We start from the raw sequence: 576,716 nt of genomic DNA, 5'->3' as shown, positions 1-576,716 counted from the left end.
CAGTGAGGATTCACGGCTTCCAATACTTGGGCTACGGTAGCGTGACCCAAAAAAGCACCCTGAGACAGGCTTGTGCGACGTATATTGCATGGTTAAGCACACCCGAACTTCCTGCTCCACATATGAGCGACCGCGTTATGCTCATGACCGCAGAAAGACGTCGCTGCGCCGCGCCTGTGCACTTTGAATACAAGTTATGGAAAGCGAGCACTGTGGCCGCAAGAGCGCAGCCGACTCCTCCGAGAACAAACAACGCCTCGCTCTTTAGAGACCACCGCCTCCGCAGAAGCGATTATGGCGCGCTCCACGCTCATATGGCACGCGCGGGTTCGGCTGCCTACGTGGGTCTCAGGTATAAGCACGTACATGTACGTTCGAGCGAACGTGCAATAGATTCAGCCGGGGAGCGAGGGCGAGGGGCGCGCAATTTCAGCCGAGACGACGACGAGCCGAGGGTGTATGTACTACACGTATATGTGTGCACGCATGCCCGGCGCCGAAGCGTGACTGCACCGCGGCGCCAATTGTCAGCAAGTGGCGCATCTCTCAGCGGCGGGCTATTTCCGACGCGAGAGAGAGAAGAGCTGCCCGCCTAATTTGCGCCACCGAGGTGTGAGAAAACATGGCGGCGTAGGCGGACGGACGACGCCCCTTTCGCTCGCCCTGGTCCACTCCGTCGTCGGTTGTATACATACAGGCGCCGATGCATGAGCGCGCGGGTGCACACGCACAGACACACACCACCGCCGGCGACGCTCTGTTTGACAAGGCCGGGAAGTCCGATATTCGGAGCCCGTTGCTGACTCAACGCTCTGCTTTGAAACTAGCGGGCGAGCGAACCACGCAACTCAGTGGCTGCCCCAACAGTATACGCAAGTCGACCAGTCATCGCGCCGGCCTGCGCGGCGCCAAACGCCACACAATTGAGTAGAAAACGCCCGAAAGTCGGCGACCGGCCGTCCGTACGCCGAGAATGAAGACCTTGAGCGTTGGAACGCTGTCACTGCTTGTTCTTGGTGAATCTCCCTCTCCGCCTGTCCAAGCTGAGCTCTTTCTCGTGTCCTCTCCCCTCAGCTGCCGCGCGTATATATACATATATAAACATGCTACTAATATGCACGCATGTGTGCGTCGTGGGCAATCCTGCAGGATTTGTTCGCGACCAAGGTGGTCCGGAGCGAGCAATTCTCTCGCTTCCTTGGCCGGGTGTTTGCGTTATGCAGGCGCTCTATGTCGAGCCTGTGAGGATAACTTAAAAGAAAGGCAATATAAGAAACGCCAAAGACGACGACGGGGAGAATGCGGCGGCAAGTCGGAATGAAAGAGGCAGAGGCGCGCCTATGGGCGCAAGAGTTACGTTTTTAATAGCTCTCCCAACAAGCTATACGCGAGTCTCGGGCGTGACGAAAGTTGCAAAAACTAAATGTGGACGAGTAACTGTCACGAAAATAAAGCAAATAAGTACTAATAGGTGGTGCGAGTAGGGGAATGCGAGGTGAGGGTGGGAGAAAAGAAAAAAAAAACAAAAAACAAGCACGACTCGTGTACTTCGCCGACGATGAAGATGGCGCTGCAATTCTTCTCACGCTCTTCGAACAGAGAAGTATCGCCGACAGGGACACACGCGTCCACAGTCGGCCCAAGTTGCATTGCATTCACAAAGAGGGGGGGTGCTACGCAATGTGGTTCATTAATCGTCTCGTGAAGACACCGTTAGACGGGATACATTGTGAAGCGGCCGGCGTCTGTGGCCCAGCTCAGTCGGTGAGGATTGTTAAATGAACCGACAGAGAGCGAAGGATGGAAGAAAAAAAGTGCGCCACCGTAATTAGGAGATGGCGAACATTCTTTTGTCGCCTCTTCCGCGTGGCCGGCTTTGAAAGACTGCCTCAGCAGCACAGCGATGAATTAATCTTAGCCAGAGACAAACGGCGTAACTACCAGGGCACGGTATAATATCGCTGCGGTGAACGCCATAAAGTTAATGAGTTAGCCAGGAGTGAATTAATGACAGAGAGCAAGCAATTTTAAAATGTAGGATACTGAATATTATGAATGTTTGGATGATCAATCTTTTCGTACTTGCAGCGCTCGCAAAAACGAGGACGAAGAGAAGAAATGCACGGTACGTGCGAGACAGTTGCTAGACAGTGCGCATTTCTTCTCTTAGTCCTTGTTATTGTTAGCGCTGCACGTCCAGTGAGATGGATGGTTACCAACTAGCTCAGTTTTAAAGTTTAATGTTCGGATGATGTTGTGCCACCAGTAAGTAAGCCCTATATGTTGAATAGCAAGTAATTAAAGAAAAATACGCTCCACAGGAACTGACATATACTCTCTATGAAGAAATGAACTTATGAAATTAACTACAGATCCTCCCCTATTTATTTGTCTCTTTTTCAGTAAGCACATGCAGTGAAGTGCTTACAAAAGTGAACAAAAGTGCACGGGAACTTTTGTTCACTGACGTGATAACATCCTGCAATACTTCAAATTAAAAAAATAAAAGGGAAAGCTTGATTGTTCTTGCCCGTTGAGTGGCAAAACCACACTTATATATTTATTAACTTCGTTGCCCCAGATATGTATTAAAGTGGATTTCTACCGCTCATGTTTCACCCAAGCTCATCATGCATACGAGGGTATGAATGCAGGCTATATTACAACGTTACGTCTATAAACGTTTGCTGCAGAACAAGTTACAGCGTAAGGATATAAACGTAGAACACCTGTAGCTTGCCACTGTTCCACACCAGTGTTTGTTACCTCACAGTGAAGCCCGACAGCTGCCGTTATAAATTTATTTCAAGGTTGCAAAGCCAGCGACGAGCAGTCATCCAGATCGGTGGCTACGAGGAGCGAAGCCAACGCAGTATGCTTGGTTCAGAACATTGAGGCGTCGCAGGATAAAAGAATGAAAGAAAGAAACTTATCATCAAGGCATGGAGAAAGTAGTATTTTTGTATTCAAGGGGAAAAAAAGTTACCGCCTTTCTAAAGCACCAAAATCTCCTCTGAGGCATTAAAGACGATGTTCAATGGTGGTATAGTTAATTATTTGAATGCACACTATTGCAGTAGACCAGTTGTCACAGAGGTTAGGTGGGTATCCACTAAAAAAAAAAAAATGGAACAAGAGAGAGAGAGAGTGAGAGAGAAAAGAAAGCGCATTATGACATCGTAATGCTCGCACAGATTCCAACTACAGTGAGTAGGCAAAGAAACGGCTGGAGGCGGTTTTGTAGAGAGGAGCGGATAGAGAGGTGCTCGCACACAACATAACGCCGCTACGCTTGCGTGCGCATCGCAAACGAAGCTGCGCGCACGCATGTTCCCTTCGCGCGCCATCGATGACGCCAATCGCATCTCACACGCACCAGCGGGCCGGCCAGTCGACGGGCCGAATCTCCGGAGAGGCCACCATCAAGCCCGCCGCTCGCTCACTCCTCGTTGCCCCTGGGTGGAAAACAAGACATCAGCGCCTACACTTCCCGCCGTCGTCCCGATAAGAGAAGAAAGAGCGAAGCAAAAACGCGATGCATACTTAAGGAAGTGTGAGGAGCCGAGTCACGCACACGACGGCCACTGACGACGCCGATGTTTGTCGGCGGCACCAAGCGTGTACGCTTTCTCTCAACAGCGCGATCGGCTCGCGCAGCCGCTGCAGCGCCGACGAGGAGTTGTTTTTGTCCCCCGGCGCGTCCGCTATTGTAGCGCCAGACGGAAACATGTGTTCCCATCAGGCCGCGGCCCATTGTCGCACCGCGGCCGCTGACTGAGGGTTCCTTTCCCCCACCGACGAGGAAAAAGGAGAAGCAGAGCCGAAAGCGAGTCAAATCGGTGCGGGGATCGCGAGGGAAGGGGGGGGGGGGGGGGGGGGGGGGGGCATTGTGTGGCCCTGAGGTGGCGATGGGACCACCGGCACACTGCGAGAGCAAGAGAGGCTGGCCTGTGGGGGCAGGGCTCGGCCGTCGCCCATGATCACCGGCTCGTCGTCACACAACACGCACGCCACCACTACTGACCGCCGCCACCATTTTTCAGCTCACGCTCTCGATGACAATAGCGAATTGTCCGCTGATGCATCGGGCCTCGCGTGGAGGGAGGGGGGGGGGGGGATGTTGGTGGTGTTGGCGGTTGTGGAAAAGGCGCGGGAGCCCTCACTGCCACGAGAGCGACGCGTATGTTGGTCGCTGCCTGTATATACGCCAGCCCGGAACCCGACCACACGCGTGCTCGATCGTGCCTGTTCCTGTTGTGCGCATCGGACACCGTTTGCGGTGGGTCTGCTGTGGTGTAGTACAAATGGGGGTGTGTGTACGTGTGTGTTTGGCGTGCTCTGGTATTCGACCCTCTCTATCTCTCTCTCTGCAGGAGCGCCCCTCTGTGCGCTCCCTAAATTTTCTGCCTTGGCTTTCACCCTACACGGCACCGCGTTTTCTCGAGAGGGGTATACACGCAGCAAAGGGGGCAGGGGGGGGGGGGGCGCTGGTCAACCGCTGTTGACAGTTCTCGACGATGCATCAAGCGCTGCTTCTGTTTCCGGCGCTGGGGTCCAAAGTGACCGGGGTCTTGCACCAGTTCATTAGAACACGACCATACGTATGGTTAGGATGACCGCGAGCTGTACACTGAGAAAGTTTCAGAAGGTGCATCGTCTGAAAGAAGCTCCCGTCAACAACGATGATCACAGTACTTTTTAGTATACAGCGAACTGCTGTGCGTTCGCGACAGCCGAAAAACGGTCAGTCCGTTCCCAACAGTGCGTTTCTATTGTGACAAATCTCATGCCCTTCACACGAGACTTAAATCGTGCTCTCTTTCGCGGAGCTGCGAGCTGTCTGTCCACAGCTGCGATTTCTCGCATTTGCGACTCAAATTTGTCTTTGCTCTTCACCTGGTCTCCTACAAGACGACTCAATTCAGCCTGATCCATTTGAGGCAACAGGGAAGCTTCGTCCGAGCGCGCGCTACCTTGGGCTGCTCGGCAACCTCGGTGTTCCGGAAAAGTGGAATTTCTTGTGCGATCTCTATCCTCGCTGTACGAGAAGGCGCTGCAGCGACAGTGTGGGGTACACTACAGCGTCGATCGAGAGAACGAAGAAGCAGTGGTTTCGCAGCTTAGCCGCACAGCATCTGCCCATTCGGCCCATAGGCTTTGCAATAACACTTGTTAATAGTCAGCCCAATACTGTGATCATCTTTTAGGCTGCCAGGTTCTCTACGCTGTGCGAGCAGATGCGGCGTACATTTTGTATTAGTATCGTTTCACACGTCATCACTTTATATGGAGTAACACGTATAAGCGAGGGATCAGGCAAACCATCTGCAACTCCCGTGAAAGTACCTCTCTGACTTGTCCATCCGCAATCTTCGTTATTCGTTTGTTTTTCCTTTTTTTCCCTTAAGGCGAGGGGAGGGTTGAATTTTTTTTATGTTAAGGATATTTCTTAGTTTACGATTGCAAAATTACGGTTAAACATTGCATGTTCACCTCTAAATAAATCAGGGCGCTTCTAGTACCAGAAAACTGCGAAGATGATTCTAATCGAAGGCGCAGATTATCCTTCCTACATGGCAGAGACTGAAAAGCGAAAAGCTGTTGTTGCGATTTGTTCAGGGCAAACGGCAAAATGCGCCCGAGTTTCTTAACAGGGAGATTCCGTTGGTGTGCCCAAAAACGAGATTTGCTTTGAGCACTGTTGTGGAGATGGCCACTTCTATAGCTGTATTGTGCGTCAAAAAACGCCACAAAGGCTTTTAGGAGGTTCTACGGGAGCTGGGTGTCCTTCCAACTCGGAAGTTGATCGCTCTGAGCAACTCGAGAAAATCGAGAAGTATCAAAAGAAGCTCTGGAACTCAATCAGCTGAATATAAACGTAGTCATTGCAGTGCAGCAAGGAAAGCCCGGCTCGAGGAGAAATTTTGCAGGGGTTGTTTATTTATTTATTTATTTATTTATTTATTTATTTATTTATTTAGAGAGTCCCACAGCGCCACTGAGCTATTATTGCGGTGGCCAACTGTTAACAAAGTTTGGGAACATCTTTGCAGAACACCAACACCGCTGAGAACTTATTGCAGTCTTCAATCGTTCGGGTATACGGTATTAATACTTAAACAGGTCTGTCCTGGAGTGATACGGCCTAACCTCACAAGCATCTTATTTGCGTGATAATGCGTGGAGTAAGGATACGTTCTGGGAGACATTCCCGATTTATTGTGGTTTATTGAATGAAAGAGCTTAAGGCGCATATGCTTAAGCCGCCGCACTACAGAAACATAGCCGAGATCCCCCTTCATTTGCGTGACGCTTGAATACCGGTCGTATTTCTCTATACGCAACAGGATGATTCTGAAATTTTACGTTTCTTCTCGATAGATTGGGCGTCATTCTAGTCAGATGTCATGTGAATTAACCACTTGCAATAGTAATAAGCACGTTTAAAAATTTTCAACTTCCTTTTGCTTATTTTTTTTTCATTTTCCGGCTGTTTTTACTAGTGCAAAAAAATGTTTGCGTATAATGTGACTCCATCTCAGCTAAGTTTTTCATGCACATGCGGAAGGATATGTAGAATACAAGTACTAGGACGAATCAGCGTCCTTGCCCCTACATTTTATTAGCCAAAATAAGGTACATACGGGTAATTACAAATATAACGTACCTTACACTATTTTTCCACATAGTCCCTACATCAATTCATACGTTTGTCCCATCGCAGCACTAAATTTGAGGTGCTCCTGTGGTCAGTCAGCGACGCACGCGGCCTCCCCGGACGCTCATCGTCATGCAAGTCTTCACGGCCTCTTGTGAATTCACACCACAACCACCTCACACTACTCAAAGCGAGACACCTTTCCTCGTATACGTGGGCTGCATTTCCTTTCACTGTGGATTTCGATGGGCGTTAGTTCCCTTGTTCCATAAAAAACGCATCACACTTCGTTGCTCGTACGCCGCGGACGTGTGAAACACAACCGCCATCTTCAACAACTGACAGCAGCGCCGTGCCGCGGAGCTACCTGCAGATAAGGCTAACCCAGCCCATGAAAGGTCCACCGCTGTGAATGGATTGGTTGACTTCGCATTTACAGCCGTAATTTGGCTGGAAAAGAAAATAGGGGCAAGGACTTTCTGATTCGCCCCCGCATTTAGGCTTTATTGTAACTTCTAGCAATTTTTACAGCCAACCTGTCTGTGGCTAGGATCTGGCGGATCGTGTCCACGCGTAGACCAACAATTTTTCATACGTGGGCCGATACCGAAGATAGTGCAACACCGCACCGACTCACGGCGGAGGTGCAGTTCGCCATTAAAGGGCCCACATACACAGCTTCGCTGGTCATCGTTCTTCCCAGAGTGGAAGGGCACTAATTTTTGTCTTGTGCATTTTATGAAACCAGTGATCAATGCTATCAATAACTATAGTCGAGTTTAATTTTCTTTATTTAAATAATACAGCTACAGGAAAATAATTTGTATTTGCAATTATTTGGTTGTAAGAAGCAATCTTATAGCACTCTCCTAGGCTTGGTCTGAAGTTCAAGCACTGTGCAAGAGACCCTAATTTTTCTACTTTCAAGTGGCATAGAAAAACAATCAGATAAGATATCGAGAAACTTCAATGATATTCAAAAATATGAGCACGATCGTTAGGTTGTGTATAAATTCCATCTAATTAGCTCTAACATTTACTAAAATTCATTTCTGAGGCGTATCTTTCCTTGAAGAATATGGGACACAGGGCTAACCTGCCCCCTAGTGCGGTCCGCACTCTACTTTTCGCTGTGTCTGTCTTCATTTAAGAAATATGAGACGCAGGTGCGTTTCCTGACCGCCGGGTGATTAAGTTCACGCGCCGGTGACACTAAACACGTGTCAGGCCGCCCAGGCGCCTTGTATCTCTTCTCGGCAGTACAGAATCCGCGGAGTCGTCGCCGGGGGGCGTTTCCGGCTGCGTCTGGTCCCTGGTGGCTGCCGACTGATTTGTGGCCGACGCCGGCACTTCCTCTTCCTGCATGGCCTCAACCACGGTAGCCCACCCCACCGCCGCGCCACTGTGCATAGACGACAAGAAAATCCAAACAGCTGTGAAAAAGAGACGCAGCAATACAGATATCGTGGAGGCACTTGCGCGATCCAGCAATACAGCAAACTTTTTAATATTTTGTAGAGGGACGTACAACGATATTGTTCGAAATCGATGGAACGAAACAGTTTCATTAACGAGGCTTCGTCTCGTGGGAGAACGGCCTCTTATTGGTTGTGGTGTCACAAGTGACAGAAACGCAGACTCCGTGGAACTTACTCGTCACATAGTCAACGTCGTATGCGTAAAACAGAGGAAGGTTTTGTAGAACATCACCAATAAAAGGACACGCGACGCACTCTTGACTTATCACTGAGTTAAGTATATATATCACATATCAAGTATAGTACGTACACGCCACAGATATAGATGGCAGCGCAAACTAAAGAAAGTACAAACGTGCACTAGTAGCGCTTGACGTATAGAGCATATAAGGCCAACGAAATACATCAGCTGTAGCGCAGCCTTTGTCATAACGGCGTGGATGCATTAGAAACACGTTTCTTGTTTCTTACATATATTGCTATAGACTCTGCGTATAATCATAGAGCGGCTTTTCAGAGATATATTAATTCCCCCTTTAGATATTGTCATATCAGCAAGCGTTTCTCATGGCAGTGTTTATGGACATGAAACATCAGCGCAGCCCAGAAATATCGACTGACGTCCCCTGCAACGTGTATGTCACGTGCAACGTGTCCATTTATTTCTGAGACATGACTTCTGTCCGCATTCACATAGGCCAGCGAAAAACTCTATTGCCTTAAAAAACTATAAGCACGGTGAAAGGCTCATTTACCTTTCGCTCCCAGTTGACGTTTGCACGCTGTTAACAGTGACGCCTGAGAGTATTTTACTTTCAAGCTGTCTGACACTGTTTCTCCAATGTTGCTCTTAGTCTTTTTTAGCGCACGAGTTGCCAACCGGCATAATGTAATATAGTTCCATCGTGCTCATTCCATGATCGTCATTTCGTCGTTTTCATGCCATTGTCATTGCCGTCACACACACGCTCGCATCACACACATTTGGATATCTCGGCAGGTTTGGACTCCGAAGCTATCGCTTGAGTTATAGGCAATCATCTCTCGATTGTTGCATGCTCATTTATGTATGGCATTTCTTATCACCTAACTTGTGGCTGCCTTTCGGTTGCTGCTGGAGAAAGTAGAGCCAGCCTGAGGCGCGCGAGGCCTAGTCTAAGCTGTCATACGCGTCTCCCGAGTGCCCAGCTGGCCAGTGGTAGACTAAACGCTCTTTGCGGAACAGGTCTTTTCAGGGTGCTCTCAGCGCCATTATTCTTGAGAAGTAGACCTACCTCTGGGAAACCGCGTTTTCACAATCTGCTTTTAAAGAAAAAGAAATTCTGCGAGGGCGATATAGCGAGGCAATAAACTTGGAAGTACGCAGTTTACTACTGCAAGTCGATTGATCAACGAGAGGGCCGCTGCTGTTTTGCTTAAGGCAGTTTCGGCAACACAATACGCCAGGTCAAAGCAAGACAAAGATGTGTGTTCTTGCACGGATTTGCAAGGTACTTATAAAGACCAACCGTGCGAAACGTTCCATTTCACGCCCCTTCATGAAAAGAAGAAAGGTAAGAAATATCGCGCGTCTCTTGTGTGCGGTAACGCACGCACGAGTACGAGCTGAACGGTATACAGACGTTGTTGTCTGCGGTGTCTTATCCGGTATCGTATGGGTATCATCCATAACGTTGTCTTTGTGAACGCCTCTTCGGCCGTCGAGAGGCGACGAGACAACGGCGTCGCTTATTCGCTCCCGGCAATGGCCATTCTTGGCCACAACAATGCGCGCAGCTCAGCGGCGCGCCCCGTCGCTGGTCGAGGAGGCACGCAGTCGTCGTGTCGAGGTCCGCGAAGCGCCACACGGACACCCCGTATCCTGCTTCGGAAGAGGCAAACGCAAGGCGCCTGAAAGGGGGGGGGGGGGGGGGGGGTCATGGAAGTGCCTATACACTACTTCGGTTTGGGTCCGTATCGATTGCAGCAGTATACGAGAACGCTTGCTAGCCGAGCGCGACCGAAAAGCGCGTACAAGCAAGCGAGACGGAAAGTGTCAGAAGGCTGTCGAAAATGAAGGCGTACGGAAGGCGTGCAGTACCGTGATGGGGGCGGCAAGAAAGCGCTGCGGTTTGGAAGCGGCGTGTACGCAGCCGAAGACGTCGTCGTCGTAGTTTCCGCCTGAAAAGAGGGATTACACGTCACGGGACTTGCCAAGAGAGAGAGACTGCCGAGAATGCGAGCTGCTGCTGAGCCTCGCTCGGTGGACAGTAGCCTCGCTCGCGTAATGGAGCCGGAGAGATTTACGAGACGCGCTGGGGAAGAAGGTGGGCCGGCGCTGCCCTCACCCTGAGCCCCGCCAGCGAGCGACACGTCTCGCACGGCGGCGGCGAGGACTGTGCATGCAGGAGCAGAGGACGAGGAGGCGTCTTCAAAACGCGAGAAGAACCCGCGGTTTCGCCGCGAGGTCAACGACGGACAGCGGAGCGAGTTATGGTTACGCGCCCCGGCGTCTGCAGCGCGGTCTCGGACAATGATGCGTCGTCGAGCGAATGGGAGGAAAAGCGGAAATGTCACGCGCCGCGCTCTGCGTGTGTACGCGTGTATGAAGCGTCGGTATATCCCGCCGCTAGCTGCTGCTGCTGGAATTCTCACGCGCATTTCCTGGCGCTCGCTCGCCGCGCGGGGCCGTTTCGAAGGATGTCCTTGACCCGAGCATAAGTTAAAGGGTATTAGTGCCGCCTTCCTGATTAATGGCGACAGAGAGCGCGAATAACGCGCCGCTCTCTCTCTCTCTCTCTCTCTCTTTCTCTCTGCGATCCCTCCCCGCAGCGGTTCACGCTCAGTGCGCTGGCTGACTCGTCGAGGAGCGTCGTGACGTCAGTGCGCGTTTCTTCGTACGCCTCGTCGAGAGTGGGGGAGAGTATCCAACACGAGCTTCATAATGCGAACACAACCACTCAGGTGGTGGCGAAGGCAGGGGTCAAGGGTCATTTTGCTTGCTCGTCGCGCGACTTTCCTCGGACTAGGAGCCTTCGAGAGACGAGATACTATAAAGGAAACAGTACTCGTGCTTTTGAATTAGTGCCATATTGAAAAAAAAAAGAGGAAGAGAGAGAAAAGGTGGTACTTTCGTACGAGGACTCAGATCTTATGCTGCCCTCTCTTTTGATACGAATGCAGTAAGAGCTCGAAATTGGGTTTCTCCGTGTTCTCTTGTCTATTCCGTTACGCCACGCTATAGCTACGCTGGACCGCCGTCGTCGTGCCGTTATGATCGTGCCGTCGTCGTCAGGCCACCCTCTTCACCTCAACACCTCCTCAGCTTCACCCTCACCACAGGGCGAAAAAATGAACGAAATTTCGCCCACCTACTGGAATTCACTACTGGAAATCAAACTCACGCCAACGATGGCACTGTGCCTTTGGGAGCAAGCGCTAACCGCTGAGCTTTTGCGCAACTCTGAGAGTGGTAGCTCATAATTATAGTACAGTTATACAGTGGACTGTACAGTTAGTACAGTCCACTGTATAATTTGAAGGCCCCTCGCCTTCGCTCAGGGCTCAGGGGTCCGCTCACGTTGCGTCCGCTAATTGTGAATTAGTACTATATAGTACTGTACTACTGTACAGTTAGTATTATACTGTACTTAGTACTGTACTTAATACTGTACAATTAGTACAGTCCACTGCAGGCAGTATTTTAGTAGACGAAACACACGCTGCGCGCATCGTGAATATGTTCTCAAGACCATGGCGATGTGCTCCATCATTTGCGGAAGGCCTTCCGCATTGAAGATCCGTGATTGCTTCGATGCGCCCTCGTTGCAATATGCCATACCGTATTGTAGTAGACGAAAGAGACGTTGTGCTCATCGCACAATGTCTGGCTAGGAGGGCTTTCCGCGTTAAAGCTCCGTGATGGCTTCGATGCGTCCTCGTTGCAATACGCTCATGTAGCACACAGTAGGTATTCGATGTAGCAATCATTATCAACGTTCCTCTTGCAAAAGCGGCTTTTGGTTTCTTGGATATCAAGGAAATTGTCGTCGTCATTGCCATTACTGTTGTATCGGCATAACTTGCGTTTACAAGTTAGGAGACATTTCCCAGCTAGGAATGGTGTTTTGCGCAAAGTTGGGAACGTTGATGGTAGTAGGGGGAAGAGATGCTTTCGCTTTAAATGGGTTCGGAGCAGCAGGAATCGCTGGTGTGAGATTATTTTTTTATTTATTTCCCTTATTTGCTTCTTTTTTTTCATTTACGTTCTCTCTTTCTTTTCTTCCTTTCTTTCTTTCTTTCTTTCTTTCAAGGCAGGCAGATATCCAGTTCACCCTTTAGATAGCTCATGGATCGAAGTTTTCTGAAATGCATCGTCTTGTTTGTAGTGCAGCTACTTTGATTTGCTTGCGCTGGCAGGATACTTCCTATCCATCCAATCATATACGAAAGAGTACTCCGTATCTTTTCTCTCGGAACAGCAAAACAATTCCTGTACCCGAACGCATGCACAGTTCACTTCGTCGTCTCTATAATACTGTGCCTTGCCACTACCTTCCTGATTCGCTGCTGCTCTATAGTTTCTTATTCATTGGTTCTTTCTCATTATCCCCAATATACTACTTGCACTATATACCCATTTAAGAGGCTTTAACTGCTTGCGAACACGGGTTTCTGTCGCTTCGGCGCTGCATTCTATCGCCATGCAGAGATCAAGACCCTCTAGCTAAGAGGTCTCTGAGAAAGTAAGGACAACTGAATAGCATAAAACGCTGCTCTTCAACCCCTAGCCCTTTCAACTGTCACTGTTTGCAGACAGCTCACTTCTGTCAGAGGCTTGGGAAAGAATAATAGGGCTAGCGATGCAGTAAAAAGTAACGGAAACGCGAACCGAGGGCGGCATTCTTGCGGTACATACCTGTACGGCGGCGAAGCATCCATCCAACAAAGAAGGTACACGTTAAATGAGAGCCGTTACAAAAGATGAATTCTGCGTTGCTGATGCGAGTGTTTGCAGGCCATTGGGAATATTCGTCACTCTGAATGCAATGGAGGTGTTTGGGGCGCCGTGCTTCACTAGAATAGATGGTTGTGCTCTGCCGGTTGAATACGAAGCCGGCGCTCTCTACCTTTCGAGTAGAAACGAAAGTAAGTGATATGCGACGTCGCGAAGCACAAAGGGACAGCCAGGCATCGTAAATCGTTTCGTCCGTCGTGCCCAGGACCGTGTCTCATGTTATAGAAGTCCGGAAGCACTGCAGCACACGCGCGCTTACGTTTTCCTTCCCCATGCATTCGGCGTCTCTTCCCAGTGGGAGTAGCAAAACTTGGTACGCTGTCTTTCTTTTGCCCCAAAATCCGATCTAGTTTAACGCACACGCCTCCGTAGGCGCATTTCTTCACTGCAGGCGTCCATTGTTCACGCCGGTCCTCTTCGCGTCGGTCCGGAAACGGGAGTGGAGTCTACGCGCGTCCGAGATGCTCTTTGGAGCAGAAAAATACCGAGGGGACACGGACTCGGAACAAGGGCTCTTTTTTCCGCACCACAGGGCGGAATGGTGCATATATGGAAGGAGTACCGCACGTCAGGCGTCTCCGCGCGCTCTTTTTACGCACTGTTGTGGTGTGTTCGCTGTGGCTGGCTTGGCGGCGGCTGGCCCGACGGGGGGTTAATCCGGGACCCAATCATCCTCTCAATTTGTGCCGCCTTTTGCAAGTCATCCGAGCAGCTGTAAAAGTGTCCGGGCGGCGCGCGGGCCCTCTCGAGAACGGGTCGTCGCTGCCGCCGCCGCCGCGTCAGCGCATTCCGTAGAGCGCATGGTAATGGCCGGCGCGGCGGCCCGTCGATGGCTGCCTAATCCCTGTCCTGGCTTGTAAAGCGATACTGTCCCCCCCTACCCTCCAACATCGCCCCCCCCCTTCCTCTTCAATCCTACGCAGCTCGCGTTCCTGTGGAGGAACGACGAAGGAGTGTAGGGGGAAGGGTAGCGAGCACCACCACCACCACTGTTGGCAGCAAGCGGCGGCATGCGGTCCAGTGGTTCGCACTGCACGCCGTGAATGATAGACGTCCCCGAGAGCCGGATCTCTCTCTCGCTTGGAAAAAGGTTTTTTCTGCCGCTCCGACAGAATCTATTGAGAAGTCCGTGGCGCGTACAGAAGACGCATAATGGGACCCGCCCCGTTGTTTGGCGTACGTGTCCGTGCTCGCCTGCCCGGGTGAGGACTGCCGCGGCGGCCCGCGTTGGGGAAGGCCTTCGCCCGCGCTATAGCCGCGGTGTCGGCGGCGGCGTCTGACCCGTGGACGACGACACATTCGGCAGCGGCGCCGCGTCGGATGCCTTCACGGCAGCGGTCGTAGCACTGCTGTCGTCGTCGTCACTTTAAGTCGAGTGTTTGGGAGCCGGTTCGAAGCACTTGCAGGGCATAAGGGAGGGGGGAGCGCCAGCTTTCAGCGCTTCGTGAACTTCTTCAGGGCCTCCTCTAGAGAGAGGGCTGTGAAGATGTTCCTCCTCTTGTTGGTGATCAGGGAAGCGGAAGGTGAGAGAGAGAGAGGGGAGGCGAAGTAGGCATGTCTGCCACCCCCCCCCCCCCTCCTGTCTGTTCACCCCCATGTCAACCGCCCAACGACACGGACACACACACACACACACTCCTGCTCGGACTGCGGTGACGACAGGGAGCTTTGTTGTCGGGATATCGTAAACGCCTGCCTAGCCCTCCAGAGGAAAGCTTATTTATACCTGAGGCAGCCAACAAGAAGAAAGCTATCCCGTCGTTTATTCCCCGGAGGCGATGTGGCCCCGTAAAAGAGAGAGAGAGAGAAAAGCGGGAACGGGCGACAACTGCTAGATCAGTGTTATGACGTGCGCACTTATCCTGATCCGAGTGGTCAGGTACTCTCTTGGCGGCTATATATCGCTTGTTCGCTCTATTCGTCGTCGAGAATAGGCTCAAAAGCGAGGCCTCGCGAGAAGCGCTTGGTGTGATTGATATCTTGCGCGAGGGAGTGGCTGGGGTCGACAGAGCCGTGAACTTCCCCGTTGCCCCTATATAACCCGTAAACAGTCTTGACTCAAAAAAAAAAAAGATTGTTACTAATTTTGTGTACAGTCTCCTCGTTCTATACTGACGCACGATATGAACGTTTCGATAAGCAAGCACGCTTGGAATCTAATGCAACCAGCACGCTTTTTGATGCCAACGCACCCTACAAAATCCTCAAATTTAAAGATCAATTCAGATATACATTCCTCAAATAAATTGATATGCCTGCTTATAGAGTTATTATAAAATGCATAAAGTAAGAAGTACATATGACGTTTTGAATTTCTCTTCACGCTGCGGCACGAGGACGGTAACATTAAAAGGAAATGACAGAAAAAGAGAACGTAATAGTGAGAGATATCAGCACACAACACATTTAATTGCTACTTGTAATCTTATTAGCCATTAAAAAAATTACGGAGCAACCTCACCAACTCCGAAACTCACAAAATAGAACGGCTGACGTTGGCAAAGGATGCTATTCACATTAACATGAAAAACGTATACAGTGTTTTGCAATGTATACGAACAACTTGCTTTGGAACGGTTTACTGCAAGCGCTGTTTTGGAAAGACAGAAGGCTTTTAAGTGATACACTTCTATATAATATATGACGTACGTGGGGCTACAAATCTATCGACTATACCTACGTTCGCACGTATATAGTCCTCCCGCTGTCTGCTCGGGCGGACGTTACCCACTGAAGCGAACACGATGATTGCTGTACGACGTACAAATAAAGAACAGCCAGTCTACTTTCTTGCTTACAATTTGCAAATATTCACTGCAATTTTTCAAAATCCAACCGACACACGAATAATTAAAGATCGCTTTGTCAGGTTGCAGTGAAGCACAAGACACTGCCAAAACTGCGAGCTCGAATCGCGGTTTATTGGGCGGACTTGTGCACAAGGAAGGCAAGCGACGCACCTAAATCGCAATGACAGCGGTGAGCACATTAGTCAGACCGAATCTCACAAGTTCACCCGCTCATAACTGTACATTCCAAAGCAATCACTATAGCGCTGTATCGTACATTTGAGAATGCGTAATAGTATTCGCGTCACGTGCGTGTTATCATTATAGAAGAGACTCTTTCTCTATATAATCGGCGACAAAATTCAAGACATTTCGGAAACCATTGGCCCGTCTTGCGCCCTGGGAAAACGTGATAACAACGAAAATCCGGTGAATAACGGTGAAAAAAAAAAATGGTCACCGGCAAAAAGTGAAAGAATCTACGCGTGGCAACATTTTCTTGCTTTTATAGGTCACCGAGAGAGAGGTGCTGTTTTAGCGACTGCGAACATCAATTTAATGCTTTAGTTCTTGCGCCGCCACACAGTCGGTTTTCTACCGTAGTACATCAGCAAGTAAAAAAATAATTACTTCTTCCGCGGCAATCAACAAAACCATGCATGCCATGCAATGTGTGACAGGCGCCGAAAGTTTCAAGTGCGCAGGTTAATAACGTCCTTTGAAAATAATTACTGAATACTCCTTTTTTCTCCCAGTTTTCATGCGTTATACGAGGCGTGTAGTTGTTGCTTGTGCCCTTCTCCTCAATAAACTATGCAAGGCGTGTTGTTTTTATTTCATCGAAGTAGGAAGCATGTTGTGAGTTATGAACGAAAAATGTTTAATCTGTGTAGGTCGATTGTAGACTTTGCAGAAAAATACACATTAAAGCGTTCCAGAATGTCATACTGCCGTTACTCGCACCATTTCCCAGAGTGCTAAAACAATTGTACAAGACACCGAATTCAAATTCAGTGACAATTGGGGGAATTAGGGCAGGGAGGGGGACATGTTAAGTGTAACATGTGAGGAAAATTTCAAGGTCTTGATTTAATTAGAAACATTGCAAAAGTTTACTCGATCCACGTTTTCCCTAATTCTTTATCTGTTATACGGCGTTCGTGTAATAATATTATATAGGTTTCCCTCGTGTCCTCGGTGAGCTAAACAATGCACTTTCTTTATATGCGTTTAAATTTAGCGGCAGGCTATGGTTAATGAGTAGGCGAAATTCAAAGTGTGTGGGCTAATTACGGTCTTAGCAGTACATTACGTATGCAAGGGATCCAGAGCATTTTAAACGTTTTTTTACGAACAACGCAGAATGTAGTCTGCTATCCAAGGAGAAGTATGAAAGGCCATCAAGATAAATTTAACAAAAATGGGGGGAGCATAATGGCTCATGTTCTCGCGAAGTAAAAGTGCGCGGAAGAATTACTGTCTTGTGCAAAAATCCTTAACAAGTGTTCGATAATGTTATACGCGGGGAAGGTTTATAATGGACCAGTCAATTGCGAGCAACGTTTTAAAGTGGCTCGATCAATTACAGGCAACTGGAATTTTCGCTTCAACTGCTTAAAAAAAGAAGACACTTCGCTTTATATTGGGTTGTGATTCGACAAGGTTGCGCAAGTCCACGTTTTTTTTTTTTTTTTTACTCTGTCGGTTGTTGCTCGCCTCTGAGCTTCAGTCAAAGGTTTCGTTGTATTCCGATAACAACTATATGGACACTCCAGGCGCATTTCTGCCGTCGGCGTCGCCGTGATGTTCCGTATAAAGTCCAAGGGAGATAACACCGTCGCCCCGCGTCCTAAGCCGTATGTGCAAGTGAACGCGTGCGGGGGGAGCCGGCGATCACGACTCAACCTCGCTCGCGCGGAAGGGAGGAAAGCTGGGAGGAAGCGCCCGTCCTCCATCGCGCACGAGGCACCCAACGTTGCAAAGTAAAGGGCTTCCAAGTACACCTGCAGATGGCGTAAGGAGTAACTGTATTGAAGAAGCCGGTCTTCGGCTACCGTTGCAAGCAACGTTGCAAAGGGTGGGCGGCGTTCTACTCCGGCTGCAACTGCGTATATGTGGCGGCTGCGCACGATCGCGTGGCCTTATCTTGAGAGCGATGTGCGTTGGGGGCAGAGTCTAGGTGCGTCGACAGCTCGTAGCTTTGTGCGTGCTGTGTGTTCTCGGCGCTCAGTTTGCTTTGAAGCGATAGACCGCACGAAGGTCACTTCGCTCGCTGCTGTTGCCACGCTTCCTAACGCGAGTGTTTTCACAGCGAGTATCCGCTGTCATCGAGTGTGATGTGTTCATGTTTGCTGTGGGCGACGACACCATGCTTGTTAATTTAGTTAGCAAGCGAATCTTTACACGTTGATACGGCCGATAAATCTACTATCCTTACTTCGTATGGCTGTCTCCTAATTTGCTATCGCAATCGAGGCTTCGCCTTTCGGGTGAAATTGCGACTTTTTTCTTTCATCCAAGCTTCGTCCATATAGGTAAGCACAGGCAGAACGCATTGCTTATACACTTTTCCTCTCGACGATGCACGATTAGCTTCCATTCACGACTATGTGCTCATTTAACATACTTTTATTCATCTGAAAACTTTTTTCTCGTGATATAGGTCCCCTGCATGGTGAGTGATCGGCCTATAGGCAAGCGCACTCACTCGCTACTTCAAGAAGCCATCCATTAATTACAGACTCGTTTTGTCGCTTGCTACTGAACAGAACTTTAGCTTCCTGTCTGTTAATGTTCAAACCTACACGATTACAAGTAAGCGCGCACACAAAAAGATCGGACGAACAGCACAGAATGGTCAAATCGAGAAGTTCCGGGGTGTAGTGCGGTTTGCGCGTTGCACCGAGAAGAAGCTGTAACTTCAATGATACTGAGGGGCAACCTTGTCCTGCTCTTGTGATGATCACGACCTAAGAACACTCTTTTGTTTTGTTTTTTGTTTTTTGTGTGTGTTTTCGGCAGAGCTATCGGACTCGAGGAATTCCATAGCAAGCCCAAATTTTCAGTCTTCAATTTTCTTAAATACAGTACATATTCAGGACGTTCTTGCCACTTGCACTGCATATTCAGACAAAGACTTGAAACCATTGGCTTTGCTAAGATATATTATTTTTGCAGATGCACGATCCCTCCGAAGACAAAAAAGAAAAAGACGAAAGAGACCACTCCACTTTTACTTTTTACCGAATAATAAAAGTCATGCTCAAGGTGGGTGGTATACGATGGGCAAACATGCCGTGAGTTTGCCTTCCACGAGAAAGACGTTTGCTCACCCATATAGGATAGGCGCGGGAGCCCCACGTAGCCCGCGGACGTCTTCTAATGCCAACAGCCCCACCACACACGCTAACCCGGCGACATCGTTCGACGAAGCAATATATTCTCATTTTGGGGTATACACTCTTCAAAGAGAACCGCGCCATCAGCCGCACTACCCGAGGTGTTTTCCGCGACAGTTAAGGTGAATACGATCCGCGCGTCAGCACTGCCGTTTCCGCTCCTTTCATCGCTTCACTCACCGCAGCAAGCGACTACATACGCCGGCGCTGTTCGGCTCGACGAACGCGGGGCGTTGTACGGAAACGCCCTCCCCCGTGTTTTTTTTTTTTTTTTTTTGAAGAGTCCCGGCGGCGCGCATTGACGCTTTGTTTCGAGCTCGTGCCTGCGGTAGACTCGAGCCGAACGGTACGTACGCGGGGTTTCTCGACACTTCTAGATAGCCCGCGAGCAGAGCGGCACCTTATAGCTCGCGTCGTGCCGTAAGCGGACATCCATCTTGCCGCGGCTTGCTCATTGTGTGCGCTCGCTGCGCCCGGAGCGGTGGCGGTATATACTAGCGCTGCACGGTGGTCGTGCGCACACAATAGCCGCCTTGCCTGCCAAAGACAAACGATGCGCGAGCGCGAGCGGACCTCCGGAAGGTGCCGTTCCCCGAGGCCACCGAGGCGACGCGTAGAACGATCGGATAGGGCGGTGAGGAAGCGACAGGTATACACACAAGCGGCGGAGAAAAAACAAACAGGGGCATTGTATGGGAGACGACAACGCGTCCATGTGGAAGACCCACCGTGCACTCCCGTATACGTGCATGGAGAACGGAGAAAAGAAGAAAGAAAAGCTCCTTCCGCCGCTGCGTCGTCGCGAAGAAAGAGAAAAGGCGCGCTCTCCGTCCTCCCGTGCTCTGGAATGAGAAGAGGACGGTGACGCCGCCGAGGACGTGTAAAACAAGACGCGTGAGCGAGCGAGCGTAATTGCGCATCCATCGTAAAACGGACCGCGCCGCTGGCGTGCGCTGCGCTCGTGTGTGTTCTTTTTTCCCCGCCGCGAGATTCTAGCGGCGGCTTGTTTCTTCCTCGCTTTTTACTCTTTTTCTTTTGATCATTCTCTCGTGTTTTTTGTTAACGGCCGAGGCAGAGCGCGGTGTGGTCCCCGGTGAGCAGCCCAGAGGGCATACGGATCCCCGCGCGCCACACGCACACACGCGGAGGAAGCGAGATCCGAGCCTGCGCGCGGAGGCGCAGTTTGGCAGCGGCTGTGCCGCCAAGAAGCGCAGCCCAGCAGATTGGCACGTTGAATTAGCCTATTTAGATGGATGGCTGGCGAGGAGGAGGAGGAGGGAGGGGAGAACGAGCTACTTGGCGGCATCCGTGCCCGTGGGCTTCCGCGACGGTGGCGGCGGCTGCCCCCGAGGATGGGGGAGTGGAGGGCAATCGCCGTCACGACAGAGACGCGCGGCTTCTCAGAGGAGGTGTGAACACGGCCGTCCCAAACGAACCACTTTGGGCGATCGAAGAGCCGCGCCGACCGACGGGGTGGCAGAAAGAGGACGGCAGACGACGCGCCGAGGCGGTAGCGCGCCCCCTCCTCGCGTGTGTAATTAAAGCTCCGCCGACGTGTGAGGCCTACCTCCGGTTTGACCCCCGAGGCGCGCCGTGTGTGTGTGTGTGTGTCGTGCACGGCGCTCTCGCTCCCTCGTCCCCGCAATTGCACGCACGACGAACGATGCCTGTGCGCACGCCCTTAAGAATGAACAATGAGGCGCCGAGGAATGAAAAATTGAAACGACTCGTTCGGGCCCGCCGGAGGACCGCGTGGCGGCGAGAGGAACACGCCCGGAATTCCTTCCCGTTTCCACGGCAGCTGATTTCTACCTCGCACCGGCACTTTTCTTGTTTTGGTTTTTTCTCTCTCTCTGTCTGTCCTATTACGAGGTGAAGGCGGCGTGGTGGCCAGGTGGCGATGAAATATTGAAAGCTGCGCATAACCGTCCGTGCACGTCATCGTGAGTGCGTCGGGTCTAATTTTCGCTGCAGTTTCACTGGATACGTGCTACGTATTGTATGGACTCCAGAGAAAATTTCTTTTATTTCTGTTACTCCCTGCCTCGCTGCTTTCCGCGTTTCTTCACTAAGCTGCTAAGCACAATTCCGCATGGGCGTTAAAAAAATGGCGTTGAACAGACATGCGCGTAATAGTATTTATTCTCACAATCAGTCAACAGTAATATTCTCACAATCAGTCAACAATGAGCCAACGTACGTCGACACATACGTTGTCAGTACATTCCTCGCTCCCAGAAGCCCCTGTCGCACTGCACACCACAGCTTTCGACCAATGCTTACCGAAGAATGTCATTACACATTCGTCTGATTAAGAGACACACACCTCTCCGAAGCAGGGCTGCACGTGTCCACCTCGAACAGTGCTTCTCTCCCTCACCAACATCCTTGATCACTCATCCCGTTTCCCGGTGCAAAATGGCAGGCTGATGCGTAGAGCATCAGGCCGACCTCACTGCCTTCTAGTGGATATATTTCCCCTCTCTCTCTCTCTCTCTCTCTCTCTCTCTCTCTCTCTCTCTCTATCTATCTATCTATCTATCTATCTATCTATCTATCTATCTATCTATCTATCTATCTATCTATCTATCTATCTATCTATCTATCTCTCTATCTATCTATCTATCTATCTATCTCTCTCTCTCTTTATGGGCACACGCACGTACGCAGTCGCCGCGTGCAACAATCACCGACGAACGAATGTATAATATACATAAACAGATTCGCTCAAGAATGCCCCTCCCCTATTATCATCTCCCTCTCCCCATCCTCCTTTTTTCACCTGTGCATCCTAACCGACTCCATCCTGCACCGGCTCTAGATGTCTTCATAGGCATCAAACGCAGCGCAGCGTTAAAAATGCCAGCAGAGGTCGTGATCGGCAGATGGCACGGAGAGAGCCGACGGCGCACCTCGCATTCCATCTACGCTCGCACGAGGCGCCGAGAGAACGGGGGCGAAACCGCGAGTCTAATTATCATAATTGCTGATGACCGATGAACGTGGCGATGCCGGGAGCCCCGTTCGAAAGTGCCGGCAAAAAAATAAAATAAAAATAAAGCGCGCGCAGTGCCTGTAGGTGGGTCGCGCACCCTCCCAGCAATATAGGCATACGTGTACCTTCCCGCTCACTCGCGACCGCCCACCATCCTGCTCTCCTGGTCTTCCAGAACGTACTCAGTAGCTAATCTTATAGGTTGGAGGAGACTTCGGCAGGTGCTTCGCTCCCGCAGTTTCGTTTGCTAAGCGAAGAGTTTCTGCCGCCGTGAAGGGAAGGCTAATAGGCGAAGCGCATGCCCGTGACAGTGTTCTTGAAAATTGTCCCACAGTCTCATTCGCATTTCTTTAAGCTGGAAAACAAATAACAAACACATCCTATATGTTACAATCAAACAAACAAACAAACAAACAGCACTTATATTAAAATAGGACATAAAATGCACTATTCAGTGTTCAATTTGAGTTCCGAATTTGCTCTCTCTCGCGATTTGGTAAATGAGAAACTAATATGTGCCAAGCTACAATGATTCACTGTTTCTTAAGTTTACCTTTAGAGGAAAAACTAGGACTTCTGTGTCGTGTTGAATGCCGAAAACGCATGTCTTCTGTTTGGACACTTGCTCGGAAAGCTAGGACACCGCGACGACGCGTCCGATCAGCAACGTTTCGTCTGTCACAGTAGTTCATTGTTTGCTAAAGCAGCCTGCAAAATGCCTATTATTCTTTTAGTATACGTAAAAGCATTTTGTTTTACCAAATCTTGAGAAATCACGCTGGATTACGCAATTATATCAAACGGGAACAGATACACCTAGTCGCTAAAGTTGTAATGAAGACTAAGGCCTTCGTACACTCTACACCCCTTTCAATGGACTGTTTGTGCTTACTTGACTTGTTTGTTGTATTAAATGTGAGTAAACAATAGCGAAAAGTATACGTTCAACCAAATACCTTATTTGATTATACCATTCCAAGAAAGCATTATTTGTGGGGTAAGTGACTGTGATTTAAGCCAAGTCAGGTTCGAAAGAAGCCTTCCACGCTTCCATCTCCGACATGCTCGTGGTGGCAGCGCAGCGAAGCGATTTGCCGCAGGACTTTCTATCCTCCTGCTTCTTTCACACCGAGCGCGAATCGAGTTGCCAGTGCAAGTAAATAACATATCAGTATTTTGGTATGCTTTAGCAGCGCCTCCAGCACGCCGAAGGGGCAACGCGTACACCAAAGCTCGAAGCTGGACTGGTTATATATAGCGTTGATTCTTTCATCACTGCCCCTAGGGCGCGCCCTGGAGACCCTGCGACGCCGGCTTTGTTATAATCGCAGGTGCTCTCCAATGAAGACTCCGTTCACCAGCAATATTTTCATTTTCGCATAATAACCGATCTCATTAGAGCAAATCACACAGCAAATGTAAATTTCTTCCCGCTGAAAGAAGCACGAAAGAAAGAAGAAGCGTACTCTTCTGAATGACTTGCTGCTGTCATCGGCAGCTGGAGCGCCCTGCAAAGAACCTCTCTCAGCACAACCTATATTCCGTTAGGAAGCTCGCGTAGACGGTGGCGTCTACGTTATTTCCGTCTTGGCAATATCGTAAGAAACACTGCGCCTGCAGCTTTCAGTTCGTCGCCATAGAAAAGGACTCGAATGCCAGCTCTGCCCAGCAGGCGCGGTTGAAGCGTCTTTTCGCAGTAATTCGCTTGAATTTTGTACAGAGGGTACAGAGTTCTTTTTAATATTTATTTTGTGAAATATTGTGGATATACCCCAGTGCACTGGTGGCCCTGCACTTTTGACCAATCCTAATAGACATTCTGAAAGCAAGCCATTCCAAAGTCTATGCAGCGAATAATCGTAGCAAGCTATTGTAGCAATGTATGGCATCAAAGTATTGCGGAAAAGGATTGTGGTAAAGGACTGCAGCAAGAGGACCGCACTTGTCCTCGTTTAGGTTCTTCTCGTCCTTGTGTTTCCGCGCGGTGTATTTACACCACGGACGAAATAAGCTCCAGTGATGTGGACAGTTGGGCGAGTTGGCGACTAAAATAATCATACTGTGTCGGTGCATGAAGCCGCAGCGCATTAAACAGGACAAAGTTGAGGGAACACAAAAAACACACGACACTCGCAAATGAACTTACTCGTCAACAATTTTTGTATGCAGACGGTATATATAGAGTTGGAAAGAATTTTCCTTTTTAACTAAGTAATGTCTATATGCAGTCTAGCGATAAACTGCGTTGGTCCAGCGGCTATTGCAACCTAGTGCTGAATACGAGGACGTGGGTTCGATTGCCGGCAGCGGCAACCACATTCCGACGGGGATTACCAGACTGATCGCTTGTCGTGTTTTAGGTGAACATTCGAGAATCGCAGGTGTTTAAAGTTAACCCGCGGCCCTTCACTACAGCATCCCTAGAAACTCACTGTGTAGTTTCGTGACGCTACATCGCACAATTTTTGTGAAAGAGAATAATGGTCTATAAGAACTCTATATAGGCCATCCATAGACTACTTGGATTTGTTTTTATAAGGAGACGGCCTCTCTCTCTACAGTCGACAGAAGAGAACGCGGTCACGGTGGCTGCTCTGTTTTCTATTCCAAGTGACTCGCGCAGACGACTGTGATACTTAGGCTGGCTTTATTCCTGCCACCTTGTCCCCGTCCTTCTGTCTCTCCTTACCTGTCCCCTCTGTGTATAGGGTTGCCATGTTGCCTGCAATTCGATGTGTGTAATTGTTGCCGTTCTATTTTCCTGCATCATGTGTTGTATGGGTGACGATGTCTCACACAAAGTTTTAAAAAAATGCGTCGCGGCAAACGAACAAAACTCATCAGTGCCGAACCGTCAGAAGCCGACTTAGGAACGCCGAAGACCGGCTTCTTCAATACCGTAACTCCTTACGCCATCTGTAGGTGTACTTGGAAACTGTTTCGAGTACCATACTGTTTCTACAGGTTATGTACAATGCATCAATGTATGTAATTACTGCTCCCATTTCACCAACTCAACGCAGGATCCAAAGTGACCAAAGTGCAAATATATGAAAGATTGATTGATTGATTGATTGATTGATTGATTGATTGATTGATTGATTGATTGATTTATTGATTGATGTCCCAAAACAACACAGGTGTTATGAGAGACGTTGTAGTGGAGAGCTCTGGAATAATTTGAACTAGCTGTGGTTCTTAAACGGACATTGAAAGCACGGTACTGGAGCGTTTTTTGTTGCTCCTCCGCCAGATTGCGGTCCCAGGGGCCTGGACTTGAAACCGTGACCTTGTGCTCGGAGGAAACGCCATAGCTCTTGAGTCACCACTATGTGCTGAGTGAATCAATTAGTGAGTCAACATCAAACAGTTGTTTCCTGTGCACGAAGCAGCATTGTCAACAAAATATTTTGTGTGCTCGATTCGACACTTACACCCCTGTCAAGCGGGCAAGTTCAGTGCGCTTACGGATAGTGTCACTTGGTTTAAGTGCACTTTGCCAAATCTAAACGTCGCAAGTGGAGTGTACTTGGCGAAGAGTGCACTCCCGTCGGGAAGAGTGCACGGAACGCACTTTGCTGGCTGAGTGCGTAGCCTCGCCGCCAGCGGTTGGAATGGTACAAAATGTAATGCATAAAGAAAGGACACATAAGTTCATTTTAGTTATTGAACAGCTTTTAACAAAATAATCAGAACAGAACTTGCTCAGATTCCGCTTTAGCAGGATCAAATGCAGTCCAGTCTCGTCACACGCCACCATGTTGTTCTGGATTGGCTAGATGTTCGTCTTGGCAGGCATTGACTTGCACCACTCTTATAATAAAAATCTGTTTGTTGTTTGTTGAGAAAATGTACATTATGGTTATTTTTATCTGTAATACAATGTAAAACAATAACTTTTTTTAAGTTTGTTCTTTTTAATCTACACCTTAAAAAAAACCGCTTTTAGGCTGTCGCCAATTTTTTATTACTGCGAGTGCGCTCTGTTTTCCCATTTAGCACCGCGTAGCCTACAAAATCACTCAAGCTCGTGAAGTGCACTCCCCGTAAGTACACTTAACTTGCCCGCTTGAGAGGGCATAAGTTGTAAGAGGTATGTCATGTACGGACTTGAGTGGCGTGTTTATTCGTTGAAGTTTAACACAAACTTCTATGCGCTAGAGCCCGAAGGCGGAAAGGCAGGGAGATAAAGGATAAGGTAAATGATTTGGCTATAACGGTGCCTAGGGAGCTCTCGTAGAGAAATGCCTATAAGCCGGCAGAAGGATGCCTGAATTTCGCCTTTCTGTTAGGGCTTACATAAGAGAGCCTGAAGGAGAATCGAACCTTCTGTCATCAGAAGGTGCACGCTTCTTCGCGTGTGATATTTTTCAGCACTATATGCCCTCGAGCGTTATTTTTCACTGGAGTAACCAATATCGAAAGCTGTAGCCACCGTAAGCGTTCATCTGCGTCGTACATGCAGCCCGATACACGGCGAAGCGTTACACCACTTTGCTCAGAGACCTATACCCCATGTATGGTGCTATCGGTGGTTCAGTCGGCAAGTGCCATCTCGAAATCGCAAGTATTCAACTTCAGTCCCAGTTCGGCCTCATGTCATTCATTCATTCATTGATTAATTAATTCGTTCATTCATCATGACGCTTGTCGTTGGGGCGGTAACGTTTACTGCGGTTTGCACAAGAAATTATTCTGTTATTCACGCTGTCATCCGTAAAACAAGCTGAGTGAGGGAAGCAGGCTTCTCCTCACAGAGCCTCTGAATGTGGAGAAGCCACCTATGACGAACGCATTTCAGAGACACGAGCGCGCAGGGACAGCTATTGAAGCTCGTGGCAAGCCCCATAAGAAGCATTCGCCTGCGAAGCAGGTAAAATTAAACACAGCAGTGACAAGCAAATACCAAAGAAGAATTCATGGCTGATATCCTCATCGTCGATTGCTTCCAGGAGATCTTTCAACCTTGTTTGGAATGGTCCTTGCTAACTGACCGAGATGAGATTGCAATAATGTGAGCAGTATGCATATTAATGTCTTATGTCGCGCATAACAACCTTACTTCATACTATATAGGCGCCGACTCGGGGTGGCTCTGGGGCCCGAGCCCCCTCCAAAGTTTTCCAGTGGGGGCCGAGCCTCCCCCCACCCCAGTCAAGGGATCTCCAAAAGAAACTCGACTTTGCGAACTGGATTTCGATTCAAGAGGAGCAGGATTGTGAAATTCTCGCCAAGGTATTCTGGACTGACGAAGCGAACTTTTCCCGAAATTTCCAAGTAAACATGCACAACGAACGCTATTGGAGTGCGCAAAATCCCCACTGGCTAGATAGATCCCGCCACCAATATCAGTGATCTTTTAACGTTTGGTGCGGAATATATGACAGCACAATCATTGGCCCAGTGTTCTTTAACAACACTCTGACCGGCAAGAGGTATGTAAGTGAGTTCCTGAAAGGGCCGGTTAAGACTTCTGCTGCACAATGCCACTAGCCCGGCTTGACGCAATGTGGTATCAGCGCGACGGGGCCCCAGCCCACAGCTGCAGTCAAGCACGAGCATGGCTTAATGTTACCTCTCCAGGGCAATGAATAGAGAGAAACGGGCCTGTCCTGTGGCCGACAAGGTCACCCGACCCTATTGACTTTCTCTTGTGGGGCTATATTAAGGATCACGTACGCACGACGGAAACGACGACTCCAGAAGCCTTATAGGAGAAAATAACTGAAGTCTGCTGCAGCATTTCACCGACGGTGCTCACGACAGCGACAGCAAGCATTTTCAGAAGGTCCCAGTGTTGTTTCGCTGCGGATGGTGACCTTTTCGAGCACTTGCTGTGAAGGCGCATGAAAAATAAACGTAAATTTAGTGAAAGACTGCGTCTGGCCATTTAGGATATTCTTATTCCACCATTTCTAGCCTTCTGAAAACTTTTTTTTATTTAGTGATGTTAAATTTGCTTACAGCTATCGCGAAACAACGAACCTGTTGCTTCCGGCGGCACAAGCGATAACTGCTGTGTCTGCTTAACGCGATAACCAACTTTCGCGAGGGGAGCACATTGCTGGCCTAGAGAGAGAGAGAGAGAGAGAGAGAGAGAGAAAGGCAAAGGAAAGACAGGGAGGTTAACCCGAGATTATCTCCGGTTGGCTACCCTGTACTGGGGGAAGGACAAGGGGATGTGATAGGTGAGAGAGAGAAGGATTTAAAAAAAGAAAAAAGAAAAAACTGCACACACACACACGTACACACAAACTGTTTCTGTGGGCACTGTCTCGCAGCCCGCAAAGGCGTTCCTAGTGTTATGCAGTGTCACCATACAATGCTGCGTCACACAGTGAAGCCACAATCTATCAAAGTCCAGTGTCTTTTAAATACCGCAGCTGCGCCTTCATAGCCGATCGCGCTGATGTTCGCGTAGGCCAGTTTCCAAGGGTCTTGTTTTCTGTCGTTGGGCGCTTGTCCAGTTTGTCTAGGGTGGCTGAGAGGACTTCTCTTTGCGGGTTGAAACGAGAGCACTGACAAAGAAGGTGCGCGATTGTTTCATTGCACCCGCAGAAGTGGGCTGTTGGACATTTCGATAAGAAAGGAGTAGGCATTTGAAAATGCTACTCCAAGCCATAGACGAATTAGAAGGGCGCAGTCGCGTCGTGGAAGCTCGGGTGGAATACGGAGTTGTAAATTAGGGTCCAGGGTATGAAGGTGTGCGCCTGTGAAATCGGATGAATTCCACTGAGCTAATGTCAGGTCGTGTGCAAGTACGACAGGTTTTTTCACTGCGTCGGCTCTCGAAAGAGGAATGACAACGCAGTTGACGCCATCATGGGCAGATAGGGCAGCTGCGTCTGCTCGATCATTGCCATGTATGCCGTAAATGGCACAGCCAACGCCTACGTCGCTGCCGTGTCGCCTTTTAAGCGGCAGTGCGCCTATGGGTGTTTGTGCGCGGAACGTTTGGGAGCAATGTAATCACGATACGCAAGCGGGCCTTTCACGCGGTGTTTCTTTTTTTTTTATGTTGCGGGCATCATCAGTAAGCTGAAAAACACTAAACCTTAATAGATAGAAAGACAAGAGACTGTTTCTTCAGACGTTTTGCAAACCGCTCTGCAACGTTCTAACTGTAGTTATCCTAGCTTCGTTGCTACATATATATATATATATATATATATATATATATATATATATATATATATATATATATATATATACCATTCCCTCAGTAACTGAAATGAGAATAAACCTGATTCACTCGAAATCAGATTTCATAGCAGTCATGCGGAGCAATGCTTATACTCGGACTCTCGGAAAATGAAAGAAAGAAAAAGAGGCTGCAGTTTCGCCGGAAAGACGAATCAGTATTGGTGAGATAGCGAATTATAAAACAATTCCAGGAAGGAAAAGCCTCACAGTATAAATCCGTGTAAGGGCCGCACCCCCAACTTGAGAGCCAATATTTAAAGTAAAGAATCCAACCCAGAAGCAATAGCATTCGGCGCGCTGATTCCGGTCACGGTCAACAGCGAATTTTCAAGCTCGGCGCAGGTTCGCGCGTCGTAATATGATGGCGAGATTAGGCGATCGCGGAGTCTTACGGCAGATTTCATACACGTAGTTGGAAAAATTTGGTCAAATGGACCGGTCTCATGTAAGGCCCGTAAAAATCTCGACAAGACAGTGGGGTATTTACACGAGTCCATAGGTTAGCTATATCGGCTATATAAATTGTAGTAAACATTCACTTAATAATTAAAATAACAAGTACAGTGTAATGCATCGACCATGTAAACCTTTAAATGCCTCACTGCATGACCACGAGCACTCGCAGTCACAACGCTGACATTATGAAGGACGCCGATAGGGGGGAGGCAACGGTTCGTACAGCCGCGCTATTCACCGCGACTCCGCACGTTAGATTAATCATCATCATCATCATCCGCCAATTTTTATGTCCACTACAAGACGGTCTCCGTCAGCGATATCTCCAACCTAAACTCTTTTTTTAGACTACGCAATCTGCAACACTAGGGGCGCGGAAAGACAGCCCGGGAAGGAAGACAGCGCGCTTAAGTTAGCAGCACTTCTTGCTGGGCTAGTTGGTAGCTGTTCATTATAAAATATGAAGACGCCAAATAAACAGACGCACACAAGAGAAGAGAACAGGACAGGGCGCCTTTTTACAGAACGCAGGCACATATATACTGTCAGTCAACACACGCGCACAGAGCAAACATTCATTCACGCATCTAATCAAACATTCACGACGCACCACGCTCAAGAAACCTCGTCTCGGCCTTATATAATGTTATCGAAGTATCGCTAACGCACAAGCTGCCTTTCTTGCCTATGTGATAGGCTTCAACCAGTTCCCTTGCTCTAGTATCTTTACTTCGGGCAAGAATCCGCACGTCTGAAAAACGTGGTTCACAAGAGCGTGAAGGACAGGTCCCGATGTGCTTAGGCAAATTTGGGCCCTCTTTCATTTGCTCAACATTTCTTTCATGCTCCCTGACACGACGTGTGGATGCGAGACAAAGGCTCACGGCTTTAGGGGTTTATACGGAACATCACGGCGGCGACGAGAATTAAAGCGAGAAATAGAAAACATGCGTGTTTGAAAAGGCGGCAGCGAAAGAAAGAAAGACACGGACATAGACGGGACGACAAGAACGAGCGCTGAACTTCCAGCAACATGATTGTGAACGCTCTCCTGAAGAATCAGCAAAAAAAAGGACCTTCCGCATGCGTGCCTGCAACACCTTATATTTCCCGAGGGATCAGTTATAGCCCGCAAAGAAACTTCACGTCTCCTTATCGAATTCTTAAGAGAGACTGGTTTGATGGACCCTTCAGCGGTATTGTAAGAGACGCTCGGGCGGAGCAATTGCCGGCCTTAATCACCAGGCTAAACTCGCCTGTTGCTACAATTCACCACCACCACTACCACCACCACTGCCACCACCACCACCACCACATGATTGTGAAGGGTTTACGAAAATATATGTGCTGTCCGAGCCAGAGGTTATTATCTTCGCATGCGTAAATATGCCAGCTTTTTGTCTTGCTGGACGCACGTATGTACACGTCAGCACATACTCAGTGGCCCAAGATGGTCCAGTGGTTGGTTCCGAACTACGTTACATCCGTAGAGCAGCCCGATGAGCTAACCATTCGACCACGGACTACCCAGTGACCCGTGTAGGCGGGAAAACGGTTAGATAGATAGATAGATAGATAGATAGATAGATAGATAGATAGATAGATAGATAGATAGATAGATAGATAGATAGATAGATAGATAGATAGATAGATAGATAGATAGATAGATAGATAGATAGATAGATAGCCCCCAGGAAAGTGCGTGAAATATCCTAAGGATGCTAACGCATTAATAAAAAAGAACCGCCAGTAGGGCGGCAATTTCTTCTAATAAGTAGCATTGCGGCTGAGCTCCCCTGTGTGATCCCCTAAGCAGCAGTTGCCATAGGCCAAACACAAGCCTCTGTCTCTATGAGCCGGTAGGTGTCTTTATAGCAGAAGGGTTGAGGCGGGAACTCTTGTATTCTCGGAAGACCTCTCTCCGAACTTCAGAGGACAGAGCTGTGCACGTGCCAACGGCTCGACGTAGAGGACAGACTTTCCCCTGGATGACGCGTTTGAGGAGCGGCGCACATTCTCCGCGCGCTTCCAGATGGCCCGGCCAAGAACATGCATGCGAACACCCCGGCCACGGCGCGCGCATGCACAGGCACAAAAACACGGGTGCTGGGCAGGGTCCTAACTCACCCGGCCACGCCAGAGAAGTGGCATCGAAACGGCATCGCTTGGCGCTCCGCACCGACCGACCGGCAGCGGCGCTATATTTACGATCGCCATCGTGAGCAGTGCGCCCCCGCCACATCGCGCGCCGGCGGTAGCTGCGAACTGGGCTGCTGCGCAGGGGGCTTAGGCCTAACTCCCGTGTTCTCGGCGTTGGCCCCCCTCCCCTGCGGCTCGGCCCTGATCACCCAAGAGGAGAACGAGGATGAGGAAGAGACCACGGTGCACCCAGCGCTCACGGGTGAGATATACGACCTTTTACGAATCCGCTAAAGTGACATTCCTGCGTTCCCTTCGTCTGTGGCATGCCACCCCTAAGCCTGAACACGTGAGTCAACGGCAGCCCCCCGAGTGAGCTCCATGGCTCTATGCCGCCAGTACTGCCCCCGTCTTATCCTCCGTGGGAAACCTTAGTCAAGCAGGGCTGGCCCGGCGCCTTTAAAAGAAAGACGACCCCCCTCCTTTCTTTCTTTCTTTGTTTTCATTCGTGCATCGCGATAGCCCAGTCTGGACGGCCCGTGCTCTAAGATAAGGCTAACTCTGCTTCGGTCTTATGCCGAGCGTGTGTAAGCTGTCACCTACTTCATGTAGTCGGTAGTGCACGTACACGTCATGAGGCGAAGGGGGGTGAGTTGTGTGCCAAATATTCACATGTGACATCATATATATATGCTTGCTGTGAGGCAAACGCGCTTGTAACTCTCTCTGCGTCTGCTAGTTCGTGCGTATGCTGTTCTTGTCCTCTGAATTATATCGGTGATTCGCTGTCGGTGATGCTCCAGAAGTTTGAATGGATCGTGCTGCAAGCGACAGTTTTTTGTCCGACTATGATCGATTGCGAATGATTTGTGCGAGTGTCCGTCATGTATAGCCACACAGGTTTGGCCTACTTTCTTCGAGTTTGACCTGGCTTAGGAGCCTATTGGAGGACATCCGTTTATAGATGTCTCGCATCAATTCCTTCAGGGACGCGCCGTCCTTTTTTTTCTTTTCTTTTACTCCTTCTGGTATGCATCAACACAAGTTGTTTGATTTTAAAAAAAAGGAATCATTTGTATAGAGTTAGTTCAATACACTAAATTTGCTGTTTGTTGGGTGCCGCAAGTAGTATTGGGTCATCTACTTAGCACATCATTACAAAGATCCATCAAAACCGCGAGCTGGCAGGAAACAACTCCCTTCTTGTAAGCAAGGTGCGAATCTCCTGTGCCAGAATGGCAAACGGGAAACTGGCATTTAACGATGTTCGTGCCCATTCTTTGATCTGTAAATGAGATACACTGCCCATTTTGCTGTATAGGGCAAGCTATTTAATAAAACAAAGTACGCGTTCATCTAATTTTTTTCCTTCTTTAGGAAAACTATGAATTGGGCTAGTTGGTAGGGTGGGGGGAATTCATAACTACTACGCGCAAACAACAAAGACGAAGGGGAGACGCGAAACGACGGGAACATGCGCTGAATATCAACTGACGTTGATAGTCAACGCTTGGTCCTGTCGTTTCGTGGCTCCTCTTCTTTGTTCGCGCTGTAGTAATTATGAACTTTCCCCTTCGTTTTCCCAATCAACAACTATGTCCTATTTTAAGGCACTGTCTGTGTTATTGAAGGAGGATTTTTCACGTTGACCTAACATTTGACAAGTTCTTCTCTAGTCCCCCCCCAACCAACAAGTGCCTTGCAAATGCGGTCTAAACAGCGTTGGTCTTAACTCTCATTGAACGCTATTACTGTTTAACATATCGAGGTACGCTCGAAGTTAGTTTCAGCATGGCTACTGCTATAGCCGTTGCGAGTGGCATGTGGCCGTTCGTATGATAAACAGAAAGCGTTTATAGCATACGCTGAGAGGCAGTTACACCGGCCTGAGAGTCATTGCTCTGGCCGGTGACTTTGCGCGTGTTAGAGCCGAAAGGAGGAGAAACGTATAGGTACGATACGTTACGACGATGACAGAAAACGTAACAAATAATGCACTAATAGTATTTTTTACTCCAGTTTAATACAAATATTCGTGGAGAAACTGACTGCGAATGTCGAAACGAGTTGTGAGCACTTCTTTTTCCACTTCTGGAAAAGTTGAAGCACTTAAAACCACATAGTGGAAAGCGGATATTGGTTTATGGTAAGAGTTTTGCCACGAAGCACTGGGACCTTTTCGTCAATGCAAACGAACGGAACTTGATAACTTCAGTGGATAAAGTGTCGACTATTTAGTTAGTTATGACAATATTTATTGTGGAAAGACAGCTGCAGTTATGGTACAATATAGACAGAAAAAGGTACCTTTGCTAAAACCTAAACGTCTTATGAATATTTCCAGAGAGCCACGTCAGTTTTTAAGTTTGCGTAAAAACCTAGAAGTACGATATGATCAACCAGAGCATTCTGCCCTATAATCATGGTGAGCTTAAATGGCGTCCTTTGAACATACATATACCTTTAAAAAATGGTTTATCTTTGTGTTTCTAGGGCGGGACATGTTATTAGAACACGATTTACCATCAATGGGTCATTACAGAGTTTGCACTTCGACTGTTCTTGGTTTTTTTTATAAGGAAGCTATGGGTGAGATTTGTGTCTTATGGGTAGCCGGCACAAGATTAATTTGATAAAGCGTTCCTGATGGTTGCAGATCTTCCATTAGCCGAGTACAGGTTTAATGAGGCGTAGCCTGTTATTCATTGTGGAATTCCCCTCACTCTACCACTTTGAGGCGTTGCGAATAGCTCTTGTGCTATCTTTCAATTGTAAATTTATTTGTGAGTTTGAGGGTTTGATCGCACTGGAGGCGCATTCAGCTGGTTTCCTCATTACCAATAAAGTCCTACATGGATTGACACCCAGCAAAGACGGACAACTTTTCCTTGGTTTGCGATGCTGTCTAACATGTTTAAAATGTCTCTTGTCTCCAGTGACGACGTCTAGCTCGGATTTTGTCTGCAGTGCGTTACCTACAGTTAGCGAGTCTGTGTAAACAACAGATTTCTTTATTATTTCTGTTGGCTACTTTCTGCCTGGCTATCAACAGCTGATACATATATGCTGTGAAAATTGACGCTACATGCGGTTAATTCACTCATTTTCCTCACTGTTCCGATACAACTCCATATCCCACGTGTTCTTGTGTCTTTGAATTAACCACCTATAATATTCAATGAAGCCCTCATATATGTGTGATGTTGTATTGCGCAGAATTATCGTAATACGTGTTTGCGTGGTGCATCTGTTTTCTTTAGGTGTGTTGGTCTAATATCTCCGACATTTGCAAAATCCCACCACGGAGCTTTTCTACGCGGCTTGTCAGCCACGTAGAGCGCCTCGCTCAGGATGTTGAAATCTTATTTCTTGAAAGCGAAGCATTAGCGGTATTATAGCTTTTGGGTTATTTGCGTAGTGTAGTCTTGTACCACATTCGTTAAAAAGATTGTGATATACATGGTCTTACAAAGCTTTAATTCTAAGTACATATAAAAGCGTGAGGAATGTTCTTTTGTGCTGTAACGAGGGCTCGTTATAGTAAACGTTAAAGCATACAGGCGATGGTGGAAGTTCTAGAATCACAAGTCGTCAGGCACAATCCATGATTGTGTTAGGCTAAAGGTACTCGAAATATTATTGTCTGGCTGAGCCTTACACCCCACATCCGTAGCCTGACATTCTACGCACCAGAGATCGATATATGCGTAAGAGATACGTGTGGTCGGAACCCCAGTGCTTCTGAGATCGAACTTCAGGCGTGGTGAGCGCTTTATTCGCTCTTGTTTTTTAGCAAGCCTATGCGAGATCGGAAATTCAGTTTGTTGCCAAATACTATGCCTAGAAATTTCTGTACTTGTTTGATCAGAAGAGAGAAGAGTAACTGCATTTAACTAGAGCGCCGCGTCTTATTGCATGCCCCGCTTTTGTGAGAATAAGACCCGTAGCTACAATTTCTTGTGAAAATCTTAGTTTCCTGTGTGGACAATCGGAAACAGTCTCTGTCTCCCCAGTCTGTTCGCTTATTTTTGAATTTTCCTCTCACATATTAAAACTCTTGAGGTATGGCATGCTATTTATAGGTCAAGCACATATATTGAGTGCACTACTGAATATGGCATGACTCTGTTTATTGAATTTATTTTGATGACCAAGATTTTATTTATTTATTTATTTATTTATTTATTTATTTATTTTTCTTACAGTGCCCAAGAACAGCTTTACGCCTTAATATTGGTGCACTTCTGTTACTTGAAGAACAGAAAACAGAAAAACAAAACATAAACAGAACTGAAAACAGAACAGAAGTGTTGTGCCTAAAATGCAGCCCTAAGGTACGCTGTTTTCCTGAACAAAGGCGCGTGAAAGCACTCTCCGCAGTCGTACTTGAACAGTTCTATCTGACATAAAATCTCTATGCAGTTCAGCATTCTGCCACAAATTCTGAGGTCGTCCAAGTCCTTTATTATTCCATAGCGCCAAATAGCGTCGTACGCCTTCTATAAGTCAAAGCATACTGCAAGGCAATGGTATTTGTGCGAAAATGTTCTGCATACTTCAAGGCGAACAAGGTGACGATTGTTGAGCAGCCCTCTTTATAGTCGCGCCGATTGATGCCTAATAAATGTTTAATTTCAAGAATGAAAGCCAGTCTTGTGGGGATAATGTTCTCATATGACTTTGCTGGACAACTAGGGAGTGCAATGAATCAGCAGCTACTAGGGGAGTTTGGGGATTTGCCCGTTTTATGGGAAGGAACAATAACAGTCGTTTTTCAAACTTTGGGCGTCTTACCAGATTCTCAAATTAAATTTAACAAGTCGAGCAGGGCTTCTGTGTAGTGTTACGATGGGCCGGGAATTCAACCTCTCAAGTGTGGGAAACATTCCAGCGTGCTTTTCCGTGTCGAGACAATTTCACTCATTCCTGAAAAGGCTGTTGTGATGAAAATGGTCTTCGACCTCTCAAATGTTGGAAACCTTCCAACGCACCATGTCGAGATATAACCCCTCGTCCTCGGGGATGAGGTCGTCGACGTCACAACCTGTCAGAGGCACTGACAATTCCACAAGTTTCCCAAGTTTCCCAAGGAGACATCGACTACCACCAGACCGCGAGGGGTTATTTAAGGCCGTCCTAGCCCCCGTGTTAGGCATAACCGCTCGCGACTCGGATGAGAGTCACAACCACGTAGCAGCATCACTTGGGCAACAAGAAATTTGTCGAAGTGCGGGCTCGTTCTACTGTGATTTTTTATGAGTCAGGTAGAAAGCTGTCCATTAAGTTATGATGCATGCTCCTAAGGTCGCTCGACTTGGCCGTGTGTGCCAGTTGATCCACGGGGTTTTGTTTGGCTCGGTGGAACCCAGAGCCGGAACCGGTCGTGGCGCACCCCCGTGTGGTGGCGCTGCTCCGCGCATGGCTTTGGTGGTCTTCATAGTTGTATGCCTCGATCTCTTTTGTGTTAAGGCAATCCGAGGGTCTGTCAGGCTCGTGCCCTGTAAGATCCGACATGGATGTTTGTATGTTGAGTGCAGTAGCTCAGTGACGCTGCACCACAGCAGCCCCTTTGTCCGGGAAGGGCCGTTGGCCCGAACCAAAGCCCCCCGCCCAGTCAACCCGGGTAGAGGGAGAGGGCCAGGGTCAATGTACCGAATGATGTTGGGTTGATGAGTACACGTAAGCTCTGGGACGCGGCACCTCCGTGTGCCAAGTCCTCTTCCCACCTGACAACGGCACCGATAAAGTGAATATATTCTTTTCTATCGTTTTTTCATCGTCACGATGCCCGTATTCGTCACCGTCTCCTTATTCTTGCGGTGAAGACCCACCTCACCCGGTCGATATTGTATCAATAGCTACTTCAAAAAGATGGGCAAGCATTGCATATAGCGTATCCTACCCTCTCAAAACTCAACTTTCGTCTCTTTGACGGAAAATGATTATAGGGGGAGAAAACGAAGCTCCTCTAATTGAATTTCGTGCACAAACAGCGTCTACATCACTCTGAGGTCACATATTCGCAAAATTTCCTTGTACCTGAACCGTTTATTTGCACTGAGAGTTTCCAAATGTTATCAAGTCGATTATTTGCCTGAATAATAAAAAAAGACATGGAGCTCTTATTTGCTTACAATAAATTAACTAGCCGTGAGAAGACGCTCTCAAAAGAAATGACGTCACAGGGAGCTAGTGCGGGAAGATCGCCGTGGCGTCACCGCCTGTCTTTTCCTTGTGCGTCACCTTTAGCTGGGCAAGGCTCTCCTCGTGGCAAAAGTTGCTTATCCGTTGTTTCGGAAGTACAATCTTCAAATCTACCTCATGTTTATGAATGTCTTTAATGTCCTTTTAAAGATCCACGGAACACCTCCCAACAAGGCAGACAGCGCATGAGTAATGTTGAAAGTACTTAAATGCGTACGTGTACCGTGGGAACGATAGCGGCTCTCTCGCCTAAGTGCTTTCCGCGCAAATCCGGTGGGGATCATCAGCGCGGGTCATCGCAACCTCTAAAAGCCTTCTCCATTCATTCTACTATAACCACAAGGCTCGCGCGCATTCCAGTGACCGCGGCCGATGCTATCAACACTTTCGCTACAGTGTGTTGCGAGCTTCCGTGAACTCGCATTCACTACGTTCGAGCAGACGGCTCGCAATTGTCGACAGTCGCGTACGTATATGTTATCCTTGCATAGCAAGCAATATGCTTTAGTTCCCCGCCTAAGTCGCCTCTTTATACCACGCAAGCTCGCATACCAGGGATTCATTCGCCATATCTTACCTTCGATATATGGACGGCGTGAACACTAAATACCTTGTTACGAGCCTTTCTTGGGCGAGTGCTTTGCGTGACTCTCATTTTATTATTCTACCTGTGCACATTGCTTCACCTTCCCATGCGTCTTCCTTCCTCGTTACTGGCTTCAGATCACGTATCAAGTGGGCAAACGAAACATACTCAATCTTAGATAGAGTAGCATTAAACGAACACCGAGAGTCAGCACTTCGAACGTTTCGTGTAGACGAGTTCGGTGAGTGCGCGTTGCGTTTAGGCGCGGATTCCGCAATTGTATTCCCTCTCTGCTTTACCAATGACCCATACTCGCCTCCATAAAGGCACTCTCTGACGTCACGAAACTACCGCTTCCCATTTGCTACATCGTTTCTACGCTATGGGTGAACAAATTGCGCGGAAGCGTATACAATGACGAGTGCGCGCTGCAGTAATTAAGCTATTATGCAGTAGGGAAGACGAGGCAGCTGTCGTTAAAGAGGTGAAGGTCGTGAGTGTTTGCACTGCAGTAACATATAGGGATTGTGCGTCGATATTAATCTTGCATCAGGAGCCCGAAAGCACTGAGATTGCCACAATCACGCCCACAAGTTTTCCTTTCACGTTCGCAATTTCATTGCATTTTGAAACGCCTCAATGTGTTCTGCCATTTCCAGGCTTTTCTAAAGCCAGGGGCAAAGTTCTAGATGCCGCTAGAGCGGCAACTGAACTGCACAGTTTCACGGGGCACTGAATACGGTGAATGTTTGTTATCATTCGTAGAGCTTGATGCTCGAACAGTGTGGGCATATATACAAGCGCTTAGATACATTGACCGTTTTAATGCGAGTAGCACTCTTTCGGAACTTCAGCCAGTTTGCGGTATGTATACATATTTAACCTCTTCCACCATATCCAGTGACCCATAAGTTGTCTACCAGCTTGGGCAATTAGGTATGAGCTGGCCGCTGTCTTGCCGAGCACACGACATGGGCTAAAGGGTATCTGGCCGAGCAGCCGCCGAGCAGACAACTTGTTACTGATTGCTGTCTGGCGTAGTAGACAACTTGGGTCGCTCGGTATGATGTGTCACAGGGTATGTGCCCGAACAGGCAACTTCGGCATTGCGTATGTGATATTGGTATGTTCCCAATCTTCGTGAATCCCCCAGAATAGATGTGCTATAAGGTGACACAAGGAGCATACATGTAGCCTTAACTATAAGAGTGGTAGCGCTCCCATATCCACAACAGAAGCCTCCGCATGAAGCGCGGCTGCTTGATGAAGAACCATTGCAACGACGTTGCTACGGAGTTCCAAATGGGGTGCACTGATTACAAGATATACTGTGTCGTGGTATATCATTTGGCATTGTTGTTGGCGACGCGAGTGCCACTTCGTGCGCCCGAGGTGGTAGTATACGGTGTGTCGCTACTTTGCTTTAAGGGGCCCCTCACCAGACCACCTGGCAAATTTCAGTCATACGCTGGAAGTTATGACGTACCCTCTAGGGAGCGTTCTGTCGCAATAATTTTTCAATTTGGTTCATTAATAGCGGAGATTGAAATATTTCAGTGCCGCGAACCCATGATATCAGGAGGCGAGGGCCACTGCCAAGAGAGACACTCTCTCCATTTGCCCCTCTAGCCTCAGCAAGCGAAATTCCTTCCCTGCGTCCTCCCATACCGGAGCTGGAGGATCGCGTGACGCATGCGTCACGGGCTCCGGCTTCATTTCCCCCCCCCCCCCCCCTTGCTTTTTTGCTGCGTGGCGCACTACCGCTGACGGCATCGCGTGCGAGCTGTTGCGATTGTCTCGTTTCGCGCAGCACACGATTTTGCGCGCGGTGCACGAGAACACCTGACTAGCGGTATAAACTAGTGCTACGCGAATACTAAAGCAGACACAAGCTGTTCATAGAGGATGACTGCGCGCTGGAACACGGTAGAAAATGACATACTTTCGTTGTCTGCGCGCACGACTGCATGACTTCGGAACAAGCAGACAAAACGGAAGCACATCTCTCTTGCTAGGGGGCGAAGTAAAAGAAGAACACGCATGTATTCGGTTTGTGTGTTTTATTATTATTGCGGGCATTCGGTTTGTGTGTTTTATTATTATTTCTGTAAACTACAATTCGTCTACTGAAGCAACAGATAGCACAAATAACAAATGTTGCTTTCAATAATTCTCGAAGTCACGTGTCACTACGAGTGACGTCACAGCAGTGCGATCTACGTAGGCGCACTTGTGCGATATGCGTCGACTCTCTGGCTGGGAGTCCGGTGCTCATGAGGAGAAGAGGGCAAACGGCGTTCGGTTTGAAATTTCAGCTCTTTCCGCGGCGCGTAGCGATGTCGTACTCTAGCAGACACGATCGTTAGCGCGCATTGTATGCACGGCGCTTGTTAGCTCAGAATGGCCAGACCTGGTGAGGGGCCCTTTAATGCTAACCGCATTAACGTCGACATTCATTATGAGATGTGTTCTATCAGTATTTGTTATAGTAAGGAATTGTCGCTGTGCTAGAGTGACATCAAGACTTTTGTCACTAACAGTAAATCAGCCTACCTGTATGCATTATACACGAGTTCACGGATTGCTTAGCGGACTTCTTTTTGAAAGGCTGATATTTATAAAAACTGCAATGTAATTGCATTATTCCTTCTTTATATTTCTTCTTATTATTATTATTATTTATTATTTTCGTGAGCCGGCCATTATTCAGATGGGTAACCCTTTGCATTCACTTTATTATTATCGTGCCTCGGTCATTCATCTTCTTTACGATCGCATTTTATGCACGCTCTCGTACGTCCTGACTCGTGAGTCAAGCAAGGAACCCGTTTTTGTTTCTTAACTTGTTATCGCATTTTCCCCTCTAAGCATATATTAGGATTAACAGTACACGGGAAAAAATTGCGTAGTTAGATATTTTTTTTACTTTCTTCCTTCTTCTCTTCATCTTTCTTTTCATTTATTTCTTTTTTATTTTATGGAGGGGGGCTTTACAACCTCGGGCGTTACCTTTTTTGTTCACTTAGCAGCGGCACGCTAATTAGTGTCCACTATGTCGGTTGTTGGCCTGCTTAGTTGAAGATTCGGCAACCAAACGCGTTCTCACGAACTTTAGTTACAACGTATCTTAGAGCATCCGCACGTCCTGTGCTTGTAAGGACGAGTAATTAAAGAAAGAACATTGCCGGAGATACTGTCGTTTGGCTAGGCTTTTTTGAATATTGCATGTAGGCATGCTCTTGGCTTTCTTTTCTTGCTCAGTATAACTTGTGTTAGTACAAGTTGGTATACGTACTGGCGGGGCTATAATAACTTTTTTTTTTGCATGTGTTCTTCTTGCTTTTAGGCGCACACTGCGCATATTTCTTGCGAGAGCAGTGCAGCAATTGAGCCAGCGTACTTGCGGCATGCCCTAGACTATGATGTTTGGTGGCTCAAGTAAGAGAAATATGCGTGCGCGGAATCGAGTCTTCTACAGAACTTAAAAGCGTCAAAGACTGGATTATTGCTTTAAAGGACAGTGTTCATTACTGCACACAGTGGCTGTTGAGGGGACCTTCTCCAGCCTTCGCGACGCTTGCAGCTGCTATCATCATTATGCTGTCATAACAGAAGTCGGAGGCCGCAGCAGCAGTGCTAGACGCTGTGTGCTCGAATGTTTACTTATGGTTAGTCTGATCAACTCGGAGTTCTATTTCACAAACGTTCCCACCACACGAAGCTATACTCCCATACCGTAACTTAGGTTGTTTCAAGATCATTTAGAGACACTTTCAACAAACGCTGCCATTGCGACTGATGCGTTGCAGTGAAAAGCAGAAGTCAGGCGTTGAGCACCTTTTGTCCTGCATTTTATTGGGTTTTTTTCTTTCGGTTGAGCCAGCCCACTCGATAAGCACAACAGGAAATTTCAGTCTGATGTATTTTGGGACGTTGTTTCTGTCGCTCCGTTGTCTGTAGTGTGACGTCCTGTAGCCGAAAGTTCTGCAGTTCTTGATCAATATTTAATTAAAAATTGACAGACACCTCTTTAAGGCTATGTAAATTTGTTAGTACAAAAAAGCAAAATATAAAAAGCAAGAATATTCCCCACCGGGGTTTCGAACTTGGGATCCGAGGATCCCGAACCCAGCATCTTACCACTGCACCATGCCGAACTTTTTTTTTTCTTTATTGCATGGAATTATGAGTAGTGTCAAACCAATACAGTTACATTACATATGAACATGCATGAGAAACAAATGCACACATGGTATGCAGTCCAATGAGAGTTCAGAATTCTGGCAAACAAACACAGGCGTCCAGACGCAGAAATCCATTCAGGTACGGGATCAAATGCCGCAACCACACTACGCACTTGAGCAGTCTCTTCTCGGAAGATAGACCTTGTCGAGCGGGGTGGCTCGGCATGTCTGTCGATCATTCGACTTCTCCATAATGAATAAAGTCCTAATAACATAAACAAATCATATGGTGTATTACTGGCTGTCTTCTTAAAAGGAAGGAACCGGATACCATAATATGTGAGAGGAAAGCCTTGTTTGGTAGTTCTTTGTGAAATGTCCCAAAAATATATATGCGTCACGACAAAGTATAAAGCAATGTTCTATTGTCTCGGGCTGATTGCAAAGTCTACAATTTGTATTCCAGGGTACATACAGTACTTTTTCCTGAAGCCACATTTTAAATGGCAGTGTGGAGGTGTGCAGCTTAAAGAAAAATGTTTTCGCTGCTGGCGCAATGCACATTCTACGGACACGCAAGGAACATCTTGACCAAATAGAGACAGATATGTCTTTCGGTGCAGAGGTTCAGGGAAAAGGTTATCTATAAGTGCTACATTTAGCGACGTGCGATTAACGGTAAACAAATATTCACGGGTGAATCTGGCTTTTAAGGATGAAATAGGGCCTACAAGTTCCTTTAGGAAGCCCCATAACGGTAGTTCTTGAGCAATGTTTGTCGTGACAAAAAGAAAAGGGAGGTGTGACGCAAGGCGTGCTCGATTAACTGTGAGAAGGAATGGATGACGGACATTGTTAAGGTAAAATAAGTGCATGACCAATTGTCGCACAAATAAATGCAAAAGACCCAGGCCTCCCTTTTCAAGCGGAAGAAAAAGGTTGTCTCTTCGCATGGCTTCCCATGATGAATTCCAAATAAAACATGCAAATATTCTATGAAATGCTTGAACATAGACACGTGAGCAGTGCAAGACCTGCAGAACATAAAGAAGCTTAGAAGCGAGAAATGTATTGCATGCCTTAGCTCTCACAAAAATGGAGAGATCAGGTCCCTGCCAGGTTGTCACCTTTCGACAGATAGTGGTTATCGTGGACCTCCAATGAGGTCCACTATTACGGAAGTTATCGAGAGGCACACCAAGGTGACGCAACGGAGACTGGTTCCAATGAATATTCGCGAATACAGGGGGAGTGAGCGCCCACATGCCTAGCCAAAAGCCCCTACTTTTGTCAAAATTTACACTAGCTCCTGCAGTCTCACAGAAACGTAGGGTAGCGTTTATAGCCTTGGTAATGCTTGGCTTATCGACGCAAAAGAAGGCAATGTCATCTGCATAAGCTAGCACTTTAGTTTCTTCATCGGCATACCTGTATCCTTTAATGCTCGAGTCGCAAAGCACGCTTAAGCAAAGTGGTTCTAAGTATATGGCGAAGAGTAAAGGCGAGAGCGGACAACTCTGACGAACGGATGACTGCACCTGTATTATATCTGAGAGGGTACGGTTCACAATTAACTTTGTAGTGCAATGTTTATAACAAAGTGTTATACCATTGTATAATACATCCCCTAACTGAAGATGTCGCAGTAGTTGGAACAAAAAATCGTGCTGAACCTTATCAAAGGCTTTGGCGAGGTCAATCTGGAGAAGAGCTACTTGATCCGTACTACCCTCTATGCACTCAAGGACTGAACGTGCGATATGACCATTTGTATGTATAGAGCGGCCTCGAATTCCGCATGTTTGATGGTCACCTACTAATTTAGTAATGACTGTCTGCAACCTATTTGTCAGTACTTTTGCAAATATTTTGTCATCGACGTTACATAACGATATCGGCCTATATCTGTTTACTCTCTTTATTACTTCATTATCAGTGCTCTTTGGTATTAAGGTTGTGTGGCCCTGATAGAAAGATGGAGGAAGCTCACCATATTTATAGGCTTCCTTAAGAGATGCTCAAGAAAAGGACACAGGAATTCCTGAAATTTTATATAAAATTCAGCACTAAGGCCATCAGAGCCAGGCGTCTTGTTTTTCTGCAGCGTTTCGACGGCAAAATTAATTTCTTCTCGAGTTATTGTCCCGTCAACGCTGAGTCGATCATCTTCTTGTAAGTGTGACATAAGCGAAATAAACTGATCAGCTTTTTATTCGTATCCATTCTGAGGCTTAACTGCAGTGAAAAGATTTTTATTATGAGTTTCAAATACGGTTATTATTTGGGAAGTTTCTGTGTATATGGACCCACTAGACACAATTTCCAATATTTGCTTAGAAAGCGCGTATCGCTTTTCATCACCGAGAGGCCTTTTTGTGGGCTGCTCATCTGTGAAGCGAGTTGTGCGTGAACGCACCATTGCTCCTTTGTACACTTCCGTCTCATATTTCTGTATTTGTGCACGAACTGTATTTATCTCATCACTATACAACCTTGATTCCTGGCTTTCGAAAGCGTGCAGCTTGTGAAGTAGATCATGAAGGTAATGCTTTTCAGCTTTTTCTCTTTGAGACAGCTCACATAAAATGGCAATCGCCTCATTTTTTAACTCTATTTTTGAACATTTCCCATTGAGCAAACAATGGAAGCTGTTGACATTGTATTATTTCTAGCAATAATTATTTCACTTTGCTTACAAAACGTTCCTCTCGTAAAAGTTGAATATTAAATTTCCACAGTTCCCAGTTTGGAGCAAACTTGCGAAACTTTCGGAGACCCCATGAAACAGCTACTAAACAGTGGTCTGTGAAAAATACAGGCTTCACGGCGTAGTCGTGAATGTGAGACCAGAGATTCGTCGAAACGTACACACAATCAAGTCGAGCATGAGAGACGCCTTGAAAGTGCGTAAACCGCACCCAAGAAGGTGTGTAAGCTCCCACGTCTATTAGATTGCGATCTTCCGTTAACTGACGCAGGAAAGTAGCACTTGCATCATAACGAATAGTTAGGTATGAGTGATCTCTGGAATGACAAACACCGTTGAAGTCTCCCAACAGTACCAAATCTCTGTCAGTATCTAGGAGTGGAGCAAGTGAGAGGAAAAAAGCCCTCCTGTCACTCACTTTTGAGGGAGCGTAGACGCAAATAAACCTCCAATTACGGTAACGAAAAGAGAGGTCACAGCATATAAGGCGGCCTTCCCCATCAACACGTAGCGACAATGAAGAACGATTTAACTGCTTTCTGACTAACAAAAAGCATCCAGCGGAAGCACCACATGCTTGGCTAGTACACACCTCGTAATCTGGTTGAGAAGTTTGCAGCGCAAGGTTTACATCACCAGCAGACCATATCTTTGTCTCTTGCAGTGCACCAACATCAACTTCATGCTGCCTAAGCACGTGTAGTAACTGCTGCTGACGCCTTATATTCCTCAGCCCACGTACATTCAGTGTCAGGGGAGGGGGAAAGCGGTAGCCATTTTGCTTACCTAAAGCTTTTGTCTTTCATCGCCCTTGGCCACAGGTAAATCTGTGGTCTTGCTCCCTTTGGACTTCTTTGTGTCCCTCTCCTGACTACGCTGATAAAACCGGCGCGGCACATTATCACCAGGAGAGGGAGTTCGTTGAGCACTAGAAGACAATTTCTCGGGCACCTGTACTGCACTTTCTGTTGCTTCGTCGTTGCATGGTGCCGGACGTTTCCTTGCCTGACTTATGTCCATCGCCTCTTCTTCTTCCTTGTCATCAGGGCGCTTTTTTTTAAGGCTTGCTAGGCCAGGTGAGCAAACTGAGTCATCCTTGCCTGTAACTTCGCTAGTGTTACTTGAGCTGTTGTGACTGCTTGGCATTGGCTTTGGGGACTCCTGGTCTTCGTCCCTAATGCCACCTGTAGTCTCTCCGGTGGCATCTACTACCTCTGTAGAATCCATGAGATGGTCCAGTTGTGGCTTGTCTGCGCTATATTGCCCAGAAAGAAGCTTATTGGCGTAGGTCGACCAGCAGGCGTCCGCCGAGTGACCAAATCGGTGGCACTGCAAGCATCTCGGTGTTCTGCATTGTCGACGAACGTGTCCTACACGCTTGCAACGAAGGCACAGCGGAGGCCTACCGGGGATAAGTACGAGGCACTGGTGTCCATAAATGGGCATAATGTGCGGTATTGAGCTTAAGGTGATAGTATCCTTGAGCACCAAGGAAACCTCCCGGTTTGTTGTCACCCACTGTTCCATACCCCCAGTGCATCTCCATACTTCTCTCTCCACCGACTTCACCTGACCATACGCCTGGAACGCCTTTTCAACGCGGCGGGGTTCAAGGTGAGTGGAAGCCATAGTAATTTGAGCTTGATGTTTTTTGTCTCCGGATCTATCACCATGCACTTCAGCCCTTTGACACGGAGCTCACCACAGGCAACGAGTCTGTTTTGCCGCACTACTAGCGCAAGTAACCATTCATACATGGCTCATTTGATACTGTCCGACACCTACAATATATGCAGTATTCACTACTTCAAGCAGAGCGTCTCGGAAGTCAGGAGCACGGTATGGTCTGCCGCTCAAGTCCGCATGAAGGAAAATGGAATTCAAAACATCGTTACCGGTTGGTAGACGCGGGAGGACAACTTTGTAACTTGCATCTTCGTTAAAAAACGGGGTCGACGATCCTCGGCCTGGGGACGATGCGCTCTTTCCAGCAGATAACATTTTCGAGCATAGCCGTTCCGCACGGTGCATATTTTGCTTATGTCAACAGTAATCTCTGTCTGCGTTGATGTTTACATTTGCATTTTAAGAGCCAAGATGCGCTTTCACTCCAACGCGTCAACTGCCGCATCTCTACAATAGCAAAAGTGTTGCTGCCATCGACAGGTACATCGTGTGGTGTTAGAACATGGATTTCGCTGTATGATATCCATATTAAATAAGAAATTCAGAAATAGACAACGGTGACCGGGGATACTGTTAGGGTTGTTACTGCTAATTTCGACAGTTGTCTCTCCCTCTTTACACTTTTGAGCGCGCATATAATTCGTGTGTTGAATGCAAAATACCTACATAAACATTCGTGGATGAGTGTTCATTCTGACAGCATACTGGCTTCTCACGGCAGCGCTGTACCAGAATAATGAGACCCGAGCGAGACAGCTTTTCATACAACTTTGTGGAACAACCCAAAACTTCTTTTTCGCTTCGCAAAAGCCTATGCAATGTTTCTGGGAAAATAACTAATGTGTCAGTGTAACGGTACATGTAAGTCCACAGGCCTGTGTGCCATATGTTACCAAATAAAACAAAACGGATACTCAGCCATGCCCGCAGATGGTATGGTTTTGATCAGCCGCTGATTTTGAGGACGCCGGTAGGGCGTTCTGGTGCATCGTCGTGACGGCACAATTGCAACAATTGGCCATGTCCAAACCGTGAGAAGCCAGCATGCTGTCAGAAGGAACACTCATCCACGAATGTTTATATAGCTATTTTGCATTGAACAGAAGAATTATATGCGCGCTCACACTTTTGCGACAGAACGTTTCTGTTGCGACTTCAGAACTCTTGGCCGTCGCGACCGAATGTTTCTGTTGCAACGTCAGAATTGCTGTCGTGACGACAGAATCGCTGTCACGATAGAAAGCTGTTGTCACGACTTCAGAGCTCTTGTTGCCGCGACAGAACGTTTATGTTGCGACTTCAGAACTCTTAGTCTTCGCAACAGGGTGTTTCTGTTGCGACATCACAATTTCTGTCGTAACGTCAGAAATGTCTGTCGCAACTACAGAAACGTCAGGAACTTCTGTCGTACAACAGAAATTTCTGCAGTCGCGACAGAAATTTCGATAGTTGCGACCGGAATTCCTGTTGTCTTTTTCAACTGGGAGATTTCGCAACTGTTTTCTTGGCGGAGTTTAATACAGTAGTTCTCATCCTGCATAACTTAAATGGCAAAACAACAACAACAATACCGGCCACTGTTATAGGTAGCTTTTCCTTGCGCTATTCCCTACCCGCGTTTAGTGACTCTTCTACATTACGTAAACATAATTTTCAGTCCATGTTCATACTATTCGGATAATTTGGTTGCATGGTGACAAGGTTTTGTTTTTGAACACAATGGTTCGTTCGACACACAACCTGCACTAGCAAGTAAGCCTTCATTGAATACTTTTGGTCAAAGCTAAAGGGGGTGATCGAACAAGGGTAGTTGAGCGGCCGGGTTTGCGGGTTCCCCTGGCACGTCATAAGCGGCACCTCGAATCATTCTATTTACGCCAGTAAAGGTGCCCTTCACCGCAACGCCGCTGAGCGCGCGGAAGAGACGTCTTGCTGTAGGATAAATGGATATGCATGAAAACCTCTGACAAGCCTGTCAAGCACCTGGTACTACAGCCGTAATAATAAAACGGCTGAAAGTCCACATTTAAACAGGTCCTTTCGCGTGATTACGGCAGTGGTTTCGCTTTCTCGATGGGGGCCCGTGTATTTCTCTTTCCCTTGCCGGTAGTCAGGTCTGACTCCGCAACAAAACTTTACTGACAAGCAGGAGACGCCGACGGTTTAATGTATCGATACGTCAAACAGCACGCACACCGGAATATAGGTGCACCAAGTATCCGTGCTTCAAAGAGACCGTATGCAAATATACCCATAGATAGAAACACTTATTTCACCGAAACGCCTTTACGTCGGAATGTCCGAGGCACCAGGAATAAGATTTCGCAGGCAAATTGCCATTGGCAATGACTGCAGCTGATACTGGCTACGTTGACTGCAACCAGGATGTGCGCGCAAGAATTGTCAAAGTTGACTTGCAAGGACGTCGAAATCTGGCGCCAGTCTATCGACTTGATGGCGACTGACATGCGCTGCTCGACCAGTCGCTCATCGAACGTGCGATCTGAGACAGCAGAGCGGCAAGCAACACTCTCGCGTCAGAGCTGAAGGAAATAGATGCGATCGTCGTACGTGCTTGTGCGAAAGCAGTTATTTTAATACATTCCCCGAGCCACAGATGTGCCTCTTCTAGACTTAGCATCTGGCTCTTGAAATTCCTATGCAAGGGTAAAATAAAGCTAATCCAGTCAACACAATGACAAAACTTGCCGCCGCAATAGGCCTGCAGTGTCACTGAAAAAGAAATGGTGCAGCGCGAGTTGATATTCCATGCTGGCGGAATGCAGCGCGACACACGAGGGACATGGAAAAAGGGCACGCGATCGTGTGCACCGTTTAGTGTTTCCATGCAGAAGGTCACAATGTCGTCTTAAGAGGAACCTCGCGCCTTCTACTTGTGCTTCTTCGTGTCAGTCAACTTTCAGACACGCGGTGACGTCACTTTATATCCTCGAAAGAGACACTTGGCGAAGCAATTCTGTGATGCGATGAGCCTCATCACGTGGGACGCCTCGCACCAAGGAACGCGCACATGCGCTGCACGAAATATGACAAAGAGAGAAACGTAGCCTCTCTCGTGACAGCTCGATGAGGGCGTAAGCTGCCGGCTTTCGAACTTGGGAGAAAGGGAGGTAGTGCGTGGCAGTGGGGCCGGCGCTTTATGGACTCGCGACGGGTAGGCACCTTGCTCGCGGCAGGCAGCGTAACCCCCGACAGGGGCGAGACCACAGGTGGCAATTAGGCCCCGAAAAGACCGTGGGCCAGAAGGGCTGACTGCTCCTGCCAGTAATAAATGATACGCGCGACAGGTGGGGGGGTCGAGAAGGAGGGGGAGGACGATACCCGGGAGTAAGAATCGCGACGTGAAAGGAGCAGCAGGATTGGAAGAGGAGGAGACGCGGAGAGGGGGCCCGAAAAGAAAAGAACACCTTTAGGTTGGAATGCGGCGTCGTTGTGCGGGGGCTCGCCGCGGCGGCGTCGCTCGGCGCGCGGTAACGCCCCAAACACACAACTTCATTACAAGCGGGCGCGCTCCTCGTGTGGGGCCAGCGGCGACCTTGCGTTGACCCCCGTGCAACTATAGGAGCAGGGCGGGGAGGGGGAAAGGTGGAGGGAAACGGAGGGAAAGACGTGTTTGTAAGCGGGATCTTTAACCCCACCCGGCCCCTCAATACATAAGTAGAAGTTAGAAGGGGCGAAAGAAAAAAAAGGAAACGAAATACTAAAGAAAGTCATCGCTGGTTTCCCCTAGGTATTCTCTTCCCGTTGGCGCGCACTGTGGTGTTGCTTCGAATGACCCGGGCCGTGACCTCCAGCCGTGACCCCCTTTACGCGGACGCCGTGCGTTGTTGCGTCGTGTCGATTTTAACAGCTCTCGGTGTTACTGGGCGTAGTTGTAAAATATGAGCCGGCGCCCGTTTTCCTTTTATGATGGCGGTTCTGTTTCCCTCCTCGCTTCGAACGCACCGGGCAGCGTGAGATGTGTGTTCCACTCGCAATAACTATACTGGCCACCGTGGGAGTTAAGAAACGGATACTGCGCCTTCATTACTTTTTTACTTCGCCGTAACAATAAGCATTGCAGTACTGCGTATCTATGGGGCTTCGGGCTGTTAGACTATCCGTATACCGTGTGCGAGGTTACGACGTAAACAATTAGGCCCGTGGGGGAATACGGAAAATGGGAAGTACATGGGAGCGAGACGGGGGCTGGGGAAGGTTACGGGAAACAGGTGCGTGACTTTGCGAATATTGCGAATAAGTTGCGAATATTGCGACGTTACTTACCTATAGAAAGAAGTAAAGCATGGAATTTACACGTGCAGGACCCGCGCCTAGGAAACTACCTAACGCAGGTGAACACACTTGTAAAGGAGCCCGCGGTATTTCGTCTTAACCAAGGCCAAGCCTCCGAAACGGGTGGCGAAATGCAAGTGCACACAAGCGTTCTCTCGTCAAGAGCAGTAACTCTTGGTCGCAAATCCAATTCGAAACTCCAAGAGTCCTCAGCTCTACTCGTTAAATGCATCGTTGGGATGGACCCAGCAATCAAAGCGTAAGCTGGGAGGGGATAAACGAGCAGCTGTGACGAAAAAGAGAAAGAGAAATGAGATTCAAAGAGGCAGGGAGGATAACCGGAAGATAAACAACCCGTTCGCCACCCTAAATTGTGGGAAAGCTAAGGGGAGACCGAAAGATCGAATAGAAAAGCGGAGAAGGAAAGCGTAATGATATATACATAGAAGATAACGACACACACACGAACACAGGGACGCACAAAAACGCACACACAAAGTACAAGACCAACCAGCACAATACAAAGCAAAGAAACTTGAAGCGCTGCTGTGCTTGTTCTGGACACATCGAACGCATCTCAAACCCCATTATGCCACTGACATGCCAAGCATTCGCTTGCGCGCGACGGTGCATGCACACGAGCTCCTCCTTGACATGTGTTTCTGCACTCGGAGAGGCATTTCCCTCCTTGACGTACAACCAAAGATAGTAATGTGACAAAGGGGAACATTGCTGCCCAGTGAAGCGCGCGAATGGGCATTACCGAGATCGGCCATCTAAAGACGAGCAGACAGCGCGGCTATATGCCATTCGTACTAACAAGACAAAGAAAGAAACTGGTCCTACACACACAAACCACAGCAGCCTCTTCTGCGGGATAACTTTCCGAGAGGAGACTGCTCCTCTTATCGGGGTCGCTCAATTTCCTAGGCGCGCCGCGCGCGGTTTTTAACGTAAATGATTTCAAATGGGATCGTGTATCGCGCGCGCATGGTATTCAGAATGAATAATTAACCACGCAGCCATTAGCTGGGGGGCTAACAAGGTCCGCGTGCACCAGGGGCAGAGAGACTCGTACCGCATTTCGAGCACGTCCGCGCGCGTAAGCGACGGTCGCGCCACAACAATGCACGCGCGCGGGGGCCTCTTATCGGAGGGAGGCTCATTAATAAGACCGAGCGCAGACACGAGCCCGAAGGCTCCACCGACGTATAAACGCTTATCGCGCCGCGTAATCGCACGCCCCGCGCAGCCTGGCATCCGCCGTGAGTGCAGCTTGTATATACGCAAGCGCCATATACACTCGACACGGAGACAGCGGGAGCGGATACGGCGACGGGCCAAATGCACGCCACGTCACTTTCACCACCAGGATCGACGATAGGCCAGCGTGGAAGGCGAGGCGCGTACCAGTCCTCCTCGAGAGCCAGGGTCCCCGCAGAAGGCAAAAGAAACAGCGAACGAACGAGGCCAGACGAAATTCTGAATCACGTCATGCGCGGCGATGTTCCTTCTCTCTCTCTGTCTCGTCCGCCTCATCCGTACGGCTCCTCGGAGATGCGATCGCGATTTCGACGCTTCCCGACGACCAGCAAGTGTGCGCCCGGTATACGCGCGAGTCCGGTCCCTATACGTGCGTACGGACGAAGGCTCAGAGCCCATCGCCTTCGCTCGGTCGCGCACACGACGCGACTCCGTGTGTGTATATACAGTCTATATATACCTGGGCGCAGGTACATAAGCCTGCCGTGGTGCTGCGCGCACGCACGCACGAACACGACGGCGACGACGCCACGGGCGAAGGAGTCCTCGACGAGCCAGGAAGTCAAGTCGATGTTCCACACCCCCGGCGATCGGCTATAGCTCTCGGCTCGCTGTGGCGAGCACACCACCGTAGTACAGACCGGAGGGGGGGGGGAGTAGAGGGGGCCGTGAGAGCAGGCGCTGATAACCGCCGTCGATCGGGGAAAATGAAGGACGATACATCCTCACTGGACCAGAAGAGACCGATAAGAACGGTGAAGAATGGCGCGGCCAGAGGAGCGTCTCGTTTCTAATCCGCGCAATCTCCGCGCAGATACAGATGCTCGCTCGCTCCGGGACGTGTGCCTGATGGAGCGAGCGCTTCGCGAGCACGTCGCCTCCGCCGTTTCGAGGCGGCATCGGAACGGCGGATCGGAATGCTCGCATCGCGACGCGGGTCCGTCGTGTCGGGCGTTGGCTCGCGTCCCGTCCCGATCAGCAGTCGCAATTCGGGCGCACGACGTTAGTGCAAGCATGCGCACGTAGTAGTATACGTGCGAGCTCTCCCCGTCTCGCAGTGTGTCGCTTCGGTTCTGAGCAATTTTAAGCTCCGCTGAATTGGATGTCGCGTACCGAAATGCTTGCAATGACTTGTGCGCTTTCGCATTTTGGGCTTGTGTTTCTCCGCTGTACATTGTTGCTTAAACTGAAGTTTCTGTTTTCTGTATTCCTGCTTTTCTTTAGTTTGTGTTTTATTTCAAGTGCAACACGATAATTTGAAAATTAACATGCATTTGGCCTGTAGCATTATAACTTTCGTTGTTCCGTTCTTTTTTTTTTCTGTCTTTTGTAAACGTAACCAATATTTTTGTTCTGCGCTTATGTTCCTGTCCGCCTGTGCGAAGTTAAAGTGACAGCGATTCTCGACAAGGGAGCCGTACTGTGGCTTTTATTTCACAGCCCTCAACATCCGCACTCTTCGAATTGCGATAGAGTCGTTTGATTTGTCTTGACTTGGTTCGGGAGGAAACTCTCCGTGCTGAGCGGAGACAATCGTACACTGTTGGGAAACGCGGAAGACGAGAGAGCTTGTGTTGGCTCACGCTGGCGCTCAGGCTAGGCTGGAGAGCTATGCTGTTTTCTTCGTATCTTAGTGCTTACATACTTCCTCCAAAGGTATAAAAGCAAGCGAAGAAACAGGACTGGTATCCCTCGCTCCGCGATCAGCTTATAGACCATTGCCAACCCGTGAAACTGTAGTACGTTTTCCAAGGACAATCGATATGTCCGAATATCCCTGGTATGCTTCGGTTAACAGCGTAGCATTCCCCCTTTCAACATCATTAATCACACAAAAGTAAAAAAGGGTGCCTACGCGCTGTTTATAAGGTTGACCCGAAGAGTGGTATTTGACTTGTATTTAAATATATAATGAAATGCCACTATTAATTGCAATGCGTACGTTGCAAGGAGAACTTGTGCTAATGTATGATGCTCATGCATGATCCTGACGTATAATGATGTATGATGATACACGACGCTCTGTGTAGGGCAGCAACTTGTGGTGTGTTCAATTTGATGGTTCCGTCATAGAGTATAAAAATGTTGCATTTAATTTGATGGGTTTGTTATCAAGGAGGAGAGACAAAGAGGAGGAAAGACAGGGAGGTTAGCCAGTGTAAGTACCGGCTGGCTACCCTGTGCTGGGGAAAGGGGTAAAGGGAATAAAAGGAGAAAGACGAAGAAGGAGAAAAAAAAAAGAGAAATCGGAAAATTATCAAACTGCATGACAATGTAAACAAAATGGTTGTACCTCTGCTGCGGTCTTGGACAGTATGGGGGCGAAAGGACTAAATCAAGCCATCCTTGAACAGCATTTCCCTTTTAATCCCATCCAATGTATTGTGACAATCAATCAATCAATCAATCAATCAATCAATCAATCAATCAATCAATCAATCAATCAATTAATTAATTAATCAATGATATTCGCACAGCATAGCCCACCCATCGCGCAAACAACTTGCGTATTCCTGGAATGTATCACAACGAAACTCTATACGTAAACCGGTATACGTTAATATACGTGCGCGCTGGTGAAATAAATGGCAATGATAACCGGTGAGGTTATCCAAGTGAAATGCATGGGCATGCTACGGCAGGTTTAATATAAGACGAGAAATCACCCAGAAAGTGAAAAAAAAAATCGCACAAACATCCACTCACACACAAACTGTAAAATGAAGGCAACAGTCAGCAACATGAAATTCACACAGTGGAAAGTGGTGCTTTATGAAACCATCAACGAACAAAATGTTATCCGTCACTGCCCCTTTGGCTGCAGCCGTGCATAACCTGTTTGACGGGATCGAAAATGACAACAGCTATCAATAGCTTATAGAAACATAGGTAATGAATTTTTCATTCGCCATGGTTGCTCAGTAGCTATGGTGTTGGGCTGCTGAGCACGAAGTCGCGGGATCGAATCCCGGTCACGGCGGCCGCATTTCCATGGGGGCGAAATGCGAAAACGCCCGTGTACTAAGATTTAGGTGCACGTTAAAGAATCCCAGGTGGTCAAAATTTCCGGAGTCTTCCACTACGGCGTGCCTCATAATCAGAAAGTGGTTTTAGTACGTAAAACCTCATAATTGAAATAAATTTTTCACCGCGAACAATAATATGATATGTGTTCACTGCTGAACCTTGCGCAGAAAATGCGTCGCTGACAACATTGAGCATGCAGCAGGGCCTGTAACACACACACACACACACACGCACACACACACACACACACACACACACATATATATATATATATATATATATATATATATATATCATAATCCAACAAATAAAGACACCAAGGACAACACAGGGAAATTACTAACTGAATTAAAGAAAATGATAAATTAATGGAATTGAAAAGGATGGAAAAACAACTTGCCGCATGTAGGGAACGAACCCACGTCTTCGCATTACGCGTGCGATGCTCTACCAATTGAGCGACCGCGGCGCCGTTATCCCATTAACTTTCTACATTATTTATGTGATACTACTAAAACTAACTCTAATTTCTCCTGTGTTGTCCTTGGTGTCATTGTTTGTTAATTTCTTATGATATATATATATATATATATATATATTTAGCTGCACCATCTTTTTTATATTGCCCATGGCAGGCAGCAGCACATATTCTTATCATTGAACTAAATTGCTCGATGAGGCGGCCTACTAGTTCTGCAAACAATCAAATACTTAATGGAATAATTAACAAAATTACACTAATTATCCTTATAATGACTTATCTTACGGCACATATTTCAATTTACGAATTGTAACCGGTGAGTTCGCAAGGTGTATCCACTTGGAACGAATACTCAGGATTACGCCAGCATCCAGATATTAATTTTCAGTGTCCGAGAAAATGCATTGGCGTTTCAAGTGGACGTACCTTACAAGCTCACTAGCTACAATTTGTGGATTGAAATATGGGTCGTAAAGTAAATATTCAAAAATATTAATTAGCGGAATTGAGTTCCTTATTCAGTTAAGCATTTTGATTTCTCATCGAAGTAATAGCCATCTCATCGAATAATTTAGATCAAGAATCAAAATTGGGCTATCTGCCACAGGCAATATTTACAAATTTGGCGCAGCTAAAGAAATAGAAACTGCATATGGCGAAAACACAGCTGACCATCGTGAAACGCAGTCTCACCGTATTTCCTCTCCGTTTTGAATTTGTTTTGTTCACGAAAAGAAAGCTCGCAATAACAAGTTTGTTGGTTTCGATGAGCGTCTCATGGCGTTCTTATGTAGCCGGGACTATGTGGGCCAACAAGGTAGGCGAATGAACGATTGTCTGAGGATGCGTGACAACGACGGCGACAAAAAGTATGATGGCTTTCTTGGTCTTCATTGCGGAGTGTGCGGCTGTCGACCAAATTTTGATAAAACCAATATCGTCGGAGGAAGCTGTAACCAGCTCATGAGAGGGATCATTCAAGCGGAAATCATAGCTAGGAGTGATGGTCTTTGTGTGCCTAAACCATCAATCGTGCTATCATGAAAAAAAAAGCATTTTTCAGAGCCTGACATGTGAATGCGTTGAATATGTGCTGGCGACCTTATACTAAAATGGTGCAATGCATATGGAAGTTAGCGCTCCGTGTGTCTCCGTCGCCTACCTTATTCCTAATGTTCTTTTTTTTTGTTTGTTTGTTTTTTTCGTGCCCTACGTTCGCCAAACCATGCAGAACAGCAACTCGCCCAAACACTTATGTTTCTATTGGTGAATAGCGTGTTTCTATTGGCGCATAGCCCACATAATTGCGAAGGCGTGCATTTCACGCGCAAATCCCTCGTTACGCCTCATAAGAGAAATTAGAGCTGGTGTTACTGAAAGCTTGAAGTAGAGTTATCGCGGTGCTCGCAAAAAATTAAAAAAAAGTTCACCGAAGATTACGAATACTCACTAATCCGCCGTGGTTGCTTAATGGCTACGGTGTTCGGCTGCTAAGTACTAGGTCGCGGGATCGAATCCCGGCCACGGCGGCCGCATTTCGCCTGAGGCGAAATGCGAACATACCCGTGCACGTAGATTTAGGTGCACGTTAATGAACCCCAGGTGGTCCAAATTTCCGGAATCCCCCATTACGGCGTGCCTCGTGATCAGATCGTGGTTTCGGCACGTAAAACCAATCTGTCTCGTGCGACGTGTTGCAAACGTAGTGAAGTGTGGCGCGACTGCCTCGCTAATCGGGAGACCGCGAAACACAGCGTGTGGGTGACGTGTGGGCGCGATTCACAGCAGCTACTGCGGACAGACCTCTGCTCATGCAGTGCTTTGTTTCCATATATGGTATCGGTGACGTCATCGCTGAACAGACGATGGCGCGCCACTATTTGTGGCGCCATCTCGTAGCGATTGTCGCCGCAAAGCCCGTCTTGCGCGGCACTATGCTTTTCTTCGCAGGCTTTCGCCATACCGTCGATCTTCCTCCGCTTTCCTCCCTCTGCTCTCTTTGCTGTCCCAGTCTTTCATCCTTCGCTGTGCTCGTTGGCTCGGTTACGACGACGCCGATGAACGACGTCGACGCTCGCAGCAGGAACGGGCGCCTAAGAGCTGCGCTTAAAAAAAAGAAAAGCACGTTCGCCTAACTTCACTTCTTCACTGTATTTCGTGCGCGAAACGCTTGTAGCATGTTGCGTTCAAGGACGTATACCCGAAGTTCTAATAGATACGTAATCAGCGCGATGGTTCGACGTCCGAGCCCGCAAGCGTGATTAAGACAAACAACCTAACTGAAGACGCTTGGCAGCCCCATAAAAACGTCGACCCCACCCGCGTGATTGTCGTCGACCGGACATTATAGATCAAATATTTGTCAACAGCACAGCTTACGCAACAAAATCGCACCGTTAGTCTCACCGTGGGGAATTTAATCCCCCCGGCGTTCCATTTCGCCTCCGTCAACAAGAAATTGTGGAGCCTCAATACGAGGTCGCAAAAAATAAACCGCGAGCGTCAGCGAGTGTATAAAGAAGGCTGGAGCAAGGTAGGAATCATAATGCCTCCGATGGAGAAGAAGGCCACATGCTTATACGCGCCGGAGGCTGCCAAGCGGAGATGGCTGGCTTTTATTTCATTCCTATCTCAGGAGCTGCAGCAGTCGCGCCTTATCTGATGACAAAACCGCGCGGGCAATAACTTAGCGCTCAGCGAGAAGAGAGCCTGATAAATATGTATTCCGCTCTCCATACAGCAGACCATGGCAGCGTGAGGGGGGTCTAGGGGGGGATGGAAGGGGGGGGGATTGCTAGCTCACTGCAGAGACAAAAGACGCGCTGCGCGCAGGCAAGTTCCCCGCGTACAAAGCGACGATCGCGGTGCTCCAGGAAGCAGAAAGAAGCAGGGCCAAAGCAAAAGAACAATCCGCCACGGCGGGAAGAAGAATGGTCCGCTTCCTCCGGTACGGCTGCCTGCCCTTCGCATATTGCCGTTCGCGCTCAGCGAACTATAACCTCAGAACGCGCACATGTACTACGTGCAATATAGCAGAAGCATGCACCGCGCGCTTGTGTTGGGGGGATCCGTGGCGCCAGCATGTCGAGTTTTACGGAAAAGCCCGGTCACTCTCGTCGTGCCCGCTTGTCTCACGTACCAGAATGCAACTAAGAAAGAAAGAAACCGAAGGGCAAATAATAAGCGCGCACACCGGTCCAAATAAAAACACGATGACATGAACACGCAGAAAGAAATGCACATACGCAAGCACACACACACGCTCGCGCGCAAGACAGAAGCCCAAAGAGTCGCGTAGGTCGACTCAGAGGTTTGCTTTCAGAGGCGCCAGTCGATCAGCGAGCCAGCCAGTCTGCGAGGCTTTGCTCGCGGCGCGACGGCCGTGGTGTCCCGGATTATGACGTAACGCGGCGGCTGTTGGGGCGACCGCGGCAAGTAGAAGGGGCAGCAGGCCCCTTGGCCGCCGCTGCAGCGATGAGCAGCTTTGTTTATGAAGGCGGCTTCGACCGTATACAATCCGAGCGCGCACCGGCGGTGTACGCGACGGGACGGCCCGCCACGCGGAATCCGACGGAGCGTGCTGCGCCGACGACACACGTCTTTCGCCGCCAGACGCCGCTCTCTCTCTCGCCGATGTCGCTCTCTTGTGTGTGTTCGTGTTTCGGACGAGTGCTCCCGTGTACCTCGCAGCTTTCTCCGCCTTCCGCCCCCCCCCCCCCCCCTCCCCCATCTCCCATACTTTCTATCCTCCATCAATTTGCGGTGCAGTGGCGTGCATATAGGGTCTTGTAAACCCTTTGGCTCGCCGTCTGCCCGCCTGCAACGTGCCGTATCTGTCCGCAGCGGCCGCAGCCGTGTCTACGACATTCGCTGTGGCGAGCAGAGACCCACCGCGTTCAAGACGCCGCTGCCGCGTGACTGTGCACGACTTCAGCAGGTGACGTTGGAACAGTCTCGCGCCACGCTAATGCATCGGCCGTATGGACCATGCCGCTAACCATATATACTCAGCCTGTCACTCCTATCTTGTGTATACACTTCTTACGTAAGCTTATTCTCACCACGCGCGCACGTTTCCAGCCTGTGAACAGACTATACTGTACCGTCTGTGGCTAGGCGCTGCATTTACGAAAATATATGCCTTACTTATTGGAATGGCCGACAGCTCCACGTGCGACACAAGCATCAACGATGAGACGCTCGCACACATTATATGTGTCTGCCCGCGATATAGCGCCTAGCGACAAGTGATCTGCAGAGTGATGGACCAGTTGGACAATCGTCCACTATCAGAACTAAAAGGCCAGTGCTCCCAAAGAACATCCGCGCTCAAGGCCTTATTCGCGTTGCTAGACCGTCCGCAACCCCCCACGCACGCAGCGCGCGAGGTAGTGCGTACGTATACCGAAGCGTGCGCGCGCGAAACGGCAATAGCTAGCCGGACGCAAAAAAAGTTGAGAAGGGGATGGCTGACTTGCACGCGCAGGATCCGGTAGTGTGCTACTCAGCGCCGCCATATGCCAGCTTCTGAAACTGCGTAGCCAATATCAGCCGCCACGAAGTCAAACCACAAGCCGGAGTCATACCTTCAGCAGGAGCAATATCGAAAAATGCGCTCTCGTGGACACGCGAGAACGTCCCGCAAAAGCCGCACAGCCCGGAGCGGACGCTACGCAGCTTTTGAAAAGCTGCGGGCGCATGCAAGAGATCATGCGTGATCCTGCGTACTGCACATATACGCACTGTCGCCTCCGCGGTTTCCTGCGTACGAAGAGCCATTGCGGACTCCCAATGTTATGATCGACCTGTCAAGTGTGAGAGACATTCAGACGTACGTTCCCATGTCAAGCTGATTTGCCTTGTCCCAGAAAAGGCTGTTACGGTAAGCCTGGACATCAACCTGTCAAGTGTGAGAAGCGTTCAAGCGGGTGTCCCCATGTCGACATAATTGCCCTATTCTCAGAAACAGCGTCATCCCTTTTATGCCCCGAGCTGACACAAACGGAAGGACGAAGAGAAGACAAACCGAAGGGCAGGAGGTCGTCGACGACATAACCTGACGAAAGCACTAGTTAATACTTCCACAGGCTCCCCAAGAAGACAGCGACGACCACCAAACCGCAAGGGGTTATTTAAGGCCGTCCTGGCCCGCGTGTTAATCAGAACTGCTCGAAACTCGGATGAGAGTCACAACCGTGTACCAATGAAGTGAATAAATTCTTTTCTACTTTTTTTCATCATCACGATGCCCGACTTCGTCGTCGTATCCTGATTCTTGCGGTGAAGACTATCTCACCTGTTCGATATCGTATCACCAACTAAAACTGTCTACTAAGGCTCCAGCGCTCTACGGGCCTTCACTGTGTCCTTGTCAATTGTGCGCGCTAAATATTTTACTATGAATTCGTACCAACTCGCCCAACTATCAGTTCTGCTGCAGTTCACGATAGACTTTAAGGTTTGTTTGTGCTCCCGTCTCTCTTTTTCTCTCTCTCTGTCTAGCTCCCCCTTCCACACTTTTTCTCTTTTTATCCCCCTACTCCTTCCCCCCGTGCAGTGTATAGTCAACCGGAACTACCTCGGGTTAACCTCCCTGCCTTTCCACGCATTCTTTTCTCTCTCTCTGTCCAGCCTGTATATTAGCACTAATTGTTTTACCAGCTCATGCACGAATGGAAGCAGGTTGTGTGTTACACGCACGCACACACGCACAGCATTCCTATTGAATGTACATGCCTGTACGCGCTTGCGCTTCTAATTCCGCAACCCGAAAAATGTTTTGTTATTAACTTTCTTCTACCCTCCTCCTTCTAGCACATCTCTTGCAGACTGTGGGGTGCAGCGCGAAACGGGACAGAGGACACAGAAAAAAATGAGGACAAGCGCTTACTGTCAACTGAAATTTTGTTGTCTGATACAAGGTGCTTGCAGAAAAAGCAGAGAAAAAACGACATAAAATATTTTTATGTCGTTCTACCTCTGTTTTTTTTCTGCATAACACATCTTTATGTCGTTCTTACTCAGTTTTTTTCTCTACATAACACGTTGTATCAGGCAATAAAATTTCAGTTGGCAGTAAACGCTTGTATCTTATGTCTTTTTTCTTCTGTTTCTTCTACATAGCACCTTGTATCACACAATAAAATTTCAGTTGGCAGTAAGCGCTTGTCCTCGTTTTTTCCTGCGTCCCTTGTCCCACTTCGCGCTGCGCCAACCAGCCGAAACCATCACCTCTCTCTTCCGACACCTTGCAGAGGCGCATGCAAGCGAATACTTTCTCATTGGCAAACCTCTCCTACCTTTTCTTTTATATACATATACAGAGTTCTCGCTATATTTAAACTCCGCAACGGAAGCGTGTGCCTTAAATAAATTCGTCATAAGGATTCAGGACTAGCCAGATAATCAGTGATTGTCGCACAACCGCGATTCCAGATGTTCGTCGGCGCGGATAAAGTGCCACCGAAAAAAAAAGTAAAAGCCATTTTACTTCGCTGTAACACCCGCACAAAACACCGGCCCGAAGCGCCCGCGTGTACAGACAGCATAAACGCGCTCGCGCGTTTCGCCATGCGCTCCGGCAGGTGCTGATCAATAAGTGTCTGGACACTCGCACACACGCGCGCAGTCCGCTAACACAGGCGGCTGCGTATCGGTTTCGACGGGCGCCTTCGAAGCTCGTCATGCGCGCGCTGCGTCTAAAGATGCTGGCCAGCGATCTCGCGTGCGCAACAACGAGGAATGCTTGCGAGCGCAGCAACAGCGTATGCGGCCCGAGAGAAGGACGGGCACGCGATACAGGGCGCGATAAGAAGCAGGCATGGGAAAGCGCGCGACCGATGGCGACAGAAAATGGATGAGGACCCGTCAACGGGCCGTAAACACGCGGCCGTAGTACACGCGTGTAGTGCAGCGCAGCGCGCCTCCTGTCGCGCCGTCCCGGCCGGCCGGGACTGCGCTCCGTCATCGTCTCATCACGTCGCCCGTTCCGACGGTTACTTGCGCGAAGTCGCTTCTCATATACGCGGCCGAGGCCGTGCTCGTGTTGCGTTATCGGCCAATATCGATCGTTACGCGCGAGAGAAGAGCCGCGCTTCTTTATTTCTTTATTATACTATGCACGAACTGTTAATCGCCGGTCAACACGAACGGCGGCAATTGTATGGCCGCTGTATACATATCGACTAACAAAAAAAAAATCCTTTCGTGTTTTGATGCGCACAAAATGCAATGCAGTATATTTTTCCCGCAAACTCTCTTCTGCTGGTGTTTAAAATCCAACTCTGGGGTTTCACGTGCCAAAACCACCATGCGATTACGAGGTATACGCCGCAGTGTGGGGACCCCGAATTAATTTTTAGTACCTCCGGTTCTTTAAACCGCCCGTAAAATCTAAGTATACACGAACGTCATTGCATTTCTGCCCCCCATTGAAATGCGGCAGGGATCGAAGTCGCGGCTTTGAGCTCGGGTGCGTTAAAGATCCCTAGGTGACCTAGATTAAACCGGAACCTTCCACTATTGTAGCCCCAGTGTTGCTTTGTGACGTCAAGCCCCATAAATCGATAAATCAGTCAGCAATGTCTTGCAACGAATACAGGCTTGGTTGTCCAGCTAGAGAAGACACAAGAACGAAACATGTGCGACGACGCCACCTTGAAGCGACACCACCTACACAGACTGGCTTTGAACTCCCTGCGCCTCCCGTGACGTCATGGGGTAGACAGTGTCTATTCGAACATAATTGTTTATTGATAAACAAGAATTTCATTAGAATCGTGAAGTGGATGAGTTGGTACAAATCGGGAATTGATATAAAGCAGCAGCGGGCAAGAAACGAAAAAAAAAAATGGTGGCAGACAACGCGGGCGCTGCTTAGCATAATTAGGAAACTAAATACTGAAACGGTAAGTTGCAAACACTCTTGCTGCGCAAGAAACCGTTCCAACGCGGGAAAATGCTTAGATATCCATGAAGCCACACTGACGTGTGGCATGCTCATTTGTTTGGGCGTCAGATTTAAGAAAGAAAACGACGACCTTTGTTTTCTACGCTAGTAATCAAGCCTAATTTTTACGCCAGATAAATGTACTCGAAAAACACGTTCGCAGGGTAATTGATTTTACATGGCGCGCCTGCACAAGCCTACTATACTAAACCATGCATGTCGTGAAACAATGTAGGCTCATTATTGAATTAAATTGTTATCTTCCACCGCGTCACTATTCTATACGTTTCGTCTTTTGCGGATGCCTCACTATAGACGAGTGCTTCAACGTAGTATGCACCGTCGCTCAAACTTGTCGGTCGCTGATATACTGACGCAGAAGAAACGAACAAACAGTGAAACACGTGGGAAATTCATTCGCCATACTAAAGGTCGCGACAGTATGAGTTGTGCGAGAGTATTACACGAGTGTTTAATGGAGGATCGATATAATTCAGAGCAAATAATAAATACAAGCGCTTAAAGAGATACACTCAAAGAAAAGTGTAGTACTGATCTCAGCGGTACTGGGCTATGGTACCGATAACAACTCACTCAGATTTCCTTATCTTGTACTGCAAAGACAGCAAGGTAATCATATTTAAAGGGCCTCACGATATTGCCTCGTGGAAATTTTCGGTTATACACTAGAAGTCGTAATCGCAATCCAGGAAGCATTCGAGCTCAATGTTTTTGTAGGTGGTTTAGCAATAGTTGAAGTTCAAACTTTGCAAAGCGATGGTGCCAGGAGGCGGCCTATACACTCCCTGCAGCCGAGACACTCTCCCATGTTGTAGGGAGCCTATACAGGCAATGGAAAACAGCGCTTGCATGTATATATGCAAACGCCATTTCCTATTGCCTCTATACCAAACAGCACTCCCAGACGATATTCCTATCAAATCTTTTCCCATATTGGAGCCGAAGGTCCACGTGACATTTATGTCACGAACCCTGTCTCGTTTTTTTAAGCATGAAATGCTATTAGCTCTCGTTGTCGGCGACCTTCAAGAGACCTTGAGCCAAAAGTCTGAGCCGTTATCCGGGCACTCAAGACGACAGCGGAGCGAGAACGAAACGAGAACATTGGGCATCGTTGCGAGAACAAAACGAGATCGTTCGGGCAACCGCTCAAAAATTCAGAAAATGTGGTCTTTGGCCCCCAACCCTTTGTACAGGACCGCATTCGCATTACATACGCTAGTTACTGCACAAACAAGTTACAAAAATATTGCATCCGATTTCTTCCTAGTGCTTGTTCACAATATAACTCAAGGTGTAACTTCTAGTACGCTGAAGTTTAATTTGTCATTTCCACAAGAGACGTTCAAAAGGCAGATACAGGGCACCATATACTTGATCGTCATCTTTTGGCGCTGAGACATGGTTGCCTGGGCTCTTTTGAACGCCAGCGGTGCCTGAGTTCCGCGGCGCAGGTGTTGCGCCGCCTCGAGAGATGGCGCTACGCTGCGTGACCTAGCCGGCAGTGTCTGGCGCGCCGCGGATAGTTGTTTGGCCGAGACGAGACTTGCAGTGTGGTTCAGTACAAAACAGGTTCATTTCGGCTCAGTAAGCTGTCAGGCCTGCGTCGTGTAGTGACCACATACGCTTCTGCATCGTTCTTCGTTTCGACGAGGTCGCCGTCAGAAATGCTTAAGCCGAGCAATGCAATGCAATGAAAGGAGGGATAGGAAGCGCTTTGCGGAAACCTATCGCTTGCTTGCTTGTTTGCTTGCTTGCTTGAAAGCCTTTATTGAAAACAAAAAGAGTCCGCAATGGGTGGAGTTCCTATTGCTTAGCGAGTTATACGCCAGAGCAGAAGACTGCTCGACTGTGCCGAGAGAGAGCGTGAGCTTTATTTTCGAATCAATAAGATTTGAGTCCGGCGTCCTTTTAGTGGGTCTGGGCACCCGCCGCGGACGCGATTCCGAGACCTTGTCTCGAAGCTGCTTCCTCGGCTCCCTGGATGGCCCAGAGTTGTGCTGTCAGGTTCGAGCTGAGCAGTGCGGTCTTCCAGCGCGAGCGGAGGCTGGCGGTGGAAGACGACTGTGCCGACACCGCCAGGATTATGCAGCCGTTCACGAAGGTGACACCGCCACGGAGCGCGGCCGCCTACCTAATAAGACTGCATATCTGCAGCGCCGACCACTTCGACGCGACCAAGAAGAAAAAAGTAGCGACGGACACTGAGCGCGCTGCACTGTTGGAAGAAGAAAATCGGTGGAAAGCGGCGGCTCCACAGGCAGCAAAAGACGCCATATGGACGCAATTGTTTCCTGTCCCTTTCTGTGACAGGAAACAATTGCGTTCATATGGTCCAATACACAGTATGGCGTGGTGCGGTATGGCGTGGTGCGGTATGGCGTGGTGCAGTGTGGGGTGTGCCGTTGAGAACATGCGCTACACCCATTTGAATATTGCGCCTAGCATCATCTCCAAACAATCTGTTTTGCCGGTATATAGCCATTTCATGCTTACATCTACTCTCGATTACGAGAGAGCCAGCATTTTGTTTTCCTTTCTCGATGTGTGGCCCATTTCCACAGACACGGCAGCTTGATCAAAGCACATGACAGGCGTCGTGATAAAGCGGCCATGCCACGTGCGGTTTTGTGTGCCTGTGTTCCACGGGAATTCCCGCGTTGTTTAAGCTGCTGTTGGGCTATTTGCGCGCTGCGGACGCTACGCCTGTGACGTCATCTCTACTGATGGAAAAGGGGGGGGGGGGTGAACGCCGGTGAGTCGCTGGTGAACGCCTCCACCATGCATTTTCGCCCCATCATCCTCCTATAGGTCTCGACATCGCAGCGCAATCCGACGCACACCCACGGCAAACAGTCTAATTGACTTCCACGGGTGTCCACCCTGTCTGTGCTGCCCAAATAAAATATTTCGTCATGCGCAGATGCGCTGTCAGCTCCTTTATAGCTGACTCATGCACCATGCCTCTAGCCGAACGGAACCACCGATCCATCATCACGCCTTTCAGCGCTCCCGAATTGCGTGGCAGGCAGTCACGAGAAACGGCGCAATTACGCTGATTTCCATCTCCGAATCTGGGAAAGAAGACAAAGAACATTCCGCTTCTGGGAGGAGTACACATTCTAGTTCACGCTACCCGAACGGAGAGAGGGGCAGACGATGAATGAACATCGACGTACACGTGGCCATACGTCTTATTTCTCTTTTTGGTCACTTTTGATCGACGCTTGAGAAGCTGCAGTGAAAGGAGTCGAACAAAGGCTGGGAAACAGGGGCAGTGCTACGCGAAAGCCCTCCGGAAGTAATCTGTGCGTAACGGTATTCGCACGTCCGTCGGCATGCTTTTGTAGAACGAACGGCGAGACCACCCCACAAACCATAACCCCTCCTCTTTTAGGAGCTATAATTTGGAGCACTGCAGTACACACGCAGAAGGGGCTCTATTTTTTTTTCTGGCATATTGGTAGTGTGGGAGGCTTTTTTCGTGAAAGCGTGCGGTATATAAGAAACGAGCAAGCGGGCCATCAGGCAGACAAAAGGCCGAGCAAAAAGAAGGGCCGGCTATAGGAAATGAGCGAATGACTCGATGTATAGGCGTACAAGCACTGCACAGACTGCCACCGCCTCCGCACTTTTTAGTACACAAAAGAACTATAGCCTCCTCCATTTCGGGAGCAACAGCAAGCGCCGCGGGAGGAACACCGAACTCCTCCGTCACCGCCTCTTCGACACCAAGCGGCGCGAGATTAGAGGGTGCGATAGGGAGAAAAAAAAGTTTAAAAGAAATTAGGTGCAGGGGGATGTAGCCTAAAAGCGGGGCAGCGTGCGACAACCGCGGCCGTAGTTTCCAGTCGCATTGCAGGGCCCGCGAAGGCGCCAAAAGGCCATCGATGCCGCGTGCCTCTTTGCGGTCCAGCCCACCACCATCGTGTGTACGAGTAGCGCGTGGACCACCCGGCTGGATCCACGGTCCGGTCGGTGTCGGTGGGCACTTCGTGCGCGCGGCGGCAGCGGCGATGCTGGTCCGTAATGAAGACGTTCTGCGGCCGTTCCGTTTTTTTCGCGGAACGACCGCGGGGGAGAGAAGATCGAGGCGCGACTGCGGAGCGGCGATCGTGACTTCCGCCGCCGCCGACGACGCTGCTTGCTCCTTGCTCGGCCACTAATTGAGTGCTCGTGTTCTCGCCCAGTGCGGGCGCATACGGCACGCGGTGTACGGAGTCCCGAGATGAACCGCCCTGTCCTGAACACCGTGTATACGCGCTGGCGGTGGCGCTCGCACGTTGCATGCGTGCGCAACATCACTCGACCTCTGCAGTGCGCCTCCGCGGCCACCACCACAACCACGTCCTCCTCCTCCTCCTCCACGGGCAAGAAGCCAGGTGCTGGCGACAAGTTTTGCAGCGGTGTTGCAGACCAGCGTTTCCCAAAGTGCGGTCGCGGGAGCCCCATGCAGGGTTCTCGAGAGATCGTGTACGAGAGAGTCTGCACAAGGAGAACGCTTATGGAGGTTGTCACCGGCGAGCACAGCGTACGAGAAAGCACGGCACCTCTGGCAGCGCATTTGTGACGACCTCGGCGCGTTCTCTTCGTTGATTCAGATCAAAACGATGACTATAAACGGGCCTTTTGTATGCTTCGACTTTCGACGGTATTTGAAATCAGTCAATTTGTTTCAACAATATAACGCCACCTTTCTAAAACATTTTTTTTTTCTTTGAGTGGCATCTAAAATTCCAATTGTACATCAAAATATAATGCGTTCGTAAACGTTCTCACCGTACAAATTATCGTGTTCTGGACATTATTTTACTTAAATATAAGAACCCCTTACGACGTCATTGACGAACTGTGTAAGTTCAAGCTGTAGGTTTTAGCTACTGCCTTTTTAGGTGCACATACCTTTGCCGGCTGCAGGCGTCTTTGCTTGGCCACTGCCTCGAGTCTCCTGTTGCTAGCGTACCGCAGCCTTTGCAGACTGCTAACGTTGTTTTTTATCTCGTAATTATGTATCTGTTTCTCTTTGCGCAAAATATCGTAACGAGTGGACGTGGATTCACCTTTTTTTCCTGCAGTTGAGGCACTGTGGCTCTTCATTTCCACAGGCAGATCGGTCGTGGTTGCCGCAGCATGGGCACCGTGCTTGTAACCTGCAAGCACCAGCAACGTGCCCAAGACGCTGGCACTTGCAGCACTGTCTTGGAGCCTCACTTAGGCGACAAGGCAAAGATGTCCCTGCTTACCATATTCAGTGCCAGCTGGGAGAACCTTGCTGGAAATGAGCTCGTGTTATCCCTTTCCTCAAGCCTGGCAAATCTTCAACAGACAAACTCCATCGCCCGATTGCTCTCTTAGTTGTGTGGGAAAGCTTATGGAGACGATGGTATTGACGCGCCTGGGCTGGTTGATAGTGAACGTGAATGTCTACCCTCCGCAAATGTCAGGGTTCAGAAAGAGCCGCAGTAGCATATACAACGTTATCAGCCTTGTCAACTGCATAAAACTCTTTAGAACTGTATGCAACATCACTATTGGCGTAATCCTCGACATCGAGGGAGCGTTCGATAACGTGACTCACGAGGCAATTTTATACGCTCTGAGGTCCGTTGGGGTTGGTGGTATTATGTACCGCTGGATCTCAGGCTACATCACTGATCGGTCAGTCTACATGTTCACAAAAGAAAGTGACACAGCTCCACACACAGTGCATCGAGGACTTCCCCAGGGAGGTATTTTAAGCCCGACCTTATTTAACATCTCTCTTATTGGACTGGAGAAGTGCTTTACTACGTCGGTTGAAATATCTTTATATGCAGATGACATCTGTATATGGAGCTGTGTTCGCAACAGACGTGTTCTACAAGCAAGATTGCAGAAACCTATCAATTCTATTGAAAATTTTCTATTTGCACGAGGTCTAAAGATGTCACCACAAAAGTGTGTCGTCATTGCTTTCACTAGGCATGATGTCTCGCGCTACACGTTAAAGGTTGAACACTCTCCCATTCGGTACGTGTCAAGTCAGAAGTTTCTGGGTGTGACAATCGGCAGCCTAATGACGTGGATACCCCATATTCGTATACCAAAGGAAAAAAAATTGGGTCATATGCGAGCATCTTCCGTATGCTATCAAGCAACACTGGGAGCTGCTCCGTAAATTCTCTGCTACGCATATATGCGGCTCTCTGTGAAGGTCTCCTACAATACAGCCTTCCTGCGCTACACGGCATTTCCCAAACCAATGTAAAAGCACTCACATGTGCGCAAACAGTCCTGAGTGTGTACCTCGGCCTACGGAAAAACACGTCAAGTGTAGGAACCCTTGCAGAAAGCGGACGCCTACTGGTTTCAGTGCTTCTGCAGCAGGAGTTTCTTCGAGCACACAAGCGCTTTGCTGCCAGAGTGCCGAGTCATCTGCTTGCTTCAGACAGTGGTCCTATGGTGCGTGGCTTGCTCCTGCTGAATCATCAAAGCCCTTCTATGCCGACGGAACCACCGTGGAAAATTCCTTCGTGGTCCACTGTCACTTTCGAGCCTGCTTTCAAGAGCGAGAGGAATGCTCCTGGTCCAGTGCTGACATATTTTGCTCTATAGAGCATTGTAACACCAGCTACAGGGCCCACCGTCATATTTGCATTGATGGCTTCGTTACGCCTACATCCTCTGCCATTGTTGTGTAGATTTCGTCTGCGCGTGCTACCATTTCTGCCACTCTCAGTCACCGCACTTCAATTACAGTCACTGAACTAGCTGCACTGCAGGCAGCTTTTATTTATATCAGAGCATACAGCTGAGTCTTGGGTCATATTCACCGACTCAAGAGCGGCCCTGCAGTCCCTGAAGTCGCTACGCATGCAGGAACAACTCGTATTGGACATCAGACGCCTATGCAATTAAAGCCTGCGAACTGCATCACAGCATTGTGCTGCAGAAGTTACCAGCCCACTGCGGAATACAAGGCAACGTCCGAGCTGTGTGTGTGTGTGCGCGTGCGTGTGTGCGCGCGCGAGAGAGAGAGAGAGAGAGACTGTACGTGCTGTAAACTGTTTATCACTGTAGATATCAGTCATCACCCAGCACCTAGAGTAGCATGCCAGGGGAACAGCCAGGCTAACATCAGCATAGCATTAAAGCTTGTTTTTTCTCTCTCAAGCTATAGGTCGCGCTAGAAGTTGAGATCGAGTGGCTATAGGACAGTCCTTCGCTGTGAACTAATGGGATGTGAATCCCTGTACATTACGCCCCCATTTTACCTTCGTGGCGCGAGTTGGGATGTCCTCATCCTTCATTCAAGTATTCAGCATACTGATTATGCATTACTGTTGCTGCTGAGAACCACCGGGGCATCAGAAAGGCGCGGAAACGAAGGCTGCGAGGGTTAGAGACATTCACCGTGCTTAGAGAGGGATTTGAGTAAAATTCTTATAGAAGGGAAATTGATCGATGGACTGCCGGGGGGGGGGGGGGGGGGGAGGTGCTTTCATGGCGACAGACATTACCGACTGATACTTTCTCTATCACTAATATCTTGACAGTCACGTGTGTCGAATGAAATAAGCGTGTATACAGAGACTGCTGGTGTCGTTGCAGATATGGTTACCATGATACGCTGTCAGCAGGGTCAGAGATTCTAATGACGGGAACCTCGCGCGTGAAAATGGTAACTCCACACTGCCGAAGCGCCTATAGAAGCATTGTAAGCTTAATTTCTACACGTTTAACGGGTAAATAAGCGCAACCTGTTAGTGGTTTAAACGCACGTGGTTAATCTTATTCAACAAAAAAAGTGCAGAACCCATCGACGCTATGATTGTCAGATGTAAGTTAATAGCCCACACGAAAGAGCGAGCGAGTTTCTTGCCGAGTCCGGCCAACTACGAGAACGACCGGAAGTGTCAGAGAAAGCTATTCGCATTAATAAATATATTTCCCTACAGTATCCGCGTATCTATGAGGCACATGCGGGAAGACTCCACCGCGGCTCTCCTTCGACACGTGCTGTGAAGCACAGATACGCAAGAAGCTACGTGGCAGACCCCGAACGCTATAAACTGGGTTATATATACACCCAATTCACATATGCGTCGTCTCAGATTGTTTTTTTTTTTAATTGTCCTTGTGTGAAGCGTGATTCGATGGTACCGAGCTGCGCCGTGCTCGTTCGAGGAATTCGCGCCCTATGGGTGCATCCAGCTAGCGTGAAGTGTTTGTTTCTGCCATGCGGCGCGCTGAATTTGATCATTCGGTAGCCTATATATGGAACAAATCTCCGCAACAAATCTAGCAGCAGGTCACAGCAACATGCACAGCAAGCAGACTGTGATGTTAATTGAAAGCAATAATAAATGACCAAACGCCACTATGTAATGGAATGAGGATGCGTGGACACTCACGATTACAAAGGTTTTGAAATGAGAAAATGTCAGCGCGCATGATTCTATCGGAGCGCTTTACATCGCCACGCAGGAGAAGGAAGGGCACATGCGGCCCAGGGAGACCATGGCGCAGTCTGACCCAAAATAAAAGGAGGCACGAACGGTGAAGCAAAGTTTTTATTCCCGGTAACTGCGCAAGGTGAATGCGTAAGTCAGGTGACCAGGCTCAGTCGGTAACTTTATATACGTATGTCACATGCTAAAACGCCAACGATCGCCTGTAGAAGGGGCGGTCATTACAATGAATATATAGTCTGCATTACGGCGTTATATATAGAAGATGGAGCTTTCAGAAGAAAACGGACAGGGGCCACTGAAAGCAGTCTTGTATCGGCGCGCACACGGGGCAACCCGGCGCCGCATCGTAGCAGTCCGTTGGGCAAGGCAGACAAGGTGGACAGACGCAAACTTCGCATCCTGCAGTGTCGTAGCCGGCAACGCAGTTGCCGTCGCAGTAGTCCACCGGAATGCACAGGCCTGTGAACAATTAAACAATGGAGTTCCTTGAGCAAGGATATAGGGTTTCGCGTGCATGGGCTGCACGTGCGTATACGGCATAGTTGGATACGATGTATATAGCGACAAGTATACGTGAGAACTCCTATTTCCCGCAGCCCACGCCTCCATCGCCAAGAGAGCGTTTGCTGCCCTTCTCGACTTTTTTTTGTCGAAACACAACTGAGAGCGCGGCTATAAGCCCCGCATTGCTTCTTTTTCAACCCTCTTGTCTTTTTTTTTTCCGCCCTCTTTCATTCTCTCTAATCTTTTTCTCCCCACTTCCCTTACCCTGTGCAGTGCTGTTGAGGTGTCCTCCTTTGAGAGACAGTTACGGCACTGCACTTCTCTCTTCCCTTCACCTAATAAACACTACACAAGTATACGTGAGCAGACGACGCGAGTGATGCTGGCGAGTACAATGCTTTCCTTATGAAAGAAAGGAAGCGGGGGGGGGGGGGGGGGGGGGGGGCCTTCAGACTGGGATACATAGCGCAAAAATTGACACAGGGACAAGCAGAACACAGGACGAGCGCTAACTTTCAACAATTGATTTATTGCAGCTGATGAGTATATATATATATATATATATATATATATATATATATATATATATATACACACACTCACTGGGACGCCACTGCAATAGACACACTGAAGGGAAGGACGAAAAGCAGTCATGTGACTACTATACCCAAAAATTCAAGCTCTTTCCTTGATAAAAATATAGACTGCGTGCTAACGCACTCGTCACCTGCTCTGGCTATCTCAGCTGCTTCCACAATTTCCCTCGTAATCGTATTCCTGTGGCGATAGACAACAAGAGTTTGTTTTAATAGCGGGAAGCATGGTGCCTTCGCGTCACACTTCCTACAATAGGCAGCCAGATGCCCATCTATTGCGATGCTCTCCACTTTGTTGCTATGCTCCGCCACACGTACATTTAATTGCTACAATTGTTGAAAGTTAGCGCTCGTCCTGTGTTCTGCTTGTCCTTGTGTCAATTTTGCGCTATGTATCCCAGTCTGAATGTATCCCACCAACACGCCCAAACTTCTTCCCAGCCAGGGGCCCCCTAACGTCTGTAACAGTATGGCTGAGCCAACTTGATGCATGGTGAAATGCTACGCCGACATTGAACACGGCGTAACTGAAGTTGTCAGCGCATACGCTCTTAGTTCTCAGAAACATGATTAAGTGGTTGATAAACAGGGATCAGTGTTCAAAGCGCACGCGTTCGCCACTTCTGCTTCATATGAACAAAGACCACTGAGTACCCGCCTAAGGGGCCCAAGAGTGCCTGGTAGAGAATCAAGACACGCATGAACTCCGACATCGGCTTGCCGTGTGCTACCAAAGCATATCGGTTTGGGAACTGAACAAAGAACAGTCAATTGTAAGAGACATGGATGAGACGACGCATGCTACAATGAGGTCAATATACAGTACCAACGGAAGGCGTGTGGCGGCACTCGACGCAGACTCGAGTTTCTGATTAATTGGCTGCTGGCACGAAATAGCGAATCGCCCCGTTCTGACATATTATAGCAGTGCGGATGAACACCCGACGCGAGATCACTGCAGCGAATGCTCCGGTACAGACGGGGAATCTTCGATGGGCAGTCCCGGACTGCCCAGGACTGACGTACGCTATAGGTACGCCAACGCTCATTAGCCGATAGCAGCGCCTCGAAAAGACCTGGACAGCCCGAACGATAAATCGGAGACTGACATTTATCTAAGGTTAAAAAGAAAGACAAAGAAAAACTGACGCGAAGTTGCAAGATAAACGAGGGAATTAATACATAGAGTAGCATACATGCGTACGTACTTCTCTCCAATTTTCCTCACGGGATATACAAGGTTTTACTCCCCCGTAAATTTGAGCCTCAGTCATTGCCTATCCGTAACACTCTGCACGACGCGTGTCAGAAATCTGTTCTCGACTAACCTGGAAAAGCAGCAGCTGTCAATACCATCGACATGGTGACAGCTGTAAGTAGCAGGCGGACCACGGATCCCATCGTTCCAGCTCTCCGTGCGGGCGCTTCGCGGTGGCTGATCTGAATGCGCATGCTGCGGCTCGCGTTGTCCGCTTATATGGGCTCAGGGGCGCATGCGCTTTTAACTCAACACCGTATCTGCATTGCTTTAAAACTTATTTTTTATTATATTTTTTCCCCTTTGCATGCGGTCGAATAAGGCGGCGTTTATCTTAGTTTTGCGATTGCGTCATGGTGCACGTGAAATGTTACTTTCGTCAGCACCGCAAATGCCAAACTGTCAATCGCATGCAGGTGAATTTCAATTTGGCAGTGCAATAGATTGGGTGGCAAAATGCATATGACTTCAGCGCTTATTGCCAATTTCTTTTCTAGTTTTTTTTTTCTTTTTTTTTATGCACCATGCCGATGTTAGGTGTGCGAGGCCGACGGCTGCGCTAAAGAGGGTTTTCCCAGCTAACTTCAGACAAGGGTTAAAAATATGTCGGAGTGCCTTAGGAATTAGCGACCAAATGTAACGGAGTAAGTGACACTGTTTTTTTTATTGCTATTAATTACGTAATTAGTAGATATTCATTAACGAACTTCGCAAGTAATAATGTTGGGGCAAAACTTCCAATTAGAATTTTGTAGAGCGTTCTGTACACATAGGCAACGAACTTCCTACATGTTATACACAATCACGTTTCCTGCGTCCTAAAGAAATCCTGCGGTATCTATATATTATAAAAATTCCCACAGAATCCGTCTCGCGATGACTGTCGATGTTAATGTGATTAGCATTCAAACAATGCAGCGACGCACTGTATTGCTGAAGACACTTTCATTTAAAGCGAAGTCTTACATTTGCACTGCTTCGGTTATATGCGACATACACTGTCTCTGTAATCCGGAGACCCACCTTGTTATTACTCTCGCTCGCCAACCTGGTCGGCCATGATCACGACGGCACGACGATGACAATGACGACGACACAGAGACGGTGATGGAATGACGAAGGCGGTATGAGAGCGAGGACATGATGACAATGGGATGATAATTCTGCAATGAGAACGATGGTACATATAACGATGACAGCGTGACGAAGACAGCATGAGGACAATGGGATGACCACGAGTGTATGACGACGACGGTGTGACGACGACAATATGATGACCATCCGATGACGAAAACCTGGAATATGACCACGGTGAAATCACGACAACGGTATAACAACAAACGCATGACAACGTCTGTATGACCAAGACGCAACGACAACGATGACATCACAATGGCGGCATAATCACGATTGAATTACGGCAGCATGATTACCATGAAATGACGGAGGAGTGACGTCGATAGAACGATGAAGGCGCTATGGCGACAATGGGATGACGTTTTCGAAATTACAATACCATGCTGACAGCGTGACGACGGCACGACGGAATGGGATGACGACGACTGTATGACGACGATTGCGCGATAACGACGGCGTGAGAGTCGGATGACGAAGCTAGAATGAAGGCGACGAAACGACCACTATAGAACATACGTAGTTGCCCAACCTAGTATAGACAACTTGGTAACTGAGTCGGCGCAAGATGCTATAGTGCCTGAAGTAAGCAAAGAATGCTAATTGCATCAAAAAAAAAGCATGTGACATGACCGCTTGAGCGCGCCGATTAGTGCTCTCAAACGTCTCACGTATGAACAAGCAACGCATTTAGCCCAACTGCACAAATGCATGCATGGTTTGCTTGTCTGTGTCATTATGCCACCATGCTATTGTGAACAGGCCGACGCCTGTTATCGCGATGTTATCGCACTTGAAAGTTTATGCGGAACATCACGTCGACGCCGACGACGATGGCGGAAATGCGCCTGTAGTGTCCATATAATTGCTATAACAATAAAATGCTCAATTAGAATTACGTTTTCTGAGCACTCTGCAACTTTCTGATTTAGGATTTCGCCTTAAAGTTAATACTTGCAAAGCTGGCTAATTCTCCTTTCGTAATTATGAAATTAGGTAGAATACAAAAAAATGTGTGACTTGCTCGCGTCCTCCTAGAGTGCTTCGGCGTATTTTTTAACGATGGCTAAAGTTAGCAGGCACACCCTGAATAGTAAAACATACTGCAGCTAAAAGAGTAGATATGCAAACGCTCGTCTCTTTCTTTAGTATAGGCTTGTTTTATTTACACTGCGCCATGTAAGAGCCGCGCAACATGTGAAAGTACGGTTACCAAAATGATAAAGTCTGGCCGTATGTGAAGCTCAAAACGCAAAAGAGTGACCGATGACGCCAAAGTAATTAACACGCCTGATCTTTTCCTCCAAAGTGAGCATGAAACATATAATGAGCACGCATAAGATGTAGCGTGCCTCGATGTCAGCGACGCCTTGACGCTATTTTTGGTCACAAAAGTGCTCAAATCGCGTTGCGTGACTCAGTATGATTACTGGCAAGCATACGGACTCAAACGCTCGCGGAAGAAACTAAGTTCACCTGATGACGCAAGCAGCTCGTCATTGTGACACTAAAAGCGCCAAGCTATATTGTCTGTGCACTGGCTATAGCTTCCCCCTCTTTCCCCTCTTCCAGCTTGTTGGAATCGCACCGCTGGCCCGAGTTGTTGGGGTCTCGGTGCTGACGCCCGTTATTGCCAATGGGTCGCAAGCCCCAAGGGTAGCGTTGGCCTGGCGGCCTGGGGCACTGGAAGCATCCGAAGGTCCCGGCAAAGCATGAGAAGACTGGTAACAAAACAACTTGTTTATTCTAACATAGCAAAAGAGCGGCCGGTCAGGTCGACCGGAGTGGAGAGACGGGAGAGCACGTAACTCAACAGTACAAATCGGAGCCTCTCTCTGGCGTCCGGGGGCAGCTGCTCTTATACCCTCGGCGTCGCGGTCCAAAAGAGAAGGTCACGGGATGAAGGTCACGGGATGAAGGTCACGGGACGGCGCAGCAGGAGCCCACGACGGCGCGAGCGGTTGAGCCGAGAGACCTGCTGAACCGAGAGTAGTGACGCATCGCCAACCGCCCACACGACGGCGCGAACGGTTGAGCCGAGAGACCTCCAGGCTCCTCATTCGGGGAACTCCGCTCCCCGGCTGCCGCGCTTTGACAAGCGAGGGCACACACACACACACGCACACACGAAGACACGTGGCACTGAAACACGCCTGGACACGCTTGGCGGGTAGGCGTCGCGGCGGCGTCGGACGGGCCAAAATGTCCGCCGCTTTGAACAAAGCCCCGGCGTCCGTTGCATCCGCGCCGGCATTACCGCGCGATGTAGGCGAAACGTAACAGACCGCCCCGCCGGGGGAAGGAGATCCCGATGGTCAGGGGACTGCATCCGCTGTCCGGAGGGATGTCGCTCGATGATGCTCATAACCGAAGTCGGGCGTCCTTTGGCGTTTCATGAGCGCAGTGCACAGAGAAGGCCTCGTTCTCACGTTCAGGTTCACACAGGACACTGCAAAGTGACTTCGGGAGAGTTGACACTTTTGTTCTCGTTTCCGGCAAGCGTTAGAACCACGCCTGAAAGTCAACCGCTCAGTCAGCAAGCACGGCACAACCCTCACTAAGCCCTGCCAGGCTCTTTCCCCTTTTATACTGCTGCCTAGTTCCTTACAGTAGTTTAGCAGCACTCAGAACGCGTCCACAAATCGGAAAATTGCACTAGAAAGCACATCATCACTTTGAAACACTACACAAAAGCAATAAGTTAAAAAAAATCCTGCCTCAGGAAGAAAAACATCCGTAACAAGCAATTTTGAGGCTGATTCCCACGTTAGGGGCTTCGACTTAAGCCATCGGCGTTACCGTTGAGACTCCCCTTTTTGTAACGCACCTCAAAGGAATATTGTTGCAAAGCGAGGCTCCAGCGCAGGAGGCGGCCATTTTTGGGAGAGATGGTCTGCAGCCATTGGAGAGGGCAGTGATCCGTTTCAATGATAAACCTCGAGCCAGCTAGGTAACATGACAATTTCTGAACGGCCCATACGATACACGCACACTCTTTCTCGGTGGCGCTATACGCCTGCTCACGACTGGTCAGCTTACGACTAGCATACAGGACGGGGTGTTCTACTTCTCCATTTTCCCGTTGGCACAGTACAACGCCCATGCCTCGCTCACTAGCATCACACTGAACAACGAACCCTTTTGTGTAGTCGGGCGATCGTAGCACAGGCTGGCTTGTTAGGGCGCTCTTTAGGGCGCTAAAAGCTCTTTCCTTCGTCTCATCCCAGACGACTGTTTGCGGCTCTGTCTTTCTTAGAGCATCCGTCAAGGGAGCCGCGATATCAGAGTACCTGGGGATGTACCTCTGATAGTAGCCGGCGACACCTAAGAACGACCGAATATCGGTCTTCGTGCGCGTTTGCGGGAAGTCTCGCACAGCGGCCACCTTTATTTCAGAGGGGCGGCGACGACCCCGACCAATCACGTGTCCGAGGTAGACAACCTCGGCCTGTGCTAACTGGCACTTGGGAGCTTTGACTGTCAAGCCCGCATCGCGCAGGCGGGTTAGCACTGCCCGCAAGTGCGCCATATGCTCAGGCCAGGATGCGGAGAATATCGCTACGTCGTCTAGATACGGTAAAGCGAATTCTTGCTGTCCCCGCAACACTTTATCCATGAGGCTTGAAAAGCACTATGGCGCGTTCTTCAAACCAAAACTCAAAACTTTAGGACGGAATGTCCCCATTGGTGAAATGAACGCCGCATACCTGCTAGCCTCTTCTGTAAGTGGAACCTGCCAATAACCCCTGACAAGATCTAGGGTGGAAATAAACTGAGCGCTACTCACTCTCTCAAGGCGCTCCTCGATGTTAGGGATCGGATAAATTTGATCCTTAGTGATGGAATTAAGCCTGCGGTAGTCGACGCAAGGACGAGGTTCCTTGCCCGGTACCTCAACTAAAATCAAAGGGGAGGTATAATCACTCTCACCCGCTTCAATAACACCGAGCTGTAGCATTTTCTTTACCTCAGCCTCCATAATATCGCTCTGGCGGGGTGACACCCGGTACGCCTTGGATCGTACTGGCTCTGGGGAGGTAAGTTCTATGTCATGAGTAAGGACAGAAGTCCTACCAGGCCTCTCAGAGAACAGACCTTGAAACTCTTGTAAGAGCTGGTGTAGTTCTGTTTTCTGCTCGGGCGACAGCGATGCTTTACTTATTAAGTCACTAATGACTTGATCGGTGTCTTTCCTGTTTGTCACTGAGCCTAGTCCCGGAAGCTCGATCGGAAGCTCTTCTAACTTTCCCGCATCGGGAATTTCCTCTCCAGTATCTGGTGCCTTTAACGCTACAGGCTCAATTTTATCCCGTTCGGGCGTGCTCTGAATACTAGCTTGCTGCGCCTCTGACCCTTTCTCATCGTTCAACAACGTCGGCCCCGCAACTACCGCCTTTGCAGCGAGCTCCCGAACCCTCGATCTGGTTAAGGCCTGAACGCTAGCCTCCCCAAACAAAAGCCCCTTCTCGCGCAGGAGGTGATCGGACCTGTTCGAAAATAGGTACGGGTACTGGGGGGGCAGCATAGATGACACTGCGGCCTCCGTCTCAAGTGCTCCGAAAGGTCCTTCAATAAGCACTTTTGCTACCGGCAGACACACGCTATGAGCTTCCACTGCTTGCTTGATCCATGCGCACTCGCCCGTGAACATATCGGGTTCTACGTAAGAGGGGTGAACTACATCCATTGTAGCTGCGGAATCGCGAAGCACTCGGCACTCTTTCCCGTTCACGAGGAGGTCTCGCATGTAAGGCTCGAGAAGCTTCATGTTCTCGTCAGTGCTGCATATAGACAAAAACACGACTTGTGTTTTTGTTTCTGGACACTGCGCCGAAAAGTGTCCCGGCTTCTGGCACGTATAACACACGCGCACTTGCCTCATCTCGAACCGCTTTCCGCGTTCGGCTTCGGCTGCCGCCGTCTCCTCACGTTCGGTCGGACACTGCGCCGAAAAGTGACCCGGCTTCTGGCACGTATAACACACGCGCGCTTGCCTCGTCTCGAACCGCTTTCTCATGGGCGTGAACTTCGGCCTCTCAAACTTAGAGCCAAATTCACCCTTTTGACCGTCCTTAGCTCCGCGAGCCCGACGCGTCACAAACTCCTCGGCTAGCTCAGCGGCTCGAGCCACCGTACTAACGTCTGGCCTATCCAAGACCCAGTACCGCACGTTCTCAGGTAACCGACTATAAAACTGTTCTAGCCCGAAACACTGCAGAACTTTCTCGTGGTCACCAAACGCTTTCTCTTCTTTGAGCCACTCCTGCATGTTTGACATTAGCCTGTAGGCAAACTCTGTATACGACTCACTTCTGCCTTTCTCATTTTCCCGGAACTTCCGACGGAACGCCTCCGCTGACAGCCGGTACTTTTTTAGCAGACTCGATTTCACTTTGTCGAAATCCTCTGCCTCCTCTCTCTCCAAGCGAGCGACTACGTCGGCCGCCTCGCCGGGTAGCAAAGTGAGCAAGCGCTGTGGCCACGTTTCCCGAGAGAACCCCTGCTTCTCGCACGTTCGCTCAAAGTTAACCAGGAACAAACCAATGTCCTCTCCAAGCTTAAACGGCCGCATCAGGTCAGTCATTTTGAACAATACTCGTTCTCCTGCACCGTGTGCCTGACTTCCATTACGAGCGCGTTCCATCTCTAACTCGAGACGCTTCATTTCCAAAGCGTGTTGACGGTCGCGCTCTTCTTTTTCTTTCTCTTTTTGTTCTTTAAGTTCGCGCTCCTGTTTCTCTTTCTGTTCTTTAAGTTCACGCTCCTGTCTTTTTGCCGTCTCCCTCTCCTCAATGGTCTCAAGGCATTCCGACAGCTCGTCATCCTCAGCTTCTAACTCAAGAATAGCCCTTAGCAGTTCTGGTTTTCTGAGTTTGTCTGAGACATCCAGACCCAACTCTCTTGCAAGCTCCAGCAATTTCGGTTTGCGCAACGACTTCAAATCCATGGCTGCTCTGAATGCTGCTTTCTCTACTGCCTACTATTGTCTTGCCGCAAACTAACCCGGTAGCAACGACAACCACAATTACCAGCTCTGTTTCTAACACTAACAAAAGCCTGGCAAAACTCAGAAGAAGAAAGTCCCGCACTCACCAAACCTCGCAGCCAAGACTTCCGCGCAGTCGTTCCGCTGCAGGCAACCAGTCATCACACAGGGCTCGTTGCGCTGCTCCCGGATGGTCGTTGTGCTGCTCAGCATACAGTCAACCGCATCTCTTCGCTGCTGGCCTCCGTTGTCGCGATCTCACCGCTGGCAACCAGATGTTGGAATCGCACCGCTGGCCCGAGTTGTTGGGGTCTCGGTGCTGACGCCCGTTATTGCCAATGGGTCGCAAGCCCCAAGGGTAGCGTTGGCCTGGCGGCCTGGGGCACTGGAAGCATCCGAAGGTCCCGGCAAAGCATGAGAAGACTGGTAACAAAACAACTTGTTTATTCTAACATAGCAAAAGAGCGGCCGGTCAGGTCGACCGGAGTGGAGAGACGGGAGAGCACGTAACTCAACAGTACAAATCGGAGCCTCTCTCTGGCGTCCGGGGGCAGCTGCTCTTATACCCTCGGCGTCGCGGTCCAAAAGAGAAGGTCACGGGATGAAGGTCACGGGATGAAGGTCACGGGACGGCGCAGCAGGAGCCCACGACGGCGCGAGCGGTTGAGCCGAGAGACCTGCTGAACCGAGAGTAGTGACGCATCGCCAACCGCCCACACGACGGCGCGAACGGTTGAGCCGAGAGACCTCCAGGCTCCTCATTCGGGGAACTCCGCTCCCCGGCTGCCGCGCTTTGACAAGCGAGGGCACACACACACACACGCACACACGAAGACACGTGGCACTGAAACACGCCTGGACACGCTTGGCGGGTAGGCGTCGCGGCGGCGTCGGACGGGCCAAAATGTCCGCCGCTTTGAACAAAGCCCCGGCGTCCGTTGCATCCGCGCCGGCATTACCGCGCGATGTAGGCGAAACGTAACAAGCTATAAGGAGGGTCGCTCGGGCGGTGTCACTCATAGAGTTTTCTACAAAAACTACTGGAGGGAAACCAGCATGGAAGCCATGGCAGCATGGAAATGATGGGATAGTATACTAGAATAGTGCGCTATAATGATGTATAGTTCATGGACTTGATTAAACTTCTTTTTTTCGGCCTTCAAGCAACTTTACCCGCCGTGGTTGCTCAGTGGCTATGGTGTTGGGCTGCTGATCACGAGGTCGCGGGATCGAATCCCGGCCACGGCGGCTGCATTTCGATGGGGGCGAAATGCAAAAACACCCGTGTACTTAGATTTAGGTGCACGTTAAAGAACCCCAGGTGGTCAAAATTTCCGGAGTCCTCCACTACGGCGTGCCTCATAATCAGAAAGTGGTTTTGGCACGTAAAACCCCATAATTAAATTAATTCAAGCAACTTTATGACTTTGCAAATTGGCCATTCTCAACGAAATATAACGTCATAATACCAGAAATGTGCTATGATTATAGCAAATAACATTGCTTGAAATTTTAAAAAGATAAAGCGTACTAATTAACGCCAAACGAACGCCTCAAGCCAGAAGCACGAAGGATGGGTGAACCCATGCACTACCCGTCATTACCATTGTAGCTAAACGATAGCAGCGTCATATGTTCCTTTCATATTTCAGTAGTATATATAGAAAACTGTGTTGTGTGCCTTGAAACAAAGGCGCGGGCAGGGACGCCAAGTTTAAATTTTACCAGCGGCTTAATTTCCACGTCAACTATTCCGGGAGGCGAGGATGGGATGGGGGGATCTTTCGAGCAGTGCTTTTCCTTTCCCTCATGCAGGGCAGTCAACTGGACCTCTACCTGGTTAACCTCCCTGCCTTTTCTTGTTTAACTCTCTCTTCGGTATCTCTCTCGCGTCATCGCGTACATTGTGTCAAAGAGTCGCCAAAAATAGTTTATTGTTTATTGCAAAAAAGTTCGCTTAATTCCAATGAAAAAAAATTGGCAGAGGCTTAGCTTGGCTAAGCCTAGTGGATTGCGAAAGCAATCTTCTGTTCAGGTTGTAGAGTTAAATACTGCTCATCGAACGTGTAAATGCAGTCTCGTCGCCATTTAAAGCACCCATAAGGATTGCTGTCGAACGATCAGGTGTCGCCAAAGTCGCGTCAGCATTGAGAGCATGCATGATACTTGTAGATGCACCCAGATCAGGAGATGTTGAACGCATTCACCTGGCTGCATAATATGCACGGCTGCATATTATGCACGCCGTTAAACGTTGTTCCCGCTCTTCATCCGTTTCTTCCGCACGCCGTCGCTTCTCAGCTGCAGCACATCGTTGCAGCTTCACCTTATACGCATCATCCGACATACCGTGGAGGATTCGCTGGGACGACTGCGACGAGCCGAGTTGGGAGGCCGCTTTTCCACAGCTGGCATGACGTCACGTAGAGCGAGCGCCTCCCTCACGGCAGCGGCGCGTGGAGGGTTCGCTGGGACGATCGCGACGAGCCGAGTTGGGGGGGGGGGGGGGGGGGGCGCTTTTTTACAGCTGGCACGACGATGGATGGATGGATGGATGTTATGAGCGTTCCCTTTGGAACGGGGCGGTGGGTTGCGCCACCAAACTCTTGCTACTATGCTGTCTAATATCCTACCTAGGCTAACCAATGAAAAAAGAAGAAAAAGAAAACACTATGAACTACCACGTCCAAATTCTCTGATCCCCTATTGCGAACTGTGCTTTTGTACGTCTCCGTCTTTTGTCGTTCCCCTACTTTTCTTCCACCAATCCTCCAATCGCCTCTTACTAATGTCTATTGCGGACCTGTTTGCTTTACCACTCCCGCTGAACCCAAGGGCTTCAAGGAGGCCAGTGGTGACTAAATCGACCGCTGGGTAGACGTCTTCACATTCTAATAAAATATGCTCCGTCGTTTCCCTAGTTTTACCGCAGCAAGCACATGCTTCTTCTTCCTTCTTATATCTCGCTTTATAGGTGCGTGTTCGAAGACATCCCGATCTCGCTTCGAAAAGCAATGAGCTTCCCTTTGAGGTATCATAAATGGTTTCTTTCCTGATTTCGTTTTTTCCTCTTAAGTAGTTACTCATCGCAGGTTTCTTTTCCATTGCCGCCACCGATGAGATTAATTCAGCCTCTCTGACTTTCCGCTTGACCTTCTTTGTTGCTGTGTTGCCCACCCCACAGGCCGCATACTTGCTGGTAAGCTTCCTAGTTCTTTTCCTCCACTGTGAATCAATGTTATGTCTGTACAGATACCTGAACACTCTCCCAGCCCATTTACTTTCTTCCATATTCCTCAGCCGTTCTTCATACTCAATTTTACTGCGAGCTTCCCTCACTTCAAAACTAGTCCAGCCCATATCCCCCTGCACAGCTTCATTTGTAGTCTTCCCGTGAGCGCCCAATGCGAGGCGACCCACTGACCTTTGGTTCCCGTCGAGTCCTGATTGTACCCCTGATTTAAAGCAAACAACCGCATTTCCAAATGTAAGTCCTGGAACCATTACCCCTTTCCACATACCTCGGAGGACCTCGTACCTATTGTATCCCCATAACGCTCTGTGCTTCATTATGGCTGCATTTCTCTTCCCCTTGACTGTTATGGTCTTTTACTGTGTTTCCATATATCCATTGCCTTCGTTTATCCATATACCAAGGTATTTATATTCTGTTACCCGAGGTATTTCTTGGCCCTGTATATCCACTGTCTGTTCACTGTTTTCATTGAATACCATAACACCTGATTTTCTAACACTAAATTTCAAACCTAAATTGTTGCCTTCCTGTCCACAGATATTAGCCAGACGTTGCAAATCACTTTGCTTGTTAGCGAGCAACACAATGTCGTCCGCATAAAATAAACCTGGGAGTTGCTGCTCTATTACTGCACCTGTCTGTTTGTATGAGAGATTAAACCCGATATTACTTTCTTCTAGCGCCCTCTCCATCCTCACCATGTACATCATAATTAGCAGCGGGGATAAAGGGCACTCCTGTCTCAGTCTCTTGTTGAAGTCACGTACAGCGAGCGCCCCTCGCGGCAGCGGCGCGCAGCTGCAGCATGGAGGATTCGCTGGGACGATCGCGACGAGCTGAGTTGGGGCCCCGCTTTTCCACAGCTGGTATGACGTCACACATAGGTCACGCTAAAGGTCAATGGTGGATTCTCCGGGAGAGAGAGAGAAACAACTTTACTGGTCCATTATGAAATGAAACGCGTTAAGCGTCTGATGGGGTGGCTCCCATCAGACGATGGGGTTCTCCGGGACGACGGCCAAGAGCGGAAACCTCGAGCAGTATTGCTTTCGCAATAATAAGATGAAGCCAAACGGCGACTACACCTCCCACCGCCTCTTCGCGCACGAGAAGAGTAAGAGAGAGAGAGTCGGCATGCCAGACCAACGCCTCCTAGATAAGAGGCTTGTGCACTCTGCTTTATGACCCCATGTTATAACTTGGATCGAAATTGTCATTGCCAAGCCCGGCGTGATGAAGGCGATGACGTCAAAATCACCGTGGCTTACTCAGAGCATCCCCATTAGATTATACGGCAGTGGGTCAAGGTAACATCACGTCATCAACCGAAGTACACTGGCCTTGTGCTAGCTATGAGGCGTTAACCAGGCGCGCCACGTCCATAACGCTACTTAGCAACGTCATTGCTGTCATTTGCCTTGAGTAACATTGGCTTTCCATTTTCACTTTCTGCGACGCCACATTTTTATCTCTGACAACCGCCGAACGCGCCTGAAAATGGTTCAAAGGAGCAACGTAACAAGGAATCCTGATCTGGCGTTTTCCTGAAGCCGTCTCAAAAGAAAAAGAAGCATTCACCCGCTGTGCGCACGCGATGCATCGCGCACGCACGACAGTAGACATAAAACAAAAGGAAAAAGAAGACAGAAAATCGAGCGCGAGCACGGACCGCAAATCGAACATTGCTGTCGAAGGACGAAATGGCCAACTCGTCGTGCTGGGGGCTTCTTTTGCTGGCGGGCGCGCTGTGCGTCCTGGTCGTCGACGTCCAGGGCCAGGTCCACTACCGCTACGTCACGTGCGGCTCTCTGGTCAAGTTGCTGAATCGTCGCTGGGACGTGCGGCTGCATTCGCACGAGGTCCGCTACTCGGGCGGCAGCGGCCAGCAGTCGGTCACGGCCACCGAAAAGCCAGACGACATCAACAGCCACTGGATGGTGAAGGGCCAGTCGGTCACGAGCTGCTCGCGCGGTGAGCCCATCAAGTGCGGCGAAATCGTCCGGCTCGAGCACCTGAAGACCAGAAGGAACCTGCACAGCCACCACTTCCCGTCACCGCTGTCCAGCAAGCAGGAGATCAGCGCGCACGGCGAGAACGGGCAGGGCAACTCGGGAGACTTCTGGAGGGTCGTCTGCAAGACGGGCTACTGGGAACGCGACGGCGACGTCAGGCTCAAGCACGCAGACACCGAGGCCTGGCTTTCGGTCTCGGGCAAGTCCTACGGCCAGCAGTTGGGTGGTCAGCTGGAGGTGTGCGGAGAGCTGGCACCCTACGACGAGTCGTGCGTCTGGAGGACGGCCGAAGGAGTGTTCATGAAGCCGAGCGAAGGAAGTTTGCACATCGTCAAGCACACGGAACTTTGAAGAGTGTCGAGCCACAGCTGCCCCCGTGGTTTTCTTGCGGAAAAGCAGAACCAGTATTAAAGCTGATTTTGTGTAAAGTGTATACCGTTTGTTGATTAGTGCTGCGCGTGCTGAACGCACGTGTCGAATGCACCCAGTTGACTAGAAATTGAGGGCCCTTGATTATATTTGAGTGAGGGATATGCGAACGCATAGGTGGGTGTCTTTCTTGGTGTCTCTATTAGGAGTTCGCGAATATACATTTCAGATACGAATTGAATAGTATTTCATATTCGATTCGCGCTCGATTCGAGAATCCATTATTCGAAGTTATCGAATATTCGTTTCTGAAGAAATATCAAGGGACGAACCCTGTTGGAGTATACAGCGAGTAAGCCACATGCAAGTGGTGACTGTTCTATAAGTGATACTCTTGCAGGGGAGCCCTGGTTGCTGCGCAGAGGCCCCAAGTGGTGAGCAATTGCTTGGAGCAGCTAACTATTTCTAGTCATTCAATTAGGATGCCTCGCCTTATGGCGGCCTACGAATTTTTTTCTCGATTTAGGCAAAGCATTTTATTCGACATTCTCACCATTTTGTATCACTTTAATGGAACGTGCGGTGCTGTAGTATCCCACTTTGCTCCTTAGAATCTGGTGCACGTGCCGTTTGTGTTTTTCGTTACTTTGTCGTGGTGTGCAGATACAGTCACCTCAGTCATTTCTCATTTACAAGTTTCCCACGTTATTGGAAGTCTAGTTGTGAGCGGCATTACATGTGTATCAAATCGTTTAAATAAGCCTTCTTTATTGGGGGAGGAGGCTTGCAGCTAGTCCCCCCACTCAAAAGAAGTATAAAGAAAAAAAAAACGTTAGTCGCTGGAGCGTGTCCCGATCCTATTCCTCGCTGGAGTAAGAAAAAGGGAAAATGGCAGAGAAAAATTCACCCACGATTACGATACTCCCTAATACGAAATTTGAGCGCAGGTCTACACGTGTTTTCATTTCGCCATTTATTGGCTGGCGCGGACAATCTGTCTCGTGCGGCACAACGCAAACGGAGCGAAGTGTGGAGCGACTGCCTCGCTAATCGGGAGATCGCGAGAGGCAGCGCGTGGGCAATTGGCGTGGGTGACGCGTGGGCGCGATTCACAGCGGTTGCCGCAGACAGGCCTCCGCTCATGCAACGCTTCGTTTCCATATATGGTATCGGTATCGTCATTGGTGAAGAGATAACGCGCGCTACCCTGGAGCCATCTCGTCTCGCCGCAGAGCCCGTCTCGCGCGGTATTTGCGCGGCTTTTCTTCTCACGCTTTCGCTATACCCTCCTCCTCCGCTTTCCGCCTCATGGTTCCGCTGCACCCTCCTTCTTCGCTTTGCTCCTCGTGCTCTCTTTGCTATCGCCGTCTTTCATTCCCCGTTGCCCTCCGCGTTCGCTCTTTCATTCTTCTCTGTGCTCGTTCGCTCGGTTACGAGGGACGCCGCCGCTCACCGCCGCGCTCTAACAAGAAAGAGAATAATGGTAGGGTGACTTAATTGTAGGGTAATAATTCGTCTCTTTTTTCAAACATGAACGCGGTATAAACGCAGAACATGGATTTGCGCCGTGTCGTAGGCTTTGGGTTACGGCGTTTGAGCATTTGACAGGACGAAGGCAGACAGGCATCCGGAGCTGTTCTAAAATACCTTCACTCTGCAGCTTGAGACTTCGTAACCCAAGGGGAGGTGCGATAGCCTTTCACAACGATTGAATAATTTTTAAATGCGTAAAAGTCTTATGCTGACCCAACGAGGAAATCCGTCCGTCCGTCACGTAAGGCGATCACTTTCAAGATAGGGCCCGCAGCAGCGAGCTATTTACTTTTGCCTGCCTCTTATTTCAACGCAAAGCGGCGAGTGCACAAAGCACTCGGCGCACTCTGAAACCATTGCAGATCGCTTTCAAGGTAAGGCCCGCACGGCCGCGCCATAAGCAGCCGCTGCCGGAGTTGATCACGGCTGATAATGGTTCGATACGGATGGATAAGACTCTAAAGAGCGATAACGGCTTATAATGACAGGAACGTCATCAGCGCACCTGGCGCCGCCACCTGCAGTGGTTTGCATGCGTCATCAATTCACCTTGCGACGCCGTCCACAGCCGTTCTTGTCGCCGCAGCGCTATCGTTTATACTTGTCGGATCATGTTTCATAACATTGATAATGACACCGGGCTGCGTGGAAATGAGCAAGTGGCACAATGCTTACGCATACTTAGACAACTCCCACAGGAGTTTCTGGGTGAATTTCTTAAAATTCTTTTTCGTGTCTCAATATTTATTAAGGTGAGCTGCGAAGCACAGCGTGGCTAAGGCTTCCCTGGCTTCGCTAAGCTATAATTGTCAGCCCGCTCCCCTATTTCCGACACAGCCGACGTGGCAGCTGTGACTAGATGGTGCGGTCGGAAATCGTTGTTCAAAACACCCGTTTAGTTTGCGTCCAGTTTCGCCTCACTCGATTGGCTTAGGTCGCACCGAGTCGTCAGCCACCCACATCCCTCATACCATGTCACGCTGACTGCAGCGCCAGTCTTTCCAGTAGTGGAGCTCGTCCCCAATAGCTGCGCCTCTGTTGAACACTCGCCTGTGAAAAAAAGGGAATCACGGTAGTGGGCTTCTCCCCACAAAACCTCATGTTGTGGGAAAGCTAGCTCTAACGAACACTTCGCGGCTACTTGATCAACACGGATTGATGTATACCTGTACTTGTAATCTCTTGCTTTGAATGAAGGTCACTTGTAAGTGAAGCAAAACACTTGCAATTATTTTTCTCTCTCGGTGCTGAAATAAATTTGGCTTGACTGCTGTAAATTCTGGAAAAAGTACTGAGAAACATCAGATCGCCATAGATGATTTACGACAATACTTATTTCTAGGAATCAGCTTGTATGTCGGTGCCAATGACACTGCAATGAAGCAGGTACCTTTCTTGTCCTTTCGAGGAGGTGCCTACAACAACAGTCCAGATGAAATTATGGCGGTGACCAGGTAGATATCGTTGCAAAGATGAATATTCCTGGTAATATAGCTCTTTACATACTGTCTGTACGAAGGCAACGAAGGGCCAGGCGACATACCGACAGGTCAACCGCAACAAAAAATATTCTCGTGTTTGCGATTCCACGTTTGTTAATATCTAAGCTATACAACGTGACTTCGTCCATGTAATCAATGTCAAAGTGCAACGTGACTTGGTCCATCAATGCATGTCGCACCACTTTTGTTGTCTCTGTAGGACAATAGCGCGCACCTGCTCGCATGCGCGCGTGTGTGTTGTGCATGTATAGAGTTGGCGAAGAGGGTGCATTGTTTACTTACCTGCCATAGTACTGTTTATTAGTCAGAATGTTTGCATAAGCAATCATTTCGAAGACTAGGATCGCTGGGAGGAGGCAATTAATACTCGCAATCTTAGACTCACAAGATTCGAACGATGTACGTTTTCTGCTTCCACAGATGGAGATGCTTCTAAATAGCTAATTAGCTGGCGCCTTCCTCCTCGTTCAATTGTACCGAACATCAAGCGCTTTAGGTGCCACTTAGTCCGGAGGAAAGTCATCACCTCATTATCTTTCAACCGCGAGTGAATCTTCCATACCGTTCGGGGCGACCGTTTTCCCTGATTTGTATACGCATTCGCATTTCAGGGCATGTCCTCGCGAACCCTTTCCAACAACAACAAATTAATGCGCGTTGTATGAACGGAGTTGCAAGTAATTAATTACCGTTTTTACCACGCGATTTTCCCTTTCTTTTACAGTAATGGTTCAAATGACGCAAGCCAGCTTCTCTGCACAAGTGCTTTTACTGCGAAGAAGCCAGCTTCGACGAAAGCTTTTTACGGAGCCACGTATTGTTGGCGTTAAAATTCCTGCACAGTCCTGTCCTGCGTTACGTAAAACAGTACAGCACTGTGTAGGATACATAAACTAATGCATACTGATGTGTTTGCCCAAGCTGCTTGCCGCAACTACCTATAAGCCACGCACATATCTCGGATTACGTGCACGGTACGATTTCCTAAGAGGAAAAAGAAGGAAACAGAGGGCTGTAATGGACATTAAGGTTTGAAGCGCCGAATCATTTGGAACAAAAATTAAAGCAGCAGGAAAAGCCTGCCTGCGCGTAACTCTAGTCCAAAGCTGGCGCCTAATCTTTCACATCTCCCCATGCTTGTTGAATGGGTGCAAGCTGGACAGCTAATATACCCAGTCCTCGATATAAGCACTTCCCTAGCTCATTGCAGCTGAGCAAGTGGCTATAACGATACGCGCAGCTTGTCTGGAAGAGCTTAACATGACTCAGGCCCTGTTGTCTTTAAACACATCAATCATACTGCATGTCTTGAAAGGCGCTGAGACGCCTTGCACCTCCTCCTTTTAGCGAGCACGTATACAAATCCATCATTCGTTCGCCGAAGTGTGATATACCACACGTGCTCGGGCAGCTCGAGACACTGGAGCTCAGTAAAATGCGGTAAATGGAAAGAAAGCGGACAGCAGGCGTCATCTTACGCTAGTGTGAGGAACTAGAGCAGAAAAGCCGAGGAAAAGTTTTGTCTCGTTGGCGGCACCTGGCGAACGTTGGAGCAACCGCAAACATGCGGCAGCGCTGGCGCTAGCCCCGTCGTACTATGCTGCCTACCTGACATGACGTTTTACGTATCCGTGTGTGGGCTTGTTAGTGCAGCCTGCGACCTGCAATGGCTGGTTCCGTGGTTCCGGAAGGGTGATAACGAGCTTGTGATTCTTAAAAAACCCACGTGCCCCAGGGCTGCCCAACACTGTGGCTCTATGAACCATCTCGCGGCTCCTGCAGCGATGCGGTATCGTTGCTAAAATGTCAGCGAAGGAAGCCCTTGAAGCCCTATGGAGTGCCTACCAAATCAAGGTAGCAATGTTTACCATTTCGCTACTCACCTAAAGTATCAGAGGGAAAACGTTAAGCACATTGTACTGTACACGAGTGATCGTGTGTGTCTATTGTTAGTCATTTAGAGTTGTTCCGAAACCAATCTCATTTGATGCACCTTTACTACTACACCTGTTCTGTTTTGTTTTCATGACGCTTGCACACCGGAATGTTACACTTCCCCTATGTAACTTGCGCAATCTGGAAGTACCCATTTAATAAAAGAGGAGTGTGTCACACCGGAGAGAACTAATCCAAAGAACCCACTTTACTGGCTTATCGCAGGTTGATAGTGTAATTAGAATCGTTCTTGAAGTGGGTGGGTGCCTGCGACGTTTGAGTGCGGATATTTTAACCGGCTGTGGAGATTGCATGCGCCGAGATCAAAGCTCCTTGCAACGGTGGGGATTGCCGCCTAATGCCAGTTGCGTGCGCGTGAGAAATTTTCTCTGCATCAGCTGTTTGAGGGGCTCACTGCCGCTCTCACATGACATCTGTGTGTTCTGCAGCGGAATTCCACCACACTCTCGGAGTACATGGTGGAGTTTCGCCGTCAGTACGGCGACTGCTTGAAGACGGATTTCGCAGCTAACCCAAACAGGTAACTGCACAATTCTCCCAGACCGTTTGGCTGACCAAGGTTGTCAAATTAGGGTGCCTGTTTATTAATGAGAAAGCACCGTAACTGAATAAAAAAAGAAGATATGATGTCCCGTACGAAATTTGAAACTGTTACATTTCACCTTATGACTTATATAGCTGTCACTGTCTCTATATAGCTTCCTCGTACATTAGTTTATGTATGTACTTGCATTAACAGTCCAAACGAGCATGCTCTTTTGTTTTCTTTATCAGGAGCACTTCAAATGATATCTTAGCCAACACATATGTGTTGTGGATTGCAAAGTGAGCTGATAATGGGGCATGGTATGTAGTAACTCTATAGGTGCACCTGCAACTAACATTTTTTGAAATGAACAAAAGGAGAGAGAGAGAAATAGAAGACAGGTTAAAATGAACAAACAAACCAATAAAGTGATAGGCATGAGCACTGTTGCATTCAGGTCGTAAAATAAGTTCCTGTTCTTATGCTAACAGACACTAGAAGGCTTTGATGTTAGTTCTTTGTGCTCTTACATTAAGTTGGAGACTTGGGATGACCTCATTTTCAGTTTTACTTTTTTTATTGCACTTTTCACGTACTGGCCTGCAGTGTGCTTACCTGTAGATACAATTTTAGTGTTGACATTTGTACCACCAAGGAATATTTTCTTCATTGCCCCTCTATGGAACAAGATGAAATGCTTTATGTTGGAACAAGTTGCCAGGACACTTTCCTACTTCATGTAGATGGCATAAGATTGTATAATGTTGTGGGTTATTCATGGCCAAAAGCAGCTGCATTTTTGATCAGAGGGAATGCAAGAAGAATTGTGAATGGTGATTAGTGGGCACATTAAAGAAACCCAGGCAGTCAAGATTAGTGCCAAAGCTCATCATTGTGGCGTCTCTCATAGCCCATTTGTTGCTGCTGAATGTGAAAGTCCATCAGCAACTTATTCTGCTCAAGATTGCTGATAATTCAACAGCATTTCAGACTATACTTGAGACTCGCCGTGGTTGCTTAGTGGCTTCGGCGTTGTGCTGCTGAGCACGGGATCAAATCCTGGTGATGGCAGATGCATTCTGATGGGGGCGAAATTAAAGATTTAGGTGCACATTAAAGAACCCGAGGTGGTCAAAATTAATGCGGAGTCCCCCACTATAGCGCGCCTCATAATCAGATCGTGGTTATAGCACATAAAGCCCCATAATTTATTTTTAAAATTTTTAGACCAAGCTTGTACACATTACAGAATCAACGAAACTGATTACAATTACAATTACTTCTTTAAGATGTCTAATTGATTACAGTTTCCAATTGTAGCCCCATGAAAGTAACTTAGCAATTACCAAAAATAATAGATTACTTTAATGCTACCTTGCACCCTACCTTTATTGACATTGCACAAATACAGTAAATGGAACGAGTTGGACTGACTCTTTCAATGTATCCTCTGTGGCACTACACACATTATTTTTCACAAAATATTTATTTTCAAAATATTCGGCGGTAATCTTCCCTTGTTTTATTGTGAAGACATCTGCAGCGGCACTGAAAACTCTCTAAATGTGTGCGCTGTAGAGAAAAGCTGTGTTGCAATGTACAAAAACTTTGCTCACAAGATAGGAGCTGCTAATAAATGAGCATGGTTATTCGAGACGAGGTGTATCATCGATTCTCCGAACTGTGCTGCTTTCGACAAGACAGTAGACAGCGAACACTTTCTGTGGTCTTGCCCAAAATACCGAGATAAAAAGAACGCTTTGATTGAGAAGCTGCAAGAAAATGACTTTCCGCATGCGTGCCTTCAACACCTTGGGTTCCCAGAAGCATCAGTTATAGCCTGAAAAGAACCTTCAAGTCTTCTTCTTGCATTCCTGAAAGACTGGCCTGTTTGACATGGTGACGTGCCGCAGTATTGTTAAAAGAGATGCTATTTGCTACAGCTCACCACCACCACCACTATCACAAGATTATGGTTACTCAGTAATGGTGATTCTCGTGATCTGGGTCCTCTATGAAGCACAGTGCTCAATTGTTGCTATGGGGGTGCTCTCGAAACGGCCTGTGAAAAACGTGAAAAATCGCCTATAGGTTATATACTGGCATCGATGCCCAAAGAGGCCGTCACTATTGAGCCATAGAAATACTGTTTCAGTTGGTCGGCCAACATCTCTTGCGCTTCCTCCTGGCACATTTAAATTGTCAGCCATTTAGACGTGAATGACTAATTGTAACAGATGCCACCAAATGTTCATGTTCTTGAAAAGGTGGCCAAATCTGTAAGGTAATTTAATATAAAGCTGCATAATATTCAGCCGTAGAAATACTATTTGTGTGTTACAGTTGCACAAATAGGGGTATCTGAGTCGCATATAAATCAAACAGATAGAACATAAGCGTTTGACGGCCAATAACTTGTCCGTATGAGAAAAGCCATAGACTGCACTAAGTGAAGAAGACTTGAACAGCAGCTCTTACAGCCCATGAAGGCTGCTTAAAGTGCTTCCAGGCGATAGGGAGATAAATTTTATTATACGAGAAAAGCTCAGAGGTCCGACTTCCAGGAGAGGTGTGCAAATCTGAAAACTTGCCACATTCAAGATCAAGGGGTAGTAGCTGCAGGACACTAATGGTGGGAAGGAGGTAATCTATTTACATGTTTTCATCGCTTTGAATACTGTATAGTTCCCACAAAATTTAAGTGCTCAAAGCTGGAAAATGTAACTTATTAGAAGTAATTGGTTACTGAAAAATGTAATGGGATTATAGTGAGCGTTATCGAGTAAATAAAGTAATAACTAAATTACCAGATTACAAAAAAACTGTAACTGATTACAAGTAATTAATTACACGTAATTTGTTACATACTTGAGACTCGCAATGGCATGTATGGTATTAATGTTCTTGCTCACCACATGTTGTGTGCTTATTGCTAACAATTAGCTGACAGCCTTGAGTCTCATGGAATCCGTAGCCTTTTAACAGACCTGGGCAGTTATTTCTGGCACTATGCTGCCTAATTATTTGTCAAGTGCAAATTCACTTGCATAAAGTCAAACTTCTAGAAACCACAGTTATCAAGAGTCTGAATTATAAGTTAAATAAAGTAATGTACATGCCAGGATAACAGAGTTTAGCTGAGCATCATTTAATTAACATATAAGAAGCTAAACACAAAAACAACACTTTCATACAAAGTACGAGAGTGAGTGACTCGCCACCGCTGAGTTCCTTGATGAACTGTTAAAGGGGACCTCCACCCTTCCAAATGCTCACCTAGAATCGTGAGCACATGACTAATTCAGCCGTACTATTTCATATTGGTGGCCATTGACATGTACAGAAGCCTGAATATCAAATGTGCGCTTGTTTTGACTCTTTATACTTTACAAATGCCTTCACATGATCCTTTTTTGGGAGGGCTTTGTAACTATGGGCAAGAGAAGCCAATAGGCTGCTAATAGCTAAAATCCTTGGTTGAATCAAGCAGCTCCAAAGCACCTTTAAAGCAAATGGGTCAACCAGAGCTTTTACGTTTGTTTTAATTAGCTGGAATTATGGATAATCCGAGTGTGAATGGTTATGAGTCGCATTTATATCTGTTTAATCTGCGACTAACATTGAGTATTGTGTTACTATACCACTTATCATTTTGATTTCTTGAAGGTCTGTTGCTAGCCCTCTTCTGATAGACCTTCCTGAAGGATTCCTTCAGGAGGTGGAGTCATACCTGAGGGAGTGTAGTGATGAATGCAACACAGGCGTTACTGTCGAAACAGTGCAAAAGGCCAGTGTGGCTGTTCAAGTGCTCAGCATACTGTCACGGTAAGCAGCATTCATGTTTTACATTTCTTGCAGTGTCACACAAAGTTACTCGGCTAAAGGTGTTAATGCCCATTATTGAGAATGATACTTGGGACCTAATTTTTAGGCCATGACCTTCATGGTTTATGTTACGAGTGCAGAGATTGAAAAGTAATTTATGTTCACACTATGACTGTTGCGTTGTTGTTGCAGACAAATTATGTTTCCTGCAGGCTCTATTGTGCGTACAACTTAGATCTTGAATCACTCATGCATGATCTCAGTTGTTTTGATGGCATTGTAGGGTGTGCATTGTAACTAAATAAAGCTCAAAAGTAGCAAGGTGGAAGACATCTCATCTGATGCCATCATTGAGTATGTTTAGTTTCTTCTTAGTTCTTGATTGGTAATATACATGTGTTGTTATTTGAAAATGCATGGCTTCAACAGTCTAGTGAGTTTTATCATCCATGTTGAGCTGTTGTAACAAAGCTCAAAGGGGCATGAAAACGATTTATAATCTATGTTAGTTTATGCAATAGAGGACACAACTTTTGCAACTCAGTCCTGATCTGACATTTTTATTTTAGTGGAATATATCCACAGATGGTGCACATGGCAGCAGATATGCAAGGATGAACTTCCCTGTACCTTTACTAAACTATGAGATTGTTAGTGAGTGTGACCGACCTAGAAATTAACATATTTTAGATCACCTAAGTTTTTTTAATAGCTGCAGTACTTAAACCACCTGAAAAGCAGTGACACAGACAGTGCGGAGGGTGGGTTTTTAGTATCTGATGCTCCTCCCATTACATAATTTTCAAGCTATTTATGTGCTTATTGAGTGTGAGGAAATTCTGGAATGGCCTCTGTGAGAAATAAAATCCTAACTATCGAACTAAATAGCTTTGGTAATTAGGTTATGTGTGAAATCAGAATCTTATTTAGGCTTGGCCATATTTTGTATATAGACACAGCAGGCTTTTATTCCTCAACTTGTGGTGCCGAGCTTTTTTCTCTCCTTAGAATGTCATTAGTAGCTCCTTTGTACATAAGTTGCTGTTGGCTCACTAAATTGTGCTCATCTGATGCCATCATTGAGTATGTTTAGTTTCTTTCTTCTTAGTTCTTGATTGGTAATATAAATGTGTTGTTATTTGAAAATGCATGGCTTCAACAGTCTAGTGAGTTTTATCATGCATGTTGTTACAACATCTCAAAGGGGCATGAAAACGATTTTATAATCTGTTCATTTGCTTCCGAAAATTGCAGTCTCGATTCCCTCCTCCACCTTTTTCATGTTTCATGGGCTCTATGTTCATGGAAATGTGTATGTATTAAAAAACATGGCTTGAAAAATAAAACAAAGGTCTGTTCATACATCTGCACTTCTGATAATATAAATATAACAGCATATTGTGAGTGAGGTATTGCGGATATTTAATAAAGCAGGTGGCACTGGAGCTGCAAATGCCTTTGGCTTGGCTTGGCTTCATTGGGTTTACTGTTAGTTAGCTTGTTAGTGTCCTTGGAAATGGCGATGGACGAGGAGACACATGCATATGAAGGACACAGCATGTGGCTTACTCTTTGAGCGAAGTCTTTCCTGAGTTCACAGAGGAGACTGGGAGTCAAAGTGTCCTTTCTGCATGCCAAGAAAAACCCCAGCTCACAAACTATTTCAATCTAGTGCATACAAATGCAGATTCCCATGTGCATGCTTCCGTGCCGGGGCCGGTCACATAGTTTGGATTCACTTAATGGATAGATGAGTAGGTGTTATGACATCCCTTTTGAAACAAGGTGGTTGTTGAGGCACCCCAAGAGTCCAAACTGTACACAACAAGAGACAATATTCATAATATCCAGGGCTGAGCTTTGCGTGAAATCGTCAGTCATGGCTGCTGTGCTGCAACTTGTTTATCCTTGCATTTTTTTCCTTGAAGCCTTACATATACAACTATAATGTATGCACACATTCTATCAAAATGAAATGAAACCCTTTTGTAATGAATGCTGGCACACTCAACAAAAATATGATCGTATCAACCAACTATATGCTTGTTACTGATTTGTGGCTTGCATCAGTTCACACCACTGCCCTCAGAGTTGCCAGCTGTCTCCTCGCTTTCTCTATTTCATAAATACATTAGAGCTGTGCCGCTCAGCAAAATGGTGCATCAGTCAACTATATGGGCTCTACAACACAGATCCATAGTTTAAATTCTCCTTAGCATCATTTTAAGTGTTGTAACCCTTTACGCACATATATTTATTACTTCATTAATTATTTCTCTTTCTCTCTCTCTCCCCATTTTTATAGCAACTTCAACAACATTCCATTTGTTTCAACTAGCGATGCAGTGCCTCTTGTCATTGTGATTTCATCAGCTGTTGCCAACCAGGTGGGATGTCATGTCTTTCTCCATTAAGGTCATTCTCAATCTACATTCTCTTCCATCTCATTTTGTTTTTCTCAGTACACTCAACACTCGAAAGATGCAAACGACCAGAACACTGCAGGTTTCCTCCTCTCTGTGCTGGTCTTCCTTGAAGTCCTGTACGACCCGCATCTCATCTGGCAGAAGATGTGTGGCAAGTAAGTTTTAAGCTGTGGTGCAGTGAAGTGTATTAGCACTAAGCGCAGAATTTTCAATTGTGTCATCAATATTAAGGGACGTGGCTATGCTTTGTGCCTGTGAAAGTGCAGATGATATATTCATTGTTTTAATCTACTAGTGAAATATTTTAGCTGTATTGATGTACTGATACTGGTGGCCAGTAGTCAGTGTTGATGTCTACACTGAACGTATGTTGTGAACTTTCACTCAGTGCTAGCTGCTCATCAGATTATCTTACGATTGTGGTTTATGCTTGTGTGCTGTTTTAACTTGAAATCTGTAAAAGCAATGCGTCTATTCTGTGACTGTTTTAATTGGGACACATACTGAAGCAAAGATGGGGCTGAATGAGCCTTGAAGGCGATCAGGCAAAAGAAATCGGTTATTTCTTCACCCTGAATGTTTTGTGCTGCCAACAACTGTCAATTTATGTTGGGCATACTCACCCCCCATGCTGTGCCACATTCTTTCACGTGTTTGCATTGTGCTGTTGTGGTTAACTGCACATCAGCAATGTCACTGGAAGGCTGAAATAGTTTGCGAAAGCTCGTAAAAATCAAGGGGGCAGTATTTCACATAGAATTGAGCCTCATTATAACAACGCTACACATGATACAGGGATACCTTTGTTATATTCCGTATTCATTACAAACACGCATTCAATATGTGCTGATATTGGTGAGAACATTTTAGATTTACTTTGTTGCATCTGATAATTCAATATATTCATGTTCATTATATTGTGTTCAACTAGGCTTGTACTATTTACATATTTATTGCTTGAATAAGTGTCCTCATTTCTTGTTCACCACTTTACGTGGTTGTTTTTGTATATACTACTAGGAACGAGTTAGTGAAGCATTAGTGCAACTGCCTTTGTCTGGGAATGTGGGCAACAGATGCACAGTGAGATTGGTAGCTCTAAATTGCTGTTTTGTAATATTCTCTTTCCTTATGGCATGTTTTCTTGCATGACACGCTGTCTTTCTCATTGGGTAGGCTGGTTTAATTTTGATGTTGAAAGTCATTTTAACGTTCAAAAACGTGTTTTTAGAAAGAGCAGTACTAATCTCTGCATTTTGATTTTGTTTTCTCACTATCTTCTTTAAAATGTTCTTATTAAGACTATTGCTGCTGTCTTTTGGAAATTCCATATATGCTGTCTGTTTCATGTGTGCCTATTCTTATCTGCAACATTTTTGTCCTTTGTTGACTACAAGCTGTACAAAAATGTATTGTATCCTCCATGCTTTTGATGTGTATGTGAAGTGCTAATGAGCAAACACAGTTCTTGGTTTTCTATAATGCTAACAATTCCATGTGTTCTTTTCAGGGTCCCTTTGGACTCAACAAAGTGTAAAGTTAGCCCATCACATCTTCACCTTGAAGTTATTCCATTTTTCTATGGTGAGCTTGTGTATCAAACATTTATTTAGCCCATTTTGCTTAGATATGTATGTATAAATCAAGGTGTAATATTTACAGGGACATATTGTTATTTAGTCATTTGCTGGTGAAGTGAAGTCTTAGTGAAATGTCCCTGAAATGTTCATGTTTTTCTTTGCCTGAAAACATTATTCATTTATGCATTTAGCCATTATATCTCTGTAATCCGTTGCTGATAAGTGAACTGAAGCTTCACAAGTCATCAGCAGGCAGTTGATATTGACCTCATTTCACTTTGTACTGCATTTGTTTTATCATGGCAGATTTCTGCTGCAAGCAATAAAAAAAGAAGATAGCTCAATAGAAATTGGCATTGTAGAAAGTAGCATATACAAATCGTCCTATTGTACTTACACTTAGTTTGTATGATTTGGTCATCATTCGCTGTCATAGTAACTAAAGGTGACAATTTCATCTGGTTTTCTTGGAGCCTAGGCCCGAGTGCAAAGTGGCACTAAAGCAAGAATGTAATCTGGACTTAGAAGATACCTGAGAAAATACCCTCGTGGGGATCTTCTATGGTATCTTCTAGGTTCTAATGCCCGCCATATTATTCTTTTTCCTCATGCCCGCAGTTTTAATATAATATTTTATTTTATGTTATTTTATGGGGTAATAAAATAAATGTAGTTGGCTGTTTAAAACTGACACCAATGAGTAAAACAAGTTCAACTGAATTACTCTTGTAAATGTTTTTCCCCATTATTTTATACCACTTCTGAATTGCAGTTTATTGTTGTTAGTCTGTTCATTCAACGTTTTGTGCTCTATTACTGCTTATTAAATACATTTAAAACTCAAGTTGTGCACCATTTTATACTTATAGTACTGGCCATGCTGACTCAGTGGCTATGGTTTTCTGCCGCCGAGCAGGAGGTCACAGATTTGAGTCGTGGTCGCTATGGCCGCGTTTTGATAGGGGCAAAATGTTCTAAATTTTGAAATTTAAGTGGATCTTAAAGAACCCCATGTGGTCAAAATTAATCCGGAACCTTCTACTTCGACGTCTTTTATATTCCCACTGTTTCTTTGGGACGTTAAACCCCAGAAATTAATCAATTGATTGGGTACATATGCAGATAAAGTGGTCTTGCCACACTTTTTTGGCGATAGCATTTGTATTTGCATGTGAATGGTTTGCACTCTCTGAGTGGGCCATCGGTTTCTTGTTGGACATTTGCTTTTGTGCTGCTCAAGCTGTAACACCACGCTTTCCTTCTGATTTCCCAGATTGCCTCTCTTCAAAGCCTTGCTTTTTGCCTGCCTCAATACAGATGAAGCTCATTCATGTTTTTGGTGCGATCATTTGTGGAGCCCAGGTAAGCTTTTTCTGTGTACCTGAATGTAGCTATGGGCATTCTGCTGCTGCCCACAAGGTCGCGATTTCGATTCCTGGCCACTGCAGCTATATTCCATCAGGGGTGGAATGCAAGAATGCTTGTGTACTTGGATTTAGGCGTACATTGTAAAGCCCCACTAGAGTGTCCCTCATAGCCTATGTGTTTCTCTCGGGCATTGAACACCATAACTTGATTCGAATGTAGAAAGTAAATATGGTGCAAATTGTTTGTCCAGTGGCAACAACAATTTTTCTCTTGCTCTTGCAAAGCTCCAGTTCTAGTATGTATCAGGGATGTATGATTTGTGTTTCACAATAATTCTCTCTTTGTTGAAAGCAAGTAAACACAAGGAGCTTAAACTTAGAGGACAAACTTCTGGTCCGGTAGCCCTTTATGGTTTACTGACTTTCCCATTTGCAGATTACCAGTTTTCAGAATGGTGTAATTCAAGAACAAATTTGTAAACATAATTTTAACGGACACTGAGGTGACAGAAATTTTGCATATCATATTAATATTTTAGTTGTGAATATTGTGAGGTTCTTGGACATGCTCTTGGCACGAAGGAACGACAACACAACATTAGCGGACACATGAGAGTCGAGCGTCCCCACAATGCATGGATACAGTGAAATAAATACATGTATTCCTTGCAAACACAATAATATTAACTAAATTCTTGTATCTTCAAGATAGCTGTAAAGCAACGAGACGTAAGCAACTGTAAGTAAACTTGAGGGTTGACTTCCATATGAAAAACAAATGGAGCAAGAAATTTGCGATAATCATTTGTCATGCCAGTGTAAGAGATACAATCAGCTTTTATGGGTTTTGAGGAAAGAAACAGATGTGTTGGTGGTTTCGAGCATATGTGAACACCTGCTCATAAGCAATGTAATTTCGCACCTGTGGGAAAGGCAAACAGGTGGGTATCTCACAGCACCACTTGGAGGAATCAGAAATGTGATAGTAATCAGTTTTAATGAGCTTAATAAATAGAAATAAATAAATAAATAAATAAATAAATAAATAAATAAATAGAAATAGCATGGCTGTACCAAAACTAAAGCTCATGGTGCTGTAAAAACATGAAGCATAAATACTTCTAGCTACCATTGAGCAAAGCAAGGAATCAGTTCTGGCAGAACCTCGACGGTAAAAGCACGATAGAAAAAGAATATTTGGAACTAAATGGAGGCCATGTCCTAAATGATGCTATGCAGATCTTCATTCCAAAGAAGCGCTTTCTTTCAAATGTAAAGTCGTCATACATGTATGTCTTCGACCATTTTGGTCTTCCATTCCCTGTAGTACATGTACACCCTATGGCAAAATACACTAACAAAGGCCAGTCACCCATTGCTAACAATGGCTCTCTGGCGACTGACCTTTACAGTTTTGCAATAGGCTGTACAGCAGTGATTATCAGTGGGTTGAGGCTGCTGTTGTCATGAATGTTCTGCGGGAATGGTGCAGGACTGGTGAGGTTATTTCAAAGCCTTGAGGCAGTGAATGTCTTTTCTTGAAAAATGCGAGAGAGAGCTCATGTCCTGCCTTCTGTGGCTTCTACATTTTCTGTGATCCAGCACAATGCTCAAGTGGCAATAAACCAAAACACAGTAGAAATCCTGTTCTACCGACTACGGGAACAAGAATGCCCCCTTGAGGTGAAGATGACAGCGGTTCGATGCATCTTGCAAGGTATCGTCACACTGTGTGCCTCCCCACCAGAAGCAGTGAGTACACTTCCCCTTTTTTTAATGTGAAGGATTGTTTGGCTTGCTTCTCGGGTTTTGTTCCTCATTGTATGGTGTCCGGGTAATCTCAGTCGCACACTCTGAACCGTAACTGCAAACGCTGATGATCATACATTGATTTAAAAATAGGAAGGTATGCTTTATTCTGCTACTCTTTAGGGAGCATATTGCAGCACCAAAGACTGTTGAGAGCTTGTTTTGTACTCTAGGTGGTACTAGGCCATTCCCTTAATCACAGCCTTTATGCCACACCCACAAAACCAGTTGTAGACAGGTGTTTGAGAGTGATGTCAAGTTTCCTCCCTCATTCTTTCTTGTACACTGCAGATGATGCATCTAGTTCAGCTTTGCACGCATGTGGGAGGGTGTTTCCTCATTCCCATTGTGCTGATGTCATGTGTGAGGCTCATGGTATTAGGTGTTCAACTGCGCATGACATTGACACTTGCAACTCTGCGAGAATGTTGGGAGAGTGAAGAGCGTTGGGGGTCAGAGAGTGCCCCTTTTGGCTGAGAAGTAGGGATTTGTAAATGATTGAGAAATAGTGGCACGTAGATGTTTGGAGATATGCATAGTGATATAAATTTACCAAGTTGGTTTGATTCGGTACTCGCATTAAATAGTTGCTTCCTGATGGTGTCTTATAATCAGGTAACTGCTATTCAAAATGTTCTTTTTTTTTTTTCAAATAGTAATAAAATAATCCGCACTTTTGTGGCGATGATTGAGAAATAGGTTTGGAACAAGTAAGCATGATCTTATGAAGGGGGATCAGTGGACTGGAAATGTTAGCTAGCCAGCATAATTATGAAACTATTCAAAATGTTTGCATAAGACACTGGAAATGGAAAATTATTTACAAGGTATTCAATTTGCAATTTAACGAATGTTAACTTTATTACTGTGTTTATGATTGGTTTGGCACCATTATTATTTCATTCTCATTTGATGCAATTTCAAAAATCACTACTGTACACCCAAATTGGTTGGATTTTGTGCACACTTGATAATGGTAGCTAAGTCATTGTCCAAACCACAGTGCAAATCTGATACCATAGTTAATTACACAGGAACACTAATGTTGTTATGCTAAACACCATTTACTAGTACTGCAGCTGTGCACTGCTATATAAAAATAGAATTGCTGTTACTCTAATAACAATGGCAGCCTCCTAATTACATTAGGCATTCCTTGTAATTGAGCGTAACTGCAGTAGGCTGTAACATAGGTTCAGCACAACCATAGTGAGCATGACCACATGTAATAATGTATGAGCCGGTGCATAAAAGTAAACTTCTATATCTGAGCATTGGCATTTCATGAAGTTGACAGAATGCAAGGCAACACAGCTTTGGCAAAAAGTAGTAGTACTACTAAGAATGAATTGACGAAGTCAGCCATATGGAAGATGTCCAAGTAAAATCCTGCTATGTGGGTCATCATTGCTACTGCCTTTCGGAGCTACTAGGCAAGCATCCGAGCAAGCTTTTCTTCCCTTTTTTTTTATCTGCGCTGTAAAGTTTAGGCATTGTGTCAATTGAGGTATCACCACAACCGTAAGCTGTGGTAGTTGACCACAGCAATGTTTTTTGTGTGTTTAGACTCAAAACTGCTATTTTTCTTTCTCTCCTTTGCATTCAAAAGTATATGTGCCTGTGCAGCTGAAGCAGATGCTGGGCATTTTTTCTGTGTGAAAGATCTTTGAACCCATTCAAAAACGAGAATTTGTTTTTGAGTTATGCAGCTTTTCTTTTTTTATTGGTGGGTTAACTCTTGGGCTGCTTTTCTGTGCCCAGCAAAGCCCATAAGTAATTGTTGTTAAAACAAGTACTAAGATTTAAATCTGTGTTGGTGCTTGGTTTTACTGTAGAAAACAGTAACATGCACAGTGTCATAAAACATGCAAATAATGTGTGCAGTCAATACTTTTGGGATGCACTGTTACGTCACAATTTTTTCTTTCCTTTTCCTGGTTTGCAATCAGTTAGTTAGGTAACCCTATTAGTAATTTGGAATATACAATGCTGGAAGGCTGTAATGTCATTGTCAGCAATAACTCTTTTATTGGTAATCATTCTATGATAATTGAAAATGTTATGTGAAATGTCTATCTGCAGGGGGTTTAGTATCAGAAAGGAGCAGTTCTGCATATCTTCATGTTTTTGTTTGCACGCAGAGAAAAGTGGACCTGGATGCATTCGTGTGTGAGTACTTGGGGACTCTGTCCAAGCTGATGACTGAAGAGGAGAAGCCCACGCAAGTGGATACAGCTCAGTGGATGATGAGTAAGAGGTTATTTTTGTGCACATCTATGACTCTTTGTTCAAAAATTTTGAGCCTCTTGAACATTTTTTCTATTCCAATGCATGAATCTGCAGCTCAAAGTCTCTGTTGTGGTGAATTGCACGGGTAGGTCGAGAGCAATTTTTTTTCAATGCAGCAAAAAAAAAAAAAAAAAAAATCTATATTCTCTGGTACATCAGGGGTGCTCTTACGTGTTACCTTCATCGTTTTGGATCAACTCTCTACATAGTGGAGTGCTCCCTTTTGCTCCGCCATTGAAGCACAGATTTGGCCAGAACTTCAAGGGCTTGTCGCACGTCGCATCCAACTGCTAAGAGGGGTGGGATGCTTAGGTGGAGTTTGGTTTGGCGGTAGTGTCAGCTGTGTGCAGCAGTTACAAACATTGCTGTACTGTACATTTGGTGTTGTCTCCATTACAAGGCACCGTCCGTGCTGATTCTTGTGCATTCAACAGCAATGTTGGGCATGCGCAGGCCACAACTCGTGCAGTCAAAATGCGCTCTGGGACAGCGACTTCTCTAAACATGGGAATGCACTGCACGAAAATGAGACTCTGTTTCTTGAACCATTTGCATGCAATAACTTCCGTTGTGATCTGGGATAGAGCAGTTTGTTTTCTTTGGGCAGATTCACGTTTGCGAAATCTGTGTGACAACTACTACTGAATTATCAGTGGAATTCACATCAAGTTTTATTATTGGTGTAAGGTTACTAATACCTGTGCCAATTGAATGGAATTCACATGAAATTAGTTGTCTAGGACTTTGTAAGTTTCTTAATACAATTATGGCTGAAGTTGCTTTATCAGGCACATTTTTATTGCTATCAATGCTGGGATAATGATAGCTGTAGTGAATGGATTAACTTGTTAACTTTACTTGCCAATAATAATAACATAATCAGACAGACTACTAAGTGGACAAAAGCCAATGAAGTGGCACTACAACCATTAACAGGCATATCTTATGTAGATTACATCAGTTTACTTCAGTAATGTGTGTTCCATGTGTGGCTGTGACTGCTAACATTGGGAGTGAAAGTCTGTATTGAACAGTTTAACTCTTTCCCTGCCACACCCATTAAGCATTGTTAGCCCACTAGCGATGGTTTCAAGTGCCATTTTCAATACCTTTCGCGACATGGATGGATGGATGGATTCTATGAGTGCCCCTTTGAAATGGGGTGGTGGGTTGCATCGCCAAACTCTTTTTCCTTATTTTGCCTAATGTCCTAACTATATTAATTTCCTTGCAAACAAAACATTCTGTGCATCAAACTTTCGAAACCTATATTGAGAACTTTGTTTTTTCTATGCCTCCGTTGTTTGTGGTCTCCCTGCTTTTCTGCCAGCGAACCTCCAATTGCCTTTTACTAACCTCTGTTGCGGATCTGTTTACTTTCCCTACTTTTGTGTCGGCGAGCCTCCAATCTCCTTTTACTAATCTCTGTTGTGGATCTGTTTACTTTCCCCACTTTTCTGCCGGCGAACCTCCAATCTCCTTTTACTAATCTCTGTTGCGGATCTGTTTACTTTCCCACTTTTCTGCCAGTGAACCTCCAATCTCCTTTTAGTAATCTCTGTTGCGGACATGTTTACTTTCCCTACTTTTCTGCCGCCACACCTCCAATCACCTTTTACTAATTTCTGTTGCGGACATATTTACTTTCCTCATGCTATCCCCGAACCGAAGAGTTTCAAGGAAGCTGCTCGCAAGCCCACTGCGCCATATAACTCACAATATAAGAACTACAGTTTCGTTTTCGATACAGTTTTTTTTCCCTGTATGGTGACGATATTAGAATGGGCGTAGAAGACGCGGGAGTTTGACAGCGAAAATGGGCCTGCTCCTGCATATCCCGCGCGCATTCTAAGAAATTGTGAATCTTGCAATTCTGCTGTGTCTGTGGTTGATTTTTTCGACAGCGAGCAGCAGCAAGTCAGAGGATGCTGTCCTTTCATCTGAGTTTACTTTGGAGAGTGATGCAAGTTTGGGCTCTTCTACTACCTCAAGCAATTCAACATGAGCTAGCTAAAATTAATACATACTGAAATTTGAAAGAATGCAACGTCAGCAAAACCCAGCCGGAAATACCAGTCTAATGCAAGACTTGCCACGTTCCCTTGTGTTTTATTTTAAGGAACTGCTCTGTTGCATGGCATGCAGAACTATATGCCTTCGAGCTAAGTTTTTGTTTTTGCAGGAATATTGTTCAAGACAAAAAACTGATTTCTTCACAGATAGTTGCTATTGGATGCTGAAACATCTTTTATATTGCACAATCTTTACAGCATTTGTTTCTTCTTGGGTACAAGCATATCTTAACAAGTTTTGTTTAATTTTACTCTTCAGTCTTGTTTTTCGTAACTAAAAGTTTATGTTACTGCATAGAACTCATAAATAAACCTTCTATGCCTGAAAAGTAAATTAATTCTGCTTTCCTTTAGTTTAATTCTGAGTGTAATAGTTCTTTAAAAAAAATCTTGTGTAACCCACAAAAAGCAGCCATTTTCCCCATAGTAGGGAAAGAGTTCATGTGTTTGTGAGAATGCACTGTGTTGCAAGTGGCATTAAGTTTTTACCCTGCATGTATGCTTGCCACTGTGCAAATGGCTTCAAATTTTAAGGAATCAGTGTAATTTTTTGTGCCCTTGTGGCTCGATGAATTATATATGCTTTTCTTGCAGCATAACTAAAAATAGAAGCAGTAGGATTGGAATAATTTTTTGTCAGTATCGTGAAGAACATATGGTGCTGTTCCTCTTCATTTGTGATGTGGGGTACCTCAGAACGAAACTTAAAAACTAGGACTTCATGTTTGAGTCTTTTCTGCTTTTGCAGGTGGTCTGCAAGAACTCTTTTCATCGAACAGCAATTTGGCCTTGAAGAAAGTGTTTCACGACAACGAACTGGTTGTACGCCTTATTCGCTCTCTTCATGGAACCAAGGTAAAGCACACTTCATTTTGTAGGGACCTCCTTTCTTTTATTACATGTTAAAAAAAATTGCCTTTAAAATTGTGAAGGAACTTTGGCATGAAAGTACATTACGCAGTTTTTTGTCTGACAGAGCAAAAATTTTAACACTGAGAACTGTTGACTGAAAGGAGTGTAGAAAGAACACTGCTTGCAGAAGAAAGTCTTTGAGCTTGAGTAAATCGTCACGTTGACTAAAAATTTATGAAACTCTGTGGAACACAGGTAGCTATTGAGTTGTCTTGCTACTTGAGATTATATTCTTTGTACCGGCAGGCATTTTAGAAAGGACAGTTTAAAATTGAAATGGCACATAAAGGTTCAGTTAAGACTTAGAGAAGCACTAAGTGAGTGCACTGATTGCTCTGTTCAACACCGCAGGCATGGACTTTGTTTTGTCCCACTTGTACTGTTAGGCTTAAGTTTTAGGCATATTTGGCAGAAATGTCAAGTTTATGCATTAAAGTCATTACAAGTATGTACAGAGTCCTCGTTTTGTGGTTATAGAAAGCTTAACTTTCATGAACAAACCTCAAGGCAAAAAGGAAAGCTTGGCTATTTGTGCCACAGCCATACGCAGAATGTGTGAAATCTTGAAAAATGAGAAAAGTTAGTTACACCTGCATGCAGTAATTTAACTTGAACACTTTAGATTGATTGATGCACTAAAATCTGCTTCTGTTTAATAATTGCACAAACAAAATGGATATATTAATATTATGCTAGCATCATACAGGCACTTTTGATCACAATTGAGCCTGACTAGGATAAAAATTTTTTACCATGATGGTTCCCTTGTACAAGCTTGCAGGGGAGCCAGTGGGGCTCACAGATTTCAGTTGTCTTCGGTTTTAGTGTTCTTTAAGTGCATGTGTGTGACAGTGTTATTATGGGAATGTTGAAATAATTTTGTGGACTGGTTTTCAGTCTTCGTGCTGGAACACTTGTGAATAAAATTTGGGAGGAGGCTTAAGCTTCACCTTTAAAGATCCCTGGCTGCGTCTCGTGCTTCCTGGCAACTGCAGCTTATGTAACCATAATGTTGTCATGTAATAGTGACGGTAAAGAACACAGTACCAATATTGTGAATGACTAAACTAACTTTTATTGGGCAAACCTGTGCCCACAGAAACAGGCTACACATAAAGCACACAATAGCGGCAAACACAGTTGGTGATCGATTAAATCTGATCAGCGGGTCAAGTGCGTCAGCTTTTATACATCAGTCATCAAAGCTTCCAGAGTAATCGCTGTTGCTCGTGTGTCTTCCAGAAAGTTCTACACCATTCGTGTCATGCATACATGAAATCACATTTGTTCAGTAACAACCGACAGTGGATAGAACCATCAATAACTTTCGAGAAACTTCCAATACATGCAGGCGCGTCCTGTGCTGTGAAATAACATTTGTTAGGCGGGGAAACGTGGTCACCCGATAAAGATAAACTAGTGCACATGTCAATACCTTCCTCTTAGTATCATCCCAATGTTACAAACATAACAGGAGAGCTTACTAAACAAAAGTAACAAAACAACAAAGAAACAGAGTCCAAAGTAACAGAGTCCCAAAAAAAGAAGAGCCAAAGTTCAGCTATACAAAGTCCCAAAGTTCGTTAGTGCTGGTAGAATGGCTGAAGTTGCACAACATGGACTACTTCAGGTTGTGAGTGGTGCTGCTGTGATAGCGAAATTCCGTCTGGCACGACCTCATAGTCAAGTGCGCCAATGCATCGGATGATTTTGTAGGGTCCAAAATAGTGGTGTAAAAGCTCCTCGCTAAGTCCTCATTGGCATATAGGGGTCCAAACCCAAACACGGTCGCCGGGCTGGTACTCGACGTAGCTGCGTCGAAGGTTGTAGTGTCGGCTGTCGGTCCTCTGCTGGTTTTTGATGCGCAGGCGGGCGAGCTGTTGGCTGTCTTCGGTGCACCGGAGATGGTGGCTACACCAGCATTTTCTTCGTCAGTGACATGCATCAGCATCGCATTGAGAGTCATCGTCAGGTTCCTTCCATAAACCAGCTTGAACGGCGTGATCTGTGTTGTTTCTTGCACTGCTGTGTTGTAAGCGAAGGTTATATATGGCAGGACGGCATCCCACGTCTTGTGTTCGACGTCGAAGTACGTTGCTAGCATATCAGCAAGAGTCTTGTTCAGCCACTCAATAAGACCATTCGTCTGCAGGTGGTAGGCAGTTGTCCTCCTGTGGCTTGTCTGGCTGTATTATAGAATGGCTCGGGTGAGCTCCTCTGTAAAGGCTGTTCTTCTGTCGGTGATGAGGACTTCTGGGGCACCATGTCACAGCAGGATGTTCTCGACGAAGAATTTCGCCACTTCTGCTGCACTACCTTTCGGTAGAGCTTTCAGTTTCGTTTCAGCAAAGTAGGTGAAGCAGTCTGTTGCCATGACAATCCACTTGTTTCCAGATGTTGACATCAGAAACGGTCCCAACGAATCCATCCCGATCTGCTGAAACAGTCGGCAAGGTGGCTCGATCGAATACATGAAATCGGATTGTACAATGTTCGGCGACAACAGACAGCAGATAGAACCATCGATAACTTTCGAGAAACTTCCGATACATGCAGGTGTGTCCTGTGCTGTGCGATAAAATTTTTTAGGCGGTGAAACGTGGTCACCCGATAAAGATAAACAAGTACACGTGTCAGTGTTTTCCTGGAAACGTTGGTGGCGAACACTATGCACGAAGGCGAGCTTTCTGGTACATTTTTTATGGTATTGCAAGGAACCGAGTGGCCAATGCTGCTGCTACTAAAGCAGACCACAAACGACAGTTGAAAAAGGGGTTTGTGTTCGCGTTTCTACGTAACAGAATTATGTTTTCTCGTATGTTCAAATTGCAATCCAATGCTACCATGTCTATAGGTTGTGTGTAGGTCGTATTTTACTAAATGTTTGGTGCGTTTTACTTTGAGAAATTATATCCTCCATGGTTTGAGATGCGTGATTCGGCATGATTTCGCAGGTGCTAACACCAACACTGGATTTTCTGCGACACGGGGCCCTTATCGCTATTGCGTTAAAATGGTGCTAATGTTTAAACATGAGGATACACTTCTAAGTTACTCTGAGTGTACAGAAATATATGTCACTGATCATGGTAAATGCATAAGCTTTAACTAAAGCTTGTTAAAAAGGGAGACTGGATTTCATGTTGCTTATATGTATACTGAAGTGCTTGCCTCTTTTTGTCCTTTTTACATCCACTGATAGCTGAATAATTCATGATTTGTTTCTTCCATCTTGACAGTTAAAGAGTGGTAGTGCCCAGAAAATGGCCACCTCCTCCGTACGGCTGATTCATGTCTTCCTTTCCAATGTTCCTTTTGCAAAGGTACGGATGTATGCTCTCTACAGACTATCGAACCTTTGTTGCATGCAGTAAACATTTATTTGACTGTGGATGTTCAGAATTAGCAATTTATATACTGGCCTTTGGTCAGGCCAAAATGTGAGAAATGAAATTCTAGTCAACTTGCTTACTTTCTTTTCACAGAAACACTTCTCAAGCATGCAAGGTTACCGTACTCTGATCAGCACGCTCAAGACTATGGGGGAGCCTCAGCAGTGTACACTGGAAACACTTCTTGAATGGGTAAGCTGATCTTTTTTTTCTTTTTAAACATAAGGTTAAGGCAGAATGAATTTCTAAAACCTGCATTAATAGTAATAGAATCATGGCTATGACAGTATCGTAAATTGTTTACTCCAGTGAACTGGTTTCTTCTGGTATAATTGTTTTATGAAGCAAACTACCATAAAGCTTATTTACTAGACAGTTTTTGTACTTTAACTACAATGTTATCATGTACTGCTACAAATTTGTATTCAGCTTGTAAGTATGGAACCTCTTCTCTTCTTCATCATGTACACTCCATACATGTGCACATTGTTGTACTAGTATATTTTGTTAGTGGTGTTCTTTAACCTGTCCGCGTGAATTTTTTCACATATTTTAATATGTTGAACTACTGTCAGTAACCACTGTTGCTCTGCTAGCAGCTGTCTGTAAGGGCACAACTGTCCTGCCAACCTATCAATAGATAGGCTTTTTGACCCTGCTCCCTGAATTAATCATGTACGAAATGCAGATATAAATTGGAAGTGAAAATTAAATACATTAGTCTTACAAGACTGAAGGCAATAATGTTGTCTTGTAAATGCTCTGCACTCCTGTTTTCTTTTTTTTTATTATGCGATACCTGGTTGCAGGGATTCATTCAGATCAGCATTGTTCATGGCAAAGAATGTTACATCTTAGCAATAAATTTATAAAAATTTGAGCCACCCACGGGTATTGATTGGGAATGTTGGACCACCTTGCTGTTGAGGCACTGATACGATTTACACTGCAGGCAGTAGTGGCAGCAGTTTATCATTATTTCTAGCATCCTCAGTAATTAGACTAAATAAGCAGTGCAGGTTGTTTGAATATAGCTAAAGAGATGTGGAATATTTCTTTCAAAGAACTTGTTAAAAATATCATGTTCCTATAGTTAAGTCTGTAGAGTGCTCATTGCACTTTAGCTTTTTGAGAGTTCTAATCCAGAGTTCATTAAAGTTCCTAAATTTGTGCATTGATCAATGTTTTGAATTTCTGCATCATTAAAAAAAAATGCGTGGGCTTTTTGCGCCTGTCCACCATGTTGGCAAACGAGAGACACAAACTACACTAATAGTTGATAAGCTTTGTAACATTATACCTGTTGTATAAAAATAGTACTTCCCTTAAAGTTTAACCAGCTTCTGATTAGATGGCACAAGCAGTCTGCGGGTGTTTCACATTTATGAATTATGTCGAGCACGGCTAAGGGTGTGCATTGGTGGCCAAATGAGTATGCTCGGGCATGGCACTTAGTGTTAAGGCGTATTTGGGTTAAGCTTGATGGTGACTGTACTTGCTTTATGCGTACAGCTTCCTTAGGTATGTAAAATGTGTATATTTTATTACATTGGGCATTGTGACCTCTACTGCCTTTTTATTTTTAGTTTGCTCTTGGTGAATATATGTCTTGAACTTGCACCATCAGCTATCAAAAGCATTCTAGCAGAGGATTCCAGATTTATCTCAACCACCACGGTTTCTTCAGGGTGCACTGAAATCTAGACTCATGGTCCCTTTCATGTTTCACGTCTGTCAAAATGCAGCTGCTGTGGCTGGAAGTAGTTGGACTCATGACCTTGGTAATTCCAAGTGAACTCTGAACCTTGCAGAAGTATGTTTCTGAGATTGTGCCTTAGAACTGTTGCTTGAGAATTAAATTGACTGTAGGTGTTTTAGGGAAACTTCTGTCAAAGAAGTTCTTGCCAAGATGAAAAGTAGAACACATTCTCCTTGTTTTCCGCTGCGCAGCTGGTTGAGGAGACCCCGCGCCTGACAGGAACGTCGTCGACGCTTCGCAACTTAGAGCTGATGATTCACCTGCTGCACTGGCTCCCTCAACTAGAGTCACATTCCCTCCAGCTCTGGCTGGCTGAGCAGCTCGACTCCATGGTGAAAGGGTCGCTCAGGTCGCGCATGGCCTGCGCACGGGGCGGTGTCATCCCAGCCATCATTCACGTGCTGGGCAGGAGTAGCACTATCGGTGGCAAGGCTGTAGGTAAGGAGTAGTCTCCGACAGGGTTGCTGCATCTTTGTCTCGAAAACTAGCAAGAAAATTCCTCATAGTAAGCCAAACACTACCCAGTATCAAGCAGTCATTTTTTAAAGAGGGGTCAATAAAGGAACCATACGGTACCTAAATGGTCACCACTGGAGCCCATACTCTGCCCTACTCATGATGGATATGAGTGGCATGTCCAGACAATGACTGGTTTACATGTTAGCATTATGGAATACAGAAGCACGGAGTGCAGCTTAGTGCATGTTGTTGTCATGTTTTGCACTAAAAATATCACCATTACTACAAGATTCAGTCAAGGTAGATTCTTTGGTGCTACTGTGATGCCTGATATTCATTTCAAATGTAATCAAGCTAAAGTAGGAGCACAAATATTCATAGTTAATGAGTCCCCAAAAAAGTCACTTTGGCATGAAGTAGCTGAACCTGGCAACCTTGGCCCCATTACAGTAGACTTCCAATAATTCGTCTTAAGCCAATTAGATTTTTCAATTGATTTGATCCTGACCAGAAGTCCCGGTCGCCTCCTAATACAGTTTTTTTGGTTGAAACTCGATTTTATTGATCCTGAAATTAGTCTTCACTGGTTAATTCAAACTTGACTGGTCAGCATACATGCACCTTTCACTGATGGTGATCTCACTTGTGACCACATTGGCTGCAGCATCTTTCTCGGTGGTGCTTAGTTAGGGGACAATGAATGTGTTGGACATATTATCCCTCGATGAAAATGCCAACTTTAGAATTAGGTAAAATGGCCAGATGAGTCCGGGGTGCGTTTAGACATTTTTTCTACCTCCTATTTTGATTCGGCTAACTGCATAATTAGGTCAATTCCGTTGGTCCTGTCAAGATCGTATTAGTAGAACTCAACTCAACAGTACAGTACAGTACAGTGCACAGTACAGTGCACAGTACAGTGAGTGAAAGTTGTGCTGTACAATCTGATGAATACATTGTTGCACTAACAGGAAAATAAAGACTTAGGAAAACAAGTAAGAAACGATAGGTTGAGCGCATATTGTACGCATGCTGAAGAAATACGAGGGTAGATCAGAAAGTCCTGCACCTATTTTTTTAGCCATATTACGGCTGTAAATGTGAAGTCAAGATATCCATTCCCAGTGGTGAACCTTTCTTGGACTGGCCCGGCCTTATCTGCCGGTAGCTCGGTGGCATGGCGGCACGGCGGCACGGCACTCTTTAAGTTGTTGAAGATGACGGTTGTGCTGCACACATCGACAGTGCACGAGTAACGAAGTGTGTTTCCTTTTCTATAGAGCAAGGGATGAACGCCTATTGAAATCCTCAGGGAAATGCAGCCCACGTATGGGGAAAGGTGTCTCGCTTTGAGAAGTGTGAGGTGGTGGTATTGTGAGTTTGCAAAAGGCTGTGGAGACTCGCATGACAATGAGCATTTGGGGAGACTGTGTGCGTCGCTGACTGACCACAGGGGCATCTCAAATTTAGTGCTTCGATGGGACAAATGTCTGAACCAGTGTGGGGACTATGTGGAAAAATAGTGCAAGGTACGTAGAATAGCATGTATATCCGTAATTACCTGTATGTACCTTATTTTGGCTAATAAAAAATAGGGTAATTAAAGAATAAAAGAATGCTCCGAAGAGAACAGCCGACAGTGCGCGCATTGAAGTCTAGAGGGGATGGCATTTCAGCTGGCGCAGCGCAAGCAACGTAGCGTGACTGGCCGCATGCGACGCGTGCCGATGCTCGCCGTAGAAACAACAGCTGCGCTCTACATTGCACTCACGAAACACATCTCAACCTGCTGCGACGTTGATCTCCATTGTACTTTCGTAGATGCACCGGCTGCACACTGCTGAGTTCCACTGTACACATAGGTGGCATCTACACACATATCCCAGCGATGCTTTCCTTTTAGTAATAGCCACGAATCTTAAAGGCTATGCTTTTTGGTACTGCGAGTGCCAATAAACCTCACGGTCGCCGTGTTATAGACATTACCTGGTGCCGCTTCTTGGCAGAACACCTCGTAGATAAAGAGCATACGTAGTTTCACCCGAAAAAAATACGTAGTTTTACCCGAAAGGCGAAGCATCAATTGCGATAGCGAATTAGCTGACAGCCGTATGAAGTAAGGATAGTACGTTTATCGGCCTTATGAACTTGTAAACATTCGCTTGCTAACTAAAATACTAAGCGGGGTGTCAGCGTGCACAGCAAACATGAACACATCACACCCGATAACTATGGACACTCGCTGTCAAAACGCTGCCGTGAGGAAATGCGGCAACAGCAGTGAGTGAAGCCACATTCGTGCTGTTTATCGCTTCAATGCAAAGTGAGCGCCGAGAACACACAGCAACCACAAAGCTACGACCCGCCAACGCAACTAGACTCAGCCCCCAACTCAGATTGCTCTCAAGATATTGCCGCACGACTGCGCGCAGCTGCCACATGCGCAGTTGCATTCGGAAAGAACACCTCACCCCGGCGCCTCGCAACGTTGGGTGCGTCACGTGCGAGAAGAGATGGTGCGCTTCCTCTTCACACTGTTAGGAATGGCCGTACGGGGTGACAACGTACCAGCTATTTCAGCCCGCTGCACGTGTTCCAATCCAACTGGACGGGGCGCACTTCAGAGAACTGCGGATAACCGGCAGCCACGTGGTGCGGGGTCAGCTCAGGGGAGTTCTCGAGGGGAGGTAATTGGCGGAACCTCCCCATGAGCTTTTCGAGAAACCAGACAATGTGCTATCCGGCCGCGTCAACAGGGACGGCTCAGAGTTCTACGAAGCCCCTCTGACGTTGGCTCCGGACCACTGAAACCTGTGCAACACGAGTATGTGAGCCCGCCTCCTCCAAAAGGGCGGGTCATCAACGGTGACGTCGAACAGTGACGTCGAATGATGACTGGACGAACGTTTCCGTTCGCTTGGAATCAAGGGGGGGACCAAGTGCTTATAAGCAGCGTTTGGCGGCTGCTAGGGTGTGCTCGTCGTAGTGAGCTGAGTGCTCATTGTCGTGCTAGAAATGTACTAGTGAGCTGCATGCTTGTTGTCATGCTAGAAATGTACTCGTGAGCTGTGTGCTCGTAAGCTGTTTGCTGTATGTTAGTCTTGCGGGCTCCATTTGGGAGTCACGCTAGGCTGTCGATGTATGTCTTGTCGAAGATGTAAATACTGCAAATAAACCCTGCTCACCTAGCCCTATCGCCCCAAGGTCCTCCCGACAACTACGACCGCTCCAATCCCAATAACACTCGTTCCTTTTGCGCCGGCGAGGTTGTGCCGCGATCGTCTGCTCCCCTCGCACACTTTCACTCGCACGTACAGCGTAGGGTGCGCAGCGACGGTGTCATCGCCTTTGGACTTTATACGGAATGCCATGGTGGCGCCGACACCCACGACGATGGCAGAAATGCACATGGAGTGTCCGTATGGTTGCTAATAATAATAATAATAATAATAATAATAATAATAATAATAATAATAATAATAATAATAATAAAAGAACATGCAGCGCTGTGTCCACGTTTTTATCTTAGAGGTCTTGAGAGAGGGAGAGAACCTACCTGCAACAGACGGCCGTAGATGGAAAGAGCAAAGCTGCGTGGCGATGATCGTCACCTATATGTGCTTTTGCGCACGAGCACTCTCCCCATCCACGATGGCGCGGAGTTAGAATTATCAGTGGCGGTACAGATTTTAGTGTGAATTAGCGGGATGCATTGCGTAATGCTTTCAATACATTGTTGGACGGACCGCAGCGGCTACTTTGAATTATCCAACATTTCGAATTAACGAGCTTTTACTGTACTAGATATTGGATGACCCAGTGATTCTTCTTTTATTCTTGTGGCTCACCAGGATCCCTTCATTCATGAACTCACTTGGAAGCTGCCTATAGCCTTTGAGCGACCAGAATCGGGGGAATCAAGCGCAAGAGCATCGACTTTTGGTCTAGTTGGTTATGCATAGCAGATCACGGTCAAGTGCGCACAAACAAGGACAAAGTGAGGAGTAGACAACACAAGTGCTTACTTCCAATTGATCGCGTATTTACAAAATTGCATCATATGAACACTTTCCTTTATGACGTCACAAGACCGAAATGCCGACATCAGGTGGCCATTCTCAGAAACTTAGTTTCTTTGGACAATAGAACCAATCAGCCAAGCAGCCCAACTTGTTATTGTAATAATGAAGGGAGGCCAACAGAGAATGAAGTATATAGGGGAAAAAAAGTAGCTGTGTTTTCTCAAATTGAGGCATAGACATAATAGCAAAAAGAGAAATGAAAGTGGAAGAAAACACATATTTCTGCCGGTGGGAGTTGCACCTATAACCTCCTCTTGATGCTTGCGATTCTCTAACATTTTAGCTACAGCAGTGGCTGTCCTCTGATCCACTTCCTTGGGTACCAAATGCTCTTGCATAAGGGGCCGCACTTTTTTTCACAGTCTCGACAGGGTGCAGTGCTTACACAGGGGTAGGCCATTTTGGCCTAATTTTTGTGGCCGTGCATAATCCACTTGATTGTTGTGGCCAAAAACCTGACCAATATTGTTTTCATAACGCATTTATTTGTTCACAAATGCACAATCATGCACCTAGTGCCTGTCTAATCTCATCGATGTCACTGCTAATCAGGCTCGGTTTGGCAGCACATTCGTGGATATATGCAGTCATCCCCCATGCAATCCATGGCATTAGATAGGCTTGTAACTGTAAAGTGTTTCAGAACAATAATCTGAAGACACCACCCTCCCTCCACATGCTCAGAATCGGTGAGGAGACAAGCAGCAGTGACTTCTTTTCTGATCCTACTTTATTGATTTGTTCATTTTTTTTCAAATCTCGGGTGATCAAGTTGGGGATGTGACTCTTATATGAGTGCGGCTCTTACTCGAGTGTATGTGGTATTTGTATATGTAACCTAGTTAGCAAGCCCTGCTTACAGCCATTGTGGTATCTGATTCCACCGATGGCAAGTTGTCTTCCCTTCCTTTTTCATTATTATTACTACATCTTGATTAAAGAAAATACACTTATTCTGCACTTCTACACTTATTCTTACACTTCACTTGGCCTATATTCTTTGTTTTGCTTATGCCTCTCTTTGCACCACCAGGGCAGCTCCTGAAGTTTCTGGTCACGCTAGCATCCTGCTCCATTAGCACATCGGAACTGAAGGCACTCTTCCACTTGCTGCGGCCTAGCACTTCTGGAGAACAGGTTAGCTTTCATGCCTTCTTGGTGATTTCAACCCTAGCATCTCACAAGTTTCATTACAGAAATTTTTAATGTGCAGAAATGGTACGTAATAGAGCTCTGTATCTGGAAAACGGGCTAGAGTTTGGAACAAGTCTTCCTGACTCACTTTTTTGTCTTTTCTCACTGTGTTTTAATGGAACGTTTTCTTGGGGCAGTGAGACTTCTAATTAATTGATATTCCTGGCCTCTTTGTAGACCTTACTGGCTATTCACTTTAATATAGACACATGGGCTAGCTTGTCCATAGCATAAGGTCGACCAGATGTCCTTGATTCAATTGTGGTCATGCACGTGGTGATGTCATTTTCTTTCTACAAATGTTGTACTTCATGGGCAAGAAATTTTGTTTGTGTCTGGGCATGTTCATATGCAGTAAACTATCGTTTCCTCCATGTATCATTATTCGTTCAATTTAGGTTGGTTCAAACATTTGATAATTCCCATAAATATTGCCTGTCTTAGGAGATATTAATTGTTCTCTTTTCCCTTCAGCACCAGTACACACTGCCATTGATGTATGCCCTGTCAAGCATGGTGAAAAGTGATGGCTGGCTTGGGGCATCTCACTTCTTTGACTTCAGTGACTTAGACGAGGTGAGAGGTGCTTCGCCGAGCAGCACTGTAAGCGGGGGCCAGTGTTGGCCATAAGTTGGGCAAATGTTGTCACTGCAGCAAATGTATGACCCCACATTGGACCTGCACTGGCCAAAGTTTCTGTGCTGCCAGTTCTCTTGTAGAAGCGTTTATTCATTGCTTGACAAAAACAACTTGCCATTCTCCTTGACAAATAATCAAAATCCTACAGAATGTGGGCCGTGTGTTTACTTATTGGTCCTCTCAACATACCCTTCTACTTTTGTTTTGCAGGGAATTGTCATTCCAAACATTAAAAAGTGGCCTGGGTCTGGGTTTGCATTCCATGCATGGGTACGCCTGGAGAAACTGAATGTTCGCAAGGCAGCTCCGTTCAGGAGACAGCTCTACAGGTAGGAGCATCCAAGAGGGTTCCACCGGTGATTAAGCATTCAAAGCGTAATTATGTCTGCGTCAGGTGGCCGTCATAAAGATTTTTATGCTGCATACCTGCCAACCTGGGAACATTAAAATACGAAAAAATCCTGTGAACATGACGAAAGGTGGGGAGGGGGGGATGTAATAGCATGCATTTGGCAATGAGCACACAATTTTACGGGATACATAAATGCTTTATTAACGATGATTTATCAAAAGATGAGGAACAGTACAAACTCAAAAGCATCCATTGCATCAGGACATAATGAAAGAAAAAAAAAGACGAAAATGTTACCAAAAGATTATTTATTATTTTGTTTCAGAGTGAAACTGAAATATTTCTGATCAGTTTTCAGTTTGAGGTTAAAGTCAGCAATCCGAAACAACCTGCTTTAGGCAACGTCAAAATTAGCATGTATATCTCGGGCAGGGATAGTGCAAGCGATAGCCGTTCAAGCGCTCCGCTAATCTAAGGCTGTCGCTCAGTGCACTACCAAATCAGCGTCATAACAAGACCCAGGGCTTGTGTGCTGAAGAGCTTATCATTTCGTTTTCCACACGTACGATGCTTTGTTACCGAAGTTCCATCATTCGTTTATGTTCGTTCAAGTTCGTTTTATCAGAACACTGATTTCGCATTTTCGTGAGTACACTCCATGATGCGCTGCTTCTGAGATCCTGCCCAGTGCCTTGACTCAAGGCACTAAGCAAGATATCAGAATTCATAATTCACTTATAGAGAAAAATAAATGGTACTTTTTTATCATTACATTGCTTCAAAAATGTTGCATGTGAACCAAAATCATTATGAACCGTTATGAATCATTTTTTTTTGTTCCGGAGCAGAACCACAATGGAATGCCTTTCAGTGAAACGAAACTAAAACCAGACCAAAAACCTTTTGTTCAACACCCCGAAAACAACCCAGTAGCAGTGATTTTTTCAGCGACTTCGCTGTTGCCATTTTTGCCTGCTTCAGGAATTTGTCTGAATATCCTTACTTGAAGCAGGTGCACCTCTAGTATATGGCATTTTGTGCTGCCACAAAAGAGCAAATAATTATAAAGGTACAGTCAAAATATCTTTATTACACACATTTCTGTTTTCTTTTTCTTGCAATGCTCAGCCTCATCTTTCAACACACTCAAAACTTTTTTTTCTGAAGAGAATCTTTTTTTTGTAAGATGCAAAATTCGTAAAATAGTAGAACGAGCAAAAATCCATAAAGTTCACAAAAAGTTCAGGAGAGTTTGCAGGTAGTATGTTGTTATGTATGCTTTGTAGATGCGGACTATCTTTTATATTCCTATTCCGATGTTTGTAATTGGGGGAGCAGTTTACATGCAGGAGTGGTTTATAGACACAAAACTAAAGCGTCTAATTAGAGTAGATTCATTTATTGCTCTCAGACAACACAGGTGATTGCAATTTAGCTCTATATCTGATTCAAAACTATTTATTGATTCTTGAATAATTATTGTAAAATGGCTATAGGAACAATTTGTTTAATCTGATGGCTTATCTCCCCCAAATCTTTTAATGTGGTAGCACTATAAATTATACTCTTGCTAATCATTGTACTACACATAACAATGTAGCATAACAATTAGTAACAGCATACTGTACACATTGTACGTGACATTTGAAGCTTTGAAAGATTTTGTAAGCCAATATCTTGCAGCTTACTAAGCTTCATTAGTGCAGGCATATTATGCACTAAAGAGTACACGACTTGCGGATTTACAGTTCACAAATTATAATTATTAACAAGCAGTCATTACTCGTCTTCTTAAGAGGGGTACCTGGCAATTAACCCTTTAGCCTCCAAGGACTTTCTGCAAGAACGACTCAAATATACTGATTGATTTTATTCTTCCAAACAAATATATACATTAAAAAAGAGCCAGAAATATACATTAAAACTTCGTTATAACGAAGTTGAACGAGGAGGCAAGAATTACTTCGTGTTACTTTGTTATATCCATTATTGCATAAACCGCAATATCAATTTCTATGGGGATCATAAGGGGACATTCATTTACATATTTATATCTATTGTTTCATTATATCCAGTTTTGTTATAGCGAGGTTTGACAGTCCTACTGAATATTGTTATTTCAGAAGGCTATAAAGAATATCTTGAAAAATTAAAATAAATAATTACTTCAAGAATTTGCTTAACTGCAGTAGCACTAATAAAAACTTCACTGTGGAGCTTGAAAATTTTCAGGTTAGCTTAAAAGGTGGGTGGGTTCTTTGCACTAAGATAGAGCACTGCTATCACTCTGATAAACGCCTGTATAACATTGCTTCGACTGTTCTAAAAGTCAGCCTCTGTGTGGTACCCTTCAAAGAAAGGAAGGAATAGTGCATCATTCTTTGCACCAAGCCCTAGTTTTCTTTTGAGTGCTTCTCTTCTGATCACCTGAGGATCGTTTTGAGCATAGGAAGCATATCCTTGATTTTTTACTTCCAGCAGTTGACTTAATGTGCTTGGGAAACTGGAAAGCGAGAAGATGCGACGTGCGCAGCTGAAGATGTGCATCTTTTTATGAGGTTGATGACGGGTGTTCTCATCAATGACATCATTTCGGAAAGCTGGTTGCCACTTTGAAAATATACTGCTTTGTTGAGTCACCTATCGTGCAACAGAGAAAAAGTGCTGTGGTGAAGCCGACCTAACTTATAATTGGGGAAGCTGAACTTGTGCTTGCAGATTTTAGTTCGGTCGAACCCAGCTCGTCTTCGAGTGGAGCGACACAAATTTAAACTGAAAATACAATTTTTGGGCCGAAAGTCGGCCCAGAAACCATATACAGTGAACTCTCACTTGAGTGAACTTCAAAGGACCGACGGAAATAGTTCACTTTACTGAAAGTTCACTAAACTGAATATTCACTAGACCAACATAAGACATGGCATACAGAGTCAAAAGTTTGAACTGCAATTCATGGAGCAAAAGACATGGCATCCATAGTGTTAGAAACGTGTGAAGTGGAATTTGTACATATCAATGAAAAACACACCACGTGGGTCATTTGTGTGCACATGCGGAACCGACAAGACTGGAAAGAAAGAGACGACGACCATGCCACGACTAGCCGGTCGGAAAAAAACACACACCACGTGGTTTGTGGTGTGACAGGTCGCCACTTTGCTCTGGTGGCGTTGTAAGCGCCAGCGATGTTACTTTGTTCATGGCCACGAGATTACATGCTTGCTCGTTTTGTGCGGGCGATCTCGGAGGCCATGCCTCGTTGCCGTTCGTTTTCCGCGCCACCGCTTTACCCCAGGGGCGCTGTAGCGCCAGCGACGTTACATTGCCGCTGGAGGGGCGGTTTCATAAGGGCGGGCATCGGTTGCGCCTGCAGTGCAGTGCAGTGCAAGCCTTGGTCCGCTGAGCAAGTTCGTTAAATTGAAATATTGACTGTTCCGAAATTCGTTTAAGTGAAACATTTTTGCATAGAATCTATAAGAAAACTGCTGGGGATCTTTAAAAAGTTGGTTATTCTGAAATATTCGATAAGCCGACGTTCGTACAGCTGAGAGTTTACTGTATTCAGTTTTGTAATTGTCGCGTTTTCAAGAATGTTGTGCACCAATCTACAAATTTTGGCTTCAGAATGCCATTTATTTCTCGTGTTAGGTATATAAATTAACAACAGAAACTCCACGCACGTGGACCTTTAATTGCACAAATTACAGCATACAGCCTTTATTTTAAGTTAATGGTTTTGTCAGCTTATGTGCTACAAATTCCAAGAGATTGTTTTTCGAAGCAGACCCAGTTTATAAAAATCTCCTAATGAGTATGGGCTTCAAAACAGTACAGCTGCAGCAATCTAGCCAGCAGTTGCCGCCCAATGGCTGGCCAGCCTTCACTTTTCTGCAATAGGTTTTACTTTTTAAAGATCATCTCCGCATAAGGCAGTTCTACTTAATGTAGATTGTTTGAGTGCCTCACACATATATTTGTAGCCATTGTCACTTATCCTTCTGTGTGCAGTATGCATACTATGAATTTGCTGTCATCAACTGTGGTATTTAAGTCAAAATACTGCCTTTTGATTGTGCTTTGACCGCATATACAAACATTGTTCTAAGCTAAGAAAAATGTTGAGAAATGTTCGCTAGTCATACTAAATCTAGTACCACATGACTGTTCTTACTGAGTCATGTTGTTTCAGCTTTACAAGCCCAAATGGGACCTTGGAGTCATTCTTCACTGCTCAGGGAAAACTAGTGGTTGCCATTGCAACAAAGAAAGACTACTATGCTGTTCCTGTGGAAGGGATTACCTTGGATGATGAGACATGGGTCAGTTATCCCTTCAGTATTGATTGCTTCTACATTGCTTTCGTGCATCCAGTGTTTGCAGTAGCCAGCTTGGAATCAGATTTTCAGTGGTAACACCTGCTCTCTGTAGATGACAGGTGATCACTGTTTTTACTGATAGTCTCTTCTTCAAAGATGGGCAATTATATACACATTAAAGCAGCGCTGTTCTATCGTGAGGAACATGAGAAGGAACATGCGAGTGCATGCTCGAGCATGAACGGTGGAGGCCTGCTGTTATTTACAAATCACCCTCTTAAGGGCAGTGATGCAGCGGCTTTGTAGCTTTTGCAGCAGATGGTAGCAAACACTACCATAAACACTACTGTTCTTGAACCAGGAGGCTTATTCCACAGCAGGCAATTCTCCCAGCAGCCGGCAATGCAAAAATATCTTCCTGAACACTGAGGCCTTCACAACTTGCACAGTGCGACAAAGGCAGCCATATGATAGGTGCATCTTCATCTGAACATGCCTGCTTTCACAGGCAAGAGCACCTCTCGTACATTTCATGAATGCTGAGCAGGTCAGATGCCTCACACTGACCAGAAGCAAAAAAAGTACTTGCTGCACCTGCTCTTCGACAGGAGCCCCACACTCGCACAATTCAAAACACAAAAATTTGAAGAAAGAAACAAAACACCAACAAAAAAAATAACAAAGCTAAGTGTTTTCAGCGTGCCCTCTTAAAAAGCAGCAGTCGCAACAGTTGGCATCACACAGCTCTGTTGCAGTTGCACATTAGCATCACTTTTGCTGCACTTGTTTGCCATTACCTCTGCAGTGCTTTCTCTGCTCCAGGGCTTGTCATGTGACACTCAACAACTGATATACTGCCAAATGCCTCCTAGATTAAAAATGTATGATGTCATAGTACACTGCATCTGTTAGCAAAGTCAGATGGCTAGTACTAATCGTTAAATTTGAACAAACTGATATTTGCCCCCCCCCCCCCCCCCGCCCCCCATGTGTGTATTATACATGAGAATACACACAAATGTTTAATTCATGTCTATAAACCAACCTCTATTTTTTAATGGTTTAGAAAACTCTGCTTGACTTTTCATTGTTCTGTGCATGATTCAAGCTACCCGTCAAGTACACTACCAGCTGCTCACGTTCATTAAACCTTTGTCACATCTTTGTTGGATTTGTAATCAAAATAAATTCAAATATCTCCCTCTTTACATTTTTGGTGGTGTTTATTTAACTTTGCAGCACAGCGTGGATGTCTGCCACACACCAGCTCGTCGCCCGTTCACTAACAGCACTACCACAGTTTTCATCGATGGACGGCAGCGTGTCAGCGTACAAGTGAAGCTGCCTTCACTTAGTGAGGTTGGATGTGGCATTGACTGTTTTGTCCAAAAGCTGAACTTTCTATGCGTGATATTTTGCAAACACTTGTTTTCAGCACATGCAATGCAAATTTCAGCATGCTCGCATAGCAATAGCATTTGCTTTGCTTTTGCAGATGATGGCAATGCTGCAAGTGCATTTAGTTGGCTTGCATTAATTATTGCGTTTCATCTTTTCATCTGCTGATAGCATGCAGGTGTGAGTGTGCATATGCATGCCTATCCGAGCTGTCTTGCTTCCCTTGGGCATTTAGCATCATTTGAGTGTCTTTTGGGTGTAAATTTAGTGCTGAACTAAATAATGTGTACATAGCTGCATGCATGTCACCCTGGAATGTGTGTGCATTAGTGAATGAGTGACATAAAGGGGCTGCCATGAGCTTTCTGCATCAGCACTGTGGTTGAACTTATTAGCTATATAGATGGTTTGAATGCTCTCTTGTGGCAGGTGATGGATAAATTGTTGTTTGCTTTCTTTTCTTTTTTAAGCAACTGCAGGTGGTGAAGAATTTTTTAGACATTGCCTGCATTATGCAACAATTTCAGTTAGCTCAAGCTTTTCAGAAAGTGTTTACTGCAGCACTTTAATACTCTTATGCCATATGTCATAATAACACCCTGTAGTAATACCCGCGGGTCCTGAGAGTATGAAAATAAATAAATAAATAAATGGAAGAATGCATGGGTGAGGGCAGCCATCGATTAGATGGAGTGATAAGAGAAGGAAATTTGCAGGCATAAACTGGTTTTGGTTGAGGTAGTACAAGGTCTAGTTGACTATATCTGAGAGAGGCTTTCAACCTGCAGTGAACGATATGGTCAACAAATATTTGCATCAAATGGAATTTCATGTTGCAGTTCTCGCAGTGTCATGTTGCGTGTGGGAACTTTAACGAAGCATCTGCGTTGATTGGTGAGAGGCGGTCGGCCAGTGGAAGGGGCTCTGGCGACAGCTCTACGTCTACCTCAATCGTCGAGCACAGCTCTGGGGCTGGAGAGGAGCAGCCAAGCCAAAATGCTGCAACTGGTGGCTTCCTTAAGAACAGTGCCCTTGGGTCGTTCCTCAGTGGCTGGGACACGGACAAGATCTTCTCCATGGCCCCGAGTGTCCCCGCCAATCTTAGAAGTGCCTTCAATGCTGACCCTGACCCATCTATCTGTGTATCACCACTTGAGTCACACGAGCAGGTGAGGAGTTGTGCGCTTGACACCACTTGCAGTATCGTTAAAGTTCTAGCCAATAGTTGCAATATCACTGCATACCAATTCTAAGTTCTTAAACCAGGGCAAGGAGCATGAGCAAGAGACAGCTGCATTTTTACGCATTATGAGTAGCTTTTTGAAAACACATCACCATCTCTTGTTTGGAAGATTATATTCTAGTAGTGCAATTGTATTTTCAAACGAGACTGGCCGTTCCGAGGAAGCGGTGTGCCTACATACACACGTGTTTACAAATTTTAAGGCTCATCTCTGCAACACAAATATTCACCTCAAATGACTAAACCACCTCAAAGCTCTATAGGACGGGCATTAGTGACATTTACACATGAATTGCGGCCTAATTCAGGTCGATCTTTCAGCTTTTCTCTCATAATACATCTCTCTCTCTCCCTGGATTGTGGCCAAGGAGTTGGAACGCTATAGTATCCTACGACATGCAGTATTTCAGTTGCCCCTATGCGCTGACTTGACTCTTTTGTTTGATTTTCACTCACATCTCTTCCTTGCATGCTTGGAATTTGTAGCAAGGCCACAATGATCAGATTGTGTTATGTTCACTCGTGACTTGCTTTCTGTAGGTTTGGGGTTTGTCCAGAGGTCTCAAGGGACAGATTGGATCACTCTGCCTCTTCAGCGAGCCTCTCCAGGCATCTCAAGTGAAAATGATGTACACTGGAGGTGAACATTTTTAAAATGTCTACTGCTCTGTAGTTAGATACATAGAGAACTTGTTAAGTCTTCTAGGCATACTTTGATGGCTACTGAACATTATGCTAAGAATTCTGGGCAATGTATAAATTTTCACCGTTGCTATCAATATAATCAGCCTATTTAAGTCCACTGCAGGATCCACACTGCTCTGTACTACACCAAACGCAGGCATTCCATACCTGTAACATTCCTAATCTCGTCAGTTCACATGCAGTAGAATCTCGTTAATTCAAACTCCAAGAAGGACTGGAACTTTAGTCAAATAAAACAAAGTTTGAACTGAGGAGAGCCCAATATAGCACCTGATCAATTGTGTGGTTCAGCATGCAAAACCAAACCCATCACTGGGCTTGCACTGGAAAAGTTTTGTCTTTCCCCCATCAGTGTGTGAAATGTGCCGGAAGAAGCCTAGGTTCCAATAAGGTCGTCAAAGTGCGATGAGATCACGTTTTACGCGTCTTTTACTGTGGGTGCGAGGGAAAATGTGGGAGGGTGAGCTGAAAAGGATGGTGGCTTGACATGCTGTACTATAGCATATGCAATGTTGGAGATGAGGAGATTGAGCATGCGCTAGGAAATGGACGTAGGTGAGCGTGCAGTAATGTGATCAAGCTCAAACTAAGAGGGAGGAAGGGGGGCAACCACTGTTGCTCGTAGATCCCTGTGTTGGATGCCAAATTGCACAATATCTCGCAAAACTGGTTTACTGAAAATACCACTCCTGGTATATTGATCTTTTGCAAGAAATTGAGCAGCTACTGGTGCCTGTTTCAAAAGGCTCTAGATCGTTTGTGTGCGGCCAGGGCCTTATATTTTTGTGAAATTACTTATCTCAAAACTCCACCTGTCTAAAAAATTTTCACGGTTCCTACAAGTTCGAGTTAATGGAGTTTTACTGTATCTTCAAGTGAAGTATAGTTGAACCTGGATCATTATACTTATTTCTTTTTTTTCAAAACAGGCCCCAGGAACTATACGTTATTCAAGAATGAAGACTCTGTGGAAGTTGCAGAGCTACTAGGAAAGCTGGTTCTTTACTATGATGCAAAGGTATGGCTCAATCACATGCCGTATGCCTTTCTATCCTTATATCTTTCTTTTAGTGCCATTGGCAGCCATCTTTGTTATCAATGTTTTCCCTTTCTCAGTTCTCACAAGCATTTATTTATATGGAAGCATTGCAAGCTTTCTTTAGTAGCTAATGATGTAGTAGAGAAAAGCAAGAAAATTTCTATGCAGGAAAGTTTGTCAGTAGTGCTTGTCTCATCATCTCCTGTCATCCTTGGCCTAGATTTGTTGTGCTTTCTGCATTCAGTGTAAGTGGCCTTGCTTTTTTTTTTTATAATAATATGTGCATTAAATGTGTTGGTTGATGCAGGCGTCTGTTAATGGAACATGTACAAACCTCGCCCCCTCTTCATCGCTTTATGATGGAACATTCACTGGCCGCTACTGTAATACACAGAATGTCAAGGTACGTTTTGCATTAGCAGTTTGAGTCGAGCGTATTGATAAATTATTTCAGCCTCGTAGCTGTAGATGATGCGAGTACTTGTGTCTTGAGACTGTGACCTTCGGTGGCTGCACACTGAATAATTTGCTAGTGTTTTCAGTACAGTATCAGTAAGATGAGTATTGAAACACCAGGTAATCAATTTCAGTGCTTTCTGAAATTTGCAGCGCCAACATATTTGCCATTATTGGACAAGGGTGTTTAATTTATAAAATTTGCCTTCTTGGAATAATATAGTTCTTTGCAAAGTGAAATTTGGCAGTCCTGGAAGGCAAGCCCAATGAATGTTAGGGGCACCTTGCACTATTATAAAGAAGAGCACCTTTATGGCCTGATGGCTAAGCTTGTGTTAAAGAAAAGGATGCTACAGAAATCTACAAAATGAGTGAATCATGAAACAGTAAGTTAGCGTCCATCTGAATGTTGTACAAAACTACAAAGGAATGGGCAAGTAGTTTTTGGAATGAAAGCTTCTCAGTTGAGTAAGCACTTCTGCTAGTTTGGATATCAAACCCAGTATCACTGCCCTGTAAAAGCAGTTTTTCTACAAACTGAGATAACGAGGAGCTTAACTGTTGGCAGTACAATATTGAGTGGCACCATACGGTTGCACCATGTGGGTTCAAGCTGTCACATAATTGAAAACATGTACAAACATCTATGTTCATCTCTCTGCAATGAAACACTCGCCATACACTACGGTCGCACACAGTATGTTAAGGTATAGTTCTCGTCAGCAGGTGGGAGTGAAGCATACTGAATACTGAATAAGAAAATAAAGTTTGGTATTACGGCTGTGGGTGATGTATTTTTTTATTATCCATCATACACAATTACAAAACTGAAGGAAGCAACATTCAGGCAGATGCCAGCTTTTCCCTTTCACAAGTCACTGTACTTTTAGGCTGACGATGAGAACTAATTTGACCTTTTTGAACAGGATACAGTCAACTTGATTGGTGGATTTCCTACACTATACGTTCTTCTTGAGAACTCCGGGAAGCCCATTCCCAAGTGCTCTCCCAGCTTTGAGGCTGCTTCTACACCTTCCAGCAACAAAGCCTCAGAGGAAATTGTAGATGACTGGATTGTAGTGCCATCATCCTCATCATCTTTCTCTGGCAAGTCATTTCTTGAGGATTTTAGAGCTGCCATTTCTTTTTTATATTTAATTTATTTTGCAAGCCAAGATTATGCGTTTATTGGATTAGCCTATGGGAATTCAAGGACTGGTGGTTTAGAGCATTTATGTTAAAAGTCACATGCATATCTTTTGACACAGAAAAATGGGATTAAAGATGTCTAGTAAATGTTGTGTTCTAGATAAGCGACAAAATTTAGTGGGCAGGAAGATAATGACATTGTTTTCATTACCCTGTTGCTGGTCAGTCCTGAATGGTGCTTTTTATCTACGAAATGCCAAACCAACAACCAGAACCCCAGGCTGTGTTTTTAGTATGTGACAGTTAATTTCCTATGCAAGTCACAGAATTTAAAAGTTGAACTACTACTTATGTTATCAAACAAACTCATCTGTACAAAAGGCTAAGTATCTATGATGAGCAAAGGTTAGGACATGCATAACTTAATATGATTGTAAAGTCTATGTGGTTGACTGACTTAAACCTCAGCACCTTCAAACCACAGCCACATAAACATGACATGAAGGGCATCCAGTGACATAGGCAAGATTTTTCTACCAGCCACTATATTCAGTGATCCTTGGTTTTGCTGAATGGAGCACGAGTATCTGTATAGGCAGGAGACAGCAGGGTAGCTAGCGTGAGCACTTTTACCCTATCCATAAAAGAATTTCTACCAGTCCCTATGTGGCCAAAGACAAAGAGCCAACTTTTTGTTGATTATGTGCTCTTTGTTGCTTCATATGTGTATTGCTTTCTCATTTTCTCACCTATTGCTCTTCTATAACCAGTCCTATTGCGTGTGGAATGCAAAGGAACTTGGGAGTGAGACAAGTGATAGCATATTGTATTTAACCCCCTTTAACAGGCTTAGGCTAATCATAGGTACACTACATGGTGAGCTTCCTCTCGTGCAGTGCGTAACCATTTTATGAGTGTTATCAGTTTGTGATGCCATATGGTAACATGCTGCATTTATTGGTGGCCTCTCATCTCGCACTGCTTTCAGTACTCCTTGTAGTTAAAACCTATAATAGCCACAGTAAATGAGGATGTAAATAATTATTTCATTGTAGTGCTTCTTGTAGCCAACATGAAGCTTTGTGTTATGTTAAACTCTGTGAATTGTGTTATCAGAGCAAACTACAAAACTGGGACTTAGTTCCGTCTATGAAAGCCTAAAACACATCTATCTTGAAGAACATTCAATTTCTTGCATTGCGAGTCGCATACAACCTTATAAATTGTGCTATAGTTATTATTTTAATTAACAGGCTTGACATTAGTACTTTTCATTTTGGAGAAGAGTGAACCTCAGTTATCATGTCTGTGTAAGCCATCTGTGTCTTCTCTTTTGTGTTTTGTGTAACATCTTCAACAAGAAGAACAAAGATTTAAGCCCTATGTTTACAGTTAAAGCATATATTTAAATGCAACCATGCTTTGAGCAGACTCTGCTACCGTTGAGACACACAGGAATACCGACAATGCTAACCACCTAGGCGTACAGGATTTACGTGACAGCCACTGCTGGATCATAATTTGAGCAGTTATACTTGAATGAAATACATTTTTTGCATGGCAGTAGAATGGTGCCTGGCTACTGGAATGAGGGGCACAGTGTAGTGCTTTGTGAGATTTTGATTTGCATGGTTGCATGCCTGTACCGATAACGAGGGCTGTACAAGATTCACGAGTCACTCTTAATGGCATCAGTGTTGGTAGCCACCACATGAAACTTTACTGACAGCAGTGTATGTGAATGTTCAGCATGGTTTGTAGAGCATGTACAGGCCCTGTTTTGCTCGCCACCTTGTTGATATGCGAGCACGTCTGCACCGTGCACACCTGACTGTTTCTCTGCTTAGGACCGCAGTTCGTGCTGCTGGATTTGCTGCGTGAGACGGAGGGCAACCCTAAAACACTTGCCAAGGGTCAGGCATGCCATTACACTTAACTGCTGCCCGCAGTTGCATTCATACTCCCAGCTTGTTGTGGGGTTCGCATTTGCTTTGTTTGTGTTTCTCTTGCTTGCTGCTGCTGCCTCTCAAAGGGATTCTGAAATGATGTTTACATATGGGTATTGCACAAGCACAGGTGATGGAATATGTTCCGACCAGTGCTTTTAGAATACTGCGCCATGCCACACATAACCCTGTACAGCAGGTTTCCCTGCTTATTGAGTTAAGTACATAGAATGCGCCATTACGTGACAGACAACGGACAGAGCGAGAAGATTCGGGAGAGCTGAGAAGGTTGATTTCTAGTTGCAACAATATGAAGCCAACAGACAATAGAAAAGGGCCACATGCAACATGACCTTCTAGATTGGACACTTTTAATCTTGGAGGCTGGCACACTGAAGTCATGCCACACATGACCACTCTGTGTTGTCTGCCATGTAGCGACAAGCTCAGGAGAATTTGTCCATAGAATGGCAAGCTGCAGAAGGAAGTGTCATATTTCTGCAATGCTCCAAAACAGAGTTGAAAACTGACCAACGAATGTAATAGTGTTGATTTAGATCACAAAGGACAGCTGTTGCTGCCACATAACTGCCAAAGCAAGAACGGTGGCATGGGCGTACATGGCACCGCCCAGTCTCACATCTACTGTTAATTTGGCGAGGGTTGTGGGCATAGATTTGCCTTTCAGCGTACGTGTCCAACTAAATGCAGTTGTCTTGAAAAGGCGAGTAATTTTCCAATATAAGACCACTACTTCCTTTCAGTTCTGGTCAGTACTTGAGCTAATTAAGTTTTCTATAAGGCTTTGTTGAGAGATTTGACAGCGCAGGAGAGTTTGGATGGTTCTTCAATGTTTCTTTTTTTTCTTGCTTTGGGAGTTGATTACATAGTGCCCACACATGATTTCTATGCACCATGTGCAACAAAATATCACTGCATAATGAGAAGTCATATTTACTGCTATAGATCGACTTATGTCAACTCGACTCTGGTTAATTCAATTTTTCTGTTAATTTGATCCTGCCTGAAGGTCCTAGCCAGCACCCAAGCATTTCTATGAGTCAAAACTTTCGTTATTTTGATTCTAAAATTGGTCTTTGCTGGTTAATATGAACATGATCAGTCGGTACGGATGCGTCTGACTCCTATAGTGACCCCTATAGTGACCCCTTTAGTGGCCCCTTTAGTGGCAGCATGTCTCAACTGAGCTTTGGGGACAATGAATGTGTTTAACAAACATCATCTCCCGTCAAAAACACCTATTATCAGCCTGCCCTACGAAGATTTTCGAGCAATAATGGTAACTCATTATTTATGATTATGGTATATTTACCAGACCATTACGCACGGCCTTCTTGTTTTCCCCATGAGAATTGGGCCGGAAGTTGCCTGCGCCGTGCAATCAGATATGAAACCAAAACTGCATTCAGGGGGGGAGGGGGGGCATTATATGTTGCACCGCATAACATGTCTGTATTGCGGCGAAGCTGAGATAAAAAATAACTTTGCGGTGAAGCTGACTTTAAGACACCAGCCACCATTGTGCAACACATATCAGACACTCGCCCATTTTTCTTGCTAAAGTAACATGTGCCCGTTAGATTTATACATTGTTTAAGAGCTTCAGTGTGATTTCTACATTAGTTTTCTGCCTTAGAGGCACAGAAAGCCGATGCAGACTTGATTCGGAATCATGTTAGAATCGGGCAATTACTGCCAAATAAATCGGCGGCGTGTTTTGCCATTTCTTTTTACATCTCATTTAATTCGATGCACCGGATAATTTGATCAAGTTCGTTAGTGCCATCAGGGTCGAATTAACAAACATCGACTGTATTAGTGCCTTTAAGGAGCATGCAGCATCATCAGCCAGCACTATTTAGTGTCATCTTGAGCACAGCAGTCAGCCATAATTCAGTTGTGGGACTGGCCAGTGGTTTTGGTGCAGTAGCTATTTCAAAAGTGTTGTATATACCTGAAGTACTTGGCAATAATCTATGACCATAACAAACTTTCGAAGTTGTGAATATTTTTGGACTGCAGCTGTAATGATAAAAACATTTCAGGATTTTTTTTAATTGGGAAGCTTTAAGAAGGGTTTTGTGAGACATAACTGAGAGGAGCTTTCTATGTCAAACCTTATAGAAGTCTTCTGTTTTCTTGCAAGTGTAACATTTCAACATTCACATTTAATGTAATGCAGCTGGTAGTTGATGGTCCACAAAACATACTATATATCTTTGTCACATTGTTCATTATGTACGCTTTGCTTTGTGTGTCGTGTCATGCTGGGTCCAGGGGCGCTCTGTGGCTGCATGATGTGGCTTTTCTGTGCATCTTGGCTGTGTTTATTATTGTTTTATTGTCTCCTGTATGTAATACTTCTGTTGTCCCCTTAAACACCGAATTATAAACCTGAAAAGGCACATTCAAAACATAAAATAAATTCATTGTTGGATAAAGAGGATAAACTCTTAGAGATATTTCAATAATTCATTGAACCAAGTTTGACCAATGTTGGCACAGTAAGTGCTACAGAATTGAGAGGGTGTGAATAAGCCATCTTACTTGGGACTATGATCATTTCAGCATGTTTAAAGAACACTGAAAAATGCCAAGTGCTTTGTCATAAAGTTCAGTCAATCTGTTCGTTCTATTCACTTGTTATGTTTTTGGGTGTAAAACGTAAAACTATTCTACTGTTTATATTCCAAATCTGCCATTAGCTCTCCATGATTGGTCAAAATGGCTCGTGCCTTGCCCATATTCCCGACCCAGAAAATGAAACATGTCTTTATTTTTTGTGTTGTTGGGCTAGCGTAGATTGCTCACATTAGCAAAAATGTCAACAATTAAAAAAAAAAAAATGTTGATAAAATGAGCTCGACCTTTCAGTTTGTTTGTTCACGGGTGAGTCTAGCTTGACCTGCAATGCGTAAAGGCCAACTGCCACAAAATTTAGGACTGCGCAAAAAGCCTAGCTTAAGATAATGTAGATGTAGCAAAGCAGCCTCCGTGCAAAATTTGACATTTTATATATGAGCAGGAATGTTGCAAAAAATTAACAAGAATAGCCATTTTCGATACTGAAAATGAAAGAGACACTTCCATTAGTGCTCGCTGAAAGTGATGCAAGACCCAACGCCCGGCTCCTCAGCATGACCTCTGTAATCTTGGAGTCCACACTGCTGTATAGCGTAGATGCCACAGCTGTTGCGGGGTGCTGTGACAAGCTCTTTCCTCGTGTGAGACGCTCAAACTACCACACGCTCTGATTGGTCTCTATGGTTCTCCAGGCACGGCACTGAAAGCCAGCTCGAGCGCCTGGTGCTTCAGCTGCCTGCAGCACGCTGAAAAATCTTTCACGTGGTGTGCTGAGACTTGCATCATGGTGACACCACCAGATCCACACGTCGTTTGCTCACATGCCATTTAAAGGCTGCAAAAAAAAAAAAAAAACTGCAATTACCAGCTCTGCGGCTTTGCTGTTCAATGGTGCATTCTACTCATTTGTAACAAATTTAGTCAAAGTGAAATTTTGTTGCAGTTGGCCTTTAAAGGGAGACTCACCTCGAAAAAATATTTGTTAAATATTTGTACTAGAGATTTGAAGATTCACCCACTTATAGAGCATTACAAGTAGATGTCAAATATGTCATTAGTTTTTGTGTAGCCGCTATATTCTTGAGTTGTGTCCTACAAAGCAGCAATATAGAGTGATTTTGTGGGCATTTTATTGTGTAATAAACTTTTGCAAAAAGCTTTGTGCTGTAACTTATCTAGCTCTTTTCTTTAGTACCGATATCTGTTCAAACAGCATCTACAATACGGCAACTATGAAAAAAGAATTAGGACACTTCAACTAATTTTTTTCCACAATCACGTGAAAATAACATTGTGCATTTATACTAATGATATTTGGCATACATACTCTTGAAGATATGTACAGTTCTGATACCTACTTGAAATTGCAATATCACCCAGCTGTAGTTGCGAAAGTACAAGGTTATATTTCAGGGAATCGGGGAAAAAAAAAATAGTTGAAGTGTACTAATCTTTTTGCATAGTTCCAGTAATTGTATGCACTGTTTGGCTAAATATTGGCACTTTGTGATCTACAAAGAGCTTGACAAGCTACGGCATGATGCTTTTTGAGAAAATTTAGTACGTAAAAAAAAGGGCCCACAAAGATCACAATATATTGCCATTGTGCATCACATAAATCAAAAACTATAACAGCTACACAAAAAGTAATTGCTTATTTGAAATCTGCATAGAAAACTATAATTGGCTGAATTTTGTAACCTCTAATACAAGTAATAAAAAAAAGTTGTTTCGAGGAGCATCTCCTTTTAAGGGGTTATATAAAACAGTCAGTTGTGTTTCACTCATTGTAATGTGACCGCTATATACTAATTGAGGACATAGTGCTGAATGGTCACAGACAAGAAAGAGGAGCCCAAAAATCTGTACTACTGTATATAGTAACCGTGTCTGGTGGAGCTAAGAGTTGCATGCAAGGGGTACGCCTTTGCATATTTGTCATAGGACTGCAGAGCACATTTTCCTTTAAGAACACTGATTTTGCACAGATCCCACTTACCCTCACATGTATATACTTACCTTGAAGGAGGGTATGAAATAACGCTCGAAAATGCCCACCCTGTTTTTCTTCGGTCATAGCCATTCTTTTATTCAGGCTGTCATCATTTTTTGTGACCTAAACACTTATCTGTTAACACTTGTAAGATATTCTCATTTTCTCGGCTCTCTCAACCTCCCATGTGTCTACTCACCCTGGGGACATGTTTGCATTCATGTTTTTGTAATGCTTTGGCCTGCTGATTCGTTCCCCCTCTTCATATTTTCATTTCCAGATTTGAGGTTAGCTCAGAATCAAGTCTCTAGCTTTCTAGTTATTGTACAGCATCTCATGCAAGGAAGTCCAGAGAACCAAATGCAGCTCTTGGCTCGTACCGGGATCCCAACCATAGGAGCCCTCATGCAAAGGGTCAGTACCGCTCTCTGTTGCTCACTGGCTGTGACATTCTGCTGCTGAGCAAAAGATTGTGTGTTGAATTTCCAGCTGCCGTCGCGACTTTCCGCTAAGAGTGAAATGCCAAAACACTTATTACAAGTGTCTCTTCAAGTGCCCCAGAAACACTTCTAAACGTGGTAAATAAACTTAAGTAGTTTCTAGGCAACATTTGAGCTAAATATTATTGCTATATGTGTAACTGTGAGTTCACATTTTCACTTAAAAGATTTGCCCTTGAGTTTCTTGATGGCCTCGCCACTTTTTTTCCCCCACCGTTATGTATGAGTGAACACGATCACCGATTAGCCAGGATTGCGGTCTGGTGGGGAAGGACAATACCCATGAGTCGTACTATGACCTCCGAGATACCTGGCATGATGATGGAGGGTGGGGCCACATAGTCTTGAGATATGCTTGTATTAAAGTTTGGGACAGTGCTGGGTAGCACTTTGTTGGCATTGCTTGACTGGGTGACAATGATGAATGGTGCACTACATGAACAAGAGGCAGAAGAAACACGAAGGAAAGAAAAACAAGCACTGCCTTCCGACTAAATTTTATTTAACAACAGTAGGCGTGTATATATGCAGGAAACAAAGAAAAGAGATGGACAATACTTAATATTGTCACGTGCAAAAGAAATGGACAAAACTTAATATTGTCACGTGCAAAAGAAAAACCACACATGTAGGACAAAATACGAAAGGTGAAGTCACCCAGACACAGTGAATGCTCCCGTCTCTATAGTGCTATCCAGTAGATGCAAAGAAGGCATGCTCACACATAGAATGTTAGAGTGTGCAATCTCCATTGCCTCTATGATTTCCCGTTCTGTCCAATTGGGACTTCGTGCAAAGACAATGCTGTTTTAAAGGACAGGCTTGCACCCGCAATCTCGCATATGAATACCAAGATGGCCAGGCACAGTGTCTGAACACTGTGTGCTTTCGGAGTCTGTTATTCAATGTCCTGTCTTGTCCACTTATCTCCTGCCACACAATAAAGGAATTTCATAGACTTTGCCACCCACTCAGGGTATAAAGTACTTCCTGTGATCCGTTTTACACCCTTTTCCCTTGTTCTTCAATGTAGTGGATCTGCACAAGCGTGAAAGCTTACTGCTGGAAACACAACCCGTAATGCAATGCTCTTTCCCTATCTTCTTAAGTCTGTGAGAGATTGTTAGGTTGTAAACCTATATGTGTCGTAAGAATAATGAAAAGGAAGGGATGGCCGTTAAATGAGTGTTCATTAAGAAATAGATTTGGGAGGAGATGGCCCATTCCACACATTTCAAGAAAGGTACTGAAGGGCCCTTTCTAATAACTGCAAGTGGTGAAAATTACTCCAGAGCCCCTTACTACACCGTCTCATAGCTTGACTGTTGGGTTGTTAAAATGAATAAATAAATCAATCTCAATAATATTTACCATTAGCTATATAAAATAGCTATTCTTGCTTTCCTACATTCAATTAATTTGAATACATTCTGTTGTACTTTTACATTATAAAATGTAAAGGAGTGAGATAATGTAAGACAGTTCTTCTCAGTCAGTAAGTGTTCTCACTTGATAATACTGTACACACTCCTACATAAGACAACGAAAATCTACTTGTGGTTCTTTTAGCTACAGTGACAAGTAGAAAAGAGCAAGAATGATTAAAGCTCCAGAAAGGTATTTTCAGGCTTAAGTAATGTTTCAAATATAGCATCACTGTTTAGTGTGCCATTGTATCAGAATAAAGGATGACATATTTTGCTTGTACAGGCCTCATAATTAATACCAATGAATGAGTATGTTGTTATTAACGATTGTGAAAGCCACATGCTGCTTTTGAGTTCATATGACATTGCTTTTCTTACAATAACACTCAGTGGTACCTATTAGAAATAAAAGCAGCATACAGGTGCATGAAACTGCTGACAGCAATACCAGCTGTGTTTCACTTTCTAAGAAAAGTGTATTTCTGGGAGCTTGCGATTTTAATCTAGAGCAGGCTTGTTGAGAAAGAAACATTTTAAAAGAAATTTGGGCATCTCTGTTTTGTAAGGCACCCATTTATCTATTCAGTCTATCTCATGGCTTGTCTCACTGCACTGTCAAAAACCACATGCCCTGTTCAGTTTGATTTCTGAAAACACGCTAAGACTGACTAATACAGAGGAACAGTCTGTTCAGTTGCATAATATGTGATTTTTCTTCGTTGCTAAAAAATTGTCTTGCTTATTCCGCAGGTTCCAGGACATTGCATTGATGTGAATGTCCTAATGGCAGTTCAGCTGTTGGTTGAGAATGCAAGCACTGTTGAGAACGCTCAAGAAATGCTGCAGCTTGTGTATCAGCACATCCTATTTGACTTTAGAATTTGGAGCAAAGGAAGTTTTGCTGTAAGGCTAGGTGAGTTAAGATCTTAGTTCCTTTGATATCCTGAATTGTGGGGCAGATTTCACACTTCTCATCTCGGAGACTAGTCCGCATGCTACTGCTGTTTATCGTCCGCCATGTAGCAATGGGCCTCTTTGATTTGGCATCCCGGACTGTTCAGGGCTGCCTGAGGTGTTGCATGTGCAACCATCTTTTGCTGAAAGCACCACCTTGGGCAGTCTGGGACTGCCAGGATGGATAATTGAAGAGGCCCAATGAACAAAATAAATTTTAGTGATCAGCAGGTGCCAGTCTCTGAGGCCATGTCACATGTGGCTGCTCTGTGTTGTTTGCCATGTAGCAGCAAGCCTGGAAGACCAGTGATGATATGTTATTTCTCTTTATTGCTGAACTATCTTGTGTTGCTTGGCCAACCTAACTTAACCTAACCTGAACTGGGTTTTTTCGTCCAGGGGTCAGACTTTCTTGCAATGCTTCTTTTTTTTTCGTTCTTTCCACCATTTGTAAATGGCTGGCAAGCCAGTGTGCAATCATTATTGCCGGAGTTGGCCACTTGGCACATCGCCTGATGTAAATTATTGCAAAATATTCCTCGAAGTCATTAGTCAGTTTTGACTCTCAAAAGCACCTTGTTTATATATTCTTTTTAATGTCGTAGTCTATATAATTGCTTTGCCATTGTTTTATTAAGCTATAGAGCTTCGAGGTGTAATGGTCCTGGCACATAATTATCATCACTTTATTGCCCTGTATGTACAGTACTATCCACACTTAAAGAAAGCACCACATTCAAAATTGGCCATTGATTGCCACTGATATGCATAATAAATTCACAAAGGCTAAGCTAGTATGTGCAGATGCTTCACACAAGATCATTCTTTTCCTGTAAAGTTGAGCAAGTGTTGCTTGTTCAACTTTACATTTGTTCGACAGTAAAGTTCATCAAGTGCATGGGCATTCTCTTTAAAAGTGGACTGTATTGTGCTAAAGCTCCTTATGTCATTCATGATGTAGCAGCACAAAGGACAAAGACAGGAATAGAATCGTCCCTTGTATTCCACTTGTATTGAACTTCTACATCGTAAACTTAATCCAACTCACCCAGTTTTCTATTCTTATGTCGTACTCTTCCATGCCTCAGTCTCATGAAAAAATGGTGGGTGTTAATTTAGCTTGTGGTTATTTTCTGTGTCATAAAGGCAAGAGTGTGCAAATATTTGAAGTTTTCAACTGCATCAATAGGAGTACACACAAATGCCAAGCATTTAACAAATGAGCCAATTCTGGGTTAACATTATAAAGAAACAACCATCCCCCCAGCCCCACCCTCTGGAAAGAAAAAGTAAACAATGTACGAAGGAAAGACTCAGAAAGAATCTGTTGACTGTTCTTTTTGTGTTGTTTGTTTTCCATGATATTAGGCTACCAACTTGCCCAGCTCACTGTTTGGTTCAAATTTAAGCATCTTACTGCTCGGTGACGCAGCAGAGTTACACAGCACAAGCATGTCAAGCAAAGCATTTACGAGTGGTTCATTTCCTGGAAGTGCTTCTAAACACTTCTAAACAGCCAGACACATTGGCTGACATTTTTATCTGCCATTTAAGGCCAGAAAATAAGGCAGTGGTAAAAATTAGGCTTTACAGTTACTACAAAGACCATGGTGACTCTTGCCTCATACAAAAAGCAATCATTCACCAACATTCTAAGGCAAAATTTAAAAATAACAACGTCCGAAAATTAGTATGTTACCAGTGAGTATTGTGACACCCTGTTGGGCACTCCAGCAAAAATGCCAGCCATGTATCGCTTCAGGAAAAGCATGCTACTTGACAGTAGCACAGTGTCACAAAAGTTTAATTCAGAGCCCTTCAGTGCAGGCTTCCCCTTAGCCTAGATGTGGCTTTGAGATGTAAAAACCACATCTGTCATTATTTTTTTTCATATAATATCGTCTATACCATTGCTCCTTGTTACTGTTCTTGAGATAAAACTATGCATTGGAAGTTATGAGCTGGTTGAGCTGTCATTTTCTGTGCTTGTGGATTCTATATGTGAACTATTTCTCACAGGGCATATTCAGTATCTAACCACTATAATCAAGGAGGACCGAAAGTACTTCAGGAAGAAGTATGGACCCAGGTTTATGCTAGACATGGTACAAATGTTTTACAGGTCAGTTGTTGCCTTCAGTACGGAGAATTTTAGACATTGTCAGTAACACTGTTGTTTACTGTTTATGGTGCCACTGCATGATGCTCAGCAACAGAGCTGGCACAAGAAAAGATGTTTTACTGATTAATCGACTGTGATAACTGCTCCACCACAAGAAACCAATAAATAGGTTAGAAACGTAGCTGCATTGTGTACATACCCTAAATTTCTTTGCTGAAGCACAATTGCAACCTATGTATGCTGTCTAATATTGGCTTTATGTAAGCTTAAACTAGCACAATCATTCTTATCTAAAATTATATTTAAAATTTCATTTCTTTTCAGTTTGCTTTGAAAAGATGCATTATCCTTTTTGGTGTGATAAACATATGAAGGAATAAAACTTCTTTTTCTTATCAAACAAAAACTGTTCTTGCTTGGTTGACAGTGACTGCAGCCTGCTCACATCTGATGATGTCAAGACCATCCGCATGGCCGTCCTCTCCCTGGTCAAATTTTACATGATGCGTGATGTCAGCATCCAAGATGTCAGTGCTGTTGTTTCTTATGTTCTGTCACAGAGAAAAGAAGAACTGGTGAGTTGCTGTTTGCTAACCCTTTTATTGTACCGCACACTTGTACAAACCTTAAGCAAGTTAACAAGGCAAGCTAAATTATGATATGCTTAACTTGCTTGCTTAGCTTATTGCTGAAAAACTCAAGTGTTGCCTGTAAGAAAAATAAGAAGAGGCTCAAAGCATTTTCATATAAAGGTGGTTGTGGCTCACTGGCTCTACTGGCATTCTACTGCTGAGCACGAGGTCAAGGGTTCAATTCTCAACGATGGGGGCATTTTGATGCATTTGCATTTCTATAGGGGGCAAAATGCAAAAATGCTGGTCTGTGTAAGTGCATGTTAAAGTACCCGAGACAGTCAAAATTAATCTGTAGTCCTCCACTATGTCATTCTTCATAGACCTGGTGTTGCTATGGGATGTTTGATCGAATCAATCAATCAGACATTGCAGTCAGAACTGTGCTCAATACTATACAGATCATACAGAGGAACATATGGCATATGTAAAGAGAGAGAAAAAGCTCTTTATTGAAAGGCACAGTATTTAGCTGGCATATATTTGTGTACACGCTGATCTGTAGGGAATAGGAAAAAGGGAAAGGAGGGCACTCTAAATAGATATGGGCAGGTGAACATAAAGAAATTTTAAAAATTTACAGTTATTACGATCTTGCCTGGAGTAAAAGTTTTCCAGATGATAAAGGCAGGTTATTAGTATAGAACTTGTTGTCTTGTACAGAACGTGTATAGAACGTGCCATGTAAGGACACATGCATTCACTTGCACTCCTGATTGATTGATGCCGAGCTGTTCTTTCCATTCTGGTGCCAGATTAGTAGTATTGTGATACATGGCATAGGATGTGGACAAGAAAAAAGGGGGTTAACTGGGGGGCCCGATTTTTATTAATCATATCATGAGAATCCAACAAACAAAGACACCAAGAACAACACAGGGGAAATTACTTGTACTTACTAATTGAAATAAAGAAATTATAAATGAATACAACTGAAAGTGGATGAAAAAACAACTTGCCGCGGGTGGGGAACGATCTCACGTCTTCGCATTATGCATGCGATGCTCTACCAATTGAGCTACCATGGCGCCGTCTTCCCGTCCACTTTTTGGGGTATTTATGTGTTACTCCTAGAACTGACCCTGGGAGTGTTAGCTAGTGCCACCACTCACAAACCTTGGCGGCAGATGTGGAACATCCTTTCTGCCGCAGGCATCATGAGTGTGTGACCATTTAGGGTAGAGGCAACTGGTCAATAAACCCACACGTGCATCCTGAAGGCATCAATGTTGCCGAATTCGAGACCCTTGTTATGTAATGAACGAGAAGAAAGCGGGTTAGGATGTGGGGGTCCATGTTTTGTGAGGCAACGAGTGGGCCAGGAAAGGGTAATGAGGGTGGAAGGTGTCTTTTGGGGAAGTGTGAGGTCATAATTGGCATGAGGTATAGGAGTGGAATGTTTTTCTTTGTTTTTTTTGCTTCCCCAAGTATAGTAATTGGAAATATAGTAGCCCAGCTGCTGTAAAAGTAGGAGTTCTTTTGTTTTTCCTACTTACGTAAAAAGAAAAAGAATAAAGCTGGTGCCACAGGACCAGCCACTACTTATGTCAAAAGTGTAAAAATCAATAACAAAAAGTATGAGAGTAAAGGCATGTGGGTGAGGGAAGTGATTGAAGGGGCTGCTGCTGACTTTTCAGGCAAAGGAAATGATTGAGATGCTGTTGCACCTACTTGAGAGCCCGTCTACAAAAGACCAGCTCGTGCTTTTACTCTACGAACCCAACTGCGCTGAGTTGTTTTACTGCATTCTACTCAATAGAGAGTTCTCCAGTTGCACTAAAGTCAAGGTTTTGAAGGTAAGAATTTAATGCTCTTTTTGTTTCTGGCTAATCCCACTTGTCAATTGTATATCTGCTTTCTGCATTTATGATAACTAAAAACAAAAATTGTGCCAAGATTTGATGAAATGTGATATTTTGGGCCCATTTGCATGTTATAATACATTTACTCTAACTATACATCCCATTTATTGAGAATCTTTTGTAACATTCTTGGGTTGATCTTATCAACTTTAGCCTTGCTTGGCGCTCTTTGGCCATACCTGGCCCTTGCGCCATAAAACCTTATATCATCATCATCATCATCATCGTCGTCGTCGTCGTCGTCGTCGTCGTCGTCGTCGTCGTCGTCGTCATCATCATCATCATCATCATCATCAACTCTGGTGACAACTACTTTTGCAGCTAAAGCTCTAACTTAAATTTTGCTAGTAATGGTGCTGTCTGACTAAAGACACTAGGATCATAGATAAGACATGACAGGCATGATGATGCAAATTTCTCTAGAATGCTGTATAACGTGTGGGAAAGCGCAGCACTTCTACAGTAGTGAACTTTCAGATGTATTCTATAGAACAAGTCATGCCTTTACCCAGATTTAAAGCATTTGTGCAAAATATAGCATTTATTAGTTGTCCCATGTTATAAGTTTGTCTGATATTAGCATGAAGTTTATAAGCTAATGGTTATTTGGGACAAAAAAAATTTTCCTGCAGTTTTTCATTATTACCGTTTTCAAAATGGACAATTATCTGGAACTTCTATATTTGTGAAAATTTTGATGGCTTTTAGTAAATTGGAGCAAAGAAGAATTGAGATTTGCTAGACAAGATGCAACTGTTGTTGAACTTCTCTTTGTGGGCTTACTGAGTGTTTTAAGTGCATGTGTTCATTAAATTTACACATTACCTAGCTGCAAGCTTTTGCAATCATTCATTGTTATGGGTGATAGCCTCACTGTGAGTACTGTATTTACCCCCGCAAGACCCACAAATTTTTTTCAATACTGTGACAGAGTGCAAGTCTTTTCAAAAGTGAGTGTTATGGTTGCCTCATTATGCTGCGAAGTGTACTGTGGTTACAGCATAGAATGAGCAACACTCTGATGACCCACTAAGAAAGCTTCTCAGTATTTAGTACTTTTCTTTACTTTTTCTTTTGTTTCCACTCAACTTAACCTGCTCTGTGCATGCATTGATGTAGGTGCTCTACAAGAAAAAAATTTTTGAACTATCTTTCTTTATTCTCCAAAGTTGGGGGACGGGTTTCACGTAAGGGTAAGTCTTACACGAGCGTATAAAGTATGTTTACCGATATCTGCTTTAAACATCTGTCTTAACATCTCTCAATTTCAGGTGATTCAAGCACTACTCAGGTCTGACAGGGTGTACGAAAAGTCTAAATCACGGCTACGGCTTGCTGAAGTAGGATTTGCATCTTTAACTGGCCTACTATCACCAAATGAAGTCACTAGTGAAGTAGCTAGGGAGCTTGTCAATTTGATACTCATGTCAGGTAAGAGTATCTGAGGAGCAATTCTTGCTTATTTTAGTATATTACTATTCTTACTTCATGCAGTTGGTATATATAACATGTAGCCCTGGCATGTACTGATACAGTTAGAAGAGGTAGTTTCACCACCAGAGCAAAGCATAGTGTGACCGAATTGTTGTTATGTAGTAGGTGTTACTCAGCGTAAAAGCTTAAAGTGACTAGGTTATTCTTATTAATCATGAACTGGAAATGCTCAAGGCAAGGAATTATATACAACAGACTTCAGGGACTCCATGATGCTTCCTGACTTGCCAAATTCCCATGTGTTGCTGTCCTGTTGTTAGAAGGACACTGAAGAGGAAAAATAGGTCAGCCACATTGATAAGATATTCTTTCTGTTATGCATGCTTTGGCTGAAAAACATTTATTATTAGAGTAGAAAATAAAGGCCGTCCTTTCCAACTGCAGAACCAATGATGTTAGTCTGTCATCATCTATTTCACACTGTTCACACATTTTACAGGATGTTCTCAGGCTCAAAATGTTGCTATAAGTTAACAGATTTGTGCTTTACATATCTTCTGATGCAGTGTGGTATTTCTTTATCTACACTTAGCAGACACTGAGCATGTGCTGTCAACATTTGTTATGTTATGTGAAGCTCATATAGCAATTTCTAGGCAGTGTCGCCATGTGGCTTACATTTCCTTCTTTTTTTTATCAAGCCTATGCTCACAGTAAGACTGGGCTATTCACAATTCCAAAAATCTATTCTGCCAATCTAGATTCACTTAATGTTTTCCTTCAGTGTACACCTCCTCTCCCACCCATGTGACAGGTAGTATGTCATGTAACACCTGTTCTGTTTTCCAGATATTTCCCAAGGATTCCCAGGCTTTCTTGCTGTGCTGAATCTTATCAAGAACATGGATATTGAACTTAAATTTTATTCTGCGAAGAAGGTAAATGCTATAGAGACAGCTCCTCAGAGTTTTATTTATTGTCTGATCAGTATAGTTATAGATATTAAAGAGTCTTTTGAGTGACATTGCACTTGCAACTTGCATGCAGGTTGTATCACCTATATCCCATTTCTTGGTGAAGAACTGTTGTTATTGCATAAGTGCATGACCCTTGCCTTTATTGCTCTTATTGCTACTTGTTTGTCCTTGGAAAGTAAATCTTTGTAACTGAAGATGTTGAAGTCTACACAGTAGCAAGGATTTTGTTGGTTGCACCAATCTTGTTCATTGCTAAACTCAGCATTTGTACCATAATTTGCCTTGCAAGATAGCCCTTCACCACTGACATTGAATACAGCCTGCCTGTTGCTTGCCGATTGCTGCATAGCTTGTTGTATGCAGCATTGCAGTGTTTGTTGCCAAAGTTATTGCATGTTGATGCATTCTGTCCACGAAAACTTGTTGGCATGTACATACAGTCGAATCTCGTTGATTCGAACACGCTTAATTTGAACTTTCGGTTTATTCGAACTGACACTGTGGTCCCGTCAAAGTTATGTGTATTTCAGTGGGTAAAAGCACCCGGCAATTCGAACGCGCAAGCATTTGCAACGGTTAATTCAAAAATACTCCGCACTGACAGTTCTCTCAGCAGCGCGCCATATCACGTGGCAGCGCCTCCGACCAGCATTCCTCTGAACCCCGCCATAGAGGAAGAGCTTAGGAGAGACCCCTCAATGCCGCATGCGAAAAAAAAAAAAATAAGAACTCGTGGCGAAAATTTGTACACAGGCATGTGCAGGCGTGCATCATCGATTACTTCTGTTAGTGACGGGTGGCCTGTGCAGTCAACGACAGATTTTCCGGACCCGTAATTTTTCGAACATGCCCGGTAATTCGGACGCCTTCACGGCACCACCATGTACTTCATAGAGTCAATGCATAAGAACGTCAGAAATTTTGGACGCAAAAAACCTTCGCCGTCCGATTTTCCGGACTTTTTGCCATGATTGCAGGTCCGAAACGGCATTAATCGACGCCACCGCCACCGCCATTTTGATTATCGCGCTGGCTCGAACATCTAGGTGGTGTTGGCTCGAGCCGGCGCCCTCGCGTCCAGATCCGCTGGCAGCCGTAGCCACACCGCGGTAACGCTAGGCCTGGCTACTTCGACATTCCCTACCAAGAATTTTGATGTTCGGTGCAATTGAAACAATTGGCTGCTGTTAGCAATGGCGCCGACTCCGCCTTTGTAATCCTCACCAAAGGCTTCGGAGCGCGGAAAGCATAGCGCGTTGCATAATGCCGATTTCCGAAAGTCAGCTTCGCCCCAATACAGTGGCCAAAAGTTTGAAGGGGCAGTTGTCACTGACCATGGTATACCTCCTTTAGTCATACACGCGTGCACGCGCCGTTTCCTATCACAGTATGAACACCGATACGCCTAATAACTGTCTGTAATTTGTAAATACATGTGAATCAATCTTCTGGAACTTCCCATTCATGTGTTAGCTCAGTGTGCATGCACCACTGCAGGTAAGTCCTCCATTCAATTAGCCTCCCTTAATTCGAACTTCTTTTAATTCGAACAAATTTTCGGGCCCCTTTGAGTTCGAATTATCGAGATTCTACTGTATAATCATGCCACAACTTGGTTACCTGCCTTTCTCTTTTGCTTGATGGAATGGGAAGTCTTGAAATGATCACAGTGTGGACAACGTCATGTTGTGTTCCTTGTCTTTGCAGCTTCTTGGAGTGCTCACTGACAGTGCTGCGCTGCTACCACAGCTTGCAGCACAGACAGGGTGGCAAGAGTGTGTCCTTAGCCTCCTCATCAAGGAGCCCATCTCGGAATCTAGTTATGCAAATCGTGCTACTGTGCCTGCACTTGACCTGATAGACCTCAACTCCCTGGAAGCTGATGCCAATGCAGACTCTGAAAAGCCAGGTGAGGCAACCTGTTCATTTCTTTATATTGCGATAGCACTTACATGGGCACTTCAGGCGCATTTCTGCCTTCGTCGTTGTTGCCGTCACCGTGATGTTCCGTATAAAGTCCAAGCACGATAACATCGCTGCCGTTCGCTGTATGCTGTATGTGCGAGTGAAACTTGCGAGGTTCACCCAATGGTCGCAGCTCAATCTCGCGTGCACAAGGGAGGAAAGCGAGGAGGAAGCGCACTGTCTTCCGTTGCGTGCAAGGCACCGAGGGAGGGGGCGTTCTACTATGGCTGCTGCTACGTACAGTGTGGCAGTGCGGACACCATATCTTGAAAGCTATCTGCTACGTGGACAAAGTGCGCAGCCATGCGGGCCTCATCTTCAAAGCGATCTGCGATGTGGATAAAGTGCATCGAGTGCTGGTAGCTTTGTATGCGTTGTTCTTTTGACAGTTGTTTTGCTTTGAAGTGAAAGGCAGCATGATGGTCGATTGGCTTGCTGCTGCTGCACTTCCTCACTCCAGCGTTTTGATAGCGAGTTGCCTTTCCGCAGTCATCGAGTGACATGTTTTCATGTTTAGGTAAACATGGACACATCCTTGATGAAGAGGCTAAGAACACACTCTTGCCACCCTGTCTCTGTGCATGACTCCATGCCTGCTAATTTAATAAGTGAATGTTTATGGGTTTATGCAGCTTATCAAACTAATATCCTTACTTCGTGTGACTGTCTACTAATTAGCTATCGCAATCAGTGCTTCACCTTTCGGGTGAAACTGACACTTCTTTTTCTGTTGGACACTTCACACTTAGCTACAGCACTGGCGTCAAAACACAAAGTGCATTCAGGAGTACTGAAAGAGGGCACTATGACATTTATCTTAAGGCCGCAATCACCGTTTATGTGACGGGTGACTGCGTCTTAATCAAAGTGTGAGGTTTGTGGTCTCATTTATTGAAGCTTTGAAACTAGGCTCAAAGACTTTCCCAGTACTGTTTCGCTCATTCCAGCAGTTGCTCTGGTATGTGCTTATTCACTGAACTTATCTTTTTCCTGAGAGCTGCTTTCTTTTGACAGTGCATGTTGGCGTACAGTAGAGGTGAATGACTGTGATTTCTATTTAAAGGGCCATGCATGTTCATATGCTTCAGTAATTCATTTGCTTCATTGTTTTAAAATTAATTTTGATGCATATGGTTATGAAAAATGACTGCCCACCCTGCAATCAGAAGCAGGTGCCTGTATTCATAATATGCTGCTAATGACATTACCAGCAAGTGCACCTAATTTTCTATTCTGTTCTAAATTATTCATGCTGCTATGTGGCAAGCTGTTGGCATAGCATAGGAGGTTCAAGGGAAAGAGTGAGCACAGGCATTTGTACATGTTCATCGGGCAGTCGCAATCTTATGTTTACGCAATGACAGACATTTTCATCATCTTCGTAACATTACTAGGTATCTTCCTTGTTTTCACTCTTCTTAGTAGTTCTCTTACTAGCATTCTGTTCTTCCTTCTCTAGTTATGACCGTCATCATGATTGAAAGGTGCGCAGGTTGCTACGTGTTTTGTTTGCGCAATTATAGCAAGAGCTTTCTTTAAACAAAGTTATCAGCCCAAGAAAGTGTCTTGCACAATATTACGAACTGAACTCTGAGTGTAAGGCACGCTCATTCTTTTACTTGCAATTTCTCACCACTAGAAAATGTGATAAACTCGGCCACTAAGCAACTAGGCGAGGTAGCAAAGCCAACCTCTCAATGTGTTTGTGAGAATGTGGACATTCATGCTTGCCAGGGGATGCGAGTCTTTGAGGAAGCGAGAGTTACAGTTAAAGGAATAAGCAGCTGCACAAACAGTCCAGCTGCAGTGCACCACAAGTCAGGGCTTGTGCTGTGTGCCATTCTTTTCGTCATTTTGTTTCTGTGCTTTAACCACCATCATAAATCATAGAGGCATCTGTGTCACTAACCCCGCGATCCTGAGGCCCTTGGCAACAAATATTCCTTTTACTCCACAGGGTCACCCGTGTTGAAGCGGGGCACACTTCACCGCCTCTCCCAGAAGGCCCTGGTTGCTCAGCAGTCACTAGAGGAAATCCTGCCCGGATCACCCAAAGCATCCCAAATCTTCACTCACCTCAAGGAGCACATCTTTGATTTTGAGATCACTCAGTTCCTTGGAAGGTGGGTCTTGTCGTGGATGTTGATTTAACTTTGCACGTCTTGTGTCTGCATGTCCTGCCCTCTTAGCTCAACATTTTATGTGCCACAAAAGGTGCTTAAAATACTTTTTAAAAAAATTCTTTTCCTAGCCCTCTTGAGTAAAAAATACCTGCTTTATTTTTTGGTGCACAGTTCTGGCTACTTTCTCGAGAAGTTGTTCGGAGGAATGCTGCAAGGAGCTTAAAGGCACTGCAAAAAGGGCACCAGTAGTGACAAAGCTTACAGCACATTCTTGTGATGTTTTCAGACAGGCAAAAGTACAATAATCGTTGAACAAGTAATTGAACATTTGCAGTGTATGCTTTTATAATTTACATGAGTCTTCTGTAATGTTTAATATTTTGTAATTACATATTGCATAGCAGTTAACACTCCAAGAATTCTTTTTTCATCTTCACCATGCGAGGCCTTCAGAAAACAAGGGATTTGTATAAATATTCACGCAGCATATAAAAATTTGTACAGTACTTGATCATTTATGGCATATTCAGTGAGTTATATTTACTTCTGTTGAAAGCAACCAAGAGGCATAATGTTCTGCACATTCATTTTTGTGGTGTCCATAAAAAACTAGTGGCCTCCTTTGTAGTCCAAATATCTACATATGTCCACAGGGTGACAGAGGTGACTACAGAAAAGCTTGATGGCTTGACATACATTTAGCTGTGACGAAGATATCAGAGTAGAACATTTTAAATGTTTCTTGGCCCTAGGGCACCTCTCCTATCTGTGACACTAGCTGTAGACCCTAGCACCAGATTTAAGAATGTAAAGATGTATTACTGTGGTCTACTGTGATCCATGTGTTGCATAACTGTAGGCCTCATTTATGCCTTTATTCTATGTGCATGTTTCACATATGTATGTTGTACTACGTTAGGAGGAGCTTTGGGCAGTTTTTTCTTTCTATATTTTGTTAGCGGAAGGCCAGTCACCTTTTGAGTTATGGATGTGTGTGCACTCAGAATATATTATTTGTTCTGTTTACAGTATAAATCCCAGATATTCCTGGAGCTAAGACGAATCTAAATGGCGCTTTGCACATAGTATTCTACATATTATTCACATGCAATAAAAACACAAACTTACTTGAACTCTGGTAATCTTAGTACGAATCTATTAAGCCTGAAAATTTGTGGTGCCGTGTGTACAAGTTCTCTTTTACGGATCTCTCTTGCCATTGCGGGTGCAGTGCTCGGTCCCGTACCAACAGCCAGTGCTCAAGCCAGGAGGACCTGGCGTCCGACGCGACCCAGCGGAGCAGCCCTATTTCCGTCACTCCTTCCTCCTTGCGTAGGGCTCCCGACCAAAGCCCACGCATCTCACCAGCGCATAAGATGTGAGCAGCTTGACCTGTTTTGATGGGTGCCATATTACTGTGCTGTATGCAACTCACTTGTACTTTCAGCTCTTATTATCACTACCATTACTTCTGTGCATACTATGTTCAGAGCGGCAGCATGTGCACGTCTGTAGTCCCCGCCTGCTATTAATGTCCACGAGGGCAAAAATTCACATAAGAATTCAGTTTTGTCTTGCATAACTCACACTCAAGTGCATTGTCGGCAGTGGCAAATCATGGCTAGAAACATTGCCCATGGGAAGTGAATATTACTGTAGAGTACTTTCACTGTGTGATTTGTTGCAGTAAAAAATTGTATGCACTTGAACCCGACTATATCGAACCCGTTTACATTGAATTATTCTATATATCGAACAATTTCTGGACACGGTATAGTTACAATTAAGTATGTATAGAAAAAATTACGCTTACATCGCACAAAAATAGCAGCGACTCCCGATATATTGAACGTCAAGCGGCAGAAAAGTGCCCCCCGAAGTTGTCTTTCCTTCACAGTGGTGGGGAAACCCAACGGCGCAGCTCCATCCAACCACTCTCCCTACCGTGACCTCGCTCCCTCAGATGAGCCTTCGACACCCTTCTGCAAAAAATGATCCTGGCCCGCCCGCAGCACTTGCTCAGACAGCCAATCAGAGGCTCTTGTGCCCTCGTTGTGCAAGATGGTGAAAGTCCGAGTTCTCTTGCTGCTTTTCTGGTTCATTGTGTGTGCACCTTGTGGGCCTTGTCCCGCAGTGTTGCCGTGATAAAGCGGCAGAATTCGCCTTTCGTTGTGAAGCTCTAAATCATAAATTGGGTCGAATGCAGTGAGAAGTCGGATGTCCCCGCAGCGTGCAAGATTTCGAGGAGCACTCTCAGCACGATCTTGAAGAATAAGGGGGAGATTAGGGCTAAAGCAGCCAAACTCGCGACTCGGCGCCCGTGGCGCCTGACGCGTACACACGGCCGTGTAAAGTGGTTCATCTGAAATTGCCTCAGCCGTGCCGGCTTCCGCATGCTCGGTGATGATTGTAAATTCTGATGAATGCGACAAAGCTGTTGCTGGTGTTGACGAAGTTTGGAGCGACCTGTCAGAATTTCCAGAAGCTGTTGACGAATCGGCGGTGGACGAGTTTGTGAGTGCAAATGATGGTGTCGCGACCACGGGAGAGCCCGAAAACATTGCCGACATCGTACCGAGCACAAATTAAAGTGGGCACAATTAGGAAAGCAACGACGGTCCTTTGCCCACATCCTCCGAAGTGGTTGGTGCGCTCACACTAGTCCGGTGCTCCTGCGCAAATGCAGAAGGTTGTGGCCTCAGCTGCTCAGACTCCTTTTGACAATGTGGAGAAGTGCGTGCGTCGCAGGCAGCGAAATTGCCCAAGCAGAAGAAAATGCAGGACTACGGTATTTCATGCGAAACTAAGCTAGTTTCATCAATAAAGTGATCTTATATATGGTATGTGCTTTTATGACATCCAATTATTTTGTAGGCTTATATCGAATTATGCTCTATATCGAACTGACAGGCATTTTTTTTGCGAGCTCGGTATAGCCGGGTTCAACTGTAGTGTGCATGGACTTTGTTTTCCTCAAGCCAAGTACAAGTTTGTAAAAGCTCACCCTCATGTAAGGTCCACACACAGATGGCGTTTGTCCTGCTGACGATGGTATCGTCATGATCACCGTATCACGCTTTTGGCACCAAACTGCAACTTTGGTCGCAGAGTTCAGTGAAGGGGAGCTACTATATAGTCCTAGCCAGTGGGTGTAGTGGGCAGCAAGCCATTGTAAGAAGTTCACCAAAAGATATTTGTACCTGTAGACCACATCAGTGATCGGGCATGAAATTACATTCACTGGCTGCACTTATGGCCATGTTTGTGAAGCAGAGTTTGGGTACACGGGAGATTGGCCAGCAACTATCGCGAACATCTGCAAAGTTTGTGTGTGCACTTACTGGATGGAATGGCTTAAGCACACATGTGGGTATAAAGCCGATAAAGCTCCAAAATGATTTTGCGCAGCATAGCCTGAACTGACAGTGTAGAACACGTCGAGCTGTGCAACGAGTGAAAGCAAAATGCACCTGCACCCTCTGCCATCCCAATATTTTAAGTAAATTTTATGTTAATTGAGCAGAACATTGAAGGAAAGCCTGAAAACAAATTTTACGCTTTGTTGGCACTCTAAAAAACACCAAAATTGATTTTACCCTCGCAATCGGTCTTTTCAAAGTGCCCGATTACAGACATTTTCGCAGTATTGTCTGTGTCCAAAAATCGCACAGCTACTGTAAATGGTTTCATAGTCGGCTGCCAGTGGTTATGTTCTTTTGCATAGCAGTCTGAGTGCAGTTCGATGCTTCAGTGAGTAGCCATAAGGCTGCCTCACGTAAGGCACGTGCCCAGTAAAATATTTTTAAAGAAAATTGCAGGCCTTACACAAGTAAATATAGTAGTAAGCATGCTTGACTACAAGAAGCCATCTTAATAATTTGGATTATGCATATTCTTCGGGCTATCAACTGAAAAACACAGTATTAACTTTCCATTAATTTCGTAGCTTTCTTACTAGGCAGTTTGTGCACCCACTGTATACAACAAATGTTTGAGAAATGATGGGGCTGTGGACTTAGACTCAAGCAAGCTACTTGATAGTTAGTGATAGATGGCATATACAGGGTCTAAAATTAATGTCAGTGAATTTATTGTGACGCGACTGTACATCGGAGCATGGTCTAACTGGTTGAAACTGGTAGTAGGGGAACCCAGCTAAGCAATGCTTCGTCGCTCAGTGTGTTCCGAGCGTAGGAGAGTGTAGGATGGGCCTGTCCGTGAGAGTTGTTTTTTATTCTTGTGCAAGTGAAAATGCAGCACTCATTAGAACAAAGATTTGCGATCAAGTGTTGCGTGAAACTTGGCAAGACTGCTCCGGAAACTGTTGCTATGCTCAAGACTGCTTACGAAGAACATGCCCTGTCAGATCAGCAAATGTTTCTGTGGCACAAGGCCTTCTTGGAAAGCCAGGCAGAGGTCGACAACGAGGATCGCGCCGGACGGCCATCCATGACCACCACGGCTGACAATGTGACACGAGTGAGGGAACTGTTGAACTCAGACCGACGATTAAACCGACCATGGCCGACATGTTAAACATGCTGAAAACTCAAGTTCATGAAATTGTTACAAACGATATCAGCATGCGGAAGGCGTGCATATAAATGGTTCCAAAAGTGCTCGCTGACGACCAAAAGTCACGCCGCGTTGAAACATGCCAAGAAAACCTCAACATGTGCAAATGTGGCAGAAAATTTTTGGACAACGTCATTACAGGTGACGAGACTTGGGTATTTGAATATTACCCGGAGACCAAAAGGCAATCATAGGAGGGGCACGCGCACTCATCCCCTCACCAGAAGAAAGCCAGGATGAACAAATCAAATATGAAGATCATGCTCATAGTTTTTTTTTGTTGACATCCACGGACTGGTTCATTACGAGTTTATAGAACCTGGAACTACTGTGAACTCCAAATTTTATCTGGAAGTCCTCAAAAGACAAATGCAGAATTCAACGCATCCGGCCGGACATCGCAGACAGCTGGAAGCTGCACCAAAATAATGCGCCGGCCCACAGTGCCTTCATCATCACTGACTACCTGGTTAAAGCAGGGGTGCCAATGATCCCCCAGTCTCTGTACAGCCCGGACTTAGCTCCCCCCAATTTTTTTCTGTTTCCACACCTCAAAACACTCTTAAAAAGCGAGCATTTTGGGACAGTGGACGGGATCAAAGCAGCTTGCACCGCAGCATTAAAGGCCATTTCGGAGGACTACTGCAACGCATTCGAGAGCTGGAAGTCTCGCTGGAGCCGATGTATTGAAACAAAAGGAGAGTATTTTGAAGATTTGTAAACGCTTTTAACGATAAATTCAATAAATGATTTTTAATGGCCTTACTGACATTACTTTCACGACAGACCCTGTATATAAGGTTTGACGTCGCCATTCCAGTGGAGTATTGGGACAGAGCCGCAAATAGCACACATCATCTTGTCACCTGTGCTCGGCGACATTCTGGAGGTTTTTTTATTGCATACTGTGACTGTGCGCATACTGTGACTGTGTCTTGCTGGTGTAATAGCTTTTGTAGTGATGATAACTCCTAAGTGCTGCAGCCTTTAGTACATTCTGGTTCAAACATGGCATCACTTAATGTGAACAATAGCACTGCTTTTTGCATTTCTGCCTTGGTATCCCACAGAAACAGCTGTACTAAAGCACATACATAGTACCAATTAAAGCTCCCTAATGTGGCACTTATAATCTAGAATGCATGGATGCATCAGGATATTACAGTGGTCCAATTTCTGTAGGAGCAGGAGGAAAGCAGACTACCAATTGAAAACCCACAAAATGAAGTAGTGCATTGGTGTGCCATCCTTTGATGAAGTTATGCCTGTCCACGCAAGAGAAATTTGGCTTCACACTTAGATAAAAATGTGAGAAATGAGAAACACATTCTGATGGAGCATACCACAAACAAAACCCTATTCTCAATCTTGATGCTTAGCCTTCTTAACCCAATTGTGAGTTTGAGTGTAATGCATAAGGCACTGAATTTGCCAAAATAGAACGTCTGTACTTGTACTAAGATGAAAAAGTGGAAATTGTTTATGGGACATTCCCTCCACATCAAATTGTCTGCCATTTATTTATATAAATTGTGAAAGTTTATTTGTTTAGTGTTTTGGGAAGAATGACCATTCAGTAAGCAATTCTATATTGATGCTCTCTTGTTTAAATAACATTGTGTTTCCATTTGACATAGTGAATTGAGGAAAAGGTGCTCCAACTTGTATGTAAGCTGCGCAACAGAATTAAGATCATCAATGTTTCAACAAGGGGGGCGGAGGCAATGAAGGAAGTGCTGCACCAGTTGCAAACAAACTGTGTTGTGAAGAAATGTTAAATGCTGCACCAAGTTGTCATTTATCTCATGTATTGTGTGACGCCCACGCTGACAGGCACCTGCAAGCAGATAAAAAGAAGAAAAAACATGTTCAACTTAGTTAGCGCTGAAGTATGTGAGCATATCTCGGGCCGTACCTGGGACACCCCTGCCTTTGTGGGTCTGCCAGTGTGTGTGGAGAATGCGGCAGTGCCGTGCCGAAGTCAGAATAATGAAAGCAGGTGCCAAAAAATCTATGAGCAATGGGCATATTGTAATATGACTGATACTTCGGCTAGTTGGTTAAAATGAACTTCTTTTTTCTTTTCATTTTCTTTTCCAATTTTTGCTGCCTATTCGTCACATTATGAACTTCTGCGACACATGATTTCTTGCTACTACAAGTGCTAGATATTTGCGGTCGATTCAGGGTCCATTAGTGGTATCTATACACCTTTGATTAGTGTTTTACATCGGCTGTGTGTAGTTCAGAAGTAATTATTTTTTATATTTATGGGGATGTGCAACTGGGAGGGCACAAATGCTTGATACACCTTTGCTATAGTGCATTTTATTGTGGCTATAGGCAGCCCAGACATGGAAAAGAAATGCAAAAACAAGACAGTGACGTAGACACTGATGCACAAGCTATGCAACACAGATGCTCTCCCATCTATGATCTATGCCGGCAAAGACAATAAAAACGTCCTTGAATTGGGCGGCTGTGCGTATCAACTTATGGACATGAGGTTAGCGGATGAAATGCTATAACATATGAAATGTGTATCAGGTGAAAGCGATAACGTAGCCAATAACAGCTTGGAAGAAATGAACTCTTTATTGAAATGCAGAATTAACTGTGAATTCGGGTTAAATCTGCATTTATCTTCACCTTTCTATATAGTAAAATAAAATGGAACGGTAAGTTGAAGAAAACAAGTTGCATCTTGTATAGTACAGTCAAATAATTTTTCAAAGAATACAGACTCATATAGCGTTCTTTTTTTTTTTTCGTTAACTGCTTGTAAGATCTTCTCTTTGCACCAGAGCAATAGTTAGTGCTTCAAAGCATTGTTTTCTTGCTCCAAACAGCATATTCTTTTCTCCAAAAGCATATATCCATTTCTGCTCAAGACTGTCATATTTTCTGCTCCTAACACTGCTACAAAAGCCAAGTGCTGCTTCCATTACTTCGGAGGTGAAGTTTACCACAAAACAAGTTCTGTTGCATCATTCTAAAGCTGAAAGGAGGCTTGACAGCAGCACAGAGAGGGCTGACAGTGTGCCATGCACAACTTAATGCTGTTGAGACCCACTTGATTCAAGCCTTCAGTATGCAAGTTTTCTATTACTGCTGTCAAAAAGGTGTTCCACAGTCACTCCTTATTGCTTCTTTTCCGCATACATTCATGCCTTTGTGTGAAGCCTGTGCTCATTTTATTATTGTCATTGTGTCATGCTGTAGGTTGGGAACATCACCAGTGCGAAGTCCTGTAGAAAACGGCCTGAGTGGCGGCACTGAGGAACAGCTGATTGACTGTGTCGTGGAGGCAGCGTTTCTCCTTGCTTGGCGTGGCATCGAGGGTTCTTCTAAGCAGTCTTGGATGGTGTGTTGTTGTTTACTTTCTACTTGTGCTAGGATTTTATTGGATGGGACTTACCGTATTGTTACTGTCTTATATAACTGCCTTTACTAAGAACAAAAGACAAACCAAAAATAGTTCTTATGGCAAAGCCGGACTGGAGCTAAAACAGAAAAGCAATAAGTTTGCTTATTACTATGTTTGAGATCCCTTAGAAAATTCACCTCTTTTTTAAATGACTATGCCCCTAAAGTATTCTTTTTTTTAGACATAGTTGAAGATAAACACACATAGGGAGTCTTTCCAGGACACAACATTGTTAAATAGTCAAGTCTCAGTTAAGGTATTCATCGTCATTATTGTCACATAGTTCACTATGTTCACTATAGTTCACATCATTAAGTTCACTACAGGGCGTTCTTCCAGGGATCTCCTGTTACCTCTGTCCTGTGTCATCCGAACCCATCCTATGCCTATCATGTGCATTTTAAGACAAATTGGTGTACGACTCAGGCTTAAGCTTCTTCTTAATGATTATGATAAATGCAAGATAATCCATGCGACAGAGAAGAAAATAAAAGAGCTCATATTGTATGAAGAAGCACCCATAGATAACTAAAGTTTCTACAGAGTTCGGAAGGAGTGCTAGTTCTGACGTTCACCTCTATGCACTGTATATGTACTATCACACTCTGTATGAGCTACAATGCCCGACTGCTTTGCCATGCACTTTTGTGTCGTAGCTAATACTGAGCACGATAGTACTATACGCTGTCCTGTGCATCAATCAAGCAAACACACATTAGGCCATTCATGTCCTTAGGCCTCCATTTCCTGCTGTGATGATGGGTGAGAGCGTCTAGGTCTGTTTCTTTTGGAAGAAACAACAGCAGAAATTACCACAGTGTTTTGAAAGGCTTTTAAAGGGACTATGAGCCGTGCTATTCTTATTTACTTAATGGAGATAGCCATTTATGAGATCATAAACACAATCTTCGCCAAGAATGTCTGTGTCAGGTTATCATCGGAAATGCCTGAACAGAAATAATTCTTGTCTCGTAGCGAATTCATTGCTTTTCATTTGCAAACCGGATGCTTTAACCACTGTAGCCACAGCAGTCCCATTGAAATCACAGAATAGGAGCATACAATGCAGTTAAGAAATTAGACATGCCAATTTACGCATGCTTTGTAGAGAACTAGAGCTTGGTTTTGCAAGCATTGTAAAGCTATGCACTACAGTGAAAGAGCATATGTTACATAGCACACCACTTTACGCATGCTTTATGGAGAAATAGACTTATTGCAAGTGCTGGAGTACTATGCACAACAGTGAAAAAGCAGAGGTGTTGAGACATGCTGCTCTGTAGATGCTTTGGTGAGGAGACCCTGGCATTGCAAGCACTGGAATGCTAACACACGACAGTGTGAAGATATGTATTTCTTTCTTTGTGCCACCAGATTTCTTGTGCGTTGAACAATAAACTTGAAAAACTTGTTCAAGGAAATGCCAGTGAATAAGCGGTCTTCGCACATCATAATACAGCGTCAGCAAAGTTGCAAATGACATAAACACATTGAGAAGTTGTGAACCGTATTATACAGGGGTAACGTGGGTTCCTTTTGGCTATTGCCATTACATCCATTTGTTCTCTAAAAAAGGTGTCTTTTTGTTTATTTTGATGATCTCACCTTAAGTGAGATCATTTTGAATGGAAGACGTGATGAATCAAATATACTGCATTGTGGCAACAGTGCTTTGAGATTGGTCGAATTTTAGAAGCATTTTGAAAAATATGTTAATTAAAAAAAATTATTATTATTATTGGGTTCTTCCTCACATATGCTGATTTTGTGGGGAAATCTTGTAAAAGATTGCTTGTGTTGATGTGGACTCTTATTTTCAGAAAGAAGAAATAATCTGAACGATTCAATAAGATGGACTAACTAGGCGTACGGGGCTCATATAATTGAATACCTCTTTCTTCTCGGTAATTCAAGCCTCAATTTAACAAGTCGTGTATTACGTCTGCCTTTATTGCTATACTAGGAACGAGGACAAGTGCTGGTATGTGTCAACAAACTTGCCCTGACGAATGAACTTGTTGCCTCACACCTGGAGATCAAGCGGAAGCTTTTTGAAAGGCTGCTTCAAGCCTGTTGCACCAGCCTGCAGGAATCAGGTAGCTATGGTAAACCTTTTTCCCCTTTCTTTGCTCTGCATTATGGAAAGATGCAAGCAAAACATCATGAGTGGCTGGGAAGCAAGGGTGCAATAAGATAGCCTGTGTGTTCATGAAGTAACTACATTTAACACGCATAGTGTGTGCATTTGTATAGCATGTTACACTGATAAGGGTGCTGGGTGTGCTTTTATGTTTTGGATATGTTTCGACTTTCTATACTTTTCCATTATTTCTTAACCTCATATGATAGGGACTCCTACCCATTATTAAGAAAATGCACTGTAGTCAAAATGTGAATTAGACATGGCAGTGTCACTGTTGCATTTACAACACATTCTTGAGGACCTGCTGGTTGTGGGCAATGTACTGCCTGTCTCAATATAGTAAAGACAGTTCCTCTTGCTGCTGAAGTTAGCTGTAGTGGACAAGGGATCTCACATATTGCAGGTCAGTGCAGGCTAGTGCACAGCTAGTAGGCAGTGGCTGTCAAGCTCTGGTGACAAGAACAGTTGCCCTTATGCTTTTGAAGCTTGCTGGTCATACATTGTAGATTTGCCATTTCAGTTGTAGTAAATGATTTATGCTTTGAAAGGCCCCTCACCAGGCCCCATAGCAAATTTTGATTATACGCTGGAAATTGTTATGTGTTTTCTAGTAAGCATTCTGCCTTAAAATTTTTCAAATCGGCTCATTAATAGCCGAGGTAGAAATATCTCGGTGTCGTAAACCTATGATTTCTGAAGGCGAGCTCCACTGCCAAGCAAGACACTCTCTCCACTTGCCCCGTCTAGCCTCTCCATCCCTGCATTCTCCCACACGCGTGACGCATACGTCACGGGCCCCGCCTTCATTTTTTCTTCTCCTCCCTTTCTTGTGGCGCACTTCCGCTGACTGCGTCACTTGTGAGCTGTTGTGATTGTCTCGTTTCGCGCAGCACACGATTTTACGTGCTCTGCGCGAGTCCATCTGACTAGTGGTCTAAGTCAGTGCTACATGAATACTGAGGCATACACAAGTGGATCACAGAGCATGATCCCGCGCTGGAACACGGTAGAAAATGACATAGTTTCGGTGTCTGCACACGTGACTGCACGACGTGGGAAGAAGCAGACGAAGCCGAAGTACATCTCTCTTGCTGCGGTGCGAAGTAAAACAGAAACATGCAGACATTCGGTTTTTGTGTTTTATTATTTCTCTAAGCTTTAATTTGTCTATTCAAGCAACATATTACACAAATAACAGATGTTGCCTTGAATAATTCGCAAAATCATGTGTCATGACGAGCCACGTCACAGTGCAAACACGTGTACGTAAGCGCAATAGCACAAGTACGTCATCCTCCGACTTGGAGCACGGTGGCCGCGAGGAGAAGGGAAAACAGTGTCGGTTTGAAATTTCAGGTCTTTCCCCAGTCCATAGTGATATAATACTTTGCAGACGCGATCGTTATCATGCAATGTATGCTCTGTGCTTGTCGGCTCAAGATGGCCAGACCTGATGAGGGGCCCTTTAAACTCAGCAATCATTGTGCAAACTGCCAAATGAAGACCAAGGGGGAAAAGGCAAACCTTGAAGGTATATACTCGTGACTTTAGGTGGGAGTGTAAAGTGCACACATCACAGGGAGATTTTTGTATGTCACAACTTCATGTCTGCAAAGAACACTCATGAGCATTCAAGTGAAAGGAAGGTGAACAAAACTTTTCATTGTAAAGAAAAGAAAGACGCTAGCTAAGAAAGACATGATCCTATCTAAGGAAGATGCAGGGCATTTGTTGTCCTTTGGTTAAGCCTAGTCAATTTATGGTGCATAAACTTTACATATTTTTCTGTCATGGCTTTGCAAACAGTGATAGTAACAATGAATGGGCTGTTGTTTTGAAGACATATTCATCACTTGAAGCACTGCAGCAGGAATAAGGGCTGAGTAATGCTAAAGGAAATTTTGATGTTGCCAATAAAGATGCAATAAACGAACATTCACAATGTCAGCTACAGTCTTTGCATCTCGTGTACTGCTAGGATCTCATGGAAGTCTGGCCCTGCATTAAATAAAGTGAAAGCTGGCACGATTGAGTTAAGTTTTGGAAATTGTGTGCCGAAACCACGACTGAATTATGAGGCACAACGTAGAAGAAATCTGTATTAATTTTGACCACTTGGGATTCTTTAATGTGCACAATATATGGGCATTTTCGCATTCCACCCCCATTGGAATGCAGCAGCGGTGGGCCAGCTTGAACCCACGACTTCTTGCTCCACAGTACAGTGCCATAGATACTGATCTACCTTGGCGAGTCATGATTGAGATTTCTCTGCTTCAGTAGACAAGCTTATACATCGGCAGCTTTTAAAGTTAGCTGTGTATATTTAATTGCTGGTTTTATTTTGGGCCATTCATCATCTGAAGTAAGGAACAATTTCCACATAATTTTATTTCAATAGCAATTATATGGACACTCAAGGCACATTTTTGCAGTCGGCGTTGGTGTGATGTTCGGCATAAAGCCCAAGTGTAATATAATAACACTGTGGCCGCATGCCGTAGATGCGAGGGAAAGCGTGCGAGGGTGCCGAGGATGGCGACTTGATCTTGCATGCGTAAAGGAGGAAGGCAGGGAGCAAGCATGCCATCTTCCACCGCGCACAAGGCATTAGAGTGTGGGAAGGGGTGGTGGTTCTACTCAGGCGGTGGCCACGTATGGTGCAGCTGAGCGCACTGGTGCATGCCTTATCTTGAAAGCGATCTGCAGTGAGTACAGAGTCTGCCACACGGCTGCGTAAGCTCTATTTTGAAAGCAATCTGCGATGAGTACAGAGTCTATGTGTGCCCAGGGCAGATAGCTTCGTGTGCGCTGTGTACTCGCCGCTTAGTTTGCATCGGAGTGAGAGGCAGCACAAAGATCAATTCGCTTGCTGCTCCTGCCGCTCTTCCTCACACCAGCGTTTTGACAGAAAATTCACGTGCTCATCGAGTGATGCGTGTTTATGTTTATACGTAGACGTATGACACCATACTTGTGTTTTATGTATTTACAGAATACCTACATTTCCATAAAGGCATTACGTAGGGGGGAACAAAACATAACCGGTAAAAAAAAAAAAAAAAACCTTTTTGCATAAATGTACTCAAACACAAAGCACTGCAACAGTGTTTAGAGAAAGACTTACAAGTAAGGTAATTTAGTTAGTAAGCAAATGTTTACAAGTTTACACTGCCAATAAACTTGCTATATTTACTTCATATAGCTGCATACAAATTTGCTATCACAATCGATGCTTCACCTTTCAGGAGAAACTGTTAGTACTTTTTTGTTTCATTATCAAAACTTAAGTACATTTTCATTGTCACGTTTTGAGCTTCTTCACTGTTTATGAGGCAGCCTTTCAGTGTGATGTGAATGCAGCACTGACATTTCCTCTTTGTTTCCTATTTCTTCAGGACAGGCCAATGCCACCTATGCTGAGAATGCATCCGAGCTTATGAAGCTGGTTTTTGACTTTGTCTGCCACGAAAATGTCGAGGACGAGAGCCGATTGAGTGAGAAGGTGAGCAACTCTATTAAGTTTATGTAGTGGATGTGCAACCATCTCTTTTATATTTGTGCTAATGTATATATAATGCTTAGTTTTGTTACATAATGTGTGTCCTTTTCAAATGAGCTACTCGGGTATAATGTAATAGTGAATGTGTAACCCTCAGCTTCCCACTCCTTTGTGTTGATGTAAATATGGTGCTTCTTAAGTAATGTGTGTCTTCGTGAAATGTGCGACTTGGTTATAACATGATAGTAAATGTAAGTCTAAGCTTCAGATTCTTGACAAGTTTACAGCTGCTTTGCTTCATGCATAGTGCAGCGGGAAGGAAAGTTTAAAAGAAATGTGGGATAAGATTATGTTACCTTTTTTATTTCCACTAAAAATGTGCTCATTTTCAGTGCTTTTATGTTTTAACGTGTTATTTCAAGGCCTAGTGGTCTCAGTGTATACCATGATACAGGAAATTATAGTTTGATAACTGGCGTTCTAAATGGATAGAAAGCAGTAATAATTGCTCAGGCAGTTTTCAGAAATATTTGTGTGAAACTTCAAAGAAGCACCTCAAGGAACATGAACAAAATACTTGGATATTTTTAGTATATGTACTGAGTAAAAAAAAAAAAAAGAATCTAAGTACACAAAATATGTACCCGGCTCCAAAATCCCAACTTTTGTAAGTCATACCATGCGAAAAAATTATTATGCGGATTCATTGGCATCAATAGTAGCCATGGCGGTGCCCATGCTATGTGGTAAAGCAGTAGCTTTGCAAATGTGAGAACGAGTAAGTTCCTATTTGGCAGTGTGGGGTTCTCACCCATGCTTTTGGGACAAAGGAACAACAGATGTGTGATTCTCACCTATTCTCTTGGGACAAAGGAATGACAACACAGTAGTGCAAACAATAACAAGGGCATTTATTACACCTTTCAGGTGTAATAAATGACTAATGCCTGCTAGCCGAGTTGCTATCCACAAAATATGCCGATGAGCGCGCGACTAATTGCGGAAGTCCGACTCACCACGACCGGATAACGAGCGAATATGTTTGCCCCATGCTGGACACCAATGCCTGGTCGTTCGCGCGTACGGTCACGCGAACGGTGGCACGTTCAAACAATCTTGTTCGTCCATTCCTGGGTAAGCTTCACGAGACGGTCTCGCAGAAGTGTGGATTGGCGCACACGCAGAACGTCCGCGCCGCTTGCTGATCCTGAGCCAGAGAGGAAGAGCCTTCTCCTTTTTGCGCCCAAGTAACCCCGCCGTTAGATGGCGTTAGCAGAGCAACACTCGCGCCATCTCTCGTACTACCCTGCAAGCGTACCGACTGCCGCAGTAAAGCCACGTGGCGAAGCCGGATTACAGGAGCCGGGAGCCATGCGAGAAAACAACATATCAGGGGATGTGTGCGAGTTGCGCATCCCCACAGCAGGAAGCATTTGTTTTTAAAGCGAAAGCTTTACTGGCGGCGAACTTGCGATTTTGCTGTGGCGGTGCTCCGAGGAGGCACGTGACGTCACAATGCGCGCTTCGCCGCTGATATTTCTCTCTCTCTCGCTGCCTAGTCACTACTGCACATGCGCCACTAGTAGCACCGAGCCACAGGTGTTCCGCCGCCGTCATTTGGTATGACGTCACACCGCTGCATTCACCAGCTGCGTTGCATGCCTGATAACATGTTGCAGGATTGAAAAGGAGAGTTCGCATGCACCGCAACCACAGTTGAGGCGGCAGTATGGACGGCGACAATTCTGATAAGCAGGAGGAGGCCTGGAATTGACATCAGAATGAGATGAAGAGGAAACAAATCGCCCAGGAAACAGACGAACAGCGCGCCGAACGACTGGCTAAACGCCGCAACATAGCTAGACAGCCAGACTAACCTGGACTTGCAATCAAGATTAACCAATGCTAACCATGCTACGCTTTAGCTTTCGCTATGTATATCCTGGCATAGCTGAGCTAAGCCACTGCCAATTTTTACTCATTGCAACAGGCACCTGGTTCATTTTTTACTACATTCTTTAGGATCATGAAGCAATGGTTGTCAGGTCGGGGAGAATGCAGAAACCTCCTTATACTTGGTTATTGCATTCAATCAGCTTTTCTGTGCAAGCAGGCTGGTCTATGGTGCACAATAAACTGGTGCTAGAGCCTCTACATGCTTTGTTTAGTTCCTGTACGGTACTGGGCGGTAACATATAGTGCTGCATAGTGTTTTAGAGTATTGAGTAAAGGTTCCTGCACAGCCAGTTTTAAAAAACTAATAAATAAGACTGCCAGTCAAGATTCTGCCAAAGGTTGTTCTGCATTCGACTGGGTGCTCTTATGTGAGTAAAAGCTTCACATGACAAGAAGGTGTACATACGCTATGGAAGCACTGATGGATAAAAGCAACCCACGGCGGGTGAATATAAAGTTGCACTTGGTATTGTTCAAGCAAGATTACCAAAATAATGCACACTCATGAGCATATGCCGCTGGTTGAGACGTTGTTAAAACAGCCTAAATGTCAGATTGGAAAATTAGACAACCTGACAGAAGCTTCTTTGTCTGCAGTAGTGCTGTCATTTAAAAATTATGTTGCCGAAGGGACCAAAGCGCAAATCTTGCATTGTTTGATTGAGGACTTAAGTACTAGGAGCACATGAGGCTAACTTTTGCAATACCTCCAGCCGAAGCTTTATTTTTTCCAGACTCTTCAAGCTGGCAAAAATTATAAAGCCTGACCAATAGTTGTAGTTCAGTCGTCATTTCAGACTGTGAATGACAATGCTAGTAGAATTACACTGGAAATGTTTATGTGTAAATCAGTTCTCCAGAATTCTGCAAGGTGGAGGAAACTTCATGAAAGGAAGAAGTGACATCCACTTGGATGTAGCACAAAGCTACAAAGGAAACCCACCTGGGTTTTGTGTGACAGTTGTCCTGGTGCTTCAAGTTGTCAATTAATTCGCCCTCATGTTGTGATCTGCTAGCCCCCTGGTTAGCTCAGATGGTAGAGTGACTGCCCTGGAAGGACATTGGTCCCGGGTTCGAACCCCAGACTGAGATGAATTTTTCAACTACGAAGCTTTGTTTCAGAGAAACCTGTGTGGATTTCCTTTGTAGCTTTGTGCTACACACTGGTGGCCATCAATTTTTTCTTTCATTAACTATGTGTCGAAAAACTGTCGATAAAATTAATCCATTTATATAGGCCTGCTAAGGAAAGAATTAAGCTGCATGTGTTCTTCGTGTTATGCAGGGTGCCTTGTGGTTTAACATCACTAGCTTCACAGGTAGCACATTAGTAGCCTTTGAAATATTAGCAAAATGCCACATTCTTGTGTTCAAGTCCCCCCTATACTAACAGGAAACTAAGCACCATATATCACAAGAGTCTCTTGTGGTTTGTGTTGTTTCCTGTGAGAATGTTTCACTAGCATGACAGTGCTTCTTGTTCCCTGTGATGATCTCAGCATGATCTGCTGAATTCTTTGAATTGTATTTTGTTAATTATTGATTAGGCAGAGAATTTAATTTCCCTTGTCCTGTTGTATAGAGTGGCTTGAAGATACACGTAGAAAAGCAAATGCACTTGACAACAATCTATTTCTTAAGTGTTTTTTTTATTCATCTATAAATACGTTTTGTTTTTAATTGTACGTTTAGGCCTAGATGGATAAAATCAAACTAATGAAAAAAATATATTTTCTCTTTTTGCTTGCATTATAGAGACGCCCTCTATCTTGCTCCCAACATGAACGTTTGTGCCATTTATTTTGGAGCATCTAGTGTTGCCTTGCATCGACAGTCACTGTGTATGTCTCCCTTCTATTACCAACCTTTTCAGCTCCTGGAGCATGTCCTGATGGTGATGGACCTGCTGATGGTGTTTGGTGAGTCACCAGGAGATGAAGGTTGGGAGGACATGTCCAAGTTGGCCTTGGGCATCCTGCTGGTGTGTGCTGCGAGCCACAAGCTTGAGCTCTGTGCCATGGCGACTGCTCGGCTGCACACACTTGTGCAGACGCGCCCATTCGCATCGCTAGAGGAGTCCTGTTACCTGCTCACTGGAGTGAACACTGTCCTCGCCAAAGCAGTCAAAGGTGAGCTGGCTGTGGAGCTCTAAGCCTTTTTTCAGTCTTCAAGTAGCTTACTGAAGTGCACCTATTGCAACCCTCAATTGTTTGGTGTACATGTATGCCTTTGCATCTTATATGTACAGTAAACTCCCATTAATTCGACCCTGACAGGGCCGTTGAAATTGATTGGGTTATCTGGCGAGCCGAATTATGCCAGATGAATAAAAAACGTCAAAATGCACACTTGATTCTTTTGGCAGAACTTGCCTGCTTCTAACATTCCCTAGAATCAAACGTGTGCCCACTTTCTAGGGTCTAATATGTGTTGCACAATGATGGTCGATTTTTTAAAGCCAGCTTCGCCGCAACTCAGCCGTGTTATGTGGTAAAGCATACAAATGCCGCGAACACAGCCTTTCTTTTGTAGCCAATTGAACCATGCTGACAATTTTCATCAAAGTTTTCTTGGAAAAAGTGGCTGGGGTTCAGCATGGCTTGAACCTACAGTTATACGAGTGAAAGCTCTGTTAAGCATGGTTAGACATGGTTTTGCTTATTTTAATGTTTTATTGCACAGTGCTTCAGTACTTCTTCCCGGCGAGGTATATTGGCAGGGTGCTTAGACTCAGCCTGATGTGTGCTTTATACATGGTGAGACTGAGCAATCAAGTGCCAGCGAAGCAGCATATAAACCCTTGCCTAGTCACATGGTACATAGCGGCGAGGCTCGAGCGAGCGTAGCTACGATGTATCTCTGCAGCAGATTACGTGATGTGACGTCACACTTTCACACTTGTGTGCCGGCAGCTGATGGTCAAATGTGCACCGAGATTGACCTTGGGAGTTGCACCTCGAGGAGTAGAGCTTTCGCTCTAAAACAAAAGGCGCGCATTAGAATCGGGTAAATATCATAATCGGACATTATGGACTACCGTTATTGCTTGAAAATCTTCCTAGGGCAGGCAGAAAATGGGCATTTATGAGAGATTACGTGTGTTCACTGTCCCCTTAGCTCTGCCGGGACGTAATGCTACTAAAGGGGTCGCAACTAGGTCACCACAAGGGTCAGGTGAGTCCATGCTGACTGGTAAAGTTCGCATTATACAGCGAACACCAATTTTAAGATTGAAATAACAAAAGTCTGGTCCCAGAAAAATGCATTGGTGCCAGCTGGTATGTTCCATAGCAATCGAATTAACTGAAAAGTTGAATTAATGGAAGTCTACTGTATATACATCTCTGTGTATGCCCATGCACATTTCTTTACATAAACTCCATTAAGGGGCAAGCATGTCCCCCCATGTTGTTATAAAGGCAGCAGGAAGCTGGAAGGGGCTTTCTCTACAATCTTGCGTGCATCTTGTATGTTTTGCCTTGTTGCAGAAATGCGTTAGAATGGGCTTGCACAGAGATGTAGCTGTATACACCACAATTTGCACATTTCACCATGATGTTTTAGCAGTTACCCAAAGTTTACGAGCTGTAACAAGATGAAGAACATACTGATCTGAATCAAAGTTAGCACATTGAGTGGAATCTGTAGTACTGAATACAAGGCAACAAAACATTAATCTCAGTAACACTGATATGAATGAACTAAGACTTGTTTTCATCACTGTTTCAGTGGCTAAACAATTCTACAGGCAGATTTCCATCTCACAGGTTTGTGTGCAGCCTTGTAGCATGTGCATCTTCAAACTGGTGTCCATTTAATCAGTGCTGACTTAAGATTTTTTCTGTAGTACCATTATTATAAATCACGTTGCCGATCGGGGTCCTGATCTTTTATAGCAGAACCATTACATTATGAGGCTGAACGCAGATGCATGCTGTTGTTGTCTTCTTTCCTTTTAGACGGAGATCAGGAGCAATACTCGTTTGTGATTCCCGTGGTGCGTGCTTTGTTGGAGAGAGTTGGCCTGAGATTACGGGCCTGGCAGCATTTGCCATCACAGCCTAACATGGATGCTGGCCCAGCCTTTTTTGACCAGTTCCAGAAATATGCCCTCACACCAGAATGGACTTCATTTGTCTCTAATGTGGTTAGTAATTCTTGAATAGTGGTTTAAGCTGAATGCTGAAGATTGATGCTGGCTTACTTGGTAAAAGCACAGGGTTTTGTTTCTGAAGAAAGAAGCAAGCATTACTACTACAGTCGAACTCACTTATAACAATACCGGTTTTAACACTATATCGGTTATAACAATGAAGAGCTGCTGCACCGTCAACTTTTGTGTCTTCTGTGGAGAGATAACCCGCTTACTACAATGGCCTCATGCTGCATTATCGGTTATAATGATGAAGTCTTGCTGCTAGGTGCCCATGCCGAAAGGTAGTGGAATGAGAAACCCTTGAAAAGAAAAATGAGAAAGTAAAATGCGAGCCGCTGCACCAACTGCCGCCGCACGCTTCTCTCCATGAGACATCCACGCCAACCTTGCGCACATCTCATCCGTCGCCCTTCCACGCCTTCAAACACAAATGGGCTGCATCCATAGCTCGGCGCTGCGCCACCCTCCAAAACATGAATAGGCTGCCCCAACTGCGTTGACAATGCTGCCTGTGTAAAAATGCCGGCTCTGCTCCCAGATTGCTCACTAGACCTCTATGGCTGGGCCATCATTCTGCGCAATTATGCTAACAGATTAAGTTGCTCGTGCTTGTCTTTGTTCGTTGCTTCGAAGTCGTTCCTGTCCACGTAGTTTCTCAGCTTCGTTTATCTCACTGCCGAAGCAGAACATGGCTGATCCACCCACTGATTATCGGCAGTGCACGACATTGCCAGTGAAAAGAAAGCGAAACAAAGTGCTTCTAATCGATGAGGTTAGCGTCGCGAACGTGCTTACATTGGATAGCAACAATGACGGCTACGATGGCAGCGCTGACGCGGTAGGGCAGGCTGCTTCAACATTCTCCCTCTGGGAGGTCCTGTAGATGACTCAGTCCCTCAGGGGCTTGTTTTTGCAAGAAGTACCTTCCGTTTCACCACGTGGAGCATTGGAGAAGGATGTCGGCAAGCTTTGCATAAATCGAGCAAGGCTGATGGACGTGCGGTTTTCTCGTGCAAGCCAGTGGGAAGTACGTGGCGAGATGCTTGTGGCAATCTAGTCCCAGCGTTTCTTCTGGATTTCTCAAGCTGATGTGCTGCTGCGGCAACCTTCCTTCATTTTTCAAAAGGCGTCTTTTGGGGCCATCAAAGTGATGCCTCGGCAGAGCTCATATGTCACTTGCCGCCCATGACCCCTGTTTGCAGTTGTTATAGCAGTGCCATTCTTGAACGCCAGCAGGTGTGGCTTTTTAACAACATGCGATCGCAGCGCGCAGGAAGCAGAGTTAAGCAGTTAAACAAGTCGACACAATCAGAAGCTGGATGGATGAAAGGTGGTTGGGAGAACTGGCCTCCCCGCCATTATAGTTTTTTCATAACAGCTATGACATCCCCCATTTTGATTCCTTTTTTTCATGCAACGCAGTTATAACAATTATCGGTTATAGAAACGAAACTTTCGTGGCACTTGAATATTGTTATAAGTTGGTTCAACTGTAGTTGGTGTTGGCCTTGCTAAATTAGCACCTCTGCACAGTTATCGTAGAGAGGCTTTAAAAAGCTGGCATTGCTGCTGTTCATTATTTGTTCTTATAATCATTATTGGTGGCCATATTTGTGGCATACTTTCTTAGTCCTGTAAGAGTAATTTATGCAGTACAACAACGTTTAGCTCACTTAAAGGAAAAGCTTCTTTCTTGAGAAATGTCCATAATAGCGTTCTTGCTGCTTTGCTATCATGATGGAACTGCGAAATTTAACTTTGCTTCTTATGATTATCTGGGACTATATGTAAGTGTTAATGCATTTTTGTTTTTTGCTGGTAATGATGCCTTGCCATAGTAAGTGCTTTGTCTGACATGTATCTCTTTGTATTGTGCACAGGTAAGACCAGTGCAAGAGCAGTACAGCTCAATGCTTATTAGAGAGCAACATGAAGCCATGAATGGCTTCTGGAATCAGTGCTATGAAGGCATCATGGTTGCCATGCATCGGCGAAGCAGAGGGGTTGGTGAGAGCAAGCTTCGATTTCAAGTGAGTTGGGTGTTTTGGAAATGCGCTGCCATTGCCAACTTACACACGTCTAAAGGTCCACTATACCCAGTTAAAGAGGCCTTTAGAAGGCATTTTAGCTTGAGCATGACACAGATAGTTCAACATGGTGCGCAAACATTCAAAACTTTCGAATAACAAATTGAATAGCGCCCTATTTGACTCAGTCTTCGAACCAAATAGTTCTTGTTCATAAGTGTGAATCATTTTTAAGTATTTCAAAATATCAACGATGTACAATCAATCATAAAACTGAAGCAAAATTATAAATTTCCTCCCCACAGGCATAATGTAAGTATAAAACATGAGAATATAAGTAATGGAGCAGGCTGTATCGTTCAGGGAGCCATATACTTTATCAGCTATACAGTATTGGATTCGGGGATCGTAGTCTCCGAGTCTGGCATCACACTGAAGGTCACTATCCAGCCTGTGCCACCAGTGCATCTTGAAACGGGTAGCTGGCCTGTGATACCAGCGCCCCACACAGAGGCTAAGTGAGCCCATGTCGTTGCCCGAATTTTCATGATGGGAATTGCTAACTTTTTGAGGACTACGAGGTCAGGAGGCTGGAGGAATTGAACAGGCTTATTCACATCGGGGGAAAAGGGCAAACTTATTTACAGGGAAAGCCATAAGATACTGTACTCGGTACTGGCAAGAGCACCGAGTGCAGTGCATCATTCTCGTAGCATGAGCTACAGTTCAGAGTAGACTACATCGTTCTGGGAGAGCACACCCCACACCCTTAAGATGTGTTTAAATTGACCGCGCTTCCACTAATGTGAAGGGGGGTGCAAGTGAAGCTCGGGATCCATGGCTCTTTGCTGTCGTAACGCCTCGGCTTCGCACTCTCTCATGGCGAGGTCGACACATCGACAGCAAGTCCTTTCTCGAGTGAGTTCCTGGTGGCATTCATCAAACACTGCCTGTTCTTCGGCCGAACGCATGCCGCATGGCGTGCTTTCGCTGCCATTTCTTCAATGCAGCTTCCTCTTGGGCAGGACAAACAAAACGCGGCCTCCCCATCTGACTGCCGGGTCTAAACTGGTGGGAAGTGATGGGCGCGAGGCGAGCGAACACGCGATCACACTCTTTCCCTCCTAATGAAAGGAGGGGACGCCTGTGATTGGCTCGTGCTTTGCACTGCGTCTACTTCTTCATGCATATAAAACCCCACTTTAAAGGTTGCGTATGATGAACCAACAGTGGCTGAAGCAGTTAGCGTGGTGGTCTTGCAACCCGGAGGTCGGTGGTTTGAATCCGCAGCCCAACAAGCAATTCTTATTTTTTCACATCTTGGGTTTTTTAGTATGACAACACCAACACTGACGTCGACATGAGTGAGGCAATACAAGCTTAGCTTGAAAACACTCCATCTTCCCTATATCACTCTCTTAGGAAACGGGTAACATTCCAATCGACCAGTCCAGTGGTTCGTGTCGGCACAGCACACCACCTCCGAGGAGGTGAAGGTTGACATAAAGCACACGCACTGCTCCTGAGCTAAACCTGGAAAAGGGGAAGCAAGCATACCAGACCTAGTGTTTCACCAATGACTGTAGAGAGGTCAATGGCCCAAGTGTGCCAGAAGGTAAAGCTTCTGCAGGCTCTGGTGTCTTTCGCTGCAGCTCTTGGAAAACCTCTGTCGTCTCATTCTCACGCTGACCTCTAACTTGCGGTCACTGTCAGTATCTCATTGTCCATGTTGACTCGGTGGAATGTTGTTTGATGTTCGTACCACAGTGACCCTGGACTCTGCTCCTCAGCAAATATGCCAAACAAGCAATCATTCCCATTCTCCGAAAAGTCCTGTGTATGCAAACTGCTTATTTGTTTCTAATGGTCTATTTGTGCTTCTCATATACAATGCCTCATAACGTGCAATGTAATGAAAGAAACTTTCTAATGTTGTGAATACTAGTATGTGAACATAGTCTTTTATTAATTGTGAAAATGGCTGTTTATTATTCAAAAGCTATTTGATTTTATTCTCTTCTGGCCACATTCGATTCGTATTTGATTTGTTCTGAAAGATTACTATTTGCGCTCCCCTATTATGTTGTATAAAGCACACTTTATCATTGCATATGCTTATGCTTTGAACAGTCACAGATCCTGAGTGCATTTCAAGCCCGGCTGGTGGAGGAGCAGCAGCGGATACTTGCAATGCAAACAAATCTCCGAAATCAACACTTGTTCATCTGCAGACGGTGGAAAGCCACCAAGCTTTTCCTCACTGGACCCTGTGGTCCCTGGGCATCAAGGTTAGTATTGTGTATGTTATATATGTGTGCAGGTAGACTAGTTATGTAGGCTCAAGAGACCTCATTTTGTTTGTTGCTGTTAGCTTTGCAGAATCATTTAAGGGAAAAGTGCAAAACTAGTGCAAAAGAAGCATGGTAACACAAATATTGGGTATTCAGGCGATTTGTCAAGAAGTTGTGCAGTATTCATCAAATACTTATCGAAGCTTTAAGTGACACATCTCGTGTAATTTTTGATAAGTTTTAGATATTGCTGACCGTGTCCTTTTACTACTACTTTTACAGTCAATACTGATTTTTTGGACTCCCTAGGGTCGCCAAATTGTCTGAAAAATCGAACAATCCGAAAAAATCAATGTGTGCCTTTTACTGCCCCCAAGTACTCAACTCGCCACAGGCACGTCCGAAATAGCTCTGAAGGCCTGCCAGTCCATTTATTATGCTCGTACTGTGATAGGAGACAGCGTGCGCACGAGCATATAATTAAGGAATACATGCCATGTCCACTGACAACTGCCCCTTCCCATGCTTAATACGCTTCACCGCAATACTTTGCGTAAGCTTTACCACGTAACAATACCGTATTGAGGCGAAGCCGGCTTTCTGGAACCGGTAGTATGCAACGCGTCGTGCTTTCCAAGCCTCGAAGTCGGACCGAATAGTCACATTCCGAGAAATCGTCCTCCACTACCACAGAGAGCGGTTACGCTACCCCCCCCAACACACAAAACACTGAATATATCTCAATCCACCACTTGGCAACTACTTCAGATGCGAACTTTCCCAAACCTCGTGCTATACAACCACATTTACCCGAATGCATACTCCCCACTGTGCAAAACGTGTGAGGCCCGCACTGACCTCGATCACGTTATTTGGGCATGCTCCAAAGTCTCGCCCACCAACACCCACCGCACTAACACTACACGCATCATAACTACAGCCGAGCAGTGGGAGACTTTGCTGCTCAGTTTGGACCCAGAAGAGCAGCTCTGGGCTGTCCGGATAGCCAAAGACACCAGAAAGCAAGAAAGCAAGGACTGGCCACTGTCTGAGGAAGTAGGGGGAACTGGGGGTTAGTCTCCCAAACCCTGCCACCCCTGGACCCCATCAAGGACACAATAAAGTTTTATCTCTCAAAGCCATTGGCGAGGATTGCTAAGGTGGAGTCGGCACAATTGCTAATAGCGGCGAATTGCTTTAATGAAAAACACGGCACCGAACAGCAAGTAGTAGCAGTCGCTCGCTTGTTTATAGCAGCATAGAAATTCAGCCCTTTTTTATATGCTATGTTTTACACTTTACTGTTTGTCGTCTTGTCCATTGGCAGTGTCACCAAGCCACTTTACTGGAAGCTGTCCCAGCAGGAGAACTTTGCCAGGATGCGGCTGAAATTGACCCTCAACCATAATTTTGACAGCCACTACCAGGCTAGCTGTCTACGAGACAACCAAGGTGTGGACATTTGCTGTGGTTATTTGTGTCTTTATTAGCGAAAACTTTCAGGGGATTTTATTTGTTTGAGCCTTAGAGCCTCTTGCCTTCAGCTTAAACATTCATTGGCTTTCCGTGGATGAGACTCTCCATGTGTGACCAAACTGTTTGAGTGTTCATCCTTAGACCTTCCCTGTGATGTTCAGGACCTTGACTTATTCCTCTGATGCATAGTTGCTTTGAACTTTCATGCCAACTCATCATCCTCGCTGTAGGTATTTAGAGCTTTATGGCATTGACACATTGGTGCAAATTATTTTTGTCATCGACAGCATTGTTGATGGTGCCACTGTCTTGTACAGCTACTCTTCCAGCTTTCCTAGTACAGTGGAACACCTGTCCTGCATCCCCTGATGTTGCGACATATCAGGTTTTATGACGGATTAATGCAGTCCCGGCGAACTCCCCATAGAGACATTGCATTAAAAACCTCGATTATACAACGTGTGTTTATGCATGTTTCGTCTCAAAAGACGAGAGAGCGAGGGATAAAACTTTATTTTGATGGGGCACACCACAGTAATCAACCCCTCTCAAAAAATGACTTGTGTGTAAGTATGAACCCACTGGCGGACAGACCAGAAGCACCACCAGCCTCTGGCAGCTCCCTTGCTGCGCTGTCCCCTCCGTAAGGAGAGGGAGAGAGCCCTTCCACATGCGGAAAGCTCCAACTGGTTTCCTGGCTCGCTCCTTGCCTTTTAAAGAGGTTGTTTAAAGGCTATTTCAGCCGTTTTCATGGTTGGTTGGCGGTTGATGTAGGACTTGGGAGAGGGAAGGTGAGGAAATGTGCTGAGGAAAGGACACATGCTCTTGAGCTAACAAATTGCGAGAAGGAGGAGTAGTGTATGTGTGTTTGGGGGGGGGGGGGGAATGAGAAGGAGGGGAGGCTGTTACTTACTCGGTCATCGCAGGAAGGTGAGGGAAGGTGCCAAAAAGAAGGGCACATGCTCTTGGGCAACCGGGTTGTAGGAATCTGCAGGAAGGAGGGGGAACCGTCGCTCGTTCACTTGTTTGTTAGTTTGTTCAGGCTATTCATTTAAATTCAGTCATTGTCAATGGTTTCTGCATAATATTTTTTCCTTATCTTGTGTATGCTCATTTGTGTCTCATCATTTGGGACTATTCCCCCTTTTTGCCTTTCTTAACAGCTACCCACCTTTGCCCCTTCATTGCCATCTCCCTGCACTTTCTCTTTCTCAACCTTTTCGCAGTGCCTGCTCCCATCACGGGACACGTCCACATACAAGGCAAACAGCACTTTTGGCATTATGCCAAGATCGCTATCTTTGCTGCGCCAGAGCACTGTCGGCCGTATACATTGACACATCTCTCGAAAGTGCAATTATTGCCTGAAGCTTGAAAACATTTGCGAAGGTCGAACCGATCAGCTACCAGAAGGCACGCAGATCATATTGGATACACATGTTCATGCACGCAGTTCCTGCAGAGCATTAGCCTATATTTAAAATTGAAGCTCCTTGCAACTCTGTCACACAGTACTTTGTGTTATAAAAATAATTTTTGTTGATTGGATTATACAAAGCTTTCGAGTGGTCCTGAGAAATTCTTATGATTAGGGTTCCACCGTATCTGCTTATAGTATAGACAACTTCGCAATGTCCTTGAAGTCATTCTTTTCTGCCTAAATTCTGCTGAATCTACCCACACTTATCAATTGTTCTTATAAAGCAAGAAACAAAGCAACCTTTTTTGTAATTGTGACTTTTATGTGATGATTGACTGTTTTGTCATAATTTTGTTGTCATTCAGTTTGCACAAATGTATAGAGCCCATTAATAAATGGCAAGTTCATGTTCTGCAGAGTTTCATTACTCTTAAACTTGCAGCCAAAAGACGTGGCACAATGGCTTATTGTGCAGCTAGTAGCTTTTCTTGGAACAAACTTTTTCTATATAGCCCTTGAAATTACTAGTTGCCCGCTTTGCAGCACTGTGTTATTGTTTCCTACAGAATTTATGGTTTCAGGGATCACCACCTTGTCTTGAGCAGCGCCTGTATGCGGGAAAGCCATTTGAACATTATTCAACAAGGATAGTTGTGCAATTATGGAACATTTTTGTTAGGCAAAAACAATGCAGAGCTTGTTTACAGAAATGAGCAAAGCAGTGCATAGATTAATATTTGTCATGGTGTTGGCAGGTATACTGGCAAATCAAAACACAAGCTGGCTTCCGCCAATCACGGCTGAAGCCAGAGCCATGCAGCAAAAGGAAGACATTGTTGCTGAAGAAGACATCCAAGCTCTGCAAGGACAAGTGCAGGAGTGAGTTGATAGGTCTTTTTCTGCCATGCAGAGATCCTGGGTTTCTTTTCTTTTTTTTTCCTATGGCCAGATACTCCTTACTTATAATGGGACTGACAGCTTACCAGATTGATTGTAATAATGATAAGATCATTTAAAAGACCACCTTCTTAATGGTTTCAATTCCTCATGAATTTGGTGACTAAACAAAACATTTGGTTTTCAATCTGCACGATTGCACTGTACAAGACTGAATGAAACAGTGCTTTGGATTGTAGCTTGTGTCGCCCTTTATGGTAGCTCAATGGTCGCAGCATTCTCCTATGGAATGTGACGTTGTGGGCTCTATTCCAGGATGCAACGGTTGCATTTCGATAGGGTTGGAATACAACATTTCTCTTTGTATCGTACCTTTGTTGCATGTTAAAAAAGCTCAGGCAGTAAAAATTCTGCACTTTACTAAGACATCTCTGATAGCACGTCTGCTGCTTTGGGATTTTAAACCTTGCAAACGAACCCTCGTCAGGTGAACTAGATTTCACTTTTTGTTTGAGCTCCTTCCATTTTGTACATTGTACAGAAATGGAACTAAATTAATCTATAATTTGTCATTTGAACATATTGGTCAATCAAGCTTTTGTCGTTAATCACGTGCATCTGCCACGTTACCGAACATTTTTTTTTTTCACACTGAATGGTTGCCTGTCAGAATACACGAGTTTTTTTTTTCTATTGCACTTATAACCTCTCAAACGGGCTTTCTGTTTGAAGTCGCATGTTAACATGCAGTGCTGCTTTCAAAATCTGCCTTTCTATCTGGGTAGCATCTCATCAGCTGTTTGACATTTGTGACTGTCAGAGAATGCCTTTAGGTATTTATATTATGGCTTGATCATGATATTTATATGAGCAAAGTGAATCAACAATATCTTCACCTTTTTGAGAAAGCATTGGCATAGTTGAATTGGTTTTAGGAGTGACTGTAAGCATTACTTATGCGTTATGGGGCTAAGTGCTGCACTCTTATCCACCAACAAGTTTGCCAAAGGTTAGGGACAGAATTGATAGTTATCACTTTCTTGTACTGTAGCAATCATCTTCGGTTGGTTAGTGGCCTTGACCTACCCTATTTACTTGATTCTAATGCGCCCTCAATTGTAACGTGCACCCGTTTTCTGTGACCAGATAAAAAAAATAATAAACTGCCCTCAATTGTAACGTTACCCGTTTGTCGTGACCTAAAAAAGGAAAAGTCCTTTACAGTAAAAAAAAAGTCGCAGTTTCGTCCAAAAAGTGAAGCATCGATTACGATAGCAAATTAGTAGAAAGTAAGGATAGTAGTTTTATCGGCCTATAAGCTTTTAAACATTTGCTTACTAACTAAATTAACAAGCATAGTGTCATGCATGCACAAGCAAACATGAACACATCTCACTCAATGGCTGCGGAAACTCTTTAAACGCCAGGGTGAAGAAGTGCGGTAGCAGATGTGAGGTAATTGACCTTTGTGCGGCCCCTTGCTTCGACGTGAACGAAGCGATGAAGACACAGCGTGGTGCAGCTAGATGCGCAGACTCTTGTCTCCGTCGCACATTGCTTTCAAGATAGGGGCTGCGCGGCCATGATGTACGTAGCAGCCGCCGGTGTAGAACGCCTTTCCTGCTTGCGCCAGTCCCGCACGCAAGTTTTGGGAACTCAGAACGCCCGTGATGCGGCCCGATTTCTGTCCATCTCCGCACACATGATCGTCTTCCTTTTAATTGCGGCATCATGATGAACTCGGCATGTCTTTGCAGTCGGCACTTGCATGCTGATAGAGCAAACGCAGAAAACGAGAAGACAGATGGTGCACTGACCTAAGCCAAAGGAAGCATTGCCTGGAGAAAGCTACGGCAGCTCGGCTTGAAGCGCAAACGAGGTGGCCATTTTGCAATGCCGATGCCGATATGGTAACACAGATTTAGGGTCGTACTCGATTCTAACGCACACACAATTTTTGGACCCATTTTATTGGGGGGAAAATGCACGTTATATTCGAGTAAATACGGTAATGGTAGTCATAATGTAGTAAGTTAATAATGGGACATTTTGTGCTGTGAGCTAACTTATCGCTATTGTGAATTACCCATTGCCTATATGGCCACTCCTTATTTAATGGAGAGTGCTTTGTTGAAGGAAAAAACCAGTCATAAAAGACAAGAAGAGAGGCTCACACCACAACGACTGGTGCTTTGTCTTATTTCAGTTTGGAAAATCCTGATGGCATCATTGATAAGAAAAAGCCCGTGATTGAGGAAGACTGTGAACTTGTGACACTTATGAAGGTTGTCAAAGGCCGGTTTGAGGTCACTGCAACTCAGATTTACTTCATTGACCTCTCACCAGTGAGGGAAGAAGGTAAGTGCGAGAATTTTCAGCAAATTTAATTATTGTTGAACTCTGTGTAGTCACTCGGCATACTTGCGTGAAAGACATACTGTGATCACAGGGCTGTTTGTACCTGAAAAATGGCTAGTGCCACTGCTTGAAAACATTTTGTAATGATATATAAATCCTGTAAGTGGCCTCCGGGATTGCTAAAATGCTTTATTCTGATGGCATATTTGATTAGTCATTGCATAGCTTTCTGGCAGCGCTACTAAGCTCTTGCAATTCAGCTTTCAGGCGGTGTTATTAGATTAGGAAGTGAAATTGTGTTAATAGGGCTTTATTATCATCATTTGAGCCAATTTATGCTTGCAGTTAAGTGTAGCTGCTGTCTTACATTCATTCATTCTTTTCATTTCATTTAATTTGATTGCTCTTAATGCCAAAATGTCATTACAGAGTAGATGGGCACAATGGCTGTCAGAAAGTGAAAAACTGAAGGGTACCAAGGGAAACAGAAACATCAACATAGATAGAGGAAGAACTAAAATAGTACAAATTTATCTAAAAAGGAATTTTGCCAATGTCATCTTGAAGGAAGTCTCTTTGCCCATGCGATGGAGTGGGAAATGTGGTTCAAACCTTTAACATATCTTCGCAAGGTGTAGTTAAAGCAGTAATTTGTGTTACAATTAAAGAACATGCATATGCACTCCAATATCTGAACAGGGTATACTTTCTCAAGAGTCATCATACAAGATCTGTTAAACCAATTACGTGGCACAATATCGAGAAATTAGCTACCAGGAAAAAGCTAACAAGGTTGTCCTCTTGTGGAACATGCTGGATATGCAGGCTAAGGCTTCTATGCCATGTTCTTTTCTCCCATCTGATAGCCCTAAAGAGGGAAATTTTTTATATAATTGAAGAATAGAGCAAGGCTCAATTGTAAGGCTAAGTTCACTTTGTTTGCCTTGCTTCGTTTGTACTGTTTGTCATCTTTCAAACAGAAGTGCCAGTCATCCCAGCTTTGTACACCATTTCTATTGCTTCTTGCTTCTTAGCTGACCCATACTGGGTCTCACTAATCGCTCCAACGTACTGTAGGTTTAAGTAAAAGCTTGCATAATATTCTGCTGCACAGCTCTGTGGAGAGAGGGCCATTTGAAATAGCATAAAATTGGGTTAGTTAATGCTCTTTCATGATTTCATGCACTGCAATATGGTTAGAATAATACAGAGAGAGAGAGAGAGAGAAGGGAAGAAGGAAAGGCAGGGAGGTAATACAGACGAGGCAAGTGCTGATAGCCTTCATCAGATCAGTAGAATCAACTTCCTCAGAAATTCTCCTGTTTAAATGCTTTGAGGTCATTGTTATTTTGCACTGCCCACAGTCATGAAATAATGTCTGCATACCTCGATTTTGTGTTGCGAGGGAACTACTACTTCCTATTCCATTTTTGAGCCTTTCAATGCATACTGTGTGGGGTCTCAAACATGCTCCTGGAATGAAGGAATGAAAACACAGTAATGCAGACAATCACAAGGACATTTATTGTACCTTTTGTACACCAATGTAGTCAGCCGAATTGTTACCTATGGAACATGCCAATGGGCGCACAACAAATTGAAGAACTCTGACTCACTGTGACCAAATAGCAAGCGAATATGTTCCCTCACATGCTGGACACCAATGCCTAATTGGTACGGTCAAGCGAATGGTGGCACATTCGAACGATTATGTTTGTCCGTCCCAGTGCCTCTCTCTGAAGCCTTTCTCAGGATGGTCCTGCTAAGTGTGTCGGTGCATGTTCAGAATGCCCGAATGGTTTGCTGACCCCAAGCCAAAGAGCTGTTCCTACTCCCTTTTGCCCTGATGTTAGGTGGCGTTAGCAGTGCAACACTCGTGCCATCTCTCATGCTAATTTGCAACCACACCACCCGCCACAGGCACTTAGCTACGCAGAAAAGCCGGATTGCAGGAGACACACTATCCATGCAGGGAAAACAACAGCAGCAGATGCGTGAGAGTTGAGCATCCCCGCAGCTGCTAGGAAACAATCCTCACCGAGTATTGGAGTAAGAAAACAGGCAGGACTGCACATGACTCTTGAATAAAGATTTCGCTTTGGAACTTTGCCAGCTATATGAATAACTGCTAGCCTGTTTGGCTCTAGGAATCAACCCTCTTCCAGAGGAACATGTTGCTTAACTGAAACGAAAAAAACAGTCAAAAACACAAAGGACAAGAGGAGAGGTTCACACCACAATGACTGGTGTGGTGTGAACCTCTTGTCCTTTGTGTTTTTGACTGGTTTTTTCGTTCAAGTATGTACCAACTGGCCCAGATTTCAACCCTTCTGCTTAGCTGAAGTGCCAAAAACAATTCATTTTCAGGTGAAAGGCACGACTTCACATATCCCTTGCACATGCTGCGGGAGGTACACCTGCGACGCTACAATCTGCGTCGCTCAGCCCTGGAGTTCTTCCTTGTTGACCAGAGCAACTTCTTCCTGAACTTCACAACAAAGGTTAGTGGCGTGTTCAGCTACATTGTGATACGTCTGGTACTTTAATGCCTTGAACTCATTACGCATCAACAATGACTGCTATGGTACTGACATGATAAGTACCATGGATATGCGATTTGTGGTGAAACTTTTTAAGAATTTTTTCTCTCCACGGCAAATGGAATTCTGTGGCTAGTTATTTCATAAAAGGGTGCCAAAAAGAGCAAACAGAAGCACAATGACGAAACTATTAGTTTGTTCTCTTTTGCATTGCATGCATCTCATGCTTCCATTGAAAGCAAACAGAAGTGAGTAGGGGTGCAGTGACTGGAATTAACACTGTAGCTTCCATTGTGTTTGTATATAAATGACTTAATTAATACAGCTGAAGAATTCCAGGGGGCTTCATTTTACTGCCATTTTTTTTTATCAAATCGTTGAAAGCCAATCCCACCCTCTACTTTAAAGCATACAGCCTTTATATGTTTCATATATAATGAAACATATTTTATATGTTTCATATATGTTTGCGCTGCTAAGCACGAGGTTGCGGAATCAAATCCCGGCCACAGCAGCTGCATTTCGATGGGGACGAAATGCAAAAACACCCGTGGCACTTAGATTTAGGTGCATGTTAAAGGACCCCAGGTGTTCAAAATTAATCCGAAGTCCCCCACTACGGCGTGCCTCATGATCAGATCGTGGTTTTGGCATGTAAAACCCCATAATTAATTAATTTCTTTCATCTTTAACAGTTGGGTTTCACAAGCATGAGACATAAACCATATGGATTTCGTAGGATGCATAAACAGAATACCAAATTTTGAAACTTCTGCTAACTGATCAGCAACTTTCTTTTGTTCCCTGTTTATGACTGTGCAGACTCGAAACAAAATATTTGGCCGGGTGGTGGCCTTGCACCCACCCAACCTGCTCTACTCATCCGGAACACGCTCACCGGCAGAGCTGCTCCGTGCGTCTGGCCTCACCCAGCGCTGGGTGAACCGGGAGATCTCCAACTTTGAGTACCTCATGCACCTCAACACCATTGCAGGACGTACCTACAACGACCTCAGCCAGTACCCTGTTGTAAGTTGAGCAAGCAAACTTCACTGCATGGTGTCCCAGCAGTGTTCATTCATAGGAGCACAAATTGATACCCACTGTGTACTATACGGAATTTGTCTATGGTCTGTATAATGGCCTTCAAAAGTCAGGCATAGATTTTTGTGCCTTCACCAATCCCAGCGTATATACACTGAAACGTTGGCAGTGTTACATGATGGCAGGTATCGAAAATTGAAGCCTACAGATAGTGTAGGCCATGGATTTTGGCATTGTAGACTAGTGGCTTGTGCTAAAACTAGAGAAAGAAAATTAAAGCAGAAACTCTTAAAGATGATTATCTAATTAGGCAAATAGCCGGGCCTGCTGTTGACATACGTTTACCACACACATTTACTGTAGACAACGTGCTCTTTCTTTGACATACTGTACAGCATTAGCGTTGAGATTGACGTTGGCAAGCTGAACAGCTGTTCATTGAATTTTAGTTTTCACCTCATCAAATAGCTGCAGAACAGTTCATCCAGGCACTATACCACTGTGATGCAGGTTCTTTTGTTTAAAAGTTCAGACGGTTCTCAGACGGTTCTCTGAGGCGGAGCCTCCGAGAACCCAGTTGAGGACGAAGCCGTTTGTTTCAAAAACACACACACAAACTTTTAATAAAGCTAGAAAGAGGATAAAAACATATAATAAACACTCAAAGAGGCATCACGGCAAGAAACGCACTTAGGGCTAGGATGGTGTTAACAGTACGCGAGTCCAGGCTGACCACAACTGCAAGGGCGCATAATAATCTTGACGTGGAGAAGCGGCGACTAGATGACAAGAGAAGTGGCGTCAGTCTCACCAAAGTCGGATCGTTGGACCGTTGATCGGGCGACCAGAGCGTGACAACTCTAGCATGTAGAGGGAAGGCAGGTAGGTGGCTTGGCAGCATGAGCAGATGGTGGCGACGTCCTGGCCAGGCAGCTGGGCGTAGAACTCAGGCCCGTAGCCCAACTGCTCTCGTTGTGCCCACGGGCGCAGAAGCTCGCCAGCCTTGGGCAGTTGGCGGCACGAGCAGGTGGCAGTGGCGTTCTGGCCAGGCAGCTGGGCGTAGAACTCGGGCCCATAGCCCGATTGCTCTTGTTCTGCCCACGGGCACAGAAGCTCACCGGCTTTGAGCAGCAGTTCACGATTGGGTAGAGTGGCGACGCACACGAACGGGTTGGCAGGAGGCCCCGGTCGGGTGAAGTCCTGGTGGCTCGGGTCTGGAACCTAACGGCCTATCTTCAACTCCCGGTGCAGTGGCCGACCTTCTCCTGGCGTCGCTTCCTGGAACTCTCCTTGCGTCTCCCCCTTCTGCCAGCGTGCCTCGCTTTTTCTCCCACTCTGGCCGATTCATAGTTTGCTCATTGGCTGCTTGAAGCTTCGTGGTCTCTTCTGATTGGATTGGCTTTTTCTCTTTTAGTTTCTTTTCTTGTGCCACATGTTCACGTGCGGGACGCTCTTGGGCGTTGTCGTTTTCCATCCAGCATGGAATTAACCTCGACACGCGCACTACTTGTTGTCTGCTTCTAGTCCTTTCCAACCACAGCACCGTGTCGCACACTACACACATCACAAGCACAAAGCATGCCTAATGAGCGCCCTCTGTCATAAGTCGGCTCACTTACAATGCAAAATGTGCACAGCGGGCCCTCCGAAAAGGCTCGCTGGTTCAAGGTCGTTCGGTGGCAATTCGCCACTAGCACTTTCGGTGCGAACGGGTGTGTTTCTTGTACCTCTTCGCTGGCTCCAAATGCCTTGAAAAATTAACGAAAGAAAGGCATCATTTACGGAGAAATTACCTGCATGATGTACTTTTTTTGGAACGCCAAATCTATAATATATGTTTTTTAAAATGCGTGATTGAAAGTGATGGCAAACGTTGGAGGCGACAGGACACACTGTCTCATTTTTCTTGCCCAAGCAGTGTGCATGTTTGCATCATCAACAGCCCAAGGTCTTGGCATATTTTGCGCACTTCACAACAGATCCAGTTGGCTTTCTCTTTTTTGCGAACAGAAGACAAGTAGCTGACACAGTGCATAAATATTGATGGCGCAGCGTCTGGTAACAGGAGAGGCCGTTTAGGTTTGTCTAGAAGGACTTCGCCGCCACGCTAGCCTTAATACCGCTGCCGGTCTCTGAAAAGTGCTTCTCAGAAACATAGTCACGAGACGTCAGCTCTCGATCCTTCCTTGAATTGAATGAGCCCACAATTCCAACTGTACCAAGTCACTCGGAACTTTGAACGTAATTACCGTTTCCTTGCAGGATGCATAGTCATTGCTGCAGTTCGGCACTACACATTTCCGCCCCATCCTAGAAAAAGCACAGATGGAAAGGGCTCGCCTTTGTTGCAACGTGGAAAGCGTGCACAAAGTCTGAGAAGCCAGCACAGCCAGCACAATGCGGAAGCCCACGAGAGCTCTAGTAGAGACAGAAAGCCTGCAGACTGAAAGAAACCAGCTTGCATGCCCATATTGGGAGCTTTTCCTCCCAAGGTCACCTCTGCATGCACTCACGCCACATGCTAGCTAGTGAACTGTGGTGACCTCGACAGATGTTGTCTGCACCGGCATTACTACTAGTAGCTTGTTTCAAATACAGTATGGCATGTAATTAGGACAGTATTGATTAATAGCTGCTGCTAAAATGTCCACCGATTGTAAGTATTGACGTTACATAATGAAATCTGTGAAAACTTAAAATATACGAGATGTTATCATTATTTTTCTGTGGCGCGTCTATAGAAGAACATGCAAACGATGGCAATGCGCCCGACGCATCATTTGTTGTGCTGCAGTGAGAACTGCATCTCCTCCTCACCCAATCATGACTTTATCGGGCTGCCCGTGCGCGCTGATGCGGCCTAGCAGATTCCTCTCCTCAAATACTGCTTTCTCTGTGGTTTTTTTATCACCTCTCATTTTGAAACTGCAAGCACAGCAGCCATTTGTTATTCGAGAGCTTGTGATATATCGTACTACCAGCGGAACATGACTGTGTTGTGTGCAAAAGAGTGACGCGTCCTAGTTGGCTGGAAGTGTAAACTTCGAAAACTACTGCGGCATGCCGCTATTCTGTGAAGGTCTCGAACATCATAGTCTCAGGCATTACAACTGTGCATTAGCCACACAAGAACTGTAAAATTATGTTTCTATGTCGTTTCGGACGAAAAAAATGTGATGTTCGATGGGTAGAACATGACCGCGAAGTGTTATCAGCAATTGGCAACATGTAAACGAAGTGCCGCCGAACTGTGATCTGCTAACGGTGTGGTAACCGCCAATTTTTTGCAACAATCCGTGGCAGCAGCGCAGGTTCAACATTCTCGAGTACTCGGGTTGTGTTGAATATAGACAGTAACGACAGGAACGTTTGAGTGGCCGTTGTTCCCATGGTGGAGGGACATACGTAGTTGTTGCAAATCATTGAAATGGGCGTAATGCATTTGCGCAGAAACAAGAATGCCACTGTCTTGGCATCGAATATCACACTGGCATGTGTGCCGGTGTCCGCCTTGTGCCATGCTGTTTATGCTGTAAGCCCTCTCCCTGAAGGCACTCCTTGAAAGCGAGTGACCTTCTTTGTAGCTTCCAAAATCCACGTGTGGCGTTCGCTCAGTTGCTCATTTCAGCTATTATCGTCACGGTTGGACTGGAGCGGGCCGCGCACTGCGATACACCCAGTTTGGTCACACTTCCATGTTTTAATTGGTACTTCGCGTCCTTCCTCTTTATACCTTGACCGGGTTCGAAGCATTCATCATGACAGTATGGTGGTTAAAAAATATTTGTTATATCTGGAAGCAGTTTCAATAGGCAAGGTCAGAAAATCATAAATGCACTGTAATGTGGTCATTACAACCGATAGGTCATTATATTTAGAATCGTGATACGTGGGTTCATCTGTATTTGGTTTTGCAGCTATGTGCCGATTTTTCAACCTTTCCCAGGTACATAAATAGTAGCGATATTTTCTTTCTTTTCTCTCTCTCTCTATCTTTTTTTTTTTTGTAGACCAAAGCATCTTATATTTGCACCATGCTTGCTGCTGCATTATCTATTAAATTTTTGAATTAATGACAAGCACTAAATGACATGTGCAGTCATGCCAGTAGCATAGAAAAGAAAAAGTGGTGCTGAAGCCAGTTTTACTAATTAACTGTGTGTGGCAGGCATAACCTGGTGTTGCTGAACACCTCTTTATTCTATTTCAGTTTCCCTGGGTACTGGCAGACTACACCTCTCCCAAGCTAGACTTCGACAGCCCTTCCATTTACCGAGACCTGTCGCGTCCAATTGGCATCGTCAACCCAAAGAACATCGAGGTGGTCAAGGCCAAGTAAGTTAACAAATTAGCTAGCTTAGCCTTCAGCCTCTTACTTTTACTGTGACAGTAGTTAAGTGTTTGAAACTGTGTTTGCCAAATCTAGTTAGATTCTAAATGGAAATGCCAAACCTCATAACGGTGTTTTGTTCATTAATAGTTAAAAAATTGAAGCGAGAGTTCAGGAATTTTTAGTTTTCCACATTGTTGTTCAAGGGGAGCATTGCGCAACCTATTGTGCTTCAATCTGCATGTAGGAGCAGCTCTTTTTTGATCTACCAGCCTTTTACATGGTGCATACATCTCCTGGCTTTCTCGTACAATTCTGGTTCTTTCACAACAGAGGGTGTGTGCCGGCTTCCTCTTAAAGGTACTCTTAGCCAGGCAAAGGCTGTTTATTGTAGTTTTGAGAGAAAATTTATTGTTTTAGTAGAAGAAGATGCACAATTTTTAGTGAAAGGTTACTCCTTGTTGTTCCTGTATTGAGCATGCAGCCAGAAATAACACTGGATGCTCGTGCTGCATCCTTTGCAGGTTCGACAGCTTTGTGGACATCACTGGCACAGTGGAGAAGTTCCATTATGGCACCCACTATTCCAACTCAGCAGGCGTCTTGCACTACCTAGTGCGCCTGGAGCCATTCACTTCCCTCCACATTGAGTTGCAGAGTGGCAGGTGAAGTCTCCACAGTTTATGCTGAGCTTATAGTTATTAGGGCCAATTCATACGAAATTGCAAAAAAAAAAAGTTTTTCTTTGTCGCATTATGTTTGACCTCGTTAATTATACAGGGAGCAATGTTGCAACACTTACACTGTAAGTAACAGTGTAACACTGTAAGTAGCACTGTAAACTTACAGGAACTAGAGAGCTTTAGCTTGTCCGCAAACTTTTTCCCTTTACGGATTACCGGACTACTGAAGTCGTGAATGGCAGTAGAAATGCGGGCAGTGCCATCTTGTGGTTTTATCCAACTGCAATGTGCTGGAAATGTTTTTTGTTATGTGGATGTTCTTGTCAAAGGAAATCAAGAAAAACAGACTGAAAGTTAACAATCACTTCTCTGTGGACTCCTTATACCAGCAGCTGTGCAAAATATGCTTAGTTTGCCATTGATGCAAATGTCTTCAGTAACCCAGTATTACATAAACTGGTATACGTTTACAGGGAGGCTAAAGTTCTTTACCCTTATGGGCAGTACCTTGGGCTTAAAAAAGCTTAAATTTAAGGTGAAGGCCTAGTAATCACGCTGTCGTATAATAGATATCCACATTGGGCATCACATTAGAATTTTTTTTTATTTGTAATGAAGGGAGAATGTTGGTGTCATACTGGGTTTAACACTTCTATAGATCTGCCATGGTGGTGTAGTTGCTTTGGCATAGTGCTGCTAAGCACAAATTCGTGAGATCAAATCTTGGCTGCAGCAACCACATTTCGATGAGGAGTGAAATGCGAAGACATCTGTGTACTGTGCATTGGGTGCATGTTACCAGGCAATCAAAATTAATCTGAAGACCCCCACTACACCATGTCTCATAATCATATTGTGGTTTTGGCATGTAAAAGCCCAGAAGTTAATAAATACTTCTGCGGTGTTTCCTCTAAGAGTAGATGACTTCATACATAAAGGACAAGGGTGTAAGAAAATGTGACAAAAGGAAACTGATGAGTGTTTGTTCATTTCAACAATTCAGAATTTCATAGTATTAGTACACTAAAAAAACAAGCAAGGACAAACTACATATGTAGAAAGGGTCTACTACCACACTCAAACAAGTACAGTTGTTTTAGTCCTTTCTGTGCCTTTTTACACAGCATAGGTTCAGAGCTTACCACAAATTAATGTCTCATCTACACTGTGAACTCCTCCTGTAATGATTGTATTTGACCAAAGCTTCTTAGTGCAGAATTCAGTTTAAATAACTAAGTCTAGCAAACACGTTACAATTAAAACCACCAACCAAGGCAATGGTGTTGTGCAGTCCAGCCATAGCATTGACAGATAAGTTTAAGATTCAGTCACTATAGCCATACTTTGTTATAGAAGTATCTGGTCTGATTTTGTGAACATATAACATTGTTATAGTTGTAATGGACAATGATCATCATAATTAGTAATTACGATAAGACATCATTTCAAGTGGACTATGTTGTGTTACATGCCAGAAACATTCATTTCAAGTGACCAACTTGGGATCCAAGCTCTAGGCATTAGGTAGCTGCAGGTACACCATCTGCAGTTTTTCAGCTACCACTTACAAGTGACTCTGACCTCTAAGTGTGACAGCTTGAATTGAGAAAGATAACGACGTTCTGGTTTATTGGCAAACAGACCCTTTAGTTGGTGGCAAAACAAACTAAACATTTTCATATATTAGTCTAGTTTGATTTCAGTTAGCTATAATAAGGTTAGTAAATTTTGAAAATTTAGATTCCTGTTTACCCTGATTGCAAATATTTACTTCGATTTTAGTTAACTGGAACAATACATAGTAATTTTTTTCAAATGTAGTAGACACGGAGCAGTGTAATACGACAGGGACCAAGAATGAGAAGACACAGTGCTTTGTCTTCTCATTCTTGGCCCCTGTTGTATTGCGCTGCTCCGTGTCTACTGTGAACCCAAACCAACTAGCCCGGCTACGTGCCCAAGCAAATTTCAAACGTAGTTATCACTGCACAATTTCGCAGTGCATTCCAGTTTTGGACTATGCATTTTTCTCATGTTCTGCTGAATGCCTGCGCTGTTGTTTGCCTTTGTCTTTCTCCTAGCCATATCGAAGGGTGCTTATATAATCCCGAAATTAAATCTGTAGTGAAGCCCTAGTAGCGACACATTTAGTTGTATATATATCTTTTTTTTTAGTTTTAATCATGAAACAGCATCAAGAACATCAAAAGATTGGCGATTATATGGTTTCCTTTGATTTTCTTGGCCAGGTTTGATGTGGCAGACCGGCAATTCCACTCTGTGGAAGCCACATGGAAGATGCTCATGGAAAGTCCCAACGATGTTAAAGAGCTCATTCCAGAGTTCTTCTATCTACCAGAATTCTTGACAAACATGAATGGTATGTTCCCACACCTGGGCTTTATGCCTTGCAATGAAACCTTTTGTCTGAAGCCTCTTATGTGTCTTATAGATGCCTCTGAGATGTGTAATTATGCAAAATTTTGCTCACAATAGTAAGTTTATGTTTGCACTGGTTTGTGAGATATTGTATAAATACTCATGTGCAAAAGAACAAAAAGAAAAGTAAAAGATGTGACGATGTGCACTTAGATCTCTGAAACAGCAACTGTCGTTCACTGAGTGTATGCTATATAGTGTCAAAACGTCACACTAGTAAACTCAGCGCCATGTGGAAGAAAGACGTGAACTTACTGTTGCAAGTCCTTTCACTCGCAGTTTTTCATTGGCTTCATGCTATGTGACAGCTGAGGCTTTCTTATAGAAGGTATTCCAGGATCCTGCTGTATTATTTGCAGAAGTCCTTTAGTTGAGTAAATTATTTGTCGTGCTAGTTGTTAAGATTGTGATAGCAATGTTGTGTGCCATCATTGACATAAATCTTTGGTCAATTGGTGATGACATTTTATGACATGTTAGCCTTGCAGCCTTTCATTTAGAAATTGGACTTCACAGAGACCAGACAGCTAATGTTCACTTCCAATTTAGTCAGCCATCAGCATTCATTTAAAAGCATTCCCTGATGTATTTACCTTACACAAAGCGGCATTGTAGTTGGCCTGTAAGTGCTCTTGCAGTTGTGATGTAAAAATGCACCTTTTGCATTTCGCTGTGGCGCCACCTTAGTGGACATCAGGACAGAGAGAGGCACGCAGCATGAAGTGAGCAGAAATGTTTTTGTGCATTTATTAGTCAATGTTGTAACTTTCGTTTTGTGTCCATGGATGCTTCCTGGGCCAGACACCGATGCCGACACTCGGGTGTGACCGATAGCCATGAGTTGTTCTCAGTATGATGACGGGCTTTCATGCAGCTACATTGACAAAACCAGTCACCCTGCAGTGGGCCGCTGAACGAATACATTGCACCATAACGTGATTGCCATAGCACCTGCGTTCTTGTATTTATATTTAGTCATGCTCAATATGAATCCAAACATGCTTCGAAAGTTAAGAACCACAAACTTAAGCACTCCCCAGCCAGCTGCCCACGTCAAGTTCGAGCTCGATTGTTGATTTGTGTGCCGATTCTGCTCAGCGGAGGTCAGCCCTAGCATAGCTGCCTAGTTCATGTGTCTGCCACTGTATGACCTGCACTAAATGCGCTAAATGCATGCAATAGGGTGATAAAAACTGCTCTTATAAATTAGTTTTGACCATAGTTACCATGGCTCTCTAAAGGGGTGATAGTGCATGCAGATTGTTTATGCAACACTATAGTACACACCAGGATGGTGCATTTGTTTACACCGGAATGCATACAGCCACTACTCGCTGTTCGCTTCAAGTACAGTGGAAACCGCGCAGCGCTGACATGAAATAACAATGAAATGCTGTAAAACATACTGGTTAGTCCACATGGGAAGCGCCTTATCACACTGAGATAAGCTGATGTGAACATCCCAGCAGCTCTTCGACATAATACATTGTCTTGCATTTAGTTGAGTTTTATAGACACGTTGAAATGAGAGGCAGACGAAGCATTCGATTCGCTCCGCCTGCACTCTGCACGCCAGCATTGTGGAAGGGAGTGTTTGTGGTCATCGAGTGAGATCTGTTCATGTTAGCCTGTGCATGCATGCCACCATGCTTTCACCTTTCGGGGGAAACAGCGACTTTTTTACTCATAGAACCAGTACATAAAGACTATTGAAATTTCAAATGCCGTACCAGATCTTGCTTGATTTCTCGAATATGATGCGCGTGCAATTGCAAGTTTACGACGGACATGGCAGTAGTAAACAATGCATTGTCTCCCTTCGACTATATTTCATGCAACTTTAGAGTGAACCTTTCTTTACAGTGACTGGCAGGTTTTCATGCTGCATTGGTTTAGATTGTGGGGGGTGGCGTCACCCCACAGCAGGAGACGCTATCAGCCGCTGCGGTGAAGTAGACATGAAAGCTTCGGCTCTACCGCTGATATGAGAATACTTTCGATATTGCATGAAACCGTATCATTGTTTACTGACTCTCTCAACATCATTTTTTTTTTTGCAGTTGAAATTTGTTTTTTTCCAATTACCTGAATAATCTGGTCTCTTCCATGTAAGAAAAGTCAGTCAGCAACGGTACTTATTTGCATAAAAAGTTGAATTTCATATAATGAAATTTCAATATAACGAAGTATACTGCCAATTTTACTGACTTCGTTATATCAAGGCTTAACTTGTGGCGACATTCGGCTCTCGTGCACTCCCTTGTGTTGCTTTCTCTGCATGGCTCTCACATTATTCATTCATTCATTCATTCATTCATTCATTCATTCACTCATTTATTTATTTATTTATTTATTTATTTATTTATTTATTTATACAGTACCGCTAGACTCCAGATGAGGCTGTAAAGAGGAATGGGTGACATAAAAGAAAACCAGAACAAAGTGTTCGTGCATAAAAGAAATCAAGACACAACAAACATGTTACACAAACCGACAAGAAGTTAAGCAACACACACACAAAAACACCTGCTGTAATGTTTGTCACAAAAAAAATGAAAGAAAGAAAGAACAAATAATGCACACATGCAGCGTGTGAAGCACTGGCGATTGCAACTGATTGCAAAAATGATTACAACTGAAGTGCTTGTACAAATGTATATATAGTTGGGTATTCCACAAGGCTGGCTGATAGTTGGTTCCATTCACGAAATATCTTCGGAAGGAAAGAATTTGTGAATGTTTTAGTACAGCAGGAATATTCCTTTAATTTTTTATTATGAATGATGCAATCGGCTGGTTCGTCTGGACCCTGGCTTTATACATGTGTGTGTATACCAAGTTTATCGTGGAATAGCAAGTGCATGCACTTTCATCGGTCATGTTAGCGCCACTTTTGCAAACAATCTGGACCAGCTTTTTTTACCAGAACACTTGCAGAAGTACACCATCCATATGAACAGTACACAAACCTAACTGCTTTCTTCTGGACAAATTCTAGCTTGTTTATGTTGCCTCATGTGTGCGGATCTGAAACAATTGATCCATATTCTATTGCAGGGTGAACTAATGTTTTATATGCTATTAATTTAACCTCGTGTGTGCACTGTCGTAGAGTTCTTCTTAAGTAACCAAGTTTCAGCATTTGACCCTCTTCGTAACTTTCGATACGTACTCATTTCACCTTAGATCTGATGTTATAATTACACCCAGATATTTATAGCTGTTTACCACTGTGAGGGGGTTGCCACCTATGCAGTACGAGAAGAACAGCGGTGGTGGCAGGCTATTTAAGCTCCAATTGGGTGACGTTGATGAGCTCCTACATGATGCCGGCCACATATCTTCGGTGTAGATTGCCTCGTGTGCACGATTGGCTTGAAATGTTCGAAGCGTCGATGATGAAGCATGCTGTGTCTTGGTCTGTGCTGACCCTCGCCGCCAGGCAGAGAAAAAAGATCTGCACTAGAAACATGAAAGGGTTTGAGACTGTGCTGACTGAAGGCCAGCTGGCATGCCCACGCATCTCCTGTAATCCGGCTACCCCGTGTAGCTAAGTGTCACTGGCAGTCACTGTAGTTGAAGAATAGTATGAGAAATGGCGCAAGTGTTGTACTGCTAATGACACCTAATGGCGGGGTTACTTGGATGCAAAAGGGGTTTCTTCTTCTTTGCCTTGGGGTCGGTGGCATGTGTGGATGTATGTTATGCCAGGTGACACACTTCGCGGGACTGTCCCGAGAAAGGCTTCGAAGCGGGGCACCTGTATGGACGAGCACGATTGTTTGAATGCACCTCCGTACGCGTGATTATACAAGCAAACTATTAGGTGTTGGTATCCAGCATGAGATGAACATATTGGCTTTATATGCTGTCGTGATGAGTTGAACTTCCTCGATTTGTCAGCACCCATCGACATGTTTATTGGTTGTGATCTGGCTATCTGGCATTGTATAGAAGGGGCAATAAACGCCCTTTTGTTTGTTCCCACTACTGTGTTGTCATTCTTTTGTCCCAAGAGCACGAATGAGATCCCACAAATCATACAAGCGCAGTTGCTGCGGCAGTCACATTTTCGGTGCAATATTTTCACTTGGTAGCCAATTGCATGGCAACCGGCTGATTGGTTTTGTTGGCACCATTGGCACAAAAGTTTACCAGACTGTGATGATTCACTGTTGTTGCTTGTACAGTAAAACCCCGTTATAACGAAGTTGAGGGGGAGTCGTAATTACTTCGTTATAGCCACTATCCACTTCTATTCACAATTAGCAAGCCCAAGAGAGGATCTCACCACTAAATCTTGTAGCAGCCCGCCACGTGAATGGCCGTCGCACGGAAAAAAACAAGCGAAAAAAAGACAGCAAGGGAATGCTACTTTATTCACGCCACATGGCTCATCACTAATCGATCAACAGCACACCAGCTGGCGGCTCCCTTCGCAGAAAAAAAGTCCTTGATAGATTTTTGGTACATCTTCTTCAGGCGAATGACGGCTTTTTCAGCTGCAGCCGCTATTTCGAGTCCGTCCTCGCTGTCATCGTGAGCGTGCAAGAAGCGTTGCAGCAGGTCTGCCGCATCCAGCGCTTGTGTGGGCTTCGGTACGTCGGGTTCACCAATATTAATCTCCGGGCTGTCATCGACACATTCGTCACTGTCGTCATTAGGCACCCCTGTCACCACACGCACGATTTCCGCCTCCGTTAGCGCTTCCGTTGTCACTGCGTCAGCATCGGTACTGACGTATGTGCAGAAGGTGTCGGAGTCGGGCACAACGCTGGCATCAAGGAGAGTGTCTCACGACGCTAGGGCTTGGTCGCCCACGGCACCCTCGTTGGCGGCAGCACCGAGATCTTCTCTGTAACTGCCGCTGCTGATGCCAAATGAGCCATGCCGGGAGCAATTGGCGATCGTGCTTGCCGGTACAGCCATCCAAGCAGCCTGTTGCATCTTGATCGCCATATACAAGTCGATCTTGGACTCACGCTTCTGGCTCACATTGAGCAGAATGCAGTCGATCGCACGCTTGCTGTAGCCCGACTTAAAGTTCATGATAGCTCCTTGGTCGAAGGGTTGCACAACTGCAGTGCAGTTTGGCAGCGAGAAGCATAGCTCGATGTTTTTGAGCACAGTGGCAGTGTGGTGGCCCACGCAGTTGTCCAGTACGAGGCATATCTTCCGGTTCAGCTTGCCCAGTCGCTCATCCCACTCCCGCAGCCATTGTGCGAAAATTTATCTCGTCATCCAAGCTTTACAGTTGGACACATAACTCACTTGGAGCTTTCGTTTGTCATTGAAGCATCGTGGTGACGCACTTTTGCCGACCAAGAGGGCCGGCACCTTTACCGACCCATCCATGTTGGCACAAAGCAACACAGTTATGTGGACCTTGCTCTGCTTACCGCCCTGGCAGCGTTCACCTTTGAGGGCCAAGGTTCTTTGCAGTAGCATCTGGTAGAACAGGGCTGTCTCATCCACGTGGGACAAATCCTTGGCACTGTATTTTTCTAGCAGCTGTCCAACGTTTGTCTCCACCCATGTCACTGCAGCTTCGCAGTCGACAGACTGCGCTTCCTCGCTGACAGCCCTGCTGATAATGTCGTGGCACTCCTTGAAACGCTGCAGCCAGCCGACACTCGCCACAAAATCATCGTGCAACAACAGTGCAAGAACAGCGCTGCAACAGTGCCCCACTCACAGGAGTGCCACTTGCACTTGCGTCCAAAAACCACTTGAAGACTGCCTTCTCTACAGTTTCAAAAGTGGGGGCTCGCAGCTTCTTTCTGTTGCCTTTAACGCCATGTGTGACAGGACCGGTGACAGCTTCTTTGCTGCTCAAAATTGTTGACAGTGTGCTCAATGCTATGCCGAAATCTTCGGCTTCTTTTTTCTTCTTCACACCGGACTCAGCGGCTTTCAGCATAACCACCTTCTGTTTGATTGATATCGTTGTGTACTTTCGTTTGCCGTCGTATATTTCCTTTCTGGTGGTGGGAACTCGCACGAACGAACCAATAGAAACACTGATATCGTTGATGCGCACGGAGGCAACGATAAGCAACAACAAAACCGCATTCGGCGCCGCCCCACGCACGCAGCGGAAGAGCGGGTGGGTCCATCAGTTCCATGGGAAAGGGGAGGCCAGGAGACGCGCACGGGAGACACGAACATCGCGCACTATAAAACAGTGACCTGACAGGTACCAAAATGGTCAGTAAGTGCTCGTTGGAGAAAAAAAAGAATTGCCAACGATTACGTTACTTCTTAATGTGAAATTTGAGCGCAGCTCTTCAGCTGTTCTATTTACTGAGGCGAATCATCCGAGCAAGGCATGTATGTACAGTTACAACTTTTTATTCTTCACTTCTTCAAGAAACACTCCACTCCCAGTTCTTGATTGTCATGAAGGTAGCTTTGTGATCCGACAAATAGATGGATATATGCTAGACTTGCTGCACCAATGCCTGGTTCGGCATAGCACACCTCTGGATTCTGGCGGCAACAGTGCTGGGCCTCTACTCAGGCAGCTCGTTTAGCAGCAGCAGCAGACAAAGGACTTCCGCCGGTTGCCTCGCTCATGGCTCAGAAAGGCTCAGAGAATAAACTACTTATATAGGCAGATGGATTATATTATGATATAAACCATCTGTGAGCCTTGGACAATCTATCTGGTGCGGAACATTTCGCACCAGCCACCGCAAACGGAGCGTAGCTTGGTGCAGCTGCCTCATTTATCGGGAGGTTGCAGGAGGCAGCGCGTTGGCGCATAGGAACGTTGCGTGGTGAAGATGTGGCAGTGACTGACTGACGCCACTGATGCTGCTAGCGAGTCAACTCAAGGTGGCTTTGTGTTTCAGCTTGGGAAGCGCGCACCGTGATCTGCTGATACCGAGCCGGTGCAGCGGCAACCGGAGAACACAGTGCGCTCTCACGTGGTTGCCGCCACAGAGGAGAGGAGGGGGAAGGGGTACACACAGTGGCGAATGGCAGCGGCTGTGCGTTTCGGCTTGGGCAGCAGCACATCATCGAGATCAGCCGCCACAGAACTGGTGCTTTGATTGCTGCCGCACATGGGTGGCATTGGAGGAGGACAGAAGAGAGCAAGGCTCGCGCCGTGCGCAAGAGATGGTGCCAGGAGCGCGCGCAGCTAGATCAGTGCGCTGGGCCCGGCTATGGAGCTGGTTATGGCAAGGCATGACGGCGCCACAAAACGTAGGAACGAGTGCCAAAAAGCTGCGCCGTAAAGAAAGGTCCATTATACCCATTGACGTAGTAGCTCTGTGGAAACCCACAAGGTGGAGAGAAGTAATTAATAAAGGGAAAATCAGACAGCCGCCCTATCGTAGCAATTGCTACAATGGAAACCCATATGGGTTCGTTGAAAGAAAGGCCTCAGAGTTTGAAGGTAGGTTTCCTTTGTAGCAATAGCTACGAACAGGTAAATGTCTGATTTTCCCTTTGTTAGTTATACCCACTGCGAGGAAATTTTAGCTTCGTTAAAAGAAGGTTTGTAGTATGTGGGAATCTATTGGAATTTCAAGGGGAATCACGATTGCTTCATTATATCCATTAGTTCGTTATATCCCGTTTCATTATAACGAGGTTTTACTGTATTGGTGTGGTCCTAGTACGACATTATGTCTTTCAGTGACATGGTCAGCCAACTGCAGTTGGCTGAGTGTTGCTGTTGGTGTTAGGTTGACTTCTTGTTGGCATTGGTGTCGTGTTGACCTATGTTGTGACGCCACTTAGACTGAACATTGTCGCAAACAGCTGGAATTTCTACAAAGCACTTTCTTGAATACCACCTCGTCAGCACTGCGGCAACAATGAGTTCGCCCCCACGTCGACTGTGCTGCAGGCTGCCTGTGCTATCCCATGTGCACATGTCGTTTTGCTCCACGAACCGCCAACGCCAGACAAAGTGTTTCCAGCGCTCACTGCTAGGGTGCTGTGCATGCGCATCCGGTCATGCAGAAGACAGATTGTTATTTACATTGCTTGAAAGTACATTGCTCCCTCTCCGTGTTTCCTCAGCATTCGATCTGGGGCGGCTACAGGGAACGAAGGAACAGGTGGATGATGTCAGGCTCCCTGCTTGGGCGACTTCTCCTGAGGACTTCATTTACAAGCACAGGAAAGCTTTGGTGAGTCTGTGATGTGAATTTATTGCAAAGAATATTTTTCATCTCATCTGTCACAGAAGGCAGGACCTATTTCAAAAATCTTGTTTATTATTTTCTGAAGTTAGTTGCTATCAACCCAGTAATCACGGCATGGATTAGCTCCAGCACATGACACTCAATTACCTACACGCTTCTTTAATATGAATAGCTTAGCATTCAGTCCCGAAGGATACCAAGACTGCTGCGATGTGAAAGATATGTTTCTCTTGCTACCAAGCAGCTGAGCTTACTTTTTACTGATAACAGCATATTTATTTATTTTTTATTTATTTCAGATACCCTCATGGCCCAGAGGGCATTACTGAGGGGAGTGGTACACACATTTCAATAAATTTGTACAAAAGGAGACAACGCATATATATAAAACATATATATATATATACCGGAACAAATACATAATTCACTACCCGGAACATGAAGTGAGTTCAAAATTATACAATTACCAAGAAACGCTAAGTCACGCACAGAAAAGTCGAAAATTGCAAAAATTGAAAATTGAAAAACGCCACCATTAGCACAAACATGAACACAGCAAATCTGGGGGAAAATACAGAAGGATGCGCATGATAACGAGAAAAATGCAAATGGAACCAAAGCTATGGCAAGCAATAATATGTTGATAATTTCTTCTTAAATTCATCAAAATCTTTGGAAAGTGCAATATCACGTGGTAGCTGATTCCAGTCCAATGATGTTTTTGGAATGAAAGAATTCCTGCAGGATGTTGTACGGCACTGTGAAACACCAACTTTGCATGGATGATCTAAGCGGGATGAAACACTATTGCTTTCGTCTCATGTTACGAGTGGGTTTTCTTGAGGGTGACCTAATATAGCATGCTGCATGCAAGCATAGCAAACACTGGCAAACCCAGGTTTCGTGCCAGGAATACCTTTGAGCTGTCATGTATGCTGTTGCATCATTCATGGTGATAGCTGCTATTGGCATGTTTTTTAATAAGTAGGTGGGCAGAGCACATTCATAGATGTATCAAGATAAAGGAAGCAAGAAAAAGCACCATGTGAATATGCGTAGCTGAATGAAGATTCTGGTTGTTATACATTCAGTATAGAGTGCAGTCAGTGTGCTTTAATTAAGGTAACGAGAGGGAAACAGATGAAAGATATGAAGGAGCTAGAGGTTTTGCAGGGCTCCTTTAAAGGTGATGGCATGTACACAGCCAAGTGCACTTCTCTAGAGCAATGCACTGAGTGTACACATGCTGGAAAGTGTCTTACTGTCTTAGATAGACAGTGTTTCAGTCTTCACATGGCTTGGAGCAGTTTTGAGTGCAGCAAATGTTTGTGTACCATCACCGAAATCGCGCCATTTCAGTGCTGTAAGCAAATGTGTAAAATTACGGGCCAAGCCGTGCATCCACGGGACCATAGGTAGTTGAATATAGCAGTGACAACTTACACAACACTACAATTATAACCCTTATTTGCCGTCAGGTGCAACATGCAAAGCAGTGTCCCATCATGAAGCAGCCACATCTCTTGAAATGTTAAAACATTTCAGCTAGATCTGTGTGCAGGCAAGCTGTATACTGACTTGCTTATGTAAAACCACCTCGTATGCAACATATAGCAATGATTCTCAGTTTATTCTTGTTTGACCCATACGCATGCTTGAGTTTGGGTCTCCAATCAGCAGTGAAATGAACAAATGTAAAGACATTAAATAATGAGGTATGCCAATATTGGAAACTTTCAAATAACGAATTGAATATTGCTCTATTCAATTCAGTCTTCAAATCAAAAACCATATCTTTGTACTTATAACCCATACCAAAAATTTTTAAAATTTAATATTAAAGTCGGGGTGCAGGTTACATTCAAATTTTGCCTTGAGGTGTGGCTTCGCGGCGCGATATGGCAGAGAGCCAAATCTCCATTAGGTATTTTCAGCTCAGTTGCATTTCCTCCGTCGCTGTTGCCCATGCGAGGGCTGCTCCATCTACTTTGTCATCCTCTGTCATGTAAATGCTAGCTTCGAAGTGATCTGATTCATGTCACGTGACTGATTTGTTTACGATCACGTCTGTTGTGTGAATCTAGCTTTATCAGCATCACCAAACATGGGGGGAACAGTGCTACTGGCCGAAAATATGACGTGGGTCAGCCGTGCATTTGCGAAGGGAGACTGTTTTTGGAAAGATTTTTAGCATTGTTGTATGCAGTTATTTCCGCATGTTATATACCTAGTTGTCTTTTTTTTTTTCCTCGGACAGTTGTAATTGACGGTGCAGGTTATAGGCAGAAAAATATGGTAATCACTATTCGTAAACACGAATGTTTTTCAAAGAGCTTTCAAATACTTCAATTCGTCAACTGTGCTCTAAATTACATATAAAACATGATTAGTTACTTAGTGGAGCACACTATATGCCACTGAGGGAGCCAGGCCTTTTCGGCTAAACCGCTACCATTTGCTCTCGCCAATGACACCTGACTCCTAAGTATCTGAATAAACTGCCTGCTTGCTTTCAATGCTCGATTTGTTCTCTCGACAAACAACGCTTCATAATGTGCAGCGTGTTATGGTTTCGTTTTTTGATGGCTATCCGTTACGTGGTGCCACTTGTGCCACCCTGTAAAGGCGGAGAAAATAAACACGGGATCAGTTGTATGCAGGAATCCGAGTGTACAGTCGTGATGCAGTGCATGTCGTTGGTTTCTGTTCATTGGGCGTAACAGTTGACGGCGACTGCAGAGTCAGTCCGCTTCTTGGAACTGCTCGGCTACACTCGTAACAAGTGGCAACGAGGAAAAAAGCATTCAAGTTCTTCATTCAAGTTTCTTCAAGTGCATCGTCCTTCTATGCCCACTTATATGCATGTGAGTTCATCGTTCGTCTAGTGAATTCAATGCAACAGAACTTTATCATGCCAATGTTCGGCAACGTCGAAGCATTCGATGGAGGAGACGGAGATGCGTGGCCCTGCTACATTGAACACCTTGAAGCTTTCTTCATCACCAATGACATTGGAGCAGAAAAAAAGAAGTCAGTCTTCTTTAGTTGCTGTGGGCAGAAGACGTATGCTCCCTTCCGGGATCTCGTTATACCTGCCCAGCCGCAAAATTAAAAATCATTTCTGTTCGGGTTGACCATTACTGCCCCAAGCCATCTGTTGTTCAACATTTTAGGTTTAGCGTGCGCATTCGCGTAGAGGGCAAGTTCGTCAGTAACTTCGTGGCGTCACTCAAAAGTAATAATGCAACTTTGGAACTGAGCTTGGCAATATGTTGAGGGACCGTATCGTGTGCGGCATCAACGACACAGCTGTGCAGACAAGGCTGCTCGAGAAAACAGACCTTACATACAAATATGCTGTGAAAACTGCACTTGCCATGGAAGCTGCGAAGAAAGATGCCGGTGAGATAGCCAGTTCCAGTAGAAGTTCACTACCTACGCTTAAGATTGTGGCATTAAAGGGGCGTGTCTCATGCTACCGCTGCGGTGAGGAACACCAGGCGACCGAGTGCAAGCACGTGGGCAGTATGTGCAACTACAGCCAAAAGCAGGGAAACATTGCTGAATTGTGAAGCTCAAAGAGAAAACACGCTTCGTCGTGGAAGGGCAAGTCTACAAAACTACACGGCTTCATGCCTCCAGCTCTAAAACTTCAAGTGGAATGCACCAAGTCAACACTGTTGACAACAACGCACCTGCCAATGTGTTTGACATATGGCAAGTCTACACCGTCTAGCCTTCGCAGCCTTTCACAGTGACCATCAGCATTTGTGGCAAGCCGCTCCGTATGAACCTGGACACCAGTGTGAGCGTTTCTGTCATTACAGAAAAACGTCTTCAAGAGCTACTACTGCCGGTGGCTGTCACGCCATCAGATGTGCTCCTACGAAGCTGCTCGGGCGAGCTCACACAAGTTGAAGGCAAAGCAGATGTCGCAGTACAGTTCCACGACAGAAAAGCTGCCCTACCTTTGTTCCTAACTGGGTAACGTTCACTAACACTGCTATGTCGCAATTAAATTCGAGAACTGGGCATTGACATTGCTCTCCGGGAAGCAGATGTTCATGCTGTTTCTGATGTTAAGGACATTATTCAAGCATTTCCTGAGGCATTTTAACAGAGCCCTGGAAATTTCAAGGGCCCAAAAGCCCCAATTCCTGTTCCGTAAGGTACGGTACCCAAGTTTTTCAAGCCACATCCCTTGCCCTTTGCCCTGAAGGATGAGGTGTCACAACAGCTTCAGCGCCTACAGAGGGAGGGCATTCTCGAGCCAGTTGCCTCTTCAGCTTGGGATGCGCCTATTGTTTCAGTGGCTAAGAAGGATGGCCGCGTCAGAACTTGCGGAGGTTTCAAGATTACTGTTAACCCTGTAACCATGTTGAAAAAGTACCCAATTCCAAGAATTGAGGACCTTTGGGAATGCTGTCTGGGGGTGAAAAGCTCACCAAACTGGATTTGAGGGATGCGTACCAGCAAATAGTTCTTGATGAAGACTTTGGAAAGTATGTTTCTATTTCCACACATATGGGGCTATTTTAATATAGACATCTTCCTTTGGCATTTCGTCTGCACCAGCCTTGTTCCAAAGAGAAATGGAGAACTTTTTTAGAGGACTGCCGTGTGTTGCAGTATATTTTGATGACATCCTTGTCACTGGCCTGATTGATTCACAGCACTTTCGCAACCTTAGTGGTGTTCTCTCTCGACTTTGTGATGTTAGACTCAAGTTGAAGTTCAACAAGTGTTGCTTATGTTGTGCCACGAGTGGAGTACCTGGGGCACATCATAAGCAGAGAAGGGCTATCTCCAATCTTGAGCAAGGTATCTGCAATCCTTCACGCACCTGCACCTTGTGACGTCAAGGAACTCCAAAGGTTTTGGGGGCTTGTGAATTTCTACAGGCGTTTTCTTCCAAACATTTCTGGACGCCTTCACCCTCTGCATTCGCTTCTCGTGAATGAGAAAAAAATGGGTGTGGGGAAAAGAGCAAGAAGATGCATTCACTACAGTGAAGCAGCTGGTAACATCAGCTCCTGTCCTAGTACATTTCGATCCGCAGAAGCCACTGTGTCTCAGTTCTGATGCACCTCCTTATGGGATTGGCACAGTTCTGGCACATCGAGGAGCTGATGGTTGAGAACTGCCTATTGTCTTTGCATCCAGAAGTTTGTCTCATGCAGAGCAAAACTACAGCCAAATTGACAAAGAGGCACTAGCCTTCGTTTTCGGCATTGAAAAGTTCCACCAGTACCGATGGGGAATTCCTTTCACTGCTTATATGGATCATAAACCACTACTGGGATTGTTGAGTGCTGACAAGCCCGTTCCTGTGCAAGCTTCAGCCCGTCTAGTCAGATGGGCACTGAAACTTTCTGCTTACAAGTACAAGATCATGTACAAGCCTGGTCTGGACTTGGGTCATGCTGATGCCCTCAGTAGGTTACCACTGCCAACAGACAGCATTCATCTGCCTGCACCTGCTGAAATATTCATGCTTGAACAAGCATACTCAGGACTTTTGTCACCAGCTGTTGTAGCACAGGCTACAAGAAATTATCCACTCCTGAGTCACGCGGTTCTTGCTCTCCTGCGAAGAGTAAGGCTTCCAGTCAGATCAGGGAGCAATCCATTTACAGCAAGGAGTAGTGAACGCAACCTCCATGAAGGTTGCTTGCTGTGGGGTTCCAAAGTTGTCATCCCAAAATCTCTGCAGGGCAAAGTCCTGACTCTTCTTCATGCTGGACATCTTGGCATTGAGAAAAGCATGCCGATTACCAGAAGCCATGTCTGGTGGCCAGGGATTGATGGTGACATTGCCAAGAGTGTAAAGGGTTGTGCCACATGCCAAGCATACTAGCGTACACCTCAACGCATTCAGCGCACACCCTGACCATTTCTCCAGAGGTCTTGGTCAAGGCTTCACATTTACTTTAGGGGCCCATTCTTGGGACATACATTTCTTGTCATTGTTGATGCCTATTCAAAATTGGTCGAAGTGTGTCCATCAGTATCAGTATCAGCAGATGCTGTTATAACAGCATTGGGTATAGCATTTGCGCAGCATGGACTGCCGGTTGTCATCGTGTCCAATAATGGACCTGCCTTTACAAGTAAGCAATACTTGGAATTCCCGACACATAATGGGATACGTCGCATGCTTTTGTATTGACAAAAACTTCCTAACATTATTGATTACTGGGATCTGAAAATTGATGGCAAGAAACGCCTGTGTGTCCAAAGTGTCTTCTTTTGTCCTCGTGTTTCCTTGCGCTCAACCACCTGTAGTTAAAAATGGCTCTTCATTATTCGAAAAGTATTCAATTTGATTCGATTAGTTTCTGGTACTATTCCATTTGATTTGCTTCTAGCACTATATTTAATTCATATTTGATTCTGCCTCAGAAATTACTTTATTCGCACACCCCTAGATATAAACTTTTGCTTCTTGGCACACAGTCACTCTTGCTGATCATGTTGGTACTGTAGAGTGGAGCTATACAAAGGGCTGTGGTAAGCACGTGGGAACATTGGATATGAAATGTAGAAGACAGCAGCAGGAAACACGTACTATGGTCTTGTCAGTAAAGCTGACTGATGCTGACTGATGAGGTCACTCAAGCTTGCTGTATACTGATCGTAAATGCAGACAATATGTCTTATGCAAATTTCAGTTGAATAAGAATGTGGTTTCTTTTTCAGCTGTGGTGGCCATAAAATGTGGGAGAGCCTTTTGCTCGGAGATGTTTCTGATAACTCTGCCTTGCTGAAAGACCTTTCAACATAAATACTTCTTGTGCTTTTTTGTGTTTAGTAACAATCTTTTGTAAATAGTCTGTCACTCATAGTGGTGCTTGATGTGCCTTTGTCACAGTGCTGCTTTAATCCTACCTTCTTTCTAACAGGAATCTGAGTATGTATCCCTCCACCTGCACGACTGGATCGACCTCATCTTTGGCTACAAACAGAAGGGCCCAGCAGCTGCTGAAGCCCTGAATGTCTTTTACTACGTCTCGTATGAAGGTTGGTGCTCATACCTGGAGGTTCTTTTTCTAAAAGAACACTAAAGAGCAGCACAAATATAAGCTTAAACTGGTATTCTTTAAAACTATTCTATTCATTTGGAGGGAAAGGTTTGATTATTACTAGAGAAAATGAAGGCTGAAGTTCCTTTGTTAACCTTCACGCCAGAACCTCAGCACCAATATGTGACTGCTACTTCACAGATTTCAAGTTATATTCTCATATTTGGGTAGTTTTGGCACCCAAACAGATGTTAGAATTTATGACGTCATGGCAAGATGGTGTGGAAACCTCAGTGTGGTGTTGCTACCCATCTTTAGTTCTTGCATTTTTTATGGCTTACAAAGCCTTCTCTCATTTTAAGAGTTGTCGTTTTGCTAGTGCAGAAGTTTAACTTACTAATAAAACTTCAACTTAGTATTCTAACCGTGATTCTTTCATGGCCAGTTGAAATTAAGTGTCATTTCTGTGCTTGGCAGGGGCTGTGGATCTGGATGCGATCAAAGACCCTGTCCAGCGAGAAGCTACAGAAGGAATCATCAACAACTTTGGCCAGACGCCTTGCCAGCTGCTAAAGGTCTGCTCACAAGCTACATGTGCAATGCTAATCGTAACTCAAAACAAAGGCAGAAATGGGGAAAGAAAGCACTTTAGTTGTGACTTTGTGGAGTTTGGCAGCCCAGATATGCATTGTGTTGCTCTGCAGTGTTTTGCTGACTGGACTTGTCAAAGTGCCGGCTGGTTTGCTAATTTGCAAATTTTTCAAAAGTTGTGTCGGGATATAATCAGCACGAAGTTGTGAGCACTGTATAATTTTGTTTCGAGGTGGGGCTATTCGCTCACACGCAAGTGTGTGTTGCTTCCAGAACAGATGTCATTTGAAAAATAAGTGCACTAATTTTTTATAGACATAATGAAAGGATTTCTTGTGCCTTAATTTTCTCTGTTACATTGTGTTTAGGAAAGTCAGTGGCAACAGTGGGGATGTGGACAAAGTGAATGTTACCTTACACAATGTTTATTACCGAGTGTGTTTTTACAGTGTAATCAGTACAGTGTGGTGCACATGAAATGAACACAATATCCAAGTGTGTGCATTATTTTATGTGATAATTCTTTGAGCGTGTGACTTAAAAAGTTAAATCTCTTGCAGGAACCTCATCCGAGAAGGCTTACCTATGAGGGAGCCATGCTACGAATGACCAAGTCTGACACTAAGCCCCCAAACCTCTTCTTGTTCCTGCAAAACCTCAAGGCCTATGTAGTAGATGTAAGCATTTTGCATGTAGAAAAACAAGTGGTGTTGCTAGTTCTATACAGTGGAATCTCAATGAATGGAAATAACTGAAACGTAACTGCCTCTTAAATGTAACACCATCTGCATGGTCGGTTAGTTTTGTATTCATGCGCATGTATTCAGCTTTGTCTCAGTAAATGGTACTCCTGATAAACGGAACCAATTTCCCTGGTCCCTTGAGGTTCAGTTTAAAGAGAGTCCACTGTAGTTGGTTCAACACATCCGTGCACACATTGCATGTTGGAACCTCACAGGATACATGCCATCCGCTAATGATGTGTAGAGGCACCATACACATAGTATACATTTTTTTAGTAGTTACTGACTGATGAACATTGAAATCATTACCATCCAGCACATTTTGCACCTCTGAGAAGTACTAACTTGAAACAGTCAGCTTCACTGCTAAGTATTTTTATTGCAATATCAATTATATGGACACTCCAGTTGAATTTCTGCTGTCATTGTTGCTGTGAAATTCTGCGTAGAGCCCAAGTGCAATAACATCGTGGCCACATGCCGTATGCTGTAGGTGTGAGGGAAAGCATACAAGGGTGAGCTGAGAAGGATGGTGGCTTGATCTCGCACGCACGATAGAGGAGTGGGGAGGGAAGCATGCTGTCTTCTCACATTTGCAAGGGGAGGAGTGGGAGATGTGCGCACATTAGAAAAGGAGGTAGGGGGCCAGGTTAGCTTGCTTCTCCTATTCCACTCCGGCTGTGGCTGTACATGGCACAGCTGAATGCAGCCGCGAGTGCTATATGTTGGAGGTAATCTGTGGTGAGTGCAAAGGTTTGGCAATCTGAAATAGCTGATGGCTTTGAGTATGCTGTTTTCTCACGCGCTTAGTTCTTGGTGAAGTGAGAGGCAGCACAAAGGGCAATTTGGTTGCTGGTGCTACCACTCTTTTTGTTGTGTCAACGTTCTGACAGCAAGTGTTCGCGGTCATCAAGTGAGATGTGTTCATGATAGCCTGTGTTCATGTGACACCACGCATGTTAATTTAGTTAGTAAGCAAACATTTACTGCAGTTCATATGGCTGATAAAACTGCTAACCCTACTTCGTGTAGCTGTCCGGTAATTTGCTACCACAATCAATGCTTTGCCTTTCGGGCGAAAATACTATATTTCTGGAGCAGTGTCTGCTCACGAATTGCTTCCTGTTCTTTTTTTTCTTGTGTGCTTTAAATTGTTTGCTGTATTGGTCAATGCAGGATTACCACTTCTGCTTTAACTCTTTGTGTGGTACTGATTCTTGTTACCATTACAGGCCCCACTGAGCTGTCCAGTTGTGCATGTGAACATCCCACGATCGCCAGCACGTTCCTTCATGCAACATGGCCTCATGGACACCTTGGTCACCATAGGTTGTGATGGCTCACTTGGGGTGCATGGCTGGCTGCCCTACGACAGAACCCGGTCTTATCCTAACTATTTCACCTTTGAGCGGGATCCAAACATCCAAAACGCCAAGTAAGATCAATCACCACTTCTCAGAACTGCCTTTTCTTGTAGCTGAAAAAGGAGGCACAGTTAAACCCCGATACCGTCGGCTGCCTTTATAACGAAGCCGTTGGGGCTTTCGAAATCATTATACAGGTCACTTTGTTGTAAAGGTTGGGTACCCCACCACTCACAATAGAACCGAGACAAAATTATTCTTTTATTATACCGGTCATTTCATTGCAGAGGTGTTTGTTGTAGAGGCTTGCAACTGTATAACAAAGTCAGTAAAATTGGCAATTTGCTTTGTTATATCGAATTTTTTTTTCTATTAAAATTTGACCTTTTAGGCCCATAAATATAATCGATGATGGATTGTTTTATATGGAAGGAGTTGCAAAACCTTCCCAATTATCGGGCAGTATGAAAAATGTATCATATTGTGGAATTTGAGAGTCATTGACAATAGACATGGTTTCATGCCGTGTTGACGTTATCTTCACATTGGTGATACAAAACGAAGCCAGCCACGCTTTCACATCCACTCGGCCCCCGTGGCTGACAGCGTTGCTCGCAGTGGGACGACACTATCACCAAGAGCGCTGGCAGCGGCAAGTGAAGTCTTCATCTGCCCTTTGTTTTAATGCGTCTCCGAAACACGAGATTATGCAACCTCCACTTCCCGTACAAGCCTGCTGCATTTGCACTCAACTGCTCTGACAGCCATGCACAGCTACAGCCATGCTAGAGAAGGGGATCCACGCCAATCTGTCCCCCCCCCCCCCCCCCCCCCCCGCACTTTCATGAAGGCATGCAGCCGATGCGGTGCTATGCACGGCGGTAAGCACAAGAATAAAGGCTTCAAGGACACAAATAAGCATAAAGCATTCTGGCGTTGCTGTCAGTCGCATACGATTCCTACTGATGACTATGGCGATACAAACTCTGCTGCCTCGTTTTGGCGGACGCTTGCTCTTTTGCATTGCTCCAGCGCTCACTCAGCTCCTAGAGTTCTCCAAATTAACCGATGTAGGGCCAAATATCTCGTTATATCGAGAATTTCGTTATAATAAAGTTTGTTGTATCGAGATATAACTGTATTTCATTTGCACATAGCACATTTACCTAGAGACAACATTAATTTGCCTGCTTATTGGCAAAGTTCAGTTGTGTCTGCAACTATTGGCAGAATTGGCAGAATGTGTCTTTATGGTTGAGAAAGACTCAACCTTTGACCACCCATTCGTCCATTTTTCCGTATCTCTGTGTGCTGGGCTGGTAATAACAGACTGTGCAGAAGCGCTAAGCTGGGCTAGTTGGTTTTCACTCAACATAGCACACAGTGCAGACGACAGGACCAGAGCTACGCAAACAGGACCAGTATAATGTAAGGATTCCTTTTGTGCAATTCAGTTCTTGTCGATTCTGTTTCTGATCACCATTTTAGCCGGTCGGTCATGGTGATAATGTAGGCAAATTTCCACTCGGATCCCTGAACAAGTGCAAGAAGGAATAGCATTGGAATAGAATCGTTACACTATCCAGGCCCATGATTGATGCGTTGCCTCTTTTTGAGCATCTGGCCCCGTCGTCTGTGTTTGCCATGTTGGTAAAAACAGAGTTTCTCAGTCAGCCTATACTAGTCACTTGTGATGAAGTAGTATTGCTGCCAGTGGTAGGTATCTTATGGACAGTTGCAGGCAGTATTGTTGATAAGTGACATTATTTGCAAGCTTGTAAACCTTTCTCTGAGTTTTGTCACTGCTCTTAAGCACAGTTAATGTCCGTTAATTTGAGCCTGATGAGACCGGCGAAGCTGATGAAATTATCCGACCAGTCAAATGAAACAAGATGCACAAAAAAACTCGAAAACACCGTGCCGATTCATTTGGCTGTTATATTTTCCTCATTCTAACGTGTCCCTAAATCAAACAGGCACCCACTTTCCATGTGTCGAAAGTAGAAAACGAACATATAACTGACATTAAAGCGCTTAAACAAAGTATAAATCGAACGTGCACCTGATGTTTTAGCAGAGAAATGGTGAAGGGTCTAATATGTGTTGCTCAGTGGGGGTTGATTTCCGAAAGTCAGGTTCCCAGCATGCGTTTTAAAGTTACCTTTGCCGCGAGACATCACTGTTACATGGTAAAGCACATAAACTCGGCAAAGGCGGTTTTGTAATCGTGTCTGCACAGCGCAGGAAATTTTCACCCAAGCTTTCTCGAGAAAAACAAAAGTGCGCATTAGAATCAGGTAAATAGCGTAATCAGACATTGTGAGCTACAGTTATTGCTTGAAAATGTTCCTAGGGCAAGCTAAAAATGGCATTTTCGACGGGAGATGACTTTGCGTTCAATGCATTCACTTTCCCCTAAGCTCTGCCGACACAGACGCTACCACTAAAGTGGTTGCTATTGTGGTCACCATAGGAGTCAAGCATGTGCATGCTGACTGCTCATGATCGAACTATCTGGCAAAGGCCTGTTTTAGGATCGAAATAACTAAAGAAATACTCAGACGCTGGCCAGGACCTTCAGCTGGGATCGAATTAACAGAAGTCTACTGCAGTTAGATAGTTGAGGCAGCACCTGTGGGGATGCTGCACACACTGTTACCATGCGGCAACGTCCAGGTGGTGCTGCATCTACGATGTTAAAAATTTATCAGTTAATTAAGACAGTATTACTTTTGTCATATTGAAATTAATTTAATCAAAATACTTCATTTCAGGAGTGCTAAGAAGTTGGCAGGAGTGTTCCAGCCGGGGGCCAAGGTGCACAGCCGCCTGTTTGTGCTAAGCTCAGATGGCAAGTTCCTTGTTTCTGGAGGCCATTGGGACAACAGTGTGCGTGCCTACAGCCTATTGCGTTCAAAGCAGGTGGCACATGTGATTTTGCACAAAGGTTGGTAATATCAACACACTACAGGCAATTCATAATCAATCTGTTTTGCCATCTGTAGTGCTGGTTAGTTTGTGTATCTCAATATTTGTGTTGACCCACTCTGTTTTCAATTAATTTCAGCACGGCTTAACTGAAATAGTACTTTTTGGTTAACTTGGACTTCTTGCTTCCTCATGCAAAGGAGCACATAAAAACACAGCTTCCCACTGTCAGAAGCAACTGGAAAAATATAACTAAAATAAAAGGAAGAAAAGATAAATTAAGACATTTGCAGAGTTGTGGAAGCTGAAAACATGGCTCCAATAACAATTTTAGGCTTAAAAGCTTTTTGTGTCATGTGTCAACAAGTCAGTCAAATGTGTACAGCTATGGAGCATATGACAATTGCCAAATAACAGAACAGTTTCTAATATTTTTCACCTATTTTGTGCGTGTGTTTACTTTGCTTTATTTGTGCTTAATAGACGGAGGTGAAAAAACATGCTTTTGTATGTTCATTCCCATAAAATATACAATTGTGGTGAATGATATTTGATTTGATTTCATATAATTCTGACAAATATCTATGGCGCCAAGGAGTTTTATCAACACAAGTCAAATAAAAGTGACTTGTTTGTTTAAGTTTTGTTTGTGTTGGATGGTATTCAAGGTCATTTTAAGTAGTAATTGAGATAAACATTTGTATCCTGAGGAGTTTGAATGAATGCGAGTCAGCTGTACCTAGTTACTATTGGCTTAGTTTAGGTTGGATTCTGTTTTGAGACACTACTTTCCCTAAAGGCAGCTCTGTCTTTAGTGCTGCCTCATATTTTAGTATTTGTGTTGCCTTCTTTTTGTGCAGATGTGGTCACAAGCCTCGCAACAGACAGCTGTGGAATGTATCTCATGACTGGCTCTCGGGATACTACGTGCATCATCTGGGAGCTAAACCAGTTGGTGAGCTAGGAATCTTGTTTCATGCCATTTTCCTAAGCTACCTGCTGGGGAATCCAAGCATCTGTGCCTCACAGGTTATAACGTGGTCCGAACTACACTACACATTTCTGAAAATACAGTAGGCTCCATTTAGGACAGAGTTCTGTTAAACTGAAATCTGCATATCCAATAAGATGAATAGTTTGGAGACTTTTGTCAGCATGTTGCTCGGTGGCAAGAACTCGGTGGCTGGAGCCATGCCAAGCATGAGGTCATGGGTTCGATTTTCGGTTGCAGCGACCGCATTCTGATGGAGGAAGAATGTCGAATGCTTCTATACTGTGTTTTGCTTGCATTTCGAATAATTGTAGGATAGTGAAAATTAATTTGGAGTGCTCCACTACGGTGTCCTTCATAGCCTATTGTGTAGCTTCGGGATGTTACCCCATCCTCCAACAAAAAGGGAGAGCAACTTCTGTCTTATGTCCCACGCTTATACTGTAAGTGACTTGATTTTCATGGGTACCTATTTTTCATAATTTTGACATATTGCTTCTACTTATTAAAGAAATTGCTTCTGTGGACCACCGTGGGATCATTTTCTCCAGTTGTATGCCACCCTTATCCCTCCCTCAGCTGCATAGCTGTGTTGTGAATGTATGTTGCTAGTATGTTGTAAATTATTTTGAATATTATGGAAGGAAATTGTTCAAGTCACACGGGTAAAATATTTCATGTCAATTACAGAACATTTACAGCATTTCTGTTGTGGGAGATACGGGGTTCTTCTCCGTACTCTTGGGACAAAGGAACGACAACACAGTAGTGCAAACAATCACAAGGGCATTTATTGCTCCTTTCATAGATCAATGCCTGCTAGCCGAGTTGCTATCCGCAAAACATGCCGATGGGCGCGCGACAAATCTAGAAGTCCGACTCACCGCGACGACAAAACGAGCGAATAAGTTCGCCCATGCTGGATCCCAACGCCTGGTCATTCGCGTGTACGGTCACGCGGACGGTGGCGCGTTCCAAGGCGGCCACGCGAGGCGGTCTCGCAGAAGCATGGATTGGCGCGCGCGCGCGGGACGTACAGCGCGGTTCGCCGACCCGCCGGGAAAAGACCAAGCGCCTTGTCTCCCGGCGCCCAAGTAACCTCTCCGCAGCGCAACACTAGCGCCATCTCTCGCACTGCGCTTCAACCACTCCGACCGCCACGGGCGCTAGGCCACGCGGCGGGCGAAGCCGCCCTGCAGGAGGCGAGCTATGCGGGAAAACTAGATTCAGGGGAGGCGTGAGAGTCACGCATCCCCACACTGTTAAGCGAACATTCTGATTTGGCAAACAGCAGCCTTCCTTCATGTTCATATTAAAGGAAGTTTGCTGTAAGAAACTGTTGCCACAAAATCTAAAGAAATTGGAGGTTCTTCTGCTTAACAATGCAGCTTGTTAGTTGTTCCCGACATTAAATGAAATGCAGGTAAACCTGTAACTCATTCACAGTGACGTCTTTATGACAGTATTGTGCTTCTGAGGCTTTTGTTCTGGTAATATGGATTTCATTGTACTCTGTTCCAGAATCAACATGTTAGTGTTTTTTTGTGCAGGGATCGGGGAGTTTCCTTCCCAACAAGCCATTTCAAACTCTGTGTGGACATGATAGCGAAGTGACTTGTGTTGCAGTAATTACAGAACTTGACATGGCACTCTCTGGATCGAAGGTAAGTGAGCTTATAGCAGGTACATGTGCGTCCTCCATTTGGTGTGTGCATAATGTGAATGTGCTTATTCTGATGGGATATACTGCTTATTCCGATGGGATAAAAATATGTGCAAATGATACAGAAAACAAAACCTTGTAAGTAGTATATGTTAGCTTCAGAGAGTTCTATAGGAATTGCCCAAAAAGTTTCACTGGCCGGTTGAACAGCACTGGCTATATGCTTGATGACAATCATGCTAGAGAACCAGATGGCTCTATGAAAGCATAAAGCATACAGTAGGAGTGCGCGAATAATAATTTTTAGTCCAAATGGTATATGAATTGAATAGTGCCAAAAGTGAATTGTATCAAATCAAATCTAGAATACCTTTCGAGTAGTTTTCGAATAATGAACATATTTTGTCACTATTACAATAAAACAGTGTTGACATCCCAATATTAGCTACATCACAAAGTTTCTGTTATTACACTGCATATTATAAAATATATTTTATTAAAAGCTCAAATGAAGCATGCAGTGGCTGCAGCCTTAATTATAAACAAATAATCTGGTTTCTTTGGAGCATGTGTGACCGTGCATTATTAGATAGAAGCTTTAAAAGTCAGTCTTATGAGTTCATTGGCCTCTGTGTATACTTTCTAGACTAGAACGGAAATGCATGTTGGTGCAGCTATAGTGGAGTGAAAAAATAACTTAATCCCCCCGGCAGCGCCGACAACACCAGAGTTATGTCACCCGCATCATTTGAAGTTTCTTTTGACTTGTCATGACCTTTTCACTTAAAATTTTATTCTGGCTAATATTTAACTGCATCATTGGTTGGCGTGAATGTGCAAGAATTTTAATTCATATTTTTGCTTTATTTCTGCAAATCCTGACAATAGGAGGACAAGCACATTAGAAGCACCAGCGGCAGCTGCCTCATCTGTATTTTCTCACTTCAACATTGTTTTAAATTTCCACTGTAAACACCATACAGATATACCATCTATTTAAATATATACACAGGACGAAGTTTATTACATTGTTGAAAGAGAATTATGGTAGCCAATTAGGAAATATTTCTAAACGTATGAATAGCCTATGCCTGGAGAATGAATATGTCACTGTATGCTCACCTCACTTTTAATTGCTTTGTCGGCTTTTTTGACCCTGAATAAAAAAAAAATAACGTTTAGACTTCAGTGACCCCTTTGGCATACTCTTTTATCAACGGTGTGTGAAATGCATGTGAATGATATGGGTTTCAGTATTGCTTCTCTTTCCAGTAAGCAATGCTAACAACTCATGAAAAAGAAAACTTCTAATAATTTACAATGTTTATTCGGGATGGAAACATCGTCACTTGCATGCAGAGGTCATAAATATATACAAGGTGTCCCAATTACCTATCAAGCACCAAGATATAAAAAAAAAACAGCCATGCGTTACTTGAAGAAAACCTAGTGCATATTGTTTCCAGAACAGTGGAGTAGCTGCAAGTAATTCTTTTGTTACTGAGATTTAATTAGGTAATTGCAATTAGTTATCTAACTCGAGACATACTATCCTAATTATCAAAGCATCAATGACGCACTTGAAGGCACAGCCAAGGGAGATCTAACTGCGGTATTTTCAGCGACGTACTAATGGCGTACAAATTTTTTCCGACTGATGAATAAACCCCGGTAAATATGAAAAATGCCACATGACTGTGCTCCCACCCACATCATAAAGCAGTGCACTCGAACAGGCTCCCTCTGAGTTAGCCAGAACGAAATAAAGGAAATAAAAAAAAACATCATGATCGAGCTAGTGCCTTATCTGCCGCATCCTGGCCAAAATAACATGTCATGTTTCGTGTTAGTTGGAAACAAACTGTGATAGCTGTTGTCTTATGTAAATAAAGTGCACAGATGGTACTTTCTAATTTTTATTTTTTTATATATATATATTTTTTGCCACGGAACCTATCACCACAATAGCAAATTGATAATGTGAATGCAAATGTTTAAAGGTGCGTTTTGTTTCATCCCAGTCGCCATGTCTTTCTTTAATGAGCAGGAGGAAAGCACGATCCTTGCCTTGGTAGCTGCAGAGAAACAAGAGGAAGGCCACAAATATACATGTATATATATATATGAGTCATGGAAGTGTGGCGGTAGACCAAACGCATCGACTATCTTCAGAAATTATGATAGCCTGAGACAAACTGGCAGCTTCCAGAAGCAATGGCAGAGGACTTCATCTTTGAGTCCTAGCCTATGCACGGATGTTCTAGCATTTATGGCCTCAAACCTTCATGCTAGCGTGCGGAACGTGGCTGCCCGGGTACCAATTTCCGAGTCATCAGTTTGGAGGCTTCTAAATCAGTCGGCCTTTCACCCGTACCGCCTTAACTTGCACCAATGCTTGGAAGATAGGCTTTTGCAGAATCATGTAGATTTCTCAAATTGGGTCCTCACAAAAGCCGATGGGTCACCAGACATTTTGAGCTACGTCATGTGCACACATGAAGCCAATTTTTGCAGAAATGGCCAGGTAAATTTGCATAATGCACACTATTGGAGTGACTCCAATCCACTAGGCACCAGTACCAGTGGTCGTTTAATGTGTGGTGTAGAATTTATGCCGGTGCTATAATCGGTCCCATCTTTTTCGATCACACGCTGACTAAACAGCGTTACGTGAACGAAATCCTTGAAGGAGTGGTGGATGAGTTTCTCAGCCAAGTCCTGCTGTCACATCTTCTACTTCTGCGGTATCAGCAAGATGGGGCACCAGCACACAGCAGCAGCCAAGCACGAAACTGGCTGGATGTGACTTTTCATGCGCAATAGATTGGAAGGCACAGGCCTGTAAATTGGCCGGCTAGGTCACCTGATCTCTCTCCACTCGATTTATTTCTTTGGGCTTACGTGAAAGATCATGCTTACATGATATAGACGTATGTCAGATGAGCTCAAGGCAAGGATAACGGGTGTCTGCCGCAGAATTCTAGTGTCGGTCATCAAGAAAGCCACTGAAAATGTGATAAAGCGCACTCAGTACTGTGTAGCTGCAGAAGGAGACCTATTCCAACAAGTCCTCTAGGCAGCCGCTGGTGTCCAATGTCGTTTACTAATTCATAGATAATAAGGGCACACTGAAATCTGATCTTTTTTGCAGCCGTTCCGATTGCCAATTGGGCTCATTTAGAAGTGGTATACTTACTTTTCTGAAAGCATCAGTTTTGCCTTTTCTTTACATGTGGGTTGTTTCCCACCTGTTTATTTCAGTTTTATTTTTTGCCACAAAACTGGTTTTGAAGCATGTATACACTCTCATAAAAAAGAAAACCGTCACTTTAATTTGGCTTTGCTCCAAAGGAAGCTTCTGGCACGAAATATAGTTGTGCATGCATTCTGTCGATGTGGTGCGAGCAGAGGCGGGATTTTGAAACGTTCTATGCCTATTCCACTGCTTTTCACGTTAAGTGCATGGTCAGAGCAGCACTTCAGCTGTGTTATCGAGGGTCTTTTGTTATTAATGGGGTCAGTCGGACTTGAGAGATGAATAATAAGTGGGACGTAGAAATGAGAGGAAGGAATAGTTGCGAAGTTGCAAAACCTGATGTTGGTGCTCCTTCTGTACCACAGGCAAAGCAGTTGCTTTCAATCAGCTTATTTGAGGGCGCTGCTTTATGATGCGGGTGGGAGTGCAGTTGCATGGTATTTTTTATATTTTGTGGAGTTTCTTTACCAGACAGAAAAAATTAGTATGCAATTATTACGTTGCTGAAAACACCGCAGTTAGATGTCCCTTGGCTGCGCCTACAAACATCTCATTGATACTTTGATGATTAGGACAGTATTTCTCGAGTTAGGTAAGTAACTATAATCTAATTAATTCTCAGTAACGAAAAAATTACTGGCGGCTGCTATGCTGTAATATGCACTAGATTTTCTTAGAGTAACGCAATAGTACTTTTTTTAAGTCTTGACGCATAATAGTTGGGTCACCCTGTATAATTCACTCAGTAACCGAAATGAGGCAAAGCCGGATTCATTTGAAACCAGAATCAACAGCAGTCATGCACAGCAGTGCTTGTACTCGGACTCATAGCAAAAGAAAAAAAAACAAGAGCGAGACACAGAGGCTGCATTTTTGCCGGAAAGGCGAAGCAGTTTTAGTGATTGCGAAGTATGCAGCAGTTACACGAAGGAAGTTCGCACCACCGAGAGACGCCAGATGCTTGGTGGTGTGAGAGGACTTGGGCTGTGAAATTGAACTGTCTCCTACTATGAGGTCTTGCAAATTCTTATGTAAGGCCACTTTAGCGAATGATTCTTTGAGATCACACGAAAGTTCTTCAAGTGTGAAAAATATATATATGTGTGTGTTTGTGTGTGTGCATGCATGCACGCATGCATGCGCCCCCCCCCCCCCCCCTTTCCCCTGGAAAAATGAGAACTTTCTGCCTATGAATCAGGCTCAACTGGCATTGTGAAGTATTCAAAAACTATTGTAAAACTATTAGAAAAATGTCTCCATTTGCAAATGGTGAATATTTGATTTGAGGAGCCAATCGAATAGCATCATATTCGATTTATTTTTAGGAAGTTTCGAATATAGTTGCACAACTCTAATTATATAGGGAGCCCTAAGGACCATTGTGGCCATGGGGTGACTCAAAAGGTAATACACTCATTCTAGAATAAAACTTAATTTGATTTGCTCCAAACATTCTTGAAAGGCAACATATTTACTACACATTTGGAGTCTTGCTCATAGTGTCTTTATATAAGCTCAGGATTTCAGTAAGATAACCACATCAGCGTGCTCTTACGAACACATTTATAATGTTAAGTTCCTTTTAATTTGAGACAATTGAGGCCCAACAATTGATATATCCTGCTATATAGTTTGCAGTTTGCAAAAGTAACTTACAATCCTTTAAACACCACAACTCCAAGAAATATTAAAACCTTTTTAACCACAATCAATCAATCAATCAATCAATCAATCAAGCAAGCAAGCAAGTAATCAATTAATGTTGGATTTTCACCTGTAGCTATACAAGGTGAAAAAGGGACAGGAAAAAAAGGTGAATAGTATACTATATATAGTACAGTGAATTGAAATGGTGAGTATGGAATTGCATGACCATATGGTCACACTGGGAGCTTAATGGATTAAGGAGTACTTTGACCGTATTGTTTATAATGAATGTGTGCCTGACCGTGGGATCATATTTTCGTATCTGTCATCAAACATGTCGTTGTGATGCTTGTAGGATGGAACTGTGAATGTCCACAGTGTGCGTGAGGGCCACTTCTTGCACACCCTACGGCTTCCCGGTGACATGCCCGAGCAGGTGGCACTGCTATCTGTGTCGCACCTGGGTTTCATCTGCATTCACAGCTGCCCGGATCCTCAAGCGCTCCTGGTCAGTGGGCCTGCTTAAAGTTAGCATAGCAAGGATATGCAAGGCTTGTCTTTTTCACGATTTTACAGCAGGACAGATAAGAAGTCCCTGTGTTAAGATTGTGATTAAAGGGACTACAGAAGTTAAGCTGTGTTACACTTTCTCAATTATCCAAACAAGATCGAGGTTCACAGGAAGATTTAGTCTTGAGCAGCAGTAGCTGATCAAAGGATGTCTTGTAGTAACATCTTGACAAGGGGGCTTTTCTTTGTCAAGGCAGCAACTCTTGGTGTTGTCTTGACAAAGACAAGTCTCCTTGTCGAGACATTCGCTCCAGAGTTATTGCTTGATCAACCACTGTCAGTGGCTTTTGCATGAAATATTTTGCAGCAAATCTGCAGACAAATCTTTTGCTAGAAGCAGCGGTCTGTTACTTGAAGGCTTCAGTAATGCCATCTTGGCAAGTGAAAGTGCTGATGCTTTAATTATTATAAGAAGCATAACCTACTCAAAAAAATTTTTCATGACCTCTGTGGCGAAGACTTGTGTACTTCATTCACTATTTTACAGCACATTGAAGTGTGCTTGAAACCATTAAAGGTATCAGTATGTTGCTTCTGGAAGTTGCAACTTGCCAAGTTTTAGTCTGCCAACAAGTTCTTTGGAAGTGCACTTTTTATTAGTAAGTTGTTTAGTATTTTTTCTATTTTTTTTTTTACGAAAGCCTCTCTCTTACATTGCAAAGTATGGCTTTTATTAGTTTATTTTTGGGGTTTTGGGAGATGGCTGTAAACAGTAGCAGTGCTTAGTAACTTTCACTAGAAACGTAGTCAAGCTGTTGTCTTTCTGCATCCTGGAATTTTCACTGTAATTTAATAGTAGTGGCCTGCTTTGCATATTTATTCATGTTTCTGTACAGGAGACAGCATTGGAAAGTATTTTGTATTCTTAGTGAGTTCTTGCAGAGCATACATGACATTATTTATGCTAAGAATTTAGTGTTTTGCACCTGATCTTTCAGAAATCTGGTTACGTGCTCCACCTGTACACTATCAATGGGAAGTACTTGCTGAGGAAGGAGGTGGCAAGGGCCATTTCGGACATGATTGTTTGTGATGATTATCTCATCACGGGTGACGAAGAGGGACTGCTTGTCATCTATGAACTGTTTGGGTGGGTGCCCTCGTGTCTTACCAATGTATCTAAGAGTGAACTGTTACAAGTTCACTACATGGCTTTTGGGTTCTCTTCATGCATGGGATGTATCAAAGCCTACATATCGGTTCACTGTACTGCCTGCATGAGTGCAAAGGGTCAGAAGAGGTTTGATTACAAGTGCATGCCACCGCCGAAATATTGGGGCACTTTTTTTTTCTTTTTTGCACTTCAAGTTGTTTGCAAGTATTGAAAAAGTATTTAGGCAACCCACTGAGATGACAGAGGAGCAGTGGTGATTTTACATACGTCATGCTGCTGCACATTCCTTGAAGTTGCTCAGGTTTAGGTTGGTCTTGTGCAAGATTGCACCAAAATTTTTCTCGTGCACAAATCTTTCTGCTTTTTTTTGTTTTGTTTTTTAAAGTGAAGCTTTCTTTGCCTCTTCCTTCGACTTTCCCACTGCTGCTGCTGCTGCTGTCTGGAACATCGCGTTGGGGGGTGGTTCAAAGCGTGTGTATACATGACAGGAGTGAGGCAGAGAGGAAAGGTGATGCGAGAAACTCGTTTGAACTCCACCGCATCGAATATGCACAATGCCCTCTGGAGCTCCCGGGCTGTTGCCACATTAGCCTCTTGACAGCTGTAATTATTCGTGACACCCTAAAGAGCATTGCAGAAACTGCATCGCTTACCTTTCTACTAACATGCTAGTCCAGAGGGGACAGAGATAGAACTGTAGAGAGGATAGGGGAAAAGAGGCAGTTCCCATACAAAAGGGGAAGGGGGGGGATTGAGGTGACGTGAGAAGGCAAGGAAACGCTACTGCTATAGACATGACAGCAGCTGCGGGGAAACCGGATAAACTTAAGTTCAAGGTCTAGTACAGTATGTTTCTACTATTTCTGGAAAATGAACACCATGCAAATATGTCAAGCGGGCAACTTACGCAGAGCGGGCAGAAGCAGAACCACATTAATTAAAGCGCACCGCAGGGTCCAGGCAACACTACGGAAGCGGTCGCACGTCAAATAAACATTTCTGTGCCCACCGCAGTAGCTTTGCTGCTATGGCACTGCTCGAGGTCGCGGATATGATCTCAACCGTGGCAGCCACATTTCGAGGGGGGCGAAATAGAAGGCGAATGTGCACTTATATTTTGGGGCACGTTAAAGAACACGATAGTGTCAAAATTAGTCCGGAGTCCGCCACTACGGCGTGCCTCATGATCCGATTGTGGTTTTGGCACGTACAGACCCATAATCCAATTCAAGTTTAATACTTCTGCCACGATGACGATGTGCCATGTGAGGCAATAACAATGCTAAACCCTCTCAGAGGTTATGAAATATGGCGCACAACAACGCCTCTAGCAAATGTCTCTGCCTGTGTTCTGTGTACTACACAGACAAACAGCAGTGGTGCAAGCAAGGCAGAACTTGACATCAGCTCACCACTCTCATGTTAGACTAAACATTGAAGAAATCAAGCTTTCACCGTCAACATCACTGCTAATTATCACCAATAAAAGCAACCAGCACAGAAAGCTTCGCTTACATAGATTCCCACAGTACATGGGATTGGCATAATTTTTTTATATCTCACTTTCTTGCTCTGTCTGTTGCTTATTTTGCTGCAGTTAAGGTAACAGGAGCATATTGACTTATTCAGCTAAAGGTAGCATTCAGGGTGAATTTCTTCAATTTTTTCCTTAATGCATGCAACAAAAGTAAATGGCATTGAGCAAAACATTGTTTCAAACAACAGCTCTTACATGTGCATAAAAGTCCTTGTGCCTCATTGAGTGCATGTTCTGTTATTGTCATGTTCTGATATTATTGAAAGCCTAATTTGTTTTGTTTTGTTTTTCCATTTCCTTTCTCTACATATCAATTTACACTCATTTCAGTAATATTTTTATTGGGGTGTTGGCAGCATTTAACTAGGCAGGTGTCTGTATTCAGCTGTAATTGTTGATAAATGAAACTAGCAACATTAAAAAAGCCTTTTACAAAAAATATGGTGAGGTTTCGATTTCGGAGCTCAGTGTAGGTGGTATTGTTGCTGTCCTTACACCCGAATGACATGTTTTTGCTTAGTTTTTCGTGACAGCCACTTCAAACTCTTGCACTTATATTGTAGTGGGTAAGGTGGTACAGCGAACCTCGTTAAACCGTAGTTGGCCGGAGCTCGGAAAAAGTATGTACTAAATGGTAGTACTGCTTAACCGAAGTAGCATGAGATCACCCACTTACCTGTCAAAAACGCAACTCAGAGAGAGTACGATGAAAGGGGAAAAAAATGTGTGGTATTTATTCACTTCGCTCGACAAAAGTTTTATTTTCGTTTGATGTCGCAGCGGCCTAGCAGCGACGACAGCGGCCTCAAATTTGCCGAAGCTGAGAGCCACCTTTTCAGTCAACCCCCTCTTCTCGGCAAACACTCGCATGGCAGATTCCTCGTTGGCGTTGCATGTTCTCCGTGCATGCGGGTGGCAGCGCTGCAGAAGTCGCGGGGCGCCTTTTTTATTGCGGGGTGCTGTTCTTGTCGCGATGATTGCATTCATGAGGCTAACGTAACGCGCAGCTTCTGCCACTGTCGGGCCTGAATCGCCTGTGCTGTCGCTTTCCGCGTCGTCCTCATCGCTGTCGCTAGTCGACACTTCGGTAACAACAGAGGCAACGATGGTGAAAAGTCGAACCTCATAGCCGACATCTCTTCGTGGCCGCAGCAATGCTGCCGAGCACCTTCTTCGCATTTCAAATGCCACACATCGTAGTCAACAGTGGATCTCTGTCACATGCCAGCGCCGACTTCGTGTCACATTCGATAGCACGAACGATGTCTAATTTTTCTTCTATGCTGAGCACCCGGCAACTTTTTTATCCAAGCTGTGGCATGACGCGAGTCCTCGCTTGCATGATGCCACAACAGGCTACAACGCTCTCTTGCACGCTGCCGAGATGATGTTGATGTTGACGTGGCTTCACGCGCAAATGCACAGGGTGCTTGGAGGCCGTTGTTCTGATTTCTGAGGCTTGTTGTTCTGCCGGGCCGCCCAATAGAGACGACGCGCTGCCGTGTTTGCACGACAAAAAGTGTAAACACTACATGTTAACCGATACGTATGCTGGTACGGTTTATGCGGATACAAAACACGTTATGTTCAGTGGCCTCTGAGTCGGGGATTTGACTTTACTACTTTTAAAATGAAACTACTGTTTAAGCGGGTATGGTTTAATGAGGTTTTACTGTATGTTGTTACCGGATTTTAAACAATTGAATTGAATTTAAGATCGTGTGGCTTTCAGAAAAATGATTTCAATTTAGTTGAATGAAGACACACCACTGAACCTTCTTTTTATAGTACTAGGCTTTTTCCAGTGAATGGGAGTGGTATTGGTGCCAGTCTAGGTTAAAAAGAAAACCGTATAACTTGGTGTGCCTCCCATATGTACAGTCTTTCACAAAAGCGTACAGGACACAGCTTCCACGACAGATGCATATTTCTGTTCAGTTGAAGCATAGTGCTTATATTAATGGATCACAGTGTAGGTCACAAAAGCAGTTATGGATAAAAATCTTGAATTTAAGGCTATGTGCCTAGGCTTCGAGATAACTTGGCTTTTCCCAATACTCATGTTCATTAAACTTTTGTGGCTTACTGTACCAAAAGTGTCTTCACTCTTGCACATAATATGCTTCAAGTGAAGGGCGTGACCATTGTACACGTTGTCTTTCCTGACTAAAACAGTTTTTTAATATGATGCTATGGGTTCTTTTCACTCTGTCTGCAGCTTGGCCGAAAAGGTTTCGCTGCCACTGTGTTCCTCCATTTTGACAGTGGCCCGCACACCCACCAACTCGCACCTCATCTGCAGCCTAAGTGATGGGAAACTCGTCGTCATCGGAATCTCGACATCGTCACTTCGTTCTTCCTCCTGAATAATTCCGACGCCTGACTCAAGAGCTCCCTCTGCATTCAAGACCTAGGTGCCTGGAAGGGAACTGTCAATCTTCCCCGACATTTGCCCCACGAAGTACACTTATTGTGGTTTCCACGTTAAGCACAAACAGAGAGGTAACTACTATATTGCAAGGGGCACCAGAGTAGCACAGAGAGCATTGCAAGGGCTCGTGCAAGGTTTTAATTATTAATTGCACTAGTTTTGTTAACAATGTTACTTTTATCTTGTTGGCACCACTGGTTGTGACAGTGAAACTGTGTGATCACTTGTTTTAGCACACTTATTTACTAAATTGTGAAAGCCATATATATATATGTGTGTGTACACACACACACACACACACTCTCTCTCTCTCTCTCTCACTGTTTTGAGAAGATGGCCGATGCTTAATGGCAAGGAGTTTTGCTGTGTTGCATTGCACATTGCATAGCGTTGTCGCACTTGAAAGTGCTATACAGTAGTGCCCTCTGCAGGCAGTTTAATGTTTGTTTGCTGTTCCTGTGATGCACTGCACCATAGAGCAATTTTCAGGTGCAAAGTATTGCTTGAAGCTATATATATATATACATATACTGACGTTTGATATACTATACTAATGCAAGCAGGAATGACAAGACATTGTATCAGATGTGGCCACATGAACCTTGCGTACATTTGACACTATCTCACTTACGTACAATGAACTCGTATGGCATGTACTGTGAAAGCATGCACTTAAAGTGAAGCTGTGCAATGTTAGTTGTGTCAAATTGTATGTGGGGTGCATGCAATTCTTCAAAGCAGGCCTTTTGAAGAAAGTGCAATGAGAATGAACTCTCTTGTGTCACTTTAAATGGGCTCATTTATTAGTTTGACTCAGTCGTCAGCGTTGTGCTAATGACTTGCAGTTTAGATTTGTTAAGACTGTGCCCAAGTTCACACCTCTGTTAGATTACGTGAAAGTGACTAGCGATGCACAAAATAGGGAAAGAACTAATGTAACCTGTCCATGTGAGTATTTCCACTGACTGTCACATATATTTCAGGCTTGATGTAGCTAGCTTCTCTTTTTAGACCTATCTGCATTTTTATGATGTTAGGTCAGCTTCCTTGCTTGGTCTGTTACAGGTTTCTTCTGTCTTATTTTGTTTAATATTTCAATCATGAGAGTAAGGACGAAGCGTGGGAGGTTGTCTGCGAGGAACTATTATAGAGATGACAGTACACAGTGATCTGTCTCATACAGAATAGGGATGTTCCACACATGCCATAGTTTCAGGCAGTGGCTGCAAAACAAACTGTGAAGTTCTAGCTGTTTACAACTGTATTGTACAGAGTACAGTGCCCAGACCACAAGTACACATAGCCTAGACTGCGACACAATTAAGTTGTACATACACAAATTACCAGTGTATATCTGTAGCGTAGCGAATTTAGTACCATACCCTGTTGGGAAAATTTTCACAGTTTTAATAATAGTTAACGGAAGCAGGTTGAGTGAAATTTCACCTGTGGAGTACCAGCTTGCAGCGATATCTATTATTGTGGATGCGGTAGCACAGTCTTAGCTTTCTATCTATTTCACGTATATTAAATATTAAGGCAAGGTAAAATAGTTTAGCAACATGGTTGGACTGCTGTGAGCTACGTATAATGTAAGGCTATGAAGGAGCTTTTCATTGTGGTAGCCTAACAAGGCGTGTTAGGTTACTCACAGCAAGTCAATGAATCGTCATGTATGCTATGGTGCTAAGTATTTAGTAATGAAAATAATAGAAAGTTCAACAATGCCTTTCATAGAAAAACGTAATTGAGGCATTACGAGAATGTTGGAAAACAGAACTACTCTAGTGTTTGCAAGGTCTAGGCTGTTTGCTACCAGCTTTTGTTGCATCATTCCAAGGTCATTGACAGCGTGTTGGCTAGTGCACCAATGATACTTTTGCTTTTGAGAGTTAGACATTTAAGAGGACTTCACTACTCTTAGAAGTTGAATGTTGTGTCAGCAAAGCTGAGACGAATTCTACAAAGGGCAGTGTACTTACACAGCAAGAGTGCTTAAGAGCCAGCGTTGCTTGAGGCTGCTTTTTTTGTAGAAGAGTATATTGTTGTAGTCACATTATGCAATGTTATATGCACATGCAGAGTGTCTGATGTGGGAGTCAGTCAGAACAGGCTCACAGGAAGCAAGCTCTTCAAAAAGAGGGATTGCACCTAATGTTTAATTGTTGTGTTTTTTTATACTAATGGTTGTTATATCTACATACATATATATATATATGTATACATATACCAGTTGGCGTTTATTGTTTTCCTAAGATGAGAAGAAGCCTTGTTTACAGTTTACTCTGTACATTTGTGTAAATACGCCGTGGAGGATGCCGGACACTGCAATTTATTTAATAGAAACATATCTGAATAAAACTATTGCAACTGAAATGTCCTCGTTCCCTGTGCTCATACCTGCATAATCATTGGACCTTTTTATGCGTTGCATATTGCAATCACTCAGTTCAGCCCTTGGGCGCGGCCGGGCAGCCACCATTGACCTTTAGCGCAACCACGTGACGTGACGTCACGACAGCCGGAGGAAAAGCTGGGCCCCAACTCGCGCGGTCGGGCGCGGCCGCAGCCACCACTTGACTCCCGCTCCTCCCGCTAGGGGCGCTGCGCCGGCGCGTGACATCACGGAGGAAAAGCTGGGCCCCAACTTGCGCTGTCGCGCGCGGCCGCAGCCACCACCTGACTCCAACGCCGTTGTAGCCGGTGCTGGAGCTGCGTTTGTACATTCTGCATTAGCTTCACCGGCAACCACGTATATAGCCGCTACAGCACTTCTCGCCTCACTGCTGGTGCTTGCACACAGAATGACCAAGAATTAAAATAGCTAAACCAAGTATTACCGAGTAAATCCAAGTATAACCAAGTATTGCCGAGAAAATCGAGTGCCGCCAAGCAATACCTTGCTCTCAAAAAAAAAAAAAAAAAGACCGCGCAATATGCAACGCATTCTTGGCTTAACCAAGCTAAGCCTGGCCATTTTTTTCAGTCTTCCTGTGTGCATAGAGAGCTAGAAAAACATGGAATACAACACAAACCAGAATGAAATATTTAGGTGAACATTTACAACAAAAAGGGCTCTGTAATGAAGAAAATGTTGATAAATGTCCATATTTAGATATAGTAGAAGGAAAATAGCCAGAATAGTTGATGGGCCTGCCTTGTTTACTGTATGGTAGCCTTGAACAGCAATATTCAACAGGAAACATTTGAAAGCCTGCCCTTGATTGAGTCAGTGTGACCATATAAACATGGGCCAACAAGTAAATTAGCCCTCTGAAAACATGGTCAAGTAAGCGATGCATAGTGTTTGAAACAGCCAAAAATAAGATTATTTCATCCAAACAATCTATTAACGTGAAGCATTCTTTCTGAATTTCAGGCATATTGAATCTATCTATCTATCTAGCTAGCTAGCGCCCTACGTCGTGATTGTTTCTTCAGATGGATATATATCAAAATAGGTATAGGGCAGCACGACATGCATGCATACACAACATGAACAACATGTTGCATAAATAAAATGACATATTTTATTGCATGTACGTCATGGCATAAAGGATATGAACGACATGATGCCATGAGGGTCGTTTCTTTAACTCAATATAAGAATATGAATGAGATGCATGCATGAACTAAAATGGATTGACATGGATTTCATGACATGCCATGTGTGTCATGTCATACAAGGTCATATCACATATCATATACATACAATAGCATATACACCCAATAGCATATCATATACATACAAGAGCATATCATGTTATGGTATGCATGGTATCATATGCTTGTCATGGCATGTATGTCATGCCATGAATGTTGTGAATGACATGAAGATGCCGGGGTAGTTTCTTTACCTCAATAAATATCTAGGTACGAGTGACATGGCATACGCACATGACCTGACATGAAATAAATGTCACATTAATTGTATGCCTGTCATGACATGAATTGCATGACATGACATCAACGACAAGACATGCATGTGCTTGTCATTTCGTCTCATTCTTGTAACAGGCATGTAATTTCATTAATGTCATGGATATCCTGATATATAATCTGCTTGAAAATGGAACTGGCATGAATAACAATCATGTCACAACATGAATGAAATGCCACGCATGTCATGACATCAATGTCATAAATGTGATGGCTATAATGGATTGAATGACTTGCATTTCTTCACTATATCCTGGATATGCCTGTCATGGCATGCATGTGTGACATTAATGTTATGTCATGTCATTTATGTCAAAAGATTATTGGAAGAAATATGGTGTTTATTTCAATCCATGACATGATTCCCATGAATGTCATGACATGCATGACTGGAACGAGATTACCATGACATTACCATGACAAGAACTTGTGCTGAACTAATGGACTAAGTTGTCTACTAACTTGGGCCTATGACTATGAGCTCATGTTCGTGATGATTGTCACTTCGTCATTCCAGCTTTGTTAACACAACTCTCACCTCTGCTTTTCGTGTGCCATCTGCGCTCGAGCCAGGTGGTACATGTAAGATGGCCCCAGAATCTTGGTAGCAGAACACCAGGTAATGGTAGCATTCATTCAAACAGTGATTGAAAAGAAAGTTTCCCACGAGTAAGCATTAATTTACAAGCACCAGACAGCAACGTGCCGCCTTTTCGTCCCTCCCAAAGCTTCTACTGCATTTTCATGGCCCTTCTCGTCATTGCCAGGCCACTGAATCAAACATTGAGGTGTGCTCTTTCCTGGTGCACATAGTATCTGAGTATGACAACACTGCACTGAATCCCACCTATGGCAGTGTCATCACGACTCAGCCAAGGTGAGCAGCTGTGCCACGCCACTCATTCGAATGGCTATAAAAGGACACAGGCTTAAAGGGCAACTCCAGTGGTTTTTCAATGTCCACTGATCTTAACGAAATTTTTAATATATGTTCTCTTTTGCACTCTGATTATATGTGCCAAACAATATGGCTGCAAGTCATTTAGTTTTCGTGAAAATGAATTTTAAAGATTGGTTGCATTTCCAACTCATGACTTTCTACTGGCCACCCTGTGTTTGTGACGTCGGAGACAACACCGCCACCCTCGCTGAAATCGCCGCAGTCTAGTTCGGAAAATCTGTAAAAGCTCCCTGGGTCATCGGGAGACAGCATCAGCTACGCTTGTTTGGCATTAGTGCCACATGTACTACGTGTTTAGCATGCATTCTGCGTGTTTACATTATGGTAGTGTAGGACCTGATGTCATCGACTCATTGTGATGTCACACGTAGCAGCTACCTGTTTCAGTGTCGCTATCTCGTTTATTGGTTATCTAAAGTTATTGATGAATTTCTAAGCAAATTGAACCACCCTACTGGTGACAGGACTGTCAATGCCATTTGAATATGACAATATCCTAATATGGTTGAAAAAACGCCGGAGTTCCTTTAAGAGGAAGCTTTGGCTCGGGCCCAGCTCCGACGTGGCCTATTCAAATACATGTAAAATGCAGAAACACTTTTTTGAAATAACCCCTGCACCAATTTTAATGAAATTTGTTGCATTTGAGAGAGAAGGTGAAATTCTAGTGACTGTTGGCAGCGGAATTTAAATTTAGGGCCTGAATTTTGTTTAAAAAGATTTCAAAATTCGAAAGTTCAAAAACAATAGAAGCATGAAGTTTACAAATTAATAGCTTTGCATCAAGAACAGGTATTGCGGTTCTGTAAATGGCATCCATTAGATCATTCAAAGCAGACAAATTCAATATGTAAATTTATATCTTACGTGAATTCCTTACGTTTTGTACAAGGGTTCTACAAAAGCTGTAATTCCATCTTACTAAATTACTTGAGATTCATGTATAACATATTATTTTGTCCGCTTTAGATGTACTATTAGATGCAATTCACAGAATTGTGATATCGTTTTTCATAGCCGAGTTACAGAGTTGTAAACTTGATAGTTTCGCTTCCTGAAAATTTGCGATTTTGCCAATTTTTAATAAATAATTGACGACCTAAATAAAAACTTCGAAACCTACTGTCACTAGGTTTTAAGTTTTTCTTTTATATGCAACAGACCTCTTCAAATTTGGTGCAGTGGTTGCCTAGAAAAACGAATTCTGCTTTGACATGCATTTAGATAGGAGCACCTGAGCTAAAGCTTCCTCTTAAGGTTGTGCTACAGTGTCACCATCAAGTCACCCATTTGTGTCCTCTAAGTGATACCACATGCTGCCATCAGTGAGCATTTAGTTTCTATGTTTCGTGCCCAACTTGCACCTTCATGCTGCTAGTCATGCTGCTCGCATTAATTTAGTTCTGTACTCATGGCACACACAAAAATTGGCTTTACACAAACACACTGGTCAACCTGGTAATGCATTGCGGAACTCCAAACAATGCTAAATTGCCAGCTACCTGCAAAATGCTTCGCATAACAGATTCCCACAATGTGTGGGATCAGCACACTTTTTTTTTTACATATTGAATTATAATTTTTTTTGCACATGCATTAAGTTTCCATACAAGTTCTGTGAGATTGCCAAGTTCAATGAAGAGATTGACAAAGACAAGTTAAAAACTAGGCTGAGATAACAAACTATTTTTATGTCTTTATTCCAAATCTGCCATTAGCCCCCTGTGACAGGCCAAATCACTTGCAGATTTGGAATAAAAACAAATTGGAATAGTTTTATCCCAGCCCTGGTCTCTATCGTTGGTTCCATTGCTGGCTACAAGCTTTAGGTTAATGTTCTTGTTTCCTGCAAGTGTTATGCCCTGAATATACCTGTCTACGCCACTCATAAGTTTGACTGTGCAAAAAGACTTGTGAAGGTGAGAAAAAAACATTGAGGTAGTCCAGTTAAACCTCAATATAACGAAGTAGGTAAAAATCGGCAATTTCCTTCGCTATATCGAAATTTCGTTGCATTGAAATTCGACCTTTTATGCAAATAAGTACCGTCTTCGATCAATTTTTTTACAAGGGGCTGCAGAATTTTGCGAATTATCGCGCAATCGAAAAAAAAAAGCAAATTTGAATGAGAAAGCAACTTATTTTGATGAATTTCAAAAGTCGGCGACAAATGATACGGTTTCATGCTATGTCGACAATACCTTAACATCAGCGGTACGAGTTGAGAGAAGCCAGCCACGCTTTCGCGTGCACTTCGTCCCCGCAGCTGATAGCGTCGCCCGCACTGAGACGACGCTATCATGAAAAGCGCCGGCAGCGGGGAGGGAATACTTATCTGCCTCTCGTTCCAACAACTCACCGAAACTCTAGATTACGCAACTTTCCATACTAAACGCGTGGAAAGACAGCTAACATATTGCCACGCCGTCTCGGCATACCCACTTTGCGCGTGCGGCAGATTACTTCTAAAGCTGTGGGCGGCTGCGTATGCACTCAGCTGCACTTACAGCCATGCACAGCCACGGCCGAGAGGCTCGCCAGAAATCGCAAAGTACACCCACCCCTCCCTCGCGCGCGCTTGATCACGTTTTACCCTAGAGAAAAAGGCGTTACCGCCAGCGTGCTCCCCTTATTAGATATGGGGCCGTTTCCTGAGCCTACTTCGAGTTCCCCAGACCACATCGAATCGCACCACTGCTAAGTAGGGAATGCAGAAGCAGATGCCACATTCCTGAGGCACCACACGTGCAAACAAGTTGGCGGACCCCACTTCGTGTGCAGCCGGTGGAGCTATTCACTGCTTGGCTCTTCCCGAAAGTGAGGGGAAGGGACTCTTCCGTCCTGGCACTGTTGCGGGTAAAGTGGGTCCCGAAGAAAGACGGCTGTAATGCGCCATGACAACCTGCCGGCGTCGCCCCCTTCCCTCTATGGTGACGGCGCATTGCAAGTCAGCAAGGCAAGACCGCAGGGAGCCGCCGGGTGTTACACCACCGCACGGGCGCCTACCATTGGCCAAAGATGGCGTCATCTGAGCGGGCTCGCCCATTGGCCGAACGTCGTTTTAAGCCAAGACACCGAAGGGCTTAAAAGACGCAGACCGGGAGCAGCAGAAGAGCATTCTAGAGGATTCCTAGAGCAATCCCTTGATTCATCTCTCTCGAACTTCTTGCGACGGGCCGCAGCGTCCGAGTTGCTGCCTGCCCGTAATGACTTTTAAGACTGTTCATTGACTCTCACTGTAAATAATGTAAATAAAACCTCCCAAGTGTTTCATCCCGAAGTCCTCCTTAACTCCTACAACTGGCGCCAGCGGTGGGATTTCCTCCAACTCCTATACCCTCCATCTCCTTCGCTTCGCTCACGCAGGAAGGCGGCACTCGTGAAGCCATCTTTCTTGTCTCACCCTCGCAAACTTTCATTCGCACCTAAAGGCACAAAGTGCGCCGGCCACGATGAATCTTATCGCACTTAGATTTTACACGGAACATGATGCAGCTGCACTTCAGTGGTCGCTCTTGTGGCGCTGCTCGTCTCGCGCCGCGGGCGATTTGAGAGGTGCGTTTGCAAGCAGCCGCTTGTAATTCAATCATTTGACCATCTGCGTCCGCAGAAGTTTTCATTTATTAGACAGTTTTAGTTAGGCGTCCGCAACCACCCCCGTATGCAGCGTGCGAGGTTGTGCATACGTACCGAAGCGTGAGCGCACGATATGGCAGTAGGAGGGCGGACGCAAAAGTTGAGAAGGGGCTTGCCGATCTGCATGCGTAGGAACCAGTAGTGTGCTACTCAGCGCCGCCCTATATGCTACCTTATGAAACCGTGTAGCCATATTATCAGCCGCCGCGAAGTCAAACCACAAGCCGCGGAGTCATCTTCGGCAAAAGCGATATCGAAAATGCGCTCTTGTGGACACGCGAGAATGTCTCGCAAAGCCCACAGCGGACGCTATGCAGCTTTTAAAAAGCTGTAGGGGCACGCAAGATACCGTGCGTGCTCCTGCGTACTGCGCATGCACACTGATGCCTCCGCGGGTTTTCTACGTGCGCAGAGCTGCTGCGGATGCCCAACTGAAACTCTCTATTGTCTCGGCATTCCTTTGCGGCAAAAGCGAAATGTCGTTCTATTGAAGTCGCATACAAATACACTTTGTTATATTGAGCTTCTACGTACGTAGTGTTCCAAGGACAAGAGGTTATGGAAACGTAAATCGTTATCTCGATAGTTTTGTTATGTTAAAGTTCGCTATATCGAGGTTTAACTGTATATGCACAGTACTTTCGAGAACTGCTTCAACAAGCATAGCTAAATGGAAGGAACTCGATTGTGTTATTCCGCTTGCCAAGATATTAGTTGTGCCAGCAAATAGGAAGACTCACAAAATGTTCTCTCATTATGAAATGCGTTCGATAGACATGGCCATGCCTGCATGCAGTCATTTACACCGCACAATAGCGTGGCCAGAGGGCCCATTGTCAGCAGTGAGCTCGTTGAATGTGTGTAATGGCCACTGAATTCGTTACTATTACATTCTTGCGTTGCGAAGTGTTGTGTATGAAGAGACTAGGAAAGCAGCTGCCACTAAAGCTAGCAGCACTCGCAAACCCACCATATATAGTTGATTCCAATGTGCCCTTGGTTTTTCATGCCCAGAAATGGAAAATGCAATAGCCTCGATTGTTTCCTCACCAGATTTTTCTTGGCAAGAAAGAGGAATACCCACTTCTTCTTACTTAGAAAAAGAAAATTTGTCATCCCAACCATAGTGGACCAGGCATCACTCATTGCTGTTCAATGCCAGCATAGTGGGATAGAAGATTTGGGGGCTAGGATTTGGACACAGCCTACTGTAGTTTTAGTTTCGTGCTCGATTCGAACAGCATGTCATACTTGAGCACATTCTTCTGTAAAAAAGTGTGTTAGAATTGAGTAAATATGGTACTCTGAATGATTTATGAGGAGCACATACCGATTATGATTAGCACTGTTATGGTACTATAGGACTACCCTTGATCTTCTTTCTATGAGGAATTCCAACAGTCTAAAAAAGGACACAGAATATGTAATATTGGGACAATTAATCTAACCAGCTGATCACTATGACACTCAGCTGGCGATGACAAGTTCAAAGTTAAAGCAGCAATTCGACATCTTTGAAATTTGTACGTACATGGGGGTCCTTTATGAAAGGGAACATGCGAGCACGTGGCTTATCTGCAGGCTGCTTGTAGCCCTGACAACAGGCAATGAGGCAAAGTTCAGTGGATTGCCACATCATATATCAGTGGGGAGCGGCGAGTTGGGGTGGGGGTCTAGCATGCACTTGTCCATTAGCTATGCCAGGTTATTCTGGCAGCGAATAGATGATGCCACAAGCCAATGTGCTTCCTCTTGCTAGCGCTCTAACCAGCCTCCGCACAGTAAAGGCCATGTGCTCGCATGTTCCCTTTCATAAAGGACTCCCTCGCCCCTTCATGCACTCTCTTGAAATAGTTGAACCTCTGTGCAATGAACACAAATATAATGAATTATCAGATCTAAAAAAAAAAAAATTTCTTAAGCATTATCGATGTGTGCTGAATATATGCTAATAACAAATTATTGGCATTGCACATTACTGGGAAATCAATATACTATATAAATAAGATATAATATATATATATACGGATTTTGGTCTCTGCACAGACAACTTAAAACTAGTGCTAGCCTTGGGATTTCTACAAAGAGAACATGCTTTCACCACTTAGCTGTAAAATCCACAATTTGAAATGATTAATTTAAGTCAATTACTGAACATTTCTTAATTAATGGGCTTAATGTCGATTCTCATGTAGTGATGCTCATCACTGCTATGTATTCTGGCCCTCAAAAATTTTTTTAATCTCGTAACCTCCTGTTTTGAATAATTAACGACAGTCATCGCTGATAAACTTGGTATATGCTTGTGCGACACATTCAAGCACACACACGTTTTGCAAGATTTATTTTTCTCAAAGGCAGTGCGAAAGGAACAACAATTGCTTGGACCCTAGTTTCTGACTCAGTCAGCAAGTCGTCGTCTTACACATATGCTGTCAAAGTACCACATAAAAATAAGATTCAGCTTTCTTGCAACGAGAGGAGATGCGCTGGAAGATTTCAAAATGTAAAGTCGAGCAACGTATGATAAAATAACTTGAGAACACAATATTTTATCATTAGCTTCATGTGCAACCATGAAGTAACTACAACGCGACAGAAAAGCCAGTCATAAAAGGAATGTTTTGCTGCCCTAAAATATTCTGTGACAGGGGCTGCAATATTGAGCAACTATCCACAGAAGTCATATTGCCACATCGTGTCTAAATACGCATTGTAAGCGCAGTACAGACACACCTAGTTTTGTCATAAACCTAAAAAGTTACTTTTTCAGAGCGAGATCTTCTCTGCACATTCAAGTTGTAGGCAACTCAAGTACATTAACAGTTCTGTTTGCTGGCAGTGTATATAATGTCTATATTTTGATCACTGCATTTTGTAAAATTAGCTGCCTTACATAAATGTACTCTCAGATCACTCATTCACCATCTCTCAACCATTGGCACCGAAAAGAAACTGCACCGTGATGTCAGCAAGAGATACTTTCAGTCCCAAACCAAGAATGTTAATTTTACAAGGTGACCTCACTTAACTTTCTATGTCTCTTGATTAAAGATTATTTAACAGGTTGCAAGCATAATGAGAACTGAACAGGCTTAAAAGAAAATTTCATGCATAATTTCACATCATTGCATTTTTTTTTCACCGTGCAGCATCCTTTCCTTAACACCCTGTCTACAGTTATGCATATTCACATACCGTGTTCACCCAAAACTTTTTTTTCTGCACTAAGGGCACTGACCCTGTTGCCTGTCCACTAGTACAGACACATTCAAGAGCACCCCGCCCAGCAAAGTGCCTCGACTAACCCTCCTTTCCTTAAAATGCACTCCAGATCCAGCAGAGCACTAAAAGATCACTTCGGACAGCTGCATTCCTAAATGCCAGTTCGTAAGTGCTTCACAAACATTCCACTAGTGGGCTTCCAAAGCATAGCTGCTGTCCAGAAGAAGCTGAAATGTTGTAACACTTCCTCAAGGCAAACTGACGTGACTTCACTATGACAGTTATAGTCCAGAATCACAGTGGCAATCACAGTGTTCCAAAAGAACTTTCAAATGCACTCAGGTTTCTTTCACTTGCCACTTCGTCGTAGCTGGGCGGGGGTGTGGCCCCAACGAGCCTGTCATCATCATCCACATCACTGGCATCTGCTCCCACTGTCAGCAAAAAGTCTGTGTCGTTCTCTGCTTGTGATGCATTTGTGCTTGGCGCAGTGTTGTTCGGAGCATTTTCAGGAACTGTTTCGGAGTTCTCGGGGTCGATGACAATGAGCGGCAATTGGTCACTGATGGCAACATCAGTCTCTGAGGCACCAAGAAGATCGTCTGGCAGAACAACTGTTGTCCTCTCATTGACAGAGTTTGTTCGACTGGCTCGATTGCTGTTGCAATTGGCTATTTCCGAACTGTGTGTTACCGTAGGAGTGCCTGGTTCGCGGCGTTCGGCTGTTGGCGTTGTGAGTGGGATTGCATCAAACACTTGGATGGCGGGTGCACTGGACACACTTGTTGGCAGTGGTGATGTGGCCAGTGGAGATGTGGTGTCTTCTGCTGACGGAGACTCGCAAAGGAGGTCCCTCGGTGTTGTCGATATTGAAGAGTTTGTGACTGGTGCTTCTGACACAACATTCGCCTCAACCACAGGGTTGCATTCATTCTGCCGCTCACTTTCTTGTTTTGTTGGCAGCTCAACCTGAAGGCAGGAGAGGGCAGCTGAATAGCAGGGATTCTGTGCCTCTATAGCGGTGCTGTGAAGGAAAAAGCAATAAGTAATTTATATAAAGGCTTCCTGTAGTCCTAGTGGCTGGATTAAAATTACACTAAATAGAAATAATTAGTTACTCTGGGCTGATAGATTATGCTCTTCTGCCACGAATAGAGTCATGTTAAAAATTGTGTAAATAAGAACAAATAGAAGACGAAGCCATGATGAAATTGTACTACAGTAATTCCCTCGATTTTCTGACGGCATCTGACTGAGTCTGAGCAGTTCTTTATTAATAAAGGAAGATTGCATTGCACTGAAATATAACTCAGACTGGTCAATTTTATGGGCTTCACTTGCACAGGAAAGAATCAAAGAATAGAGAACATCACAAATCCATGGCATCATCAAGACATTATGGGCACTGCACGTTAGGCATGCAATCCTTTATAATTTTCTGCATTTAATAACCGATCTCCATCTACAAAGGAAATGGTGGTACAGCTTAGAAAGCATATTCTACTAGTCTAGTGCGAATTAGTCTTTTGTTTGCAAGGCCACTTAGGGTATCAATAATGGTGAATAAAATTGTCCTTTCTTGTTTTTTTGTAGAAGCAAAATATGCGAGCTTAGCAAGACATTTTTGTTGTTCTAGCTGCCGAAATGTACCATGCAAGGTTGACTTACTTGGTACTAGTCTGTGCCGTAGGCGATACAATGGGCAATAGAAGGTAGCTCTGTCCATTGATGTTCATGATGTGGTTGACAGGAACACTGTTTGGTGGGCTGTTTTGTGGACATGGTGGTAGTTCATCACATCCAGGATACAATGGAGGCAGGATGTTCAGTGACAGTTGACTGACAGAGTATGTGGCGCTTAGTGGAGGAGCTGACGGGAGTGTTTCGCTGTTGGCCTGGAAACAACACGAAAATGAATGTCCCTACATGGTGTCAATTAGTACACAATGGTTACCTCATGCAAGTCTTTGCAAATACTTGCTAAGTGTTTGTGTTTGTTCAAAAGAGAGCACAACATTCATTAATGCATTTATCGTTCATAAACGTTATCGTTCATAAACATTTATCGTTATCCTCTGCTGACACTTCAAAGCTCTCCCACACAGGTCATCTGGAGACCTTTTTAACCAAGTTTCCAAAATGTTAAGGCAGTCACAGGAAAACAACCATGTCTGGAACACTTTAAACGTACTGCTGCAAGACACATGGCATTATGTCATTTACAATTTATGTCTTTGCATGTCAGTTGTGGCTATCTGTTCATATGTGCAGTGCTACTGCATGTCAAAAATGAGGGAGCTGACATTAGTTTTAATAAATGTGGCTCTACGACATCGTAACGGAAAATGTGGAACATGCCTCGTAAGAAATAAGCAATCGCCCCCTGAATTTTTTTCAGTAAAGATTGTAAATATTTTGAATGCACCTTCAGTAACAGAGCTGATGGCAATCAAATGCTTCACTCACCATGCTCTAACCAACATTACGCCAAGCTTTTATATCGGCATGGCTTCCAAGATAGTGTAAACTGTCATGCTATGCTGCCCATCTCGGAGGCCGCAGGGTTGGCAGTGACAGCCACGTGGCACCACCATGGCACCAGTGATGGCTCTCCTCTCTTACTTTTACTGGAGGCACTGCTATATATGTCGCGGCATTTGAGAAATCCTCCCAATAGCCATAATGTTTATGCTAGTGTAAGAATAAAGAAAATCAGTGGTGTCACTAGAGTCAGCAGCACCCCAAGTCATTAATCTTTGCTAAGGGCACCCTCCTGCAAATTTCCATTCCTTTTTGTTTTCTGTATACAGCACATAGTGCCATTGTTCTACTCGGCGAAGTGCACCTGGCGCCTTTTCATTTTGACAAATAATTTTCTTGTCATTCCACCCCCTCTAATGACGCCATTGAAGAAAATGGCAAGGGCTTTGAAAAGGCTCAAAGGTAGGCAGCTATTTCGAGTGAAATTGAGGGCTCCCAGCTCCACGTACAGGGCATTTGGCTAAGATATTTGTGTCAGTATCATCTAGCAATTACACAAGTTTACTTACCATGCCCAAAAATGGTTGCAGGCCCTAGGCCCTTCTATAAGACAGCCAAAATCATCAATCTTGTTTGTTTTGTTTCATGAACCAATGACGAAAGCAGCATCTTGATTTTTTTATATGTTCTTGTTGAATGTATGCCATGTTTTACTTACGATACTTAGTGTTTGCCCTGTTTCACAAAGCCTATTGTCTGAAGCTTAGTGTGTCATATATTCCTCCGAGATGCCTAATAAAGCAAAATTTTCTTGTAATAGCAAGTTACAGTTAATGTTTGCATGGGGGCTGTATTCTCAGTATATTACTTTGGGTATATCACTTTCTGTGTGCATTCATTCGTTAAGCAAGCTGACAAGGTGCGTGTTACTCTAACATACTATTGCGTTGGACGTTCGATCATGTACAAGGACCTCTGAAAATATTGACTGAGAATACAGCCAGTTGTTCGTGTTATGCTGTCTGAAGCTAGCTGCTTGCGTGTCATATGTCCGACAAGAAAGGTGGGAAAAGGCACCAAGGTGTGCACCGAAATCTTGGAAGCAATAGTCATTGGCGGTGTGCACCCTGTATGGCGCCGCAATGCCACGCCACAGGAAACGCAGACTTCACCAAGATACGCACTATCTGCGCCTTGCTAGCGCAAGTTCATCAATGTGCAGCTGAAATGACAGTTGATGATCAGGGACACATACATCAACAGCACCACGTGTAATTTAGAGCTGAACTTCCTATCACAAGTAATTCTAATTGCAGTTTTCAGCTGCAGCCTTTAGTTTTTTTGTTTTCAATTTCATCTCAATCTGTATGAAGAATGCATCTTGAGATAGGTCATTACATTTGTCTCGCCTAGCTTCTTGTTTTTTTTTTAGTAGGCCAGTAACCAATCAAATATTGTGCTCTGGAATGGTCCCCACATACCCCCTCAAGTTATATTGGAAACCATGTCCTTAAAATGTCCTTCTTATCCAACTTGCTTTTTAACCAGAGTAGTTGTCCTCTTTGACATGAGCAATACTAAAACAACAATGGCGCTAATCACTGCAGTCTCACCATGTGCAAACTACTATTTCTTCGCTTGCTGTGAACCGGTCTGCCACTCTCCCGACTGCAGAAAGGCACCGCAGCCGCAATAAGGACTAGTAGTGACCCAATGCCGGTCACAAGAAGCCAGTTGTAGTCCCAGTTGTGGAAGGCCAAGAAGATGCCTCCAATCACCAGCACCGAAGCCACAGAACCCAGCATAAGACCCGTGCAGTTTGGACTGCTGCAGGAAAATGAACTGGTCCTGGGCTGCTCCCTTGAAGGCATGGTGGGCACCTGTAGTTTGAAGCAAACAGCTTTCCTAAATTCCCAGGTACATCTCAACTCATTCCACCGCAACTTACTTTATATATATATATATATATATATATATATATATAAATCAGCAAATATTTATATAAAAGAAGCAGCTGTGGTTATTTAGCAGCCAATGTCATGTGTATAATGCACTGAGCTAGTGTTTCATTGAAAATTAAACCATCTTTACCACTACATGCATTCTTACATTTGCTTAAAGCAAATGCAAATGATTTATTAATTTTTTCGTACGCTAGGAATATGTTAGAAGTTCACTTTGATACTTGCTTTCTTACTTTGTGTAAGTCTGTATATGAGCATAAAATTGTACCTGCTTTCTGTTACAGAGATGGCTGACTGCTGTACTTAGTAATGTGCTGCCGCTTAAATTGTACTAGTGCTCCAACAACAATAGACCATTTTCCAAATTCACAAGTGTGCTTCTCTGCACTGCTTATTTGCCCAACTCATGGTGACACCAATTATGGTTCAAATGAAGATGAAGTAGTAAGCTGCACATTGTGGGGCTTGTCTCTTGTGCGTGGTTTTATCGTGAGAGCCACACTTACATTTTCTATGTCGGAGGACAAGCAAACTGCACATTTGTATGGAATGCAAAAATGACTGTATTGCCATTAGCTGTGCAAACTGCCTGGCGGGAAAGCTAGCTTTGAAATTATAGAAAAGGTCTATTGCAGAGGCAGCCAGACAGGCATATGCAAAGAGCCATAAAAAAACGTCTTTTTAGAAAGGGGGGTGCGGCAATTTGTTATTTATTATTGTCCAACGCAGCTGATGGTCACAGAGAATGCCACTCGTGCAGTGTTTCCTCATTATGCCCCTAGATTGTGCTTCCTTGTTCATAAAGCAAGCACCTTAAAGTTCTTCTAGAACCCACAGGAAGCTGGTCTTTAGAGGCAGAAATATGGGGGATGCGGTACAGGTGCCAGAGTTCCGAGCCGCCGTTTCGCGACCCGGCTATTGTAATCTTTGCGAGTTTCTATCATATACATTTAGTATATTTGCTCCCGATGTGTCATACTGAATTTACTCTGAATATCTTAAGTCACGATTTCAAAATTAAAATTAAATTATGGGTTTTTACGTGCCAAAACCACTTTCTGATTATGAGGCACGCCGTAGTGGAGGACTCCGGAAATTTCGACCACCTGGGCTTCCTTAACGTGCACCTAAATCTAAATACATGGGTGTTATCGCATTTCGTCTCCATCGAAATGTGGCCGCCGTGGCCAGGGTTCGATCCCGCGACCTCGTGCTCAGCAGCCTAACGCCATAGCCACTGAGCAACCACAGCGGGTAAGTCACGATTTCAATTTTCTAGTAAGACATGGAGTGCAACAACATACCATAATTACAGTTATCATTCTTAATATCTGACCTTATGTACTGAAAACTGAACACTGGGCTGAACTTAATGCTTAATTTAGATGCAACTTAAGTTTGCTCAGTACAATAAGGCAAGAGTGACATTCAAATTACTGTAATAGTCAATATGCCAGTAACAAAACAAAAAGATGAACTTGCTGAAGAACAAATTATATGCATTTATATGCCTCAATTTTGCATGGAGAAAAAAATTATATGCCATATTTCAAAAGAACTAACTTGTATATAATTTCCCACCATGTTTTCCTGCACATACTCTTTATGAGTAATGCAATTCAGAGTATGGTTATTTATGAGTTGTGTGCATATCTGAAGTGCAGGGTGCTTTCTTTATTTTTTTTTGAAGATATTTGCGGTTTCAAATAGCAGTAGGTTATTTGATTTGTATTCAAGAATGCATCAAATAATACTCTCAAATGTTATACTATAAGCCAGCAATAGTCAGCTATTGCTACAATATCCTGTCCTAATGAAAATTTTTCTTTTTTTCAACTGCAAGAGAAATCAACTTCAGATAGGGAGCAACTAGCAGTTAATTCTTTCACACAATGAATAGCAATGAACTACGAATGGATGCATCTATCCCTTTTAGACTGCCTACAGGTTACTTGAATATGCAATCACACAACTGCTTTCCCTACTGGAGCTCATGATGCTTGCATCTATGGAAAACATGTAGTATTACAGTTTTCAATCTTACATTAGCATACAATCAACTGAACTCTGCAATGTTCATATGCATCACTTTGTTTTGCCCTCATTACCACACATTATTTTCATGATGTCCATCTCTTTCCCTTGGATGTCTTATTGCTACCCTAGCAAGCTACCCTGGTGTGGGTAGTTCTGCCTTTTGCAGCTGTGCATGCCTGGCCACACCCTTCCTGAATACAAATAAAGTATTATTGTTATTATTAATTTAATTTATTTACACTTCATCAATGCTGATATGCATTTTGCATAGCATCAGTTATCTTTATTTCATTTGAGAAAGACAGAAAGGGCAATCATCCTTTATATCTTTCTTGATGCCCTGTCAAAAAAAGTTTCAATATTTGCACGTTTTTAGTCCTTGGTAAAACAAAATTGGGCCACAAGAATATAAGCTTCACCCAGTTGTGCTGACGGGGCACATCACATCTAGAAATGATGTCACTATATAAGCTTTGGGTCTGCGATCTTTTCTTGCAGGGCCTAGCAGCAGCAGTTGCTGCGCTAAGCTGAACTGAACAAAGTGAAATCTTCATCCTGTGGGCTTCCTACAGCTGGATATTTCGACAGCGTTCTCTCGCCATATGCACACAATGGGTCCCGGCATCATCTGTCTCTTGTGGCAATCGCCGCGACGGCCATTCACCCTTTATTCAACCCAATCAACCATGTATTCTTCTCGGAGGTTCCGAACCGAAAATAACTCGCTCTAGACCCCACCACGGGCCCCCGTTGCCCGTGGCATGCTAGCAGCGTGTGTGCTCCATGCTCCGCGAGCCAGATCGCCTTCTCTTGTTTATTATTATTTTTTTCTTCAGCGCGCTCTTGTGTTTATGAGTGTCTTTGTTTCACGCCGGAGCGCGCCTTCAAGCAACCGAAACCGCCGTTTTCTCATGTCGAGAAACTTCGCACTCGGGCCTGTCTCTCTCGTGATCTATGACACTAGCGCGATCGAAAATAGTTCCCCTGCTGTCGGTCGGAGTTGGGGAAGAACAAGGCAGTCGGGCGTGAAGAATGAAAACGTCAAAGTGGAAAACGAAAAGAAGTAGGAAATTCCAGAGCGACAGAGTGACACTGCTGTTTCCGCGATAACACGCGCCGCTGGTAATGATCGACTACAGTGATTTGTGCCACATGTGGACCATGCCTACCAACTTATAGCACCACATGAATGCTCGCGATACTGGGTTACTCCTTCCACCTTTACAGAAGCAGAAAAAACAAAGTAGCAATTTATGAACATGAGTCTAAATAAAAGTGGTGCTTTTAACGACGCGAGTAAGGAGGCCACGCAAATGACAAGACGCCGCCCGAGAGCAGCCAGTCGCGCTTCATTTGGTGACCCCGTCTTGACCGGTTGCGGGTCAAGTGCGCTAGCGACATAAAAGATACAAGCTGCACTTAATGCGCTGGCTGAGTAACCGACAAATCTCAAAGTGAATATATTCTTTAAGCAATGCTTCCTATCTGAGTTAGTGCACTTCCCATGAGTCATCAGCACGAGGCTTTGCGGAACGGGAAGCGAATCTACTTGACGTGACTAGCCACCAGTCGCTCTGCGTTTCGCCTTGAGCGTGACGATGGAAGAAGCTCGTATGACGGCAATTGAATTTGCAGAGCATCTGCAATGAGAAACCGAGCGAGCGAAAGCGACCGCCAAGCCACTTAGCACAGACGGAAGACGCACATGGAGTCGAGTGACAGAAAAGAACGCTTACCGGACGTCAAGGAGTCGAGTGACAGAAAAGAACGCTTACCGGACGTCAACAAACGTGGCAGAGATGTTCGCGGAGGGGGCCACCGCTCCCGGAGCTTTGAACTCCGAGCGAGAACCGAAGGATGAACCTCGCTCTCCAGCGTGGTTAGTCGTCAAGGCCCTCAGCCACTCGGCGATTCCATGCGTTCCATGGTCTGAAACCCGAAGCTGCCTCGGTCAGCGCGGATCGCGCAGACTTCGTCTCAGGTTTGCGCCGTCGGGTACGCCGTTGTTCGGCGGGGGTATAGAGACAAACTGGTTTTGAGAGCGCTGTGCCTCTCGAGCCCGCAGCGACGGCAGCAGCTAGATCGTGAGCGCTAAGTGCCGCCGCCGGCATCCTCTCCCGCCGCCAGGCCAGCCGGTCGTTCAAAGTTAAAGGGAGTGAAAAAGATAGATTAAAAAAAAAAAAGATCACGAAGACTCAAGACGGCTTCAGCCGGGTGCTGCCATCTATTTGTGTACGAGCGAGACGCCTAGTGAAGAGCGGCGAAGGGAGTTGTTCACCCTCGCCCAGGGGTTGCCGTTTGCCGCATCTCTGCGGGCGACCAGCGTTTTGGCATCTTGGCTGCGCGGAAACCACAGTCGACACATGGCGTGTGCACGTGGCCTTTGGACTCGATAGCGGGAGAGTCCGTTGTTGCAGCTATGCGGTTAGTAGCTACGGGAGTTATTGAAACATGGTAGCCTCAAAAATCTGGCGCCGCTAGCAAGAAGCCTTTTAGTTCAGAAGAGTTTGCTGTTGGGATAGCTGGTACACGTTTCTAAATTTACAAACAGCGCCAGGAAACGGGACAAAAAAGTCGCGTTTCCTGGCGCTGTTTGGAAATTTAGAAACCATTTTACCCGCAGGTACACATCCACCGCAAGTTTCTACAGGCTAGGTAGCAAGTAGAGTGACACTTGCGCGGAATTTTGCATTTGCCTCTCGATAAGTTAGTGGGGCAAGCTCCCGTCGCTTATTGAGTAAACTTATACGTGTGTAATACTTTGTGCGAGGTATCGCGGGCTTTCATCGTTAGAATAGGCAACTACTGCAGTGCGTGCCTCGTTTTTTGGGAGGATCACATGCATTGTAATTTCTAGGGCTGAGTAGCAGTGTTTTCGACCATCCTCATATCGCTCTGTGCACTCTTCCATATTTACTTGTTCTGTCAATCCTTGTAAGCTGCAGACGCTGTAATAGCGCGATATGTTACCGTTGACAATGCTTTTTTGCTTGTAAATCTTCAGAACTGTGTGACTGCAAATTGTAGGCGTAATGGTCGATTCTCTAAATTGGAGTTTTCAGTAAGCCGGGAAGAACCTTAACGGGAGGCTAAAGACAACCACTAAACGAGGCTAGACTGATAGATTAGTGTTTCTGCAGCAGGTGAAAAGTTAACTTCATTTCCTCAGTTTCTTTCACATAAAAACAGCGGCGCCGACGATGTCACTGAGTGACATCATTTACTTCGTGGATTTGTTCATTTTTCTCCTGAGGATAAGAGATAAAGTTGCCAGCACACAAAGTGTCAGCATGCAAAGAATTCCAGAGTGTTTGAATCCTAGCGTAACTTCTTGAACGAGAAAGGCATTCGGGTTGTTCTGTGATGCAAGCATTAATTTATGATACATAATTCAGTTAGGGTTGTATTGTGGAGCAGAGCAGATATTTGCTTGGAGCACAACTGAAAGAGCGCAACAATGACGCGGAAATGTTTGAACAGCACAAGCGCTTGTACTGCCCAGTCTTGTACGTACCTTTCTTGCCCTCTTTCAATTTTACTCCATATCGTATGAACCAGCTATAGCCCAACAGCAAGTCTTCCTAACATATTTGCTTCCTTGCGAGAGAGCAAATTTGGCGACAGAATATAATGCTTTTCACGGGCTATATTGTTTCTTAGCACCATTATATTTATGAATGTAACAGAACATGAAAATGCTATAGCAGTGTTACGACAAACTTAGCTTGGGGTCTGCCATGTCCCAAAATATAATGACGATAGGAGCAACAAAAAAGTCATGGGGGAAGAGAAAAAGACATTCTTCTGCATGGCAATCTTGTAGACTACGCAAAGTATAGAAAAAAAAAGCGCTGTAAAGGTTCCTGCCTAGATACCAGGGCTATCAATTAGTCAATGAAAAGTGACATGATCGAATTTTAAAGGAACCTGTGCTAGACAGAACTGCGATGAATAAGCTGCATTTTATTACATCAGACTTTCAGGTTCTTTTTTTTTTTTTTTGCAAGTTTTCAGCAATTCGGATGCCTTTCTTGTATGGTCACAAAATATACCGGTAACTGCATGGTGTGTCATGACATGTGATAACTTTTGCTTTTAAAATTGCATCTATGCGTTTTCTTTTTTTAAAAGTGTGTGTGTGCGTGTGCGTGTGTTGTTGTTGAAGTTGAATTTATTTTCATCAGTAGGTACAAACAGCAGCACAAACAGGTGAAGTATAATTGCACAATCGGAGGTCCCGAAGTAAAAACTGTCGGAGGGACATCTTAAACAGGAAACAAATGGGGGTTTGTACAATTGTGGCAACAGCAGCAGGCTACATCATACGAAGGTTGTGTTTGTCAGCGAAAAAAAACAACAACCCTGGATAAAAAAAGAAAAGAAACAGCTTTGAATACAAAAGTGTGGTTGTAGTGTGTGTCGAGGATCCGTGCTGCCACGAACGTTCCATGGATGGTGCCGTGCCAGGTGCCGGAAGAAAGAAAGGTCCCGAGCAACGTTTAAGAGACGGAAAAAAAGTTTGTACTGAAATGTACATGGTTGAGCTTTACAAACGCGGCTCCAACTCTCGGAGCACGCTACATGCTAAAGTCTTTGCATGTCTAAGTCTCTCCCACAGCAGTGCAGATGCGCTTTATATGCTGTTTATTTCCCTCTTTCGCTCATCGAGGGAAGTCGCTGGCCAATCACAAACGTTGAACCGTTCACAATATCCCGACCCCGAAGTCCCACATTTTTGCCGGAGTCCCTGGTCTCCGACGTCGCACAATACGAGGCAACCACGCGGCAAACTGTGAACCTGCCGTCGACGGCTTTCCCTGGGAGTTCTCGACAATGACCCTGTCATCAATTAGTGGCCACTTCGTGATGGATTAGTCTAGCAGGATCGCGAGACAGACTGGCTTTCGCGGTAATCGGAGGAGGCGTTGTCGCCTTGAAGTGAGACGTCATTGTTTATGCGTTACCATCGGCGCTAGGTCCAGTCGTAGTCCGGGCCGGCATTCGCCTCGCTTGTCAGTTCTGGGCGTTCGAAAAGCCGAAGATTTAGTACCTGACTAAGCGTCACCGTAAGACTCCGGTGACGCTGATTTATTCGTCTTGAGTAAACGATGAAGCGTGAACAGCACCCGAGACAGCTGCACGTCTGCCGGTGAAATATCCTTGTCGCCGAGAGATCACCAGGCACAACAGTGTGCGTGGGTATATATTGCCTAAATAAAGGCTTGGCTAATTTTTTCGAAAGTAAATAAAAATTCATGCAGTAAGGTGTAATATAGTTACACGCACCGCTGATGTCAGTCAATTCTATTGTTTCCTTTTTACACGCAACTGGTTCAAGTATTTTCATCACACCGTTTCCTATACAGTCCCGACAAATATTAGTGTCGGTATATAGTGATAATCAGGAAGGCACCCCGGGCCACTTTCTTGCCGTTTTCTACTTCCGATTGGAAATATATGTTTTTCGCACCATCGAGAAGGTGTCTATCTTGTGATTGTGCATGTCCGGAATGTTACGTATTCTTGTGATTAGCTGCACTCCATCCAGCTTAGCAACTCCGTGCAGGGCAGCGAAATTCATGGGTTGCGTTAGCCAACCACGGTTACTATTCTAGGCATTGTGAAATTCCGCGATATTGCCAAATTCTGTAAGGGTGGTATTTGGAACCAATCAGAGAGGCCATAGCAGCCCTCTGGGCCAATCAGAGCTGATAAGATGGCGTAGTCGACAATATGACGCAATTCGACAATGTCCAGAATAGTACACCAGTAAAGAGAACTAGAAAAAGGGCTCCTCCAGTGCCCGCCTCTGATCGCCCTTCGTGCTACGTCGACTGAATGGAAGCTTAAACGGAAGGGTTGTGTAGCGCTCTCGTCTGCGATTGGCTGAGACGATTCATAGCCTTTCTTGCACTGCGCGTAGTTAGTGACACGAAGTATAAGCATCATGGATCGGTGTCCCAAGGGGATGTTGGAAACGCTTGGCTCGTAGAAGGGTGAGCAACGGCCATTTTGTTCGGACCAGAACACCTGCACGGGAAATCTTCGCCACAGCCCAAGATGCCGACTTCACTCTCCTCTTTCGCATTTCCGTATATTTCCCCATTTTCCCGCAGCTATGTCATTCTGCTCAGAACACCGAAGCCGTGCACCGATCACACAGTGAAATGGCAATGATATCGAGTTCTGCAGCATAGCGACACCATCACCAACAAATTAGTGTTCCTGTATATGCATATGCAGAGACACCACACCGAATTACCAGGGTTGCACGTGCCAGCTAGGCCACGCTAGGTGCATGCATGCTACGGCTAGTGCAAAGCTGGCAGCTGGCCGAAACAGTAACGGTCGAATGGTAGGTTTATGCTAAATTTAGCTCTCTGATATCGACTGCAAGCCCGCTTAATTCCAGACACTACAGAGTACATTGTGTGCGGTTTGAGCAGCACCTGCTGCTACGTCAACGTCTTCACGCTTTATTTAGTAAAACAGTCTGTCTACGTTGCAAACACGTCCTCATTTATGCCCGCTCAGCTCTTGTCATCTGTATGACGAGGCAGAGCGCAGCGGCTTTCTTCTTGACCGGCGAGAAAGCGATGGGTCGCTACGGCGACGACGCAGCATATCGGCCACAGCTTGTCGACTTATTTGCTTGAGGCAGCTCGTGTTCGTCTCAGGAATCACTGCATGGAAATAAAAAAACTGTTACGTATATATCATTGTTCTTCCTGTCACACATGCGCTACCAAGTCCGATCTGACCTTTCAATCCTTAAAACACGCGGTAAGACAAAAGGCTGTTTCATGAGATCTGCCGTTGAACTCGAGAACGACGTCATTGATCCATGGGCATTGCACTTCGCAACGTATTAGTAATGACAGGGAAGTTTACTCATCCTTATAAACATCTCGTATCTTGTTTTTTCTTTTTCAGACAACAGAAGGCTGGGTTACTGTCCGCCTGCTCCGCGCTCTAAACAAATCGCGTTTCATTGGAGGCTTCTACGGGTCCCCGTTTCACCGCGGAGAGCATGCAGGTAAGTGTTAGGAACCTTCTGGTTTTACTCCATTTCTCGTTTCCTTCTCCCCTATATCTGCAGTATGATGGCCTTGCACACATCTTGCGGAAGGAACAGCCAGCACATGTTTTGACGAGCAAGTAACAGCAGCCCAATGGCCCTCGCAACTTATCCACTGCTTTGCCTAACGACGTATTGACACTGCACAAATATTGCCGCCACTGCTAGGAGTGTTCACTCTGCCTGAGTTAAGTACTTGAGAAACACCGGAAGGGGGTCGCTTCAGCGGTCACTATACTTACGTTCGATCTCGTGTCCGTTATTCATGTTCATCAGGTTGCGGGTGAGGACGAATTCCAGGTCCACCGCTCTGGGTCTTCGCCACGTCTCCTCGCCAGAAGCGGAGGCATTCGCCGGAGGAAGGTCTTCGATGGTTTCGGGCGTCTGGAGTTCCTTCAGTGCGGACAGGTAAGTCATGTAGCCCTCGCTAGGCTCGGTCGAGTCCAGGATGGAAATGGAGGCTAGCATGTGCGAGAAAGTGTGAAAGCGGTGGATCATCATGCCGCTCACTTGCAGGAGCAGGATGAAGGCGAAGAAGGCGATGAACACCATGCCTAGGGGTTCGAGGTGCTGGTAGTTCGATTGCACGACGACGAACTCGGCGGACGGCACGTAGCCTATGGTCACGTTGGCTGCCAGGGGCCACTCGATGTACAACGTGCTCCTGTGGTGTTGGAGGAGCACAATGACGAGAACGTACATGGCGTTGCAGAACAGCAGCGCAGATACGACGCGGTTCCGGAGCGCATCCAGCTTTTCTTGCATCTCGTGTACCGTGGACGCGTCTTTCGCTTTCTCGGGCTCCAGGAATTCCGTGATAAGGGAATTCCAGAACCTGTCCTCCTCCGGCTCCAAATCGTCACGGGTGCAATGCCTTAGCGTCGGATGAGTGTGCCAGACCGAGTGATCGCACTCTGCTACCGCGCCCTGGGGTCCCGGTAAAGCACCTGCGTATGCGAAGATATCCGAATTATTTATTTTGCTCAGATAATAGGGATTTAGCCCGGTCGTGTCTACTATTGTGAACTCCGACGGCTCAGCGGTAAAAGAACAAACCAACATGCTTTAGCACATTCGCGGAATTCTGAAGGAAGGCATCGTTTCAATCTCTTGACAATGGTTCACAGCATACTATATCGTATACGGCGGAAAAAGTGTCGCTTACGCTGATCCAAGTCGTCGGTACCGTGTGGTAGAGGCGCCGACGCTAAGGAAAAAACGCTGTCGCCGACAGTCGGCAGACCGTAATCGGTGTCGGGTCGGCCTAGTGTGAGTGAGCCGTAAGAAGTCTCTTCTTCGACTTATAATTACGGGCTGCACACCATGTACATGGTATCTTCAAGTACATTATTATTCATCCCCCGAGGTTATGCAAAGTGCGTCGAGTGTGCATACACGGGCGTCCTTGCGTGCCCACCTCCGCTCCCTTCGAAATGCGTAGTCATGCCATGGGCCGTAATCGAACCCGCGCTGCGCTGCCGATCGAACGCCAATCGAACGGCCCATCGCGGTGGGCTGCGCGGGAAACCCGGCTCCGTTGATTGCGCGGTCGAGCGCGCGTTGATCCGACGCGCGTGAGTGCAATGTACTACGACACTACTGCACCATTATTGCGTGACATTATTCCCAGGGACTTTCATTGTCAGGCAACCGCGCAAGATACGCGTACTACTCTGAGGGAAGAGCATTTTTTTCTGTCTTTCCGCGCGTCGGTTTATTTTGCCCCCTTACGCGCAAGGGGGACACTGCAGTGCGTGCCGTGGAAGCTGTTGCCCAACCTGCAGAAGGCGTCTCTTCCGGCCTTCTTCGCAAGTGGGTCGTTTGTCGGCTTTCTTTGTTCGCCGTTTCCCCCGCCCGCGGACACCTGCTCGCGGTCACGTTCGGCGCGCCGGGTGCCCGCGCGCGTTCAGTGTAACTGTCGGTCTGCGAGAAAAATGTATGCGAGCGCGCGCGCTCGCACGAGGGCAGCTCTATAGCGCCGTCACCTGCCAGGCCCGTCGCCGCGATTGACCCGCTATGGAACACCGGATTTCTCCTTCCTGCCGTCTTTTTTCTTCGAGATCAATGCAGACTGTCGGAAGCGCCCAAGCGAAAGCGTGAACTTTCACTGTTGCGCATGATCGTTAACGATCGATCAGCCGTCGCTGCATTGTAGACAAGACGCTGCATGCTGCGCCCTGTCCTCCACTCCTTTTCTCGACGCCTGCGGATGTCCCAGTTCTCGCCATTGGAGAGCTTTAGGTTAGGGGACGCAAGGGGCTTGCGTACGCAAGAACTAGGGGCGACGGTACTGCGCTAGCGCAGACCCAGACGTAGGGGTCTGCGCATGCGCAGTACCGTGTCCCCTAGTTCTTGCGTACGCAAGCCGCTTGCGTCCCCTAAACTAAAGCTCTATATTATCTATAGGGCGTTTTAGCGTACCGTTGCCGCCTGTGCCAAGTGCTCGCGGAGCTGGCACTGGGCAACGCTGCGCGGACCAGACGGCGTATGCAGCCGTTTGCGACAGGACAGTTTGGCAATCCCGGTCGCGTGTTCTTTGACAAAGGGGGTCAGCATTTTAAACGGCACGCGACGAGCCGCTCTTTTATCTGTGCACGCGTTGCAGGCTAGAAGTCCGGGTGAGCGCTATAGCTGCGAGGGAAAGCTGACGGCAGGGTATACGTCAAGCTTCACTTCTGATGCCACGGACATTAAACGTTGCCGAAAGCAATGAAAACATTGGGAATTCAATGCCATTTTCTTGGAAATTTTGGTTGGCCACGCTCCCGTATTTCTTCCTGCTTCCCTACGGGAAGCAGGAAGAAAGGCGTTGAATGGAGGCAACGTCGTATTCCGCAAGTGTCTCAGAAATTCTAAGATGTATGCAGGCATGATACAGGTTTTGCAAAGGGTTGCGAGTTCGTACATGCATGATTGTATACGACTGTAATATTCAGCTCGCCTCTGTGTCCTTTTCGTCGTGACAGGATGTTGTGTGTTCGGTACTATTACGCAGTAGTGATGGTTCATAGGGTTTTCCGAATATATTCGAAAGCAACGCTTGCCAGGGCCGTTTGCACCATAAGTTTTACTGGTGGACAAATTTTCTCTTTGTTGGAAAGCTTCGCGCAAGTGAAATTAAATTGCTGCGCAGTTGTCGAGCGACAAAAGTGATAAGTTTCGTCCAAGTTTCACTACTTTCGACAGCTTAATGAGCGGCAACACACAGTAACCTTTGCGAAGCCTTATAGCAGCGTGAATAACCAGGGCAAAGTGCTTCGTCAAAGCGGCCAATATATAGGGTGCGAAAGATCTCGTAATAGCGAAGGGTTATGGATCAGACTTTGACCGTTTGTATTTCTTTGATGCCTGCCGAAACCTCAGCACGTGGGCGTTCTTGCGTTCCGTCGCTGTCTCAACGCTGCCGACGACCGAACCCACAACCTCTCTATTCTAAAGCAACATATATGCTATATACCACGGCGGGGTGTGGCTGGTGTTTCGAGATAAAGGACGACTTCTACACGATGACCGGAAGATACCGTACCATTCGGCTTAAGCTCCTTATGCTGGCCACTGTTGTCCTCGCCTTCCTCCTCTTCGTTCAAGACGGGCATCTTGTTTGCGCACTCTTTCAACAAGGGCTCGAGACTCTCCGGTCTTGAGTCGCCCCTGCTGGCCGCGTTCAGGGAGAAGTCCCCCCATGTGGTTCCGCTGTGGGACTTTGTGCACCAGAGGCAAGTGAGTATGTCGCCGAGGCGGCACGTCATCATTGCCTGTGCCATTGGCCTGTACCGGTCGGCGTTGGACGGTGCGTGATCCGCTCCGCCTTGCGTTGTGTTGGCAGTGGAGGTCTCCCTGCATGCGGTGTGACACAGAGAGGCGTTACAAACGGTGACCTCACTTCAGCTGGTGCATGTATTGGGCAGCATTACTGGCATTATTTAATATGTTTACTCGATTCGTGCTCGGACTTAATGAGTCAGCATTGACAAAGAAATAAACAAATAACCATATACGATCTTCCGGTTTTGTCATTAGTGTATTACACCGCTAATATTGCGCAATCGCTATTGGTGCTCTCAACCGCGCACTGCTCCAATTAGGTGGACGAGAAAATACGGACGCGATCATGGAGAACATTTTACCGAGCACGCTTGGGGAGTTGTGACGCGCAACTGCGAAGGGAGCTTCTCTTGCGCACGGAGCCGTGTGCGCCCGCAAACGAACCACAAGCAAGACAAATGATGACGCGGAAGAAGAACTATACTTCGTGTATGTGTTCGCACCACTTCGGTATACCGGTAATGCACGAGGAAATCGTCGTGCTAACCAACCTAATTCGAAGATTTCTTAGGACTTGCTGGCGAAACGAGTCCGCGACGGGAAGACAAGTTCACAAAACGCGCGCATGCTTCTCAAAACGCGCAAATGGATGCACGTATTTTGTGGATGCGTGCACGAATAAAAAAAAAAAACGGCATAACTTCCTCTGACGTGAGTACCACGTGAAGTCAAATCCGTGCGCACGCGCGCGTGTCTCTTTCATACGTACCTAGTGCCCCAGGAGACGACGTTGAGGTTGATGACCGAGTAGAGAGCCAGGATGAGGTACATGGAGGGCACGAGCACGAAGTAAAGCAGGCCGTGCATCAGGCACCGGAACTCCTGTGGATGCACTAGAGCGGCGAGGAAGAACACGAGCGCCGTCCCCACTATGAAGATGGACGAGGGCGACGTGATGCCGTCCTCTTGGATCTGCAGCGCCGTGCCTACAATCACGGCGGCCATGAGCAGGGCGTAGGCTACCGACAGCAGCTGCGCCACCGCGATCTGGAATAGAACGTCCGCTGCTGAGACACGCACGTTGCGTCAAGGAGTCATGTACACTCTTCGACAGGAAGCCTAAGGGACACTTAGGATAAACATTGGCATATGAGTCCCTTTTTCTTTTTTTTTTCTTTTAAGAGATCGGCAAGGAAGATGAAGTTACACGATAGGGAAAAAAATGCCATCCACCCGAGAGTAACACGAACCTACGAAACAAATCCCACGCGGCTTTCTTAGAAACATGGCGTCGCAGTTTGAAGAAAAAATTGACCTGGTCCGGGGATCGAACCCGGGATGTAACGCGTTTCCGGTGCTGGCGCTCTGCCATCTGAGCTAGCTGGCAGATCGCAGGACGAGGGCGAATTAATCGGCGACTCGAAGCGCAGGAACAGATTCAATTCGCCCTCGCCCTGCAGTTTTCCAGCACCCTGGTTAGCTCAGTTGGTAGGGCGACAGCCCTGTAAAGGCGTTGGTCTAGGGGTTCGATCCCCGGGCCAGGAAAAGAAGGGTGTAAATTCGGCCTTGTTAGTATGACATGCCGGAAGTGAAGCGTAAAAAAAAAAAGACAGAAGGAAGTAGCATGTGTTGGAGCGCGTGTGTTGTACCCTCCTTCTGTCCCTGTTTTTTGCGCTTCACTTGCAGTACCAGGTTTTCGGCTAGAGTTCCGTGCATTTTCCTCCTGCGTGTGCAATAACCGTGGGCTGATCCCGAAGGTAGTGCGATACCGGGCCGACACACGGCGGAGGTGAAGCAGGCTTCAAGCATTCCGCCAAATTGCTAAATTGGCGGAATCCACCTTGAGTCCAAATACAACCCATATCAGATATTAAGATGATAAGAACAGACACTACACTTTGACCCACGTCGGCCATGTCTACGTTCGCACTGCTCTCTCTTTGTCGGCGTTCCAAGCGCTTGCGTATCTGCTTTCCTTCCGCTCTCCCGTGGTGGCGGTTCCTTCGAAAAGTCACGCCTGCCTAGTTTTCTCCGGATCCTCGTGGCTGCGGTCCCGTCGTCCACGCGAATGTATATAAAAATCACGGTAAATGAGTTCGTACCTTTGTTCTAAATTCTGTGTCACCTCTGTGTCGTGTGCTGAACAGCTTCGCTAGTCATTCACATTCACTGAGTGGAATGGCTCATGGTTTCTTTCTTCGACAGCTTTGTTAAAAAAAAAAAGAACTCCTATGAGTTTCTTTTGTACAGCTTCGCGCTACTCTTGAGTGGATGACTATTCTCTCCTTTCATAACGATAAGCACCGTCAATTACATTTTTGTAATTCGAAACACGTCTTACCGTGATGGCATTAATACTAACCTTATGGGTTAGAAAGTTGGAGGATAACGAGGAGGCTTCAAAGTTAGCCGAGGACCTCACGACGAACGTGAGTAGTAAATTTTTTGTCTGGCAGCGTCGCAAGCGATGCGTACTTATTTATTTTGTACAAAACAAACAAGTAGTGAACTAAACTGCGGCATATTAAACTGCATACACGGCGAAATGCCACCTCTGTGCGAAGTCCGAGCGCGAACGAGCCAGTGGTTCAGCTAGAAGAAGCACGTATATCTGGCGCTACTACGCGAATTTCGGTGCAAACACTGTTCTGTGGGTCGCGCAATCGCTACAGTAGATATGCGTCGAATTGAGTGCCGTGTGGAGCGCAATTGACGTGCCTGAATCTGGTGGGAGCACAGGAAGCAGACGGCGACGAAGCACAAAACCGGCACGGCGTTGAAGGCAAACGCCGACATGATGGACATCTTGAAGCAGTTGACGAACGCGCCGACCAGCATGAGGAAGATGGTGCCCGGCCCGAGGATGGTGCCCACGAGCAGCATGCCCTGGTAGGCCATGTAGAAGTTCGAGATACCGCTGTTGTTGCGCGCCATCCTTCGGGCGCTCATCAGGATGTCGATGATGTTGGCCATGGTGGAGGGAGTCCAGCGGCGGCGCTGCGTGAAAAACTCTTCGAACGTCTCGGGGCAGCGGGTGTAGGCGTCCGAGGCGGCGCTGTACTCGACCTGGTATCCCTGCTTGAGCAGCAGGGTGCAGAGCCAACGATCTTCGCCTGCGACGCGGAGACGACGGCACAGCGAGAAGCGATGTGCCAGTGGCACTTCAACGGTTACACGCCGCAATGACTCACGGGCAACACTGTCTGAGAAAACGCCTGCCGCTAGGAGGACGAACATGCGTCACGACCATTCCTGCCTGTGTCGTCGTTCGTGCTCCTTGCCGTTTTGTTCGTCGTTTTAGAGCGAGAAACGTGCCCTTCGATTGTATGACATTCTGCTGATCGTAGCGATGTCACGAATTCGACTTACCGACAGTGCCAACGAAGGCGAAATTTTGTGAAACGTTGGTACGAGAAGCGCAGTTGTCGGTTATGCCCGACACCGCAAAGTACCGTAACATCCCGAGATGTTGTTCACCTTCGAAAAGTATAATCCCAACGTGTATATTCTTTTTAAAGATGTATTTCTGTAAAAGCGCCGAGGGATGATACATCCCTCTAGATTTCATATCGCGCAAGAAGACTGGGGAGACAGAGGAAAAAAGGAGAAGAAAGAAGGATACCACAGGGGAATAAACAAATATTGTGTGAGCGATACTGTTCCAAGGAAAAATGGGAGTGGAACAGGTTTTGACGAGCCACAGTAAACGTTGCATGTAGTTGGACGGTAACTAAGTCTTAGAAATGTGGTCCCGAGTTTCTTTTTTCCAGGATAGTCGTCCAACCACCACTATCAATCCTCAGTCATTCAATCAGTCGGTCGGTCGCTAACTCGAACCGACTGAAACAGTCAAAATGTATACATGAGAGAGTTGGGTACATGACACCATTAATGACAATTTCACGGTGATAAATTAGTGAGCAAATGCAAAACGTAAAAGAAAGTACGATAAAGAGCGTACACTTAAAAAAACAGCGATGACATGTAAAATATGGCTTACATTCGAAAGAATGGGGAGTGGTTCATTATTCAATGTATTTCTCCTCAATAGAAAAATAGAACGCACCTTGGTCGTACTGAACGAAGTGCAACGCCTCCGTGGACTTGGTGGTGTATGTCTTGAGCACGTTGTCGGCCATCAAGGCCTCGCTGCGGAACAGCGAGAAGCAGCCCGGGCTGCACAGCACGCAGCCCAGCACGTGCTCGGTGGCCTTCTGCAGCCAGTGGCCGACGGCGTACTCGAACTCCTGGTACCACACCATGGGACCTGCGCCCCGCGCATAAGTGTCCATGCGACTGTGGTCAGTTAATCAGACTAACCTTCAGACGCCCTCCTGCGTGGCTGATACGTCAGTAAAAAATAATGCACTGCGCGGTTTTGTTGGTCATTTGTCGAATGCACACATCACTTCCGAACTTGCTTCAAGAGACATTAAAGTCGCGATGCTTGTGGGATGAACGCAATACTTACCCCCGTATTCTCCAACCATCCTCCTCGACTCGACTGAAGAAGACGTTACGCTCCTCAAGAGTTAACGCGGTGTGTCAACGAAGCGTAGTGACACTTTTGTCAAGGGGAGGCGTTGGCATCAACTTTCTTGAGATGGAGTGTTGAGTGGAGGGACATTCTAGAACACGGGGCTAACCCTGTATTCCAGAACATCCTTCCACTCGACATTTTACCTCGACTCGAGAAAGTGGATTGTAAAGCCACCCTTCGACAGCAGTCCCTGCGTTTCAATGACATTCCACAACAGTTCACGAGAAACATAGTGCCTTCCTAAGTCGAAGGGTGGAGTTGTGCTGTACTGATGGTAAAACTCCTCAATAAAAATCAAAAGTAGCGCCATCCTTTGAAGATTGCGACTGTCCTCCTCCACTGCGTTTTCCCTCGACGCTCGGCCCTCCCATTGGCCCAACGCTGTCGCATGCTCTCCTGCGTTTTTTTTTCTTTTGCTTCCGCCGCCATCGCGGTGCCAAACATTGCGAGCCGCATACGCAGGCATTTGGTCGCTCATTCTCGCCATGGATGAAGCACGCGCCGGTGCGAGCGCGTCAACTCTTCGCCGCAGGATCAAGGCACTGAGCACCCTGCCGATATAGCTCGTCAGGAAGATGTACTGAAGGACCGTGTCTAACCATGCATACTTGTGCTTTTGCTCGTATAACTAGGTTCAAGCCACGTTGAACCCTAGCCACTTTTTTTTCTCGAAACTATTCGTAAAGGTCCCCATACACTGTGCGCAGTAAATTCCGAGGTTCGTTGTCGAGACTTGCATCGGATGTGTTACGGACAATAAGTCGCACGTGCTGACGCGCTTACCTGTCACAAGAGCGGCCGTAATCAAATGCCATATTACCACCCCGCTACAGGGGCGCTATGCTTCCAGCTAGCAAGCGGAACATAAGCAGCAAGTATCGTTGCATGACATTGGGTTCTCTGAGCGCCAACCCCGAAATCGAGGTACCAGATTCGATCCTGGCATTATTCATTATAACAGCTATCGCCCTTGTAGTTATATAATGTGTTACGCACCTCCGTGAGCAATCACGTGCACTTTGCAATATATTGGCTCCATGGCGCCTGAATCACGGAAGCTTGCTTCTCCCTATGCTGCTGCTTGAGGTGGGAAAGCCACCTTTGGCGGGCGCGTTCGAAGGAGCTATGTACTCTTGTGCGTACGCACACGCGGATAGATTCTCAAACTTTTGAAGTGCGTCATAAACGCCATATGAAGGGTTGTCGATTGTATTGGTCTCTGCGCTGCTGTACCGTGTAAAATGTTCGCCCGATTGAACCGGGAGGGAGGTGGACCGAACAGAGCCTGGAAGAGTGCTTATCTGCTACTACCTTTGCTGCCGTGTGCCAATATGAGCTACTGATACACCAAAGACAGCGAAAATGTGTATTGGAGGCCTGTGTACTGGCAGTCTGTTCGCTGGCCTTTCTTAGTGGTGGCTCCCACGCCGGCCATTTTCACCGCCACAGCCGTACAAATTCCTAGCTGAGCTCCAATGTGGAGCCGGGGATACGCGACGTGAGAAAAAAAAAAATAAAAAATAAAAGCGGATTGCTGGCTCAAAACACCGCTCAAATAAGTTTCTGCCTACTCGAATGAGGTATACGCGAGGCAAAATTTACTTTGCAGTCGCTGATAATTACGCTTCAAAGCATATATTCCGAACCATCTGGCTGCTCTTTGATTAATAATATTTGATACCGAGCACACCGGCCTTTCACCGCCACTCGCCGTAAAATACCAACGCACCGGATCCGATGGGGTGTATCCTCCCGCAAGCGGCACCGAGCCCCGCGTTGTTCTTCATGTGGTCGAGGAGGTAAAGCACGGCCTCCGGCCGGAAGCTGATGTCGCCGTCGAGCGCCAGGATGTAGGTGTTCTGCTTGCGCACCTCCTTGCGATGGGGCTCGAGGTTCGACTCGGCGAGCTGGTGGCCCAGCAGGTAGTACATGTACATGACTTGCGACCAGCGCTTCTTGTTCCGGATGCGGCTGCGGTCCTTGAGGTGCACCACGAGTCCGTTGCGGCCCGGCATGGTCCACACGAGCCGGCCACCGTACGGCGTGTCTAGCACGCGCGGAGGGCGCAGGCAGATGTCGTTCAGCCCGTACACGCTGCTGCTCTTGCGAATAGAGAGAGAGAGGGGGAGGGGTTGGCCAGAAAGAGTAGCTCGTGCTAGTTCATCTACGGTTCAACTTGAGTGCGAAAAGACGAGGACAAGAGAGTGAGAGAGAGGGAAAGACACAAAAGGAAATTCAAGAAGGTTAAACCAGATACGAATATCCGGTTTGTTACCCTGCAATCGTGGAAAGGGGTTACAGATATATGAATATAAAAGCTAGCCCGGCTCAACGCCTTGGTGATGTGATCGTGACTCGTAGCAGCGAGGAATCGAACTCGCGACCTTGTGCTCAGCAGCACAACGCCGCCGCTTTTGAGATGCACCGTACCGGAGATTTCACACCACAATTGGCGCTACAATAGCAGAAGGAGAATGAGACAAAAGGGAAAATAAGAAGGCACGCAAACGTTGTTGTATACGTGGGCTATGTAGGTGGTTATGATTTTATAGGTGAAATGCATAACGCACAACATCGCAAAATTGGACAAAAATGATACATAAGAGTGACAGCTGGCGTCGGCGCTTGTAAATTTCACTCGTATATATATTTTTTTCCTTAGAAAATGTTTCTTTGAGTCAGTTGCGTAGGTGAGTCATCGCTTGCATTTTCTGCAACCTCATTTCTCAACGAGAATGAATGAATGAAATCAATCTATCGATCGATCGATCTATCAATGTAGTCGCTTGTTAGGTCTCATGCATTGCCTCTGTTTTCGTGCAATTTTACATGGAGACTATTGTTTCATGCCGTCCTTTCATATCGACCCGTTGAGCAATAATTCTGAGTTAGGGAGCGTAGAAGTTGATAAAGTTGATGATGGTAGATAGGGTGATCCACTGTAATTACAATGTACACTGTTGGAAATAATCCACTGTAAGGAGCACGCAGAAGGACCAACTGAAGCAACTAAGAAAGAACACACAAGACAAGCACTATCAAACAACCACCCGAATATGCCATTAGAATCGATATGCCCATTGATGCGACATAAATAACAAATAGGAAATAAAAAAAGAAAAATAGAATCTTGCCAGGCCAAATGATGCCAGGAGATTTTACCCTCCTTCTCCCGGGGTTTTGAAAGGACAACAGGCTCTTCGAACGTACTTCGAGTCTCGATAGGCTGCAGCGTCCGTCGGAAGTTTCGCAGCACTGCGCGCTATGATATAGTGAAACAAGAGGCACGACTTGTTTTCCGAGGGCTGCACGCAAGAGCAGCTAACAGTGCCAGCCAGCCAGTCGTCTTCTTTTTTCTTTTTTCTTGCTTTGGAGAAAGCATGACGGAGTGAGCTACGAGAGCGGCAGCATGCATTTTGAAAGGAACGGCTCTTCAGAGCTATCAGCTCTCGCATCAGCGTGTGCACGTTCGCTTCCTGGGGTGTCGAGTTGCCGTATAGCGCCGAGCCAAAAGTAAAATTCGCCACAGGCCTGGCGTCCCGCCCTGCCGTCTTGTCGCATTCATTTTTGAAGAACACTAGCGGGGAATGCGAAGTGCAGCCACACCGGTGTTTGAAATGTGAGATTTGGCGGGATGATAACGTATTATGATTAAATAATTAATTTATTTATTGACCTAATCTATTGCCTCGGCTATATGTGAGACGCCGAAGTGGGCGCTCCGCATTAATTTCGACCACGTGCAGTTGAAGCAGGTGCAAACTTTTGATTTTTCCGCATGTCACCCAACTGGAATGCCGCTGTCTGGGATCGAACTCACGACCTTTTTCCCGGACGAAGGATGGCATAAACTCGCAACCACTCGGACGAAGGCTGGCAGAAATAACACGTACATGACACGCGATGACCTCCAACTTGGCGATTATGGAAAATAATTTCATGAAACGCGTGGTTGTCCTCTGCTATTTCTGGTAAGCTTAGAATGTGCCATGGTGCTATTATGGATATAGGTTGGTGCACTTCACTTCTGCCATTTCAAGCTGGTAACTTTACCGACCCGTTACAGTATTATTTTTAGGACTGTAGTATCTGTGACTTGCAGGCGACGACATCATTTATAGTTTGGCTTCCGGAGCTGCGGTATCGCAGTTAAAAGAGAAATGTGGCAAGCGCAGCTCGGCTTCCAACGGACTTCTTTTTTTTCGCTCCTTTCGCCGCTGCAATAACTCCGAAGGAGATGCGGCAAACTACGTGGATCGTTCAGAAAGACGTATTTGGAGCGTATTTGCGACATGTTTTCGCCGCTGCGTCTACACGTTGGTCTGGTGCCGCGCAATGCTCACACTGTTATCGCACTGAAACGCTGGTTCCCGCTTCGCGTGAGCGCTTCACGCAAAGTACGGGGTTTGCGCAGCGTGAAACGGACGCAGAGGCGCCGCTCCGAAAACGCTCCAAAAACGTGTCTGTATGTTTCTTTACGTATACCGTACTGTCTTGTAGCGCTGTTTTTTTTCTATTATAGTGAAAAAAAATTTAAGAAAGTATGTGTACGTGGTGAATGCGCTCCCTGTAGAAGCGGCTTTAAGGTGCCAGGCCAACCTAATTTGGCGCACATTTTTCTGTCGCTCGCATCTGTTATGGGCGCGTATGGTCAAACTCGTTTTCCACTTAAATCATGAGCTTTACATATTCTGCCCAAATTTATTGAACACCTACAGCCTCTCCCAAAAGAAAGAAAAACATAAACGCCGCTTTAGAGGGCTGCGACTTGTCGGATTCATTGAACGGCTGTTGCGAGAAATCTTGAGCGCGAAGATAAGGGTTCGCCTCCGTCCCCAGACAGTTCGAGCAGTGCAGTCGGCTAGGCGTCTCGGTGTTGGCTACAGTCATGCGCGAAGTGGTTGTTTCTTTTTTGCGACGTCTTTATAGAAGATTTAAAAACGTTGGAAGGGCACCGTAGCGCTGTCTAAAATATATGCGCACTGGATTTTTTCTGTAGCCGATCACATTTGTCGAGGGCACGATGTTCAATCAGAAAGGTTTGATGAAATAAATAAATTAAACATGATCAAAAGAAACTAAATAGCACGAGAAGGTACTGCTCGCTATCGCACATGCTTTGGCAATGCTCCGCGTTAAGCGGCACCGTGTTCAGCAAAGAAGAAGACTGGATGGACGCCCTGCGAAGCGACGACCACCAGACCCAGCTCCGGGCCGTCCAGAGGGCTCACGAAAGGGCGGAGGCTCACGGGCTTCCCGTCCCAAAGTGGGTGCGGCCCGCGACTCCTGCCGACCACTAAACCAAGAGTGGGTGGGAAGGGGTTCCTCAGGACCCAATAAAGTTCTTTCCTCCTCCAGCACGAGAAGGACTCACGCAAGTCGTGCGATCAGTGCCAACTGCATCGCACTGTTTAGTGTTTAGACTTGTAGGTGGGCCGCTGGTTCTGATTCGTAGTGAACGAATAACAGCGCGTAATGACGAGGACGAGAAGGCGATACCCACACGCGCTGCCAAACTTGGTTTGCTACTTTTGGATGTGCAAAGGTGCGCACATAACATGAGAGCAAAAAGTGGGTGACGTATATTTTTTTCTTGCGTTTCTCGTTTGAATGAAGAGGATATACTCACCAAGCGGCTTCGTTCACAGTGCTGATTAGAGTTTGAACGTAGTCGTTGATCACGCGACATTTGCGACCAGACGCGTCTTGGGCATCTTTGAAGGCGTCATCAAAAATAATGTGGGCTGAAAAACGAAACAGAAGGAAATAATTAAACGATGTCCTTCGTTTTAACGGTCAAGATATGTGGACTTTGACGTTGGCAAACAAATATACACGGTCGGAATATCTGTTCTAGCACGCCGCTGTATTTTCACTCCGTTATTTTCCGGTTGTAACTTTTTTAGACACTAGCTCGTGAGGTACAACCACGCGAAGCCAAGAGACAATTAAGCCAATTAAGGATAGCGGTCGCTCGCGTAAGGCGAAAGATGCAGGTTGGGTTCTCACCAGCGGAAAGTTGTCTTTTCGTTTACTTTCATTTACTCTCTCATTATTATTCCTAAATTTCAATAAAAAAGAAACAGTTAGTTACCCCTATGACTTTCTTGGCTTTATGTGGCCATACCTGTCGAAACATCGAGCTCCTCGAATCTGCTTACTCATCCACCTCCCGAGATAGATCTTTACGGCACGTTGTTTGATTACGTTGTCTACATTTACAGCGAACAGCAGCATTGAATTGGGAAATAGGCTGAATTTTGCTGAAAGGCCGGGAATAGGCTTTCTTCGTCCCACCGTAACAATCCCCGCCTGTACTGCCGAACCGAGGTTTGTGGCGTCAAAGGCGCCATGGCAGGAGCCGGGGAATTCCCCAGGCTGCGCTGAACGATGCATAGTCGCCGAAGGAGGGGAAGGGCGCCGGAAAAGTGGGCGGGAGGTAGACAGGTCATGTGGCGAGGCCTATAATTTTTTTTATTCCTACAACTCCGCGTTCCCAGACATCCTGATGTGCCTTCGAACGGTAGTTCACTGGCCTTTGAATTTTCATGAAAGTGCTTTGACTCCATTCGTTGCTATCTTGTATATAGTTATTGCTTAGCCGGCTTTCTGCCCGTTGCGTCTATCCAGTATACTTCTTCAGCATCCCTGACTTATAAGCTTAACGCCATTTTCCTTGCTGCTATCCACGCCGTTAGCGTAATGCTTTCTCGTTAGTTTAGTGGTTATATCTATATACTGTGAATCAACGTTTTTCCGTCCCCCCCCCCCCCCCCCCCCGTACTTCGCAGCTTTTTCTGTTCGCACCAAAGTTTTCCAACTTTTTGTCTCGGAGCTCCACCACGCGGGCAGGAGCAGACAATACTATTCATTAACGCCAAATAGTAGTGCCGAGAAGCACTCCCTCAGGAAGAAAGGAGGCACCGAAGGTGTCCTCATTAAGGGAACTTTTCAGAATTGATACAACGCGCCTTCAAGGCAGTCCAGTTATAGGTGAGAAGCGGTTCATAATTTGGTCCATGAACTATACGGAGATTTCAGTGCGTGTTTTTTAAAATTTATTTTTATTGTGGTTTCATGAGAACCGAAATCGCGAGTAGTGGCGACGCCCAAGACAGAACAAATATACCTATAGCCGGGGATGACTTCAGAAGGCAGTGGCATTTGCCCGTCAAATGCGGATGCACACAAAGACGCTCTGCCGTTTCTATAATGACACTCACTGGCCGGTTTCTAGCTGTTCTTGTCGATTATGATCGCGTTTCGAGCTAGCCTAGTGAACCCCACATTTCGTTGAAATCGTACACGCCACTCTACAAACAACGTAACACGGTCGTGCCGTGTCACTTTGTGCGGTTCGCGCACGCGGCATGCCCGCATGATGCACGGGAGGGAGACGGCGTGCACGGGCTAAGCCCATCGTTCAAACTCACTTTCGAAGACGTAATACAGCTTGTCCTTTAAGCCCAGGTGCAGCCTTGAGAGCCGGCGCGCGCTCTGGTCGCAGTCCATCCTGTGCAACGACGACAGGAAGAAAAAAAAAGAAAATAAACGTAACTAAGCTCAGTGCGGCATGGGGCAGGCCAAGGGGCTTTCCCAATCGCCCGTGCGCAACGGTCAGGCTTAGTCGCGGTAATAGGCCCTAATAGGTAATAGGTAATAAGCACAAGACTTGTGTACCGTGGCGCGAGTCATCGCTGTTTCGTTATCGAAAGTGTTACAGCGAGAGCAATGTATGCAGAGTCGACAAGTGTACATGTCGTGCTATACGAGGCGGTACCAAACGGTTTCGAGACTGGCCCTGTTTTAAAGAAAGTAATTTGTGTGAATTCAAGCACTGTTCGCTATGAAATAGTCTCTTTGCGCAGCAGTACATTGCTCCCAGCATTCCTGAAACTTTGCGAGTATGTCCTGGACGTCTTCTTACCGGAAAGCGTCGAGCACCCTTATGTAATTCGAGCTTGATTTAGGCATTGGTGTGAAAATGGCTACCTTTGAGCTGGCGTTTTTAATTTTGGCATCGCATTTGTCGTGCGGTCAACTCATATTGTCACCACAACAATGAGGTTATATAGGGGCCGTTTGCATGGATCATATTATCTTGCACTCTCCCCCTCCTACATTTGTGTTGTATTACCGCATATGGTAAATATTTCATTTTAGCATAACGGCGCTTGTCTTTTCATAACACAGACGTGACGATGAAATGACTGTTCATGCGCTCTACATTTTATTTCCTTCATATGTGTTCAACAAACATTTTTTTCGTTGACGTTAACAAATGTTATTGGTCCAGCGTTTTTTTTTTTGTATTTGCGGTGTCGCTGTCATGATGATTGATATTTTCAGGCCTTAAAAATGCATGTGTAGCACATCTGATCTTAAAAGACTGATATTTTGCTTAAATTTTCTTACAGCAGATTCTTAGCTGATTCACTTATATTTCGAACTGATTATAGAGGATTTCAAATTTATTTAACGGTGCTTCTCAGAGAAACAACAATCAGAAAAAAAAACAGAAAAAAAAAAACCCGATCGGCATTACTGACGGCAACAGCCCGTGACATTTTAGCACTGTCTTCGCGCTTATATTATTATTCTTTTTGAGACTCGTAATTTCGTTGTAGATTTGTGTCCTCACCTGAGCACTGATTTCAGGAGCTGGAGCATCTCTTCTTTGGTCTCGTGCCACATGGTGGCGCACGCGTAGATCCTCGTCACGTCGTCCTCATCTTCCAGCTGATGCTGGGACGGCTTGGGAGTATGGAAGCTTGTCTCGACCGCCTCCCGAAAACTCTCCATGTTAGCCTGCAGCTGTTCACGCCTGTCCGTTTGATCCTGCAAAACGGGTTCACTTTCATCACAACGTGTGCTGTGAAGCCATTTCGCCGCTTTCGAAAAAGCATAGCTCGTTCAAGTTGAACGAGCACAGTGCCGAGGGCGAACAAAAGCAACGAGTTTTCAATGAATTACAATGCATCTAGACCTACATCCTGCCCCCACCGCTAAATAATTTTTAATGTAAACTACAATTACAACAAGCAGCAGCTTCTTATTCTGTGTGTGCGCGCACGCACATAGAACTGAAAAAAAGAAAAGCACAGCATTAACTGTTGCGGCTGTCGTTTTGTTTTTTTGTTGAGCGTGTGTCCGCACTGCCCCTTTTAAGACGGTAAGTCAAGTAATTCACCTATTTGCAATGTTGGCAATGGCAAAAGTTAATCGCTTTGGTGTGTCATAATCGCCGGCCAACTTAGTGCGACACAACCATCGCTATGTCGTCTGCCATCACGTCTTAATACGGGAGTAAATTTTAGTTAATAAGAAAGTCAATCAGTGATTATCGTACGATTTTTGATGTCCACCGGTGCGACTGATGTGTCGTTGAAAACTAAAACAAGCAGAGCAGCTCATTAAGCTCATTGCTTTGTCTAACAATTACAGTTTTTCAGTGAAAGACCTTATACAGCTGATAAACGTCACCATTTCATGTCGGCTGAGCCTCCGGATGTTCAGGGTCACGGACTGTTCCAGTAAGGCGCTTGCGTACGTGGGCCGTGCAAAGAGACTGCAGTGAGTGCAATTGAAAAAAATGAAAGCAAAGCAAAAATGCACTGTTAGCGGTTATACTGCAAGTATTACTGCATCTCCATTCTGCCACGAAAAAAAAAAAAAAATGCACACGTGGCGCACCTGTTAAATATTGCGCCAAAACGTGTGCGAACTAACCTGCTGCAGCTTTTCTTTTTTTTTTGTCCATGAACAACCTTCATGCTAAACTCTTGTACAAGAGGGAACTACATAGTGGGTCGACCTATATTTGATGCTACAGCCGACATGGGAAATTCACGCGCCCAGTATGCATCTCATCTATGCCCCTCAGTATGCAGCAGTGTTTTAGCGTCGAGTGTTTTGCGCAGTAATAATTGTACGAAACACCTCTTGACGTAAAAAATTCGAGGGCTCGAAAAAAACAACATTCATGTGGTTAAACTCTGTTTTAGAGGAGTTGCTGTCACTGAACCGACGTTTTCGTGTCGTTCTGTCGGCGGCATTATATTTATTGAGCTTGAATCAGTCTGCGAGAGGAGATGCCCCTTTCTGTGGGCGCGGCCGTTAGGGTTCGTGAGCGCAACGTACACGTGGCCTATGGCAGTCTCGTTGCTGCTATAAAAAGAGAATGGAAGTTACGGATGACGGAGGCATAGTTGGCCTTATTCTCCGTTAGACCCCTTCCGACAACAGTATGTGTTACACTTGGCACCGTCTTCCCGCGCAAGCACACTATCGCTGTGTGAATTAAGAAGAAGCCACAGCCGTCATCGCCGCCAGCCGACAATCGCTCAAGCTTCCGCGTGTTTCACAGGCCGTCCTTGAACGCAGTCCGTAGAGGTGCCAACTGGCAAGGTTGCACTTCGCGCGCTATCCGCCGATGGGATTCACGCTGACACGTATGCATATTGTTCGCGCCGAATGATATACGTCTACCGGACTGGCAGTTTCAGTCATTAGGCTGCGCGCTGGCATTTCAGGGAAACGTTCGTTCGCGGGGAAAAGCCGTACGAGGTCGAAGTTCAACGCTACTGCTATCAGCGGAGGGGCAGGAGGCGGCGAGGCCGTGCTTGCATGAAGCCAAGCTTATAGAAAAGGAAATAGCCTTACACTTGACCACGGCGAAGTACCTGGCGTGCCTGGTGAAAGTACAGAATAGAGTAGTTCGTTTATACCGTGCAACTGATTGTGGTACCGCGAGCCGTATGGTAGGACAGAGCAACCAGGCTGACGACTTTGAATGAAGTTAACTATACCTACGCAGCCTTCGCACCTCTATACCGCTACCCTCGATACATCCGGCTCAATTAATCTACCTTTCGGTTTCGGTTTCGCTTCTGGCGTTACCAATACCAGCGGTTGCTGCTGCGTATCACGAATATATGCAATACCGTTACGAGACTTGTTGGTTCCCTCAGGAGAAAGCGGCACTGAAACCCCTTGTAACTACACGGCGGGAAAATTTGTCGACCACGTTTTCTTAAAGTGCGAAAGCTGTTAACAATCTTTGCGCCCCATGGACAAAATAAAACACCTAGAGCGACTTTTTGCTGTGATTTCACATATCATGATAGACTTTTTGTTCATTTTCACTAATAGCGCAGTTGCCTTCTCACGGAAGACAGTTTTCTTTGCTGCTTGCTGTATGTTTCTGCCAAAGAGAGAAAATTAGTTACCGGAATTGATCTTTCATAGTGGAGGTGTTTTCGCACTTAATTTATGTTCTGCACAGTTGGCAATGTTCTGGCGGGAGTTTGCATGAACCGTCAGCAGAGGTTTCTGCCATTTGACAAAGTTTGAGGACTACGGCTGCCACGGGGAAAGCAGCACACGCTGAAGCAATATTAATTATATACGAAAAGCAGTTTTTTTCTTCGATACGCAAAATAACGGTTAATGTGTCGGGTGACTAAGCCATTTTTAAACTCATTTGCAGGGACGTGCTTGGTTTGGGCATTCGCAACTCTCTTGACGCATTCAGTTTTCTTTAAACGCGGCTATTACACGGCTATTTTCATATCGAGGAGCATACGGAAGTCAAGGCGGTCGAGGTGTGCGGAATGGGACAAGTTTTCGATCATGAGAACGTCTTATATAGACTCTGTCGCTACAGCTGTCCAACGTGTCATCATCTGGCACGAGCAAAATGCCACTGCACCGCGGGCGAATGTTCAGCTAGCCAATGCATTCATTGAGAAACGCGCAGACAATTTCCAAGCTGAATGGTGATTGTGCTGTCTAATATGCCACTATTATTTCCGTTCCCTTCATCACGAACGTGAAGATCATAGTTAATGTAAACAGTTTGCAATAGAACGAAAACAGGTATTTTTTCGTATGGTTCCTTTGCTTATCGGCCATTCAGTACACACGAGAACGTTAACGCGGTTTTATAATGTTTCGCACAAGTTCTTGCATTGGAGCAGGTTGTCAAGATTAGCTAAAAAAATGACGCTGTATAAGCCACGTTCCGTATCAACGACAAGCAAGTAGAAAGAGTTGTTTCCCTGCCTTTCTTCACTCGCCATCCTTTGACCTTTGGACTTCCACACGTGGGCCGTTACGCAACCAAGGCTGAGGAACCAGGCGATCCAAACCCAGGCGTGTTCTTCCGCGAGCAACTGCACGAAGGTTCCTTCGTAGCAGTTAAGAAACACGTAGGACGGCAAGACGCCGCTCAGCAAGCACGGCTCCAAGCGGCGCTGGGCGCAGGTGGCGGCCAGGACGAGCATGGTGACGGGCCCGCTCAGCGTCAACGGGAGCGCCATCGAGAAGCCCTGAATCCTGATTCTGCAGGCGAAGACGCAGGCCCGGTAGGTGACGTAGCTTGCAGCGGCGTGGACTGCGCCGACGGCCACCGGGACAAGCCTGTTGCAAAGGACATGCGGGCATATTACATGCCGTTGTTTGCTATTTCTTTATCATCATCATTAATATGAAATATTCGCATAAGGAGATATTCGCTCCTGTCAGAGGCACTGGGTACTTTCTTTCCCCCGCGGAAGAATGGACAACAAAACAAAATGAAGTTGAGAGGGAGAGAGTATAAATGTTGAGTATAAGTATTGAGCCTTATCCAAATAAATTAAGCTAGGTATCTGTAGATTGTAGGGTGTATTGGCCAATTTGTCTACATTCAATGGGGCAAAATCAGCTATCTGTGTTTTCAGATTATCTTTCTTTTTCAAGTCCGAAGTGAGCATGCCAGCACCCGCGGAAAAGTTCAGTGATAAAGAACATAGGGCCATAATGAGGTTCCTGTTCTTCCGAGGGGAAATGTGAGAAGCATATCCACAATAAATTGTCACAAACTGTGCGCGAGAGTGTCCCTCACACACCGCTAAACCTTGGGCTGTCAATCTTAAAACTGGCGATTTGATTATAAACAACTATCGAATATCACCCGAATGTATTGCTACATATCTGGGAATATCACGTGGGAGTGTTGGTGCCATTATCCACGACGAATTGGAAATTAGAGAGCTTGCAGCTAAGGGGATCCCGAAAATTTTGACGACTGAACAAAAGAGCAAACGTGCGGAGACATAGGTGGCTGTTTTTGGAACATTTTGCCAAGAAAAAAAAAAAGAAAAAAAAAAAGACAGGTTTCCTGAGAGAACGGGTAACCGGTGATGACATATGGCTGATGGGCCTACTGTTATGATCCCGAAACAAAGTAACAGTCTAAGGAATGGACGTCGAAAGAGCGACTCCGAACGGTATTAGCGAGGGGCCTTCGCAAATTCCTAGGAGTTTCGCGCACGACTTCTAGCTGCCTTGTTATTGTTGAGGCTCGCCAATCACCGTTTCGATTTCTGAGAATTTCAGAAACATATAGTGATATTTTCTTGCTTTAGACCCAGCATGAAAATCACCCATTGTCTTTAAACATATCGAAAAGGTACAAAATCCATGTACATAAAGAAATTTACGACCGTCTCTACATCCTTCCGAAAAATGAGTTTTGAAAATCAGACGTAGAATACCCTCCATGGATGCTTACACTCCCAAAAATAGAGTTGGCGGTAGATGGTGTATTTAGAAAACGAGACACGTTTATTAGAGCTACTCAACGACTACCACTATATCAAACATATGTATGTGGTATACCAGGATACATACATGTCAATACGATGGCTACAATTTGACACATTCTTCAACTTCAACATTTGTTATACCACACTTCAATAAACAAGAATCATTTAGGTTACCTCGTGCAACATCGCCAGCAACGGCTGACCTATCCGATGTTCTGTGTGCGATAAAATTGATAGCTTCCTTAAGAGAGGCTCAAAAGCGACTTCCAAGCGGCACTCGCATTGCTTTACATCACAAAAATGAAAACATACTCGTATGTCGCTATTATAAATTATGAGGCATTCAAATAGCTCACAAAGGCAAGCCAAGCGCAGCACGAAATATTATTTCAGCAGATGCTGAGACATTGTAATATTCGAGGCAACACAACAGCCGATGCAGCAGCATAACTACGTTGCAAAGATGATGCGATTTCCTTCCAAATCTCAGAAAGCTAACTGCGCTGCATTTTGAAAGTAACATTATTCAAAGTATGAAAGACGTGGTTCGACCAAAATTTCAAGAGTTTAGATTTAATTTATATTGATCCGTTTATTGAACTGAACGTTCCATTATCTTTAGACAGAAACGTAGAAACCCTTATTCATCGCTTGCGGCTGGGCTTCGCCTTTACAAAACACTTTTTACACTGAATTTGGCCAAACTCCTCAGTCTGAGTGTGGTTTTGTTGACGAAGACACATGTCACCTTCTTCTAGAATGCCCGCACCATGACACACCGAGACGCCGACTTACATCGTCATTAATGGCTTTGGACCGTAGACCTCTCAGCTTGAAGAAATTATTAGGGCGGTGGCCAAAAAAGAGCAATGCAAAAGGGAGCTTTAACAGCATTAAGAAATATTCTGGGAGACAGCGCCATTGTTGGCTATTGTTAACAGACGAAAAAATCTATTTAAAGGAGAAATCTTTATTTTTATTGTCAAGGTGTATATCTGATATTATTGTGGTTAGAATCGTTGCTTGAGCGTTTATTTGTTATGTGACATCGTTGCTCGCATTATCGCTTTAAGCGCGTCTTTGTAATCTCGTCTTGTTATTTAGACTTGTATGTGACAACGTAATTTTGTTGTAACTATGTTGTATATTGTTGTATGCTGCGACTGTATTTTGTATGTACCACCTATTCAAGAGCCAAGGAGTGCCCAGCGTCGTAATTGTGCGCCAGCATCTACTTATATCCTGTCAATAATAATAATAATAATAATAATAATAATAATAATAATAATAATAATAATAATAATAATAATAATAATAATAATAATAATAATAATAATAATAATAAAGATAGGAATGGAGGCATATTGCTTCCCCTAGACCAAAGAAGCTCCGTGTGCAAAGATTGGTGCAAAAACAAATTGCAACAGGTTTTAAGAGATTTCTGCTAGTAGGCTACCTCCAACAGGGTTCAACCAATAATGCAGAATATTACTGTGCTTCATTGACAAAGATGAAGCAAGACATCAAAAAAAAAAGATCGTCCAGGAAGTCTTTCTTAAGATGTCATGCTGTTGCATGACAATGCCTCGTCACACACTGCGTATGAAACAATAGCAAAACTGACCTCCTTAGGATTTCAAGTGGCACCCCATCCACCCTAATTACCCGACCTGGCTGCATCTGACTCGTCTTTTCCCGAATCTCAAAAGAGTTCTAAAGTAGCAACTATTCGGTAGTGTTGTGGAGGCAATTAATGCTGCGAATGAGTGGCTGCACCAGCACACAGAAGAATTTTATTTGGAGGGACTTAAAAAAGGTGCAGGACAGATGTCGCAAGTGCATTGCCTTTCGGAGACTGTACGTAGAATAGTGTGGCGGTTACTGCTTCCTATAACTCAACTTTTTTCTGAGTAAGGCTCAATATTTATCAGCACGCCCTAGCATATATAAGCAGCCCATAAACCTTAGGCGAAATGAAGCGATATCCGTTGATATCCGGTATATTTGCTGTATTGAAACAACGAGTACAGTCGGTATGAAACCGTCCTGTGAACTCAGTGTTCGAACTAATTCACCGCTGTTTATTTTTTCTTCGATGTCACAATGACTACAGCGTGTACGGATAACTAGCAGGCTGGAGTGCGCTAGCTACAGCCGACCTCTTAGCCCTCTTTCAATTCAGTTATATATATATATATATATATATATATATATATATATATATATATATATATATATCTGTGGGCTGCGCGACAACGCTCGGATGCGCGTATACACGTATAACAACAGTGAAACATGTACAAAAAGAATGCGTCACTTCAAGCATGCCGCACGAGAGCTTTTTCTACCAAAAAATAAATTGACATATCACTCACGCTTGCGTGTACCTGCAGAGGAGATATAAAGCGCTTCCATCGGGTCTCTGGCAGTGAAATCGTGGCCTATGTCCAGAATCTTAACTGATCCACTGAAGTCGCGGAGAGCAGATGCAGATTCGAAAATGCACAAGCAAGTGCGGAATTCCGTTGTTATTTATCGAAAGCTCACACGCCCTTGTACGATCGCTAATGCAGAGTCAATTTCGCCCGATATTCGTACGACTTCTCACACGACAACGTAATTTCACACACAAAGCCTGGCCGACTCGTATCTTGAGTGTGGATACGTTCCATGTAAAATAAACAAATCAGTAAATAAGCGTGGGGATCTTCGCGTGTACGGCCATTCTCGGTAATATCCACACTCACCGTGGGGTCCAGATGACGTAATTCGTGCCGACTAACTCTTCCACCTGCACCCCGCTGTCGACGTCCGCCCGCGCTCGAAGGAGCGGGAATTCGTGCGCCTGGAAAGACTCGTGGAACTTGCCTATGACATCAGCCGCCCCGTCGAACGAGCTACCCGCCAGCGCCAGCATGGTCGCAAATGCGAGCAGCATCCGCCAGGGCACCAGGACCAGGGACACAAACACGGAGCACTGATCGAGGTCGCGCTTTAGCGAACGGAGTCTCGCGAGGCGAAACACGGGAGAGTTCTCGTCCGCGAAGCACTGCCACCAGGCGCAAGACGACAGAAGCAGCGCCACGGCGAGGGTCGGCGTTCCGCCGGCTCCCACGGACCACAGCACCAGGCCCGAACACTGCGCGAGCAGCGTCGAGACGTTGAGTACCACCGCTGGCGGCGACGTGTCCTTCTGAGAGAGCGCCTTGAGCAAGGCCGGGACGAAGGCCGCACTGCTGCAGACCATGGTGGCGCGCAGTGCGTCCAGTTCTGGCAGCGCTGCGAAGACTAGGAAGCCAAGGCCGACCACGTGCAGGCTCTGCAGGGCGAAGACCTGCGCAAGCATACGCGCTCAGAGACATGGGAACACACCACAAGCAGTATACAAGTTCTGAAACGAAAACTCTGTGGAACCGAAACTATACGGAGCCAACCTAGGCTGAAAAGGAGGAACAGTGTCGCTAGCTAAAGGCCGGTGTAGCCTTGCAAATGCTGCCGGCAATGCTTCCAGAAATTCCAGAGCCCGCAAGAACGAATACAAGGGGGACTAACGGCGAGGACATATTTGAACCAGGGTTCATCATTCACGCAGAGGGCAGACCAACGTAGTCGCTTCCTCAATGTGCCATCATAGAAGTTACTGACGAATATGTTTGATGCGAAAGCATTACATGCCCCATTACGCGAATATCCGTCGGCGCGACCGAACGATGGTACCGGAAATAGCCGACGGTGCACAGAGTAAAAACACGTAAAAGAATGCTTGCATTGACATCAGACTTGTCAGGGAGGTTCCTGTAAACAAAGTAACTTAATACCTTTGAAAAGAAAATTTGGTACATTTCGGTCCGGATGGGATCGAGCCCGGGCTTCCGGGGCCTGAGACGAGCACACTTCCTCCACGCCACGGCGCGTGCACGGTTTTGGCAGACTAAAGGTGTGCCTGCGTTCATGCGTGTAATAAGCGCGTTCACGACGTTACAAGGTCTACGAACGGTATAATGCCTTCGCATTCCCGGACGTAAGCAGTCGTAAGTGTCTCTGCCGAATTTTGTTTTTCAACTGCGACCACTCCGCATGGGCCAGAGGGAAAGAAGTGACGGGAGGGCAACGCGCAGAATCCCCGGTAGACCCTCCCCGACATCCCAGCTTTCAATGCCACCCAGAGAAAAGTGTAAAAAAATGTATTGTGTAACCATTGCATGACGCCAGTCTATCCTTCCACATAGTCACGAAAAAGCGCGTCCATGGTTGAACTGGATCTTTGTTACGATTTACTTCTGTTGCAAAGAAAATCTGGCTGGATTTATACTTGTTCGTACATCATGTGAACGCACTTCCTTCTTCCTTTTACAAAGCCCCCTGCTTGGATAGTAAGCCTGTGTGTTAACATTTCACTTTTTGCGAGAACATTCCGTTGAGGGACCATCTTGTGTAAATCTCTTGATGTTTATTCTAACTTGTTTTTTTTTCTTCTTTTTTGCATGTGCAGTTGCACCATGGCTAACAAAACAGCTGCGGGTAACTTTTTCACTAAGCCGGTTGAGTGAACCACACTAGTGTCTGTGTACAACTGTTCACTTTTTGCGTTGCTAGTGGTTGAAGCAAAAGCAATTCTTACACATGTGCGATGAAAGCGGAATCTAAAGGTAGCGTTCAAAAGGGGATCAGGTGCATGCCGGCGCTGGCTGTTCCATGGCTTCTTTAATTCACCGACTTATATCGTAAGTTGCATGCACAGGCAGCTTCCTTTATAGGATATGTCGTGTAAAACTGCCTTGTTGCAAATGTGGTCACCTATGAGAAAACTGTGAGCATGTTCTTATGAATTGCCCTTTTCATGAATGACAAAGGACTGTTTTGAGATCAACGATGAACGGTAGAATAAGTGTTCGAACCGTGAAACAATCCGTAAGCGCGAACTAGCTCCCCGAGAGCTTTAATACGTCTTTTTTTTAAAGAGCACTGGCATTTCATCCGCTTATTGACACCTAATTTTTTTTTTTTTTTTTATATGTTCGTGATCTCATTTACGTGCTTACTTTGTTGTTCATTCACTAACTTATGATGCAAACCAGTATGTATGCCTTGTTTTAATTCAACTTTTCGGTGTTTATTGTGCAGGGTCTCAACACTCCCCTTCCTTTGTGATTGGTACCTATCTTGTATGTTTCATCGTTTCCTTCAGGCGCAATTCTTTTTCTTCTGCGAAACATTTATGTGCACAATGTACCAAATGTCCTATCGCGCCTGCTATATGCATGTCCACGCTAAGTGCTAGTCAGTGTGTGCGTGCATTTGCTCTTTTCTCATTTCTTCATGTAATTTCCGTCTGTTAATTAGATAATCAAATGTGAAAAAGCCGGTGACGAAAGTTGAATCAATCAATCAATCAATCAATCAATCAATCAATCAATCAATCAATCAATCAATCAATTCGCCACCATCTGCTTCCTGATATGACTTAGGCATGACTCCTAACGCAGATCTCGGCTAGGCAGCCGCACGTACCCGCGCGCTCTCTTTCTTCCAACATCTCCCTCACCCTACCCCTCTTATTGATAGCTGTAATTTCCGACGTCCTCAGGGTGACGTCCTAAGGGTGAGCTACGAGCAACTGTGCTATACTACGGGCAGGTACTAGCATTCATTTCTACGTGGGGGTTAACGTTATAATGATATTTCGTATTCGCACCCATTTGTAGTAAATGTCAACATAATGCTATTACGACTGGTCTTTATTTATGCGAGATCGACAATTCCGCAAACCGCTAAGCTCGTCTTCCTGAATTTCGCGTTTTCAAATGCGGCTCATGCGAAGCGTTACTAGACGCTTTCAGAATTTCGTTTGCTTTAGTGCATGCGCATTCGTTCCATTTATGTCTAATTAAAATACTAATTTTACGCTTATTTGAAACGCGCTAATGCAGTATACAATTGAAATAATTCAAATCACGACCTATCTGCCTAGTAGCCCACTGCGTGATTGCATTACGTACTAAATTCAGGGACCTTATTGCCTACGGATCTATGGCGCCATCTGTCTTAAATGATATGAGCTGTTTGGACACTACACTACCGGCATAGGCGGCGCGAAGTTTTGAGCGGCTTCTTTCAAATTTCAGAGGGACATCGCAAATAATCAGGTGAACCAAGAGACTCCATATTTTATATTACCACGCACATGAAGCCAACATACAAGGAAGCATGAGAAATCACATTGTAAAAAAAGAAAAAAAAAACCCCGATGTTGTTTAATTGAGATATTAAGGAGTGAGTGAATAAACAGAAAAAGAAAATTAACGTAGTGGAAAAGACAACTTGCCGCAGCTGGCAGCCGAACGCCCAATCTACACATAACGCATGCGATGCTTTACTAATTGACCTATAAGGCTGAGGCCGCCCTCCAGCCCACTTTCTCGGGTATCTGTGCAACAAAACAAGTGCACCAAATCAAGCCACATGAGTGTTAGCCAGTGCCACGGACGGCCACGGCGGTGTATGTGGAGCCGTCCGCAGCACTTAAACATGAAGTGATCAGTAAACCCTCGTATACTAACTACCACGTGGCATAAAAGATGACAGAGGCGAGACCCTCGCTTTGCAGTGAACGAGATCACGCGTTTCTTTCACGTAAATCTCTTCCTTGCGCCTCCCTCGTGATTGCCGAAACAAACGACGAACCCAAGCTGTAATGCGAACTTGCCTCATGAGGCATCTGTCGTCACGGCTAAGTACCGAGATAAACTGATTATACAGTTAATATACTGTCCATCGACATCTTCCAGCCTTCTTATAAATTTGTCCCTTTGTCTGTGTAAAATGTGTAGGCCGACTATTTACGAAAGCTTTATTTTTTCTTCTTTTAAATGCGAAGCATTTCTTTACGAACATGTGCCACTTTGACAGTATCGATCTAGCCGCCTAAGTCTTGCTCTCATGGTCGTTTCGTTAACTCGGTAGGTACCAAAATTGGCATAGTATGACAGGAGTGTATGACGAAGATAAATGACAGGTCATGACATGTGTGTCATGTAGTTCATGAAACAGCCGCCTACATCTTGGTATGTGCCAAAATTGGCATAGTGTGACAAGAGTGTATGACTCTGCGCCGGTGCTGCTTTCAGAATTCGTACTAAATGCACATGTTCTGAGCGACAGAGGTTTATAACTCCGCAATAGTGCAAAGTTGAAGAGATGTGCGCCGACGTTACTAATTTAAGAAGGTTAACCCGTGTACATACAAAGCTAGTCATATAATGTGATTATTCTTGCCCGTGATGTCGGCCTATTCGAGTAGTGCTCCTAGGGGACGGAATTACACAATGTGACACAAGTGACTCTTCACAAAAGGAAGCGAGTTATAGACAGACAGTTGGAGAGTGCATGGCTTTCGGTCAGGCTAACATCCCCAGCTTTTGCAGCAACTGAAATGAATTTTATTTTATTGAAGATATTAAGGTTTAATAGCAGGCATTGACTAAAGACACTGGGGGCTTGACAGGCCTTCCGACCACATTATACAGATGCGGCAGTACGCAGCATACAATGTGTACAAACGTTCGCTATATACACACATTACAAATAATGTCGCCAACTTGACCACCAGTGCGTGCAAGCGGCATTGCCCCTATAATGAGCTCGTGGTTGCTGTGATTGGGCGCACTTCTGTTACCGCCACCCGTTCACTCGTATTCCAGCGTAATAACCCTAATTAAGAACCTTTACTATTACAGTCTGTAAATTTATTAACCAATCATTAAAATACTTTATGTTGAAAAGTATCTGGGGAATCTGTACAAACTCTGACGAAATTTTCATAATGGGGTACTTACGAGAAAGAACGTCCTTGCACGAGGTATCCGCATGGGCTGGAACATCGATATCCGTACGGACCTTATAAAGACCAGCGCTTCCGGAACGAACATGGCGAACAGGATTGCCCACATCCAGGCGATCTGTTCCATCCGGTCGATGCCAGTCACGTACTCGCCGTCGTCGTCTAAAACTGATAAGACACGGAGGAGTATCTTTATTTTGCGAGTTTATTGGAATTCGTGTGTTTGTTGATGGTCATAACACGAGGCAACGTGCACATAAGCAATGTGAAACGACGCTGCTTTAAAGGCTTTCAGTAGTAACCGTTATCTTTTTTGACAGCCTCGAGACGCTTGATCCAGAGTGGTACACCGCGACTACAAATTATACACTTTTTGGCCGCACATCCTAAAAGGCACTTGGAAAATCAATGTGCACGCTGAAACGGGCGCTAAAGAGAAATACTATATCAGGTGTTCTTTAAAAAAATATTTGTGCTCATATGACCGTAAAATGTTGCTCTTAGTGGAGAAATTGAAAGTCATGTCGTTTCCTGTTTTTAATTCCTCCACAAATATCGTATCGATGGTGACTTTAAAGTGACCATCGATGTCACAGTGATGTCTTGGATTTCGCTGCACTTCCGCGTGCTTCGCCCGTTTTCACGCGTCGAAAAGTTCCAGAAGATTGTCGGATTGAGTATTTTGCTTACTTTTTGTACGCACGACAATCTCTTCCTTATATTTCTTTTTTTTTTCTTAGAAGCACTTAGCTGGAACAGAGCAGACGTGGTCAAAATCCGTACAGAAGGAAGCGGTTGCGGGAAATTATGCAGAGTGTCTCCACCAGTCTTGTTTATACCTTTGAAGCGGTTTATTTCGAGGTTTGCCGCAGGCTTCCAGACGCAAGGCGAATTACGTCGTCGCCTAACATGACGGCATGTCGCCCACGTGAGGCCGAGTGGGTAGCCGTTTCTAATTTTCTTGCCCCCTCACGTGAAGTGAATGGTGTTGTAGACTTTCGCTTCCTTTTATCTCACCTTGGCAGCAAAGTTCAGGCGTTATCTTTGTGGCGTTCTTGAGAACGGTTTTCGATATCGAGGGATATAAGGCCTAGTTTATGGTCATGCACAGGCGGCTCGCGATGTCGCTGCAACGGAACGGTGGCGCCATCTGTCGTCGCTATGGAAAGAAAACGGCGAAACACGCCGCGCGGTGGCAGATGGCGCCATCGTTGCAGAGCAATTGCTACCTTTTGAGCCGACACGCACTTGCCATCAGCATACGACAGCACATATGCTCCCCTCGCTCGTGCATCAACGCTCGGACGCGTCAAGTTTTTAAAATTATGCAGGACACATCTCTGATGCCTGTCCATGAAAGTGAAGCTTAGTTTTGGAGAACCGTGCATTGAAACATAGCGCATCATGCGTATAATGGGCAGGTCCTTTGTTTTACATATTATAGTACTGTGGCGCCACAGCGCGATGAGAGCTAGACCTGCAGTGAATTCCTTCAACCGCTATGTTGGAGCAAGCGGAAGTTTTAAACAGCACGAGAACGCGTTGAAACAAGAGAAACGACGTTATCGACCCGGTAGAAAGGAGACATAACGCCGCAGCTATAGTATGAGGGACGCACAGCTAATTTCGGCGATGGACGCGGCCCGCAACTTCTGTTTTTTTCGTCAGCTGGAAGATGCGCCCGCTCTTTTTAGAGGTAAATTGTTGCTAGGCGACGCTGCTAACGCTCCAAGCGTCTCGAAGCTGTGTTTTGCACCATGTAGAATGTTTTGCACGAGGGAAATTCGCAAGGGTGTGTCATGTCACATTTTTTTAGAAATGCATTTGGTTCCTAATGGCATCGGGCTACGGTTCTGGGGGAACCGGGCCCAGAAACCAACCATCGAAAATGTAATTTCGCTTTCGGTCAGGATATATATATATATATATATATATATATATATATATATATATATATATATATATATATATATATATATATATATATATTATAATATTGTGGCACGATTTCTATGAGTTGTGGAAGCGCGGCATTTTTACGTCAATGTGCGCCTGTGCATTCGATAGAGGTTAGATACCTCTAACCGCAGGGAGAGGCTAATAAAGCTTCATTCGCTATTATATTTCATGAATTCTTAACGGATTTTATATGAGCGAGCTTCTCGTGGCTAAATTTTATGCCTCCATCAGGAGCGATGGCCCCTTCGACGGCAAGTAATTCAACGTCGCGCTGGTTGCACAGCCAGAGAGAAGGTGTATGGCTGACAATACAGCAGGGTCTTCCAAAAGAGCAAGAAACGCTGGGACCGGCCTAGTGGCCCAGAATACCGCCCTCGCTAGGTCCATGCCTTGCAGTACCGACACAAGGCGTTACGATTGCGCTTAATTCTCCCACGTACGCGCAATCTTGATTTTTCTTTTTCATCTGTATTACTGTGTGTATTTATAACGAATATCAGATAGAACGAAGCAGATTTAGTGGCAGCTGCGATTTTGTTACAACGAGGCTCGATTGTAGCGAAAGTTACTGACCAAAGAAGTTTATTGTTCTTTTTTTCTGGTTTGCCCTCTCTGCTGCTCGGCTCTGCTGCACCTTCTGTCGGCAGTGACGTTTGAGGAAACGAACCGATGACATCTGTCGATACATTGCGATGCACGTGCAGCCAAAATGACGTACCACGCAAAGTTTTAAGGGACAGCGGAGTTTTCGGACACGTGCAGAAAGGCGCAAGCGTTACCTTTCCGAGCGGAACTGCGGAGATGTTCTGCGGTGCGTAGAAGTTTATTAAGGATGCGGTCGAGCGCATATATAAAGGTCCCGCTTAAGGGGAGCCTTCATCTGTAGCGAGTCGACAGAGGTACTAAGTGCAGCGAGTTCAGCGAGGCTCGCGTCCGATGCAACGGGGACTCGGGATGCATAGGAACAAAAACAGGGGAGGGATAAATTAAATGTGCGCACACACAGCGCAGCGTAGCACACCGTATGGTCTATGTACGAGAGGCAACTGAGGGTAGTCGGCTACATAAACAACTGCAGGGCTTGTGTGTCTTCCTACGCAGTCGAAATATGGGGGGGGGGGGGGGGGGCACAATCTTAGGGCATTTCTTACAGCTAGATTGTTCTGTTCTTCCGTTCAAGTACCGAATGAGGGCTGCCACAGTCTTATAGGGCGTTTGCTAACTGGATTGTCCTTCCTTTCAACTACCGAAGGAGGCTGCCACAATCTTAGGGCATTCAACTATATTCTTCTTGAGTCCAAGTTTGAAAGAAACGTGTTACCGCACCAATTCAGCTAGAGAGCGCGGGAATTAAACTGCAGGGCCACGAATATCCGACGCGCCAACTGATAGGTGCCAAAGGAAGTCTTGCCGGACTGAACTCGCGAAAATTGGCAGAAGAGCCTGCACGAACGCACCGTGTAGGCGTGAATAGATAAATACGATTCTACGAGCTGCTCTAACGTTCATAGTCGCTTCGCGCCACGTTGAAGTACACCACCGCCAAAAGGTCACGGGGCACGAAATGTGAGAAAAAGAAAGGATGAATGTTTCCACAGCCTGTGCGCGCAGCCTGGTGTTCAGATCTTGCCTTTCAAAGTCCTTCGCGCTTTTGCAGGCTGCGAGAACAGTGTCTTCGCAAATGCAGATTTTTCGCGGAACCTTTGCCCTGTAAACTTTTGACGCCGACTGTACACATGCAGAGAGATTGTGCGGCCACCTGCACCCTGCTGTCGGAGGCAGTCCAGAGCTCAAAGAAGCGAAAAAGCGAAATGTTGAAGAAAGTAAAGAGTCAAGTTCGCGCGAAGGAGAAAAACGAAGAATAAATAAGTAAATCTGCTGGCTGTATCACCCCATATTCGCGGCGTGTGTCATTTGTTTGGCACACTGCACCGTCTCTCTCAGTGGACAGATAATTTTATATGAAAGTACATATTTCTTTTTTTGTTGTTGATGTTGTTGACAGAGGCCTCTCATGAAGCCCTTACATGATTCAGCGCGTGACAGCAACTACCCAGCTGTTCACGTTTCAGGGCGGTAAAACTTGGGGTGTGTCAGTACGCGCAATGTTGCAATTGCGCAGGGCACCTTTTCTGGGCTTATTGAGATACGGCTTGCTCCTACTGACCACTGCGGCGTCATAGTTAACGAGTACGCCAGCGACGCTGCTTGGTAAACTCTGTGGGGATGCGCGACCCTCGCGCCTCCCCTGATGTTTTTCCCGCATAGCGCGCCTCCTGTAGTGCGGCTTCGCCGCGTGGCGTGCGTGATGCCCGCGGCGGTCGATGTGGTTGGGGCGCAGTGCGAGAGATGGCGCTAGTGTTGCGCTGCTAACGCCGCCGACAGGCGAGGTTACTTGGGCGCCGAAAGGAAGGCGCTTGGTCTCTTTGGGTTCGGGAAGCAAGCGGGACGGACGTGCCGCGCCGACCCATGCTTCTGCGAGACCGTCTCGCGTGGCCGCCTTGGACACCGTTGGCGTGACTGTACACGCGAACGACCAGGCGTTGGGATCCAGCATGGGGCGAACACATTCGCTCGCTTTGCGGTCGTGGTGAGTCGGACTTCTAGATTTGTCGCGCGCCCATCGGCATGCTTTAGGGATAGCAACTCAGCTAGCTGGCATTGATCTATGAAAGGGGCAATAAATGCCCTTGTGATTGCTTGCACTACTGTGTTGTCGTTCCTTTGTCCCAAGAGTACGGAGGAGAACCCCGTATCTCCCCACATCTGGCGCCCAACGTGGGGCTCTTGGGGCATCGGACGATAGATTTAACAGTTTTGCATCGTTCGAGACCTTTGAACCGAAGCGTAGGCCTAGCGTGGATTTTGATCGCTAGCGTCGGCGGCGTGCTTTCTTGAGCGAGGCGACGGTGGCTGTAGTGTGTTTGAACTTATCAACATGCTAAGCCCTTTCGCAAGTGTTTTTTTTTTAATGACATTCGTCAGTACGAGAGCCACGTGGTCTGCATCCTGGGAGAGCGAGGCTGAGCGCCCGCGGAGCAGTGGCAAGCCTGAAGCGAGTGAGTACGGAAGCCTCGTGGGTGGTCCGAATTTCTTATGTAAATAGCTTCTTCTATCTCTTTGACTCGGATGAAGTCGCGGCTCTGGGAGCCGGGTGGCCGCGGGCCACGGGGGCCACGACGGGCTGACTGGTATTGCGGCCTGGCACCGGGCGCTCCGACACCGTCTGGGACGGTGGGCGCCGTCAACTCGGATGCTGTGTGCACCGAGCGGAGTAGGACCACCTCACAGAGCTAACGTCTCCTCGCGGCTGCCTGTTTTGCGCCCATTTTGGGTGTTGTTTTTGGATGCCGGTTGTTGTCAGGGTAGCGACGATTTAGGCCCAAGGCTTTACGAAGCTGCCTGTCGCACGTGGAGGGACACAACCTGGTGGACCGTGGCGTTGAGGTGTTGCAATTTGCTTCCCTCATTCTATTTAGCCTCGCACGAATTGAAATTACTCGTTCGGCTCAAGGAAGCGAGCTTCGTTCACGTGAACTTAGCATCTGAGTAGCTGCCCGATCTTTTGCTAGCCGAGTTGAACATCGTACCACGTGGGCGATGCGCATGCAGAATTCCTCTCCTTTGCACTACTGTAGTGTTTGCCGAGTGTGTTGAGTCTACGCAGCGTCATTGGAGTCACCCCGGGCGATGGTGATGCTGTGGCCAGTTCGGCGCAGCGACTTCGGCGGCCTCCTGCATCCAGCTCACAACCCTCGGCGGCGGACAAAGGAGCCAGCCGTCACCGACAGCTACGGCGGCTCTTGCCAGCAGGGCGCGTCGGCGCGAGCGACGCTTGCTCGTACCGACTACTGCGTCGTCGTCTCCGGAGTCCTGGCCTGGGATCGTGCCGTCGAGTCGCAAAGCTGCTGCTGTGACCGGCGGACGCCAGCGGTGTACCCAAGGACAATCGGCTCGCATGTTATAGACAGCGTGTGGACATTTCCCCGGCGCGGCCACTGTTGCATGTACCACCTTGTTCGCGAAGCACGTGTTGATGTTAGACCGTGTCACATGTTTCGCCGGAATAAGAAGTGATTTAAGGTTGGGTGGATGTGGGGATGCGCGACCCTCGCGCCTCCCCTGATGTTTTTCCCGCATAGCGCGCCTCCTGTAGTGCGGCTTTGCCGCGTGGCCTGCGTGATGCCCGCGGCGGTCGATGTGGTTGGGGCGCAGTGCGAGAGATGGCGCTAGTGTTGCGCTGCTAACGCCGCCGACAGGCGAGGTTACTTGGGCGCCGAAAGGAAGGCGCTTGGTCACAGAACACCTATACAAACTTAGAGAAGGGAAACTGTACCTTCCACAGTGCTACGGAAATAAGCATAGCGGTGGCGTCGTGAACTAAAGTATGCGACCACAGGTGGCGCTGTACAACAGGAAACGGAAACGGGGTTTTGCACACGCTTTACCAGGTTTTCTGTGGCTTTACTGGGTTTCTGGCTGCTGCGCCTCGATCGTGCTCCCGCCAGTTTAGTTGCTGTGTAGCAAACGTAGCGCCTGCATATTAATAGGCGCTACGTTTGCCACACAGCAATCAAACTGGCGGGAGCACGATCGAGGCGCAGCAGAATACATGTAGCGCTGAGTCACATCGAGTTAAGGCACACTCTAAACTGACTTTTAAGGGCATCCCGAGCGGTTTTTCGTTTATTACGCCGCCGTTACCCTGAGTTAAATTGTGCCGCCGCGCTCCAGCTGTTGCATTTCGTGCAGGGCTACTGACAGAATGCGGTTTCCAGGTGGCACGATGGCCTCGACTGGAATAAACGCACACGACACCAAAGATTGAGTAAGCCTGAAAATATTTATTTGCATTTTACAAGTACAACAAAAAGCACACGTCTACGCATCCACACAAACGCGGTTACATAGTGAAGAACATAGTCAAGAAATGGCTCATTAATAAGGGTAGCACAAACGCACAAGAAAGAAGACCTGAGCTACAAAACGTACGGTCGGCTGCTAAGTATAATAATTTCCCTGTCACCGCGCGTCACTTTTATACAGCATCTTTACAGCACTACCAGGCCGGGTAGTTTGGCGGAAAGAACGCAACCGCTTATACGGCCGTCAGCTGCCTCTTCCTTACGGGTGTCATAATTATCCTAATCTCCGCATCAACGTCGTGCAAGTTCGCATACAGGTATCTGTATCTGAACCATATGTGCCAGCTTAATACACGTGTAGTGAAAGTATGATAACCACTGCGTCTTATCAAACGTATTGGTTTTGCAAATGCGCATTACAGCTGACGGAACGACATACTGTAAGTGAAGCACAAGAGAGCAAGGACAAAAGGAGGATACAACACTTGAAGAAATGAAGAATTAGTAGGCATACAGCAAACAAGCGATGACGGAGAACACACAATGATGCATCGGGTGTTCTGTGACATCGGTTTGCGTACTTACGGTGTTATGGAGATCAACGGCATAAAAACGTACCTTCAAGCGTACTCCCTCAACCTCCGCCGCATTCATTATGATAGTCAACGCCTAAACAAAATGAGGCACTATTCTTTGCCAAGAGTAGACCTTACAGCAAGTCTATGTAATGACTCGCAGACGAAACCAGCATGCTTTCGAAAACGTTTTACCGCCGTAGTATTCGAACGCCAACGGCCAGGAAACACATCGATACCAATAGGCTGTCGGCTGTCGGTGGTTAATCGAGCACAAAAACCTTGACACTATAACTAAAAAGCAGCTTCAACAATCAAATATTTAAAAAATCAGCTGCCTATTTGCCTGAGGTAAAAAAACATCCTTAGACACCTCGATTGTTCATGTCAATGGTTTGTGTAAATTAAAAAATTCAGCATGTTCAGCGCCCCTAGCAGAGAAAGCACAAATTAAAGTAGTCGACCAAATTACAGTAGCTCCACTTGCGCGCTTACGCTGAAACGCGCCTCGATTGATTTTTCGCCCTCTGTGGCCATTTGTTGAACTTGAGAGTGTGCGGGGCCTGGCTTGGTCTCTTTGGGTTCGGGAAGCAAGCGGGACGGACGTGCCGCGCCGACCCATGCTTCTGCGAGACCGTCTCGCGTGGCCGCCTTGGACACCGTTGGCGTGACTGTACACGCGAACGACCAGGCGTTGGGATCCAGCATGGGGCGAACACATTCGCTCGCTTTGCGGTCGTGGTGAGTCGGACTTCTAGATTTGTCGCGCGCCCATCGGCATGTTTTGGGGATAGCAACTCAGCTAGCTGGCATTGATCTATGAAAGGTGCAATAAATGCCCTTGTGATTGCTTGCACTACTGTGTTGTCGTTCCTTTGTCCCAAGAGTACGGAGGAGAACCCCGTATCTCCCACAACTCTTTATGGCAGCAAAGAGAGGCCGATACGGTTGTCAAGGTCAGATGCCGTTATAGAAAACTTCGAGTGCTTTGCACGAGATATCCTTTCTCCGTGTCGAACGCTCCAAGTTTTCAAGACAGCCGACTGCACCACCGGCTCTTTAGTGCGCATTCGCATCTGAACTGGATTCTCCTGACGCGATGATACCCTGGTTTGTCGGCTACGGCTCGCAGTGGCCTTTACAAGTATTTTGCTTTTCGCACTGGAACGACCAACAGCGCTACGTGTGATGACAGCGGTCGCGAGGAGATCCTTCAACACCCTCTGTGTGAATGTCCCCGCTACATTGTAGAAGAGACGATCACTCGCGACTGCGCTAGCTCGCTTTGATGGCAGTCGGTTATCTGCCATCGGCTTCGCGAGCCATCGCAGCAGAAGGTGATGAAGGCACTTCTACATAGTTGAGCGCAGCCATAGAGAAAGAAATTCAGCAAGAGCGGGCACTGGGCGAAAACTGGCAGCAGGAAATGCGTCACGCTAGTACTGATGCCAGCTGTTAGCTGACGCGAGCACCGGGAAAAAAAGATCGTGAAGGTTGGCAGACAACGTTTCATTTCTTTTTGTTCTTTCCCGCCAAAACTAAAGAAAAAGCTTTGCGTATAAATTAACTTTACGAATTGTTTTTCTTGCGTTACATAGCGACAAGCCAATGACACGCCAGACGAGCCAGATGCATCCGCCATGCGCAAGACAAGCCACCGAAGCGAGCGAGGCCGGCTGCGCATGTGAGCGTTCGCCTCTTCTGCAACCCGTATGTCTTTTTTACAGCGAAGCTGTATATTAGCTACGCTGCGGCGGTGGTCGATGTCCGTCCGTCTACGCGTCGCGTTGACACGAAAAAAAATTTCGTCTCCGGTTTCTCGCGAATGCTCTAGCTCTCAACCTATAATGTAGGTATCTTGGAAAAATCCTACTGAAATTGGCCGCTAAGACGACTCTATCATTACGCCGAGTTTCATTTACTTGTCATAATTAGTTCACAGTGAAGTTGCAAACGTTACAGAATTCCCGTCTGCTGTTAATACATGGCCGTCTGCGGAAGGAGTATGGTTACAGAAAACGGCTGTAACTTGTTTTATCGAAACTATCCTGAAGCAAATTATATGACCATTAGCCGCTAAGACGACTAACACTACGCCGAGTTTCATCTACTTTTCATAATTGCGTAGTTCACAGGGAAGTTGTAAATATTGTGGAATTCCCGTCTGCCATGCGGCGGTACTTGCACACGTCACTACTTCATAGAAGAATAAGAATAAATCACTCCGCAGTCAAAAGATGTATTCGTTGTCTGTGTACTTCAATACTACTACTACTACTACTACTACTACTACTACTACTAATAATAATTATAATAATAATAATACCTATGTACACATAGATACCCGTATATTCAGGTAAAACACAACACAGCTTCGCTGCTCGTCCTTCTTCACAGAGTGGAAGGGCTGATGAACTTTGGGGCGGGGGGGGATACCCTCGTTTCTTGGGCTCCCGGCGTATTTTTGCGTTCCTTCTGCACTTCGACGCGGTACCACTGCGGTATTGGACTACGACAAGGTGAGAAATTTTGTTTGACACTCTGCGCTGCATTTCAAGCAATTTAGGCTCACGGCACGCCACCGAGCGTTGTGACGCAGTTAGTTTCGCGTGTACTGAATCCTACTGGGACAAGTCTGTGACTCTTTCTTTGACCCCCCCCCCCCCTCCCCCCCACATCGTTATAACTTAGTCTGGTACTATTTAGGGTACTTTTGGAGCACGTTGACCGCACCGGGCATTGTGACGCAGTTAGCGAAAAGCAGCTCGGCCGTTGTGACGCACTTTCGCGTGTACTGAATCTTACTGGGTTTTCAATCAGATGTTTTCATCAAATTTTATCCCTTTCAGTCACGATGTCTCCATTCGGAGAGGCGAGTTTCTTGGTTGTCTTTTTCATCAAAAAGGCAAATGAGTCACGCTGCACACTGGTGCGACTAATATTCGAGACGCAAATAGACGTAATGAGTGCCATCTGATGCAAAGCGGCGAAACACTACTGCAGAAAAAGATGTTTCAAGATGAACGCTTCCACGTTTTACGGGAGCTCCGATGAGTAGCTGTTCAAAGTTCTCTTTTATCTTAGCCTAAATAATTCAGAACAGAAAAACCCCCTGTTTTATGTAAACAAAGACCTACGTTTTATGAAAAACAGGTACTCAAAACTCAGGGTTCTGTTATTGAATTGTTTGGCTCTGTTTTGATCCGCGTCCCCATATAAGACACCGTGACTTACTCACTCTTTTCCACGCCGGCGGCCCATACGCACTGCGCGGAAATTTAAAACTACCGACGCTTTTGTGAACTTGTTTCGCCATCTAGTTCACTGTCAGAAAATTACAATTTCGGTTTGTTTGTATTATTCTTATTTTCGAGTGACGGCAATTTTTAAATGTGGAACCAAGATCGCAGTATGCACTATTTGATTGTGAAGACGGTAGACGTTCTCGTTTCCGGATCATTGAGCGAATAACGTCGGTCTGAAGATTATTTCGATCCTCTAGTGGTTGTCTGGATATAAGTGATCCCCAGTTTGACGCCAGATCAACAAAATTTCATTCGGGCGAAGAAGACCCGCAGAACCAGCCCGGACTTGTCTTGCTTTTTTTTTTTGTATTCGAGAATTTTCGTCTGCGCTGCAATTTAGCATTGTTTCTTTTAACGTCCTTCCCCAATAGCTAATTTCAATTCGCCGTTTTTGCTCTAAACTTGTCGGGATCACTAATATACCAGGTACAATGAGAAGGACCGCTCGTCATGCGGTACAAGTAATAAAAGTGTGTGGGTGAAGACCAGGGTGCGCTGCCGGAAATGGGACGTTTCTCTGCGCATCGCTGCTGAGGAGGACTGTCACTTCCAATATCACAGCCTGTGAACCCGTTGGTACAACATTCGCACAACCTTCAATAAAAAATTTCCATCCTTTCTGTAAACCACCAAAGCGTACTAGCGAAAAAAAAAAAATACCGTTGAGTTACGATGTCTCCATATGAGGATGCGACCGAATTTGCCTAATAACTCTGCTAGAGAGGTGAATTTTTTTCCTTCACACTCTGGGCACCTAAAACATCAACACCTCTAAGTTTTAAATGTGTGCCTGCAGAATATCATAATTCATGACTGTAGGGGCTATGTATGGTATAGTTTGGGATGTGTCGGGCATTTTCTACGTCATGTTTGTAAAAGCGAATTGATTTTATTTGTGATGTCGCTCATTCAACACTTTCGTACGTTTCGCCTCTACACGCAGTTTCCTTATAAGGCCTAAATACCAAATGGACACACGTTTGTAATTGACTCTTTTTTTTCAGCAGATGCCGTCCGGTGGAGCTTCGTACGGGAACTACTGCTGCTTACCTGGTGCCATAACATTGAATGAACGCAGCAAAAGCCTGGAACGAGCACTTATATAGAGAAAAATAAACATTTCCTCATTTCACAAAGCTTCTTGCGTCTACTTTATGAAATTGCACGTTGCACAGAGGACAGATTGGAAAAAGGCTTGCAAAGATCGCTTGCAGTCATATTTAATTTACTAAATATAAAACGATGCCTCACCAAGACAGCGCACGATTGAGCAGTAGAAGCAAAAAGAAAAGCCGCGCCGACCAGCGCGGCCGGTTACAGCGTACCAGCTAGCGTTGAAAAACCGCGCGCGCCAAAAATCGAAACCAGAAGTGTAGTTCAGGTTTGAATACCAGCCGTTTGGTGCGCTACAGTCAATTCGGCCGCTGGGCTCTATGGGAGTGTTCGCTCTTGTTCCTACGTTGGGCCGTCGGCGTAACCCGCAGAACGAATGAGCCTCTCGAAGGATGAAAAAAGAGCGAATTTGGAGGATGAAAGACGGCAATAGCGAAGAGAACCCGAGGAGGAAACCGGAGGAGGAAAGTACAGCAGAAGCATGAGGAGGAAAGCGGAGGAGGAGAGTACGGTAAAATGGTGAGAAGGAAAGCGGAGTGGCGCACGAGACTTGCTCTACCACCGAAGGATAAAAAAAGAGTAAACGCGGAGCGCAGCGGAGGATGAAAGACAGCGATAGCGAAGAGAGCTCCAGGAAGCAAGCGGAGGAGGTGGGTACAGCGGAAGCATGCGGAAAGCAGAGCGCCGCACGAGACGTGCTTCACGGCGGGGACCCGCTACGAGATGGCGCCATAATAGCATGCACCGTCAGCGGGCCGCCGATGACGTCATTACTAAGGCACGCTGCGAGCGCGTCCACCGTTGCCATATATGGAAACGAAGCGCTGGCGTGGGCTTCAGATACACTACGCACGTGCTACTTCGCCTGCGCTGCCGCCGCGAGAGCAGTGCTGTAGGTGTTCTGTGAATGGGGAGCTCGGCGCGGAGGTGCTTCGCCTGCCGCTGCGCTGCTGAACGAGCTGCCCTGGCAGAGGCTCAGCGCCGCCACCGAGAGGATCCTGTTGTTCAGATTCAAATTCTTTGCCTTAATATATCGCGAATTCAGAAAACCTAAAAAGCTGAGCTCAGGAAGGAAGGAAGGAAAAAGTGGAGAAGGAAAGGCAGGGAGGTTAGCCAGCTTAGCCAGTTTAGCTCAACCGGTTTGCTAGAGAGAGAGAGAGCACATAGCACAGCACACAAATTTTGCATTGGGGAGTATCGTAACCATCGGTGAATTTCTGAAGGATAGCATACATGCACAAGCGCCTTGAGCCTGAATTCGTGCTCATTTTGCTGCACTTGGTCCGGTGCTGTGATAATGGGCGGTACCCGTCACCGGATGTGATAGTCTGTTTGCGCTCTCTGTCCCTCTATATATATTCTTATTTTTCTATCTCCCCCTCCCTCGTTTCGCAGTGTAGGTTAGCAAATAATATTTTCTGTTGTTGTTAACCTCTCTGTCTTTCTCCTTTCTTTCATCTTTTTGCCTCTTGCTTTCGTGCCGTTAGGCGATACGTGCGATGATTACGTGCTTATATTGGTGAACGTTTAGTGTATGAGAATTGGGTACTTGCGCCAAAACAGCAACCATTTCTGTTAAGAAAAAGAAATATGCAACTTCAAGCGCGCGTCTTTACTCATAAAACGTAGATCATGCAAACCTGCCTACTCCTAGAACAAATAAATTAAGGAGGAGCGCAATTAAAACGCATCTCTTACAGCGAACATATTTTACCAAACGAAGGAGCTCTTCATAAGCGGACTCGGCTGTACGAAGCCTGTAAAGTTATCTCAGCCTTGGTCAGACTTATTTGTCACCTTCATGAGGTGTTTCACAATCCTTCAGCGTTACAACCGTAAAGTTTGTCTGGAAGACTCACACACTTCGCGATTGCAGACCGTTCGTGTGCGGTTGAGACCCCTTCCGCTGCGCAAGCCTTGGATCTGCGACGTCATCACCAGAAGTGTGGCCTTGGAAAGCACCGAGCCGCAGAGCACAACGGCGAAGGTGATCACGTATGCGAGCACTTTGGAACCCTTGAGGAAGATCGCCGTCGCGAACGACCTCACCGTTTCGTCCGTGTCTTCTGGAGGCGACTCCTTGAACAGCTGCATGATTGTGCCAGGCCGGCCGGTACTGCGTACGCCAACATCAGGTGCAACCACATGAAATGCATCTCGGCAGTGTTCATTTCGCTTGAATTTAGAACAACGCAACGTGGGACAGGGACAGAAAGGAACGTACCCTACTCCGTGTCGCGCTCTTATAAATTCAGGATGATCAACCAGCAAAGCCAAATTCTGACGTGATCATTTCTCTTCTTGAACTAAGTCCTACGCAGACACATCCGGCCAGAAATTCCTGCAAGGCGATATTGTTGGACGCACACAACTCTTGACGGTCCTTCAAGAGTTCTTATAGGCACGCTCCTAACGCAATTATAAATTCTTGAAGGTCCCAGGAGACTTAGTGTGTGCACGCTACCAACGCCAATACGTTTATTGGATAGCTCTTAAAGGGGTCCTGAACCACCTTTCGGGCTTGGTGAAAAAACACAGAGCGCGGTTTGCATACGCTGCTGTGTACATCTCAGTCATGTCTTGCAGTCGTGCACTGCGCGTGGAGCTCGCAAGCGGAGCGCGAAGTCACCTTTCTCTCAAACGCTCTCTTTTCAACAGAAGCCTGCTCCTCACTCTTTTCTGGGCGCTTTACTTCGCCATATATCAGATTCCCACATGCGGCTGCCATTGGCAAATAGCTGACATTTTTGTTTTAATTATGGGGTTTTACGTGCCAAAACAACTTTCTGATTATGAGGCACGCCGTAGTGGGGGACTCCGGAAATTTAGACCTCCTGGGGATCTTTAACGTGCACCTAAATCTAAGTACACGGCTGTTTTCGCATTTCGCCCCCATTTGATCCCGCGGCCCCCTGCTTAGCAGCCCAACAGCATAGGCAATAAGCAACCACGGCGGGTAAATAGCTGACATGAATCAAGTAGGGTGGTTGGATCAGTACGCTTCTTCCTACTATTGATGTGTGTATTTATTGACGAAGAAGCACTCGAAAATTAGATTTCGAATTTCGATAATAGTTACGTACTTCCGGAAGAAGCCGACTATCGTCTGTTCACGCTCGGCCGCCTGCGTAGGAAATAAAATTTGGCCACCCTGCTTATCGGTGTCGTAGCCGTCGGGTCTGGTTAATTTCGGCTAGTTTTGAACACTCAACTAGCCTCGAACCACGCGAAACTTAAGGTCAAACCACAGGCATATTTGCCAGCGCGCGCTTACCAACACCTGGCCACTCTTGGTAAGACGCCTTGGGAGACTTCGCTTCGTATTGAGCTATTGACAGGGTTTCAAAATGCGCAAGTTGGATGTGGCTACTATTCGTCGGTCAAGCTGGCATAGGGCAGCTGGCGTAAGGCTTGAATTTGAAATGAATTGAAAAGCACTTCAAATGCATTTCTCTACTTAGATAAAAAGTGATTCAGGAACACTTTAAGACCGGTTACGTGCTAACTCTCAGCACCATTACGATATTCCTTCGAGATTCCTAATGACGCGTTCGACACCAAGACAAATCTTAACGGCCCTTCGATATTGCCTATGACGTTTCCAACAGAAGAGGTGGTAATTTTTCCTCACTCAGTTTCCGTCTCCTTAAATACGTTTCAGAATTCAACCATGTACTCATGTACGGCCATTCATCGGCCTTCAGCTTCGTTGAGGTAGCTGCAAAGCTTTTTGTAAGGCGTCATTTGTCCTTGAGAGAACCGCAACTACGGTAAGTGGGGTCATCTGAAGCACAAACTTACACCAACCGCTCGAAAACATCAGCCCCGACACCATCATCAAGACATCAACATTCCAAAATACGAGCAGCCAACAGACAAACAAACAAGAAACCTGACGTATTTTTTATTGAGAAGGAAGACAAGTAGTAACACATGGAGCGTAGTTGCTCCGTGGCCTCTGTCTGAAAAGAGGAGAGCCATCGACTCGCTGATTTTTTCACGAGTTTCTCCTCTTCATCCTTTATACTATACTCACTACCTGCTGTGCTTTTGATGCGAAAGCATCAAATGGTCAATTGAGTGAAAAAGCCGGTGTCGATAGCAGCGAAGCCGCACCTAAATTCGCATTGGCTGCGAGGTCACGTTACGTGCGCACCTCGACGGAGCAGAGTGGTTGAAAGGGGACCTGCAACGACGCTGGCGTGCCAGCTGTTGTGTGAGGGGAGAGGGCATTGCCGCGACGCCACGTCAACCTCTCTCTCTCTCTCGGAAGCCTGTGTTATCCGCGCGTCCTTGTCCGCGCTGGCTCTCTCTTGCCTGCGTTCTAACTTCGCCTCGGTAATCGCTATAGAGAAATCATTGCATAAAAAGAAAACCAGAATAATTTCAAAAGCAAAACGTTGGCGGTAGTGAGTTTCTGAGTGTCTTACCTACTGGATTAAGCCGGACAAGCGTCTCGACTCCCGCACTTGCTCCCGAGGAGTTCATAACTCGAAGGACCGCTTAACGGCGTTCAATTGAGCATTAATGTTTTCGCATTTACAACTCATAAGTGCTTAGGTGTCCTCGAATTTCTTTTTTAGTTTTGACATTAAGAGCTTCTTCAAGTGTATTTTACCACTAGCCATCACTGGGTGACCTTTTCTACTCTCTCTTGCCGTCATAGTAGAGAGTATCATCACGCCTAATAACGCATAATGTTACAAGCTTGAAGTTGTTGAGTTCAGACATGGCTGTGTCATGGTGCCACGGAATAAGAAAACAAGAACGAAAGTAGCAGACAAAAATGTTCTTGAAGGCATTTTTGGTGTCTCCAGCGTACAAAATCAAAACAGTTTCAGCATTTTAAAAAAATTTCTTAATAATGTGATTTCAAAGCTCTGTATCAACCTCCCCCTGTGCGAAGTTACTAACCGTAACTTACTCCATCGCGTATGTCTGTCGCGTGCAACCTGTTAAAGAAAGCATCATTGCAACGTGTCTGCATACAATGACATGACGGCGAGCCTACAGCCCAAGTAATTACATTTACCCAGCTGTGTGAATTGCTGATGGGATTGTGCTCTCTCTCTCTCTCTCTCTCTCAAAAACAGAAAAGAAAGAAAGGAAGGAAGAAGAAAAGAAATAAAGAGAAGAGCTAAAATTGACTGTCATGCCGTTTAAACTGGCAGGCCGACATTTGTACCCTAATCCTGCACAGATAGGACTCGTCGACGACCATATTCGTCTCATAGAAACAGCCCCGTGAGTGTTCATTGACCTGACTTGCTAGCGGGTGAGTATGGCGCTGTATATTGCGTGATTGGGATGAAAAAAAAATTGACTCGCCATCCCGACCCCGCGAAAGTGGATGGCCAGCGAAGCTCTTAGAAAACCACTCAAATGTTGTCGACGGGGATATGAAATGTTTTATTGTTCTGCCTATAGTCTTAGCGCGACACTGTTGTTGAGCATTACGATTTTGCACTCTTCGATGCTCATCGTATTACGCTACTCTTCGGGAGTCTTTGCGCGGTCTACCCATAAAGGTTTTGCAATGAAATGAATCATTCGCTCGGCGGGTCTCCCTTTTATATATGAAGTTTGGTGACGTCACTCACTGATTCGTATGCTGCTGTTGCCCCCTTTCCACCGGAGCAGCTTATGCATCTGTAATCTTTACCGGGAAACACACGCGGGGAGGAGGAACATGCCTTGCATTGTTCACAGGCGCCTTATCATCCATCATGCCATTTTGACGCTTGTTCTGTTCTTTTCGTTGTAGAAATGAATACTGAGCTGTGTGTTGTATGCCTGATTACAATGGAGACATGCACTTCTTTGGGTTCATTCTTTTTTTTTTTTTTGCTGACGGACACGAGAAATCCTGACCAACTAGAGGCTAACAGCTTCGCTGTAAAAAGCAATTGCAGCGTAACAGTCTTTCGGTGCTTCTACCGGTCAAAGGCGTTACGAGCGTGCCGCAGCAGAAAAGTAATGCGGTACATGGAAGTGTTAGGGTTCAAGCTAATTATACATGTCATTACATTATTTTGTTTTTGGCCTCGCGAAAGGAAACGTGCTAGTCGACATCACATCAGGATGCATCGTGGTGCCATTGTCAGTGACGCTAACACTAAGCTTCTTCCTGTCGCTTGAGCAAAATAAGAGTACGCCATACGCTTGCTTAAGAAAAAAAATTAAGAGAGAAAATACCTTCCTTGATGGAGTGTAACGCACTCGAGAACCTCATCTGACCGGAGAAGTGCAGCGTACAAGACTGATTGTAACGGGAAGCCTTGCCCTCGAACACAGTTACAACTAGCCCGATGATGATCACTATGTCGCCAATGTCGGTGGTGACGTCACGACGACTGCGCTCTCGGAATGAAAACCTGTAGCGACGTGGGGCAACGCTGCTGAAATGTTGCTGTTCTGATAGACGTCTTACGGTACTTCTGAGGAGCTATTCTTCTGAGGTGACAAGATTGTGACAATAAAAAAAAGTGGGGGGGGGGGGGGGGGGGGTTACGTGTCAGAACCACGATCTGATTAATAGGCACGCCGTAGTGGGGGACTCCGGAAATTTGGACCGCCTGGACACCTTCATCTAAGTACACGGTTGTTTTGCCGTATGCATACAAACGAATTTGCAGCATCGTATGGTCTGTGCTGCGCATGTGTACCTAGTTTGAAGTTTCACTCACATTCGAGTTCTCGTTTAACTTTTCGGAAATGAAAGACAACTTTAATTACGCTAGTAGATCCGATCGCTGTGTAAGTGGCAGTGACACACAACACGATGAGCACATGCGGGCTTGACTGCAGGTGATTTGGCCGCAGCAGTTTGCGTCATACAGATGTCAGCCGATTTAACATATGCGAGTGTTCCCGTACAGTAGAGGAACACGCTCGTGGTTATTTTACTTCAGTATTAAACCTTGGTAAGGCAGAAGCTGCATTTGCAGTAACCACACTCAGAACACGTGCAGGTAATTTGAGTGCAGCAGCCTAAATTGGCAAGACGACTGAAATGTGTGCCGGCAGCAATGTGATTCTTATAAAGAGATGGACGTTTCACTCCTTGTTGCTATTTGGTTCGCACTTATGATGCAAAAGAAGCGAAATCGTGTGAAGAAACGACGCTCTTTCTTGTCCGGTATAGTTCCTTCATATATAGTTCCGCATTTTTTTTTTCGCGCCATAGGCAAACGTTTGGCAATGTGCAGTTGGGAGACATACATGCGACACTTCTGCGGGAAAAGTTATACCAAGCAATCAGTCAACGGACAAGGAAGAAAAAAAAAAAGAAAACCCAAAATTAACAGCGTTCTAGCGCGCAACCCGGCGGGCTGCTTTCTTTTATCGTTGCGTATACTATATATTATTTGGCTAACATGAAACAAATAGTTCAACGAATAGCGTTACAACAACATGTATTGTTATACTGTACGCGTGGTGCCCCAAATTACGTGCGTTCGCTTAATTGAGATACCTTATAACACACACAATCTGATGGCTCTGGAGTGATGTGCTTACGGTGCATAAAGCATACGGAAAAGGTTTCCCTGTAAACACTACGCGCGTGCATAGTTACGTGTATTGGGTAGCCATTGTCCCGCGGAAACCGCTGTGGCTTCTGTTAAAGTTTGTTCAGTGTGGTAAGACAGATGACATTGACGATGACGACGATCGATAAGGACCACAGTGATGACTCCGGGCCCATCCAAGCCAATTAAAAGCCCGTAGCGGTTATCGCTCTAAATCAAAGTGAAATGATAGGGCGAAAGGCGGAATTCGCTCCACAGTGGCCACGACAAATAAACATGCTGCTGGGGAAATAAGGCTCTCTGGTGCACAGTCTTCTTCACAGATAAAACATGTCTCATATTCGAAGTAAAGTGCTAAAGGTAAATAAGTGCGAGCCTATATACTGCTAAAATCCGCAGGATATATTTGCATTCCGTGGCAGACATTCCGAAAAAGAAAAGCTTAGTGAGACTTGTATGCATAATATCTATTGTACTACGAAAACTGGAAATCACGTTTTTCTAAGATCTGACACACCCGAATCACTTAACGTGGCGACGGAGCGGCTGAACTGGTTTGTCTCGTTGTGTCTCGTCCTTCATCGGGTCGAGCAAGTTTCAGTGCGTTCTAATTCGTGTATTCACAAATGGGCTCCTACCTGACGCTCTCCATAGACTCCGCTGAGTGGAGAGTATCGGCCTACATCTATCGAAGTAGACATTACGCTCAGGAGTTGCTTGAGAAAAACCCTTTTCATTACAGTGCTTTCGATTACAGTCTGAAATTGTTTTATAACAATGTATAGGTAGCAGGAATCACCCAGGAGCGATAGTGACGCGTAGTCGCTGATATAGCCGATACGCCATTCACTCGGGGTGCAGAAATATTGTGGTGAAACGCCAGACTATCCACCCAACGATAAATTTGGACATTTATGTGGGCAACGTGGGAAATGTGGACATTTATGTGGGAAATGTGGACAAGGAGAAATGTGGGCTTGACCGAGGTGACAGGTTTTAGAGACACTAGGGACAGCATAAATGGTACTGACCTGGGGACTAGTAACAGACGAACTTCATATTGGTTACACAAAGGATTACAAAACATGGAATGAAGAGAACTTTCTTTTGATAATGTAGCTTGACTTAAAAAAGGTAGTTAAAAAATTTATGTATCGAGATAGTCTTCATGAAAGAGCTTGAGGCATATACAATCGCCTCATTTCAAATGGAAGGCCCACATCGTCGTCGTCGTCGTCGTCGTCGTCGTCGTCGTCGTCATCATCATCATCATCATCATCATCATCATAATCAAAATTTGTAGTGGACATAGAAGCTGTTCTTGTGAATATGGTATATATTAGTCCATGATCCAAGAATCGACGTTTTTTCAGTTTCTGTAGTTACTCATCCATCGGCAACAACGTGACACGTTTAGTCTCGTCCGAAAGAGGGGGCGCTACGGTGCATTCGCAGAGAACGGACGCACCTCACATGGCCTTTGTGGTTTTTCATCTAATTCTGCAGAAAGACCCATCGCAGCCGAATCCCAAAACCACCATAGGTTCTGTTCGACATTGTGACCTGTGGGCACTTCTCCCAGGTCGTTTGGTGCAATTTTGCACAATTTGCGGCCTTTTCTTCGGACGAGCGTGCTAAGCATACCTCCGGTTGGTAGGCCTAGCAGGAGTACTGCAAGTGCTAGGCTCTTCCGCTAACGACGGAGACCGCAATGCAGCTACTCGTAGTCCTAACCCAAACGTGGAGGAAGCCACTGCGATGCATCATGAAGCAAGCGACGAGGATTACGCAGCACTAACACCGGAAGACAACACCCAGTGGGTCGACCTCGTATCCGGCTAAGCGACGCCGACAGCGCAAAACCGATCGTGAACTAAGCCGTACGCCTGCCCTGCCCTTGTCCAGTCAACCAGCCCAGTCACAGGCCTATCCCTCGGCCCTGCCCACCGCTTAAGGGATGATTTTAAGCTTGTACTGACACCACAAGACGGACTTCACCCACGTCACTACAAGACGGGCTTCAGCTAAGTGAAGCATAAGCGCCGACTACAGGGGGGCTCCGGGGCCCGAACCCCCTCCGTAGTTTTCCGAAGGGGACAGAGCCTTCCCGGTGAACCACTCAAGAGTCGAACCACTCGAGAACCACTCGAGAGTCGGATGAGAGTAACAACCACGTACCAATGAAGTGAATACAATCTTTTATACTTTTTATCATCATCACGATGCCCAGCTTCGTCGCCGTTTCCTGATTCTTGCGTTGAAGGCCCACCTTACCCGGTCGAGATCGAATCAGCTGTGAGCTGTTGTCTTAGAGTAGATAAGGTATACGGATGGTATTTTTCTTTCTTTTCTTTTTGCCACAAAACCTATTGCCACAGAAGCGAATTCACAACGTCAGTTCAAAGGTTTAAAAGGTGCGTTTTGTTTCGTCCCAGTCGCCATGCCACTCTAATGAGAAGGAGGTAAACATGAACCTTGCCTTGGGAGCTGCAAATGGCAGCGAGAGGAAGGCCGCAAATATATAACAGTCATGTAAGTGTGGTGGTAGAACAAACGCATCGACTATCATCAAAAATTATGAAAACCTGAGACATACCGGCAGCTTCTAGAAATAGCGCGGAGGACTCCATCTTTGAGTCCTAGGCTACGCACGGACGTTCAAGCATTTATGGCCGCAAACCCCCATGCTAGCGTGAGGGGACGTGGCCGCCCAGGTACCAATTTCCAAGTCGTCAGTTTGGAGGATTCTAATTGACGTCCTTCCACCCGTCCCATCTTAACCAGCACCAATGGTTGGAAGATAGGGACCTGCAGAATCGTCTAGATTTCTCGAATTGGGTCCTCACAAAAACCGATGAGTCACCGGAGTTTTTGAGCAACATCACGTGCACAGATGCTGCCAACCTTTGCAGAAACGCCCAGGTAAATTCGCATAATGCACACTACTGAAGTGACTCCAATCCACACTGGGTAAAGCGCAACCGGCACCAGTACCAGTGGTCGTTCGATTACACACTGAAAACTGGACAGCCTTACGTGGACGAAATTCTTGAAGGAGTGGTGGATGAGTTCCTCAGCGAAGTCCTGCTACCACGCCTACCACTTCTGTGGTATCGGCAAGGTGGGGCACCAGCACACAGCAGCAGCCGAGCACGAATCTGGCTGGATGCGACTTTTCATGAGCAACAGATTGGAAGGCGTCGGTCTATAAATTGGCTGGCTAGGTCACCTAAGCTCTGTCCATTCGATTTCTTTCTTTGGGGTTATATGAAGAGAGAGAAAAAAGCAGGGATAGGAAAGGCAGGGAGGTCAACCAGAAGAGCATCCGGTTTGCTACCCTAGACTGGGGGTGGGGGAAAGGGGAATAGAAAGAGGAAAAGGGTAGAAAGTGAGCACTGAGTGCGTGTGGGCGGGACACTATGCACAGGGACACTATAAACGGTCTCGTAAGCCGGTGCACTTCAAGTATTGCACTAATGCACGATTCGCTTTTCGTGCCAGTGACGGGTGTGGCCACGGTCCGAGCATCTTTGACTCGTTGAACGGTCTTAAGTCCAGTCGGTGTAAAGTTTCCCGCAGAGAGAGGCATTGTACATCGTAGCGGGGGCAGGTACACAATAAGTGCTCGATGGCCTCCTCGCACCCACAGGAATCGCACACCGGGCTCTCGGCCATTCCCAAACGATAAGAGTATGAGTTCGTGAACGCTACTCCCAGCCACAAGTGGTACAGCAAGGTTGCTTCACCTCGGGAAAGGCTAGATGGCAGTTGTAGCCGCAGCGTGGGGTCAAGCTTATATAATCGGCAGTTGAAGGCACCTGAACTCCAGAGATCTTGCGACTTTTTGCGTGCATGTAGGCGAAGTTCCCTGGCAGCGCTCGCCAAAGGTATTGAACGTGTCTGGGTATCTTCGTGGGCAGACCGGGAAGCCTTGTCAGCTAGGTTGTTGCCGACGATGCCACAGTGAGCAGGAATCCATTGAAATATGATGGTGTGCCCTCTTTCTAGAGCATAGTGGTGCGCTTCCCTGATGTCAGATGTCATCTGCTCGTAAGTTCTGTTGCGTAATGCAGACTTGATGCTGTGAAGGGCTGCCTTAGAGTCACAAAATACGACCCATTTCTCTGTTGGCTCTTCGCTGACGTACATCATAGCGGCATGGAGAGCTGCAAGCTTTGCCGATGTAGATGTAGTCGTATGCGACAATTTGAATTTAACTGTAACCTTCTTGGCTGGAACGACGAATGCGGCAGTTGAGCTGGTACGGGAGGTCGAACCATCGGTATATATATGTATGTGGTCCTGATACGTCTGGTGCAGTAATAGGAGCGTAAGTTGCTTCAGAGCCGGCGATGGATGATCGGATTTTTTTGTAATTCCAGGAATAGCAAAATTCACTTGAGGCTGTCGTAGGCACCACAGGGGAGATGAAGGCTTTGTCGCCGGTGTAAAATATGACGGTATACACTCTTTATGAGCGTTAATCACTCTTGAAAAGGTCGCTTGAGGTCTCTCGGCTGGTAGGGAGGCCAAATGATGGTCCGGGATCCTTGACAGATGGCGAATGTGCGCTCTGAAAGAGTCGGCAGCTACGTGTGTCTGGATCATATGGTCCCCAGCTCTGGCAATTGTTGCGGCTGTTGACGTGCACCGAGGCAGCCCTAAACCTGTGAGAAGGTAATAATGCGTCCCAAATGTCTGTCCTTTTCTCTGTCATATCAGTGTCACAACCGTTTGCCTTAGTTTCTTTCCACTGACCCAGTTAGATATTCGGGGCTTTACCAAGTATAGTTCATTTAGCGTTTCTTTGTCTCACTGTAGTTGCCAGTATTCTTTGAACTTCATACGCAGGAAAGGTTTTAGATCAAGGACTGGCACTGCTACGTTGCTGCCCGCGGCTTCAGGGGGGACGGATGTTGCATTACGGTCAGCGAGCTCATTGCCTTCAATGCCTTCCAGGCACCCAACGTAATGTTACGTGATGGTTGGATAGCTATACCATGCAAAGGTCAGAGTATATATCATGAAGTACAGGATTTTTCTGTTTCTTCAATGATTTCACTGTTTTTACCACGCTTAGCGAGTCTGTATATATCACAGTTCTGCTAAGCGTTTGTTTTCTGGTGTATTTCACAGTCGACATTATCGCAAACGCTTCGGCTGAAAGAAATACTCATTCGTGGATTTAGAACCCCTGACCACTCAAAAGATGACCCAACAGCGGCTAAGGAAACTTTTCCAGGGGATTTAGAAGCGTCCGTATAAAATTCAGGGCACGAGTATTTTCCTTGTAATTCTTGGAAGTGGAGGCGTATTAATGCCTCGGGAGCGTGTGGAGGTATTGTAAGAAAATATGTGCTACATTCAATGTATTGCCACAGTCATGGTGGTGTTGGGCGCTCTGGTGACATTATTCGATTGTCATAAAGTGGGATGCCAAGTTTGTCAGCCAGCCTTCTGATACGGAGTGAGAAAGGAACTCTTGCTGCTGGTCGCCTCAAAAACAGGGCAGCGGAAGAAAAGTCATTAATCACGCGGTGACAGGGATGTTTAGGCCCGTCTGAAGTGACCTTCAAGAAGTACATGAAGCTGCAATATTATCTACACAGATTGAGTGACCACTTGTTTCCTCAAGATGGAGGCTGGAAACGGGGCTTGTTCTAAAATCCCCAGTCGCTAACCGGAGCCCTATGATGGACAGGGTCAAGCACCTTGAGTGCGCTTGGTGTTGCAGATTGATATACGACTGACCCATAATTCAGGCGAGAACATATGAGACTCCAATAAAGATTTATTAAGCATCTCCTGTCACTGCCCCAAATTATGTGTGACAATATCTTTAATATATTAGCTGTTATTAGGCACTTTGCCTTGAAGTATTTAATGTGTGGGATAAATGTTAACATTTAGTCAAGGTATGCTCCAAGAAATTTTTGCTCGCAGTTTTGTTATCAATATGATCCGTCGGACTTGAGAGACGGATAATAAGTGTGACGGAGAAATGAGAGCAAGGAATAGCTGCGGAGCCGCGAAACCTGCTGTTGGTGCTCCTTCTGTTTAGTGATGCGCTGTCTCCTTAGGTTTGTGACAGGCAATGGGGTTCGGTCCTCTCCCCGCTCCTCTTTAACATCGCGGTCCCGGTTCTGCCAGGACGGCTGGGGAGTACACTCAACCTACGCCATGCACTATACGCTGACAATGTGACCCTCTGGATGGGTACGGACTTGCTGGGAGGCCTGAAAGACACCCTGCCATTAACAGCGGGCACGGTAAACCAATGAGCAAATGAGAGCGAACTTGTCTGCTCGCCTCAGAGGTCAGAGTTCCTTGTGGTACGGCGGCGCCGCACCAAGGAGGATGAAGATAACATACGGGTCGCCCTAGCAGGACAAGTTATAAACCCCTGCAACACCCTCATAATTCTGGGACTCCTCATACCAGCTGATGCGCAATACGACCAGATGCTCCAACGCTTTTCCAGGACGACGGAGCAGGTCTTACACATTATTCGAAGAATAGCAACAGATACCGATGCATGAAAGAGAACGACACCATCTGCCTCGTTCAAGTTTTCATCCTCTTTAGAGTTACGTTATACAGCGATGTACGTGGTGTTGACGAGAATTGACAAACTAGGTACCCTTATTCCAAACGCCACAAAGCAAGCCCTTGGTCTCCCTATGAGCAGGTCCACAGACAGACTTATCCGTATGGGTCTGCATGACACGGCTGAAGAAATAATAGAGGGCCACCTCTCCAGTCAGAAAAAATGCGCCTGGCTGTGACCCAAATAGACCAGAAAGTTCTTAAGCAAATCAAGTGGAACTTACCTACAGACGCTAAACCACCCAGACAACTTCCAGAAGTTTCGCGACTTGACGTCATGCTTCACTCCTTACCGGAAAATATACACTTTGCCCTTCGTCAAGGGCGGCGCAAAGCAAGAGTGTAGGCCCTGGGCAAGACTTACGGGTCCCTCCAGGAAGTGGTCTACACAGACGCAGCCGCATATCATGGCAGAAGAGCCAAAGCCGTCGTGGTGACGACAAGTACGGACCTCCTCGTCGGTGCCACCATGACAGATGCAACAACTCAGGAAGCACACGAACTAGCCGTAGCATTAGCCCTCACAAAGACTAAAGCAACAGTCATTATAACTAATTCTCAAGAAGTATGCAGCAGCGTTACCGACTACTCACCGCATGTTAACAGCCAAGCGGCCAGAAAGAATTGTTGAAATAATGTGGACACCTGCTCACGCCTCCCTGGAGGGCAACGAACTCGCCCAATGCATGGCCTGAGAAACATCAGGCCACGGAGAACAACGAAGAGTTCACTCCACTGACAACTTGCCTGGGTCCCACTCAAGACTGCAGACTCAATCGCAGAACTCTCCCACCACCACACACACAGCTCACGAAGACGCAAGAGACAACACTCAGATTGTTGCAATCCAACGCGTTCCCACACCCAACGAGGCTACATCTCCTGTTCTCAACTCAATATGCCGAACAATGGCAATACTGCGATTAGCTAGAAACACTGCGGCAAACTGTCATCTTCTGTAAAAAAATAAAGGCGGTAGAGGAGGCAAGTCGGTAGTCTTTTTTTTTTTTTTGATGGCCGAGTCTTGTAGCATTTTTATCTTTTACGCTACGACCAGTGATATTTTTCTTGCAACGGGCACTTTAACACGTTTTTACGGCTCACAAGTCCATCAACAGCTGTATTTTTTAAAAATTTTCTTTATTGCAACTTCTGACCTTTTTCGACAACCTTTTACTTTGCGTTTTTGGAAAACTACGTTACACAGCCCATCGATTCATTCTTGGAAAGCTTGTTTTCAACCAGTTTGCAAAGATGATGAGAGGCTATTCGCGCAGTTTCTTTATAGCATTTAGTGATCCTGTGTTTAAAACTGATTCTTTGTCGCTGATACTTGTCTTTTTGCACAAGTCAGTACAGGCGTGGTACCTAATTATAGCTAAATAAATACTTCAGCTGTAAGTACGTATGTGCGACTACGTTTGACTATTTGCTATTCAGTTCCATATCCGATGCTTACTATTTGTATTCGGAAAAGCTGATATTCGTCCACTTCTAGTTCTTTATATTGACGAGAGCATTAAAATTATTTTACCGAAGATTGAGCTATCGAAACATCTATAATAAAGCCACGCTGAAAAAAAGTAAATAAGAAAGAAATTGAAAAAAAAAGAAAACTTGAAGAAACAGTGCAGTACGGTTTTGTCCTTTTTCGTCTTACGAAAAAAAAAGTGTAAACGACCGCAAACTACAATTACATTGAAAGGAATCCCTAACATGTCACCAATTGTCATCATTGTCAATATGTCACTGCACACCAACAGTATGGATACGTGTTGAAGAATGAGAAGACTATCCACCTCATTTGAAAGGAGGAGACGGATGCATTGTAGTCAGAAACAATCTGCACAATAAACAGTTTTGATGAAGACACCGTGAACTCAATGTGCATTTCGTGGCTGGTTGTCTAGGTTACAGGAGATTACAGCTTTAGAAATGCTTGCCGCTAAGGCTATATAAAAGGGGATGCTTGTCTTATTTGAACTAATTCGGAATCACACGTCCACTTTCTGTTTCCCCCTCGTAAGTGGCAAATGAAATGTGTAAAGTATGGCTTACCGCCGGCGGCAATGATGTTCTTGCTCCATTCGCCGCTGGTCGGTCACGGATGCTTCTGCCGGCTTCGTTCCGTGCAGACAATTCCACTATTCAAGTGGACAATCAGAGGTGAAAAATTTCTGTGTAGCTTTCCCTATCGCCGCTATTAAACAGCAAAATATGGACGTACGCTCTAGCCTCTTGATTTTGCTTCCTGCGTGGTGCTAGGGCGGACGCGTGTTACTCTTGTCCAAATGATACGCTGTCGCAGGATACGAGCATTTCGGCCTATACCTATTAATCTGTCAAACTTCCCCTGGTTCATTGCCTCATTTTTGTGGCACATCAAATGCTGGACATGTTATATATGTATGCATCGAAAAAGATTAAGGGAATTGTTGCGCTGCATGCGAGCGAAATGCTGACACACGTCTGGATGCTATAGAGACGTTTGAGTTGAATACACGGTGAAAACGAGAACAAAAAGGGACCATGAGCTGAGTTCACAAAGCTTTTCGTTTGTAAGTGCTCTTTAATATTGGCCAGCCGCTTTTTTCTAATGACATGTGCAGCATCAATATAGTGGCTGAAATTTGCTCCTACGAACAATTCCAGCGTAACAACTTTTTATGTATATAGGCCCACATCAGTTTGCCTTAGTAGGCGATGCGCTTTTTTTATTCGTTCTTTTATTTCCAATTGTTCTTGTGTTTTCGTGTTGTGGCGTGCGCTGCGCATTGTATGTACTATAAATGAGGTTTACGACACGACGGGCCGATGACGGGCAGAGCGCTTCGCCGAGCACAGTCTCTAAGCTCGAGCATCTGCGGCATGCGATGCTGTTTGGCAATCCTGCTGCCTACGTCCAGGTGTTCTTCTTCATTACAGTACGATTATTTGTTTTCCTAATTTTTCATTATATTTTGAATGTGTGGTAGCACAATGAACAATAACCGTGCGTAGATTTTAGCTTTATGTGTGTCCTCAATTTTTTTTTGTGCTCTGATATATGTCTCCATGTAAGCCTGTCATATACCTTGCCTTTTTTGTTGACTGTTACGTGCCTACCTGTAATATGCTTGATGCTGAACTGTCAATTACTACCAAGGAAGAGGACCACCGCCTGCATCAAATTGCATGTTCGGGGTGGTAGCTTCTATATGGCCGCTCCCTCGTGCGTCCGCCCTCGCTCGCGCTTGTTTGGTTTGCTTGGTTTGGTCTCGTTCGCGCTTGTTTAGGTTGTCATGGTTTGAGTGTTTTTACAATGATGAGTCTAAACCGAGACGTCCTGACGGAGATGTTTTCGGAGACATTGTGCCATATGCGATTCTGTACGTCAAGACGGACCCTGAATACAAGGACGCGGACGCGACGTCAACTACATAATTCTTGTCCTTTGAACACGGCGACGCCGCAACAGAAGAGAGCACACCAACGTGATTACGATCAGTGGCAACGACGTCGTCATCTTCATTACTCGCGTTAAGAGCGAAGGATGAAAAACGTAAACACAGCGCCAACCTGTCAGCAGACAAAAGAAAAAGCACGCGACATCTCGCACCTACAGAGAAGGATGCGAGATTTTCATGCTGCCACGCTACTGCCGCAGCGGCTCGCTGCCAATTGGTGTGGCTGCTCTGCTGCAGCTGGAACTCAAACTGGAAGGGGAAGGGGCGTTAAATTACATTCGAAAAATAACAGCCAAATCTTTCTAAGGCAATGACGAGGTTGTATTTGAGGGAAAAAAGAGCATGAAAGAGAACCAGATGGAAAAGGAGCTGGTGCTGCAAATTTCAAGTGGAAAAAGGCCCAAGAGAAAATTCCTAAACGCACAGCCACAGAGCTAGAAGAGGTTCCCGTTAGGCTGATTAATTAACTAGGGCCAAACAGTAAGGAAGCTCGGGTGAAAGCACTTTAAAGGATAGACGAATACCAGACAGTTGGCGATAAAGTAGAGTGCACTTAATTTATAAAGGTAAGGGGGAAAAAGATAGAATTCACTCGTATAGACCGTTGACCATTACATAGGTAATATACAGGCTAGCAATGCAGGCAATCAAATTAAAGCTGCAAGCATGGGCAGAGAATAATGACATTTTGGGAGAACTTCAGAATGGCTTCAGAATAGGTAGGCGTTTGGATGACAACTTATTTGTTCTTACTTAATGCATTGAAATATCAAGAGTAGAAAGCAGACCGTTATATGTGGCCTCTTTAGACTTTACAGGAGCGTATGACAACGTAGACTGCAACATTTTGTGGGATATTCTGGAAGGGGAAGGCTTAGGTGACGATTGTCTACAGCTTTTGAGAGAGATTTACCTAGAACATACAGTTTGCGTAGAATGGAAAGGGATGAGGAGCAAGGAGAAAGTTGATGTCAACAAGGGACTGAGGCGGGGTGCCCTTTATCCCCACTGCTGTTTATGATGTACATGGTGAGGATGGAGAGGGCGCTGGAAGGAAGTAATATCGGGTTTAATCTCTCATACAAACAGGCGGGTACAGTAGTAGAGCAGCAGCTTCCAGGTTTATTTTATGTGGACTACATTGCGTTGCTAGCTAACAAGCAGTGATTTGCCACGCCTGGTTAATATCTGTGGACAGGAAGGCGAGAATTTAGGGTTGAAACTAAGTGTTAGAAAATCAGGTGGTATGGAATTCAATGAAAACAGTGAACAGACAGTGGAGATACAGGGCCAAGAAATGCCTCGGGTAAAATAATATATATACCTCGGTATATGGATAACCGAAGGCAATAGATACGTGAAAACACAGGAAGAAACAATAACAGTAAAGGGGAAGAGAAATGCAGCCTTAATGAAGCACAGAGCGCTATGGGGATACAATAGGTACGAGGTGCTCCGGGGTATGTGGAAAGGTGTAATGGTTCCTGGACTTACTTTCGGAAATGCGGTTGTTTGCTTTAAATCAGGGGTACAATCAGGACTCGATGGGAACCAAAGGTCAGTGGGTCGCCTCGCATTGGGCGCTCACGAGAAGACTACAAATGAAGCTGTGCAGGGTGATATGGGCTGGACTAGTTTTTAAGTGAGGGAAGCTCACAGTAAAATTGATTATGAAGAACGAATGAGGAATATGGGAGAAAGTAAATGGGTTGGGAGAGTGTTGAGGTATCTGTACAGGAAAAACATTAATTCACAGCGGAGGAAAAGAACTAAGAAGGTTACCAGCAAGTATGCGGCCTGTAGAGTGAGCAACACAGCAACAAAGAACGTCAAGCGGAAAGTCAGAGAGGCTGAAATAATCTCATGGGTGGCGGCAATGGAAAAGAAACCTGCTATGGGTAACTACTTTGGAGGAAAAAAAAAACGAAATCAGGAAAGAAACAATTTATGATAACTCAAAGGGAAGCTCATTACTTTCGAGGCAAAATCAGGATTCCTTAGAACACGCACCTATAAAGCGATATATAAGAAGGAAGAAGAAGCATATGCTCGCTGCGGTAAAGCTAGGGAAACTATGGAGCATGTTTTATTAGAATGTGAAGACGTCTACCCAGCGTTCGATTTAGGCACGACTGGCCTGCTTGAAGCCCTTGGGTTCTTCGAGAGCAGGGGAAAAGTAAACATGTCCGCAATAGAGATTAGTAAGAGGCGATTGGAAGATTGGTGGAAGAAAATTAGGGAAACGACAAAAAACGGACACGTACCGAAGCAAAGTTCACAATAGGGGGTCAAAAAATTTGGTTGTAGGAGTTCATAGGGTTTTTTTGTCTTTTTTTATTGTTTAACCTAGGTAGGACATTAGGCAGTATAATAACAAGAGCTTGGTGGCGCAACCCACCGCTCCGCTCCAAAGGGGACGCTCATAACATCCATCCATCCAGCTGCGTTTTAACGCCGGTAGCGCGCCGCGATATTTTACCGCTAGTGTGTATGGGCCGCATGCCATCGATTAGGCATGCGGTGAGCACGTCAAAACAAAGCACTGCATAAGCGAAAGTCTGTCTGCGGCGGCTGCTCTGAATCGCGCCCACGCGTCACCCGCGCGCTGCCTCTCGCGTTCTCCCGATTAGCGAGGCAGTCGCGGCACACTTCGCTCGTTTGCAATATGCCGCACGAGGTAGATTGTCCGTGAAAGCCAATATATCGCGAAATGAAAACACGTATACAGCTGCGCTCAAATTTCGCATTAGGGAGTATCGTAATCGCTGGTGATTTTTTTTTTTCCTTTTCGAGCGTCGTTTACTTTCTTATGCTTGGACGCGCCAACAATTGCGCTACTGACGGCGAGCTTCTATTACTTTCCCATTCGACTAAGCTCCGCTTCTGCGTTTCCAGTAAACGTTGAAAGGGCTAAGTCGGCTTGTTCGCATTATTTCGACCGAAATAGATGGACAAACTCTGCGGAAAATGCCGTCGCCATTACACTGTTTGCTCGATCGGCGGCTTTAACGACGCCCACGCGATCCCCTCGCACATTTTCATGTTCGGGGCTATCCTTGCGTCTAGCCGTAGACATGCAAACTACTTTACGGAGCGGTTGATATATCGAAGGCACGCGCCCATTACGACACCGAAAAAAGAAAGGCATTGCATGGTCTTAGAGGTATACAGAGCGCATGTCTATTCCGTTTCCCATGCGTATGCAGAAAATAGGTGCCTCATACACATGCTGCTTACATGCGCAGAGTATGACCTCTTTTTTTGCCCTACATCTCGCTTCTAGTGTTGTAGGCAGCAATGATGTCCTATGTGCCATATGCGTATACGTTTCTACGCGATGCATGCATGCTCGTCTTGTATCGCACTCCGACAATGCTGTCGGGCCCGTCCTGCTACCACATCTACCATTCCCGGACGCTAAGCCAGCAAACTGCTGACATCCTCCAGTCGATCCCCGATTGCTCACCTTTCCGGCCGACTCTCACGCGTGCAATGTTTCGACTATGCTCTTTACTACAACGCGGCGCCTGAACCTGTGCGCACGTATACGCAAGCGAAAGCATACGAGCAGCGCTCTTTCCCAATGACACTTGTCACACGACTGACTTGACTATTACTTCACCGTAGCATGTTCCGGTACTTACCCCTGCAGTCACTCTAGCTAGAAGTCGAGGAAAGAACAGCTGAGAACTGATCGCACTAAAATTAAATGACATGTACAACGAATAACATTCGTTCATAATGTCATTTGTTTGCCGTCAGACGGGAAAACGTGACGAAATTTGTTCAAACCAACATTTTCAACCAAACTCATTCACGTTTGATTTGGGGCCGAATGTGTAGATTCGGCGCCAGGGCATCCTAAAACGATTGCTAATGACATGTTTTACAGCGTAAGCTGTCATGGACTTATTCCAATAGCCGTTTCGATAGGCGATAGTATCTGCTGCCGCCGCCGATGTCTGGTATCGAACGCAGCTATCGCTGGAAATGAGAAAAAAAATAATGCTCAGTTCCCGTCGGGATCGAACACGGGACCTCTGCGTGGGAGTCAGCTGCACTACCATTGAGTCACGCCAGCACTTGCTATTTTGCAGCGGAAAAATGCCCTATAAGGGCATCCTATGTAGCCCACGAGGAGACACGCGAGGTGACATGTGCGGGCGCGTAGCGTCGATACGTGCACAGTTTGTATTGCAGTTGCATATTATTACACCAGGTGGCATGCCGTGCAGCAGTTGCACTGGTAGTTGCCCCGTTCGGGGAGGCCTGGGAGCGCGTGCTCCGAACATCAAAACATCTGCTCAAGCCAGGCTGGTAGAGTGGGTGGCCAAAGTTGCGGCTTCCATGGATCCCGACCTATAGCCTTCCCAGCGGCCTGTCCTCCCTACCACTACCATCAGTTGTACAAGGTAGATAGAGAATGTTCGAGGAAGAAAAAAAAGATAAAGGAGATGTACAAAAAATGCTAAAATGAAAAAGCATGTAAAGCGTATTTGATTCAATGAAACAGGCTAGGTGAATGCCACCGTTCCGTTTCAAAAGGGATGCCACTAAATCATCATCATTATCATTAGCATCGTATCGCAACCTTACTAGACTAGGTTCAGTTTTCAAACTCCCGTGACTGCGTGAATCCACCACCGATCCTCGCATCTCGTGGCGCTGCTGTCGCACTTTGCTCGGTCAGCACGGCGCGGACGGGGCGGAGAAGCACTGTGCGCGGCTGTTCATGAGTTTTGTCGGTGTGTATACATGCGTGTGTTGTTACAGTCTCGGTGTTTTTGCGACACTCTTATGCGTTTGCTATGCAGTGTGCATTTTGACGAGTTTACGGCCCGTATCATCCAGTTTTATTTAGGGACGCGAATGCATAGTTATGCTCCATTCCTGCAGCGAAAACCTGCCTTCAATGTGCAAGTCTGCTCGCATGCGAGAAAAGCTCGCGTATGTTTTAACATTGTACTTGGGAATGTGGTGCACTGATGAAAGAAACAGTGCTAGCTTCATTTTTTTTTCATCCCGAAATGGAGTGCTGAGAGTGTGTGCTGACAGGGTGACTCAGCTAACTTTTGCCAGTGTTTTAAAATATGCGAATGCCACGTAGCTGGACAGAACCAAAGTAATGTTGTGTCCCGTGTGTGAGGTCGCGCTAACGCCGCCTCATGAGTCGTACAATGCGTTCGCATCAATAATTCGTACTAATCAGCAACAGCTGATTACAGCTACTAATCAGCTCCTCACAGCTTGAGTTGAGTTGAGTGGTTGTAGGCTACTGGTGGGATTAGCCTTGCAGTAGCTGCCGGCAATTGCTCCACCGTAGCGACACTTAAAATACATAAATCATATAAATCAGACACAGACCTCACAACTACACATAGTCACTCCTAAGGTCACCACGTGGAGGCCAAATACGTGTCCTGTAGGTAATTTAAAAGAAGGCGAGATACCTCCTTCCTATCTAACTGGTTCCCGCGCGGGAAAACAATGTCCTGAAGAGAACTGTGGGGAATTCCTGTCTTCTTGAGGGACCCGAATAACACACTCCTTTCCGTGTTATACAGAGTACAGCACATAAGGTAATGTTCTATGTCACCGCACACACCACACGTTGAACATTATAGAGACAACACCAGGCCAGTCTTATACATCCACGCAGGGGTACGAGCAGAGCCCATGCGAATGCGGAGCAGTAAAGTGGCTTGGTTTCTTTTGAGACCCTTAGTCACACATGGCTTGTGAGGTGAGCTCCACAAAGAGCTGAAGTGGCATGACACCGCTTTTCTGAAGAGTCTCTTGTCCTCTTGAGGCACTTTCCTCAAAGGATTCCCAGACAGCGCTCTATGGGCGAGGCTGTCCGCCATCTCGTTGCCTATGATACCTATGTGCGAGGGCACCCATTGGAATCGTATGGAGAAGCCTTTGATATGGAGATTGTGCACCGAGCGTAGGGAGCTTAGACATAAAGAATCAGTAGGGAACCCGTGCTCTAACCTTTGCAGGGCGGATTTCGAAGCTGTAAGAATGACAACAGGTTGAGGCGTACAAAACCGTAGCTTCTTTAGAGCTGCCTCAATGGCAACGCTTTCGGCCGTTGTGGAAGACACGACTGCAGTGAAGCGAACCGACCAATCATACTTCAAAGAGGGAATGTGAAAAGCAGCTGCACTAGATCCTCCGACCTTGTACACAGAGCCATCAGCAAAAATTTGAAGATGACCTGCATATTCAGTTTCAAGATGTTCCAGTACAAGCGAACGCGTTGCCGCCAAAGGAGAACTCCGCTTTGCACGAACGTGAGGAATTGTCAACGAACAATCGAGGCTCGCGAAAGACCAAGGTGGTTTCAACCTCTTAGTTCGACCTCTAGCGTCAAGACCCACGTAACCAAGAGTATTAAGGGCCAAGTACGCTCGGGACTCGGATCTCTTTTGAAGGCTCTGTAGAAGGGCTCGACCGGCTATCGTTTGTTTGAGGCGGCCAATTTGCATCAACAACCTTTGTGAAGCGACTAGGCTAAGAGGTCTCGATAGAGACTCATAAAGTACTGCATTGTTAGGAGCAGTCTGCGGAACGCCAAGAGCCCTCCTTGCAAGTGAGCAATGGGGAAATCACCCTTCTTCAATGATCAGGCTGCACGATGCACTAGTGACAAGTCGAATAATGTACCAGCTCCCTTTAATTTCCCCCTCACTATCACAGCTGGAACGACTTGAGGTTTTGCACAGAAATGGCCTCCTTACAGCTACTCATTAGCAACACCTGATTAGTATAGAGCGCAGTGGACGGCAGGGGCTGCTGCGGCCCTATACTAAGGGCTCCACAGCGCACTCCAGAGGAGCGCAGTAGCATTTTCACAGCTACGTAAAGTTTTTAAGGCGGAAGCCTTTAATGGCTCATTGTCAAGGTCATCTGCCGTTAGCATAAGGTGTCACAGCTTTCCGGCCTCCTGATTGGTCTTCTGTGTGTCGTGACGTCACTGTCGCTAGGCGCAGGTGTGCGCCTCCATATTGGCTCGCATGCGTGACGTCACTGTCGTCAAGTGCGGGTGTCCGGGTGGTTCAGCGCCGCGCGGGATGACTCATCACATCGGCACGCGTGGCGGCCATGTGTTCGACGGTGCGTCCTGATGTCACTGTCGTCAGGCGCTTGAGGTGGCCTCCCGATTGGGCGCTGGCCTGACGTCACTGTCGCGAGGCGCGCGTGGCGACCGTCTGCTTGGGTGTGGTGTGGCGGCGGCGGTGGCGGTGGCGGCAGTTTACTTTGCGGTATCATGTGGGAACGATTCCTCGTCTTGCCAAACCAGTCTCCGAACACGCGACGTGCTGCAGCCGCTGAACTCAAGCGGCGCTCAAGAGAGGCTGAGCGTATACGTCGCATGCATCAGGGCGGCGAGGCGCTTACAACACCACATAGTCCAGGGACGCGATGGGCAAATGCAAGAGAGGCAATGCGTTTGAAGCGACTCGCTGCATCTCCGGGTACCAAGGCAAATGAAGCTCGGAAGCGCCGTGACCACCATCTTACCGCGGAAAGCCGAGCAAGTACAAGTCAATCGAGCGAAGTGGATGATGAGGATGGCCAACTACAGCCCGACACGGTCATGGAAGACGCGTCTCTTCCTGATCCACAAAGGGCGCTGCACCAGTTCCAGGCAGCCACAAACTACTTTAACAGACACTTCGTCCAGAACGACGTTGCAGGCATTTAATAAACAAACAAACATTCACATAACGGTGTACGAGTTGTGTGCCTCCGTGGTGTTTCCGACGCAACAAATCGCCATTGGCTATGGTGTCAGGCTTCCGCCGTTTCACACTTTAGTCTCGACAAAGTGTCTTCCGTTTTTTTTAATCAATCTGCTAAACGCGAGACTATAAAAAACATTAAAAAGCGAATCGGTGAAAACACTTGCTGCGTTCGTAAGTTGCGAAGTCGGAGGAAGGACCCGAGGGCATTCGCCAACGCAGAGTTGCACCCGCGTAGAGCTACCTGCGGCACTCCCGCCCTCTGGCGGCAAACCAAGGCACGGGGCCGCCCGCGATATACGGCGCATAACAAGTGAACCTAGTCTAGTAATCTTGTCGTATCGGGCCATTTGTCAGGCGATGTGACATGCGCGACGCATCGCGTCGATACGTGCAAACTTTGCATTGAAGTTGCGTTATCTTCCACTAGGTGTCCCGACATGTAGCAGTTGCATGTGCAGCTAGATGCTGCATGTAGCTTGACCTAGAGAGAGAGAGAGAGAGAGAGAAGGGAAGACGGAAAGGCAGGGAGGTTAACCAGACTGAGTCCAGTTTGCTACCCTACACGTGGGGAGGGGAATGGGGAGTGAAAGAGGGAGAGAGAGAACTTAGGTGTAGGATGTCTATAGTCGTGCACTCAAGTCTGTTGCCCTCAGGTAGCGAAAAAGCGCTCGAACTGCTTTCTGGGCCAATGAACTGTGAGGCCAGGCTCCCAAGATCTTCGCTTCCGTAAATGGCCTGTCATCCAGTCTATTTAAGGCACACTGGAGAGTCTCGCGTTGATTATCGAAGCGAGAACAGTGGCACAGAAGGTGACTGATGGTCTCTTCACACTTGCACTTAGCGCACATTGGTGAATTGGAAGTTCCCGAGATGAAAACGTTCTTTGTGCGTAGGCTAACCCGACGAGGTGGAGGCGTTTCTTTGTTAGTCAATAGTTCTTTTAAAGCAGTTCTAGTTGACGAGTTTTCTTGTGTAACTGCTGATTACGAAGTAGTGTGTGTTCTTTTTAGCAATGTTGTCATTGTTTCCTGTTATCGTCCTCCAAATGGCAACATGCGTTCTTTTCTTGTTTTCTTAGATAACTTGCTTACATTTGTAAATGAAAATCAGTATAATGTTGTCATCGGCGGAGACTGCAATATAGATATGAATTGCGATAATGTAAAAAAATTTGAGTTCGAAAATTTGCTTTCATGTTATAACTGTGCAAACGTAGTAAATATTCCTACAAGGGTTACCATGTGCTCACAGACCATTATTGATTTGTTTATAACAAATTATTATGAGTCCTTGGTTACAACAGGAGTGCTTTCGTACCCAATCAGTGACCATAGGCCAATATGCTGCTGTATTAAGACCGACAGTCCAAGAGTGGACACTGATGTTGCTTCTGGTTTCCAGCGTGTCTCGCAAAAGGCTCTGGATGCTTTCTATTTGGATATAAGTAACGTGTGTTGGGACAATATTTTTCACTCTACTGATGCCAATGTGGCTTATGATACTTTTTTGAGTTGTTTTTCGGCAGTATACAAAAAACACTTCATCTACAAACGACTAGAAATGGTGAAAGGCTGTCGAAAGCCATGGATGACACGTGAGCTTTTGCACAAGATTGACAAAAAAGATCGTTTATTTAAGAAGTTTATGCGCACGCGTAAAGAAGTAGACCTAAGTGCATTTAAGCGGTTTAGAAATGCCTTAGATAAAGAACTTAAAAAATCAAAGGAAATGTATTACTTTCATCTATTTTCTTCCTGTTCTAAACGAACAGATGTATTATGGAACAAGTTGAATTCACTTATAGGACGGAGCGACAGGAAGGAACCGGTGACAGAAGTCTTGCACGGTGGGGGAACAGTCAGTGGTGACCGTATGGTCAACGTGTTTAACAACTATTTCGTGCAGCGAGATTTTGACACTGGGCCACGTGCATACTACACAGCTCTAGATCCTCCAAATGCAAATACATTCTTTTTGGAAGCAACAGTAGAACATGAAGTTAGCGCTGTTTTCTTGGCGTTAAAAAACAGCCGAAGTTGCGATGCTAATGGGCTGCAAGTAAGGCCAGTAAAATACGCAATAAATAAAATTGCTCCTGTGCTGACATATATATATAACTTATGTATTTCAACCGGTGTTTTTCCATCCAAAATGCAAGTGGCTCGTGTAGTGGCTTTATATAAGAAAGGAGACAAAAAAGACGTCTCGAATTATAGACCAGTGTCGATACTGCCTGTATTTTCTAAAGGTTTCGAGAAAATAATCTATAATCGACTATATCCTTTCTGTAACAAGCAAGTGATAACGAAATGCCAGTACGGATTTATAAAAAATCGATCAACAGAACTAGCTCTTCTCGACCAGAAAGAATATATATTGGAGAAATTTGAACAAAAACAATTTGTTCTTGGTGTTTTTGTTGATTTTACGCAAGCCTTTGATTACATAAATCATAAAATTTTATTTGACAAATTAAGTCACTATGGCATTCGTGGGCTTCCCCTGATGCTTCTGAAAAGTTATCTCTCGGAAAGACGTCAGTTTGTGTCAATGAATGAAATGGTATCTGAAAGAAAGCAAATAATCTCAGGAGTACCGCAGGGTAGCATTCTCGGGCCTTTGATTTTTAATTTATATATAAACGACATAGTCCGTATATCTTCAGAAGTTAAATTTATAATTTATGCTGACGACACTAGCATATTTGTTTCGTCTTCATCAGATGCCGAACTCTTTCATAAAGGTAATGCCATTTTAGAGGAACTAAGCACGTGGGCAGATAATAACCAATTAAAGATAAATGCAAAGAAAACAAAGGCTGTGATGTTTCATTCTATAGGCAGGAAGGTTTCAGTAGTACGTAACCTAATTTATCGCTGCTCAGAGATAGAGCTAGTTAGGTCTATTAAAGTACTTGGTGTACATTTTTCAGAATCACTGCAGTGGGATGAGCATATCAATGCGATATTACAAAAGTTAGGTGCAATAACGGGAATTCTGAACAGAAACCGCTACTTAATTCCGAAGTCAATAAAATTCTTAATCTATAAGGCGCTCTTCGCTTCCTATCTAAACTATTGTCATTTGGTCTGGGGGACTACAACACAATCGAATTTCTCGCGGCTATCAGTCATGCAAAAAAGAATTTTGAGAATAATTGAGAATGTGCCACTCCGGCATTCTACTGTGGAGCTCTTTAAAAAATTTAAAATAATTAGAGTACAAGACACATATGAGCATAAATTGTTGCGTGAATATCGCCTTAACTATAATTGTCATAATTCTATCTTCATGGGTTTGGTGAATCTCCATTTGAAGGAATCATCATATGCCACTAGAACAACAGAAATATGGAATGTTCCATATTGTCACACTGGCTATGGTCGGCAAATGCTCCAAAACAAACTTCCACGTCTACTAAATGAGTTTAATAAAAAACAAATCGATATTCGCGAAGCAACATTATCTGACTTGTACACATTATTTCTAGCCTAACATTGACCACTAGAGCTGTTTACGATTGCTATTTAATTATATTGTTTCAATGTCACTATTACTAACCGTACATTGTTATGAAATGTGCTGTCATTCGATGCTGAGGTGAAGTAAAGTATGTTAACGCATGTTGCCCTACGTAGGGCAGTAACTAATGTGTTTAATTTTATGGTTTTGTCAAGGTTTATGGCAATGTTGTGCTTAATATGATGGTTTTGCAAAAGTGTACGACCATGTGAACAGGACGTGTGTGCCTCTGCTGTTGTCTTTGCCAGCGTGGGGGCGAAGGACTCCCTCAAGCCATCCTTGAATGGCTTTTCCCTTCGCCTCCCATCACATGTATATGTGATAAACCAATAAAGAAAAGAATCAATCAATCCGCCATTCCAATACGATAGCTGTAGGAGTTGGTGAATGCTACTCCTACCCACAGCCGACACAGCAGTGTTGCGTCACGTCGTGGAAGGTTCGCTGGTAATGTAAGTTTCAGTGATGGGTCGAGGCTGTGTAAACGACACTTAGAGTTCTGAGGTGTATGCCAGCAACCTAACGTGATTGTACGAGCGAGACTGCGAAGCTCTCTTGCAGCGTCGACTCTGGATAAAGGTATAAGGAGTGTCGGTGAGCCAGCCTGGGCACGTCGGGCAGCGTCATCGGCGAGGTGATTACCAACGATGCCACAATGTCCCGGCAGCCACTGAAATATGATATCATGTCCTTTTTCAGAAGCGCAATGGCAGGTTTCGTTGATTTGTGACACCAGCTGTCCATAATTGCCACGTCGTAAACTTCTCAAGCTCTGGAGGGCTGCTTTCGAGCTTGACCTAGTTAGCTCAAGCAGGCTAGGTGACTATTTGTGACCACCCCGTTTCGAAGGGGATGTCAAGAAACTACCATCATCATCAACAGCATCGTATCGTGCCAAGAGTCAAGGAATATGTGACATCCGAGCCACGTAGTGTGGATACTTATGTTTAAAAACATAATGAAACTACATTATGGGGTTTTACGTGCCAAAACTACAATCTGATTATGAGGGACCTAAATCTAATTACACAGATGTTTTCGCATTTCGCCCACCATCGAAACGCGGCCGCCATGGCCGGGAATTCATCCCGCGACCCCGTGCTTACCAGCGCAACACCAAAGCCACTAAGCAACCATGGCGGGTTACCTGGGTATACTCTTCGGTACACGTTATGGAGCCTCCTCGCAAGGTACGAACCACTGCTGAAGAAGCGAATCAAAGAGATACTTGCGCGGCTGCAACCAGGCAACGTAGGGATCAGCAGACCGCTGTGCAGAGAGCACAACAAGTTTTAGCTCGCCGTCGACACCGGGCTGAAAGTTCAGATCGTTCTCGTGAAAACGACGCGAAGAGACACTGTGGTATGTGGTGCCGAAAATGGAGCTCAGATGGAGCCGCTCCTCCAGCTTGTGCTGTGCTGCATGTCACGGCATGTCAGACTGTGCTGCATGTGCCGCGCAGGCCTGTGACTGGAGCATCTTTGATTTAGCCGTCGGCGTCGCCGTGACGTTCCGTATAAGGTTCAAGGGCGATAGCACTGTCGCCGCGCGTCATATGTGCATATGCGAGTGAAAGCACGCGAGGGAAGCCGGCGATCGCGACTCATTCTGGCGCTCGAAGGAAGGAAGCGGAAGGCAAACGCGCCGTCTTCCGTCACGCGGAAGGCCGTGGGGGGATGGAAGTGAGGGAGGAGGGGCAGCGTTGTTCTCCTGCAGCAACTGCGCATTTCGTGACCCCGCGCAAGGGAACTGACATATCTCGCGCGCCATATACGGAGGAAAGCGGGGAGACAGGGCGGCTTCGACTCCGCCAAGTGCGTAACTGTGCACGGTCGCGCGCGCCGTATCTTAGAAAGCATCTTCAGACAGCTCATACTTTTGTGTGCGCTGTGTTCTCGCTGCTCTTGCGTTGAAGCGATAGACTAAGGTCGCTTCGCTCGCTGCTGCAGCCGCGCTTGCTCACACCACCGTTTTAACAGCGAGTGTCCACGCTCACCGAGTGTGATGTTTTCATATTTGCTGTGCACACTGACACCATGCTTGTTAATTCAATCAGCAAGCGGAAGTTTCCAAGTTCATACCGCCGATTAATCTACTATCCTTACCTTGTACAGCTGTCTTCGAATTTGTTATCGCAATCGGCGCTTCGCCTTTCGGGTGAAACTTCGACTTTTGTTCTTATCCTTGTAATTAAACGATAGTTTCTTTATTATTTGGTTTACTAAGTAAGTGTCACTTTACTAACGTAAAAGTGCTCCACAATCTCTTGACAAAAACTTACTCTTACTTCAGTGGCTGGACGCCCGCGTTCGGGGCGTAGGTGTGCCGAGGAGCGCGTGTTGCGGAGCCAGAAAGTTGCCCGCAGGGGAGCGAAGCGGAAACATACAATGTACGTTTTGATAAAAGCCATGAAAATACCTACGTTGTCGCAGCGTTGTCTTTGTTTGCCTTGGCTAAGCTTGATTTGACTTGCTTTCTGTTGTGTAGCTGTCACAGATTGTCTAAAATGACGAAGCATTCTTTAAATCAACTTTGTGTTACTAAAAAGTATTATTTAAAAGACGTACAGCCGTTTAATGCAAGTTCTGTTAGCTTCATTTTTCCCCTAAGGCCATGGTCATCATTTCATTTTCTTGCTTTCGCCGGCGTGACAGCCCGCAGAGAAAATGACATTAAGTTCACCTAATATCATCCACTAGAAATGACACTGCATTTGACGTGCGACAGGGGTATAACAACCAGCGCTCGTTCACAGTGCACACAATGCGCGGTACACGAGCGTTTCACTCTGATAGAAATTATATACGAACACTCGAGGCGCATTCGCGCCGTCGTTGGCGTTGTCGTGCTGTCCCGCTATCGACAGCGCATGCGTCGCTCGCGCATGTAGAGTCTTTAGAGATGCGGAGTTCATTTGACTGCAGAAGCGACGCACCGTCGACTCAATCGGCTCAGTGCCAGGACAGCGTTCTGCCTTCCGCAGCTGGCATGCATACTATAATCACACTATACACGTTATTCTTTGCACTCCATCATGCTTACACGGGTAAGTGAGTTAATCACGGGCTACCGATGTTTTATTCTGTTTGTTCGCCGTGCAGCATGCGCATTAAAAGCATTTCGCTTAGGTTCTGAATGCCGCTTGCCGCTTCTTTACCTTGTTGCTCTAGCTAGGGTGCACGATTGCATGCCACCGTGTTGTGTGTTAAAGCAGCTGAGGCTTGAAAGGACTGATTTGGTTGGTTTTGTGCGGCCCAGTAAATCGTCACACAAAGCTATCACGCAGTTCATCTATCTGGATTTGGTTTATGCGTGGCCTCGCGAATGTTGAGCTGTTGCTAGTTGCTTCATGCAGAATTGTTGAGCTTTTTTCCTTTTCTTTTTTTTTAAGTGCGAGGTTTATGCCTCGCCTCGTTTGTGAAGAGCTTAAATCACGCTGTGTTTTGTCTGAATGTCTACAGAGAAGTGGTTCTTTAACAGCTTTTATTGTTTTCGCCCTAGGACATCATCGATATTGTGGTTTCGTGGGAAATGTGTTAGAAAAGGGATAGCTCAGAGCGAGGATTGTTGTTTGATTTTCGCTGAAAAGTCATGTTTGGGAAATCTTTACGCCTTGATGCTGTCTGAGCAGACTTGCAGCGCAGAGCGCTTTGTATGTTACGCAGCGTAGTCGCTTTCTGCGTATTTCATACTCAATTGAATTCTTGCTCATTATCTTTTGTGGCGTAGGAGTGCAATGCCTACGCCGCAAAGGAATAAACCCGGCCTTGCCGCCAGCGGCCATCCACATTGGGCGGCGCTGCTGCGCTTTTAAATATATCGTGTGGCATCTCTACTCAGTAACGTTCGAAAAAAAAGAAGACACTGAAAAGTTGGTAAGAATTCAGCTTTGTATTTTTCCAAGCAAGTCACTAAAGGCTCATTCACACTAGGCCAACGCGTACGATACCGATTTCGGCCTGCCGACTGTCGGCTAAAGCTTTTTTTTTTCTTCGTGTCGGCGTCTCTGTCACACTGTACCGACGCCAACAATTTGCCGACGGTCGGCGGAGAGCTCGGCGTCGGTACAGTGGGACAGAGGTGCCGACACGAAGGAAAAAAGAGCTGTCGCCTACAGTCGGCAGGCCGAAATCGGTGTCGTGTTGGGTTGACCTAGTGTGAATGAGCCTTAAGGGACTTTCAAATTGCGATAACTGCAGCGGGAAGGGCAATTCGTCGACGCATGCAACGGATTGCATCAACGGTGCAGCGCCCTTTTATTCACCCGTGCGTTTGGTGATTTCGTTGGGTAGCGTAAGCATTTCCGTTAACAAATTCGCAATTACTCTACTTGAGAGGACTTTGATGGCACTTATTCGGCGATGTCACGTGTATTCCGTGGCAGAAAGATCACTACAATGCGTGCATGCATCCCGCCGCGTGCAGAGTCGTTTGAGATATAAGTCCGCACCAGCGAGGTGCGTCTATACAGTATTACGGTAAGGGGTGGAATTTAAAAAAGATACGATGGAGACATCGCATTAGTCAACAAAACGAAACGGCCACTTAACATGAGCTCCACTTCGTATAACTGGGCTTCATTGCCCTTATCTGCACGTGACGCACCTGGCGCGTATACGGACTGAGTTGTCCCAAATTCCGGTAACGTCGTGTACATCGTATACAGGCCCGCGCCTTTCCTGCAGCTGTCACCGCAGAAGAAGCAGTCTGGCACCGCAACAAAGGAGAAATCACATTCGCGAACTGCAGTTATCCTTGCTGCAAAGAGTTGTCGTCTGCTACTGCTCCTGTGCGTATTTTTGAAAGCGCCCACCAGGTGGCTATCAGTGGCGCCTGTATACGCCTCGTGCAAGCCACCTAGCGGACGCTTCCAACAGTACACGCGGGAGCAGTAGCAGACGACAGCTTTTTGCAGCAAGGATGGCTGAAGTTCGCGGCTGCGATTTCTCCTTTGTTCGGGGGCCAGGCTGCTTCTTCTGCGGTGACAGCTGTAGGGGAGATGCTGACCTCTGTGCGAGCGGGTATGAACACTATGTTACCGGTGTTTGGGACGACATGGTCCCCATACGTGCAAGGTGTGTCCCGTAGACAAACGCCATGAACCCCATTTACATGACGTGGAACTCATGTTGACTAGCCGATAAATTTTGTTCAGTGATGCGATCTCTCGATGGTTTTTTTATTCTACCCTTGCCGCAATGCTGCTTCTGTACCTGAATAATAAGCACCCGTCGATAGTGCAGACTTATATCAAACAAATCCGCACGGTGCAATCTCTGCATATGCCGTTGTGATTTTTTTGCCGATGAATATATGTGACATCGCCGAATAACTGCAGTCGAAGTCGCCTCAAGAAGAGTAATTGCCAATTTATTGATGGAAACGCGTACACTAGCCAACGAAGTCACCAAACACACGGGTTAATAAAAGCGCGTGTTAGTGCTGTACCGCCGATGCAGTTCTGCTGCATACGCCGATGAACTACCGTTCCCGCTGCAGTTTGTGCAATTTTAAATTCCCCAAGGGAGCTGCTTGGAAACGTACAAAGCTAAAGACTGACTAGCTTTTCAGTACTTTTTTATATTACTAGAGAGAGGTGCCACATGATATATTTAAAGGCAGAGCAGCGCCAGTCAATGTAGATGAGCGCTGGCGGCAAGGCCCGGTTTAGTCGTCTGCAGCGTAAGTATAAGAAAGAATTCAGCTGAGTACAAAACTCACATGCAAGAAGGGACTACGTTGTGAAACAAACAACTCACTCGGCGTGTTAAGTTTGCTCAGGCAGCACCGAGGTGTGATGACTTCCCAAACGGGACGCGAACTTTTCAGCGAGAAATGGAACAAAAATACCATATGCAGCAGCTATTAGCAATTCTCGCCCTCAACTACGTATTTTCTAAACACATTTCCAAAAACGCAAGCAATATCTAAGATGCCCTCGGGCGAAAAGAATAAAGCTGTTAAAGAGGCACTTCGTTGGTATCATTCCGATAAGACACAGCGTCATGTATACCCTTTACAAACAAGGCAGGGTGAAAACTTCGCAGCTCAAAAGAATCGACAAGAGTTATACATGGAGCAACTAGCAACAGTTAAACATGTGCGAAGCCACGCATAAAATAGATGTAAAAACATGAAGTGCGCGACAGCTGGTGCGAGGATTTACCGCGCCACATGAAACCAACAATTTCAGTTCTTGCAAACTTCAGTAGCTTTAACATACAACGCAATGCGCTCGTGCAGTCGTGCTGCCTAGCTAGCGCAACGCGGTAAAGAAGCGGAAAACAATATAAGCGGCCAACAGCATTCCGAACTTTAGCGAAATGCCTTTAAACCTCATGCTGCACTGCAGACGAACTTCGTTGCTCACGCGTCTAACTATGATAGAGTGAAAAAAGACACCGACGAAACAAAGGAAAGGATGAGAACAAGAAATTTCCCTTCGAAGCGACGATCCATTTTTGCTACCGTTGCTCCCGCTGATGAGGCTTTGCCGGGAATGATTAGAACCGTATCGCCGGCACGTTTTCACCGGTATTTGAGCCCCCCACCCTGCAACAATCCTTCTTCGACACTCCCCGAAGCTTTGGCCACTCCACACGTGCGAATGGTGTTGCCTATCTTGCTCTGAAAACGGGAATAAGACAGAGAAGCACGATCAACGACACAACAAACTACGGCGCGCGCTAGGCTCCTCTCCCGCGTGTTCTGCGCAAGGCCGCCACCAGTGGCGCGGCCGTCGGCGTGCACGGCGCCTATAGGCGGTTGAATACGCGTATAGCGTTCCTGCTGAACTGCTGTGTGTACGCACTGGTCTGAGCGGAGCGGGCAGGAAACCAAAAGCTAACGTTATCTGATATTTCGCTGGGCGCTGGCTAACGCCGAGGCTGCTTCCCGTCGGTCTCATAATTCATGCGCCGTCGAGGTGCGACGACTCGATCCATCGCGAGTGCAGTGCTTCTCATCAAGACAGCGTTCCGAGATTTCCGGTAGCTGTTAGGGCGCTGTTTCTTCTGCAGCAGCAGTGGCCTCTCGTGCTGCATGGCACCAGCTTGTTGCACCCGCGTGTGGTTAAAATTTATAACACCGTCCGAGAAGTTCGTGCGCAACGCTAAAACTTGCTATCGCTTTCGCCCTGCAGGTGAAGCTGCCAGAATATTTTGCATACCGCCCCCATAGGGAAGCGGCCGCGGCAACGGGGAATAAAACCGCGACCTTGTTCAACATAGCGTCACAGCCACTGAGCCACCGTGACGGATCCTGCTGGAACTGACGTCGAGTAAGAATTTCTGCCTCCAGTTTTCCTTGCACTGAAACTAACTCCTCGCGAAAACGCTAACGCGTCAACTGAGCCATTAAAAGCGAAGTTCGTGCATGATAGGTTTAATACTATAGTAAAGGAATGGCGTGTAAGGCGTAATACGTACTGTATCGCGTTGTCCCTGCGCCTCTGCCTTGTGTTCAGCGCTGCAAAACTGGCTTGTAAAATGCTTTCCGGGTGCTGACAGTGCGTGCGTTCGTACCATCTGCGTTGCTCCACATGCCGACAATCGACCTCTCCTCCTCCTCAGATACACGCTACAACCCTCCCTAAATTCGCGCAGGCTGCGCGGATGAGTAGCACGGTCTGCAAGCATTACCATCAGATGCACGCCGATTCGTATATCCTCCGCAATCTGGGTACTGACACAGTGAATTTGTAGCCACAGGTTGCTACGTTTCTGATTGCATCGTGCCCGTGGTATAGAAGGCGGCACGTGGAGAAAGCCACATTATCCAAGTTATTTAAGTGACGTGCTGCTCATAGGCATCTGTGAAATTACTGACATGTGGCTGCTTCCACTTGTCATCGCCATTTTTTTTTCTGTCATGGCATATAGGGACACTAAAGAGAGAGGGAGAGAGAAAAAGAAACTAAGTTGAGCTGTAGTAGTACGTTACCCTTCTACAATAACAAAAATGCCTCTTTCTCTTGAGAAGAGCCCTGGTAAACGAGAAAACACGCAGAAAGGAAAGACGGCTTGCGACGCCGCCTTGAAGTTCGCGCACTATAGCTCACGGTGACGTCACTCATTTTGGGAACGTCTACTCGAGCCCAGTTAATTTTTTATCGGTAAATATGGGCTATATTGCTTACTAAGGAAGCCCGAGACTGAACTTAGCAAGTTTCAGAACTTTTAGTCGGCCGCAACTCCTCGAATGCGAAAAAAAAAGCACTTTGGAAATCGTCACGCCTCATTGTCCTTCATTTTGTCTTCTAGTAAACAGCGTATTTCCGGAAAAGTAACGAAAATCGAGTTTCTATATAGTGCTCTACCAAGCTAAACTTATTTGCGGCTCCTTTTTATACTGTCCCTTTAAGAGCAGGGGGCACAGACACGTGGCCTGCGGGCTGCATGTATAGTCCTCTAAGTTGGCTGTATACGTGTCCCAACTGAGAGCGCTTCTCAAGAGAGTTCCGCGTTTTAATCGACGTTCGTGTAAGGTGGTGACGACAAAACATAAACGCCTTATTAGCAACAGCTGAATAAGACAGAACACATCACCGAGCGTAAAGGTTTACTTATTTTGCGGCTTTTCTCTTCCTCGTCAGGGGAAACGCGAAACCATCGCACGTGGAAGCTGCGTCGTTTCAGCGTCTGTTCCGAGCAACCAAATGTACTGGCAAACGCTGCCGCACTAGCTGGCGCGGTAACGCTCGTGCAAGCAGCCACGCGTCCGTAGCGTTCCCTTCATAGCCACAGAAAATTGTCCGCGACGGCTTGGCTTGCGCGATTTAGCTAGCGGATGTCCTACACCTCTTTCGTATCTCCCTTCTCCTCAACCAGCGGCCTTCGGTCCTGCCTTTACAGCATAAAAGAATTCATTCGTCCTCGAGCATTTGAAGGTAGAAAGAACTATGCAGGATTACAACGAAGGCGCCAAATAAAACCACGGACGAAGGAAGGCGACACGGGACAACCTTCGTTGTAATCATGTATAACCAACTCGCCCACCAGCACGTGCTCAGAAACTATGCAGGTTGGAATCGCATGTTGGTATGCACGTGTTGGAATCTGTGGAAAGCGAAGCTTTGGTGAACCGGTTAATGTAATGCTATAAATTTGCTCATCTCATTTCTGCGCCTTTGGTGTAGAGGAAACTGGTGGGCGTGCATGTGCTTTCGCGCACCCGTGCTAAGCATGCAGTGTGATACTGGCTTGTATTTCTTCATTTCGTCTGATTTATTTTAAGTCGCAGATTAAGTTAAATTTACTTTGTTCGTCTGATTAAGTTAAATCGCCCGTGGAAGGGGGTGTGGGAATACGTGCAACTGTATGGTAATCATCATTTTCATCAGCAGCAGCATCATAATCATCATCAGCATCATAATCATCAGCATCGTCATCGTTGTCGTCGTCATCATCATCATCATCATCATAATTAACAACAACAACAGCATCAACGTGCGGCGATCATCTCAAAAAGGTTGGCACCGTAATAGTATACGCGCGATCGTGGGCTATAGATGAGGAAAACAGGCATAGAAATGTTAGAAAAGTTTACTTTAATAAAGGAATTGTGCTCTTGATGACGTATATTTGTTGCAATGAGTATACTTAGGTGTCATTTGTTTGTCATTGTGTAATTTTGTAGAAAACAAGGCCAACAGCTTGGACGCCCATAAGGGTAGTAAAGATGGTAGTGCTATCCTGCGTGCCAGTTATTCCAAGGTCGATTCAAATAGGTCGAGAAGCTTCGGGCGAAAATCGGTTCACAACAAACTGTCGCTGACATCACCAAGGGTGGTTGTGGAAACAGCGATTGAAGCGCGACTATGTTTGGAGGGTACAAGCATTGGGAAAGAAAAAAAGTTTTTTTTTTTTTTAAATTAAAGCGAGGCATATTTAGATTCATTCAACGAATATAAATTCTTGGTCAATTTTAGATATGCGTGGCGAGTAAAAAAAATACAAATTTTTTTCAGCGCCCATTGCCGATATCATTTGCAGTGCAATACAGCTCTTGAAGTGTGCAGAAAGGCGCGCTCGTAAAGTTCACCTCTTTACAGTAAGCCCCTCTAACATGTTGCGCTGTTGTGCTTGTCGACGTTTGTCTGAATTCAGTGACGCATGTAGCTTAATGCTTAACCTGTACAGTCAAAAGTAGTGAGTTACGACCACCAGATAGTTGTTTGCTTTAGTTGTTTTCGTTGCAACTGCGCTGGCCGACGGGCTTGGCGTCCGACGATAGGACTGGCACTCTACACCTAAACCTTTCGTCGGCCTCCAAAGAAGGTATGTTCTGTGCAGGAGTGCGATTTCTACACCCGTACGTCTCGCCTTTTTCTGCATCGCTTTCGGCGCTGAAAGCTAGAAACGCGCAAGTCGAACGGCGGTACATTTGAATATACAGCTCTAATTGCAGGCCACCAAAGCAAATTCCGTGCATTCGTGAACAAGTTGACGTCACTTCTGTTTTTAACGGATATGGCGTCACATTATTTTTTCTTCCACCGGAATTGTTCCCTCGTGACAAAGATGGCGCTAAGCCCCATGAACCGCTCATGAACCGGCATGTTTTGAACGTGTGGGCTTCTATAGAAGCTCCGCTACCAGGTGTAGTTAGTTACCTTGGTTATTCAGCAGGACAGCGGCAGCACCCCGCTAGCAGCCACGAGCAGGTATGTGTAACTGCGCGTTTCTGTGGGTCTATGTGGTTATATGTCAGTGAGTGAGGACTCAGACACTTTTTTGAAAACGCGCCGTGTATATAGTGCTTCGTACTTTATATATGTTATAGTCCTGGTGGAAGTGTGCCATGATTGTGACTCAGAGTTCGTATCGTCTCGTGTGAAATAAACTTCTTCTAAACACGGAAAGTCCCGGAGGGCTCCCCCCCAAAAAAAAAAGAAGGTTCGCTAAAAACCGCAAGAACATCTGTTTGTTGAGTTCGAGCTGAGAGAAATTAACCTCGGGCACTGCACCTCTTGTATAAGGATTGCAGCTTTGCGACATGGTGAAACTGGTCATCTTTTTTTAACGCGGAAGCGATAAGGGCCGTGTCGCCGTCCGGCATCCAGCGTAAGACGTCGCTTCGGCAGAAAGAAATTCGAATCACGCAGGCTCTCCATGTGGCGCAAGGAAGTTACTGAAATAATTGAATTTCTCAAGGTAGAATACGTAGAAAAATCGTAAAGTACGACTTACACACAACCTACAGACATGATAGCTTCGGATTATAATTTGATTACACGAGAAAACATAAATCTTTCACGCAGAAGCTCAAACACAAACCTCTTTTAACGCGATAGCGTTTTCTAGCTGCCGTTTGAGGTCTGTCTTAGTAGGAGCGGCGCGGCCACCTTGTTTCCTTGCTCACCATCCAAAAAAAAAAAAAAAGAAAAACCCCACAAAGTTCGCCTTCTTGCATAGCGTTTGCCGCCAGCGTTTCCCGGTAAACATTACAGTTACATAAGCTGCAGTTGCAGGGAAGGGTGAGAAGCACTCCGGGATCATTGAATTCTATCGCGTTCCACGCTTGAAGGCGAAGCTTAAGCGTCCTCCAGATTTTTTGAGGCACCAAGTGACACGTACTTCTTCTGCCGAAGGCTGCAAGAATAAGTGCCAGCAATGCAGCATCTTCAGCACTCATTCTATACTATATCTATAGGAAACCCATACGAAGTCCTGTTCGATTATTTCCTCGCTGCCTCAACTGCCGCAGGCGGCAATGTCAGCCATTCCCATGCGGCAAGCAAACGCATTCATAAACGGCACTCCAAGCCGCATTCTACAGAGAACAGTTGCCTAGGTTCTTGAACATGTCCTCTGTTTTTGTCCTCGCTACAGCTCCCAGAGGCAGTCGCTCGTGACGGCGTTGGCACGCCACGACGACCGACCGCTTTCTTAGCAGGCGATCTTGGAGTGCCGGCTGATGCGGTCTTCTCGCCAGAAGGCGATTAAGGCGGTAATGAAATGCCTCCGGTCAAGCGATCTGTTTGAGCAACTCTGACGCTCCCGCGTTCCTTTGTGTGTGTGTGTTAGTGTTCCTTTTTTCATTTCTCTCTCTTTCTGTGTGTGTACTGTTTTTCTTTACCTTTCTGTCTCCTATTGCCCCTTCCCCAGTGCAGGGTGGCAAGTTGAATATCTATCGTCCAGTTAACCTCCTTGCCTTACGCAGCTTATTTCTCTCTCTCTCTATCTGTGCGGACAAAAAAGAAATGAAATGTAGCTGCATCTCTCAGCAACATCGTTCCATGTCAACAATCGTTAATCATTATCAGTGAGGTTAATAGTCTTTAGCTACAGGAGTGGTCTTTGAGCATGGCAAATGCTCGCACAACCGCGCAGGCAGCCCGCCGGTCGTTCTACGGGACGTTCACGCAGGTGTCACACGAGAATGGTTACTGTCAGTCGCGAGGTCTGTGCAGCTCCTGCGCTATTTAAACATCATCTGTCTGTTGGACAGTCCAATTAAACTTGAGTCGTATATTGTTGGCTGGCAGTTTCAGAGCTATTCTTACTATTACTAGCCAGTACAGTGGAATGTGAGGGGTGTACATTCAAACTTCGTATGTCGCTGGAGTCGTGGCTGGATATTAAACGGAAACTATAGCTTCAGTATAGCTGTATAATACAGACACGTTATTAAGCTCAGCCGGCTTAGAAATGATTGCAATGGCGAAAGGGCCACTTTTATTGAGAGCTTTGTAGATGCCTGAAAGTTATGCACTCGAAAGCAGGCGAGTGAAGACGCCATTCGGAAATCTCCTAACGAGTTCCCCATGGCATCACAGAAGCAAGAAGCATCTCGTCATTTAAAACGAAGGATTACAACTCTGTTCAAAAATTAATGCCGCGTGGCAGCTGATGCAAACATTTTCCGCGCAAAATAAAATAGATATGCCATAGAGAGAAAGAGACCGCGTTCTGCGAATATGGAATGTGCGACATCACGAACTGACATCTGAAACTGACAGTAAAGATGTTCTTCTCTTGGCTAAGTATTTTTTTCCAAGCAAATATTTCTTTTTCACTGTGTAACCTTGCTTCTGCGAGCCAACGCTGAGAGCGTTCCGAAAGAGTGAATAGTGTACTCTTTCTAGAGTCTGCTCCTTTGGTTACCTGCTTCTCCGTCAGCTCACCAATGCCTTAAACGCAGACCGTGTGTTTCCATAGGGGTGTCTCCTCCAACAGACTCTGTTTTTGTTCGTGCGTTGATTTCACTCACGCGTGTTGTCGGCATCGTGTCTTCGGTCGCGTGGACGAGCTCGTCATGAGAGCGTCGAAGCGTTCGTCTACCGGCTCGCTTGAAGGCGGTGCCTCCGTTTTGTGAGCCTCTATAACAGCACAGTGACGTGGTTGAACTCCAAAACACTGAGTGAGGCATCGATGGATACGGTGCGCAGCCCGTGAGCACTTTCTAAAGTGACTTATTGATCTGGACACCTCGGAATTCGCACCGTTCATCCCGATTCGCGAGTCTTTGTTCCTCTACGGCCACGACTTTCTCCACTGGCTCCCATATAACCAATGCGTGTACGCACACCCTCCGCCAACCGACTCTGCGGGTTTATGAGTTGCCTTTCACAGCTGTTCTCGCAGCGCGTCTTCATTTTCCAGTGTTGCGGACGAGGTGAACGATCATTGTGATCAGTGAACCGCTTCGTCCTTTTACCGCATACCTATATCATGTGAAGGCGCTGCCCCCGCTTCCTGCGCAGCTGCAGCAGTATTAGAACCCGTATAACCCGTATAACGGATACGCAGTAACGCCGGTAAGCAACGCAGTAACGAGAGAGAGAGTGAATGAGACAGCAGCATTGGTGTGCGTCTCTGACCAGCTTCACAAAGTTACTCATGCATATATCAGACAAAATGATTTCCTTTCTAGCACCAGAAAATGCAGCGATTTCCGTTTAGTAAGTGCATAGCTTGGTGAACGAACAGCATTTTTTATTTGCCAATAGGCTTCATTTTTATTCAAAGATGCTTTCGCTGTAGTGCAACCACTTCTTTTCGTGTAGGTACCAAACGACTTTCCTTGCATTGCAAGCATATTAAGTTTGTTAGTGAACTATCTCTCTGAAACCGCCCACGAAGGTGCGGGAAAGCACGCCAGAGGTCGCCGTTCATTCTTCCTCCATAACCCCGCACAGAAATCCCCATTTTCCTATCCTAGCCATAGAGCCATCCCTTCTGCAAGTCATTTTCATTCATGCATTCATATCGCCTCGTCACTATCACATTTATGATGCCACTATAGCTTGTCAGGCGCGTATGCCTTTTTATGACACGTTACTTTTCCTATCCGTCTGCCAGGACACAATGTGTATATTTTTACTGGTGACAGCCAGTCAGAATTATGGTATGGTTTAGGGATTCTTACCACACTCTGACTCGGAACGCAAAGATACGGAGTTCGCTCTAGATCGGAGCTAGGTGAAAGCGTGCCCGAACCCAACATTCAGCCGCTTGCCAAATAAATCGGAGATCGGAATCGGGGAGACGTCAGCGACTGTTTTTGTTGTTAACAAACACGATGGTCGCACAGCATAGGTATAACCATATGCTATCACATGCATAATTTCCGTCGGTGTTTTACAGCTCGCTGATGCCGCGCCAACAATGGAAGTTGCAGAAGCCGCGTGATCGAAGGAAACTCGCAGTCTTTCTTCTTTTATCTTTCCTCTTGCTCTCGGCAGCTCCAGGCCACATATTGAAGTTCAATGTTATTCGGTGTCCGAGCAAATACGAATGAGCTCCTTCTTCACTTAACTAACCGTTCGGTTGGATTAGTGTAGCAAACGACGCCCAACCTGGCAGTGAAAGGGCACCCGCTCTTTACCCGTCGACGTCGACCGCAGTCGTCCCATGCTGCGCCGACGACCACTCGGAGCGGTGCCGAGTCACGTGATGCGCGGTACCTACTTTTGTCTATCGCGTAGATTGGCCTTAACGAGCTGAGAACAGCCCACAGAAGCCATTTACCATAAAAAATAGAAGTACCCTTCTGTCGTTTTGGTAGAAAACTGTAAAGTGCTAAAGCTTTCTAAGCAACAAAATATAGCCAATAATGAAGCGCAGTACGGCCCAATATTTAACTCAAAACCGCATTGGTATTCAGATCAACTTCACCATTTCTTGAGCTCCAGAGAGGAAAGACACTTGATTTTATTCAAAAAACATTCTATCAATAAAAAGAAAATTGTGCAGATCCCACGAACGACTTTGCAGGCGGCTGGCTATGCAGCATTGTTTGGGATTGCCCAAAATGTTACCAGCTTGACCAGTGCGTCTGTGTAAATAGAGTATTTGTTTGCACGTGTGACGCGAGTTCAGCGAACTAGGAATAACGCGAGTACGTGCGTGTGACGACAACAGCAAGACGACGACGACCGTAACGACGATTGCATGATTTCTCTGAACGACCGAATTGATGTAAACGAGCGACATGGAGGTGCGAGACGAGTAAGAAACGCAGAAACGTGATGTTCACTGGCGGCAGCACGTGGCATCATTTAGAGGACACAGACGGGTAATTTGACGACGATACTGTACACTGTAAAAAAAGTTTTTCTTAATTAAAAAAACGGGAATTTTCTTGCAGCAGCCCTGCGAGAAAATTTCTGTAACGTCCTGTTTTCTATTTTTTTCTTTTTCTGTTATTTATAAAGTTCTTTCTGTTTTACATTAAGAGAAATTTTGTGTTTAAGGACAGTTATCGGTTTTGTACGAAAGGGTTCTGTTTTCCCTTTAAAATTCTTCGGTTATTTTAATAATATTTTCTGTTTTATTTGACAGAAAATGTATGCGTAAAGCCATTATCCATTTTGAGGCACAGAAGAAGTTCTGTTTTCTGTTTATGTTTTTCTGTTACTTCCCATTTATTTTCTGTTCTACTGTACAGGGGGAAGTGGTGATGGGTAAAGACAATTTTCTATTGTGACGAATAATGGGCGAACCAGGAGTGTCGCTGAAGCCAACGCTTTGAAAGGTCATTTCTCTTCGTGAGGGCGGCAACTGCTTTTCACGAAGAGAATTTTCTTTGTGGAAACGTTAAGCGGTCCCGCCCCGTGAAGCCTTCGCCCACCACGGGGCGGGACCGCTTAACGTTTCCACAAAGAAAATTCTCTTCGCTTAGTGTGTTACAAAGAGATCACACAACACTACAGACTAGGGCGGGTTAAATATCCTCCGGCTGATATATCCTTAAAATAGAGCCAGGCCTCCACTTGGCGTCGCCTGCAAACCAACTCGTTTCCAAGCCCGGTGTCGTGCAGCCGGGTCAGTACTCCAGCCAGTGTAAGCTATGTAAAGCCAGGGCTAATCTTAATCACATTCTGTGGGAATGCCCACAGGCTCCCTCTGAGGGAAGAATAAAGTCTTTAGAACAATGGGAGACCTTATTACTCAGCTCCGATCCGGAGATTCAACTGAAGACCGTTCGACTGGCCGAAACCGCCGCTAGGGTCCAAGGACTCTTGGCCGTCGTCTAGGTGGGAAGGCTTAAAGCCTTCCCTACATCTGTTGGACAAATAAAGTTTTACAATCCAATCCAATTTGTGGAAACGTTGACTGCAGCCGATATTCCTTGTTCGACCACAGTTTATCACTTCTAGCCTCCATTTTCACGTAAACTTCTCTCATGTTCGAATTTTCTGTCGCGCGTCACATAATCATTATAAAATAACAAATATCATGTAAGTATGCAGCTGTTCTCAAGACAAAAATTAGGCTGCGTACTCAAAGCTGAAAATATTCAACTACAGCGCAAACAGACAAAGGTCACACGTAACGCTCGCGTGTGGCTCCGTTTTTACTTTACTCAGTTTTCTTGCGCTGCTGTTAAATGTGGTCAACACTTTTTTCTCTCATTGGCTGTAAGAAATAATTTGTAATTTAGGACATCGTAGACGAAAATGAATTTTCGTTTTATTTTACATAAAAAAATCACCGCACAGAAATATCATCATCGTCATCAGCAGCAGCAGCCTATTTTATGTCCACTGCAGGACGAAGGCCTCTCCCTGCGATCTCCAATTAGCTCTGTCCTGCGCCTACCGATTCAAATTAGTGGCTGTGAATTTTCTAATTTCATTGCTCCACCTAGTCTTCTGCCGTCCTCCACTGTGTTTCCCTTCTCTTGGTAACCATTCTGTAGCCCTAATGGTCCAACGGTTATCTAACCTGCGCATTACATGACCTGCCCAGCTCCATCTCTTGTTCTCTTAATGTCAGCTAGAATATAGGCTGTACCCGATTGCTCCCTGATCCAAACCGCTCTCCTTCTGTCTCTTGAATTATGCCTAGCATTCTTCGTTCCATCGCTCTTTCTGCGGTCCTTAACTTGGTCTCAAGCTTCTTTTTCAATCTCCAATTCGCTGCCCCATATGTCAGCACCGGTAAATTGCATTGATTGTTCACCTTCCTTTTCAATAATAATGGTAATCTTCCAGTCAGGAGCTGACAATGTCTGCCGTATTCGATCCGACCTATTTTTATTCTTCTATGAATTTCCTTCTCATGATCAGGGTTTCCAGTGGTTCGTTGACCTAGGCAAACGTACTCCTTCACAGACTCTACAGGCTGACTGGCGATCCTGAACTCTTGTTCCCTTGCCTGGCTATTGATCATTATTTTTGTCTTCTGCATAGTAATCTTCAACCCCACTCTCACACTCTCTCTGCTAAGGTCCTCAATCATTTGTTGTAATTCGTCTGCGATGTTGCTGAATAGAACGATGTCATCGGCAAACCGAAGGTTGCTGAGATATTCGCTGTCGATCCTTACTCCTAAGCCTTCCCAGTTTAACAGTTTGAATACTTCTTCCAAGCGCGCAGTGAATAGCATTGGAGAGATTGTGTCTCCCTGTCTGACCCCTTTCTTTATAGGTATCTTCCTACTTTTCTTGTGGAGAATTAAGGTAGCTGTGGAACCTCTGTATATATTTTCCAAGGTATTTACGTAAGCGGTGTGTACACCTTGATTAAGTAATGCCTCTATGACTGCTGGTATCTCTATATACTGAATGAAATGCCATCTCGAAATCTACCAAAGCCATATAGAGAGGATGATTCACGTAGTAGTTCTGCGGAAACCCGCAAGGTGGAGAGAAGAATGAATAAAGGGAAAATCAGACATCCACCCGCTCGTAGCAATTGCTACAAAGGAAAACCATACGGGTTCCTCGAAAGAAAAGCCTCATAGTTGAAGAAAAATTCGTCCTTGTCCGGGACTCGAACTCGGGACCACCGCCTTTCCGGGGCAGCCGCTCTACCATCTGAGCTAACCAGGCGGCTAGCAGATGACAGGGCGAAGTCTAATTTGTCGACAGCACGAAGCAAAGGCAAGTGTTTGACGTAGTAGTTCCTTAGACGTAGTTCCTTTGTAGCAATTGCTACGAGCGGGTGGATGTCTGATTTTCCCTTTATTCATTCTTTTCTCCACCTTGCGGGTTTCCGCAGAACTACTACGTGAATCATCCTCTCTATATGGCTTTCATTAAATCGACTGTTATTCCATATTTTCCTGCCGCTTTTCCTCGTTTCATGCCTTGCAAGGCCTTTTTGGCCTCATCGGTATACTATAGGAGGAGTTTCTGTATCCTGTTCGTTACTGTTTCGAAAATGGAAGTATCCTGACTCGTCTGGGTACTGCACAGGTCAGTATAGAATTATTCCGCTGCTACTATGCCTTCGAGATTGCTGATGATATTACCTTGCTTATCTTTCAGTGCATACATCTCGGTCTGTCCTATACCAAGTTTTATTCTCACTGATTTCAGGCTGCGTCCTTCTTTTACGGCTTCTTCAGACTACCTCACGTTGTAGTTTCGAAGATCACCTATTTTCGTTTTGTTGATCAGTTTTGACAGTTCTGTGAATTCTATCTTATCTCTTGAGTTGGACACTTTTATTTGTTTTCGTTTCTTTAATAGGTCTTTTGTTACTTGGGAGAGCTTGCTTTCTGGTTGCCTTGGTGTCTTGCCTCCCATTTCAATTGCTGCTTCTGAAGCCATCCTAGTTACGGTTTCATTGATTACCTTGAGAAAAGGTTTATTGGCGGCTCCTAATGTAAAGGCACAGCAACCGGGAACGGCGAAGCAGCCCGAAGCACTGTCCAAACGGACGCCAGCAATCAACAGCGCGAGCCGAGACGAGCCGCGCGTTGGCGATGCGGCTGTGCCGCGAGGCGCGTCTTCTTCTTCACAATCTCCCCCCGGACAAAAAGAGCCATCCTGGTGCCTTAAGAATCGGGAGGCAGAGGGTCGTGGTAGGGCTTGAGACGCGAGACGTGGACAATGTCACGTCCACGCCGGCGCAAGTCTTCAGGTGGTGACAGGGGCTCAATGAGAAAATTCACCGGGGATGTTTGCTCCAAGATTCGGTAAGGCCCTGCGAATTTTGGGACGAGTTTCGAGGAAAGCCCCGGCGTTTGGAAAGGGACCGACAACCACACAAGAACGCCTGGAGCGTAGGTCGTGTTTGGATGCGTGTCGATGCGGTTTTCTTTCTGGCGCTGCTGTTGCTCTGCCGTAAAGGAGTGCGCTAGCTGGCGGCATTCTTCGGCTTGTCGGGCGACGTCGGAAACAGGTAGACACTCGGAGGCGTCAGGACAGTATGGAAGGAGCGTGTCTATGGTATGCGTAGGCTCGCGGCCATACAGGAGGAAGAAAGGTGAAAATCCCGTAGTGGCCTGGATCGCGGTGTTGTACGCGAACGTGATGAATGGAAGGATGCGGTCCCAGTTACCATGATCAGATGCCACGTACATAGAGAGCATATCACCAAGTGTGCGGTTAAATCGCTCTGTGAGCCCGTTAGTCTGTGGATGGTATGCCGTGCTTGTCCGATGAATAATATGGCATTCAGAAAGCAAACTTTCGATGACTTCGGAGAGGAAGGCGCGACCTCGATCACTGAGGAGTTCCCGAGGTGCGCCGTGTCGAAGCACGAAGCGATGTAGGACGAAAGAGGCTACATCCCGCGCTGTAGCATTTGGTAAAGCAGCAGTTTCGGCGTAGCGTGTCAAATGATCAATAGCAACTACGATCCACCGATTGCCGTCTGGTGTCATAGGAAGCGGGCCGTATAGGTCGATGCCGACGCGATCGAAGGGTGTGGCAGGGCACGGGAGCGGCTGCAAGGCACCAGATGGGCGTAAAGGCGGCGATTTGCGGCGTTGACAGTCAAGACAGCACCGAACAAACTTGTGTACAAAATTGTACATGCCGCGCCAGTAGTAGCGGTGGTGAATTCGTTCATACGTCTTGAAGATTCCGGCATGGTCACACTGCGGATCGTTGTGGAAAGCGGCACATATTTGAGACCTTAAGCTGCGGGGAACCACCAGAAGCCACCGACGACCTTCAGGAGTGTAATTGCGTCGGTGCAGCAGCTGGTCACGAATGGCAAAATGAACTGCTTGGCGTCGGAGGGTTCGGGATACAGGGATGGTCGACGATCCAGAAAGATAGTCGAAAAGAGAAGCGATCCACGGGTCATGACGTTGTGCGGTTGCAAAGGAGTCCATGTCGAGAGATGACACGGAATGTGCGGAAGTTGTTGCGCAGGCCGAGTCTGGAGGTAAAGGTGAACGAGACAAGGCGTCTGCGTCGGAGTGTGTGCGTCCACTGCGGTATACGACGCGAATATCGTACTCCTGGATGCGTAGTGCCCAACGGGCTAGGCGGCCAGTGGGATCTTTGAAGTTGGCGAGCCAACAAAGCGCATGGTGATCTGTGACCAAGTCGAATGGGCGCCCGTACAGATATGGTCGGAACTTGCCAAGTGCCCATACTAAAGCCAAGCACTCTTTTTCGGTCACGCTGTAATTGGCCTCAGGCTTCGTCAGTGTGCGACTCGCATCGGCGACTACATATTCGGGGTAGCCCGGCTTTCGTTGGGCGAGTACGGCGCCGAGACCGACCCCGCTGGCATCTGTATGTACTTCAGTTGCAGCTGACGGGTCGAAATGGCGAAGAATAGGTGGGGAGATGAGAAGAGGGCGCAGCGTAGCAAAGGCGGAGTCACATGCAGAGGACCAGCAGGAGAGGGCGGCGTCACCGCGTAGAAGCTGAGTCAATGGCGCCATGATCGATGCGAAATTTCGAACAAAGCGCCGGAAATATGAGCATAGGCCCACGAAGCTTCGAAGTTCTTTGATGGTCTGAAGCTTCGGAAACTCAGCGACTGCTCGAAGTTTTGCAGGATCGGGTAGAACGCCGTGCTTGGACACAACGTCGCCTAAAATGGTGAGCTCTCGCGCGGCGAAGCGGCACTTCTTGAGGTTCAGTTGAAGGCCAGCGTTCGTTAGACAGGTCAAAACTTGTCTGAGGCGGAGCAGGTGAGTAGGAAAATCAGGCGAGAAAACCACGACATCGTCGAGGTAACACAGACATATAGACCACTTGAGGCCACGCAGCGTGTTGTCCATGAGTCGTTTCAAAGGTGGCAGGGGCGTTACAAAGCCCGAAAGGCATCACCTTAAATTCATATAAGCCGTCAGGCGTAATGAATGCGGTTTTCTGGCGATCGGCCGCAGCCATCGGGACCTGCCAGTACCCTGAACGGAAGTCAAGGGACGAGAAGAATTCTGCTCCCTGAAGACTGTCGAGGGCGTCATCGATGCGCGGCAAAGGATAGACGTCTTTGCGCGTTACCTTATTTAACCGACGGTAGTCGACGCAAAAGCGAATAGACCCGTCCTTCTTGCGAACGAGAATGACAGGAGATGCCCAGGGACTGTGCGAAGGTTGAATAACATCACGGCGCAGCATATCTTCGACTTGAGTGGTAATGACACGACGCTCTTCGGCAGAGACGCGATACGGTCGTTGACGTAACGGCTGATGTGAACCGGTGTCAATGTAGTGCTGCACTCCCGACGTGAGGCCCAGGTGAGGTTGTGAAACGTCAAATGAACTTCTAAATTTGTGCAGTATATCAAGAAGGTCGGCGCGTTCGGCAGGTGTGAGGGTATCGGCGATGGCATTCGCGGACGCATCCCTCGACGTTTCCTCAAGCGCGGACATCGAAGATGGTTGGCCGGGGTCGACATCAAAAGAGTCTCCAGGGACGTCAACCAAAGACGAAGAGTCGAGGAGTTCCACGAAGCCAAGGCATTCACCAACAAGCAACGTAATAGGCGCACAGAGGGGATTGTAAAAGTATATATTGCTGCAGCCGCCAGCCATGTCAAGCGTCGCGAAGGGTAGTGGGAAAGATTTACGGCTCATGAAGACGTCGGACGGTGTGAAGAGGACCGTTGCATCAGCGATGGCATCACAAGAGACGGGTACGAGGGCGAAGAAGCCAGGTGGAATATCTGTGTCCTCGCGCACGGTAAGTTTAGAAGGGCGGTCGCAATCTTCGTCCAAGGGTGCGTCACAAGGAGAAAATTCAACTTCGGCGCGTGCGCAGTCGATCACGGCTTTATGACTGGATAAGAAGTCCCATCCGAGGATGACGTCATGCGAGCAGGTGGGAAGAACAATACACTCGACGATGTAAACAATGCCGTGAATAAGCACACGTACAGTATAGGCTGCGTGCGGAGTGACGTGCTGCGCGCTTGCCGTACGAAGCGACAGTCCAGAAAGCGGCGTGGTCACCTTGCGCAGCGAACGGCACAGTTTGGCGGCTATCACAGAAACGGCTGCGCCGGTATCCACAAGAGCGAATGCAGGAACACCTTCTACACAAATTTCGACCACGTTAGCAGGAGAGGCGCGAGGACTTTGACAGTTCGAATGGGGCGCAGTTGTTGCCTCTTGAACTGCGACGTTCAGTTTTCCTGGTCAGGTGGTGCGGGTCGCCGACGCATTGGGGAGCGCGAGCGTCGGCGAGGGGATGGCGAGCGACGCGAAGGAAATTCTGGGATGTGAGCACGAGCGTACGGTTGGGGGGAAGGAGCGGCGTATTGGCGAAACGGCTGGCTGCCGTACTGGAAGGGCCGCGAGGCGTCGCCGAACGCTTGAGGGCGACGGCGGCAATATCGGGCGACGTGTCCGGGAGTGCAGCAAGAATAACAGATGGGTCGATTGTCAGGTGTCCTCCAAGGATTAGCTCGCGGTGCGGTCCAAGATGTAGCATGGGCTTCCGGTGGCAGCGGTTGGGACTGGGTCGTGAAAGACGCCTGTGGAGGCCTGCGTACTGCCTGCGCGTACGTAAGAGGCGCGGCCACAGGCAGGACTGGCTGCGCATAGGTGAGAGGCGTGGCGACAGGCTGCACTGCCCGCGTAGAGGTGAGATTCGCGGCAGCAGGCAGCGGATGGTGTGCGGAAGGGACAACTTGGGCGACCTCTTCGGAAATGAGGGTGCGGAGCGTGTTTGGAAGACGGGAGGTGGGCTCCTGAGTGAAGGGGACTAAAGAAAGCTGGCGGGCAACTTTCTCACGCACAAAGTCCTTGACCCGCTGAAAGAATGAGGATGGGTCGTACATGTTGTCAAGGCTCGCCAACAAGTCATCGCTTCCCAAAGGACGCCGAGTCGAAGCGCGTTGCTTCCTTAACTCATCGTAACTTTGGCATAGGCTGACAACTTCAGACACAGTGCGCGGATTCCTGGCTAGGAGCATCTGGAATGCGCCGTCATCGATGCCTTTCAGTATATGGCGAATTCACTCAGCTTCGGGCATTGCGGCGTTGACTCGTTTACAAAGGTCCACGACGTCTTCTATGTAGCTTGTGAACGTTTCTGCCGTCTGCTGTGCTCGGGCGCGCAAGCGCTGTTCGGCACGCAGCTTGCGAACAGCGGGTCGGCCGAACACTTCCGTAAAGGTTGTCTTGAAGACTGACCATGTGGGCACGTCACTTTCGTGGTTGTGAAACCACAGTTGGGCAACACCAGCCAGATAAAAGATGACGTGAGTTAACTTGGCTGGATCATCCCACTTGTTGTGTGCGCTCACCCGTTCATATGACGCAAACCAGTCTTCTACGTCTTCGTCGTCTGCACCGCTGAAGAACTTGGGGTCCCGTTGTCGTGGAACGCCGGTGCAGGTGACGGACTGTGGCGTCGGTGCCGTTTGGGAGGAGCTGTCGGTCATGGCGGGTGGTAGCGTTCTTGATCTCAGCTCCAGGGTTTCAAGCGACGGGGTTTGAGTACCCCGCACCTCCACCAATGTAAAGGCTCCTAATGTAAAGGCACAGCAACCGGGAACGGCGAAGCAGCCCGAATAACTGTCCAAACGGACGCCAGCAATCAACAGCGCGAGCCGAGACGAGCCGCGCGTTGGCGATGCGGCTGTGCCGCGAGGCGCGTCTTCTTCTTCACAACCTTTACGTCATTTTCATCTCCCTGTTCTAAGGCTGCATATTTGTTTGCAAGTACCAGCCTGAATTCGTCTGCTTTTACCCTTACTGCCTCTAGGTTGACCTGTTCCTTCTTGTCCAACTTTACTCGTTTTCTCTTCAAATTGAGGTAAATCCTAGCCCTCACTAGTAGTGGCGTAGCCAGAAATTTCGTTCGGGGGAGGGGGGGGGGGGGCTCATGTTGAGCTCGGCCTTCTCCTTATAGAATTTGTCGAGGGATCAAATACATGAATACTAACTGCATTGCCATTGCCAAGGATGCTGCAAAGAAATTCTTGGACGCTGCGCACTGTCAAGAAAAGTAATATGCGTATTTTTTCATAAAAGAATGCGCTCCTATGTCTCAAAAATTGTGCCTGAAATGACTACTTCCATTTTTTCTGTCTATTGAATAAGTAAAGAAAATATCGCACGAACTTTAGAAATATATCTGGTTGAAACCAGCAAAGCAGTGCATGCCGCTGATATGAAAAATGCACAGGCCGTGAAATGAACTATATGAGGACAAATATTTTAGTGAAACTTTGTCATTCAAAAACTTTGTTTACATTTGTATACATATGCAACGGCCAGGAAAAATCTTGATGACGCTTTCCTTTGTTACAATGTATTGCGCAGGAGCAGCTGTCACCGGTCGTGTATTGTGAGTAATTGCACAGAAATTATAGTCGAAACAGAGAACACATATATGAAGTAGGAGTTCTGCAAAATGTACCAGGGTGACTCAAATGAAAGTCAGCCAATGTGAATATATGACAAACGAGGCACTTTAGTTAAAAGTAATCTCTATGAGCATTTAGACATTTGTCCCACTGACAAATGAGTCGCGTGATTACCGTCTCATAAAACTCCTTTGGTTGCTGCTTCAAAAATTCTGTAACTGACTCTTTCACACCATCGTCAGACATGAATCTGGTTCCATTGAGCTCTTTTTTTTCTCAAATGCCCCAACGTCTGGAAGTCGCAAGGCGACAGGTTTAGGCTGTATCGCGGATGTTTCAGCTTTTCACACTTGAACTTTGCCAGTTTTGTGTTAAACACATCACGACGTGGGGACAAGCTCCATTGTCATGGAGCAAGATGACCCCATTCCTGAATTCTCCACGTCGTTTGTTCTTGATTGCGACACGCAGCCAATGCGGCGTTTCACATTGTCGGAAACGATTGATAGTCCCTCCAAGTTTAGATAATTGGATCAGTAATGGCCCCTGACGATTGAAAAAAAAAGTCAAGAACACCTTTCTGGCACAATTGACGCTCTTGGCTTTCCTTGGGGGTGGTAAATTCGAATGTTTCCACTGCAAGTTTTGCCGTCGTGTTTCAGGCTCGTAGTAGTGGCACCATGATTCGTCCCCAGTCACAAATGCAGACAAGAAGTCGTCACCCTTATTGTGATACCGAATCAGATGAGTCAAGGCAGTGCCGAACCTCTCCATCTTCTCGCGATGGTTCAAAATCTTGGGCATCTATTGCGCACACAAGAGCCAATAACCGAAATGTACATGAATTATGGTGTGACCCGAACCGTGACTGACGTTCACACAACCTGCCAATTCATCGATGCTTATCGCCGTTCTTCTAATCAGCTCATCAACCTTTGCATTTGTGTTGGGGGTTATTGCACGGTGGCTTTAGCCTAGTCTGGGATCGTCTTTGCAACTTTCACGTTCTTCTTCGAACCGTTCGCTCCAACGCTTCACAGCGGCCAATGAAATGCAATGTTCAACGTACGCGGCAGCCATACGGCGACTAATTTCTTTTTTGGGAAACACCTTCAGCTGTCAAAAACTTCACGACGCATGCTGTTCGACTTTCGGAGTGTCCCTTATGTCAGGCAACCATGTTCAACTCAGTTTATGAGAGCATTAAATAACCTTTATCCTCACACTTGCGTTTCACTTTCGTAAATGAGAGATGCCTGTGTGCTACGCACATGCCTTGCACATAACGAACCGAACCATTATTGCGTGGGTGGGTTGGCTCACTTTCATTTGACTAGCCCTCGTACATTAGAAATGCGAAAATGCAATGGAATATACAAATACGAAGATGCAGCTTGATCAGAAAGGCCAGAAAGTCTCACTGGAAACAAAGTTCCGTGCACATATACACAAAACCTCGCAACAAGATATTTAAATACGCGTATAAGTCTCCAATAAATCCACATATCTAAGAAAAAGTCACTGTATATAATGCGTCAAACAAGGCAAATAAACATGTTGCGCAAACACAGATTCAGATATCACAGCCCCCCTTTCTCTCCACTCCTCCTGATGTATCGCGCGTTGCAGGAGGCGGCGCTTTTCTCCCTTGCGCACACAAGACGGCCACCATCGGCGGCACACCTATGCCCCCCCACCCCTACGCTTTCACTCGCACATACAGCATGCGGCGCGCGGTCACGATGTTATCGCCCTTTGACTTTATACAGAATATGAAGGCGTCGGCGATGGTAGGAATGCGCCTAGAGTGTCCATATAATTGCTACCGCAATTATATAATAATAGTATCCGGCAACTGAAGCGTCCTGTGGCCCATTGCTTTCCGCAAAAGAAGTAACAAACTCGAACTTTCACCATGCTGCGATTTGCGGCACCGCAACAATTACTTATTTTTCTTTTGTGGGGCGGGGGCACGGAAATCTTAAAAAGTACGCAAAGGAAAGCATGTTGACCACAGTCGCGCATCTAATGTGGCTACTGAAGGAATATCGAAGAAAACATGTGACGCTTGGTCCACAGAGAACCATGCGCATACTTCTCGGTAGCCAGCGAGACAAACTTTTACGGAGAGGTTGCGCTCAAGCGAACGCGTTGCAATCCGTCGAGTCCCTGCAGTGGTGGCGGCGAGCGACCATGCATTGTTTGTTTTTCTTGTCTGCTAGCGAGAAAGCGTCCAACACTCTGCCAGGCGAAAATTCACTCGGCCAGAGAAAAACGAACGCGCATCGAAGTGCGCCGTGCGGTGGTCGATGCAGCACGAGAAAAACGCATGCGCTCTGGCTGGTTCGGCAGCCCGCGGACACCGAGAACAAAAAAGAAAAGGAAGAGGCACAATGTGTCCTCGCGAATAGAAGTCCAAGTAGAACAATAAATAAGAACGTAGTTACCTTTGCTGGCTTTAGTGTCTTGACATGGATGCTTTGGCGCAGGTGAAAAAAAAAGTTGATATTCGTTTCATTGGCATGACCGCACAAATGAACCACCACAACGCTTCGTCTCATCGGACCTCGCTGCGTGCTTTGTCAACTTGTCTGACAGTGTGTGGATTTGGCTTGTCTCTTTGTAAGGTCCGATGTACCACTTCAGAAAAGTCAATGCACCTTTGGCGTCAAATGTTTGTAAAAACATTAAGCCCACATAGTTCTGGAATTGAAAATCTAATGCACGACTTTCGAAATGTCAATGCACCTTTCGCATCAAAAGTTTGAGAACTTTATACCCATAATGTTTCAGAATTGCAATCCAAGCGCTCCCTACATACCGCGACCTCCGCGAGATGCCCCGACGAACCCGCTCGCCATCCAAGCGCCTTTGAAACTTTGTGCTCGGATGGAGCTCCTTGCGTCATGTGACTCCTGGTGCATGGGTGCTGCCGCGAAATCCAGCCCGATTGCGCAATGTTCGCGCTCAAATGTCTTTTCGAGTGTGAAAAATACATTCTAGACAAACTCTAGCATGATTTCAGGCGCCGGGGGTTGTTTTGGTCGGCGGTGCATGTCAGGACGAAAAATTTCGGGGGGGGGGGGGTCTGAAATCCCATAAGCCACCCTGGCTACGCCCCTGCTCACTAGCTTATGATCACTGCACTTTATCCCACCTAACACTTCTACATCCTGCACTATGCTGGGATCGGCAGAAAGTATGAAATCAATTTCATTTCTTGTTTCACCATTAGGGCTTTTCCAGGTCCACTTTATGTTGCTACGCTTCCTGAAAAAGGTGTTCCATTATTCGAAGCTTGTTCCTTCCTGCGAATTCCACCAGCGTCTCTTCTCTAGCGTTCCTAGAATCGACGCTGTAGTCGCCAATTGCTTGTTCACCAGCCTGCTTTTCCCCCACTTCTGCATTGAAGTCACCCATTACCTGTATACGGAGTTTGCACTTTTCTCATCGCTAATTTAACATCTTCATAAAGCTGATCTACTTCCTCATCATCGTGACTGAATGTTAGAGCGTAGGCTTGTACTTCCTTTCATATATACCTCTTATTAACTTTGATTACGACTACTGCTACCCTCTCATTAATGCTGTAGAATTCATCAATGTTGCCCGCTATGTCCTTATGGATTAGAAATCCCACCCCGTATTGCTTCTTATTTGGGAGACCTCTATAGCAGAGGACATGGCCGTTATTCAGCAATGTTTATATAAGCCTCACCAGTTCTTCTAATCTCACTAAGGCCGATGATATCCCAAACAATGTCTGATAGTTCCTCAAAGAGTCCTGCTAAGCTAGCCTCATTCGACAGAGTTCGGCTGTTGAAGGTTGACATGGTCAGTTTCCATTGGCGGCCTGTCCGGACCCAGATATTCTTAGCACCCTCTGCTGCGTTACAGGTCTGACCTCCGCCTTGGTCAGGTGCGCCGCAGCTGCTGTGGACTGAGGGCCATGGGCTAATTGTAGGAATCATCAGGAAGGTAGTGGCCGAATACTGCACCAGGGAGACCAATTCCTATTCTGGTGAGGGAGTGTCTTTGTTCAAGCTAAGTGGGTCTTTCTAATTTGGTGGTACCTGGATTAGTATAGCCGCACTCGCTCTCGGCATCCCTTGCCGGTGTCAGGCGTCATTCCAAGCCTTCTGATGTGCACTAGAGAAGGTGAAATTCAATCTCACCATCGTGAGGTTTTAAAAAAATCTTATAGGAGTTGAACTACCGACTATGGCAACCGAGCATTCGACATAGCTCAGTGAGATCATCCCGTAGGTGGCGAGGCTACCTTATCGCCAAGAAGTACTGACCAGAGGGTCCTACTTGCCTAAAAACTTCTTTGATTTATCCGCGATAGATGGGCCAAGTCGTCGAGAGTGGATAGGCTGCACGGTTTCCGCGCTGAACACACAGCGCGGAAAATTTCGCTCCTGAATGAATCGGAAGACTTGGCCAGCGGGTTCTCTGCGGCACGGGGCTCATACCGCTACTCGCGTTTAAAATAATAATGACGTAATAATAACGTGCACGATGCGCTCTCCTCGATTCCGAAAAGGGTAGCATCTAAGTAGGTACATGTCGGCAGCGCGCTTCTGAAATTTCTGCAACCCATTTCGTAAAGCTTACATGCCTAAAAACTTCTTTGATTCATCCGCGATAGATGGGTTTAGCTGATCGCGATGGTTAACTCGATATAAAACGATTTCTAAGCGGTTCTGGCCTTGTAGTACCGGAATTCTTGCATGCGCAGATAGCCGTGAACTCGATTAGGCAAATTATCCAGGCGTTCTGACGGCCTCGGACAGCACTTAAGAGGAAGCTTCAGCTCGGGCCCAACTCCGAAGCGGCCTATTCAAATACATGTAAAAACGCAAAAACGTTTTTCTGAGATAACCCCTGGACCGATTTTAATGAAATTTGTTGCATTTGAGAGGGAAAGTGAAATTCTAGTGACTGTTGGTCGCGGAATTTCTATTTAGGTCCTGGATTTTGTTAAAAAGATTTTCGAAAATTCGAAAGTTTGAAAAAAATAGAAGCCTGAAGTGTACAAATTCATAACTCTGCATAAAGAGCAGATATGGCGGTTCTGTAAACGGCATCCATTCGACCATTGAAAGCGGACAAATTTCATATGTCATTTTATATCTTACGTGAATTTGTTACGTTGTTTACAAAGGTTCGGCAAAAGCTGTATTTCCATATTACTAAATTTTTTAGATTCATGTATAGCATATCAATTTTGTCCGCTTTAGATGTACTATTAGATGCAATTCAAAGAATTGTATTATCATTTTTCGTTTTAGAGTGACAGAGTTGTAAACTTGATAGTTTCTTTTTTTTAAATTTGCGATATTTGTCAAATTTTAATAAAAAATTAAGGACCTAAATCAAAAATTCGAAACCAACAGTCAATACATTTTAAGCTTTTCTTTTAAAACCAACAAACCTCGTCAAATTTGGTGCAGTGGTTGCCGAGAAAAACGAATTCTCCTGGCAGTGGCAGCAGTGGACGGCAGACTGAACGCGTTCTTACAAAATTCTGCGCTTGTTCACAGGAAGCCACTGGGATATCACGAAAGCCTTGGGATATCATCGGAGCTGCGTCTGCACGCCTGGCTGACAGCCGAAGAATCATCGTGCCGATCTTCGCATCGATAACTGCGGACAAGCCACGTGACCGCACTCTGGCTACAAAAAGACGGACACCACCGGCTGTGCTGGCATTCACGCAGTGGCAGCAGTGGACGGCAGACTGAACGCGTTCTTACAAAATTCTGCGCTTGTTCACAGGTTGGTGGTACTTTTAGCCTCTCTTGTAAGGACTGTAGATCTGGTTGTGTCCACTGCTGCCACAGTGAGGTGTTTATTAGAGCATTCTTGGTGATCTCGGATATGGAAGAAAAAGAGTGTTTGACATGTCATAGTGTGTTGCCTGAAGATGGCATGTACATAACATGCACTGGTTGCAAGTACTCGTACCATCTAGGTAAATGCTCGGGGGTGAAAACATACAATTTCCGTGCCAAGGGTGACTCACTAAAATCTAGCTGGAACTGTGCAACATGTGAACTTGGAAAAAAAAAGATAGATGTGGCAATACCGTAACACCAACAGAAGACTCAAACATTCAGAAGAGATTGAAAGAGCTAGATGAAAAGATAACCCTCATGCTTCCCCTCGTCGCTAAAGTTGACACTTTGACACAACTATTGAAAAAAGTCAGTGACATTGAAACATCGATACAGCACCTTTCCGACAAATATGATACAATATCAAGGAAGTTAGACAAGCAAAACTCTGACATTGCAGTCTTGGAAAGAAGGGTCGAGGCCATAGAATCGGGAACGTCCGCAAGCACGAGGGAAGTCAAACTGCAGCTGAATGAGCTGGAACAGTACAGTCACAGGCAACACATGGAAGTACATGGCCTCATAGTGGAGGAACACGAAGACCTGCTCGCGAAAATGAATGATCTTGCATGCAAACTTCAGCTACCGCTGCTTGAGAATGGTAACCTTGATGCGCTTCATAGGCTACCTGCACGAAAGGGAAAGAAGCCTGTCCTTCTTGCTCGGTTTTCATCCGTCCTACATAAGGAAGAGTGGATGCGCAATCGCTCGCGCCTTGAGAATGAAGCACCTAACGTAAAATTTTTGGACAACCTGCACCTTTCAACAAACGCCTTCCTTGGCTAGCAAGTGGAAAAGGCAGGGAAAAGAACTATCGGTTTGTGTGGCAAAAGAATGGTCACATATTTGCACGAAAAACTGAGGGCGCCAACGCGATTCGCATCCGCGATGAAAGTGACATTGATAACATGATATGATGTGCTATTTAGATAGTGTATATCTACTGTGAATGACAGTTCAAATGGATAACAGTCCTTATCACGATGTTAACTCTTTTAAATGTATGAAGGTTTCAAAATCCGGATGCTTTTCCTTTTATCATCTGAATGCATGCAGTTTAAGAAACAAAGAAGAAATTGATATTTTTTTGTCGTCATTGAACCATGAATTTGATGCGCTGGCTTTCACTGAAACCTGGTATACTGAATCGAATGATGTTGTTCGCTTTCCTGGTTATAGGTGTGAAGCGCTGTTTAGGAAAGCCAAAAAAGGGGGTGGTGTAGCTTTGTACATTAAAAACAGTTTTTCTTACGAAATAATGCCACAATGCACAGTTTTGAGCCCTTCGTACGAATCACTTTTTATTCAGACAAATGCATTCATCTTTGGCGTAATTTATCGGCCACCTTCTGCGTCTCTTCAAGAGTTCTTCAACTTTTTAGAAATAGTATTGGGCGACCTCTCCTTACAAAGTAGGCCTGTGGTAATAATGGGTGATTTTAATATTAACCTACTAGAAACGTCAAATTCTGTCAATGAATTTGTTGATATGATGTTGGCCGACGGCTTTTCCAATATAATCACAACGCCTACTGGTATCACAGGCTCCAGCGAAACACTTATTGATCTATGCCTAACAAACAGTGATATTGGTGGTACCACGGCAGGAGTACTCCTGAGCGACATCAGTGATCACCTGTCAGCCTTCTGCTTTATGGAAAGGTCAAATAAAAAAATATTCGAACATACTTACCCACCAAATAGTTACCGCGTTATAAACCAAAGCAAAATTGAATATTTTCGTCAAATCGTCTACTCTGTCGACTGGAGCCAATTGCAGCGTGATGAAGATCCTAATATTTTATACAACAAATTCTTGCACAAAATGACAGAGTTGTATGAATGCGCTTTCCCAGTTGTAACAATAGCAAAGAGTAGAAAAGGAAGGAAGCCTTGGATTACACGAGACCTGCTCAGGCGAATCAAGGCACGAAATAGGCTTTTCTCCAAGTTTATAAAATCTAAAGACTTGACAGTTTTGAAAGAGTATAAAAAAGTTAGAAATCAATTAGATGCAGATATAAAGAAATCTAGAATTCAATACTACGCTCATAAATTTTCAGATATCTCCTTTGACCCTCAAAAAACGTGGCGTACAGTCAAAAATCTTCTACAGAAATCGGAAACAAATATACCTACACAAATGACAATTGGAGAAACGGTTCTTAGTGGTAAAGATCTTGCCAATGAGTTCAACAGACATTTTTTGGCATTTGGAGATTTTCCTGCCGGAACGCCCAGTAATATTGGAAAATACATGGAATATAATCTTCAGCACAGCCTTTTCTTATATCCAGCTACTCCTGCAGAGATTAATGATATTATATTAGGTTTCAAGAATAACTGTTCTTGCGGTTTTGATGGCATAGAGGTAGCACCAATTAAAGCAATTGCTGACCTAATAGTTAATCTACTTTGTCATATAACAAATCTAATCTTGATAACAGGTATTTTTCCCGAAAAAATGAAGATGGCAAGAGTCGCTGTTTTGTTCAAAGGCGGTGCTGCCAATATAATTGGTAATTATAGACCTATATCAGTTCTACCGTTGTTCTCCAAAATAGTAGAAAAAGTGATTAATACACGGATTACTACCTATCTTAACAAACACAAGTTAATCTCTCCCAGCCAGTACGGATTTCAGAGGAAGAAATCAAAATCTGCATTGCTCAGTATTAAGGATAAACTTATTAACAACATAGAAAATCAATTGTACACATTAGGTGTTTTTCTAGATTTCAGCAAAGCGTTTGATTCTATTAAACATAATATACTTCTTAGCAAACTACCATATTATGGAATACGAGGCACTTCACTTAAGTTATTGCAAAACTACATTTCCGGTCGTTCCCAGTATGTTGTTATTAATAATGCTACGTCTAATTCTGAGCTAATAAAATTTGGGGTTCCTCAGGGGTCAATCCTAGGGCCTACTCTGTTTCTTTTATACATTAATGACATGGTATCTATCCCACAAACCCCTTCTATTATCCTTTACGCTGACGACACAAGTGTATTTTTTTCTGGTGAAAATCTAGGTTCCTTAATTCCGCGTGTAAACTTATGGCTTAAGAATCTATCTGACTGGCTTGTTACAAATGAACTCTCATTAAATGTTGACAAAACTAAGTACATTGTTTTTACCCCTGTTAACAGGCCTGTTTATATTAATAATGATGTGGCATTCGAGTCGCGACCGCTAAATAAGGTAGCACAAATTAAATTTTTTGGTGTTCAGTTTCATGAAAACCTTCGTTGGTCTTGCCATATTCACTATATTAAGCGTGTTACGTTTCGCCTACAACGCGCGGTAATGCCGGCGCGGATGCAACGGACGCCGGGGCTTCGTTCAAAGCGGCGGACATTTTGGCCCGTTCGACGCCGCCGCAACGCCTCCCCGCCAAGCGTGTCCAGGCGTGTTTCAGTGCCACGTGTCTTCGTGTGTGCGTGTGTGTGTGTGTGCCCACGCTTGTCAAAGCGCGGCAGCCGGGGAGCGGAGCTCCCCAAGTGAGGGTTGGTGATGCGTCACTACACTCGGTTCAGCAGGTCTCTCGGCTCAACCGTGCGCGCCGTCGTGGGCTCATGCTCCGCCGTCCCGTGACCTTCATCCCGTGACCTTCATCCCGTGACCTTCCCTTTTGGACCGCGACGCCGAGAGTATAAGAGCAGCTGCCCCCGGACGCCAGGAGAGAGGCTCCGATTTGTACTGTTGAGTTACGTGCTCTCCCGTCTCTCCACTCCGGTCGACCTGACCGGCCGCTCTTTTGCTATGTTAGAATAAACAAGTTGTTCTGTTACCAGTCTTCTCTTGCTTTGCCGGGACCTTCGGATGCTTCCAGTGCCACAGGCCGCCAGGCCAACGCTACCCTTGGGGCTTGCGACCCATTGGCAATAACGGGCGTCAGCACCGAGACCCCAACAACTCGTGCCAGCGGTGCGATTCCTACAACTGGTTGTCAGCGGTGAGATCGCGACAACGGAGGCCAGCAGCGAAGAGATGCGGTTGAATGTATGCTGAGCAGCACAACGACCATCCGGGAGCAGCGCAACGAGCCCTGTGTGATGACTGGTTGCCTGCAGCGGAACGACTGCGCTGAAGTCTTGGCTGCAAGGTTTGGTGAGTGCGGGACTTTCTTCTTCTGAGTTTTGCCAGGCTTTTGTTAGTGTTAGAAACAGAGCTGGTAATTGTGGTTGTCGTTGCTACCGGGTTAGTTTGCGGCAAGACAATAGTAGGCAGTAGAGAAAGCAGCATTCAGAGCAGCCATGGATTTGAAGTCGTTGCGCAAACCGAAATTGCTGGAGCTTGCGAGAGAGTTGGGTCTGGATGTCTCAGACAAACTCAGAAAACCAGAACTGCTAAGGGCTATTCTTGAGTTAGAAGCTGAGGATGACGAGCTGTCGGAATGCCTTGAGACCATTGAGGAGAGGGAGGAGCAAAAAGAGAAACAGGAGCGCGAACTTAAAGAACAGAAAGAGAAAGATGAGCGCGAACGTAAAGAACAGAAAGAGAAAGATGAGCGTGAACTTAAAGAACAGAAAGAGAAAGATGAGCGTGAACGAAAAGAACAGAAAGAAAAAGAAGAGCGCGAACACGCTTTGGAAATGAAGCGTCTCGAGGTAGAGATGGAACGCGCTCGTAATGGAAGTCAGGCACACGGTGCAGGAGAACGAGTATTGTTCAAAATGACTGACCTGATGCGGCCGTTAAAGCTTGGAGAGGACATTGGTTTGTTCCTGGTTAACTCTGAGCGAACGTGCGAGAAGCAGGGGTTCTCTCGGGAAACGTGGCCACAGCGCTTGCTCACTTTGCTACCCGGCGAGGCGGCCGACGTAGTCGCTCGCTTGGAGAGAGAGGAGGCAGAGGATTTCGACAAAGTGAAATCGAGTCTGCTAAAAAAGTACAGGCTGTCAGCGGAGGCGTTCCGTCGGAAGTTTCGGGAAAATGAGAAAGGCAGAAGTGAGTCATATACAGAGTTTGCCTACAGGCTTATGTCAAACATGCAGGAGTGGCTCAAAGAAGAGAAAGCGTTTGGTGACCACGAGAAAGTTCTGCAGTGTTTCGGGCTAGAACAGTTTTATAGTCGGTTACCTGAGAACGTGCGGTACTGGGTCTTGGATAGGCCAGACGTTAGTACGGTGGCTAGAGCCGCTGGGTTAGCCGAGGAGTTTGTGACGCGTCGGGCTCGTGGAGCTAAGGACGGTCAAAAGGGTGAATTTGGCTCCAAGTTTGAGAGGCCAAAGTTCACGCCCATGAGAAAGCGGTTCGAGACGAGGCAAGCGCGCGTGTGTTATACGTGCCAGAAGCCGGGTCACTTTTCGGCGCAGTGTCCGACCGAACGTGAGGAGACGGCGGCAACCGAAGCCGAACGCAGAAAGCGGTTCGAGACGAGGCAAGCGCGCGTTTGTTATACGTGCCAGAAGCCGGGTCACTTTTCGGCGCAGTGCCCAGAAACAAAACCAAAAGTCGTGTTTTTTTCATTAGGCAGCACTGACGAGAACATGAAGCTTCTCGAGCCTTACATGCGAGACCTCCTCGTGAACGGGAAAGAGTGCCGAGTGCTTCGCGATTCCGCAGCTACAATGGATGTAGTTCACCCCTCTTACGTAGAACCCGATATGTTCACGGGCGAGTGCGCATGGATCAAGCAAGCAGTGGAAGCTCATAGCGTGTGTCTGCCGGTAGCAAAAGTGCTTATTGAAGGACCTTTCGGAGCACTTGCGACGGAGGCCGCAGTGTCATCTATGCTGCCCCCCCAGTACCCGTACCTATTTTCGAACAGGTCCGATCACCTCCTGCGCGAGAAGGGGCTTTTGTTTGGTGAGGCTAGCGTTCAGGCCTTAACCAGATCGAAGGTTCGGGAGCTCGCTGCAAAGGCGGTAGTTGCGGGGCCGACGTTGTTGAACGATGAGAAAGGGTCAGAGGCGCAGCAAGCTGGTATTCAGAGCACGCCCGAACGGGATAAAATTGAGCCTGTAGCGTTAAAGGCACCAGATACTGGAGAGGAAATTCCCGATGCGGGAAAGTTAGAAGAGCTTCCGGTCGAGCTTCCGGGACTAGGCTCAGTGACAAACAGGAAAGACACCGATCAAGTCATTAGTGACTTAATAAGTAAAGCATCGCTGTCGCCTGAGCAGAAAACAGAACTACACCAGCTCTTACAAGAGTTTCAAGGTCTGTTCTCTGAGAGGCCTGGTAGGACTTCTGTCCTTACTCATGACATAGAACTTACCTCCCCAGAGCCAGTACGATCCAAGGCGTACCGGGTGTCACCCCGCCAGAGCGATATTATGGAGGCTGAGGTAAAGAAAATGCTACAGCTCGGTGTTATTGAAGCGGGTGAGAGTGATTATACCTCCCCTTTGATTTTAGTTGAGGTACCGGGCAAGGAACCTCGTCCTTGCGTCGACTACCGCAGGCTTAATTCCATCACTAAGGATCAAATTTATCCGATCCCTAACATCGAGGAGCGCCTTGAGAGAGTGAGTAGCGCTCAGTTTATTTCCACCCTAGATTTTGTCAGGGGTTATTGGCAGGTTCCACTTACAGAAGAGCCTAGTAGGTATGCGGCGTTCATTTCACCAATGGGGACATTCCGTCCTAAAGTTTTGAGTTTTGGTTTGAAGAACGCGCCATACTGCTTTTCAAGCCTCATGGATAAAGTGTTGCGGGGACAGCAAGAATTCGCTTTACCGTATCTAGACGACGTAGCGATATTCTCCGCATCCTGGCCTGAACATATGGCGCACTTGCGGGCAGTGCTAACCCGCCTGCGCGATGCGGGTTTGACAGTCAAGGTTCCCAAGTGCCAGTTAGCACAGGCCGAGGTTGTCTACCTCGGACACGTGATTGGTCGGGGTCGACGCCGCCCCTCTGAAATAAAGGTGGCCGCTGTGCGAGACTTCCCGCAACCGCGTACGAAGACCGATATTCGGTCGTTCTTAGGTGTCGCCGGCTACTATCAGAGGTACATCCCCAGGTACTCTGATATCGCGGCTCCCTTGACGGATGCTCTAAGAAAGACAGAGCCGCAAACAGTCGTCTGGGATGAGACGAAGGAAAGAGCTTTTAGCGCCCTAAAGAGCGCCCTAACAAGCCAGCCTGTGCTACGATCGCCCGACTACACAAAAGGGTTCGTTGTTCAGTGTGATGCTAGTGAGCGAGGCATGGGCGTTGTACTGTGCCAACGGGAAAATGGAGAAGTAGAACACCCCGTCCTGTATGCTAGTCGTAAGCTGACCAGTCGTGAGCAGGCGTATAGCGCCACCGAGAAAGAGTGTGCGTGTATCGTGTGGGCCGTTCAGAAATTGTCATGTCACCTAGCCGGCTCGAGGTTTATCATTGAAACGGATCACTGCCCTCTCCAATGGCTGCAGACCATCTCTCCCAAAAATGGCCGCCTCCTGCGCTGGAGCCTCGCTTTGCAACAATATTCCTTTGAGGTGCGTTACAAAAAGGGGAGTCTCAACGATAACGCCGGTGGCTTAAGTCGAAGCCCCTAACGTGGGAATCAGCCTCAAAATTGCTTGTTACTGATGTTTTTCTTCCTGAGGCAGGATTTTTAACCTATTGCTTTTGTGTAGTGTTTCAAAGTGATGATGTGCTTTTTAGTGCAATTTTTCCGATTTGTGGACGCGTTCTGAGTGCTGCTAAACTACTGTAAGGAACTAGGCAGCAGTATAAAAGGGGAAAGAGCCTGGCAGGGCTTAGTGAGGGTTGTGCCGTGCTTGCTGACTGAGCGGTTGACTTTCGGCGTAGTTCTAACGCTTGCCGGAAACGAGAACAAAAATGTCAACTCTCCCGAAGTCACTTTGCAGTGTCCTGTGTGCACCTGAACGTGAGAACGAGGCCTTCACTGTGCGCTGCGCTCAAGAAACGCCAAAGGACGCCCGACTACGGTTATGAGCATCATCGAGCGACATCCCTCCGGACAGCGGATGCAGTCCCCTGACCATCGGGATCTCCTTCCCCCGGCGGGGCGGTCTGTTACGTTTCGCCTACAACGCGCGGTAATGCCGGCGCGGATGCAACGGACGCCGGGGCTTCGTTCAAAGCGGCGGACATTTTGGCCCGTTCGACGCCGCCGCAACGCCTCCCCGCCAAGCGTGTCCAGGCGTGTTTCAGTGCCACGTGTCTTCGTGTGTGCGTGTGTGTGTGTGTGCCCACGCTTGTCAAAGCGCGGCAGCCGGGGAGCGGAGCTCCCCAAGTGAGGGTTGGCGATGTGTCACTACACTCGGTTCAGCAGGTCTCTCGGCTCGACCGTGCGCGCCGTCGTGGGCTCATGCTCCGCCGTCCCGTGACCTTCATCCCGTGACCTTCATCCCGTGACCTTCCCTTTTGGACCGCGACGCCGAGAGTATAAGAGCAGCTGCCCCCGGACGCCAGGAGAGAGGCTCCGATTTGTACTGTTGAGTTACGTGCTCTCCCGTCTCTCCACTCCGGTCGACCTGACCGGCCGCTCTTTTGCTATGTTAGAATAAACAAGTTGTTCTGTTACCAGTCTTCTCTTGCTTTGCCGGGACCTTCGGATGCTTCCAGTGCCACAGGCCGCCAGGCCAACGCTACCCTTGGGGCTTGCGACCCATTGGCAATAACGGGCGTCAGCACCGAGACCCCAACAACTCGTGCCAGCGGTGCGATTCCTACAAGCGTAATATTGCACACTGTATTGGCATGCTTAATAAGTTTCGCTTATTGTTGCCTCGTTATATACGACGTCAACTGTATTTTAATACCGTTCATTCGCGACTGCATTACTGCCTGCTTGTCTGGGGCACCACTACTAGGTCTAACATGGAAAGCCTCCATCGATTACAGAAAAAAAGTGTGCGCTTTATTGAAAATTTACCACAACGTGAATCAACATCTGCATATTTTTCGCAGAATCGCATCCTGGACATTGAACCACTATACAAACTGCGACTATCAGAGCTTGCATATTCAGATTTCAAAATTGATCCGCAACTCTTCTCTTTGAGGTATACCAAACATGAATCCCACTACGAGTTTAGGAGAACCAACTTCATCAAGTTTAAATGCAGGACGAATTACGGGACACAACTGTTAAATTGGCAAATTCCTCATCTGTTAAACCTTTATCCTGCTCTGATAGACTTCATGGAAAACTGTTCCTCTTTGCCTGCTTTCCGAAACCAGGCAAAGAGATTTTTCTTAAATCGTGTATAAACCAGTTAGAAATTTGTTTCCTTTGTTCTTTTTTGTCAAGTGAACATATTTGTCATGTGAACATTTTTTTTTTATTTCCGTATAGGAGATCCAGTTAGGATTCCTTGCTTTGTTTTTTCTTTTCTTGGTCAAGTGAACATGTTTGTAGGTATTATACATAATTAATTAGATTGATTTGAATGTACAGTGTATGTATATTGCTGTATGTGAATTGTTATAATCTTCCTGTAAAAAAAAAATTCCTGTAAAAAATTGTACTTCACAACTTACCATGTCGAAACTGTGCCTGCGTGAATTCAGGGTGTCTAGGGCCTAGTCAGGCGACCACGTGTGTCACCTTTAGCCCTCTTCACCCGGACAACTGTATATTGTCTAAATTTCAATAAAGTCAAAGTCAAACATGTATTTAGATAGGAGCACCCGAGCTAAAGCACGAGTAGGGGGCAACATAATGGTGGAAGTGGTCGCTTCTCTCACCCGGAATATGAAAACAGGCGTATTATTAGAAATGCATATGCGCACTAGGTTCAGAAAACAAGCAGCATCGCTTTTCCTCCAGGTGGTATATCAGCTGAAAACGCAGGCTTCCGCTAAACTTCCCCTTGCCATGGATAGCGCGCAAACGTAGAGAAGGAAGAACAGGAAAAAGTGCATGCCCTTTGAAAGCAAGCCAAGCGGAGTAAATAAATACGCACATCTTTGTGTATAATATAGGCACTGATGTCCAAGTTGCGGAACTCCCCCGACCCTGTCAGTAAATTTGTTTTGAATTAGCCACGGCATGCATTCATGCACTAATTTGCGACACACAATAGCATAAAGGTGGGTGTGCAGTGTGTATGAGGCGTCATGGTAGGTGCGCATTATGTCACGGTGTCCAGATGTTGTGAAGTGCACATTGAAGAGATGTGCGTAGTTTCAAAATCCAGATACAATCGAATGCTTTTTTTATGTAAAAAGTAACTGTTGTGTAAAATCAGATATTGGTTTAACCATATATCGTAGCTGAGTCGCAAAATAGCAAAACTGTTCACACCTGAAAAATGTTTAAAATGTCGTTCTAACGCTTGTTTCTTTATATGAATGAATTCTGAGGTGCTGCGTGACAAAACCACGATTTTATTACGAGGCACACCGTAGCGGGGGATTCCGGATTAATTTTGATCACCAGGAGATCTTTAACGTGCCCCTAATGCACGGGACAGAGGCGTTTTGCATTACGAATCCCGCCGCAGCCGGGATTCGATTCCGCGTCCTCGTACTTAGCAGGGCAACACCACAGCCGCTTAGACACCGCGGCGGTCTTTCTTTTTTTCGATAAGCCAAATAACCAGATATTTCATGGAGTCATGCGTGACAAAGAGCAGGTAGCAGCACTAACACTGTGGTAAATGATGCTACAGAGAGCCAGGCTATAGTTCGTTTCGTACAAAAATAGAAAAGTGTTTTATTTTAAAGCAACAAGAACTGATGGCTAAATAAGCCACGTGAAAAGAAAATGAACAGCGAACTTCTTACAACAGTGCAAGAGAACCAGCTTATTTATCAAACCATAATGGTGCTGAAAAAAAGAAAACTCAGTGTCCTCGGCATTACGTTGATGAAGACTTTTGCTTTAAAACTCAATCGTGAAGACACCTAATTGTGGAGACAACTTTTGATGCAAGGCCATACCGCTTGCTTTGGCGCTGGATTTTGGTTCCTCTCTCAGGGTGGCATGCTGCGACTGACCTGAAAACAACAGTGGTACGTTAATATACATATGACAGTAGCATGATCGTACAGAGCTCAGTGAAGCGCTTTAGCACAATACTTTTTTTGAAGAGTGCTCAATAAAGCCTTGCAGCGTGTGCGTGTTTGAGTATCGTGGGGGAGGCCACTTCCAAATAATGTTTTTTGCCAGACAGACGACTATTTCATTTCAGGTAACTGCAGAATATTAGTACGTGGCCAGTCAGTGGCAGCGTATACACTTTGAAACAAAAAAGCACTCAACATGGGACAAAATGTACGCGTCCTTCCCTCCTCGCACACACACACACATGTACACAACACACACACACGCACAAGGCACACACAACTCCATGTTGGCGGTTGCTGTTTGTTTCAAAAATGTAGAAGCCTGTACAGAACAAGCTTCATTTTATTATTGCCAGTATTCACTAAGCTAGAGGATGTGTGAAACTCAGGTTAGTTGAAGCGTCTGTGCTTTCTTTTTTTAAGTACAGTCAAGCATACAAAAGGCGACGCATTCAGAATGACTGTTGCTTCATTTTGAAGGAACAACAGTCAGTGAAGACAAAGAAAGAAAAAGATCTCAGGTTGGTCTCCACCAATTCAGCTACAAGTGTGATGACCACCCTCCCACTATCTTGGTCGTTTTGTTGGTTGTTTTTTTGCGTGTCACGTATTCATGACAATATTAACATACCGCTTGTGCAACTATGGTTCACACATTTTTTAAAACCTGCAGCCAGTTAGAACGTGATATGAAAGATGAATATGCACATTCCCTCATGATTTCCTCTTTTGTAACTCTTCTAAGCTAATCTTACTATTCACTTGAGGGCACATGTTGAAATGGCGGAATTAAAGCCGATCTGTGGAGAAGTGATGTAACGACTTGATTACTTCGTGGCCTCAATTTCGGAATTTATACATGTGCTTCAAATAGAATACTTATGAAGTCATTCAGCGAGTAGTTTTAATTGCGAACTTGAACATCGCAACCTGTCGCTCGAGTAAAGTCCCCTTCATCTAATCCATATCAATAGGCCGAATTATGCTATATGCTCCATGCGCTTTTTTATTTTTCGAACTAAAAAGAAAGTCGCACTTTGGCCCGAAAGGCGAAGCATAGATTGCGATATGAAATTAGTAGACACCTACACGAAGTAAGGATACTAGTTTCATTGGCAGTATAAACTTGGAAACATTCCCTTTATAACTGAATTAACAAGCATATTGTCAGCGTGCACAAGCAAACATGAACACATCACACTCGATGACCGCGGACGCTCGCTTTCAAAACGCTGGTGTGAGCAAGCCCGGCAGCAGCAGCGAGCGAAGTGACCCTCGTGCGATCTATCGTTTCAGTGCAAGAGCGGCGAGAACACAGCGCGCACAAAGGCATGAGCCGTCTGCAGATCAATTTCAAGATACGGCGCGCTGTCGTGCGCGCAAAGTACGCACTTGGCAAAGTGGAAGCCACCACCCCCCCACCCACCCTTCCCTCCCTCCGTCAGTTCCCCGTGCGCCCGATCGCACAATGCGCAGTCGCACACAGATCAAACGTCAGCTATTTTCGTAACAATGTGTAGCAGAACGGCACAAGGTAGAAAATAGTCCTGATAATTTAAAGTGGTGGGCACATTACGTTAACTGTATAGTATTAGTTACGTGAAACATTGACGCATGCTGCTTTTTTACTAAATGTGTTGCTGCAGTTCAGTTGATGCAAATTTTGACCATTTGTTTCTGATCTTTTGCACTCCACCACTCATATATTTAGTTATCTTTTGGCGGAGTCAGGAAGTGAGGCTAGCAAACAACATGAGAGCAATTCTTCGTGCACACGAGCGTAATGGCAGCATATGTTTGTAGTTCGGGTACTGCACCTTCCGCGCTGTGCTTTTCAAATACGCAGAGAGTACACAGAGCCCGCTAATATCCAAAATGAAGCGATTTATTCAGTGGCCAGGCGAAATAATTTCCCGACGGTAACGCACTAAAATACTCGAACCGCAGCTAACGAAGCAACAAAATGAATACTGGATACCATGTGCCCTCATATGGGGCGGGTTCATATGCCAGCATCAAAAAAAAAAAAAAATAATAATGTTACACTACAGAAATAAAAGTCGCACTTTGCGGTCACTTGATTAAACTAAACACTTTATCGTAGATAAGAGCTAACGTCGCTGAGTGAGCTTTATTGAGAGCTCACGCATACCTTTTTTTCTCGCAGCCACAGCAAAAACAAGTACATTCCGAAAGGGAAAGAATAGACAGTAATACAACTGTCAAGCCCACTGGCCAGCCCGTGCGTGTGCTATAACAAAAAACTAAAGCTAAATTTAACACCCGAATTCCGCGCTACCTCACAAAGCGCAACGTACGCTGAAATGTCGGAACACGTAGTTGCTAAAGTTTGTCACTATCCGCCTGATTTTTTTTTTTTTTTGCGGGCTACATTGTAGTACTGTTCTATGTCATGAACATGCGGAAAATACTGGGTGACAGAATAAGTCTTGCATTTGCACTGTTTATAAGGTACTTGAAAAGAAAACCACTCACCTCTTATGATTTTCGGAAACAGACACGGAGCAATGCCGACATGCGTTGACTCGAAGAGCAGCCATGTTGATTATGACATGGGGCATAAGAACAGCACCGCGTATAGCGCGTCCAGCATGGTATATGCAAAATACGGCGTGTATGAAAAGAAAAAAAAATCTAAAATTTTAATTGACAAATATTTTTCAAAGCGCAAACAAGGAACATGACACAAAAGGAAGGTCATTCACAGGACAGCCTGACAAATATTTTTCAAAGCGCAAACAAGGAACACAGCACAAAAGGAAGGTCATTCACAGGACAGGCCTTTTGTGCCGTGTTCCTTGTTTGCTCTTTGAAGGAAGGAAGGAAGGAAGGAAGGAAGGAAGGAAGGAAGGAAGGAAGGAAGGAAGGAAGGAAGGAAGGAAGGAAGGAAAAAGTGGAGAAGGAAGGCAGGTAGGTTAACCAGTTTAGCTTAACCGGTTTGCTACCCTGCACATGGGAGCGGGATGGGGGGATGAAAGATGGGGAGAAGAGCTAGAGAGCACATAACACGGCACACACATCGTTAGTTACAGTCACTCTTGCGCGGTACGTGACATCACTGTCACAGCCGCTTGTCCAAGCCCGTCTCCTTCATAAACCGAAGTAGTCCCTTCATCGCCTTCAGCTGCGATGTCTTCTGTCGGCGATATGTGAAAATAGTTGCAACTGACAATGGTCTATTGTCAAGGTGCGCTAGAACGGACGCCAGGGACTGTCTCTGAACATTATATTCAGGACAGTCGCACAGATGGTGTTCCAGCGTCTCCTCGCAAAAACAGGCATTGCAGAGAGCGTTGTCGGCCATTCCAATGCGAAACGAGTAAGATTTCGTGAAGGCCACCCCTAGCCATAAGCGATAAAGCAGGGTGGCCTCACTTCGGCGGAGTCCAATTCGCATACAGAGATGCATCAGGAGGGCAGGTCGTGTTGACGATTGCTCCGGTTGGTCTGGCTGCTTGGTGTGCACCATAGAGAGAGCATGATCTCCCGTGCAAGCACTCGAAGTCTGCTGGCTGCGTCGGACCGTGAAAGTGGTATGGCCTCTTCCTGTGTGTCTTCAAGAACTGTCCGAGCGGCTTTATCGGCGTCTTCGTTTCCTATGACGCCGCAGTGACTTGGCAGCCACTGAAACGTTACGTGATGTCCTTTCTCATGTGATGTATGGAGTAGGCATCTAATATCGAGCACGAGCTCTTCGAATGGCCCGCGACGCAGAGCTGATAGCACAGATTGTAGGGCTGCCTTTGAGTCACTGAAAATTGACCATTGTCGACGTGGTTCCCGATTGACGAAACAAAGTGCAGCGCGAAGAGCAGCTAGTTCCGCAGATGTAGATGTCGTTGGGTGGTCAGTTCTAAAGCTGATAGTAATACCTCTTGCTGGGACGACCACAGCACCGGACGAACACTGGATGTTTGTGGAACCATCAGTATAAATATGTGCACTGTCCGCGTACCTCTCGTGCAGAAGAAGCAGAGACAGTTGTTTCAGCACAGGCGACGACAGCTCAGACTTTTTCCCGATTCCTGGTACGCTGAGATGGACTGTGGGGCCGACAAGACACCAAGGGGGTATCGATGGTTTAGATGCAGCGGTGAAGCACGAGGGAAGTTTGTCGTTGTACTTGACGATTGTTTTAGAGAATGATGATTGGTGCCCGTCTGAAGGTAGTGTTGCAAGGTGGTGATAGGGGGCACGTGCAAAATGTCTGATGTGCGTTTCAAAGCTTCCACCGTGATGTGAGTTTGCATTGGATGGTCCCGAGCAATCGCAATAGTTGCTTCTGTTGCCGTGCATCTGGGTAAACCAAAGCAAACTCGGAGTGCTTGAGCTTGTGCTGCCTGCAGAACACGAATATTTGTCTTGCAGGTGTTATTCAGTACAGGTAGACTATATCTTAAAAAAACCGAGAAAGAGAGCTCTGTAGAGTCTCAGCATTGCGTCCACTGACATCCCCCACGTCTTTCCTGTCAAGTATTTAAACAAGTGGGAGGTTGCTGTCAGGCACCGTTTCATGTAGGCCACGTGCGGGCTCCAACAGAGGTCTCGGTCAATAATTACGCTCTTTGAAAAATATTTGTCCTGTGAATGACCTTCCTTTCGTGCCGTGTTTCTTGTCTGCGCTTTGAAAGATATTTGTCAATTATGCACCAACTACGCTCACAGAAAGTTCTAAAATTTTTATTTTATAGCTTTTTTATGCACTTACAATAATTCAAGACGGTTATATTTTATTTTTGACTCGATTTATAAGCTAGAAGTCAAGAAGAACTGAAAATTTCTGTTTTTCTTTTAACAAGTGCATTCACAAAAAATTTCTTTTGCTCTACAGAAAATTTTTTAAAATTTTCTGTAGAGCAAAAGCTGTAAATTTTCTTTAAATTGACAGCTTCTTTTTACAGTGTAGCCAAATTTAAGCCCGTGTCCTTTTATAGCATCCAGACATGTGGCTTGGTGCAGCTGCTCGCCCTGACCGACCCGTGATGACGCTGCCATTTAGGAATTTCATGCAGCGTTGTCGTACTCGGACACCACCAGGAAAGAACACGCCTGGATATTTGATTAGGCAGTGTTGCGGCCTGGGGTAGTGTTTATGCCACAAATGCACTCGGCACAGGCATGAGTACGTCCGTTAGTAGGAATGAAGGAAAAAACGTTTATTTTACAGCATTTACACTGACTCCAGATACGGAAGCCCACTCCGTGTAGAAGCGCATTAAACGTCTTAGTTCACGTCAGGACGCCTATGCCCACCTTCCTTCGGGCACCAAAGGAGTCTGCTGTTAAAACCGTCGTCTTCCCTAAGAGACTAGACTAGGGAACATGATGACTGTATCTCCGCCAATCACAATCGTCGAATCAGTCGAAATATCCCTCCCATGTTGACGCACCGTTCCGCTGGACTCCGCCTCCTATGTTGCAACCTGGCCCCTGCGTACGAGGAAACCATGTCACAATCTGCGGAACTCGAGTAGACGCTGTTCTCACGGTAGCCTTCGACGTTGGCCCCTTTCATCAATTAGTTCGGCTTGTGAAGGGTTCAGGTAGAAGGGCCTTCGCCGTAAGTACTGCCTCCACGGAGGGCGGCAGTTGTCGCCTCGAAGTGAGCTCCTTTGCTTGCGCGTAACAGTGTATGTCGGGCCTTGTCGCTGTCGGGGAGCGCGCTGATGAATGGACGGCCTCGCGGGAAACGTGCAAGGAATAATCGTCGCCATATTGAGACGTAACATCAGCTTGATAACGAGGAACGAGGAGGCGGCAAGTTGCCGTCCGGCGTTCGGAAATCAACACTCGTGGGAAACTTGCTTTTCAATTGCTGTTTGAAAGAATGCAACCACTACCCGGTGTTCTGCTGCCAAAATGTCGGCATCTTCTTACGCGTGCCACCTGTTTCAAGTACAGATGGATAGCGAAAATCAAAGGCCAGAGTTGGATTACGAAGCTGAAATTACGATGTAACGACCGTCATGACATTGCGGGCACAAGCATGTAGTCATCGGCCCAAGTAACAAACAATTTGATCCACTAGGTCGGCATAGTGCTTGTTAGGGTATTCTCACGGGAACAATGTCAGCGCTTGACATACAGACCACGGTGTTTATGCCAATCATTTTATGACATGCATGGCATGACATGTCATTAATGTCAGACATGCATGTCATGACACGCATATCTGTAATATACCCGGTTAAGGAAACGCATGTCTTGTCATTCAATCCGTTATAGTCTACTCATTTAGGACATTCATGTCATGACATTATTGTCATTCATGTCGGTTCCATTTTCTAACAATATTTATGACAGGAGATCCATAACATGTATGACATGTCATGAGATGCATCACATGAGTTACATTACATGCATGTCATCATGTGATTGTCATGAATGGCATAAATGGCCACGAGGTGATCGCGTCATGATCATTTTTAACTGGATATGTATAAGGATTTGTATGTATAAGGATTTGGATGTATAAGGCATGTCATGACACGCTTGTCGTTCGTGTGCCGATATTTATCTCATGCCATTCATGTCAGGTCATGCACGCATGTCATGTCACTGATATCCAGATATACAGGGATTTAAAGAAACGACCACGACAACATCACATCAATCATACCATTAATGTAATGGCATACATGCCATGACAAATATATCATGTCATTCATGTTATGTATCTACGCATGTCATGCCGCCTCATGCCTATTGTGATATATATGCAGCTGCGCAAACGAGCACAATGGCATCACGACGTAGGAGGCTAGGCAGATAGATAGACAAACTAAAAATGCCTGAACTTCGCATTAAAATTATTTTCCAGAGAAGCACCTTGTGAACTTTGAAATTGCACACTGTGTCTTTTTCTCATTTCTGCAGCGCAGGCCTCGACAAAGCGCGTTATAATAAACAACTCCATATTAACAGGATGCGCTGCAGTTTGAATGACCAAGGTGTCCTTGGCCATCGCTTCCCCTAGCAACTAAATGAGGTTATCGTATATCATTACGTGCGTTTTTCGATGGAGTAGCGGCATATGAGGTGCTTCTTGTGCACAACTTCTACCGTATGTCGTTTCCTGTCACGTGCTCGTGAGCGCAGAAACACCTGTGTTATCAACAAATATGGCATTCCTTTTCTTTTTTTGCGGTGTTATAACAACTGAGCCGCAGATGTTCAATATGTTGTCGCGTGTGCCGCCCACTGCCCAGCATATCTGGTGAAACTTGTAAACATACAGGCAGTTGTGTGCTATTATCAAAATGCGACCTGAGCGCGGAATCAACAATGGTCGAACAAGGGATGTCGCCGGAGGCTAACGTATCGACAAGGGGTCTTGTCTCTGTCAGGGCGTGCCCTGACGAAATGTGAGCGCGTTTGTCGACACGTTGGTTGCAGTCAGAGACATCCGTCGTTCGACCACTGCTGAGCACTGCAGGTTTCCATGTCCCTGTGATTATCTGCCTTGTTTGATCAACAACACGCGTCAGTTTTTACAACAAACCTGTGTAGGTCGTTTCCGCTTAGGAATGAAACGGTATTGAGTCCGTCTAATTACCATTAACAATATGGGTGTTTCCCCCATATTGCTGCAAAAAGTTTGCACAATTACCATTTTACTTACCCATTATAATGCAAATTTCATAAGGCGAATCTAATGTCATTTACAACGTATGACGTTTGTCCATAATGCCATATATTTGCTGTAACATTGGGAAACGCAGTTATATTCGTTCGAAACGACATTCTCAACTGAATGAGTTCATGAAACTTATTCGCATTCGACTGAATGCGCAATCTCAATTCCAGGGACTTCCATTCCATTTCTCATGTTTTAATGAAAAATATTGGCGTTATTTGGTTTTATCGAGGAAGTGCAAGTTTACTGATGTACAAGTGCATCGCAATTTATCCACAACAAGCTACCCTCACTTCAGCAGCTGGAAGCCGGTCACAGCAATGTTTGTTTCATTCCGGCAGTTCTGTCCTTCCGTGCGCACACGTGTAAAGGCTGTTTCACATGCTGCGACTGCAACGACGAAAATCGGTGCTGTCGCACGCGTCGCAATGCGATTTTTTGAGGGCTCATTTCACATGATTGCGATTTCAACAATGCGACTGGTGCGACGCCCAGGGTTGCTTATTGCCAGGGTCTCGTTCGGCTTCGTGGCACACGCTGCATAATTCTTTTATTGTAGTGAATAAAACGTTTACACTATAATATTATTGACTTCTCTTGATTAGAAACAAATAATATGTACGTTTACTAATTTAAAAACGTTAGTTAAGATTTGTCTTGGGGTGCGCGACGGCGGTTTCTGTAGTTCAGTGCGACATCGCGCACGTAAACAGCTGTTCGCAGGTGGTTCAGCGCTGTGTGTTGTCTTATCTACATTCTATGACCGTTTCGTTCTGCCTGCGCTACAACAATCTACAAGATGACCTATCGACAAGTTCATATAGCTACCCTCACCGTATATGCAGTATTCGGAATTCGGCTGCCACGAAGTTGTCGTGTCAGCCCAACAAGATCCTCGCGCTACCCGTGCTCGGCGTCAGCTTCTGGAGAAATGATGCGTGTATATTGCCCGTCATTGCGCATATGTGGTACCTGCTCCTAGCCATATTCTTACGCCAAACGCAACAAGAAGCACCAACCCGAACGCCCGCGTTTGCCCCTGAACGAAGCCTCAAACGATCTGTGTGATTACGACGTGGAATGAAAATCGTGTTGTGAAATTCAACCTTAGCGCTAGCCTGGTTCGTCCATCGCCGTGCTTGCGCTGCGAATATATATATGGGAGCCCTCTCTAAATATTTCTAAAGGCGCAAAAGCCGACGCATCAAATGTTTCGAGCAGTTACCGTCACTTTTGTAGAAACCTGTACGTTGTAACATAGCATTCTAAAAGACACGCTTCTCGTCCACTTTGTTGTCCCGTGTCTCGCGCTGGTAGTATACTCGGAACTTCTAACAAGAAGACCATATCAATACGCGCTATTCGTAATGCAGGATCGTAGGCCCACGGCAGGCGCACTTGCCGTAGAATTTTTCAGCTTTCAGCTCAGCCTCGCACGCCTCTCACGGTTAGCCTGTTTTGTGGAAATAAATATTATTATTATATTATTAATGTTATTAGATATTATAGTTTCTTCACTGTAATATATAGCAATCATCCAGATTTCTTAAGCTAGTCATGCATTTAGTCTGTATTAGATCAACATTGTTACGACATGCTTATGGGAGTCATTTCAAACTAGATTGCTCAGCCAGAGAAAGTACAAATGCAAGCCTCAATGTTTATTCCAATTTGGTATTCCTAAACAGATTACATTGGCAGAATTTTATGCCTGCTTGGATTTCCTGCAATTCAATGTTCAGAGCTGGAAAAACTGATTCCTTTTCTAGCTGTCGAAAGGCTGCTTCAATGTCGATAGCAAGCTATAATTATTCATTTCGAAAGTGTGAAGCAATGACTATATGTCTAAGCTTATCAATGCGTTTTTGTTCCACGCACAAAATGAATGCATGACGTGCTTATGTACTTATTTATTTATATACCTCGCAGGCTGCAAGGTTGGAGTATTATGCAAGGGGGAATAAAAAAGTTGTTACAAAAGGAAGAAGGGCACAACATTAAGAAAAAAACCAGCAAAAAAAGCAGTACCAATACATTGCACCAACTAGCCCAACGTGTTTTACTGGCACAACATTATACAATACTTAACAAACAATAACAGAAAAAGTTACTGCCCATGCACCCTGTAGAGACGGTGAACCAGCAAAGCTGAAATGTGCAGCCCCGGTGTTTATCACTGGGTTAATTCCAATGGTTTATTCAAGTCTTTCTGTATTATTGGTTATGTCTGCGTTTCTTAATGAGGTTATGCACATGTTTGGCTTGGGTTTATCACATTCTTTATTTGGAATGCCACACATTGCACTTTGCAAGATCACCATCATAGAAAGTGCAATGGAGTGGTTCATTGTGTTAATCCAGTGGGTCCATCAAAGTCTTTCTGAATTATGTTACGCACTTGTGTTTTGTAATGCGTTAATCATAATGTTTATGACTCAGTTATGCACTGTAGTTACGAAGTGACACACTGGGGCTGCACATTTCATTTAATTAAATACAGGGACACATTTTCGAACCTATTGGGAAGTCGGAGAGACTGCTGCTAGAGAGAAACGACGTCACTATCTGTCTAGCCAATGGCCCACCACACCTTTGCTGTGATAATAATGACATCATGATCTTGTCTTAACCCCATCCCCCTCTGTGTCCCTTCCCTGCAATAATACGCAGATATAATGTATGTTTGAAATGCATAAGCATTTCTATGTCTACCCAACAAGAAATGTCTCCGTCCATCATGCAAGGCGAATGCAATGGCTCACACCCCCTTAAACAATGGCTCATACCCCTATAGTAGGGTTTTTGGGATCGGACCATGAGTGTTTCGCCTAGGCATATACAGCTTCACTGTAAAAAGAATGAACGCCTTTCTGCTAGAGACCAAGACAATCATGAGGTGTATTAACAAATGAAAGTTTATTGAACATGCCGAGTAAATGCTGTTCGACAAGCAATAAATCGAATTTACACAAAAAGCAGAAGCAAGATCTGATGTGTGTCCATACAGATCCCAACAGGAAACGCATCCATCTCTGAAAGTGTAACAGCGGCCATGCTGACACAAGATTCTCCCAGTGTATTTGCATCTACAGCATCCATAATTTCTCTAGGCAGCCGATCTCCACAGAATGCTAGCTTCTTCCTCTACAATGCACTCTCCACATCTGAGCGTGCATTGTAGAGGAAGAAGCTAGCATTCTGTGCAGATCGGCTGCCTAGAGAAATTACGGAAGCTGTAAATCTAAAAATGCTGGGTTAATCTTGTCAGCACGGCCTCCTTTAGAAATGGATGCATTTCCTGTCAGGAAACGCACATGCATTTTTGCTTCTCCTTTTTGTGTATGTTCAGTCTATTGCTTGTAAGCGAGCATTTACTCGGTGTGTACATTAAACTTTTGGTTGTTAGATCATCTCGGTTTTCTTGTTTGTCCTATGTGTTCTCTGGTGCCATTTGCAGCCAGGCTATTCATTTTTTTTTTAGACTGCAACAAGTCACTTTAATGGCCCTCATGATACCTTATAAAATCTTTTATTTGGCCAATGTAGCAAGAATGTACAGTGTGAAGCAGTAAGAACAGGGTATGCTAACTTCTAATTAAAAGGTTTATTGTGAAAATGCAGTGATCTATAAAGGTTACCACAAAGTAGTACAGCAATAAAACCTGATAAAGACTAGTGCTTGATGAAACCAAACATAAAAGCGGGAAAAGGAGAAAATACATATAGATATACAAGTCCAGGGGAAAAAAACATTGTGATCACCAAGTGTGCATGTGATTACCCTCCAGGAAACTCATTTTTTTCCCAATGGCATGGAAGTGGAAGAATGTGCTTGCATAAGCAAGCTGTCAGTCTGTCTATTGGAATAACAACAGTGTTTCTTGAAAGGTGCCGGCATGCAGGATTGGCAATTGTAATGATTTTTTCCTGCACTTGGAATTTTTCTCTATTTTCTTTCTGTAGCATATTTATTTATGTTTGGCTGCATCAAGCACCAATTTTATCTATCCTTCAAAGATGTCTTTCTTTTTCTGGGGAAAACTCGGGGAAGGCAGGAGATGGAAATTCAAGACGATGAGCAACATGAGAACAAGGTGAAAGTAGGAGCCAACGTTTCCACACGTGGACCTTGAAGAAGACAAGTCCACTTGTCGAAACGTTATATGGGGTTTAAGTTTATGTAGTGTCATACTACTGTTACACTGCTATTGCCAGATCAGTGTACTATATGTGCCTTATGTTTGCTTGCATCTTCATGATTAGCAACCTCCTCTGTGTGTTTGGCAGTTGCATACAGTCTCCTGGCCTAATTGTTTGCCCCCATATTCCACGGTATGGGCCTGTTATGTTTCAAGTTCAGGTACTCCCGAGGATGTGTTTCTGAAGGGAGGGGTAGCCGTCTTTGCATCTTATATGCTAGCTGGCATAGTATCTTGGGACGAGGTTCTGAGCTCTTGAGACAAAGAATTTGTGCTGCAGGCTGCAACCCTACTCTGTCTAGGTGCTTGTTCGTTAGCTCTTTCTCATGGAGGTCTTCAAGCATGGTACAGTTGGAAAGACCTGTTATTACTACCCGATGCCTGTATTCGATGAGTTGTCTTTTTTGTGTGCTGCTGGTAATACATACCGTACCACACCTTGGACACAAGCACAGCATCTGTGATTTTCTATAGTATCCACTCGTCCACCCCCATTATTTCAAGATTATTCTTTTCGCCAGGTGTGGAAGTTGCGCCCAGGCATTGCATAATTGTTTCACCCACGTGCTGGCTCTGCCGTCATGGGCTTACACTAGCTGAGGATTTGTGGATGTTGACTTGCGGGCATATTTGTCCAGCTATGTGGATCACAATGTGCAATCTGGGGTAGTTCTTGATTCTAGTCTTTCTTTTTTTGCCAACGTCGATATGAGCTGACTTATCAGAAAGCGAGGCCAGACTGGCCAAGAAAGTCTGCAGTGTTGTCGAGGGCTTGTTGCATCATTCTTGATTTCTGTATAAGATAGCTTTCCCATAGACTGTAATACACCATAGGCTGTAGTGTTTCTTGTAGTATGCCTGTGTTGTTGGTGTGTGTGGGCCTAATGTACCTCCAACTCTCACCTGGAATTTTCTGTCTTTCAGAAAGTTACTGTTTAAGTGCTCTACCAGAAATGTTTTTGCTCATCGTTCCTCTTATTAGAGCAGCATGAGCTACTGCTGTTAAAAGCCTCTTCACTCTCTTCATTCTTTCATAAGCGGTATTACACAATGTCCTGCAATAAAGTTTCTGCTGCTCATGGCCCACTCATATCTGCCAGAAGGGACAACTCTTGAAAAAGGTTTTTTTTGTGCTATGTGTGCGACGTAGTATGAGCATTCATGCCTTGACATTTATACATCTGTAGAACCAGCTTCCTGACAGAGTACTTGCTATACCTGATCATGCTTATTTGTGCAGTGCTGTTGAACAATACATATTGATGCAATGAATATTTACACACTCGAATTATCATGAAAGATGGTTGTTTTACAATTCTGCCCTTTGCTTTCTATTGGTGTTAGATTTTGCTTAAGTATGCCCCCCTATGCAATAGTATTTTGAAGTTTAAGGGTTCAATATAAGGTGGTGAACTAAATCTAAGTGCAAGAGCTTTTTTTTTACCTATGACTCCCATTGAAATGCGACTTCCATGGCTGGCAAATCAACCCCTCGCCTTGTGTTAGCAGCAGAATGCTATAGCCACAGTGGCAGGTGAACAAGTTGAAGAACGATATGTCTGTCTATAATTTCTTTTTCTTGCCTGTATGTAAGTAAAGTTTGGAATAAGTTTGTCATTGCAAAAAAAGCCCAGTTTGTGGTCCTTTATTGAATAAACCACATATTGTGTATAGTTGAAATGCAGCAATTTGTTCTAAAATCCTCGGGTGATGTATGTTCTTGCAAGTAGCATGGTATTTCATTACTTATAAAGATAGTAATCGCAGCGGATATCGTTATATGGGTTTACACACTAATATATGTGATCACAAACTTATTAGAAACTTACTAGAAACATGTAAGGCATGAATGTTTCTGCACACTTGATCAGCTGTGAACATGCAAGAACTGCTTGTACTGGCTGACTTCACTGCACAGTTTTGATTTACTTTTCTTCAGCGTGTCGTTTTGTACTGGTTTATCCCCACAAGAACAGGCCGTTTGCCTGCTTTTCGCATTGTTGCACGAGTTCTACATAATTGTGCAGGAGGGTACGTCGTCACTTTGCCACTATAGCAAGCAATTTAATTAATCTACTAGCTGTACAGTTAATTACCTTGCAGAGCAAGTGAACAAAGTCCGCAACATAGTCTATGTTTATTGGTTTCTGTGCAAGGAAAAAAAATTCTCCAGAGAAGAGGTGCAACTTAACATGCACGTAATATTTTATTCAAACCACGAATTTAATGCTATCGTAGCAAATTCATTACGATAGCCTACACTTTTGCTCTGTCAAATTTAATAAGAGGCAAGATAAGCTTTCAAGATGCATCGGGAAATTCATGCTTGAAAACCGACAAGAAAATGCAACTGAACAGTACCGCGTTCAGCGCAACGTTGAAACTTCGGGTGCTTTGCTGTCTTGTCATTTGCCCTTGCCGAGGTTGAAATAATTCAAGCTGCTCCGTAAGCGCGATTTTACAAAAGAACATTGTGACGACCTCGTCGTCTGCTGGGGATCGAACACCTCCTAGCACTGACAACTCGCAAAGGCGTACGAAGCAAACGTGAAAATGCACTTCATTTGCTGTGTAGCGTGTCAACAAACGCATAGCAATCGGAGAATGCAATCTGCGGTACAAGTTTTTTTATTCTCCCTGCGCGTACGTACCGAATTCGACGATCCACGTCTGCGCGCATTGCACTTGTCGTACGAGACGCCATTTTCCAAAACAAACCGGCGAAATAGCTCCGTTGACAGCTCTCCGCGCAATTTCGACGGAAAATCGCAGCGATCGGTGCGACGGTGCGACTGTGCGACCAACCGGTTGGTCGCAGCCGAAAATCGGGGGGTCGGCACTGCGACTGCGATTTTCATCGCAAACGACGGAAATCGCACTTCCGGTGCGACGAAAATCGCATCATGTGAAACAGGCTTAAAGAGGAAGCTTCAGCTCGGGCCCAACTCCGACGCGGCCTATTCAAATACATGTAAAACGCAAAAACGTTTTTCTGAGATAACCCCTGGACCGATTTTAATGAAGTTTGCTGCATTTGAGAGAGAAAGTTAAATTCTAGTGACTGTTGGAAGCGGAATTTCGATTTAGGTCCTGGATCTTGTTAAAAGTATTTTCAAAAATTCGAAAGTTCGAAAAAAATAGAAGAACGAAGTTTACAAATTCATAACTCTGCATCAAAAACAGATATCGCGGTTCTGTAAACGGCATCCATTAGACCATTGAAAGCGGACAAATTCTATATGTAATTTTATATCTTACATGAATTTGTTACGTTGTTTACAAAGGTTCTGCAAAAGCTGCATTTCCATATTAATGTTTTTTTTTAGATTCTTGTATAGCATATCAATTTTGTCCGCTTTAGATGTACTATTACATGCAATTCAAAGAATTGTATTATCGTCTTTCGTTTTAGAGGTACAGAGTTGTAAATTCCATAGTTTCTTCTTTTGAAAATTTGCGATATTTACCAAATTTTAATAAAATATGAAGGACCTAAATCAAAAATTCGAAACCAACAGTCACTAGAAATTAAGTTTTCCTTTTAAAAGCAACAAACCTCGTGAGATTTGGTGCAGTGGTTGCCGAGAAAAACGAATTCTCCTTTTACATGTATTTAGATAGGAGCACCCGAGCTAAAGCTTCCTCTTAAGGGTTGCGTGCACACAGCCAAAAAGTTGCGCGCCGTGTGCCGAAGCTGAAACGTACGCTTCGGTAAAAGTATGGCAAGGCCATTTAGGAGACCTATGTCGCCGGCCGTATTGCTTTTCGTTTGGCTTTGCTATGCTTGACTTGACTTGGCTTCTGTTGTGCATGCTATGGCAAACGGTATAAAACGGCCAAGCACGTGTTCTTAAAGCAAGCTTTTTACTTTAAACAAGTCTTATTTAGAAGATATACACGTGGTAAATGCAAGATTGGTTAGCTTCTTTTTTGCCGACGTATTTATTACTGGTCGACGTCATTTTCGAATGACATTTGTTTTCGCCGTGGGACAGCAGGCAGGGACATTAAGTACGCCTAATGTCTTTAGATGGCAGTGACATTACATAAGACAATATTTGTCAGGCTGGACAATCAACAGAATCCTGTCGACTGTCTCTGTTTGCTGTATATAGGTCGTCGATGCTATAGACGTATGGTTTTAAATTTCTCATCAGTTTTTTTCTACGTAATTTGTATAGTCAAATAGAAAACAATCTTTTATAATGAGGCAATGTATTCTACAATATGTCCGCAGGTATAATCCATAGAATGCTTAAAACAATTTTGTAATGAAATGGTCGGACCCGTAAGTATATAGACATGCATGTAATTCAGCGTGGTGTATTTATTTATTTATTTATTTATTTATTTATTTATTTATTCAACATACCTTACAGGCCCGAAGAATGGGCATTGGGTAAGGGAAAAAAAGCTTTACACAGTATAAAGAGCAAACAATTATACAAAATTATACAATTATACAATGCTTTGTTAATAATAATACAACAAAGAGTCAAGTTTACACAAACTCTAAAATTCTAAGATAAGAAAAAAAAAAGCATACAAGAAGCAACGCAGACAAGAAGTTTTTTTTTTTAAGTAAGAAATGAATGTTTATGTCATGACGAGAGAGAGTAAAACATCTTTATTAATAATATTTGAATGGCGAGAGCAGTGTGGGAGGAACCCTCAGTCCAGGGTCCCTAAGATGATTCCGGCGATGTTTCGAGCCCGTTGTATCACAGCTCGGAGGACCTCCGGAGGTCCGTCGCGGAGGGCATCGTCCCACAGCTCTTTGTTGCGTAGGGGGGTAAAGGAGAGTTGGCAAGGGAGGAAAGAGGTTTGCAGTGCACTCAATCGTGACGTGGAAGATTGTGGGGGAGCTGCCACAGCCAGGGCAACGATCTGCATAACAGTGTGGGTAGAATTTATTGAGAGAGACAAGATTTGGAAAAGTTGCGGTTTGTAACTGGCGTAATGCCACTGCTTCCTCCCGCGAGAAGGACGGCGGTGGTGCGGCGTGGGTGCGACGAATGCGTGTATAATGACGGAGTATGTCTTTGTAACGGAGCAAGGGATTCCACCACTCTGAACTAGTCGCCTCACCACGCCTGGTCGCCCGGAGGGAAATTTCTCGGGCAACCGCATGTGCGCGTTCGTTACCCGGCAGCGAGGTATGACCAGGGGTCCAGAGTAAGTGGATGCGGGGAGGTGTGGTTGGTGTATTTTGCGGGATCTGTTTGAGAATTTGGTGCGCCGCTCTCGGGATGCCGTGTCCTGATAGGAACGCCCGGCATGCCTGTTGCGAGTCCGTCAATATATACACTTCCTCAGGAACACGGATGGCGTGTCGAATTGCAAGAGCAACAGCGAGAATTTCTTCGTAAGCGGCATTTGTTCCGCGCATTGCAGCAGAGTCTCTCAGGGATTCGGTGCCATCCAAAACTACCGAGGTGTAGCCCTCTTGAGTGCGTGATGTGTCCGTGTATAAAGTATGTGTTTCCGGGATGTTTGCAAGCATGCGGCCAATGTATCTTACACGGGCTTTGCGCCGCCCTTTGTCATGCTCGGGGTGCATATTACGTGGCAATGGATGAATACTTAGTGCTTGGCGTATCGCTGACGACAAGATCGTTGGACGGGTTTCAGACTCAAGGGGTGGGACAGAGTATCCTAGCCGTGTGAGAAGATGGCGGCCAGTAGGAGTGAGTAGGAGGCGCTGGCGATGGCTGACCCAATGTGCCTCTAGCAGCTCGCCTAGTGTGTTATGTGTCCCTAAGTTAAGGAGATGGTGTGTGGAAGTATAGTTCGGGAGGCCATGGGCCAGCTTCGTCACTTTGCGAATCATTGCGTCTATGCGAAGTTGTTGCGCTTGGGTCAACCGCTGAAATGGGAGATGGTATGTAAGGCGGCTGATCACGCATGCCTCCACCAAGCGCAGCAGGTCCTCTTCTCGAAGACCCGAGCGTCTGTTGGAGACCCTTCGGATCATGGCCAGAATTTGCTCAATCTGTCTGGATAGAAGGGAAACAGTGTAGTTTGACCTGCCATCTGCTTGGACGTGTAGGCCGAGGATACGAGCACGATCAACCTGTGGTATCGGTGTGCCATCCACGTGCACAGTGATGGGGGGAGTAGGGGAACGGCTCCGGGGGCGAATGATTATGAGCTCCGACTTTTCCGGAGCACATCTTAAACCGCATTTTATCGCGTACTCGGTAACTGTATCGACTGCTTGCTGCAGTCGGTCCTGGATGGCTCCGTCGGAACCCCGTGTCGACCAGATAGTAATGTCGTCCGCATAAATAGCGTGGGCGACATCAGGGATCTGGTCGAGTAACCGGGGAGCCCTGCGAGCGCGATATTGAATAGAGTAGGGGAAGGAATTGAGCCCTGGGGTGTCCCACGTTCTACAAGGCGAATGCCGGATCGATGCGGTCCCATTCCTACGGTGGCTGTGCGATCTCGAAGAAATGCGCGGATATAGTTGTACATACGAATTCCACAGTGTGAATGTGCAACATTGCGAAGGATGAGGTCATGTTCAACATTATCGAATGCCCCTTTTAGGTCTAAGGCGATGAGTGCTCTCGTTTGGGCGGACGACGGAGGTCCTATGACTTCCTCCCGCAATTGTAAAAGCATATCTTTGGCAGACAGATGAGCCCGATATCCGAATTGAGAGTTAGAAAAGAATGATTTTTCTTCGAGGAAGGGCTGCAGACGCCGCAAGAGTACATGCTCCATGAGCTTACCAATGCAGGATGTTAGGGAGATGGGTCGTAAGTTTTCAACCTTAACAGGCTTGCCCGGTTTGGGGATCAGTGTGATGTCGGCGTGTCGCCATGCTTGGGGCAGCATGCCCTTGCGACAGCAATCATTGAAGATATGGGTGAGGTGGTTAATATCCGCGTCACTGAGGTTACGAAGGGTGGCGAATCGGATGTGGTCGGCTCCCGGTGCCGTGTTGCGGCGTAGGTCTTGTAGGACCACCCGCACCTCGTCAGATGTGATGTCTGCATCGAGTAATTCGTTCGCCTCGACTACATAAGGATAGTCAGGGTACTGCGGCGGCGGCCCTGTGGGTATGAAATGCTTCTCTAGCTCTCTGAGGAGTGTCGAGACATCGTCCCTGTACTCGTGCATTACGATGTGCAGCTGTTGAAATGTTTTTCCCTTTGTTGTGGTGGGATCTGTGAGTGAGCGAAGAATCGACCGCGTTTTTGCGGTGCTCAATGTGCCGGAGAGGCGATCGCAACATCCTCGCCAGTTATTCCTCGTAAGGATCTCTGCATACTCCTGAGATTGCCGTGTAATTTGATCTATACGTTTCCTAAGTTTGCGGTTGAGGCGTTGCCGTTTCCATCGTCGTGTCAACCCTCTGCGGGCGTTCCAAAGATGAAGTAAATGCGGGTCTATGTCTGGTGTCTCGCTTGTGGTGCGCAGTGAGCTCGTGGTGGCCTCTAGATCTTGTGCGAGAGAGTCAAGCCAGCGTTCGTACCCTTGGCACTCAGGTGGGTCCTGGCGACGTTCCCTGAATTTCGTCCAATCCGTTACACGCACATTTCGCTCGGGCCTGCGCGCACCCCGTAATGACAAGGTGGTCGCCACAATGTAGTGGTCAATACCAAGGTGCTCCTCTAAAGGCCCGTGTGCAACGACTGGGCCAGTATTGCGCACGAAGGTAAGGTCAGGGCAGGTGTCACGAGATACGCTGTTGCCCATCCGAGTGGGGTGCTCTGGGTCGGTAAGCAGTGTGTATCTCATGTTACAGATGGCATTCCATAAGCGGGTCCCTTTAGCCTGCGATTTAACGTAACCCCATGCAGTATGCGGAGCGTTAAAGTCGCCGGCCACCACACAAACCCGTCCAAACCTACCAAATTCTGTTAGTAGGTGCTGAAAACAGTGCGTTTGCGAACGGGGGGAACTGTATGCATTGAGTATAAACAGACTCTCGCTGCGTTTACCTTGCGTAATTATTTCCAATATTTGGTGAGGAATGTCAATGTTAGTGGTATGCATGCGACATGTAACATGTTTCGAAACTAAGGCTCCCACAAGAGGAGAGACACCCGAGAGCGTGCTGTAGCCGGATAAAGAAGGGGTGCAATTGACTTCCTGTAAGAGGATGACATCGGGAGGGTTCGTGGATGTGGCGATATACTGCTGTAGGGAACCTCGTTTTCGGCGGAATCCCCTACAATTCCACTGCCACACCACTAGTTGCTCCGCGTTACGCGGCGCCATCATCATCGTGAGAGGAAGCAGGCGGTCGTGCATAGGGATGCGGGCGCTGGGTGCCCACATTTGAAGGATGCGGCCGAGAGCCTTGGTCGGAAAGCGCGCTTTCGTTGTTACCGCTAAGCTCAGGACCTTGCATGCGTGCGAAAGTGTACTCTATACATGATTTCACTTGCTCCGTAATCCCTATCTGAAGGACCTCCATTTGGCGTTCTATCCTGTCCAGAGCCGCCTGCATACTAGTGCTCAGGTCTGCCACCAGCGCGTCCATTTGTTTTTGCAGGCGTTCACAGCGCGCCTCCATGTCACGACGTAGGCGGGCTATTTCTATTAGAGGATCGGGATATGGTAACGAATTGGTAATAGGGGAAGGGGTAGGGAGAGATTTACGGGGCGGAGCGAGCTGTGGGGGACCCTCCGCCCGACCTACCTCCCGAGGCGCCTCCATTGCTGTTTTCTTCTCCGGGGTCCGCTGCACCCCTGAAGGGACCAGGGTCACCTTGGCTGGGGCGTTGGTCTGCAGGGCCTTCTTGTAGGGTTGTTGGGAAAATGGGGAAGGAGGGCGCCTCTCTGGGAGGCGCACCGATGCCTCGCGGGATCGGGATCGGGACCGAGACTTGAACTTGCGACGGGATCTCGAACGGTTCTCCGACCGGACTTTTCTGGTCTCCTTCGTTGGGGCGCGCGACGTTCGGGTCTCCGCCGTATCTGTGGTAGTGGTCGGGTCGCTGGAGGGTTGGAGTTCGCGCTGCTCTTTCTCGAGAGCTTTCCGAACCCAAGCTTTGTTCAGTGTCTGTCTAGCACGCCGCGGGCAGTTTGGATCCGCTGTAGGGTCCATCTGCAGTGGGGGGTGCACGGATGTGACGGGGTGGGGTTGTCAGTCCCGCACGTCGCGCAAATGACCACGTGCGGCGTAGGACAGTAATCAGCCCAATGGCCGAGCTTGTGACATATCTTGCAAACCAGTTGGCGGGGTCGATGGGGGTAGCAGCGGAGTTCTGCACCATAGAAACGCACGTAGCGAGGCACTTTAAGTCCTTCAAATGTTACCAACGCAACGTTGGTTTGACCCATCATTCGTGCTTGAAGTATTTGAGTTCCAGGAGCCACAAGCTCATCCACTAGCTTGGAAGACGGTGTACCGAGCAAAAGGCCAGGAACAATTTCCTTGCATGAGTTGTCTGGGGCCGCAAAATATGTCGTGATGGGATAGACCCGCTGACCAAGGTTCAGCTCCCTCACCTTGTACAATGCGTCGGCTACGTGTGACTGGGGTGTGCTGATGATTGCCAAGTTCTGCTGAGGTTGCAGTCGGAATATGATGTCCTGACGATCATCGGTGGTCAAGCCGGCTGCACTCCATAGAGCACTGGCGAGTTCTGGGCGCGTCCACTTATCGAGACAAAGTCCTCCGTGAGGCCGCAGAATTATCTTTTCATCGTGCAAAGGAAGTTGAGGCAGGTTCTGATTCCGAATGCGCTTCCGTACGGTAGGCTGGGAGGCGTCCGGAATGCCCAAGATGTTCTCGGAGGGTTGCGTCTTAGCACGCGTTTGACGGATGCGTCGCGAATGTATGACTGTCTTCAAACAGCCACCTGTGTCGTCGTCCGTTTTGTCGTCGTAAATGTTCGGGGCAGCATCTTCCTCCATCCTTTCCCCGGTCGGAGTGTCCACCTCTCGCTGTTGGGAGGGAAAATTGGCGACGATGGGATCGGCGGCCACTCCCGCGGTATCCATCTCGGGCGTCTTCGTTGTTGTTGAGGAACGCGCGCCGGCGTTCTCTATCGCCGAGTGCGTCTCCTGCTCGTTTGGATGTGACGTTGCGGTAGATAAATTCTCCATCGAAACGCACCGGTGAATTGGCCGAAGGCCCTTTGCACGTCGGTTTAAAACATGGGCCTCGGAAGAGCTGGTCGCTTGGCGCTCTTGGTTCATGGTGTAGAAAACACGCCAAGGCCGCTATGGCCCCGGCAGGGGAAGCCGCGTTGGAATTGCTTCAGAGCTGTAGAGGCGCGGGGAGCGGCAACAAAGTCCCGGGAAGAAAAATGGCTGTGGCTTAGCTAAGGTTAAGCCCAGGATGCGAAGCATACTAGCCTTTATTTTAGTTGTTGAACCACTGTTTAGCCTGGTGAACTGCTGTTGCTTGGCTATATTTGGTTCGGCTAGACGAAGAAACAACTCATGCAGGCGAGCGCACGAGCTGAGACCCGGCTATGTAGTGTTGTGCCATTACCACCAGCCCGGATTCCGAATCTACAAGATGCAGAATTTATCCTGCGAGCGCCCTTTGGACAAACCCGGGGCTGCGCCGAAAGGCACAGCGCCCTAATTCTCCCTTGACAAGTCAAGATGCTGAGCCGTCAGGCAGCGGTGTCCTGCGGAGAAGTATCGGCGAGCAACATATCCAAACGTGCCACCAAGTGCCAGACAGCCCGGCGCCGCACCTCCTTTTCCTGGAGGTCACCGCGCGCGCGAACTTTGAACCGGGTGGCCAGCGCGGTCGCTGGTTGGACCTCTCGGACGACCGTCGAGTGCTGGCTTTGTATTGGGCCGTTTGAGTGACAATGGTTTCTCGGGGCTTATAAGCCGCGACGCGCCGCCTGGAAAACCGGATCCGCCGACCCACCGGGAGCCAGTGCCGCTCTCGAGTGGAGTGAGATGTGTCACACGTTTTCGCCGGACGTCGCCGTGCGGGAACAGTCGCGTTTGCTGTGAGCTCTCGGCCCCAGTGCCGATCCGATCATGTCCTGTATAATGACCTGTATATAGTGTATAAAGTCCCTTTTGTTATTCTCACCGACGCCTGACCCGGAGTCTTCGCTACCAACGCTCTGTCACGAAACGGGTGACGAGCACTACGGGACCACCTCAAAGTCGGAGTAGCGGTGGCAGCGGTGCAAAGTCGTAACAGTGGTGGCAGCGGTGGGATGTCGTAACAGTAGCTACGCGGCCGCAAGCGAGCGCACGAGTTGAGCCTCCGCTTTTGCAGCTGTTATGACGTCATATGGTAGCTACGCGGCCGCGCGTGGCGCAGCAAGGAAGAGCGTGGTTGTGCGGCTAGTATGCTTCGCATAAAAAGGCGGTCGGTGGGAAACGGCGAGAAAGCTGCTTCCCATACGACTCCCGGCGAAAGCGGCCCGGGCAAGGGCGGTCGGTGAAGGTCGCGTAGTCTCGGTGGTTGCGGAGCGCGCCGACGACACGTCCGTTCACTTCGGCCGACCGATTGGAACTCTGTCATGACGAAATTTTTCTTCTAGAGAAATGTGCAGAACGTATGGCTTGTCTACTTGCGAAGGCAGCTACTAAATTGGGAAGGCCGTCATACTGCCTTATCGCATCTGCCACGTTGCTTTTCATGATTGCGTAGTGTTGAAAAGCGTCTAGTTAAGTAAAACATAGGTCCGCGCAAAATGAGTATACGTGAACTGACGGCTTCTTTTATATATCAGTCACTTCAAACAATAATCGTCGGCAGGAAACTCACGCGCTCACCTCATTGTAAGCGGCACGGACGGTCCCATGTTCTTTTTTTTTTTTTGCCTACACCGGAGCTGACAACTTCGCCCTCACGCTTTGTGTGGTCATGCTTTGCAGTGCTGTGCTCACCACATTGCCTACTAGGGTGCCGTAAGGGTACCTTTATGAAATTAGATCTAGACTTGGACGTAATAAACAATAATAATAAAAGTTTGACCTCATGGTTCTCCACCTTGCTGGTTTCCTCAGAACTATTACGTCAAACTCTTGACTTTGCTTCGAATTGTTGATAAGTTGGACTTCGCTCTGCCACCTGCTAGCCGCCTGGTTAGCTCAGTGGCTGTCCCGCAAAAGCGGTGGTCTCGGGCTTGAGTCCCGGACCAGGACGAATTTTTCTTCAACTGCGAGGCTTCTCTTTCGAGGAGCCGGTATGGTTTACCTTTGTAGCAATTGCTATGATTGGGTGGATGTCTCATTTTCCATTTATTAATTACTTCTCTCCACCTTGCGGGTTCCTGCAGAACTATTACGTCAATTACGAGCCCCGCAGCTTTGCCAAAACTGCTTATTTATAACAAATTTAACCAAAGTGAAATTTAGTTGCGGTTGGCTTTTTAAGGTGAGACACACGTTTCGAAAGCTTGAATGGTGCGGGGAACGGAGAGTGGCAGGATTGATACCTCTAGACTACATGTTGACGCCTTAGTTACGATTTTAGTCCGAGGTCCACCGTCTTCGTTGGATCAAATTATGTGTGGGAAAGCCCACGAAGCCCTTCGACTCGGCGTTTGTTTCTTTCTGTACTTGTCTATATACAAGCGTGCAAGTGTCATCTAGCCATCTACGACTTCATATTGTGCTACCCGAGGCGTAGGGTGTCGCATATTTTGCTTCATGCTTACGTCTCTAACTTTATATCTTCAAGAGGGCAGCAGAGAGAGAGAAGAAAAATTAAAGGTAGGGAGGCGAGGGGAGAAGGGTGTTAAGGGATAAAATGCTACAGAAATTCTGACAGTTGTCTACTATTGCGTAAGCATTCCTTGGCTCGGCTTTTACTTAGGCATTGCTTACTCGTTTTTCCTTGCTTGTGCATGTCTACCCATCGCTTTTTCGGTGCCAAAGAGATCAAATTCGTGTACTGAACGATGTGGAGATGAGTTACCAGAAAGCTGCATGAACCACCAAAAAGCGATGATATTAACTCAGCCGGAACGCCGTCCGAGCCTGTTTCACCTCAGCTGCTTTTCCCCATTTTTTTATTTTACAGCGGAGCTGTCTTAGGCTAGCTTCCAGCGTTTCGTGATGTGCGTGTGCAAAAACTATCATCATGCGGACCGTGTTTACGCGGGTATGAACCATTGCTTAAGGGGGTATGAGCCTGTAGGGGGTACGAGCCTGTAGGGGGTATGACTCTATAGGCAAACGATGTACAGGTCACGTACATGTACGACGAGCCGTTCGGCAGTGGGGACATCATAATGTGCTGCGATCTGCGACAACTGCCTCCAGTTCGGGCTAACTAGTTCGTTAGGCGTGCACGCGGTCACAACAAGGTGTTCAGCCCAGTGCCCAGCGGCCGTTCAGAGGGGGGATGTCACCCCTGCGAAATGCAGTTTTCACGCTTCATGCAACGATTCTCCACACCTGTCAGCAGCCAAATTAGCCTGTCCACGCCGGAGTGAAGGTCCGTACAAGGCTGCGCTTCTTGTCACCTGTCAGCCGCACAAATTGGCATGACCGTGCTGGGGATCGGAGTCAGCATGCGTTCCTCCTACTTTCCCTGTTTGTGCCCAGTGATGTGCGTGCGTTTCCGACCGGGCTCACCGAAAGGGCAAACGAACTCGTCGATGCGATCGGCGCACCGAAAGGGGCACCAGCTCACCGATAACATCGGCACACCGAAAGGGGCAACCAACTCACCGAAGCCGGGATTGGTCTCTTGACGCCATCTGTCTCCTGACGCCGGATCGGTGGAAACCATGAACAATGACGACGCAGGCATAAAAAGCGGATCCGGGCGGCGGAAGAGGAGGACGCTCGGAAACAGTATGACTCGGACATGCTAAGACGCTACCATAGTGTGCTCCGATAGTTGGAGCCGTTTTGTAATCTTAACCATGTACATTTCTGAATATATTCCTTTTTCTTCGTTCTCTTAAATGTTGCTCAGAACCCTTTCTCCCGGCACCTGGCAAGGCACCATCGATGGAAACTTCGTTGGCCGCACAGACCCCCGACAGTCGCAACACCGGAGATGATGTGGCATCATCTCTCCTACTTCCCATTGCGCAGGTTGTGTCGTCAAAAGGACGCCGCGTTCTCGGCAATCGCACGAAAATCGAGAACGGGAAGGACCTCCAACCGGACGAGGGGCGCGTCATCGAGACTCGGTTCGTCATCACCGATCGAGCTTTGGTCGTTGCGCCCGGTACTGTGCGGCTCTTCTACTCCAATAAGGACGTTGATGCGTTCGACATTGATGTTGTCCTACAGGATGTAGGAGACGTACACGAGGCTAAATTGAGCAGTTGGCGGCGTACTTCGGATACAGGTCCGACGTCGAGTGTGTTCAGGCACAGGCCAAGGTGGCCAGCATGAGGCACGTCGAAATGGGCAATTTACCCCATACGATACTGCTCACTCGGGGCAAGCCCTACAGGGTCACGTTCAACATCGACGTGAAGGACGGACTCGGGAACAGGGCCGTCGGTGTACTTCAAGAGATAGACTACAGTGAAGGCGACGCGCGCGATGCAGCGCGCATTTGGGTGAAATTTGATGGGCCACATACTGGCCGTCTGACTCAGATGAAAGCAAAGCACCTCGCGCATGCTGCTCGGAGACGGGGGACCAAGATCATGGCCAATTGGGTGCCCATAGAGTTGCGTACATACCTTCACCCTCACCCTGGATGAAAAGACTGAACTGAGTCACCGACGAAGGCAGTTTCCGGTGGTTCAAGATAGTGCGGTCACCGTGCAGATTGGCTCGGAATCGTTGTCGCCACCTTATACGTTCATCCCGGAACGTGAAAGAGGGATTTGAAGGATTTGTGAACGACACATTTGGATGGATCCTCCCCGTGGATCCCAATCCATCGTAATTGTAGGTGACTTTAACGTTGGTGTGTCTCGCCCTGACGGAAGATTGTTCTTGGCGTTTCTCCTGGGGAGGTTCGTCTTCAATGTTACGCCTAGACCGACGTCTCCACGACGCACCATCGATCGTGCCTAGCGTTCGCTAAGGAGATCGCCAGTGTCGACACAGAGCCCATGGTCGTCTATCATAGTGACCATATAGCAATAGTTACTGTGGTCACGAGATAAACGTTAATATAAATAAACGTAAAAAAGTGCATACTTGTGCAATATTGTTTTGTTGTTTTACTTTATTTTATTTATATTTATACAGAGCTCCGCTGGTCATTTACCTTCACAGAGTAGAATGGCTCTGAATATTTTATTTTCCCTTTTTTCTTTTTTGTTACGACCTTGACGCGCAGCGGTAACGTCACCATTCTTTTTAACGCTACCAATAATTTATTATTATTATTAAACTATTAACACATGTGCCAATAAGTTATTTTTATACTCAGCAGCCCCACGACAGGCTTCTGTGCACACACACCTGTAATGCGGCAAAGTAAGCTTTCAAGGAGGCCTGACAAGGACGGTTTTCTTTGTGATCAATTTGTTTTTTGTTTTTGTTTTTGTTGTTGTTGTTGTGGTTGTTTCTTTTATATTTTTCCTTATCGCTTATAAAGCTAGCGTTAATATAAATTTACGCTATTATAATGATTAAATGTCCTAAGTTCCCATTCACACATTTTTGTGCAGACACAAGGCATTACACTTTCCTCGTGACAGACCGATTTTGCTGGTGTACTCGCCAAATAACGCTTACGCATTAACAAGAGGGTAAGCTAGGAGAGAGAGAGAGAGAAAAACTGAGGTGCCCCTTCATCCAGAGATGCACATCGATACCACAGTTTGGAGTCCTTGGCGCTGTGTTGTGCTCCCTTAAGGGTTGCTGAAATAGGCGCTTTTTCCTACTTAACCACTGCCACACCACATTTTATCACTGAGGTCTGTAGAGGTCGGTTTCTGAGCTTGGAGCATTGGTTCGCAGCGTGGGGCTGCACCGCATGGGAAACATATGAGAGGTCTGTGCAGATATAAATGAACACTTTGCTACAGTCGTGACACGCCGAAAGAAGGCCGCAGAATGTTTCGTTGTGTTTAGTTACTCCAGTAAGAGATATGAGTGATAAAAAAAAGGAAGGAAAGAAAGAACAATCAATTTTTAAAAGTTCTTAAGCGAAGATATGTTTGCCTAGTTTTCCGGCTTCGGTGTGGATGCCTGGCTGTCGGGTTGGTCGCTACGTCACTGGTTATATTTGCGCATACTATGTATACAAAGGTTATATTAATGTGTCCGCGAAGTGGCTTATATAATTCTTGTATGCTGACCAAGGGTCATATCCACGTGTGTCCTGCGTAACCAGAAAAATAACTTCCCACAATAAACCTTAGTCTATCATGTCGGCGCACAGGCATCTCTAAATACTGTCGATATGTTAATGGAATAGCGAATTATATTTAGTTGATTGTCTGAATTACTTTATTCTTTTTATTCAGGTACTAAGTGTGGGCCACTGAGGCTGTGTCAGTTCTTGGACAATCTTCCAGAATGGATATGTCCCACAATGATTCTTACACAAAACTCACTAAAGTAAAACAAGCTAAACGAGTTTTTTGTATTGCATCAAATTGGCATCAGCAATCACCAAATTTCGATTCCCAGAAATTCCAACATATGCGTTGGATCTGCATAATTTCTTTTTCTTTTTTTGACCCTCTTGGCATAAAATGACTACAGATTTTTGCAACCTCGCAGAATCACAACCTAATTTCCCGCGAAGCTGCTTCTTTTGACACATTGCAATAAAAATTTCAGTTGCCTTTAATTAAATCACACACTTTAAAACGTGTAACGCCATTCGGGCACTTGGTAAAGAAATTTTACAACGCACTAATTCATCCACACTCTTCGCGAGAATATGGGTCACACTGCATCCCCCCCCCCCCCCCTATTATCATAAGATGTGATCGTGTTGCAGCTTACAGTTCGCCCAAGGCAGCATGTTAAATTCTGCGTTGTTCCTAAAACATAGTTATAACGCGCCGGATATCCTGCATAAGTAATTTACTGCTAAGGCCTATAAATTGTCTACACAACTACAACTTTGTTTACACATTACCTAATACCTATAACTCACCTCGAATTTTAAACAAGTATAAGAACAACGAATTTGCAGTTAATCCGGGATACCGCAGAGACCAGAGCTTTATAACGCTCTCTTTGCAACTCACATTAACTACTGCACTGTTATATGGGGAACTACTTCATGTAGGAACATTCAGAAAATGTGTGCTCTACAGATAAGGGCACTGCGTCATATAGCGAATGTAGTACACGATGCGCATACAAAGGATCTGTTTTTAAAATATGGCATACTTCCTTTTCAACTATTGTATGACTTTACTATTAAAATACAAGAAGAGTCTTAAGGAAAACGAAACCACCTTTCTTGCATCATGCGCTTTAACAAAACCATCCGACGTACCCTATACACTCAGAAATAGAAGCACTTGGCTGACTCCCTTTTCAAGAACATGTTAAAATCGCGCATAGCTACCCTTTTAGGTGACCTGGAAAATGACAATATCGACATCGATAACTTAATCTGCGAAAAATGGAAAACATTTCTACTAAATCGCTGGTGCCCTTAAATACGTATAGACTGTTCATTGATTTGTATGATTAGACTATTACATCAAATGGAAATATTTATGTTGTGCTTTTTTTTCAATTTTAGTTTTCAGTTTCCTTGTAGAGAGGTTTCTAATTATTTTACGTCATGTGCTTAACGTTGGAAAGAAGAATGATAGGTGTAACGTTAAGGGATAAGAAAAGAGCAGATTGGGTGAGGGAACAAACGCGAGTTAATGATATCTTAGTTGAAATCAAGAAAAAGAAATGGGCATGGGCAGGACACGTAATGAGGAGGGAAGATAACCGATGGTCATTAAGAGTTACGGAATGGATTCCAAGGGAAGGAAAGCGTAGCAGAGGGCGGCAGGAAGTTAGGTGGGCGGATGAGATTAAGAAGTTTGCAGGGACAACATGGCCACAATTAGTACATGACCGGGGTAGTTGGAGAAGTATGGGAGAGGCCTTTGCCCTGCAGTGGGCATAACCAGGCTGATGATGATGATGATGATGATGATGATGATGATGATGATGATGCTTAGCGTTCTCTGTAGACTGCTGTTCTGTGGGCTACTGTTCATTATATATTATACAGTGACATACTATAACAGAACAGTCGCTACAGATTTTTGAGTGTTTTATAGGATGTGCTTTGTGTCTTCTTTTTCCCACGCTTCTTTTTTTACGTGACCATTTGAAATCTGTAAATATACTTTTTCACCCAAATGTATTTTTCTGTCTCTTGTTTCTGCCAAGTAATGGGACACGCACTCAGTCAAGCTGCAGCTTAGCAGCTTTTATTGTTTGTCCTAGCATTCTTTTGTTTTTGTACAAAAGAAATGCTGAAATAAATTGACTTGACCAATCACAGACCTCCTATCAGGGAAAAATTAAGCGAAGAAAAAAGGAGAGTTCAATAATTACTTGCGACGCTTATGATTTGCCCAGGAAAGCTAACGCTTCGCCGCACCTTCCACTGAACGTGATCCCGGTTTCCAGTAAACATAAACTTGGTCTAAAATATAGTTATCTCGGGTTATTGGTAGGCATTGCTGATAACGGCAGTATCACATTTTCGAACAAATGCTTATAGATTTTTCACAAAGGCAGTATTTCTTTCACACGCATTTACCGTGGCAGAAAAATTTTCAATAGCCTTCCTCCCATTTTCGCTACGTTTAATATTGGTGAAGTGTGTTGTTCTGGCAGGCAAACGGGCGAAATTCGGTGCGCTCATTCATAACACTTATAATTCTGAGGAGCACGTGCATGAGTAATTTATTGCAAATGCCACAATGAACCCACTTGCTTTTAACTTTGCCTAAACATTATTCATTACCTGGCCTATACTTTCACCCAATAAAAACAAGGTACGTTCTTTAGTTCAGCGAGGACAGCGGGTGAAATTGGTACCACGCATGGAAATACCGTGAAAACAAGTGTTCATGAATTTTCCGTAACGCACCTGATTCAGCCAGTACCTTTAGAATTTCGGGATACATAGCACTTAGCACGCCCCTCTTTTTGTGTTAAATACGAATACTTTGTAACGCATTTCTTTCCGGGCATTGGGGAAACGTAGCGAATAGTGGCGATGTGACATATTGAAACTTTTCTTTTTCACTTTTTTCCCGAAAAGTGTGTTTCATTCAAACACATTTAACTTGGCACACCGTTTTTTTTTTCCTTATATGGTGCGCCTATTAATGCTGAGTTTGATTTCGGTGGGATTTCTAGTTATGCGACAGCTACTTGCAACATGTTGCACCTCTCCTTAAAAGTTCATTATATGTGCTATGGAGCGCCTGATTACGCAATTTACTGCAGGGAACGTATTCAACCAAAATGCTATGAACTTAGCTTGCGTAATCATAATTCTGCAAAAATACCGGGAAACAGCAACTACATGCCGTGTATAAAGTATTAAAATTGGGCGAAGACGAGTATTCAGCAATTATTTTTAAAACACAATTTTACCCTAGGTACTTGAAACTATCGTAGTACATCACCCATAGAGTGCTACAAAAGTGAAGTGCTACATAATTCACCATTGAGGCACAAAAGGGGGCCCGAAAGGCTATAACAATTTATTTTAGCCTAAAGGCTGAGAAGCGATATCATGTAAATTTGAGTTTCTTATACGTGGGCACACTACAGACACAGCGAAGTTATTGAGCAACATAATTTGCAATAAAGGACGTAGTTATGCAATTAGGGGGTATGTTATGTAATTTTGTATACTTGCTTTGATTCAGCCTTTTGCAAAACTGTGACTTCTTTCTGTATGTGTTCTTGGTGCTTTTCCAGTACTTTCTCTTGTTTACGGAACTGTTTGCGCGTGTGTGCGTGTGCTCATGTATGTTTGTACCTATTCTGGTGCTATATTCGGTGCCTCCTGGACTCGTGCGCAGACATCTGCAACTGATCGTCCTATTTCAGCGTAATCAGCACTTTTGGATGGGGCTTCCAGCAAATTTTTTTGTGTGTGTTTTACTCGGTTTTAAAATCGTATCGAGAAGACTTACGTACCGCCAACATAGATCGTTCTTACTTTGTTCTCAACGAGCTTGGCTTGACTTTCGATCTTATTCTATCAAAATGGAAGGCTGACATAAAGGTGCCTTTCCTCCTTTGACTCTCCGATTTCTTCGGAAGCCTTCATACTGTCACGATCCAATGACAGCCTGTCTGACTCCACAACTTACTCGTAGTGCGTGGTGACTCAGTGACTATAGCATTCAATTTCTGAGCACCAGGTCGCGGGTCCGACTGCCACTTAAATGGTGGTGAAATTTAAAAAAACGCTCGTGTATTTAGATGTATGTGCACGTTGAAGAACCCGAGGTGCGTAAGAATAACCCGGAACCTTCCACGACAGCGTCTCTCATAGCCGCAGTGTTGCTTTGGTAAGTTAAACACTACGAGTGAGTCAATTATAAGGGCACAGCTAAAACTGACGAAAACTAGCGATGTTTTAAGGCTCATGCTTCGGAAAAGGTCTTTCATACTCAAGATTATTTGTTTCGAAAAAAGAGAACGCCGACCAAGAACTGAAAACACAGTTAGTGAAAAAAAATGAAAAGGCATTTCGGCTCTGAAACGGAAGCCTTGTTCATAATGAGAGTAATGGTCGCATTGGCATATGGTCAATCACAATGGCCTCATTGTGAACTAAGCTCCCATGTGTACCCGCCGTGGTTGCTCAGTGACTATGGTGTTAGGCTGCTGAGCACGAGGTCGCGGGATCGAATCCCGGCCACGGCGGCCGCATTTCGATGGGGGCGAAATGCGAAAACACCCGTGTACTTAGATTTAGGTGCACGTTAAAGAACCCCAGGTGGTCGAAATTTCCGGAGTCCCCCACTACGGCGTGCCTCATAATCAGAAAGTGGTTTTGGCACGTAAAACCCCATAATTTAATTTTTTTTAAGCTCCCACGTAGGAGCCGAAAAGATTTAAATTTTTTTTTCGCTAAACGTATGTTTAGTTCTTGGTCGGCGTTCGCTTTTTTTAAGCGTGCCTCTTCCCGACCAGGCGGGGCTCCGTCAACCCCTCGAGTTCATTTTAAAAGATGATGTTAGGTGGACATTGTCGAAATTTCACAATGCGCTGCCACAAGGGGGACGAAAGATAAGAATATGATCGTAAATTGACCCTTAGACGCTACTCAATAAGTCTAAGTTCGCTTGGTTATTCAACCCCGGTCGCATCATGGTGAATCAGCAACATTAAACTCACCACATAACAATGCACGCCCCACATGCGAGAGAAATGCGTTAACGTTAATTACGTCGCACCTCTTTGAGGTTCCGGATCCACGATTTAAGCCGTGTACGCCACATTGCAAGGTGTTGTTCAGGAGCTCACACAACACACGCTCTGCGGTGGGGCGAGGTGCAACAGGGGGTGGTCCGGAGCAGACTGCCGTCCGTTGCACTGTAAAGCTATATATGTGCTGTGCCACACCATCTGTGCATGCATTGGCACGCTGACGTGAGCTTGACCGTGTCGGAAAGTGTGCGTTTGGTCTGGGCTTATAGAGTCTGAGGGATAGCAGGAGTGGCACAACGACTTTGGAAGCAGTCTGCGGGAACGCACCTCTATCGTCTATATGGCTGCTATCGCAATAATATTACTGATCCAGCTGCCTCACATCGCTGAGGGAAGGTTAACTTATTATTCAACTCTGGCATGGCGGGTGTGGCGTTTGGTCAGCAAGCGCGTGATAGACATGCACATGAGTGTGACTGTGCTTGCAAACGAGGTAAGAGAGTTGCATCGAAATTAATCATTCAAGGAACGTCTCCCAACGCCCTCTCTTTGAAACAGGCTGTGGACGGACTTTGTGATGAATGGATTCTATTTCCCGCTCAGTTGGCAAGTTCGCCATTTGGCTTGGACGGCGCCGCTGTATCGTTATCACCGGATTCGGCCGCTCGGCGTGATGAATGATAAGAAGCAAGCAACAGAAAACTAAATGGCCATTGCATAATTCTGTCCCTGACGTTCCCTTTCGATCGCTGAAGAAAAGCCGCAACTTATGAGCAGTGATAGGCTCCGGATGTCCAGTGGGAGACTTCTAGATATGAATAGGTACATCGTTTTTTCCCCCAATTTGTTCGATATAACTAAGGAGATTGGGGGAGAACAGGTGACCCTTTCCGAGATGATAACCTTGTGTAGATACAATTGACCAGAACTGAGATAAACGTCAGTCAGTGTTGGCAAAGCGAACAAATATGTCGATTACAGTATTTAATTAATTCCCCATTCGTCTATCAGCGAAGGCCACAATTGCTTATCTAGGATTATACGTACCCAGAAGTATACACTAGCGCACATTATGCAACTGATTGCTTTATATTGGGAAGCAGAGCTTCTTCGCATATTTCCTTGGAACTAGATTTAGTTGGAAGTATTTTGGTAGAAAAAGAAAAGAACAACACTTAACAGTACCGTTGCATTCTGAGATATTTGAACAACATTGTCGGGTCCCAGAAACTGTTCATTTATGCTGTGTTATTGCTTAGAAGAAAAACAAATATAAAAGAAATGCAGTGGCGATTTACCGGTAAGTGCCAAAGAAATGCGTTAGCATTACGTCGCACCTGTTGGAGCTCCTGCATCAAGGGTTTAAACCGCGTTCACTACACTGAAAAGTGCCGTTCAGGAGCTCACACAACACATTTGCTGCCTCTTCGCCTCTTCGAGGAGCAAAGTGCAGCTGATGGTGGTCTGCTCCAGGCCACCATCAGCTGCATATATATATATATATATATATATATATATATATATATATAGTGTGTGACTGTGAACAAAGAGAACGATTTGGCAAGGAGAGCGTGCGGCAGCCATCTTGTGAATGCAGCGTTGTTGCAATTTGTAACTAGCCTGTAACTACACAATACACATAGGCTTAACGAATTCTGCCCAGTGGTACACAAGCCAATGCGTAGCCCCAAAAGACTACGGAGCTCCGCAGCAGTCGTCGCCTCGGTATTAACTTGCATTGATTGTTCTTTCTGTGCCTCGATATTGACATCATGACGGAGGAGACGGGGCCTGCTCCAGCGGTGACAACCCCAACTGTTGTTCTGGCGCATCCGAAAGATACGGGAACGTTCCGTGGCACCGATCAAGTTGACGTGGAAGATTGGATTGCCACGTGTAAGCCTGTGAGCACCCACAACAGGTGGGGTGCAACCATAATGTTGGGCAACCTAACGCTCTACTTGCAAGGCACGGCGAGGGTGTGGTTTGACAACCACGAAGATCAGCTTACGCACTGGGAAACGTGTAAACAGAAGCTGAAGGACTCGTTTGGCCATCCATTCGGGCGGAAGAACACCGCTAAGAAAGACCTATAGCGACTCGCGCGCAAAGGTCCATGGACTCATACGTCGCTTACATTCAGGACGCGCTCGCCCTATGCCGCAAGGCTGACAGTGGCATGTGCGAGTCGGACAAGGTCGGCTTTGTTTTGAAGGATATCGCTAACGATGCTTTCAACTTGTTAATGTGTAAGATTTGTGCGACAGTAGGCGATATTATCAAGGAGCGCCAACGCTTTTCAGCTGGCAAAGAGTGGCCGCATTGCAACGTCGTTTCCTCCGTGGTGTTTGAGCCGTCCACAAGTACATCTAATGATTCCAGGACTACAGAAGAAGACAGATCTACCGGCCTCTGCTCTAAAACAGTTGACCTTACTTCTTTTGCATGAAAAGTACAGCAACCACGTGCACATCTATACCGATGGATCAACTACGTCGTGCAGTTCCGGTGGTGCCGTGGTGATACCAACGCGAGGAATGACACTGCGCTTCAAGACATCGCATGTCACGACCTCAACGGCGGCAGAACTAACGGCCCTGCGTCGAGCACTGGAATTCATTGAATCTGAAAGAGCTAGAAAATGGGCTGTGTTCTGTGATTCAAAACCGGCATTACAGTGCACGCAGTCAGTTCTCCGACACGGATGCCATGACCAACTGACATACGAAATCGCGAAACTTTACCATCATGTCCAACAAAAAGGTCACGAGGTCGTTTTTAAATGGGTACCTGGCCATTGTGGAATCAGTGGCAATGATTCCGCCGATAACGCTGCTCGCACAGCACATCATGAAGAGCAGAGCGTTCCAATTCCGATTTCGAGGACAGACGCCGCTAGGCAGCTTCGACACCTGGCATGCAGTCTCACACTGACCGAGTGGAACTCGCCAAACTTACGACTTACACGACTGCATCGACTAAACCCCTCCCTGCAACTCCGGCCTCCACTCGGACTTCCTCGACGTGAAGCTACGCTTCTCTGTCGCCTTTGGTTAGGAGTTGCCTTCACAAAGGCATACTCTACATTAATTGGAGAGACTGACAGTGGAGCATGCGAGGTCTGTGGCACGGAAGAAAACATCGACCACCTGCTGTGCCACTGTCCACGATACACCCCTGAGAGACAAGAACTTGCCAAAGCTTTTCAAAAACTGGACAATCGGCCGCTTTCTGTGCAGGTGCTGCTGGAACACCGCCCCCATCGCCCGTCGGCCCATAAAGCGGTGAAGGCACTTTTGTGCTTCTTAAGGACGACGGGCTTGTGCGACCAACTGTGACTATTAATGCAATTTCTGTAAGGCCACACACGTCAGCGAACTCACTGTGATTTCCTTCTTTCTTTCCCTCCTCTCTCTCCCTGTTATCTTTGTTTTCCCTTTTCCCTTTCCCCCGGTGTAGGGTAGCCAACCGGACATGATTCTGGTTAACATCCCTGCCTTCTTCTTATCTCTTTCCCTCCTCCCGCAACGTCGTTCGCCCGCTTGCCGAACACAGCTGCAGCCTCCTCATGCGAGGGCAGCAGAATGCAGCGACAATCGACTTCAGAAGACGTGACACGAATTGTTCGGCGTGAAATTGAAGCAATGTCACCTGCCACCCCCTTTTCCACGCGTCAGTGGTCCCAACAGCTTGCCCGCTGTACCACTTGTTCAAAGAATAGTCCGCGAAGAACTCCAAAATTTTGGAGTTAATCCTGTATCTTCAATTGCCACTTCACGACTCCCTGATGGACCTTATCCTTCGCCTAGCCAGCGGTACCGTCCAGGCTATCGAAACTCGGCCGAGTAGCGAACTGCAGATGATTGACCGATCTGCTTTGCCTGCCGCCGCAGCGGTCACATTGCCCGCCATTGCCGCAAACGTATCGTTTGCTCATTTCCACGGCCGTCCTATATGGTTACTACCGTTCCGGACTGATCCTACGACGTTTCCACCCTCCATTTGACCAGAAACCGCGTAACGCCGGCGCTACTGCTCCATGGAACAGGTCGGGACCGCCATCCCGCCGTCACCAGTCCCGTTCGCCACCAGCTCGTCGACCGTCGTCGCTATGGCCACAGGCTCGTCGCCCGCCGTCCACAATGAAACTGCGATGCTCTTTCCCAGAAACCTAACTGCTGCAGCTCCCGGAGGCGATGCTGCACTTACGACTCGATCTAAAGATATTCTACTCGCTTTAGCGACCAGGCAAAAGTTGACTAATCGTCATACATTCCGGCGTTTATCGGCACTGGTGCGCAAATATCTGTGATGAATCCCCAATTGTGTCGCCGCCTGCCTCGCGCCTGCCCCATCAGGAACCCTCCGTGTCGCTGATGCACAAAGGCCCACCGTGCTCGGAATGTACACTGTTGGCCTCGGCATCACAGGGCACCTTACCACTGTTTTGTTTGCAATTTCGGAACCGTTCCCTCACGATATTATACTAGGATGAGACGGCTTATAATCTCAATCCACCCTCTTTGACTGCGCATCCAGTGCGATTCAACTTTAGCTGTCCCAGAGCTGCGACATTCCTCAAGAGAAATAACCGTTCTTATATTCCCTCGATGACATACGCATGCCATCGCAAGCCACAAAGTACATTACGGTGACTTCATTTCCGCCTGTTCCTGACGGCGTTTATGCAGTGTGTCCGAGTGCTCACATAGCACTTGAAAGGAATTAATGTCGCCCTTCCGTACACCTTGCTCACTGTTGCAGACAACCGGACCACACTGCCGGTTCTAAACTACCGAGAGGCATACCGAGAGGCATACCGAGAGGCATGTCGCTGGGCGTCATCTCGCCTATCGATGATTGCGAGACAGCCGTATTAGACGCGGAAGTTCCACCATCATCTGCAGACAAGTATGATCAGTGCAATCCTGCACCAGACGAACTATGGAAGGTGATCGCACTTGACCTTCTTCCTACGCAGGCTGCAAACATAGGCTGCCTCTTGGAGGCTTATCGGGGCATTTTTTTTTTATTTTGTTGGCAGTCGCTTGTGCCGACATCCGTACCGCGTTTCACATGCTGAACGTCAACTGTCATACAAAATGAGGCGGACAAAATGCTGACTAAAGTCGTCATCGAACATTCGCCTAGCCCGTGGGTGTACCCAGTTGTCCTTGTTAAGAAGAAAGATGACAGCTGGCGCTTTCGCATCGGTTACCCACATCTGAACAAGATCACGCGCAAAGTCGTTTACCCGCTGCTACGTACTGATGGCGCTTTGGACTGCCTGCATGGAGCCAAGTACTTCTCGTCCATTGACCTTCACTCTGGGTATTGGCAGATCTCTGTAGATGACACGGACCGCGAAAAGACCGCTTTCGTAACACCGGACGGGCTTTATGAATTCAAGGTTATGCAGTTCGGCCTTTGCAATGCCCCGGCAACCTTCGAGCGAACGATGGACTCTCTACTTCACGGCTATAAATGGTCCACTCGTCTGCTTCCGAGAGCGAGATGGCGGCACCGCGCGCGCGCGTCAGGCAGCGAGTGCCTCGCCGGCGACAAACCGTCTCGATCCGCGGCGTCGCGTCGCCGTATCTGCTCCCTGGAAGCGTGCTGGTGACGTTGCGTCGCGGCGATGGCCTCTACCCTTCACGCAACACCGTTTCGCCCGTTCTGCTCCGTCGAGGCGCGCTGGTTGCGTCGCAGCCAGTGTGAATGTATAGGTACCGTTTCGCTGCTGCAAATGCTGTATTTTTCGCTCGGTGGGCCTTGCCCATCAAAGGTGTCAAACTCGAAAGCGAAGGACCCTATTTATGAGCATTGTTACGTCCCTTGGACGCGCACAACCTATCGAGTGCATTATATGCCCACACACATACACACACGCGCGCGCGCCCATAGGCGTCTACCCGTTGCCACCTATAGATGGCGCTTTGGACTGCCTGCGCGGAGCGCGCGCACGCACCGCACCTGTGAGTCTCATTTTATTTCCGACGTCGCGTAGCATACGTGACGTAGCTTTTAGCATACAGTGACTAACATAGTTCAGTCAACCGGACGGTTGAAGTATAGTGTTACCTCAGTTCTCAAAGCGATGTGGAAATCGTACAAATATAAACGAAATAAAAACTAGGCACCGTATCCGACTGTACGCGGCACGTTGCAATGTGATCGAACCCAAGGCATTTAGATTTGTTCTAGGAGAAGAATATAGAAGAACACAAACAAAGAGTAATAAACGCCCGTAGAACGAGATAATTGATGATGGACATTTAAAGTTTATATATTGTAAGAACATTAACGTATTGACAAGTTACATTTAGGCACACGTAAAGAATAATGTAATGTATATTTCCATGCAGGGAGATACGATCTCTCCAATGCTATTCACAGCGTGTTTACAGGAGGTATTCAGAGACCTGGATTGGGAAGAATTGGGGATAAGAGTAAATGGAGAATACCTTAGTAACTTGCGCTTCGCTGATGATATTGCCTTGCTTAGTAACTCAGGGGACCAACTGCAATGCATGCTCACTGATCTGGAGAGGCAGAGCAGAAGGGTGGGACTAAAAATGAATCTGCAGAAAACTAAAGTAATGTTTAACAGTCTCGGAAGGGAACTGCAGTTTACGATAGGTAGCGAAACACTGGAAGTGGTAAGGGAATACATCTACTTAGGACAGGTAGTGACTGCTGATCCAGATCATGAGAGTGAAATAATCAGAAGAATAAGAATGGGCTGGGGTGCGTTTGGCAGGCATTCGCAGATCATGAACAGCAGGTTGCCATTATCCCTCAAGAGAAAAGTGTATAACAGCTGTGTCTTACCAGTACTCACGTACGGGGCAGAAACCTGGAGGCTTACGAAAAGGGTTCTACTTAAATTGAGGACGACGCAACGAGCTATGGAAAGAAAAATGATAGGTGTAACGTTAAGGGATAAGAAAAGAGCAGATTGGGTGAGGGAACAAACGCGCGTTAATGACATCTTAGTTGAAATCAAGAAAAAGAAATGGGCATGGGCAGGACATGTAATGAGGAGGGAAGATAACCGATGGTCATTAAGGGTTACGGACTGGATTCCGAGGGAAGGGAAGCGTAGCAGGGGGCGACAGAAAGTTAGGTGGGCAGATGAGATTAGGAAGTTTGGAGGGTCAACATGGCCACAATTAGTACATGACCGGGGTAGTTGGAGAAGTATGGGAGAGGCCTTTGCCCTGCAGTGGGCGTAATCAGGCTGATGATGATGATGATATTTCCATGTAGTGGAAATATATAAAATTGAAATATTTAAACAAGAAAAATAATCTCATAGCCGTATAGCCCTTTGATGATGCCATCGAAAATATGTTCTCGAGCCTTGCATAGTTCCTGTGCTCACGTGTCTAAGTGCTGAGAGCGTGCGTCTTCCTCGTTCTTTAAAGTAAACGCGTGCATGTGCAGATTTTCAAAAATCTTTACTCTTTTTATTATCCTCGCTTTTCTTACCATTTTTTCTTCCTTTTCATGGTGCTACCTAATTATTTCGAACAGCATACAAATTGCTTTTCCTGTCTAACCTATTTAGCTCTCACTATAATCTTGGTCTGTGCCCTTCTTTAAAAGCAGGCACCAGCAAAATGCGGCAACCGATACCGCATTCTATTCAGCAACAGCTTTTATTGCGTCCCTGAATACTGACTCCACGCCTCCAAAATTTACGCAGAGAAAGATATTTCAAGTGGCGGAACGAAATCACCTGTTAAAAGTGCAATACCTTTATAAAATGCATCGAGACGTATACGACAAACTCACGCGCTTCTGAAAAGGGTGTCTGAGAAAGAGAGAGAGAGATAGAGAGAGAGAGAGAGCCCACCGACGTCTGTCGCTTGCTTCTAACAAGCTTCAAGTACGACAAGCAATTTTGCGCAACAAATCCCACCAGAGGCTTCTCAATACATGAGCGATACAAGTTTTAAACGTAGTTTTACATTTCCGTTAGACTTGCGTTGTTAGTTTTCAACGTAGGCATGTGGAGACACGGAGGCCGTACTGTTTAAATCCGGCCGCGATGAACAACAAAACCAAGGAACTTCGAAGGAAGGGGTCGCGAAACTGATGTGCACGGACAGCGCGCTACTCACCATTCTGGAGCCGTCATGCCTCGAAATTATGCGTCACTAATCACAAGAGCCTGCCCCGCGCTGGGTTCAAATGGATTTCACTGTATCACCTTGTCTTTGTAGCACAGCGTTCGAACACAGACGTGGCGCCGGCGCGTGTGTCCGCAGGAAATTGGCGAAGAGCATGTCCCCGATTCAACCGAAAACTACACCTCTACCGCTCGAAGGCCGTTTGAGTTGTGAAACTCGTACATCGAGGTAAGGGGTGAAGGTATTTCTTTGCTTTGTTATCTAGAATTGTTCTGCTTGTGTCGCTATCTCTTCCACAAGGAGGCGGCACTCGATAAATGAAAGAGATAGCGGAGGTTCCGCATTGAGCACCTGTTTAGAGCTGGGTTGAGAGTTTACCCTATCGTACTCAAATGCAAGCGTCTGGAGGTGCATTCCGCGCGGTCTCTCTCATTGGACGCGAACACACGGACACCCAGGCTCGCACAGACACAAAATAAAACGAGGAACAGTTGCCATTGCAGCTGCTCTTGGCCCATGGTCCCGCAGTTTGTCTAGCTTATCACTATATATGACTGTCCGTTATCTGTGTGCGACCGCGAGGATTAATTTTCCGATTGTCGACAGGTATTGCTCCGTCAATGTGGACCCCGCCCGCGCCTGCTGCACTTTTCTTTTGTAATTCACAAATAGCTGATAAACTAGGTAAAGTAACACATCTCAACCTCAGTGACAGGTCTCATCGAGTCCTGATCAGCAAAACCTCATTTTACAACTAGTGCATGGTTTCACAGTACATGGTTTGATCAGAACTCGAAATCTTCACATTTATTTCACATTGACCCATTACTTCAATTTATAATCTTGTCCACATTACGTACAACCAGAACTTTTGAAACACTCATTCACCATCTGCGGCTTGGTATCGCGTACACAAAACACTTCGTACATAAACTTTCAAGAGCTGATAGCCCGGAATGCAGTTGGGGCCACGCGGATGAGGATGCACAGCATCTTCTGGTGCTGTACATTTTTCCTCCCCAGCTTAAAGTAAGTACTTTCACGAAAAGAAGTAAAATAAGCTAGAAGCATTATTTTACCACCGACCTCAATTTAAGGGGCATTGCGGTTGTAAAATAGAGGTTTTCAGAAAATAACGGTGGCGTACGGTGGATTGGGAGTGTTGAAATACGCCCATGTATGACGTGAGCCAAATAGAGGAAAGAATAACTCAGCCGTGAGCAACAACGCTGTCAGCCCCAGCGACAATGTCAGCAGAATTATTTCTACTGTCAGATACGAAACATCCCGCGCAATGTGTGTCTGCGCTGTTTTTCTATTCGGAGAAGCCGCGCTTTGGCGCTGCAGAGGACGCCGAAAGTCGAAACTACGCGCGGAGGAGCACGGGACTTCGGAACGCGCACGCGCGCGTGGAAAGCGCCCAAGCAGCAGCCATTGCCAGCAACGGCGCTTTCTTCTACCGTTGTTGATGTATCTCCCAGTTTTGAACCGCCAAGACTCCACGGTGACTTTGAACGACCATTGCACGTTCTACGAGTGTGCATGTGTTCTAAGTGAGAAGACGCGCTGTTATGACTTATTGAAGGCCTCAGTACAACATGGCACGACATTTGGCCGTCCAGAACCATTTTGCACGATCACTGTGTTCGTTCGAGCTTTGTCGTATTCGAGGCGACTTGAGTGCTTATAGTGAAGCGAGAGTACGCAAAAATCATCATTTTAGATGATGAGGGTCTTTGCCGCGTCTTTAATTGGACGGTTGTGAGCGTTCGACAACGTTCTCCGAAGCGCGAGCCACTTCCAGAAAAGTTACGTGCAGTGCGAGGTGAGCTAAGCTTGCCTGAAAATGCGGCGACTTGTTAAGGTTTACTGCGGTGCGCGTGTGTGCGTGCTTGTACAGCGGTCACTTGAGCGCGAACCGGCGGCGCTTCCTTGCGCGCGGTATCGGCTAGCTGCCGCGTACTACGTGGCACAAATCCCGTAGCTCGTACGATTGTGTGCAGTATATGTCGCTTACGAAGCGCGCACTAAGCAGATTTGCCGGCACGCTCCGTGCTATCGTCTGTGTCTCTTCGCGCTCACGCCGCTGTTTGTGCAGGCAATGCGCGATTGCGGCGCGTAGCTTGGAGCGCCTGCGCCCGTCGACTTTGATCTGCGGGCGACAGATATCGGCGGTGCGTGTTATTCAAAGCGTGTTGTGAGCTTCCAAAAGCACTACGGTTCGACGCCGCACGAGCTGCCGATCAGAGTAATTGTGATGGTTGTCGTATGTCTTTAAAGGGGCACTAAAACGAAACAATAAATCAGTTTAGGCTAAGGAAGCATTGTTTGAGAACCGTGCAGGCAGTCATTTCGAAATAACAGTTTGATTATTAAATGAGAAAATAAAAATCGAAGTATCAGTATTTGAATTTCGCGCCGAAACCCCGACGCCGTTATGTCAGTGTGACATCAGGGATTCCAAAGTATGTTTCCGCAGTTGGACCGCGTTGGCTGAGTAAATGCTCCCGAAACTCGCCATGTTTAATGTTCGGTTCCTTTAGAACACAATGTAGTCAATCTGTAGCGCTATATAATTAAGTAGGCCCTAGAAGATGCCATCAGAATCCATGACGTCACAGCGACCAGCTGCGGAAACTTCAAGGAGGCGTCGCCACCCGTCTTTCATTCTTGCGATTTTTCTGCCTTACCAAGAGTCTTATCGTGGCAAGAGTGGTGTTTTTGGTGTTGTAGAAACGTAATTTACTTATGTAGAAGAAGTCGTTTTTTCTGTTTAGTGTCCCTTTAAGAAACTCTATAGTTAGCGTACTGTTCGGCGGCAACAGGTATTCTGCTTCGTTTCAGATTACTGAATACGCCGTCACTTGACCCTCGGCGGCCGGAGCAGGTGAGTACCAGTGGTGCCGGCACCTCGGCGGGCAGAAAAAGACGCGGTTGCCTTGACGAGATGTATCAGTTTACGCGATAGCGTTGCCGGCGATAGGTCGTACGGGCGTGTCGCTCGGTGGCTGTGTTCTTTGCTGAAGCCGCCGCTACGCCTCCCGTGCAACTACTATGCTATATGTATATAGTCGGTGCTTGTACAGTGTTGTTATTCAACAGCCGCCTCTGTGCACTGGATGCATCGACTTCTTTAATGTTTAATTACTTTGCTTCTAGGCCATTGGGTACAAATGTTCAGTTTTGATTTCTAGGTGCCAAACTCACACAAAAATGTTGCGCTTTTCAACTCAGGATCATATCACACTTCACAGCGTCATACTACATCGCACGATTATTAATAACAAAATTTCTGCTGCTGGTGAAAAAAAGAAAGGCTGGTCGATCAACGCATATCTGTAAGAAAAATGTGCTTGAAGTCCGCCATTGTCTATTATAAAGAGGGATAGAACCTTGGTATGCAATGTCAGTAACGCTCATTAATTATGCATCCTTTTGTCTGAAATAATTTGTATTAGAAGCCGTTCATTGTAGGGGATCAGTAAACATTTCATAGCTTAAATGCATGAGTTAGGCAAGGGTTTTACTTTGTAGAGAGCAAAGCCATTAAGATATAACGTTTTGGCAGGCTTAATTTAACAATAAGCTGAACAACATACAAAACTCAACCGCCCGCGCGCCGTATACGGCCAACATCCTCTAAAGAATTTAAGGCCTTCTGGCTGTACCCTCTCCCCTTGAGCTACGTCACGCAAAAGAGGCCTACATAGAAGTTCCGTGCAGCGTGCTACGAAGCTACGAGCGGCGCACCTGTGTTGAAAATGAGACACGGAAGACCGAGTGGGCGACGACGGCGATAACAATTCGATTAGTTCCGAGAACCCTGCCGCTCCTTGAATAGCTTCGGGGTTAGAAAGGTCCTGACATGCTGCGATATGCTTCCGTGCGCACATTTTTCTGGACGTGAACCGTGCATGTAGTCTCTGCGCTTGTGCTGCGATTGCGGTTGTGTGTCCGGCAAGCCTTCATTGCCGCGGAATGTGGATTACGTTCATGCTAGGGTATGGCTAATAAATGCTGCGTGCCCAATTGCTGGAGCAATTGCAAATCGGGGCCAAAAAATCATGCGTTCATGTTTCCGCAAGATCAGTGACAGAATTTGGGTGCCAATGCTAAGGCAAAGAAGAGATAAGCGGGAATTCTGCGGAATAAGGCAGCTGTTTCGTTGTAAATAGTTGCACGAATGTTTTGTATGTCCATTACTAAACTCATTTGAGCTGTAAATATGTGGACTGCGGTACTGTGTGTAATAATGCCTCGAAAGCGAAATTATTCGTTTAGAGCCTAATCTAGATTGGAATAAATACATGTGCTCCGAATGTGAAGAAGGGTACACCAGTGAATTTATCATGAGATATGTGTTATGTTGCAGTGCTAACATTTTGTTGAACTGTTGTGGTCGCATGAACGGCAAACTCTTTGACGACGACGATAAATCAAGGCAAAGAAGCTACTCTGAAGAAGAGGGCAGCACTGTGAATTTTCTATACAATCCATGCTCCCTGTGATCATTTACCCGAAATTTGTTCTCAATCCTAAGGTTGAACAATTTCATTTTTTATGGACGGGCTTTTTAATAATGCAGCACGTAAATAGTGTTGCATAAATAAAATAATCTTGGAACACCCTCTCTTCTCTGCGGGCCATCTGCTCAACTATGCCTAAAAAACAATAACTGCGCTCTAGTTAACGTTGCCCAAAGGGCGCGATCCCCTCATTCAACCCGTATGCCCGAGCAACGCCGTCGGCCTCTTCTCCGTGACGTCACTCACCTAGCGCTCTGGCCTCTTTAGGCATTCGTACCATCGCGGCGAAGGCGGCGGCTTCAACGTCCGTATTCTTGCTATCGCAATAATATGGTCCTGTGGCTGCTCATGTGCCGCAGACTATCGCAACCGCGGTTAGACGGCGCAGCACGTATACCGCAAGCCACACGCTCCTTGGGCCAACGCGCAGCGTGCCTTGTGCACCAGAGCACAGGAGAGCGCGGGGCAGGGCGACAGCCGTAGAGCGTAGCCTCGTACTCAGCAGCGCAGCCGGCTTGGCACGTGACCAGATATCCAACAGCTCGCGGGATTTTTAAAGTGCTGATTCGGAGGAGTTAAAAGCCGCGTCGCGCTCCGCAGTATTTCGGCTTAATCGGCGCAAAATGACCAGCAAGATGTTCATTCTTAAATATAAAAAAACAAGAAACTAGAAAAAGAAAGTTAGAATGATTCTTTATATTCGCTATTAAAAAATTTGCATCGTTAAAACGATATATTTAATCTATGAGTTTCTGTAAGACGATCACGGGGGTGAATTACAAATATTTTGTTAGTCTACTACGTCGTTAGATCCCGTTCCATTACAATGCTCAAGGCTTGACTGTATGGAGAACTAATTAAGTCAGGAGAAAAACCATTGTAAACAAAAAGGCTTCGAATGGGTGTACTCAAAACGAAATAGCACTAAGCAGTAGCTGCAGGTACGTAATTTCTGAATGCCAGATGAGACGAAAATATGGCCAGATAATTTTGCGCCCTATGTAATATGAATAGGACACGGTGGCTTGCAAGGAACACCCGCGCGGTGGCTTGGCGGCTACGAGGTACCGGAATCAAGTCCCGGCCGCGGCGGTCGAATTTCGATGGGGGCGAAATAAATAAATGAAAAGAAAAGGAAGACCCTTGTCCCGTGCATTGGGGGCACGTTAAAGATCCCCTGGTGGTCAAAATTAATCTGGAGTCCCCCACTACGGCGTGGGTCATAATGAAATCGTCGTTTTGGCACGTGAAACCCCAGAATTCAATCCATTTCAAACTTTGCAAGGAAATACGGATGCCAACGTGGTGCGCGAAATATGTAACGTTGAAACAGATATTGACCCCTGCTGCAAGCGAAGCAAGACAACCAATGATCACTATTCAGTGTAATGCTATTCAGCCCCTTATAGGTAAGACAGGGTGTAGTTGGACGACGGCATGGGCCAGCTACCACATAGTTCATGCCCAACTACAACCCTTACAACTGGATGCCAGCGATGGGTAATTCCTCCCTTCAACTACGTCTAAACCGTTCAACTGGTCGCCAGCGGTGGGATTGTCCTCCAACTCTTACAACGGTAAATGAGCCAAAACCGTGTGCCGCAAATAAGTGAAATGTGTTTCTTACGTCATAGTCTTCCTGCGAAAACGTTGCGTGATAAGTCCTGGTGCTTGTGTGAAAAGGTTATTTGATATGCAATCTTGCACCCTGTATGTTGTAATCGCCGAGGCCCCCACTGTTCCAGGAATCGTATGCAAGCAGTTGCGGTTGAGTCGCTCGATTTGTATAGGAGTGGCAGATAAGTTCAGCGCAAATATATCGTTGTAGGTGGCAGGTTGTACGATGGCCAACAGGCATGTTTGAAGATGATAAGGACAGAGCAGAACTCAACAGTGCTATGGCGCTATCTTCGTGGTGATGCGAATAATACTAGCTTCCTTATCACTTTCTTGAAAATTCCGATCCCCAACATTGTGCCAAAGTGGGTCAGTTCAGTGAAAAGAACAAAGAAATTAATAGAAAAAGCAGGATGCACTAGAAAATGTCCTCCCATGTTAATTTTATTATGAACGTACCTGTGCCACACCATGTCAACTGTCCCAACGGGTGCTCTCGATCATCTTTGGCTTTATAAAAGAAATATAGAAAATGTCTATTGTGGCAGTAAAAACCTTTCCCTAAAATACTTGACGGGAAAAAGATTTTTTTTTTTGCACATCTGTGGGGCATTTGAATTTTCTCAAACAGTGCCAAACCAGGTGGGAGAAGAACGATTGCCAAAAATTGAATATTTTTTTATTATCACAAGTCTTACTATATCATAGTTGAGAGAGGTGTTTTTTTTAAATAGTTTAGACACTATTTTATTGCTCTTCTTTATGTAATTTGTCCCTTAAATGACAAAAACATGCTGTTCTTTAGAAGATCTATGCAAACAATGGTAAGATAGGAAAGACCAAAGGTACTTTCATACAAATTTCATATAGCTGGATTCGTGTTCACCGAAATAAGGGCCAAACAACATGGTTGTGCCACACGATAGTCTTATTTCGTTTAGAGTTCCCGTTTCCAGCACAATTTTGTATACCGTGGACATTCCAGAGAACGCATCCGAAATTTTGTAAAGATTGGCAAGATGCATAAGAAAGCGACTACTACTTCATTGTTTTTGTCATAGACGCATACATTCTAAAATGACTCGGCCCAATAATTAAACACGCAATAATGAGAATTAGACCAATTAAACTTCATATCCGGCAGAACCAAATGATTGGCCCTGAACGCAAGTGTTGAAGCCCGTGATCTGGTCTGCTCATAACCCCTTTCAGACATACAAAAGTTGGACCGCTTAACTTTTGCAGCTTAAGGAGTTCCGGCCTATAACACCCACAAAACCGGAATTATAATGACGAACATCGCGACTGTCATGCCCTTCGTTGACGACCGTGAATGACCCGAGTACGCTTCACCGTCGGGCGAGCATAGATCGAGCGTCCTTATTAAGCCATGTCCTTGGTCAATTATGAGGTTAGTCTAATTCACATTGTTGCTTTCTTAATTATGATCTTGAGTTATTTAAGAACGTATGCCTCTGTGATAAATACATTGCCGAGGAAATTGCTTTCTAATCTCACCTTGCCTATCTAAGCAATTTCGAACGCGTCTTCTGAAACATCCTGTATGCCAAAAATTTTGCTGGAAACGGGAACTCTAAGCCAAACAACATTAATGTGCAAAATGAATGTGTCTTTTGGCCCTGATTTTGGAAACGGCGAGTCCAGCTTCACTATTCCAGTGCCATGTGCTTCAATCCGATTCGATTTTCTAACCATAAATGTGTGCAGTGCAGCCCAATTGCAATAAAAATTTGCGATGTGGGTCTGAGCATCAGAGTTATTTTTCTTCGGTAAAACAAAAATATCATTTTTAAAAATTTCTGTTGAGATATTTGATGTCCTTTTTCTATGATGGCGGCTATGTGTTCGATTTTTACAAGAAGCGCTACTGTGTTCTATTGAGGCGTAAACATTGGCCAACAGGTTGTCTTTCAAGTTTAGCATGGTCTTGCGGAGCTATTGCGCACCGTTGAGACACACATCAAAATTTCGCAGATAGTATGCCGTGTGGAAATTTGTGTGAAAGTATTCTGGGGCTTCCGTATACAACTATTTTCTGGCACATAGCTTCTAAAAAGCGCTGTATGTTTGTCATTTTGAGGAGTAAATAACAGAAAGATGTAATAAAACAATGTCTAAATTGTGTTTTATAAAGAAACCCATACCTGCCAACTCTGGTAATGTAAGTGTTGTGACAAAAAAAAAAAAAAAAAAAAAAAAAAAAAACTTGACTTCTGACAATTGTTGTTTTCCCTCTTGGTTCGGCGCGGTATGAAAACATTCATATGGCCCACAGTTGTGCCATACTTTTTTTCACCTCAAATATTTTTGGGAAAGTTTTTTTTGTGTCGTACTAATCATCTTAAAATTACTTGAATGAAACTAAATAAATGGTCGAGTCCGCCTGTTAGGGCAGTTGGTATGGAAAGAATTAGCTTTGAATGCTATAACTTCGAACGTTATACCGTTGTTTGTTTTTTAGAGCACAGCTCTTAGGCGTCCGTTCCTGCGGCGAGCGTCGGCGTCGGTGTCCTACGTCGTAATCGAGCGAACGAGCACAGTGAAAGGTGACGCCGTGGTTGCTCAGTGGCTATGGTGTTGGGCTGCTGAGCACGAGGTCGCGGGATCGAATCCCGGCCACGGCGGCCGCATTTCGATGGGGGCGAAATGCGAAAACACCTGTGTGCTTAGATTTAGGTGCACGTTAAAGAACCCCAGGTGGTCGAAATTTCCGGAGTCCTCCACTACGGCGTGCCTCATAATCAGAAAGTGGTTTTGGCACGTAAAACCCCATAATTGAATTAGTGAAAGGTGAGAGCGAACGCTGAACGAAGCGGGGGATGAAGAAAGCGAAGAGAGCGTGAGGAGAAAAGTGTGGTGAAGGCGTGAGAAGAAAAACTTAGAGCCGCGCTCAAGGGCTTTTCTGCGACTATAGCTATGAGATGGCGCCAGAGTAGCGCGCGTCCTCTGCATGGGGACAAAGCACTGCATGAGCGGAGGTTGTCTGCGGCCGCTGCTGTGAATCGCGCCCACGCGCTTCCTCTCGTGACCTCACGATTAGCGAGGCAGTCGCGCCACACTTCGCTCCGTCTGCAACGTGCCGCACGAGACAGATTGTCCACGCCAGCTAATATAGAACTAAATGAAAACACGTATACATCTGCGCTCAAATTTCGCACTAGGGAGCATTGTAATCGCCGGTGAACTTTTTTAGATCATACAGATTTTTGAAAAATCGCCTGTGGCATATAATATAATTCAAGTCATTAAGCTGTATTACTCAAGGAGCTGGTTATTACTTTCACGAGAAATCTAAATGCATACTAAACTAATTAGGAAAAGCTCGCTAATTAACTTTAAAATTAATTTCTGTACAGCGCATATTGCGATCAACGAACTGTAGCCGGTGAGTTCGCTAGGCGTTCCCACTTGGAACGAATTTTCATGATGACATGACACCAGTTTCGAAATATTAATTATAGAAGTAACCCGCCGCGGTGGCTTAGTGGCTATGGTGTTGCGTGCTAAGCACGACGTGGTGGGATCAAATCCCGGACTCGGCGGCCGCGTTTCGATGGGGACGAAATGCAAAAACGCCCGTTTCCCGTTAATTGGGGGCACATTAAAGATCCCGTGGTGGTCAAAATTAATCCGGAGTGCCCCAACACGGCGTGCCTCATTATCAAATCGTGGTTCTGGCACGTAAGATCTCAGAATTCAATTAATTACAGAAGTTGGAGTCAAAATACATTGGCGTAGTTACATTCGTGCTTCAATGCCTAAAACGAGGTTTTCTTTGAAAAGTAAGTGGAACAACAATAAACCTTTACCGCAAGTTTGACGGCTCATATCTCTAAACCAGTGTCATCCTCAGTATTCACTCTAAGTGGATATGCCTTGCAAGCTCACCAGCTACAATTAGTAAATTGGAATATATGACATAAAGTAATTAATTCAAAGTTAATTTGTGAATTTGTTGGCAAATTAGTCGTAAATGCATTTTAATTTCTCGGGCGAGTAATGTCTGCCGCTTCGAGCAATCCTGCTCAAGGAGAGAGAGAGAGAAAACATCTTTAATGAGCGCGAGGATGGCTTGATTTGTAGGAGTGTTCCCCTTTCGCGAGGACCCATGCGCCGTTTTGGCTGCGACCGCCCTCTCAACCAACACGGTGTGGTACGAAAGGCGAGAACTGGACAGCAGCGTCTCCCGCTGCTTTGGGGGGTAGGCGGTAGGGGTAGAGGAGTACTATTACACAATGTGCCACAGGCGATTTTTAAATATTATTTATGATACCCCCTCCCCCCCCCCCCCCCTTGTATCTGGGACACAGTGCTATTGCCCGCATGCAAGTTCTGGCGGTTAGTATAACTTCGCTCCAATTATGCGGTAATTTCGTACGACTGCGATTGTAATATGCAGGCTCTAGTTTTAACTGAAATTGTGCCAGGGCAAGCGAAATTCACTCGAAGGTTAATAACTGTGAATAAAAAAAAGCAACGCATTCATTCTTTGGATGATTGGAGACGTTAATGTGATTAGCAGTATTTCTCATGACGGGTGCGTATTTGGTTATGGTATGTTATGATGATTACTGTTACATCTATGTTTTGATGTTACAAAAATGTTTACATGTTATGATGATTACTGTGGTCTACGACAGTTTCGGCGGCGCGGCGTTGGCGACTGGTCGCCCGTGCTCGCTCCATGGTGCGGAACGGGGGCCTCCACCGGCTCCGCCGCATAACGGTGGACAGCGGCTTCGGCTCGGCGGCGCTTGCGTTCTTCGAACTCCTGGGCGGTAAGCAGATTTTTTGGGCGAGGCACGGAGACGGGAAGAAGGCTCACCGAAAGAGGCACGGGGATTGGCGTCGTGTATGAGGCGTGCGCTGCAGTCGGGCGCCCTCACTGGCGCTTCCTTCTAGAAACACTGCTCCATCTAGCGGCGACGCTTCTGTGGAAAGCCATTGTAGCTATTCATTGAGTGGTCGTGCTCGAAGCGGACCGGGCATGATCGTTTTAATACATTTAAATGCCAACTGCAACGAAATGTTGGATCGCGTAAAAAGCGCAGTTTAATATAGTGTAGGTATGGAACAGGCCTTCGTGCAAGAATTGACGTTTGAAATGCGAGCGGAAGAGTCACGAAAAGATCGCAAAGACAGCTGATTTTTTATGAAAAAAAAAAAAAACCCTAAAGAACACTAGCATTATCGTTCACCGGAACTGACGCATGAACTAGTACGCGCGGCTCCTTGGAATGAACTCCGAGATGAGGTGGCGCCCGTGGCTGCCCTCGGCGCGCTGTAAAAATCTCGGAGGTGGCGTGCTGAGACTTATACGTCATAGCGACAGCCACCAGGTGCGCGCTGCGTCTGCTTGATTGCCGTTTGAAGGTTGCTAACAAGAAAATTTCGTTGCTGCACCAAGTTGACACCCGTTGTGTGAACTTGGCACATTCATTTCTGCGGGATTGGTTAACAGTTGGCACACGCGAATGTCACATACTCAGTGCCGAAGATGTCGGTTCGGGCAAATACCCACTGGCACGTGTCTGCTCGGCAAGGTAGCAGCCAGCGCATACCTCGTGGCCAAAGTTGGTAGACAACTTGGGACACACGGTATGTGAGAGAAGTGAGACGCGGACAAACGTATCGCAAACTGAGTGAAGTTTCCCAAGAACGCTAGTCGAAATAAAATTTAAATTATGCAGTCGTGTAATTGCTTCGATTCACGCCAGACGGAGTAGACATTGGAGATCACTTCAGCGGAATAGACTGCTTCTGCATCTGATACCGCTGACGTTTATAGCACGCCAGCAGAAGTAGGGCAAGAACCCATTTAGGACCTCGCAAGATATATTTGTATGCCCTCCACTTCCATTTATTTCCCGCTGTACAGACCGAGTCAGCCCGACCTGGACGAATCACGCTTGCGATATAATCTGAAGTCAGGGCAGTGATCAGTTTATTCACCCAGTGTTTCTGGGCCTTTCGGGGCAGGCAAAAAAGATATGAACATAGTTTCGGTGCAATATTTAACAGTGGCTGCGTGTGGACGCGAGCGTCGTTCAAGGCATGACCACGGATCAACATGCCTCGAAAGGCAACACATAACCGTAATAATTTCTTGTTTTTCTATGACGAAACATTGATTACACATTAAATTTAACCAAAAGAAGGCTCCTATGTGTTTTCTTTTTTCAAGAGACTTCAGCACTAGTGTTTATGTGCTGTGTTAATAGTCGGAGCCATTCGCAGCTAACAAGAAAGACATGGCAAACAGCTGCTGGCATTCGGAAGTGTTACCTTTAAGCCTCGACTTATACAATCTACAACTTGGAACGTTAAAAGTCTTTTCGAGCCTTATAAGCTGCATTTTCTGCGCTTCGCGCTTCGAAAAGCCTCTTGATATTTTGTGACCTTGCCCAGAGGCATTCTCACAAGCGCAAGTTGGTCCCCCACCGGTGCAGCACATTCGGCGCTCCAGCGCCGTACCGAAGGCTAACTTTGCACTGAAAGCTAGCTGAGCATGTGAATTCGGCTGTGACATCGACTTCGATGCCTGAAACGCGTTATTTTCCTCAGTCTGCTGGACAGGGCACGAAGGAACGCATGGTCACGTGAACGCCTTCTTTCTTTCATAACCGGTGACTGAGCTACGTTTGAAAGATGAGTGCATTCGTAATTTAGTGAGAAAATTTGCTTGAAACGAAAGGCGGAAAGTTGAGAGTTATCGTTTAAATAATGCGAACAGCCGCAACGTATGGGTCTTGTCGCCTTTTCGAGATACATTGTAAGATTAATCTTTCGTTCTGTGCCGTCCATAACGTGTCGTGAGCATTTCACCTTTCTTGTTTCAGCGGAAGCTCGCAAGAACTGAACTCCGGGTTGTTTTTGTCACAATTGGGACACTTCAAGCTCGGCAGCACGAATGCGTTTCTCGGTCTTGGAAAAAAAAAGTACACCGAGATGTTTTTGTTTGCTTGCTTTGAGCAATCTAGAAATGTTTCTTAATGTTCTCGTGGCTTGTCTCAGAGCGCTTTGGGTACTGATGACTGCTGCAGCCACGAGAAGACCGACGACCATCATTCACTCTCCTTGGGATATCAAAATACATTCATTGCACACGAACATTCCTCAGGAGTCGTACGCGAGAATCTCTCGGCCAGCCTCTGAACCTGCTGTGCCCTGATTTAAAGGCGTGCTGCTTACAAGCTCGGCATGCATTCTAAGCGGGTAATTTTAATCACTGCTGACCATCTCGCCTACTCGCGCACCACCGATGGTGCACACAATGGAGAGTGCACCATCGTGAAGCCTTCTTCAAGCGACGCGTGCACTCAAGCAGAACGAAAGGTCAGCCACCGGTTATCTGCCGAGACGTTAAAGCATCGCGACCGCGAGTTGTTGGCAGGTGACACTTGTCGCAATACGCGGTTGAACACAACGTGACTGGCGCGCTGCAGTCACTGCGTACGGTTCGCCGAGTCCTCTCCTCGAAAGTCCGTCGAGTTCTGACGACGGAAGCACGTGACTCGGCTGGAGCACTTTCGACGCTGAGCATTGACTCCCACCGCCGGGTGCCATATAATTAGTACACGAAAACAGTCCCTTCTATAGACGTAGTCCAAGATCACATGTGGCTGTGGCGCGGCTTGCGCACCCCGCTCTCCGAGTCCTCGGCGTAGCTCGCCACGCTGCTCCTGCGGTCGTTGTAGACCTGCAGCCGTAGACTCTGGCGCGCCGCTGCCGCCGCGTCTTCGTCGGGCGTGGTCGTTTCGTACGCGTCGTTTGTGTAGCCCTCACCGTTGGCGCCCGCGAACACGCGGTCGGCGGGAACGTTGTTGTTTCGGTGGCGCGTACGCCCGCCCGGAGCGCCGCCGCCGGTGCCAGCGGCGGCGGCGGCAGCGGCCGAGTATTGGTTCTTGGCGCCCAGCGTCTGCATCTTGCTGTGGTTGGCGAGCACCGTGTTTCGCCGCACCTCCAGTGCGCGCAGGGTGTCCCGGTTCCGGCTGAAGCGCCGCAGGCCACTCAGCACCGGCGTCCCCGCGTGAGCTGAAAGTGGGAGCGCGAAATTCAGATTAGTGGAAAATTCCCGGGATGGTTCTGCAGAACTTATCGTTTGAAGGTGCCACCAGTGTCGGGGAAAGAAGAAAGCCGAACAAGTGAAACAGAGAAAAAGCCTAACCGGACGGAATCCCGGTTGGTCTCACGCGAGGGTAAAGGGGTAGCTAGAAACAAGACATGAAGGGATACACGAAAGGCTGCGAGCAGTATGGCGAATCCACCGCAGAAGAAGAATAACATCTCTTTGACGGACTTGGGTTTGGCTTTGACATCCCGAAGTATTACTCCGGGACCCTGGCAAACGACATAGTGGTTGACTCTGAGTTAATTTTGACCAGCTGGTGTTGTTTACCGTGCAAGCAAAATCAAGAGCCACACGTTATTCTATTCCGCCCTTATCGAAAAGCGGGGGCTGCGGTGAGAAAGTGAACCGTTGGTCTCGCGCTCAAAGGCGGTGAGCTGTAAGCACTAAGCTCCGACGGCAGCTGTGTACTGCAGGGTTCGGTAAGTCTTTGCAATGGGAGTGTATGGCGGTGTGACGCATCGGCACCTTTTGCGTTCTGTGTTGTGGAAATTGTTCTCGTTAAATTGTGCAATTCTAGTTAAGTTGTGTAATTAGACCTTCCGCCACAAACCACACGGAGGACCCTTTCACGAAAAGTTAAAGTGCAACCGACATTTGTGCTGTCCATGATGCGGACGCCAGTTAGGTATATAGTAATGTGCGTTGTGACAGCCGCACTTTTTGTTCTCACTTTAACATTTCTCCAATTTCTTTGCTTTCTTTACGTCTTTATGTCATCACTTTTCCTTATGTAATTTCTTAGCTCCATAATATATCTGAGGTGTTTTCTACTTCAATCTCTCCACAGCAACTCATTTATAACAGAATAACGGTGAAAGTGGTTACACGTGCCAGAACGCAGGAAATACGGTTAAACATGCCACATATATTGATTCGTTTGTTACCGTTGTGTCAGTTTATCAAATTTAATCTAGTTATTTATAAGTGGGTTTCACTGATTCACTTGGTGCTGATAAAACAGACGCCTGCGAAACTAAATTGCATTGGAATATCAAAAGCAAGCGACTCTTGTAAGGGATGCACGTAGCGTATTAAGAAATGAAAGTGGTAATTTTTAAACCAACAGGTTCGCTCACCTTCTGCATCGACGGCGTTGATGCTCATAAACCTCTTCCGAAACGCCACATCCAATGTTCCAGTCCTGGCTCGCTGGTGACGGCGCTTCTCGAGGTTCTGTATCGTCTTGCGGCGCTCTAGCCGCTCCGGACCTAAGTACTCGTCACTGTTCTCGTCGTCTTCGTCGATGCCCTTGAGCCTCTGTAGCTGCCTGGCAATTTGTATGGCGTTCCGGTCGATGAAAGCGTCGTCGCTGACGTCCTCCACCTTCTGGTGGCAGCAGGAGAGCTCGATGGACGCCAGGATGTGCGACAGGGTCTCGAAACGATGGAACAACATTCCCGTGAACTGTATCACCATGATGACGGCGAAGAAGATCACGAAGATGAGACCGATGGGCTCGAGCTGCAGGTGTTCCTTTTCGATCACCACCTGAGACGTGTCCGGAATGAAGGTGATGTTGGTTTTGACGCCCAGCGGCCAGTTCACGTGCAGTTGTTTTTTGTTCAGTTGCAACAGGAACACGATGAGAATGAACAGTGCGTTGAGCATGAAAAAGGCGAAGACCACTCGATTCCGTAGTTCCTTCAAGTCGGACGCGATCCGGGCCTGCTCCTCCTTGTTCTCGTCGATGGGGTACAAATACTTTTCGATCAGGTCCTTCCAGAACTGGATCTCGGGTCCCGGCAAGTACTCCACTTCACCTCTCTTGAGCTCTTTGTCCTCAATCCAATAGGGGTTGATCAAGTCATCTCTCTCCTGGCGAGGCTCTATATATAGAGCGAAAGAAAAACGCATCCAGACAATCTCATCAAGCCCTGCTGCGTTAACGTTATGGGGATTAACAATCTCCTATTCAAACTACTTCTTTTTTTTATTGAAATAAATATTAGGAGAGGTTGGCGCCTTTAAGGTGGCACCGGCTACTCCTTGTCACTTGGCAAACGAAACAAATTTGCGTAAAAAGGGAGAATAGCGACACGAAATATGGCACTCAGTAGAACACTGGATGAATAAAAAATACACAGTCCAGCAGTGCATGAGTCGGAAAGTTCTGTGCATTAGTTCAGTCCACGTACGCTTATATAAAGTCAGATGTTTTGAAGAGCCAAAACACACAACTCATGTAATGCACTGTAAGTACAGAACAGAATTATACATATTGCGTAAAAGTTGCGATCACCACATAAACCAATTATGAACCACGAACAACGTTTGTGTTACTCATTTAGCGTATTCAAATCATCTGATACCTAATATTTTCAGAGCAAGAAACGCTCTTTTTTGAAGGCCCGCAGTTGGCCATGGGCCAAGTATCTTTTTAGAGTGAATGGTCTTCTGTCTAATATAAACAAATTAGCTTGCAGTACCGTTCTTTGTGTATCGTAGTTCGTGCACTCGAGAAGAAGATGATGCACATCTTCGTCTGGATTGCCACAAGAACACTGCGGACTAGAGACACGTTTTATCCTGTACAAGAAGTGTTTCGTAAATGCAGTACCAAGACGCAGGCGGTGTACCAATGTTTCAAATTTTCTGTTGTCTCTTAGATTTTCCGGCATTGATAAGTTTATACATGGGTCTATAAAGTATAACTCCGAGTTTTTAGTTTGCTGATCAAACCAGGTAGTTTTGCTGAGGCGACAAGAAAGCTGTCTCAGGAGCAGACGGACTTCACTACGCAATAGAGGAAGATTGGTTGTCTCCACGTTATTGTGCGCCCGATTCGCAGCTGCTTCCGCTGCAGTATTATCAGGAATATTGCAGTGCCCAGGTATCCACTGAAATGCAATTATGTGGTTCATTGCGCTTGCTTTTGTAAGTTCTTAGAGTGTCTCATACAACAGCAAAGTGTTCAAAAAAATTTTCTTATTGCTCTGTAGTAATGTGAGAGCGGCTTGCGAATCGCTAAAGATAACCCATTTTTGCGAATGTTTTTCTGATGTTATGAAACGCAAAGCACACAGGATTGCAAACAGTTCTGCCACGGTGGAAGATGTCTCTCGGGATAATTTGAATGTTTGCTCTAGCGCTAAATGTGGAATGACGAATGCTGAAGTCGAGGAATTGGTATGAGGAGAACCATCTGTATAAACACGGATGTACTGGTGATATAATGAGTAAATGTGGAAGAGTGCCAGTTTCTGTGCGGCTACTATGAAAATGTCTCTCTTAGATATAATCCCGTCAACCGATAACTCTGTTTTAGGGTATGTTAACATCCAGGGAGGGTAACTAACATCCACTTTGCATAATTCAAATCTTGGTAATAATGCTTTATGTTCTCGAACAACATCGTGAATTTTGGTTTGGTTTCTTTCGGTGAGCGCGAGGTTTAATGGATGCTTCTCGTGTTGGGTTAAGATGCGATAAATATGTCGGCATGTTTCAACCGTTGGTATGACTGGAAATGGGGGGTAACGAGCTTCAGCAATTACTAAAGAAGTCGAGGTAGCCTGCGGAACCCCAAGACACACTCGTAGCCCCCTTGCTAGTAAACGTTGAATACATTCCACTGAAGTTTGCGATAAACCATGGAGAATAGGCGCCGAGTAAGCAATTCTTTGTTTTATGAGTGCGTTATGAACCTGTAGTAGTGAAGAGACTGATCCCTCCCATGTTGTGCCAGCGAGTCGCCGAGGTACGTTTATTACTGTATTGGTCTGCTTTTCAATTGCACGGATGTGTGAAGCCCATGTTAGCTGGCGGTCAAGAATAACTCCAAGAAATTTATGCTCTTTCACAAACATCAAAGTTTGCCCATTAAGCGTAAGTTGGAAATTATTCAGCTGTCGTCTAGTGAAAGGAAGTACGGCTGTCTTTGCGTATGGAGGACTCATGCCTCTTTCTTTTAAAAATGTGTCGATACTATCAAGACCCTCTTGCAGCGTTCTTTGAATGTCTTGTATATGAGATCCAGAGGCCCATATGCAGATGTCATCTGCGTACAGCGAATACTGTAGACCAGACCGGAGTTTTAGTGGCACAGCTGCCATGACACAGTTGAATAAAATCGGACTGAGAACACTGCCCTGCGGAACGCCCTGCGTGATGCTGTGATAATTACTTTCTCCTTCGATTGTTTCCATAAATATTTTTCTGTCTTTCAAGAAATTTGATACCCATCGCAGTGCTCGACCGTGTAAGCCAAGCTCTAACATGCCAGCAAGGGTGTGTATGTGACTTACAGTGTCGAATGCTATTTGAATGTCTAAAAATACTGCTACTGTCACATTTCCGCAACTACGTTCATGTTCGACGCATGTGGCAATATCTAATACTGCATCCATTGTACAACAATTTTGTCGAAAACCGGTCATGTGGTCGGAAAACACATTTGTGTGTTCACACCACCATTGCAGTCGGCTGTCTATCATCTTCTCCATTAGTTTGGAAAAACAGCTTCTGAGACTGACGGGTCGGTAGGAGTCAAGACAAAGGGGAGTCTTTCCTGGTGTTAGTACTGGAATTACCCGGGCTAATTTCCATGAATCTGGAAGAGTCTCTCTTATCCAGATATCATTAAATATCTCCAAGAGAGCCATTCTTCCTACTGGACCTAGGTTCCTTAACATCATATACGTGACACCATCTGGGCCTGCGGTTGTCTTTGTACGGCATGACGAAAGATCACTTTTCAATTCATTTAGACTAAACTCACAGTCAAGTTGAGGATGTTGTGACATAAAGCATGCATGAAGACAGCCTTATGTAGTCTTTTCTCCAACTGAAATGTTCTCAAACTACTTCATTTGCCCGCAACAGAGAGAGAACATTTCAGTTGGAGAAAAGACCACATAAGGCTGCCTTCATTGTTACACGTAACGCGAAACGTGACCCCTATATATCTCGTAATTACCAACAAGAAGTTATGGTTGCTTATTGCACTTTATATGCAACTTTAGGACAAGCAAACCAACTCCGCCATCTTAAGCATTTTATACGCATTATAAACAGGCAATATAGTATGACTTGTAACACGCAGTTTGTGGGCGCGATAGTGTCATATTAACGAGTTTAGAGTTGCGCAAGTATATATATATATATATATATATATATATATATATATATATATATATATATATATATATATATATATAGTCACTGCAACTGAATCTATGGATTCGACATGGCAGTGCCTACTTGCGGGAACAGATACTGGCTGTGGTATTTAAATACGCGTAACATTTCTGTACGTGACATCAGCTATGCAATATTTCTAATTGCTATCGCTCTCTCATAACGTTATTGACAGCTATAATTATGACGACTCACAGCGCGCGTTTTCATGTTTAGCTGGCGCCAAAAAGCACTCACCAAGTTGTTCGCTGAGCGATCCGCACGTGTCGCTGCCGTACTCGTTGCCGTCCTCTTCCGCGTCCTCGTTGAGCACCGAGAGGCCTCCGTCCGACTGCCGGGAGCTGCGTCCGTGAGCCGCTGGCTTGCGCCTCGGAGGCGGCACTCCGTGCACGATCTCGAGCTGGCGCTCCATGCTGCTGATCTTCTTGCTCAGGTTGTCGAGTTGGTCGCTGATCCTGGCCAGGTGCACCTTCTCCTCGTGGTTGTTTGGGTTCGAGCACAGCATGCACGTGAAGAGCCCCTGAAGTCCGAACATTCCTTCGTCGCTGCTTTTGCCGCTGAGGTCCAGGAGTCCCAAGAGACCGCCTTTTTTCTTTTTCTTCTGCATCTCCTCCTCGAGCTTGCGCTCTTCCTCCATCTCCTTCTTGGTCTTCTTGGTCTGGACCTCTCGTGTACCCCAGGTGACGACGTTCAGGTTGATCAGAGAGTACAGGATCAGAAGCAAGTACATGGATGGTACGCTGAGGAAGTACAGCAGGCCCGGTACGATGCACATAAACTCCTGCGGGTGCATTAGCGCGGCCACGAAGAAGCTACTCGATAAAGATATGAGGAAAATGGCCGACGGGGAACCGACGCCGTCTTCGGATACCTGGATGGCCGTACCGACGAGCACGGCCATCATGAGTAGAGCGTACGAGGCACTCATTATTTGGGCCACGATAATCTGCAGAGCAAACGAGAGCACAAAAAGAAAGGGATGCGTCAGGCACTCAACACTTTCTCCGTGACATCTTTGCGATTCATTAAACATTAATCCACATTTTCTGCTTGCATTTGGAGCCGTGTCAGAACATGTACAACATTTGTACAGTCACAGTCTCCTTGCCCGACCGCAAACTGCTGTAAATTTCTTTCTTCTTCTCATGTTCCCGAAAACCAGACGTGTATATTAACAATTCATTACATTTTGGACTAATATGTGCTTTTAACAAATGGTTGAACTATGTTGACCCATTCCAGAAGGCTAAATGATGTCTCTATGGTACCCTGTCTGGACACGTTAATATAGCCCTAGTCTTTAGGTTCCCACTTACAATCTCGAAAATTTCTCGGAGAAACTATTTTCGCTCTATAAACTCAGTTTCTATAAGCATGTGCACATGCGAGATACGTTGCATAAGTTATTCGAGCACATAATAGACAGACTCGATTCCTGTAAAAATCGTTGCTAATTTCTGTTTCTCAGTATACGAGTGCATGTTCCAGCGATGAAGCCTGTGTGCAGAGCCCTCGTGTTCCGGCCACATAATACTCAACGTTTCGAAGTACAGTGCTCAGGGAGCACCAGCAGCGCACCTGGATGTCGTTCTTGGTGGTAAAGCAGATGAGCATGAAGAGCAAGATGGGCACGATGTTGTACGAGAAGGAGATCCAGTTGGAGATCTTGAAGGCAGCCACCATGGCACCGACCAACATGAGGAAGATGGTCCCGGGACCCAGGATGGTGCCCACCATGAGCATGCCCTGGTAGATGATGTAGGGGAACGAGATGTTGTCGTTGATGGCCACGGTGCGCTTGTAGTCTCCCAGCAAGTCCATGATGTTGGCCATGGTCGAGGGCGCCCAGCGACGCCGCTGCGTGTAAAACTCGCCGAAGCCTTCGGGACAGTGCGTGTAGGCGTCTGAGGCGGCGCTGTACTCGACCCGGTATCCTCGCTGCAGTAGTAGCGTGCACAACCAACGGTCCTCGCCTGCGAAACGTTAGATGTGGAGTCGTCCGTTCAATCCTGCGGCGCACTACGATTACGTTTCGCATACAACGGAAGCCTCGGAAATCGTCGTTCGTGACCCGAAATATTGGGTTGGAGCGCAAAACACCACGAGCTATTTTACAAGATTAGCGTACGAATAATTTAGAGTTCTCGTGATCCGAGCTATAGGAACTCAGTGACGCTGTAATCCTCGCCTTTGTTTCTCACAACTAACGTGAATTTAAAAGAAAACTTTGGAATATTAAATGACGGCGTCTTAGCTGCTCATAAAATGCTTACGAGATGTGACGATACTGTTGTCTCTGGCGTAATGTGCACACTGACTGAGTCTTCCGTCTTTCTCTCAGTATATCCCATCTCTTAAGTGCAGGGTAGCCAACCGAGTGCGATATTGGTTAACCTCCCTGCGTTTTCTATTTTCTCTTTATTATTTCTGAAATTACGCGCTAGCGATGCTGTTGGCGCTTACGCGTTCCATTGCTTTACGTCAAGTGATTTGCCGTTTAACGTGCTGCGCATGCAGGCGCCCAGGGCCGGATTACGTTGCGTATGTGATACTCCGATTCATTATAGTTGCTGGTTCGTTCATCTTTTTAAAATCTTCATGCGTGCTGGCGAGCTTGGTCGTTAAGAATATTTCGGAAGAGGTAAGCTACTGAACGCAAAGTGCATTGACAAATTTTGTGTTAACGACTTATCTGTTTCTGCGTATGTTCGATTCGCGTTTTCATCACACATGTGCGCGTATGAACGAGAAAAAGGGAACGCGATACATTTCTGGCCCTGAGACTGTTAGCAAGCGCCACTCTAGGACAGACGTATAGTACACATACACGAGTACTTAAGATTGTGAACGGGAGGATAGCCGCCACCTTGGTTCAATCGGTATAGTATCGCAATGTAATGCGGAAGAAGTGGAGTCGGCTCCCACCAGCAGCAAGTTATCTTTTTGTTCACTTTACGCTATTATTTCTTATATTTAAACAACAACAACAACAACAACAACAACGACATTAAAAAAACGGTGACTTTCTCTCGTGCTTTCATTGCCTCCATTGTCTGTGGCCTTCATACGGCTATGTGCGCGCAGCGTATACCTTGATCGTACTGCACATAGTGCAGAGCCTCGTCTGAGCGGGTGGTGTACCGACGCATCACGTTGTCGTCCATCAGAGCCTTGGCACGGAAGAGGGAGAAGCATCCGGGGCTACAAAGCACGCAGCCGATCATGTGCTCGGTGGCTTTCTGCAGCCAGTGACCGATGGCGTACTCGAACTTCTGGTACCACACCATGGGGCCTGCAGGGAATATTGCGAGTATACGGGATTAAACTGCGTCAAAGCAAGATAAGAGTATAAGCTTCGCGCTTATTGTTCGTGAATAGCTGTTCTACGCTTTTCTGGAAATCATAAAAGCTGCGAGAAAGCATCAGCGTCTATAGAAAATTCAGGTGCTGATGAAGAGGCGTAGAAAAAGAAAACCCTTCCAAGCTGGATGGTGGATTAGCAAGTGTAAACATGATAAAGTAGGTGTAGTTGTCGCTTCCGATACACCAAGTGTGTGTGTGTGCATATATATATATATATATATATGAACGAGACGAAACGTCGCCGAGAGGCCTAATTTTTATTAGTCATATCATAAGGACACAACAAATTAAGAACTACAAGTAATTTACCCTATGCTGTCCTTGATGTCAGTACTTGTTTGCTTCTTATGATATATATATATATATATATATATAACAACAGACATACGCTGAGTAGTTCTAGGTGGATACTACCTCACTTTCATTATTTGCTCCAATTTAATGACCCAAATTACCAGCAATACCCTATTGTGTCATTTAATACTGTTGTTTATGCTCAGTCCTAATGAAACCTTCGTTGAGGCAAACATGTTTTCTTTGCGCTTTCTAGCTTTTCATTATTGCACGTCATTCAAAGTGGTCATTAACTTATGTCTTGTATTAAAACAAACGCGAATATGTATTTCCAGACTTTCTTTTTTCTTCACGCGGCAACTAATGATGACTAAGAGTTAGTGTCGCTGTTAGTGGTACAGGTGCAGCAACCTTACTTTTTTCGCTTTCCTTAGTTGTCTGCAATCAATTAACTTGTTATTATTCGTCTGGTAATAACGTATGAAAGTTTCAACGTTTCTCATTTCGTTTTATTAGAGACGTAGCGTGTGTAGTATTCGAGTGAATAGTATTCGCTTGTGTCCACAGGCAACAACAAGTTGTTGCTTAGCAGTGTCTTGACGTCAGTCAGCAATAATCAATTGTGACCGGGGGTTAAAGAAACTAATTGTCCTAACAACCTGAGTATGTACGCTCTCAGTAACCAGCTTTTCGCTGCATCACAGCGCTCCAAATGCTGACGAACTTGTGAAACGCGTAAAAGGAACTATTGGAAGAAATACCTATTGCCGCCATATCATTTCCGAAGTGTGACAGAGGGGTTTAGGTTTCGCGAATTAGGGTGCCCACCTGCCCACGTTTATGATATCCCGTGCACAACGTAGGCAGTAGCTCGCGAGAGGTTTCTCGAGGGGCGTTCAAGATCTGCGCGTTTATAATCTCTGATACACACACCTGAAGTTTTGTGAGCCGGTGCGCATGCCATGGTATAGTATTTCCATATCTGTCTCTAATGCGACGCGACAATTCGTTTTTTTTTCTTTTTTGTTGGCCACACTGCACGTTTGACTAAGACACATTTCAGGTAACAGTGCGCTCCTGCCCGCATTTCCCGTGTTTTGTATATCTATACATATATATATATATACATATATATATATATATATATATATACATATATATATATATATATATATATATATATATATATATATATATATATATATATATATATATATATATATATATATATATATATATATATACTTCGAACTCGCCGTTATAGAAGCGACCCGTTACATACGTCGCTGCAAGTGTCTAGCGCATGCACTGTACCTGTGCCGACCGGGTGGATGCGGCCGCAAGCGGCGCCCAGGCCGCGGTTCTTCTTCATCAAGTCCACGAGCAGCTGCACGGCGTGCGGCCGGAAGTTGATGTCCCCGTCCAGCGCCAGAACGAAGGTGTTCTCGGCCATGACCGCCTTGCGGCTCACGTCGATGGGCAGCTCCATGAGCTTGTGGCCCAGCAGGTAGTACATGTACATGACCTGCGACCAGCGCTTTCGGTGCCTGATCTTGCCCTTGTCCTTAAGGTGGGCGATCAGCTTGTTCTTGCCCGGCATCTGCCACACGAGTCGGCCACCGTACGGAGTCGGCAGCTTCTTGGGAGGCTTCAGCCGGATGTTGCACTGGTGGACGTTGCTGCGTGTGTTGTTAAAGGCGAGTGAGCGACAGAGTGTGGTTTTCGTTCGGAGGAAAAGCGAGAGAACGGACCGAGGTGTCAGTTTCTGGCGGGCTACTCGGCATGTGGAGAAAGGCGTGTTGGAGAGTGCCATGTGATGATAATGGTAGAGAACGAGTGAGTTATCGATGTTTGTGACTCAGAATATTAGCAAAAAAAAGAAAGGAACGGACAGAACGAGTGCTGTTTCTGTTCCTTTCTTCTTTCCTTTGCTGGCACCTTTTGCGCCACAAACATCGACAACTATGCACCAACTAGCCCAACATTGTATTTTGCTGAACGATTGAGTAATTTTGGAACCAAAAAGATCACTGCTGCTAAAGCGCTTTCAGAATTCTTTCACCCATATTGCTCGTGATGTGTGTTTACCGGTGGCCATTAAGGTACAACGACGCGGCATTTGCAGCAACTTCAGCAGCCGGCGCCGACAGCTCCTCTCGGAAAAAACGAAGCACATCGCAAAATTGCAGATTGTCTTCACATGGTTAAGTAATGCAGGAAAGCTCAAGAGACGTTTTTTTGCTTTGATGTCCTGAAAGCATGATGAAGCAATAATAATGAAGCGACAGGAAAGTTAATTTACATTTGCTTAATGCCAACAGTTTTGCCGCACACACGCAGCGTTGCTTAATCTATGCTGACAAAATATCTGTTCGCTCGCACAACAGACTACATTCAACGAACTGCTTGCCGCCTCACTCAAGCAGGAAAAAGGTTACATGACACTTAAATTTAGCTCAACGATTTAAGCGTGAATAACCAAGTGCGATTGTGGAATATGTTTCTTTGTGAAGGTGGACGCTCAATTCGGCATAATTTACCTTTAAGAAATGGTCTTCTGGTTTGTAAGTCTCGAGTTGACTCTTAAAATGTATGAGATCACATCTAACAAGCCTGATAAATATTTCCAATAACATGAATTTGTCGCTTTTATTTTTCTCACTTGGACAACCCTTGCTTGACTAAGCAAAATCAATAAATAAGGACTAGGGCAATACGCTTTCCACATTCAAGATAAATGCGGCGCTCACTTCGTCATCGACGAAAACAAATACAAAGAACAAGTCTGTAGGGACAACGATCAGAAATAATGTCTGCCTGTTCTTATACTTCAGATAAATGTCGTTCCTAAAAGGAGTGACAGATGCCGGCACATACTCCGCACTAATCATGCAAGGTGTTAGCGTCCACATCGCTGGAACATACGTGGAATGAAGGAGTGAAACGCCGCAACTTTAGGAATCTGGCTCACCTAGCAGCTGTGTCGATCACGCGCACCATCTGCTTGACGAATCGGTTTACGACCATTTCTTCGTCGTTGTCGTCGCTCAGTTCAAAGGCGTCGTCGAAGAAGACGTGGACTGAAAGAGTACACGACCATGTGAAAAACAGAAAAGCAGAACAAGCATCATACAGTGAAACTTGACTAAAAGTTGAGCATCTGAGTTTAATTTATTTTTTTCTTTTGGGGAGTGTCCACACATTCATAAACATAGGCACATCTGACATCAATAAGGAGGAGTAAAGACGCATACCTTCGAATTCGTAATAATCTGGGTCGACGATGCGCAGGTACTTTTGAGCATTCCTTCTGGCACTTTGATCTTCGTCCATCCTGCGCAGAATTAACAGATATTTTGTTCTTAAATAGTAGGTACAACAGTACTACCTTTATCACTTTCTCTCAATTTCCATCGAATTTTCCTCAGTTAATGTCGCTCTTTCTCGAAATCAAAAGCATCTTGTACTATATAAAGGTTCTTTGTTTCTTCATCGCTCTATAGATCCCCAGTTGATTCGAGCAGTTCAGAAAACAGCTTAATTAAAACCAAAAGCAATTCTACCGCTCGAAACTACCTCGTTCATGGTTTTGTTAGGGCATGAAGTGAGTGCGATAGCGGTCTCCACATGAACTCGTCAATTTCAGTTCTACTGCAACCATGATCTGATCACTTTCACGCAGATGTTCAAAATCCGATTCTTTACACCACAGTGCGCTTTCCGCACGTGCGGCTGAAATCGTGGACGCGAGGAGTCGATTTTCGACCTTCTATAGCGCCGCCACTTATATACCACCTTCAATTGTCGTGCCCTCTCTCACTCTCTCTCTCTCTCACACACACACACACACACACACACACACACACACACACACACACACACACACACACACACACACACACACACACACGCACACACACACACACACACACACGCACACGCACACGCACACGCACACGCAAACACAAACACACACACACACACACCTGATGACAGACTTCAACATCTGTATCATTTCTTCGGCAGTCTCGTGCCACATGGTGGCGCAGGCGTAGATTCGAATGATGTGATCGGCAGTCTTGGCGCACGACGCTGTCCTGCCGTTCTGGTTGCTCGAGGATTCGGTGTGGATCGATATCGTCTCGTAGTACTGCGAGATGTCGTTGTCGTCGTGTGCGTCCAGGGCAAGTTCCTGCAAGAGAGGCGCAAATTAACGCTTATTCTTGCCCGGAATTTCACAACATAGGGCAATCCAAACAGTTACATCCACTACCACGTGCCATCTCGCACGCTTACTTTCAGGAATGCAGGCTTTCCCCGCACCATAAGCTGTTGAAATCGACTCCTCCGTGTTGTCATTGAGGTTGCCAGTGACGACAATTTTTCACACCTCTGCGAAACCACTTGTGAATATGTCTTTGATTATGTCCTTATGTCTTTGTATTCGCGTCTGTACCCTACTGTTCTTTCGTATTTGTGTCCGTAAATTTGTGTTACAGGGATTTTTGCATAGCTAGTGTTGTGTACTGTTGACGCTACTACATTCTATCACGCCGTGCAATATCATGTGCAATATTTGCGTGTACAAGTGCCTGCCTATGGCGACAAATTTTCACAGTTCAGCGAAACTATGTATGAGTTGTAGCAATACGCTCATTGTTTAGTTCATTCGTGTACTTGACTGTTCTTTCGTATTCTTGGCTGTTTTGGTGTCTTCGTGTTATAAGGATCTCTGTATAGCTAGTGCCTGGTACATTTGATGCTATAATATTCTATCACGTGCGAAATATTAAGTGCATTATTTTTGTGTATAAATGCTCAATTAACCCTACTGTAGTGCTCTCAGGACGAGTGTGAATATTCAAATAAATAAATAGATAAATAAATAAATAAATAGAAGATGAGGAATAAAAACTTAAAGTGTTCCTTACGTCGCTCTTTATTTCACCTTCGTCGTCCCTCCTCCTATTCAATGCTAGCGACTGGTCGATCAAGGCGCCACAGTACATTGGGTTCACGAAGAGCCTGGGAGAAGAAGCCACACATATCGTTAGTTTCTTAGGAACGCAATTGCTTCCGCACGCGTGGAGGTTCGCTAATTACATTGTTTACGCTTTCTATGGAGACGATAGGATTTGTTACATATCCTTGCGCTGTTTAACATTACCTATTTCTTCATCACGTGCTCCCTATCACAACTGTGATGTGCATAAGGCTTTAGGCACTGCTTAGAAATGGTAATTTCCAAACGTGAAATTTGCCGGCTATACGCATTCGCGAGACACTAACTTCTGCCTAATAATCACATTAACGGACTTCCGACACTGCAGGTCAATGTTCACCCATAACGGTGTTTTTATGTGTCTATAACTCGGACCCCTACACACCTCGAAATTAGTGCTTCGCATTCAGAAAGATCCTTATCGAGGGCGGAATTACGTTCATTACACCCTTCACAACGTCAGGTTTTCACAGGTGCAAATGCAAAATTATGTTCTTCAAGTTGAATAGTGTAAAGTTTAACAAAATGACCGTCAACACAAACAGAGTAAGATAATACACAGATAGCTAGCCTTTTCTCCTTTCCTGTGAGTAAAGATCTATCCTAAGACTCAATATAATATTAGTTAAAGGAAATGAAAGCAATGGAACTTTGCAGTCATATTTGCATTTTTGGCGAAAACTCATATCATCCACCAATTTTTGATACGGCAACAATGTTTTTAAGCACACAGTAGACCAATGGCATATAACTAGGAACAGATAGTTCTGAAGCTTAGTTGCACAAGTCGCAGACCATGTCGTGAGACGTAGTAAGTCATACAATAGGTATTTATAGTCAGACATTGGAGGGTACCGTTCGGAACGGTGAGCTGTGTCGCGTAAATATACGGCCATCTATGGACATTTACGAAATCTATTGTGCCCGTTTGCGTGTTCTATTGGGAAACATATAATTGTTAATTCAACATCGCCCCAGAGCAGAGATTGACAGACATAGTTCTGTAACGGCATCGTCGACGTTACTGCCTTGCCAAATGAAATACCCTTACACCCTTATAAGACGCAACTTGCGAAATATGCCCTTTCTACACCCTGTAACACCTTTTATTTTCGACGGAGTTTCGCCCTACGTTAAAGAAAAAGCCAAATATAAGGGTGTGTCGTGGGCGTCTTATACGGCATCCTTCCCTTAAGGGTGTAAAATGTTTTACAACGCATGCAGTTTAACATGTTATCGCTTAGTGATTAAAATTCCTACTATAGCAAAAGCTTTGACCACTGCAATGACACATGTCACAGAAGGCTCATATTTGGCACTGTTGCGCGAATATTTTAATGGAGTAGAAGGCTGGGCCACTTGGAAACGAGAACTAATTGAACTCAGCCTGGAAAACGATGGCAACACGATAGAAAGGACCAGGACGAACACTGTTAAAGGATTGACACAAATCAGAGCCTGTTAGACAAGAAGTTAAATACTGTAGATTAGACAGCTGGGCTGGTTGGTATGGATGCATCCTTGAAAATAACGCGGAAGACGAGGCGCGCGCTCGTCCTTTGACGTTCTTCTCGTGTCGCTGTCGTTTTCCACATTATTTTCAGGTACGCACAGATTCATAAAATGTTGCGAGCAGATTGTGTAGCACTCGTACCGAGCTTTTAAGGTACGCGACTCACTTTTCAGTGCTGGCGAGCCTCTCACACTTTGGCATCCAGATGTGCACCGCTATCCAGGTCTGCGACAACAGCCAGGCGAGCCATATCCAGGCGTGCTGAGTGGTGATGAACTCTTGGAAGAACTCTCCGGCGGGACACCTCCAGAAGAGGTACTTGGGGATGTAGCTCTCGAAGAAGCACACGTCTTCCGTGCGCATGCCGCAGGCCGCGATGAGCAGCGATATGGACACTGGAATGGTCAAGCTCACGGGGAAGGCGAAGCTGAAGCCCTGAATGCAGATCTTGCAGGCGAACTTGGCCGACACGTAGCAGAGCAGGCTGGACAAGACCTGTATGGCCGCGACGAAGATGGGCGTCCACTCGCTGGCCACTATGGTCACATCGTCGTCCAGCGGGCTCGCAGTCGGCAGGTCGGGAAGGTCGCCCAATGTATGACTCCGCACCTGGACCACGTCGATCTTGTGGGTACGAAAACCGGAGGCGAAGTTGCGGAATACGGTGAGCACGTTGTCCATGGTCAGGTGCATAAAGCCCATCATGCAGCCCAGTATGACCAGAATCTTCCAGCAGGAGACGAAGATGTAGGTGAAGTAGCGGCTCTTCCGCAAGTCGTCCTTCATCTCGGCCAGCCGGGAGACGAACCGGATGGGAGAACGCCGATCCACGTAGTTCTCCCACCAGCGGAACGACGTGAGAAACACGGCGATGGGCACGGCCCACGTCCGCGGTCCGGTCACCACCCAGGGCCAGATTACAAAGCCGGTCGCCTGCGCGAGCAAGCTGAGCGCGTCCAGGATGAGCTTGGCGAAGCGCTTGCTCTCGCCTTTGTAGTGCGACAGCATGCTGAAGAAGCTCGGCACGAAGCAGACGCAGTTGGTGAGCATGGCGCCCTTGACCACATCAAGGTCGGGCAGGACGACGAAGACAAGCATACAGAGCCCGACCGTGTGAAGCGTCTCCATGAGGAACACCTGCGGCGCGTTAAAAATAATTTTTTTGTTAACGTGCTCACGAATTTTCATTGACCGTTGACGTACGTTAGGCTAGGTTATGCCTTGTTCGTTCTTGTTCTCTAGTCTGTGACAACCATTCACTCATGGGCTTAATCACCTAACACCTAAACTGCGACAAGTGGATAGGAAGGAACGATTTCGGGATTGTAAGCTAAACATGAAAAAGGCAACGTCTTGCGCGTTTGTTCCAAAAGAGTGTAGCCCGCTGAGATGTCAGCAAAGTTGCGCGCGAAGCATTTGGTGGCGCTGAAGTCACTGACATTGACCTCTTCAGGTACTTTGTAATGTCGTGAGGAAGTATAAGCATGCGCTCTTTGAGGTCAGCGAAGCACTGGCGACCCACTGGGCAAATTGTAAGCCTGATAGATTCCTTAGATAAAAGAAATTGCCTGATAGTAATCACGATTAGCATAAATAATTAACGAAGGAACTCGAGAGTGAGCAGTTATATTGAGTGAACCAAGAGCCTCTTTTACTGCAAAGTGCGTTTATGCTACAGATTCATATTAACTTTTCCATTCATTGCAGCTCTTTTGTATCACCCAGCACCAAACTGTCAGCATGAAGCACATGTCTTTGGCAGCCATATATTCACTTAAGTGTATTTAGCTCATAAGTGCCAATCAAGCTTTGCATGTGCAAGATGTCACTGGAGGTGTGGGAGCGGAGGAACGAAATATATCTTTGTGAGTGACTGATTTATCAATCTGCCGGCCACTCAGCGAGAGAAGGAAAACAAATAAAAGAAAGATAAGAAGGTCGATCGGACTAATATCTGGTTCGCTGCAGGCTACACGGAGGTGAATGGATAATATGTGATGGATAGGAAAAGGGGGAGAAGTGCCGCTTTGTCCACACATGATGATTCACAGCGGAAATGCACAGACGATCAGGCAGGCTGGCGCACTTTAAGAACTGCAGCGCGCTTCTACGATTGCGGTTTGCGCCGGTGATGGAGGTCGTCACGGTCACAGATGCTTTACCCATGAAAAGGTAGTTCAACCAGTTTAAAGCGGTCTCAAGAAAGAGAGAGAGAGAGAGAGAGAGAGATATGTGGCAGATATATCGAGGATGACAAGTATACCCTTTGTTCTCACAGCGTTCACAACAGTTACGCATTGGCGTACAGTTCTTTCCAATGCTGGACAAAGTGTAGTTAACCTTCTCTGCCGTTCCTTCTCTTCCGCCTGTCTCCTTCTTGTGTAGCTGCGGGAAGGGCTAATTTGCACTTGCCACCGAAAGAAAGGGTCTGTGACTGCAATTATAGATGCTAGGATAATTTCAGAAAGCTTGCGTCGTGCGAGCGAGCAAACTATGTTCCCTTGAAGCGTCCGTCGTCGACAAAGTGATGAAAACAAAGTGATTGAAACCGAGCAGCCACGACAATGTTTTCAAAAATGCGACAGGATTGCATGCACTCAACTTCGCGTTTGTTTTCCAAGACAGACACGCGTGCTACTTACTGTGAAAAATGTGCTTTTGTCCGGCCGTCGGTAGGATTTGAAGACGCATATCCTGCTGCTTCGGAAGAGTGTGAACAGCTCCGGGATTATGAGTATAAAGAAGAGCACCCACAGCCAGGCAATCTTTTCGATGTCCGATATTGTTGCTTCATGATCTTTGTCGCGGTCAACGGCTGTAACAAAAGAATGGAACTGGTGAGCTATATCTGCACGTATTAGACAATCTTCATCAGCATTGTCTCTTTTATATATACTGCAACTGCAGCTTCCCTTAATATTGAAGGTATTTTTGTACCGCAACTTCTTTTGAATATTTCTCTATTGTAATCCAAGATCGTCTAATAAACGCCCAGTACCGTAGTAAATGATTGAGTTCTATTCTTTCTTGATATCATTTGCTGCCCATGTAAAAGAATATTGTTGAAAAACGTTATCGCGTAGCATTATGCTACGATTTCTTTTAGGACAAGCATGATTTCACATCAACTTTTCTTCTCACTCCTCTTTTCCATATATTGAGCTTATTTATTATTAGCGTTTACTAGCGTAATATTTGCTTTGGTAACCCAGGATTTTTTTATTTCGGTACCGCGAAGTTATGAGAGTAAAATAACGACGTCGAGTTTCAGCCTGCCCATACGCGTGTTGCTGTTTACGGAATATGAGAACGCCGATTGTGCGGCAGAAACAGCGCCGGTGGCGAGATCGTATGTCCAATTTGTTCAACTGCAGCGCTCTGGAAATGTTTTTGTGTTGCACGACTCCCCTCGTCAAAGGAAAGAGAAACTACATATTACTTATTATATTGCTGCCGACGCATTTGCCACAACAGCTACGTGCCACATAGTCCGCCACTGCAATAATTATAGTTTCGTGCGCTTTGTTTGATGTCAGAGTCACAAGATGGCACCGAAAGCGCCGATTCTCACGGTTGACTTTTCGGTGTTCCGACAATACAGAAATGGTAATACTGTGAGACAACGATTAGGCCGCAGGTCTTCCTTTTATTTCTGTGAGCGAGCTAGACATTATTACGGCCCCAACTGGTGGTCAGGCACACATGAGGAATACGAAAGGCACACGCAGCACTCATACTAACTTCCCCCGCGCGCTGGAGCGGGCAGCCCGGCCGCAAATTAGGCTGGCAAGGAACGCCGAGCAAACTTTTTGGGACGCGGAACGTGAACAATCTCGGAACCACGACATCAACGGTCAGAAGGAACTTACACGGGAGTGAAACGGTGATTCACAGAGGAGGCTTTACGACAGAAGTGCGCTAGTCACGGCATTTAATCCAACTCTTTCACCGATCGCGATGCCCCAAGGCACCGCTGTTAGTTGTTTTACGGACACCGAACCTGCTACACTTGTTCCCCTTCACATGGAAACGAGACCCTTGCCTTCGCGTCCTGATACGGCAGCTTCAACAGCCACAGTAGACGACGATCTCACTGTTGCGCAGAAAGAAGACGTTTTCGTGCTGCTTCAGAAACGCTTCAGAAACTCAAAGCTTCTCGGTCGCATTTCCGTCGCAGTGCATCGCATTGAAACCGACGGCAGCTTCATTGTGCGCCGCCGCCCAGATCGCGCGTCGTCCGCGGAGCGGAAGATCACCGAATAAAACGTCAACGACATGCTCAATCGCGACATTATCTGGCTGTCGTCAAGCTCTTGGTCGTCGCCTTTGTGATAGTCCAGAAGAAGGACGATTCTGTACGATTTTGTGTCGTTTGTAGAGCATGCAATAAGATCATGCGCGAAGGCGTGTATACCCGGTGCCAGGAATCGACGATGCCCTTGACTCCCTCCCTATTGACTCCCTCCCTATTGTGAGCGCCGCATGTGTATTTCATCTTCCTCGTCTCTACATACCCAGCGCCTCCAACACTTGTGAGACAATGGTTAGAACCCAGGTCTTCCTTTTATTTCAGCGAGCGAGCCACCCACTATTATGACCCCAAGTGGTGATGACGTATGTACAGGTGAAGGAGGTGACATGCACACGCAGCGCTCACACTAATTATACGGCAGGGGCAGATCCAGGGTAGCCTCAAGGGGATTCACCGAAGGGCTCATCAAGGTAGCATCGAGAGGCTTATTTCTATGATCTACAAGCGGACCTTGCCAGTGGTTAGACCGTCAGGTTAATACTGCCCGTTATCTCGCAAACGTGGCTCCAACATGGTATATCCGACCCTCTCATGATATTGCTCGCATCTTAGCCCTTATTCTGTATAGAGCAAATGTTTGCGCTGATCATGAAGACATGACCAGCGGATGTAACGGCTAATTGCTCGAGTCGTGAGCTGTGTTTGCGTGTTCAACGCCGTCGGGGTTGCTCACCGAGGCCGCTTCTGCAGACGGGCACGGTCCTCTTAGCGATGTGGGAGACGATGAAGAGCAACGTGCCCTTAGAGACCGCAGACGAGGACAGCACCAGGCCGAAGGTGATGAAGTAGGTGACCACCTTGAGCACCTTGAGCGTGATGTCCACCCATTTGGAGTTGACGGTCTCATCCTCCTCGGCGTTCGGGGTTACCACGAACACGTCCCATCCTTTGTTGTCCTGGCTGTTCCTACGGCTGCGCACGAGAAAAACGAAGCGCCGTAAGAAGAGGACCGAGTCATGATCTAAAACAACGACAACTTCGTGGTCACTCTATAGGCGCTGGGAAAACTTGAGCCACACTTTGCTTTATTCCGCTGAATACTCCAAAATAACAGGGAGAACAACGTCGATTATCGAAAGCGCGGACACTAAATAGGATTAAATCGCTTTTGCCTACCTTTTGCAGTGGGGAGCAGAACAAAGTGATGAAAAAATACAAAGGGACCAGGAAGTGTACAACGCTTTCACAATCGTTCGTACAGGTATGCAAGCCTTTACGTATCGTGGAAAAACAACAACAAGGAAAGTACATTTCTGGCGCTTCTCAGCGTCAGACTTCCGAGGCTATTGTTCTCGTAACTGATTCTGTCAATTTTTGGCTGTACAGCCTCTGTAGAGAAAGTAACTCTTATCCCCTGAAGCGGGCAACTATCTACCGTCAAAGTCTCGAAGCTTGAGTTGCAGGGCATCGCACTCGGGAACAGGTCCGCCCAAAAGGGCGTTCGCGTAAGAGGTGTGTATAGGGGAAGGGAAGGCACGCAAAAATTTTATTTGCATAGGCAAACTTGCATACGCTTGTACACTTAGCCACGTAAGCATTAGTAGCGAGAAGGCGCAGCAGTTTTTCATCTCACATGTAGGTGAGCACGTTCTTATCGCGCTATTTGTTTCCTGCACTGGTTATCGTACATTTGGGAACGCGTGCGTATAATTTTTGGTTTCGGTTATCGTTGTCTGCATATATTCGCATCACGCACTAATAAACCCTGTCTTGGGAAGTGTAGCGCTCGTGCAAGTCAGTTCGTGCTGTCATTGGCTTTGCCGCGCTTAGTAGGATATACGCTGCATATCTTTTATACAGTGTAGTTCTCGTTTTGTCAACTCAAGGAGCCTCTTTCTTTTTTCGATGGGGGCGAAATGCGAAAACACCCGTGTACTTAGATTTAGGTGCACGTTAAAGAACCGTAGATGGTCTAAATTTCCGGAGTCTTCCACTACGGCGTGCCTCATAATCAGAAAGTGGTTTTGGCACGTAAAACACCATAATTCATTTTTTTAGCCTCTTTCTTTATTACTGTGAATCTGTGTTTAATTGAATACGTTAGGTCAGAACACCGTGATCTCAACTCGTTTTATGAGTTGAGGTACTTTTGCTAGCGCTTTTGTCGGATATTGCAGTGACATACGCGCAAACCCCATTTTCCGCGTGGTGCTGGTTGAGGTGTTTTAGGTAAGTTCAGCCTTAAAAGGCACTCGTCGCTTTTGCACGTACCGACGTGCACATACTAAACGTAAGTGGACTTCAACACACCGTCTTGGCTCCGTGTGTATGACGCTCTGGCACCCCTCATAGCGTAAGTCAGACTCCAGCGATTTACTCGATGTTTGAGCGCATTGCGGTATGGCGGAAGAGCGTTCGTACATGCTACACTCGATTTAGAAACAAACGGAGGTCTCTAACCCCTTCTCCGCTCTTGTGAATTTGTCAACAGTAAGTCACAACACTTCATGTTTTCTTATCAGACATGATGTTAACACGATCTTGTGCAAACAGTTCTCGTTGTTCCCAGCCCTGGGACTTTCTTGCAGCTTGCATGCTTTACGGGAGATTATCGCTCCTGTCCTTGCGGCGTGGCTTCGAGCGCTATCGAGGCACGAAGTTTGCTCCCTGTCACTTCCTCTGCTGTGCGGGCAGTGTCGGGCACCGCACCTATAACGGGGCTGTCACTGTCCGATTGTTTCGTATACAAGAGCGTATACTAACAAATGCAATGACCCAGGTAAGGCAAAGCACCAGGGGAGGGGAATGGAGGGAAGGGTTCAGATGAGCACTCGACGACAGAGCCTTCGCTCTCATTTATAGCGCCATTTTCTCGCTCGTTCCGCGTTGTGCCTCAAAGACGACGACGACGACTCTGCTTTATCTTGGGGAGACACAAAACAACAATGAGCGCGCCAGTTTCACTCTCGGGACTAGCTACGGCTATGCCGCCACAACACGGCGCGTTCTTTGAAACACGCTCGCGACTCGCACGGTGGCGACGACAGCGAGTTCTTTTGTGACAGGTCCTCCTGGCGGTGTCGCGCCGCATGGGTGAAGTAGGACACTGCGGACAAGCGGTCCGGAGATTCTGTCGAGGTGAGCAACACGTGAGCACAAAAGAAAGAAAGAAAGAAAGAAAGAAAGAAAGAAAGAAAGATCTCCGAAAGGAAGCAGCGTAGCCGGGTCTCCTTCGGCCGGGGCTTCGTGTTTTGGTTGGCAGACGAGAGAAGTGGAACGGCACCGTCGACGGTCCCGCAGTGCGACGACGGTGCGCAGACGTCTCGCGGTCGGCCATAGCGGCGGCGGTCGTGTCGTGGTGCGGGGCTTCTTTTTAGCGCCACTAATTACGGACCGCGGCGGGCAGGAGAGCCTAGCTTGGCAGCTGCCTCACGCACCGCCCGTCGAGAGTTTCGTGAGCACGGACATCCGCGCGCACGCGTATACAGGTGTGTGTTTCTCTGGGTCACGACACGATCAGCAACGGCGGCTGCAGAAGCGCTGACCAGACAGGGCCGCGCACGGCGAGCATGTCATCCCGGTAGGCAGCAAGCGTCAGAAAGAGAGACGCGCAAATGTGACTCGGTAGCTGAGAAGGACGGCGGCTTGGACGAGTTGGCGCCGCCTTCTGATAGCGTATATAGACAGTCTGAATGTTAGCGCTGTGGGTGTCCGCACATCCTGGCGCCGTTGATCGTGCGACATTCCTCGACGAGTCAGAGGTTGTGTCAAGAGGTAGCGGGACATTTGAGAGACGACACGCACATTATTGAGTATAAGCATGTTTGGCTGGCGGCGGTGCTGTGGTGAGTGGTGCACGGCGTACGCACGAACTCATATATATATATATATATATATATATATATATATATATATATATATATAGATATATATATATATATATATACATATATATATATATATATATATATATATATATATATATATATATATATATATATATATATTCATATGTGAGCTTCCTCGAAACAGGAGTTATATAGCGGTGCCAAGCTTATTCCGCTTATAAAGACAAGGGGAACGGGTGGAGGACAGAAACGCTTATTAAAAGCGTTTGCTTTCGCGTGTCATGATATCGCACTGCCATGAGAAAGGGCGGGTGGTTCAAAGAAGCTACAATGAGGATGTCCAAACGACTTACTTTCATTTGATTTCATTATCTTCTTGTCGAACGACAAACACACAATGATAACCGAGAAGAACAAAGCACAATAGAGAATGTGCTTAGAGCTGCCGGGATACGAACGGATCAGTAAGCGGATTAAGAGCGATTAATTGGGGATCTTGCTTCCTGCAGGCCATGTTTGCAGATTTCTCACGAATAAGGCTAGCGCGCCTTCGTGTAACTTATAAAATTTATACGGTAGTGCATGCGGTAAAGAAATAAGTAAGGAAAAGAAAAGAAACAACGAAGTGTGGGTGGGCGACAAATGAAGCATTATACACGGAAGAAAATTTTAACCTGCGGAAGTAACTTAAGTTTTCTTATCTCGGTTAATGACGCAGGGTGTAATGAGTCCTTAATTGTGGTTGTGTGCCCTTTCGTTCTCGTTTCACACTATTTAATTTATCGATACTGTCAGTCGAAGGGTCGCTACAGGAGTGGAAGATATTAACACACATGCATACAATGTAAAGAACACTTCGAATGTGGGCGAAAACCTCCCCGACTCCTTCATTCCAATTCTCAGACGCCACTGGCGTGACCGTGATGCGCCACGTCTTTCTTTCTTTTTCTTTTTCGACACTATACCGCTGCCCTCTCTTTCCCTCCCCAATCTCTCAAAAGGTCAAATTGCACTATATTAAATTGTGCTCCACTTATCGCCTTCACTCCTTGCTTATCTTTGTCTTCATCATACCTTCACAGGAACAAAGTGCCCAGCCTGTATTCGTGCAAATGCAGTCCCCATTTCTTCCTGTCCTGAAGTAATTCTCTTTCTTGGCGGCTTATGGTAATCGCTGCCACGCACATTCACCACGCGGAAACTCAACCGCTTCGCCCTTTCCCATTGCTCGGAACGTTAATGGCGGTCCTCATTGACTTCTACCAAGTTTTCCACCGTGGACGAATATGACGTGCGTGTAATAAGACAAGCGCGTAACCGGAGCTTGTATAACCGTGTCGATCTATCGAGGGCAGGGAGCGTGCGAGCAAGCGAAGTATGTGCGTATAACGCAACGGTTCCGTGTGGGAGCCGTGCCCCGGACGAACCGGATGGAGACCGGTATACGTGCATTACACACACTGGACAAGCGGCGGTTATTTCTATAACGCACAGTGCACAGGCGAATGAGTTGGGCGCCGCCACCACATGGGCGCGTCAGTGTCCAGTTATGCCCGCGCATACCACGCACCTTGCGCACTTCACTACAACGCTGGCTTCCCGCGGTCCTTACAACTCGCGCAAATACCTCTCTCCTCCTGCTCCCCCCCCCCCTCTTTCCTTCTCCTCCATATTACACTTCCTTTCAACGATCTCTCCCGGCCACCCTCTCCCCCTTTCACGCCCGCACGAATCGCCGCATAGGTCGCGACGTCGCATAGCGGACTGGATCGGCTGACCTCGATTCGAATCGCTCGCCGACCGGTTCGCCTCGCCGGACCTTCTGGGTTACCTTGAGAGCGACTGAGAAGCCCGCCGCCGTCGTATATGCCTGCAGCCGGCCGGGCTCTTTAGTTGTTCCTTTTTCTATCGTCTGAAGACTCGATTACATCGGTCTGTAAGGGTTACAGCGAGGCCCTGGTTGAATGGAACGAGGCGGGCACTTGGTCGTCGAGAAGCCGAGCCCTCGCGCCTTTCAATAGACGCGGCGAGCTTCACTCGTCGCCTTGGCGCCAAAGAAGACGACGATCTTGGAGCTCCGGTTTTTACTCGATGGAAAAAGGCGAGAAAAATAAATAAATAAAGAAACACGTAGCCGGTTCAGAGTTTGACTGCCTCCTGTCGAGGTAAAGAGCTTGCAGTGGGGAGTAAAACCGGTGTGTCGAGAAACAACAAATTATTGCAGAAGGCGAGAAATAACGCAGGTTCGAACATAGCGATTTGCAGTTTACAGCCAGAAGCGCGAAAGACTTTTGCGAATATGGAATTGTGGCGCGTGGAAAGGTAAGGATGGGAAGCGCACGTAACACGAAAAGCACCGATATACGTTTTACTATTACAGCGAAGCTGCATGTGGCTAACCGATCCGTCCGTCCGTTTGTCGCTTGTACGCCGAAAACTCCTCCGGCACAACCCCATGTGCATGCGCGAAAAAAAAAAAAAAGAAAATCACCGCCCAAGCATTTCGACACACGATTAACCAGCGAAGCTGACCCTGGCGGTCATCATGCTAATCACAGTGTGCGGCATGTGAAATAAACGCTGTGATAAACCCAGGCCAAACGTTTGCGCAACCTCATTAAGAAACACAAAGACGTAACCAATAATTCAGAAAGACTTTAATCAACTGTCGGGGTTAACCCAGTGATAAACACTAGGACCGCACGTTTCGGCTTCGCTGGGCAACCATGTGGCGGAGAGCTTGGGCGGTGATTCTTATTATAATATAAATAAAATCGGGTTCTCTCCTGCGTAGATCTCTATCCGCTTGCGTCAATACCGGTGTCACCTGCGTCAACCTTTTAGCTATCGTCACCCGTGGGTCCAGAATTCGGCACGAAGCAACGTGGCGCCACTCCCATTGTGCGCACTCCTGATTGATACGAGGTTCAACATCGAGTTATAGGTTTCAAGCAGAGATTACTCCTGACGGGCGCATACGAACGTAACATGTGGATATGTGTACAAGGTAGCCTTCCCACTGAAGATGAATTATAGTGGAACATTGCGTGTACATTTTCACCATTGTGCCACATTGGTGTTTTGAATTTCGGGCAGAACGGCTCAGTGATGCGAGCCATTCATTAGCGTCTAAGTTAACGTACCATGTTTTTGACACCACGTCGCGAGAGGAATTTGCAATGTATGAACACGATTTCTGCATCCACGTATACTTCGAATGTGCTATGCTTGGCGTTTTACTGCCGGCTTCGCTTAACGTTTCTTCACTTCTGGAGTGTCTTGTCACCATATTATTTCTCGTGCTGGATGCATAGATGAAGCGGTGTGTTGCGTTTATCGACGTCTGGCTGGATGAGAAGTTAGTTGGATCATCAACGAATTTTCACAAGCAAATGTCCCAAGTGCTTTTGCTTACTGAAATGCAGTCTTTCCTTTTTTTGTAGATATTTTATCGTTGAGGCGATGACATAATGGTGATTATTAGCGGGGAGCTACTACGACAACGACCGGCGGTGACGCAGCGTACACCATTGTTGCTCGTGTCGCAGCAATCTCTGCAAATAAGAAAATGTCAAAACATGATAAGTTATATCTCTCGAAGGAACTCATTTCTGGCATGTCGGCAAAATTTTTCACAGCTTCTGTCATCTCTTCGTCGCGGGTCCTGTGAACAACTCGTGTCGGAGATACGAGAAATGCACCATCATATGATCGCGAAAGGACACGATGTCGTGTTTCAGTGGCTACCTGGCCATTGCGGTACCTCCTGCAACGACCTCGCTGACGAAGCTGCTAAGAAAGCACACGAAGGAGCAACCCTTGTTTCTGAACCTTTATCGCGGACTGACGCAGCCCAACACTTAAGCAAGTTAGCGCACCGTATGACATTGGAGAAGTTGCACACACCTGAATTCACTCAACATCTATTGCATTCCCTCGATCCATCTGTGCAACTGCGGCTGTTACCAGGGCTTCCGCATAATGAGGAAACCATGCTGTGCCGCTTACGCTTTGGCGTCGCATTCACCAATGCATATACGTTTTTGATTGGAATGGCTGATAGCGCCTAGTGCAATGTATGCGGTGTCGAGGAAACTATAGAACATCTACTGTGCTACTACCCATCTTTTAAAAATGAAAGACATGACCTCTGCACAGCTCTCAATCAGTTAGATATAAAACCATTCACCTTGAACAAGATGGGACCGTGGCCTCGCATATCGCAGCTACAAAAGGCCACCAAAGCGCTGCTGCGATATTTGAAAGCTACCGGATTGAGTCAGCGTCTGTGATCCGGACTGAGTGACCGAATGATATCCCCAGTGGACTTTCTCTTCATTTAATCTTTCCGTCCCCTTTTCCCTTTTCCCATTGTAGAGCAGCCAACCGGGCTCAGTCCTGTTAATTGGTTAACCTCCCTACTTATCATTTATTCATTTATCATTTGCTCTCTCTCTCTCTGTTTGTAATATATATATATATATATATATATATATATATATATATATATATATATATATATATATATATATATATATATACATAGAGAGAGAGAGAGAGAGAGAGAGAGAGAAAGAAATAACTTCCGGAAAATCGTGCCGATATATATATATATATATATATATATATATATATATATATATATATATATATATATATATATATATATATATATATATATATATATATATATATATATATATATATATATATATATATCGTGCCGATATATATATATATATATATATATATATATATATATATATATCGGCACGATTTTCCGGAAGTTATTTCTTTCTCTCTCTCTCTCTCTCTCTCTCTCTCTCTATGTATATATATATATATATATATATATATATATATATATATATATATATATATATATATATATTACAAACAGAGAGAGAGAGAGCAAATGATAAATGAATAAATGATAAGTAGGGAGGTTAACCAATTAACAGGACTGAGCCCGGTTGGCTGCTCTACAATGGGAAAAGGGAAAAGGGGACGGAAAGATTAAATGAAGAGAAAGTCCACTGGGGATATCATTCGGTCACTCAGTCCGGATCACAGACGCTGACTCAATCCGGTAGCTTTCAAATATCGCAGCAGCGCTTTGGTGGCCTTTTGTAGCTGCGATATGCGAGGCCACGGTCCCATCTTGTTCAAGGTGAATGGTTTTATATCTAACTGATTGAGAGCTGTGCAGAGGTCATGTCTTTCATTTTTAAAAGATGGGTAGTAGCACAGTAGATGTTATATATATATATATATACACACACACACATACAGGGTGTTCCACGTACCTTTAGCCAAACTTTAAACATATGTGAATGTCACATAGCTAGACAGAACAAAGGCAATGTTGTTTGCCGTTGCTTGGAAATACTTCGATTATCTTTTTTTGTTTTGCCTAATTAGATAAGTAGTCCTTATTAATTATTCAACTAGCTTCTCAAGTAATATATTTAGAGGAAAAGTGTCAATGAGAAAATTGAGGAGGAACGTGAAAAAACTCCCGATACGGCTTTCTGTTCCTCAATACGTGCTACATAAAACAGTTTTTTCCGAGCGTGAAAGAAGCTCCCAAATACACGCAAAACGCCTCGAGCGGGCTGTCGCGCGGCAATTTTAAACCATAAACCATTCTGTGTTTTCTGTTTGTCCAAGATTATTATTCTGACAGTGAAAAACTTCCCTCGTTTCGCGAGTACTTACAGAAATGTCCAGGAGGGCTCGCGCGTGTTGTTTCTATCGAGCGCCGACAGCCACACCTGTCGCAGGAGCGCGCCGCGTTACCCCTCATGCTACGCAAGCGCGGCGCTCCCGACGGATGGCGACTACGGTAGTCCTCGCCCCCAATATGCCTGACCACCCCTTTCCTGGATACGAATAAAGTGTCGTCGTCGTCGTCGTTGTTGTTGTTGTTGTTGTTGTTAAACGACGCGCATTATTGAAGGCGATTAAACCGGTGGCGACATCTGGTGGCGACAACGTGGCGACATCTTCAGTCGCCATGTTGTACCGCGGGCGCACCATTGCCGCTCGCTCAACACTGCGCAACACGCGTGCGCTGCTGTGAAGCAGTCCGAGCAAGATTTTTTTTATTAGTTTTATTATTCACGAGATATGCCATCGGAAGAGCGCCGCTGCGACCTTCGCGGTGACCGGGAAACCTTGCGGCTATATACGGACTAGGCGAATTGCAATTGCTTGCTTCGCGCGGCATTGCATATACAATGCAGCGACGACACGTACCGGCCGCGTCATTCTTTAGGCGTTTAGCGTTACCGAGGCGGCGTTGGTCAACGAGCGTCGTTCCCTCGGCGACGCCGATGGCGCGCTGTCTATAATCGTGAAACGGTCGTTTGCCGAGCGACAATGCACGGCGCGGCGATTGATGCTCGTGTAACGACTTGCGCAGGCGGGGCGGTGCCGAAAGTTTTCTTAGGATAATTTGTACTATCGCGCGCCCGCCGCCCATTATCTAATCTTCAAGGCTCTCTTTGGAAGCGGCAGCCGATGTTCTCAGGAATGTTATCGAGCCGTCCTCTTTCGACTGTATACGACTCTGCCGACCTTTGTCGGTAGGGTTCACAGCTCCGAGGAGCGTCGTAAACTATCTTGCGCTGAACACTTAACGCCTGCAGTTGCCTCGGTTTCGCACCGGCCGCGCAGTCTTGATGGGGGGTACATAAAATTTAAATGCAGAGAGATATGTGCGAGGGTCGACCTTCATACGTCAGCAGCAGGCAAGGTTTTTTTTTTGTGTGTGTGTGATATTGCTGCCACAAACTCTGCGGGCGACGCAATGGGTCGCGCAGGCCTTGTATAGGCGACACGGACTCTGTGCAGCCATAAAGAAAGGGTCCTGGATGCCCGCCTATGCATTCTTTCTCTGTGGCGTAGAGAAGTGGCCGTAAGGGATGCACGGTAATTGCGTTCGCGAATTTAGTGCAACGCTTATGACACTAAATTACACGTCGAACGAGCCGCGAGAATGAACAAGTCGGATGTAAACGTTTAACGACATCTGCATTAAATCTAACCGCGTCATTACGACGATTTAAATTCCACATCTAATCCACGTCACAAAGTCGGAAAGTGCAATCATTTGTCTGCAAAGACGAGTCAGAAGCAATTTTACTCTTCCCAGAGAAAAGCAAGCATGCTTGGAATCGATAATAAGCTTGCGAGAGCACAACCGACCTTGAACTGAAGATGCAGGTCGTGTGCGACCCATGCAGGTCGCACATCAGAGCCAACTATGTTAATTACGCGTGATTCACTCGAGGCTGCTATAAATGATCAATGGAGACACAGACAGACAGACGGACGGACATATTGATTGATTGATTGATTGATTGATTGATTCATTCATTCATTCATTCATTGATTCCCATGTGTATATCACTGACCACAATTGTAAGCCAGCCAAACGGGGAAAATCACGTGCCTTACATTTTCTGTTCGCCCTGACTGGTCTACTCTATATCACCGTTCTCCGGCAATCATCTATTCTCCGAGTGCAGGAAAGCGCCGACCTCGACGCACTGCGCTTTAGTAGCGTTCCTCGAAAATTCCTGGGATAAGTAGTCGCTGGGTGCACACGTATTCGCTGCAGTGCCTTTGGGTGAACGGCGTGACTGCGCAGGTTCGGACATTTTAACTCGGGAACCGCTGCGGAGCGCACCGGAGCGCATTGTTATTATTAATAATATTATTATTATTATTATTATTATTATTATTATTATTATTATTATTATTATTATTATTATTATTATTATCGAGATTGGCTCACGAAACAGTCTAGAAGCTATATATGAACCCTATAGGGAAAAGCAGCGGTAAACCGCTAAGGAAGACGTTGCCTTAAAAAACACAGGGGAAGTCGCTGGTCGCTATCTCGTTCTCTTATATCTAGTTGAGGAGCGCATTCAGGTTTAACACAGTCGCTCGTTCAATGCGCTCTGTGCGCTCACTTCGACGCTCACAATTCGCGCACACGCCCATTCGCTCGTCCTCTCGCGCCCTCCTTGCTTGCCAAGTTCACTGTTTTGTTTTGACAATTCTCACGTGTTGAAGTAGTGCTTTCTGAGTCGCGCGTGACCTAACACGACTGTGACCCCGATAAGTTTGAGAACGTCCGCTCAGCTGTGGTGTAAAGTGTGTATGGCCAGAGCCGCCAACACACGAAGGGAGCGGTCAGGGGAAAGAAATTCAGTAAATAACACTAAAAAAAAAAGAAAAGTGAGGATGTTGCGTACAAGTGCCGTCGCGGGCGAAGTGCGTAAAGCAGAAAAAAATAAATTAAATAAATAAATGAAAGAAAGAAAGTACAGAGGAACATGTCCTAGGCAGTGTGTACACGCCTGGCCATCCGTGCCGTCAAAGATTAGTGATCCTTCGCGGTTGTTTGACGCGGTCACGGTGGCTGTGCGCGGAGGGGACCGTCCGGGTGCGGCCTCGGCGAAACAGCCGGCGAGCGAGCGCACTTTCTCCCGAGTCGCCCGTCTCCCATCCAAACCCACGCGTATCGAGCGCGCGCGACGCGCCTTCGGGTAACGTTTCTCCTTTTCTTTTTTTTTTCTTCTTTACCACGCATGCGTTTGCGCGCCTGCTCGCGCGAATACGTACTTGCTCCTGCTTGCCCCCTACGCTCGTCTGCGAAGACGGCCGCACCGCGAACCTTTGCGGGACCTTTATTCACCGAGTGTTCCCATCCTTGCTACGAGACCGGGAGCAAACGGTGTTAACGAGCTGCGGTCGAGTGACTGGACGCCCACGTCGCTGCTGCCTCGGAGCCCGAGCTGAAAGGTGGCGGCCCGCGAACGACGGGATTGCCTCCCATCCCGAGCGCTCGCACGTCCGCGGTCCGCATTCCGGCCGCGGCGAGAAAGAGGCGGGCGAGAGGCCGCACTTTTGAAGTCTGTCGGCAGCCCTACATACGTGTAACGGCGGATCGGTGGCGTGATTGCGGGAGTCGAGAAACAGTTCAACAAAAGCAACGTAATCGGTCGCGGTAAATAAACAATTCCCGACTTCACGTACTGCGCGACGCCTAACCATATTAAAACGGTCTCCATACACCGCCGCCGCCGTGAGTGGCGATGGCTAACGTCCTCGGGGCACGTCTACTACGTTCACGTATAACAAAGGAGGCATCTCACGATAAATGCGGAAGGCGTTGACTTGGCTCCCACCGCTTTCAGTGCAGTTCCATTTCCCATTTTCTTGTTATTTTTGCATGTCATTAAAAAAAAAAGAAGCAGTCATTTTCCCTGTGCTTTCATTGACTTGATTGTCTTTGACTTCATATGGTAGTGGCTAACAAAAGTACGAGCTCCTTGGTTCCCGTTCTTCTCGTTCAAATTAGCTGCGAGCGTGCCGACACGCACGCTACCGGCCAGGGTACTTTCGTGACTTGTGGTGCTAACAAACTTATTAATCAGACTGATTCGAGAGTCCTGGGAGAATAATTCGCGATGGCGCATTGCGGTGTGAAAAGAACCTGCGAGTGGCGTTCATACGGGAGCCGTTGCGTAGAACGTATTCAGACCCGCAGTGCCTCAGAGGTCCGTTAGATGTCCCGTTTAGCATGCGAAACTACTGTCGTTACTACTTATAACGTGACAACTATGCCAATTTCACATGACATACCGCAGTGTGCGTCGTTATGATTTGTGAATTCTGACTCTTGACTTTTTTTTCCTTTCTGTTTCCAAATTTTATGCCCAGAGAGAACAAAAAGGAAAAAGAAACTTTAAACTATCGCTTTACTTCCTAAGCCTACGCATATCTGCTATAAAGCGTTTAAGATAAGTAAAATCGAGTAGCACCCTGTGCTTAAATGCTGCATTGATGGAAGGGTGCATTTCGTGGTGATGCCAATAACCCGTCTACATCTTGTAATGACAACAACGAGGCGACAGTCTTGACATCGAGATCTTCTCATTCCATTCGAATTTTGGCCAATCCCCCGTAATGAGTCATCAGCAGATGACAAGCAAATAAACAAACAATCAATTTTTTATGTACTCGTTTATTCGGGAATACCTCTAAAAGTACTTAGATGAGCATATTGCATATTGACGGGTTAGCGGTGTTGTCTATATCCCGTATGTCGGAGATAGCGAAATGATGTCCTAGCTTTACCACTGCGAGCAGACATAACCGGTGCATAAGACCAGAGCCATACAAGAAGTTAAACTCATTACCAGAAGAACCGCTACGAGAGACGGAGCATGTCACTTGAGATGCTCCGTTTATGCGTGGGCTTAGAAAATAAAGCGATAATTTAAAGTTCCCTTTCTCATTTCTCTTTTTGTTCTTTCTGGGCTTAAAAATTGGAAACAGAAAGGAAAAAAATTCAAGAGTCAGAATTCACAAATAATAACAACGCGCACTGGGGTATGTCATGTGAAATTGCCGCAGTTATTACGTTATAAGTAGTAACGACAGTAGTTTCACATGCTAAACCAGGATTAAGCCCGGTTGGCTACCCTGTACTGGGGGAAAGGGTGGAAAATATTAAGAGAAGGAGAATAAATTAAGAAATTAGTCGGCGACGCGTGAAAGTTGTCAGCTCTTCCGGGTAACTTCTTTGCCTTTCCCACCCCATTTCTGTTTCTCTCTCACTCGCTCAGCACTCTATCACAGACTGTCTTGAAAAGCCAGTACAAGCAAGTAGTTCCATAGCTGAAGAGACGCGCCTTCTCTACGAGCGCGCGGGGAGATTGAGGGACGCCGAACGATAGGAACATGAATAAACGTTATTCGTGCACTAGATCTTCTGGCAAATGAAAATTCTGGAAATTAAAATGAGGACAACTTTGTCATTGCCTGATGGCACATTGCGTACGTGCCGCTGCGACAAGGCCGGGCGTAGGCTTCGCAAGAGCCTACAGGAACGGGAGGTGGCTTTCTGACACAACGTTGGCCGTAGTGTGGAACTTTGCCTTCGTGCATAGGCGCCTGCATGCATACGTGATAAGCTAGCTCTCGCCAGTACTAACGAGAGAAAGAGAGAGAAAGAGAGGGAGCGTTGAACAAAGCTCTGTCATAAAACAACTGCGCCGTCTTTATTTCCGTCCCGTTTATGCTCGAGCAGAGAGCGCGGGCGGTGCCGTTTTCCCGTCGACGACGCCACAATTGCCGCCCGCGCGAAGCTCGTTCCGTTAGAGACGCATGGCGTCACGTTCGTTGGACAAGTGCCTATAACGGCGCTGCGCTCATCCCTCTATTGCTTCGCGCGCACGCGTGCCCACGTATAGCGGGAACCGCTTTCTTTTTTTTCTTTCTTTTCTTTTGCCGTACAGCATCTTCGGTTTCATTACTCGTCTTCCTCCTTGTCGTCGTTAACATCGGCACTCGACTCGGCTCTCCGCCGTTCCTCTATTGCTCATTCCGTTCACGTTACTTTCTTTTCCAGTCCTCCGCCATTATGAAGACGCACGTACAAACACGTGGTGGGCAAGGCGCCTCGGTCGCCCCGTTCCTTTATTTCCTTCCTTCATTTTTTATTACGCAAGAACGACATCCTTGCCGGGACAAGCGGCATGCCGTGGTGGTCCGAGTGGCAGAAGCGGCCTTGAAGCCGGCTGGGCGCGAGCGGCGGTTGCGATGTTCACTCGTTTTGTCGATGTGGCGTTCGTTCGTGTTGACCGGCAAAATAAGAAGGAGAGGGCCCTGGGGGAATTCGCATAAAAGGTTCGTTTATGTACGACGCTTGCTGCGCTGCCAATCTTACAGTCCAAATATGGCAGCTGCCGCCAGACGCTAAATCGCACGTGATAAAACAGACAGCGGAACCGTAAGCTTTATATTTTCTTAACGGTGAAACCGCAAATACTCGTCGTCATCATCATCACCGTTATTGTCATCGTCGTCATCATCGCCTTATATTGCGAAACGACGAAAGGAGTGGAGTAGGTGACGGAATAGTACGTGAATCTGCTTGCAGTGTCAAAAAAGAAAAGAAAAGAGAAAACGAACCACCGCGGTCGTTCTGTAAAGACAGCGTAAACGGTGAGCAGCGTGAATCGCCGTGGAATGGACGGTGCACAGCCTGTTGCGCCCCGGTTCAAGTACTTCGACCGCCATTTCAGTATTCCCTTGTGTTACCAGGTATAATGTGACGGGCTTGAGGCGCTACTGTATTTAATAAATGGCGCTTGGGTGGAGCAATCGTCGGCAGCTTTTATCAGGCTATAGGTGCGCCTCCAACAAGCAATCAACACTAATCCTGAATCTTCTTCCTCAGGACGACATCATTAGATTGTAGCTTGTGAACGGACAAGTCAGGACAGCGAATAAATTTTAAAGAAGGTCGTTGACAACAAATAATTTGCTGTAGTTTAAACTAGTAATCAATTGCGATCGATCACTGCACTTCGGAACTCTTAGATGACGCTATTGCGTGCTGCGATGTAAACTACCAAACAAAATTCGTGATGTGGAAAGTAAGTATCGACCACTCAAATGGAGTTTGTGTTTGCCGTCTTGCACCCTCTGCTGGGTAAATCATTTATATACTAGAACATTATGGCCCTCTTGATCGCGGTCGCCTCCCATTAATGCGCAACGTGCAACGGAAACATCCATCATCGACCAGTGACCACGTGACCCATAATCTGCGACCCCTACAATGAACTCGCAGTTTAGAGTCGTCGCTTTCCTCATTGCCCTGTTTCGATGCCAATGAGCACCGACTGGGGTCAACAAACGAGGCCTGCCTGCTGTCCATATCTCCTTCGGGCACCAAATAATCTCTGTTTCCACTGTTTAGCTTTCCCATACCATATGAGTATTCAAGATGTCTCATTAGAAACGAACAGCGAAAGTGATCGAAATTTTTGCATATTTCTGTGATTTTCATTGCGGGTTACACATATGGTCTATGTGCCTAAACTCAGAAAATTAACTCTTTTTACAGGTGCGGAAACAAGAAAACAGTTTCATGTTCAGTTTACTTCGAAAACGCGCACCCACTTTAGAAATTTGCCAGATATCAATTTGCTGCAAACAACAAAAGAAGAGAACAGGTTAGATGAGTACACATGTTTAATCATCCATCGTTAGGCTCTGTCGTCTAACTCGCCTAATGCTTTATGCGCAGTACTGCGACACATATATAATCAAAAGTGCCTTAAGACGCCCAGCTTCCCGAAAAATGAATTGATGCATAGAATTTGTAAAAGAAAATAATTTAAAGAATGTTTAAATTTCCGCACGATTTCACCATCTATCCTGGGTTTACGTAAGTGACAAGTTGACACAAGGGGGCGTATTCACGCTCTGCACGTTTGAATTCGATGGAGGGTGCATTGGCTGCACTGGAAGTTCTGATTTTCTCCGATTATGCGCTCCGAGAACTATTTTTTCCCGTTAGGGGTACGTAACGAGTTTTAAATCTCATTACTTTCGTTGTTGCTTGCACATATTCTTGACATGTACGATTGTATACACACGCACCGTCCAAAGGGCATGCGCCACGCGTGCCACACAAGCGGGTGCTTTCTTTTTTGTGTGGGGTCACCAAGTACGCGACGTCAGCGCGAGCAAGGTGTCACATGACCCGGCGTGGTAGCCCAGCGGCTATAGCGTTACGTTGCTGTGCTCGACGTCGTGGGGTCGATCCCTGTCGCGGCGGCCGCGTTCCGACGGGTGCGGAATGCTCGTGCAACGTGCATTGGGTGCACGTTACATATATATATATATATATATATATATATATATATATATATATATGTATATATATATATGATCTTGCGGCCGGTGGGAGCCGAACCCACAACCTCCGCATTACGTGTGCGTTGCACTACCAATTGTGCTACGAAGGCGGCTGTTTCGATGTCCCCACCCTTGGGTATTTATGCTATGTGTACAAGGTCTAGCCTGAGAAGTGTCAGCCGGAGCCGCTTATGACTATGGCAGCGAATGCGGAACATCCTTTTGACCGATGGTGACACGTAGTAGGTGAATTTAGGAGCAGGCAGCTGACTGTAAACCATGAAGCATCAAACCCTCCGGAATCGAGACCCTCGCTACAAACATGCGTGACAGGTTTACGATTGCTTGTGAGCTCACGGCTTACGGAAAGCGACATTTCGCTGTGCGCGTCCGCAGTCGCATTGTAATTTCAATTTTTTTTTATTTGTTGTTTATTATGGTACTGTAAAAATATGCGCTTGGAAGGTTCTTGTGTTGTATGCCCATGTTGCGTTAGATTTCCCGAATCGCATGCTTCGTATGCATGCAATATGCATGCATGCTTCGTAGTAAATATCTTATACAGCAGTCGCTTTTATACAGCAGTCGTCGAATGTTCCAGACTAATCGTTGGGACCCGCGTGCCTTCCACAAAGTTCTATACACCATTCGCGACACGCGATGAAATCAGATAACACAAGGTTCGGCGACAACAGACAGCGGATAGAAGCATCGACAACTTTCCAGAAACTTCGGATACATGCAGGCGCGTCCCGCGCTGTGCGGTAACATTTGTTAGGCGGAGAAATGTGGTCGCTCGATAAAGATAAGTACACGTGTCAATATTCGGAACTAGATGAGGCATGTGTACGCTGCAGCAAAAATCCGGAGACCATTCACCGCATCCTAATGGAATACGAATGCATTCACCCAGTGAGAGCCGTAGGTAACGTAGACCTCTCAGAAGCGCTTGGGTTTATAAGTGGGCGGAAGCGCCAACCGGTCAGCAGCCTAGATAAGCAAGAGACGTTTAGAGTATCGGCAGAAAAAAATGTAGGGAAGAGATTTGTACGACCGGTTTTCTTACAGTCATAGCTAACGGTACAAGGTAGATTTTGAAGTAAAAGATTAAGGAGATGTATGCAAAAATGTTATATAAAAGCACGCATAGCATACCTGATTTAAACAAAGCAGGCTAGGTGACTACTTATCACACCGCCCCGTTTCAAAGTGGATGCCAATAAATCATCTCTAGTACGGTAGCTAGCTGGGCTAGTCGGTACATCTGCATTATTGTTAGAGCGCGCCCTACAACACGGACGAAGAAGAGAGACGAAACACGTGCGCTCGTGTTTCGTCTCTCTTCTTCGTCCGTGTTGTTATAGGGCGCGCTGTGAGTAGTAGTAGTAGTAGTAGTAGTAGTAGTAGTAGTAGTAGTAGTAGTAGTAGTAGTAGTAGTAGTAGTAGTAATAATAATAATAATAATAATAATAATAATAATAATAATAATAATAATAATAATAATAATAATAATAATAATAATAATAATAATGATAATAATAATGATAATAATAATAATAATAATAATAAATCAGCGGGTAGAGTTGCTGTATATACAGTATATACAGAATGTACAGTAACTCTAGAGCTGGGTAAGGTGCTGCGATGTCAGCGCCCTACCGCCGAAGCGTGGTGTCGAGGCACCCTATAGCTGGAGAGAGAAGGATATATATATATATATATATATATATATATATATATATATCTGTGGTGAGTGCGAGTGGTGGCGCTGACTAACACTGCCAGGATTGTAGTGGCATCACATAAGTACCACTGAAAGTGGATGGGGAAACGGTGCCGCGGTAGGTCAAGTGGTAGAGCATCGCACGTGCAATGCGAAAGACATGGGATCGTTTCCCACCTGTGACAAGTTGTTTTTTTCATCCACTTTCAATTCCATTAATTTATCATTTCTTTATTTTCAGTTAGTATATAAGTACATACAAGTAATTTCCCCTGTGTTGTCCTTGGTGTCTTTGTTTGTTGCCTTCTTATAATATATATATATATATATATATATATATATGGCCCTGGAGCTGGGTTCCGGTTCCACTTTGAATCTAATATTTGTGCGAGAAGATTAAAGGCCACATTTTGCAATTCTTGTTTTTGGAACTGTTTTTCTGTGCACTAGATGTGTTCCTCTGAACTTTGAAGAAAAGAGTGAACTGTCTGTTTTGACTTCTGCCATCTTCAAAAAATTGGAAGGTCTACAAAACAATAATAATAAAACTCTGATTAATACGCTCAGCAGCATGTCTTGCGAAGCGCGGTGGGGCATGGACGTAATCTACTTATTATGGACAGTGCTGGTGTTGGTTCGTTGGTTGTTTGGTTAGGATGTTCATTACAGGCGGTACTGCTGGCATTTTAATTCTTGCATTATTATCAGCCACAGGCGAGCGGGAAATATACCTGTCGCACTGACCGTATTACTTATGTAGAGCAACAGGGCAACTTTCTTTTTTAATTTTTCAATGACAATTTTGCAAGACAGGTTGGCACCGGCTACTCTTCGTCACGTGGAAAATGAAATCTCTTTAACAAGCGTACCGTGCAAAATCATGGAACATGTCATTTATTCCCACATAATGAATTTTCTTGACTCTATTAATTTTTTTCATCCTGCTCAACATGGCTTCCGTAAAAACCTATCCTGTGATACACAATTGGCTATTTTCATCCATGACTTGCATATGAACCTTGACTGTAACCTTCAAACTGATGCAATATTCCTGGACTTCGCGAAGGCGTTTGACAAAGTACCCCACGAACGCTTGCTACTAAAACTTTCATGGTTAAACCTTCATCCTAACATTTTACAGTGGATAAGTGAATTCCTTGCTAACCGCACCCAGTATGTTTACGTTAATAATCAAGCCTCTAGTCCTCTTCCCGTAACATCAGGTGTCCCGCAAGGATCAGTCCTTGGCCCGCTATTATTTTTAGGATAGGATAGGAATAAACTTTATTTGTCCAACGGTTGTTGATGTTGGTGCCCGGGGCTAGGCTGCCAGGGGTCCATCGCCCGAGGAAGATCTTTCGAGATTCTCGGCAACGGCCCTGGCCCGCTGGACGGCCCACTCCTGGTCATCGGGTGCCTCGCTGAGGAGGGCGGCTTGCCATCTCTCAGCGAGGCGCCCCGCTTCAGAGGGTTCCGCTGTTCTATACCCCCTTCCTCGTTGTCCTTGTTCCACGTGGCGTTGGCATTCCCAAAGCACATGGGCCATATCGGCCCGTTCGTGCTCGCACCACGGGCAGCCGGGCGACGGGTGCTTTAATATACATTAATGACCTACTAACGCATGTCTCTTGTAACATCCGTATTTTCGCCGACGACTGTGTCATCTATCGCACAATCAATAACACCTCTGATCAGCTCGCCCTCCAGAACGACCTAAACAGCGTACAGGACTGGTGTAACCAATGGCTCATGGAACTAAACCCCAATAAATGTAAACTCGTGTCTTTTAACCGAAAACGTAATCCTCTCCTCTTCTCATACAAAATCTCGCATGCCACGGTAGAATTAACTCACACTTATAAATACCTCGGCGTAACATTGTCCAATGATCTAACCTGGAACGCACATGTCACAAAAATCATATCATCCGCTAACAGAACCCTTGAATTCTTAAAACGTCATCTACGACATGCCCCACAAAACGTAAAACTACTTGCCTACAAATCACTTGTCCGTCCTAAATTAGGATACGCCTCTGCTATTTGGAGCCCTAACCAAAATTATCTAACAATTTCCCTAGAATCAGTACAAAGTCGAGCCACAAGATTCATATATTCATGCTATTCATATAACGTTAGTATATCATCATTAAAAGCGGAGGCAGGTTTAACATCTCTAGCTTGTAGACGTCGTATTACTAGTATGTGCTTGTTTCATAAACTTTATTACAGCTCACTTCGTCATCCGCCCTACATCAATCCGCCGGCACGTATCTCCCCCCGCATTGGTCATCCCCTTCAAGTTGCACGGCTTCGTACGCGCACTGCTACTTTCGCATCTTCATTCTTTCCACGCTCAGCCCCGGACTGGAACGGCCTTCCACACGACATCGCCGCAATCATCTGTACATCCAAATTTCTGAATTGTATAACTACTATATTTAACAGCGAATAATTTATGTTCATTACGTGTTTTCTTTGTTTATTATGATTTATACATGTAACCCACCCCTTATGTAACACCCCCAACCCCGGGGGCCTTTAAGGTAATAAAGTGAAGTGAAGTGAAGTGAAGTGAAGTGAAGTAGTGAAGAAATGAAATCACGAACTTAAAAAAAAAAAAAAACACTGACTACATTTAGAGAGCATGAACACATACACAGTTATGCACGCGAGTCCATGGAGTCACTGACGATAGTATGATAGGAAGCTTCTTGATAAATATGAATAGTTGACTGAATAAGTAAGACCACTTGGTAGTTTCCAAGAACAGATAAAATGTTCACAGTTCTACAGACAACGCAAGTACTTGTACTCGCATAACATACTATATAACTACTCAATAAGATACGCCATGCTTATAGTCTTATACGACACATATATCATATGTAGCATTGTGGCCTTTGTTGAGATGACCATACATATATAAAATAAACCTTAGATATTTATTTGTCAAGTTTTGCTTGTTAAGTTTTCTCGGCACAGCCTACGGTTTGAAACTGCGCGAAGGTCTTGAACTCTGGATAATTAGAACATTGATGGGTAAGGCGTACGAATTGCACGATGCGCGGACGTCGATAAAAGCCTGCCGTGGCTTTGCTTGCTGGCTTCAAATCGTGTACGCGATTATTATCAGCAATTGTCGGAACGAGTGTCGGACGCAAGTATGAAAGAGAAAGGTACACGTACTTTATTCTCAGAAATATGGAAATGTCACGCACCACGCTAGGGAGAGGATGATCGGACAAAGAAATCAAGTGCGGGAAGCAGATAAGACAGTTTGAGATAAGGATGAAGAATAGTTCCGGACAGTGCAGCCGTAAACGGGGCCCAGCTGCCGCGCACCTCGTCCACGGGTGCACCCTGTGGCCGGCTGCCTGTTCAGGACAATGACTCTGCGCTCCTAACTGCAACGCAACCAGCGATGTAACTGGAAATGATAAGCGTAGCTTAAGAGACCGGAGGATGGCGGCGGTAAGGATTGGAGAGAAGATCTGATGTATCTGATATTTTAGCTCAGATTAAGAGGGGAAAAAGATCATAGTTTGGTAGGATTTATAATGCCTAGAGCAGATAACCAGCATGCGTATACTATTGAGACAACAGAATCAGTGTCAATGGAAGGAACGCGCTGTTGAGGGCGGCAGAGAATTAATAGGGATATTAGGAAATTCGCAGGCCTAGAATAAGTAGGCCGACTCAAAACAATGTTGATTGAATATTGCTGGAAGATACCTCTGTGTTGTAGAGGACACTCATGATGATGATGATGATGATGATGATGATGATGATGATCTCGTACGCCTAATCTGCATGCGGGGCATAGGTTCTAAGAAGAAAGGGGAAGTGGGTCAAGGAAAACTCCTCCCCCCCATCACATCACCCTTTCTTTCCAGCAAAGAACAAGAAGAAATAAGAAGAAATGCAGTTGCGCCCAAATTTCGGACCAGTGACACCGGAATATTTCGTATGTATGAGTGGCAGAAACATTCGCGGCGGTGCTCGAACAGTCCGTGCATTGCTGTTGGCCTGAAGTCTGGTTTCTATGTGCTATAGCCCAACAACCATCGGATACGATGCATGTGGTCTTGGACGCGCACAAACCCGGCACAAAGCCCGTGGAACAGCTATCGGTGTAAAACAATGGGCGCGTTAAAGAAATGGGGTGTGTAAAATGTTGGAGCCCAGATCCTCTGTATTGAGAGAATACGACGCTAAATGACGTTCAGTCAATTGTACAAATACATGCGACGCACTCGTCTGGCGCAGCTCTTAAACAAAGTCCCCCCCCCCCCCCCCCCCTCCTCATTTTCCTCTTGTAGCCCTTTAAGTACTGCTCCCTGGCCACCCGCGTACGCAGCCCTTCTTGCCGCGGACAGCTGTCTGTTACTCGCCCTCCGTATACGCTGACGTGTCGACAGGGTCCAACGTCGTATACAACACCGCCTCGGGAAGGTACTTCGAGCCAGCTCGACGCCGTCGTATCGAATTACGAGCTGCAAACCGGACCGCGTCACTGCGGCGCACCTACACATCATGACAATCATCACATGACGCCGGACTCCTGTGTGCGTTAAAGAAAGAAAGAAAGAAAGAAAGAAAGAAAGAAAGAAAAGCAATTAGCTGTGATTTTGTTTTGCTTTCAATCTCTCGACGACTCGTCCTGCATGGCAAAGCTAGGGAGTGGGCCGTCATCTTTCATCGGCTGCAAGCACTATCGATAATTCCAGCCGCAAACTTTGACGGGAGGCCTATCTGCTGCTCTCTCCCTCTCTCCGTCTCTTTCCAGGCTTTCTTCCTCTTTCTGTCTTTCTTTTAAAGCCCGTCTTATTTCCTCTCTGAACACAAGGGGCTCTCGTGCGGACGTAGCAATCACTTTCTTATTCTTGTACTTTCTCTCTAATCTACCTCAGCAATTTCATCTCGCAGCAGCACTGACTTGCCCTCTAACGGCGAGAGAGCGTCAGTCAGCGCCCTTTGTGATTCATCCGCTGGCTCGCTGCTGGCACACACGCACACGCTGCGGCAGGAACAGGTTGTTGCGCCTCGGCGAGCACCCGTGTCTGATGCGTGCGTGCGGCGAGCAGCCCAGCCCGCGCGTCTTCGCCGCTCCTTGTACGGCTGCTGCGGCGTCCCTGATGGGCCGGTCGAAATTCGTGTCGGCCGGAGCGTGCGGCGAGCGAGAAGGCGGCGTTGAACGCGGATTCCCGGCGCCTTTTCTCCTCCTCGGTCTCGTGGATGACCAGATTGAGCGACCTCGTTCGTCGTCGTTGTCGTCTCTGTCGTCGTCGACAGCACCGCGGCGTTGCTTCCTTGCCGCTCCGCGCCTCCACGAACCGCCTATTGAGGATTGCTGCCCGCGTACTCTCTCTCTTCCCCCCATGCCTCCCTCTCACCGACTAGTTGCCCCAACCCCCCGCCACCCCCTTTGCCCCATCTATCAGGACTCGCATCATGCGATTCGTGTGCGCAGAAAACTCCTCTATCCCACAAAACAAAGAAATAGAAAGAAGCACTTTACAAAAGAAAAAGTATGAAGGACGGCGAACAAGTTGGAGGAGATGGGGAGAGAGGGGAGAGAGGTCATTAGTTTTCTTAAACGCGCCAAGCAACGGGTAATCCATCAGAGCTGCAGCGCGGCTAGCATGCGAACAAGCGGACTGGACGTGGCTTTCATTCGTCTAGATTTGTTCCTTCCCCCCCCCCCCCCCCGTTTTACTTTTGGTTGTTAACTGCATGCATGAACGACGTATTGTCTCGCCCCACCGTCTTCTTGCTCTGCACAGTGAAAGCATATTCATCTTTCGAGATTGTTGTTTTCGATATCGTAGGACGATGGCGTATGCTTGCGCGCAACGTGATTCGCCCTTGTGTGTCTTCGTTCAAGTTCGTACGTGGTGAAACGTTAGCCTCCTTACACTGCCACAGTGTTCAACCTTCACAAATTCGAGTAAGATGTAAGTTATACGTAATTGTTTGTCGAAACTCTAAAGCATCAGGTGTCTATTGCGCATAATGCGTGAGAACGAATAATGAACGACAATCGGCTGCGGATTAAACAGTAGTCGGAATTGCGCAGTCAAGATAAGCAAATCGGTGTATGTCTACGAAACGGACCGCATGTAAAATTTTTGGTTTCATTATCACAGACCGATACCAGCACAGAGATGAATCTAAGTGTTCGCTTCACGAACAGTGTCGGTAAAAACAACGTCCCGTTTTAGTAGCGTAGCTGTTGGATGCACTGAATATATCCGGGATGACCGCTCAGGAAAGTAAACGTAGTACTGTGCTTGGATCATCTAAATGAAAAAATATATGCACATTCGACGAGGTAGTACAAGCATTGTAAAGAGTGATTGAGCACGCCGCGGAAGTGCTCCTATTTTTTAATGCTACATCCGCCCCACTGTAGGTGTAAAAAAACAGCGGCAACAAAAGTGATTGAAGCGAGTTTGTAGAGGCCGACGTTGTCTATTACATAGGCCATGAATTATTCGCGCCTTGCTGCGCTAGCATTCAACTCTCTTTATCTTTTCTCGTGAGGCGCGTTCGGAGCAATGGCAGTGACAGTGACGGATTAATTGCTGTTATATGCTTACAAGAAGGAGCGCTTATAAAGTAATTTGTGAGGCGTTGGATGCCTTCCGGCATACGTGATGTGCCTTTGCCTATAGTCGGAAGCATGCTCAAGGCAGGCCGTTCTGAACGTTAATGTGATAATCGCTGCGACATGCGTTTAAAGAGACACCTAAATCTGCGGGAACGCAACACAAAGGGAGAAAACTTTTGGCCAGAGACGTGAAAATGAAAACAGGCTTATTAGCACTACCCTGTTGCACTTGAAATCTGTCTCAAACACGACGAGATTACATGACTAGGTCCAATTAATCACGCTTTCGCTAGTACAGTGTACACAATCTTCTTGTTTATAATATCTCTGCGTACGACAGACTTCCCTCTACTTCGCCCGACAACCTTCGTCACATGTGCCAAGTTAGCTCGAGGCGATTAGTGGAGCATCGAATGGGAGCCGCTGGGGTAGCTTAGTGGTTATGGCATTGCACTGCTTAGCTCGAGTTCTTCGGTTTAATCCCTGCCGCGGCGGCCGCAATTCGATGGAGGGGAAATGCTGAAAGTTAGTTTTAGTTACACGTTAAAGGAACCCCGGGCGGTGGTCAAAGTTAATCCGGAGCTCTCCATTACGGCGTGCCTCAATCAGATCGGGGTTTTCGCAGTGACAATGCGTTTATTTCACAATGCACGAGTACGTGATTGTCATGGTGCTGAGGCGAAAGGTGTCGACACAAGTCACCTGACTGGACCTCTAACACCATGTGCCATTTGTCAGGTAAAACCCCATAATTTAACTTTAATGGCATCGCATCGAAGGAAAAAAAGTTAGCGAGAAAGAAAGACTGCACAGGTCTACGAAACCCCGTGGAAAACTTTGCATCTGCAAAGATGAGCACATGATATGAAAACGTGACTGTGTAATAGAACAATACGTAGCGCCAACGTACATATAAGAGGAAAACATTTTCATTTTCGCATCTCATAGCTACCGAACTCGTTTTTATAGTGGCTACGTGCCAATTTGGGGTGCAACAACAATGGCACACTTTCCGGCTTTTTATAGTCTCTGTGCATGGACGCTCGGTGGTAAGAGGGCAGCCGTGCTAGAGGGTTCGTTTCGAGAGAAGCAGTGGACAAGCGTCAAGGAGAACGCTCGGAGCGAAATTCGTCTGCAACCGCGATGGTCACCAGGGTACCTTTCGTCCGCTACTCCACATTTAGAGGAACGCCGACAAACACGCCGTCAGATTCCGCGCGTTCACTCCCCTTTCACGCCACAGCACCAAGGGGCGTCAGTGGGTGAACGCTATAATTTGTCGCGTCTCACGATGCGAAACTTCTCGCAGGGCATCTCGTCACGAATCTCTCGAGGTATAGGGCAGCGTTACTGATCGGAGCATCGTCTGCTCTGCGCGCTCGTTCGTCGGTGCCATTGTGTTCGGAGAGGAGCGGCGATCACGACCGCGAGGCGACTTCGCCCACGGTGCAACTAAAAGCGTACGACGCTGCGATGCGAAGTGAGCCACTGGGTAGCGTCGGTCGCACATTCTTTCGAGACCGACGGGCTTGTTGGCGGACGCGAGGAGAAAGCGAGAACAAGTCGAGAGGTGGGGGGGGGGGGGGGAATACGGAGACGGCGGCAGAGATTGAGAGCAATCCGAAGTGAAGCGAAAGACGGCCCTGCGCGCGGTAGCCGCGGCGCGAGCAAGAGGCGAGCGAACGGAATGCATGCACGCCGAGGATGTGACGGACGGACGGACGGACGTGCGCGCGCCTGCCGGGCAACACCCACCGAATCAAGACGCCGATATCTGCCAAGTGCGAAACGACGTGAACCTTCCTTCCTCCCGGAGGCTTCACACTGCACTTGACGGGCCTCAGGCCGCTAAGAGCATACGCGCGGCCGAACGCGTCAAGGGTGGTGAACCGCAATTGCACGAGGGCGTCGAGGAGCCGCGGCGCCCCACCTGCCGGGAAGTTGCGCGCGAGCACGAGAGCAGTGCAGGGAGAATTTGCTGCGTGTGCGCATGCGTAGCCACGTGTGCGCTGCGGTGGGGCCCCTCGCGGTGAACGTGCAGGTAAAAGCGCGAGCGCGTGAGATGTGGGGAGGTCGAGTGGGTGTCTGCATAGCACGTGCGCGTCAAGCCCTTTTTCGAACGAAGCGGAAGTGGTTGAGCCCGCAGAGCGTTCCATAAAATATAATAGAGTGAATTCCGACGCCACTGTCTACGGGAGCTGCAAGCGTGGCAGTTCAGCCAGCAATGGGAATGATAGGTATATCACACGTATTTGCCTTAACTGTGTCATTCTGGCTTCAAATGGCTCGGTGTGTTTGATAAACAATGCTTAAAGAAATGTTGTGTTTAAATGCGTTTTTTTTTTACAATAATTACGCGCGCGCGCAGAAGCTTATCGCCTTAATGTGTTTATAAAAACACGACTTATTGAAAATTTAGAAACCTTCAAGCATAATAGCTAATACTGCAATGTTTTTGATGCTACAGGCACACATCCAAATAACTATTCTCATGGCAGAAGAACGATCGTCGCGCCAGAGTTCTGTCTATAGTATGTTACAACTTAATTATGAATCCAGCACCTGGCAGGCACACCGCTGTCCAACTCGAACAGAATTTGCGTAAATACGCCAGCCACTTTACTCCGCTCATGGACGTGACGTCACGGTAGAGGCGAGCAACTTTCTATATTGGATTCTGTCGGTAACTGCATACCTGCCAATCCGTGAAGTTATAGATTCGTAAATTTCACAAGTATGACAGACCAAAAAATGCGTACAAATGAATAAAACTAGAATATAAATTCTAGAACGGGCCCAAGTTCCTAAACCTTGCGAAATTGAGGCGGATGACCAGCGAATCTATAGCGCATCACGTATGGTTGGACAAGAGTATACATATATTTATTTCCGTCATGTGGTAATGGTAGCGACGGTAGCCTTGTAAATACTGTGATATACGCTTATTGGTTCGGTTGGAACCTTAGACAGAATCTTGGCCAAAGTTAAATCTTTACACGACCGTTTTTGGGTAGTTGAGGGACTTGGATTGCTGTCGCACTTCAAACCAAGCTCTTTTAGCGCAAAGTAAGTCTGGTTTTGATCGGCCCGCTATTGTACTAGATGTATGTATGTATGTATGTATGTATGTATGTATGTATGTATGTATGTATGTATGTATGTATGTATGTATGTATGTATGTATGTATGTATGTATGTATGTATGTATGTATGTATGTAACCATTTTTCCCACCTACTGCAAGACGATCAATGGCTCATACCTCGTAAACAAGCGAAAAAATATATTATCTACATCAGAGTACTGATCTTGAATATGGTGCCTATTGATAACTAATCTACTGAAAAGGCATACCCAAGTAATGAGACATATAAGCTTTTGCATAGAATGAAGCGATTTTGTATCAAATTCGGGAGCTGAGTTTTTTGCACACGCAGACTTGTTGACGGACACGAAAGATCCATGGAACCTTAGCCACGAACAGCTTCGCTGTCAAAATCGGGAGAGTGGCAGAAATGGTTTGCATGGAGCGCGGAGACATATAGGGAAGGTAAAGCGTAGTTTTGTGGGCGGAGCTCCTGCAAATTTCTTAGGTTGTCACCGAGTAAGGAAACTTTCGTTGGAAACGACATGGTTAAAATGAGGGAAAAGAAAACCGACAATGTTTCTGCCCGAGTCGTTCTAACTTGTTTCGATTGTCAATGCTTACCGCAAGAAAAAAAGCCTCCTGGACAGTCGTTTCTTTTTCTCTCGTTCTTTCCAGGTTCGCAAAGCTCAGAGTGTGCGCATAAACTTTTCTTTCAGTGATGGGCTGCGTCAAAACCCGATAGCATTTACCGCGCGAAAAAAAAAAATCACAGCTTCAGCGCTTGCAGCACTGTTTTAGAGCTTCTTGTGAAAAGAATGTTTCACGCTGAATGCAGCCGAATGCATGCAGTTGGGCAACCGGGACGAATTGCGCAATGCAAGATCGAGGTAATTTGTTAGCGACTTGCAAGATTTATGATGATATTTTTTTTCACGGGTGGGATAAACACCGGATTATTCTTCCACCAAAGTCGACAAAGAGACTTCTTCTATTTTCGTTTTCTTTTACTTTGTGTTTGCCGTATGTAATTTACTGCATCGAAATGATTGTGACTTCTTGTCAAGGGACAGCCTATACACGATGGTGATCCTGCTCCTCGTGTAAATTCTAATAAATAACAAACAAATTTTCCGCGTAGACGTAGCCAAGCAGTCAACCACCACCCCCGCCTTTTTTTCATTTTTCCTTCTATATTTTGATACCTGCTATGCCTTACTTTCCCGTTGTGCCTAGCTATGACTTACCGAGTCATATAAAACGTTGGCATTTACTTCGACATTTAAATGCCACGCAGATAGACGCATCGGTGGACGCTCGACTGTAATCTACGTTTACGAAATTGCCTACTGGAAGTGCACCTGGTTCCCGAGTGAGTCTCCATGCAGGCACGTACCAGCTTTGTATTCGGGCATAAAGTACTGGCAACGGTAGATACACTCCGAGAATGCGGGCAGCGTTTGCTGTCGTCATGGGAGAATCTATATATCTCCGCACTGTGAAGGGGTCTTTCAAATGCGCGCTGAGTTCGTGTTATACTATAGCCGCATTAGTATATGAGCTACAAGAGGTCATCTGCCACGCGTGGGCAGGTTACACTATCTTGCTGGCGCCAACGGCTCCTCGAGAGCTGTTGATCCCTGAATGAGTCAGTGGGGTCTAACGAGTAAGAGCCCATCAAGGCCCATTCCCGCCGACCCTCGTTAACCCGCCCTCGAGTGGAACACTCGACCTCTCCCAAGCTTCGCAGTGCTCAGTTAGGACGCGACCTTAAGGTTACCCGCCGTCTGGAGAGGTTCCTGCGGTTTCATCCTCAGCTAGTCTACCCGCACATAAGCGTAGAAACGACCAGTATAAATCACTGACGCGTTTTACGGAATCTCCCAATTAGCGCGAGCACGAGCGCGTCCGCGCCGCGCATTTTTATGTGCTGAGGGGTAAAAACCCGCTCGGCCTATCGCGAGTGTTTCTTAGCCAGGCTACCTGTTTAGTCGTGCAATACACGCGCGTCGTGTGTGCGTTTGTGCGTCTGTGCGCGTGCGAAATAACGAACGACCTCGTGTGGGCGGATCGGGGGGCAACGTGCGCCCCAGCTCTTCGTCCATCACTCGTCGGCACCAAGGGTTAGCGGAATTTAAATGAGCGCGAAAGACGTCGGCGGCGGCTTTGCGAAAGTGCGCGCGCTTCGGCGGATGCCCTTCCGTCTTCTTTCAAGGCGGTCGCGTTTGCTCGTTCCCGCAACTACCAACAGTTGCGGGAACGTCACACGCGTTCCCGCAACTGTCTCTCTCCCTCGGTTTCTGTCGCACGCACGCACGCACGCACGCACGCTCCCCCCCCCCCCCCCCCCCCCCCCCCCCCCCACACACACACACACATACTTGTTGCTCTGGACTCTTCTCCTGACAACCCTTTCCGGCTGCCGGGCAGGCGCGATCGCCACTCTGACTCGCCGCGAATGGCCGGCTGTCAAGAGGCAGCAGGAAAAGGTGGGTCGTCGTCGTTGAGAGGTTATTACGAGGACGTGCTCCAAGCGGAAGGTTACGTCATTATTCAGCAGCGCGAAAAATTATGCTTCGACCCGTCGAACACGCGGACAGCGGACTGAGTCGGGAGGCCAGGTCGAGCGAGAGTGCCTTTTGTCTGCCAGCATGTGCGTGTCAAGTGTGATGACCTCCGAGAGGCAATTCGAACAAGGCTGCCCGCGCTGTTGTGCCGCCGCCGTCGTTTCGTGGAATCGACCTCGCTTCGCCGCGGTTTTGCTGTCCTGTGCGACTGTTTACTTGGTCGCCCTTTCGCCAGTCGAGTCTGTTCGCTATGGATGAAATGCAGTGCGCTGGTTTCTCTGCAGGCACGTGTATTTCGATTGGCGAGCGGGCCCGCAGCTTCGCGCGTGTTTGAATTTGACGGACTTCATGCCATTCGGCGAAGCTGCGGGTGAAATTGGAGCTGACAGCACTGGTGTGATCAAGCACTAGAGGACCCACGTACGAAAATTTGGACCATATTTTTACCTAAGGTACATGTTCCGAGAACACGCACTGGAATAGTAATCTGTACAGTTGGAAAAACCTGGACACAAACATTGCTAAAATGAGGACGTGGTCTGCATATGAGACAGCAAGAAAATCGGGACACTTTCCGGGACAGTGCACGAAGCACCAAAATATGTTTTCATTGTTTTTATTGGTATCGAGGTATTTATAATGCTCTGGCCAGCAAAACACATGCTGCTTTATTCTCTGCCATTGAAACAAATTGTCAAGAACACCTCAAGCGGCTGCCCGCTCAACCTGTGCCGCCTCTCGTTCAAGATAAGCTTAAGGTCAGTAGAGAACAAGAGCTCCGCGTCCAACAAAGGCCAAAGGCGAAAAGCTGAGCGCTTGTTTTGCGTCCAAGTCCTCATCGCTATTCGCTACTCTTGGCGGGCGCGCACACTCAATGTCAGGTTTCTTCGCGACTTTTTTCTTTAGCACGTGGTTGCTCAGTGGCTATGGTGTTGGGCTGCTGAGCACCAGGTCGTGGGATCGAATCCCGGCCACGGCGGCCGCATTTCGGCGAAATGCGAAAACACCCTCGCACTTAGATTTAGGTGCACGTTGAAGAACCCCAGGTGGTCGAAATTTCCGGAGTCCTCCACTACGGCGTGCCCCATAATCAGAAAGTGGTTTTGGCACGTAAAACCCCATAATTTAATTTTGGAAGCGTCCAACATTTCTGCTACGGCCTGCGTGTTCCAGCCTCGCAGTTGAACTCGATATAAACCCATGCGCATCATTGGTTTTCCAACCTGCGTAAGTGTGTCCCCGCATGACAAGCGCATAAAATAGCGCGCCAGGTCAATAGAACAGATTTTATGTCAGCAACTTATGCGGAGCGAACAACCAGCCTCAAAGCTAGCATGCTGCATATATACCCACGGCTTCGTCGTGTTTCGAAAGCTCACCAGAACGCCTGGTAGCAATATCGTGCTCGGGGGGAAGGAGCTAGGAAGTCTGTACGGAACCCGAACAGATGTTGTTTTTGTTTCTCGCATTGGCTTACTGTAAGCAACACTGCGGGACACAATATCCGCCTTATCCATAGCTCTTTAATGGCACACCCTGCGTGGTATAGCAGAACTCCGTGCATCATACCTTCTTTATTAGTATTCCCTGTCATGATGCAGTAACCAACCGACAAAATTTACGGCAAACCTCAGACATTTCTTAGGTGAGTACTTGGAATGAAGATGAAACTATGTCGTTGCGGCAAGGTCAACCTTTCAGTTTAGAGCTGTTCTGAAAGCGGACGCATAGCCGTCATGAATGGCATGCACCGCATGACGCATGATGAGCATCTGATAAATTCGCCGACTTTGCAGTTCTTGCAATATTGAAGGAATGAAGGAATGGAAACAAGTGATTTACAGCACAAGTGATTGGGATGCCATGGGCTCATAGTCAGAGGGAACCACTAGTGCCGGCCGATGCTAAAAGATTACCTGCAGTTTAATGGCAAATTGAATACAAGCTCGTATATTGCTGAAATAGTTATAGAAGACGTGGACAATTGCGAGAATTTTAATTTCTCGGGACATCCAAAGTAAATTCGGGACAACAGTGTTGCGGAAGTTCAGGTGCGAGAAGTCTGGTTGGTACATGTTCAAAGTGGGAATATGTTTATGTTGACACTTTGACGTTCTTTCTACGTGCATAACGGTACCATCGCTTAGGAAGTCAACGCGCCAGTCATGTGTGTCAGGGAAAGCTATTACACAGGTGTTCTGACTAGGTATCGTTTTTAACTATTCATGCAAGTTGCTAGGCGAAGCAGCATTCGGATACTCAACACTTTGTGCTCGCTCAAGAGTAAACTTGCTCCTGTTACTTTGTCTCTTTCCGGTTCTCCCGTCATGTCTTGGAATTCTTTGTCCATACCTCGCATATTATAAGACTTCAACTAAACTTATGACTCATGCGTTCCAAGCTCAATATGTTTTATTAGTTTACGGTGTGGCAGATGTGTATAATCACAAAATGCTATGCCATGTTGGAAAGCTCTCTAAAACCTCAGACGCGTGGCATATGCGCAAAATCAGCATCTTATGCTATCATTATTGCGATTCACATACGTAATGTGATTAACTTTCAGAGACGCCTGGAGACTCCTGGTTATATCACTGTGCCACATTGCGGCGCTTTGGTGAGAGGCAAAAGGGTGCTTTTCATTTCAGCGTGCCTGCCGTTTATGCGCTCATTCAGCTACGTTCACCATATTCCGAAGAAAGGCCAACGCCGTGGCGCGAAGGGCGGCCTGCCCGACACGTCAGGGTCAGAGGGCACTGAGGTTTACTTGGCGACAGTCAGGGAGATCAGCTTTTTTTTGGCTCGCGGATCACGGACCCCTAGGCTTTCATAGTAGATAATTTAACCTCCGCATCAGAATAAACCTCACCTTGTTTATACACTAAGCGAGGTGGACGTCGCCTACGCTTTGTTCATGTGCCCGAAAGAAGCTCTTTTCCATTACATAGGTATAAACCGTTTAACCAACCACCATGGTGAGAGCTAACAAGCTAACAAGTTTAGAAACACAGGGACGGTAATAATAATAATAAATAAATAAAGTGCCAGATATGATGTCAATAAACTCTGCCAGATATAGTGTCAGAGTTTTGTCTTCAGCTACTAATAAAGTTGGTAAGGTGGGAGCAGCTGTCCAAAGAAAGAGAGAAGGAATAGGAAAGAACACACGCTGTAAAATAAACCATGGAAAAAAGCCCGTCCCCGGTAGGATTGCTGTTGTCTACCAAATCCCTTTGTCCTGCGGCCTTACGTAGGTTGGGCAGACAGGTCGATGCATTAATGTGAGGCTAGCGGAGCACCAGAATTATTTTGACAAGAAATCTACAAACCTGACAAAGCACTGTTTCGAATTCGAGTGTAAACTGTTTTTGATGACACACGAATCCTGTTTGTGCATATTGATAGCAGTACAAAATAATAGGCGGAAGCATTTCAGATAATGATAAAAGGTAGTGGCTGTGTTAGTCAGCCTTTCGTAGCCTTTGTCTTCGAAAGAAATGGGCTTATTGCACTGGGGTCAACAAAGATGTCGATCTCACCCGCGACCACGAGGCAACGTTTTGGGAATGACAAGTGCTTTTATCGACATTGAGCATGCGCGCACGTTTGATGTAAGGCTTCATAAAGCAATCGTGCTTTTCCAATAAACACAGTTGCAAGTCAGCGCCGCGTGCGTCCCATCCTCTTTTCCGTGGCCTGTGTCGTTAGCGCCGTTTTACACATTATGGAAGAAATAATGATTACATACGCGTCTTGCACACCTGTTTTTATCCAGTCATCGCACTCTGCAGAACATCTCTGCCCAGCACCATTCCGAACACGCAGTTTGTACTCGGATGAAGGTAAGCCCAGAGCGTTCGAACACCGCGCTCACCTGGCGTAGGCGGCGTTCAGCGGCGTGGTCTCGTCGTCTTCGTCGAAGGAGTTGTCCTCGTCCGAGAGCAGGCCGTCCTTGGTGCCGGTCTTCATGGCGCCACCTGGTCGGAGGGCGGCCCGCTGCCCCCCTTCTGCGACGGTGTTATTACAGCGGGGTCCGGCGCCCCTTGGTTCGGGCCGATGTCACCGCATCACGAGTGTTTCCGTCTCCCCGCTGCAGCAGGAAAAGAGCACCGCGAGACGTGGTCACTATACACGTTCGTGTGGTCAGTTTTAATCAGGTGCACTGCGGAATTGCCTTTGTAGGCTCTTAATGGGCAAGTTGCCAACATCGCTACCAATCAAGCATATATTTCATTCATTCATTCATTCATTCATTCATTCATTCATTCATTGCATCGCATTGCATTGCATCGCACTGCACTGCATTGCACTGCATTGACCAACTGACCGACCGACCGACGGACTGACTGGCTGCGTTCAAAGTAAGCTAAAGATGACAGTCCGTTCAGACGCAAGCCTTGCTACTTCAGATGTAATTATTGACATCTTTTTTTCATAGTCACAGAACACTATGAGAATTAAAAGCGGGGGAAGCCTCAGTCTGGCGCCAACGCGCCGACAAGACCACATGTCTTCGTCATAACTTCCAGAACGACGAGTCTCTGGTATAGAAACGCCAGCTTTGGGTTCACCCTTATTCGCTGCCAGAGTAGTCCTTTATTTGAACTTCCTCCACCGGGTCGTATGCGTCGGGAGCAGAAGGAACAACGCCCTACCACTGTATGAAACGTCGGTCATCCTTAGTAGGCGCTGTTGCACCACGCCTGATGTGGAAGGCGCACATCCTTACTATAAACATATTGCAGGATATCGTAGTTCTCATCGAAACACACACATATATATATATATAGTCATATCATAAGAAGCCAACAAACACTGACACCAAGGACAACATAGGGGAAATTACTTGTGCTTAATAAATGAAATAAAGAAACTATAAATTAATGGAAATTAAAGTGGATGAAAAAACAACTTGCCGCAGATGGGAAATGAACCCACAGCCTTCGCAGCCCCTCGGTTAACCCCCTTTCTTCTCGTTCTTTATATATATATATATATATATATATAAGAAAGGGGTATATATATATATATATATATATATATATATATATATATATATATATATATATACCCCTTTCTTCTCGTTCTTTATATATATATATATATATATATATACACTGACTGCTTTTGTGTAGTGTTGAGCCGGCTCCAAATCGGAGCATGGGTGCCTTAATTTTTCAATACTCACACTTCAAGCATTTCCTCTGACTTCCGAAAAAAAAAAAGCTGGTTTGAAGCGCGAAAAAAGAAAACAGGGAAAACGGAGAGCCGGGCGAGTTCTTCCGAAGTCGAAGCACGTGTCTATCACAACAGCTCTGCGAGGGACGTAGGGGTGTTGCGCTTTTCGAGTCGGACAAAAGAAACAGATTCAAAACGCAACAAAGAAAAGGAAGCAAAGCGTGCGGCGCCCTGTCAGACAGCGGCGCACGGCGAGAGGTCCTTCGTGCCTGCAGTAGCCGAGGGATAAGCGAGCAGCTTAGCCTGACGCAGATGGGAAAAGGGCGGAGGGGAGAGATGGAAATCCCGCCGCGCGGCTTCGCGCTGCCGGAGTATGCATGGTGCTGTAAAGACCTTGCACGCAGCACTGCGTTACTCGCGCTGCGTTTGAAACTTTCGCCGTTGCGCACGCGGGCGAGGCTCGCGCTGGCGCCGCGTCCTTGCAGGAGCAGCACCCCGCTGTATGCAGCGGCCGACCCTCATCGCTTCGACGCAGCGCTCGGTCCAGGCTCTGTGCGCACCGCGCTTGATGCACCTACAGAGCGAGATCCGCAGTTGTGATAACGTGTAGTATTGGGGCTAACGTCTTACATATGCGTTTCTTGATCTGCTAGAGAGAGCTCGGCATGTTATAAGAGATTGCGAAAGGCTCCGCGAGGTCGTCTTTCAAGGAGTCTGCGGGGAGTGGGCGGAGCGAGACAACCTGGCCTGCCTCGCTTAGTCGCTGCGAGTTATGGCGGGTGGCCGTAGTTTCGCTTTCCAAGATTAACCGCGGGGCTATTAATGGCCCTGTCGACGCGGGGTCTTACGTGGCTGGTATCTGAAGCGGTAAGCTCTATAGTTTCCATCTCCTGCATTGGAGGAAACGAAAAAATAAGCTGGGCGGGTTCAGTCGACACTGAAAGGGCCACCGGCAGAGGAACCGACCGTATGAAGAAAGGGAAGGAGATTGGAGAGGGTAGCAAGAGACAACTACGGTTGCATACCGACCTCCGGATGGGTAGCGTAAGGCGAAAAGAATAGCGAAATAAAAAGGCAGGTGAGCAGCACTCGATGCTCCGCATTGTAGTGCGGGAGAAAACGTTGAAGTATTCGTTACACTTGTCCGATGACCGAACCACTCTTCCAGAAGAAAGGTAAGCGAAAGCGATCACGATCTTGTGTCACTCCATTCTTTTCTTTTGCGTTGTTGTGTCCGCGCTGGTTCCGGAGTCACGCAATCAAGTCCGCCCCGCTGTCGGTCATTCTTACAGACGTGCTTGCGTCAAACACTTTATTGCATCGAACGAAGGACAAAAAGTCCTCGTGTGAAGAGAGTTTCAAAACACAACCTAGCCCATGACCTGTATAGCGGTTTCGAAACGTTGAATCCCTCAGCGGAGGGCGAAGGCCACTGACACATCGTGCACTGTACGTATATACCCCGCATGCATGCACGCGCGCAAGCTCTTGACGAGCAAGGCGCGCGCCGCTGACGCAAGGCGCGCAAAGCAACTGTGGCCGGCGCGGCCGACGTCGAAGGGTGTGGACGGCGGCTAGCGGCGCGTAGCCTTGCCGCCGCGCAGTCCAGTTTCTTTGTTGAGCGGTTAACCTCGATTCCCAGGCATGTTTCCCCCCAACGCGAGGCGGTGCCGCGGCGCTGCCGCGGCGCTGCCGGCGCACTTGGGCTGCCTTTAACTTGGGCGGCGCGCGGGCGTTCTGTGCTCGCGCGTTTTCGTTCTTGTTTCCTTCCGGCGACTGGCAGCTGTTCGCACAGCGATAATGTCCTAGCGCATGGCATGCAGGCACACCCGCCCGCCTGCACGCACGCACGCACGCACGCGAACATAAACCCGAACACAATTATCTGTGTGTGCGTGCGTGTGTGCGTGTGTGTATGTGTGTGTGTGTGTGTGTATGTGTGTGTGTGTGTGTGTGCGCGCGCGTATGTGTGTGTGTGTGTGTGTGTGTGTGTGTGTGTGTGCGGCGCATTTGCGGATCACCGATTGGGCTTTGTGGCGCCCCTCGCTCTGGTCAAGAACTTGGACACTGTGCTTCCTTTTCGGTCGTCGTGCTCGCGGTCTGTTAATTTGCGGTCGGTTAAACAGCTCATAAATTATGGAAAGAGGATACAAGGACGGTGATGAAGCAAAGTGAATATCGCTCGCACGTAATAACGGAACACTGGGTGTGAACATAAAAGGCCGAGTATGCGGATTTGTCGGTGGCATTTTGAGTGCATAATAATCATAAATGGCAATCTCGTGGACAGTTGCGGCTGATATTGTTTTGCCGCTGCTTTTGTGGAGTCGGTTTCGCGTGGGCTAAGTGCGAAGTAGGTGGCCTTTCCGCTCGGAGGATTTTGTTGCATGAAAGCAACTGCAGTGTGCACACGCCGATATCCTTTCTTGATTGTTGTTATTTCTACTGAGGTCACCGTATAATAATCGCAGCACTGTGTTCCAAGCACACCCTCAGAAATTTCACTTGGCTTGACATAGATATCCGACAGGTGAAGTTGGTCATATAAGGGACGTTACCGTCAATTCAGCGTGTAAAGGCAATCGGGTGCAAGACATGCTTTAATAATGTCATATATCATGTGTAGTTGTACTGTTTGCCGACTGTCAGAACTTCTTTTTTATCAGTACTTACGCGTGTCGCTTAGTTAACGCTTTATTACAGCTCGCATTCGAGATGATTCTTGATTTAACGTTATTCCCAGCATATACGCTCTTATCGCCTGCATATCATAGTAGCTCATTTAGAGTAACGTTGCACACATCAATATTTCTATCCTCAGTGAGACTATATTGTGCCTCCATTTGCATACTGCTTACACGGGCATGCAACAACCGCAGAACTATGTTTATGTTTACTATCCCTGTGATTTCATTAAACCGATTTTCTATATACACAGAATGTGCTGTATTTTCACGTGCGTGACTGTTCGTCTTGCAGTTGAAACATGGAACAGTGTTTGCGCAGATACCCTTCTCAATATGAGCGGTTTTGTTACAACTGGACCCTAGCGCACTATAGTCGGCATTAGTTGTATATAGGGAGAATCTTGTGTATCTCTAGTTGCACGCCGCGCTCTGGCGTGCTTAGCAAAAGCACGTATTACTTACGTCGGGTTTTCCACCCTACTAGTCAGTTTCGTTATAGCGAAAATTTATCTTTCTAGAGGTTCGCTATTGCGAGATGGTGCTGTCTATTTGTGTTTTCTATTTTTCACTGGCAGCTTTTTTTTTTTTTTTCAATTACATATTCAAACAGAGCAGTGACTCGCCCAAGTCCTCCACCACTTCTGTGCCGCACAAAACAGGCGCAAACGTTTTTCTCGATGCATTTCTGCGACAAACGCGGCGGAAAAGAAAGAGCGGTTGGCGCGCACAACCCGGAAACCTCGGCGCCCGTCCCAACGGCGTGCTCCACGCTCGAGCAGGCAGTGGGAACGAATGTTCCCAAGCCGGTACTAAACAGGGCGTCCCACCTCGGCGCGGCCTGTCTTTCTCTCTTCAGGACTGTTCTCTTTCTGGCTAGTTTCGCTATGCTCCGAACTGACGCTTGTTTCCATCAAAGCATCATCATCCTTTCTGTATTTTAGCTTCATATGTATTTTCTTGCTTCCTATAAAATTCCGTTTCATTGAAAATTTTTGAATTGTTGTCTCACGTGTATGAGTCTCATGGACGGTTTGTCACATTCCTTTTTTTTAGTCCATGGAAGAAAGCAAGTGGCATGTGTGCATCAATACACAGAGTCAAACGCTTGAAATCCATGCTGTCAGCAACAGCTGTGTGCCTTTCATTATTTATTAGGCATGTAATACGTAAGAGAGTTTGCGGATTGGACCGCGTGTGGGTGGGCAACTCATGACAGAGATCGGCGCGATAGTGAGGAGGTCGCCGCCACGATAAACATTCGTGGACGTTACGTAAGAAAATTTTGTGAATACATGTTCTTTGTTTTGTTTTTTGAGGAGGGGAGGGGGAGGGTGAAGTCACAAAGATTTTCGTTCGTAAGTGCTGTTTGCGATTAGCTGTCTGCCTTCACTAATAATGAGTCTGACTTCACGATTCGCTGGTATTTGCACTTAGGAGCAGTTTGAGCGAAAGAACAACTTCTCTTTGTGTCTGAATAAGGGCCTGGGTTAGCTTCCCCTTCGTGAAACTTGAGAAACACCGTAAGCACAGCGCATGCAATTTAATTACATAGGCACCTTTTAGAGTGAGGCTGTTAGGAGTAATATAGTATTATCCAGAAGTACGCAGGAAAAAAGAAAAGCGCTTGCAAAAGGTGTGTGTGCAGAGCTCCAGACCGCGCCCAGTAAAAAAAAAAAAAAAAAGTCGGGACGACAGACTGCAGGGATACCGAAGACTCTGCGCGTGATATGCAGGTGAAACTACCACGCAGTGCGTAACAGGGAGTGTCGAAGGAAATTATAAAACCTCGCTGATTGCGAATAGCACCAACCTAGTTAAAAAAAGCAATTGTTGGGAGAGAACCGAGATTCGGAAAGAAGGGACAATTATGAGGATGACAAAGGGTGTAATGTATGAAACATACGGGAGAAATTACAAAGATGTGGGATGATTGGGGCCGCTAGAAGAAATACAGAATAATTGTGGAACGCTGCTGATATCGCGGAAAGGCTAAAACAATCGCTATGTATACGAATAACTAATTGGACCAGTGCGAAAATGTCCTAGGATGCGGAATGCGTGCCAGCTAAAGCGCATATGACGAGATTTTGAAGCGCTTAATGCAATTGGAGGCATCATAAGGCTTAACAAACTGCTGTTGGCGCCAATAGAACACCTTAAAATGGGGTGAAAATAATGATAAGCATGTCGTTGCAAGTAAGAGGATGCACATCTTAACCGCACGTTTCCAGAATTATACCCTGAGGCCAAATGTAAATTATGTGATAATACAGGAGCCACCCTAGCGCATATATATACTTTGGGATTGCGAAATATTTCAGAGGAGAATTGTAGTCCCCCAGGATGAACTAGGGGCGCTGTGGAGAGCCTCACTGAACAGCTCAGATCTTCAGGACCAACTTTGGGCTATCCGGCAAGCCCGGGAAGCTACCGACACACAGGATTCCTCTGCTGCGCCCGGCGCGGCCTATACCCAGGCCATCAATTTGCAGGATATTCAATGAAGTTGTCGCGCACCCATTTCGAACGGGAACTTTGCATGCCTGTGACTGAATCGCGTTATTATTTTACGAAATCCGAAATATTTAATTCAGCTTGTTGATCCGAATAGGGTGCACTCAGCTGTGGCATCGGTAGAGGAGACTACGTGAGCATAGAGAGCATGGTGCATGCCCGTGGCATGGTCTCCTTTGGCGGGAAAGTGTGACAGCCTCACTCGTCTTTGATCAAGTAGTTTGCAAACTCGCATGATTTGCTAAGAATTAAAAAAAAAATGGCTCAACAAGCGGGCTTGCTGTTTACAACTTTCGCTTGTCCTTGATTACTCAACGATGATATATACAATGCCAGATTGGAACCAGACCTCGAAAACTGGGGCGTCTAATATGTGGTAAATACCCCAAAGCACTTCGTGCTCATTGGGATTAGGCCTAGAGCACTTTCTTCTTACTAGACTCGCTGAAGCACTTCACCCTCTCTTCGCTACGCTTGGCAAAGCTGGACTGCTCCATCGCAAGATCTACGCTCTACACACTGTGGTTATTGCCGGTGGCCCGCATAACGTAGGTCAATGGGTCCAGACAATTGGACTCAGCACAAAGACCGGGTACACAGATAGACTCCAACGGTAAAGATTCAGACTAAGAGTCATTAAGAAATAAAATTTCTCTCTCCCTGTACAGTTGTTACATGCCCGCAATGGAATAACATCTAAACTTGTTTTGCAGCTTGCTAGCCCAGTCTCCTTCGACATCAGTTTGTGCGGCTACCACTTTAATACAGCACTCAGTCAACTGTGCGCAGAACAATAGAGTATTATGGAAACAACGAGACGCCAAATTTTCCTTTCATTTCCCCGAAGGATGTAGAAGGCTTCGATATTAGCGAGAAGGAAGTGCTCGCTTTAGATTGCCTTCAGCACAAGCTCTGGCCTTCTTCCCGGGAGCAGGGACGCGTCACATCTAGAGAAGAATAGGAAGAGGCAGCAAATGTCCACACGTCCCAGAAAAGAAGGCAGCAGCGCATGGTCAGGCTCAATTGCTTTCTTATATCAGAACTGCTTTCACTGCGATGGTGGCACGGAGTATAATATGCATGCGCAATCAATGGGTCGCCTCAGCGTTCCTTAAGCTACGTCCCCATGAGTGCAACTACGGCGTAGAGGGAGACTTGATGTCGCCATCGACCGCGATGCGTTGTCGCACCGTTCCGAGAGCACGGCACCGCCGGCGCAGCATGCGCTGCGATGGAGCCGACGCTGTGCGACTAATTCGCATCGTTCTCAATAAACGATTTCGCCGTCGTCGGCGATCGACCTTACCGTCGAGGCGTAGCGACGGCGCTTTCTTTTTTTTTTTCTCGTATAGCCGGAAGAAAGGGCGTTCATATAGCTCTACACCGTGACTGACCTCTTTGAATGCGCCGCCCGTTGCCGCGAGGCCTTGCTAATGTGCGCGGACCCGGCGAGCAAGCCGACATCACGGCGGGCTCTTTCGCGTGCGGCGTGCGAAATGCGACAGCGGTGGTGTGACTCGGTGCGCGCCCAGGAATTAACGGACCGTGAACCCGATGCACACATTCACGAATCGCTGTGGCCAAACTGGCCGCGTGGCGTGACGTGTGAGAAAAACCCTGACCAGACCACGCCGCGTGCAGGCTACGGCAGCTGTCACTGATAGTTCCTTAATGTCACGCCGGAGGCGAGGAAGCAAGAATGTCCTGGTTGTATCAGTCGTGGAGCGGGCGCGGTTGCACGTTCGGATTGAGCTTTCATCGCTTGGCGGCAGTGTGCATTGCATCGGAAGTAAGGCGACTACGGTGTCTATATCTGGTGAGCGGTGTTTTTAGAAGCGTCGGCATTTCCGGCGGGACTGTGCGTCTGACGTCTACAGACTTGACCTGAAATCGGCTCGTCTATTTTTCGCGCTACGCGATGATCCCGCTGCAGTCCTTGCAGCAAGTTGGTTCGTCTTAGTCACGTTCGTAAACACGGTTGTGAAACCATCCTGGCTATCGTGGGGCGTGAAATGGACGCGCCGATAGACGCCACCCCATTGAAGATACGTCGACCATGCGTTCTATGTAGTTGCAACTTAACGTGCACCGCAGACCGTTTGGTCACCTAGCCAGAGCTAGACGTTCGTATACCAGAAGCGAAATAACGTCGCCGTTGGGCTCTTATTAGTCATGTATTTTCACGATACACGTTCAGCATGCATTGCTTGAGGTCAGTTGCGAATACACAGGTCCTGCGAATACAGGACCTGCGAATACACAGGTCAGAGAACTTCACGCCATGACAGGTTCAGAAATGAATCCATGTGATATTCCTTTAGAAATGTTACGGTACAGCCCAGACTGACACTTTATAAACTGTTATTCTGGCAGTCTTCAATTGAGATTTTCCATTTCGGCAGTACTCTATGTAACGCGCAGATTTCCTATTGGCAATATCTAATCACAAGTGGGAGCTGATTAACAATCGGCGCGTTTCTATCGCTGCCATCTTCACTCTTTTCTTTATGTAACTTTAAAACAAACATAACAAAAAACCTGGTTTCGATCTCCTTTTTGCGATAGTATACCCGCTAAATCCCATACGCATTGCTTGTCAACAGTGTCTGTTGACTTTCTCTGCAGTTTGTGCTGCCTAGTGACATTCTGAAGAATATTGTTCTGCATTACTTCATTTGCGTGACTTCACGAGTTGATGGTCTATATGGGCAGTGTTTATGGACATCTTGTACACTCTGTGGATAAACATATATACAGATTTTGCGTTGAATGTCGAGAGTAACGGTATCGTAAGGGTCAGCATGACCACACCTGTGGGCTGGAACTCAAGTGCTGCTAGACAATTAGCGAAATATAATACACGTCAATCAATCAATTAGTCAATTGGCTCTTTCACACAGGGTCGATTGTATTCGCCATTAGTTCTCGCCTTCGTGACTTTCTAGGAAGCTGTTGCTCGTTGTGTAGCGACAGTCCACGAAGTGTGGGCTAAGCTAGAAAAAAAGAAGAGAAAAAGAACGAGCAGAGAGAGAGAGAGAGAGAAAAAAAAAAAGACGCTCTTTCATTTATTCCGCCCTGCTCCGGGTGCAACTTACAGCACACGGTTACGTATTGGCGTCTCGTAAGCTCTCGAACGGCGCAGACTTGCCCGACGAGATTTCCTCTCTTTTCAGCCCGATTCCGTCTCGACCTCTTCTTTTTTTTCTCCCTTCTTTCTTTGATCATCTATAGCAGCTTCTTTCATCGCATCGCGGGCCAGAGCATCATCGCTGTTGCGGCGGCGGTGCGCATGCTACTTCCAGAATCACTCCCGCTCCTTTTCTCTTTCTTGTTTCTTATCTTTCTTTTTTTCCCGACTTGCAGGAAAAGAGAAGTAACGCCTCCCGCACAGCTATGGCCCTCGTTTTGCGCGAACAAGCTCCCCTTCTTGTGCCGCTCACAGCGACGAGCGAGGCCTACTTTTTTCGGCCCCCATCCGCCTCTCTCTCTCTCTCTCTCTCTCTCTCTCTCTCTCTCTCTCTCTCTCTCTCTCTCTCTCTCTCTCTCTATTTTTACGTCTCCACGCGCAGCGAAGACGAGCGTGCACGGGTCTTGTGCGAGGTTTCGCCGCTTTGCACGCTAAACTTCTGTACCTTTTTTTTTCGCTTTTGTTTGTTGTCACGTTTGTTCGCTTTGTGCTGTTGGCTTATTCGCTTTGTTCGCTTTGTTCGCTTTGTTCTTGTTTGGCTTATTTCGTTTCCTTTTTTTTCTTTTCTCTATTCATTTTTCTTGCTCTTTCTGGCCCATATATAAGCGCGCTAATTTCCGTGAATAACGCACCTCGCAATTCCTCTTTTCGCGTGCGGCGATTCTGTCTCCATCCGAAGGATGGGTTCGTCAAATCCGGGGTGCGTGAGGCTGCGCGGATGCAAATTTCGTGCCTTACGTGTCGGCGCCATTTGCGCATGCTTACACGGAAAACGAATCTGCCAGTGAAAGCGGAAAGCTATTCAGTGAGCCCCCGTTACGCACCTTACGGCTTGGCTAAGTTTTATTTCCGCCAGCCGACTTCGAAGCGCCGTTGTAGCCGATCGGCGCGTGTGTTTGTTGCCGCTGCAGAAGAAAGCCCCGCCGGGACGATCAGACGTTTGCGTTGCTTTCTTTGAGCGTCCGTCGGCGCCACGCTCTTGCGCGGTTCGCACAAAGAAGAATATGATGATGCAGCGCCCTTCCGCTGTTCTCAGTTAGTGCGCGAATGCGAAAATAGGATGAGCAGAAGTTAGGTTTGGTTCGGTTGGTTATACAGCCAGTCTGGGTTCGCAGATAGTACGCCGGCAGCCACATTTCTTTTCTTTATCGATACATGCTTTATATAGGAAACGGTCGGTCTGCTTTTGCCGAGTTGTTTCTGTTCATAACAGTTTCTGTCCTGGACCCTGATATACAAAACTCCTTTTACGCTAGAGAGGTTCACACGAACAGCTATATGCTGTACTATCGTAATATCGAGCATATTGCTCGCTAAGGCTAATAATATGGTGACCAGCAGTTCCTGCACAAGAAAAGGTTTATAAGTATTACCCTCTGGTCGTGCTTACTTTGGCAGGAGTTTTATTATTATTATTATTATTATTATTATTATTATTATTATTATTATTATTATTATTATTATTATTATTATTATTATTATTATTTTATGCTTAGATGTTAACGCCTTTAATTGGCGCCGGCTACTACTTTTCACGTAGAGATGCGCTAATGAAGGTCGTAACTCCCATATGTACATATGGGAGTTACGACTGGCTCCTGAAGTTTATACCCATTGCCGCGACTATGAATCTAGGAACAACGAAAAAATGTTTTAAAATGACAAGCCTAAATATTTTACAACCAGTCACAACATATGCACTCTGTGTTTTGGCTCTTTCTGATGCGCGAACGCGTGTGTCAGAACGAACTGTTATCGCAGTGTGCGTAGGCATGAGCTTACAGCGCTTGCTTGCAATATCTACAAAAAAAAAAACTTGATTGCTATTACCTGTCTACTTATTTACTACTGTATGGCCGTTTGTTTTTCGCGTCTTAAGAGAAGAAACAGATGACAAAATTATAAGCTATATTTGCTACAGAAACACATTTTCATTAAGATACCTATAAAAGAATAACATCTTTGCTTGTCGTCAAAGGCGGGTGCGGAGAAGCTCACACGTAAAACAATTGCAAGGACTAAGCTTCGGCTTACAACAAACTGGAACAAGATGGTAGAGGGTATGTAGAATGCGGACGTTGAAGTTAACATTTCACACGAGCCATATCTATGTAAATTTGATTGTGATCCCTGTAGTATATAGCAGGCATGTCACAGTGTACTGCATGTTTTTGTGTTGTTTGCTTCTTCGTTTGTTTGAGCTGACCTATATTTCCTGCGTACCGTTTGCCACGTACCGCGAGAAGGAGTAGCGGGCATCGCCCGCGCTGCCAATCTCTCCTACAGACATATATAGTAATTAAAAAAATAATATGATATAATGAAACAAAATATGGTATGGAAACCTGAACACCTACTAGTTGTGTAGAGGAAGTCTTTGGTGGTGCCAAGCAGGCATGCGCCCGGAGAATACATGATACATTAATGCGCCCTTTTACACGTCAGTTCCTCTTTTGTGGTCATGTGAGCTCCAGTTCTTCTCTTTATTTTTTCCTTTTTTTTCTTGCTCGTTGCTTTCGCGACTATATACTTCCTGCTTGCAATATCACAAGCACTGCTTGCTTACACTACTTCTGCGCCCGAATCCGGGGCAATGGTTATTCAGCTGCACACATCCACCGATTCCTCCAACGGGTAACAGGTGACTGTGTCAGTTCGGGGAGTCCGTGTTTTCCGACTCGAGACCGGTTTTACACAGCATGCAGTCAGTTATCCAACGTTGAGCTCACGAACAGCTAACATACGAAATTGTCAAACCTCACCGTGACGTCAAACAGAAAGGCCACGAAGTTATTTTTCAGTGGCTACCTGGCCTTTGCGGTATCAGTGGAAATGATCAAGCAGACAAAGCTGCCCGAGAGACACGTCATGAACAACACAGCGTACCCATTCCTCTTTCCAGGACCGACTCTTCAAGGCAGCTTCGTCACCTGGCACACGAACTCTTTTTAACAGAGTGGAACACCCAAATTTAAGGCGCACCAGGTTGCACAAACTGAACCCTTCGCCCCAAACCTCCACCCGGGCTTCACAGACGTGAGGCATCACTTCTATACCGGCTGTGGTTGGGAATGGCTTTCACGAAGGCGTGCACATACTTTGATTGGAATGACCGACAGTGCTGCATGCGACGTCTGGGGCGGCGAAGAGAACATCGAAAAACATCGATTTCTCTGGCGATGACTGGACGATCGTCCATTGTCCGTGCAGGTGCTACTTGAATACTATCCCCATCGCTCGTTGACCCACAAAGCTGTGACCCACAAAGCTGTGACCCACAAAGCTGTGAAGGCACTTTTGTCTTTCTTAACTGGTTATATGAACACCTTTGACTCGCCCAGGCTCTGCGTGAGCGTGCGCGGGCTCACCACAGCTTTCCTCCCCCTTCCCGCCCTCTATCTCATATTTCAATTCCCTTTTTCCCGTACCCCAGAGTAGGGTAGCCAACCAGACGCATTCTTGGTTAACCTCCCTGCCTTCTTTCTTTATTTCCTCCGCCTCCTCCTTATCCTACATCTAGAGGTACAACAGTCGTCTGCGGTTAGTTCCGTTTAGCTGCATCATCTCTTTTCCATTGTCCAAAAAGCAGACTTCGGGCTGCGTAAACGCAGCACGGTTTACCGTATAATCAAGCCAGCTCCCAAGAAGCGATACAAAAGAAGCCAGACCACGTACTTCTCCACATTCATCCGTATTCACGGATGGTGAGCCGGTTTATGTAATGGTCTGTTTCTTTCTTCTTCATTTTTCTTTGACATGGTGGCGCGCCAGTACGGCTCGCCACCATGTCTCTTGTGATTAGGAAGTATTATAAGTATATAACACTTCCCAATCGCAAGAGTCCTCATACAAGTAAACTTTTATACGCTTATACGCGTAGCTGTTGTTATACATTGCATCTTATACACGTGTGCAGTTGTTGGGCGAGCTGGTGCTTATATGCCATGGCATAGCCGGCGCGAAGAATGCGGACAAAAAGAAATGTCAGGCACGGCAAGCACGCCTATAACAATTCATTTCTGCGGCGAAACGGATTTGCTGCATGGAGTGCACACAAAATGATATTAAGAAATAACCGTTAAAATAACACAAGGTAACACTCAAAGCAGCCGTCCGAACAAAAACATTGATACAATATGGAATCACACTACCGCATAACATATTGTAATGCGGTGAAAACAAGAGGTTGAAGAAGAAGAGGACGACGACGTTCCCTGCGGCGAGCATTGGCATTTGAACGGCTATCTTCCCGATCGATCATCTCTGCCAGCCTTCATCTGTAAATAAACACGCGATCATCCGTAACGGTTTTGGTGGAGGTGCGGGGTACACATCTGTCTTTGTTACCGCGTTTAGCCGCCTGTAATCAATGCAAAACCTCCAAGAGCCTTTTCTTTTTTTTACGAGGGAAACTGGCGCTGCCCACGGACTCGGTGACTCTTGGATTACCTTTTTTTAAACATATCTTGCATTTTCTCAACGATAATCTTCCGTTCCGATGAAGACACTCGATAAGGCTTCTGCCGGATAGGGTGAGCTGAGCCGGTGTCAATCCGATGGCGAGCGCGCGAAGATGGAAGAGTGGTATACGGTTTTCGCCTTGGAAGAAGTCAAACGCCGAAGCACGTCGGGATAGCACCTGCAACAAGGCGTCACGTTGACGTGAAGACAGAGACTCGATGACCATGCTCTGAATTTTTCGTTCAAGGGGACAGATGGGTTGTTCATTCCCGCAATTCGTCTCGTCGCTGACGACCGTAATGGAACTGTACGTGTCGTCGTCGAAGATAGCGAGCTTTGTGTGTTTCGGATGTAGTATACGGGCACGACAGAACAGTTTAGGGCCCGCAACGGCGTTGTTCCATCCGTCATGTACACAACGCGTCTGGGCACCAATATGCCCTTCTTTGCACAGAAATCGGTGAGTTGTTGAACCGTGGGGTCAAATGAACCGCTGGTATCAACAGAAACGGTTGCAGGAGTAACAATATGAAGCAACATTACAAGGCACTTGCAGTATAAGTAAACTGCGGTATTGCAGCGTATTTTGCAACGTTGCAACATGTGTTATGACCTGTTGTCAAGATGCCACATCGCAATCATCTGAACAATTGCGCACAAAAAGTGTTCCACGTTGTTTCTTTCTTTTGTTCGCATTTGATTCCGACCATGCATCCTGTACACAGCGATGCATTAACTCTGAGAAAATCGTGCTTCAGCATTTCTGCAACATACTGCGGTGTGAATTGAAGTGCATTTGCACGACTGAAGCGTGGAAGAGCGAACGCAGCCGTCTTCATTGGAGGCTTTTAATGCGTACCGAATGCAATGAAGTTCGGGTTTTTCGCAAGGTGTAAAGCCAGAGAAACGCGCCGAGGAGATTGGGAAAACAGCGCTCCTCCTTCGTGTTTCGTGGTGCTTGAAAAATTGAGTACGGCGCATTGAAGACAACGTTTTTTTTTTTTTTTTCCGACCACGTTTCACGAAAGCTTATACGTCGCGTTTGTTGCGCCTTGCGACGAACTTGCTCTACTGCAAGTTTCTGCGCATAGAGTAACGCGTGCCTCGGGTGTTCGAAAAATGAATAGAGGGTGAAAAGTCTTGAATACTCGGCTGACAAGCGCTCTGGGAGCTTTAATATCCTAAGCGTTTTTCTCTAAAAGATCTGTCGTAATTACGCTATTAGCCTTAAAAAGTCGAAACTAAATATGTAACGTCGCGCACATCATGAACACAAAATTCAGTGAGGTGCACTATATTCAACGTAGACGGAATGTTCTGGATAGAAGGAAATCTATTTCAGTAGAAAGTCATCGAAACAATGCGTCTTTCATAGATATTGCGGGTACAGGAAATGAAAGGGAGGAAAACAATGGAAACAGAAAGTTAAACCAGACTCGTCGTTGATGATCGCGGAGTTCTCTTTTTCTGAGGTGCTTGAGTGCATTGCTTTTATTTCGGCGTTGTGCGTTTGTTCGGTTCGCCATCGTCGAAAAAGATCGCGCGCCAGCACCGTCCAGGCTGAAATCTCTCCAGATACACCGGCCTCGTTATTGGGACGAGGAAAGAAATGGCCACGGTGATGGCATTCGAGCGTAAGCGCTCACGACCTCGTAAACGCGACGCGCAGGTGGATACGGTCCTCTTCGCCGGCTTGCGCGTCCTGACCTGCCTCGCCAGGGCTTCGTATCTCTTCTTGTTTTTCACTGCGGAGTGCCGTCTAGAATTTGGTGGCCTACATTCTACCTCGCGTTCGTTCCGCATCTGTCGCTCGGACCCCTGGGCCTAATGAACCGCCAAATCACTGTCCCGAGCCCCTCACGTGGCACTTTCTTTTTTCGTGGATGACAGATTGCTTTATGTAGATGGCTGTTTCTTTTTTGTCCTTTTCGTTTTTAACTCCAAAAATGACGCGATACATATCCTTTCCTTACTAGAGACTCATTTCTGGCCTGCACGAAGTTCCCAAGCAATGATAACGGTCACTGCGCTGAGTTTCGTGACCTCATGAGCCTCTGTCAGACATGAAAGTTGTCAGTTCGCCTGACACTCGTTGTCGAGTGGGTGCCATGTTTAGACTTAAGTATAAGATAGAGAAACTGAAGGAAATGATTTCGAAAGTTCTCTGGAGGTCAAATTTATTCGCTGCTTGCCAAAAGCCAGTCGTAAGACATCACTACAGATGCTAAAATACCCAATAATGGCGCGCTCATTGAAAGTGACTCCAGTATGGCTCCTCTAGGCCGCCATGGGGGTATGACAGCACTGAGAAGCAGATAAATACATCAAGGGAAGAGGCAGTAAAACGACGCGTGCGTCAATCAATTTCAGTCCATAGCCAGTGCCAACGTGCGTGCGCCTTGTGCTGCAACCACCGAATGATCTTTCCGAACAGCTGCACGTCTGCTGGCTACGCGTTGTTTCCGCTTTGCTGTTTCTTTCGTTCTGCTCGCATTTTCGTTCCTAGTGTGGCAATATTACAAAATGAAGTACCTAATGTGTCCTTTGGTACCACAGCCTATGCAAGTGTCGAATCGTAGAGGAGCAATTTAGGATGGTGAAAGAGAACCGGCGTGATTATGCTTTGGGAGCGCATACGTGGTCATGCGCATAGTTATTATCCAATGGAAACATGCCTCCTTCTCACATCTGTGCTTATACGTAACGCTCGGCAGAAGTGCTATTCCTTTATTTCGTTAGTTAGGGACGTTCAGGCATATTTGTGTGCACGTCTGCGTAGGCATTGATTACCATGCCTTCACACAGCGACAGTTATCTTATCTTATTTAGCGTGTGATACAGTATAATGCGCAAACTTGAGTTTCCCAGGCGGCCTACAGCTACCGTGCAGAAAGTTTTCTCAGGTTCGCATTTGAGCTGTATACGATCTGCCCCGAGACAAAATCATTGGTCGGAGACTAAGGCGCGAAACAACGCTTGAGGCCACAAAGCGGCAATGAACTTTGAACGATGAGGAACGTCACTGGAGACGTCATCTTCACGGTCGCAGCTGAAGCTTGGAATAGCCGTAAAGATATTGCGACAATTCCGCGATAAAATCGCGAGCCCAGCTTCGTCGTTTATGATGACTTGCCTTGCGGAGAGCAGGCTTTTTCTGAGGATTATTTGCACACCGGATATAGGAGAGGTTTCTCGGACTCCCAGCTGTACGCTGGATACTTCGCGCACCAATGAGAAAGTGTTCTTGTATGTAGACGTGTGTTGCTTGAAATTAGAAGCGAGAGTATGGTTAAATACATGTTCAAACTGAAGGATTTGTGCTTTTGTGTGTGTGTGTGTGTGTGTGTGTGTGTGTGTGTGTGTGTGTGTGTGTGTGTGTGTGTGTGTGTGTGTGTGTGTGTGTGTGTGTGTGCGTGTGCGTGTGTGCGTGTGTGTGTGTGTGTGTGTGTGTGTGTGTGTGTGTGTCCACTGGGCCGCCCCGTATTATAGTGAACACGTCTCGTAAGTGTTGTGGTCGTCATGTCTCCTCGAAATTCTAAAGAAAGCCTGCAAATTAATGTTTCATGCATGCACTCTCTTCGGCTCGCTTGGTCATCGCTTACGTTGCTTAATGTAGCACCATAGCAGACATTCGAGTGAGCCGGAGGAAGTACTATAACCTCCTGGGAAACGAAATCGAAACTGAGTCTTAGATAAGTCATCTATTCGATTCTTTAAAGGTCCTGAGGTTTGCCAATGTATTTCCTTGGGATTCGAAATACCAGGACTTTCATTAAATGCGAGAAAAGCTTGGAAATGTCGTGTGGGTACACCTATAAAATAATTAGAAGATAAAAAAGGGCAGGGGGATCAATCGGTATAAAAAACCAGTTTGCCACCCCTGTGCTGTGGTGGGGTGGCGGATGTGGGAAAATCAATAGCGATAGAGAGGGAGATATAACTAGAGCACATGCACGCAATCACTGCTGACGTCAAAGAGCTCGAACTGTACACCTGCGATGCGTGAAGCCGCAGTCGAAAACTATATTAATTCGAGCTACCCGATGCACATTGAAATATCTGACAAAAGCGTTTGACAGCGACAGCTGTTAAAGTTTATTTCACGCATTTTTCGCGTCGTCACCCTCAGCTATCATCGTGTTCACTCACCGCAAAAAAGTCACCAAACAAGAAACCTTCATCCGTCTCCATCAGCGACTCGACCTTACCCTTTAATAGTGTGGGTGCATAAGAAAAACCAAGCGCCCTCTTACAAACACTGTAGGGTGTTTGAATGTTTAACGCACACGCGACGGGGAATGAACTTCGAGATGGTTGACAGGCGCCGCGCTAGCTCTCGGCTCACCCACATTCCGACGGTCCATGCAGTGCCGCAGCCGCGTGGCCACGATGCGTGCGCGCCCGGGCAGGTGCGGCCGTCGCGAGAGACGCGTCTTTGTGCCTCTCCCTTTCGCAACACGGGAGTGGCGCATTAAGGCGACCCTTCGGACCCACCCCGGTCGAGAGAAAGGCTCGAGGGCCGCAGCACCCTTTGTTTATCGTGGTGGACGACCCCATTGAAAGCAAGGAAGGAACACGAGACGCGTATATGCGAGCATAATGGCGCGGGAAAGTTACGTTATCGGGCTGAGAGCGGACTCGGCGCTTATACGATTTGGCGCAGGGGAGCGGTTGGTCTTTATTGCGTCCACCGCAGGACTTGACCTGCTGAGTGAGAGTTGCGAGACAGGGTTTCATGAAGAATAATTCAGTCTTGCTTGACGGCGAAATGAAAAGCTCTGTGACGTTGGCAAAAAAAAAGTCAGGCACCGCATGCAGAAATCGATTGATTGATTGATTGATTGATTGATTGATTGATTGATTGATTGATTGATTGATTGATTGATTGATTGATTGATTGATTGATTGATTGATTGATTGATTGATTGATCGATCGATCGATCGATCGATCGATCGATCGATCACACACCACAGTGAATTGTGCGGTCTATCAGGCATAAGAGAGAGGTAGAAGTGATAAAAGAAATGCAGGGGCGGGAGGGGGGGGGGGGTTGCTACGGAGTGCCCATCGTTCAGTTCAAAACAACTAGCAGCGCTGTTGTGGCTTATTAGACATTAAAAAGAAACTGGTATACCTATACTGTTTTCTTAATCGGTATAGAGATGTTTGCGGACGCACGGTTGACGCAGTGTGAACTTGAAGCAACGCTGTGATTTACTTCACAGTTCTGTACCTTCTGTGTCAACCTGCTGTATTCGGTCTTTTTACTTGTGCACGCTTTCACCCCCCTTACTTGCTGCATTAAGTTACGTATTTTAATACACTAGCAACGGGAGGTCGCCATGAAATTTTTATTTTTACTCTAGAGCCTCCTAATTTATTGTATATATGTAGGATAAATTTTGCGCACAAAACAGTCGATCAATATACTTTAAATTCAATTTCTATACAACGCGCATATCTCGATGGAGGAATGCATGCAACCACTGGATGGGGGAAACCTAGAACCTACAGACTATATGCGAATGATCGCTATATACGTTAAGGAAATGTGTTCCTGTTCACTCATGTCGCCTCTGTAGCAATGTTTCATCGACTAGCCTGATAAGAAATTATTGTAATTGCGAACGAATTTATGCGTGCTCGTGTGCACCCCACGAGAGCGATTTTGTGCGTGACGGCTACAAGCGACTGCTTTGAGCGACGAAAAGGGCCGTCGCGCGATCAGATCACTCGTTCTTGTCGCTCGATCGCTCGGTTCTGGGAACCTAGAATTCGTCGCCCGGAAGTGCTATGAACGACTAGTCAATAGCGCGAAGCCGGAACTGGATGTACATAAGTCAAGTACTACCGATTGTCGCACGGAACGAGCAATCTACCAAACTTGGATAAGTGCAAGACCTTCGCAAGACCTTCAGAAATATTTTACGCAGCTGTTTACAGTGAAACACATCAACTTAAGTTGATAAAGCACGCGTCACGCCAGTTTGGGCGCCTATTTGCTGCCATCGTGCCGGCAACACCGGGTCCCTCAATGTCGTCGCTCGCGTGGGGTTCGACTTGCATACGCGACGAGCGATCGAACGCGACAGCCACCTCCGTCGCGTCGCTCGTCGCTGTCGCGCTCAAGATGGCTTGTATGAGGTTTATACTTTAAAAAAAAATGATCTGCCTTGGCTTCGCTTTATAGTCGTGTGCACTACAACGTTGTTTTCTTGTGTCCGTACACTCTGTATTACTCCTCCAGGCCGCACGTCCCCTCTTCCGTCCTATTTACAACAGATCAGTGACCCTCGGGGTACGTATATAAACTCAAAACAACGCAACTGCATGCACATCCGGGCCGAGAGGAAAGACTGATGCGTAAAACGTGACGCGCAGCACGCAAGCTCTCTCTCTCTCCCATCACGTGACCATATGCCGAGGCACCATTGTTTCCCTCCCTCTGTCTGTCTATTACGTGCAGCGGTCGTTATCAAGCTCTTCATTCGTAGCTTCATTTATTAGTCTTACTTTATGGTAAGAAAAAAAAAATCAAATGCATGATTTGCTGACACATGCGATTGGGTGTATACGACTCCAGGACTTGATTGACGCCATTTTGCGTGCGTCAACGAGAAAAACCTAGAAAAAGCGGATATTGTCGCTGTATTTTAACGCTTTGCATGCGCAATCATATGGAAAACACAACGTAGTTTACATTAAAAGCATAAGAAAATTTGACTGTGTTCTCTTATGCGCAGGCGACTAAATTTCCCTTCGAGTTTGCAACCATATACACAACGTACGTACAGAGCCGCTATCTTGTTTGGACAGCCCAACGCAGCCTGCATTGTTTCTTCGATGCTGTCGTCGCGGACATGTCTCTTATTGGCGGCTTCGTCAGACTGAAACAAGCCTAAATGGTCGCTATCCGCTGAGCTGTCTATCGAGCCGTCGATATCGACTGATAGAACACATCACGTAAATATTACCCTGCAGGCATTCGCGGTCTGCCTGTCTCAGCAGGTCCAGTTCGATCCTGCAGGCATCCGTTACATTTATTGGGTCCATTCGGTTCGCCTGCACTTCCTGAACTACAGCCCGAGAGGTGCTGCGCCTCGCTATTTGTTACACTAGCATATGGCATGTCGTTGTCTGCACATCGCAATTCGTTTCGCCCAGTGCAGCAGGGTTTGCGCAGAGCGAGTTCTATTCTGTGCACTGAGCGGGAGAGGTATAGTGCAGAGCTCGTGTATACAGATGCAGGGCCTGGTTATACATGAGCATGGAACTGGCACTGAACTTCCGCAAACCGAGTTCAAGAAGTGCTGGGTGAATCTAATGCATCTCTTGACCTGTTGCTGCAGGGTATTAATGTATTCAATAGTTCGTTGAACGTTCGTCTGGTAAGGCGGTGGATTGTAAAAGGATATAAAAAAAATGGAGGTCGCTAGGTGCAAGTCAACCGACTCGGCCACAGTGGTTCGACGATTGTGCCGCTCTTCTTCTCGTGCGCGTGAACTCAGGCTAAATGTGCTAACGTTTGTCATTCGCGGATTACGGGCGAACGCAGCGAGAATAAATGTTCCAGAGAAGTATCCCAACGCGAAGAAAAGCTCAGGTTCGTCAAGCCACGCACGTTTCTTGCTACATTCGGCATGGTTTCTCGCTGCAAAAGTGTGCACGTGATTTTTGTACATTTTTTTTCGTGCTTGTTCTGCGGAGCAACGAGATGGATCGGCTTGTCTTTCACGCCTGCTTGAATATGTCGCTTTTCATTTCATCTTTCTTTCTTTCTTTCTTTCTTTCTTTCTTTCTTTCTTTCTTTCTCTTATTGCCTCGCGCTTAACAACACCAGATTCAACCGAAAATGCGCTGACAACGAACCGACCCAAAAGCATTACGTAACCTGCTACCCTCTCCGTTTCGCGGGTGGTCTTCCGTGTATTACTACGTCCCGTATTCTTTTACTGCTTCTTGTCCGCACACAAATTCGTCTCGCCACACGGGACTGCGCTTTGTCGCTTCTTTCTCCGGCGTCCTGTTTCTGAAAATGTTCACACCGACGTCATACATAGCAGTGCACGCTCGTCGCAATATACGACCGCTCCTTGACAGTTTACTTTGCGAACCTCGAGCAGGGCAGAAGTCGTTATGACCGCTGCCGGCACGAGGAAGCTCTGTTGACTCGGCTTCAGTTTACATTCCGCGCACGGGCGCCGCTCTCTGATCCACGTAGAATGCCGGGGGTGGCGACAAGCGGCTTTAGTTTCGGTCCGTGGCCCTTCGTAATGCCCCTGCAGCTCTCGCGTTCTGCTCGACACGAGGTTGCAGGTTCGATGTCTGATTGCGGCTGCCGCTTTTTAATGGCGGCGGAATGCTTAAAATCTCGTACAACGAGACTTATGTGCACGCTGCGGAAGCCACCTAGTGCGAACGATTCAGAACTCCTCGACTACATTACGTACGCGGCGTCGCTCAGAGATTGTCACTGAACCAGCCGTGGCGACTCGATGGAAGCTCGTCTGGTTCATCCTCCCTGCCTTCCCGCCCCTTTATCTCTCCCTCTTTCTCTCTCTCTTACGAAATGGTAGGGATCCCACAGTTCTGCGTAGAGCGAAAGGGGAAACTTATTTGAAGAAAGGCAGAGAGATCGACCGGAAGTAAAACTTATCTGGGCTGCTAGCCCCCTAAGAGGGAAATGGAGAAGAAGACCGGTGGTATGGGGACCAGCAAGGACACTCTAGGAATCTAGTACGTACAAATTCGTAGATTTAAGATTCAATAGGAAGTGAGTATCACCGACCGTGAAAGCTCCCGGAGTACTAATACCGCGAGACAAGTATATATAAACGAAATATTGTGGCCCTTTAAAGTGAAACGTACAGCTGTGGTTACTCTCTCCGTATCGAGCACGATCGTTTACCTAAGTTACTGATAGCTATAGTGACGAAAAAAAAAAAGTATTTTTTTCTCAAATTTCTTGCTTTGAAAAAAAATTGCGGTTTGCTGCACATTGTAAGTACACATTTACGTCAGCTAATCTAAACCTGCCTTGCTAAGAGATTTCATGCAGCGTGCGGATGGCTCTCTGGGTTGGCTCATATACGACCCAGGAGGAAATCTTCAATCAGTTCCGCAAGAGCAATGACGAAAAGGCATAAAAATTATTGGACTGCATGCGGACTGATTCAGTACAGGACCTTGCTCCATCCTTCGCGATTACATCATCGAGATGCCGCTGTACACCGTACATGACCAACTAACTCTCCCAGGAGTGAGCGTCCATCTGGTTCCGTTCGGCCTTTCATTCTTCAGCAAAAGCCGACGTTCGCACACCTCTTTAACCGAATGCTCCTTCATGGGCCCGGTCCTCTCCCAGCGGAGGAGGAGGAGAAGGGATCCAGCCGTCTACGCGCCGATGTGGGCCAAGCGGGGTGGAGAAAAAAACAACCGGGAAACAGGGACAACGTCTCGAGCGCAGCGCACGAGATAACGGCGCTGGCGAGAGCGACGTTGTAGCGGAGAAATAAGGCACGCCGCGGCGAACCGGTTGTGTCTTTCTTCCAGCCGGCTGCCTTGCCTGGCTGCTCGGAACGGGGGGGGGGGGGGGGGGGGGGCGCAGTCCTTTGTGACTTACCCGCACGAGGCTTCATTCTCTCGTTATAAACGCTGGAGCCGTGCACACCAGCTTATAGTGCGCCCACCACGCACCGTGCCGATGTCTCGTTCGCAAAGCTGTGTCGCGGGCAGCAACAACCGATCTGACTCGGCGGCAGCGAAAGGGCGGAAGACGTGCGCAGCGTGTACGTGTAATCTCGCTGTAAGCTGTAGTTGGCGAGCTTCTTGGTTAAACGGATGTTAAGTAGCAGCGAACTAGCACTTTGGGGCCCGTATTCACACAAAAAAAGGAAGAAGAAGAACTCTTACGCTAGAACTGTCTGTAAAAGCATGTGCCAGCCATTCGCGATGTTGCACTTATTAGCGAATGCGGCCGGTCAGCAGGGAACAGCTCTTACGGACGGAAAGCTTTGCGAGTTCGGTGACATACACGAGTGTACATTACAACAATGAGCTTGTGGCAGGCGCGCTCTCTCTCCCCAAACAAGCTTATAATGTGTTTTCAATCATTTTTCAAATGGATGTGACCTGCTATGATTCTTGCAGAGCTTGGTCTGGCTTACTATAATATAAGCTAAAATTCTCTTTATTTTATTTTATGGGAATTAAATGAAAGGAATAAACGGCCTGCAGGCACATTCAGGCTGAACCAACGTGTTCCTCTACACGCGCTCCCCCCTCCCTCCCTCCCCCCCTCTCTCTCTCTCTCTCTCTCTCGCACATACGCACGCAAAAGAAAGAAATGGAAAAAGAATGACTCAATTTTATCTTGTAACAGAATGGACAACTGGGCTAGTTGGTTAACAACTTTCTCTGTTAACCCCTGTAAGCGGCATTGAAAATTTGACGAGGCCATTCTTTTATCTTTTGTGCCTGACAGTACAGCAACAGCGATGGATCGTGACGGGTTTCAAATGAATCACCGCTAACGCGCTCGTGTAACTAACGTAGGTCAGCTTACGCTGGTAAACTCCTCTTTTGAAATCGTCAGTCTTTGTGCGTGCAAAAAAACATAACCGACTAGTGGAGAAGATCGCCGCTGAAGAACTTTTTAAGTTGTTCTCTCGCCCAAATTGTGTCAGCGATGACGTCACCACAGTCGTTGTCAACATAACTTGCCTTCAATTTTTGATGATTTCCTGCCAGCCATTGACAATTTGTGACGTGGAAGTGAGGTACACCCCGATTTCAAGTGTCCGACACGTTGCTGGGGGGTAATTTACGTTTGCGACGCTTTCCCGCAGGCCATGCCAGTTTCCGCCCCCGATAAAATCGACCTATTATCTACTTAACGAATGCTATAGCATTGAAATATCGCTACTTAATAATCTAGTTTCGCCAAATTTTATCACCTAGTGGCTCTCCAAAGGCTTTCAAGCATCCTATCATTGTCGCCTCTGTCTCAATGCACTGAGCATTTTCGATAGGACACTTCGTTTTCCCTTATCCTATATAAGCCGTATTGAAAGTTGCCCATAAAATTGACTCGGTGCACTCCCAAGTCTGTGAGCTTTTACTGTAAAGTAGTTTTCTGTAGCATCCTAAATGACCAAAAGTTTCCTAATGATGAACAAAGCACAAACATGCAGTCTGTAGAAGCATCCCGCCGCACATCCACGATAGGAATTCAGCTGCTAGTTCAGCTCTGTAAGTGAGCGAGTAAAATTTTTTTACGCAGGATGGCTCTCTGGCCAGGGGAAAGGGAAGGGAAATAAGGATAATCAGGGCTGTAAGTATCCATTCTCATCTGTCCATGTCTCTTGCGTCGGAAAACTTTGGTAATGCAGCACCTGCTATCCAAACGTTCAGCCTTGGTGATTCTCAGTGGCATTCTAGACTTCCCAATGCGGTCGTCGCACCAGAAGTCGGTCAAGGCGCTATTGAAGTTTCTACGTTCGAGTGGCCTCTTATAGAGACGTTGATATGTACGTCAGTGCTTTTAACACACCTTCCATTTATTTTCCGCGCGTTCGCTTCCTTTCTCGTCGATTCTTTCCATCCTTCTTTCTCCCATTATCCTTCCCCCAGCGTATGCTAGCAAACGAGGAGCTTATCTTTCGGTTAACCTCCCAGCCTTTACCGTCTAATTTTTCTTTTCTCCCCTCTCTCTTTATTCGAATAGCTTCTCGGTACAGCTGGCAGTTAAAAAAAAAAGAAAGAAAAAACTATACGTCTTTCCGACTCAACGCTAATGCTAATTTCCTATTGTCTATTTTGGTTTTCGTCCATGAACATCGTCATCTTGAAAACTAGAAGGGTGCGAATGGACAATATTTCGAATGTAGTCGACGTATACAAATATTATCGAAAAAAAGTTATAAAAAAAAGAACTTGCCCGGAATGCTGATTTTATTTCCTTTCTATTTTCAGAAAGCAAGAATGCACGGGAAGAAAGTGGGGGTCACGCTGATGGCCTTCAAAGACATGTGATATCGTATGCAGACGCGGGTCTGGTTGACTGGGCACTTATGAATCAGCACCTTGTGAAACCCCGTAACAAACTGTGTGATTATCACACCGACAGTGCAAAGTTAGACCATATAGAAGGTCAGGGCTACGTCATGCCTTACTACCACCGTACGATAAGTATTTCCGCCTTGCGTTATGCAGCAGGGCGTGCGGCTGCGGAATGCCGCACGACAGAGTGCATTTTCATACGACAGTGCGGCAGTGTTAAAAACCTTGCAGCAGAAAAGTACGACAGACTCTCAAAGTGCCCACAGCTAAACCGACGCCCCTCCCGTCACACTGGCTGCGTAGTGGGGAGAGAAGTGGTTCGTTGCGAGAAAGGAAAGGTTGGCGCTATCTTCTGCAGCCCTATAGTGCAAGCCAAGTGTCGCGTGCGTTCGGCGTGTCCCCCTCTCCTTAAACTCTTCTTTCGGAACGGCATTCATAAGCGCGCGGTTGTTTGTCAACGTATTTACCTTCGCCTGACGTTTCTCAACAAAGCTAAGCCAAACATGGCAGCATTCCAACGAGGCGACCGGTATACCGTCTTCCGTCGCCTGAACACTTGTTATCGCCGCGTTTTTCACTCGACTCTTCATACTATTTTTGCTTCTGTGGAGTAATGACCGCTAAAGCGCTGCGAGGCTTACACACGAAAGAGTAGACGAGAGAGCAAACGCAAAAAGTAAATAAAAAAAACAAAATCCGGTGAGTATTTACTTGCGAAACAGTCGCGCATGGACTCTCGACTTCCCCTCGCGAAGCAATGTCGCCAACTTCAAGGTCAGTCGTCGTTGTAGAGTCCACACTAGACCCGCGGGGTCGCTAAACTTCTGACGCTAAAAATCGCTCACCGTGTCTAACACGTCTTCAGAGCGATCAACGAGGGAGCCGTCACCGCGCTTTTTTTTTTTTCTGGAAAGGAACTTTCTTCCAGAAGGCTCGAGAAGCAAAAGGGCCATTCACTTTTCCCCCGTCCACACAACCACACAGCCGCGCGCACACATGCATGCACGTAAACACACACGCGGACACGCGCACACATGTATACACGTACCGCTTGAAAGTACTCAAAGAAAGGGAATGCCTTAACAAAGACGTTTGGTTCTCTCTGTTCAATATGGGAGGGACTCGTCGCATTTTTTTTCTTTTCTGTAAAGTAGTGCCTGCCTGCACCGCACTTCTCCCCCATGCAATACCGGTTTATTCTTTCTATCAACATAGTTTCAGTTATTAAAAAAAAGAGAACAAAAAAGCTTTGCTTGCTGATGCCACAGAGTCACGAGACGGTAAGATCAAGGGCTCGTCATTGTATGCGTTTCCTGCGAGAGTCCCAGATTCCAACGTGGCATTAACCCAAGCCGTCGTGATCGATGAGTAAGTCAAAGTCGATGAGCAAAGCTGCCGCCGAAACAAACTTGCTTTTTTGTGCGAGGAGTTCTAGATAAAGGGAAAAAATGGTTAAGGAGAAGCGTCGATGGTAATAATGGTCCCTTGTGCGTATGAAAGCTGTAAGTCATCGAACCAAGGAGAGAAAATGCCTCCCATTATAGTAACGACAGCGAGATATAGGTAATTATTCGTATCACGCCGAAACACACATTTTCCGTAAAGCACAAATGCGCGCATTGTCTTCTTTTTCCTGTTATAGACAGTCAGTCACCTTAGCACTATCGCGTAAGGCTGGCTAGTAAAATAAACCATACGCCTTCGTGACAACCTTGTCGCAAGCATGCCTACACTTGCCACTCTTGTGGTTCCATAAATTGGTATACAGCACATGTAGTGCAAAATTATATTTTAATATATTTTTAGTTCGTTTACAACGTGAGTGTTATTTTAATGCAGATCACTTCTTCGTTCGATGTTGTTATTACCGCCTTAAATATAGCATGGAAAAACATTGTTTCCCACATTCATTTAGCCCTGCGTTTATTTCTTATCCTCTTTTTTAACAATAATAACAAACCTATTATTACATTTATCCGCTGTGACGCTCACAGCGCTCGATCATCAGTCCGTATTATTGCTTTCACCTGTAATGACTAGAATTCGCTAGTTCGGATATTGGAAGCAATGAGTCTTCTTCTTTCAGCTCCGAGTTATATCTGTAGTGAGCTATGTGAGCACTTCTAGGTTGAATTCACAAGCAGCATGTATAGTGAGGAGCATACAGGGTGTCTTTCGTATAGCTGCATAAAATTTTTAAAAATTACCTGTGGCAGATAGCAGTATTCTAACTCTTGGATTAAATTACTCGATGAGGCCGCCATTACTTATGCAAGAAATGAAAATGCTTAATTGAATAATCAACATAGTTAGGCAAATTTGCTTTCTTATTTAATTTATTTACGACATATATTTCAACCTCCGAATCGTAGCTAGGGAGTATGCAAGGCATATCGCCTTAGAAGGAATTCTGAGGATGACATCGGTTTCGAGATATGCGTCATCAAACTTGCCGCAAAATGTACTGTTGTTCCACTTACTTCTTTCTCTCTCTTTCTTTTTGACTAAACGCAGTTTTATGCATTGAAGCACAGAAGTAACTGGAACGCGAGTGCATTTCGTCGGACACATTGGAAATAGCATCTCGAAAACAGCGCAGTCCTGAGAGTTCGTTCCAAAATACACGTTGCAAACTCACTGGCTACAATTAGTTAATTAAAATATGTGCCGTAAGGTAAGTAATTGAAAATATAGTTAGTGTATTTATGTTAATTATTCGGGTAAGTATTTTGATTTCTCGTAGAAGTAGTGGCCGCCGTTACGAGTAATTCAGTGCATGCAGGGTCGGAATTGCGTTGTATGCTACGGGCAATCTTTAAAAACTTGGTGCAGCTAAGAAAAACAAAAAAAAAAACATCCAGTACATTGCGTATCGTCGGCTGCGCTAAAATCCAATTCCTATTAGCCAGTCTGCTCGGTTATAAAGCTCGAAATTTAACATCATGCACAAATCGCATGGGCCATCAGCTTGCAATAAACAAATGCAATAACGCTCGCGTACTCGGATTAGGTCCACGAAGAACCCGAGGTGGCGAGAATAATCCGAAGTACCTCACTACGGCGTGCCTTACAATCATATTGTGCTTTGGCAAGCAAAATTCCAGAATTAAATTTTATTTAGCTTGCAATAAGCGTTGAAGCGAAGCAGTACTTGTAGGCTGAGCTTTCAAACGGCCTTTCTTTGTGACGAACAGCGGCGTATATCACGGGACACTCAAAACTTATCGCTATGAACAAGGCTGCACGACTGATAAACGTAATATTGCGTTTTAAGCACTCGTGTGCTCGGCTCGCAATAACAACTTCGGTGAAGCATATTCGCACTTGTAGGCTGAGCACTCAAACAGTATTTCTCTACAGTAAAAACCAATCCTCGACAACGAGCCTGCTCGATTGGCGTGACATCTACGTAATACAGGGTGTTTCAGCGAACACTTTCAAAAATCTTTAAATGTTGCCTGTGGCAGATATCCCAACTCTAGTTCATGAGCAGTTCTACTCGAAGCGGCAGACAATACTTGCACAAAATAGTGAGATGCAAAATCGACTAATTAATAAAAATTGACTAATTATATTTTAACTATTTGCATTATGGCCCATATTGCAATTTACAAATTCTAGCCGTGGAGTTCGCAAGGCGGATCCACTTAGAACGAATTTTCAAGATGACACCAGTTTCGAGTTATAAATTCCCTAACTTTGCGGAGAAATGCATTTGCGTTCCAGTTAATTTGTTGAGAAAACGTCGCTTCATGCACTGAAGCACAGAAGTAACTGGAACGCCAATGCATTTCTCCGCAATGTTCGGGAATTTATACCTCGAAACTGAAAATTCGCTCCAAGTGGATCCGCTTTGCGAAGTCCACTGCTAGAATTGGTAAATTGCAATATGAGTCATAAAATAATTAGCTAAAAAGTTAATTAGATAATTAGTTAATTTTGCATTTCAATTTTTTTTTGTGCAAGTAGTGTCTGCCTCTTCGAGTAGACCGGCTCATGAACTATAATTATATCTGCCACAGGCAACCTTTAAAAATGTTTGAATTTGTTCGCTGAAACACCCTGTATACGGCTTTAAAGCAACCGTGCATTGGCAATTTCAAACTGTCCCACACAGTGCTTTTTTCGTCCTTCTTTTTCTATCTGTGCTTGTGTATAATGCCTGCGTTCGCACATGTCGCTGTTGTAACACGTCACGTGGAAGATCCACCAATCAGCGTTTACCAAAAGTATGCATAGCTATCAAAAGAGAAAGCAAGCCAGGCGAAAAAAAGAAATTCTGCAAACCATCACGGAATAACTGACGCAATAGGGGCTTCTTAAAATGCCTCTGGGAAATCAGCAAGATGACCGCGTTGCTTGCAAGCTCACGTTCATCACCTACAGTTAGTTACGCAGCAACACACGTTGTGCGAGCAACTGCAAGTTCGGCGATCCCGTTTTTCTTGTTGTGACATCCGGTACGAGTCACCAAAAAAAGCAATCTCGGAGCCTTTCTCTTTCTTTTCTTGCTTTCTAATAATTGAGTGCAAGTGAGGATTAATTGTCTTTCTACGTCCACATACACGCGATCCTATACACATCGGTGCGAGAAAGACACCGTACCTCCGGTACACCGCCTGGCGCAACACAATGACGAATCTGGGCGACCCCTTTTACCCCACCCCCCTCCCCCTCCTCCTCCTTTCTCGAAGCAGCGCTGCAGCATCGACGCAGCTTAAAGCGCTGTGACTATACGGTGCCGCTGCTCGCGAGGCGTTTCAAAGTGTCGGGAAGTAACGGCTGTTCCGGATGGAGAAAAAAAAAAAGACTGGTTCCCGCAATGGCATAAGGCCCGTTCCGCCGGCACTTCCGGCAACGCTATCAGCCCATTGAAAGAGGCCCTTCGAGAGGTGCTTCGGAAACGGCGCTCTGCGAGACAAAGGTTTTCCGGTGACTCCTTACACGTTCGATTGCGGGTGACCACTGGAGTGTGCTTTATATACTTCTGGTTTTCGCTTTCTTTTTCACGTAAACGCCGTGGACCAATCGACTCAGGTCGCCAAAAATACAGCACGCGTAGAGCTGTAGTTTCGCGCCGGCTATATTAAAGCCTAGTCTTTGAAATGGGTCATACTTTCTTTCTCTCTATCTTCTCACGTGTCCTTTATTTCTCATTATCTCCTTCTTGTACGCTTCCGGTGTCGTCACAGCTGCCATATGCTACCTATGCACCTAGGTCTACTCAGGCGTTAATGGTGTCTCGGACGATCGATCATATATAACCGCTCACGCCTCTGGCTAGTCCTCAAGAATTATTAGCCAACTTAACAATTGTATCTTATTGTAAACAAGACCTTCGAACGCAAAAAAAAAAAAACGAAAAGTCATGCTTAAATTGCTAAACCTTTACACACAGTCACCCGCAGGACTATTAGTCGACTGAGGAAACGGCAGCCAGCGAGTTAAGCACTGCGCAGCTTCAGAATCGCTGAACCAGTCCTCCGTAACAAAGCCTAATCAACCTACTGCAAGTGTCAAGGACACTTGCAAAGCTATCGGTCTGCCGGGTCAAAAAGGAAGCTACGCGGCAAGCAATCCGCGAAGGCCTACCCCTCACGGCGCATACGGAAGACCGCTAAGCTGCCTCGGCGGCAGGCAAATGCTTCGTGGCGCGCGCAACAACCAGGCTTGCGCAGTAAGTTCCAGTCGCCGTCTCCTTATATATGTGTGTATACTCACTGAGACAAACGCAATGGGCCCACGTAGCACGCCTGGCTGAATGCTGCGATGAAGCCACCGAGCGCGGGCGGCCGGGGCCTCGTCCCACGGCATCGTGTACGCGAGGCGAGGCCTCGGAGACTCTTCGCGAGCAGTGCAGGCAGCGTGCGGCGCTTGTTCGCCCCCGCCGCCACCGTCACGAGGCCGAGTCGGATGCACTCCACACACTTCGCTCACGCTGGAAGCCGCCTTCCTTGCGTGGCAACGCGGTGCACCCCCGCAAAACGCGCCGCGCCATGTGTTATTACACGCCCGCGGAGAACGAACGGACTTTTCTTCTATTGTCGCCCATGTCATTTGCCGCGATGCGCAAGCAGCCGATGCGCCCGCGTGCCTCCGGCTGGGAAAGTGCCAGGAGAGACGCGCAGATTGAAAGGAAGAGAGAACTGAAGTGTAGGAATGCGTGGGGGGCTCGCAGTGGGGAAGAAGGACGGGGAGAAAACGAGAAGCCGCGGCTGAAATGGTCGCGAAAGCCATGATGTGTCGCTACGAGGAAGCGCGAGGAAGCATATAGCCGTGTGGTTGGTTATGATCTCTCACGTCTGCTGACCGCAGTGTGTTAGTCGTGACGTTGTCAAGAAGGAAGGCGAATATTGCAATCGAGTTGACGCGAGACGAAGGTCGCAGCCAGAGCAGTGCTACATCGTAATGCAGCAGCTGTGGCTCTTCCTTGACGGCGTAAGTGCCCGCAAGTTCAAGGATATTCGCGAAATCCACATCGCTTTGTGAGCTACACTCTTCGTGCTATTCGTTCAATAAGAGGTCTATATTTAGAACTTCAACTAATGATATCAAATAATGATATCCTAGCCGTTAATCCAACAGCTTAGATGATCAAACAATTCGACCCCATGTGGTATATAGCGAACGGACTTATAGGGTTCGCGATGACACGCACTATAGTATCAGCAACAGAACTTGCCATACATGTTTCAGGCCTTTTTCCTTGCGGTCTTTACTTGAAAAACGAGATTCCTGAAATTCGCAACCCGGTTGGCGTCGGACAAAAAATTCAAATCCATGTTACAATGTATTCCTATTCGATTGCAACGGAAGCAGTTGCCGACTCCGGAAGGTTTGAGCCGAACCCTGAGAGGACGTTTGCTTCCTAATGAAAACCCGTGACCACTGCAGTATTCTAACCACACGCACGTTCTGTATACATGTATACGCGTTTTCTTTGGTCTTCTGAAAACAGATTACTTCCAGTATAGGGTCGGAAACAACGTGTCGACGGGTCTCTGGAGTGCAAGAGCCTCGCTGTGAGTAAACATTAACGAAGGAAAATCATAGGGGGAGGGGCTCATATGCTTCTTCTGCAGGGCACAGAGAAGCGGAGAGAAGGGTGCACTGAAGTGTGTAGCAATCTGAATTCTGACTATCTTTCTTTTTTGTTCTATGGTCAATACGGTCATTGAGTTCTGAATTCTGAATAGAAATGGTGGAAAGCACGTGAATCGCTCTGATAAGACGTCTTTTCTTTTACGTCATGCTTTGTGTCGATAACCTGATATACTTATTGGTATCGACAGCAGTGTGGCTTATGAGAAAGGCATAAGCGCGATGAAGCAGGAATGGTTGCCATGCCGCACTCTACGGCGAAGGGAAAGTTGCTTTCCTTTATGCCGCGCTCGGATAGAGAAGATTTGCTTGCGCCTAAAAAAAAATATGCAGATCTTATATTGAAAGTTATTTGAAGGCCGCTATATTATACACACGCCAAAGACTTGAAAAATTATTTGACCGATCAGCTTACTGTCCGTTTCCTACAAAGTATTTACTACGGTAATTGCAAATAGAATCAGGAACACCTTAGACTTCCGTCAACCAAAGGACCAGGCAGGATTCCGTAAAGGCTACTCAACAATAGACCATATTCACACTATCAGTCAGGTGATAGAGAAATGTGCGGAATATAACCAACCCTTATATATAGCTTTCACTGATTACGAGAAAGCGTTTGATTCAGTCGAAACCTCAGCAGTCATGGAGGCATTACGGAATCAGGGTGTAGACAAGCCGTATGTAAAAATACTGAAAGATATCTATAGCGGCTCCACAGCCACCGTAGTCCTTCATAAAGAAAGCAACAAAATCCCAATAAATAAAGGCGTCAGGCAGGGAGATACGATCTCTCGAATGCTATTCACAGCGTGTTTACAGGAGGTATTCAGAGACCTGGATTGGGAAGAATTGGGGATAAGAGTTAATGGAAAATACCTTAGTAACTTGCGATTCGCTGATGATATTGCCTTGCTTAGTAATTCAGGGGACCAATTGCAATGCATGCTCACTGACCTGGAAAGGCAATGCCGAAGGGTGGGTCTAAAAATTAATCTGCAGAAACCTAAAGTAATGTTTAACAGTCTCGGAAGAGAACAGCAGTTTATACGATAGGCAGCGAGGCACTGGAAGCAGTAAGGGAATACATCTACTTAAGACAAGTAGAGACTGCGGATCCGGATCATGAGACTGAAATAATCAGAAGAACAAGAATGGGCTGGGGTGCGTTTCGCAGGCATTCTCAGATCATGAACAGCAGGTTGCCATTATCCCTCAAGAGAAAAGTGTAAAACAGCTGTGTCTTACCAGTACTCACGTACGGGGCAGAAACCTGGAGGCTTACGAAAAGGGTTCTACTTAAACTGAGGACGACGCAACGAGCTATGGAAAGAATAATGATAGGTGTAACGTTAAGGGATAAGAAAAGAGCAGATTGGGTGAGGGAACAAACGCGAGTTAATGACATCTTAGTTGAAATCAAGAAAAAGAAATGGGCATGGGCAGGACATGTAATGAGGAGGGAAGATAACCGATGGTCATTAAGGGTTACGGACTGGATTGCAAGGGAAGGGAAGCGTAGCAGGGGACGGCAGAAAGTTAGGTGGGCGGATGAGATTAAGAAGTTTGCAGGGACAACATGGCCACAATTGGTACATGACCGAGGTAGTTGGAGGAGTATGGGAGAGGCCTTTGCCCTGCAGTGGGCGTAACTAGGCTGATGATGATGATGATGATGATGATGATGATGATGATGATGATGATGATATTATACATGAAGCCCACAAGAGCTCGATAATAGTTCGATGTTTACTTGAGCCATCCGTAATACGCACGCGGTGCGGGCCTGCTTTTGCGATGTATTGGAGGGTCACGCATTTCACAGACGGATAACATTCTCCAGAATAATAAAGTGAATGCGCCGATCGACAGAGTGGCCTTACTTTCAGCACAGCGACTCGCTACCAGTCACCTTTGGTCTAGTCTCCCATGCCGTCTTCAGTGTGTCTACAGTACATGAGCGTAGATGGTTAAATCTAGAGCTGTTATTATTGTGATAGCAATTATATGGGGACACCACAAGCAAATTTTTGCCGCCACCGTAAGGTTCCGTGTATATTTAAGTATATGTACGCTTTATCACATGCGTTATATGCGGGTTATATTTCCACACCGTTCTATCGCTATTTCTCCAGCGCCGTCTTTTCCCACAACACATCAGACCGTATAAGACGCAAAAAAACGGAGTCAGACGTAGCCTTTCCAAGTGACTTTAGTCATTCAGAGATTAAGTGGAGTAGTCAGTGATCTTGCGCGAGGCGCGCGTAGCAGTTATAGTTGCAGGGAAGAACGTGAGTGGCGGAATGAGGGTGAAGGGAATAAAGGTGTGTAAAATTACCTCAACATTGCCACCTGGGCACTATAAATGGCAGGGTCGCGGCTACCGTCATTGCGAAACAGCCCCGGAATGCAAAGAAAGGCAAACACCCTGCACCACGCAGGTTCCGGGCGCACAAGTAGGTACACATGTTGCGAATACGCAAGTAACCACGGGGAAACGCGAAGGGAAGGGCACGCATGTGTGGCTTGACACGGTGCTGGCCCCAGTGCGAAAGTAAACGCAAAGGGCACAGTCAAGCAACACCACCACCACCATGCCCACGTACTGTATAGAGTGCATCATCGTATATGGGGTCATCACCGTCGCACCGAGCACGCCGCAGCAACGGCCTCGTTCGCTCTGGTTCAGCGCCTTTGTGGCGACGTTCACCCCCTCTCCCCCGAATCAGCGCAGCCGGCGAAAATCACAGACGCCGGATTACGCGTCCCTCTTGGAATGTCGTCTCGTACCTGCCGGATGGCTGCAGCCTCTCGTGTGCACAGTGCCTCTCGCCTCTCAAGAGACTCAACGTGAAAGGCCTTCTTTATTTCTTCTCTCGAGCAGCCTGCTTTCTATGCGCACTCTGTAGCGAACAGTCCAGCTGTGCAGTGTCCCTTCTTGGCTAGCCACGACTACCCTTCAAGGTGAACTGGTTGATCCGCTAACCCGAACTGCCCCGCGGCATGCGACACCGTTAGCTTCGCTTTTCCTCGTGTCGTTCTCGAAGCCGCCGAGGCAGCCGTGTAGTCCCGGATGTCAGCGTCGTCGAACACGGCACGCTTATAGCTGTGGGCGCGAATAATCGCGCTTCTCCTTTACTGGACTCTGACGCGCTGTGTTTGTCGCCTCGGTCTAAAGATATATGCGTCCTTGCGCATAACGAGGAGAATGCGACAGCCGTGGAGCCTCTGGATCGCGCACTCCTCGGAATTCTTTCCTTTTTCGTTCTTTTGTTTCTTTATTTCGACCGTATGTCGCTTCTTTTTCTTTCCTCGGGGAGTCGGTCGGTCGAGCCTTGTCCTTCGCGTCAGAGAATGCGGTCGCGTGCGAGCGAGCTCTGTTGCATATATATACGAGCACCGTTCCGGCGCGTGCATTTTTACGGTTTGACTTGCCGAGCAAACTGTCTCCCCCTCCGACTGCGCGCAGATCGTGACAAGGGTCGCATACAAGTCTAGAAGCGAGCACTCATTTGCCATGCGTAAACGTCTATACCGCGACGAAGGATTCTTTGTCGGCCGGCCTGGTTTTGAGCCTTTTGTCGTCTCGAGTAAGGGATATTTGCTGCCACGACAGGACGGACTCCACGGTTACAAATAAAAATAAATATGTTGAAACAAAGGACAGCGACGGCACGTATATTGAAGCCAAATCGACTGAGCGCGTTGAGTTGCCATCTACGTGGTTACGCAACGCTTAGACAACGAATCCTTCGAATGCCACTCAGCGCATGTCGTAAGGGTCGAAAAGCGAGACCTTGCTAACACGTACTATTTCATTTCAGGAGGGAACCACTATACATGTTTGCATTTGGCGTTGGTTGCTTTATCTCCTCATCTGGCGCTCTTATAAAGCAATATTTTCTTTTTATGCAGCATGTTACGCTATATGTTTCACAATCGCCGCGCCTTGAAATAGCAAACTGACACGCGTCGGCTGTAATGAAGTTTCTCTGCTGGGTTTCAAGCTCGACAGTCACTTTGCTCATATTGGTACTGCATTATTCTTTGCATCGAAATAATTGTGTCTCCTGGCATTTATTCGCCAAGTATACTTTGCGTATAAATATGTGCTGTCTCTCCCTCTCCTACCCATCTTTCATGTCCCCCCCCCCATCCCACTCCCATGCGTAGGGTAGCAAACCGGTTGAGCTAAACTGGTTAACCTCCCTGCCTTTCCTTCTCCACTTCTTCCTTCCTTCCTTCCTTACGCTGTCAACATTTCACTTACACGTACCAGTTTGCTCTTTCTAGATGCCTATCTTTTAGCTAAATGCAAGTAGGGCAGGTTAAAAGGGAAGTAAAGCCTAGAAAGAATCGGTACATATCTCGATGGATGCTTCAGCTTGACGAAGCTGGCGAAGCCGTGATGCCGTTGTCATACTGAACAAAATTTCTTCATTAATGAAATGAGGCGAACAGCATACGCACCTAATGCTTCTTAGAGTATAAATGCCAGCGAAATTGCTATCGTTTTACTTGAATGTTCCTCTCCCAGTTTACGAACAGCTATTCATTACGCTTGTTGTTCCGCCTTTCACTTGCGCTCTCGCTTTGCTATACTGCGGTATGCGAAGCTTGCCGACAGAGGCAAAAAGCTCCCGACATTCCACGTGCGCTGACGGCTGAGGATTGAGTCTCAGAGTCGACGTCAGCAATCCAAACAAAATGTTAGTTCACCCTGTGGGAATGACTCGTTGTTAACAAATAAAATATTTGACGCATGCGTTTGAATGTTAGAATTAATGTTCGGGAATTGACGCACTGCCTTCTAGCTATCGATTATAGCTGAACGCGCGTGCCTTTATCGAGTCAACTTGACTGCATGCTCTGATTGCATTTTATTCAATTCAATATACGTGCTGAATTCTCTGTTTCAACAAGCAAAAAAGCCACAGTTATTCTCTGCTCCGTGCTTAGGGAGACGGTTAATTCGGTAACTTCTGGCTGTCGGAATGAAAATCGCGTCCCCAGCAAAAAGGAGGCAAAGACTATATTGTAGTACACGACCTCGCAATAAGGATGTTTCCCCAACTAGAAGCACACACAACAGTTGCATTCCTTCCTCGAGATAAGCTAAATTGAGGGCCCATATTCACGCAACTTCTCTTGCACCATAGCCGTCCGCGATTGGCCATCACTGCCGCGATCGCGTCGTTATCTGTTCGATCACTTTCATAAGGCGATGGGTGCCGGCGAATAACAAAGCGTTCTTAAGCAAGATAAGTTTTCTGTAAATACGGGCGCTGAATTTCCGCTGGTGCGAAGATTTCGTGTGCGCTTTGTATGGTAGCTATGGTGGCTGTGTAGCGCCGGTCGTTGCATATTTGCCACGCTTACAGGGAATTGTAAGTTAAATCAATTCGCAATACGTGGTGTTATGTATAGCGGGCCCAAACTTAACAGTAACTGTCGACCCTTAGTATAAAAAAAAAAGAAAATAAGTTGAACAGACTGTTGATAGGTTCTGCGTGTGCACAGTACAATGGATAATGTATTTTAATGTGTACTTATCAAACTTCAATTTATTTCTGACGTCCAAGGCGTACGAGCGGTAAGTGTATAATCTCTTGTCACTCGTTGTTAGCTAACAAAATATAAAAGCTTTATTTTCTTTGGCGTCGTGTGCCATAAAGCGGTTCCTGAACTTTGGGAAACGACGAAGGAGCGCGGGCGGAGGGGTACGGGTAGCTGCGCACGAAATTAGCATTGTAGTAAATGCCGGCAATGGCTCCGCCTCGACGGCGCTTTGCGTATGCGGCCGGAAAACTGACATTCATGTCACCGTTTACAGATGCGTATTGACGTGGTCACTCTGTCGTTGTGGCCATAGTGCTACATAATAACCCTTACTTATACATACCGAAAGTAGTGCAATATGACGAGGTTTATTTATTTGGTTAGTTAAAGGTGACAGGGCTGTGCGACTTAATGACTGAAAAGGACAATGATGGCATATACGTTGGTCTCGTTCGGCCCGTACTAGCGAAAATCGGCGTGTGAGGAGCAATCCTCGGCCCATGCTGTATGCTAAAAGAACTTCACCTCGATGACAGTGGCCAAGCCAAATTCGCGATCACCTGTCACTCGGCGAAAGTGGTGCTGTGATCATTAGCGCACGCTCGCTTCGTTTTTATCCGTCAAAGGAGACGCGACTGTCGGTCTGCTCCACGTCCCACACTGCAGTTCGGCGGCGTATGCAGCAATCATTGCTGAAATATTAATCAGAGAGCTTTTAAGACTAGGAAATGCCGAAAGGGTACATTCAAGAATGGCAGGCCATGCATGAAGTGTACACACACGGACGACGCAGTCACGAGGTCGTCGCTTGAGCCCAACGACGGGCGGCACACCGGCGACGGCTGATCACCGCAGGGTGGTGACCGTACCTTCATCCGGTTCCAACTTTGAAGGAGGAGCGGTTGTCACCCTCTGTACTCCGTGTTCATTGGGCTGACACCATGCTAACGAGTCATATAGCCTCGACTGACACTGAATGAGAAAGCGGCGACAGCTGTGCAGTCACATGACAGCAGGTTTCGCGCACGGACACCCGCGAGACCACAAAGTCGTGTCTCGGCGCCGTCCACACGCGTAGATGAGCTCTCACCTGGCTTTCGCGCTGGACACGGGAGTAGAAGCGATGGCCAGCCGCTCCGGAAAGGTAATCCAAAGAGTGGTTTCTCGGCGCGAGCGCAGAAAGGGGGGAGCACTCAGGGATGCTTCGGCAAACTGGTTGCTCCACGGGCGCTCATGACCGACTGGGCGACTCGAAGATCGGGGTCGCCGCGAGGAGTGCTCGTGACGTCACCGAGGCGTGCAGCGAGGGGGAGACAACAGGCGGCCCCTTCTACTTCTTTCTCGTGATAGCGAAGGAGGCGGTGTGGTGGTCCGGTGGTCGGGGGAGAAAGCGCGACCACGTCGTTGCACCGGCTCCTACGCGCGCCTGGGCTACGGAGCGGAGCGCCAGCGCTGATAGAGCCGCCTCGATAAACGAGCTGCGGCTGTTCCACTGCTGCGTTTACACCGCTTTTCTCTCTCTCTCTCCCTAAGGTACGCCTGCTGCGAAGGTAAGACTCTCGCGAAAGCTTCGAGGTCTGCGAGAGAAAGTGGTTCTACTGTGGGAATTCGACGAGATGCCAGCGTGGAACATGCTTCTAGTATCCGCCAGAGAAAGTGATCGTGCTGTAAGGTTGTTGTCAGTGGGGGGCCAGAACCGTTCATTACAACTGGAACTGCGATAAACCAGGGTTCGTTTGAGAAGCGGAGAGCGGATCCGTTGTGGTCGTCGGTCAACAAATTAGCAAACTCTTTTCGATATTACAAGAAGTGTGAAAGCGAAGATGAAGGAAGCGCGGATATAGTTAATCTGTTGCTCAGTGACGGTATTGTCAACGAATCAATTTTGGCCGCATCACTTTCAGTGCGTTTTGGTAGGCTAAGGCAGTGAAAATGGATATGACGAAAGAAGCGGCACGCTTCTGATCACCGTAATTTTCTCATCATGGAGCTTCGGAGTGCATGTGTTCGGCGCTTCAATGAGGCGTCGCATTGGACGATACGCCGCGCAAGTGAAAGTATCCCCGAAAGTAATTGATTCAGAACATGGCCCAAGCATGCCGTTATATAGACTGACATGCGGAGCCCTTCGAAACTACAAGCGTTCTCATATCAGAATGCGCAGAGTGACAAAAATGAGCCTTCACTGTCACTTACGAAACTGATCTAGCGCATGCTGAATCTCGCCAGAGTGCTTTGCTGTTTTAAGGCGCTTAAAAGAAGAGTGAAAAGAAGACCACATTAGTGCAAACACGTCCACTATCATCAAATAAATCGAATCAAACAAAGTCCATTGACGCGACAAGGTTGCGCAGGCTTTTACGATTTTCACATGGGTTAAAGTGAAGACAATAAATGTAAGATATAGTACAGTCTGGTAAACGAGTTCAAGATCTTCAATTGTTAACCTTTTCATAAACATTTCCACGTGATGTGAGGCTGACGAAGCGTCATACGGTGCTCGGCATATACTTCACTATTTATTTAAGAAAACGAGAAGAAAGAAAGGAAGGGAAAAGAAAGAATGATATTTTTGAAATAGCTCGAACAGGTTTGCTAGGAGGGAGGAGGAAAAAGCCGTTCCTGTTCAAATAGACTGCAATCACATTTGCTGCATTTTCTCATCTTTTTTTCTTCTGTTTATTTCACGCGTATCTATTTATTGATTTTACAGTAAGATTTTGTATATCTCGCTTGGCGACCTTCGGCAGAACTGAGACAGCGAAAGCCTTCGTTGAATATTTGCCACCTGTGAAGTGCCTATGAGCTCGTGCTGGCTTTTACGGCCTGTTTCGTAGCGGCCATGTCTCCGTTTTTCCTCATTAGATTTTATTTTTCGGCAACAGGGTTCGGCTTTGCAACACCGGTGATATTAAATGAGGCACCGAGGTGAGGCTACTTTTCAAGTAACATTTCTTAGTGCCTAGCATTTAAGTATTGAACGGGCCGAGGAAGCTTTACTTAAAGCCTTTCATCAGACAAATGAATTTTGCTTAAGCGGAAAGCGGGAACTCCGCTCGAAAGAACGCATCGCTACATGTCATTACTTGTTTGTATATATATATATAGTCAAGTGGTAGTATTCTACGTGCGTTATCTAAAGCTACGTGGTGTAAGAATCAGAGAAGTTGCGTTCCTCATTTATGGCATAAAATTCGACACGTGGAACAACACAAAATAAATTTGACTAATTTTACATCACGTCGCTATAGATTACGCACGTAGAATCCACTTCAACTTTCTCATGTTAACGGCACTCTCAGTGCGGTAGCCATGCACATATTTCAGAAGCTGTTCCTAATGAAGCACCTGAAGTGTGTTTGACGTAACATACGCGTACATAATGGATCAATGTTTCTCGAAGACTTAACATCTTCTAAATTCTTAATGTGCACTGGATCGAAACATGCACACATCTTGTGTGCTTCGACTTGTTTACAATAAAATAATTTTCACTTCAGCTGTCCAGGAAGTTAGGCACAGCCGTATATTGTCAAAAAAGAAAGAAGGGGAGGGGAGAAGGAGAGAAGCCATGAGAAGTTGACTTGTTCTACTGCGATGTCAGCATATGGAGCAGAAACTTGGAGGTTAACGAAGAAGCTCGAGAACATATTACGGTACGCGCAATGAGCGATTGAACGAAAAATGTTTGGTGGGACGTTGAGAGACATGACGAGAGCGGTGTGGATCAAAGCGCAAACCGGTAGCCGGTATTCTAGATGACATTAGAATAATAAATGGAGCTGGGCAGGCCACGTAATGCGTAGGGCAGATAACCGGTGGATCATAGGAGTTACAGAATGGTTGCCAGGGAAAGCGAAGCACAGTCGAGGATGCATAAAATTAGGCGGGTTGAGGAAATTCGGAAATTTGCAGGCGCAATTTGGAATCGGCTAGCGCAAGACAGAGATATATACTTGACATCACTGGGAAGTAGGTGCCTTCGTCCAGAAGGGGACATAGAAATATGATGATTATGATGATGATGATGATGATGATGATGATGATGACGACGACGATCGACGACTGCACTGTCAGGGTATCACGATCACTAAGACTTCCATGATTGCCATGATCGCTCACAGCCTTGGTCAATGAGCCGAGAGGTACGACGGAACATTATAAAGCCGAATTTCCTACACTGATGTTCATTGAAGCGCCAAATGCAAACTTCTCGAGTAGGCGTCATGGGTGTCCGACATGTAATCTGTGTAAGGTAACGTTCCTCGTGGGTGATGGCCCGTTTCAAGATGCTGTCGGAGCGCATCGGACATGGTTGGATGAGCGTCCGTGACCTTCGTTGGCAACAACCTTTGCTGTCCTTGGCATTGAATGTTGTGGTGGACTCCCACGGCTCAATCACACGACACAGAGACCGAAAAATCCTTGCTTGATATGATGAAATAGCATCCACATACCTGAGCGATTCCTTCAGCCTGTAACTCATTTACTGCATGCGACTGTGTTTCTTCGTCTTATAACGGCGATGAAGCTGGGCATAACGAGGTGCCCTGACAACGACGCGACCAACAACGAGGGCTTGATGTGTGCGACTGCGGCTGCTGTCATCACCAGTGTCACAGAAAAGTCGAACGGACGCACGGACGGACATATCAAACTGAATTTGGAGCTTTTAATTGCTGCCACAGTAAAGCGAGTTCGTGGTAATGATGCATACCGCATATTTATGTTTAAGCAAATACAAACGTACAAGCCGTCATAATAATGAAATTAGGCCTTCGGAGGAATGTAAAACGCCTAAACGTGTCTCCTGTTTCACTGACGCAAGCAGGGGCCCGGGTCGGGCCTCGCCTCGGGAATGCGGTCCGTGTGCAAAATCTAGCCCGGAACACGTTCAGCTGCCCATCACGCCTCCAATCGATCGCAGAGGTCAGAATATTCCAGGGCGTCAACTGGACGAGGATCGCATTGCGTAGGCTTCCACCAGTCAGCGCGCATTTGTACTCTGGGCATCTGCGGTATTTGGGCACAGCATCGCATACACTGGTCGCGCGTGTAGCTTTTTGTATACTCTGTATCGTCAGTAACTGCTGTTGCAGTTACAGTGCGTTTGGGGCTTCGTGAAAATCCTCGACGGCAAGTCCAGGCAATGACAATAAAAAAAAAAAAAAAAAAAAATCCAAGAGGGAGAGCCTGACCTTCTTTCGCGGGGCTCAGCTATCAATAAGCTATATTCCGAATGTATGCATTTGTAGGCTGTCCTTTGCATTTTAGTGGAATTATTTTTGTGCGAAGCATATTACTAGAGCTCAACCCAGCACCTCAGGCGCGGCGGTGTCGCCTTCAATACCACGTGACACCGTGACGTCACGACAGAGGAGAAACGGGGCTCCAACTCGCGCCGTCAAGGCTGACCACGTGACACCGTGACGTCACGACAGAGGATAAACGGGGCTCCAAACTCGCGCCGTCGCTCGCGGCGTTGCGGCGGTATAAGCAAGTATATAAGCAGCTGCGCTTGTTTCTAGGTGGCTTTGGCTCAACTCTTGCAAGATGGGCTGGGTGGGAATCGAACCAGGGTCTCCGAAGTGTGAGACGGAGACGCTACCACTGAGCCACGAGTACGATGCTTCAAAGCGGTACAAAAGCGCCTCTAGTGAATGCGGTGTTGCCTTAGAAACGAGCTGTTTCTAAGGCTCAGGCGTGCGTCGCTTGCTCAGGCGCACATTTCGTTGCCGCGCCGAACGCTGCGTTGCTCGACGCTCACCGCGTCCAATGCGGGGCGCGTAGTCGCTGCGCCGTAGCCCAGTCTTACACCCCTTGGCGGGTCGACGGGAACGCTGTCGCGTTCCACTCTTGAAGGCGAAGCAGAGTAACGCATGAGTTGTTTCTTCGTCTAGCCGAACCAAATATAGCCAAGCAACAGCAGTTCACCAGGCTAAACAGTGGTTCAACAACTAAAATAAAGGCTAGTATGCTTCGCATCCTGGGCTTAACCTTACCTAAGCCACAGCCATTTTTTTTTGTTTCTCACGCAGTTTGAGCGGTGCCCTGGAGTAAGTCACGGCGGAACATATATTGTTGAAGAACGTATACATATATACAGGGTGTTTCAGCGAACACTTTAAAATTTTTTTAAAGGTTGCCTGTAGCAGATAGCTCAATTCTAGTTTATGAGCCGGTCTACTCGAAGCGGCGGACACTACTTGCACAAAAAATTAAAATGCAAGATGGACTAATTAACAAGCATTCACTAATTAACTTTGAGCTAATTATTTTATTACCCATATTGCAATTTACAAATTCTAGGAGTGGACTTCGCAAGGCGGATCCACTTCGAACGAATTCTCAGGACGACACTAGTTTCGAGATATCAATTCCCGAAGTTTGCGGAGAAATGCATTGGCGTTCCAGTTACTTGTGTGCTTCAGTGCATGAAACGACGTTTTGTTAACAAATTAACTGGAACGCCAATGCATTTCTCTTCAAAGTTCGGGAATTTATATCTCGAAACTCGTGGGTCGTTCCAAGTGGATCCGCCTTGCGAATTCCACGGCTATAATTTGTAAAGTGCAATATAGGCCATAATGTAATTAGTTAGAAACTTAATTCGTTTAAGAAACTTAATCGAAATTCTGGAGGGGCCCGAGCTCCCCCAGGAGTTTTCTGAAGGAGGCAGAGCCCCTCCCCGCAAGGCCGAAGCCAAACCCCCCCCCCCCCCACGCACACCTCAAATGGCATTACCAGGGTTCTGTCACCCACATCATTTGAGGTTTCTTTTGACTTACCTCGACTTTCTCACTTAAAGTTTTATTGTGCGTAATAGCTTACTGCATTATGTTGGCGTGTATGTGCGCGGCTTTTAATTCATAATTTCGCTTTATTTCTGCAATTCCTGAATATAGGAGGACGAACGCATTATAAGGACCAGCGCCGGCTGTCTCATCCGTATTTTCTCACTTAAACATTGTTTTAAAATTCCACTGTAAACACCATGCACATGCACAATATATTTAAATATACACACAGGACGAAGATTATTACGTTTTCTTAAAGAGAAGGAGGTAGCCAATTGAAAATTATTTCTCAAGGTATGGACAGCCTATGCCTAGAGAAAGAATATGTTGTTGTATGTTCACCTCGCTTCAGATTTCTTCCCGTGCTTTTTTCGACCCTGAAGAAAACCTGCAGACTTCAGTGACCCCTTCAGCGCGCTCTTCTATCAACGCCGTATGAAATGCGCGTGAATGAGATATGTGTCTCTGTATTGCGTCTGTTTCCAGTAAGCAATGCTAACGACTCAAGAAAAAAAAAAAAAAGAACCTCTTCTAATAATTTACAAGATTTATTAGAGATGGAAACATTGTCACTTGCACGCAGAGGTGATAAATATATACAGGCAATTGCATTACTCTAACAAAACCGAGTGCATATTGTTTCCGGTACACTGGTGTAGCTGTCAGTAATTTTTTCATTACTTAGATTTAATTACGTAATTGTATTTGATTATCTAACTCGAGAAGTACTGTCCTAATTATCAAAGTGTCAATGTATCATTTGTAGGCACAGCCAAGGGACATCTAAGTGCGGTATTTTCAGCGACGTGCTAATTGCGTGCTAACTTGTTCCGACTGATAATTTAACCGCGCAAAATCTGAAAAATGCCACATGACTGCGCTCCCGCCCGCATCACGAAGCAGCGCCCTCGAAAGAGCTCCCTCTGCGTTAGCCAGAACGAAATAAAGGATAGAGAGAGAGAGAGAGAGAGAGAGAGAGAGAGAGAGAGAGAGAGAGAGAGAGAGAGACCTTTACTTGAAGCAGTGACTTGTCAGTCGAGGTGGGAGTGTCCCTTATTCCAGGAACCCTGTGGCTTGGATCGCCTTCCGGGCCCGGGCGTAATAAAGAAAAATATCACAATCTAGTTCATTATCTGCCGCGCCTCGGCTGACGTAACATGTCGCGTTTGGTGTTGGTTGGAAACAAGCTGTGATAACTGTTGTCTTAGCGTAGATAAAGCGCACGGATGATTTTATTTTTATTTTTGCCGCAAGACCTATCACTACAAAAGCGAATTGACAACGTCAGTGCAAACGTTTAAAGGGGCCTTTTGTCATGCCCTTCTCAACGAAAAGAAAGAAAACATGATCCTTGCCTTGGGAGCACAGCTTCGGGAGCTGCAAATGGCAGCAAGAGGAAGGCTGCAAATGTATATCAGTCATGGAAGTGTGGCGGTATAGAACAAACGCATCGACTATAATCTGAAATTACGGAAACCTGAGACAAACCGGCAGCTTCCAGAAACAGCGGCGGGGGACTCCATTCTTTGAGCCCTAGCCATGGGTGTTCTAGCATTTATGGCATCAAACCCTCATGCTAGCGTGCAGGACGTGGCCGCCCAGGTACCAGTTTCCGAGTCATCAGTTTGGAGGGTTCTAAATGACTCGGCTTTTCACTCGTACCGCCCTAACCAGCACCAATTCTTGGACGACAGGGACCTGCGGAATCGTCTAGATTCCTTGAATTGGTTGCTCCCAAAAGCCGATGAGTGACGGCAGTTTTTGAGCAACATCGCGTGCACAGATGCAGCCAACCTTTGCAGAAACGCCTAGGTAAGTTTGCACAAAACACACTATTGGAGTGACTCCAATCCACACTGGGTAGAGCGCACTCGGCACCAGTACCAGTAGTCATTCAATGTGTGGTTCGAAATTTACGCCAGTGCTATAATCGGTCCCATCTTCTTCGATCACATACTGACTGGACAGCGTTACGTGGAAGAAATCCTTGAAGTAGTGGTGGATGAGTTTCTCAGCAATGTGCCGCAGTCACGTCTGCTTCAAGAACGCCATTCAACATGCCTTTGCTTAAATTCAATGTTTTTTGCACAAATTGCTTGTTATGTTTACCCCACTCCTTTCTGTAGTGCCTCCGGGCCCTGAGAGTAAATAAATAAATAAATAAATAAATAAATAAATAAATAAATAAATAAATAAATAAAAGCACCACGTCAGTACTACGAAATGCTTACGCATATTTCGGATAAATCTCAGAGAAGGTTCTGCGCGGATCCTCCTTTTTTTTTTTTGTGCAGACGTCCCGATTGCCAATTCGGCTCCTTTAGAACTTGATACATTTGCTTTTTTGAACGCATCGGTTTTTCTTTTTCTCTACAAACGAGTCTCTCCCCGGTCTGCTTATTTCAATTTTATTTATCGCCACGAACCTGTTTTTGCAGCACGCATACATACACTCTAATTAGAAATAAAATCGTCCCTTTAATTTCCGTTTGGTCCGAAGCAAGTTTCTGGCGCGAAATATAGCTTCGCGCGCACTCTTTCGATGCGGTGCGAGCAAAGCCGAGATTTTGAAACATTCTATGCATACTATATACATTGCTTTTCGCATTTCGTGCGTGGTCAGAGCGGCGCTTCGGCCGCGTTATCAAGGGGTTTTTGTTATCATTGTGATCAGTCGTTCTTGAGAGACGGATAAGAAGTGCGACGTAGAGATGAGAGGAATGAATAGCTCCGAAGCCTCGAAACCTGCTGTTGGTGCTCCTCTCGTACCGTTATCAAGGTGATGCCCTGTCTCTTCGTGTCTGCGACAGGCAATGCAGTTGTTGTCAATCAGCATATTTGAGGGCACAGCTTTACGATGCAGGTGGGGGCGCAGTTACATGGTATTTTTCATTTTTCGGAGTGTTTCTTTACCAGTAGGAAAAAATTGTACGCAATTAGTATGTCGCTGAAAGCACCGCAGTTAGATGTCGTTTGGGGGTGCCTAGAAATGCCTCATTGACACTTTGATAATTACGGCAGTACTTATCCAGTTATATAGTTAATTATAATTACTTAATTAAATCTCCCTGACGAAAAATTACTGGCGGCTACTCCACTGCACTGGAAACAATATGGACTAGGAGAAACGCAATTGCTCTTAAGTCTGGGTGCATGAGAGTTGGAACACCTTGAATATAATTCACTCAGCGAAATGAGGCCAAGCCGGATTCATTTGAAATCAGAATCAACAGCAGTCATGCGCAGCAGCGCTTATACTCGGACACACAGGTAAAGAATGATAGAGAGAGATGCTGTAGTTTCTACGCAAAAGCGAATCAGTATCAGTGATAGCGAAGAAGAAAACAATTTCACCACCGGGAGACGCCAGATTCTTGGTGGCGCGAGAGGACTGAGGCTGCGAAATTGAACTGTCTCCTACTATGAGGTCTTGTATATACTCATATAAGGCCGTCACTTCAGTGAACAATTCTTCGAGGTCACACACACGAAGTTTCTTCAGCTGCAACTATTATTAAAGGACATATATACATTGGGTTGTGAAGAAAGCTCGCCGGGCCAGCCTCTGAACAATAGCTACAGCCTCTGTACAATAGCTGCATAGCGGGCAGCTTTACGAACCTGAGAGCTCAGCCTTGGACCAGAACTCCGCCTTACGGAACAGAGGGCTCAGCCTCGGGACATTCTCGCTGACTCACAAGCGGCCTTGCAGTATCTGAATTCACTATACTCACTCGGCAACAACTCGTAGTGGACGCCAGTGTGTACTAAAGCCTGCGAGCTGCTTGACAAATCTGTGATGCAGCGATTGCCTGCCCAGTGCGGCATGCAAGGCAACGTTCTGGCTGACCGCGCTGCCAGGGCCGCACAAAACACTTCGACAGATCCAGGTGTCGCTATCGAGAAAAGACGCGGCGACTCTGATATCCACAGTCACTTGGCGTTTGCAGTGACGTGACGTAAGACTTTAGTAAATACCCTTCTAAATACATACATACATATATATATATATATATATATATATATATATATATATATATATATATATATATATATATATATATATATATATATATATATATATATCCGTCTTAGCGAAATTATAAGGCCGCGAGGCCTTCGTGGGGGAGAGCAAGCATGCCTTCACCGCATGAGACCAGACGTGGCCTGCGCTATAATTATATACTTGAAATGCAAAATACAGGGAACAGACTCGGAAATGTGCTCCGCGTGTAACGTTTCTAAGGACTTACTGTGTGTGACTGCGGCCTATTCAGGGAGACGGTCTTTGAAGGCCGCCCTACACTTGCAGAGCGACTCGATCTTGGAGCTGCGGGGTATTCACGGACCTTGGGGTAGCACCAAAGCAGTGTGATGCCCACTATACGAATGCGCTGTCGGTTTCGCTAAGGTGTACAGGCCGTAACGAAACTTTGCCAATAGCTTTACTGCGTGTGTTCGCGTCTGTGGGTCTAAATACAGTTTCTGTATTTATGTGATCACTGTGTATAGCTTAATTATAACCCAGTACCTTGAGTACCATGCCAGGCTAACATGATTCTCATTAAAGTCAGTATCTCTTGAGTGCGAATGCACTGCTCTCTTTGAGTTCACTGGTTGCTCAGGCTGCTTCGTTGGAAGGTCACTGAAGAGATATCCGAAGCTTCTGTATAAAAGAAAAGAATGAAGGGGGGGGGGGGGGGCATCAACAAGCGAGTATGTCTGTCTGCACACCTGAACCGCCATTCAACTGCAAATAGATTAATTATCTTGTAAAAACAAACAAACAAGCAAACAAACGAAATATGTGCACCAACGTATCGTCGTTGTTTGTTCTTACGTCCAATGTTTAGACGATCCAAGGCCTGTGCCGGCATTGGGATCAAGTTGTCTATTTATTTCCAGTTTAGCGTCGCATCATGCTGCTAACTTGTTGCTCTAAATGTAGCCCACGTACTACCCTTTTGCACCAGGTATGCAGACGTGTGTCCTCTTCTTCATGGCGCTCTGATGAAATGATCGTGTAACGTTGCAACATTTGACAACGTCACATGCAGGCTTACTCTGTTATTCGCGAAACCCCTTTCCTGGCACCCTCGTTAGCACTTCGACACACACACACACACACACACACACACACACACACACACACACACACACACACACACACACACACACACACACACACACACACACACACACACACACACACACACACACACACACACACACACACACACACACGCGCGCGCGCGCGCGCGCACACGCACACGCGCACGCACGCACACACACACACGCACACACACGCACGCACACACGCACGCACGCACACACACACGCACGCACGCACACACACACACGCACACACACACACGCACACACACACACACGCACGCACGCACACACACACGCACGCACGCACACACACACACACACACACACACACGCACACACACACACACACACACGCACACACGCACACACGCACTTCTCCTCCGGCTCAGGTAGACAGGGCCCAATTTCCCGAAATGGAGAGAGAGACAAAGGAAAGGGGAAAGGCAGGGAGGTCAACCAGAGCGAAAGATCCGGTTTGCTACTTTACGCTGGGGAAAGAGGGGAGGGGTAGCTAAAGTGATAACACAGTAGAGATAAAAAAGAAAGGAGCATAGACGCACAATCACAGTCGGTCACTGTCACCACATACTGTCATCGCACAGTCCCGAAATGGAGGTTAAGAGCAGTACGTCTTCATTGGGAGGTGGTTAATTTCCGCTGTCTCCCGGTCTTCATTGCCTACTGGCTGCATAATATTTGCAATTAAATACATAAGAAATTCAGTGCGAGACAACATGCAACGCTATGGAAAGCATCCAATGATGAAACGAATACTCACGATGCTATTAAAGGGACACTAAAGGTTACCAGAAAGTCAAGTTACAGTGATAAAACAATGCTCTAGAACGTCTAAGGCGTCTATATAATCGCGAACAGAGATTTAGTAACTGAGAAATTGAGGTAAATGCATGACACGATTTGAGACGCCCCAGCGACATTCCGGTGCTAGCCCGATGACGAAAGCACTCCTCATCATAATTTATGTCACTAGTACTCAACTACTCGTATTAAAATGATCATTTCATTAAAACGCTTGTTTCGTGCGAAGAAAATACTTATTTTAAGAGAAAATGCGTTCTGAAGCGTCCGCGTACCTCTAGCGCAGTTCAAATCACCCGCCCTCCGATCGAGGAGTATTGACGTCATGGTCTCATAGTGACGTTGCGCCGTCGGTGAGTAAAACGGCTCCCGCAGACGGCGCTACGGCTTTTCTGCACAAAACGCAAACGCGCGGCCAGAAACAAAGCCGACAGCTGCGCGAAAGCGGAACTATGGTGGCTAGCGGAAGGAAAAGCGCACGACGATAAGCTGGTTCTTTATTTTATGACGCCAACTTCGACGCTCGTAGCAATGGATGACCCTGACACATTAGCTCGCGATGCTGGGCTCGAGTTCAGCGATTTAAGCACTGATTAACGTGACCTGCTGTTGAGGGCTCGCGCTGCCGGCGTCGTTGCGTACTACTACGACGAAGGCCTGCTTTGAAAGGCACTTCACGCGACTTCAGTAAGTCGGCGTTGAACTCGTAATCCTCTGGACGAAATGCAGCGAGCACACTACGTGAGTTTTCGGCTCTTTGCCAGCGCTCTGTGGCAGAGGTACGGCACTTAACCCCTTCGAACGGAGAGGTTCACTCGATGGCAGACAGTGATAAGTAACGTTGGATTCGCCGCTGCAACTGCCCTTGGCCAAGTTCCGCGGACCGTTAGCGCATCCCACGACATCACATGGACGTGGCATTCTCACTGCTTGTTCCACATGCAAGTTTCGCGAGCCAGCAGGACCACCGTAGCACGACGCCATAAAGAAACAACTGAAACTCCAAAGCGCGCGCGACGCAAAGTCGAGCGAAAACGAAACCTTTCGATCACCCATACTATTCAAGGGTAACGTCAAAATGTTATTTTTTCTTAGAATCGAATAAAAGTAGACAAGTAGCATTTTCTTCCGTCTCATAATCATTAGATTATGAGACGGAAGAAAATGCTACTTGTCTACTTTTATTCGATTCTAAGAAAAAATAACATTTTGACGTTACCCTTGAATAGTATGGGTGATCGAAAGGTTTCGTTTTCGCTCGACTTTGCGTCGCGCGCGCTTTGGAGTTTCAGTTGTTTCTTTATGGCGTCGTGCTACGGTGGTCCTGCTGGCTCGCGAAACTTGCATGTGGAACAAGCAGTGAGAATGCCACGTCCATGTGATGTCGTGGGATGCGCTAACGGTCCGCGGAACTTGGCCAAGGGCAGTTGCAGCTGCGAATCCAACGTTACTTATCACTGTCTGCCATCGAGTGAACCTCTCCGTTCGAAGGGGTTAAGTGCCGTACCTCTGCCACAGAGCGCTGGCAAAGAGCCGAAAACTCACGTAGTGTGCTCGCTGCATTTCGTCCAGAGGATTACGAGTTCAACGCCGACTTACTGAAGTCGCGTGAAGTGCCTTTCAAAGCAGGCCTTCGTCGTAGTAGTACGCAACGACGCCGGCAGCGCGAGCCCTCAACAGCAGGTCACGTTAATCAGTGCTTAAATCGCTGAACTCGAGCCCAGCATCGCGAGCTAATGTGTCAGGGTCATCCATTGCTACGAGCGTCGAAGTTGGCGTCATAAAATAAAGAACCAGCTTATCGTCGTGCGCTTTTCCTTCCGCTAGCCACCATAGTTCCGCTTTCGCGCAGCTGTCGGCTTTGTTTCTGGCCGCGCGTTTGCGTTTTGTGCAGAAAAGCCGTAGCGCCGTCTGCGGGAGCCGTTTTACTCACCGACGGCGCAACGTCACTATGAGACCATGACGTCAATACTCCTCGATCGGAGGGCGGGTGATTTGAACTGCGCTAGAGGTACGCGGACGCTTCAGAACGCATTTTCTCTTAAAATAAATATTTTCTTCGCACGAAACAAGCGTTTCGAGGCTTCTGGGATGGTATTTCAACAGTGCACGTTGACTTAATATTAACCTTTAGTGTCCCTTTAAACTGCTCTACGATTAGGAATGCCTGAATTAAAAAAAAAAAATGTTCTCGAAAAGTTATTGCATCTTCCTTCTACGACAGAATTTCTTTTTTATAGAAAAGCACAACCCATTTGTATATCCTCTTAACATACTTTTCAACGAATTGTGGGAAAACATATGCGTTTTATTGGTATGAGTGGATCCATACTTCTTTATTGGCGTATTACATTAGTTATCGCGTGAAATTGTTGCATGTTTTGAACGTTCTTTCCTTTAGGTGTTTCTTATATTTCATGTTAGATCCCACGAACGCTAGGCTGACGCGTAGGATGTGCTATAGTGCTGCAGTCCGCTGCTGAAACTGTCATGTAAATGCCTCGTGCGTTTTTCTGGGAAGCAGGGAGCTGGTCAAACCATCTTTCAGCATTTTCGCTCGTCCTCATGGGAGAAATTAATCAATTAATTAATAAATGATTATTCGTTTATTTATTTATTTATTTATTTATTTATTTATTTATTTATTTATTTGTTTATTTATTTATTTATTTATTTATTTATCATACAAGTCGTTTTTTGACTTAACGATGGTTGCTATGAGAGGCTCTGAGGCTGATTCTCGGTGTATGGCGTAAAGGTCTTAGAAGCCTTAGTGGCTAAACACATGTCCCGCATAAAAGTGTTCAGCGAGACTAAATTTTCAACGGGATCGTGAGCTACTTGTTACATTTGTTACAACTTGTTACAAGTTGCGAGGTCTGAATTCATGCCTCAACAGTAATCGTTGCTAAAAACGAGTTCGTTCTTCCCGCTCATATTGCTCCCAAGTGTACGAATACGAGGTTGCGACAATTATTGGAGCATGTCTCAGGAAAAAGCAGTGCAAGTGGTCACCTGAGCCGTGCAACGCTGGTTCATGTGCAATGCAGATGTTCATGTCTTTGGAACAATAGACCGTAGTCGTTGAGAAGCAAGCATTCAAACGACATTTGATGTCATTTTTAAAAGTGAATATATTCATATTCAATTTGTTTAAAGTTGCTCTTCATTATGTAAAGCACGTTATAAAATTAAATGCTTTTCCCCATCTACGAGTTCACAGTGATCTTATGGTTTACAATGTTAGCTGACATCTTCCATCAATGACACCTTTATCACACAAAAAAAATTAAAAAAAAATAAATGCGTATTCTGGGCCCACTGCTCGATATTGAATTGTCACCGTTGACAACAACCCATGATGCATGTCGACGCGTACAACGTTTTTGGACGCGCATACGTTCTTCATAGGCAAGATCCTTCGCTACAGCGCTGTTGCCTCACTAAGCGTCATCAGCCTGTAACAGAAACTTGACGCAAGCTCATACCACTCTAGGCTGCCGTAAGAGAAATATTAGAATTGAAGCGTTAGGCCAGAAGTTTAAAGAATGCGGATTATATGAACCGTGTACAGACAGTGCCACCGTCAAAAATTTAATCGATTCCTACATTTGTATTTCCCGGGTACAATGCTTCGGTTGCGCTTAAAGCGCCCCACTTCGGAAAAGTCACAACGCCAAACACTTCGAATGTGGCCTTTAAGATTTGTATGTACTGAAACGTTGCACGACGCAATTTCTGAGGCTAACTCCACGCCACAGTCTCCAGGCATGTGGCTCTTCAAATCTCAGATCACAAATAAAACTAACAGAAATTTAAAAATTTAGCCTTTTATGCTGGTACTACGTTTCAGCGGCTGAAACCTTTAGCAGTATCATTTATGGATCGTATCCTTGCTTTACTATGCCTCAATATAGTTTAAATAATTTATTTGTTTAACGAAAAGCATGATTAGGACAAAACCAATTTGAAATAGGAAGCAATACTGTTGCTTTGTGCGAAAAGAAAACTGAAACTGTACTGGCGACCGCAGCGCCAACGTTTCGAAGGTGACGATCCAAGGCACTTTTTTGTGGGCCGCCGTGCCGCGCGCCCGCACGTCCGTCCGCCTGCGAGTACCGCGAGTTGTTGCGGTCCCAGCTGCGGTAATCCGCTGATGAGTCGGCTGCAGTAAAAAGACCTACAGCTACAAGCGTGCGTCGCGCTCCTCTTGGTTGCAGTTTTCGCACTTGGATCGGAGTTCTGAGAGTTGCGCACAGATCGTCCGGTAAGTGTAGGAACTGACGCGCCGTGCAGATTTTCTTCGTTTCGAGCGTTTGGTTTCGAGTGAGCGGCGACGCATCACGCGATGTGTTTGACAAGCGCTTTTCTGACGTTGAGCGCTTGGTATGACACTCTTTATCTAGGGCCCAGTAAAGATAGTACAAACTGCGCCGTCATTTCATCTGTCTTTGGCGTGTCAATATCGTCGGTTTGTCCAACGAGGCAGTAACATATGCGCGGATCGTTGTTTTGATCTTCAGATCTTGCCACGGGCTGGGTGAAAGAAAACGAAAGGACAGAAACTAGGTCAAGCGGCCGGACCATGGAGCGTGAAGTGCGTGCAAAGTTAGTTCATTCAAACCGGATTCGATGAGGTCGAGGGGCACGGGAAGTGCTGTCAGGCGCATATGCCCTTTATTTCGCCCAATGTGTCAAATTGTAATTTACTCTTTCTCAGTATGTTCGGAGGAAAGGAATAAAGCGATGCTGTCGCATAAATTTCTACAATGGAGGAGAAAGGTTGACGACGTTGGTTCAGTGACATGAAAATGAGATGTTCTTGCTTCGGTTTGCTTTTGCGCCCTGTGCACATATCAGTGAAGTGGAAGTTGTCAGACCGTTATAAACGTGCTGCTCAAATACCACTCGAACATACTGACATCCAGGTAAAAATGAAAAAAAAAAACACCTATGATGACGCGTCGCTATTTGCTGTTTTTTTACCTCTTGGCAGGTGATAACGGTACCTTATCAGTATTGTTGTTATCCTTACGCAATAGAACTCAAAAGCCTCTTCGTCATGTCGGAAAGATAACTGTGGAAGTTGTTTTTATGACGTATCGTATCTAGTTATGGTGGTTCATATAGTGGCACACGGTGCAATATGTTCGGGGTTAACGGATAACTTCGGCCTGCCTTATACTACATTGCATGATTAACGAAAAGATGAAGTATCATAGTGCCAAGAGGCTTATTTAATGGCCAAGAATCAATCTTGAACATTGTGCAAAACCTTACCTCTTATGTATGTGCTCATGCATATTTCTAATATTCTAACTATGCATGCATTTCCTCGTTTTCATTGTCAGAGGCCTTTCACCCAAGTTGCACAAGGCAAAATCTTGAGTTAATTGTGATGGCATTCGTATTGCAGAAAATGGGGCTACAGATCACAGTGGAACCAGTGGTGTTTCTATTCTTCGCCACCATGCATCTGGAGATGAGCGCTGTCCAGGACATTATAAACACAAAGTGTTGCTTCAGGCACCTCAACACAACCAATGTTGCAGACTGTCACTCGGCCCAGAACCAGACACGTACTGACATCAAAGCTGAAGCCTCAGTGTGGATTGCTTTCTACTACGGGACAATGTCTATTCTGACTCTGATCTGCGGTATGTGGGTTGGATCGTGGAATGATCGCTTTGGTCGCAAGCGGCCCATGCTTGTCCCCCTTGTTGGGGGGATGGCAAGTGTGCTGAACTTCATTTTTCTCTCACACTACCTCAATAGCAGCGTATCACTTGTCATGATCAGTGCCGTATTGGTTGGCATATCCACCGGATCTTTGGGAGTAATATCAAGCTGCTTTGGCTATCTCACTGATGTGACGCCTTTCCAGTCCCGGAGCCGCCGAATTTCGATACTGGAAGCCATGATCTTCACTGGAGGGGCACTTGGAATGTACCTTGTTGGAGGCATGCTCAAGACAACTACTTATGAAGTGATCTTTTTAGTTGAGCTCTTCATCTATGCAGCTGCCGTCTTCTACGTTTTGCTTGTGATCCACGACAAAGTGCCCACTGAAGCAAGTGTTGACACTGGAATGGAGCGCCCTGGAATCTTCTCCTTTCGGCATGTGACGGACATGGCAATGACTGTTTTCAGGCTGCGAGATCGGGGCAACAGAGCCCATGTCATTCTTCTGCTTCTTGCTGCTTTTGCGATGTTCTATGGCCTAGCAGGCAAGTAGTTTGTCTTAATTTGATTGTCAGCCAAGGTATTTTGGCAGTCTTGAAGTTGTAAGAGATTGACTGACAGGCGTTGCATTTTATTTTATTGTAGTTTGCTGTTCGTTCATTTATTTGTTCATTCAGTATTTTTATCTTGATAGGTTACATTGCGGTGGTTGTCCGGAATTACAGTAATGATAATGCTGAACTATTGTGGCTTCACCTGTGCTTGAAATGCAGTTTCAACATTTCAATACAAATTTCAAGTGTTTGGTTAGTATCAATGAGTATAGGCGTACACTGGAAATGGACTCAAGTATCACCAAGCTTTTTCCCTGATAATTGTTGAGCCACTGGTGTAGTACATTAATTAGATCACAAAGATCTGACCGGGGTGTAGGCTGTCTCAGTGTCACCCACTACAAAGGTGCTTGTGACTTGGTCAGGGTGTAGGCCTTATTGACTCGGTTTGCATGCTTGTGTAAACTGTGCACACATTTTCTTTTTTGAGGCCCTCATTAAGCAGCATTTCTCCCACATAATTGTTTGTTGGATTGCACTCCCGAAAGAGTGAAATAACGACATTAAAATATGTGCCTGTGCTTTGATGTTCTGCGTGGCATGAGCTAGAAACATCACGTACCTCGTAGTTGATGTCTTTATCTCTCTTGGTGCAGCCCAGACCTACTTGACGTACACATTCTTGACCGATGAGCCACTTCGTTGGACCGCAAGTCATTACAGTTTCCTGCAAGGAGTCAATATTGCTGTGGAAGGGGTAGCCCTCCTGGTAGTGCTACCTTTGGCCTACCGCTTCTTGAGCATTTCTGATGCTTTTGCTGGCCTCCTTGGATCACTTTCAAGGTTCTTGGGTCTCTTGTGGCTTGGTCTCTGCACGACAACGTCTATGGTGTACTTCAGTGAGTGAAAGGGCTGTTTTGCTCTCCACACGTAAAAAGATTTCGTGAATCTATGCAGTTAACTAACATTTATAGACAATCAACTGATGTGTTGGTGATACATGCTGCAAGCCCATGGTAAGTTGGTGAAGAATAACGGATCTAGTTTATAATTAAAATAATATACTTTGATATATACTAATATACCATGCTTGGCCAGTGGGTACTTGTTTATTAAAGAAGGACTGACATGTATTTTAAGTGATATAAACTCTACCGCATGCTTTGCGTATCTAAAAGGATAACACTTAGGAAGTATGAAGGTTGAGAAACACTTAAAGATACCTTAATTTGATGCTAAACTTGGTCTCTAAATGTTGAACTGTGATGTCATTGGTACAAGGCTAGGTATGATGATGTAGTGCATAAAAAAGCAAACAAGAGGGCTGTGCGTGTATTGTGTGCAACAATCACTGCCTTTGCATAAACAGCAATCCAATTTATCATGACGTTATGACACATTTGCCTTTTGTGTACCGATACCGGCTGAAACTGCTTCGTAGAAACGATCACTATAGTAAATTGTTCAGGGTGAACTGTTGCTTGCCTGTATTCTTTCCAGGACTTAGAGTGCTTGGTCCGTCATTTAATATAAAAGGTGACAAGTAAAAATTTTTGTGCCAGTACTCCTTAAGACACCATAAGTCAGTGATGGTTACTTTGAAAGAGTTTATTGTAATTTCATGTTCATGTGTTAACTTAACTGTAAGACATTTCCACATGAATTGTGTGCATGGGTAGCCAGAAATAAATGTTCTAATAATTCCCAAAGAGAGCAAGGTGCTTTATATATTTACTAGATGGAACCAACTTTCTGTGGCTACCAGTTGTGTATCTGACTCATACCATATGTTGTCAATTCTATCAATGCTGTCAGTGTGTTTTATGGATTTCCAGTTGTGGGCTAGGATAAAAGCTCTGCGATAGATAGCTTGTCTTAAAGATCTTACACAGGCATTCCTCAGTGATTTTTGCAGTATTTCATTGAATTAACGGTCAGCTGATACATTATCAGTTAAATTTTGATTAACTAGTTTCTTTTTAACTTGATGGTGTTTGAAAATACTCATTGCTGGGATACACACAAGGCATCAAAAGTTTGGAGGACGCTTAAGCTTCACCTTTAAGAGTGGAACGCAATAGCATTCAAAGATCCCCGACTGCTTCTCACGCTTCCCGGCAAACTGCACCTTATGTAACTGCAATGTTTACTGGGAAATGCTGGTGGCGAAGCCTGTGCACGAAGGCGAGATTTCTGGTAGAAACACGACCTCTTGCATGGGCTGTGATATGGGGGAGGCGAATACCATCTGGATTAGTAAGAATAGTATGTGACCTGTTGCAAGGAACCGGGCACGCCGCTTTATAGCCTTTGAGATTCGTGAAAGGAGTTTGTGTTTCGAGTTTCCGTGTAACATAATTGTGTTCTCATATAATCAGATTACAATCTGACGCTATCATGTATGTAGGTTGTGTGTAAGTCATACTTTATGATTTTAAAGCAAAAGCTTTACTGGCCGCAAACTTGTGATTTCGCCGTGGCCGCGCTCCGAGGAGGCACATGACGTCACACCGCGTTTCTCGTCACACCCCATTCCTCATCGTTGTGCTCACCTCCACTCGCTTCGCCAGCTGTGTTGCATGCCTCATAACATGTCGGAGGATAGAAAAGGAGAGCTTGCGTGCACCGCAACCACAGTTGAGGCGGCAATATGGACGGCAACAATTCTGATAAGCAGGAGGAGGCCTGGAATCGACATCGGAACGAGATGAAGAGGAAACGAATCGCCCAGGAAACAGACGAACAGCGCGCCGAACGACTGGCTAAACGCCGCAACATAGCTAGACAACCAGACTAACCTAGACTTGCAATCAAGATTAATCAAGGCTAACCATGCTATGCCTTAGCTTTTGCTATGTATATCCTGGCATAGCCGAGCTAAGCCACTACCAATTTTTCTGACATATTTTACCTTGAGAAACTAAATTAGTTCAGTAACTTCCTTGCACTACATGGAGGGCCTGCATGGTTGGGTATGCGTGGTTTGAAATTATTTTTGGTGAAACGACGGTTGACGCTGGATGTGAGATGCCGACACCGGACACCGGTGCCAGATCATCTGCGTCGCGGGGCTCTAACGCTATCGCGTTAAAACATAATTGGTTCCATTTGCTGAAATTGCCCTTCTGCTTCTAGTATATTAATAATTAAATGCAGATTATATATGCTGTATAATCTGATGTGCTTTTGCAGTGGGAAACATGAATTATTTTGAGTTATGTTGTTTCCTCCCTCCTGATTTCTCCAGTACGTCTGATTTGTTCCTACCTGTGAAAGTATTTAGCAAGAACTAATGCTGCTTTGAAGTTTGCTAACAGGCTGACCTGAGAAATCTCTCTTGTATTTCTTTATTTGCAATTTTGCAGTTCCTGTACTTTTTGTCTTCAGCGAGTTTACGAGCCCTTCAGTTCGTGCATTGCTATCAAAGATTGTAGCTGTGGATGAAAAAGGTAATTCATTTCTGCCACATTTTATGTTGCTGAGCCTAGATACTTTACAATCAATTAGGTGGGGTTAGCACATTCACTTGTACACTGTAGCCAACTAATTCAGGCTCGACACTTTCTCTGAAAGCTAAATAGTAAAAAAGTACGATAGAAGGTCAGATACCTGGACACCTTCTGAACATACCCATGGTAATATATTGCCATTATCAACATGATTTATTGCTTGCATCAGTACACTCAAAGCTTGTAACCAACTCGCACAACCATCATGGCTTTTATGCCCACATCGTGTGCCTGGTGTGTATTTTATAAGAAACAAAATAAACACTTTGACATGAACAACTAAGCACGCACTCATCTTAAGCTAAGGGCTGTACACCATGGACTTAAATATGCAGTTCTACAGAAAGCCTTGCTTTTTAATAGGCAATCATTCTTTCTTTCATACCAGGCTCTTTGCAGTCGATGGATTGGTAGTTTCCTGTCTTGCCTCATTATGGTCGTCTTCAGTGAAAATGAAATTGTGCGTTCGATGGTGCAGTCAAAACCCGGCCCCCCAGCACAAAAGCCCAATGCTCTTCCCATTAGGCCACAAATACATGCATACATCTCTTGTGCCAATGCCAGCCAGCACCTTGAGATGATGGGTGCATGCCTCATGTCACATAACAATGATTTGCTTAAAAAAAGCGAAAACATCTCTGCTCTTGCCAGTTTCCACTAGGCCACAGATGCAGGGGTGGAATGCAAGATTAATTTTCATCCTTACCTCTGCCCTTCACCTGCATCATGTCACATAGCAATAAGTTGCTTACAAAAGGGAGGGTGTGACAATTTTTCCCACATTGTACTGTCTCCAGAATAAGCCTGGTCGTAATGGGACAGGTCGTAATGTTTTTTTTACCAATGTACAATAAGTCACTCATTCATGCTGTTGCCATTATTGTTACTATTGCCATCGTCATTGCCTTGCTGCTGTTGTAGCACCCACACTGAAGTCACACACACAGTTTCTCACCTTACACGATCATGTTCATCCACCTGGTGGCTCTTTGAAAAACCTCAAACGATGCCAGGTAGTCAGTTACCTGCAGAAGGCTCTGAATAATCTCGATTCCCTCAGTTCATGAGAGCAGCATTATTTTTTCATCCTTGCAACTACATAGTTTATACATGTGAGCTCATTTCATTCTAAGAGGTCAAATTTTAATTTAACAAAAGTACATAGTGGCAAATATCCACCTGTGTGCAGACATATATAGTTCTAGATTTTTACTGTGTCATGGAACCTAAATATGTAAATTATGTCATCTGTCTAGGATATAAAAAGCATCTATGTTGCTTGGAGGCCTGAGGATAGTTTGTGTCCTTGGCAATCAACTTGACATACTTTACAGTGAACAATAATTGTCTTGTTTCTAGTTTCATGGTGAAGTAACATGCATAAAAAAGCTCAAGGGCCTTAGTTGAAGTTATTGGAACTGCTAGCCATATTCGTTGTCCCTAAAAGATCAGTTCATTAGCAGTTCTCTTGTTGTCATCAGAGCCTTAAGAGTTGTTGCAGCAGCATTTTTATTCCAGACTTAGATGTCTACAAATTCGTTATTTTCTTTAAATGAATCAAAAGTGTGGGCAGAATAAGTACACCAATCCCTTTGTTCATCGTTGCGCTTCAAGCAAAAAAAATAAAATAAAAGACAGTGGTATGTTGACTGTGCTGTTGCTGTTAGTACAAGCTATTAGTACTTGTCTGACTTTTTTTCTTTTGCTTGCAGGCAAGGCTTTTGCTGTGATGAGTGCTCTGCAGTCCTTTGCCATGTTCACAGGGTCATTACTGTTCAATGGCCTCTATCCAGCCACATCAAAGTTCTTCAAGGGTTTTGGCTTTGAGTTTGCTGCAGCTCTACAAATCATCCCCATTGGAATTTTCCTGTAAGTTTAGTTCCAAGAACTTCGTTATTGATATGTTAATAATGCCTTCATTTGGCAATGAGGATTCAGCTTAGATTTTCATTTCAACTTAAGGCCAGTCACTGTAGCTCTGTGTTTGTGGCATTTTGCTGACAACCACGAGTGTGCGAAAACATGTGATCAATTCTCAGCCATAGTGGTTACATTATATTGAAAGTGGGATTTAAAAGCGTCCATGCACACATACAGGGTGTTTCCATAAATGCTTTTGAAATTTCTTAAATATTTGCAAGATGCAGAAATCAAGTGATTTCCTCGGTATTGCTTTTACTACAAGAGTGCACATTGTAAGATGACTCGTGGTAGTAATTGTAGAAGTACTTAGGAAATGACTCTGATTAAATATTTAACCAAAATAGTCGAACGAATAATCCGAGAAGTTCATAACTAGTTCTAGACATGCAAAAAGCTGTCGCAGTGAATTCCACAGCACAATGAATTCCAGCAAATTTCACCAAGCAAGCAGAAACTGGACTACTGAAGAGCACAGCTGTCAAATCCTTAGCAGATGCCCATGAGTTTCCACCTTACTTGGCCTCCCACTTACCCACTGGGCGAGTCTGAAGTGAGCACCCTTATCAAACTGCAATCTTGTTTGCTTCATGCTCACCTGACGGTGAGATGTAAGAAGTCCTGTCACGCATGGGAATTTGCAAAGGGTGTGACACCTGTGCTTTTCGACAGTTCGGCTTCGGCTTTCTGCGTGAAAACGAGCAGAATTTATTTCACTGCATAAATTAGCAGCATCAGCTTTTTGCATGTCGAGGACTGGTTCCAACTCTTTGATGGTCTTCAATTCTTGCATTGGGACTAGTCATCTGACTGCTTTAGTTAGGAAATTATAAACCTGCTACTTTAGGCAGAAGGTAAATAAGCTATTAGTGGTATTATAATGACTTACTACCTTGAATCATTTAAAAATGTATGCCTCTGTGGTAAAAGCACACCAAAAGAAATCGCTTAATTATCACATTTCCCAATTTTTAAAAGAATTTTGAACACATTTTCTGATTGAGTGTATTTCGTTAATACAGAAACCCAACGAATCCAAGTAAGTGTGCAGCCTTCCACTATGGTATTTTTCATAATCCACAGTGCAGTTTTTAAGACATTGTTTTCCAATAATTCTTGTCATTCATTGAGTTTGGCTTTACTTCCTTAGGTAAACGTAGATGTAACTTCATATGCCACTCGACTGATATTGCAGTTCGCTTGTGCTTTATAGCATTACAGTTCTAGCACAATATATGTATTTCACTTGATTTGCTATAGCCATCTAATGCTAGCAAGAAAACGTGCACATACATGCAGGGGGTATGATGATGTCAAATACTTCAGCTGATTGGCTGTTTCCCTTCGGAGCTATAGAAAGGATTTTACAATTTGCTTTGATATTGTATACACTACATTACATCACCTCTCTAATAGGGGCGTAATTGGAGTGGTTTGTTCAACACGTTTATGAAGTTATGTTGTTATTAAAATGCCTTTTGAGGTAATCACGCTCATTGTAAAAGCTTAAAGACCCACAATGTTCTGTATTTTGCCATTATTAAACCATGACATTTTCACGGCATGGTGAAGTTTAACAAGCTGCATCATCCACAATGCGGCCGGATTCTTTATACATATGCAATTACCTAGTACACTGAAACCTCGTTAAACCGTAGTTGGCCGGACCTCGTGAAAAGCATGTACTAAACGGTAGTACTGCTTAACCGAAATAGCTTGAGATTGCCCACTTACCTGTCAAAAACGGAACTCAGAGAGAGTGCGATGAAAGCAAAAAAAAAATGCAGTATTTATTCACTTCACGGAACAAAAGTGTATTTTTCGTTTTATGCCGCGGCGGCCTAGCAGTGTCGACAGTGGCCTCAAACTTACTGAGGTTGTGAGCCAGCATTTCAGCCAGCCGCCTCTTCTCAGCAAACACTCGCATGGCAGATTCCTCGTTGGCGTTGCATATTTTCCGTGCACAGGCGCAGTAGCGTTGCAGAAGTTGCAGGGCACCTTTTCAATGCAGGGTGCTGTTCTCATCGCGATGATTGCATTCATGAAGCTGATGTAACGTGCAGCTTCTGCCACTGTAGGGTCTGAATCACCTGTGCTATCGCTTTCCGTGTCATCCTTATGTCATCGGAAGTGTCGCTAGGCGACACTTCGGCAACAGAGGCAACGATGGCGAAAAGTCGAACCTCATAGTCGACATCTCTTGGCTGTTGCAGCAGCGCTACCGTGTAATTTCTTCGCATTCCAAATGCCACACACCATAGTTGTTGTTGTTGTTGTTGCCTACGCATCTGTTAACAGTAGGTCTATGTCGCGTGCCAGTGCCGACTTGTTAGTGTCACATTCGATAGCACAAACAATGTCTCATTTTTCTATGCTGAGCACCCGGCGACTTCTTTATCCGAGCTTTGGCATGACGCGAGTCCTCGCTTGCATGATGCCACGACAGGCCACAACGCTCTCTGGCACGGCGCCGAAATGATGTTGATGTTTATGTGGCTTCACGCGCAAACACACAGGGCGCTTGGAGGCCGTTGTTCTGATTTCTGAGGCTTGTTGTTCTGCCAGGCCGCCCGATAGAGACGACACGCCGCCGTGTTTGCACGACGAAAAGTGGAAGTATTACGTGTTAACCGATACGTATGCAATAAGCTGGTATGGTTTATGCGGATACAAAACAAATTATGTTCAATGGCCGCTGAGTCAGGGATTTCACTTTACTACTTTTAAAACGAAACTACTGTTTAAGCGGGTACGGTTTAACGAGGTTTTACTGTATATATTGATACTTGGCTGAGAGCCCAGCCCAGGTGGCAAATGTCATTTTGATTGAATGAACTGTCTTTGTCAAGGGTACATTTATGTATTGTGAGCATTTTTCTGCTTCATCATTCTGAATAATGAATGACCATGTAGTCATAGTCATGTAGTTATAGCCAGTAACAGCGAACATGTAAAATTTAGGATGTGTATAGTGTGTTAAGTCTTTCCTGTATTGGTTCTTTTTTGGCAGATACCTGTACTTTCGATTCAAGAGGGAGGCACCTTATTCTGAAATCGAGGGGGAAAGCATGAGCTCCAATATTGTGGAGAGTTGAGAGAGCCTGCAAGGACAGTGCTGACTTCATGATTTCCATACAGGAGGGCGAGCGGCTGATCAGGGTGACTTTGAGTTGTGTACATATTTGACAGGGAGAGAAGTGCCATATTATTCTCACCTTAACACCGGTACAGCAGCAGTGTGCTTGGATTGTGAAATGGGGCCTCCGAAGTTGCCCATCCAGTGGTTGGCAATTGTAAACTGAAGAATAGCTTTGAAAGCTATGAGCATCCTAGCATAACAGGTCCTTAGTGATGGCAATGTAATCAGACATGTACTCCAGAAGTGAGGCTTTGCATATTATGGTTAGAGGAAAAGGTTGAATTGATTTCCAGCTGGTGGGGCTATCAAGCTAACTAGTTCTAATTTTGATCACCGTATCCCTCAACTTAAGTATTCATTGCTCATTGCAAAAGGCACAGAGGCAAATTTTATGTTGTCACATGCTAATGGCCACGAGAGATCGAAACAAGTAGTACATTTCACATTCTTTAATTTTTCTGATAATTTTACACATTAGGCACATATGACTGAATAGTCCTAACCTGCTACTTGTTTTTGAAGAAAGCTATTAGTAACATGGAAAAAATTATTAAAGGTTGTCAGGCAATGGCAACAATTTTATGAAATGTGCTTTTTCTTAAATTCCCAGCAATGCTTAAGGCCACGCAAGTGTAATACAGCGGGTGTCTATATTTCCACTGTTTTTATTTTTCTACTAATTTTTATTGTAATAACTATTTTTACTCGGAATATCAAAACTGGAAGAATGTTACTTTATTGAAAAATGTCTATGCGAAAACCCCCTCTCAATTGTGCTCAAAGTCGCCCAAGTTGTTCTCCGAGTACTGTGAAACAATATTATGAAAAAGCATGTTGCATCATTCTTATCGAAACAATGTTACAAATGTTCAAATATTGTGTTTCAAGACTTGTCCAAAGTGCGGAAATGAGCATTTATTGCGAAAAGGTAATGCAAGGACACATCCCCTTCTCTTCTGAGCCTTGTTCAACAGCAAGGATGAGGTATTTGCAGTTGGTGAAAAATATTTTCGGGAAACGAAGAACTATTTGAATGAAATGTACTCGCATAGCTTGTGACTTTAGTACAGTGACGGACATTCCTTGTCAACAAGACGCACACCCAGTGGCTGCTTTCCTCTCTTTCATCTTATTGCACGAAACAGAATCAGCATCTTGCATGCTAATGGATGCATTCACTCAATGCATCTGTTGCGTTGTTGTGCCAGTCCAAATTTAGAGGTCTTTATGAAAGAGAAAGATAGGGAAAGAGATGTGCTCCTGGATAGCAGTCGCCAAGATTGTTGGTTCAGTTAACACAAAAGTGTTCATTTTCGCAGGGCACGCAGTCAAACCGAGTTTTAAAAATTTTGATGATGTGAAGTTTGGTTGCAGCAGTTTTTGCCATAGACAAAACACGTTTAGAGCAAGTCACGTCTGGTCTGCATAGCCAAGCATGCCATGGATTACTCACACACGGGTGATGAGCTCCCATTTCTTTCTTTGTTTCATCACAGAAACGCTCAATCTCGCTCGCAAGTGTACGAATCAGCTGGATGTTTTTGAGCTTGCCTTGTAGTAGTGCGGCTATTTCAAATGCCGGCTGTATTAGTTTTCCATTTTCTGCCCCTAGGTTGTGAAGAGAAGCTTGATCCTTTAGACTCTTCCAACTCTGCCACATGAGTTTTTTCCATGTCCGGTCGCAGAGAACAGCCAATTTACTGACTCATAATTTTTGCCTAAAAGCTCATACAGTTGAAATTTATTTTTAAAGTGGTTAACACTGGCTAACTTACGTAGGAGACGTGGCTTTGTGGTGGATCTTGAAGGCACTTGTGAATCTTGCTTAATGCGAAGCAAGCATGGTCTGCATCATGCTACATTTCATCGCTTATAACAACTGTGTGCTGTTTTTATGGTGGTTATAACACAGGTGAAAACTGGCACTTGTTTTTTGCTCCAGTGGTAGTATTGAATCTCGTTTGAAATGATGGTAGTCTAGTTTCCTGTGAAATCAAAATACGAAACGAGGGATGCTTGCCGCTCACATTGTTTCACTTCACAAATGGCTGCAGCTTGTTCCCACCATGTATAGTCGTGCAGGGCCTACTTGGAGATCTACTTAATTCCTTCACAAAAAAAATCGGCCGCAATGTTTTCTTTATAGTGTCTCCAATTTACCACATTGTATATGCGACCTCAGTCTCGCCTGGCATCCCAGTGTTCTTCTAGTTATTTCATCGTTTATAGTACTCGATAGTATAGGCATCACCCAGGAAACTTTTTAGTGCTGAAATGCAGAGCTTGAGGTTGGCACAATACACACTATGGCACACTTCTTGGTGGGGAGCAAGCAGAACCCACTTCGGACGATGGGACTAAAACTTTGACAATGCCATTGAAACATCTGGATTAGCTGCCTTGAACATATGATATTCCTCTCATATTGAGCGAGTCAAATATTCTGGGCATGTACTGCTTTTCACCATCAACAACAACGTACACGTCTTTCTTGATTCGGCTCTGTGATGAGCACCCGTACTCACATTTTGTGTAGTAGTCCATGGCGGTCTGCACTCATCTTGAGCGCTTAGACAAGACCACTGAAGTGGATCTGGGGCTACCCTTATGTCGTGCTTCTCATGCCAACATTTAGCCTTGTGAATCATGTACTTTGATAAACTGGGCATGGCAACCTGGATTTTTCGTAGCTTAAGTTCGCTGGCAGCAGTGTCAAGAATTATAGGTGCTCTTGATAAGATGTAGGCACTTTGTAGGCTTTCCTCAAGTTTTCCAACCATTCAAGGCAGTCATCACAATTGTTCCTATAGGGTCCAGGGTTATCAGTTCTCCCAAAGAGAGCGCTGACCCTTGATCGAGTTTTGACTGCAACAGCACTTTCGATTTCGCTTTGCTTCCTTTTTGCGTAAGCTTTTCTTTGTCTTTGAAGAACACGACTGGGGGGGCCTCAAAGGTGAAACCAGTGAACTCCATGTACCTGTTCAGATCACCGATCGTCTCTGTCTCAGGGACGAAGATGTCACCGGTATTCCCAGAGTCTGAGAAGGCCGAGATAAAATCCTCATACCGCTTGAAGCAGTGTTGACAGGTCTGATCTCCATCTCTAATTGGATGCGCACCTTGTTGCAAGTTCTTTCGCAACATAGAGGCACTGACATTTTTAACATCACAGAAATTTTGCTGGAATGGAACTTTCTTCTTGTGCACCATGAGGTAGCTGGCTCAAAAAACTTAGTCGCCGCAGCTGTAAGGCTTAGCCATAGTTGCCTTCTGTGCGCAGGATGGTCACCAAACCAAAATCCAACGTGCTTTCAAAGCCTGAGTGCTATGTCCAGCCCCTTCAAGATGCACCGTGCATCACCCTTGCTCACTCTGACCACTGTAACTCAAGCGGCTGTACCCAGTAACCTGAACCACGCCTGAAATCAAGCAGAGCCTGCAAGACAGAATACCTGCAACACATTGCAATCTAAATAAAGAGTTCTAAATGATATAACATAAAGCTTAGAAGTTTCTTTATAAATTTGGCTAACTGTCAGAGCCGCGCACCTTGCTGTTGTCTGCATATATGCATTTCACTGTCGTCTGTGCTTTAACAGCGTCTGAATAGGCACACAGATACACTGCGGAAGGCAAACATTGTTGGCCCACTGCATTTCTATAGCTTTCATTTTCGCACTTTACTGGGAAAAAAAAAAAGAAGAATGGAGGGTTGTGAAGCTGCTCGCTGCCGGTTAACGAGGAAAAGTGGCCTCGTTACTGAAGTCACTATCGATTCGAGTGCATTTTGTTCAGACAGTTCTCTTTCTGTCCAAAAATATTTTCCACCGACCCCAAATACCCCATTATTGTCATTGAGCAAGGCTTGCAAGAGAAGGAGGCACATCCTTGTATTACTTTTTCACAAGAAATTCTTATTTCTGTGCTATGGACCGCTCGCTCGAAACACGATATTCGAACATTTATAACCTTGTCTCAATAAAAACGATGCAGCATGTTTTTCATAATATTATTCTACAGTCCTCAGAGAACAATTTTGGTGACATTGAGCAAGATTGAAACGTTGTTCCATATATATTTTTCAGTGAAGTAAAATTTTTCCAGTTTTGATGTTCCGAGTAAAAAAAAATTATTACTTTAAAGATTCGTAGAAGTCTAAAAAGGCACAGGTTTGTTATCCACCAAAGGCCTATCTCTGTAGTCAATCGGAACACACTGGGATGTACAGAGAAGTAGGAACAGACTCCCAAAGATGAGCATGTTTGAAAAATATATTGCTTTCGTGAGTTTCTTTAAAAATTCACTTTGTTCACAAATCCAGTAAATGCCATGAGCTACTTACCCTTCCCTTCAATTTACACTGTAAATAAATAAATTTGATGTATTTATATTTGCGTGGCCTTAAGCGTTTTCGCAAACCTAAGAAAAAGCACATTTCGTAAAATTGTCGTCGTAAGCCACTGACCTTTGACGATTTTTTACTATTTACTAATAGCTTTCTTTAAAAACAAAAAGTGGTTTAATATTATTCAGTCACATGTGCGTAATTTGCAAGATTATCAGAACAATAAAGAAATTCATATATATCACCTGTTTCAACCCCTAATCGAATCGACCTAATGCTGTTTATTTAAGTTCTTATTCGTGACTGAAAAAAAAAAATACTGTACAACATTTAAAAAAATATTTTCTTTATTTTTCAACAGACACGTCGTTTCGTTAAGTTCCACAGTTACATAACCTCAATTTTGTTACTGGCATCATCATCCAAACATTGCACAATTGCTAATGAAGTATTTGAGCTTATTCTGTTAAAAGGAAATGTTAAAGCGATACTTATGGTGTTCACATCTTTCTGTTTATTGTAATGGCTCTGGTAGAACTGTATCTGACAGTATTTAATATTATATTTGTTGCAGTTTATTGATTTAGACAAGCGCTATGTCATATGACAATGTATAAACTCTCACAAGAAAGCTTATAACCACATATATGTAGCGTAAGAGACATGTCATATATTGTTTTAATTGTGCACAACTGTACTGGTCACACAACTTGTTTTTAATGTTGGAAGCGTCTGTTCAAACTTTACACTGGATATATTCCATACTCCGTCCACAAAGCAGTCAAACAATCTAGTTGCAAGAATGTTTTATTTTGTGTGATGTGGTTGCTGATGGTCAGCCTTAAGTTGTCTTGTTTATCTGATATTGCATGTAACATCGTAATGTGGTGAACCGTTGTTACTTATTGATCAGATTTCGTTTAATGTTGAGAGCTTGTGCTTAGTATTCTAATTCCAGCAACATACCTGCATGTTGTCATTATCACCTGATGAAGTCTTTCATAGTGTGCTGTTCAACACACACATTCTTGCTTTGTTTTATTCTGATTTTAATACCTTTAAGTGTTTTCTTGGCTCTCTTTGAAGCTGTCCCTTTTCTATGAGAAGCTAAGAGACGTTGCTCTCATACTTCTTTATGTACTATTTTGCACTGTGTGTTCTAGTTGAACATATATGTATGTAAGTACATTACAATAACAGTGAAACTTTATTAAGTGATTGTGACTGCTTATGGAGCTTGAGCACGTAAGTGGCATAGAGCAAAGAACATTCCTTGGACCACTGGCATAGCCAAGATTTTATATCGAGAAGGGAGGGGGAAGGGTTCTGGAATGCCACCTATTATGCGTACACGTGGTAGACTTAGCATTTCAACGAAGTGTGGTGGGGGATTTTGAGAGCTCTACTTTCCATTTACCACTGCCGAGGACCGTAGAGACTTATACTTAAGAGGAAGCTTTAGCTCGGACATAACTCCTGTGCCACCTTATTTAAATACATGTAAAACATAGAAATGCTTTTCTGAGATAGAGAAACTTGAATTCTAGTGACTGTTAGAAGCAAAATATTGATTTAGGGCACTAATTTTTATTTTTTTAGAAGATTGTACGAAAATCGGAAAGTCTGAAAAAAAATAGAAGCATTAAGTTTGCAAAACTGCAATTCTGCACCAACAGCAGAAATCGCACTTTGTAAGCTGCATCTGTTAGCACATCCACAGTGAACAAATTTGATATATTCATTTATATCTTAGGTAAATTTCTTACAATGTTTACAAGGGTCTTGTAAAAGTCCTGCTCACATGTTAGTGGTGTACTTACAAGCCATGTGTGACACATAAATTTTGTCTGCTTTACATGTATTATTAGATGCAGCTTAGAGAATTGTGATATCAGTTTTCATTGCTGATTTATAGAGTTGTAAACCTGATGGTATTGGTTTTCGAAGTGTTACTATTTTGAACAATCTTTAGTAAATAATTGATGGTCTAAATCAGTAATTCGCTTCCAACAGTTACTAGATTTAATTTCTTTCTTTTCAATGCAACAGATTTCGTCAAATTTGATACTGTGGTTGCCGAAAAAAATAATTTGTCCTTTCCTATGTAAAGAGTTAGGAAACCGCAAGCTAAAGCTTCCTCTTAAAGAGGCCCTGAAACACTTTTTTTGACATAGTAAGAAAACATTGCCGATCTATCATAGAGGCTGCTCTGAACATGTCAGCAAAATATTGCTGCACTGCCTCAGCAGGGAACCTACAATCTCGTGTCAAGAACGGCAAAAAATTGCTTGTTCTGGCTACTGCAGTAAAAGCAGCTGAACCCACCAACGCTATTGGCTGATTTCGTGATCATAAGAGCATTCTCAGTAATACACAATTTCTAGTTTCGAGTTGAATAAATGCAAAATATATATGTCTCCGATCTCAGAAAGACAGAAAAATAATTCATTCTTTGCACTGCGCGTTGCTGCGTCAGCTGCACGTGGCCTGCGAGATGGCAGCAGTGGGCTGGGTAGCTAATAGTCTATTGCGGCCACCATGGGGTGCCGCGACGAGCTGTTTTGCCATTGCAAAGCTAAACATTTGGCCAGGGCCTTGCCCAATTGACACCTCCATTGTGTAGCTTCCAGTGCGCCAGAAAAAATGAAGAGAGAGAAAGCCGGCTATCAGTACGATGACTCCACTTATAGTTGGAAGAGTCAAACAATTTCTTTTCGAATTAGATTCACGAGACAGCATCCTTTAATAATGATGCCATGCTATCATTAGTTAGAAAAGTGTTTCAGGGCCCCTTTAATAGGCCAGAACTGTATTTCTGGAATAAAATGGTGTGGCTTGCTTCATGTAAGCTCAAAGATTTTTCCAGCCAAGATGCAAGGTGTAAAACTGGATTCCTCAAAATGAGCAACCCGACATTTTTCTTGAGCGGTAAGGAGTAATCCTGTTGCTTGTTATGGGTGTACTGATGAGTTGTTTGTAGTCAAGTCCCTATTGCAGATATAAAAGAACTTACTTAATTCATCTTCCTTGCTACCACAGCAAGAAAGCATTAAAACCAGAACCCTTATGATTATGATATTTGAGGTTTTATGATGCAAGGGCAAGGTATGGCCAATGAGCGCCAAGGCAGACAACTCATAACACTTACAAGCTATGAAATATTGAATGTGAGCCATTAGTCAGTGTTTTAACTTGAGAAGGATTTATCGAGCAATTTATTTAAGGTATGAAGACATTTTCAATAGAAGTTTATCATTTCTTACATACCTCTGACAAAATTATGCCCCTTTCTAATTGTAAGATTACTCATAGGTGTCCACATTGCCAGTGTAATTTACATATATTTTAATTATGTAGTATGGTGTGTGCAATGAGCATGATCTTTTTTTTTTTGCTGTTTTAGAAGATACACCTGACATTTTTGCTGTGTTAAATTCTGAAAGTGTTGTGTAGGAAAGCTGCAGTATGATGGCATATCAAATTACGTTGTAATACATTTTTGGTTTTTGTCTTTTTACTGGGACTGGGCTTCAACGGTGCGATACACTGAAAATGTAAGAGCACATGCCAGCAAGGTTATGCTGTGTATATGAGCACATACACCTTCCATCTGAATTGTAGGCGCACTACAATGTGCTTTATGGTTAAGAAATTTGTGTCAGTATAGCTAAGGTGCTGACCACACAAACGTGCATTTAGTGCAGAACCGCATACAATAAAAGGCGAGATGACAGAAAGAAGCGAAAAAAAGTTTCATACGCATACAATAAAAGTGAGGTAAACTTGGCAAGAACATTTATTTACATCAGACTTTGCACTTCATTAATTGTCGTTGGACAGTTCTTTGTCCGAGAATTCTTCCAAGAGATAATCATCTTCCATGTCGCCGAGTGCATTTGAAATGCCACACTTGTTAAAAGTGTGATGCACCAGGTTCTGCAGGACACTCGCCATGCATCTGCGATTCACTTGCACAAATTGGCTGGCTAGAGGATCATCCTGTACACTAGAGGATGATAGTAGTAGGCATGTAGCAATAACAAAGTCAAAACACTGAGCCCGATTTTTGACTGAAATTTTGGTTTGGATCCGCATATAGTACAAAGCGGAAATTCGGTATGCTAAATAATTGGTAAGAATACTCATTTTTTATGCGAGTCTGTAGAGTATTTTGTTTTATAAATATTGTCCTTCCCAATCTGCAAAGTTGTATGTTTGTGAATGTAAATGCGCGTGTCTGCATGATCATTTGTCCGTTTACTTTGCAAACAGCTGCAATGGCTTTATTCTGTTGGGAAAGTCTGGTGTCATATTCTTTAACATGGCTGTGATATCACTCACCCTCTTTCATTTTGTGGGAAAGTAGACACATTCTCAATTTTTTTCCCATTTTGGTAATGGTAGTAGGTAGTGCCAATGTTCTGAAACTTAATGCGCCTTCATCATTCAGTGATCGCTGTCACTGTTTTACCTTATCAACTACCTACTTGTGTTAATTTGCATGTGTCACTGGTGATGGCCACGACTCTCATTGAACACTATAGAACATTTTTTGCAGTCATTTTGGGATAGTTATGTAAGAAACTAATACTTTCATCTTTCAGTCATGCACATATACTTGAACAAAAGTCTGCTGTGAAGTATCACAATTTAGAACATTCTGCAAAATGATGGCCTCAGTAAGGACACACGAGTCCCACACCTACACCTGCGGTGTCTTGCGTCTCAGTTTATGCAAAGGGAACATTTTGTAAAAAAACAACGTGAAGCACTGCCAAGTGTTGTTTTTTTTCTCTTTGGACTCAGTAGATCCCTTGGAGTCTTGGGGAGACACACTACTGTTTAAGAAGCCTTGTTATTTTGCACCTCCAGCACAAAGTGAACCTACTCAATATTGTAATCATCTGCAATAAATTCTCTTACTGTTACAAATGTGTCGAAGATGGTTATTAATGGTGAGCATGATGAATAATATATATATATGTACACACACACACACACACACACACACACACACACACACACACACACGCACACGCACACGCACACGCACGCACGCACGCACGCACGCACGCACGCACGCACGCACGCACGCGCGCGCGCGCGCGCGTAAAGGTTATGCGTCTCATCCTTTGACGGTTTATTTTTCTAAACAATTACCTGCAGCGGCTGTGCAGCTACGACACTGAGTGTGAGTTTGTGGGTTTGTCACTGTTAACACCGATTACATTCCGAATTTGGAAGGAATGCAAAGGCGCTCGCATTCTTCGATTAGAAATAACGCCGACCCGTCTGGCTACAGCTTTTCCAGTATCCCAATTTGAAGGTCCGGGGCGTAACATTTCCTTCATTATTCAAGAACAATTATTTTGACCTTTTCTAGTCCTCGTGGCGTCTCGCCTAGAATGACTGAAAGCTGCGCAAGTTTGTAGGTACTCGCAGAGCCTGCGTGCGAAACGAGGATGCAAGTAGAACACGGGCAACACAAACGCCCCGCCCAATTATGACCGAGGTGGGCCAGTTGACAGGGGCTAGCCTGGTCATGTATAGGAGAAGAGAGCATAGTGAATAATCCGGTTACACCGTTGCGGGAAATACGTGCTCTCCCGATGGGCAAGTCACGCCTTCCGTTCTCCGCGCCGGCAGCCGCGCATCGATTAGCGCCCTGTTCATTTCAGCCTCACTGCCGACTCTAACATGTGTTCACTAAATCAACCCGTAGCGTGCGTACGGCGCATCTCTCGTCCGTTCGGGGCGCCTTTGTCGAGGAGAAAAAGGCTGCGTGCTGGCACGCCGTTAATCCCAGACGGTCCAGGTAAGTGCCCGTGTGATGGCACGCGTACGTGATGCCGTTATATATCTTCCGCGCGGCACGCTCCGTACAGTGACGAACTACTTTCAGAATGCTGCGTCGCTGTGAAGCGCATTATATCTGAAGCGAGAATTAAAGGAGGCAGGGCCAGTGGAGTTGCTGCGCTGTTGTGACTCGGGACACGTTACATGTTTCGGCCGCCGTCACGTTCATACGTTGGCGACAGCATTGGGATGGTGTCGCCTCGTGTATGTCTCGCCGTAATGCGACGTGCAGGCCGTGAAAACTTGCGTGCCGTGCCAATGCACGCGAGCGCCCAGAAGCGCCGTAGGCATGAATTGGCGAAGAGTATGAAGAACCTCAAGACAGACGTAGTGCGGCGGGAAGAGCACAAGTCGTGTGCATATAGAGCTTAAACATAAAAGTAGCTCTTTGTGTGCCTAAGAAACGCCGCACTACCTTGTCGTAGCGTCATGTTTAAAAGCCATCTTCTATTCCTCATAGAAAGAACACTCCGCAGACAAGCCAAATTTATCCAGCATTCAAAAATTGAAAGGCACTCGTGGGTACACGATACTGAGCGGCGAATAACTCGGGCTAACCTTACACGCTTGGTTTCGTATCTGCCTTTTTCTTCAGGCTTAATTCACGCTTTCTTGGGCGCTTGATGTATTGTTTGCACATGAAAAACTTATCCTTCTAGTTCTTTGGCTAAAACGATAGGCCTAGTAATGCCAACATTTGCCGGCCGTGTAACACCCCTGAGCACGCTTTTAAAGCTAGCTTTTTCCCCCCTTTTTTTCCCGCTTCTATTTTTCTTTAATGCGAAGCATTTCTTCTCTCTCATAAGTTTGTAAGTCCCTGTCACGAATCCCTTTGCGCTTCTTGAATAATAATCGTCATAAAACATACCTGTCATGTGGTGGAATCACAATTCGATCTTCGAGAACAACAGCCCGATGCCTGAATCACTGCACCGCAATCACTTTTCTTTTTTTCGTTGTATTTATTAGAATAAGTAAAAAAAAAAAAAACGTTTATGTACAGGTACTTTACAGTAAATGCGGTCGCCAGATAACGTTACCAGTGAGGGGAAAGCGACACTATATACAAAGAATATTACCATCATGTATAACACAACCATACCTCGCACGAAAATATAGAAATGAGAAGCTAAATACCGTGCATTCAAAAAGTTGGAAGGCGATTCAACCTCTACAGTTGACGTCGATCAAACATTGTCGCTCCAGCGCGGCTTTCACTAGGGTGCCTGAATGGCGAGGGAGGAACCATTCAGGCAACCTAGAGATCATTCAGGCACCCTCACAATAACTTCTGCGGTTTATATACCTCATGCGCAAACTCAACTCGCCAAGGAAGAAATTGTATTTCAACGACTTCAAATTGAGTCGCCTTCGAATTTCTTTCCTCCATTTTGGTCTCGTATAACGACATATGGCTATGTGTGTGTGTGAGAGAGAGAATAATTTTAATAAATTGGGGAAAGGTGGATAGGGGATTAGGAGCTTGATGGGTGGCGCCCCAAGTCCAGGGCTCCACTGGCTTCTGCCGCTAGCCGAACGTGACCAAGAAGAGCCTTCTGCACCTTCGGATCTGAGCTGGCGAGTTGTGCCTCCCATTGCTCCAGTGTGTTTGTTAAATTATATCTAACTAAGTAGGCATTTAAATTCGGTGGTCTATTTTGGCATCCCCATGATATGTGGTACAAAGACGTTGGTGAGTCGCTACACCACGGACAGGCACGCCCGTACATTGTTGGGAAAGTTTTGCTCAATCTTAATAAATTTGGGTAGACCCCCGTTTGAATCCTGCGGAGATCTGTTGCGTCTTCCCCTTGCAAAGATGTGAGGGGGGGGCCGTATCTTTGCCGCATGCCGCTCTGGTGGGCAAGAATATCGCGTGGTGCCATACGTGCCAGATCGTTATCCTCCTCCTCGCGACGGCTCTCCTGTGAAGTGGCGGGTTGAGAATGTGTGTGTGTGTGTAGCCCACTATCAGTGGCGTAGTCAGAAATATTTCTCGGGAGGCGGGGAGAGGTGCAGGCTGCCTGGCATACCCATCTTTATTAGTTTTTTTTTTTTTGGGGGGGGGGGGGAAGGGGAGCCGGGCACGTACCCGGTGTTCCCTCGGGGCTAAAGCTATGGCCACTATAGGCATGCACATTTCTGTCGTTTCAGCGATGCGATTCGCGCGTATATGTCTTGTCGCACACGTGCGCGTGCCAGTTTCAGCTGAAGTCGCCCCATCGACGCGCCGCCGCTGCTGGTTGGCGGAAAATGCGCGTGTATTGAGGGGCTTTAGTTGGCAGATGGCGCTTGGAGACGCTGTGTGATATTTCTAAATATATTCTGCACCAACCAGAAAAAAATCGCTTCGTAGATATGGTGCATAAGTGCGAAAATGGGCGGTGCATCGCTTTTGGGGTCAACTTCCGAGATCCCGATGTGCGACTCCTGTGGGTGCGAGGAAACCAATCGAGCGCCGATTGTGTACCTGCCCTCGCTACGATGTACAACGCCTCCCTCAAATTAAAATCACGTTTGAAGGGTGAGGCCCCGTAGCTGACACGGAAAGAAAGGATTGGAGAGGCAGTCGGCATTAGCCAAGAAACAGCCTACACCAGAATCTGACAGACCACCAACCTTTATAACAAAATATTCTAATGCCCTCCCAGACATAAACAACTTCTTACAAAAATACCATCCAATATTATCAAGTAACGAGTGTCTGACAAAAGCGTTCCCGGTTGTACGAAAGGTGACCTATCGCTGCAACATAAACTTTAAATATATGTTAGTGCGCGCAAAAGGCAGCCAACATCACTGCCCCGTAATAAAAGCATGTTGTCGCCTCAGGTGCTAAACTTGCACGCACCTACAAAGTGACATCAAAATTAAAAGTTAAATAGTTAAACATACGAAGTGAAAATTACCTTTCCTTGTACTAGTTCGGATGTGATTTATATGCTTGAATGTTCCTTCTGTAAGAAACAATATATCAGTAAAACGGGACAATCAATGAACGTCAGGTCAAACGGACACCGCGCGGACAGAGCTGAAATGTTTCCAATATATCATCAGCCTATTTTTATGCCCACAGCAGGACGAAGGACTCTCTCTGCGATCTCCAATTGCCCCTGCCCGGCGCCAACAGATTGCAACTTGCGCGTGCGAATTTCCTAATTTCATCACCCCACCTAGTTTTCTGCCGTGCTCGACTGCGCTTCCCTTCTCATGGCACCCATTCTGTAACTCGAATGGCCCACCGATTATCCATCCTACGCATTAGATGACCTGCCCAGCTCCATTTTTTTTTCTCTTAAGGTCAATTAGAATATCGGCTATCCCCGTTTGCTCTCTAATCTACACCGCTCTCTTCCTGTCCCTGAAACTTACGCCTAACATTCTTCGTTCCATAGCTCCTTGCGCGGTCCTTAACTTGTTCACGAGCTTATTTGTCAACTTCCAAGTTTCTGCCTCGTATGTTAGCACCGGTAGAAGGCAGTGATTGTACACCTTTCTTTTTAGTGATAATGGTAAGCTTCCAGTCAGGATGTGATAATGTCTGCCGTATGTGCTCCAACCCATTTTTATTCTTCTGTACATTTCCTTCTCTTGATCAGGTGCCCCTGTGAGCAATTGACCTAGATAAACGTAGTCCTTCACAGACTGTAGAGGCTGACTGGCGATCCTGAACTCTTGTTCCCTTGCCAGGCTCTTGATCATTATCTTTGTCTTCGGCATATTAATCTTCAACTAAACTCTTACACTTTTTCTGTGAAGGTCCTCAGTCACTTGTAGTTAGCCCCAGTGTTGCTGAACAGGGCAATGTCATCTGCAAACCGAAGGTTGCTGAGATATTCGCCGTCGATCCTCACTCCTAAGTCTTCCCAGTTTAATAGCTTGAATACTTCTTCCAAGCATGCAGTGGAGCGATTGTGTCTCCTTGCCTGAACCCTTTCTTTACAGGTATATTTCTACTTTTCTTCTGGAGAACCAAGGTAGCTGTGGAATCTTTGTAGATATGTTCCAAGATATTCACGTATGCCTCCTGTACTCCTTCATTACGTAATGCCTCTATGACTGCTGGTGTCTCTACTGAATCAAATGCATTTTCACAATCGATGAAAGCCGTATAGAGAGGTTGATTGTACTCTACAGATTTCTCGATTACCTGATTGAGGACATGGATCCATTGTAGGATATTCCTTTCTGAAGCCAGCATCTTCACTTGGTTGACTGAAGTCAAGTGTCGCTCTTATTCTATTGGAAATTATCTTTGAGAATATTTTATACAGTATACTGAAAGTAAGCTAATGGGCCCATAATTTTTTTAATTCGTTAACGTCTCCCTTTTTGTGGAGTGATACAATGTTGGCATCCTTCCAGTTCTCTGAAACACTTCAAGTCGTGAGATCGTGAGACATTGCGTTAAAGGGCCTCAATCTTTTCAAGCATATTTCCTCCATCCTATGATTTAGTCGACTGTTATTCAGTCTTTTCCTGCTGCCTTTCCCCGGGTCATGTCTTGCAAGTCCCTTCTAACTTCATTAGCGTTTATCTAAACTTACAGTACCATTATTTTGCTCGTCTTCTTTTGAGTAATTAGCCGAGATAAATTAATTAACTTTTTAAATATAGCTTGGAACGTTCAGGCGTCAATAGGAAAGTTGTGGAGCTTCACAAATATTGCCCAACCCAGGCACTTCCAACGAGATAGACTTAGCGTGACCGTTTTTATTCGGGGAAAACGAAATCCCGCGGAGTTTAAAAATACCACGTGACAGCGCGCTCTGTGCGCCCGAATGCGCCACGATTACAGCGCTCTCAACCGTGCTTTGTAAAAAACATCGCTCGCTTCGCGCCTTTCGGGTGGCAGTTGAAATACAGCGCGGCTCCCGTTTCCGCGACGATAATTGCACTCTCACGCTAGCAGAATGCATGCGGAGGAAAAATGACAAGCTCATGAGTTCGAATTTGGGAGCAGGACCCCAACAAGCAAACACGCATTATAACAAGCTTGATAACGTCGTGTGAATTACGCTGGTTGTCACAAAAGGAAGAATTGTAAACTGACACGGAATGTCGTTTTTTAGCCTCCTGTCCATTCCTTGTCGGCAGAGAATTTGTAATTTCATATTACTTACGTGCATTTTCCACGTCGTACAAAGTTTCACACAGATGGCTCTTTTCATGGACAGCGGTTGTATAGATTTATTCGCTGGGATGTCGGTCTAAAGAATGTGTTCAAGCAAGTCGCCCTCTGCTATAATGCAGTACTGGCACATTTTCAGCACGTCCGATGTAGCTTTTTTGATGACGCAAGACGGCATCTCGCTGCAGGCCTCATCAATATCTGCCTTTAGCGCTTCTGGTGTAGTTGTAGGTTTGCGGTACACTCAGTCTTTCACATGTCCTCACAAGAAGAAGTCGAGAGATGTCAAGTCCGGTGAGCTTGCAGGCCATGCGACTGGTCCATGCCACCCGACTCGCTGGCGTTTGAAGGCTTCGTCAAGCCAGGCTCGGGCAAGGCTGCTGCTGTGAGCTGGTGCACCGTCGTGCTGATGCCAAGTTCGCTTTAAAAACGCAAGAGGAAGATCACAGCGAAAATCTTTGACTGGGCCTTCCAAGATGTCGTTCGCGTACCGCTGAGCAGTGAGCACGGGGTAAAAAAAATCTGGGGCCAATTATTATTCCGGTAAAGATACCGCACCAAACAGTGAATGGCCATTGATACCGGTGTCTGGTCTGCGCCACCAAATGCGGGTTCGTATCGCTCCAGTAATGCGCATTATGTATGTTGACTTGAGAATTCCTGGAGAAGGTTGCCTCATCTGTCCAGAGCACTTTGTCAACAAAATCCGGTATTTCGTCACTGTTCACAAGGATCCAATTTGAGAAATCAAGCCGGCATTGAAAGTCTCTTTCTTGCAGATTTTGATGCAGTTGGAGCTGATACGGATGCATGTCAGCCTTCCTATGAACTCTTGATACTGAAGACTGTGAAATGCCGACCTCACCACTCACATCACGCACGCTGGAACGAGGGTTTGCAGTTATGAACGCCAAAATGTATCCTTCCGCCTTTTCACTGATGGTCCCCTTTCTGTGCCGCGTCTTGAAGTTACCTGTTTCTTTCAGCGTCAAGTAACTCCTCATAATTGTGTTCTACATGTCCACCAGGACATGTAGAACTACCTCATCCACTTCGCCCTCGTGTACCAACTCTTCACATACGTTTACTACGAGTGGCGAACCACCGAAGAAATTTTCGCGAATTGTGTGCCCTGAGAACTTTTGATGTCGCCTGTTTGTCATCGCCTGAAATGTGCTGTCGCAGCTCAGCACCCAGCATCTGCGGGCATCTTTCCTTCTGAACGAGTTTTCATCTATCGCTCCCCTTCGAAGGGCCCACCGCCACAAAGCGGTTCTCGAGGCAGCCAGCGTAGGTGCACAGCTCAAAGCACAGAAGTTGGGAAGCGGTTTACGAACTTTCTTGAGGAAGTCGCTCCGCAAGCGAACTATATATATGGACAAACTTTTACGTTGTAAAGGCTACAACCTATAGTCTCTCTGTGTTATACTAATCTGGAAATAGTTGCCTTCTTTTAGTCTACCTTCTCTGCTATGCTCTCTCCCTCTCTTTTTGCTTCCCTGGCTGGTTGGTACATGTTTACTGTGGAAAATGGCAGCGCGAAATCATTTCTGTTTTAATTATGGGGTTTTTACGTGCCAAAACCACTTTCTGATTATGAGGCACGCCGTAGTGGAGGACTCCGGAAATTTCGACCACCTGGGGTTCTTTAATGTGCACCTAAATCTAAGTACACGGGTGTTTTCGCATTTCGCCCCCATCGAAATGCGGCCGCCGTGGCCGGGATTCGATCCCGCGACCTCGTGCTCAGCAGCCCAACACCATAGCCACTGAGCAGCCACGGCGGGTGGCAGCGCGCCATAAAGGTACACCGCACTACGAGACGGACAAGGACGAGCATCTTAGTTTGTTTTGTTCGTTCAGACCTTCACGCACAATTCACCTTTACTGCGTATTGGAGAGGGCGAAACGGTTTTTTCTTCACGGTATACCCACTCTCCAGACAGGAGAGAAGTATTTTTTTAGCAATTGAAAACAAGTTGTGTTATTCAATAAACAATCCTAAATCTCCGTCGTTGCGGTTTTATATTCGAGCCCACTCCTCCATCAAAGATGCTACGTGAAAAGACGCAGACGAGAGGCCATGTACAAATATATTTCAATCAATCAATCAATCAATCAATCAATCAATCAATCAATCAATCAATCAATCAATCAATCAATCAATCAATCAATCAATCAATCAATCAATCAATCAATCAATCAATCAATCAATCAATCAATCAATCGTCTAATTACCCATCCAATGTGTACAAACACAGGGATACGCGAGTATCCAGAAGGGGGTTCATAGCACGAGACTGTAAGGGGACCTCCTGTAATAGAACACACAGAGGCACACACGCTAGAGAAAAAAAAAATATGGAAGAATACGGTACAACAGTACAGCATAGTATAAAGATAAAATTACAATGAAATGAATGAGTAGCAGGAATCAGTAAAAGAAATAATATGCAAGTAATCAAGTAATGAAGCGTACAAGGATAATAATGAGCGCAGTAAAAACTAAAGATATTATATTGGCTAGGAGCCATTTAAATCGTTAGTGCATAGGCAGAAAGCTTTTGTTGAAACAATGATAATGGTGGCGAGTGCTTAATACCTTATGGAGGCTTGTTCCAGAAGTCACTCGCTTCGAAGGACGTGGTATGTTTGCCATAGTACGTAACAATGACAAAAGAAAGCTATTGTTCGATGCGAGCTTGGTTGAATTGGAATTTCATACATTAACTTTTCTAACGCATCATATGGAATGTTGTGATTAAGTGTTGTCTAAAGTAGTATTCCAAGTTTGTATGTGAACAAACAGTGTGTAGGTAGTATTTGAAGTGTCTGGAGTAACGGAAATGCGCTTGTTAGGGGTGAGCTTGAGGTTAGAATGCGAGGAGCTTGGTACTAGGCGATGTAGTGGCTAAATGTGAGTAAGGCAACTTTTACATTATGCTATTATACAGCACGAAATATGACTATGGATGAAAGTGTAGTGCATGGTAGGTCAAGTATGTGTGCTAAAATATGGAGTGCCTTAGTTGGTGTTCTGATCCTCTGAGCAAGGTTTTATTTTAGATGAGGGACTTGATTAGAAAAGTTTAGGTTTGTGTCAAGCCTAACTGCAAGAAATGCGCATTGTGACACGTTACACAGACGCCGGTCGCTTAATGTAATGCAAGGATTAAACACGCGGGTGGTATTACCCGAGTGAGACACCTTAAACTGAGTTTGGCTCGCGTTCATTTTTGGGCCATTAGATGAGCACCAGTCTGATCAGTATTTTAGATTGAAAATTAAATTCAGAGGCATGACGTGCCAAAACCACGATTTGATTATGAGGCACGCCGTAGTGAGGGACTCCGGAATAATTCTGACCACCTGGGGTTCTTTAACGTGCACCCAATGTACGGTACACAGGCGTTTTTGCATTTCACCCCCATCGGAATGCGGCCGCCCCGACCGGGATTCGATCCCGCACCCTCGGACTTAGTAGCGCAACGTCACATAGCCACTACGTCGTGCACCACGGCATATCAAGTGTTTTTTGATCAGTGCTTATAGTTTATGGATTACGCGGTCTATTGAACTGACAGCAGTAACGATAGCAGTAGAATCCGCATATATAGGAAGGGCTGGAGAAATGCAAGGCAGTTACGGAGCTAATTAATATTTATGAGAAAAAGCAGGGTTCCAAATATTGAGCATTGTGACACACCTTTGTTAGTAACGTTAAAGTCAGAAAAAGTTAGAAAGTTAGAAACCGAAACCGCTTGTTTCCTGCTAGATAGGTAATTAATGATTAGGGTAAGGGCACTTCCATCTACGCCTATCGCAGTGAGTTTTATTCGATAATATCATGTACAATTAAATCAAAGGCCTTGGTTAAACCAATGAACAGAGCACGGGCGAGAGAGCCCGAATCGTTAGCATCTTTAAAAATATCTGCAAAAGAAAGCAGTGCGATATCTGTCGAAAAGACGGAATGGCAGCCGAACTGATGAGGTGATAACAAAGCAGACTTTCTTAGGTATTTGATCAATCGCTTTTCAATGCACCTTTCTGTAACCTTGCTGAAGGCGGACAAAATTTCAATGAGATGGTGCTTTAAAACCTGCTTTGACAAATTTTTTGATACCATCAGCAATTTTTGCAGATACGTCGCACTAGCTTAAAGGCAACAGCCAGCGTTAGTCCTAAGATCATTGTCATCTTCCCAGAGACGACTGGTTTCTTCGTCCTCAATGGCACTAGTCCGTAGCAATATACGAGGTGTGATCATTCTTAGTTTTTACAGAACTTTTAAAGAATCGCCTGTGGCAGATAGCGCAATTCTAGTCCTTGAGCTAGATTATTCAAAGAGGCGGACGTTACTTGCACGAGAAAGCGAAACGCACAATCAACTAAATAAATGATGAAAAGTCACAAATTAACTTTTATATTAATTACTTTACGGCACATACTCCTATTTACGTATTGTAGCCGGCGAGCTTGCAAGACATCCACGTGGGACAAATTTTGAGGATGGTACGAGTTCCGAGATATGCGCCATCAAACTAGCGGTAAAAATGCACCGTTTTTCCGCTTACCCCCCCTTTTTTTAGAAGAAAGAGCTATTTTATACATTGAGACAGAAAGGTAACCGGAATGCCCACGTATTTCATCTCACACTTTCGTAATGAATATATCAAAACTGGTGCCACCCTGAAAATTAATTCCAAGTAATATGACAAGCTCACCGGCCTACAATTCGTAAATTGTAACTTGTGCCGTAAACTGTTGATGAAGAAGATATTTAGTGAGTATTTGTTAATTATTAGAAAAACTTAGAGCACTGCGAACACACAGGACGTAGAAAAGGAAGACGTACCACAAAGCGCGCATGGTATGTGTTCCTTTTCTACGACCTGTGTGTTTATAGCGCTTTTAAGTTTCCCTAATAATGCGTTACCAACTACCCACCTACCCATCCTTTTGTTAATTAGTTGGATATGTCCTTCAATTTCGCGTGAAAGCACGGCATTGCACAAGGGTGGAGCGGATGTGTCAGCGTCAGTCTTCTGTTCACACGCCTCGTTCGTTTTGGCATCACAAAAGGAGCTGTCTGACGCACTCCCTCCGTCGAACCCATACCGCTTCGTCAATCCGTTTCTTGTCTCATCGGGTGCGACGCACCGCGCTTGAAGTTTCGAAAGCTTCGGTCTCGCGCACCTCTTATCTGCCTTTGCCGTGCTTTTAACGTCTGAGAAAACTTGGGTATCCTCATTGTGGGGCTTCAATCCGCGTATCATTCGGCGTGGCTTTTTGTCTTTTATTTTTCAGACTATCACTGTGGTATATAGAAGCAGCAAAAATACGCTGAAGTAAATACAGAAACAAAACTTTCAGCTGAAGGGGGTCCTTCGACTGTCCCGTCAGCCGGGTTGCCCAATCAAGACGCACGTGTAGAAATCGAAGCAATATAAATTTCGTAAGTGCAAAGAACAGCGCCCAAAATAAAATGAATAGTGGAGAAAGAGTCTGGGATGGTGCGTCTTCTCAGTTTCTGCCTTCATCGCAACAACAGACGAAACAAGCGCCTCTCGAGTCACACGAGCCGCTAACATTAGCATCCGCTTCCGAAACGCTGTATACGGTGGACTAAAATAAGTTCTGCGCATAGCGCAGTTTTCCGTGACACCAACGATGTCGTAAGGCGCACCTTTGTGTTTTGTTTTTCTCTTCTCTCTTTCGCCGCCGATTCCGCAAGCATGGCGTCTGTGCTTGTATTGCACATGTCGGCATCTCACGCATTCTTGGAGCAGAACAGGCTCGCTCCGCGCTCGTCAGGAAACAGGTGGGCCGAAATGTTTCGCGCTTCGACGGTCTTAATACAGGCTCAGGCAAACGCGCGAATACGGACTAGTCAGGGTTCTATAGATAGGGAAGTGGGCGTAGGGAGAAATGGTATATGGCAACATCAAATGCAGCCTGACAAGCTCGTCTTCAATGTCGGGTGTTCACAGGCACACTTCAAAGTTCACGGGTGCGGTGGGACCGCGCTTCGCTGGCGATGTGGGGGCTAAAGCGAGCTAAGCCATGCGACTGCACGGGAGCTCCTCGCCAAGCAAACGCAAGGTGCTCTTTTGACTTCAACGAGATCCGTGAGGCGAAAATACATGATAGAAGAACCTTACTTCTTTCTAATACATTGTTTTTCGTTATTGTGTGCATGCGCCTGTATATTTATGTGAGGACGTCGCACTGGCTTGTCGAACCGTATCACTACTTCGTATATAAGGTGCCAAAAGAACAAAATGGAGAAGCCTGTGCTGGTGCGTCAGCAAAAGTGCTGTCCTCGTGCGTTTCTTCGCGGTCGTGTAAGGTTGAGGAATTATGCCTGAGCCATCTCATAATTCGCGACTCTCTCTCTTGCGCGCACTCGACATAGCCTTGATTTATAATGACGGTACAGGTGCACCTTTCCATGCTCTTTTGTGCTCCGAGCTGCTGACAAGATCGTACCATTTTTATGAATATAATCGAATGAGTTTGACATGCCAAAGTCCGTGCACCTGAGCCATTAGGCAGTCTGCGTAGTTGGGGTTCCCGGATCAATATTTCATTAGCTGGGCATTTCTCTTTCTCTCTTTTCTTGAAGCACATTGAAAGCGATGCACGCAGACGCACTACAAAAAAAAAAAAAAAGGACATTTGACTTTTCTGGAATGCGGTCTCCGCGCCGTCAGGAACGTGTGTGTAACAACATGGTCATGAGTGGGGTTCTGAGACGATTCCGTTGGGGCCGGAATGCAGAAGCACTCGTGCAGCATCGGTGAGTCCTGGCGGTTAAAATTCAGTTGGAACATTCACTAGGGGTATATCGCATAGCTCCTCTAGCGCTGTTCGATGCTAAAATCAATCAATCAATCAATCAATCAATCAATCAATCAATCAATCAATCAATCAATCAATCAATCAATCAATCAATCAATCAATCAATCAATCAATCAATCAATCAATCAATCAATCAATCAATCAATCGAAGGATCGATCGATCAAAGTAAGAGGTATGGGACGACGAAAATATTGGAAAAAGTGTTATATAATGTATGAAAAAGAAATGAAGTGAGACAGCAGACGTCAACGATTCCTTCGGCTGCTCTGCACTCATTTCGTGTGAAAGCAGCATTCTTCCCTAGTGAAGACGGGAATCTTATTTGTTTGTTTAAAAATGCCAGTGTAACGTGAAATGGGTGCACGGGAAAGAGCCCCAGGTGGTCGATCGATACTGCATCAAAACGGCAAGTTGGGCCAGTTGGTTGGGATTCATAGTAAGGTTCGTTACAGCGCAATACAAGACAAGGACACAAGAAGGCATAAAACGACGTGTCGTCGTGTCGTCGATGTGTCGTCGTTTTACACCTTCTTATGTCCTTGTCTTGTATTGCTCTGCAACGAACGTTACTATGGTCGATCGACATTAATCCGGAGTTCTCCCACTATACGGCGTGCCTCATGATAAGACCTGCTGGTTTTGGCACTTAAAACACCGGAATTCAATTCTTTTTCAGATTTGTTTTGTTTGCCTGCTTCACGCTGAAATAATTGCGTACGCCCGCAACGGGGAACTGGACAAGAACCCAGCAGGTTTAGGGCGGTTCGTTATAGGGGGAAGGGAACACGTTCACTGGAATGTACATCGTTTTTTTTTTCCATTCCTGTGTGAAGTGTCTTGTAAACACGAATGCATATATGTTTATACCAAAACGCTATTCGTTACAATTTCGGACCTGTTTTCCATCGCTCGTTGCTCCAGCGACGCGATAATACTGGACAGGGCATACAGCATATCCCCTTCAATCAGGAATCTTGATGCACTGCCTGTAATGGTGCCATACCTACATAATTTTAACCCAAGGTGCGTTCAAACTCCTCTGAATGAAAGTCGAGGTGGCAGGAGGATTCTTTGTGCATGTCCCGGTGAGTCGTCGTTCGCCGCAATAACGGGGCAATCAAATGTCGGTTTAGTCTGTACAGCAACTCATGTCGCAGCTTTTTTCGGAAAAGTCTTAAAATCGGCTCAGAGCACACGCGTAGGTTAACTATAATGATTGCCGGCAATGTCGGAGAACGAAACGTTAACCTTCACCATAGCTGTGCCAACGGGGCACGTGGAACATGCCATCACACATAGTGCAAAGTCTTCAGCAAAGCGGTCGCGTGTAATGATACGCTGCAGAATGAAGTGAAATGTAGCCACAGTGGGTAGGCAGATGGTTCAGCTGAGCCACAGTTGCACGTGCGTGTTTCTTTTTTCTTTTTCCCCGCTACACTGGCAGGAACTGGCAAAAAATAGGTCATATAGCAAATAGGTCAAAAATAGCAGCGTCATGCCGAGACGACGCGTTCGAACTGGGGGGCTTTCGGTTCCGGCAGCCGTCTGCAACAGCTCTATTTCGTGGGTATTATCATTACGAGTGATTAGGTCACTCTGCACAGTGCTTGTCAAGGCTGTGTCCTGATACCATTCCCGCTGCCGGCGCACCAATCGCGATGTCAAATACTGGCAACGGTTCCGCGCAAATCTCAGCGCCAGCTGTCCCGACCCGTCTGCATTTACATACACACTGGAAACAGGTCGGGCTAGGTCAACCTATACCCCACGCAGTCGGGCTAACTCAGTCCGACTCGACATTCGTTCAACCCGCCCGACTAGCGTTTATATACATAACTCGACAGGCAAATTACAATCCGACAAGCGGACTCGACTCGCTTCTGTCCGGTTCATGTAGACGCTCTGTTTGATGAGATGCCGACGAAATCGACCACCGCTTTCAACCTTAATGAAAAGGGGGGGAGAGAAGTACAAGACAAAGATGTAATAAATGAAAACGACGTCGGGGGCGCTATATTTCGCACTCTTTGCATTGAGATGAAATAAGCCGCGTTGGATTTTGTCAGCAGCTCATCGTATAGTGAAGCGATGAGCAAAGCGGTGGCGCCTGACGACGCAGCAGGAAAGAATGAAATCAAATGAGGCAAGTGTAGGAGTGGATTTGGGGCTGTTTGCTCGGCGAAAGCGAGCGAGGTGTGTATACGGCCAGCTTTACTGCGTCCCAGATTTTATCGCCTCTGAAGGCTTCGCTTCACTCTCATGCAGCCCCCTTCGCTCTCTCCGGTCAAAAAAAAAACTTACATAAACTATAAAAGTAAAGCTAAAATAAAAAAAAAGGACCGGGGGCGTCGTTCATTGCCCACAGCGGCAGATATGGAGCGTGCTGATGAAAGCTTTGCCCGAGGACACCGGGATGAGTAGGTGCGCTCGGCGATGAGAGCGCTGCGAAAACCCAGTTGGGTCAGGCGCACAGATATGTCTCGCAGAGCAGCTGCTTGCGCTGCAATGTTTTTCTTCTTTTGTGATTGCGTTCACCTGCTGCTGAATGGTCGGCCTTGCTCAACGCAACCCTGCAGCATGGCCGCCCCATGTTCTCGTTTTCGCTTGGCGAGGTTATCGACGAGCGCGCGCGCGTGCTTGGCGTGGCTGTGGCGGCTACGGCAGCTACTGCGTTAACCTGCGCGCATGCGACGCAAACATATAGTGAAAGAGCCGAATAGCGCCGCGACAGCCTCGATACCGATAACCCTGCGTGATGTCCTATAGCGCGGTTGGCTGCGGAGTGCATTAGGAGTGGTAATGCTTGCTGGGGCCTTCAAGTGTGTCCACTTGAGCTCAAGCAAGCATGCACGCACATTTTGGTAGCTCTGTTCGTGTAACTAAAAACCTTCCCGTTGGAGACGTACCACTAATGCTCGCACCAGTGATATGCTCGTGCCAGTGATGATCGCGCTGAATGGTCGATAGGGCGAAAGCGGCAGTATGCGGGCCAGTGACGAAAGGAGGCGACGATAATGAAAAAAATTATGGGGTTTTACGTGCCAAAACCACTTTCTGATTATGAGGCACGCCGTAGTGGAGGACTCCGGAAATTTCGACTACCTGGGGTTCTTTAACGGGCACCTCAATCTAAGTACACGGGTGTTTTCGCATTTCGCCCCCATCGAGATGCGGCCGCCGTGGCCGGTATTCGATCCCGCGACCTCGTGCTCAGCAGCCTAACACCATAGCCACTGAGCAACCACGGCGGGTGACGATAATGAGCTGGGTAATATACCTTATAGTAATCTTTTCCCTGGTTTCATACTGCAGGCTAAAATGAGAGGAATCATGGTGATAACTCCGGCTATAAGCTTGCAGAACAGCGCTTTCCGAAAGCTTCTAGGCCACCAAAATTTTCATCCGATTTGGCTCGTTCGAATAAAGAACACACTTTATGACAGGTTCTGGGGTATTACGTGCCAAAACCACGACCTGATTATGAAGCACGCCGTTGACCACCAGGGGTTCTTTAATGTGCACCCAATGCATGGCACACGGGCGTTTTTGCGTTTCGCCCGCATCGAAATGCGGCCACCGCGACCGGGATCCGATCCCGCGATCTCGTGCTTAGCAGCGCATCGCCATAGCCGCTAAGCCACCACGGCGGGTAGCACACTTTAGGGATTATCTTCATGTACATTTCAGGAGGACGTTTAGTTTTCCTCCTAAATAAGAAACACTGAAGTCTGAGTAGACTTGGGATAGCGAGTTCGGATTTCTTTAGTCACAGTGCCTCTGATGTCGGTATTCATTAGTCGCCGCTTCAGGTAGCCATTGAGAAACTTGTGCTACAGTAGCTAGAATACTGTACTTGTGCTAGCAAGAGCGAAAGAGCCAGCAGCAGAAGAGAGGTAAGACAAGGAGATTAGCCAGACGAACGTCCGGTTTGCTAACCTGCACTGGGGAAAGGGGATGTAGGAATGAAAAGGGAGAGGTGCCGATACTACTCGCCCAGGCGAAGCCACTGTGTTTGCTGAAGCACGGTATAAAAAGAAATGAAATTCTGGGGTTTTAAGTGCGCAAAGCCACGATTTGATATAATGTCCCACGAAGGGTTCCGGAATAATATTGGTTACCTGGAGTTCTTTTAACGTGTGCCCAGCTGAATCCATGGTGTTTACTGAAGCACGGTACAAAAAGAGATTAAGTTCTGGAGTTCTACGTGCGCAAAGCCACGATCTGATTTTATGACCCACGCCGCGTTGTGAGGGTTGCGGAATAATATTGATTACCTGGAGTTCCTTTAACGTGCGCCTACATCTAAGTACAGGATGAGTTTTTGCATTTCGGCCACATGAAAATGCGACTGCTTCGGCCGGAATCTAATTCGTGACCTCTAGCACACCAGCGCACCGCCATAGCCACTAAGCTGTACAGAGGCAGCTTGGAGCACGGCATATTGTGGCGCCATTTATAGTACGTCCTCGGAGAGAGACAGCGTTTGCCTTCGAGATTTTGGTGCACACTATTGCGTATTTTTCGCCTCATTTTTTTTTTTGCATTTTGCGTGGTTAGGCTCGTGACACAGAAGAGGTTTCAGACAAAATGATACGAACGTATGCAATCGCGAAGTACGACGTGCTATCGCAGGTGAGTTCTTTCCCTAATTTACTCATCAATCTCGGAGGCATACATGACACAAGAGACTTCATAGACTGGTTTATATATATATTTAAATTATGGGGTTTTACGTGCCAAAACCACTTTCTGATTATGAGGCACGCCGTAGTGGAGGGCTCCGGAAATTTCGACCACCTGGGGTTCTTTAACGTGCACCTAAATCTAAGCACACGGGTGTTTTCGCATTTCGCCCCCATCGAAATGCGGCCGTCGTGGCCGGGATTCGATCCCGCGACCTCGTGCTCAGCAGCCCAACACCATAGCCACTGAGCAACCACAGCGGGTTATATATATATATAACTGAACAGCACTTTGCAATGAGGTGAAGGCGATTTAAACCATGGATCCGGGAGGTCAACGAGGTGCGACGTAATGCTAACGCATTTACCGCTAAATAGCCACTGAATCCGTTTTTTTCCCTAAGATTTCCGATTTTGACAACCGATGTCGAACTGCGGTCCGCGAGAAATATATGAAAATCTCGAGCTTAACCTACTTTTCGTACGATAACTTCTAAGGACGCGTGTAGCACACATTCATTATCATAAAGAACAGCATATAATACGGACTCGTATAAAATATGAGGCGAAATATCGAGATAGCGAAAGGCGAGAAAAAAAGACAATTTTCATCAGCGTATAACACGAGTGAGGCAAACTTAGCGAAAAACATTTTTTTTTTTACACCAAACTTCGCGCTTCAACCCATCGTCGTCCTCGGTCGCTCTATATTCAGTCAGTTCCTTGTCCGAAAGAATTCTTCGAAGATAACCATCGTCTGTGCCGTGGAGCGCTTTCAAAATGGCGCCCTTCTGAAACGCGTCACACAGAGGATCCCTAGCTTTTGCCTGAAAAAGTTCCATGCTCGCAGCTATAGGTGCCCAGCGTGCTGTTGCCGTACGAGCACCGTCAGGGTAAGTTCGATTTCCGGGATTGCCCCGTTCCCGAAATCTTCCTCGCGTTCCACTGTACGCGAAAGCGGTTTTTTTTTATTTTTGTCGTCGCCAAACGCCGAATGCTGCCCCTCGGTCACACCGGACTGCCTCCCGGTGCCGCAGTTGCCGATGTTGTACTCTGCAGCCGAAATCACCTCCCTCTCGAAGGCAGCCGAATACTGTTTACGCCGTCCTGACAGTTTTTGCTGCTTCACTGCGGAGGGGAAAATGCAATATTCCGACGGCGCGCACTTCACGCAGTTGACACGTTAGCTCGTGTGCTGCCGAGGTGTGCACTCGCTTGACGCGTCAGAACGTTGTGTGGCCAAACACATGCCCTCTCCTAGATGCCGCCTCCCTGTACGCTAGTGAACGATGAGTATGATGATAGCCGTGCAGCAATAACAGTACCGAAACGTTGAGCCTGATTTATGGCTGTAATTTTAGTTTGTACCCGCATGTAGTGCGAGGCGGAAATTTGGGACGCTAATAATTGAAACGAAAAAGTCCTCGTATTGACTGCAGGTGTTTACGGAAAAGACACGTTTTAATCGCTTTAGCTTTTTTTTTTTTTTATGCGTCAGGAGACGAAGATATAAGAGGCAACTACTAATGGATAGAAATCTTACGATAATCACGATCTTGTCACTTACAGCATTGTCATACATATTTAAGAAGAAAGGATGGTACACTAATGAATTTTAATTAGCTATGGGAACGCGTTTCATAGCTTGGGCGGGATGGTGTTGCATCATCTACCTACCGCGCACTCAAGGATAGTACGGGAAAGAATGCACACAGCGCTGTGTCCGTGCCATTCTTTATTTTTGTCGCGTCCTTGGTGTGCCACGTACGTAGAGGATGTTTCAAATGCAAACATTAACTGACAAGCCGGCGACACTGAAAGTTGCCATGTTCAGTTTTAGCGCACCTGTTTGCTTGCTCATGTTCTCAAATTTACGTTCGCGGGTATTAACTTTCGTGGTTCTTATCGCGCTTACGCGTTTCTCCTTGCATTTATAGAAATAAGGGTTGAAGGAAAAGTGGTAGTCGCTATATTAATGCAGCATCTACAGGAGTTGGCGCTTACACATGCTTCAAGCATGCCGGCAAAAATGCACAAACAAATCCTAGTATATTATGTTACATAACTTATTTTCAACTTTTTTAATAATCCGGGATACGTGTAGTACAACTATTGACAGCGGCTGATGTTCATTTTTACTGAATTTTAACGTTCAGGTGCACGAATGATACGAATCTAAAGTAATTTAAGTGACAATGACATGGGCGGGCCTGCACGCGCAAACTGCAGCGCTCGTACAAAGGCGTGCAACCTGCGTGCCTTTGTAACTATGTGAATCACGTTCTGTGCAATACAACTTAGTGAGACTCGGCCTGAATGGAAGGCGGGTGTAACAATTCGAAATCGTAAGGCAAAATGATGCGTGCTGCCTTTCTGACGGTAGTGTTGCAAAGTGATGAGAACTGGCTTGGGCAAAGTGCCTAATGTGCACTCTCAGCAATTCCACCGCAATGTGTGTTTGTATTGGTTGGTCCCGAGCGATTGCAATAGTGGCCGCTGTTGACGCGCATTTGGGCAAATCTAAACAAACCCTGAGAGCCCGAGCTTGAAATAGCCTGTGCAGCACGAAGGTTTGCCCTGCAAGCGTCGGTCAGTACGGGCAAACTGCATCTAAAAAAATAAAAGAAGAAAAAGAGCCCTGTGGCAATTTCAACGTTGCACGAACTGACATTCCCATTTGACCCTCCTTCCATATTGTGCAAACGGAGTACGTTGTCCCCGTCAGGTCTTCTATAAAACACATTCGTACTAGTGCAAGTAAAAATAATTTTCACTTACAATGCTTTTAATTTTAATGTAACTTTGAAGGTGCCTGCAGGTTTTGCACCTGGGGCGACATGCTTTTATTACGGGGGAAGGATGTTGGCTGATTTTTGCGTGCACTAATATGTCTAATGTTTCTGTTGTGCGGCGATAGCTAACCCTTGGTACCACCGGGAACGCTTTTCTTAGATGCTCGTTACTTGATAATATTGGCTGGTATTGTCGTAGGATGTTGTTTATGTCTTTGAGGTCATTAGAATATTTTGTCATAAAGGCTGGCGGTCCGTCAGGTTCTAGTGTAGGCTGTTTCTTAGCTAATTCCGACTGCCTCTTCAATATTGACGCGACGTCCTAAGCTCTGTCGAGAGGAACTTTTGGATAGTTTCTTCCTGCTAGCGTTGCTTTAAGGTCACTTAGGTAGTTCTACGCTCTGCGCAAGACAGAAAATAGAGAGAATCATACCTCACCCGTAAGTTCAAGACATTGCAACCAACAGGCATAAAAGTTTCAAAGGGAGCTTTGGAATCTATTTGCTATAGTAATTTTCAAGCGATTGGCAACAGCACGCAGTTATTTTTCATTTGGTTGCTTAGTGTTTTCTTTCCTCTCGGTCTTCTTTTTTCTTCTTTCATTTATAAATTTATTCTATTTTAGTATTTGTTTTTCTACGAGCAACATTGTCTGCCGCCTCTTTTATTTGCTCTTTCAGAGAGACGATAGCTCACTGACGTGAGGCAACAAAAGGCTTTGTTTTTAAAATTTCGAAATAGTGATTCAGGTGTCAATATGTGGCGTTTGTTGTATTCATGCCAACTTGCATGGTTGTTTGAAACGAAGAACGAACAAAGGCGTCCATGCACTCTGTTTGCCAATACTTATCTAGCTTGTCCTGCATGTACAGTGCGTGACATGCGCCTATTCCGTGTTCATGTTTAAATATGAACTCTCCATATAAGGAATATGATCGGAACTTGGCTAAATTTTTGAGCGAAGCTTTCTTTGCCCTTTTCCACGTGGTTTGGCGTTTGTCGTTTCATCGCCAGATATATTTGTGCCAACTTGGGTCCCTGGGTAAGTTCTGACTGCTGTCTTGCCGAGTAGACAATTTGGGTCACAGAGTATGTCCTAGAATACACGAGTTGTGGCCTGCTGTCTGGTGTATTAGACAACTTGCGTTCATGGGTAAGTGCAACTGGGTATTTGCACTGTGACACAGGGGTATGAGGTCTTGAATGCATTTAAATATGTTCGATACTTGTCTGTGCGTACACCCCTCATCAACATTTCCTCCTCTACATAGAGAGAGAGAGAGAGAGAGAGAGAGAGGAAAGGCAGAGAGGTCAACCAGACGCGCGTCCGTTTTGCAACCCCATACACGGCAGGAAGGGGGTCCTCAACAAGCATCACACGTCGCCTCCGTCCTCGTGACAAAGACAGCTAAGAGCTACAGTTGACACGACTGCGGCTATATCGAGTCATCCGCCCACTGCTGCTTCACTAACTCAATCTTCACGCCGCTTATATTTCAACAATGTGTTATTTCTGCGTGTTTTATTGTTGTTTTAATGCGTTAGCCTTCTTTGGGCACTTCAGGCACTTCTCGCGGCCTATCTATGTTTGTTTGTATCTAACCGTTTTCACACGTGCCTGGATTACTAGGTAGTCTGTGGTCGCATGGTTAGCGCATCGTGCTGCTGTGCCGAGGTTCGAAACCAACCATCGGACCAATGTGGGTCACTGAGTATATGTCAGTGTGTACATACGTGCCACTCTTCGACGAACCGATCTCACATCGACATGGGTCACTGTAGACACGGGATTGGGCTGGTGCTGCTGTTCGAAGAAACTATTTGACGCCGACTTGGAGCAATGGGTATGTGCCACTCGGTCTGTGTTGGTCTTCAATGAAGGTTCTACTATTCGACGCTTAATCCACCACCATACATTGTTCCTCCAACGCGCCGGTCACGACGCATTGGCTATGCCCAGCAGGTAGCACAACCACATTCACGCACAAATACATCTTCAGCCTCATTTTTCTACCGAGCATCTAAAGACTGGAATGGCCTTCCTCATCAAATCGCTGCCATCACCTGCTCTTCACAATTTGTTCAACATGTAACAACTTTTTATCTACAGAATTGAATGCATTATAACACTTGTTTGTATATGTTGTATTACCACCCCTTATGTAATACCCCTACTACGGGGTCTTTAAGGAAATAAAATGAAATGAAATGAAACTTCTTCGATGCCAACTTAGGTCACTTGGTAGGTGCCAGTAGGTGTGTGCCGTTCTTTAATTAACGCCATTGACGCCAGCTGTATACGTCTCAAGGTTTGTGCCATTGGGAATGTGTCGCTATACAATGACGAATAAGATCCCTTAAATCTCTTCGATGCTGAGCGGAATGGAACCCACGTCACAAGGGTTCCTCAAGGGCAGCAACCCGACACATTAGCGGGCTGCGCCACGAATGCACTGGGTGCATGCCACTTTTTAATGAACGCTTTTCGTGAGAAGGCTTAACGGCGGCGGATGTGCTAGATGGCCCCCTAGTGTTCCTAAGGAAGTGCGAAAGAGGAATCCCGGTGCCGTACACAGCTCATACGCAACTCGTTTCTACGGTGGCAGTGCTTTGTGTCGCTTTATTGATTCAATGCTAACGGATTACCATCGACCGCCATTGTGAGATGGGTTCTGTCGCAATTTCTTGTTTTTTCAACTTGCTTTGTGTCATCGCCGTGCGTACTTCGAAACACTCACTATTAAAATACTGCGGAGTTCTGTAAGTGGTAACATGCGTCAAGCTATATTTATTTTGCTTTAGTCAAAACAACATTTCTTCAATAGTCCATGTAGGTGGCTTAGAGTATATCTCTCCTTGCTCCATGATCGACAAATAAGTTTCACATGCAGAGAGGTTGCGATGTCGCAGCTTTGACCGGTTTCTTCAAAACGGCTCGCTGCGCAACATATCACTTTCCTTAATCCGTTTAGAAGATCCGGATCAAATTTCACCTAAGTATGGACGGAACTGCGTTCTCATTTAAGGTCATGCTGCTATGTAAGCTTGCTTCCAGCTAATAACAATATCTAAACTCCTGCATGCCGATGTGTGACGCCATTATAGGATCGCTGACGTAAGAACAAGTCCTTCCTATTCGTTTAGAAAAGCCGTGTTTATTCTAAAAACAGAGTTTCCGACTTGACGATATGTGTGTTTACAGTTCTAATAGCAACAATTCGTGCAGATTGCGCACATCGGAGGGCGTTATTAGAGCCATTAATTGAATTTACGCTGTACAAGATTAAAATAAAAAACGCTTGCATCTGGACGAAAGATAACCTGAAGGCCCTATTACTCTATACAGAGCGCTGAAAGTGACAAAAAAAAAGGCTTTAATATATGACAATTACTTTATGATTGGCAACGCTGACTCGCGGTCGAGTCTTCGCAGTGAAAGAATGAGTGTGGGTAAGTCGCGCCGTTGTATCTTTCCCGTCTCGGTTCTTGGAATGACGTCGGCGAAGTAGACTCCACCGTAAAGGTGCTTCCATGGGGACAGATGAGCTGCATAAGAAAGTAAAAAGAAAGAAAGAAAAAATATGCTTAACTGACGTGTAAAATTTACAGAGGCATTTAAGTTTCCTTACGTGCATTGAATGCGAAAGCAGTAGGGCTCTTCCGCGCGATACGTTTCATTTGGTCATGTGCTCCAATTGGGCAAAGTTAATTTTGAGGGTAGGCCACCCAAATTTTGGGGGTGGATCAAGTCAATTTTCGGACTGGGACAGGTTGGTTATGAACGTGGGTTAACTCAATTTTCGAATTTGGCAAAGTCAATTTTGGGAGTGGGTCAGGTCGGTCTTGAACGTAGGTAAACTCAATTTTCGAATTGAGCCAAGTCAATTTTTTGGGAGTGGGCCAGGTCGGTTTAGAACGTGGGCCAACTCAATTTTCGAATTGGACAAAGTCAATTTTTTTTTTTTGGGCGGGGGCCATGGCGTCCGTCCGACGCCGTGGCTGTTAACTGTGGGATTTCACATTGCGAGCCGCAGCAGGTGCAGCGCCGGAAACGTGACGTCATCACTTGGCAACGTGGGTTTTCTTGCCATCCGATGTTAGCGACGGACCCTCGGCGGATTTTCCGCTTCACGGGGAATATAAGACTATCGCTTTAAAAAACCTCCAATACTGTGCTCCCATTTTCGCATCCCTTTCATCAAAAGTACAGTACGCACACAGCATGCGAAAGGAGGTGACTCCAGATCGCTGGATAGAAATTCTATTTCTATGTGGGTGCTACCACTTGCTGAAACGCTTCCTCTTGACATTTCAATAATTTATGTTTACTTTAACTTTTGCAGAAGGTATGGAAGCGCCCTTTCATACATGGGCACTCCTTTCGAGGTTTAAAACCAGCATGGGCAGTGGGCCTGTGAACCGGGAGGCTGGCAGCATCGAGAGTAATCGTTGTTGCTGGTGCAGCGCTGCAACTCAGGAGAGGATATATAGCGCTAACGTTCACTCAGCTGCCCACAATTCCAAGCTATAATATGGACGCTTCCATTTTTATTCAATTACATGAGCACTCCAGGCGCATTTTTGCTGTCGCCGTCGCCGTGATGTTCTGTATAAAGTCCGATGGCGATAACACGGTCGCCTCGCGTCGTATGCT

General features: G+C 45.9%; 6 protein-coding genes, 1 long non-coding RNA gene and 2 pseudogenes across 14 annotated transcripts in view; 3 read left to right on the top strand and 6 right to left on the bottom strand.

Annotated features, from left to right (window-relative positions):
• Positions 1–73,049: 73,049 nt before the first annotated feature.
• On the bottom strand, positions 73,050–76,719 carry LOC129387679 (uncharacterized). Its single transcript, XR_008614867.1, has 2 exons — positions 75,397–76,719; positions 73,050–73,427 (listed from the first exon to the last, which is right to left on the bottom strand). It is a non-coding gene; the product is annotated as an uncharacterized lncRNA (long non-coding RNA).
• A 10,523-nt stretch (positions 76,720–87,242) lies between these two features.
• On the top strand, positions 87,243–88,147 carry LOC126541458 (stromal cell-derived factor 2 pseudogene; annotated as a pseudogene).
• Positions 88,148–92,698: 4,551 nt separating this feature from the next.
• On the top strand, positions 92,699–230,258 carry LOC126541921 (neurobeachin-like protein 1). 3 transcript variants are annotated; one of them, XM_050188890.2, is made up of 60 exons: positions 92,699–92,972; positions 93,503–93,594; positions 97,267–97,425; positions 99,731–99,812; positions 99,888–100,006; positions 101,362–101,435; positions 102,705–102,793; positions 104,401–104,550; positions 106,749–106,857; positions 109,717–109,823; positions 113,120–113,203; positions 113,366–113,464; positions 115,223–115,469; positions 120,606–120,709; positions 121,241–121,342; positions 121,616–121,734; positions 125,947–126,076; positions 127,313–127,432; positions 128,311–128,640; positions 129,255–129,354; positions 130,349–130,437; positions 130,766–130,861; positions 131,841–132,021; positions 133,911–133,976; positions 138,887–139,020; positions 141,284–141,446; positions 143,507–143,609; positions 144,037–144,184; positions 145,879–146,037; positions 147,375–147,534; positions 148,387–148,475; positions 150,222–150,423; positions 152,437–152,602; positions 153,834–153,980; positions 160,400–160,541; positions 162,568–162,700; positions 166,146–166,252; positions 170,079–170,334; positions 172,165–172,352; positions 174,242–174,391; positions 176,519–176,676; positions 178,007–178,131; positions 180,331–180,454; positions 182,679–182,830; positions 185,198–185,331; positions 186,193–186,399; positions 190,625–190,749; positions 191,269–191,409; positions 193,677–193,807; positions 201,901–202,010; positions 208,928–209,045; positions 209,525–209,622; positions 210,199–210,315; positions 211,614–211,816; positions 214,520–214,692; positions 215,534–215,628; positions 217,215–217,328; positions 222,586–222,738; positions 223,739–223,890; positions 227,670–230,258. In XM_050188890.2, exons 1-60 carry the CDS (start codon positions 92,922–92,924, stop codon positions 227,815–227,817), a joined length of 8,124 nt encoding a protein of 2,707 aa, XP_050044847.1. In that variant the 5' UTR covers positions 92,699–92,921; the 3' UTR covers positions 227,818–230,258. The 3 variants fall into 3 exon arrangements, with proteins under 3 accessions (XP_050044847.1, XP_050044846.1, XP_050044848.1); XM_050188889.2 differs by having other exon boundaries at positions 162,568–162,709; XM_050188891.2 differs by lacking the exon at positions 133,911–133,976 and having other exon boundaries at positions 162,568–162,709.
• An 8,487-nt stretch (positions 230,259–238,745) lies between these two features.
• Positions 238,746–248,594, bottom strand: LOC126541922 (uncharacterized). Its single transcript, XM_050188892.3, has 4 exons — positions 247,901–248,594; positions 243,738–244,004; positions 241,312–241,538; positions 238,746–240,667 (listed from the first exon to the last, which is right to left on the bottom strand). The coding sequence occupies exons 2-4, from the start codon at positions 243,993–243,995 to the stop codon at positions 239,950–239,952; spliced, it is 1,203 nt and encodes a 400-aa protein (XP_050044849.1). The 5' UTR covers positions 243,996–244,004; positions 247,901–248,594; the 3' UTR covers positions 238,746–239,949.
• A 3,786-nt stretch (positions 248,595–252,380) lies between these two features.
• On the bottom strand, positions 252,381–406,879 carry LOC126541923 (chitin synthase chs-2-like). The gene is made up of 16 exons (XM_055077016.2): positions 406,680–406,879; positions 296,614–296,870; positions 282,933–283,105; positions 277,845–278,431; positions 273,572–273,928; positions 270,992–271,076; positions 270,150–270,346; positions 268,942–269,021; positions 267,138–267,252; positions 263,238–263,605; positions 261,035–261,235; positions 259,687–260,081; positions 257,738–258,015; positions 256,730–257,040; positions 253,446–254,150; positions 252,381–252,808 (listed from the first exon to the last, which is right to left on the bottom strand). The coding sequence occupies exons 1-16, from the start codon at positions 406,694–406,696 to the stop codon at positions 252,666–252,668; spliced, it is 4,269 nt and encodes a 1,422-aa protein (XP_054932991.1). The 5' UTR covers positions 406,697–406,879; the 3' UTR covers positions 252,381–252,665.
• On the bottom strand, positions 258,704–258,884 carry LOC126542107 (U2 spliceosomal RNA; annotated as a pseudogene).
• Positions 406,880–418,779: 11,900 nt separating the features above from the next.
• On the bottom strand, positions 418,780–516,073 carry kkv (hyaluronan synthase-like protein kkv). The gene is made up of 15 exons (XM_050188894.2): positions 515,947–516,073; positions 475,983–476,198; positions 441,277–441,515; positions 438,934–439,106; positions 436,458–437,428; positions 434,708–434,801; positions 433,763–433,968; positions 433,031–433,110; positions 432,748–432,856; positions 431,091–431,455; positions 429,211–429,411; positions 427,698–428,092; positions 426,357–427,065; positions 422,060–422,809; positions 418,780–420,886 (listed from the first exon to the last, which is right to left on the bottom strand). Exons 2-15 carry the CDS (start codon positions 476,075–476,077, stop codon positions 420,465–420,467), a joined length of 4,809 nt encoding a protein of 1,602 aa, XP_050044851.1. The 5' UTR covers positions 476,078–476,198; positions 515,947–516,073; the 3' UTR covers positions 418,780–420,464.
• Positions 516,074–531,672: 15,599 nt separating this feature from the next.
• LOC126541925 (proton-coupled folate transporter-like) overlaps positions 531,673–576,716 on the top strand; it is a 49,476-nt gene continuing 4,432 nt past the window's right edge. The window contains exons 1-7 of one of the 4 annotated variants that reach the window (XR_008614854.1): positions 531,673–531,854; positions 533,004–533,814; positions 534,480–534,722; positions 537,189–537,272; positions 539,045–539,201; positions 542,263–542,411; positions 545,672–545,761. Coding sequence is in view for 2 of the 4 variants with exons in the window: in XM_055077019.1 (XP_054932994.1) it covers positions 533,007–533,814; positions 534,480–534,722; positions 537,189–537,272; positions 539,045–539,201; positions 545,672–545,798 (1,419 nt within the window). In the remaining 2 variants the exon portion in view is untranslated. Of the gene's footprint in view, positions 531,855–533,003; positions 533,815–534,479; positions 534,723–537,188; positions 537,273–539,044; positions 539,202–542,262; positions 551,669–576,716 lie in introns of those variants that run through there. The other 3 variants (XR_008614853.1, XM_055077019.1, XM_050188896.3) reach the window with 3 other exon arrangements.
• Positions 575,198–576,716, bottom strand: part of LOC126541926 (luciferin 4-monooxygenase-like) — a 39,422-nt gene continuing 37,903 nt past the window's right edge. For all 3 annotated transcript variants that reach the window (XM_055077017.1, XM_055077018.2, XM_050188898.2), the window contains one exon: positions 575,198–575,608. In XM_055077017.1, coding sequence (XP_054932992.1) covers positions 575,451–575,608 — 158 coding nt within the window. In that variant the 3' untranslated portion in view covers positions 575,198–575,450. The remainder of the gene's footprint in view (positions 575,609–576,716) is intronic.

Source organism: Dermacentor andersoni, chromosome 2, assembly GCF_023375885.2.
Source record: "Dermacentor andersoni chromosome 2, qqDerAnde1_hic_scaffold, whole genome shotgun sequence".
Lineage (NCBI taxonomy): Eukaryota > Metazoa > Arthropoda > Arachnida > Ixodida > Ixodidae > Dermacentor > Dermacentor andersoni.
This window is presented reverse-complemented; position numbering and strand designations above follow the sequence as displayed.

Excerpts from the sequence above, each read along its gene's own strand:
- LOC126541921 (XM_050188889.2), top strand. The coding sequence starts at position 92,922 with ATGTCAGCGAAGGAAGCCCTTGAAGCCCTATGGAGTGCCTACCAAATC. Across the intron at positions 104,551-106,748 it reads GTGCCTCCCCACCAGAAGCA|AGAAAAGTGGACCTGGATGC; the intron begins GTGAGTACACTT and ends GTTTGCACGCAG. Across the intron at positions 166,253-170,078 it reads AGAGCCGATTGAGTGAGAAG|CTCCTGGAGCATGTCCTGAT; the intron begins GTGAGCAACTCT and ends CAACCTTTTCAG.
- LOC126541922 (XM_050188892.3), bottom strand. The coding sequence starts at position 243,995 with ATGCCTTCAAGGGAGCAGCCCAGGACCAGTTCATTTTCCTGCAGCAGT. Across the intron at positions 241,539-243,737 it reads GAAATAGTAGTTTGCACATG|GCCAACAGCGAAACACTCCC; the intron begins GTGAGACTGCAG and ends TGTTGTTTCCAG. Across the intron at positions 240,668-241,311 it reads ACGGCACAGACTAGTACCAA|CACCGCTATAGAGGCACAGA; the intron begins GTAAGTCAACCT and ends TTTCCTTCACAG.
- LOC126541923 (XM_055077016.2), bottom strand. Across the intron at positions 273,929-277,844 it reads TACGTCATCTGGACCCCACG|GCTTGTCCCGGTGGCCGTCG; the intron begins GTGAGTGTGGAT and ends CCTTTGCAACAG. Across the intron at positions 252,809-253,445 it reads TAACGGACACGAGATCGAAC|TGATTCCTGAGACGAACACG; the intron begins GTAAGTATAGTG and ends ATTTCCATGCAG.
- kkv (XM_050188894.2), bottom strand. The coding sequence starts at position 476,077 with ATGAAGACCGGCACCAAGGACGGCCTGCTCTCGGACGAGGACAACTCC. Across the intron at positions 431,456-432,747 it reads GTGATCGACACAGCTGCTAG|CAACGTCCACCAGTGCAACA; the intron begins GTGAGCCAGATT and ends CAACACACGCAG. Across the intron at positions 427,066-427,697 it reads CCACCAAGAACGACATCCAG|ATTATCGTGGCCCAAATAAT; the intron begins GTGCGCTGCTGG and ends TTTGCTCTGCAG.